We start from the raw sequence: 576,716 nt of genomic DNA on the forward strand, positions 1-576,716 counted from the left end.
CCCATTCCCTGGGGCCGGCCCTCAACGTTGGGGGCTGTAGGGTGAGCCCCACTGCCTCAGCGGTACCTGCCAGCACCCGACTCCTGCGGAAGCCGGCATTGCTTTTGGACAAGGGGAGCTGCTAAGATCCAGCTCCCCTTGTCCAAAAGCAATACTGCTTTGCTTCATGGAAGCGAGAGCAGGTTTACTGCTCTCGCATCCATGAAGCAAACCAGAAGTTTGCTATGACAGCACAGCTCCCGCCCTGTCATTGCAAACTGCATGTCCCCGGAGTAGGCACCCTAGGACATTGCTGGAGCCGTCCTAGGGGATGGAGGTCCCCAGGGCCAAGTAGGGCTCCAGGAGGGGAAGCAGCGCGGCCCCCCTCCCAACTTGAACATAGCCCCGGGTAGGTGGTTGTTCCCGGGGCTTCAGGGGGGGCCTGCGAGGCCCCCCGCCTATAATTAGTTAAATCCCTGGGGAAGTTGCGGTCTCGGGGACTTCCCCCATAATTATTATAGCCCCGGGGAGGTGGTGGTCCCCGGGGCTTAGGGGGTCCCAGCACTATATTTCTTGATTGCCCACGGGACCTGGCCTGTTTTTCTTAAATTTTTGGGCAGAATTCACGCACCCTGACCCCCTAGGCCTCAGCAGGCCTAGGGGGTCAGGGTGTTTCTACCCTGCCCCCTTTACTTGTTTTTAATCTTTTTTTACTGTTTTCTTGTGACTTGGTTTTACCGAGTCACAAGATGGCTGCCAAAACTCCCTGGTTCGGAGTGTTGACAGCCAATCAAAACGAAGCTCATGCTCGGGAAGGTTTGCGAATCCTCCTTGGCCCTCAGATATCGATATTTTTATTTTTTTAATTTCTCAGGAACTACTGAACAGGTTTACACCATTGAAAAAGAGCACACTTTCTGGACCAAGACCTACCTTTTTGCCAAATTTGGTGTAATTCCGTTTTGGGACCCCCTTTTTTCTCAGCCCTAACTTGATGAATCACCCCGAAACTGACTGCAGCGTTCCATTAGTTTTGAATAATTTTGCAAAAATTCGTCAAACGGCGCCAAAGATATTGGCAAATCAAAAAACGCATTTCGTATGGAATCTAGGTCCTAACTATAACTACCTACTATATCTCAACAATTTAATAATCAACCATTATAAGAAACTGACAGACTTGTTTAAGTTGGCAGTATCAAATGGTCATCTCCTGCCAATCACTTCAGGTGCAAGTAAAAAGCAAAGAAATATACTACAAACATTCAAATTCAATTAAATGAAATAGAGAGAAGCTTCCCCTCAGATACGAACAGATAAAGGAGAGTTATAATGCAGTAAACTAAAGTTAATATTACATTTGAGATAGAGGTTCTAATTGTTAATGTGCTTCATCTTAGGTGCCAGAGAGAAGAAAGGTGTTTCCCAATCAACCAACATTCGAGAACGAGCACCAGGCTTCTGAGGCAATATCTCTCTCTCTATCCACTTACTCTTCCCCTGCCCCTGTGGTGCATGTAATAGACCCTTTTGTCAATTTTGTTTTTATTGAAATATTTCCAAGCATATCAAAACATAGTGCATTACAATCGACTTCCTGTGGCTCAGAGGATTAGGTCTAGAGAATAACACAGTTGCCTCTCTCTGAGGAAGTGATCTGGATCGCAATCAGAATAAACAAAGAGGAAAGCACTATACCCCCACATCTCCCCCCACCCCTACAATTAACGGTGCACAGTACCCCGTTTCGGTAAGTCCCTGAGAATAGTAGCCGCCCAGTTAGCTGCCAGGTGGATACAAGAGTTTTCCTGTCAGGCTACCTTTGTCTTCTAGCTCCAACCCACATGGAGTTTCTAAAACTGGAAGAGGTGAAGCGCCCGAGTACGCGTTGGGCAAGCAAACAAGGAATCCTTGTGAAAGATATTCCACTAGTGGGCCCCAAATATATTCGAAATTCTTGAAGGAGTCTGACATCACCCCCGCCATACATTCCATGGTGATAGGTTGCCACAAGCGTGAATGCCACTGCGTCATTGATGGTGCATCTTTCTGTGTTCAAGCCGCTGCCACTGCCATTTTTGCTTCCCCCAGGCACAACCATAGGATGAATCTCTCACCAAGTGTTTGACGTTTGAGGGTGTCTGACCTTTGGCCCAACAGTGTCAAGGCTGGATCTACAGGTATGGAGTAGCCTAAACTATCTTTAATATGTGCCAGTATTTCTGACCTGAATAGCCTAATCATCTGCCAATCCCACCAGATGTGTTTAAAATCCCCCTGGAGCCGACATCCCCTCCTGCATAGGTCCAAAGTCATAGGGAAGATTAGATTTAGTTTCAAGGGGTAGAAATACCAATCATATATCACTTTATAGTTGGCCTTTCACATTCCCATCGATTGTTTACATTTATGTATATCCATATATAGTCTGTCCCACTGTTCGTCCAAACTTTCCACCCCCAAGGTGCGCTCCCATAAAGATTTGTGTTGGGGTTGGGTAGTGTAGATGGTATTATCTTATAGAGGCATAAAATTATACCCATGGTGCCGTTCCCTGTCTTCGCTAGCTACTCTATTGGTGTGAGATCCCTGGTTGCTGCTTCTCTGACTCCCGTACCTAGAACCTAGTGCCTGGCTTGTGTGCAGTGGTAGTATTCAGTAACTGCCAGATTGAACTCCCTCTGATAGTGTTCGAAAGTGAGGATATCCCAGTTATGGAACAGATCATAAGGCAACCCCCTTCCCTCTATGCATCAAAGGGGGCCTATATCTTTTCGTCTGGAACACAGGATTGTAGTGTATGGGTGTGAATGGAGATGGGATGGTGGTCAGGGTGAAGGTCCTATGGATATCATCCCATACCTTTAGAGTAGTTTTGGTAGACTTGCACAACTAAACATTTGGTGGGTGCTCGGCTTTAGGTTTCAACAGTAAATCCTAAATACACCTACCCGCCACTGCCCTGTCCATGTGTGGCCAGTACTTGTCGGACTACCGGACCGACCACTCCATATTCACCCATAGCTGGGCAGCTTTGCAGTAGAGGTATACATGTGGTAAATCCACGCACCCCTTGTCTTTAGGGAGATGGAGTTTCCTATATGATAGCCTCGCCTTGAGACCCTGCCATGTGAAGCGGATGATCATGAAGTTAAATGTAGCTAGAAACCCCGCTCTATCTCGATCGGGAGGCCCTGAAAAAGATATATGAGTCTGGTTTGCGCCATCATCCATGAAGCGACCTATCCATGAGAGGTACCGGGGAGTCCATATGCGGAAGTCCACCTTCAACTGTGGGAGAAAGGGGGGGTAGTTTGCTTTAGAGGGATCCTGGAGTTTAGGAGTGATCTTTATTCCTAAGTATGTGATTTCTTTTTCAGCCCATTGAAAGGGAGTGGAGGCAACCAGAGATTCCATATCCCTCTGTGGCAGTGTGAGATTCATCAGATACAATTTTGTCAGGTTTTTTTTGGTGTAAATTTCTTTATTGACCATTTTAACAAACAGTATACATGCTACATCAATAATGAATTGCATCATCATAAAAAATCCACTGGTTCACGATGAGATAACTACTATGAGCTATTTCCGTTCTGTTTGTCAATTTCTGTTTACTATCCTGAGTGGCACAAGTCTTGAGTCATATATACCGTGTTTAATAAACTGGAGAAATCTTTAAAACCCCCCCTAACTTAACTGGTGTCGCCAGGTAATATATATATATATATATATATATATATATATATACAACACATTAAAATCCATATCAGGAAAGAAAATACATAATCATAAAGAACACTGGATTATAGGCATGTAGGTATGGAAACCACTGTATAAAAAATGGGAAGCAAAATCGTGATTTATGGGAAATTCAAGTAATTAAAACATACATTAAGGATATCATTTAAGCTAAAATATATAAAAAGAATAATTCACATCCACTGCTTTTATAAAGCCCAGGATCGATGTGCCAGCCAGTTAGCAGTTAATTCTATCTCTCACATAGATTTTGCGCCAAATGCATGCCCTGACAGGCTTAGTTATTACAGAGTATATAATTGCAGCAAGTACCAAATAGAAGCTGGTGTAACTTACTATCAGGTCAACTTTTTCTGTAAATACCTTCGTTTACACCACAAAGCAAAAATAAACTTTTAAATTGCAACAACATAAACTGGGTTAGTATCAGTTTTTAGGATCCTAAAAAGGTCAAGATGTTCCTAATACCCAAGTTTCTACAAAGTTGTATAACCCACTTAGATCTGGCTTGCTTATATGCCGAGCAGAAGAACATTACATGGATTACTGTTTCTTCCTTTACTAGGCATCCAGGGCATAGACAGTGGGTGACACCCGCCCACTTATTAGTTATTACATGCAGCGGGAGCGTCCCATATCTAAATTGCACATACAACTTCTTAGCTAACGGTGGTTGAATCAAGTCCAACACCAGCTCATATTTGTATTGAGACTTAAAATCCAAAAACCCATAAGTTAAACTCAAAGGGTTAACTGTCTGTAAAATGCTTATCAGTTTATACTCTTTTCTACTCTTTTACTACACTAGCTAGAGATTTTTTAGATATTGCTGAGCAAGAATCATCGGGTGTAGTCCATAGGTCCTCCCTTCCAATTGTACGGAAAGAATCCCTTACAATGGACAGCCAGGGTATACTATCGGCCCCCAAAGTTGACATTACCACCCTTAATTCCTCCCTATAATGGGCCACCTCTGGAGTACTCCACAGCCTTTGCCAATATAGCAGTGGACATAGCGAGATTAGATCCACACTTGGGAGGACATCCAAATCCATCCTTAGGGGTACTAGGGGGGTATTTTTCAGCAGGGTCAGAATTTGTCTAATAAAATTATTTTCGGTTAAGGTAAGGGCATTAGATGGACTATGCCCCCACAGTTCTGCCCCATATAGGGAGGCTGCCCTAGCTTGGACTTTATAGATTTCTAGCGGCGGACTTACAACTTTTGAAACACAACTCTTATGGACTTTTAAAATTCCCCCAACAGCCTGGGTTAACTTGGCCTGATTGACTTGGGGTCCCCACCCCATTTTATCGTTTAAGGTGAGACCCAGGTAGTCGAAGACAGGCACCCTCTCCAAGGGTGTACCATCCATCATAGGGTGTGGACAATTTGTGGAATTGGCATTAAAGACCATATATTTTGTCCTATCGATGTTTACCACCAAGTTCCTCATTTTGCAAAATGAACTAAATTCCTTTAACACACGCTGCATCCCCATTGGTGACTTCAAGAGGAGCAGGGTGTCATCTGCAAACATTAATGCAGGGAATTTACAGTGTGCTAGTTTTGGGGAGTCTATATCCTTAACGGCTAGTAGATCTTCAATTAACCCTTTCAGGAAGAGGGAAAAGAGGGTCGGCGCAAGCACACAGCCCTGTCTTAACCCCTTACCAACAGGAAATGGAGCCGTTAATTGCCCATTCTTACCGAACCTTACCCTGGTGAATGTTCCCTCATGGAGGCATTTAAGCTGATAACAAAGATGTGGTGGAGCCCCCATGCCCAGCAGGATACCCCACAACTGGTCACGGTCCACCATATCAAACGCTGATTTCAAATCCACGAAGGTAAGGTACAGACTCCCCCCCTCCAGGACTACATGCTTCCAATAGATCCGCTGTAACCTAAACAGCTGATCTATGGTTGATGTTTTGGCTCTAAAGCCTGCTTGCAACTGGGTCAAAGCATCAGAGTCTTCAATCCATTCCTGCAATCTACCCAATAATACTCTTGCAAATTTTTTTTGTGTTACGTCAATAAGGCTAATTGGCCTGTAATTAGCTGGTTCTAAGGGGGACCCTTTTTTTATGGATAGGGATAATCTCTGCCCCAGCCCACGTGGGGGGGGGGGGGGCGGTAGGCCATGAAGAATTGCATTAAATAGTGATTGTAGGTATGGAACCCACACTACCTGCTCGTTTCTGTACAGGTTCCCGGGGATTCTATCCAGCCTCGGTGCTTTATTAGGTATTAACTTGGCTAAGGCAGATAATACATCAGCCGTAGTGCAAGATGGTATGTCCCATAAAGATTCAGGGGTTGGACAGCACACCGTGATCTCACTCCTGGTGGATCCAATAGACGGGCTTGAATATAAATCCTTAAAATAAAGACGCCAGGCTTCCTCATCAATAGAGCCCCATTGAGTCTTTGCGACTGGCCCTCTCCCAACTGTTGTTGAAACTCTCTTTCTCCCCGATTGCAGTCCATATTTCGCACAGCCTCTGGACCAGCAATTGTATTCATGCCAGGTGCTTCATTACTACTCGATGTTGGATCCATTGAATTTGGGGGATAGCTGTGGGACGATGGAGGATTAACAACAGAAGAACCCCACGATCCATTCTTCAGAGGCACATGGGCTTGTTCAAAGTTCACCATCTTGTTTGTGATACATTCCAGATTTGACGTGATCGCCTCTTCGAATTTTGCCAACCTATTCTCGATTGACAATAGTCTTTCTAATAGAGGCTGTAAGGACGATGAAATAAGGCCACCTACTTTGACCCAAAAACCCTCTTCCAACTGGGGCAGTGTGACAGCAGTGTCGGCCATATTCGTGATGTTTGTATTGGGTGACATTACTTGTGGTGTTTCGTCGATTGTGAGCACTGGAATTGCCGAATCGCTAATCTTATTCAATTTCAGTATCTTTGGCTTTTTCCCCCCTCTGAGGAGCTCCTCCTCGTTTCCTCTTTGAAGCCGCTCCCTGTGAATGCTCCAGATGTTCGAACAAGTCTTTATGAACTTCCACAGTGCATGTAACTGTGCCACTATCAGAGTTTGGTTTTAAATTGCATGACAATAGCACAGGATGACAAGATTCTTCAACCAAGGAAGTATTACCTATTTCCTGGGGTAATTGAATATTGCTCTGTCTCAAGGACCCAGAGAAAAGAGCAATTTGTGGGTGCTGCTCCGGTGTGCGAGCTTTCAGTGAGCCCCCCAATGAAGACCATTTGGCAAAAACTGGTTCCTGTGAGAGACGACGCTCTGTGATAGCTATCTCGTGCGCCAGCACTGACGCAGCCCTTGTAATAAACTGGTCGAGAGTCCCAGTTATCGCTTTCTTCCCGCGCCCAGTCATTGCTATGGAAAATAAGACTTAATACGTACTTACAAAGTACAATGCCAGCCTTTCACGGACAAAAAGTTAGAGAGAGGGCCCGGCCCGACCTCCTCCGAACTCCAACGGGCTCAAACGGGCCCACCCTTGGCCCGGGCTCCGCCCGGCGTGGCCCGTGCGCGTTCCGCACAGCGGGTGCCGCGAGGCGTTAAATAGAGGCTGGCAGGAGGGGCTGATGCGCCTCAGGTGGCGTGAAGTAGAGGCTCCTGGACTCTGAAGTCCGTCTGCAATGCGGCAAGAGTATCCCCGTGACAAATACCTCCAGCGATGGGATGTCATACCTTATCTATAATTGTTACCTTAATGTTCTGGTTATGGTCACCCACTTCATTGTGGGGTTCACCCTCCCCCAGTGTAGTAGGAGCCTGTGACGGTCCCTCTCCCAGCTCTTCTATCTCTTGTATCATTGCGCCCCACTCCAACAGCACCTCTGGGAGCTTATCATCTTGTCTAGTCGTCCTCATATGGTTTTCTTCAACCATTGCCCATTCTTTGCGGTCCTTTTTCCATTTGTCCACCTGTGGGCCCTGTGGGGACAATTTTGTCAGGTTAACCCTATAGCCCGCCACCTGTTCAAAGCACCTAAATTCTTCCATCACTGCTGCCAGGGAGGACTCAAGAGCCGTCATTGACAATAGCATGCCATCCACAAACAGGGATATTTTGTGCTCGTCTGCCCCAAACGGGATTCCCTGAATGTTGGGTGCTGTATGTATTTTCCTAGCTCGGGGTTCGATGCTTAAAGCAAATAGTAATGTTGAGAGAGGGCATCCGTGTTGTGTCACTCTCTCCATTGTAAATATTTTGGAGCTCACCCCATTGACCAGGACCCGAGCGCTAGGACGAGTGTAGTTGGCTCTAATTATGGCTATAAATCGGTTGCAGAATCTGTATCTCTCCAGGATGCGAAATAGGAAGGGCCAATCCACATGGTTGAAGGCCTTCCCTGCATCTAACACCAACAAGACAACTGGAATTGATTTTTGTTTGCCTTCTCGACCAGGAGGAACACCCTCCGTAAATGGTCATGAAGCTGGTAGCTGTCGTGTTGGCCCACTGGAATCACGACATGAATCAATTGCTGTAATCAAGTATGTTTATTTACAGTCGGGCAGCATGCTTCCCCATGCCCTGCCTCGTCCCCAGTTCCTGTCTGTCTGTCTGTGTGTGTGTACTGACCGGAACTGGTGTCCGGTTTCCTGCCCCCTCCCACCAGTCATTGTCCAGGGTCCTAGTGCCCTGTTTACAGGTAGTTCGGGCTGGACTGTTCCCATGAGGCACAGGGTCAGACTGATTTGCATATGGCCATGTCTGAACTGGGGTGGCTGAGTGAGCTAAAGAATGGTGATGGATTAAACCCAGATCAGTTGACTGGAGGTGAGTGTTTGATTTGCTCAACCGCTCCGTCCATCATCCCCTTTTGTATCACTTTGTTCGCCCTAATTGGCAGGGTATGCTCAGACGTGAGTCCCTTGCTCACTTGGCCACTGGATTCAAGAGAGCCTGGCTGATGAGGATTATGAATCCGAAACCGGTCCCAGGATGCTTGTTTCCAGTCCAGGGAAGACATGGCTTGGCAGTTCGGGCTGGACTGTTCCCATGAGGCACAGGGTCAGACTGATTTGCATATGGCCATGTCTGAACAGGGGTGGCTGAGTGAGCTAAAGAATGGTGATGGATTGAACCCAGATCAGTTGACTGGGGGTGAGTGTTTGATTTGCTCAAACGCTCCGTCCATCATCCCCTTTTGTATCGCTTTGTTCGCCCTAAGTTGACAGGGTATGCTCAGACGTGAGTCCCTTGCTCACTTGGCCACTGGATTCAAGATAGCCTGGCTGATGAGGATTATGAATCCGAAACCGGTCCCAGGATGCTTGTTTCCGGTCAAGGGAAGACATGGCTTGGCATTTCTGGCTGGACTGTTCCCATGAGGCACAGGGTCAGACTGATTTGCATATGGCCATGTCTGAACTGGGGTGGCTGAGTGAGCTAAAGAATGGTGATGGATTAAACCCAGATCAGTTGACTGGGGATGAGTGTTTGATATGCTCAAACGCTCCATCCATCATCCCCTTTTGTATCGCTTTGTTCGCCCTAAGTTGGCAGGGTATGCTCAGACGTGAGTCCCTTGCTCACTTGGCACTGGATTCAAGATAGCCTGGCTGATGAGGATTATGAGTCCGAAACCGGTCCCAGGATCCTTGTTTCCGGTCCAGGGAAGACATGGCTTGGCAGTTCGGGCTGGACTGTTCCCATGAGGCACAGGGTCAGACTGATTTGCATATGGCCATGTCTGAACTGGGGTGGCTGAGTGAGTTAAAGAATGGTGATGGATTAAACCCAGATCAGTTGACTGGGGGTGAGTGTTTGATTTACTCAAACGCTCCGTCCATCATCCCCTTTTGTATCGCTCTGTTTCCAGGTCTCGACATCTCCCCCCTTGTTGCAAAACAGACTGTTATTGTCGACGCCAACTGTTGTCATGGAGAGAAAAGAGAGAGAGAGAGAGAGAGAGAGAGAGAGAGCGAGAGATAGAGAGAGAGAGAGAGAGATCATCACATCACATCTCTTCAATCAGTCTCTTTGGTCTTTAACATTCTCTCCTCTGCCGTGCCTTTCCTTTGTCGATCTGCGCGCCTTCATCCTCTCTGGTGTCCCCCGGTGTGATTGCTCCTCCGTCTTCTTCCTTGACCTTCAGTTCCTTGAAGTGGGAGCTGTTTCTTGTGATGTGATATCGTCCTGCTGATGCTGTTATCATGGGCCCCTTTACCTCAGTCACAGTCAACGGCTCATTCGAGAACGGGCTGTCCGATTTCCTCAGCTGCCACTGCCACACCACCACTCTGTCTCCTTGTTTTAGTTGCGCTGGAGTGGCGTGTCTCCTTGCGTCTGCATATGTCTTCATCTTCGCTTTTGCTTCTTGATCTTTGGTGGCAATGCTGCCTTGCTCTTGCTTTGCTGCTGCCTCCAGCTGCGGTTTCCTAGTCCTGCTTGCTCGGCCTAGCACTAGCTCAGTGGGACACCATCCTGTGGAGCTGTGAGGGGTGTTTCTGTAGTCTCTTAACACTTGGCACATGGCCTGCCCTATCGATATCTGCGTCAGTTTGGCTCTTTGTACAGCCCTCTTTATGTTTCCCATAAATCTTTCTGCCATGCCGTTTGCTTGTGGCCACAGAGGCGTTATTTTCCAGTGACGGATCCCTAGGTAGTCCATGAATTTTCTGAACTCCTCCCCTTGAGAAGCGTGGACCATTGTCAGTCCTTAGAGTTTGAGGGGAGCCCCATGCCGCAAAGATGTAGTCCATAACCGGCAGCGTTGCGCTTGCTGATGTTGACGCCACTTGCCGTACGATGGGAAACCTGGAAAACTCATCAGTTATCACAAGCAGGTAGTTTCCTGTCTCCAGGGGCCCGTAGAAGTCTGCTGCCAGCTCGGTTCACACTGCCTTCGGGAGCTCTGACATATGTAGTGGTTCCGGTTTTGCCGGCTGCACTGTCACTTGGCAGATGTGGCAGTGTGTGACTGTGGCTTCTACCATGTTGTCCAAGCCCGGGAACCACACTTTCTCCCGGAGCAGTTTCATTGTTGCTACCATACCTCTATGTGATTCGTGCGCTAGGTTCACCGTCCGTCTCCGCAGCGCTCTTGGCATCACTATTCTCGTACCTCTCATTATTATTCCATTCTTGGTCTCTGAGAGCTCTTCCTGAATCTTTTTGAATGTCAGCATTTCCTCTTTGATCACCCCGATTTCCATGATGCTGTTGTTGTTGACATGCCTCCACCTCTGTTGTCTTGTCACTGTTTTGATCGCTTGCATTTTGGCATCCCTCTCTGTTTCTTGTTCCAATTCTTCTATCCTTATGGATGCTGGGGTATTGTGTTTTAGTACAAAGTTCAGGTACTCCTCCGCCATTGATGTTGCCTCAGGTGCATGCAGTAGAGGGTGCTGTGACATGTAGTCTGCCGGTTTGTGCTCTTTCTTTGGTTTGTGTATGATCTTGAAATTGTAGTCCATGAGTCGTATGCCTCACCTCTCCATTTGGGGCGGTATTTTCCCATTGGGGTTTCCATAGATCGTTACCAAAGTTTGATGATCCGTTATGATGATGAATAGTTTCCAATATATGAACATGTGAAAGTGCTCACATGCCCATACTACCGCTAGGCTTTCTTTCTCCAGCTGTGAGTACGCCCTCTCAATGTCGGACAGGCTCTTGCTTCCGTAGGCCACTATGCAACTTGGCGATTCTTTGCCTGGCCTGTGTTGTGCCAGTATCACGCCCAACCCCACCGGGCTGGCATCCACCGTCAGTTCGATGCATAGCAGCGGACCAAAGTATGCAAGGTGGTCTACCGCTATCACTGCTTGTCGGATGGCTTTGAATGCTTTGTTGCAGTCTTCTGTCCACATGAATGTCTCTCCTTGTTTCGTTAGTTCTCTCATCGGTGTGCTTACCGTGGCAAAGTCTTTTATGTATCTTGCGCAGTAGCTGGCAAGCCCGAGGAATGACCTCACTTCTGCAACGTCACTTTGGTGTTTTGCTTTTTCTAGCGTGTCCACTTTGCTGCGATATGGTCGCATCCCTTTTTTGGAGAAAATGTGTTCGAAAAACACCAATTCATCTCGCCCAATTTCGCACTTGTCTTCGTTTAGTGTCAGCCCAGCTTGTTCTAACTGGGAGCATACGTCTGGCAGTGCTTTGTCAAGTTCGTCATCTGATTTGCCGAACACTAGAAAGTCGTCACTGTAGTTCAGACTGTTTTTTACCGGTCTTATTACTTGCCTTATCGTCTCTTTAAATATTTCAACTGCTGATGAGATTCCAAAGCTCAATCGCTTGTATCGAAAGAGACACATGTGCGTGGAGAATGTTGTGATGTATCTAGACTGAGGGTCAAGTTCTAGCTGATGATATCCTTTGCACAGGTCTAGTTTTGAGAATCGGCGTGTTCCTGTCAGGCAGCTGATCATGACGTCAAGGTGTGGTCCAGGGTGTCTTTCACGTTCAATTGCTGTGTTCGGTATTCTCATGTCAACACAGATGCGAATTTTGGATGTGTTCTTCTTTGGCACTGCCACTATTGGCGACACCCATGGCGTTTGTCCCTCTGCCGGCTCTATGATATCCTGACTTAGCAATGCTTCGATTTCTTCCTCCACTTAGGGTTGTAACTGTATCGGCACTCGCCTGTGGTGTTGAGCCACTGGTTTTACTGCTTCATTGATGTGCAGTGTTACCTGTCATCCTTTTAGTTTCCCTAGTCCATGTAGGATTCTGGGATAATCTCGCAGAATGTTTTTCTTCTCTGACATGTGGTACGTCATTGCGAGGAGGCCCATTACCTGCGCTGTGACATTGCTCAGTAGGCACGGTGCAGGAATGTCGCCCTTGAGTACATGTATGTCTTCCTTGCTTGTTTGGCCTTTATACGTCAGTGTCTCTGTAAACTTTCCCATGTTCATCACTGGTTTTCTTGATCCCCACGTGAATACATCCACTCTGGATGGCACCAGCGCTGGCTTTACTTCCATCTTCTCATATTCGGATACACACATGATGTTGCATGTGGCTCCGCTGTCTAGCACGAAACGCGTTCTGTGTTGTCCCACATCTATGGTCATGGTCTCTGTTTTTTTAACTTCATTTTTCCCCATCAGGTGGATGCTTTCTCGCCTTGTGTCTTCTTCTGCGGACACGGCAACAGCATCGGACATTAGGTATAGGCGTTCTACCTTTTCTTCCTCCCCCTCTTCCCCTGATTCAGCCGATGAGCTTTGGTTTGTCGTCTCTATGTGCCTGGCATGCCTGCTCGTCGTCATTCTCGGTTTTCCCGGTCTTCCTCTCTCACTTCTGAATTGCAGTCCCAGACATGCACTGGCGAAGTGATTGCTCCTGTTGCATTTCCTGCATGTATGGCCCATTGCGTGGGAATTCAAGTCCGCATCTGTAGCATGTCTTTTCTTGTTGTTTCCTTGCCGCCTGTTCATTGTACCCTTTCATCCAGGTGTTCGTGCAGTTGTTCTCCGCCATGCGGTTTGCTTGTTCTATTCTCTGTTCCTTGCCCCGCTCCATCTGTTTTGCTTACACCATTGCCCTTGCTTCGGCCCCTGCCAACAATAGAATGTTCTCCAGCGAGGTTGGTTCTTTCAGAATCCTCGTGCGGAATTCCGTGTCATGACATCCCTCGATGATGCGCAGGCGAATCGCTTGTTCATTGTCAAACGTATCAAATTCACAGTGTGTCACCAGCTTGCGTAGCCGTGCCGCAAAGTCATCAAGGGATTCATCTGTGTACTGAAAGGCTATTGTGAAGGTGTATCTCTCAAAGTCAATGTTTCTTTGTGGATCAAATCTGTTTGAGAGACACTTTATTGGCCCTTTGTATGTCGTTGTTTCTTCTTCTGGGAGTGCCACTAGTAGGTCGTCTACTTCATCACCTACAAGATTTAGAAACAGATCCATTTGTTTGGCATCTGTTACAACCGTGGCGCACATGTAACGCTCGAATTTTCGAATCCATCACTCCCATCTGATCCCTACTTGCGGCTCTGATAAGTTGAATGGGAGGGGTCCGCGGTATTGAGCGCTCTGCTTCTCACTCCTTTGTTCTGTCATCTTGGGGCCTGTGGCGCCTCTTTCTCACTTTATTTCTTCTTTAGTCTTTGTTCGGTGCACTTTCACTACCTCCTCAGGTATCACTGGCTTATTTCTTTTACTTCTCTTATGTCTCTTTGTGTTCTTGTTATATGTACTTTGTTCTCTTTATGCTTTTTGTTTCTGGGTCTCTTTATTGCGTTCTACAGCTTTGTTATATCTTCTCTTTCCTTCTTAGTTTAGTTTAGTTTGTTTAGTTTGTATAGCGCAAACAGCTACCCAACAAAGGGTTTCCCGGCGCTTGTGATTCAGAGGAAGAAGTTTGGACAACTGACTAGATGTTAAACAGCCAAGTTTTAATGGCTTTTCTGAAACTGATATGATTAACCTCTGAGCGCAAAGCCTGTGGCATAGAGTTCCACAGGGAGGGGCCAAGGTAGGCAAAGGATCTACCTCCCATGCGTGATAGTCTTATTTTAGGCACAGCAAATTTATTTGCTGTTGCAGATCTCAGCGTCCTGGATGGACGGTAGTGTTGTACCAGATTTAACAGGTATTTAGGGGCTTTATTAGCTGAGATTTTATGCATAAAGCATAGTGATTTAAATTTGATTCTGCTCTCAATTTTCAACCAGTGTAATTCTCGTATGAGTTTGGTAGTAGGTGCATGGATGGGAATTTTGCCCAGCAATCTAGCCGCAGCATTTTGTACGGTTTGTAGTTTGCGGACAGTGGCTTTTTTGGCTCCCAAATATAGTATATTGGCATAATCCAATCTGGATGTTATGAGGGCGTTAATGACAGTTCTTTTGGTGTGATCTGGTAGCATCCAGCAGATTTTCTTTAGCCACTTCAGAATGACAAAGCAGGTGGCTGATGTTTTGATGGCCTGCTGGTGCATACTAAGAGTGTCATCTACCACAAAGCCAAGATTGCGGGCCTGGTTAGTTGGTATAGGAGGAGAGCCCATTTCTGGGGGCCAGTGTTTGGGTCCCCAGAGTTCTTTATTTTTTCCTAGGATTATGAGTTCGGTTTTTTCACCGTTTAATTTAAAAAAATTATTTTTCATCCATCCAGCAATTTTTGTAAGCCCAGTTCTCAAGATAGAGGGATCATTATTGTCTGTAGGCGGAAGGGAAAAGAGAAGCTGAGAGTCATCAGCATAGGAGAACATTATCAGTCCAGTATCCTTAGCTATTTTAGCAAGAGGGCTCATGTATAGATTAAAAAGTAATGGGCTTAAAATTGAAACCTGGGGGACGCCATGTTTCAAGATATAAGTATCTGAGTACGTAGAGTTTGAAAAAATGTGGAATGTTCTGTTTTCAAGTAGGTATTATCTCTTTGTTAAATTTGCCTTTGCTTGTGCTTCTTTTCTCCTCAATTTGCTCTTATTTGTGCTTCTTTTCTCCTCAATTTGCTCTTTTTTCTCTTTGTTTCCTGCCCTTAAAATGGCCGCCGGGCCTCTCCCCCTCCCGATTGGCTGAAATCGCCTGACTTCAAGATGGCCGCCCAGATCTCGCGTGATTTCGGGACCAATCCAATCCTCGCCTGTCACTAAGATGGCCGCCGGGTCTTCCGCGATGCTGATTGGCCAAATTGTCTGACCTCAAAATGGCCGCTCTTGCTCTTGCGAGATCTCACGTGAGATTTCTTTAAATTTTTCGTGCTCGAGGCTTCTATTTCGGGATGTCAGGGGCTTCTTACCGGCTTCAGAGTGCGGCCGGATGATCGTTCCTCCGCTTCACTCGCTGGTCCGATTGTGGCAGGGGTGGGATCCCGCGCCGTGACTCCTTTCGGTCACTCGGACGAGGGTGGGCTCCTGGCTCCATGATTCTTCATTTACCGGGCACCGGACACACGTGCGATTCTCCCTGCACCTTTGTCGCCAGTTGTCGTGTCGGCCCACTGGAATCACAACATGAATCAATGGCTGTAATCAAGTATGTTTATTTACAGTCGTGCAGCATGCTTCCCCACATCCTGCCTCGTCCCCAGTTCCTGTCTGTCTGTCTGTGTGTGTGCGCTGAACGGAACTGGTGTCCGGTTTCCTGCCCCCTCCCACCAGTCATTGTCCAGGGCCTAGGCCAGGATCCCATGTAAGACTGAGGTCTCCCATGAAGAAAAAAAAATCGATCCCTCGGCTGACTCCGGAGCGTTGACAAGGCTGAGTTCATAAATGAGGCTTGATTAGAGTTAGGTGCAAAGACGGAGGCAAAGGTACACAGGCTGCCATGCAACCGGCCCTTGACCATAAATAACCTGCCCTCTTTATCTGTTTTGCTGCCCTCTGGTTGGAATTTCAAAGAGTTGTAAAAAAAATAGAGCCACCCCATTATGTTTAGTCACAGCTGATCTATATGCAATGGGGCATGCCCTGTGTCTCAGCCTGTGTTCTTCTGACCCTTTCATATGCGTTTCATGTAGGGCTACCATGTTGTATCTCTGATCTAAGAGGTTTTCCCATAGTTTTAGTCATTTGGCAGGTGAGTTAAGCCCCTTGGTATTCCATGTGAGGTAATAGCCATTGTTACTTAAGATGTGTTGTATGCTATTATAACTGGTGAGCATTCATCTCTCGCCTGAGCCCCCACTCCTTCTCCATGCCCAAGTAGTGTTGCCTCACAGGTCCCCCCCGCCAGCCTATGTGTGCCTCATATGGGCTTGGTAGCAACCATGCACCCAAAACCAAAACAACAGGAAACCCTTGAATTAAAACACTTAGGGTCAATGTAACCCAACAACCCATTTTTTCACCACAAAATACTTTGTTGTAAACTTATTACAGACTGTTGTAAACGTATCTAGGACCCTATTTAAATATTCCCGATTCATGCCCTTATGTGGTTATAACAAATCATATCCTTATAAAGGCATAAGAATCATATCCATATTTAGTCATAGCCAATGCAGTCCAAATACGGCAAGGCTACTCCCATAGACTCCTAGAAAGTACAACGCGTTCTTTAAACAAACCAAGCCTCCAGCAGCCCGGGAATTCCCCCTGCTTCTGTTTTGATTTGTCCTAGAACTCCTGGAGTCCTGAAAGAACTGTAAGTTCTTAGTGACGTCTGATGTCCAACCTTACGTCAAACTCGGCACCTTCCAGGTATAAATATACCAGCATCTGCCTTAAGCAAACACACAGTGGTTTGGAGCAGATCGGCTATCTACTTACCCGAAGCCCAGCTGATACGAGTGCCGAAGGAAGCCGACCTTCCCATTAACGCACTGAGAGAGACGCTGTCTTTTCTCCTGCCGAGAAATCCAGCTCCAATGTTTCCAGTCACCTTTGCGGGTTGCTGGGAGATCGAGTCCTGAGAAAGAGATACAAGACCTCCTTCATTCTATAACCAATGTACGGAGATGATTAGATCCTTAGAGAATTCTTGACTCAGATTCTTGGCAAAAATAACTTAACTTAAACTGCAGCTCACTTACTCCTTCCCACGTACTAGGCTTAGCTTAGGTACACCGGGGTAGGCGTATCTTAGAAGCACCAGTTGAGCACATTTAGTCAATGATTTTAAGTATGTATATATTTTATCCATTTTAAGTATCTTATGGCTCAGAAACCATATAAATGCTTTTACAGTATTATTTCATAATACTACTTTTACTGTACGCACTTTACTTCATGATAAGTATTGCAATTATGGCAATTCATTTCTCTTGCATGAGAAAGAAGACTGCTCAATAAATAACCACTTTTATTGAAAACGTCCGTCTATCTATTTCTCTGCACTCCTGGTGAAACTAAGTATGCACGATTGACTGAGTGAAATAGACGTCTATTGTTTTCACACGACTCTGGAGATATACTCCTTATTCTAGGGGGAGCACAGGTGTCATGTTTATGCGGTTGTCAGAAACTAATCCCTTCTTGTATATTCAGGAAAGTTAACCCCTTCCTGTTCACTCGAGAAAGTTTCTAGTGACCTCTGAGCTAGCTGACATTCCTAATTAAGTCTAACATATTCAGTAGAGACCTAGTCGACCTCAGTCCTACGTCTAAACTACCGTTTATGTTATTCCAATACGCAGAGCCTATTGGGAATATAGGAACTACACTACATGGCGCCCAACGTTTGGTAAGGCGATAATCTAAGGCTAGATACTAGAGTAACTCAGTCGTGCTTTTCACACAGACCCCTTTTCCCGTAAAAACTCCAATAGACGTCTGGAGTGGGTAAAAGGTTAATATCCGCCAGAACTTAGTAGGATGAGAATCCTATGTATCAGTTTTTGGTTTAGTCAACGTTGAAGGATACAGTGTTCCAAAATATTGTGCACCTAATCTTTGTTTCCTCGAAACATACTCTGCAAACTTTCTGTCAGTAAAAATGTCGGATAGTGAGAAAGAAAGGGAGAGAGCTAAATTAGCAGCTCAACTCTTAGCGGAAGACATAAGTCTCCAAAATGATGACCAGAATGCTATAATCATCCCGGTCAATATAAGAAAAACAATAACTATGAAACTTATAAAAAATGGAGTATCATTAAGAGGTGGTACAGTCATATTTGTGGTAGAGGCCCATGAATATCGGCAGACAGAGGTATTCTATTCCTGGATACATTTTCCAGCAGCACATGCTGTGACACACGAGTTCCACTACTACAAAATAGAGGAATGTCCAGAGGAATACGCCCCTTTTGAGGACGTTGAAATTCCACTAACATACCAAGAGCACCAGCTCTGGTTTAATGGCACCCTAAAACATCAAAATCACATTACCCGGCTCGGTCCACTAGGTAGACCAGGAGCCACATTCTAGCCAGCTATACACCACATCCCGACATTAAAAAAATGTCAGACCGAGAACTTTTTATTTTTTTATTTTTTTTAACACCTTTATTCATGTACCGATGGTTAAACACAGCTTGTTGCCTACAACCTCCAGGGCCGGCAGCGTGGACATCAAAATGGACTTGCAACTGAGCAATATTAAAGTACACAGCCAAATTGCCGACAACCCTGGGGTCCGGCAGCGCACCATTAACCAAACAGAGTCATGTGTCATTGAGCAGTAGTCACATATCAGTAACGGGCCGTCAGGCATTCTGTGAACATGTGGGTCGTTACCATATAGGGCACCACATAGCATGTATTTGGTAGCGGTGTGTTTGATTTTTGAAATTCCTCCTCCCATATTCACCCCCTTATGAACTCCCCCCCCCTCCCCTATAGTGTAGAACCCCTGAACTCCCCCCAACTAGTTAACTGGTTCCCTAGCTATGTGTCAGCCATTTATCTCACTGTGTAAATCACCTGTCTTGTGTCAGCTCGCCGTGTGACCGCCCGCCTGCTGGTGTCTAGTGTGTGACTACCAGGACTGACCTATCCCATCTGGACACATCCCGCACCTTCCAGAAAAAGCTGCTTCTTGCGTCCCGTCCGTCTGTCGAATCTATGAGTTCCCTGGCCAGCATAACTCCATGAACGCCCAGGCTCCCCCCTTAAGTGTGGTGTGGAAGTGCGCTGCCGGCTAGGAGGCCGCAGGTGTTCCCTGTGTGTCAGCAGTGTCCTCCTGCGTGCCTCTGAAGGCACTGAATAAACTCCAGAAGTCCTTCGGGCGACCAGTGGGAGGAAGGAGCTCGCTATAGTGTTCTGATTGTGTGCAGCAGTATAACATGTCACGGGCCCACCTTCTCTTCGTCAGAAGCGGCCCTCTCATCCAGCATTGTGCCACAGTGCGTCGGGCCATAAGCAAGCCCATATCAGTCAATCGTCTTACCGCTACAGGCAAGCCCCTGGAGTGGCCAAGCAGCGCTAAGGCTGGATCAACAGGTAGTTCAATGTCTAGAATCTCTCCCAACTCCGCAATCACTTCTTCCCAAAATGAGCGTATTCTGCGGCAACTCCATGCTAAATGCAAGAAATCGGCGATGGGTGCGTGGCATCTTTCACACTCGGGGGACTGCCTGAGCCCATACGGTGCAGGCATTCCGGAGTGTAATATACCTTTTGCAAAAATTTAAAGTGGATCAGCCGGTGCCGTCCATTTAAGGACAACCTCTTGGTGCTAGAGCAGCAGTACCTCCACATCGGGTCGTTGATAGTAATCTGTAAGTCCCTTTGCCAGGCAAGTCTGGCCTTCGAGGGTTCCTGCGCTCTGTGTGCTGTATTGGCTCTGTACAGGAGAGATATCATTTTCCGCGATTGCGCTGTTTTAATGACCAGGGAGAGTTCCGGAAGCTCCGGGGGCTCCTCCAATTCTGGGCCTAGAATATCCTTCAGCGCACTACGGACCCAGTGAAATTGAAATCGTTGCAATAACATTAACCCCTCAACCGACTGGGAGACATTTTCCCAGGTTCTCATCCTGCCGTCCTCGAAAAGGTCGCCGGCTTTCACTATACCCAGCGCATGCATCGCTTGCACTACACCCTTCTCCTCAATGGGCGACAGCCAAAGAACCCATTCCACCGCCATTAAGGGGGAATATAGCAATGTACCTTCACTAGCCCTTAGCAGCGCATACCATGCGTGCTTCGTGGACGTGATCGAGTCCAGCACACCCGTCCTGCGGTCCAAGGGGGATCAGATCGTGGCCGGCAGTGGAACCGGTACAGCAAATAACCGCTCCATTCGCACGTGGGGAATGTTTTCTGCTCCATGTATACATGTGTGTAAGTGGGCAGCTTGTGCCACTCTGTAATATCGTTCCATGTCTGGGGCTCCTAGTCCTCCCAGCTCGTACAGGAGCGTGAGCGTGGTCCATTTCACTCTAGGCTGCTCTCCTCCCCAGGCCAAGCGAACCATGAGTGTCGTTAGATTCTTGAAGAAGGTCTTTGACAGAACAATAGGCAGGTTGTTGAATAGAAACAGAAACCGGGGCAACACAACCATCTTCATAATGGCAATATGGCCCATCAGTGGCAACGGGAGCTTGCGCCACCTCTCCACATCCTCCTCGCATTTGCTAAACGCCACACCGTAATTCTCTCGGAACAGCACCTCGGGGTCCGTATGTATCATGATGCCGAAATAGCGCACTGGCTCCGCTGACCAGCGTAAGGGTATTCCATCTCGAAGTTGTTCGTGACCGGGGTCAGTGGAAACGCCACAGATTTGTTCCAGTTTATCTGGAGTCCGGAGAGCACGCCAAATCGGACCACCTCCCACAATACTGTGGGAAGGTTCACCTCAGGGTTGCGCACATAAAGCAACGTATCATCTGCGTAGGTAGAAATTATGATCTTGTACGTCGGGAAGCTAACTCCCCGGTGCCAGTGGTATTCCCGCAACGCGCTGGCCAACGGTTCAGCCACCAGTGCGTATAATAATGGTGAAAGCGGACAGCCTTGTCTAGTTTCCCTGCTGATTCCAAAAGGATCAGACACGCGGTCACCGATGCGCAGCCTGGCCGTTGGTCTCCAGTATAGGGCACCAATCATTTGTAAAAAAGGTTCACCCAGTCCTAATCTCCGCAGAACCCGCAGCATGAATGGCCACTCCACTGAGTCGAAAGCCTTCTCCATGTCCAGGAAGATGGCAACCGCTTTCGCGTCCTGTCTAACATGCTGTATAGTCCCCAGCACTGTGCGGATGTTATAGGTTTAGTTCCTACCCGGCACAAAGCCTGCCTGTTCCGGGGCCACTAAATCAGGGGCTATTAAAGCCAGAGGTGTGGCGAGCACCTTGGCATACAATTTCGCGTCTACATTTAGTAGAGATAGAGGTCTATACGAACCACACTCGCTGGGGGGCCTGCCGGGCTTTGGGATGGTAACTATTAGCGCCTCTCTCATTGACTGTGGCATGCTACCTTCCAATCATATGTCTCCGAATAGTGCAGCCAAGTGGGGGATGAGTTGATCTTTAAATGCCTTATAGAACCCCACCGTTAAGCCGTCTGCCCCAGGGGCGCTATTCCCTCTCATGCTTGCCAATGCTTCCGAGATCTCATCCTCCTGTATAGGGAACATTAGGAATTCATGATCCGACTGTGCTAAGAAGGGCAATTGTACGTGTTCTAAATAATCGTCCATGTCTGTTTCCAGATTTTCAGTTTTAGACGTGTACAGATCGGCGTAAAAGTCCCTGAATTCCTTCAGAATCTCCTCCTCCGACGTGACGACCACCCCCGAGGCGGTAGACAAAGCCGTCAGTCTCGGGGCCCTCCTGCTATTTCTCAGTAGTTTAGCTAATAGCGAACTTGGATGTTCACTTTCCCCGTATGTTCTAGCTGTCGCATATTTCCCCATGTGGCGCACCTCCCTGTCTGCCTCATCATTGAATTCCGCTATGAGGATTTTAATTCTATCTGTTATGTCGGGATCTGGGCGTGAACTTGCTGTCTATCTAGTTCAGCCAACCGAGACTCTAGGTGCTTCAAGCGCTGACGTATGGCCTTTAGGACACTCGAGTGTTTAGCCATAGCTCCACCACATATGAATACCTTAAACGTCTCCCAGACTGTCTGGAAGCTCTCGACCGAGCCGATATTTGTGTAAATAAATGTGTCAATCTCCGCAGCCAGCTCTCCTCTAAAAGCATCGTCAAGCAACGAGTACGGTGGAAAACGCCAAGTAAAAGGAGGAACCCGGAGCATCGGTGTCTCCAGCACAAGGAGGAGCGGCGAGTGATCTGAGAGTGTGCGTGTCAGAACTGTACAGGACAGTATGTGTCTAGAGATTGAGAAGGAGGCTAGCCAGTAGTCAATCCTAGTGTGGATGTCGTGGTAAGCCGAGTAATGCGTGTAGCCCCCTCTGTCTCCATTCCTCCCTCTCCATACATCAACCAAATCTAGTGTTAGTAACTCAGCCTGGAGTGAGACCGCGGCCGCCGAGGGCCTACGCTGAGGGCCTGAAGATCTGTCTAATGCCGGGTCCATCACTAGGTTGAAGTCCCCCCCAGAGCATTTGTGTCGTGGAGTATTCTCGGCAGATCCTCGCCAGCTTCTCGTAGAAGTCCGGAGAGTCATAGTTTGGGCCGTACACGTTGACCACGATAAGATCGTGGCCTTTCCCCGTGCATCTAGAAATTAGGTACCTACCCTCTGGGTCCGCCAATACTAATGTCAAATCTAACTTGGCTCTAAGGTTTATCCACGTAAGGACCCCTCTTGAGTGCGTAGTGAACCCCGCCACTGTGGTGTTCCCGGATAGACCCCTGTGTTGAAGCATTTTACTAGTCAGTGGGAGGTGCGTTTCCTGTAAGAGTGCCAGGTCTATGTGATATCTCTGCAAGTAATTCAACACCTTCCTCAGTTTACGGTAGTCTTTTAACCCTCTTACATTCCAGGTTAGGGCCCTAAGGGTGACCGAGGCATCACCAGCAGGTGTTGTCGGCGTACTGGTCATCTGTGCCATTCGGTCGGACTACAACAGCAAGTCTTCACAGTGCAACATAGCTTCACAACACTAGCAAACGGAACCATCATCAGTACATTGAACGTCCCCAAACCCCTTCCATTGGCCTCCCACCCCGCCCACAGCAGACCCTCCCCAACCTGGTCCGTCAGAAGTCTATCCCCCACCCTCCCACCCAAGTTTAGAACCCCAACTCTAAATGCTAACAGAACAACCATGCTTAGCACACAGGGGCCGAGGTAGCCTAGAGTCAAAGTCTCCATCTAAGTCTCAGAACTCTTGTTTAGCCGCTCACCTGTCCCCGCCATTCACAGTCTGTGTAATCAGAGCAACCCCTTCTCATGTTCTATACCCGAACAAATGCACCCCCCAATTTCCCCTCCCCCCGCCGCAATGCCTGCACCCAAAGTGTCTTTAGCAGTGATATAGGCAATGCCTTGTAGTCAAAACCGGGACCTGCGAGGAAATAAATGTGGAAAAATGGGTATCATGCAGACCGGTTAACAAACAACACAACCTTCAACCATGCAGCAGACCACTTATCTGTAGGTGTCTTTATTCACCGATGCATATGTCGCCTTATCATGCGTCCAACTCGGTGCATCTGACAGAGACACACTCACCCGCACCAACCTGTTGAGTGGCAAGCGCACGTGTTCAAGAGAAACTAGTCCTGTTCATCCAAGCGGCTTCCGTTCTCACCCTCCTGCTGATTCTCGGCATTGTCTGTAGCGTGTTCCTTTGACCAACGCTTCATGGCCTGCTGCAATTCCCTGGGGTCCGTAAATATATGGGAATACCCACGCCTATTAACACGTAGCTTTGCCGGGTATAACAGCGCATAGTCCAATCCCATCTCTCTGAGATGTTTCTTGTGGGGAATGAATTGTTTGCGTTCTTCCTGGACCTTTGCAGTAAAGTCTGGGTACAGTAAAGTCTGGGTACAGAGATATGGCAGAGCCTTCGTATTGTAACGGTTGTTTGGTCCTCGCCAGTCTAAGAACCGCGTCTCTGTCCCGGTAGTTGAGTAACTTCGCTATTATAGGGCGAGGGGGCGCTCCTGGCTTGGGGCGCGGGGCTAAGGACCTGTGTGCCCGCTCCACCGTGAACATGCTCGAGAACACGCTTTCTCCCAGGACAGTTATACGTAGCTTTTCAACAAAAAGTTCCATGGGGCCTGTATGGGTACTCTCCGGAAGGCCCGTGATGCGAAGGTTACAGCGCCTCGAACGCGCCTCCAAATCCTCTGTCTTGTCCTGAAGGACCTGCATCATCTTCTCCATCTTTTTTTGCGTGGTATCCAGGTCCGTCTGCGCCTCCTCCACCTCCGTCATCCTCCTTTCGGCCATGTCGTGTCTCTCCGCGTGTTTGTCCAACTGCTCTGCCATTCAATCCATACGGTACGACATGGCGTCCATTTTGGTGCCCAGCGCAGATATACTCGTCTGAATGCTCTGCTCCATGGATAAAATCATGGTTTTGATGTCGGAGCTAGCCCCTAGATCTTCTTCCGCTCGCGTGACCGTCCCGGTCTCTGGCGATGGGCTTTGCTGTTGTAGCCTTCTCTGCGAGAAGGGCAATTTACTTTGAGTTTTGTCGCCTTTGCCCATCTTGTGGCAGTCAGCCCTCCTGCTCGTAGGGGAAGCACAGAGATTAATCGTTGCCCGCTTGGTCACCAACTATATCGCTGCCGGCCACCTCACTCCAGCGCCACACACAGCACCCACTGCCCCCGGAAGGACGTCTCAGTAGCGTGGTAGGGAAGTGCATCCAAACCTCCACAGTCCCTCGTGATGCCAATGGTATATCAAAGGAGTTAGGCTCACCCCCTGCGCCAAACAAGCGAGGACAAGGCCAGCAACAAAACTGCTGCAGTCAAACCAATGCTCGGTAAGTCAATCCCAATGTCGATCCTCCACAGAGAGGGGGAAGGGAGACAGATTCGCTCCAGGCGTCCCAGCACGCTAGTGCACAGTAAATCCACCGTGGACTGGACAGGTCCCTGAGTTCGGCCAAGGCAGCACTAGCGCCGGAGCTGGTGTCGTCAGCGTGTAGACCTCACACGCAGCACTCCCAGAAAGTGATGTCGCGCTGCTCACCTTGTGTCTTCCCCAGCCGAGCTGAGGCGTTCACCCTACCGGCGACGGTCCGACCGACCATCCACCACTCCAGCAGAGCGCCAATAGCGAGGGGCCCGAACATGCAGTCTTCCGGGCCTCCGCAGCAGAATCGTCCCGTCAGGCACCCATGGGCGACCAGCCTGTAAAGAAGTGCATCGCTTAGCGCCGGCAGCAGTAGGCACACCCAGCAGAGTCCCAAGAAAGGTCGACACCTCCTCTCGTCATCTGCCTCCTCTAGGCCCACCAAGCGTCGGAGCCCCGGGTCACTCCCCCTCCGGTGGCCGCACACCGCGCTACGTCGTCCGGCCTCTGGGCTCACGCAAGGTCGCGGCCGCAGGGCCTACCGCGGCGCTGTGCAGGATGCTTTCTTGTCCGGTTCTCCGAGTGTCGCTAGTGGACCCCACCTTCATGCGGCTGTGGGAGCTGTTGAGGGGTCCAGTGTGTCGCTCTTTGGAGGATTTTGCAGGATAATTAGACTGTGTACGGCGGAGCTCCGGCACTAAGCGTCCATTACGCTTGCTGGCTAGCTCCGCCCCCCAGACCGAGAACTTTTAGTTCAGCTAAAACAACGAATTAAAATACATAGACAATTGGTCCAATATGTCATGCGGACTTCAAGGTCCAACCAGCAATTCCAAAGCAGACCCCTCATCAGGGGAACACAAATAAAATTACACCACAGACTATACAATCACTCATTGGTAAATTACCCGCAAAACGGGAACAAATTCCATTCTGGTTAGCTCAAAAAATAACTCAAATAGAGGCAGTATTTCCTGATACTGCACCTAATGACAAACACAGAATTCTGACTATCTGTTTTCCAATGGGGATCGCACCACATGTGGAAGATTGTGACACTTGGGGCACAGTCTTTGTTTCGATATACACAAAAACACATGGTGTTCCGTCTATGGCGGTTATACCAGACGTACTAAGACAGATTCAAAATGAATACGGTCCAGAACCTGCTTTAACTCTAGGTATGAAATTACTGAAAGACTTTAAGCAGGTCTCGGCTATATTACTAGCCAACATAAAAGGAGAAGCAGCATTTTGGCGATCCGCCAAATATTGAAAGCAACAGACATATTAGAACAACCTTTTGAACTTGCCATAATAATTGAAAAATCCTATGAAGAACTAGGTAGAGATAGTTTGGGTGGGAAACCACTAAAACCCCAACTAACTGAAAATCCTGAAAAAACCTTTATCAAAAATAATCTCAATACTCCAAAAAAGAGGTGGGAGAGTAATAAACAGACCACTCCCAGAGAAAAACAGTTGCAGTCCAGAGGAAGGTCTCCTCAACGAAGAGATAGATCTCCAGAAAGAGGAGGCAAGTCTCCCCAAAGGGAGCCCTCTGAAAAAAGATATAACCTTAGAAATAGGGACAATTTGAGAAAACCTGACAGATATCAAGATATTGATACACGTCCGTATCGATCTTTTCAGAATTCCTCACAGAAATCGGAAAGAAGAGGACAGTCAGAACACAAAGAAGAGCACGTCAAGTCCAAAGACAAGGAACCTGCTCATCAAAATAAAAAATTACAACTTCCAAAAAAGAAGGTAGCTAGTATTAAAATAAAACATGCAGAGGATTCTGAGGACACAACTGAAAAACGGAGAGTGGGCCCAAGACAATGCTAGACAGCGCAGCAGAAGTGACCATAGCTCGCAAGATCCTGATGAATCTTCTGGAGAATGTGGACACGAATGAATACATTGAAGTGGAAACTGCTGACACCAGAGTTAGCATACCCCATAAATGATATGAAATAACTTTGCGTATAGAGGGGGACAAAACTAGGAAAATAAGAGGTCTCTTTTGGGATAACTTATCTAAAGGCTATGATATCCTCCTAGCTGAGAAAGACTGGCCACCAGAGTTTGTCAGGGAGTGCCCACATGGCGAAGAAATGATTATGCCTGCCTTCTCATTTGCTAGAAAATGGGCAGTGGCCCAAGCCCCTGCATTATATAAAAATCATGTAGGATGGTATGAGGATTCTCCTCACCATAAAATTCAGTTAAAAAATCAACCTACTGCACAAAGGCAGTATCCTGTTAAGCAAGAAGCTAAAAAACAAGTCAGGGAGATCTTAGATCAACTTGAATATCAGGGGGTGATTGAAACATGCACCTCACAAATGAACAATCCTTTGTTTCCTGTCTCCAAGCCAGACGATTCATATTGTCTAGTTTTGGACTACAGACACCTAAACTCCTGCTGTAAAACCTTTGCAGTACAATACTCACACAGTGCAGCACTAATGAATAACATCGTGCACAAAAAATATAAAACTACATTAGATATTTCAAATGGTTTCTTCTGTCAAAACATAGCACTAGAAAGCAGGTATTTGACCGCTTTCTCCAGTATGGGGGCCCAAAAGCAATTTTGTCGTCTCCCACAGGGATTCAAGAATAGCCCAGGATTATTTTCAGCCAGGGTAACAGAGTTACTACAAATGTATGATGATGAGGCATTATCTTATGTCGATGATATCTATCTTACAGACGATGACCTGGAGACACACTTGAAAAAAGTGAACACCATCACACTTGGGTTCGCATCTGAAGGGTACAAATTCAACTTTAAAAAGTCACGAATTGCCCACCTAACAGTCCTGTTTTTAGGATATGAGTTATCAAGTGAAGGCAAAAGCCTAGCAGACAACTTCTTAGAGAAGTGTGCAGTACTGCAAGCTCCAAAAACGCTGAAGAACTTACAATCAATTCTAGGTTTCCTGAATTTCGGAAGAACATACATTCTAAATTATGCAGAGAGGGTTAAACCTCTCTATGAATTAATAAAACCTGATTTCAAACCAATTAATTGGACTCAGAAACACACAGAAATGTTACGATCATTACAAACAGACATGTTAACTAAAACAAAACTGCAAACACGAGCAAACGAACGTAACCTTGTAATCCGAGTCATCCCAGGAAGATGCGGATTCACATACCTGACCTCTAATGAGGGAGAAACGGTACCAATAGCTTATAAATCACACTTGTACACACAAGCTGAAATGAAATTCAGTTCTACTAAAAAAATGAGAACTGCGGTTCAAACTGCTGTAGCAAAAGAAAGAGCCCTAGCCCAAGGGAAGAGCATATCTGTTTTAACAGCAGTATCAGCCCTTGAGGCAGTAACAAGACCGAGCATTCCAAATGCTATGGCATTAGATCCAAAATGGATACAATGGGATAATTCTCTTGCTTCAACAGACGTGAAACACACATTTGATCCGAAAATGAAAAAACTAGAAGATCTGGAATACGAACATGAATGTCCTCTGTCGGGGGGGGCGTGGTTTGGCGCCGACCGGGATGGCCGTGTGAGCGTGCAGCTCCGCGCCGAGTCCCGATATTTATCCTGTTGTTGCCGCCTGTAGGACCACTGGAGGCACGGATTCACCACCTGAGGTGATTATTAATCGGAGCAGAGAGTCTGGATGCTGGCGGGGCCTCGGGAGACGAGCGGAGACTGAATCCCGGAACCCGGAGGAGCCGGGCCGTGAACAAAGACAAGATGGCGGCATAAAGCTCCGGAGTGAATCGGAGACGGAGGGTGCATGAAGCTGGTGTTCTGGTGGCTGCGGGGCAGAGCGAGGGGAGCGGAGACGAGCCTGAGGGCACCTTCGGTACCGAGCGAGGGGGCTGAAGACGTCGTCCCCCGGATAGCGGTGAGTACAGCTCCCTCTCACCCTCCCCCCCGCTCCCCGACCTGGAGGCTGGTGCGGGACGGGCGGACCTAGGGCTGCGGCGCCTGCAACGGGCGGCGGGCGCGCACACGGAGCGCTGGCCTGGGACATCTGGAGGGGGCCGCACGAGCGGGCAGACCCGGCCGCCTAAGGACCAGATAGTACAGGCAGGCGGTGGACTCTGAAGCCGCAGTGGCAGCGGGACCGGAGCACGCACAGTTGGGGACCCTGACCTTCAGGAGGCGATGCAACGCTCGTGAGCTGCTGGGAATGTGAGGCGCCCTGCACACTGGTTGGGACCACGGGGCTTGCTGTATTGGCGGACGCCACCCACCTGGATCACTGCGAATGTGGAGGTGGGGCACAAGTGGAGCGAGGACTGAGGCTGCACTACTGGCCAGCAGCAATATCCTGGGTCGGGCGGCCAGCGCGATCGGCTCCGGGGGGCGCCCGCCTCCTTGCTTGGAGGAACGCTGCTGCCCGGGCGGCTGGAATTGGAAGGTGGCCCGAGTCCCTGATGGTGGCATTCAACTGTGAACTACCGGTAGTGACCGGAGCCTGAAAGTGTGTTCTGGGGTCACGGACGACACGAGGAAGGGGCAGGAATAATCTTTGCTGAGGTGTGTGGAGCCCTGTTACTCATAGACGCTGTCTTCCCCAGAAAGGGGCAATAGGTGGTGTGACTGTGAACGGAGAGCTGTGGATAGCGTGGCAATAGGTAGTGGCCTAGGGGGAGCGTCTACCGCGATCAAGATGGCCGCTACTGGCGGGGTTTTGAACACACCACCAGGACAAGATGACGCATCCACCTTGGTCCAAAATGGCAGTACCCAGGCCCCACAGGAGGACTCTACGCCGGAACAGAGGCTGAACTTGCGTCTCGATGCTATCCTGGAGGCGATTACCGGGACGAAGGAAACGCTGCACCACGATATAGCGCAGGTTGCGACGGGGCTGGGCCTACTGAGAGCAGACCATGCCAAGCTCTCGGATAGAGTGAAGGAACATGAACAATTACTCCTGGACCTGAAACCTGCTGTGGTGACGGCGGAACACAAACTGACAGATATTCTTGGTCGTTTGGCGATTTTGGAGCGACGGGCGGAGGATGCGCAAAGTCGTAACAGGAGGAATAACGTGAGGGTGGTGGGCCTTCCGGAAAAAATCGAGAAAGATGACGCAGTGGCATACATGGAGGACTGGTTTAAAACGGTCGTGGCGCCGGAGGGGCTTTCTCCTTTCTTCTCCCTGGAAAGAGCGCATAGGGTTCCGGCTAGGCCACCCTTGGAGGGCCGACCACCTCAACTGATGGTGGTGAAACTGCTGCACTACAAGGATCGCGACCTTTTGATACAGAGAGCACGGTCCCAGGGTCCCTTTCAAGTGGACAATAGCAAGGTCACGATCTTTCCGGATTACACGCAGGAAGTGCAGAAAAACAGAGCGTCCTTTCTAGCAGTTAAAAAAGAACTGAGGGAAGAGGGGATTCAGTATTCCTTACTCTTCTCTGCCAAACTAAGGGTTATCCTCGATAGCAGGACACACTTCTTCCAGACGCCGGACGAGGCTTGGTCGTGGCTGGAACTGTACCGTGCTGGAACGGACCGCACGAATAAAAGCGGAAGGGAAAGACCAAAACCGATCCGGATTAGGAAGTCGCAGCGCATTCGCTCACGGAACAAACTCCAGCGGGCCATGCGAGACGCCCAGATGGCGGATGTCAGGAAAGGGGCTGTGGCTGCAACGGCAAGCATTACAGGATCACAACAGGAAAGAACGTCGGAGGGATCGGCCTCGGAGGAGGAGGGAGAGAAATCTGGAGGCTATGAATCGGAAACGGGGAGTACGAAGGGACCAGAGGTTACCCCACAGACTTCGGATGGACTGTTTAATGAGTAACGTTTCGGTGATCCCAGTAACTCTGGGGTACCTGTTGGGACAGACTCTCCAGACTTTTGGTTTGCTATCAGGTATGGGGCTGTGAAAGCAGCATGGGACAGGGGGCGCGGGGTGGGAGCTCTGCCTACCCTGGTTCGGTGCTCTATCACCCTCTTGTGGCCCTTAAGGCATTCTGTGGTGACGACCACAGATTAGTGCCAGTGTGTGGTTTTGATGGTTTGGAACGGGGCTGAAGCTGGGTTATTAGGTCCTGTCCTGGGGAGTGGGGTTTGGGGTGTTTTGTGGGGGGGTTGGGAAGGGAGATGCAACTGCTGCAATGCGGGGAACAACTGTTTGATGGTGATACTGTACAGAAACGTCTATAATGGGGTCGTTACCTAATGTGAAATGTATTACATGGAATGGCTGCGGACTTCAGACAATGGTGAAACGCCATAAGGTGCATGCATACTTGGTGAGGCGGGGAGTGCAGATAGCAATGCTTCAAGAGACTCATTTGACTAAGAAAGAATGCGGAGCCTTACAAAGGAGGTGTCGGGGTCAGGTGTTTGGTACAACCTATTCAGCATTTGCCAGATGGGCCCTAATATGGGTGAGAGCGGGGACACCATTCCAAGTCACGACACAGCGGGTTGATCCCGAGTGTAGATATGTAGCGGTTGAGGGACGACTTTACGGTAGGGAGGTGGTCCTGTGTAGTGTGTATGCCCCCAATTCAGATCAGGCCCGCTTTTTTGACGGCTTAACGAGTTCGCTGGCCTATTTTTTGCCTGGCCCTGTCTTGTTAGGGGGCGACTTTAACTCGATCACTGATGTGGTACTGGATAGGTCACATCCTCCATTAGTCGACTCCCCAGTGCGCAGGCTGGCGGCTCATAGGAAAGATTGGCAGGAGAAGTGGGGACTGCTTGATGTGTGGAGGGAACAGCATCCTGAGATAAGGGACTACTACTTTTCTACAATACACGAACTGCATGTTAGACTAGACACAGTGCTGTGTAGTGGCACTTTGGCGACGGTGGTGACTAATACTGAGTACCTGACCAGGACCATATCGGATCATAACCCCTTATTGGTGTCAGTGCAATGGCAACAGGCTAGGTCGGCGGTCCCATCATGGCGGCCGAGGCCTGACACACTAGAAGATCTGGTGTTCAGTGACACGGTTCAACAGGGCATTGACCGCTACTTTGCGGAGAATGAGGGCTCTGCCACGTCACGAGCAGTAGAGTGGGATGCGATGAAAGTGGTGGTGAGAGGCGTGTGCATGGGTAGATTCTCGAATGCGCGGACGGCTGTCCTGAATGATCTGGCGAAAGCGGAAGTGAAGTTGCGGGGCCTGGAACGGCAGAGGCCTGAACGGCCAGATCTTCAGGAGAGATTGGTGGAGGCTAAGGAGGTAGTGGCGACTGAGACTGAACGGCTGCGGTGCTATGACTATAAGTTGTACAACATCAAGGTGCATGAGGAACGTGATAAAGTGGGTGCACTCCTTGCCAAGCTTGCAGATCCAGAGCCTAGGGGGTGCCTGATCATGAGTATAAGAACAGGGGGGGGGAGGTAGTCTACTCGCAATCAGCAGTGCTGGCGTGCTTTCAGTCCTATTATACGGGACTATATGAATGCCACCTGGAGGCGGAGGGGGATGAGATAGGCGACCACTTGGCCTTGCTCCCACTACCGGTGCTGGACAGCGAGGATGCTAAGGAACTGGGAGGTCCCATAACGCTAGCAGAAGTGAGAGTAGCTATTAAACAGATGGCTCGAAATAAAACCCCAGGGGTGGACGGCTTACCAATAGAGTTCTATGCCAAATTTGTCGACACCCTAGCACCAAAACTATTGGTGGTGTATTCGGAGGCCAAGCAATTGGGTTACCTGCCTGAGTCAATGAGGGAGGCGCTAGTGGTGCCACTGCTGAAGCCAGGCAAAGATGCGTTGAATGTAACATCTTACCGACCCTTATCGATGCTGACGGTGGACTATAAGATCTTGAGTCGCATCCTGGCCACCAGGTTACTGCCGCACATGACCTCACTAGTGCATAGGGACCAAGCGGGGTTTATCCCGACTATACGACGGCTGGTCCGAATTTTGGATGGTGCCGGGACTTCGGCTCTTGACTCCGTGGTGTTGGCAGTCGATGTCGAAAAAGCTTTCGATAGCCTCGAGTGGGAGTATCTGGATGAGGTGCTGCTGAAATTCTGAGTCAGGGAAGGATTCCGGAGATGGACGAGGGTACTCTATACGTCGGCTAGGGCAAGGGTGCGCCTGGGCTCGCTGATATCTTCTGCCTACCCTGTTTGTAGAGGGACGAGACAGGGCTGCTCATTGTCCCCCCTGCTGTTCGCATTGGCGATGGAGCCGCTAGCGGCACAGGCGAGGTTAGGTACCATGTATAAAGGGATCGCGCAAGGGCCGGAGTCGCATTATATATCGTTATATGCTGATGATTTGCTGCTGTACTTAGCAGACGCTGAACGGTCCCTGGAGGGAGCAGTGGATATGTTGGTTGGATTCGGTCGGTTGTCAGGCCTTAAGGTGAATTGGACTAAGACCTGTATATTCCCATTGCGGGCAGGCACGCCCTGTCCCCCACTAGCGAGGGAGGTAGTGTGGGAGCCTTCTGGCTTCACCTACCTAGGGGTGCGCATTTATCACGAGGCGGCAGACCTCCTGGAGGGGAACATAGAGCGTTAAATTCGTGCACTGAAGGGCAGCATGGCATTTTGGGCCTCTCTCCCTCTGTCGGTATTGGGCCGAGTGGCACTGTTGAAGATGGTGGCGCTTCCACGGCTGCTTTATTATTTTCGAACACTGCCGGTGTGGATCCCGCAGCGGGTCTTTAAGGAACTGAAGATGCTGGTGACTGGCTTCCTTTGGGGCCAAGGCCGGCGGAGGGTGGCGTTGGAAACCCTAATTAGGCCTAAGATTGAAGGGGGGATGGCAGTCCCCGATTTTGAACTATACTACCTGGCGGCGCAACTGCAGATCCTAACACAGAATGTTGCTAGAGAATTCAGGGGTCCTGAGAGTGATCGTGGTACTGGTATTCAAAAGTGTATCCTATCGGGGCGTGGCCAAGATGGCGACTTGAGAGGACGTGGATCGAGAGGCTCCCGGCCCTATGCCCCAATCACACGTTTTTCTGACTGCCACCCCCTAGTGCACCTGCCCGAATCTAGCGCTTGACCCCCCTGCTTACTTGGGAAACCTCCGGCCGGGTCTCTCTGGCTGAAGATCGCCTGTGCCCCGCTTCTTTGGCCGCCGGAGAGGACCGTGTAAGGGCGAAGAAGGTTTGAGCCCTTCCGCCGCACGTCCACGCTACAGCGGCTGCAGGCGCTGGACTGGAACGCCGTAGGGGCGCATGGCGGAGCACGGAGAGGCGGCTTTGATGACCGGCGGCGGATAGTCGGGAAGAACAGTGCGCCCTGCCCCCTCCGGACATAGCACGCCCCGCCGGAGAACCACCGGCAACTCCAGGCCCCGGCGTGGGCCTGCCAAACGGCCGTGCGGGTCTCATCCTAGCGGTCCTGCAGCGGCTTGCATCGCGTGGGGCACCGGCTGCTGGCCCCGCGCGCCCCACTGGACCTTCTCCACCTCTTCAGCTGCCGCCGGGGGTGACGCGCCGGTGTCGGAGCCGGCGGTTCCGCCCCTTCGAGACCTTGGGCGCCTCGTCGGGGGACCTCCGAACACTTTAGGCCCCGGCGTGGGCCTACCGAGCGGTGGAACAGGACCTACCCAGCTGTTTCAGCGGTGACCTGCACCGGGCGGAGCATTGCCCGCCCGCTCCCTACGACCCGCCGGAACCTCCCCCGCACCTCTGGCCACCAGCGGGGGAGATGCACCTGCATCGAGGCCTGCCCGCCCCGGCCCTCCCGATTGCTGTGTGCCCCGCCGGAGGCCGCCAGCCACTCTGGGCCTGCTGGGCGGTCGGAGTGATCCCCGCCTATTGAACCCACTGCGGCGGACATCGAGCGGGGCAGCATCGGCCCGCCACCCGGCACCCCCCCCCCCGGAGCCTCCCTGCCCCCTCAACTGCCAGCAGAGGAGACGCACCGACGACGCGGGCTTCCCCCCTGCCGCAGCTCCACGCTTTGACGGCGACCTCTTGGACGGACGGCGTTCTGGGGGAGCACATTGTGACACGAGGTGAGCTGAGCCCTGCGGATTGCGGCGGGTGGTTGGGGACAACTAAGCAACCCTCCCCCCCGGTCCCTGCATTCCCTGTTGGGTGACCCTCTGCTGCTGTGGACACAGACGCAGGCCGGCCAGGACCTTGACCGGGCCTTCGCCCATCGGGGCCATTGATACCAGCTACCTGCCAGCTGCCAGCTACCTACAACCCACCAGGGCCACCCCACTCCACCGCATGGGACATTTGTGGACCTCCCCACGCCTGGGGTTCCTGCGCCGCCATCCAGATTGCAAGGCCTTCCTCCTGCTGACACCTGAGCACTATCCCTCCGCCTGTCGCCTGAGTGCTCTTTCTGGGCCCCCGTTGCCCTTCCTGCCTCACGCACCCCCTGCCACGCGGTGAGAACTTCTCTCGTCATAGCACGCTGGCCCTGGCCCGGTATAACCTAGCCACTCCTGCCAACGCAGCCTCCCTCGCCGCCACGCACACCGGGTACGACCTTTGAGACTCCCCACGGGGGGCTTCTGCCTCAGCTCACCGCCCCTGGAACGGCCTGCGGATCCTCTTCACGGGACAACGAGCCTGACCCTCCGCACTCACCCCGTGACGGCTCTACGTCGCCCGCTGCCCCTTACGGTCAGCCTCACCCCGCAGCTGGACAGTCACTCGAAAACCCCAGACGACACCCAACGGCCGGGCCTCATACCCTGTCTTGGACATCATGACACACTCTAATCGCAAGGGGACCCGGAACGTTATAGACCTCATGCATAAGGCAGCGCCGAAAGGGGACAAGACTCAACCACTGTCGTCCCCGAAACCCCCCCGCGAGCCCTCAGACGCCGGACGAGGACTCCGCCCCCATTACTAAAGCCTTCCTGGCCTCCCTCTTTAACACATTACGAGAGGACTTTCAGACTCTGAAACAGGACCTGGCGGGGGAGCAGCGTGAACTCCGTCGTGACATTGATGGCCTGGGAGAGCGGGTTGCCTCCCTGGAGGGTGCTGATCAATCTCGCAGCATGGAGGTGGAGAGACTACAGCAGGAAATCCTGCGACTTCGGGATCAACAGGTGGACTTACAATCGCATTCCGAAGACTTGGAGAACCGCTCCAGGCGAAATAATATACGGGTCAGGGGCGTCCCGTTGAAAGCTGAGACGGACAATGTGACCCAATACCTCCAGGACCTCTTCAGAGACATCCTGGGTGAGCCGAGTGACTTTGAAATCCGAATCGACAGAGCTCACAGAGTTGGCATGGCGCGCCGAGCACCTGCACCACCTCCGGACATCCTGGCATTCCTCCCAGACTTTCCTCTGAAGGAACGCATCCTTAGAGAAGCCAGGAAAGCGCAGCCCGTCAGATTTCGAGATGCCCCTATAACCCTTTTTCAGGATCTCTCTAACATCACCCTACAAAAGCGTAAGTCTTTCAGGCCTGCAACGGCCTTCCTGCGGGATGCCGGGATACCCTACTCCTGGGGTCACCCGTTCCGCCTGATCTTTAAATGGAAGGGCTCCCTTCATCAGCTCAGGTCGCCCCGTGATACCTGCTCCCTGCTAGGGATCGACATGCCAGAAAGCTCAGCCTCCAGAGACGCTTCTCCTACCCGATCGCAGGATGACCCATCTCGTCCTACAAGAGACGGCTGGCAGACAGTGCGCGGGAGGAGAACTCCGAGATCTATCCCGAAACCGGACCCGGTCACGGTCGCCCAGGAATGTGAAGCAGCTGTACAGGAAGTGACAGATAACACAGCACCCGATCTGTAGAACATTGACCTTTTGGGGGTGTTCTTTTACTTGCACTTAGCTTAACTGGGGATAGGGCCGGGAAGCCGCCAATTGGGCTGCAGCCATGGTACCCCTTTCATTGACTTTCTACGGACCTGTGCCTTGCACAATTAGGCCCGAGACTTTCACCGGTTTCAGTTGGGGGGGTTGTTCTTGGGGGGGTTGTTCCGGGAGGGGGAGGGGGAATCAGGGGAGGGGGGTCCAGGACTCGAGGGGAGTTGGACGGGTTCATATGGCCGGGATGCCTGTTACCCCCTCCCAACACAATCCCCAAGGATGGGAAGACGGACGCAGTTCTGAACTTTTGGAAGGCGGGAGGGAGTTACCCTCCCGGCCGTATTTATTAAAATATGAAACAAAATTAAAACATTAAAATAAAAGTTTCATATCATGTACAATTTTCATTTATTACATTTCGATGAAGACATGTTCATTGGCTAACCTTAACAAATCTCTAGTACAAAGGTTTTCCTAGCCGAGTCTAACATCCTGCAAATGCATACTTTCTAAATTAAAATTGTACATCCTAGCATTACGGGCCAACGGCAAGGTCGCAACCGGTGTCAGATCCCTACTACCAAAACTCTCGCCCTCACGGTGTGAGTGGCGGCCGCGCAGAGGACTGTACCCTCTGTGCCAACTCCAATTTCCCTTGTCTTGTTGGGGGCCCCCCATTTTAACTCAACGCCATCTTAAAGGTCGTCCGAGGACCCATGTGAGGTGTCTGTAAGAAGGCAGCGTGGACTCCCCCTCCCACCCCACACTGTCTATCACATCCGCTGTCGCGGATATCCGGGCCCCGGGAAATTCGTAGGAGGGGCATATAGCCGCCTCCTCCCCTGGAAGGGGCCTATGGCCGTCTTCCCCTAGGCGACCCATACTTAGTAGGTGCCGCCTCCCCGTGGGAGGGGCCAATGGCCGCCTCCCCCCGGGCGCTCCCATCCATAGTGGGTGGCGCCCCCCTCTAGGGACCTTGAAATTACTGCTCACCGATCATGACCTTACCGCCCGACCAAAAAATAAATACGACATTTGATTACCTACTAAGGGAGAAAAAATCATCCTGTTTATTTGCAGTATTTGTCTGTACTACAAGAAAACAGTACCTTCAGACATTAATCATATCATTAAACTAGACCGTCATATACCGCTAAACAAAGGGAAGAAGATGTTATCAGAGAAAATTACTTTATTGCAGAACTAACATTGCCATAAGGGGCTGGTGGGTGGGTCAAAATTGCTCCTTGTTCCGTCGAGGGCTCACGTGCAACGAGTGGGTGCAGCTTCCAAGCACAGGAACAAGAGGATGCTTCTTCGGATTCCCGCTCTCTTTATTCCTCTTCGGGAGGGCGTGAACCCTCCGCTGGTACGCCTACTGGGCGTGGCCATCGGTGTAGGTGTCTAGGACAACCCCTCTTGGGCGGGAAAAAGGCGCGCCCCGGCTACGCCGCTTCGGGCATACCAGCCGTGACACGCCCCCCGCCCAAAATGGTTTCCCGGGAGGATCCGGGCCCCCAACCATACGTTCGGGGGGACCGAGTGGTCGCCCCTTTCCATTCTGTTGGGGTTTGGGTGGCCTCGGGGGGGAGGGAACGGAGGGTGGGGACCAGTACGCCATGGGACCTTTACAAGCATCAGGGATTGCCTACATTCTCCGCTACCATGCAGCACCCTGCACTACTAAGCTCGACTGCTTCCACGTGCCTTAGTGATGGCTGATACACTTAAAATCCTGTCTCTTAATGTCAAGGGCCTCAACAACCCGATTAAGCGCAGGGCTATCATCTCCTACTTGGAGAACTCTGAAGCCGACGTCTGCCTGCTGCAAGAAACCCACCTCTTAGCTAAAGATTGGCACCGGCTGCGCTCCCGCGCCTTCCCACAGCAATACTTCTCCTCTTTACCGTCAAAGAAAGCTGGGGTGGCTATACTTGTATCGCGGCGCTTCAAGGGCAAGGTAGGTGCCAAAATAGGGGAAATTAGGGGACGCCTTCTGGCCCATACTTTCCAAATAGGCGCTACCACATACGCGATAGGCTCCATCTACTCCCCCAACACGGGTCAGGAACCCTTCTTGCAGGCCGCAATCTCAGAAGCGCTTCAGGCACCTCATGCCCACATGCTCATAGGGGGGGGCCTCAACCTCGTCATGGACACCAACAAAGATAGATCGGGGCACCGTTATGGAGACACCGGGGCACTTTCGCAAAAGGGCATAACCTGGTTGCACGACAGAGACATCTCAGATCTTTGGAGGAAGACACATCCCACCGCAACACAGTACACGTTTTACTCTCACGTACACCACACTTATGCACGCATAGACCACTTCCTGGGCTCATCGGGCCTTATTCCTCAGATCGCCACGGTGTCAATTGTCCCGGCGGCCCTCTCCGACCATGATGCGTTGGAACTGACGCTTACTGTACCCAAATCGCCACGCACTCCGGGCTCGTGGAGACTTAACGAAACCCTCTTACAGAAGCCGGCAGTTACCCACCAGCTTCACAAATGCATCTCGGATTACTTGGCCACCAACAACACCCCATCTGTATCAGTGTCGTCCTTGTGGGGGGCCTTAAAGGCTGTTGTGAGGGGGGAGCTGATAGCAATATCGGCCGCAGACGCCAAACTTCGTAAAGAAAAAAGGGAGGACCTCTCCAACAAAGTTGCGGAGTTGGAGAAAGTACACAGCCGCACATGTGCCCCGAGAATATGGCGCCAACTTAAAACCGCCCGGGCTCAATTGGCCAGCCTCGACACTGACAGGGCAGAATTTGCTGCTCTTCGCCTCCGTTACATGTACTACGTGGGGGGCAATCGCACCTGCCGGCTCCTGGCCAGCGCCTTGAAAGCCAAACTCCAGCGCTCCAAAATCACGATGCTACTGGACGACTCCGGCAAAGCTATTGCTGAGGATGCACAGATAGCCTCCGCCTTCCGCTCTTTCTATGCCTCTCTGTACAGCGCGGATATGGCATCACCGACGGCCATTGACGCCTATTTACAATCTGCTAACATCACGCCATTGTGCCCGGCGAGCACGGAAGCCCTGGATGCCCCCATCCGCGCTGACGAGATTCTCGCTGCCATCGCGCGCCTCCGCCCGCTTAAATCTCCGGGCCCTGACGGCTTCTCGTCGGGCTTTTATAAGTCCTTTGGCTACATCTTGGCACCTATTCTCGCCAGACTGTTTAACTCCTTTGAAGGCCCAAGTTCCATACCGCCCGATATGCTTGCAGCCGACATAGTGGTCCTGCCTAAGCCAGGCAAACCCCCGACGAATTGCTCCGCGTTCCGCCCCCTCTCCTTACTCAATCTGGACCTGAAGCTGTTTACGGGGGTGCTTGCGGCTCGTCTGGGTCCCTGCCTCCCGGGCATCCTCGAGCCGGACCAATCGGGCTTTGTCCCGAACCGCCAATGCAGCGACAACACCAAGAGGCTCCTACACCTCGTGGACAAGGCTCATTTTCAGGTCTCAGACTCTGCTCTACTGGCCATCGATGCGGAGAAAGCTTTTGACAGTGTCGACTGGACCTATCTTCGGGCTGTACTGCGGCGCTACCACCTGGGCGACCGGTTTCAGGCCTGGATTGCGAGCTGCTATCACCGTCCCCTGGCTCGTGTCCGACTGGGTGGCCTCAAGTCAGACCCCTTCGAGATACAGAGGGGCACCCGCCAAGGATGCCCTCTCTCACCCCTTTTATTTGCTCTCTACGTGGAACCTCTGGCACAGAAAATCCGCGACAACCCTCACATCACGGGAATGTCTTTCGGCCATGAACCCCACACAGTGGGATTATACGCAGATGACATAATCGCTGCTCTGGACCGCCCATCCAGCTCAATACCGGCGTTCCTGGTGGAGCTGGAGAATTTTGGCGCAGTGTCAGGTTTCAAGGTTAACCAGGGAAAATCCCTGATACTGCCTCTGGGCAGTCATGCTCTTCCTAACAGCCCGTCGCTTAACTTCGGATGCAACCTGCAGTCCACCGCCAGGCTTCCATACCTGGGGATCACCTTGACATCTTCCACGACCTCGACGGTCAATCACAATTACTCTACTTTATCTTCCCAGATCCGGACCGACCTCGCGCGTTGGTCGAAGCAACCCCTCTCCCTGCTTGGCAGGATAGCGGCGGTAAAGATGTCGGTCTTACCCAAAATATTATACATCTTCCAGACTCTCCCGGTATCACCACCACCGGGAGTGTTAGCTGACCTCCAACACGACATTCACCAATTTGTGTGGGAGAGGAAACTTGCCAGATTACATAAGTAAGTGGCGTACAGAACTGTTGACGAGGGTGGCCTCGGAATCCCGAATCTGTTGCAATATTTCCAGGCCTCGCAAATCCGATAGCTGGTGGAGTGGTACCGACCCAAATCCGAGAAGAGATGGCTCTTCCAGGATAGAGCAATGGCTCAGACCTCCTTGTGGAAGATACCGTTTCTTGCTCGCCAGCACAGACCGCGTTATCTCCTCCGCTCTCCTATCACCCGAACCACTATGGCAGCCTGGGACATGGTGGCGGTCAAAAGGGGCCTCACGACCTTCCCATCCCCACTTACCCCTCTCTTTGACAATCCTGCGTTCCCGCCCGGCACGAACGCTCGAGCTTTCCTGCAATGGCGCGATACACCTTGCCGATCGGCTGGACACCTCTTTGATTTGGAGGGGTTTCTCTCACTCGCCGACATCTCGCGAGACTACGGAGTGGATAAGCCTCACATTTTTCAATATTTCCAAATTCGCCACTGGCTCTTGCAGCCGGACATCGCCCCTCTGGTCAGCCGGCAAATGACGCCGTTCGAACGCTGGCTTGTGTCCAAGGACTCAGATAAGCACCTTATCTCGGACCTTTATCGGATGCTTTCCCCTGCTGCCGACCCAGCTAAAACTGCTGGTCAGCGACGATGGGAAGCCGAGCTTGGAAGAACTCTCTCCTCAATAGAACGGAACCACATACACTACAGAGCCTCCCACACTACGCGCAACACCAAGGCTAGGGAATTGGCGATAAAACTAGCTATCTATTGGCACCTTACCCCAGCGAGACTCAATCAAGGTAACCCGACTCGGAGCGCGCTGTGTTGGAGGGGATGTGGCGACCGGGGCACCCTGACTCACCTTCTGTGGGAATGTCCCGCCTTGCAGGAGTACTGGAGGGCTGTCTTGGACGACATCGATTCCACGTTTGACACTGAGGTCCCGCGCTTCCCAGCTTACACGCTCCTAGGGCTCCCCAATGCGCTTACATTCCCCTTGAGATCAGCTCGCGGCAAACAGATGGGCATCGCTATGCAGGCAGCGTCACAACACATCCTATCACTATGGGGCTCTACTATCTCACCCACCCACACAGGCTGGCTACACAAACTATGGTTCACGCTAGGCATGGAACGAATCCAGGCCACGCTCACGCATACCTCCGACTCATTCCGAACTACCTGGCAACCGCTCTTGACGCTGCTATCCAGGGAATTCCATGAACTCACCTGCCCGAAGTACCTTCGCATCCTACGCCTCACAAACAGTATGGTGGACCAAGCACGGCCCGAGGCGCCTTGACACACTCTGGCTAGCTACGGCACACATGACCACTATGGAAAAATGGCGTACTGGTAAGGGTGGGGGGAGGGCGTTAGAGTTGGGAGTTGGGGGGTGGGGCGGGTTTTCAGAGTTGTCTTCTTCACTTGCTGCTCCGACTAGGGGCTTGTCTCGATCTCCAGGCACCGCCTTTCCATCTGGGCATGACCAACCTGCTTTCCTGACGCTTATTAGAGAAGACATGCTTGTCTGTCTCGCTTGCCAATTTTGCCTGCTGATTGTCTATTGCTATACCCTGCCTCTTTCTTCTGATTTGACACTCAATAAAAATACTTTGAAATTAAAAGTGTATCCTATCTTATATAGTCATGCAACAGAAACTGGACTCGAGGGATCTTACGGTGGAGGAAAGGACGCTTAAAATGTGCTGGCAAAGGAGTCTGAAAAGAGTGAGGAAAGTCCGGCTGTATGCGCCGGAGATACCGCTGGGGATGTTGACCGTGCTGCCGCATGGGGGCGACTGGTCCAGGCTTCTGGAATGGGAGGAGTTGGGTTTACAGATGGTGGGAGATCTGTACGTTGATGGAGCGTTGGTTCCCTATCAAACGCTGCAGGAGCAGTTTGGCTTGCCAGACGGTACCTTTCTATTGCACGCGGCAGTGGTGGCGGCGATGCAAAAACATTGGGGGGTAGGGCTTGCCGAGCCGGAAGTGTCCATGGCGTGTCAATACGTGGTGATGGCCGCGGGCACTGTTAAAGCGGTGACATGTCTCCACTCGAGAATGTTGAACGAGGGGCTAGTACCAATGCTGGCCTTGAAGTCGCGATGGGAGGATAGCATAGGCAAGCCCATTCAGGACGCGGTCTGGAGCCAGGTCCTGAGGCGGACGTGGAAGGGCACGAGAAACGCACGATTTCAGCAGGTGCATTTCTTTATAATACACAGGGCGTACCTGACTCCGGAGAGGATAAGGCGGCACTTCCAGGTGCTTGACGCAGTGTGCCCACGATGCTTGGCGCCCGAGGTTGATTTGGATCACCTGTTATGGGGATGTCCGAAACTAGGGACATACTGGCCGGATGTAGGGGAACTCTTGAATGCGGTAACGGATAGGGAGGTGGACTTTGATATGGCGGCATGTCTCCTGCTCTGGTTCCCTCATACTAAAAAAAACGAGAATTACAAGTAAATTTATTGATTTGGGACTTATGTTAGCACAAAGAGAGATAACCTGGCACTGGAAGTCTAGAGAAGGCCCATCAATGAGGAGGTGGATGAACGAGCTGTTGAAATGGGCGGGCTGTGAAAGCATTATCGGAATGCGGCAGGCTACTAGACTTGGCAAGGAGAGCTGTTTGGAAATGGCAAGAGCTTGGGAGATGGTGGTGCAAGCATTGCGTGATTACATGGAATGGGGTGAAGAGGAGGAGCAATAGTCCATAAGGATTCCATGTACTTTTAGCGATTGCGAACGACTCCTGATATGTGGCGAGCCCCAGAGATGGTACGGATTTGGAGTGCCCGCATTAGCAGCAGCAGCAGCAGTTGGGGGGGGGGGGAAGGGGGGGGGGGTAAGGGCGTTTTAAGGGAGGTAGCTCGACATAGCGGCACGGATTAGAATTGGAGGATAGTACTTAGGTCTGACCCAAGGAACGGGGGGCTCCCGGGAAGGTAGGCAGGCACTCTGGCAGCAATACTGGGGGGTTCCGGGAGGAGGACTCTGGAGTGATATGGATGGAGCTGTGTTGGACGGGGTACGAGCTGTTGACGGTGCTCCCAGGAGAATTCTGAGTTCGCTGGTTGGTGCATGGGGGGGGTTTAGGGGGGTAAAAGCAGATACTGAAAGGTGACGCTGATCGAATACCTGGGAAAGGAATACACGGAAGCATCTTCCTGAGAAGGGTAGTCCTGGTGCGCCGCCCAGCCTCCGGGATGTGGGCTAAAAGGCTGTGTACGATATATCTGTCACTTTTAAGGTTGCGATGCTGTGAGTGTACTGATTGGCATACTCTGTGATCTTGTTCCTAATTCTGCAATAAAAATACATTTATATATGAATGTCCTCTGTCAATCGAAATTCTGCCTCTCGAACAATACACCTGTGTAATTTACACAGACAGATTTGCACAACACTACGTTGTGGAAAAACAAATTTACAATGCAGCATGCGCGATTGTTAGAGGTCGCTGGCGCTTGGGTACATTTAGACCGATGGTCACTAAAACTGAATCACTCAGAAATTGTACAGCTCAGCGAGCTGAAATAAGATCTTTAAAAATGGCGCTTGAAAATGCTGATCGCAAATTCCCCACACTAATAGTGTGCGATTCGCATTACTGCGTCCAGTCTTACAATAATTCCATGTAGACCTGGATTAAAAAAGGTTACAAAGATAAGACAGGTGCCACAATGAAGCATAAAAAGCTTCGGGAACAAGTAGTTCTTTTACAGAAAGAACTACAAAAGACTCACGTGATACATACACTGAGTCATCGACGTGATGGCGTTCACGTTGCAGGGAATTCATTGGCTAACAGAGCCACGGCGGCAGCTGTTCAATCGGCTTCCGTAGCTACAAAAAAGCGTACGAAAAAACAAATAGACGGTGAAATGCTGCTAGCAGTAAAAACCTCATTGAAAGGCAACTATGCGGCGTTACCTCTAAATTATTCACTCGGAAATAAATACATAATTGATGCAAACTCCGTTCCTTTTGCTCAAATCCCTGGAGTGGGGGATAGAGTAATTCCAAACACGAACCGGAGGGCTTACTTGATTCAAGAAGCACACATGGGAATGGGTCTGAGGCACCAAGAGATCTTGAAATCTCTAAGAGAATTGCAATCAAAATACTGGTGGCCGGGGATGAGCGTGCAAATTTATAACTTTGCAATGAATTGTCAGAACTGCTACAGAGATCGCAGTTGTGAACCGGACCAGACACCTGCCCGGACACCTCTATTAGACAGCATCAGGCTATCTATACGCAGACATCCAGACGGAAGAATGCGATCCCATAATTATTAAGACGAGATTCATTTGGATGTGGCCCCAGCGCTCGGCTGACGCCAAAACTGTTTTAAAAGATTTGCGAGTCTTTATCGGCACATACGCAGTTGGCATGCTACATTCTGACCAGGGTCCTGCGTTTAGCTCTCGGGCTTACAAGGAGGCCATGGCCAGCATGAGCATTGCATTGCGGTACTCTAGTCCATTCCATCCCGAGGGAAATGCGGTAGTGGAGAGAAAAAACCGTGACATAAAGCAATCTATAACGGCGAGGGTATTAGGTTCGGGTGACGAGTGGGTCAAACATTTAATAAGTGTCCAACGTAGTCTTAACAATCTGCCAAGATATTCTCTAGGAGGTATCACTCCGTACAAACTTTTGTTTGGTACTAGAATGCTCATCCAGGATCTGGATTGTCATACTTTGGGGGTAAAACAAAAAACCTTTGATATCAAAGATCGTTTGGCTGTTTTACAGGACTTAAATGAAACAAGAAAAAATCTAAGTAACGAAAAACTAAAGCCAACGACCACTGAAGAAAAACCACCTGTCCCAGCAAGACCTGTCTGGATTCAAAAGATTGGGGATCTGGTCAGAGAAAAGATCGCGGTGAAGAAGGAATTTGGGACTTCTTACAGAAAAGCAGTACCTGTCTTAGCTGTCAGCGGAACAAGATCAGTAGTACTACCGCCCCTTGCTGGAAAAAAAGGAGAACAGAGTTGTATCAATCGACCAGGTAAAACCACAATCATGTGGCCAATAATAAGTAGTAGGCCCAGTGGACTCCCAAGAAGTAGCAGAGGACCAAATCTTGCTACAATCCAAGAGGTTCAAACTGAAAGACTAATCACTTTTGATAAACCTGCAGTGAATAAAAATGGACTATGCAACAAAGCCATGGAACTTGTGCCTCTTGAAACCCAAATTGCAACAGTTCGTCAAGAAACACCTGTCTACAACGAAGTAGCCTCTGACTATTCTAATAAGACTAAGGAAGAAGCAAATCCAAAGATTAATAACAATCCTGATGCCATCCAAACAATTGACAGAACTGCATCTGGCTACTTTATCAACTTCAATGACTTTTCTGTTGATCCAAGTGAACATGAAGAAACGCCAGCAACAAAAACTTTCAAAGAAAAAATTACAGAACTCTTTCATCAACTTGGAGAAACATCTCTGATTTCACCATGGATTGAATTATGGATTGTGTTAGATGTACTTTTCCTCCTTCTGTGGCTCATCTTGGTTTTAAGTTTGGGTAGATTTATTGATGGAAAATACAGTACAATGGACACAGCAAGTCAGAACATCAACTTGGTCCTAAAACCACACAGATCTTCTCACATCGAAAAAAGAGAACTATCATCAGTGAACATCACAGCCATTCCTATACCTGGTGGTGTAGCATGGGACAATACTGACTATGAAATCTATGGCCCGGTTGAGCTCTTGAATTATCCACATCAATTCAAGATTTCTTTAAGTGACTTTGTATCACTTAGTACGTTCTCTGATGATTGGGACTTTGAAAATATTAATAATATGATGTAAGATTTAGAAATGTCAGCAAAATTTACAGAACATGATTATTTACAGGGTTCTTCGAATTATGAAGAAATGTATTGCTTCAATCACTTTGGGTATCATTATTTGCATAAATCTGCTAATCCTAAAAATGTTTTCAGTTATAATCAGTGGGAACATTATCCAACTCCGCCAAAAGGCAGTTCAAAAACATTTTATGAGAAATTCCCATACTTCTCAGGGTTTAATGTCACTGATCCAGAAACGTTTTATTTTAAAATTATGAATAAGACAGGAGTGAAAAATATGTTGACAAATACTAAATTGATTTATTCTGAAAAATTTTATGAGAAAATGTCTACATTTGGTTTTGAATTTTGGAAAAACAACATTGAGACAAAAACTGTCTGGGGTACAAAAGAATGGCAGGTACAAGGTTTAGAATCATTATTTAGAGCCTACATGATCCCAGAACAAATAATGTTCCTGAATGACACCATTCAGCAAACAACCTGTCTTGGCCTAGCCAAGATAAAAGATTTAAACAACCCGTCTATACCAAAGCCTGTGCCTGTTAGAAACACCACTACAGATGAGGGGTTAGACGTGTCCTATATTTTAAAACAAAACAGAACTATTCCCGATTGGAACAAATGGTTGATCTGGCCCACAGACACTAATAACTGTCAAGATAGATTCCTGAACAAAAACAGGGGTTCAAACAGAATAGGCCAGACCCAAGATATTCCCAGAGACAACATCCAGGGATTATAACAACATATAGTGTAGGAAAACTTTGCCTAGAATGGCTACAGAAATCCACACTACCCGAAATTAAGCAACACTTGACTTTACTTAAAGAAGGTGCTGAATTGCGAGATTTCTTACTGGGACCTCGCAAACAGCATCAAAAACGTTTCATATACGCCGGTATATATGCAGTTTACAATGAAGATTGGAAAATAACACAAATTGAAACTGCTGAAAAAATACGAGAAATTGATCGTATTAATTTGGAAAAATCACTGTCTGTAGTGGACAATGGGTTAACGACTCTGTCCTCCAGAATTTATTCACTGGACAGTATTGTATCATCTGCTATTGATATAATAGAACAGGATATGCTAATGTTACAACATGGCCAATCCCAATTACCTTCTATTGTACAGTTAGGCTGGACGTTACAAAACCTGCGTTCAGGCAATGTGCCATGGTGTCTAATAAACACAACGTCATTATTTTCTATCTTTAACCTTACTGATAGACAAATCTCTTTGGCACAAAGAGGGGCAGACTATACGGTGCTGAGCATTGAAAAACTAGAAAAATTACCATTGACAATGTCAGAACGACCGGTCATTGAATGGATAATACATGGCACCATTACAATCCAGATAATAACTTTTCAGTTTCAATACTGCCAAAAGTATATACCAGCAGGCCTGTATGAAAGGTTAGGTACATCAAGTCAACTTGGAATTTGCCTTGCACACATAGATGTTGGAGTGGGGGCAAGAAAGAAGTATTTCTTAGTGGTAACAACTGTAAAAAATCACTAAGCGGTACACTTCTGTGTCAAGGAATTAACTTACATGGAGCCTGCGAAGGTTCATCAAATAACCTTTCATGTCACCAGCACGGCACCCCTGCTACACAGATAGAACCTTTTTTCAGACAGCTTTCCAACGGCAGCTACGTTATAATAAGTGACCGCAGCTGTTGTGGCATGGTGCCAGGAAAAGTCTATCTCGTGAGCGTTACTTCCATGGTCCTTGTTGTATGCAAATATTGTATCCAAACAGCAATCCAGACATGGAGGCAGCAATATGGCCTTCTTTGAATATCTCTTCTATTCGAATTGATACTTTAAGCAGAATGAAGTCTATTCTTTTACAAACAACTGTGCCTTTAACCTCGTCTAGAGAAACGTATGATCTGCAAGTTGCAAGGACAGCGGCAGAGATACATGCATTATTATCAACAAATTGCCCCGTTCATTTCGTAGAAATGTTAAGTCAAATCTTAAACATGTCAGATACCAGTGGCATCGCACATGTATTTAAGACAATTTTTCGGGACTGTTAGCACCCTTTGCAGCAGTTCTTGGCATCTTCCCGAATTTTGTGCATTCTGTGTTTGATGGCCTGCCTCTGATCTTGGGACTCGTAGCAGGAATCTTATTTTTGTTCCTTCTGCTGCGATATAGCAAGTCAAGTCACAGACCAAACCTAGGCAACAATGGAAGAAACGATCCTAGCAAAACGATACCGAGAACGGATTACTAAGGTCCTCGGATTGGCTCTGCGTAGAGATCTGAATACTACCTGGTTTCTTTCATTCAGACCAATCTGGCAAGATTGCATCCTACCTGTTCTACGATGCTTGCTTTGCGGAGAAGAATGCGTGTTAGACGTCTGTCTCACACTCCCATCAGCAGTACCTATGGATGTCGATACTTTGCTTGGTTCGGTAACGGCTCTTGCAACGTGTTGTCCCCAGCGGCTACCCATTCTGATGATGGTATTCGTTGAGACTTCACCATTACGATTAGGTGGCGGTGAAGTACGAGATGAAAGCAGCACACAGGTACAACCTTCCGTGAACATTGCTGATCCAGACACCGATGATGGCAATGCTTCGCACATTTGCACTATTTCTACTTTTTCGGACCTGGTCCAACTTTCACCTACTGTTGTAGATGAATTCTTTGCCAGCCTATCTGAACTAATGTTCTCTCCTAACAACAAGAATAACATTTGAAATAGTGAGCACACAGCGTTCCCTGAACTTTTAATTCGGCCTTCAGTTTTGATAAACAGAACTTCTAAAAAAACATTGGGGCTATTTTTCTTCCCGAAAGCGAAATTATTTTTTCTCCAGTTCCCAAAATATTTACCCTTTTTTTGCACATGATACTCTGCTTAAAGTAGAACTATTCTTAGAGAACAGCACTTCTATTTTTAGGAACTCTAGAGACAATATTTTGACTTAGCCTCTAGCACATGTACAGTATTGTATAAATATGTGATGGAATGGTCTCGACCTTCTCTTCTGTATGAAGAGCCATTTCATAAATGTAATTTTCGCAAATCATTCAGCCAACGTACCATATATGCATTATCTGAATGTTACCTCTGCTTGAATACGTACAGTATGATACTCATTTTTCGTGTATATACCATTTCAAAGCATTTTATGTATTTTGGGGTGGGTTGGAAAACACATGCATCGTTATATGTTTAGTATTGCTTAGTATTTAGTAATGATGGACATTATACGTGGAGTGGGTGTTGTAAACGTATCTAGGACCCTATTTAAATATTCCCGATTCATGCCCTTATGTGGTTATAACAAATCATATCCTTATAAAGGCATAAGAATCATATCCATATTTAGTCATAGCCAATGCAGTCCAAATATGGCAAGGCTACTCCCATAGACTCCTAGAAAGTACAATGCGTTCTTTAAACAAACCAAGCCTCCAGCAGCCTGGGAATTCCCCATGCTTCTGTTTTGATTTGTCCTAGAACTCCTGGAGTCCTGAAAGAACTGTAAGTTCTTAATGATGTCTTATGTCCAACCTTACGTCAGACTCGGCACCTTCCAGGTATAAATATACCAGCATCTGCCTTAAGCAAACACACAGTGGTTTGGAGCAGATCGGCTATCTACTTACCCGAAGCCCAGCTGATACGAGTGCCGAAGGAAGCCGACCCTCCCATTGACGCACTGAGAGAGACGCTGTCTTTTCTCCTGCCGAGAAATCCAGCTCCATTGTTTCCAGTCACCCTTGCAGGTTGCTGGGAGATCGAGTCCTGAGAAAGAGATACAAGACCTCCTTCATTCTATAACCAAGGCACAGAGCTGATTAGATCCTTAGAGAATTCTTGACTCAGATTCTTGGCAAAATAACTTAACTTAAACTGCAGCTCACTTACTCCTTCCCACGTACTAAGCTTAGGTTAGGTACACCGGGGTAGGCGTATCTTAGAAGCACCAGTTGAGCACGTTTAGTCAATGATTTTAAGTATGTATATATTTTATCCATTTTAAGTATCTTATGGCTCAGAAACCATATAAATGCTTTTACAGTATTATTTCATAATACTACTTTTACTGTACGCACTTTACTTCATGATAAGTATTGCAATTGTGGCAATTCATTTCTCTTGCATGAGAAAGAAGACTGCTCAATAAATAACCACTTTTATTGAAAACGCCCGTCTCTCTATTTCTCTGCACTCCTGGTGAAACTAAGCATGCACGATTGACTGAGTGAAATAGCCGTCTATTGTTTTCACACGACTCTGGAGATATACTCCTTATTCTAGGGGGAGCAAAGTTGTCATGTTTATGCGGTTGTCAGAAACTAATCCCTTCTTGTATATTCAGGAAAGTTAACCCCTTCCTGTTCACTCGAGAAAGTTTCTAATGACCTCTGAGCTAGCTGGCATACCTAATTAAGTCTAACATATTCAGTAGAGACCTAGTCGACCTCAGTCCTACGTCTAAACTACAGTTTATGTTATTCCAATGCGCAGAGCTTATTGGGAATATAGGAACTACACTACAAGACCTATTGGTCCAAAACCGCATATGGCGAGTCAAAAATTACACTAAATAAGTCACTGGCTGGTAGCAACTATTGGGAGTCCTTAAAAGGCTGTCTTCTTCCCTTTCCAGTATTAATCTCCAGCCTTACAGTAAATTGATATGCCGCAGTCTGGGTATTGGTCAACTCAGTGTCCCCATGCACGACCATACATTCTGTCAGTTCCTACAAGTCAAAAGATACACACCATGGGTGATAAATTCCCAAGTCTATAGTATCCAGTCTCAATTGTCGGTATATCAGTTTCCACTCATATCTATACTAGAGGTACTCAAAGGAAGGAGGAATCACCCCACCTCCTAAAATTGAAATCCAAGAGATCTCTCTAAGTACCACAAAGCGATTCCCAAGCACACACTTCCAATTCAATAATATACAAAATATGCAATATCTTGGACAGTCTTTGGCTTTTGTTCTTTATTTTCTTTTGTTTCTTAATGCCCAGCCAACACGTATTTCGTTGTATCGGGTATTTCTCACAACTTCCTCAGGGCTACAATACAATACGTTATAGAGATTTTAACTTGACCAAAACTTGATCACTATATAGGTCGTTTACGGGTATACCAAGAAGAAGACAGGTATGCTTAGCATCACAGCTGGATTTAAATGTGGGCCTTTTGGGTATTTTATAACCCTGGGCAAAGCACTAGGCTACGCTTGCGTAGTTTGCGAAGTTTGCGCAACTTTGCACTGCGCGAACGGCAGGCAGCACAGTGCAAAAATGCGTAGCGAAGCGTAGTGCAGCGGTCATTTTTTGCTTGCTCGCGGTCCTCAACGTCAAGTTGGCGAATGCGAGCAAGCAAAATAACATCCTCGCAAGACTTTTTCCTTGTTCGGGATCAGCAATATCAAGTTGCCGATCGCGAGCATGGAAAATAAACCTCCCGGCGAGATTCTCAATGTGGGGAGGTCAGGTTTCTCACTGCGAGTGTTCGCGCATGCTCACGACCGCTCGCATTGAAAAACTACCAGTCTGCGTTGAGAAAGCTGCAGCTCCAGTAAAAATCTACTCAAGCAGCAGGAAAGTACAGCTCGCACTGTGCAAGATGCCGTTTTTAATGATTGCACAGTGCCGGATGCTTTTCCGCACTGTGCAATCATTGAAAACGACATCGTGCACAGTGCGAACATGCTACTACGCAGTTCGCGTAGTGCTACACGTAGCTTGTGTAGTGCGAAGTGCACTTTGTGTAACTACGCTTAGCGCTACTTCGCAAACTACGCCCACCCCTAGTATTTTACCACGTTAGTGGGTTCAGTCACACAGAACCATGTATGGTTCTCTATGTCTTGGCAATATTGGATATCTAATGCAGGTGATGTGTTGCAATGCTTCTCACGGATTTAATTGACCCTGCACCAGGCAGGTCGCTCCTACGCCGCACAGCACCACCAGTGCGTTGTTGACCCTGAGCCCGCTGCTGCCGCTCACTGTAGGTTCTTGTTGTTTGTCAGCTCTGCCGTGACTGTGCTGTTTTAGTATTCACTTTATTTCTTGTGCTGATTGAGTTTCTCACTTCTTCCGTGTGACCGTTTGCATTTTACTTGTATTTGACTTCTTAATTGTGACTGTTTCCCTACTATTGGTGCCGTTTTTGCTTTCTGCAACCCCCGCTCGCTTTGCCCGCCGCCTTTTCCCGCCGCTGCATCCCCTATAGCCCTGCCCCCCTCAACGTCCATCCGCCTCCCGCTTCCCAGCTGTTCCTCCCTCCCACCTCCCCTTATATGGCAGAAGCTGGCGCACCAAAGGCAAGCCCGTCTGCACCCGTCCTGCCTGGACTGCGCCCAGCCCCAGAACCCCTGGCCCCCGTGAATGCCACAACACCCATCTCCGCTACGATGCCAACACCCTCCTCGCACTCAACAACGGACGACCGCACACCTGCTTCCGAGCTGCCCCAAAGCACACCCAAGGACCCTTCACCTGCCGGAACTGCAGCTTCACCAGCATCCAATCCTCAAATCTACCCACCGTGAAAGAACTCAACCACCTCAGCTGAATCCTTCTCATCACCCGCTGCGCCCGCAAACACGCCGTTGAGCTCTGGGACCTACTGGACTCCACCTCGCCAGAGGCCGCCTTCCTGACAGAGACCTGTATGAACCCCTCCTCGGCACCCGACATCGCCATAGCCATCCCCGATCACCCGCAGGGACCGCACCAACGGAACAGGAGGAGGAATCACCATCGTCCACAAGAACACTCTCAGAATCACAACCAGCACTGACGACATCCTCAGCACCACTGAACACCTACACTTCCAGATCCACACTAATCCCACCACCACCCTCAGAGGATCCCTTGTCTACACACCTCCGGGACCCCGACCACAATTCAGCAACTCCATCGCTAACCTCGTCAGCACACACGCCACCGCCTCCACAGACTACATCCTCCTCGGGGACCTGAACTTCCACCTCGAGAACAGCAACAACACCAACTCCACCACCTTGATCGACAACCTCGACAACCTCAGCCTCAGACAGCTTGTCACAACACCCACCCACTCTGCGGGCCACACACTTGACCCCATCTTCTCCGCAAGCTCCCACGTCACCGTCATCCACACAACCGAACTCCATTGGACCAACCATCGTTGCATCCACTTCACCTTCCGTAAACCCACCACGCACCACCGCACCCAACAGATCCCCCGCCACTGCTGGAGCAAAGTCACCGAAGACCAGAGAACCACCTCCGGAGCCCTCCCGCCGATGCCACCGCCCCCAAAACCTCCGCCCACAACCTCAGACAATGGATTGAAGATTGAGCCAACACTCTCGCCCCGATCAAGAAACCCTCCAACAGACACACCAGCAAGAAAGCCAGCTGATTCACCAAGGATCTCCAGGCCTCCAAGCGAACCTGCCAAAAACTAGTGAAGCAATGGCACAGTGAACAGACACCAGACAGTTACGCGGCCCACAAGAACACCACCCGCAGACACCATCAGCTCATCAGATCCGCCAAAAGGACCTCCTTCAAAGACCGCCTAGACAACAACGCACACAACAGCAAAGAGCTCTTCAACATCGTAAAGGAACTTTCCAACCCCAGATCCAACACCAACAACATCCCACCTTCGCAAGACCTGTGCGACTCCCTTGCCACCTTCTTCCATCGCAATATCTCAGACATCCACGACAGCTTCATCATCTCGACCACCCCAACAACCACTGAGACCTCCGTCCCCACGACCACCATCAGCACCCACCCCCTGCTCTCCTGGACCAACATAACGACGACAACATCCTCAAAATCATGAACACCCTTCACTCCGGATCTCCATCAGACCCATGCCCACACCACATCTTCAACAAATCCAGCACCACCATCGCACCCCATCTCTGGAAAGCTATCAACACCTCCTTCAAGACAGCTACCTTCCCAGAGAGCTGGAAGCACGCCAAGATCAACGCCTTACTCAAGAAACCCAAGGCAGACCCTAAGAACTTCAAGAACTTCCGACCCATCTCCCTGCTTCAGTTCCCGGCGAAGGTCATCGAGAAGACCGCCAACAAACAACTGACCCGCTACCTCGAGGAGAACAGCATCTTGTACCCATCCCAGTCTGAGTTCCGCAGCAACCACAGCACCGAAACTGCCCTCATCCAAGACAAGGCTCTGGACTGGACCACCTCCTTCCTCTCCGGCAGAACCCAGAGCGTCCGTCTCCCCCCTTTCTGCTTCAAAGCCACTGAGATCATCTGCGGCGTACCCCAAGGCTGATCCCTCAGCCGACATTGTTCAACATCTGCATGGCACTGCTCGTCCACGTCACCCGGCTACACGACCTCAACATTATCTCCTACACAGACGACACCCAACTGATCCTCTCCTTCACCAAGGACCCCTCACCGCCAAAAGCAACCTCCATGAAGGAATGAAAGGTGTTGTTGAGTGGATGAAGAACAGCCATCTAAAGCTAAACTCAGACAAGACAGAAGTCCTCATCCTCGGCTCCACCCCCTCGGCCTGGGACGACTCCTGGTGGCCGACCACACTGGGAACAGCACCGACACCCACCAACCACACACCTGGGGTTCATCTTTGACTCCATTCTCGACAAAGCAGGTCAACACCGTCTCATCCTCCTGCTTCAACACCCTCTGCATGCTCCGCAAGATCTACAGGTGGTGTCATGTGGATAGGCTTTGCCTTCACACTGTGTTAAGTTAGCATGAGCTTATCAGAAGTTTAAACGCCATTTTTCCTTTCTGCTGCTTCTGCACACGGCACATATTGTTATTAATGCTTTGAGCCTAGTAGAATATTTTGCTTCACACGAGAATAATATGTTTTCCTATTGTATCAGCTTTGCTTGGTATGCTATGTCTGAACAGTGAGTGCCGAGGCCTTCAAGGTTATTTCAACATAGTGGTTGTTGTTAGGTCTGATCAGCGCACGTCCTAGAAATAACAAATATGCAGCGGTGGCCAACTCTGGCTTTTGGCGCGTTTAATAATGCACTGCGCAGAGCATGCACACGCACTTGATGAATATTCGCATGCAGAGTGCTGGGGTAGAAGATAATGTGATCCCTTTCTACAAAGACCAGAGGTATGGGGCTGCCCTTCTAAAAACCCAAAGAGACCTTCTTTAGATATAATATAATATACTAGCAAGGGAGGGTAAGAATGAGGTGACATTTAGTCTTCTTCCTTTTAGTATTTTAACATGCTTTCTCCCTTTGTATTTTATGGACTAGTAACTATGCTGATAACCTTGTTGCTTATAATATGTTTGCTTGTATTAGCTAAGATACTGCGCCTGAGAACACGGCATTAGAAATAAATATTTCAAACTTGCACGTGTCTTCATTTACTCCTCGTTCTGGATTGGTATGTTAGTATAACGAAAGAGTGTTCATGTGTTCCACTTTACCTGAGGTGTTCTAAGTCCATGTTCTGGGTTGTCTAATCATTGAGGGTATGGAAGAACCAATGAGACACTGATTGCTAGTCTGGTAGGGGATTTTGGATACTGAGGTGAGTTTTGGTACACCCTAATTCACTGAGGTTCTAAGCCTCTATGCACAGTTCTGTGTAGGAGCAGAATCCCTGCGACAGTGGATCCCCACCAACACATGAAGAACGGTCACCCAGGCCTTCGTCAGCAACAGGTTGGACTACCAAAACGCGCTCTACACAGGAGCCCCGGCCAAACTCCTGAAACAACTACAACGCATCCAGAATGCCTCTGCATGCCTGATCCTCGACATCCCTCCCCGCAGCCACATCTCACTCCCCCTGAGAGACCTGCACTGGCTTCCAGTCAACAAGAGGATCACCTTCAATCTCCTAACCCATGCACACAAAGCACTCCACAACTCAGGACCAGCATACCTCAACAAGCGACTCACCTTCTACTTCCCAAACTGCCAGCTCCGCTCTGCCGACCTCGTCCTTCGCCACCATCCCCTGCTATCGAAGAGCAACCTCTGGCGGCAGATTGTTCTCCCACCACGCCGCCAAGACCTGGAACACTCTCCCCATCCTCCTACGGCAGACCCTGGACCTACTAACATTTAGAAGATTACTCAAGACCTGGCTATTCGAGCAGTGCCATCACCCCCCAGCCCCCAGCTCATTGAGACCCTCATGGGTAAGTAGTGCGCTTTACAAATCCTCTGATTGATTGAATTGCATGGAACTTGGAAAGTTTCAATTCTTACCAATGAAAGTATATAGACTTAATGTGTGTAAGGGGTGATGATCTAGACCAGATTTGAAATCAAGATGCTTGACCGTATGAATCACTATAATAATTCCTTTCACCATATTGTATTTCTGAGATTTGAATATGTATAACAAGGATGGCACTTTTGAGGAGTACATCTCCAGTAGTTGGTTAACTATTTTTGGTTTTGAATTTGATCACATATGTTAGTGTGGCGTGTATGTGCTCACACACTACAGATCCAATATACCCTTTTTATTGTAATGTAGCCCTGAGGGAGTCGTGGGAAATACCTGATACAACGAAACATGTATTGGCTGGGCATTAAGAAGCAAAAGAAAATAAAGAACAAAAGACAAAGACTGTTCAAGATATTGCATATTGCGTATTTTATTGAATTGGAAGTGTGTGCTTGGGAATCGTTTTGTGGTTATCAGTTCCTACATGACCAGCAGGGACTGCCAGGATAATTGTTTTAATGACTGTTTCCCTGGCTACCCCGCCAAAATACCATTCCTGTGTGACTCCTCAAGTTATTTCCTCGTTTGCTGCTTTTGACGATTCTGTGTCTGCAATTGTCCTCCTCCACCGTCTTTTTTCCTGTGTCATTTAAGGCGCTCTCGTTGTATGAATCATTGGGACAGTCGGCCCAGGACCTTCACCGCTTCTGTGTAGGTGGTGACATGATGCTGCTTATTTTGGAAGAAGGGGACTCCAAATGGGTATCACCAGCGATATTTTAGATTGTCACATCTCAGCTTCTCTGTAACTGGTCGGGACTGTCGTCTGCATGCCAACGTCGCAGGGGTCACATCTTGGAATAGGGAGCACATGAATCCCTGGAAGGAAAGCTCCTCTTTCGATCTCGTCCCTTGGATAACCGCCTCCCTCATCCTGAAGGAATGAAGCTTGGCTAGGACATCTCTCAGTCATCTATTTCCTCCTTGTATTAGCGGTCCCATCTTGAGGGCCCTATCTATTTTCATCTTCATGCCCCCAGGGCCAAGCACCTCTCCGAACAGGCCCATGACAACCGCCTACAGGTCTGGACCTTCCGCTCCCTCCTCGAGGTATTGTACCATATACATCAAATGGAACTTTATCCCATACAATTCCATCAGCAACTGAGACCCCGGAAATGTTAACAAGGAAGTGGTCTCTTTTCATTTTATGCGAGGTAGAATGTGGAGCCAACACACCGTCGACCGAATCCACGATGGAGCGCTCAGGAAGGTAGTGGCCATTATTTAGAAGGAAGAACACAGTCACAAATCCAATCCACATGAACAGGAACACCATAGAAAATATGATCCAGACATATGTCCAAGGGAGAACCAGATAAGTGCATTTCAACCAGGTGAGAAGAACACTAATCCTTGCAAGTGTGAAGAAAAATTATTCTGATCGCTATAGTAACCAGAAGAATTCAGCTGAAACAGCAGACGCTGAGAGTCTGGACCCAGAACAGAGGCGGGCTGGTCCAGAGGACTGACAACAGGTGGATAAGAATAAACGATTTCCATTGTAGAATGTGAGGAAGGCAAAACTGATTCTTGGTCAACTGTAGACTCGTCATCCCCCTACGGCTGCCTGGGAGAATCAGAACGAACAAATGCTCACAGGCTGTAAAGAAATATCCCATTGTGGGACACTCCTAGGCATACTAATGAGAATTGGCCATATGGCATAACTTGACATATTCAATAGAGATGAAGAGATAATCTTTGCATCCAGGTAGTGGAGGTAAAATTGGGTACCCTTAAAACCAAGGACAGGGACAAGAGTATGGTACGATGGACCAAATTCTTTCTTGATCGTCACTTTCCCAGGAACCAGATCACCAACTTTGGGGAGCCAGCCAGAAATAGGAATCAGAACTGCTGCATCTGCTGGTGAGGTTGAGGGCAAATGCGTTTTTGCCAGCGCGCCACAACTCTTTTGTAGATCCTTGTGAGAAGTTGGCCTGGTATATGCTGTCCACTAATTAAAGTGGGCTCTGTGCACCAGTCCAAATGACCCTTATGATGTGTGAGGCCAAAGATAACCTTTAGAAAGCTATCCTAGTGGTAGCTGTGGAGAGCAGCATTCAGGCTTAATCTTGAAGTAATGTAAAGCAGCTTGTTTTACCAGAATTTCACCTCCTGAATGAATTAAATGAAAGGACAACCACACAGTAGTTATATAAAAAAATATGTATTCAGTAATATAACACTCTCTAATATCCTCTACCCGAGGATAGAACACAAAGCACACAATATAACAGTTGTAAGTAACACAATACACAGTGGGCTCCAGGGGGAGACCAAACCATATACTACAAAAGTGGTATAACAACCAACACTCGGGTCAAGACAAGGCCTGGAGTATGTAGAATCATTGGGACCCCAAGGAACCACCCAGGGTGAGTAGATAGGGACCCCATGGAGGACGGGTGCAGTGTGCTAACACGACCATGGGCTCCGTACAATTCTATGGGGAAGTCGCGGTAGCATGTTTACAGTTTAAGGTCCCTTCTAGGAGGACTTCGAGGAAACCCTTCAGAAAATATTAGGTTGGAGAGCCACCCCACCCGTGGATACCAAAGTACCAGAGTTACCTATCGCAGAGGAGCCGGGTGCAGAAGGCTGAAGTGGTGTCAGAAACCGCTGTCGTTGACTATGGAAGGCTTCAAAGAAGTGCTACTGCTGCCGTGAAGGTGAACAGGGTCTGGTGGAATCCAAGCCTGGATTCTAGAAGGAAGGAACCTGAAAGCAGAGGGGACAGAGTCTGGGTCACTTCAGAGTGACCAGTGGCTCGGGAGACGAATGCCCACCGATGTTGGGTGCTTCAGGTGCGAAGAAGGGATGCTTGACTCTGCAGCCACAAAGACCAGGAGACATTGATGATGACCAGGAGCCAGATGCAAGCTGTCCTATGAGGGATGTCGGGTGCTGAGAGGTTGGTGTCAGGCTGGAACACCAACAAGCCCTGGCAAAAGCAACCCACGCAGGAATGTCAAGCAGGTTACGGTGTGGACCAGCAAGGTCCAAGGGACTCACTAAGCAATGGGGAGTCAGGGAATGTCTAGAGCAACCAGGAAACCCCAACAGAAATCCAGATGACCCTCAGGGGGACCCACAGGCCGAATGGCCAGGAGTCGCCAGGGGACCTTGAGCAACATTGCAAAGTACCAGCCCATGGAGCACTTGTGTGAGGAGGCCAGAGTTCTTTGGTGCAAATACTGCTCAGGGTCAGGACTACACAGAGTCTAATGCACAAGCTTGGGAATTGCCAACAAGCATCTGCAACTGCAAATAGACGCGGTGCACAGGGGTTCGGGTCATGCAGTCCCCACAAGGGATACTGGCCTCAAACTTGCTGAGAGGGCAGATCGACCTCAGGGACCTTTGTAACCTACCTCCCATTTTGCTGGAATCTTCAGAGTCCACAGGAGCAGCAAACCGGTCAGTCACGTTGAGGTGGCTGCAAATGCAGGGGAGTGACTTCTTCACCCTAAGGGAGATTCTTCAGTTGTCCTTAGTGCACCACAGGTCCTGCACAGAGCCTGTATGGAGTAAGGGCACAGACAAAGCTTTGGACAGAGACGGGGATGAAGTCGGGCCCAATCGAAGTCCAGCGAAGTCCAGAGTGTCCAGACAGTCGAAGGTCAGTGGTTTCGTCTTGTAGACTCTTGTCCATGTAAAATCTAGAGCAACAGTCTAGTAAGCCCTTTTGTACCCACAGGAGAGGGTTGCACAGATTCAGGGACCCTCCTAGGGGAGGGGAAGGACAGAGGGGAGTTTACTCCCATGTCCTTTATCCAGTTTCGCACCATAGCAGGATCCAATGGCTCCCAGAACTGGTTTGAGCTGGACTATGCACAGGGACACCAAAATTGCCCCAGGTGCAGACTTTTAGGCACTCTCAGAGTGCACCCACCCAGCCCCAATACACTAAATCTTGTCTTGGAGTCGGTCCCACCTCACCGTGACAGGATGCCTATTGTGCTGCCTTCCTCTGCTTGAAAATTGGCTCAGCAGCAAGAGGGCAGAAATGTGTCCCTGGTCGGCAGCATCCATTTTGTGCTGTTGGGGTTGAGAAGGCTGGCACCGGATTGACCAGTGACCCCACAAAGCTTGCTTCAGAAGGGTGGAATCATACCTCCCACACCGGTTACTGGTGTGGAGGTATGATTCCAATGTGTTTGATTCCAAACACAATATGTTTCTATGCAGCCGTTTTCGAGATAGCATTTACTGCGAGGTCATAATGCACCTCTACTTATATGTCTGGCTGAGTCACAGACAACCCGGGAGAATGGTTTCTGAAGGCTGCAGAGGGGCTCTCCTCATGCAGGTGTCACGTAAAACGTAGCACCCTGCCTTCAGGATTGATAAGGCCTGCTATAGGGGTGACTAATAAGTTTTAAGTGTAGTGGCCTATAGATATAGTGGACCGATATGATAAAGTAAGTGGTGCAAGCACCAGCTTACACCGGTTGCAGTAGCAGACCTGTAGTTCCATTTTGCATTGCCTCTCCTGGGTGGTATAATACATGCTTCAGCCCATGGGAGGCCTCTGGGGTACCTATGCCCTGGGTACATGGGTACCGTATACTAGGGACTTATAATGGTACCCAAGTATCCAATCTGAAGTGTACCAAAGTACATGCATAACAATTTAAAGGACAAAGCAGATAGACTGGGGTACTGATTAGCAGGATCCCAGTCAGACTAGTCAAAACAGTGCAACATGAAGCAAAAAGTGGGGGTAACCATGAGAAGCAGATCCTACTTTCCTACACAGCCCCCCTCACCAAACAAAAGGAGATAAGACTAACCTTGACCAGTTGAGTCTTCATTTTCTAAGTGGAAATATCTAGAGAGTCCATCTGCATTGGCATGGTTACTCCCAGGTCTATGTTCCACTGTATAGTCCATCCCCTGTAGGTAAATGGACCACTTCAAAAGTTTGGAGTTTTCACCCTTCATCTGGGCTTATAGTCTGTCTGACCAATGAAGTGAGTGCCAAACAAGTATGGCCTCAGCTTCTTCAGAGCCCAAACCACAGCAAAGGCTTCCCTATCAATAGCTGGCCAACGTTTCTCTCTGGGGGTCAGCCTTCTGCTTATAAAAGCTACTGGCTGATCCTGACCCTTTTCATTCAGTTGTGATAACACAGCCCCTACCCCCAACTCAGATGCATCAGTTTAAACAATGAAATGTTTGGAATAGTCAGGGCTTTGCACAATGGGAGCAGTGCACATTGTCTTCTTCAGTTCATCAAATGCTTTCCGACAGCTAACTGTCCACTGAACTTTCTTAGGCATTCCTTTAGAGGTCAGATCATTTAAGGGGGTCACTATGGATCCATATCCCTTAAAAAACCTCCTGTAATACCCAGTAGGGCCCAAGAAAGCTCTGGCCTGAGTCTGGGCAGTTGGACCAACCCAGCCCATGATGGTCGGGATTTTGCTCTGCAATGGTTGAACCTGGCCTCCACCCACAAGGTGGCCCAGGTACACAACCTTACTCCGCCCTATCTGGCACTTAGTGGCCTTGTTAGTGAGTCCTGCATTTTGCAGGGCCTCCAGAACATTTCTTAGGTGGAACAGGTGATCCTCCCAGCTGGAACTAAAGACATCAATATCATCAAGATAAGCTGTGCTGTAGTTTTCCAGGCCTGTGAGAATTGTATTCACTAACCTTTGAAATGTGGCAGGTGCATTTTTCAAACCAAAGGGCATCACACAATAAATTGAAAATGCCCACTAGGGGTAGAAAATGCTGTTTTGGCATTCTCAGCTAGTCTGATCTGCCAATATCCAGCAGTGAGGTCAAATGTGCTCAAGAATGTAGCTGAGCCCAAAGTATCAATGAGCTCATCTGCCCTAGGTATAGGGTGAGCATCAGTCCTAGTGACTGCATTAAGCCCCTTGTAGTCCACAAAAAACCTCAATTCTCTTTTACCACCCTGGGTATGAGTTTTGGGTACCAGGACCACTGGACTAGCCCAAAGGCTATCTGAGGGTTCAGTCACTCCCAATTCTAGCATCTATTGGACCTCAGTCCTGATGCAGTCCCTGACATGGGCAGGTTGCCTTTAAATCTTATTTTTAACAGGCAGACTTTCACCTGTGTCCACTTCATGTGTATACCAAGTGGTCTGACTAGAAGTCAGGGAAAACATATGTCTGTACTGATTGAGGACCTTCCTGTAACCAGTCTGTTGCTCAGTGAGGCTGCCTGCCAAAGCTACACCATCAACTGAGCCATCATCAGGGTTCTGTGAGAGGAGGTCAGGGAGTGGGTCACTCTCTTCCTCCTGTCCCTCATCAGTAGCCATGAGCAATCATTTCAGTGAGGCAGCTGCCTCTTTATCATGACCGGTCAAGATCCAATGACATCATTCGATCACCAAGTAAGGCTTTGGGCGAATCCCTAACAAGCTGATTTCATGGCCAAGTATGTTACAATCTTTCTTGCAAACTTGCATTTAGACTCCTCCGCAGTCACACCAGTCCGCTCTAGGGTCTGAAGTGCTTCAACTAGAATCCTGTCATGTTCAGCCCTGTGTGACCCCATGACAAGAATGGCATCCTGGAAGAAGACCACATTCTTCATGTCCTTAAAAATTTGGTGCATGAACTGTTGGAACATGGCGGCGACGGATGCCAACCGAAACTGAACTTGTTTGAACTGAAAAATGCCAATGGGGGTGACGAAAGAAGTCAGGTGTCTGCTGCTCTTATGCAAGGGTACCTGATAGTAGGCAGAGTTCAGGTCTATGGTAGTGAAACATTGAATGTTCCTTGTAACGGACAATAATTCTGAGATCCTGGGAGGAGGAAATACATCCATAAAGATGTTTTTATTGAGCTTCCTCAAGTCCACAAATAAACGGATCCGGCCGTTAGCCTTGCAGCTGACCAAAAGGGGAGTGACCCAATCCGAGGACTCAACATGCTCAATAAGCTCATTACCACTAATTTCTAGATTTCACTAATCACATCTTCCTTGACACCCATGGGAATAATTCTCACCAAGGACATGCATCTTTTTACAGAATTATTTTGTGTGAGAACCCTTTCAGCTTACCCACATGCCCGGAGAAAACCCTGGGAAAGTTGGATACCACCTTTCCACACGCATCTTTCTTCCTTTCACCCACACTTAGAACAGAATCAGAACTGTTGGTATCAAGTAGAATTCCCAGTTCCCCTTGATCCCACCAACCAAGGGCACATGGCCCTGAAGCCTTCAACGCACTTCTCTTTAAATTCAAAAGGAAGTTTGCGAAACCCCTATAAATCAATTGGCTCTCCCGTGTAACTCACAGGATGTACATCGGGAATTTCTAACTTCTCACCAATTTTCTCCTTGAAGGAATCAACCCAAGTATTGTTATTGATGATGGTGTAGGGTGAGCCAGAGTCAGCACTAAGAATTACAGATACACCACAAAATCTCGAGCAAAATTCTCGAGAAACATGTCAACATCCACTTAATGGATTTTCTCGAGAATAATCAGCTGCTAGATGCCACTCAAACAGGCTTCCGACCTAAGCACGGAACAGAAACCACCCTGATAGCAGTTACTGAGGAAACTCGAAAGATCTTGGATCAAGGGGGATCAGTGGCAGTGGTCCTCCTTGACCTCAGTGCTGCTTTCGATACGGTCAGCCACGCCACCTTGCTGAACCGTTTATCCGACGTAGGAATAGCAGGCGGGGCACTGCAGTGGCTCGAATCATTCTTGAGCTCTCTGTCTTTTCAGATCTTTGATGGAGATGCTGTCTCAACAAGCAGACCATTGAACTGCGGAGTCCTGCAGGGCTCCTCCTTAAGCCCTGCGCTTTTTAACATCTATGTGAGACCACTAGCTGAGGTTGTTCGTCCGTTTGGCATTAAAATCATCTCATATGCGGATGACACTCAGCTAGTGGTTTCTCTGGCGCAGGAGGATGGCCAATCAGCCCCATCGGGACTATTGAATTGCTTGGAGTCAGTTAAGTGATGGATGACATCATCCTCCCTTAAACTTAACGGGGATAAAACGGAGCTGATGCTCCTGGGATCCACATCTCCGGAATATTTTAACTCTCTCTGGCCGCCCTACCTAGGCAACCCTCCACCCCCCAAGGACAACATAAAGAGCTTAGGAGTCTGGTTGGATAAGGCTCTTTCCTTCAACACTCAGGCCACTAAACTGTCTGCAACTTGTTTTGGCCTTCTCCGGATGTTGAGGAAAGTTCTTCCTCTCCTGCCTATGGAGGCCAAACAGGTAGCCGTCCAGGGCCTTATTCAATCCCGGCTGGACTGCAATAATGCTTTTTATCTCGGCGCTGAGGAATACACATTACGAAAGCTGTAGATTGTGCAGAACTGCAGCGCCCGAACTTTGCTCCAGCTGCCTCGTAGACAATCAGCCAAACCGGGGCTGAACAAGCTACATTGGTTACCTGTACGACAGAGAATTACCTTCAAGGCGATGTGCATCTCTCACCAGTCCTTTTGGGGCACAGGTCCAGCAATTGGCCGCCAACTTATAACCCAGTACCATCCCACCAGAAATCTCAGAACTAGCCAGTCTTTTCTGGCCTCAGTTCCCAGAATAAAAAGAGCAAGAGCTGGTGGTAGGATGTTCTCCCTTAATGCTGCCAAATATTGGAATTCCCTTCCCCTCAAACTCAGATCCAACCCTAATCTCCTTTCGTTCCGGAAACAGTTAAAAACTCTTCTGTTTCATGCCCACCATTAATCCTCCTAGTCAACCCTCTTTTGTTCAGTAAACATACCTTCTATCAGCGCTTGGACGCCCTTGGGCAGCAATCGCGCTTTACAAATACCCATTTCATTTCATTTCATTCACCACTTGCCACAATCCTGCATTCAGGTTATTTCTTTGTCTGCCTTCAGCCCCGTAAGACTCCTCACATAAACACAGAACGCGAGAGTCCACAACATCAGATTCCAAACTCTCCTCCCCCTGCTCAAGTTCATCCACAACACATTTCACAGATTTAGCCTTGCGACTAACGCATGCATAATGCCCAGTTAGCTTTCACTTGGCACATTTCTGCCCTAACACAGGACACCTTTTGTCATGTGCCAAATGAGACAAACGACACACCTGAAATATTTGCCTTTCAAGTCAGCAAACTTGTCCTTCTGGTTAGGTTTGAACCCCCCTGTTCTCCTTTTCCTGGTCCCTTTCATTTTTCTTCTTCTTCTGTTCGTTGACGCGTGAATAGCTCCCCTTCACAAATTTGACCATCTCTCCGCCATTATCAACCTTGCTTGAAGCAACAACTGCCTTGGCGCACCTAGAAGTAAGTTCAGCCTTAGAGATGATAGCAGTAATTTCACTTAGACTAGCATCCCCATTGATCCTAAGTTTGTCCTGTAGAGGAGGATTGTTACAATGCATAACTACCTGATCATGGATTAACTCTTCTTCTATAACACCAAACTAAGAAGATAAGGCTTATTTCCTCAAGGCAGCTACATAATCCTCAGTTGGTCGTTAGGACCTTGTTTACAGTGGTAAAAATTAAAGCGATGCACACAGTGGGGACAAAATAAGCTTCTAAGGGCCAGATGTACAACCCTTTTTTGCGATTGCAAACAGGAGATCAGCCTGTAAAAATGGATCCTGTCTTGTACAAACACTATTTTGCAGGTCCCTGTTTCGCAAATATAGCATTTGCACTCTCGCTAATAGGAAGGGTTGTCCCTTCCTAATAGCTAGTCTCAATGCATGTACCATTGTTTTGCAACCACATTTGCGGCCGCAGAGCACTCGCAGTTTACCACCTGCCTCAAGTAGGTGGTAAACCACTCACAAACGGGAAGGGGTACCCAGGGGACCCCTTCCCCTTTGTGAGTGCGTGCAAACATATTTTTTAAGAGCAGACAGTGGTCCCAGGGACCACTGCCTGCCCTTAAAAAATGAAACTGAAACGTTTAATTTTTCTTTTTTAAATACATCCCGTTTTTCTTTAGGGAAAACGGGCTGCATTCAAGCATTTGCAAGGCAGTAGGTCTTGCATTTACGTGCGTTTGAGCTATTAACAATGTAAATCACAATGCCTTTTATTTTTGTTTTTGTTTTTAAAGCATAAATAAAAGGCATTTTTATTTACAATGCCAATAGCTTAAACTCTCGTAAATTGCATTGTAAATGATTGTTTTTATACCTGTATTTTAAAAGCACACACTCCACAGCTGGCAGTGAGGCTGTAGTCAGAGTGTCCTTGTACTACTGAGCTCCCCAAATCAGTTACACAACCATTCAACTCCAACACAAACATGGCACCATTCTTCAGACTTGGGCCCGCACAAACCCATTAATAATGTAATGGCACCACTAGTAGTCTGACACACAACATCAGTATGGTCAGCTTTATCCTAAATGACCCCCAAAACTAGACTATCATCAATGTGCCCAACACTGTCAGCCTGATTCATCAAAGACCCGTTTTGCGAGTCTTTAATAGCGATTCATAAGGAATCGCTATTACAGATTCGCAAAACGGGATTCATGTAGGAATCACAAAATAAAATGCGATTCCTACATATTCCTTATTTGCGATTAGCAAATTGCTAATCGCAAATAAGGAATAACTCCCCATTCATTCCTATGGGCCAAAAGGCCTATAGGAATGAATGGGGAGTATTCCTTATTTGCGATTAGCAATTAGCTAATCGCAAATAAGATAGCGATTTAAAGGGTGCCAGGGGTGTCCAAAGGACACCCTGTAGCACCCCTTAAATGCAAATTTAAACAGGTGTTGCGCACACACATGTCCAAAGGACATGTGTGTGTGCAACATGCAACTTAGAAAAATGCTTTTAAAAGCATTTTTATAAGTTTTCGCTATTTACCACGAGGTTTGACCTTGCGGTAAATAGCGGGCCGAAATTGCGAATTCACAATTTAAAAATGGATGATGAATTGCATTTAAGGAATCTCAAATAGAGATTCCTTAAATGTAATTCCTCGCAAAATAGCGAAATCGCTATTACCGATTTTTGCATTTGGGATGATGAATCCCAAATGCAAAAATCGCACACGCAAAGGGCCAGATTCTCAGAATCTGGCCCTTTGCGAGCGGAATTCAGCTTGATGAATCAGGCTGTAAGACACTAGCAGGGTGGCAGTATTAGAATCCTGGCTTTTAATTGCAGCTTTGGCACTTGGACAAAAATCGACTGTCTCTGAGGGAAAGGACAGACTGGCTTGGAAAAAACATTACAAGTGGCAACCTGAGAACCAGAGAAAGACTGGATTTGTGTGCAGTACGTGGGAGCTGGAGTGAGCATCCTTCTGCAGGCATCAATACTTAGGCCACTGCACTGCGGAGTCGCAACCCACTGACACCCTTTTCCCCCTTCAGTGCATTCTATTTCCTTCCCACAAGAGCCACTGATGGGAACCAGAGTGGGAGATGTGCCTGACAAGCCACCGAGGACACATCCCACATGAGTAGCCTTGCATACTTTGTCTCTGCAAGATTGTTTGCATAGAGGTGCGGGTGACACATTAAACAAATCGACTTTTAAAGCTAATCACTGTTGGATTATGGGAATTAAAGTTTTGTTTTTCACTTTGTGAGTGTAGATTATAAAAAGCTAGAAATGGGCTAAGATCACGCATATGGCGTTGGGGAAATGTCGTATTTCCGTTCCAACTAAACTGCCTTATGCTTAAAAAAAATTATTTTCTAAATAGAGATTGTTTTAGATAGCGTGGACGCAGTCAAGTCGCCATCAAATCACTGTTCAAAGGAGAGAGAAATCATAAAAACATAGTAAAAAGACATACATACATGTATCAATATTGGGGTAATATAAAAGAGCAAACAATAATGGTTACCACGTTATGACAGTCCTGAAGCAGTCCGCCTTGAAAGTTTGAGGTCTTGCAGCTGGAGTTGATTTCTGTTTTGAAATGCATGTGTCGGTACTGTTTATTTAGGTAATGTGTGTATGCAACCAGAAAACCAGCTGTCTCAGCAAATACAAAGAAAAATGTGCATGCCAATGCAAAACTATGTGGCACAGTGCATACATCACAATCAAATAAAAGTTCATGCTCCTTGCATACTTGCAGCAGTACTGCAAGCACCAACAGATAGCCGGCTGGAGAGACATAAGCCCTCGATGGAGGGAAAGTGGCGTCAAACACAGAGGGACCCATTAGCATGTTGGGCGGATCGCCACCGCCCGCATGGTGGTGGCGATGCGCCCGACATTTGTTCCCGCTCGCATGCCAAATCCTTCCCACCCATATTACTATGGCGGGGGGACCCAAGCAGATGGAAAGACCGTCCGCCGGTAGGCAATCCGCTCAATTGCTTACCGCGCGGAAAAGCTGTGAATATGGTGGTGGTGTCTGGCAGACACTGCCATCCATATTAGTATGCATGCGGGGACATGCCTTTCCGTGGCGGTGGAAGGACATGTGGTCTTTGACATTGGGGGCTCGTAGCGGGAGCCCAGGGATTCTGGGGCATGGGGGGTGCATATGGGGGTACCTATGGTACCCCCCTGCATTACAATGTACAATGTGGCAGCCACCGCGCGGTGCCTGTAACGTTGTGCACTGAAATGCACAACTTGCTTTTGTGGCATTGCTTTGGCTGGTACTTTCAGCACCGCCCGCCCCAATGTTACAAATGCGGGATGCACCCGCCAGTGTGGCAGGCGCATCCTAATTGTAGGTGCGGGACCACCGCATGCATTGCGGGCGGTCCTGTTTCCCAGGGCTATGGCAGGCGGACAAAGTCCGCCCGCCATACTAATGAGCCCCCAAGTCTCAGCAGAACAGCCCCTTCCTCGAGCTCTGGTAAGGGACTGGTCCTTCCCCTTCCTGCTGCTGCTACCGCTGCGAAGGATCCTGCACAGGCAGAGCTACCAATCACTGTTGATGTCACAGCCTGGTGCCACCCTCCGAGGGGGAGGGTGGACAGAGCAGTGGGTGTATTTGTACAGTGCAAGTTCATTCCAAATGGTATGGCTGTAGTGAAAAGCGTGTTTCTTTTAACCGATTTTGTTGATCCCAGAAGGATGAAAAGCTCAGTAGGTCCCCTGGGATATACACACCTCTGACAATTGTGTCAAGAAAAGATATCCGCATCAGTCACTCCGCCTAATTTCGGACGGCTACATTTTTACAGGCAGCTCAAAGAAAGCAGCTAACCCATAGATAACAAATTACAATGGGCACCTGACCGCTATACTTTGGATTGGGACCAAGTGGGGCGTTCATCATGGATGCTGAGGTGGGGAGGAGTCTGAGCCCGCAGGCTGCCAGCCCCGGAACACATCCGCCTTCCACTGCTTATCCTCGGTGCCCCCACCACCAACTCTCACGGTTTGGGTTCCGCTCCATTTTTAAAAAAAATATATAAGTTTAGGGAAAAAAGAGTTTGGCGCAAAAGTAAACAAAGGGTCACGGTCATCATTGTTGAAACAGTTTGGTTCCAGCACTGGTAAAGACCCGCTGCCGTTTCAAACAAAGAAGTTAGAAAACAACAGAGTTGAGCGGAAGCGCAACAGTGTGTGAAACCACCATTGTGAATCCAAAAGCTTGCATGGCACGCACGCGTTGAAAAAAGGAATATTTGCAATGCCATTGGTCTCGCATTTAAATGTGAGACCTCTGGCATTGAAAACAAGCAAAATCTTACCTTTGAAGCCGAGTCCTCATGCATAAAAACTTACGTTTTTTGCTGGGTCCGCCATCAGGAGCCGCGCAGCAGAGCCAAAATAAAAAGTCCCCAGAAAGTCACGCCGCCAGTAAAGCATCCAGTCCCCGTGTGCACATCTTCTGTCCCACCGCGTGCACGATTGGAATCCGTATTGATTCCAAAAGACCAACGCATGGCGAGAGCAGCGTATGCGCGCTGCTAATGCCAGACGAGACCTAAAAAACTGCTTTATTTAAAAAGCAGTCACAGACATGGTGGTCTGCTGACCCCAGCAGGCCACAATCCCTGGGAGTGCTAGCCATTCCCAATGGAATCGCAAATTGCACTTGCCTCATGAATATTAATGAGGCATGCAATTTGCGGCCCCATTGGGAATCGCAAACAGTGTCTGAGACACACTGTTGTACATTCACTTTTTCAAGTTGCAATTTAAAGCAATTTGTGACTTTCAAAAGTGAATGGTCTTACATCTGACCCTCAATCCGCTATAAATTTGTAACAAAGAGGAGGTACCCCTAATAACATTTTCTATATCAGGGTAAACGAAATACATGGGAATAAATCTATAGGAAACAGTTCAACAAGTGGACCAATAATATATTGAACAAAAAAGTACTAACCCAAATGGACAATGAAGTATAAATTCATAATTTATTAATACAACAATGTATTTTCTTTCCTTTTTGTGTTTCAAATATGGATATAGAAATGTGAGACAGTGGCACCAAATAAATATAGATCTGTCTGTACATTCAATAAACTGCAATTAGTATCATAAATATTTAATCAGTTTCTATTTGGCATCTTAATTCATTAGATTCATAGATCTCCAAATGTACAATGGTACACTTACACATTTCAAAAAATCATTCTATTATGAAAAAAGACACTAAAACATTACTAATACAATCAATGAAATCCAAACATGTAAATCATCACAAAATTTCATGGCTAAAATGAAATATACTATCTACGCGCATTTCAGCAGAGCCTTCATCAGGTAGCCATGTATTTTTGGTATCTGAAAAAGACACAAAACAAAAGAACACCACTTGTTGTCAAAACATTGGTCCAACTTAAACTAAGGTAAGTACATACAATGAAATTCCTACTATCTACATCCTATATACATATTGTTCTGAAGCAGAACTATTTATCTATTTATTAAAAAACAATGACTATACAATACTATTTACACTTTCATTACTCGACACCTAGTTACTAACAGGAGCAACACAGTAGAGAGATTTAATAACCAGATAAAAAACAGTAAGTGAAAGAAAAGATAGAAAACAGAAGGTAGAAAAAACCACCATTATTATATACATATTGGTCCTTAGGTCTCTTTCATTATACGTGTAACCAATAATCGTGGGAGAGTAAAAACGGAAAGGAGAAGGAGGGGGGGGGGGGGGGAGAGGGAAAGGTGGGGGGGAAGGGAGGGGGGAAGGGAGGGAGGGAAAATTCCATACACTCTATTGCCTCATATCCCATATGCAAAGTAATTTGATGTTTCACAAGGCAATCTACATATTGGCTCGACATAACAACCACAGAATAACCTAATAGGTACCTTTAACTTCGAAAGATACTGAACCGTGGTGGAGGGCTCCCTTCTATATACTGTATGTGAGTTGATGTCTGATAAATCTAAACGGAGGCAGTACTAATTATTAAGTTCTACGGTCTACGTGGCGTGCCAGGCAGTAGGCTAGAGGCGGTGGTACTTACCCCCCTATGCAGAATCCGGTGGGTGTTAAGAAGGCCAATAGATAATGTCCCCGATGGCACGCATCCTAAAAGGACTAAACGGTAAACATTGAGAACACCGCTCGATATCAAAGAACAGAGATTCAGTTCAGTTCATACGTCTTTATTTCAAAATGTTCCATCATAACAGACATTCATAAAACACTCTACTCTAATTACAGCATGTACCCTACATCATAAAAAGCATTAAGACTTAGTTAAAAAAGTTGATTTCTGAACACAATTCTCACCAAATGATGGATTAGACCTATCATACAGTCTAATTAAATAAGATACATAAAACATGATTAAATTTACAATTAAAGACGTACCAGGAGTATATTACAATTTAAAACAATCAATAGATCAACTAACAAGTGTCAAGCGGGTGCCTTGCTCTAATAATCCATGTCCAACCCAAAAATTTTGCTAGAGCTATGGCCACAGGATCAGATGTATTTGTCCTCAGAAGCCATAGAGCCTCCTGACCCACCCGTGTTCTCAGGTTGTTACAGATTGGTTTTAACCATTTTCTCCGGGGGGCTAGGTAAGCAGGGCAGACAAAGAAAACATGGCCAAATGACTCTTTCTGTTTCCTACACCAGGGACAAAACTCTTTGGACTGACCCCGCCATTTGTTAGTAAAAGATCTCAATGGTAACGACCCGACCCTAAACTGGTGATATAGCTTCCTATCGCTCCTCTTGGTAATAACATCCCAGTAATCCTCTAGCAAGGGGTCGAGCTGATGATCCAAAAACCTGCCAGTCAGAGAGGAATAGTCAGACTGGACGATAAGCTGGTTTCTTTGGGCCGCCCAATAAAGTGCCTTAAATTCCTTTTTAGAAGGAAAGGCATTATTTCCAGGGGCCAACCACAACTGACTAATACCCATGTTATCCAATATAGATTTTACATTTCTGAACCAGGGAAGATTACCTGATCCCACTATGGATCTAAGGCCTAGATGTAGGTAATTTTATTTTACCACTTCTTAAATACCGAATTTTACCGATTCGGTATTTAAGAAGTGGTAAAATAGAGGGGGGGGGGGGATGTAGGTATTACAGAATCGGTAAATACCGAATCGTAAAGATTCGGTATTTACCGATTCTGTAAATACCGATTCGGTAATGCCCATTGATTCCTATGGGCATTGAAGCCCATAGGAATCAATGGGCATTACCGAATCGGTATTTACCGATTCGGTAAATACCGATTCCAGCAAGGGTGCAGGGGGTGTCACTTTGACACCCTCTAGCACCCCAAATACAGGCATGTGTGCCATGTGGCACACAGACATGCCCTAAGGGCATGTCTGTCTGTCACATGGCATAAGTGTGCATGCACACATGTGCATGCACACCTGGATTCGGTATTTAATACCGTAACCTGAAAGGCCTTTGGGACTCAGAAGAGTCCCACCTACATCTAGAAGTTACCGAATCGGTAAAATACCGATTCAGTATTTTACCGATTCGGTAAATTTACCGATTCAGTAAAATTGGCCCCCTACATCCCAAAAACCCATTTACCGGTCCATAACGGCCGAAATCGGCCGTTACCGGCCGGTAAATGGCCACCTACATCTGGCCCTAAGTTCTAAAATTTCATTGGCAAAGGGTGCATGTTCTGGAGTTGACCATATCCTCCTCCACAAAGCAACAGTCCTGAACCAGGCAGCTTCATCAATAGAATGACAGCCCAGGTCCAGTAACAAGGGCTTCATGGGGGTAGATTGGGAAGGCCAACCAAGTTACGAAGGAATTTGTTTTGTACTCTAACCAGCGAGGATAGGTCCGAATAGCCCCGCGCACCATACAAAATTGCAGAACTTATTTTAGCGTTATATATTTTAAGTGCGGGACCAATCCTTTTTGTTAGTGGAGTTCTCTGTTCCTTGATAAGACACCCAGTCAGATGGGCAAATGTCAAGGAAAGTACATAAAGCTGCGATTTCCATCTAAGCCTATTTTCTAAAACAACCCCAAAGTAAGTCATCACTTGCACCTGCTCTAGCCCAATGCCGTTCATACTAACATGACCCACCAACGGTCTGTTTTTGGTTAGCACCATAAATTTGGTTTTACTCACATTAACCTGGAGGTCGTTGTGCTTGCAAAATTCCTCAAACTTATTTAGTGCAGTTTGGAGCCCCTTTTGAATTTTAGATAGAAAAAGGGTGTCATCTGCGAAGATAATGAGTGGGAACTTTGTACCACCTAGGGCAGGGGCATCTGTCGGTGTATCCGCAAAATACTGCACGACCCTGTTGATAAATAATGAAAACAGAGTCGATGCAAGTACACACCCCTGGCGGACACCACGAGTAACAGGAAATCTCTCTGTGACCTGCCCCTGTTTGCCCCATCTAACCTGCGAAAAGTTTGCCTCGTGCAATCTTATTACTAAATCCAAAAGATCGCGCAGCATACCCATAGTTCCTAAAGCAATCCATAACTTAGCTCTTGGGACAAGATCGAAAGCAGACTTTAAGTCTACAAACGCTGCATAAATAGTTCCTCCACCCAAGGTCACCACCTTCCAATAGATGAGGATAAATCTAAATACCTGGTCGATCGTTCTGACACAGTATCTAAAACCAGCCTGCATGGGGGATAAAATATTCTCGAGATCCATCCAAACCTGGATTTTAGCCAACACCATCCTAGATATGATTTTCTGAATTGCGTCAATTAAGCTAATGGGGCGATAGTTCCCCGGGGCCGAATGGTCCCCCTTTTTAAATATAGGTAATATTTCGCCCCCCCGCCAAGAGTCCGGGATCGGAGCCCCATTCGCGATGGCATTAGCTAGTAGGGTGATGTACGGCACCCAATTCGACGAATCGTATTTAAATACGTCTGCCGGAATACAATCCATACCTGAAGCCTTTCCAGCTTGTACCAGACCCAGTGCAATCTCTGCATATTTATTCTTAAACACTAGGGGAGGGCACGGCGTCCATGTCAATGGGGCACACACAGCGGAAACACAAACTGTTTCTATTTCGGGACCCCTAAACTGGGACTCAAAATAATCAACCCAGTCATCCGCAGATACATGATTCGCTGGGACTTGCGATTCCAGGGTGATTCCCCATTTAACGATCTGCCAAAACTTGGTCAGATTTCTAGACCTGCTTGCCTCATATAGGTCCTGCCAGTGTTGGTCATCCCATTCTCTCTTGGCCACCCTTTGGGTCTTTTTATACTCTAACCTTGCCATCCTAATACCTGCAATATCGCGGGTTTTTAAGGCTTTAACCAGGGAGCTATGTGCCTGTCTGCACGATTTATTATACCATTTATTCCCTGATTTTATAGCCGAAATTTTCCCGGCTTAAAGCTTTTAGAAAAAAGAGCTTTCAGAGTACTGAAAAGCTGCTCATGAAGTGCACTTATATGCGCCAGATGGTCCAGGGGATCAATCAATGCCTCAATGGCATGCAGGGTAGATGAAACTTCATGGGAGATCCTGTCTAAAACTACGGGGTCTTCCACTACCCTACTCCACCGAACCCTACGCCTATCATTTGTTAGGATGGCCTCTGCCGTGACACACTCGGTGGCTCTAATACACACTGGGCTACTTTCAAGTTTTAAACTGAGCACCAACGGATTATGATCACTCTCGGGACGACAGAAACTAACATATCCTCCAGTAGCGACCAATACTCGGCTCTAATTAAAATATAATCAATTCGACTCGTTCTAATACCATTGTCGAATGTAACCCTGCCTATTTTGTCGGAGTGTGATCGGCCATTGACTGCTCTCAGCCCCCACTCGAGGCACAATCCCAGCCAATGTAGTGCTGCCTCGGTCCCTTTCTTAATTGGTTTTAATTCGAGGGGTGGGACATTCCATAGCATGTCTTCTTCTGCATAGAAGTCCTCTCCTTCCCCTAGTAGGGGCTCAAAAGTACAGTTGAGGTCCCCAGCCACAACTACAAACTTGTCCCTCCCCAGGGAGTTGAGAAGGAAATCTAGCTCATTAATAATCACCAGACTTCGCCCTCCAGGAAGGCCACGGGCATAGACATTGACAATAAAAATCTCCAGATGGTTAGGCCTGGTAAGCTTTATCCCAAGAATGTCTGGGTTATATACTGTCACTTCTGTGGGCCTGTAACTAAGAGACTGCCTCACCCAAACAGTGAAACCACCTGACACTCTGCCCATTCTGGCCCTGGTGGCAGGTTTATAGAAATTGAGATACCCTAGGCGGTGTATAGGGTCAGGGGCTCAACTTTCTTGAAATATTAGGATGTCATGGTTATCCACAAAGTCGGCCCACTCTCCTATAACTAATTTGCTTTTCAGCCCTGCAATATTCCACAAAACTATTTTGAGAAGAGCGTCCTGTGTGGTTGACTGTGTTTGTTCTGACACCCTCAGGTTGGACCCTGGTGGCCACCCACCCTCTATTTGGGGTTCTCTAACTGGGGACTCTCTGGCTAGGGAGGCCGGCGAAGACCTTCCCACGCCAATGCTAACCTCCTGACCCACCCTCTCCTCCCCTATAGTTCTGCAGGGTACAGTGTCGCTACCAACGGCGACTCCATCCACCAGTGAACCCTTCTCCAAGGGAAACCTTTCAGATTGCTTTGGCAAAATATTACCACCAGGTGAATTCAAGAGTCAATCTACCCCCTCTAAATCAGTAAAAGGCTCAAACCTATTTGACAAGGGAGGATATTGCACCACCCGATCAAAAGGGTTTTCACCATAGGGTCTTCCCTGACGGAATTTCGGTTGGGGGTGGGATGGACCACAGTTTGTACGGGGATAAAAATAATCAAGGCCCAATGATTGAACAGCACCCACTCTCCCAAGCCTTGGTACTCTACGAATAAAATCGACCACCCAGGGATCCCTAAAGTTCACGATAACACAATCTCCCTCTAAATCCTTTGGACTGTGTCCCACCCAGCTCACCCTTCCCACACCCAAAATCTCGGTGTTGGAGGAGGGAGGAAGAGTTCTGTTCTTATTGAGCCAATAAATGACTTTATTTTTCAGCTGCCTGTGTGATTCTGGTTTCTCCTCCCCAAATGCTGGTTCTCCCACCAATATAATCGTGTAAGGTACGGACTCTGGGGGAAGATTTACACAAGGGAGTCGCTGTTTAATGACCTCCTTCTCCAGCGAGGAATACCCATTAGACTTACTACCTGTGTCTAGTACACACGATGCAGTCTGCGTTCTAGGCACCGCGCCTACCACTGAGCCCCTGTCCTTGTTAATACCTAAGGGGTTTTTACCTACAGGGCGCTTCTCCGTACATGGTCGTCCAGACTGGATGTTAGGCTTGTCGATAGTAGCTTGTTGAACCACCCTTGAACCATTACCGGTCCCCAAGCCTTGGGGAGCAATGACTAGGTCCTTTGTGTTATCCATACCTCTTACAAGATTATCCAGCGTACTGGAGTTAGCTATAACTAGCTTCTCTATCTGATCTAGTTTAGAATTGATCATCCTAGTTCTCTCCAGTAAGGGTAACATCAAGGATTTGACTAAAATTTCCATTTTACCCAGGAACCCAGCGTCATCTATACCACAATTGGGGGATTGTAGGATAAAATCTGCTGGGGCCCTAGGCGGGCTGGGGGGCCGGGCAGGAACATGTGGAGCCGGAATTCTGCTATTTTACTTTTGAATTTTGGCCAATCCACCCTTCTGAGGACCACCCCCTCTTTTCCTTTTGCTACGTTTACTATTAGCTGATGGGCCCTGGTTCTGAACTAATAGGGGAGAACTATGTGGCGAGGGAGAAGTTACAACTCTGCAATTAGAACTACTAGAGACCGTACTAGTTGTAGTTGTGTTTAAGATAGGGCAACCCGCTACATTATCAGGGGCTGCCAGAATGGGACTAGAGCTGGAGCCCTGAGCAGCTGAGGGATCTAATGGTCTTGGTGGTTCGGGGGAGGCCACTGACCCAATTAGGCCTAGAGACGAGCGCTTCCCCGTTATGAGATCTAGGGACAAGCGTTTCTCAGTAAGGGCTATTTCTTTTTCTAAAATTACTGTTGCCCGTTTAAAAAATTGGTCCAAAGTTCCAGTAACCACCCCTCCCGTGGATGAAAGGGTTACATTTCTATCCTTCCCAGACCATAGTGACATAGTATCTGGTTCCTAGAGGCTTTGACACAGGAAAGAAATAACTACAATATTAAAGGGCTTGTAGGCTGATGTGGAATCATAAAACTCAGCACCAAACCACAATTTAAGGGGGGGGGGGCCCAGCCCAGCCTCGAAAGACCTTGGACGGCCTTAGACGGCCCGCCCTTTGCCCGGGCTTCACACGGCACACACCCGCGCGCGGCCCGCGTGCACGGTAGAGGACGTGCCTAAGTAGGGGGAAAAAGGAGGGGCGGGAAGAGAACACAGGTGCGGCAGGTCAGTTGGCCGCAAAGAGCACTGGTCCTCGCAGTCCCGCACTGCAATCTTCGCCCCTATTCGGCTTCAGTCCTGGCAGCAAGCAAAGCAAAGGTTTCTCCAAGAGTTAATAACAGCAGGGGATATCCAGGCAAAAGTTCTGACTACGAGCGGCCCCCGCAAAGCGGGGGCCGCGAGTCGTCTTAAAGCACAGGAAGGAGGGCGGGAAGAGAACCCAGGTGCGGCAGGTCAGTTGGCCACAAAGAGCACTGGTCCTCGCAGTCCTGCACTGCAAACTTCGCCCCTATTCGGCTTCAGTCCTGGCAGCAAGCACAGCAAAGGTTTCTTCAAGAGTTAATAACAGCAGGGGATATCCAGGCAAAAGTTCCGACTACGAGCGGCACCAGGAATTCACTACATATCCTCGACACCCGAACTACTTAAAATAATGCTGATATTATGGGGGCGGAGTCTTGATGCACGTCCCTAATACCAAAACTACGGCTATGTAACCCTGGATTTTGTGTATAAACCCCTTGGTGGCGGAACGCGTATAAGGGGAAATAAAGATGACTAAGTGCAACCACATACCTTGAGCGGCATATGATGGCAAATACGGCAAATACGGTACTAACTGCAAGCTGCAACCTGCACCGCTAGGTAGGGCGGCATCAGCAGCCTTATTCGGGACGGCGTTGCCGTCCAAATTGCCCCGCGGCCCGTGCTAAGGAACCTGGTAGGGACGGCGTTGACGTCGAAATCCGCCCGCGGCCCGTGCTGAGGGACCTAGTCCGTAGAAAGGAGACTCCCGTGTTCGGAGTAGGCCTTACAGAGGGTGTGGAGCACCCAAAACCTCCATCAGTGCCGAGTCTCTCTACGGAGGCATAATATACAAACCGGTGCCCAGGACCACCGTGTATATAGGCATGTGGATCACAGGACCGCCCCTTCATTCATTTATTAATTTTATGTGATTTTATATAGCGCAGACTTTACCCGAAGGTGTCAGGGCACTTCACAATAGGAACAGTAATGATACATGAGGAGAAGATTACAAGTGAACAAAGTAAAACAGAGCAATCAAAATACAAGAGGTAGCAAACGATACAATTATAGGAGGAAAAAGTGACATCTGTGCAGGTTATAAAGGTATACAAAGTACAAGTAGCGGTATAATGCTGCAATAAATGGTAGACACTCAAACACAAGAACAATCGGTATAATACTGCAATAAATGGTAGACACTCAAACACAAGAACAATCAGTATAATACTGCAATAACTGGTAGACACTCAAACACAAGAACAATCCTTACGTAGGCAACGGAGGCACTTGAGCAAGTATCTAAAGCAAACAAAATGTAAGAGGTAGCAAACAGTGTGTTACAAGAGAAAAGTGACGTGTGCATGTTACAAAACAGTACCAAACACAGGTAGAAGGGTAATACTGCAATAAATGGCAGACACTCAAACACAAGAACAAACGTTACGTAGGCAATGGTGGCACTTGTGCAGGTATCTAAAGCAAACAGAATATAGAGGTAGTAAACAGTGTGTTACAAGAGAAAAGTGACGTGTGCATGTTACAAAAGAGTACCAAACACAGGTAGAAGGATAATGCTGCAATACTTGGCAGACACTCAACCCACAAGAACACACTGGGAAGGCACTTCCATAGTCATGGAGAATAGAATATTCTATAATGGAAGGTCTTCCTTCAGGTAATAGAGAGGGTGTGAATTAAATTTGGAAGTGTCTTTGAAGGAGGAGAACCTTGAGGTCAGTTTTGAAGGCCTGGGAGGAGATGGTGGTCCGGAGCTGAGGCGGAAGTGAGTTCCAGATTCTCACTGCGTTGCCTGGAAAGGATTGGGCCATCGAACTTTCCTTCTTGAAAGTGGGAGGTTCGAGCAGTAAATTTTCCGCATTAAGTGATGGTGTAGAGCATGGGTACTCACAAACTTTCTCTCAGGGGCCAAAATTACAGTGTGGTTTGTGGCCGAGGGCCGCACTGGTGGGGGCGGGGTCAGTGAGAGGGGGGCGGGGCTAGAGCCAAAAAAAAACTCTGACCATGAGGTTGAACACAGGCCCCTGCAGTGGACGTCTTCGTCCACTGACCCACCAGATCCAGCATACACACATATCTCTCTCTCTTCCTCTCCCTCCCTCCCTATCTTTCTCTCCCTCCCCCCTCTCTCCCTCTCTCTGTCTCCCTCCCTCCCTCTCTCTGTCTCCCTCCCTCCCTCTGTCTCCCTCCCTCCCTCTGTCTTCCTCCCTCCCTCCCTCTGTCTCCCTCCCTCCCTCCCTCTGTCTCCCTCCCTCCCTCCCTCTGTCTCCCTCCCTCCCTCTGTCTTCCTCCCTCCCTCTGTCTTCCTCCCTCCCTCTGTCTGTCTCCCTCCCTCCCTCTGTCTCCCTCCCTCCCTCTGTCTCCCTCCCTCCCTCTGTCTCCCTCCCTCCCTCTGTCTCCCTCTCTGTCTCCCTCCCTCCCTCTCTCTGTCTCCCTCCCTCTCTGTCTCCCTCCCTCACTCTGTTTCCCTCCCTCTCTTCCTCTCCCTCCCTTTCTCTCCCTCTCTTCGTCTCCCCCCTCTTTCCGTCACCCTCCCTCCCACTTTCTCTCCCTCTCTCCATCCCTCCCTCTCTCCATCCCTCCCTCCCTCTGTCTCCCTCCCTCCCTGTCTCCCTCCCTCTCTGTCTCCCTCCCTCTCTGTCTCCCTCCCTCTGTCTCTCTCCCTCTGTCTCCCTCCTTCCCTCTCTGTCTCCTTCCCTCTGTCTCCCTCCCTCCATGTCTCCCTCCCTCCCTGTCTCCCTCCCTCCATGTCTCCCTCCCTCCATGTCTCCCTGTCTCCCTCCCTCCATGTCTCCCTGTCTCCCTTCCTCACTGTCTCCCTCCCTCCCTCCCTGTCTCCCTCCCTCCCTCCCTGTCTCCCTCCCTCTCTGTCTCCCTCTCTGTCTCCCTCCCTCTCTGTCTCCCTCCCTCTCTGTCTCCCTCCCTCTCTGTCTCCCTCCCTCTCTGTCTCCCTCCCTCTCTCCCTCTCCCTCCCTCTCTCTGTCTCCCTCCCTCTCTTTGTCTCCCTCCCTCCCCCTGCATCCCTCCCTCTCTCTGCATCCCTCCCTCTCTCTGCATCCCTCCCTCTCTCTCCCTCCCTCTGTCTCCCTCCCTCCTGCTCTGTCTTCCTCCCTCTGACTCCCTCCCTCTGTCTCCTTCCCTCCCTCCCTCCCTCCCTCCCTCCCCCTCCCTCCCTCCCTCCCCCTCCCTCCTGCTCTGTCTCCCTCCTGCTCTCTGTGTCCCTCCCTCCTGCTCTCTGTCTCCCTCCCTCCTGCTCTCTGTCTCCCTCCCCTCTCTCTGTCTCCCTCCCTCTCTGTCTCCCTCCCTCTCTCTGTCTCCCTCCCTCTCTCTCTGTCTCCCTGACTCTCGCCGTCTCCCTCCCTCTCTCTTTCTGTCTCCCTCCCTCTCTCCCTCGCTCCCTCCCTCTATCTCCCTACCTCTGTCTCCATCCCTACTTCTGCCTCCCTCCCCTTCTCTCCCTCTCTTTCCCTTCCCTGACTCTCCCTCTCTCCCTCCCCTGACTCGCCCTCTCTCTCCCTCCCCTGACTCTCTCCCTCCCTTGACTCTCTCCCTCCCTCTCTTTCCCTCCCTCCTTTTCCCTCCCCTGACTCTCTCCCTCTCTTGCCCTCCCCTCACTCTCCATCCCTCTCTCACCCTGCCCTGGCTCTCCCTCTCTCTCCCTCCCTCGCCCTGGCTCTCCCTCCCTCGCCTTGGCTCTCCCTCACTCTCCCTCATGCCTCGCTCTCCCTCTCCCTCCCTCTGCCTCTCCCTCCCCTGACACTCCCTCTCTCCCCCTCCCTGACCCACCCCGACTCTCCCACTCTCTCCCTCCCTGACCCACCCCGACTCTCCCACTCTCTCCCTCCATCGCCCTTCCCTGACTCTCCCTCTCTCTCCCTCCCCTGACACTCCCTCTCTCTCCCTCGCCCTCCCCTGACACTCCCTCTCTCTCCCTCCCCTGACACTCCCTCTCTCTCCCTCTCCTGACTCTCCCACTCTCTCCCTCCATCGCCCTTCCCTGACTCTCCCTCTCTCTCCCTCCCCTGACACTCCCTCTCTCTACCTCCCCTGACTCTCCCTCTCTCTCCCTCCATCACCTTCCCCTGCCTCTCCCTCTCTCTCCCTCCCCTGACTCTCCCTCTCTCTCCCTCCCCTGACACTCCCTCTCTCCCTCCCCTGACTCTCCCTCTCTCTCCCTCAATCGCCTTCCCCTGACTCTCCCTCTCTCTCCCTCCCCTGACTCTCCCTCTCTCTCCCTCCCCTGACACTCCCTCTCTCTCCCTCCCCTGACTCTCCCTCTCTCTCCCTCCATCGCCCTCCCCTGACACTCCCTCTCTCTCCCTCCCCTGACACTCCCTCTCTCTCCCTCTCTCTCTCTCCCTCCCGTCTCTCCCTCTCTCTCCCTCCCCTGACTCTCCCTCTCTCTCCCTCCCCTGACTCTCCCTCTCTCTCCCTCCCCTGACACTCCCTCTCTCTCCCTCCCCTGACTCTCTCTCTCTCTCTCTCTCCCTCCATCGCCCTCCCCTGACACTCCCTCTCTCTCCCTCCCCTGACCCTCCCTCTCTCTCCCTCTCTCTCCCTCCCGTCTCTCCCTCTCTCTCCCTCCCCTGACACTCCCTCTCTCTCCCTCTCTCTCTCTCCCTCCCGTCTCTCCCTCCCCTGACTCTCCCTCTCTCTCCCTCCCCTGACTCTCCCTCTCTCTCCCTCCCCTGACACTCCCTCTCTCTCCCTCCCCTGACTCTCCCTCTCTCTCCCTCCATCGCCCTCCCCTGACACTCCCTCTCTCTCCCTCCCCTGACACTCCCTCTCTCTCCCTCTCTCTCCCTCCCGTCTCTCCCTCTCTCTCCCTCCCCTGACACTCCCTCTCTCTCCCTCTCTCTCCCTCCCGTCTCTCCCTCTCTCTCCCTCCCCTGACACTCCCTCTCTCTCCCTCCCCAGTCTCCCCCTCCCTCGTCCTCCCCTTTGCACACTGTTAAAAGTAGGTTGTGAAGGATGCAGCTTCGCCCGTCATGGGCCCTCACTGTAGGACTCTTCTTGGATCTCTGCTTGGGTTGGTGGTCGGCTCCAGTGTATGCTACTGGCTGTACAAACGCCTTTTACGCAGTGTGCCGTCTAAACCGGGGTCTTACACAGGGGACGGTGCGGGGGCAACACAGGACAGAGATGAGGCGGATTCCAAGAGCCTGATTTGGGCCCCTGAGGCAACAGGCGGTCTCCTGCGCAGGGTGTCCGGAATGACTTTGGTGGCCAAAGTGAGGGAGAACCCTACAGATGTTCTAATAAATCCATCAAGCAATTTGGATGCTCAACGTCTACAAAGAGTTATTGAACTGCTTGAAGCCACAGAAGAATCGTCAGTTCGAAAACAAGCCTTGATTACTCTTAGTAACAGTGCTGCATTTTCAGTTAATCAAGATCTTATTCGTAATTTAGGGGCTCTTCCAGTAATTGGAAACATGCTTTCAGATCCTGTTCCTGAAGTCCAGGCACAGGCTTTAAATGCGCTTAACAACTTGAGTATGAACTTGAGCAATCAGGAACAGGTAAAAATTTATATTGAACCTATTTGTGCAACTGTTGAAGTTGCTCCACTGAACTCTGACCTGCAGTTAGCTGCACTTAGGCTGTTAACTAACATGTCTGTTACAAACGAGTACCAAGACATGATCGTAAAATCCTTACCTTGCTTTCTTCGTCTGTGGTCTCATGGAAATGAAAAGACGCAGATTCATGTTTTGAAGGTGCTTGTGAATTTGTCTGCAAACCCATCGCTCACAACAGATCTACTGAGTACTCAAGTACCTTCCTCGTTGGCATCTTTCTTCCACACATGCACAAATGATGACATCCTCCTACGGGGGCTCACCTTTGTGGTAAATCTGAATGAAAATATGGACAGTGGAGCAGCTCACCGTCAATACCACGAAGGCTCGCACTTCTCTTTGTTGTTCGGAGATTCAAGGCAAAGCTTCTTGGTATCCTTGTTACAGCACCGGGATGAGGAAGTGAAAAAGCAAATAGCAAGAATCATGACTAAACAGCAAACATAAAGTCCTTCCTTCCGAAGAGGGAAGCACAATTAATTGACGTCCCTGCGGTCTGAATTGAAGTCATTTCATTGCTTCGATGTGGCACAGTACTACTGCTTTACCTGCCGAGGTTGCTCCTTCCGTGTTTGTTGCTTGGATCATACCTGTGCAAGTCTCCCTTGCCACTTTTGAACCTGCACCGCTATACAGAGCGTCATAACATGCCGCCTGATCCAGAGTTTCTGCCAAGCACTCGAATGGTATTGACTGCAGACACAGCATCTGAAAGATCACACGGGCTAAAGGCAGAAGTAATAAATCGGTTTTGTTTCGAAACTTGACTTGAGTGAGAATCCGCTAGCATATTGAACAAGACTTCTTTGCATTCTAGACCGTTTGTTCCTCATCTACAGAGCAGTCACTGCATCTTTAGAAAAGCTCCCAATGGAACGCGGTCCTCCTTTAAAAGTCTGAAATCTTGCATGCTCCTGCTTGCGCACTGCTTTTAGTAGGCGGTATGTTTGCGTAAGCCTGCCATTCCGGACGTATGAATGGACACTACAAAGAAGACACTGGAAGAGGCATGTGACATAACAGAACATATTCTCCCCGCCGAAAATATTGAAAGTTTTTAGGAAATTATTTTTGGATAAAATTAAAGAGGATAGCCCTGCCATCATCCAGGGGCAAGCAAGCTTTTGTATGTGGCCACCAGAAACCTGCGTGCCAGGTCAAAGCCCTGAAGGAAATATATGTGTCACATACAGGCGTGCAACATTCATTGAGTTTAAAATCGCCCCCACCCCCTTGTCAGCCCGGGATGAGACAGCTTGCCTAGCGCGCGCACAGCCGCGCCGGAGCATTTCACAGGTCTTTAAGGGCCATTAACTTTTTAATGAGGCTTTGTTCAGTTTCGCCTCTTCCGAGGCCCCTGCAGCTCCACTCTATGGCTGGAATCTCTCGGCCCCCAGAGAGCAGAGCCTCTCCGAGTCCCGGCTGCTGCAGCCGGTGGTATTTACTGACACGAGAATTTTTTTTCTTAAACTGGTACATGTCTGTAAGGTCCGCGGGCCGCCAAGGAAGGCTTGCCGGGCCGCGGGCGGCCCGCGGGCCGTACTATGAGTACCCCTGGTGTAGAGCCTCCAGAGAGTTTCCGTTTATTCGCCAGATAGCGAGGAGAGGAGGAATGCATGGCTTTGTGGGTGATACAGGCAGTCTTGTAGATAGATCTTGCCTCTATGGGAAGCCAACGGAGGGTGAATAACATGGGTGTGATGTGGTCACTTCTTTTGGCCCCAAAAATGAAACGCGCTGCTGAATGGAGAACAGATTTAAGGGGGGACAGATGGGATTTGGGGAGGCCAGTAAGAAGAGAATTGCAGTAGTCAAGTCTGGAGAGGACCAGCGATTGGACCAGTGTTTTAAGGTCTTGCTCCGGGAAGAAGCGACGAATTCCCCAAAGAAGGCGCAGTTGGTATCGAGCAGACTTTGCAATGGAATTGATGTGGGAGATTAAATTTAGTTTTTTGTCGAGTACGACACCAAGGGATTTTGCGCTGTCGACAATGATGGGTTTATTGTTAAGTAGATTCACCTGATCCATCCATGATTGAACCAGGGGAGGAGAAAGCGAGGAGGAGAGGAGGAATTCAGTTTTGGAGGGATTCAGAATCAGTTGATGAGTTGACATCCAGTTTTGAATGGAGTCGAGAGTAGAACTTAGGATGGAGAGATCGTGAGTGGAGGCAACCTTGAGGTAGATTTGAGTGTCATCCGCATAGAGATGATAGTGGATCCCGGATTTACCAAGGAGATTTCCCAGAGGTTCTAGATAGAGATTGAACAAAGTGGGTGCAAGTATAGAGCCTTGAGGAATACCTTCACCGACCGTCAAAGGAGATGAAAGACTGTTCGCTATTTTGTTAATTTGGGATCTATCGGAGAGGAAAGAAGCAAACCATTTAGCACAGTGCCCTCCATGCCCATTCTCTGTTGGAGAGTGTTGAGGAGGGTGTTGTGATTTACAGTGTCAAAGGCTGCAGAAAGGTCAAGGAGAATTAGAAGACAAGGCCCCCCCAAGTCAAGTATCCGCAGCGCGTCATCAATCACTTGCAGCAGGGCTGTTTCAGTGCTGCAGTTTTGGATGAAGCCAGACTGAAAATTATCAAGAAGATCATTGTCCTTGATATGACGACAGAGTTGTTTCAATAATTTGATCTCGAATTTGATCTTCGCAAGAAAGGGTAGGTTGGTGATGGGGCAGAAGTTGTTTAGGTTATCCGCATCCGCAGTGGGTTTCTTAAGCAGAGGGGTGACCTGCCCAGTTTTGAAGGAGACAGGAAGGGAGCCTTTACTGAGGGAGAGGTTGACCAGAGTGGTCCAATGGGAAGGAGAATGGGTATAGAAGTCAAAGGCAATGGCACTAGGGATGGGGTCCAGGGAATGGTTGAAGGGCTTTGTTTCGCAAATGCAATTGAGGAGGGCATCTTCAGAGATGGGGTCAAAATTCTGCCAAATGGCTAAGGATTTGCGCTCCTCTGGAGGAGTAGGATGAGCGACTTGATCCACCAGTGATTTCACTTTTTCGTCAAAGAATATAGCGAAATCTGCTGCTTTCTTTATAGAATCCTCCAGCTTGGAGGTTGGGGGAGAGCAATTAGGATTCTTGATGAGATCAAATAGTTTTTTGGGCCTATTTTTGGCTGAGTCAAGGAGGGTTCTGAAGTGCGACGCTTTCCCAAGGAAGATGTGTTTGTGGTACTTGGATCTTGCTGAACGAAGCTTGGCCAAGTTATCAATGGAGGGTGCATGCCTCCATTGTTTCTTCAGGAATCTAAGGTGCTTCCTTTCTTCATAGAGGGATTTGTTGAACTAAGGTGCTGAGGGAGTGGGCCTTTTCTTTTTGCTTTGGAGAGGAGCAACGTTATTGATTTCGACTGCAAGGACTGTGAGGCATTGGGAGGTGAGTTTGTCAACATCCACATTCACGTCTGACGTAAACCGTGTCTATGACGGACTGCGTTACGTCGCGTTGGAGATGCTACAATAATTACAAAATTTAAAAGGGACGCACATTATGAAAGGCCTCAACCTCTCAAGTACAACACTTAACCGTGCTTCTTTCTGGGCTAAAATAAAACGATATTAAAAGTAACCCAGACACAAAAATTACAAGTATTAAAGATGAATACACCATCACTAATACTGCTGCCCGGTTTAGACATAGATCTGTTCACAGTGCTGGTCACGAGCCTCTCCATTACAATGGCAAAATGAGGACCTATTAAATGAAGTTAAGCCCAAGATCTGAGCTATAAGTGTAACATCGAACCACCAAAAAATACAGAATAAACAGTGACTCTATTCATGTGTAGTTGGATAATTTACAGTATTGTGAACAAATCTTGCAAATCAGACCAAAAAATTTAAAAAAAAGAAAAATAAAGAGGAAAGAGTACAGTCAGTGATTATTGTACAGTATGGCTTGCGCCCCACAGTATTTCATTGTTCAATCCCTTTTTGTAAGTATCCAAAGTGAAGATCCAAAAGACCTCTCAGCGTTTACGGATCTCAGTACCTGCAGCCCCATTTTTATGTATCTTCTCCAGGATGAGCCACTGAATATCCTTTTCTGTGTGATTGGCATCCAAATAATGTTCGGAGGACCAATATGTATATAATAATGGTGTTTTTTTCTATCTTCTTTTTTTCTATCTTTTCTTTCACTTACTGTTTTTTAATCTGGTTATTAAATCTCTCTAATGTGTTGCTCCTGTTAGTAACTAGGTGTCGAGTAATGAAAGTGTAAATATTATTGTATAGTTAAGGTTTTTTAATAAATAGTTCTGCTTCAGAACAATATGTATATAAGATGTAGATTGTAGGACTTCAATGTATGTACTTACTTTAGTTTAAGTTGGACCAATGTCTTGACAACAAGTGGTGTTCTTTTGTTTTGTGTCTTTTTCAGATACCAAAAATACATGGCTACCCGATGAAGGCTCTGCCGAAACGCGCGTAGATAGTATATTTCATTTTAGCCATGAAATTTTGTGATGATTTACATGTTTGGTGTTAATTGATTGTATTAGTAATGTTTTAGTGTCTTTTTTCATGATAGAATGATTTTTTGAAATATGTAATTGTACCATTGTACATTTGGCGATCTATGAATCTAAGGAATTAAGATGCCAAATAGAAACAAACTAAATATTTATGATACTAATTGCAGTTAATTGAATGTACCGACATATCTATATTTATTTGGTGCCACTGTCTCACATTTCTATATCCATATATGAAAAACAAAAAGGAAAGAAAATAAATGGTTGTATTAATAAATTATGAATTTATACTTCATTGTCCATTTGGGTTAGTACTTTTTTGTTCGATATATTATTGGTCCACTTGTTGAACTCTTTCCTATAGATTTATGCTCAATCCGCTATAGCCTGTGTAAAAAAGTTGTCTTCATCACGTGCCCTAGGCCTCTTTTCGATACGATTATAAACACATACCACCTGACCCAAACAATTCAAAAAATGTGTTTACCTTTCAGGAGACACTTCCTTATTTTCGAAAGTATCAATGTCATTAATTTGATAATCTTTCCACTCTTCCCATTTAGGACTACTAACTTCGCCGTCCTTTACCATAAAGGGTTGCACAGCAGCAAGATTCATTTTGGCCATTGCTACAAAGAACAGGTATGCTGTGGCCTGTCCTGAGAGGACAAACAAGTGCTCTACTGAGGGTATGACATTTCAAAAGAAGGGAGAAAGTACCTTGTAAGTCTGCATACCTCAGCACATCCAGAGAGTTCCGTAGCTGTGTGAATGCTAGGATACAAGTATGACAGACAGGGTGTGCCTGTTACTATGTAAGAACGGACTTGACGCTCCTCAGACCCCTCATGTGACACCCTGGGTGTACATGTCACCGTTGACAAAACTTGCTGAAACCACACTTTTCTCTCTGTATACCTCTGCCGGAGGTGTAAATGAGTGTCAGTTTGATCCGAAATGAGGAAGGCCTCCCTTCGGTTCCTCGGGCTTCCGTAAAGGGTATGCGGCAACAGCTGGAGCGCAGGGACTAAAGGACGACGGTCACCTAATGAAGAAGCCCACCTCGACGTCCACGTTGCGTGCGTAATAGGCTTGAGGGCGTTGCATGCTTACTTCATCGTTCCGTCACTGCCAGGGTTGCTGAAGATGTCACAAGGAGTTTGAAGAGCCAGCCTTGCGCACCACACCAGGAGTTCCTCGTTGTCTTAACCGACAACGGCCGTTGGAAGGTTTATAATTGCACAAAGTATGACAAATTTATATCACACAACTTTTCTGAGGTTGTGAAACGAAGATGAGAAATGTTCTCAAAGTAAATTTGCCGGGCTGCTCCTCACGCTGTCACAAATCAAGTTCACTTAGTTAATGGGTGCAAGTGGACGATGTCCATAATCGACAAGTGGGTCCAACAGGATTCAATTTTGGATTCAACATCATCAAATATTAGGGGTGATTGTAGGGAAATATCACCGACTAAATACTGTGTTTTATTCATGTGATGTTCTTATCACTGGACTTTTTACAGTTTAAAATGTATGCACCTGGTTTTACTTAACATGTTGTTATTAGTTTCTGTAGAATATTCCTAACCTTGAGAAATGTCATAACAGAGTTCTTCTGGGTGATGTCTCCTTAAGGTGCATCAGCTGAACTATGTGGACACAAGTAGGTAACCTTCTAAGGGTGCTTGGGCAGGTGCTTCATTTAGCAGTGAAAGACACATAGCTGGATGAGGTGCCTCGGATATGGTGAAGATGCACAGGGAATGATAGATGTGCACAGGGCAGTGCAGGTGCTCTGGGGCAGGATAAAGAAGCCTAGGGCAGAATGGGCATGCCATGTGCTGTTGCAAAGTGTGCAGAGTAGGAAGACAGCAGAAGTTAAGTGCATATGGCATTGTGGAGGAGCAAATGACAACTGTGAGGAGCTATGGACAGAGTCTCTTTTCCTATGCCTAAAAAAAGAAATGTGGCCTTGTCAAATGAAACGCATGCTCATGGAAAACACTTGAAGTTTGCACTGTATAAAACTGCAGAATGATACAGTAGGATTGTGATGGAACCAACCTCTCCCACTAATGTTCTACTGGATGAGAAAGTCAGAGGTTGCAACCTTAGATAATTATTAGTCAGGGAAACGTTGGGCATGGCGGTAATTGCTCAATATGGCTCTTCGCTTATCTACCAAAGGAACCCTCTTAAAAGTAGCTTTTAGTCCCCATTACTTACCAATGTTTGCTTCAATGTCACTCTTATTTTCTTCCTTTTTATTGGTGAGCGCATGTCTACGCATACTGGCTTCACTTCGTCTCCATATTTTTGTTTTTTTCCATGGATCATGGACCAAGTACTGATTCACACTTGATTAGTGTTCTTCCGTGCAGCTTGTGCTCGGATTGTGGTACTTTTTTGTGGGTGTCTATTGTTTATTTCTATGTTCTTTTTACACACTCCTATGCCATTCTGTCTCATTTTTTTTTATTGTGTTGCCTTGGGAGTGCCGATTATTCTAGACGTCACTTTCCAGTTAGACACTTTACTCTGACCAGTCTTGCCCAAGCCGCATAAAACAACTACACAGTTTATTAAATTGGCAGCCTTCACTTAGGGTGCATTTGTGTAAAGCTGTCCGCAGCATGGAACAACAGTTTCTAACTAGTCCACTTGCATTTTGAGGTGTAGGAATGTTGTTAAGAGCACTTAGTTTATTCTTTCTTTTTTTTCGTCCTACCTTTGTTTGCTTGGTGCATGAAGATGCAAGATTCATAAACATGTTTTTTCACATTTGATGTAATTACTTTGTGAATGTAACTAACAATAAAGAATACTTGCAAACTGTGACTACATGCCTGCCTTTCACAATATTTCACATCGAAACTATGCAATTGTATTTATTTAACGAAGCGTATGGTTGTCACGCAGGGGGCGATTTATATAGGGTCACTGTAAAGTCCATAAGTTTGTCCCTTTCCTCCCCAGAAACTTTGTGTCTCTTTTGTCCCTATGTTATGGTACTGTGTGCTACAAAGCGCCCTCACACTTGATGGCTTCATCCGTTGCCTATCATTTACACTGTAAATAACATATTCTAACTGTAAATGTTCATATGTTGTTATTCAATTTGAAAGATTTTATTGTGCACTTTGTGGGCCCATAGCATATTTTGCAAGATGATGCCAGAACTGGTAGATTGTCTACATCGGTTATACATGACAGGAATGAGTACATGTGTTTGTCCTCTTCCAGTCCACCATGGCAGGTATACATACACCATACAGAAACTTCTGCATAACTGCTGTGTCTTGGCTGTTCCATGTCGGTAAGTGTCGATTGATTAGCATCACAACTGACAACTTCGTTGGCAATCTCAGCAGAGTAAGGTGCATTTAGTCTGAACTTTCCTTTCACCGACAAAACTGGTTTCTGTCTCTCTCTTTGACCTAATTGCCGTAGGGCTGTTTGGTCAGTAGTTTTTTCGCAAATACAAATTCCAGTTTACTCGTGGCATTGCTAAATTTCAGGTGTGAGCTGAACAGCAAAGCTGTTGTGTCACGCACTAGTATAGGAGAGGGGAAAAGCAAAATCTCTTGTGCTCTAAAAATTATTTTTATTTTTTCAAGGCCCAATGGAGAGTTCGAGAGCTCCACAGGGAGACGAAAATGCTCCGAGGCAACAAGATAAAGTTGTCGACGAGGGAGAATGGAAAAAGAAATGGGAGCAAAAAAAGACCGGTTTTTTTCATAAGGATCAAGTACATAGGTAAGTTCTTCTTAAATTTCGTTAGGAATTTAGACATGGTGCCTAGGCTTGTTTATCGGCAGTTTTACTCTGTAGATTTGTGGACTGTCTGTTTTGTTCTCCTGAATATCTAGGTCTTTTTTGTAGCTGTTTAATGGCGTAGTAGTGGCTCATCAATTTAGCCTGTAGGTAGTTACGTTGTACAATCACACCTGTCAGAGATTTAATTCAGTATGTGCCCGACTCCAAAGGGAATTATGTGGAAGTGAGAAAGCTGTGTTTACTTTATTTACGCAGTCCAACCTTCATTGCGTAATTGCTTCAAAGTTATTTGTAACTTTTCTCTCCAGGAGAAAATCTTTTTTGCTAAGTGAAGAACACACTTCCTTGCAGTCGTTTGAAATATAGGAACGGTACCCTGTTTTACATGCCTCTGTTGAGCTCCGTGCTCACACCTATATACTTTCCCAACATTCTGTGATCAGAAGAAGGTAGAATTTTTCAGGTTCGAAAAGCATTGACTTGCATGATGACTAGATCCCAGTAGCTTGACATCATAAGATCGTCTGTATGATGCTATGAAAGAAAATCTCATCATCTGTGTGTTTTTAATGTGATAAATTTTTTGAAAAGTACAAAACGCATTCTGTATTGTACTGTCTTTGAGACTGTCCTAGCTAACATTCTCTACCTGACTTGTATTGTAACCACACTCTTTATTGAACAGTATTTTCTTGTTTTGTGATTGCACTCTTTATTGTGCAGCCTCTTAGTCTTTCTTAGAGAAAAGTATGTTCATAGCAGGTGTAGTCATTGATATAAATTCTCAGAATACTTCAACCATTTAGTGTTTGGCGTGGACATTTGGAAGTTGTTTTTAGATCACACCAGGCGCGCAACTCCCATTGGGCTCAAAGGGCTTTAGCACCCCCTCCCATTGTGTGTGTCAGCCCAGGCTGAGCGGGCTCAGACAGTGTCCCGGGCTGGCGACCCTCCTATTACAGCTGCACCCGAGTACTTCACTGGTCTTTAAAAGACCATCTACTTGTTAACGAGGCTTTGTTGTTGTTCACCCGTTTTCTTAGAGCCCCTGCATCTACACTCTGCATATTACTGGAAGAGTCAACCCCCCCCCTTGCAATTTTCAGTAGCCCCCCCCTCCCCCCCCCCCCCCGAAATTTGGCTCTAGTTGCGCCTCTGGATCACACCTACTAGACAGTGCAAGCTCTCGGTTTGCAAAAAAACCATTGTGAACGTATACTGAGTGGGCATACATCATGGTTCATTGCTTACAATTGGTTGGCTTTGTTGTTACTCTCATTTGCTTATGTAACTCTCATTTGCTTACTTCTTATTCAATGGCTTGCCTTCAACTTCTCGTGTTTGTCCCATCTTCCTTGCTAAACTTTTGATTGGCTGACTTGTACCTTTTCACTGCCCCCTATTTGGTAACTTCTTTTTTCTTTTTGATTAAGCACTCTATGAGTGTGTGTGTGTTCCCACTGTATCACTTGCATGCTTCTACCCCTCCAAATAACAGCTCCAACTACTCCTCCCCCACCCAGCGCTCTGAGCTTCTCTCTCTTGTATGTGCCCCCCCCCCCCCAACTCCCCTGCGCTCTGATTAGTTCTAGCCATGGTGTACCTCTCCCCTCGTCAGCGTATTGCTCTCTCACTCATTTGCTATTTTTCTTACCGCGCCCACCACACCTCCATTGCTGCACCCTGTTGAAACTTGAAACTTATAAAATCACAGGAAACAATCAAATGTAGATGAAGTTTATTTCTTATAACAACCTGGAGTCGATCCACCTCAAGGAGTCAGGAGCAACTGACTCACTTGCAGTGTTCTTCACCCTACATTCTTAACATGGAATACAGAACTGAGAAACATCATCATAACACATCCCCTTCCCTTATATTAACTTTAAACAAAACAAAAGAAACAGCCAAAAGGACAGGTACGCAAAAAAGACAAAATATTCAAAAGAAACAAAATATTAAAAAAAACTCAGTGAGGGAAATCACCCCATCCAAACTAACTTCAAAAGAAAATGAGGTGGAGCACCAGTCATTTTCTGACATAATATTGTAAGTAAGCAGGAGGTCTGCGAACTCTGACCTCAACTGGAGGCATGGAACTGACCTCAACTGGAGGCATGGAACTACTAACACGTAGTCCTTCTTCAGAATCCCGACGACCACACCTGACTTCATCATCACACATAAACATGGCACCAGAACAACCCTCATCATCTTCTCTCCTTGAACAAACCCTTCCGATACAAAGCAATATTCCTGAAATTCCATCTTTCACCTCCCTCAATCACCACAAAGTATTTCCCAACACTCATCACTCGAAAAGACCCCTTGAACTTACTTAAACCACCTTGCACCCTTCTGGAACTTACTTTGACACAGTCTCCCTTGCAGATGTTGGTATGAACTGGGTGAATTTGTTCATGAGTAATTTTGCCATGAGACACTACCCAAGTTTTTACCAAGCTGAAACCAATCTGGTACCTTGGGAACACCCTCTCATGAGATTAAAAGGAACTTTGGATGTGACACTGTGTAAAGTAGATCGATATGCCCATAACATGTCAGAGACATGTTTTCTGACTGGCTGACGATTTGACGAAGCTAGTTGAATGGTTCCTGTGACCAGAGTCAGAGTCAGAGTCAAAACCACTTTATTCGATTATTAAAAATCATAAAAGTATACTATACAAATTTTTGTTTCTTTTAAAATAGTATCAAAACATAAAATTCCATTAAAAACAGTTAAAAAACAATTTCATGGTAAAAGTCAGTTAATCACTATCGGTAGACTTATAATGACTGGTTTTTCATCTCCTGTTGGGCTGCCTGTCTTATCCTCCTACTCCTAATAGACGCGACAAAAAAGCTTGCAACACCAAACATGGTTACAGGGGATTCCATTAATTGTAAAAACAATAATGCAGGTTTAGACTGTATGAATGCCTTCTCTTTCAGTACTGGAAAAATAAACCTTTTTCTAGCTTCATAATACAGAGGACAAAAAAACATAAAATGCATGGTATCTTGGGGGGAGAAATCATCGCATTTACAAGGAGCCGCATCCTCAGGCCTACTCTATCCCTGTGGGTTACTTAATACCAAATGGATCTGGCTGAAACGGAATTTTGTCAATAGCCATCTGTGAAAAGGAATCGTAACGATGGAAAGATACGATTGCATGGCTAGAGACGAAATGAGCAAGTAGTGGGCCCTAACTTTGGGTTTACTTAGCTCTTCTGATTCCCGCTCTAGCTCGCTGAGCTTAATGTAATTTGTTTTAACCCATTTAAGATCAGCTTTACATAGACCTTCACGATTTGACGAAGCTAGTTGAATGGTTTCTGTGACCAATCTGTTGGCCCTCTCAACAATGCCGTACCCCATGAGATTGTATAAGGAAGTGCGAGAATGCTTGATCCCACTCTGCTCCAAAAAATGACACATATCAGTGGAAGTCAATTGAGTACCATTATCATTCATCAAAACGTTCCTAATGAAAAAAAATTCCAATATCGAGATTATAGATTTGGTGGTAATATCTTTCAAAAACTTTACAAACAACCACATAGAATGTACATCCTCTATTACAGCTGTAAACTTGAAATCTCCAGGTATCTCCGACATGGGACCTATGAAGTCAAGACAAATGGTATGCCACGCTGCACCAGGGTCCTCGAGATGACCATTCACACTCACTCTGATTGCCAACCTTTAAATGTTTCTCACTTTCTTTGCATAAATTGTAATTCTCAACCCATCTCAAGACCAGCTCATCTAACGCAGGCCACCAAAATTCTTCTTTAATCCTTCTGTAGTGTACTTCCTATATTCCCAATAGGCTCTGCGCATTGGAATAATAAACACAATAGATTTGACATAGGACAGAGGTCAGTATGTCTCTATCGAGTATACTAAACTTAATTGTGAGTGCCAGCTAGCTCAGAGGTCACTAGAAACTTTCTCGAGTAAACAAGAAGGGATTAATTTCTGACAACCGCATAAACATGACAACTTTGTTTCCCCAAGAATCGAAACGTATCTCCAGAGTCGTGGAAACAATAGATAACTATTTTACTTAGTCAATCGTGCATGCTTCTTTTCAACAGAGTTGCATAAAAATAGAGAGACGGGCGTTTCAATAAAAGGGTTTATTGAACAGTCTTCTTTCTCATGCAAGAGAGGTGAACTGCTACAATCGTTAGACAGAATGTAAAGTATAATGCGTACAGCGTAAACAGTAGTATAAAATAATACTTTAATAGCATTGTCTGTTGCTATGACATGTAAAAATACATACATAAATAACAGGCTAAAATACTCAACTGGTGCTTCTAAAATACGCCTACCCCAATGTACCTAACCTAGGTCTAGTATGAGGTAAGAAGTAAGTGTTTGTCTTTAGCATAGGTTTAATTTTGCCAAGAATTGCCAAAGGTTTCTCTAGTTTCTAATCCGCTCCATACCTTAAAATGAGAGAGGTTGGTATCTCTTTCATGGAGTTGATTTCCCAACACCCCGCAAGGGGAGTCAGAAACACTGGAGCTGGATTCTCGGCAGGAGGATGTCAGCTTCTGTTCAGTGCATCAGCTGGAGAGTTGGCTTTCTTCTGCACTTGCTGTAGCAAGCTGCGTCGGGCAAGTAGGTAGTCGAACTGCACCGAGCCACACCGTGCTTTGCCATAGCAAGTGAAGGTATATTTATACCTTGAAGGTGTTTAGGAATGCCAGCTTTGACGTAAAGTCGGGCATATGAACGTCATGAATAAACCCCTAAGGAATAGATGTTCATGCATAATAATGAGTTCTTGGAGAAATCAATATTCAAGCAAGGGGAAGTCCCTAACAGCTTAGGAGTCTGTTTTTCCAAGAAATCGTTGTGACGTAGATGAACGGATGGAAGTAGCCATGCCTGTATTTGGGCAGCATGGGCTATGCCTAATGCTATCCACTGTCTCCAGATGATCCTTCAGGTTCTGGCGAGCTATTGCGATCTCTGCTGCGCTGTCCAACATTGTCTGAGCCCATTCTCCGTTCTTGAGTTGTGTCCTCAAGATCCCCTTTCGTCTGGTGTTATCTTGTAAATATTGAAAAACTTTTTGTACATTTTGTATCGCTCTAAGCTATTGTACCCCTTCCCTTTCTTGAATGGTTGCATTGTGTATGCTTGTGATATGTGTGATATGTTGAATGATTCCTAAAGTTGACCCCCTGCTGAATATGTTTTCTATGTATGTCTCTTGGAATATGCATTCGTTAAAAATATGAGTTTCTGTGTTGATAAAATCTCAAAGAATAATAAAAGTTATTAATTAGCTATTGGTCTTGAATGTTGTTTCAAGTACTGTACTTAAAACTATATGAATCGTTTGGTGATCAGTATTGGCAACTCTCTTTTGTTATCTACTTTCACGGCTCAGCCTTGCTGATTAGAGCCAACCCTTAGTTGTTTCTTGGTTATTATAGCGGGCGCTGGCTCGCGAGGCTTTTTGTGTTTGTCCATTAAATTTTGGATTAAAGGTTGACCAGGTGCCTCCTTTCTCCACCTTTCCCTTTGAAACTTCCCTGGGGATTGTGTTTTATTGTAGTGTTGTGATTATATGTTGTAAAAATTCTTTTCCCTCTCTTTCTTCTTTTTATTTTTCTACAGAGTAATGGCAGAGAAAGATACCTTCGCCTACTCAGAAGATCACATTAGAAACTTCCTTAGTGACCCACCTGTTTTCTCCTCAGTCACCCTAAGTGAGACAGCTACCACATCCAACGAATCTGACAAACTTATTCGTTTGAAAAAGAAGCAGATTAGGACAGACCTTCATGGTCATTTTTTGTTGCAGCACCTCCGAGAAGGCACCATCCCGGTTGGACTACAAATTAAGAACATACCTGTAATTTTTACAGAAGATCCGATATTCAAAAAAGGTTTCTCTATGATAGAAACCAAATGTAGCAGAGATCTTATGATGCTGACAGTTGAGACAGCGGTTAGAATATCAAAAGAGGAATTAGTCGAAATCGCTAAGTTAGAGTCCGAAATTAGTGGTAATCCAACTATAGCAGACGCTAAGGCACTCTTGGAAAAGGTAGCCAAAGAAATACAAGAGTTTAAAGACCACACTATAACTCAAAAATCTAACCAATTTGAAAAAGATAAAAAAGGTTTTTCATTAGAGAATATATATCCCTACCTAAAAGCTGATTTCTATTCCAAAGCAGAATCTAGACGTTTCCTCCAAGGAAACCAGGGCAGGTCTCGTAGACAATTTATTTCTTTTTCTGATACCTCCTCGTCGGGTACAGACAGCGAACCCACTGGTAATTATAATCGCCCAAATAGAAACCGCAATTGGAACACTAACCAGCATCAACAACAAAATCAATCGCCGAATTTTTTAGGGAGAGGCCAGACACTCCCCAGGGGCCGTGTGAGAAACAACATCCCATGGGAGATGAAAACAAGACGACAGCACTACAAAAACTAAACGCGTCGCCTATTTTCAATCTTTCCAAAAAAGTCCTTACACCGGACGAGGAAAGCATCTTAGCTAAAGGATTGTCATTCGTACCCTCAAAAAGGACTGACTTCGTGAAAATGAAGTCAGAATTCATCGAATTTTGTAGAAAATTACGTTTGACTTTGTTCTTCAGTGAAAATCCCACTACCCAGCCCTCTGAGGCTACAGGCCTAAGGAATAAGTCCATCTTTTGCCCGCCAGCCAGTAAAGTTCCTAAAAACCTTTTGATTTTTGAGAAAAGTGTTTTGTCTGCCATATCAGCCATGGAAAAAGAAAAGAAATATATTAAATTTAATACCACCAAAAACCAAATGACGGCTCTAAATAATCTGAAAAATGACAATACTGTTATCATTAAGCAGGCCGATAAGGGCGGTGCTATTGTGGTGTGGGATAGCCAGGACTACACCACTGAAATAATGAAACAACTAGGAGACACTACCTGCTACAGAAAGATAAACAAAGATCCTACCACGGACCTTCAGAACGAACTTTGTGCACTTGTGCAGGAAGGTTTCGATCTGGGTTTTGTTGGTCCGAAAGAATTTGAATATCTGAAAACTAAACATCCTAAAGTCCCCATGTTTTACATACTGCCCAAAATACATAAAGATCCTGACCATCCGCCAGGCAGACCCATCGTGGCAGGATGTGGTTCTGTGCTAGAGCCGGCATCTAAATATGTAGACTGTTTTCTCAAAGACTTTATGATCCAGGTTAAATCTTACCTTCAGGATACCACTGATTTTATCAAGAAATTAGAAAACATTGATTTCAGTGAAGGCAGAGACAGATTAGTTACCTTAGATGTAACTGCTTTATACACCCAGATTCCTCAAGATGAGGCCATAGCAGTTCTTTCCTACTTCCTTGATTCCAGACCCAGGCCCATGCGTGTGCCTACTAAATTTATTGTGGATTTGGCAACATTCGCATTAAAAAAGAATTATTTCTGTTTTAATGGTGAATTCTACTACCAAGTCAAGGGGGTAGCCATGGGCTGCCCCTTTGCTCCAGAATTGGCAGTATTGTTTATGGATATGTACGAGAATGCATACATCTATAATAACAATCCTTTCAGTCAATACATCGGAGCGTGGCTCCGTTTTATTGACGGTGTTTTTATGACATGGACAGGTGACAGTGACACCCTTACCAACTTCCATCAATGGCTTAATGCCAGGACTGCTGATATAAAATTCAGCATCTCAGAATCTACAAGTAGGATCGCGTTCCTTGACGTGGAGGTCTTCCCTTCTGAAGGGAGATTGGCCACCTCCCTATTTATTAAACCAACAGACCGTAACAAGTCGTTGATGTTTAATAGTAACCACCCACGTAATCTAAAAGAAAACCTCCCCTATGGGCAGTTCCTGCGTGTCCGCAGAAACTGCACCTTCACAGAGGATTTCAAATTACACTCACAAAATTTAACATCTAAGCTGTGTGAGAGGGGTTACCCCAAAAAACTTGTAAAAAACTGCATGAGGAGAGCCCAGTGGACCCCACGAGAGACACTTCTGGAACGCAAACCCAAATCGGATTTAAAGAGGCAGGTATGTGTCACTACCTTTTGCCCAAACGCTAATCGCCTGAAAAAAGTCATAAAACAAAGTTGCATCTGATAAAGGATCTTGACGGCAGCCTCGTAAATGAGCCCTTATTTGCTTTCAAAAAAGAAAACAATATTGCGAACCACATAGTCCGAGCAGCCATGCCTGTTTCTAAACCTTTAACTTACTCCAAATGATGGGGATGCCACCCATCCTCGGACACCACAAGTGTGGAACCTGTTTATGCTGTGAATCGACTGTGGAAGGTTCTTTGTTCCAGCATAATGGAATTTCTTGGAAACATGATACTGTAAGCAACTGTAAGAGTAAGTTTGTTGTTTATGGCATTACATGCCCCTGCCAGTTACTATACATAGGCAAGACTAACCAAGAGGTCCGTCAACGGATCTCACAGCACAAATCAAGGATCAAAAACAAAGTCGAGAATGCCCCTTTGGTGCTACATTGGACACGACTGCAACACGGAGTCAGTGACCTAAAGTGGACTGTGATCTCTAAAATAGAAAAAAATCCCCGTGGAGGAGATCTCAATCTAGTACTATCTAAACGGGAAGCACTCCTTATAGTTAAGTTTGATACTGCAGTATCGGGGCTCAATGAATTGAGCGAAATCTTTAAACTATAATTCGTGGCTAATGGGCTTCTGTTCTTTCAACTAGGCTGTCACTTCGGAGTTTTTTACTCCGGTCCTTATTTTACTTTCTACCCTGGTTAAAGTTGTGGGTGGACCGCCCCACCAGGAAAATATATAAAGGGAGATCAGTGTAGCCATGGCTTGCTACCACGCATGAGCCAGTGACCAGTGCAGACCTTAGACGCCGCCGAGTTTTATGAACTGATCGAGAAATCCACTGTAAGTACTTCTCCGTGTAATCCCCGCCGGTATTTGACCCGTCTTTCTTTGAATGGTTCAGCTCATATTCATTTATCTATTTGTCCCCTCTTTCAGTTAACCATTTCAAATTAATTTCGTCGGATTATGGGCAATTGACACGCCGGTAAGCGCCCTTTGAATCCTTGCAGTAATCTGTCCCCACAGACCGCTTTTTTTAAAAACTCATGCGCATCTCGCTATTTTTTGGTTTCAGGCACCCGAAAGGGCTACATTCTAGCGACCTACCCGGCGCAGATTCACGAGTGTTGTCTATCTACGCGGTAAGACGCCGCCGTTTATTAACAGCTTTTCTTTGCTACTTAGTCGCTTGTCAGTTGCTAAATTGCTTCCACTATTGGGTCGTTTTCAGATTATCTAAAATGCTAAACGGACCGAAAGGAACAAGTCGCCCCTGCATTTCTCTGCATAAGAGTCTCATTTGAAGCTCGGTATGTTTTTCTAATTTAAAGCCGGCTTTATTGACATTTTCAGTGTCTGTATATTAAAGTGATATACATTTTTTCACTTAGACTTTCTCTGCGAGTCTTCTCTTCTCGGCGTAGGCGAACCTTTAGCAAGATTATTTGTAGGTGAGCACGATCATAGATTTGTAACAACTACCCTGTTGTGAACTCATTTCGATTAGATTGTTCTGATGTACTACCCTATTACCTTCACACAGGTCTCCACCGAGCCTCGTTGCGACCTGGTTCTTCCCCTTGTGAAAATCTTTCTCAAGAAAGAAAAGTAAGTAAATGTGCAGCCCCCACTTCCACTGAGAGCTTTCCAACCATGGTTTCAATCCTCTGACTCCCTTTATGTTTTAACCTCTCCAGATTCTGCCATATTCCATCTTATTATAAAGTTGAGGCTCCCGAGCCCCTCGCATTTCGTTGCGTTTTTGGTAAGTCTGTGTAGAAAAGGGTGGCCACTATGTGTTGCGTCTGATGTTGATTACTTGGTAAAATTAACTGGGTTATGTTGAAATTTATACTTTTTCTTTTTTTCTTTTTATTTATTTTTTTCTACCCAGAGAAAACCCAAGGCCCTGAAGAGAATCCCTACAAGCCAACGGGATTCGAAACGCGTAGGCCATAGCCACACAGTTGTCTGCAAGAGTGACAAGCATTGATGTTAAGAATTATTTTGTTGCTTGTCCCCATTTCGTGTACATTACCTTTTCTAAATAACATTTAATTTTGCTATAGGAATGTACCTTGTGCGAGACTAATTATTAAGTGACCATAGTGTTAAATGCCCCGCAGACCTTGGCTTCTTTTCTCAATTCTCTTCCCCTTTCGTCTGGTGTTATCTTGTAAATATTGAAAAACTTTTTGTACATTTTGTATCGCTCTAAGCTATTGTACCCCTTCCCTTTCTTGAATGGTTGCATTGTGTATGCTTGTGATATGTGTGATATGTTGAATGATTCCTAAAGTTGACCCCCTGCTGAATATGTTTTCTATGTATGTCTCTTGGAATATGCATTCGTTAAAAATATGAGTTTCTGTGTTGATAAAATCTCAAAGAATAATAAAAGTTATTAATTAGCTATTGGTCTTGAATGTTGTTTCAAGTACTGTACTTAAAAGTATATGAATCGTTTGGTGATCAGTATTGGCAACTCTCTTTTGTTATCTACTCAAGATCCTCGGCATGTCTGATTTTTAGACCTGCTACCTTCTTTTTGGTAAATTGAGGTTTCTTGTTTTTCTGAACGTGTTGATCGTCTTTGGACTTCACGCGTTCTTCCTTGTTTTCTGACCGTCCTCTTCTTTCGATTTCTGTGACGAAGTCTGAAAGGCATGAGAGGAACGTGTATCATTATCTTGGTATCTATCAGGTTTTCTCAAATTATCCCTATTCCTGAGGTTATACCTTCTTTCAGAGTGCTCCTTTTGAGGAGACCTACCTCAGGAATGAGAACGCTTCTCTTTAGAAGTTTGTTTGCTATTTTCCCACTTCATTTTAGAAGGAGTTAGAGTGTTTTTAGTAAAGACCTTTTCAGGACTTTCAGACAGTTGTGGTTTCACTGTATAATTCTATTAGAATTTGTATATGACTAAGTAATTTATCGTCCGACATTGCTTCAATGTCAGGATCAGGTATGCAGCTAGCTAGAGCCGACCATGTAGCTCCTGGTCTACCTAGTGGACCGAGACTGGTAATGTGATTTAAATGTTTTAGGGCGCCTTTAAACCGGAGCTCATGCTCCTGGTATGCGAGTGGAATTTCAATATCCTCGAACGGCATATATTCCTCTGGTAGATCATCTTCTTTGTAGAAGTGAAACACATGTGTTATTGGATTTGCTTCAATCAATCAATCAATCATATCCTTTGTAAAGCGCACTACTCACCTGTGAGGGTCTCAAGGCGCTGGGGTGGGGAATGCTGCCACAGCTCAAAAAGCCAGGTCTTGAGGAGTTTTCTGAAGGTCAGCAGGTCTTGGGCCTGCCGCAGGTGGATGGGGAGGATGTTCCAGGTCTTGGCGGTGAGGTGGGAGAACGATCTTCCACCGGAGGTCGCTCTTCGTAAGCGGGGGACTGTGGCGAGGGCAAGGTCGGTGGAGTGGAGCCGGCGGGTGAGGGTGTAGAAGCTGAGCTGTCTGTTGAGGTATGTTAGTCCGGTGCTGTGGAGTGCCTTATGTGTGTGGGTGAGGAGCTTGAAGGTTATCCTCTTGTTGACCGGGAGCCAGTGCAGGTCTCTCAGGTGGGGTGTGATGTGGCTGCGGCAAGGGATGTTGAGGATCAGGCGTGCAGAGGCGTTCTGGATGCATTGGAGCCGTCTCAGGAGTTTGGCCAAGGCTCCTGCGTAGAGGGCATTTCCTTAGTCCAACCTGCTGCTGACGAGGGCCTGGGTGACCATTCTTTTAGTTTCAGTGGGGATCCCCTTGTATGTCCTGCGGAGCATGCGGAGGGTGTTGAAGCAGGATGAGGAGACGGCGTTGACCTGTTTAGTCATGGAGAGGGTGGAGTTGACGATGACCCCTAGGTTGCGTGCGTGGTTGGTGGGTGTTGGGGCGGTACCCAGTGCGGTCGACCAGCAGGAGTCGTCCCAGGCCAAAGGGGTGGATCCGAGGATGAGGACCTCCATCTTATCCGAGTTCAGCTTCAGTCGGCTGTTCCTCATCCATTCAGTGATGGCCTTCATTCCTTCATGAAGGTTGGTTTTGGCGGTGTGGGGGTCCTTGGTGAGGGAGAGGATCAGCTGGGTGTCATCAGCGGAGGAGATGATGCTGAGGTCGTGCCGACAGGCGAAGTGGGCGAGCGGTGCCATGTAGATGTTAAACAGAGTTGGGCTGAGGGATGAGTCCTGGGGTATGCCTCAGATGATCTTGGTGGCTTCGGAGCGGAAGGGGGGAAATCGGACGCTCTGTGTTCTGCCAGAGAGGAAGGAGGTGGTCCAGTCCAGGGCCTTCTCTTGGATCCTGGTGTTGTGGAGACGTGTTCATAGTGTGTGGTGGCAGACCGTGTTGAAGGCGGCTGACAGGTCCAGGAGGATGAGGGCCGCCATTTCTCCGTTGTCCAGCAGGGAAGACTATCCATGAATAGAATACCTCTGTTTAATGATATTCCTGTGCCTCCATCACAAAAACTGCCCTACCACCTCTTGATGTTAGGCAATGTTTTATAAGTTTTTTAGTGATGGCTTCCCTTAAATTTAGAGGAATGCATATAGCATCCTCGTCGGTTTCTTGAAAACCTGTGAAGTTAAAAGCTTGTTCGGCTTAGTCAGCCGCAGCTCCACCGGCCATGGTGTTGTTGCCGTTATTCAACATTGTTTAATGAAAATTTGAAGAGCAAGTTTTAAGGAAGCAAAGATAAGGTGCACAATATTTTGGAACACTGTATCCTTCAACGTTGAACAAACCAAAAGGCTAATACTTTTTCGTCCTACTCTGCTATGGCGGATATTATCCTTTTACCCACCTCAGACGTCTATTAGAGTATTACGGAAAAAGGGGTCTCTGAGAAAAGCACAACTGAGTTACTCCAGTATCTAGCATTAAATTAGTGCCTTACCAAACCGTTGGGCGCCATGTAGTGTAGTTCCTATATTCCCAATAGGCTCTGCGCATTGGAATAATAAACACTATAGATTTGACATACGACTGAGGTCAGTATGTCTCTATCGAGTATACTAAACTTAATTGTGAGTTCCAGCTAGCTCAGAGGTCACTAGAAACTTTCTCGAGTAAACAAGAAGGGATTAGTTTCTGACAACCGCATAAACATGACAACTTTGTTTCCCCAAGAATCGAAACGTATCTCCAGAGTTGTGGAAACAATAGATAACTATGTTACTCAGTCAATCGTGCATGCTTAGTTTCTACTGAGTTGCATAAAAATAGAGAGACGGGCGTTTCAATAAAAGGGTTTATTGAACAGTCTTCTTTCTCATGCAAGAGAGGTGAACTGCTACAATCGTTAGACAGAATGCAAAGTATAATGCGTACAGCGTAAACAGTAATATAAAATAATACTGTAATAGCATTGTCTGTTGCTATGATATGTAAAAATACATAAATAAATAACATAGGCTATTTACTCAACTGGTGCTTCTAAAATACGCCTACCCCAATGTACCTAACATAGGTCTAGTATGAGGTAAGAAGTAAGTGTTTGTCTTTAGCATAGGTTTAATTTTGCCAAGAATTGCCAAAGGTTTCTCTAGGTTCTAATCAGCTCCATACCTTAGAATGAGAGAGGTTGGTATCTCTTTCATGGACTCGATTTCCCAACACCCCGCAAGGGGAGTCAGAAACACTGGAGCTGGATTCTCGGCAGGAGGATTTCAGCTTCTGTTCAGTGCGTCAGCTAGAGAGTAGGCTTCCTTCGGCACTTGCTGTAGCGAGCTGCGTCGGGCAAGTAGGTAGTCGAACTGCACCGAACCACACCGTGCTTTGCCACCGCAAGTGAAGGTATATTTATACCTTGAAGGTGTTTAGGAATGCCAGTTTTGACGTAAAGTAGGGCATTTGAACGTCATGAATAAACCCCTAAGGAATAGATGTTCATGCATAATAATGAGATCTTGGAGAAATCAATATTCAAGCAAGGGGAAGTCCCTACAGCTTAAGAGTCTGGTTTTCCAAGAAATCGTTGTGACGTAGATGAACGGATGGAAGTAGCGATGCCTGTATTTGGGCAGCATGGGCTATGCCTAAATAAGAACTGGATTTCAATGCCTATATAATAGCATTGCGAATTGTACCCATATAAGGGGATGAATCGGGAAATTCATTCGGAATCTAAAATCGAACACAACACTTCGTCTCGTCATACCTTGGCCCAAGTGCCCTTCATGCTCTAACTTGATATTGTGAAATCTTAGCTCATTTGGCGGTACAAAGCAATCACCCTTCATGACAACATCCAAACCAGAAAGGTCTAGCAGGCATGGAAAGTGTGTTCTCTCTCTTCACATCCTTTTTGATCATCACCATAACTTCTTTTAACACCTCGTCCATACGCATTTCTTCTTCCCACTCCACTCTTGTTATGGCACCCAAACTGTTGTGCACCACATCATGAACAAATGCAACAGACTCTTCAGAAGCAGTATCTTTAATCCCTCTCTCATCCACAGTTTCTCAGTTGAAAGACATGTGAGAAAGGCAATCAGCCTGAACGTTTTTCCAACTCTGAACAAATTCAACCTCATAGGAAATTCACAACATTCTATTTGGAATAACTTTGGCACCGGTTGACGAATCTTCGCAAAATTTTTAAAACTTACGGTCAGCTCCGGTCCGCTCCTATCCTTAAAGTTTCACAGTGATTCGTCAAGAGGGGCCGAGAAAAAAGGGGGGGTCCAAAACGCATTTTCCCCATGCAATTTACCATAGGACCTTTAGCCGCAGCTACAGCCCGAACTGCTGAACGGAATTACACCAAATTTGGCAAAGAGGTAGTCCTTAGTTCAGACTCATGCTTTTTGCATAAATGGTGTAAATCCCTTCAGTAGTTCCTGAGAAAATTAAAAGTAAAATCATAGATATATCTATGGCCGCGCAGGATCCGCGCACTCTGCCATGCACGAGCTGTATTCTAATTGGCTGTCTTTAAACAGAAAGAAAGAACACCCTGCCTCAGGATATAAAGGCCCTAGCTAAAGGGTCCAACAGATATATGTAAAGGGGTGATTCGCCTAGGGGTTGACACTACACATAACAATCACATGGTCAAATCAAAAATAGACTGTACAGTTCATGTTTAGAAATATATATATTTTTTATTTTTTAAGGATAACAAGGATATAAATATAGAGTTTTTTTTGTATCACAAGTATATATAGGTCATAAATAAGACAGACAAAGATATGGGGGCAACAAAAATAGGGAAATTCGTCCTACCCAGTAACGGCCACACTTCACACACACTATCTCTTTCACTTCAATCTCTACCCACTCTTTCTCATTTGGTATCGTTCACCATTCATTCTACATTCGTTCTTCTAGTCCTGGCGAATACAACACATGGGTGGTTAACGTGTTGTATAAATCGGGGTGTTTAGTCCAGGTAGATGGTTTTAACTACGGGTCCTGATGTAGTAGGGACAATAACCATATTCCTGGAGACACAAGCCGACGCGCGTTTCGGTGACAGGCCAGTGAGGCCGCACCTTCGTCAGGGCAAAGGGCAGTATACTGGGAGGGGGCACAGGTGTAAAAATCTGAAAGATAGAGAGCGAAAACAAAATTCATTTTACTTTTATGTATATACATGTGCTTTTCAGAGGATAGTTCTATGCTAACAACATATATTCATTGTGATTTAATGTGCAATTAAACATTTCAGACATCTATAAAGCTACTGAGATTCAAGAACACCATTTTATCCACCTGGTAAACATTGGAGCAAGGCTCCTACACTTGACCGTTGATCGCTATGCAATGTCAAACCTTCTAGATACACTCCCTAAGATAGATTCCCTATTACGTGGAATCTAGAAAGGCATCAGGATAGCCTTTACTGAATGGACCATAGAGCACAATTCACAACAACACTGAGTCTTCACTTGCAAGCAGGTATTAAACTTTTTTTTGTGTCAACCACGTTCACATATAAATGACTGAATAAAATACGCCTACAGGTAAAATATTGGGATAAAAGATGTAGTAATAATTAACCAGCTGTGCTTCTTATATGATAATAAATGATGGTTTAGCCTCCAACTAAGACCTACATTTGACTAAATCATGATTAGCATAACTATCTGCCTTTCCAGGACCGTGTTCCTGTTCTTTTTTATAGGATCATGTGTGTGCAAGAGAGAATAGTTCTGGTATATACCATGAACTATGTGAACGTGGTTGACACAAAAAAAAGTTTAATACCTGCTTGCAAGTGAAGACTCAGTGTTGTTGTGAATTGTGCTCTATGGTCCATTCAGTAAAGGCTATCATGATGCCTTTCTAGATTCCACATAATAGGGAATCTATCTTAGGGAGTGTATCTAGAGGGTTTGACATTGCATAGCGATCAACGGTCAAGTGTAGGAGCCTTGCTCCAATGTTTACCAGATGGATAAAATTGTGTTCTTGAATCTCAGTAGCTTTATAGATGTCTGAAATGTTTAATTGCACATTAAATCACAATGAATATATGTTGTTAGCATAGAACTATCCTCTGAAAAGCACATGTATATACATAAAAGTAAAATGAATTTTGTTTTCGCTCTCTATCTTTCAGATTTTTACACCTGTGCCCCCTCCCAGTATACTGCCCTTTGCCCTGACGAAGGTGCGGCCTCACTGGCCTGTCACCGAAACGCGCGTCAGCTTGTGTCTCCAGGAATACGGTTATTGTCCCTACTACATCAGGACCCGTAGTTAAAACCATTTACCTGGACTAAACACCCCGATTTATACAACACGTTAACCACCCATGTGTTGTATTCGCCAGGACTAGAAGAACGAATGTAGAATGAATGGTGAACGATACCAAATGAGAAAGAGTGGGTAGAGATTGAAGTGAAAGAGATAGTGTGTGTGAAGTGTGGCCGTTACTGGGTAGGACGAATTTCCCTATTTTTGTTGCCCCCATATCTTTGTCTGTCTTATTTATGACCTATATATACTTGTGATACAAAAAAAACTCTATATTTATATCCTTGTTATGCTTAAAAAATAAAAAATATATATATTTCTAAACATGAACTGTACAGTCTATTTTTGATTTGACCATGTGATTGTTATGTGTAGTGTCAACCCCTAGGCGAATCACCCCTTTACATATATCTTTTGGACCCTTTAGCTAGGGCCTTTATATCCTGAGGCAGGGTGTTCTTTCTTTCTATTTAAATTGGTTTCTCCCCCCTACTACCTGCCCATATCCTAAAGCTACCCTCGGGGAACCCCCTTCTTTGTCTACTTGTCTTCTAATTGGCTGTCAACACTCCAAATCAGTAGGGAGGAGCTTAGCGCGCATCCAAGATGGTCGCGTGAGCTGTGAGCTCCCGGTACCCTCGCCGCCTCCAACATCTATCCTGTCACGGATCCTGTTTTTACCTACGGGTTATTGTAGCTGAGACTATCCTGACCTATATGGCCTTTTTCAGAATTTGAATCGGATGCCGGACGCCTGTAATACTCCTTCCTGAAGCCTGAAGGCCTACACCGTGAGTCATCCCGGGACTTGGGCATCCGAACCACCCCGAAAATAGTTGAACAACAACGGCGTATGGAAGGGGACGGCTACCCGTGGTCTACTTTCGGTTTAGTTTTTCCTGTCTGAGACGGCTGGGAGACGACTGTCCCTTGATCTAGCTGGCCCATATGCACGCTCGCTTGATCGCTCTTCACCGGCGCCCAACACTTTGATTTCCCGCTGTTTCTCCTCCGTGGGGAGCCATTTTCACCAGGTCCCAAAAGCCCCCAAGGGGCGCGCAGCCCACCGTGGCGGGCAAGCCCGACAGCGACAAACGGTCAATCAAGAATACGACTCGTGGTGGCATCACTCAAACCACCATTATGGACTGATTTGCGCGCAACAAGGGTTCACCCAGCGGCACTGGCAAAACCTCTGAAGACCTTGGTGGTGGCCCCCCCGAATCGGAGGAGCTAACCCTTCGAGATGTGATGGGGGCCATTGCGAGTATGAAGTCATCTATGGGCCAACAATATGAAACATTGGCCGCCAAGATTGACACTGTGGCTGTGGATGTTAGCTTGATTAGGGCGGACTTGGCCAAGACGAACGAGAGAGTCAAGTCGCTTGACATCAAAGCTGCCAGTCTCACCACCGACGTTTGCGATCTCCAGACCGAGGTCCGGACCCTTCGAACCTCGAATGAACAATTTGCCTGCCGGCTTGAGGATTTCGAAAGCCGCGCTAGGCGCAATAATGTTCGCATCGTCGGAGTTCCGGAGTCCACAGCCGATCAATCAACGGACCTCCTCGTGGCAGACCTGATCCTAAACCACCTCGCCCCTAAGGGCCTCAGTAACTTTTTTGCGGTGGAGCGGGCCCATAGAGTTCCGGGCGGAAGACGCAAACAGGGGGCTACGCCACGACCCATCATTGCGAGGATCTTCAATTTCAGGGACAGGGACGCCATTTTACAGGCCTCGAGGACCAACGGCCCCATCAAAGTTGAGAATGCGTCTATCAGCTTCTACCCCGACTTCACTCAATCGGTGCAGAAACAGAGACTGGGATTTACTGGGGTGAAGCGTAGACTGAGAGACCTGGGCATGAAGTATGCTATGCTATTCCCCGCCCGACTGCGTATCGAACATAATGAGCGCGTGCTATTTTTTGATATGCCAGAGGTGGTCAGTGACTGGTTGGATACACTATCGACGCAACGGGACACAGTGGAACACTCCGAAGGCGCAGAGGGAGGCCATTGGGGCTAGGAGGAGTAAGGACACCGGCGTGTGTAACCACCGTACTGTGTTGCGGTGGATCGTTATCTTTTTGGGTCAATGACACTCTCACAAGACAAACCCTGGGGCGGCGGGGAGTTTGGGACTTTTCCTCCTCCTGGAGTGTTTCCTTTTCTTCCTGTAGATTAGTTTTCTTGGGTAGGGCGACAGGCACACTGCAACTTGTTTTTTTTTGTATTATCGCAGGGGTGCAGGGTGGGGGGTTGTGTGTATGGGGCATTTTGGGGGAGGGGGGGTTCTTTCTTTCTGTTTGAATTGTGTTAGAGGCTACGTATTGCTGCATAATGTGATCTGTGTTTCCTTCATGGGGTTTGGGGGACACTGCCACTGCTTATGGGATGGGGGGTAGGGGTTTGAGAGTCTTAAGTTGGAATGTCAATGGCTTGGGGGACAAGATAAAACGGGGGATTGTACTTCAATACTTAAAACGCCATTACCCCGACATTGTATTGTTGCAAGAAACGCACTTGGTGGGGAACATGTTCCATGCTATGAACCGGAGGGGCTACAGGTTGGTTGCACACTCGGGGTTCACCTCGGGATCCAGAGGGACCGGTGTTATGGTCCGAAATTCCCTTCCCTTGGAGATTGATGACACGGTACTGGGCGATAGGGGACGATATGCGGCCATTATTGGTAGGTGGGAGGGGAAGGCGATCGTCATCCTTTCAATATACGTTCCCCCGGGTTTACAGACCTCCACGTTTGTCGACCTGGGGAAACTGGTGTTGGGGCTTCCTATGGGGATCTTGGTGGTTGGAGGAGACTTCAACTCTGTTGTTAGCGGCTTGGAGGATCGTCATCCTCCCAGGGCTCTCACACAGTCGCAGTCCTGCCTGGGTGGCTTCTTGGAAACATTTGGCATGGTTGATTGTTGGCGGATGCTTCACCCCGGGCAGGCTCAATATACCTTTCATTCTGGGGCCCATGGCAGCTTGGCTAGACTTGATTACATCCTCGTGCCTGCAGCCCAAGCAACATCTGTATGAGAGGTCCGCCATTTGCCCAGAGGCTTTTCAGATCACTCCCCGCTATGGATACTCATAGATCTCCATCTGGGCACAGGGGGCCGGGTCGCCCCGATCAATCCCTGGTATCTCCGTATTCTGGAGACCAGGGCTGGGGTGGTTGAGGCTATTGATCATTACTTTGCCGAAAATGTGGGATCAGTGTCTTTGTCTGTGTCCCTGTGGGAAGCTTTTAAAACTGTTATACGGGGTCAGACGCTATCGCTGATCGCCGGTTCTAAGAAACGCCACAATGGAGAGGTTGAGCAGTTGGAGTCTGATATTGTAGCTTTGGAGGCAGATCTTGAGTCTGGGGTCACGCGAGATAAGGTATATGTTTTGCAACTGAAACAGTCTGACTATAGAGCCTTGGTCACGAATGCCGCGAAAGCTATGAGTCGAGAGCAACAGGCCCGTTTGTATGATGTGGGCGACAAGGCGGGGAAGTTGATAGCTTGGCTGGACGAGAAAGAGAGACTGAATCGAGTAGTGCCGGTTGTTGAACGAGTGGATGGTGTACATGAGACGGATCCACTGGAGATCGTGGAAGAGTTTGCTTGCCACTTCCGAGCGGTGTATGTGCCGGTCTCAGACCGGCCAGAGGAGGACTCGCGTCTTTTGCTCAGGGATATCGACTTGCCTTGCTTGTCCGAATCTGATAGAGAGCTTATGGAGGCGGACTTTTCCACCGATGAAGTGGCGCTCGCTATTCGCTCCATTCGCTCTTGAAAAGCCAAGGGCCCGAACAGCATACCCATCGAGCTGTACAAGTTGTGTCCGAACAAAATGGTGCCGTACCTTTGCTTGATGTTCTTAGAGTCCAGGGAGAAGGGTTTACTCCCCCGAGATCAGAGATTGGCATCCATCGTAGTAATACATAAAGAAGGTAAACCCCGTGAGTTGTGTACATCCTATCGACCCATTTCACTCCTTAATGCTGAAACCAAGATCCTGGCGAAATTGTTAGTGAATCGATTGATTAAAGTGATTGGGGACTTGGTACATCCATATCAGTCTGGCTTTATTCCGACCCGCAACACTGCGTTGAATTTACGCCGTTTCCACGGCGTTCTGGCGAGGGCGGAGACGCTACGTGATCCGGCCATTTTGGTTTCTTTGGATGCCACAATGGCATTTGATACAGTCGAATGGCCATACCTATGGGCAGCTTTGACGAAGTTCGGCTTCGGACCGACATTCATTGGCTGGGTCCGGCTACTATATGAAGAGCCCCTGGCCCAGGTGGTCGTTAATGGTAGAGTCTCTGCTTCTTTTGTTCTGGGGAGGGGTACGCGACTTGGGTGCCCTCTGTCTCCGCTGCTCTTTGCCTTGGCTTTGGAGCCCCTGCCTGCTTGGTTGCGGTGGGAGCTGTCACTCAGGGGTATCAGGTGGGCCCCCGACTTTGAAGACCGCATCTCATTGTATGCGGACGACATTCTTCTTTACATCACTTCCCCTCGGAAATCTCTGGGGGTGCTGTTCGACGTTCTTAGTTCCTTCGGTAGAAACTCTGGCCTAGTGATCAACTGGAGTAAATCCTGTGTTTACTCGCTCACTGACGATACGCCACTCGTGCCGCGTAAATGCCCGATACAAATTTCGCCTTCTGGGTTCAAGTATCTAGGTATATATGTCTCGCGTGATCCTGCAATCAGGTATCGGTGTAACTTGCTCCCCCCGCTTCTCCGTTTAAAGGCTGATGTGAAAGCCTGGTGTAGGATGCCGCTGTCCCTGGTGGGCAAGGCAGCTCTCTTCAAAATGATGTCCCTCCCGAGATTTTTATATGCATTTCAAAACACTCTAGACCTTGTACCTACCAGCTACTTCCACGAGATCGAGAGCCTCCAAAGAAAATTGCTGTGGACTGGACGTCCCCGGATTGCCTTGGCTAAGCTCACGCTGCCTTGGTACGATGGCGGTATAGCGTTGCCTGACATCAGGCGCTATTACTGGGCCTCTCAATTGAGTTTGGTCAATCATGCAATGTATGGCCCAGTTTCCAACCCGGCTTTTGCTATGGATAAATGGCAGCTTCCGGGCGGAGATTACTACAGGGCACTTTACTCTAACGGTCAGATGCGACGTTAACGGGGCCCACCAAGGTAGCGGTGCGGATCTGGTATAACGCTAACGCGGCTATGGGCTGGTCAGACACTGTCCCTCGAGCGACTCCACTTTATGTCTCCGAGAGGTTAGGCAATTTGTGGACTACCAAGGGCTTTGAGAAATGGGACCTCATTGGTATCAGCAAGGTGGGGGACCTTTGGCGGAAAGATAGGATAAAGACTTTCGATGAGTTGCAACTTGAATATAAACTCGGCAATTGAGAATACTTTCGGTATCTGCAGGTCCGACATGCCATCTGCTCGGTCTTACCGACCGGCACTCTTGTTCCGGAATCCTCACCCCTGGAGGACAGAGTGCTCAACGGCCATGTCCCGGACAGTACGATCTCTCTTATATACAAGAAATTGATAAATGACCGAGCGGACCTTCTTTTACAGCTCCGTGAGGCCTGGACCAGCGATGGACTGGAACTGGATGATGAGGATTGGCAGGCAGCGATATCCTCCCCGAAGGAGGTGGCGATCCCGGCCCGTCTGCGACTGGTGCAATTGAAAATCCTACACCGAGTGTATGTGACGGGCCCTCGCTTGTTACGTATGGGGTATGCTTCGGATGGATTGTGTAAGCGTGGATGTGGAATGGTGGGTACTTTCCTACATATTTTGTGGGAATGTCCAGTGGTGGTGTCCTTTTGGAACCGTGTGCATGGCGTTATGGAAGAAGTGACGGGTGTTTCGATCTTGCCTGAGACTCGCAGGTGGCTCCTGAATGTGTGGGAGCCCAACGATTACAACGTGGCTCAGACACAGTGGGCCACCTGGGGTAATATGGTCGCCAAGCGTGATATTGCACAACTGTGGGGATCACCGAGGGCACCCAGTCTGTCAGCCTGGTCAAGAAACATGGACTGGTGTATGTTTTGCGAAAAAAACGTCTACATCGCCCGGGGCAGGCCCAAGAACTGGGGGAGGGTATGGAATCAGTGGAACCAGTATCGTGGATAGATCTGTACTCCCCTTTTTGTGACTCCACCGGAGGTGTTGCACTCCCCTTAGCTTGATGTTCCTTCTGGTCTTGCTCTTCATTCATACACTACTTGCTTGCTCTCTTCTCCCTTTCCCCCTCCCTCTTTGCTTTCCTTATAGATTTTTGGCTTCATTTATTGCCGGATAACGGCCTTGGATGCGGTACTCCCTCTCCAGAAGGATCACTTGTGTATAAGCTTTTTGTCTTACCTCTACAGTTAGTTATTTTTCTTGTTTATTGGTTTGTTTGGTTCTCTAAAAAACATAAAAGAAAAAGACCTTATTTCTCCTGCGATTGAGTATATGGCTACGACATGTTTGTTTAATTGCCGCCGGGCCCTCAGGTTGTCGGCTGAAGTGCTGTGTAACTGATTCAACCGATATACTTACTGAAAATGGTGACAGCCGACTTGGAGTGGCTGCGTGCTTGCTACTGTATAACCATGTTTGTCGATAAAGGTTTTAAAAAAAATAAAAAATAAAAAAACACTCCAAATCAGGAAGTGTTGGCAGCCATCTTGTGCCTCGATAGAACTGAGGCACAAGAAACCCCCCAAAAAACCTCGCAAAACGTGAAAATGTGGCAGGGTAGAAACACCCTGACCCCCTAGGCCAAATCCCGGGGGCAATGGTTTTTTATGTAAAGGGGGGCCCTGAGGGGCCCCCCAGCCCCGGGGACCTCCACTCCCTGGCGCTTTTTTAAATTGAGTGGGTGGGCTCTCAGGCCCCCCCAGCCTTGGGGACCGCCACCCCCGGGGCACTTAAAATAGGGTATGGGGGGCTCTGAGGTCACCCCAGCCCTGGGGACCACCACCCCCTGGGGCTTGTAACAAATGTGGTAGAGGGGGTCGCACAGCCCCCCTCCTGGAGCCTTGTACAGGCCCTGGGGACCGCCACCCCCCTGGAGTGTCCCGGGGTGCCAACCCCCGGGACACTGTAGTTTGCAATGACAGAGCGGGAGCCTCGCGGCTCCCACCCTGCCATTGCAAACTGCTTTGCTTCATTGAAGCAAGAGCAGGGAAACCTGCTCTCGCTTCAATGAAGCAAAGCAGATTGCTTTTCCATATGAGAAGCAGCATGTTAGCTGCTCCCCATGTGGGAAAGCAATGCTGGCTCCCGCAGGAGGCAGGGAGCCGGCGGGACCGTGGGGGGATTAGGGACCCTCACGATCAACAATGAAGAGGGCCAACCCCGGCGGATGGGGTCCCCAGGGCTACAAGGAAGCATCCCCCTCCCCCATAATTTTTTTTTTTTTTTAAAGAATGTCCGGCCCCCATCCACGGGGCCTTAAATGGCCTGAGGAGGGGGGCTATGCAGCCCTCCTCCATAAAAATATTAAAAATATTTGGGCATGCCCCGGGGATGGGGTCCCCGGGGCCCGGAATTGGCCACGGGAGGGGGCTAACCCCCTAACAATCTCCCAAAGCTCAAAAAGAGGGCAGGGTAGAAACCCCCTGACCCCCTAGGCCTGGTCAGGGGGTCCCACAAGGACCCCCAAGGCCAAAAATGTTTTTTTGTTTTTTTTAAACTGGAGGATGCGCGCAGGATCAGTGCATCCTGCTGATAAAAAAAAATTCATTTCGGGCCCCACGCTTCATTGGTATTTAGCCCCTGGGGGGCCAAATCCTGAGGGCAATGGCCCCAGCCACGGGGCCCGCCACTCCCAGGGCTTTTTAAAATTATGTACGGGGGCTCTCAGGCCCCCCCAGGCCCGGGGACCACCACCCCCTGGGGCTTATTAAAATTGAGTGGGGGGGCTCTCAGGCCCCCCAGCCCCGGGGACCACCACCCCCCAGGGCTACTTAAAATACGGTGTGGGAGGGCTCTGAGGCCCCCCCAGCCCCGGGAACTACCACCCCGGGGCTTGTAACAAATGAGGGAGGGGGGCCGTGGGCCCCCCTCCTGGAGCCTTGTACGGGCCCTGGGGACCACCACCCCCCAGGGCCGGCTCCTGCAGTGTCCCGGGGTGCTTACCCCCGGGATACTGTAGTTTGCAATGACAGGGCGGGAGCCTCGCAGCTCCCACTCTACGATTGCAAACTGCTTTGCTTCATTGAAGCGAGAGCAGGGAAACCTGAATTTGCTTCAATGAAGCAAAGCAGATTGCTTTTCCATATGGGGAGCAGCATGTTAGCTGCTCCCCATGTGGAAAAACAATGCCGGCTCCCGCAGGAGGTGGGGAGCCGGCGGGACCGTGGGGGGATTGGGCTACAAGTGGCCCGGGAGGGGGGCCATGTGGCCCCCTCCCCCATAAAATAATAATAATAAAAAAAAGAATAGCCGGCCCCGGAGGATGGGGACCCCGGGGCCTTAAGTGGCCTGAGGAGGGGGGCTATGCAGCCCCCTCCATAAAAATATTAAAAACATTTGGCCATGCCCCGGGGGATGCGGTCCCCGGGGCCCGGAATTGGCCAAAATATATATTTTTTATCTTAATTTGGGGGTGAGACGCTGGGAGATGGGGTCCCCAGGGCCCCAAAAGAGTAATAGGAAGGGGGGCCACACAGCCACCCTTTAAAAAAAAAAGACGCAATCGTCCCTAGCCCCCGAGCCCTCACAAACACACTCTGCAAACATGCCCGGTGGCGCGTTTTAAATTGGGGAATTAATTGCCCTTCAATATTGGGGGTCCCTGGGGGCCAACTAGCCCACCAAGTACCTCCAGGAAGCGCCACAAGGCTGCGTTGCAGAGAGGTGCTCCAGGCCACGCCCCTTTTTACACCTCTATGTAACGCAGCCTTGTGGCGCTTAATGGAGGTACCTGGCAGGCTAGTTGGACCCCAGGGACCCTCAGGATTCAGAGGGACTTAATCTCCCAACTTAAAACGCGCCACGGGGCGCGTTTGCACAGTGGTGAAGGTAGGGGGCGGGGCCTGAGGTGATATGTGTGCAAACACACCCTGTGGCGTGTTTTAAGTTGGGGAATGAATTCCTCTTCAATCCTGAGGTCCCCTGGGGGCCAACTAGCCCACCAGGTACCTCCAGTAAGCGCCACAAAGCTGAGTTGCAGAGTGTTGTGAAAAGGGGAGTGGCCTCTGAACATCTCTCTGCAACGCAGCTCGCTGGCGCATACTGGAGGTACCTGGTGGGCTAGTTGGCCCCCAGGGGACCTCAGGATGGAAGAGGAATTAATTCCCCAACTTAAAACGCACCACAGGGCGTGTTTGCACACATCTCACCTCAGACCCTGCCCCCTTCCTTCACCATTGTGCAAATATTCCTCTAAAATCATCCGAACTATGAATTCCGATTTACTCACTCTTATCAGGAGTGACCTCAGTGTAATGTTGTGAGGCAGTCCACTCAGTGCTGCAACTTTGAGCCCAGTACAGATCCTGAAAAGTAATTTTAACGGTACTTACCAGTTACTTGAATTTCCTTCCATAGGCTAACATTGACTGCTTTCACTTGGAAATTCTTCGAAGTGTGGAGTTTTGGAACTTACAAATATTCCTCTAAAATCAGCCGAACTACGAATTCCGATTTACTCATCTGTTATCAGGAGAGACCTCAGTGCTGCTTCTTTGAGCCCAGTACTGATCTTGAAAAGTAATTTTAACCATACTTACCAGTTACTTGAGTTTCCTTCCATAGGCTAACATTGACTGCTTTCACTTGGAAATTCTTCTAAGTGTGGAGTTTTGGAATTTACAAATATTCCTCTAAAATCAGTCGTACTACGAATTTCGATTTACTCGCGTGTTATCATGAGAGAACCCAGTGCTGCACCTTTTAGCCCAGCACTGACCCTGAAAAGTAATTCTAAGCGTACTTACCAGAATTTGTATTTCCTTTCATAGGAATCCATTGTGTGGTTTTCAGCAGAAAAATTGTCTATTTTCACAAACTAAAAATATTCCTAAAAAATTGTCTGTATGACTTAAACACATTCTTTCAACTGTTTACATGAGATGCACCAGTGCTAGATCCAGGATCCACCACTGAGTAAGAAAAAGTAACAATAACACTACTTACCTGCTAAGTGAATTTTCTGCCCTAGGATAACATTGGTGATTCTATGTGAAAAAAAATTCTGTCAACTTCTAAAATACAATAATATTCCTTAAAAATCACTACTGTAACCAAAACACTTTTACTCAACTGTTTACAGGAGATGTCCAAGGACTGAATCTAGGATCCAGTGCTGTGATTAGAAAAGTAATCCATAAAGTAACTAATTGCATTTGACTAGAAACTCACATTGAGCTCAATGTTGTATTGTGTTTGAAATTGTGTTGCCCATTGCAACAACTGTACCTACTGTACTTAAAAGTCTATTGCCTATTTGCAAAGTATTTAAACTAAAGTAATTCATTCTGAGAAAGTATATTTTGTATTGTAATGTATAATGTAATTATAATGTAATTAAAAAATAAAATATCTAAAAATAAATAGTTTAAAAAATGTAGTAAATCAGTATCAAAAGAATCAGTATAACAAATAATACATTTAAAAATTGTCATTGAAAAAACCTTTGAAATTCACTTAAAACCCCATAGGTTTCAGGCCTAATTTAGTTAGGAATTAGCATTTAAAACACCTTTGAAATTCACTGAAAAAACATATGTTTCAAACATGTTATAGTTAGGGATTAGCATTTAAAAAAACTTAGATATTAACTGAAAAAAACATAGGTTTTAGGGGTGTTATAGTTAGCTGGACATTTCACTTGTACAAAACCATTGAAATTCCTCCGTTATAGTTAGTTGTACTAACTATAACTCGCGCGCCCTCAATCCACTGCTGATGATGTCACATATTACATCATTCATGACATGGTCAGTAACATCACTGAAGACATCTCAAATGACATCAATGAAGACATCACTGATGACATCATCCATGTGACAATCAGATACACCTCATCATACACTAGTATAACCTTTCATCACTCACTATAAAATGTAAACTACCATTTTTGAAACCATTGACACACCAACAAAAGTTTTTAAAAACCCACTCAGTGATTTGTAGATCTACACACACATCTAAACACTTACCTATACATTCACTCATACATGCTGACAAAGATCAATAGAACAATATTGAATATACTTATACATCTATATCAACATTACAGAACAGCACATATCCTACTCACTTATGCAGTCATCCTACTCACTTATGTAAATAATTCATCATACTTACATTTACTCAGCTACACACTAATACAAACATAACTTTATTTATTGATATAGAAAGTAACTCATACTTAGTGTATTATAAAATCACTATTATAAGTATAGTTTTCCATACATTTAGTCAGACAACCACTGATTCTTATATATACTTATTTATATACACTGTCACATACAGTGCCTTTTATATTTCAACATTTGTTAGAGATGTATCATTGAGAAATATACTTACTCATCAACACACCCATAAAGAGATTCACTCCCCAACAACTGTCTCCACATGCAGAATTAACATCATATACCTACTAAATCAACTATTTACACATCTTTGGACAGCCACACACCTCCCACCCAACCACATACGCATTCACGGAACCCGTTTTCCTAGTCAGGATTGTTTTGCTGTGCCCACTCTGCTTGTTACTTGCCACAAGACGCTGCCCCGAGCTGAGCGCTGCCACCACCATCCGGACGCTGCAACATTGTGTACCGCAGAGCGCCACCATCACCTTTGGACGCCAGGGGACTACACCCCCCAGCATCCCACACGGCAGCCTCGCCGCGCACCGCGAGAGTGAGCACCAGGAGGTGCTCAAAAGGGATCCAGGGCTCCCGCGGGGCGGGAGCCCGTTTTCCTAGTCAGGATTGTTTTGCTGTGCCCACTCTGCTTGTTACTTGCCACAGGACGCTGCCCCGAGCTAAGCGCTGCCACCACCATCCGGACGCTGCAACATCGTGTCCCGCAGAACGCCGCCATCACCTTTGGACGCCAGTGGACTACACCCCCCAGCATCCCACGCGGCAGCCTTGCCGCGCACCAAGAGAGTGAGCACCAGGAGGTGCTCAAAAGGGGGCCAGGGCTCCCACAGCGTGGGACGCGCGCGGGTGTGCCCGTCTGCGTCCGTCAGAGCCAGGAGGAGGCTAGGCTGGGCCATCCCTCCTTCAACTAACTAACTCTCTGTGATCCAGGCTTTATGGTTAGCTCTTTGCATTCGCATATTTACACTATTATTTTGTGTTTACAGAACTGTAATATTGCTGTGTTCTTTCTTATTTCCATAAGCCAGCATGTCTAAGGCTAATCGCAAGGGAGTGGGTGGCCCAGGGGTTGTGGGCACCCTGGACGCTTTCCTTACACAGGCAGAGCCGGTTCTCATACACGAGATGGGCTACTGAGGCAGTATTTTGTCAAGGTTATTTAAATTTTGCGAAAGCTGCGGAAAAAGGGCAGCGTGGCAGACCGAAGGGAGGATTGACCACCTGGGTCAGACAGAGTGAGCAGTACTCTGTAGAGGAGCTCCATATTGATTGCAGGGACATTCTTATAATAAGGTTATCTAGAGCCAATGTCCCTGATATGTTACTTATTAATGTTTATTCACGAGGCCTGCAAGGTGGGAAAGCTTCCCCTACTGTAGCCTCTTTAGATATGTTTTTATTAGACCACAGAGCTGATAACAATGTCATAATAGCTGGTGATTTTAATTGTACATTTGAACCTCTGGACAGTCAGCAAACCTTGGCATTGAGGATGCCCAGTGGTCCATCCCCCCGTTAGACAATCCTGCAATAATAAAAATGGTTGTGTGCAGCACTCCAATTAAAAATATTTTGCTTGGAACATGGGGTAAGGACGGAAAATGGAAGATCTAATTCTGACAAATCAGGTTCCCATACCTTCAGTAATGGAATTCGTACCAGCAGAATAGACTTTTTCTTATTAAATAAGGAGTTTTGGTCCAATCTTATAGATATAGAGGTCTGTGTGAAAGACCCGAGAGTGACCACAATCCTCTTTTGCTCACCATATTACCCATGACTCTACTATGTGGAGTTAGCCCGGCTCCACGTATCGATTATGTGGAGGCCAAAATGATAAACGACACTAGACGTGTCAAGAGGGTAAACATGTTTAAAAGGGAAGAGCATTTGAATGAGATGAGTAGTTTGTTAGTCAATGCTCTAGGTATTTTACAGACCAATGCTACACAGGGGGAGCTCAATGCCAAAGTTCAACAGGTCCACGAGGAACTGTTTTCACAGCTTAAAAGTTTTTTATTACGAAAAGTAAGAAACCCAAGACCCAACCGGATCTTAAAGCCGCAGCCTGGTATGGCACTTCCTGTCATCAGGCATATAGATCCTTAGCGGCAGCAAATAGGTCAAAGAATAGGGTCGAAATAGGCAAGGCCAGGGTAGACTACAAGAGAGTGCAGTATCGTGCCAAAAGGGATTGGGACGAACAGCACTGGGTGGACTTGCTTGAAGCTTCCTTAGGGAGAAATATGACTGCTTTTTGGCACTTGGTGAGATGGGGTAGTGGAGCCCTTAACCCGGTCCCACAGAACTATGTGGAGCCCGATAGCTCAGTTTTCAAGTGCAGACAGTAATCTAGAGTTTCAAGTTACGCCATCTCCAGCCTCCAGCCTATATTTTACCAAGAAAGAGGTGGAAAATGCACTTCAGCTAGTACCAAGAGGTAGTGCACTGGGGCCTGACTGCATCCCTGCTGATCTGTTCCTTCAGGATCTACCAAACTGGGCATCATACATCCAGCTCCTACTGAATGCTGTAGCTAGTGGAGCACCCATGTCTGGTACTTGGGCAGGAGCTGAAATTCTTCCCATTTTCAAAAAAAGGAATCATACTATACCAGGGAACTATAGTACCATAAGCCTTATCGATCGTATTCAAAAGGTCTTAACAAGAATGGTACTAAGCAGGATTCAGATCTGGCTGGAGGAATGCAACATCCTGTCTCATCTCCAGGCAGGGTTTCGGTCATGTACAAGTACCATAGACCAGGTGTTCAGATTTGTCCTTTTTTACTGGTGTACGGTGTTTATAGGGGGAGGCACCTTATATGCAGCCTTCGTCGACTTAAAGTCGGCTTTCGATCTTGTTCCCCGAGCCAAGATGTGGTGTACTTTTTCACAGCTAGGCATGCCGTCAGACATACTGGCACTTTTGGTCAAGCTTCATACCGCTAACTACACGCAGGTGAGATGGGATGTACAGGAAAGTATCACCCACAAGTTTCCAGTAGAGAAGGGGGTTAGGCAGGGGTGTGTTTTAGCACCCACCCTCTTCTCTTTATATATAAAATGGGTGGTAAACTATTTTAAGAACTTCCCTACTGACGCGCCTTCATTAGCAGGGAACAGGATCCCGTTACTCATGTTTGCCGACGACACCCTCATCCTTTCTAAAACAAGAAAGGGCCTTCAAAGTGCCCTTTCTAGATTTGAGGAGTTTTGTGTGGACCATGAACTAATCGTCAATATGGACAAAACTAAGTACATGGTCCTGCACAAACACAAGACGATTGTCGGTAGAGTTGAAATGAAGGGAGGCACATTGGAACAAACTGACATTTTCTCTTATCTGGGGGTAACCATTGACAGTAAAGTGACCTGGAATCCCCAAATAGAATTGCTTACAGTTAAGCACGCCCAATTGTCGGGTATATTGCTTAAGGAACAGAGATCTTCATGTAATAAACCCAATGCTCCTGTACTCCAAATTTATCATACTAAAATTGACACCTCTATCCTATACGGGGTTGAGCTGTGGGGTTACGCCAATTTGGATTCTTTGGTGCTTGCACAAAACAAATTCCTGCTGTCCCTAATTGGCCTCCCACAGTCCACCCCGCTATTACCTCTATATTTGGATCTGGGTTGTCATTTTATTAGGGATGTGGCACATTACAGGTCAGTTGCCTACTGGAGGAGGTTTTGGGTGACCCCTGAGCTTAAGCACTATGCAGTGGCACTAAAAGATGTTAAAGAGGTTGATGTCACTAACAAAATTCTATGGCTAAGGTGTGTTAAAATCACACTCAGTGAGATGGGGATGAGCCGTTTATGGACTACCCCGGCTGACACTGTTTTTCCATCTAAAACAGAGTTTAAGGTAGCATATTGGAACATGATCAGAACGAGGCGCTTCACGGCCCTCACTGCTCCTTCTCTGTCTAGAGCCTTCCTTGATTTAAAACATGAAGTAAAGTACGAAGGTTACTGGGATTTAATCACCACCCCTAAAGACAGGAAATTGTACCATCAGTTTAGGGTGGGTTCACTCCCTACTAACGCATTTACTCATAAATGGTGTAGCTCGAACACTAGTAAATGCCCCCATTGTCCGAATTTGATTGAGACAGCAATACATATATTCATTGCCTGTCCAGCCTACAGAAAACCTAGGCTAAGATGGTTGAAACGCTTATGTTAAAACCTGGGTACCCGGTCTTGCAAGGAGGCATTTAGGATTCTAAATACATCTACAGAAGAGTCCATTGTAGTTGCTGTCGCTAAGTGCTTGGGATGGGTGTGGGTAATTAGTTGGAAAACTAATAGTTCAAAGGAGATGACTAGGTTTTTGTACCTGCACTTTGCACTTTACATCACAGGTATTGTGCATTACGAATGCAGTAATTCCCTAACACTGACCCATGATAGTTAGTATTTTAGTGTTTACCCTGGCAGGGCTTATTCTAAATTAAATTAGTAGCTGTACAATTTTATCTTTTTAGATTGGTTGTTCTTATATTACATGAATTGTTAGAATAATTGAATTGTACTTATGTTCTTAAAAATAGAATTGTTTTAACCTCACCGCTATGTGTGTTTTGTATCAACTTTTGTGATTTTTAAAATCGAAATAAAGTTTTTGAACTGAACTGCATTAACTCTCCCATACAAATACTCACTTAACTAATTAAAAACTAATATAGAGTTTCACATAGGTAGTAACCAACTTATGCAGTTGTTTACACAACAAGAGACAGAGTGATACAGATATTCACACAGTTTAATCACTATCCCATATATTTAGTGAGACACTTTAAATTAGGCACTTAGACAGTCAATCACAGTACTAGTAAATGCTCCATCCAGACACTTATGCATCCACTCAGTCTTCAATACAGATTCCTATATATATAATACTTTTTTAAATATAGAAGCAAACCGCATTCACTGGATGATGTTATCAGTGATGTCATCAGTGATGTTATTTGAGATGTCATCAGTGATGTCACTGACCATGTCATGAATGATGTAATATGTGACATCATCAGCAGTGGATTGCGGGCGCGCGGGTTCTAGTTAGTACAACTAACTATAACGGAGGAATTTCAATGGTTCATATTTAAATATGTTGAAGAATGAGTGCATATATAAATATCTGGATGGAGGATTTAGTAGCAGTGTGATTGACTGTTTACTTGACTAATTTATAGTGTCTCACTAAATATATTAGATAGTGACTAAACTGTGAGAATATCTGTATTACTTTTTCAGTTGTTGTGTGCTGTACCAGTTGGTTACTAGCTATGTGAAAGACTAAATTAGTTATTGATTAGTTAACTGATTATTTGTAATGGAGAGTGAATGTGTGTGTGCTTCGGTGGGGGATCTGTGACTGCCCAAAGATATATGAATAGTTAATTCAGTACGTATATTAGGTTAAGACTACATGTTATAATACTTGTTTAGGTGACTGAATATCAGTGGTCATGAGCAAAAACATTTCTCAATGGTACATGTCCAATAAAGTGTGTAGCTGAGTAAATGTAAATAGGATACATTGTTTGCAAAAGTGAGTAGGATGACTGTAAAACTTAATAGGATGTGTGCTGGTGTGTAATGTTAATATAAGTGTATAAGTATATTTGATAGTGTACTATTGATCATTGACAATATGTATGAGTGAATCTTTAGGTAATTGATTAGATGTGTGTGTAGATCTAGGAATCACTGAGTGGGTGTTTAGATAGTTGTATAGCTGTGTCAATGGATTCAAATATGATACTCTGTATTTTACAGTGAGTGATGAAAGGTTATACTAGTATATGACGAGGTGTATCTGATTGTCACGTGGATGATGTCAGCAGTGATGGCATTTGAGATGTCATCTGTGATGTCATCAGTGATGTCACTGACCATGTCATGAGTGATGTAATATGTGACATTATCACCAGTGGATTGCAGGCGCGAGAGTTACAGTTAGTACAACTAACTATAACGGAGGAATTTCAATGGTTTTGTATGAGTGAAATCTCCAGCTTAACACCCCTGAAACCTATGGATTTTTCAATGAATTTCTAAGTTTTTTTAAAGGATAATTCCTAACTATAACCTGCTTAAACCCTATGGTTTTTTTCCAGTGTATCTATGAGGACCCTCAGGCAACTTGAAATGAAATATATCATTGAACTCGACACTAAAAACCTGAGGGGGCTCAATATCTGCGAGGATCTGCATTATTATTTATAGTGTCAGAGGCTTTATTCGCTTGGGAGATCAGTAGGTGTCTTTACATAACATTGTGCTTTTTATGGTTTTTTAAGGTCTTATATTCTGACTTTTAAATCCATTTAAATTATGTTCTTAGTCATTTCTATATCAATTGTTTTTAGGTTAGGCTTGTGGTCAATTTCTATGTGTTTTACCATGAATTTATGAAAAAAATTATTATAAATGATTGGTTTTATGCTATTTATTGGCGCACTTGCACAGATCTATTGACTGTTTTTGTCATGACTAATATTACTACACCCTTTGGAATGTAAGTTTGGTCTCAATTTTGTAATGTATCCGAAAGTTTTTTGGTTTCTGCACTCGTTCCATGAATTTCCAATCCTTTGTTGTAAATATACATTCTGTCAAATATCCTTTATTTGTAGAATTCAATCTATCAATAGAGATCGATTGTCGATCATACTTATTGTTAATCAAGGATAAACATTTCATTTGTTAGGAAGACTGTAGTTTGAATTAATAAATCGATCTTCCCACTTTCTCTTTGCCCAACACCTCAACCCATTCAAATAGATCCCGGCTGGCATCTTGGGACATTTCAGGATAAGTCCCATGCTAAAATATATATAAATTGGGGTTGATCTAGGTTTGATTTTTTCAAAAAAATCTAAAAAAACAAAAATATTTTTAACATGCACAACACACTGCATTAGCACTTTTTGGAAGTCATCATTTAGTTAAGGTGTTTACTTTTTGTGAAAAAATTGTTAGCTTTCGAATCATGGAGACAATTTGTGTCTTGTTTGTAAAATGAAATTGAATTAATCATGTTATATTTACTAATTCAAGTTCACTCAAAAAATAGGACTTTGTATTATGCAGTAAGGATATTTTTGTTCATGAATATTATATTCAATTGGAAATTTTTTTTTTGCACTTTGCAGTTCATTTGAAAATCTTGAAATAAAATTACCTGCCATTTCATGAGAGAAGAAAAGTGTCAGTTTCTCTGTTTTGGCGAAAGCATCTGGGAGGTGTTGACTTGATATATATATATATATATATATATATATATATATATATATATATATATATATATATATATATATATATATATATATATATATATATATATATATATATATATATATGTCCAAAAACGAGTTGCCTCAAATTGAAAAGGCCACACACGGCAAGCTTTCACCATTTATTTTGAGGAATGCAGGATTAAACAGCCCAGCCGCTCCAACACACAGAGTATCAAGCCATACGCGTTTCGGGCGTGAAGCCGCCCTTGCTCACTGGCAGTGTGGAGAGAACAGCAGCAAGCGAACCACCTGCGCATAATTTCAATGTTCCGCCCCGGTGGGCGTATGCGCTATTGAATGCTGGTAGTTGTAGTTCACTTAATATCAAACCACAGTGGGTGCCGCCGTACCTCCAAATGTCACAAGTTCTTACCCAAATGGGCTGTTTGAAACTGTCAGGGCTGTCATCCTGCCCATACATCATCCTCAAAACGGACCTGCCGTCCCTGCAGCATTCCTCGATTCTTGGTGCCACGGACCCGCTTTAGCAGTGGGGCCCTTTCGCGACCAGGCAGGCCGCACAATATGTCCAAAAACGAGTTGCCTCAAATTGAAAAGGCCACACACGGCAAGCTTTCACCATTTATTTTGAGGAATGCAGGATTAAACAGCCCAGCCGCTCCAAAACACAGAGTATCAAGCCATACGCGTTTCGGCCGTGAAGCCGCCCTTGTTCACTGGCAGTGTGGAGAGAACAGCAGCAAGCGAACCACCTGCGCATAATTTCAATGTTCCGCCCTAGTGGGCGTATGCGCTATTGAATGCTGGTAGCTGTAGTTCACTTAATATCAAACCACAGTGGGTGCCGCCGTACCTCCAAATGTCACAAGTTCTTACCCAAATGGGCTGTTTGAAACTGTCAGGGCTGTCATCCTGCCCATACATTATCCTTAAAACGGACCTGCCGTCCCTCCAGCATCCCTCGATTCTTGGTGCCACGGACCCGCTTTAGCAGTGGGGCCCTTTCGCGACCAGGCAGGCCGCACAATATGTCCAAAAACGAGTTGCCTCAAATTGAAAAGGCCACACACGGCAGGCTTTCACCATTTTTTTTGAGGAATGCAGGATTAAACAGCCCAGCCGCTCCAAAACACAGAGTATCAAGCCATACGCGTTTCGGGCGTGAAGCCGCCCTTGTTTATGCGCAGGTGGTTCGCTTGCTGCTGTTCTCTCCACACTGCCAGTGAACAAGGGCGGCTTCACGCCCGAAACGCGTATGGCTTGATACTCTGTGTTTTGGAGCGGCTGGGCTGTTTAATCCTGCATTCCTCAAAATAAATGGTGAAAGCTTGCCGTGTGTGGCCTTTTCAATTTGAGGCAACTCGTTTTTGGACATATTGTGCGGCCTGCCTGGTCGCGAAAGGGCCCCACTGCTAAAGCGGGTCCGTGGCACCAAGAATCGAGGGATGCTGCAGGGACGGCAGGTCCGTTTTGAGGATGATGTATGGGCAGGATGACAGCCCTGACAGTTTCAAACAGCCCATTTGGGTAAGAACTTGTGACATTTGGAGGTACGGCGGCACCCACTGTGGTTTGATATTAAGTGAACTACAACTACCAGCATTCAATAGCGCATACGCCCACTGGGGCGGAACATTGAAATTATGCGCAGGTGGTTCGCTTGCTGCTGTTCTCTCCACACTGCCAGTGAACAAGGGCGGCTTCACGCCCGAAACGCGTATGGCTTGACACTCTGTGTGTTGGAGCGGCTGGGCTGTTTAATCCTGCATTCCTCAAAATAAATGGTGAAAGCTTGCCGTGTGTGGCCTTTTCAATTTGATTCAGAAAAGGGGGTGGTGATGAACAGAGTGTCTGAATTAAGCAGACCACTCTTACCCAGTCCAAAGATCAGGGCTTGATCCATCACCGTTTTTCAGCTCACTGCACCATCCCAGCTCAGGACTTGGCTATATGCAAATTAGTCTGACCCTGGCCCAGTGCATCATGGGAACAGGGCAGACCAAACTACCAAGCCAATTCTTATACTGGGAAGGAAACAAGCTACCGGGGACCGGTTTCTGGCATTTCAGCCGTCTTCGGCCCGGCTTGCTTGAATCCTGATGGTGCAATGAGCTAGGGACTCACATCTGAGTATACCCTTCCACGCTTATGATGGACAGAAATGATTCAGAAAAGGGGGTGGTGATGAACAGAGTGTCTGAATTAAGCAGACCACTCTTACCCAGTCCAAAGATCAGGGCTTGATCCATCACCGTTTTTCAGCTCACTGCACCATCCCAGCTCAGAACTTGGATATATGCAAATTAGTCTGACCCTGGCCCAGTGCATCATGGGAACAGGGCAGACCAAACTACCAAGCCAATTCTTATACTGGGAAGGAAACAAGCTACCGGGGACCGGTTTCTGGCATTTCAGCCATCTTCAGCCCGGCTTGCTTGAATCCTGATGGTGCAATGAGCTAGGGACTCACATCTGAGTATACCCTTCCACGCTTATGATGGACAAAAATGATTCAGAAAAGGGGGTGGTGATGAACAGAGTGTCTGAATTAAGCAGACCACTCTTACCCAGTCCAAAGATCAGGGCTTGATCCATCACCGTTTTTCAGCTCACTGCACCATCCCAGCTCAGAACTTGGCTATATGCAAATTAGTCTGACCCTGGCCCAGTGCATCATGGGAACAGGGCAGACCAAACTACCAAGCCAATTCTTATACTGGGAAGGAAACAAGCTACTGGGGACTGGTTTCTGGCATTTCAGCCGTCTTCGGCCCGGCTTGCTTGAATCCTGATGGTGCAATGAGCTAGGGACTCACATCTGAGTATACCCTTCCACGCTTATGATGGACAAAAATGATTCAGAAAAGGGGGTGGTGATGAACAGAGTGTCTGAATTAAGCAGAACACTCTTACCCAGTCCAAAGATCAGGGCTTGATCCATCACCGTTTTTCAGCTCACTGCACCATCCCAGCTCAGAACTTGGCTATATGCAAATTAGTCTGACCCTGGCCCAGTGCATCATGGGAACAGGGCAGACCAAACTACCAAGCCAATTCTTATACTGGGAAGGAAACAAGCTACCGGGGACCGGTTTCTGGCATTTCAGCCGTCTTCGGCCCGGCTTGCTTGAATCCTGATGGTGCAATGAGCTAGGGACTCACATCTGAGTATACCCTTCCACGCTTATGATGGACAAAAATGATTCAGAAAAGGGGGTGGTGATGAACAAAGTGTCTGAATTAAGCAGACCACTCTTACCCAGTCCAAAGATCAGGGCTTGATCCATCACCGTTAAATAACGGTGATGGATCAAGCCCTGATCTTTGGACTGGGTAAGAGTGGTCTGCTTAATTCAGACACTCTGTTCATCACCACCCCCTTTTCTGAATCCTTTTCAATTTGAGGCAACTCGTTTTTGGACATATTGTGCGGCCTGCCTGGTCGCGAAAGGGCCCCACTGCTAAAGCGGGTCCGTGGCACCAAGAATCGAGGGATGCTGCAGGGACGGCAGGTCCGTTTTGAGGATGATGTATGGGCAGGATGACAGCCCTGACAGTTTCAAACAGCCCATTTGGGTAAGAACTTGTGACATTTGGAGGTACGGCGGCACCCACTGTGGTATGATATTAAGTGAACTACAGCTACCAGCATTCAATAGCGCATACGCCCACTGGGGCGGAACATTGAAATTATGCGCAGGTGGTTCGCTTGCTGCTGTTCTCTCCACACTGCCAGTGAACAAGGGCGGCTTCACGCCCGAAACGCGTATGGCTTGATACTCTGTGTTTTGGAGCGGCTGGGCTGTTTAATCCTGCATTCCTCAAAATAAATGGTGAAAGCTTGCCGTGTGTGGCCTTTTCAATTTGAGGCAACTCGTTTTTGGACATATTGTGCGGCCTGCCTGGTCGCGAAAGGGTCCCACTGCTAAAGCGGGTCCGTGGCACCAAGAATCGAGGGATGCTGCAGGGACGGCAGGTCAGTTTTGAGGATGATGTATGGGCAGGATGACAGCCCTGACAGTTTCAAACAGCCCATTTGGGTAAGAACTTGTGACATTTGGAGGTACGGCGGCACCCACTGTGGTTTGATATTAAGTGAACTACAGCTACCAGCATTCAATAGCGCATACGCCCACTGGAGCGGAACATTGAAATTATGCGCAGGTGGTTCGCTTGCTGCTGTTCTCTCCACACTGCCAGTGAACAAGGGCGGCTTCACGCCCGAAACGCGTATGGCTTGATACTCTGTGTTTTGGAGCGGCTGGGCTGTTTAATCCTGCATTCCTCAAAATAAATGGTGAAAGCTTGCCGTGTGTGGCCTTTTCAATTTGAGGCAACTCGTTTTTGGACATATATATATATATATATATATATATATATATATATATATATATATATATATATATATTCACTTAAAAAAACGTAGGTTTCACACCAGTTATAGTTAGCTGGAAATTTTACGCGCATAAAACCATTGAAATTCCCACGTTATAGTTAGTTGGACTCACTATAACTTGCACGTGCAATGCATTGCTGATGACATCACATATTACATCACTCATGACATGGTCAGTGACATCACTCATAACATCACTGATGACACCATCCAGTGAATGTGTGTCTTTTAAAAAAATAAATATGTGTTATATATGTATATGTAAAAGTTGATGGAAGAATAAATGTTTAAATAAGTGTTTACATGGATGCTTTTTTTAAAAAAAAAATTGATTGGTTAACTGGTTTATTGAGTGTTTCTTACTGAATACATATATTAGAAAGTAATGTTTAAATTTTCAAATATATGTGTTAGAGTTAGAGTAAGGTGGTAGTGTGTGTATAGCTGTATATGCAAATAAATGGATGTTCAATAGTTTATTTGCATGTGTGAGTATGTGTGAGAGTATCTTTTGGATGACCGTCGGTGTGTAACAGGATATATATGTGTATCATTATATTTGATGAGTGAGTATACGTATGAGTGATTATATAGAACTGTTGGTGAATGAGTGGATGTGTATATAGATGGTGGAATTATTGAATTGGTTGTTGTAACTGGTATGGGTATCTCCATTTTTTTGAAAATTTTAGTTTCTATTTTTGAATATGTGTTTTAAGGGTTACATTACAGTGAAAGGAGGTCTGTCACTGTATCACAAGGATGGCGCAAGTTATAGTGAGTCCAACTAACTATAACGTGGGAATTTCAATGGTTTTATCCGAGTAAAATTTCCAGCTAACTATAACTGGTGTGAAACCTACGTTTTTTTAAGTGAATTTAATAGGTTTTTTAAATGCTAATTCCTAACTATAACTGGTGTGAAACGTATGGTTTTTTCAGTGAATTTCATAGGTTTTTTAATAGCAAATCTCTATAGGTATGAAATGTAATATTTTTTATTAAGAATTTTATATTGTATAATTATGTAATATTTTTTTTTTGTTTTTTTTTATATTTTGCCCCGGTGCACTCCCGGGGCGCGTACCGATGCGCTCACCGGTAAGCACAGTGCTATGGTGCGCCCCGGGGCGCATACCGGTGAGCGTCCCGTTAGCGCTATTGCCGTGAACGAAAACAACATCGTGACGTATCGCGTAGCCGCGTGATGCGTCATATGACGCACAGCGTAAGCGCACCCGGAAGCACGCGAGCACATACGATCGCGAAACGTCCTGATGCGCTTACGCTATGCGCCCCGGGGCACGTAGCGTAAGCGCGTCGGGTCATGTGACCTGAAAATAACGCTTTTCATTGGTTCACAACACTTTTGGTTTCCAAATGATGAAAGTCCTACTCATGTGACTTGAAAATAACACTTTTCATTGGTTCACAACCCTTTTGGTTTCCAAATGATGAAAGCCCTGGTCATGTGACTTGAAAATAACACTTTTCATTGGTCCAGAACAGTTTTGTTTTCCAAATGATGAAAGCCCCCACCTTTTTTCCTTATTCTGACGTTGTCCTTTGACTGAGGAAGACATGTTTGGAGATCTGTCTCTAATCTTTTCAACTTTAAAATGGCTACAGTAGCAGCAGCAGCTGGAGCATCTGCCCCACCACCACCACCATCAAAAAGACCACCAGAAGATCACATTGGTGGTCAAGAAGAAGAGGAGGAGGATGATGAAGAGGAGGGACAGAGAAGGCATTTCCTGCGTGAAGTTCATCAGCCCTACAAACCAAAAGAGCACTTCGTATGGCAGTTCTACAAAATCCCAAGGGGTTTCAAAAAAGTCAACGCTGCGAAGGTAACCTGTCTTATTTGTGATGCTGAGCTGTCCAGGGGAAACCCTAACAAAAAATATTCCTTCCGGAATCATACCATGATTCGGCACATGATCCGGTGGCACCCAATCAACTATTCTGCTGCAGAGGTAAGGGACCTCTGCAGTAAGCTACCGCCATCCACATCTAGACCCTCAACATCGAAAGAACCAACTCCATCGGGTCCAGATGCAACAGAGACAATGCCTATCATACAACCAAAATTTAACGATTTTAAAATCATGTGCAAATATTGTGGAAAGTTAATTTGCTATGGTGAGCAAAGTATAAAACTCATCATCTGTGCTGGGGATAACCATAAGTGCCAGAAAAATCCCTAATTCTTTCTGGTTTTTTTTGCTCCAGTTGAGCCATTTACAATTCCCTGTTTTTTGTTTCTCCCCATAAAAAAATACAAAAAAATATAAAACTGTTCAGAAAACCCCAAAAAAGTAAAAAAATGTTCAAAAAACCAATAAAAAAAATATAAAAAAACAAAAAGAAGAAAAAACCCAGTTCTTTTTAGAACTACCTCCAATTTATAAAAAAAGGCTACATTTTTTAAAAACTCTGTCATTCTTTTTCCCCATGGTACGCTCCCCGGTACGCTCCCTGGTGCGCGTACCGGGCGCTCCCCCCGCGCAAATCGAAAAAAAAAAACAAATTTGCTCCGCAGGGCCCTTTTATGGCCCCCACATCCATCCTAGGGGGTCAGGGGGGTCTACCCTGCCCCCTTTTGGTCATTTCCCCCTTTGTTTTTGCCACCTCTTGTGTCTCGATCCTACCGAGACACAAGATGGCAGCCGCTCCGGACTGTTTCGAATGTTTACAGACACCCGAGAGCCAATCAGCTTTCCGTGCGCGTACCGGGGCGCGCATACAGATATATATATTTTTTTTAACTTAAATTACTCAAAATCCACTGGAGCACATATCTTGAGACATAGCAAAGGCACATTGGGCTACCAGTCCCTACAATTTTGCCAAGTTTGGTGGAAATCCATTCAGCCGTTCGGGCTAAAAGTGAGGTTGACCGCCCTATGGAAATTAACATGGGGAAAACACGTTTTGGGACCCCCCTTTTATCTCGGCTCCCGCTTGACGAATTCCCCCCAAACTTTCAGGGAAGGACCGGAGCTCCGCAAGGCAAATTTGAGGAAATTTTCAGGCAGATTCGTCAACGGGCGCCAAAGTTATTCACAATAGAATTTTGAGATTTTGCATTGAAAAAAATCCTAACCATAACTACCTACTGGCGACCGCCAGTAGGTTATATATATATATATATATATATATATATATATATATATATATATATATATATATATATATATATATATATATATATATTACCACCCTGACAGTCTTTCCACAAACAGGCACCGACTTCGTGAAGTACTTTGGCACAGAAGGCGATTTATTAAAACAAGGTCAGACGCGTTTCGGCGGCAGGACCACCTTGTTCACAGCATAAAACGTTCTATGAGTGAAATGCTATAAGTAAAACAGCCACCATTATCCCTTGGTTACCCTGGCAACTGCAACATATCATAGACATAGAAGCTCATCTTCAATTGTGAGCCATGACAGTGCATAAATAAAACACAGTGAAAAAGAAATAAACCAAATGTAAAATTATCAGACATTTGTGTTCCCTAAGTTATAAAATATGAGTTTTGGATAACCACTCAATAATAATTTATACAGAATGTATCTAATCTGCCTATGTCCTAACATCTAATGATGAAGTAATGGACATAGAAGTGACACGGGTGGCTCATGTATAGCCTCCCTTCAGTATCGTAAATTATATTATGTCATTAATTAATATAATTATATTTTATATAATTGTGCTGCGCACCTATTTAGTAGAAAGAATAATTAACTAATGGAATTCCGCTACTTCAGGGATTGTAGAGCCATCTGCTCTCTAAATACCGTACTGATAAACGTTCCTGATGTAGGGATGGCGACTCCCCCCTTGCACTGGGAAATAACTTAGGAGCATTGTGTGCCTAGTTCTGCCTGTCAAACAGAGGGGAGAGCGGGTTGTGCCATGGGGTGCATCGATACCAATTTGGATTAATGGGTATAGATTGGAGAAGCATTGTCACTCCACAAGTACTGTCCTGCCCAAGTGGGCTTACGGTACACAATATTTACATACAATAGGACACAAAAGCTTTGTATAAACTGTACCTATTCATGGAAATTAAATATGTTGTGGTACTAGAATAGAAAACACAATTTTTGAAAAAATTATTTAAATTAAAATGTACATAAAATAAAATTGAATAAAGAAGGGTAGGGATAATGATGCAGTAGAGTGAGTGAATACGTTATCAGAACATTTACACTCTGAGGAATGGATAACAGAGGGGAGGCATGTGTCCCTGAGTAAGCGATCACAAATGGACATTCAGCGCTTCATCGGCATTCATCCCTTGCTGGATTTTGGAGTTAAGAAGAATTATATATCTTGATTCCAGTCTCCGTAATGCCAGTTGTCGGTTTCCTCCCCTAGGATTTTTGGGGACATTGTCTATGACAAAGTAGGAGAGGTCCTGAGACTTAGATATATATATATATAATAAAACAAATGACTTCATAAATGATCTAACTAGTGACATTACATAACACCTTGCCTTTAACATTGTGAACGGTGCGATTATGGATAGTGTATGAACTATTTGTGTATGTGTTGTAATTTAAATGTGTGGTGTGAAGTCCCTATACTTAGTGTTATGTAGTCATAAGCATTGCATTTGGTGTACAAGTTTTGGTATGTATGGCAGGTTCGTGGAGGTAACTAAAACTGTAACATTGGAGGTATTTTTCTCTTTTTTTGATTTCACAGCCATCACTTCACTTAAATTTTTTTAAAGTGAATTTCAGTTTTTCTTAATGGCTGCATCCAACTTCTATAAAAGCACCCCCTCCATTGATGGTGAACTAGTGTTGTACAGGACCTTTAGGTATTTGCTGCATTGGTGGGCACACCCTGACCCGTGTCTCCCTTTCTGCCGCTGGCCAACCCCTGCTGTGTACGTTCTTTGCTTGTATGCTGTGGGGGTTTGTGAGAGGCTTCTTCTGTGCCCAACCATCAGTGGGCATTGAATCCCATCTGTGAGTGGCTGGCGGCCTTGCTGTACCACAGGGCCTGATCCGAACCCTCTATGGGCAGCCAACCACCTCTGTGCAGGGCAGAAGGTAGAGTACAGACGTCTTTGACTGCAAAGCCTTGTGACCAACACCGCCACACGTCCATACCTCACTGCACACAATGGTTGGCTGGGCACTCTAAAACAGTTTTTGTTAAGAAAAAGATCAGGGTTTGCAGATACTGAGACTCTACTCGGGGAGGCTCCAAGATATCCTAATTTGGACAAGGATCCTCTAGTCCTGCAGGCAAAGATACATTTTATAATTTAATTTTAATAGAGGGACTGTTATGTTCTTATCTTGTTGTTATTTGATTGTATGGAATTAGAATTGTGATCCTTGTGTTCTGTGTTTTGCCCTGCTTCAGCCGGTACTGTTACTGCGGCTGCTGCTTCCCTTAGCACACAGGAAATGATGCCCTGCACTAAAACAAAAATGCATGAATTGTGGACTAATTGGGCATTTTAGCAAAAAGATGTCGCAGACAAAAAGTTAGAGTGAAATGCGTACATGAAGCCAGAAGTACTAGCAGCAGTGAGAATGATGATGATGATGACAATAATAAGATGTCAAGTGTCTTAAATCTTCAAGAAAGGAGATTGGTACTAAATATTGATGAGGAAAATACTGGTGAATATTTATATCCACCTGATATAAACCCAGAAAGCTTCACTGGTGAAAGTATTGATATTATTGGATACAGGTGGTTATCATTTGAATTTAAAATTAAATTAAAAGTTGTATGTGGCGAAGAATGGTCCATTGGTACATGGATGGAGGGACCAAGGAAACTTGCATATTATCCTAGATCCAAATAGTGTGGAAAAAGTTCTGATTATTGATGAGATTGCATCAATTGGAAAGGAAATGCAATGTAAATTCCCTGGCGTATTTAGAGAAGCGTTGGGCACCCTTAAGGGAGTTAGATGTAATAGAACTTGTAGAGTCATCAGACTGGATTTCTCCAGTTGTAGCGGCACGTTGGATCAATGGGAAAATCCGTTTATGTGTGGATTTACGCCATGTGAATAATAACATACTTGTTGACAGATTTCCATTGCCAAAAATCACAGAGATGGTATCATGTCTTAAAGGAGCATCATGGTTTTCAACCATTGATCTTTCTAAAGCATATAATCAGATTCTATTATCAGAGACGTCTAGAAAAATAACGGCCTTCATAACACCTTTTGGGTGTTTTCAGTACAAACGTATGCCATTCGGCTTAGCATCAGCAGCCGCCGTGTTTCAAAGACTTATGTACAATTTGTTTGGCAAGGGAAGTGGGGTATTATTTTTTCAAGATGATATTTTGGTTCACGGAGAGCACAGGAACCAACATGACGAAAGACTACAAAAGGTTTTAAGTATCTTAGAGTGTAAAGGTTTAACCATTGAATTGAGTAAGAGTAAGTTTTGGGAATTAAAAGTTTCATATTTTGGTCATATCATCTCTGCAGAAGGTGTTAAACCTAAACCTGAGTTGATTAACGCTATAAAGAATGTTCCATCCCCCAGCAACTAAGATGAGGTAAGGTCTTTTCCGGGGATGGCGGAGTATTGTGCGAAGTTTGTTCCAAACTTTGCAGGGGAAGTATTTAATATTAGACAGCTTCTAAAAAAACATGTGAAATTTAATTGGGATCCTTTATGTGAAGAGGAATTCCAATACATTAAAGAATACTTAGATACAGTGCCACATCTTTCTAGTTTTGACCCATGTTCAGAAACCTATATTACAGTTGATGTGAGTAATAAGGGTTTGGGAGTAGTGCTCACCCAAATGAACAATAGTGGAAAAGAAAATACTATATTATTTGCATCAAGGTCAATTACACCTTTGGAGAAAAAATACCCTATAATTGAGCGAGAGGCACTTGCCTGTGCTTGGGCTCTCGACCATTTCAGAGCTTTCATTTGGGGTAAACCAGTAGTTAAACGGACTGACCACAAACCACTAGTCAAATTTCTTTCCACAGAAGGGATTTCATCTGCCTCTGCAAGACTAGGAGCTGCTCCAAAGAGCTCCTGGGTTTGGGATTACCTGTGTGGTATTTATCCCTGTTTTACCCACTCACCCTGTGACCCCTCGACCCAACCTAAAACTACTCTGCAACTCCGGTGTAACTTACCATATTGAATACGTCTGAATTCCTCTCCTGGATCGACTGGCTGCCGTCTTCCCTCCTGTTGCTGCTGGGTCCTACGACCAAGGAAGGAGTCTCTGCGTTCCGGACACGGTATCCAGGGACAGGCTGCAAACCCCCGCGAGGAACGAAGGGCTGTAGCTGCTGCAACTTGCGAAGGTCTCGAACTGCGGCGGTTTCCAACGGCGAATAAAGAGCTGCTGCGGACTGCAACCGACTAAAGGACTGGAACTATGGCGGATTCTTACGGCGGACGAACGACTGAAGCGGAAATCGTCTCGATGCGGAGCTCGGCCCATCTGGCCCCTCCAAGCGGTACTTGAGAGCTCGGATTTCCAACTGGCCTGGTGCTCCCTGTGGTGCATGAAAACCAGCCCAGGTGCTGTGGTACAGGGGAGCACGGTGAGCTGCAGTGAGAGGCGGGCAGGACTCCCTCGCTCCGCCGACACCCGCCCCGCACCGCCCCGCAAGTTGAAGAGGCTGCTCTTCCTGCAGGTCACGGCAGCAGCGGTTCCCCCGGTGGACACAAATTCGAGACAGAGACTCCGCCGAGGCTTTCCGGGCTGCTTCCCTGCAGGTCCGGCCCGCCCCCCTCCTGGTTTCCAGCCCGCTGTGGAGAGGCATGGGGAAGCTCCGGCCTCTTCCGGACCGGGGTCGATTCCCTTCTGCTCCGGGCGCTTCTCATAGTTCCCAGACGCAAGGTAGGCGTTGTCGTGTTGTTATATGCGCACTCATCAGAGAATCACAGGACACAGGAGAAGGTTAGTTGCTTTCTTTATTTCTGTCGTGGTGTCACGTGGCGCAGCACTTCTGTCCTCGTCCTCGGTCTGCCGTCCTCTGCCCACTTCCTGTCCCCTGCAGGATGTCCTGTCCAGTGACCTGGTCACTGCCCTGTGACCCACAGGATCCTAGTGCCCTACGTCAGTGGTCACTACATCTCCCCCCTTGTCACAAACAAACGTCTTTGTCACATGCGCAAACTCTTGGTATATTATCTACAGAGAGAGATAGGGAGAGAGAGAGGGAGAGAGAGAGAGAGAGAGAGAGAGAGAGAGAGCGAGAGAGAGAGCGAGAGAGAGAGAGAGATATTGATTCTCTACATTTCTTCGACTAATCTTCTTGGCTTCTTGCACACTCTTCTTGGTCTTTGCTCTCCGTTACGTTCTTGTCCTCCGTTTTCCACTTTCATTGATATTGTCTCTCTGTTCGTTCCTTGCTCTCTTTTTTCTACCTTTGGTGGTGTTGTCACTGATTCTTCCTCTTCCACTTTGAGTTCCTTGAAGTGGGAACTGTTTCTTGTTATTCTTTGATGTTCTGATGCTGCAGTCACTATTGATCCTTTTACATTGGTCACAACTAGCGGATCTTTTGCAAATGGACTATCTGACTTCCGTTGTTATTTCTGTCTCACTAGCACCAGATCTCCTTCATTTAGCTGGTGTTCAGATGCATTTCTCCTTTTGTCAGCATACTCTTTCATTTTTTTCTTCGCTTGATGATCTTTTTCTGCAATGTCTCCTCTATTCGTGCTTGCTTTTACATCTATTTGAGACAGTCTTGTTCTGCTTGGTCTTCCTAGTACTAGTTCCGCTGGGCATCTGCCAGTGGAGCTGTGAGGGGTGTTTCTATAGTCTCTCAGCACTTGACACAGTGCTTGTCCAATTGATATCTGTGTCAACTTTGCTCGCTGGATGGCTTTCTTGATGGTCCCCATGAACCGTTCTGCCATTCCATTGGCTTGTGGCCACAAGGGAGTTATTTTCCGATGCTTGATCCCCAAGTATTCCATGAATCTACGGAATTCTTCTCCAGAAAATGGAGGGCCATTGTCTGTTTTTAATGTTTGTGGTGAGCCCCAGGCGGCAAATATGTCGTCTAGCGCTGGTAAGGTGGCACTCGCTGATGTCGACGGTACTTCTCTCACGATTGGAAACCTTGAAAATTTGTCGATGACCACTAGCAGGTATTTTCCGGTCTCTAATGGTCCATAGAAATCTGCTGCCAACTCAGTCCATACTGCTGGTGGCAATTCTGACATCTTCAATGGTGCTGGCTTAGCAGAGGGTCCTGTCACTTGACAGATATGACAGTGTGATACTTCTTCTTCCACCATGTTGTCCAGTCCTGGGAACCATACTCTTTCTCTCAACATCTTCTTTGTCGCTACAATGCCTCGATGTGATTCGTGAGCTAGTTCAACTGTTCTCTTTCTCAGGCGATGCGGTATTACAATTCTTGAGCCCCTCATCAGAATTCCGTTTTCTGTTTCAGATAGCTCTTCACTTATTTTTTTGAAGGCAAGCAGTTCTTCTTTTATGACCCCTTCTCCTGCAGGGCTGTTACTGTTAATGTGCCTCCATCTCTGTTGCTGCACTACCGTCCCAATTACTTTCATTGTCGGATCTCTTTTTGTTTCTTGCTCTAGTTCTGTACTTGTTATTGATGCCGGAGTGTTCTGTTTTAGAATGAAATTTAGATATTCTTCTGCCATGGTGGTGCCACCTTTTTGATGGGGAAGCGGGTGTCGTGACATATAATCTGCTGGGTTTTGGTCTTTCCCGGGCTTGTGGACAATCTTGAAATTGTAGTCCATCAGTCTGATCCCCCATCTTTCAATTCTTGGTGGTATTTTGGCGTTCGGGTTCCCGTAAATGGTCACTAGTGCTTGGTGGTCTGTTAATATCATGAAAGGCTTTCCATATATGAACATGTGATAGTGCTCACATGCCCATACTACTGCCAAACTCTCCTTTTCTGGTTGAGAGTATGCTCTCTCAATGTCCGACAGACTCTTGCTTCCGTATGCTACTATCTGTCGAGGTGAGTCCTTTCCAGGTTTGTGTTGTGCTAGTATTGCGCCAAGACCTACTGGGCTGGCGTCTACTGTCAATTCGGTGCATAGGCTCGAGTCAAAATATGCCAGGTGGTCTACTGCCGTTACTGACGCCCTTATTTCTTCGAATGCCTTGCTGCATTCTGTGGTCCATTCGAATGTTTGGCCTTGTTTTGTTAGTTCTCGCAGTGGGGTGCTCACCGTCGCGAAGTCCTTTATGTATCGCGCACAATAGCTGGCGAGGCCGAGGAATGAGCGTACTTCAGCGACATCTTTTGGTTCTCTCGCCTTTTCAAGGGTGTCCACTTTACTGCGATCTGGTCTCATCTCTTTCTTCGAAAAGATGTGTCCGAAGAATACTAGTTCATCTCTTCCCAGTTCACATTTCTTCTCATTTACTGTTAGGCCCACCTCTACCAGCTGTGAGCATACTTCTCTCAATGCTTTATCGTGTTCTTCATCCGATTTGCCAAATACCAGGATATCATCACTGTAGTTCAAGCTATTTTTGATGGGTCTAATGATCTGCCTGATCGTTTCCTGGAAGATCTCCGCTACTGACGATATTCCAAAACTTAATCGTTTGTAGCGAAATAGGCCTAGATGTGTTGAGAAGGTCGTTATGTATCTGGATTGCTGGTCGAGCTCCAGTTGGTGATATCCCTTCCATAAGTCTAGCTTGGAGAATTTTCTCATTCCCGTCAGGCAGCTTATCATGTCATCTAGATGTGGCCCCGGGTGTCGTTCTCAATCAGTGGCGGTGTTGGGGATCCTCATGTCCACACATATTCTGATCTGAGTGGTGTCCTTTTTTGGTACAGCCACTATTGGAGACACCCATGGCGTTGGCCCTTCGGCTGGCTCAATGATGTCTTGTTCTAGTAGTGCCTTTATTTCTTCTTCCACCTGAGGTTGTAGATGGATCGGTACCCTTCGGTGATGCTGGGCGACTGGTCTGACTGATTCATTTATGTGCAGAGTGATTTGTCGTCCTTTCAGCTTCCCAAGTCCTTTTGTTAACTTTGGGTACTCTTGTAATATGTTCTCTCTGTCCGACACATGATACATCATCTTTAGTAGGCCCATGATTTTCGCTGTTACATTGCTTAGTAAACATGGTGCGGGAATGTCTCCTCGTAGCACATGGATTTCCTCAGTGACGGTCTTGCCCTTGTGCGTCATGGTGTCCGTGAATTTTCCCATGTTTGTTACTGGATTTTGTGCACCCCAGGTAAACACTCTTATGTTTGATGGCTGTAGGGGTGGTTTCCTCTTCATTTTTTCATATTCTGTGGCGCACATGATGTTACACGTGGCTCCACTGTCCAGCACAAATTCCGTTTGGTGTGGTCCTACTTCGATGGTCACCCAGTCCGTCTTCTTTATTGATTTCCTATCTACTAATCGGATGTGCTCTTCCTCATACCCTTCGTCCGTGGACATGAGGTATAGGCGTTCCACCTTCCCTGCTGTTTCTTCTTCTTCTTCTTCTTCTCCCGACTCCAACGACGAGCTCCTGGTAGTCGCTTCCATGTGCCGTACGTGTCTGTTTGTTGTTGTTCTTGGTCTCCCTGGCCTTCCCCGTTCATTTTTGAATTGCGTTCCTTGGCACATGGTGGCAAAATGGTTGCTTCTGTTACATTTTCTACATGTTTGACCGAATGCTGGGCAAACTCCTCGGTGTGGAAACTCTAGACCGCATCTGTAGCATTGGGACCCTTGTTTCTTTGACGCTTGTTCCTTTGATCCTCTCTTCCAATTCCCATTTCTGCTTGTGTCCGTCATTCTGTGGACTTGTTCTTCTCTTCGGTCCATCTGTCTTGCGTGCACCATTGCCCTTGCTTCCGCTCTCGCTAGATCTAGAATCTTTTCTAGAGTGATAGGTTCTTTTAGTAGTCTTGTGCGAAATTCTGTGTCACGACAGCCTTCTATCATTCTTAGGCGAATGGCTTGTTCATTGTCATATTTTTCGAATTCGCAGTGGGCTACTAGTTTCCTCAGCCTTTTTGCAAAATCGTCCATTGACTCTTCTGGCTGTTGAAATGCTATGTTGAAACTGTATCTTTCAAAGTCGAACTTGTTTGTTAGACATTTTATTAGTTTTTCATATGTTCCTGTTTCGCTCTTTGGCAGTGTTATCAGGAGGTCATCCACTTCATCCCCCATTAGATTTAGAAATAGTCCTAGTTTCTTTCCAACTACTACGTCTGTCGCATCCATGTATCGCTCAAATTTCACAATCCACTTTTCCCATCTTATTCCCACTTGTGGCTCTGATACACTGAAAGGCATTGGTCTGCGATATTGTGCACTTTGCTTTGTTTCAGGCATTTTGCTTCCTTCTCTTTTGTAGCCTTTGTATTTCTTTTTTGTTTCTGATCTTTTGTTACTTTCCTGTTGTTTCTCTTCTTATTTTGTGTTTTATTACCTTTTTTTTTGTAGGGGATCTCTCCTCCGTTTTCTACCCCTTTATTCTTCTAATTTTCTTGTTTCCTGCTCCTTTTCATTTTTTGCCTGCCCTTCTAATGGCTGCCTCTATGTTTTCTCTTGTTATTTTCTCTTTTGTCCTTGTTAAAATGGCCGCCCGTGTTCCCGCGAGATTTCGCGATCGAAATCTCGTTTTTTCCTGACTTAAAAATGGCCGCCGCTTTAATACTGTATTCCCATTGGCTTTCCTGACTGATTTTAAGATGGCCGCCGAGGATTTGCCAACTCTCGCGAGACTTCGCTCTTAAATCTTCGAGCGCGATAACCTCGCGCTTCTGCTCGGCACTCACGCTGCTCCTGGGCGCTCCTTACCGCGATTTGTTGCTTCTCGTTGGACGCTTATCGGGGTGGGCTCCCGTGTAGCTCCTTGCGTCTCCTTGTTGACTGCACGTTATTTCCTCTACACGACGGATATTTCACACGCGTGTCGTGGTATCCGTTCACCATTCGTCGCCAGATGTCGTGTTGTTATATGCGCACTCATCAGAGAATCACAGGACACAGGAGAAGGTTAGTTGCTTTCTTTATTTCTGTCGTGGTGTCAGCGTGGCGCAGCACGTCTGTCCTCGTCCTCGGTCTGCCGTCCTCTGCCCACTTCCTGTCCCCTGCAGGATGTCCTGTCCAGTGACCTGGTCACTGCCCTGTGACCCACAGGGTCCTAGTGCCCTACATCAGTGGTCACTACAGGCGTTTTGCTGGCTAGTCTCGGGGCATTTGTTTATTTACATGATTGATTGACCTGCACCCTACATGCCGGTACCGCGAGGCCCCACTTAACTTCCCCGCCTGGTTTTCGCCTCATACCACCTTGGGTACTTGAACCTGCATACAGTACCATAAAATTGCCCAAATTGGGAAGTGGCCATTTTGCGTCCGAGTCCTCACCTCCGTGAATATGTCAGACTACAGGACGGCAGCGAACTGAAGAGATGGCTGTCTAATCCCAATATCGCCATTACACAATTTAATGAATGGGTGGGCACCGCAGCCACCCATCTGGCCCCTCTTAAACAACGATCTCGTAATCGATCTGCTCCGTCTGCCCCCTGGTATTCAGAGGCACTAAGAAACCAGAAACAACAGTGCAGGAATAAAGAGAGACACTGGCGGAAAGATTACTCTGCCGAGGCCAAAATCAAGTATAAAGAAACGCTGGTTATATACAAATCCATGATTAGCGAGGCTAAGAAAAAGTTCTTCAGCGACAGAATCGAACTAGCTAAAAACTCCAATAAGGCACTGTACGAAACTACTAAGCAGTTAGCCGGTTACTCTTCTAATGTAACCCCTCCACCTTCTCAGTCGCTATGCGACGACTTGGCTAACTTCTTTTATGGCAAAGTTAATGACATCTACTCTGCCTTCGCTGATAATATTAACTCCCCCCCTAATTCGCCGATAACCTCTCAAACAGGACCCACCCTCTCTCAGTTCAAAGATATCTCCATTAAATCAGGTTCCGCTCTTGATCCATGTCCTCTTAAAGTGTTGCTTCCTGTCATTGAAGTGGTGCTTCCCGTCATCACCTCTATCTGCAACTCCATGTTCACTTCAGGTAACTACCCAGCCACATTAAAACAGACCCTCATCAAACCACTGTTAAAAAAACCTCATCTTGATATGGAAGAATTAAAGAGCTATCGACCTATAGCCAACCTTCCAATTCTGGCAAAAATAGCCGAAAAGGCCATGAATTTACAACTTTCGGCCTTTATAGAGGAACATCATCTTCTCGACGACTCCCACTTTGGCTTTCGCCAATATCATGGGACGGAGACGGCTTTGATTAAAGCCGCGGATGATATTTGATCCATCCGGGATGCCGGGGGCACTGCAGTTTTAATACTGCTTGACCTGTCGGCAGCTTTCGACACAGTCGATCATGTTACTTTGATCGACCGTGTCGAAAACATTGGTGTCCAACACAACGCCAGGAAACTGCTGGCCTCCTTTCTGGCCAATAGGACTCAGGTGGTTACAATGGGCTCTTTCCATTCTTCCACACTGTCTCTGCCATGTGGAGTTCCTCAAGGCTCATCCCTCAGTCCGACACTTTTTAACATCTACGTGTCGGACCTTGCCAATACCATTCGTGCACATGGGATGAGCCTTACCTCCTATGCGGACGATACTCAGTTGGTCCTGGCCATTAAGAATGATGGCCAAAAAAAAGCCAATGACCTCAATCAGGACATGTTGGCAATTGGGAATTGGATGGCTTCCAATTGCCTAAAATTAAATTCCGACAAGACGGAAGTAGTCATCTTTGGTCATCTGACCCCGGAATGGTCCTCTTGTTGGTGGCCCGCGTCATTGGGTCCTCTCCCTGAGCCGGTTAGCAAAGTGAGGAATCTCTGAGTCATTTTCAAAGACCGTCTCACCTTTCTCCCTCATGCTAACCAGATTACGTCCGCAGCTTTTCATAAACTGAGACTAATCAAAAAAATCCTCCCCTTCCTTCCCGAATCAGCTGGCAAAACACTGGTCACCTCGCTGGTACTGTCGACCCTGGATTACTGCAATGCTCTGTTCTTGAATGCACAAGAAAGAGTTCTGAATAAAATGCAAATAATCCAAAACTCAGCAGCAAGACTCCTGGGCAGAATCCCCAAACACCACTCCGCTTCTGCAACTATCAGAGAGCTACACTGGTTACCTATAAGGAATAGAATAAAATTCAAAGCTCTCTGTATAGTGTTCAAGGCTATGCACAATATGGGACCTGCCTTCTTTACGCAAAACTTGACTCCTTACTGTCCTTCCAGAACCTTATGTTCCTCCAGTCTAAATGACCTCGTGGTTCCACGCAGCACATCTGTTTCATGGGGAGACAGAAGATTTTTTGTTTCAGCCCCCAAACTCTGGAATACACTGCCTTCCTCGATCAAATCAAGCCATTCACTCTGGTCTTTCCGCAAACAACTCAAGACCTGGCTTTTTAACCTGTAGACCCACTCTTCCCCTCACCGGTTAAATTCTGCAGATATTCTAGCGCCGAGACGCCCTTGGGCCTTTGTTCGCGCTCTAAATTTTTTATTAATAAATAAACAAGATTGCGGGCAACGGTGCTTCACTCTGATGGTCTCTGGTTCGCAGAACACTCTCCATCCTCTGACATTTAATTTATGCCTCCAACTTTCTTTATGCCTAAATACGCTGTTGAACCCTCTCATTGCTAATCCTCTTTGAGCTCACTCGGGGACTTTTGTTGGAGCCCGACTGAACTTTAGGTCGCTCACCCTCACTGTGCTTGTTTTTCCCCTCCTTACTATCTTCCCATTGCTGTCAATTTCTCCCGTTTTACTCCTCAATTCCCTATTTATTCTAGGAAACTATTCTACTCCTGACTTCATCTATCCTCCACGGCTAACCAATAGAACTCTCTTATCCTACCTTAGCCTGGAGCTCCATCTGGTGGCCTCACCATGTACATCGTCCCACAGATTTCCCTTATATAACTTATTTCCTCTAACCCTCTGTCTAAACCTTCCTATACGCGCTTTTTACTTCAATTACCTGTTGATCTGTAGAAATTCCAGAATAGCTTGTTGTTACTGTCTCCACAGTATGTGAATCAGTGTCAGTCAGTATTTAATCGGTGATGTATTGTCTTCCGCTAGCCTGGTCACCTACCTCGACCTCTCTCCGCTCGCTCCACTTGCCTGGTTCGACCAATTTATTTTGTGTATTTCAGTATCAATTAGTATATATTGTGTGATCTATTGTTACCTACTAGCCTGATTTCCTTCCTCTTCCTTTCTCCGCTCTATATTGACAACCTTTTTAATATCTTAAACTTTCTCCTGTTCTACCCTACCACTGACCACAAATTTCCCTCCCCTAATCCCATCCTCCTCTCTTCTACCGACACCCCCCCTGAACTGATGCCGTAACGCTCTAAATTAAACCCCTCTCTCCACCACCACTCCCCCTCCTTCTGCGCTCTTACCTTAGCCCCCCTCTCCAGCCACACTCATATTCTTAGCCCCCTTATCTTTTATATCTCCCCCCACCGCTTTGCTCAGTCTCCTTCTCTCTACAAGCCTAACCTCACCACCATGCCCGCCCCAATATCACACACACACCACCCCCACCTCAGACCCCCACTGATACACAGACCACCCTCACCAAACACGGACCAAACTCCTGGACCATCCCATATCCTCCCAGACTTTCAAAAAATGGCAAAAAGAATCTTAAACATACATATTTAAAACGACACCCTGAAACCCTTATCGAAGAAAACTATCACAGCCCCACATCCCCCATTAAAACTAACTATATTTTCTACACCAAACGCCCCTCCAAATGGAAGAGCACCTTTTTACACCACCTCCCAGTATCTAGCGCAATCAAAATCCCCCATGGTCTTAAACTTACCACTTCTCCTTCCTCACTCTTCCCTGGTGATATAACCATCTCCATCTACAAAACTGGAAATATCTTAATCCAAGCCTCTGAACAGCACCTCACAATTTTTGAACTTCTCTTAGCACTCTTTCTAACCAGCTTACACTAACCTCCCCCAACACCCCCTCAATCCCCCAACCCCTCAGTTCACCCCTCTAACGCCACAACTCCTAACAATCTTCCTACCAATAGTACCCCTGCAGCTACCACCTCTCTGGCACCCATACTAGAACACTCTCCTACCGTAATACTATCCCCTCTACCGAGACCAGCTCCATCCCTCATCCACAACCAAATCCCCCCACCTCCCAGATAATCATCCTACCACATTATGACACTACTTCCAGCTTTGACTCACCCTCCACTTTAACTCCTAGCCCACCCCCACTCCGACATTATCACCCCACCACTCCTCTAATAGACTCCTCCATATTCCCACACCCCATAACGTCCGTCCACCCCCTACACTGAACTTCTTCCCCAGTACACCTCCCCCTCTCCAATCCGGCCCACAATTACTAAAATCCCCCACGTCCATGCCCTGCCCCAACCTCCTCTACTGACACTTCTATGTCACCCTCTCCCGTACCCTCCCCTGCCGCACTCCGGTCCACTCCAACCCCTGCTACATCCCTCCTTCTTACCCACAGCCAGACACTTCGTAACTTGGACGACAATCTTGTTACCCCAGCTACCGAACTTACCCTACTCAGGAAAGATTTCAATTGATTCAACTCCTACAAACCCACCGTCTGCCCCTCCTGCCCCCCCTTATGCTAACCCACGAAAACACTTAGATCCCAAACATGGGTTAACAACGCCACTCCTCTCCTGCTCTCACAGACCCATACGAACCTCTAACACCTACTCCGACACTGACCTCTCTACCCTCTGCCTCTCCTACCTAAATGACCCCCCACCTAAAGGATCTAACCCCTTTCACTCCAGTATCCCTGTTATTTTGGGAACCAGCAGAATCCCGGAGCCTTCTAGCTCCCCGAGACCCCCCAACTCACTAGTATTCAATTAGTCACCCCCCTGCTGCCAAACCAAACCCTTGACCTGCATGCTCGTCAACTGCCGTTCAGCTGTCCGACATGCGACTGATATCTCAGAAACCATTCTTTTTTTTTAACATAAGATTTTATTAGGAAAAAACAGATTCAGGAAATCAGTCACAATCAAAACGACACATTTGAATCAAGGTACAAATCAAGTACAAAAATAAATTTAGCATACAGTTCGTCCCGTGGGTCCAGCTCGGCCCATGGCCAACTCAATTGTTGGAGATTCGCAGAGTTCACCTCGATATTTGTTCCAATGTCCCCATTTCTTGTCCCACTTCTTGGGGCATCCTCCTATTTTGTACACCGTTTTCTCGGCATGCAGCGGTCCATCTCAGCCATCCAGCCCACCACCAGCAGTTTCTCAGGTGAGCCCCATCTCATTGCAATGGAGCGCTTAGCTAGAAGAAACCCAACGCCGCCCACTGTAATTCCAGTTCATTCAGGTCTGTGGCCCCCCATATATTAAGGACACATTCTTTTGGCGACTGTAGGAGTGGCTTACCCAAGGAGCTACTCATTTTGCGGATCGTTCCACCCCAGAAGTGTTGCACCACCGGGCAGTCCCATAGGATGTGATAGAAAGTGCCGGGTAAGCCGCAGCCCCGCAGATATAGTGCGTCAGGGCGTCTTCCAATTTTGGCCAAGGTAAGAGCGGACATGTAAGCTCTATGTAAAACCTTCAGTTGAATTAGTCTGAACCGATGGCAAATAGCCGATTCTCTAGGGGACATTAGGGCCGCCTGCCATTCCCCATCATCTAAGGGACCCAGGTCTCCCTCCCATTTGTCTCACAAGGGCTGGAAGGAGTCGGGGAGATTGTTACAAAGCTTGGGGTAAGTGGAGGAGATGGCTTTTGCAGGGAGAGGTTCCGACAGTAGTCTATCCTCCAGGGGGGAGTACTCAGGTATGGATGTGAGGTCTGGGATGGCGGCGAGGATGGCATGTTTGATTTGCAGGTAACGGAAAGATTCTGTCAATGCAAGGGAATATTTGGCCTGAAGATCAGCGAATGTCAGTAATTTACCCCTATGGACAAGGTCTCCCACTGTCGAAATCCCTAGAAGTCCCATGTGTCGAATCCCTGAAGGAAGCAAAGGGAACCCAGGCGTTGCGATGGCCATAAGGGTGTTGCCGACACAACTTTTACCATGCAGTGCCTTTACAACGCAGGTTTTTCAACGCAAGTCATTACAACGAATTGCGCTGGGGGGCGCTCTAGGATAGGTAATAGTTTAATTTACTATCCAACACCTTCCCTACTATCCACGGGGACTGGAGTTGGAATAGTAAATTTAACTATTCACTATCCAGCACCCCCCAACGCAAGTCGTTGTAACGACTTGCGTTGAAAAACCTGCGTTGTAAAAGCATGCGTGGGAAAAGCATGCGTTGTAACAACGTACATCCCCTAGGATGCTGAGGTTGTTGTGCCTTGCGTGTCCTTCATAGTCATCCAGGAGCTCCCCCATTTGCACCTGTTGTTTTTGTAGTTGGGTCACCTGTTGCTGGAGGGTGGAGGTGTCATTTATTAGCGCCGTGGTTTTGACCTCTATATCTCGCACTTTGGAGTCCATTTTACGGAGGACCTCGCAGTAGGGTGACCTCTATATTCACCGAGTCTATTCGGGTTTCCAGCGACGTGCGGACTCCAGCGATCGCCTCCATCACGTCTTCCAGTGTGGGGGTACGTGCTGCCGGAGGGGGGGTCGCAGTTTTAGGCGCAGGCTCATGGTTCATCTCTTATTAATTTGTCTCTGGTTAGACGGCTTGTTGCCTTTGTTGGAGGTCATTTTGGGCGCCGATATGTCTGGTTTGGTCCAATGGCGCGGGTCCGGTTACAGTCAAACGGGAGTAGACTTAAACCCCCCTGGTTCAGGCAGTCCGTCACCACCCCGCTAGGTTGACAGCACCAGAGTGCGTATGGCTTAGGCGGGGGCAGAGGAGAAGGAGCAGAGCGACAGTAAAGCACAGGGGAGCGCAAAAGCGCCACTTATCAAACAGTAGACCACAGGTCACACAGAGGAGCACCCCACGCACATGAGAGTCTGGGTAGGCAGTTCATATGGGGAGGGGGGGGGACGCCCCTCGAATCTGGCTACGTGATGGAGCTATGCAGTTGTGAGTAGGCCCTCAACTGACCAAGCGCCCCATAGCAGAGTGGGTAAGTGTCCCGCCCTCATGACTCAGGGCCAGGTGTGAGGGAGCAAGTGTTCTTTCCAAACCTGTGGTTTCAAGCAGGTATCCTCGAAGCAAGGAAGGCTAGGCCCCCCATGGAGTGTTCCACCCCAGCCTCCACGTCTTCAAGAGATCCAGGCTCCCGAGGGCAGTTCAAGTGGGCCCGGTGAGCTCGGTCGTAGGAGCCCTTTCCAGCGTAGTAGAGTTAGGCCGCAATACACGCAAACTCCTCACTGTCAGGGCGGCCCCTCGGAGCACTGTGCTGCGGTGCAGTGCCCCCCCCCCCAGCCCCACAAGGGTTAGCGGTGAGCCAGAGCCCGCAATATGGGAGGCGATAGTCTGCAGGAGCAACTGGCGAAGGTGCAGGTGATGTGGAGCAGTCCCCGGCAGTAGACCTGAAGCCGGGGACTCTCGTATATGCCACCCCGGGCACCAGGGGGACCCGTTATCTGCCGCAATGGTCCGCAATCAGTTGCACCAGCGGAGTGGAGGCTTCATGTGGCAGTAGGCAGTTGGTTCTTCTGGTTCCGACACCGGTGGGCCCTCGTAGTAAAGGCTCCCAGTCCCCAGAATCAGTCCCGGAGTTAGTGCCAGCGGCAGTCGGCGGTCCCGGCCGCCATTTTAGGCCAAGGGAGCAGCCAAGCCCAGGAGATCAGTTAGCGGCTACAGTAGCTTAGAGGCTGCTAGGGAGCAGGTGGTAGCGTCGAAGTGAGCCTTCGATGCGTGCCCCTCAATGCAGGGGGTATCAGAGTCACTGGCTGATAGGTGAGGCCGAAGATATGGGCGAGGGCAGAGGAGCCGCTTTAGAACGCGGCCATTCCTCTCGGCTGCAGACCACTCCCCCCCCAGAAAGAAACCATTCTTAACGAAGATATCAATATCGCCTTCCTTACCGAAACCTGGCTCAAAGACCATTCGACACCCATCATTGACCTTCTTTCCCCCCCTGGCTACTCTATTCTCAGAAGAGATAGACCCAAAAAAATTGGGCGTGGCCTAGCGATCATTTTTAAAGAAGAATTTCAACTCTCCCCTATTAATAACACTGACTACACAACCTTCAAATACTTAGGCGCCAAACTCAAAATGAAATGCTCCCCCCCTATACGAATGCATACCATCTACCATCCCCCGGGTGAACCCCTTCCCTTTGCTGAAGAATTATCCGACCTCCTCACTAAATCGTTACTCTCTAGCTCCAAAAACCTTTTCCTAGGAGATCTCAACCTCCACTGGAACGAACCTAATGACCCGGCAATCAGCCTCGTCAATAATCTCCTCAAGATTAGCGACCTCAAGCAACTTTGCCTCTCCCCTACCCACGCCAAAGGAGCCATCCTAGATGCAATCATCTCCAACCCAGATCTGACATCCCTATCTAACATCATCCCCATTGACTGGTCTGACCATCATCTCATTCTGTTCACAATATCCCCCCCTGCCCCTCCTGCCCCTAAAAAAATAAATAAAGCTACAGTCGTAGTTAGAAACTTTAAACAAATCCCTCCTGGCGCACTGGAACATCAACTCCAATCCCAAATGAGTCTCAACCCCCCCCCCCACTTCTAATATTAATGACCTCACGGAGCATTTCAACAAAACTGTAACAGAGGCGTTAGACCAACTTGCCCCTTTGAAAACTAAAACATTAAAAAATGCCGCCTCTAAATCTTGGTTCACACTAGACCTTAACAAAGAAAGACGCTCACCGAGACTGGCGGAAAGAACATGGAGACAACACCCCTCCCCAGGCCACCTTACCCTCCTTAGAACAGCGAGAGCTTCTTACAAAAAACAAATTTTTAGGTCTCGACCTCTGCCAATGCGCTTGCGCATTGCAGATGTCGAGACTATTGAGTTGAAACCAGGAAAGCTAAACCAGGCGGATTGCGCAGAGTGCATGTGGTGCTCGTGCACGCGCTTGCCCGAGCCTCCTGCCTCCGAGAGCTTAGCTCACTTCAAAGGGATGCGCTCCCCCGCCCACTGCTTCACACTTCACGGCCGCCAGGCCGTGTCTCGCATTTCTCCCCCCCCCTTCACACTTCCTTCAGTGCCCTTGTTTCTTTCTGGTTTCTATTCACTTTGTTCCCTTCATACATTTCAATATATGGGAACACCTACAAAACTCCTGTGACCCTAGGATGCATTCATTAGTTTGGGCGTTAAAAAGCGCTGAATGCCTCGCAAAAGGTCCTTCGTAGCGCTTCGAACCCAGCTTACAGGAGGATAATAATTAGTAACAGATCTTTTTTTTTTTTGTCCTCATAAATGCCACCAGAAAATATCAACTCTAGATGGGCTTTCTCCAGGCCACTTTCACAGACCAGCCGATCCCTCCCTGGAGTCTGTGAATAGCCAGTGGAAATTGCCCAGAGGTAGGTTGTTTCCTAATCCAACTCCCATTCACGATGTATCTTGCCACTTAGGGAGGACAGGACCACTAACCTCTGGCTTAATTATTGGACTCATTGGAAGTTATCTCTCAGACCATGCATTTAAGGCAGACCAGATCTTATTGGTACTTTCCCCACCACATAACATGTCTAAACGACAAACCGCCATGATGTTTCTTAAGCAGTCTACGAATCTGGGGGGATTTACGGACTTCCACTCCCTACAGATCTCCCTCCTGGCAATAACAATGACATAAAAAATGAACTGTACAGTACAATGTCTAATACCATAATCAGGGGGAAGCCCAAAAAATATCAATCTAGGGCTACAAGAAATTGGGGATAGTATAACCTCTTCTAGGAACTCACACACCTCACTCCAGTAACTCGTAATTTCAGGGCAGTCAACAAAGATGTGTCTATCATCTGCAGCTGGAAACTTACATCTTGGACAACAATATACTTCTACTGAGAGCTTAGAGAGCTTCGCTGGAGTCCAATAAACCCTATGAAGCGTAAACAGGTGATTCCTTCTAAGGTTGGACGGTTTTATGATAGAACTCAATACTTGGCTTGCAATGCGTAACATTTTTGATATACCCTATTACCATTCACAAGCCCCAATTTGGGATTCCCCTGGTACACCGGACTGCCTGTTAGATAGACTGGCTCTCCCTTTGAGAGCGGCAGGCCTTACGAAATGGGGGGACTTGTATAACAACTCGGCTTTGTTAAGTTGGGAATCCTTATCGAACATAACAGGGGGATCCATCACAAGATTCAAATACTATCAGTTGTCTTACTGGTGGGGGAGGCAGAGTTGTCAGCCTCCCCTTCCTCCAAACAAGGCTTCCTCTTCTACTGTAACCCCCTCCCGTCTGTCTCCTCTCCTCCCGCCCCCTAGACTACTAAACTTGCCCCCTCGTCACGGTTGTTCCACACCTTACCCTGGCTCCACCCCCGCAGGGCCCTAGCCACGGGCAGCATCATTTTGCCACGTTACAGGGCAACTCCTATAAATATGCAGAATAATAGCTGGTCACACATCCTGCACTTCATTGTCCCACTGCCCCATTCCTGAGATCGGTTTTGAATATGTGGCACTCTCGTATCTTCTTTTTCATTTTTGACATCTTTCCCTGCGAACCTACAGCTCATTCCTCTCCTCGGCTCTATCTCAATGCCACCTTTGCGACCCTTCTTCCTTCTGCTCCACTTCGCACTGCACCGGTCTCCGCCCTCAGTTTTTCTTTCTGGTTTCTATTCACTTTGTTCCTTTCATAAATTTCAATATATGGGAACACCTACAAAACTCCTGTGACCCTAGGATGCATTCATTAGTTTGGGCATTAAAAAGCGCTACATGCCTCACAAAAGGTCCTTCGTAGCGCTTCGAACCCAGCTTACAGGAGGATAATAATTAGTAACAAATCTGATAGGGAAAAGGGTAGTTTCCTAACTAAAGAGCGCTGTGTACGAGCTACATGGCACACGTTATCTGCCTCTGACGTCTTTTCTGTTCCCTGATCTTAGCTCATGTCCCGATTCAGCTGTCAGCCTCCCCTTCCTCCGAAGAAGGCTTCCTCTTCTACTGTAACCCCCTCCCGTTTGTCTCCTCTCCTCCCGCCCCCTAGACTACTAAACTTGCCCCCTCGTCACAGTTGTTCCACACATAACCCTGGCTCCACCCCCGCAGGGCCCTAGCCACGGGCAGCAGGCATTTTGCCACGTTACAGAGCAACTCCCATAAATATGCAGAATAATAGCTGGTCACACATCCTGCACTTCATTGTCCCACTGCCCCATTCCTGAGATCGGTCTTGAATATGTGGCACTCTCGTATCTTCTTTTTCATTTTTGACATCTTTCCCTGCGAACCTCCAGCTCATTCCTCTCCTCGGCTCTATCTCAACGCCACCTTTGCAACCCTTCTTCCTTCTGCTCCACTTCGCACCGCACCGGTCTCCGCTCTCAGTTTTTCTTTCTGGTTTCTATTCACTTTGTTCCTTTCATACATTTCAATATATGGGAACACCTACAAAACTCCTGTGACCCTAGGATGCATTCATTAGTTTGGGCGTTAAAAAGCACTACATGCCTCGCAAAAGGTCCTTCGAAGCGCTTCGAACCCAACTTACAGGAGGATAATAATTAGTAACAAATCTGATAGGGAAAAGGGTAGTTTCCTAATTAAAGAGCTCTGTGTACGAGCTACATGGCACACCTTATCTGGCTCTCACGTCTTTTCTGTTCCCTGATCTTAGCTCATGTCCGGATTCAGCTGTCAGCCTCCCCTTCCACCAAAGAAGGCTTCCTCTTCTACTGTAACCCCCTCCTGTCTGTCTCCTCTCCTCCCGCCTCCTAGACTACTAAACTTGCCCCCTCGTCACGGTTGTTCCACACCTTACCCTGGCTCCACCCCCGCAGGGCCCTAGCCACGGGCAGCAGGATCTAGAACAGGATACTCCCGATCATCCTCCTAGCTCGCGCTGCAACCTTTCCACCACGTGCTTCCGATCCAACAACAACAACCTCCCCTTCCTTGTTCAATGGCAGTCGGAACCGGAAAAAGGCCTCTCCGTGGCAACCAGCAGCGCTACTCCTAGCTTTCATGGGTACAAAAGAAGGACTGCTGCCGAGTCGCAGGTATGGACACAGAAGAAGGGCCAAAGAGAGTTTTCTTTCAGCGGAAATGAAACAGTATCTCAGCAAATTGCTCAATTTTTAGGACTGGCTTCTCAGGTACTGCGTGACCTTATGTGATTTACCTATAAAGAGCTTTCACTGAGAGGTGCTTAAGTGGCAGTACATGTTTTATTCACATCAAAAAGTGCAATCGTACCATGCATGTAAATATTTTGTTTGTTTACAATCTCTGACAAGTTTCCCAGGTTTATGTGTGATGTGCTGCCCCACTACAGGTTTTTTAGGTCTCGCCTGCCAATGCGCTTGCGTATTGCTGGCGAGAGATATAGAGGGCAAACCAAGGTCTGAAACCATCGCGGATTTCGGACAGTTCGTGTGGTGCACTGGTGCGGAACGCGCGTCCACATCAAAGCCATCAGCCTCCCTCCCACAGGCATCTGAAGCTTCCCCAGCGTGCGCTCGGCCTCAGGATGTTTCACTATCACGGTCGCGAGGCCGTGCTTCAAAGGGATCCGCTCCCCCGCCCCCTGCTTCACACTTCAAAGAAATGCTTAAGGGATGCTGTCTACCTATACTTTTCCCATCGTATCCTGTAAAGCCCTCTGTCAACTTTACCTTTCATAGGTATATAGTCGACTGTTATGTTCGTACTCGCAGTTTAAAGGCATGTCGCGTTTTGTGTGCTCCCTCTTCTGTTTAGCACGACTTTCCCTCATACAGTGGCTGCTTGTTTTGTTTTACTGCCTGTTCTACGCTGCTCCCTGCCCCGCTCCTTGTTTTTCCCTTGTTTTTCTGCCCTTCTGCCCTTTGTTAGACTTGTTTTTTGTGCCTTTCTGCCCTCTGCATCACCACATCATCACTCAGCGCTACCCCAGTATCACTCAGCACCACCACATTATCACTCAGCACCACCACATTATCACTCAGCACCACCACATTAGCACTCAGCACCACCACAGCACCACTCTGCACCACCACAGCACCACTCTGCACCACCACAGCACCACTCTGCACCACCACAGCACCACTCAGCACCACCACAGCACCACTCAGCACCACCACATTATCACTCAGCACCACCACAGCACCACTCAGCACCACCACAGCATCACTTAGCACCACCACAGCACCAGTCAGTATCACCACAGCATCACTCAGCACCACCACAGCACCTCTCAGCACCACCACAGCACCATTCAGCACCACCACAACATCACTCAGCACCACCACAGCACCACTCAGCACCACCACAGCACCACTCAGCACCACCACAGCATCACTCAGCACCACCACAGCATCACTCAGCACCACCACAGCATCACTCAGCACCACCACAGCACCACTCAGCACCACCACAACATCACTCAGCAGCACCACCACAGCACCACCACATTAACACTCAGCACCACCACATTATCACTCAGCACCACCACAGCACCACTCTGCACCACCACAGCACCACTCTGCACCACCACAGCACCACTCTGCACCACCACAGCACCACTCAGCACCACCACAGCACCACTCAGCACCACCACATTATCACTCTGCACCACCACAGCACCACTCAGCACCACCACAGCATCACTTAGCACCACCACAGCACCAGTCAGTACCACCACAGCATCACTCAGCACCACCACAGCACCACTCAGCACCACCACAGCACCACTCAGCATCACCACAACATCACTCAGCACCACCACAGCACCATTCAGCACCACCACAGCACCACTCAGCACCACCACAGCATCACTCAGCACCACCACAGCATCACTCAGCACAACCACAGCATCACTCAGCACCACCACAGCACCACTCAGCGCAACCACAGCTTCACTCAGCACAACCACAGCAGCACTCAGCACAACCACAGCATCACTCAGCGCAACCACGGCATCACTTAGCGCAACCACAGCATCACTCAGCGTAACCACAGCATCACTCAGCGCAACCACAGCATCACTCAGTGCAACCACAGCATCACTCAGCGTAACCACAGCACCACTCAGCACCACCACATTATCACTCAGCACCACCACATGACACGGATAACAGACGGTTAGCAGCCCAAACAAGTAACGCACATGCCACTAACCTGTTTTCTTCTAGCCAGCGGGGACCACAGCTTGAAGAGAGGCCTCCCAGTTCCCACAAGTGCCAACACTCCTAATGTGAATAAACACACTTAGGACAGATCGCACTCCGGGGAAAAGGGAAGGGGACAAAATAAGAAAAGACACTGTCGATAGGGCCCCCGTCTAAGTCTGGTCCAGAATATGGGATTCTTCTTGGCTCAGCGGAGCTATGAAAACAAAAGAAAGACTGATTACCCAGGACTGTAGATTGAACTAGACTGTTACATACACGAGTAACTCTGGGAATACTCACTAGATGCCCCACAGTGTTAACGTCAAGAAATACTTCGGCAGTAAGAATATCCGAAGAGAAGAATACACCTAACAATCCTATGGCTGTTACATCACAGTGCCCTTAGGAAAGCAAGGTCTAACAGTGTTTGCAAGGCGTCCTGGGATTGCAATGTAATCCCCACGGGACAGGCACTGTTTGGTTGCAAAGCGGGAGTGGTTATCTGGTAATGTACGCCTTTGAATACGGAAAGCGGAAAAGTACAGAATATAAACAAAAGAAGCAGTTTGGACAGCATGGCCGTGATATCGTCTATTTCCTACCTCCAGACAGCGGGAAAGAAAGCGTCCGCGGGACCCAGCAGCGGCGTCCTCCAGAAAGCAGGAAGGAAAGCGTCCGCGGAACTCAGCAGCGGCATCCTCCAGATAGCGGGAAGGAAAGCGTCCGCGGAACTCAGCAGCGGCGTCCTCCAGATAGCAGGAAGGAAAGCGTCCGCGGAACTCAACAGCGGCGTCCTCTAGATAGCGGGAAGGAAAGCGTCCGCGGAACTCAGCAGCGTCGATGATGATACTCAGGCTCAGGCAAGGAATCGGGTAAGATTGACAAGCACCTAGCACTTCCTGGGAGGTGCTTATGTACCCGTTCCTAATTGGCTGTTCCGGACTGCTTGAGCCCAGGGTGTTCTGGGAGATGTAGTGCTACCGCTACTACTACAATGCCCTACCCGGGACTTATTGCCCAGAATCGCTACACCACATTATCACTCAGCAACACCACAGCACCACTCTGCAACACCACAGCACCACTCAGCACCACCACAGCACCACTCAGCACCACCACAGCACCACTCAGCACCACCACATTATCACTCAGCACCACCACAGCACCACTCAGCACCACCACAGCATCACTCAGCACCACTTAGCACCACCACAGCATTACTCAGCACCACCACAGCATCACTCAGCACCACCACAGCACCACTCAGCGCCACCACAGCATCACTCAGCACCACCACAGCATCACTCAGCACCACTCAGCGCAAACCACAGCATCACTCAGCGCAACCACAGCATCACTCAGCGTAACCACAGCATCACTCAGCGCAACCACAGCATCATTCAGCGCAACCACAGCATCACTCAGCGCAACCACAGCATCACTCAGCGCAACCACAGCATCACTCAGCACAACCACAGCATCACTCAGCACCACCACAGTATCACTGGTTCAAATATGTTCTCTCAATGTTTCAAGCTTTATTACAAATGTCACAAAAAGATGTTAATATTTCACTTCTGTTCTTGGATTTTCGTCACAATAAAATACACTGAACATAATCTTCACAAAAGTTATTTGCAAAAGTTTAAGCTATTGCCATTGTAAATTACAATCACTTTTATTTAAGTATTAATTATTTAAAAAAATTAAAAGTCATTGTTTTTTGTAATATCAATACATCTAAGTCACGTAAATACAAAACATGTTGCATTACAAATGCTATAGGTGTCACATTTGCGAAAGTTATAACTATTGGCATTGTAAATTACAAAGCTATTAATTTAGCTATTTTCAAAAACAACACATAAATAAAAAAATTGTCATTTACAAGACCAATAGCTCAAACTTTCCTAATGCAAGACCATTGCATTGCAAATGCTTGTTTCTGAGAAAGCGTCATTCTTTCGTCTCCAACTCTCACGTGCCAAAACAGACCTAGAGAACTGTTCAAAATTATTAGAAACCAAACCACCCCGGCACCCCTTAACCCGATTGCCTCCACTAACAAATGCGAAGAAATTCCCAACATTTTCTGTGAAAAATTTGAAAAAATAGACTGCTCCTTCCTCAATATTCTACCCTCGCCCACCCCCAACCACCCTTGATCTCCACACTTCTTTTACCTCCCCCTTTGAACACTTCCCTGACCCCTCTCCCCCACTCCCTTATCTCACCCCTCCAGAACCCATCTCCCTTCCGCTTAAAAATAACACCTCATGGCATAATTTCCACTCTGTATCAGAACAGGAGGTCTTCAACATTTTAGCCAAAATTAAACCTTCCTCCCACACAAAAGATCCTCTCCCTTCCGCACTCATCCAAGATCTCAAACATGTCTTCGTCCCCTACTGGACCAACATCATCAATGCCTCCCTCTCAACAGGGAATGTACCCATCTCCCTTCAACTCGGGCAAATCACTCCCATCCCCAAAAATCCCAAAGCTGACCCCAACGACCCTAATAATCTCCGCCCCATCTCCAACCTTTCCCTCCTCTCCAAAGCCCTGGAAAAATGTGCCCTCCTCCAACTGGACAAACACATTGATACGTTTAACCTGCTCGACCCCCTTCAATCTGGCTTCCGCAAAGGGTGCAGCACGGAAACCGCACTTCTCAACATGGTCAATGATATTCACCTAGCCCTGGATAAGGGTGATACCTACTTACTCATCCTTCTTGAACTTTCTCCGGCATTTGACACTGTTTACCACCCAACCCTACTAAACACACTCAAAAACCGCTTTGGCCTCAGTGGCACTGTCCTTAACTGGTTCACTTCCTACTTTCAACATAGAACACAACAAATTGAAATTCAAAACTGCCTCTCTAAACCAACCTCTGTCTCCCTTGGCGCCCCTCAAGGATCCATCCTCTCTCCCGCTCTCTTTAACCTCTTTATGGAACCCCTTACCCGGATACTCAAACAAGAAAAAATCAACTACCACCTATATGCTGATGACACCCAATTGTACTATAAAATTAAATCCCATACGGATATCCTGCACCTTAACTCAGCCTTAACCAAGATCCAAACCTGGTTCCACATCAATCATCTGAAACTCAACCCTAAAAAAACTGAGATCATCCTCTTCTCTCCCAAAAACAACCCACTCCCCATCCAAACATGGATCGCCAACCTTAATGTGCTAAACTGCTCTCTCTCCCTCGCCGATTCAGTTAAATCACTAGGCATCACTATCAACAAAACTCACACTTAATTTCCACATCAAGAACTCTGCAAAAAGTGCTCTCTTCACTCTCCGCCAGACTTCAAATTAATTATCCAGTCTCTTGTTCTATCTAAAATAGACTATGGTAATGCCCTTCTCTCTGGCACCCCCAAAATCCACCTGGCCCCCTTCAAATCCGTTCTCAAACTAGCCACCAGATTAACAAACTGTAAACACATGGACCACATTTCCCCTGCCCTCAAGTCCCTAAAGCGGCTCCCCATTGAAGGCAGATCCTCCTACAAAATTGCCTGCATTACTCACAAAGCCCTTTACCAGAAGACCCCATCCTACCTCTCCAACAAACTTAAAAAAGCTGGCTGTGCCCGAACACTGAGAAGCTCCAACACTCTCCTTCTCATTCCCCCCTACTCAAGAAAGCTGCTTCAAAATCCCGCTCCTTCTCAGGTAAGGCCCCAACCATTTGGAATGCCCTACCCAAAGACCTTCGATGCAACCCCTCCTACCCCAGATTAAAAAAAGACTTGAAAATTCATCTACTCACCACATTCTGGGGAAACTAAATCCCAGATCTCCTTCCTGACAACCTCTCCTCCTCCCTCCTTAGACTTCTCCCCCTTCCCTCATTCACCCCTCCCATTTTCCTTTTGATGCCTCCCTTTCCCCTCCCTTTACCTCCCACTACTTACTATGTCCTTTGAATCCTCCCTGACCTTCTATAAATGTTCCTATCTACAATTACATTCAGGTTCCTCAATTTGCTATTCTTTCCCTACCTATATGTGCCTTTAATCATTATTGTTTTGCCTATATTATTACCTGTATTTTGTATTGGTTTTAACGCCTGTATAACTCGTATGTGGTAAACTACTATGGTTGTTTGTTATTGTGTAAAGCCATTGCTGAGTTAAAGCGCTCAGATACCCTCAGGTTCAGCTAGCGCTATAAAAAACCTTCAAAATAAAAAATAATATAAAAATGAAAGATTACACTTATAAAATAATTTACGTGCCAGGGAAGGACAACCTAATTGCTGATTTCTTGTCATGTTTACCTAACCCCTTGGAGACATGTGAGGATGATCCTTGGTGTGACTTTAAAGTTGCTTTGGTGCACAATTCAGGGTTGTCTGCTATTAAACATAAGGATTGGGCAGATGAACATTTTAAAGACAAGGATCTATTGGAGGTTGTGAGCTACATGTCTAAGGGGTGGCCAATGAAAGATTCATTAACTAAAGAGTGCAAAGCCTTTTGGGATGTGAGATTTGAATTATCTTTTGAAAATGACATCATTTTTAGAGGCTGCAAAGTGATTCCTCCTTTTGGCATGAGAAATGTAATTTTACAATTATGTCATGAAGGTCACTTTGGCGTAGTAAGAACAAAAAATGTGGTAAAAGAATCATTCTGGTGGCCATTTATTGACAGAGATGTGGAAACGTTTGTAAATGATTGTATATTTTGTTCAGGTTCAGACAAAACCCTACATACTCTTAATCCTCCAATGTCAAATGTTAGTATTCCTAATCAGCCTTGGGATAAAGTTGCAATTGATATAATGGAGCCAATTGGTGAGTTTCAAGAGTATATCATTGTTTTGATGGGTTTATTTTCCAAGTGGCCTATTATTGACATTGTGAGCAAGGCTGATACAAATTCAGTTTTGGTATTTTTGGTCAGGTGTTTATCTCTGAAGATATACCTATCACACTTTTGAGTGATAATGGTGTACAATTCACCTCTTTCGCTGAAAAAGAATACTTTGACAGGATTGATTTGAAACATAAAACTATAGCACTATGCAATCCTAGCGGGAACGGAACTGTAGAAAGGTTTAATTGAGTGTTAAAAGGTGTAATTCAAGGTGCAATTTCAAACAATACAGATTAGAGGTTAGCTGTAAAAAAAAGCTGTGTAGGCATATAGAATTACTAAGAATGAAGTAGCAAAATTATCACCTTTTTCAATGATGCGTGGCAGGTCTCCAATGTGTAAGTTTAATCGTGCTTGGTTAAAGGAGTGCTCAGTTTTAACATGGTCAGCGCAAGAAGGTAAAGCAAGACTTTCTGAGGACAAAAACAAAACTAGAGAACATTATAATTCTCACAAAAATGTTTCTAATACTCACATTAAGTTAGGTGATATGGTGAGGATTAAAAAACCTAAGAAAGTCACTAAAGGTGTAAGTAAATTTTATTAATCTATTAAAGTCATTGAAATTTTAAACAATGCTGTTCGTGTAGAGAATGGCAAAGTGTGGAACTTGAAAAGGGTAGTGTTTTGCAAAGGAAACATAAGTGAGAGAACTAAATCGGATATGGCTATTGACCCCCTTTGGTCTACTGATATAAATGTACCTCTTCAAGAACGTATACCTGAAATTAAATGTGATGTGAGTAGTGAACATGATGTGAGGGATGATGTCAGTAGAAGTAGTAGCAGTACTTCAGGTGGAAAATGCGAAAGAAAGAAGAATTTACCTTTGTGGTTAAAGGATTATGTAATTGGTTGATACATTCTTGCTGGTTTATAAATTCTTGTTTTTGTATTGGGATTATTTTTTTATTTTTTTTTAGTTGTTGTTTAGATTAAGGGGGGTAGGTGCTATTATTAAGCTATGATATGAATAGATGTGATAACTATATTTTTATTCAATTGTCAATTATATAAAGAGGGGGATGTGTTAAGTTCTTATCTTGTTGTTATTTGATTGTATGGAATTAGAATTGTAATCCTTGCGTTCTGTGTTCTGCCCTGCTTCAGCCAATACTGCTGCTGAAGAGGACGGATATGTTTCCTGTGATCGGAATAAAGAAGTTTTCCTGCACTGCTTCTTGGATTATTTATACAACAGGAACCCGTGTTGACTGAGTGTGGGAGTCAGGATTTGCTCAGCCTTTCCCCTTATTCCTTATTTTTCCAATCATGGTATTTTGTTATTTTTCCCAACTGCTCTGTGTAAAAGTGCCCACTACAGAAATTTTTATGTGACGGCCCAGTCAGAATGCACAGATTCACAGATACAGTTTGGACAATGGTAGCAAAAGTTCCCGCCTCCAAAGTTGTGCCTCTATGCCTTTTAATTTAATCTGTTGGCCCTTAGGGAATTCGTAAATTTAGGAAGTATCAGTAAATTAGCAGTCACGATATCTTAAACGTAGTGCTTTGAACCGTGCCTGACTCCTTTTTATAACGTTAACTAGCAGCCCGTCCCGACCTTGTCCGGGAGCAACAGGCTTCCCCGACCCCCGCCCGCCCCGACATTGTCCAGCAGCCCGGGCCCCCGCCCGGCCCCCGCCTGCCCCGACCCCCGCCTGCGCCGACATGGGTCCCCTTACCTCAGCCGCCGCTCCTGTCCGCTGCTCCTCACGTCACCGCTCCTCCCGCGCGCCATGTCCGCCGCTCCCTTACCTCAGCCGCCGCTCCTCCAGCCTGTCCGCTGCTCGCACCACCACTGGCCTGTCCGCTGCTCCTCACGTCACCACTCCTCCCCGCGCCATGTCCGCCGCTCCTCGTCGCGCTCCTGGACGCCGCTCCTCCCCGCGCTCCTGACGTGAGCACGCACGTCGCGGCCGGCGCTACTTCGGAGGGACTACTTTTATTTTTACTGTAAATTTTTTAAATAACTTTTTTAAAAATAATTTATATAGCCTATAACCATCTACACACCCTGACGATTCCAACGGTGTATCGGGTGTGTGGATTGGCGCTGTGGTTCCCGAGTTTACCCGCCTCAAAGGCTGAAAGTTCTTCCTTTACTATAGTAGTATAGATTTCTCGCAAACTGATTTATGCCAAATCAGCAAATGCACACCTCTGTGTAAAGTTTCAGTTTAAAGGCAAATTTGGAGCAGTTCTGTTTATCGGTTTTCGCTGCAGTTCAATGCAGTTTCCTGTGGAAGTTAAAATGGAAAACCAGAGGGGGCTAGGACTTACCGCCCCAGGGTGCATCGCGCTCCAGCTCCAGCGCACACCCAGTGTCATCGCCTGCGCTAGGAGGCACGTGCTCAAATTACGAAGCGGGCTCCCGCAGTGCGGCACGCCCGTCAACGTTGCAGCACTATCTTTGGGACCAGAGGGGGCTAGGACTTACTGCCCCAGGGTTCATCGCGCTGTAGATCCAGCGCGCACCCAGCATCATTGCCTGTGCCAGGAGGCGCCTGCTTAAATTCCAAAGTTGGCTCCCGCAGCCCGTAGTGACAGGAAGAGGCAGGGCAGGGCCACCCCCTTTGAATTTGCCATCAGCATTGCTTTGGACACTGAACATCGCTGAACAAGGTACTGTGCATTCCGTCCCATTTATCGCTGTGTTTGCTGCCAACAATCAGCTATCTAGTGGACTCGCTTGATTGACTTTAAAGGCTCTGTTTCCTTTGGGATACCGGGGACTATTTTTGTAATTCTATACTATCTGCTGGGTCCACTTGCAATCCTTTGGGGGGGGGGGCATAGGCTTATCTATTGCCAGCACTTTGGTTATTTTTGGCATTAGCTGCCCCTGGGGGGTACATGATGGGAAGAGGAAAACTATGGACGGTGTTGTGAGAAGCAGGGTAGTCGAGCAACAAAAGGAAAGATTCTAATACACCTGGGCAGCAATTGTGTCCTAGACAGGATAGATACTTTAATCAACGAGTGCAAGGACATTCTAGAGGGCAATCAATCTGTACCCCTAACCCCGGGCGACCCGGCTGACAGATGCCCTCTAAACTCGGGAGCAAACTGTCCCCCTGTTATCCCAATAATGTTTCAAAAACCACCCGCCAAGAGGGCATCCATAAAACCAAAACAATTACCATTAATCGCTCAAGACACATTCCAGTCCTCTGCCACCTCCCTTGCCAGTACTGATATCAGCACTTTCCAGCAGGAACAAGGGCAAGAACCTGTAATCCCTTGCACAAATAGATTTCTACCTCTTCAAGGTGTTAGTGTGCCCTCACTATCATCTTCCGGGTCGGTCTGCGATATTGCAAAGATTTGCATAGAAAACAAACCAGAACCCAGGGACACCCTTTTTATCATAAAAACATTAAGAACAGAGATCGGTGCATTAAAAATTATGATAGCAGGCTTTACCACCTTAGTCAAAACTCTAGTGAAAATGGATTTGCCTCATAAAGAGCATGATATTTCCACACAAAGTCAATCTCCACATTCCATCAATGATGACCCGATGCTCCAAGACCCAGTACTTTCTAGCAAAGAATGCACTTCCCATAACCTCAACCCTCATCAATCGGCTACCTCTGCTCCTCCGCTCCTTTCATCCGCAAGCATGTCCCAAACGATCCCACAGCTTGGAGAACAAATAGACCTAATATTACCATCCAAGATACGCTTAAGAGCCTAGCAACCCCACAGAATCCTGTAATTGGACACACCGCCAGGCCACGACAAGCTCAACCCCTTATTCAATGGAAATTGAGACCTGCCACTGCCTTTAGCTGTTATAGCTAATACCAACTGGTCGCAAACTAAAAAAATCTATATGACCAACGTCCCGAGAATTAACATTAAGAACGCCCACGAGAGTGAGGAATCCCTAATTAGTAAGGTGACCCACTGGATTCGTCACGTTAGGGGTTGTCGATCAGTGATCAGATATGATATCCTAAGAGCACGGAGGTGCCCCTCCCCAACTAACCAAATGGACAATATCGAGATTACCCTAAAGGGAACCGAGATGGTGGAAAACCTCCTTGCTCTGGAATTTCGCTCCGGTCCTCCTGATGGATCGTCCATCCAATTCAGGCATCTTCCTACACACGAGCTGGGCACATCTAGCAGGCACTTTATCTCTAGGCCAATGATTGACTACAGGACGTTGTCACCCTGACCACTTCTAATCCCCTAAACCATACTATGCAAAGTTCCCAGTGCCCAGTCAACACAAGTGCATCCTCCACCACTGTAGACAAATAATTAGCTCCCGTCTCTCCCATGCACTTAGCCTTGCAAACTCCAGCTCTTTTGTCAACCAATACCCACACTCCTACACAAAGTACTTCCGCAAGTCCTATACTAAGCCAACAGTTGAAGATCGTGTCATGGAACATGGCGGGCCTCAACAGCAAACTTCCACTTCCCCATTGGAATACATTTGTGGGAGATTTCGATATTTGCCTTTTTCAGGAGACATGAAGCTTGGTCCCACTTCACAAAGCTGGTTACGCCTGCTTTCATACACCCGCAACTTCTGTCGGGAGAGGACGCCGGTCAGGATGCTTGATTGTTTGGATAAGTATTGTAATAGATTATCGAATTACTCTCCAAACAAGTTCAAGCCTAGACATCCTTTGGCTAAGCATCAGGAGACCTGGGGTGGACCCCTAATCGAACTCTTTAATGTTTACGCAAGAGGGACAAAAAGAGGTAGACCCTCGACTACCTTTTCTGCAATAGACGAATGCCTAGACAAGTGCTCACCTCATGCAAGAGTAATAGTTGCAGGAGATTTTAATTGTAGCTATGAACCCCTGGCCATAGAGGAATTAATCGGAATAGAAGATCAAGACATCAGATGGGCAGTTCCTCAGCTTGATCTTCCTTTAGTTAAAAGATGGACACAACAGGTACTCCAACTGAATTCCATCACTATGGAGCATGGACTAAGGGCAACCAATGGTAGGTCACCATCTGATAAGCAAGGTGCCAACACCTATAACAGAGCCAGCTGCCCATCCAGTGTTAGGAATCGGGCGGTATGCGTAAATGAGGGACTACATATACCATAAGGCTTAGAGGCAGTAAGGGATTGTGCACTCTCCCATGCTGCTCTAGGAATGGTCAGCTGTTGGTGAAGATATAGTCAGCTGCTACCAATCTCCGGCGTTTGGCTTTCTTCGTTCTACTGTAGCCCAGCTCACTTACTTATTTGGATTCCTATTCTTGCTTTCAATTGAGCCTCGACGTTGGATGCCTGTTATCTGTCATACTTCTATACTACATGTTCGGGCTATTTCATGCCTCCCTTTTACCAATCTGCTAATTAGAGAGGACACGCTAACTCCCCAGCAGTCACCTTCCCTCCAGCTTCTGGCAGCATTTCCTCCCTGCCAGTTTAGAAGCCTCCGTGGAAGTTCTCCTGGCCCCCTTGGAATCTCCGTTGTTGTGAATGCGCTTTGGATTCCTCCTTCCTTGCCGAGTGAGTTTCTCATCTCCGCCCCCACTTTTATTTTTCTTTTGGATTCCTTTTCGACTTTGGTGTTACAAGAGTTCGCGGTGTGTTCAAATTAGCAGCTGACGCCTTCGGGGGACGCCCCACCTTCCTCTGCTCATAGTCACATCAGGGCCACATGGACACCCGCCCCACATGCCCAAACCCGCAAATAACACAAAGACACAAATATTAGGTTTGGGAAAAATTGCTGCAGGTTTATTACATACAACGGGCCCGATTCACAGAATGAACTTACTACTTTTGGCATTCACAGAATGCACTTACTACTTTTGGTATTCACAGAATGAACTTACTCATTTCGGTATTCACAGAAGTTAGGACTACTAACTTTAGGACTCCTAAATGCCTTCTGTGAATACCGAAAGCCTTAAAATTAGGATTTTTCTCAATTTAGTAGTAGTAAAGTTAGGACTCCTAACTTTACTACTACTAAATTGAGAAAAATCGCAATTTTAAGACTTTCGGTATTCACAGAAGGCATTTAGGCATCCTAAAGTTAGTAGTCCTAACTTTACTACTACTAAATTGAGAAAAATAATAATTATAAGACTTTCGGTATTCACAGAAGGCATTTAGGCGTCCTAAAGTTAGTAGTCCTAACTTTACTACTACTAAATTGAGAAAAAACGTAATTTTAAGACTTTCGGTATTCACAGAAGGCATTTAGGCATCCTAAAGTTAGTAGTCCTAACTTTACTACTACTAAATTGAGAAAAATAATAATTATAAGACTTTCGGTATTCACAGAAGGCATTTAGGCGTCCTAAAGTTAGTAGTCCTAACTTTACTACTACTAAATTGAGAAAAATCGTAATTTTAAGACTTTCGGTATTCACAGAAGGCATTTAGGAGTCCTAAAGTTAGTAGTCTTAACTTCTGTGAATACCGAAATGAGTAAGTTAATTCTGTGAATACCAAAAGTAGTAAGTGCATTCTGTGAATGCCAAAAGTAGTAAGTTCATTCTGTGAATCGGGCCCATCATATGTAACGACGGTGGGTTAACTTACGGGCGATCCAAGGGCAGGCCGCATTCTCGCCACCTGCCCGCCTGTTGAGCCAAACAACACAGTGGCGAACCACCCAACTGTTGTACAAATACCATAATTATACTGACACGCCCATTGCTGGGCGTGACTAGGCAAACCCCCGGTTGCACAGGCCCACAACCGCCCGAAGGACTACTGGGGCGCCGACACGAATTCCTGCACCTCCCATGAGGTTACAGGTTAGGCTCTGAGGTTATGCTCTGGCACCCCTATGTGCCCGCTGACGTCCAGCGTTTGCACCTCTCTTTCTTCCGGATCGCCCAGTAACTCCGCCTGCAACGAAAAAGGAACACATTAAATGCTCCCCCCTGAGCCCCCTCAAGCAGACACTCTGGGTAAGAGGAAGGGCGGGAAAAGAGTGTCCCAACATGGAACTACGACGTCCGGAGCGGCAAAGAGGCCTCCCCAGCGGGGCAGAGGTCAGAAGTACTCCCGACGGCTCCTCCCAGCCGCCCCGGACGTGCATCACCTACCAGTCTCCACCAACCGGGGGAGACTGCCATGGGTGAGGAAACTACTACGTCATGCGGGGCGGGACAGCCCTCCGTGACTAGGAGCCCGCCCTCCTTATGGCCACTGCGTGGCCTCGGGCAGGCGCATAGTCACATCAGGGCCACATGAACACCCGCCCCACATGCCCAAACCCGCAAATAACACAAAGACACAAATATTGGGTTTGGGAAAAATTGCTGCAGGTTTATTACATACAACATATGTAACGACGGTGGGTTAACTTACGGGCGATCCAAGGGCAGGCCGCATTCTCGCCACCTGCCCGCCTGTTGAGCCAAACAACACAGTGGCGAACCACCCAACTGTTGTACAAATACCATAATTATACTGACACGCCCATTGCTGGGCGTGACTAGGCAAACCCCCGGTTGCACAGGCCCACAACCGCCCGAAGGACTACTGGGGCGCCGACACGAATTTCTGCACCTCCCATGAGGTTACAGGTTAGGCTCTGAGGTTATGCTCTGGCACCCCTATGTGCCCGCTGACGTCCAGCGTTTGCACCTCTCTTCTTCCGGATCGCCCAGTAACTCCGCCACAGCCCGTGCGGTGGTTCCCGCTGCCGCACGGGCCCCCCCACCATTGTTACTGCTCTTTACCTGCAACCTACACCTAGAATTGCTACCTCCAGACAGAGGAGGAACAGGGCAACGCCCATAGGCGTGGGGTGACACCATCAGGCACCATTAACCCTGTCCTACAACCCCTCAGGGAAACTAAAGGGATAGGAAGGGGCCCCTACTACAGAGGCCCTAAGTAACATGAAATAGGCTGTCCAGCGCATGCCGCTGGGACACCAACATATCCCTTCCCACTGAGCGTCAGAAAACTGCGCCAAGAAGTCACTGACACAGCTGAATCACCGTCTTCGCAATCCAGCAGGGAGAGTAAGTGTGTTTACTGACACGAGGGAATAGGAGGGCACCAGACATACTATAGAACTTGGACGAGTCCCAGTTAAGCGATATACCGGGTCCACAGGCCAATACAGCCGGCATCCCCTGCCCTCTTGGGTTTTAGGCTGGAAGCGGCTTCAGACATAATACCGTTAAGTTAGCTAGACTGTAGGCCGACTACGACCACCTCCCGGGGACCGCAGCGCCTGCAACGGAGAGCCTCCTAGGCTGACCTGCGCAGGGACATGCATGGATAAAAGCAAGCCACTCCGACACCAATAGGCATAACCACCCGGGAACAATCCCTCTACCCCAATAGTGAAGACTATCCCAGGCAAGAGACCAGGTGATGGGAAGGGCCCCCCCTGCAGAGAATCTCTCCCGAATAAACAAGCGCTGTCACAAAATACCAATCAACTGCAAGATTACGCTTGAGCAACTAATCCCCCACAGGATACAGAAGTCTATTGCAGTACGCAAATGCATATATTGGAGTGACTAGCGAAGTGGTCTTGCAAGAGACAAACTGAAAACCACGGGGACAGCCGAGAACACTTGCCCCCCCTAGTTAATGCATTAATTCCTAAAAGACTTCTCGGGGCCCACCTCAAACGATTATTGGCAGTCCGTGCTCGGGCTGTGGAAGCCACAGTTGTTCTCTGTATACCTGAATTGAGTGTTACACTGAAGGCTGCAGACCGCGAGTGAGCTGCCAGCGGGAACCCGAGCCTAGGATGAAAGAAGGCAGGAGAACCAAAGGAAGGGGGGGGGGAATGACTATAACGTATGACCCTCCCATTCATGGAAGAGCAACACATGTGCCGTTATCAAGGGTGCACAGGTAGAATTTCTCAGTTTAAAGTGGTTGCCATTATTGCAGTGCTCTCTATGTACCTGTGTTTGGTACTCTTTGTTGCATACCACGCCACTTCTCTTAACGCACTGTTTGCTATTTTTCACGTGTTTATCTTAACACTTGCACCGGTGCAATCATAGCCCACGTAACGTTTGTTCTTGTACTTGGGTGTCTGGTGTGCACTGCGTGCTAAACCTATTGAACCCCTCACAGGGTGGCAAGTTTGCCGACGAGCCTGGCACAATCACTTGTGCTGCACCCCCTTTGCCTGCCCAAAATAATAGGGGGGTACTATCAACTCCCAGAGTTCTAAGCATATATGATTACCCTAGTTAGTAATTCAACACTCAGAAATCCGCTTCCAGGTTCTGCTCAGAAGTAGCCTAAGAATAGCCACACCACTAAAATCGTCTGGCATAAGAGAACATGTCTAACAGGGACGATTTTGTTGGTAAGAGGTTTATATAGAATGAGATGCCATGGGGGGAGGAGTCTTCATGTAGATCCATTCAGAATTCTCAGGTGTAACTCAATACTTAGCCTGGGCTGTCAAACAATTAAACCCCCAGTATTTCAAATAATAGCAAGCCTCCTGTTTAACTTACTCGAGTAATTACGAGGACCTATACATAGCTGACAACGTCTGAGAATATGTAAGTGGCATATCCAGTCTTTTTTGTTTTTGATGTGACATATGAATATCTATGTCCAGCACTTCGCCGCATGTTAGAAAAGGACTAAAAGAGATCGGCCGTTGTGCCTAACTATTAGGATGAAGACCTCTTTGTGGTAAATGGGGTCAAGGTAACGTAAGTGCTTTGAAAATAATAATACATAAAAAGATACTGGATTTTCTTTGGAGAATACCTGCGTGTCAGATACATGGCAGAACTATCAAATTAAAGTAGTCGTGCATTGCCCAGACGTCAGGTTACTTACGTAACATGGGCCGAAGTGCAGCACTATCTATAGCTGCGTTTTGCCTTGTTTACTTTGAGCAGGAATCGCAAGGTTTGGGTGCGGGGTGCCTGTCTAATAGAGCAATGAGTGTGTCATAGGCACTGTCAAGAGGAAGAATATGGGCCCCAGGAAGGTGATAGGATGATAAAATTGCAGCCATGATCACTACAGCAATGAGGAGGAATCAAGTGTCCTAGGAACCACTGCACCTGCTGCAGCTACGCTCTTGTTTATGCCTGTCTCAGAGAGGGAGCGTCTTTAACTAAGAAACAGGTGTAGGGTCTAATTCTAAATTCCTGTACAGCATCCAGCTATAATATTATTGGACCAGTTCTATCACATGCTATGCCGATGACATACTGCCACCCACAACATTGAGATCACTACCTGCAATGCTGATCTATAGCTTGATAAGGGAGTACCAGGGCTATATTAGAGACCAGTGTCACTACCACTTCCAGAATTTACAAGGGGCAAAATCAGTCATTAAATCTCTATTGCTAGTACGAATGAGCAGGTCATACTTGGGTCTCTTCTGAAACTCATGCTAAAAACCCAAAATGAAAGATCCAATACAAAGATGGACAGAAAGCGGGCGGGACATCATGCCCTTATCGTGCCTGCATCATGCCTCGAAGAGACAGCGCAAGTGCTGCCTAGGAGGGACTGAGGCCTATACACTGCATGTATAAAACAAAGTATAACCAACTGTAGATCTGCAGGAAACATAGCTTCAAATTTGCTAATCACAAGGAAGAAAGGTCAGTAATATGCGAAATAAAAGACTATATTGGACAGCGCTCCAACACACCGGATAACAAATTTTTTGGTAGACACACACCAAATGCAAGCAAACAATATAGCTTTGCGTAACTCACTGATTGGATTCGAGTACTGAACAGGGTAGGTGTAACCACAGTAAGATTCTAATGTTGAACAGGCCACCCATCCACTATAGTTCCCTTTCTATCAAATAATTGGGTTGCGTGATACATGAGATTAGACCTCTGCAAGAACTTATCGTTGCCTGTTAGGGAATCAGTTGGACTCTACTGATACTGCGAACACTGGCACCGGGGGTCTTATGCCGTGAGCAGCAATACCCCAGTAGGTACCCACTCTACTGGGTATCTACTGGGTAAATGACTACCTACAATGCTGGTCTATAGCATGGCAGAGAGTACATGGCTACATTAGAGTATGGTTTAGCTATAACATCAAGCTATACAAATCAGATACCTATACGATATGACGACCAGTGTCACTTACCACCAGCAAAATTTACCAATGTGCGAAATCAGTCATTAAACCTCTATAACTAGTACGAATGCGCAGGTCCAGCTTGGACCTTTACGGCAACTCATGCTAAAACCCATAAATGCACGATCCAACTAAAAGAAAAGATGGGCAGAAATCGGGCGCAAGTGCTGCCTAGGAAAGACCTGAAACATTCACAGCGATGTATGCGAAAAAGAGACTATTTTGGACAAAGATATAAGATATAACACAACTAAAATACTTTTTAGTAGTCACCACCAAACAATACAGCTTTGAGCAACTTCAATGAATGGATACAAACAATGAACATGTAGGTTTTAGCTACAGCGAGTTGTAATGACAAACTGGCCACATATCCACTATAAGCTGCCTTCTTACATTAATAGGGTCGTGTGATATATCTAATTTGGCCCTCTGTGAGAGCTTGTCATAGCCTGTTAGGGTAACATTTGGACGCTACTGGAGGTGCAAACTCGTGAACCAGGGAGACTTATGCCGGGAGCAGAATACAGGGTGGGCAGATCGCTCCCATCACCGAGCATTCCCTGGGCAGCTTTTTCTAGCAAAACCTGGCTTCCGTGTGTTCCTGTCCTAGCAAAACCTGGCATCCGTGTGTTCCTGTCCCTAAAAGGGTATGTGTAATTTAAAAGAAGCACACTACTTGCCTCGCGCACACACTACTTGGAGTGTAATGGTACCTGAGCTTGAAGGACAGCCAATCTATGAGGAGGCCTCGGGCATCAGGGTCAATGCACTAGGAGTCCAATCCTTCCTAAGAACGAGGTGGGGGGGGGCGCTATCCAGGCTTTACGCAGATAACATGCCCCCTTTTATACATCTGTGAGCTCTGCATTTCTCAGAAGCATAGAGGTGAACACATTCTAAGATACCCTCCGTTTTCGACTACCCCTAGTGCTGGCAGACTCTTGCACACTGCTGCGGTGTCGCTAAGCTTCCCCCCAAACTCGTCAATCGCCAGTGTAATTCCTGTACAAATGAAATAATGTAGTATTTTCAAGTATCAGGGAAGTCGCAAAATTTTCCTCGAGATGCTTGCCGCGGCAGATTGCAACATCAAGAGGAGGAACGGCTGTTTTGGGGCGAGTGCCAGCCTACAACTAGATCGCTGGGCAGTGAACACAATGTGGAATCGTGGACTGAGAGCTGTCCCCACACGAAAATATGCAAAGTATGCCTATGCACACGAAACAACCTAGCGATAAGGGCAAGGCGCAACGTATCCCGGGGGGGGGGGGGTTACCGAAGAGACCGGGGCCCGGTCGTGCCCGACAAACATGGCTTAGCCATCGTACCTGCTACGCTAATGCAGCAACCACGTGAAGAAAACGGGTTTAGAAACAAGGCGCTGCATTTCCTTTCTCCGTATCAACTGAAAGTAAACAATCAAAACGGGTTTAGAAACGAGGCGCTGCATTTCCTTTCTCCGTATCAACTGAACGTAAACAATCACAGGGTTGGATCGGTATTAATAAACGACATGGTAGAAACCCGAACTAAATAAATCTAGAATCTGCGAGCCCCCCACGCAATGGGATGACCCATGGGGTAACCGACGCCGCCCTACATGATTTAACCGAAATGCTCGATGACGCTCTGGGCCGCGGTGGACCGCAAATGCGACGTGGGTTCCTAGCGATCGAAGGGAAAAACCTCTCCCGTAATCCATGTTACAAAGCCAGGCGCGAACAAATAATGCGCCGGCAAAAACGCACCGCTGCGGGCGGACAAGGTACAACCTAAACGTCTTGATGACCACAATGGCCGACCTTAAGAGGCAACTCCACCACACTGCGGGCACACACTTGGACAAAATTTTCAAAGGTAAAGCCAACTTGCAAGCTCCCCGCGAGGAACCTCTTTAAACCATGCATTCCACAAAAATATCCGTCAAAAATGTCCGAACTTACTCATATGCGCAGGTATCGAAGAACCGTGCCCCAAATTCACCGCCCACAGGCGCCGTACACGTCTTGTGCCGGGCACAAGAAAACAAGCCGCCACAGTAAATGGCCGCACTGGACGCCATTACCCTTAGGCGCCGGACATCACACCATGGTGTCCCTAAAATGGCCGCACCAGATAAGCATCAACCTAACTGACAAGGCTGAAACAAAATGAAATCCCCCGCATAATAGACCCTTGTCCCAACCACATTGTATACTAAATAATGCTCAGAGCGCTACCCGGACACAAGGCAAACAAAGGGACGAAGGTCGCGGGGGGGGGTTGCGCTCAATCTTAGTAAATTAGTCGTCGAACAAAGTTAGCGTCAATATTGTAGCATGGGGGCCCCCGCTGCCTGGACACATTAATCGACGAAGGACAGGCTCCTTAACAATCAAGTAGGCAGGGGCCCTCCAACAAGTTCTGCTTACGGGGAGGCACATAACGTGAAAAGCAAGGCAAACGCCTGCAAATTAAGGACAAGCGATTAATGTCCGGCATCTACACCCTGAGATACCAAGAAAACGCGATAGCAGGCCAGCGTACATACGGTGAAAACACCCATAGCATACCGGGGCCTGTGATGAGCTCGAATTCTTTCCACAACAAAATCGGGAGTGGCGAAATGCAAATGAGTGAAAAACCAAGATCACCCATAGGAAGCGTGACCCCAAGGCTCGAACCCAGGACTCCAGCACCAACTCGACAGTCAAGCCGTCGGGCCGAAAAAGCCCATGTATTTACCAAGGCAAGACTCGGCAGAAAGCATAAACGCACCACTAATGTGTCTAGCATGTCCTGGCCTGTCCCACTTGCTCGTCGGTCCGTAAGACCACGTGGCCAGGTCACCGAACACAGAGCGAATATCTTTTTAACTAGTAACAAAACCCCCCCCCGTACAATAACAACATTTGCATCAGGCGCCAATAAGCATGAACCTAACTGAAAACGCCGAAATGAAAAGAAATCCCCTGCATAGTCGACCCCTTGACCAAGCCCCATAGTAACCTAAATAATGCTCAGTGCGCTACACGGACCCAAAGCGAGAAAAGGGGCGAGGGTCGCGGGGGTGGGGAGGGGGGGCTGAACGAACAGAAACTTACAAAACCCAGCCCGGGGAAGCGGCCGACGGACACTTGTCTCGGTGCTCATGTCGGGAGTAAGATTGGTAGCTAATTGAGCAGCCTGTGCCATGGCGATCGGGACGGCCATGCGGGATTCACAAAGTCTGCCAGAAGCGAGATTCTACATTCACCTTCCCAGACGCGCCAATACACAACCACGCCAAAACCCCCGCCACAGGCGCCTCGCATGTACCCATGACATGAGGCGCAGGGGGCAGGCGACAGGACCGTGGAGGGATGCAACCCACAGACACCGAGGAGACAAAGAAACCAGCAGCCGTCTCATATCCCCACTCACCGGATGCAACGCAAAGCGGCACGTCGGAGCTATCACGGCGGCGAAACACCGGACCTCAAGACGGCGACCCTAGGAAAGAGTGTCCGGGGGAGACTGCCATGGATGAGGAAACTACTACGTCATGCGGGGCGGGACAGCCCTCCGTGACTAGGAGCCCGCCCTCCTTATGGCCACTGCGTGGCCTCGGGCAGGCGCATAGTTCTGAGAGTAGAGCTTTTTGCCTGCTTTTGTTTTCTGCCCACTTTTAGGGCTTGTATTGTGAATTCCTTTATCGTGCCTCCGCGTGTGGATGATTTTTGAACTTCATGTGGAGCTTGCCTGTTATATATAATTTTTGTGTGTGAATAAAGCGCAGTTGCGCAGAACTTGAGTCATTCGGACTTTACTATTTTTTTGGGGGAACTCTGCAAGCTCTTACTAACGCCAGCCCTCATAACTTCGTGATTTATATTTTTTGGGCTGTGAATCCTAATTAGTTACAGAAGACCATCACTTGCTACCAGTTCTACATTTACAGTAAGTGGAAGTGTGCACAATATCTATAATGGGAGTTTAATGTTTGCTTAAACCTCTTCAGCACTGACAGTTATTATGTTATTCTCTTTCCCAATAGTTCTTCCTCATTTTCCTGTTGGACCTAGCCTCCTCCCGGTCGGCTGCCTTCGGGACTTCTTGGATGTTTCTTCTTGGTCCCTCCTTTTTTGGATATATTGGCTCCCTGCTGTGGTTGTAATCCCTAACACGGGGTAGCGATATTTCTGGGAAAGGAAAGGACTCTTTCTTCGCTCCTGGGGAAAAAAGGGGTCTTCAGTTTAGAACGTTTAAATCCCGACAACCAGGATCGATTATATCCTCTTCGATGTTAAATTGTGGGGGCTTTTGGTCGATATGCTAGTGGGTTCGACCACAGAGAGTGACCATAATGCCCTGTGCTTAACTCTGAAACCCCTTTGGGAGGCAACCTATTATCACCTGAACAACCAATCCCCGACAGTCACCAGTGATATAGTCCCATCAAACTTCAAAAAGTTTTTGGAAAAGAAGGAAGAGGGTAGATTTGAGTGAGGCAAAGATTGCTGGCATTAAACAAATTAATTGCAGGCACGGCCAGGCTCCAACATGTGGCACATAGTGTAACAAGACAAATAGACATGCCCATACGCACACCGTTACCCAAATTAATGCATACTTCCAGGTTCTAAATCGGAACAAAAAACCTAGCAACTCTACCAAGGACCCATACTCTTGGTATAACGAAGACTGCAGGGAAAAAAGATCGACTCTGGCGAAAGCTATTAAAGAGAAGAATTAATTGCACATAAAATCTGCCAGAAATTCCTATAAAGCAGCCCAGCGAGAGGCAAAGGCAAATTGGGACGAATCACGTTGGGAGCAACTGAAAGATGCATGTTCATCCAAGGATAATAATTTGGAAATTGGTCCCCTGGGGAAGTAGGATAGGTGCATGCTCACCCCCAAATCATATCACTAGTCAGACTTGGCATGGCCATTTTAAAGGGCTCTATTCAGCAGCAGAGGCTAGGATGGAAGGCGGACCAGCCGGGCTAAACGGGCACTTGACAGAAGAGGAGCACTTTACCATTCTGGAGGTAGAAGCTGCAATAAACAAAATTGTCCCCTCAAAAGCCCTGATGGCCTGCCTGGTGACCTATTTTTGACTGATCCTAGTCACTGGGCATGCTATATCTTATTATTATCAAACGCTATAGCCGATGGAACACAAGTCCCGATGTCATGGAAGACTGCTGAAGTAGTTCCCATACACAAAAAGGGAGCAAGGGACGACCCCAGCAATTACAGACTAATTAGTTTGATTGATGCTATGCAGAAGGTCTTCGGCCGGATGCTTCTGCATAGGATACAGTCATGGTCTGAAGACGAAGATTTCCTTTTCCAGTTCCAGGCCGGATTTAGATCAAAGACTGGGACAATGGATCAAGTGTTCAGATTCCTTCTCATTTATTGGAAGGTTGTGGTGCTAGGCAAGGGCAGTCTCTACCTTGCATTCATTGATTCGAAGACTGCCTTTGACCTAGTTCCCAGATCCGGGTTGTGGATATGACGCTCGGCGAAATGGGCATCCCCCCATTTGTTCTTAAATTACTGATCCGGCTCCACAAGGGGAATTTTGCCCAGGTCAGGTGGGGGAACAGGGACAATTAACAGAGCGCATCCCCATTAACAGAGGAGTCTGACAGAGCTGTGTTCTGGCCCCAACCCTGTTCTCTATATGTGAATGGGGGTAGTTTATTTCCTCCAGGAGGAGCCAGCAGATTTGCCCACCCTGGGGGGCATTAAGGCACCAACTTTGTTGTTTGTGGATGACACCCTGCTGATAACTAAGACCTCAGCAGGGTTACAGCGCCTCATCAATAGATTTCAACTCTCCGGCGACAAACAGGGATTGGTCATAAATGGTGCTAAAACCAAATTCATGGCCTTTAACTGCCATAGGTCATGTAGGAATGGCCCTTTGCTAGGTGGGGTTCCCCTTGAAAAGGTTGACACCTCTGACTATCTAGGTGTAAGAATCTCCAATAAAATGTCTTGGAGACCCCACCTAGCAAAGATGCTGATGGGACATAAATGAGCGGCTGGAGTAATAGGGAAAGAATACCGCCTTTCACACACTAGGCCTGTAGCTCCAGCCATCCAAATATATGACACAAAAGCAGTTAGCGCTGCCCTTTATGGAGCAGAAGTCTGGGGATTTGATAAATTAGAGGAGCTCTGCAGGTCAGAACACAAATTCCTAAGCGACCTGGTTATGGCACCCAAATACGTCCCCCTCACCTCCTTGCTGCTGGACATGGGTAGGCGGTCAATAGGTGATGTAGCTAGGCTATGCCCCTCACTTTTTTGAGCTCGTATTAGGTGGACCCCTGAGCTCTCTTCTTACGCAGAAGTCCTTACCGAGATCCTCCACCTAGATACCGGCGGGAAAATAGGCTGGATTTGTGACATTAAAAGAATGCTGTCAGCCATAGGACTTTGTGGTTGCTGGGCCAGTCAGGAACTTCCGAGGATAGAGGAACTTAAATGCCTATACTGGGAATGGGTGGACCAACAAGAGAACTGCAAACCCAACGTGGGCAAACTGACAACAGAATTCGACTCTCATAAACAAATTAGGCATTATGAGCCCTTCCTTGATTTAATCAAGGTACCAAGAGATAGAATGCTGTACATGCACTTAGGTATGGATCCCTCCCTGCAAAATGGCGCACAAGCAATGTGAGCAATTGCCCAAGCTGCAAGGCCCCGACAGAAAGCATTGCCCACTTAATGTTTGCTTGCCCGGCATATAAAACATCACAGGCCAGATGGTGTCATATAGATGTGCTTTGCCTATATGCTGTGTTAAGTTAGCATGAGCTTATTAGGAATTTAAACGTCATTTTACCTTTCTGCTGCTTCTGCACACAATACATAACTGTTATTTTACCTTTGAGCCTAGTAGAGTGTTTTGATTCACACGCGAATAATATGTTGTTACTCTTATATCAGCTTTGCTTAGTGAGCTGTGTCTGTACAGTGAAGCCTTCAAGGATATCTCGACACAGTGGTTGTTGTGAGCAGCTGCGGCCAAATTCTGGCTTTAGGCGCGTTTTATATTGCTTTGAACAGAGCATACACACACACTTGATGGTGCTTCGCATGCAGAGAGCTGGTGGAAGATGATGTGATCCCTTACCACTAGGATCTGAGGTATGATCCCGCCCTGCTAAAACCCAAAGAGACCTTCTTAGATATAATATAATATACTAGCTAGGGAGGGTGAGAATTAGGTGTTGTTTAACCCTATTCGTTTTAGCATTTTAACATGCTTTCGCCTTTTGTATTCTATGGACTAGTAACTATGCTGATTACTTTGTTTCTTATAATATGTTTGCTTGTATTAGCTAAGATACTGCGTATGAGAACACTGCATTAGAAAATAAACATTTCAAATGTGCACGCGTCCTCATTTACTCCTTGTTCTGGATTGAAATGATTGTATAACGAAAGAGTGTTCATATGTTCCACGTTACCTGAGGTGTACTAACTCCATGTTCTGGTTTGTCTAAACATTGGGAGTTTGTAATAACCAATGAGACACTGTAGCTAGTCTGGTAGGGGATTTTGGGTACTAAGGTGAGTTTTGGCACACCCTAATTCACTGAGGTTCCAAGTCTCTATGCACAGTTCTGTATGAGAACGGAATCCCTGCGACATGGCGCCCAAAGTGGGAAAACAACAGCAACAGAGACCGGAGTCTCATCCTGCGTCTCCTTTGCCAGCGCCCCCAGAACGTATTTATGACTTGCGCCATCGCGCGACAATAAAATCACCTGATCGTTTTCAGGTTTCTGATCAACGCTCTCCTCGTTCTTTTCAGGAGTCATCAGCCTCATCGACCGGTGGTGGAGGAGGCAGCAGGGGTCGGGGTGGCCAGCAAGGACATGACCAGCCCCGCCCGAAAGACGGTAAAGGCAAGCAGGAAGATTCTACACCGAAGAGACCCCAGTTTCAGAAAAAGAAAGTCGCTGCTTTATCTGCGAGATATGCCACACATAGTGAGAACGCAGCTTCGGAATCAGACATGGGCTCTGACCTTGCTGGACAGCGCGGCGGAGATCTCCATAGTGCGTCCACTACTGAAGGTGACAGCGACTGACTGTTATGTTGTTGTGGAGACAGCTGACACTAGAGTAGCTCCCCCTGATAGACTTTATGAAATAGTCTTATTCATTGAAGGTGACATACAGCGTACCATAAAAGGGGTATTTTGGGAGAATCTTACGACTACCTATGACATTTTGTTAGCGGAGGCTGACTGTCCCCCACCTTTTTGTTCTCGCAGCTCCAAGAGGGGAGGAGGTAATCCTCCCTAGTTTTGCGCACACGGTCTCGAAGGGGCATGCGCTGAATTTTGCAAAAGAGTGGGCTAGAGCCCTTGCGCCGGCTCTGTACCGTACACACTGTGGTTGGGATACATTTTCCCCACACCACGAAATACCATTGCGGTCTCAGCCACAGCCTCAACCTCAATATCCCATTAGACGTGAAGCTAAGGCTTCCGTTGCGGAAATCCTTGAACAATTGGAATATCAAGGAGTGATTGAAACATGTGTGTCACCAATGAATAACCCTCTTTTTACTGTGACCAAGCCTGACGGATCATATCGTTTAGTATTGGATTACCGGCATTTAAACTCGCATTGCCATACCTCTGCAGTACAGAATACTCACGGCTCTGCCTTAGTGGATAGTCTTGTGCGTAAGCGGTTTAAGACCATGCTTGACATTTCCAACGGTTTTTATGCCCACCATTTGGATGGTCTAAGTTCCCAATGGACCAGTTTTACATGCGGCGGTGAACAAAAACAGTTCAGGCGTTTACCGATGGGCTATAAGAATAGTCCTGGGGTATTTGCTGCCCGCATAGTCTCTCTCTTGGAGAGAATCGACCCTGATCCATGCTCGTATGTGGATGACATTTATCTCACAGACGACCAACTTTGGGAGCATCTGTGTCGAGTTGACCGCATAATTTGTAGCTTTGCGGATTTCGGTTACAAATTCAGCTTTGCAAAGTCGCACATTGCAGAGTACACAGTGTTGTTTCTGGGCTATGAGCTCAACAATGAAGGTAGAGGTTTGGCTCCTCACGTATGGAGAAATGCGCACAACTACGCGCTCCGACAACTCTGAAGAAATTACAGTCTTTGCTGGGATTTTTAAATTTCGGAAGGACATACATTCCGGAATATGCCCAGCGTATCAAGCCTTTGTATGCTTTGATACAACCTACTTTTACCAAATCATGCTGGCTGCCAGAACACTCAGCTATTTTGCAATCTTTGCAGGCTGATCTGCTCGCTTCTAAATACTTACTGACTCGTGACAACCACACCAACCTGGTGATAACAATCGTCCCTGGGGCGGGGGGTTTCACATACCTTACTATTAACGAAGGAGACACAGTACCTATTGCCTACAAGTCACACTTGTACACTTTGGCTGAAATGCAATTTTCCACTGTGGAGAAAGTGTTAACGGCTGTACAGATGGCGATTCTTAAGGAACGTGCTCTGTCACAGGGAAAACGCATGTTAATTGTTACCCTGTGTCCTGCTTTGGAGGCAGTTACGAAAGCCAGTGTACCTAATTCTAAAGCTTTGCACCCACGGTGGATACAATGGGCTGCTTCTTTGACATCTCCGGATGTCACGTTTATTTTTGATGCCTCCTTACGGTCGCAGGAGTTTTTGCAATATGAATTTGTTTATCCTGCACCTTTGTCTATGCGGCCTTTGGAGGATTTCCGTTGCATCATATACACTGATGGTTCGGCGCAGGTTGCGCATGTTTCTAAACACGCATACGTTTCCGCCTGCGCCATTGTGGTAGGTGCCATGGTGAACGATGAGTTCAAGTCCAGAGTCGTGCACACGCAGACTCTAGGGAACTGCACCGCACAATTGGCAAAGCTTCGTGCTCTGATGCTTGCATTGGAGTACGCTGATCCTAGTGTGACGACTCTTATTGTAAGTGATTCTTACTACTGTGTCCAGTCTTACAATGAAAACTTGTTGTTTTGGATTCAGAATGATTTTCGTGATTCCAAGGGTAGCACAATAAAAAATAAAATGATCTGGGTCCGAGAGGCTGGGCTTAAGGAACAGTTGCCACTCGTCTTTGCAATTCATACTCTTGGTCATCAGCACGTAGGTGTCCACGCTGTTGGCAACTCGCTTGCTGATGAGGCAGCGAAATCAGCAGTATGGACATATTTAGTTGCAGCAGTTACACGGTCCAAAAGTAAGATTGATGATGATATCTTGGCAGCTGTTGCTGCCACTGAGAAGGGAGGTAAACATCCTAAGGGGTTCCCTTCGAAGTACTCATACCACTTAAGTCCCGATAAGGTTCCTTATGTGAAAATACCTGACGTTGGGGAGAGATTGATTCCCAACTCGGATCGCAGAAATACATTGATCACAGCGGCCCATGAAGAGGTTGCGTCTGCGCATGCGGGCGTTTCTGCCACTGTGTCCCAATTGCAACAGCGTTTTTGGTTGCGGGGACTGTACAAACAGACGCACGATTATGTCCTTCAATGTGACATTTGCCAGCAGATTAAGCCTTCAACTGCTGCGCGTCCGCCCCAAACACAGTTGTTCATTTCTAATAAACCACTAGGTTGTGTTTATTTAGACCACTGCGGTCCTTTTTCTTCTGATACTGCATAGAAATACGTCTTGTCGCAGTTGATTCATGCACACGCTTTGTATGGGTGTGGCCTCACCGCAGCGCTGATTCACGGACTGTCATTAGGGATTTGCGTGTCTTTGTAGGGATTTTTGCCTGTGGTACCTTCCATTCGGATCAGGGTCGTGCTTTCGCCTCTAAGGCGTATAAGGATGCCATGGCTTTGATGGGGGTCCAAGTCAAGTTTTTGTCTCCATACAGACCTGGGGGTAATAGTGTAGTGGAACAAATTAACCGTGACTTAAAGCAATCATTGACAGCTTGAGTTATAGGCACTGGCAGGAACTGGCTGGCCCATCTCAATGGCGTGCAGCGTGCTCTAAAGAATCTCCCTAGAAGGTCTCTCGGTGGGCGGACCCCATACGAAATGCTCTTTGGTATCAAGATGTATGTACCGGACCTTGACGGTCTAAACTCTGTGGCTGTTGCTGTCTCCTTTGACGTAGATGAACATTACAATGTTTTACAGACTCTGCAAAAGACAAGAGACGGTCTTGCAAAGGAACATTTGCCCTCCACTTGGATGATGCGTTGCAGATACCGGTAGTTGGCTGGCTACCCCAAGTTGGAGAATTGGTTCGGGAAAAGATCGAAAACAAGAAATAATTTGGTCCCTCTTACAGAGCTCCAGTTCCTGTGCTTGGTGTGAAGGGCACAAGAACAGTCATTTTACCACCACTTCCAGGTCGTAAAGAAAACAGGTATATCTCCATTGACAATGTCAAGATACATATAGTGGCCGATTCTTCTTAGTATGACACCGGCAGTCTCCTGTCCTTCGATTGTGAGAAATTCTGTATTGGCCACTGCTTCGAATCCAGAGCTGGAGGTGGCCCTCGAGATGCCTACAATTTCTAGTCCTTTATTGAGTACATTGCCTGGTACTCAACTTGATGAGATTAACTACACTTACCGAACTGACTTATCGATGCCTGATTTCCAAACTCGTTTAGCCACGAATCCAGGTTTTCATTTGACACTGTTTCACACACATCAGGAAAGCCCTCACGGTTTACAGTCTATGCAAGATTATTTAAAAAACTTTTTTTATTCCCCCTTGGACATATATTTGGCTGGTGCTTTTTTCGATTTACCTTTTTATGTAAATTGGTTTTGTGTTTTATTTTTTCCGAATCGTCAATGGACACTATGTCGAAGAGAGAACATGCATTCGACATCTTAATGGAACATTGGCACCCCATTCCTCATCGCATACTGCACACAGATTAAAGAGAGCCTTGGCTTTTGTTAACATCACTGCTTGGCCTGTCCTGGATGGGATTGTTATGTTATGTTATGTTATGTTATGTTAAGTGTTGCTTATAAAGCGCACTGACACCGGAGCTTCCTGGCGCTGGTAGACAGAACAGAGTGAGGAGAAGGTAGAGGTAACAGAATCTACGTGGGGGTAGGGAAAAGGTAAGTTTTTAGCATTTTCCTAAAGTTGAGAAAAGAGGAGCAGGATTTGATAGAGAGAGGGAGGAGGTTCCAGAGCCCAGGGGCCAACTGGGAGAACCGGTGTCCGCCGAATCTCTTAGTTTTGCTCCTGGGGATGATCAACAAGTCAAGGTGGGCGGATCGAAGATTACGTGTAGGACAGTAAGGGTGGATGGTAGATTTCAGGAAAGCAGGGGAAGGGCAATGAAGTGCCTTGAAGGTAAGACAAGCTACCTTGAAGGCAGCCCTTCGCTCGACCGGGAGCCAATGCAAATTCATAAGCAAAGGTTTAGCTGATTGCCATCTGGGTGTTCCATGGATCAGGCGGGCAGCCTGGTTCTGGACGATTTGGAGGCGTTGAGTCAGGTATTGTGGTAGACCGTGATAGATGGCGTTGGAAAAATCCAGACGGGAAAGTACCAGCGAAATAACAGTTTGGGTGAGTGCTGCCGGGGGAAGAAAGTGGCGGATTTTGCGGATCCTCCGAAGTTGAAACATACAGGAGGAAACCACCGCTCCCACCTGAGCCCTGAGAGAAAGCTCGGTGTCAATGATGACACCTAGACTTTTTACTGTTTTTGCAGGGACGGGGGGGGGGCCAAACTCTGGAGGCCAGAACTGTGGACCCCAGTAGGTGGAGCTGAGTCCAGGAAGTAGGAGCTCAGTTTTACCGGGGTTCAACTTCAATTGGTTCTGGTTCATCCAGAGTTGGATATGAGTCATGGCTCCATGAAAAGTTTTGATGGATTGTATGGGATGCTGTTACATTTCAAATCCATGGCCCCACTGAGGTTATAAATGTCTCTAATGTGCTTAGAGTTAACATGGGGGATGTGGTTAAACAAACGATACGTTCTGATGATTGGGATGTTCAGGCCGTAGAGGCTTTGTTTGCTGATTTGAAATATTATGCTGCCTTTGATGCTGAAGATTTGTATTTAGAATCTGCTAATTATGGTGATTTATTTTGTTTCCAACATTTTGGTAACCACTACTTACATAAAACTAATTTCAGGAGGAGTACTGTAAATTATACACAGTGGGAGCATTGCCTAGCTCCTTTGCGAGGCAGTTCGAGTACCTTTTTGAAAAAGTACACTTATTATACTGACTTTAACCAGTCCAATCCCGCTTCATTTTATTTTAAAATGACAGAAAAGTCCATGTCCAAGTCAAGTCAAGTCATACTTTATTCGATTAGTTAAAATCATAAAAGCAGTTCCATCACATTTTTGTAAAAAGCAATTCATATATTAAAAACATTTTTTACATTAAAAACAAAGCATTATCATATATTTACATAGGAATAGTTCATTCCAGCATGTAACAGACTACGATTAAAATCACATTATGGAAACATTTGGCGTCGGTTTTTTGGACTTAATACGCATAGCAGCAACCAAGACAATTGCGACCCCAAACATTACCCTGGTACTGCTCAGGAGCTGTAGGTAGCGGAGTGCAGGTCGGACTTGTGTAAAGCCTGCTTCTCTCAAAATGGGGACCAGGAACTGTTTCCTACAATCCTCATAATGGCCACAAAACATAATAAAGTGCATGAGTGACTGCTCCAAGAAATTATCACAGCTACAGGGGATAGATGGATCTGATTTCTCCCATACCGGGTAGTTCCCCAGGGAATACTGAATGATATTAAGTCTGAATCTTACAAGGAGATTGCGATGGAACGGTCGGGTAACGATTTTCAGATAGGGTTCTATTAAGGGAGTAGTCAGAAGTATGTAGTTAGCTCTGACGCCCGGTTTTTGGACCTCCACTGCCTCCCGTTGCTGCTCTGCTTGACCCAGAAAGTTTTCCTTGATCCATAAAACATCACCCTTCTGAATCAAATTGGGGACAGAGTATAGGTCAGGCCTCCCCAGTTTGCAAAGAGTGTCCTTGATATATTCCAACCAGGGGACTTTATTAACTTTGTCCAGTACCATGCAGTCTTTAAGAATAGAATGATTTAAAGTAATTTCAGTGTTAAGCCAGGTCTTGGCCCAGCAAATCAGTGGCGCCAGTTGTAACTGATCGCTGATAAAACCAAGGCCCAGCTCAGTATGCACTGAGAGTACTGGGGTCAATTGAGGGACCGCTAACAAGGATCTAAGGAATTTATTTTCTACTACCTGGAGTTTACCTTGTGGTAAAATTCCCCACAGGGAAGCGCCGTACATTGCTATTGAAAGGCATTTTGACTTGTAAACTGTCAGCAGAGCTTCTATTGGGCGTGATCCCAGACATTTTGCAAAGCTCAGTAAAGCTGAAGTAGATCTGGCGACAGCAATGCCTTTCGCATTTAATTGGAGACTCCAAGTGCCCCTTTCATCAAAAATGACGCCCAGGTAGGTGAAGACCGGGACCCTAGAGATCTCCTCTCCATTGCACAAAAACTTTTTTATCTTAACAGTTTTTGGGCATTTCCCTGCCACCATCACATGCAATTTTTTTATTGTTTATCTGTAAGTCCAAAGAGGACATAAATTCCCCAAATGCGTCCAGGAGTCTCTGCAGCCCTACCCCTGTGTGGGCCAATAGCACCACGTCATCCGCGTAGAGGAGAATTGGCCCTGCGTAATCCCATACGTGTGGGACGTCTGGTGTGGACCCCGTCAAGAATGTTTCAAGTGAATTTATATATAAGGTGAATAGGAGGGGCGCCAAGATGCACCCCTGCCTAACGCCTCGTTTAGATCTAAAAAACCTGGTACTTCCACCCTCTTTGTTAGTTCTAATTGAGGCTTGTAAGTCTTGATGCAAGGCCGCTAGAAAATTCACCAGGGAAGAGTCTATCCCTATACTAGTCAGAATAGCCCATATCTATCCCTATACTAGTCAGAATAGTCCATGTCCAAGGTTAGACTTACCGATACTAAGTTATTGTACTCGAAGTCCTTTCTAGACCAGTTAGCTGTTGGTGGCTACGAGTTATGGAAGGAAACAGTTGACCTTAAATCGGTTCGGGGTTCTAAAAGTTCACAGGTGCAAGGCGCTGAGGCTTTGCACTGTGCATGTCTCATCCCGAATCATATGTTGTTTTTGAATTCTACCATTTCACAGACAACATGCTTTGGATTGGCTACTTCTAAAAAATTAAATACTCCTTCCTTCCCTGATTTGGAAGAATATTCAGGTTGTGGTAATACTACAACATTTTCAATCAGGGAGTTGCAAACTCTATTGCTAATTTCGTCCTTTAACATATCCAGTTTGGATCCCAAAGGTTTGCTGCTGTGGCACAGAAGTGCTGACTCGTGCCAACATCATTTTCTGGGTTTAGCTGATGGCTTTACACAGGTCAGGGTCGATCCCCGTTTTGAGAGTGACCATTCTGTAACCACTTATTCAGTAGGCAAATTATGTCAGAATTGGCTCAAACATTCTACCTTGGCGTCAGTTAAACTGCATTTATCTAAACTGACTGACGATGTTGATTTGATTGATTTCATAAAAGGCCCGGCTAGAGGTAGATCTAGAAGATGGATATATGCAGTTTATAATGAAATCTGGAAAACATCACAGATTGAGGCGGCTACCCGCCTTAGGGCTATTGAGCAAGCTAATTTAGAGAAAGTGCTTGCAGTTGTGGATAATAGCATTAACACGCTTTCTTCCCACATTTACACATTGGATAATATTGTGTCATCTGTTGTTGATATTGTGCAAGATGATGTGTCTGTATTATACCATGATCAAAATCAATTGCGTTCTATTATTCAGTTTGCGTGGACCCTGCAGAAGCTTAAGTCCGGGAAAGTGCCTTGGAATTACAGGAATACCTCTTCTCTTTTTGCCCTGTTTAATTTGACTGATAAGCGACGTTTGCTTTCAATGAGAGATGCATCTTTTTCCATGTTACACATTGAACGATTAGAGTCTTTACCATTCTCTGTGGCAGAGGCCAATTCTGCAACGTGGCTTATCCACGGATTAATAACATTACTGTTTCCTCTTTTCGAATTTAAAAATTGTATGAAATATTTTGCCATTGGTAGATACGAGCCTCTTGGTAGTTACTATCTCCATGAAGCCTGGTCGCTTCCTTTTACATACAGATGCCTTAGGGAGGGCAAGGAAGTTTATCTGAAAGGTGAACAGTGCACCGAAACACCAGATCACTCATTAATGTGTAGACATATTCAATTACACAGCTCTTGTAATCAAGAACAGCCTAATTTAGCCTGTGTTTTAAAAGGTACACCCGTGCCCGCTATCATCCCCACATTCACATTACTGGCAAACAGCAGTTATTTACTTTTAAATAATGAAGATTGTTGTGGGTTAATCAAAGGCATTGCTTATGCTGTAAAAATGTGTTGTATCCACCCACGCATGGGAACTTGGATGTTTCCTTTTGGCGTGGATTCTGACCTTGAAAGCAGAGTTCAATAAGATGAGTCACATAAGAACTCTATTGTTCCAAAAAGAAGTTGCCCTGACATCTGCTTGTGAAACATTTGTCCTTCACGTAGCTAGCACCCGCACAGAGGTGCATGCTTTATTAAATACTGACCTACCATTGCATTTCGGTGAGCTGATTCATACAATCTTTAACGCATCCTCCACAACGGGGCTGGCGCACTTTTTAAAAGTATTTAGCAGTGGTCTTGTGACTTCTTTTCAAAAGATATCTGGAGTCATTCCTGCTTTCTTCCATTCAATCTTTTCCAGCCTATTTGGTGGATTTCCCGTTTTACTAGCGCTGGCTGCAGGCGTTCTGGTGCTATTTTGTTTTATTAAAAATGGATGCACATCCTGTGTTCCAAGACGAGCTGTCGCGGCTGGCACTGTTTCGCAACAGGATGCTTGAATACTATGGCATGCTGCCGCTCGCCACCTTAAGTGCAGCTTATAGATTATCATTTTGATTTTCCTATTTTACATGTGTCCAGCCTGTCTTTCATTGCTTGAGCTGCGATTTCGACTGGGCCCTGGATTTGTGTCTCTGCAATGTGGTGTCTCCCGAAGTGGATTTTAATCAACTCATGAGCCCCTTAGATGCTCATTAATTGCTTTGTTCTGATGGAGGGATTATGGCCTTTGCAGCGATGCATGGAATACTGGGTCGTTGGAATATATTCACAGTGGCGCAAGATTTCTTGGCACACAGCTTCATCGAGAACCCGCCAAGTTGTCCTCTGATGGTGCTAGAGTCTCCGGTAATTGAAGAGCATGTATGTTCTTTCCCAATATTGAACTGGATGGCTGAATTATTTTCGGATGATAACAGTGACTTCCTTTTGGAAGCTGTTGCTGCTTATTTTGCATATTCATTACTAGACTGAGAACTATCGATGCCTTTAATGACATTGAACTTTTTAGTTAATTTTTTTTTTAAAACATGAAAAACTTTTTGAGTCCAGGACCTATTGACTTTGATTAAAGTGAACACTAAATTGTCATGATGGTGTGATTTTGGTTTTTTGGGTGACAGGATTTTTTTTCCCTCACTTACTCAAATTTGAACTGACTGTCGTTCTTGAACTCTGCATTTCAAAAATGAGCCCCTTATCTTATCTTATCTTATCTTATCCGTGCTCGGATCATGGGAGGGTGTCATATAGATGTGCTTTGCCTATATACTGTGTTAAGTTAGCATGAGCTTATTAGGAGTTTAAACACCATTTTACCTTTCTGCTGCTTCTACACAAGATACATAACTGTTATTTTAGCTTTGAGCCTAGTAGAGTGTTTTGATTCACACACAAATAATATGTTGTTACTTTGATATCAGCTTTGCTTAGTGAGCTGTGTCTGTACAGTAAGTGCTGAAGCCTTCAAGGATATCTCGACACAGTGGTTGTTGTGAGGTCTGATCTTCGCACGTTCCTAGACATAACATACATGCAGCTGCGGCCAAATTCTGGCTTTAGGCGCGTTTTATATTGCTTTGCACAGAGCATGCACACACACTTGATGGTGCTTCGCATGCAGAGAGCTGGTGGAAGATGATGTGATCCCTTACCACTAGGATCTGAGGTATGGGCCCGCCCTGCTAAAACCCAAAGATACCTTCTTAGATATAATATAATATACTAGTTAGGGAGGGTGAGAATTAGGTGTTGTTTAACCCTATTCGTTTTAGCATTTTAACATGCTTTCGCCTTTTGTATTCTATGGACTAGTAACTATGCTGATTACTTTGTTTCTTATAATACGTTTGCTTGTATTAGCTAAGATACTGCGTATGAGAACACTGCATTAGAAAATAAACATTTCAAATGTGCATGCGTCCTCATTTACTCCTTGTTCTGGATTGAAATGATTGTATAACGAAAGAGTGTTCATGTATTCCACGTTACCTGAGGTGTACTAAGTCCATGTTCTGGTTTGTCTAAACATTGGGAGTTTGTAATAACCAATGAGACACTCTAGCTAGTCTGGTAGGGGATTTTGGGTACTAAGGTGAGTTTTGGCACACCCTAATTCACTGAGGTTCCATGTCTCCATGCACAGTTCAGTATGAGAACGGAATCCTTGCGACAGTGGCTGAAACCGCTTTGCCTGCAACTGGGCACACGGGACCATTACACAGCACTGCGTATCCTCAGGTCCGACCCCAGGCCTTTTTTTTTTGTATGCTGCGTAGCAAAATTTTTGGGACAAGCCTGGCTCATAAGGTGGAAATCCCTCTCAAGACAGACATAGTGTTTATTGTATATAGGTCAGTTGGGATTTTGAGGCTACAATATATTGTTGCTAGAATTACCACGCATAAGCACTTTTTTTTTAAATCCTCACTGTCATGTCTAGGCAAACTTAATGCCTTTTTAGTATTGTATCAACGCTTGTCTATAAAGATGAAGTATTGACTGTTTTTATACTGGTTTTTAAGGCAATTACGTATTTACCTACGATCGTTACTTCGCTTATTTTCTATTAATTTTAACACAATATATGCATTATAGTACAAAGGGCTCAATTGATCACTTGGTGGTACCGACATCCATGTTAACCAAATATGCTGTAAATCTGTATTCTATTTTTTAAACAATTGCAATGTATTTTTTTTTTGTAGCTTTTATGACATCTGTCGAAATAAATCTTAAATTGAAGTATACCTGTAAATTGAATATGGAAAACACTCCTTTTCAAAGACCCTGCCTCCCTGTCACTTTTATTTTTTACATCACTGAAGGTATCTGCACAAACCTTAACATGCCAAAACATGACCGTTTCCGCTATTTGATTGGAACGTGTCATGCAGATTAGTTGAATGTGGCCAAAGTTACAAGCATATCAGAGCTCGTCATTTCAATGAAAACTCTTTAACGAAACCTCTGTCACCGACTTTGTAGCATATATTTGTGGAAGTAACTAATATGTAGGGAATTCTAATAATTATCCTTCAAATAAAGTATCACATTTTGGCACATTATATCAGCATACTTTATTTCATAGTCCTCTTTTTTTTCTTCACAGATTATTACAGTCACATCTGAATTCTCTACTGAACAAGAGAACTGGACTCAGGATATTCTTCCCATTGTGTGGCAAAGCTGTTGACATGAAGTGGTAATAAAATATCATCTATTTTTGCATACTCTTAATAATCTTCTGCTTGAATTATCATTAATACTTGATTTAGGTTTGTTCTAACAGCATGAACCAGAATATGACGTAAAATGTCTACTGTAATTTTAAAATCTGGTTAAATATGAGTGTTAGAAATGGGGGTCTCTAGTTGGCAGAGGTGGGTACCTTTGTCCAAGTAGGGACCCTTCTTCCTAGTCAGGATAAGGGAGTTACAATCCTGAAATAACCCCTTCTCACCCCCTTGCTAGCTTTGCACAAGCAGTCAGGCTCATCTCCGAGGCAGTGTGTAAAGCATTTGCACATAACCAACAATAATACAGTGAAAACACTACAAACGGACACCACACCAGTTTTAGAGAAATATCCAATATTTTATATACTTAAAACAAGACCAAAATGATAAAAATCCACAATACAGTACTTAAAAAGGTATACTTTTGGGAGGAGGAGCTACGACAGCAAGCAAGATGGTCGCCTAGTCTCCCGGCTCCGCTGACCTCCGTCTTACGCTCCAAGATCCTGTCACTTATCCTGATTTCCTGCCCCGGATCTGTGTGTGTGAACTAATCCGCACTCTGATGGTGTGATCCTGGGGTTTTCCTGACATTGTGGAGCTGAGTAACGTCGAGGACCGATTTGTGGCCTAACCCAGTCTGGAAGCCGGGGTCTCGAGTGCTGGCTTAGCCGGGTCTGAGTTGAACAACAGCGGACTGTTGAGGGCGGCAGGGTCCGGTCTCTGGAACTTTCGAAATTTTTGGATTGCTTTGTTATCATCGGCAGCCTGGTGTTGTGTTGGAGGTGAGGAGACGAGTGATGCACGGTGCTGTGTTGCGGGGGTCCCTGACCCGGAGGCCTGGCATTTGCATCGCCGGCGCACCTTGGGTTGGAGTCTCGTCGTGCACTAATGCATGCTGACCGTTGGTCCCTCACGGCTCAGTCCTGCTCCCGCTGATCTTACCCCGGAGAAGGCGCCTCTCCGTGGGGATCATTATGCCTGAGGAAATATGGAACCGGGCGGAGCAGGCCCAAAGGGGCCCGTCATTGCGGGAGGTGCTGGCGGCCCTGGAGGCACTTCAGGCGACTGTGGCAGCTCAGACCTGCGGCCTGTTGTCAGCGGAAGATGGACTTAAAGGACTGAGACCGGATCCTGACTTGATGCCTGAGACCCGGCAGCCAGCTTGCCTTTTGATCGACGCCCCAGTGGCGCAATCAGACCCGGTGCTGGAAGCTGTGCCTGCCCCTACAGAAGTGGATCTACTTGAATGGGCTGTGATCGGTGACTTAACTAATTTTTGGGAATCCACGGTTTTGCAGCTGTCGGAACATTCAACTGCTGTCCCTATCCTGGAACCTTTTAATTGGTACTGTGAAATGTTTTGGATTGTGTCGAACCCCCTCCCCAGTCGGTATATCAAGATGGCGGATGTGATAAGGCCTGGCTTCGGAGACGGGGAGGGACATCGTCGGTACCAGCTGCTTACTTTGGGATCTACTGTTCTTTTTCCATCTACTGAACCATGTTCTGGCCACTTCTGTGTATCTTTTGACATTTTGATGATGGGGCTTTATTCGTCTGAGGGACTCAGCGAATTCGATCGACGGGGCCAAGGCTGAGACTGTTGTTTGGGTTGTTCATTGTGGTCTTATCGGTAACGGGACTGCTTCATTAGCTTAACGGAGTCCGGGGCAGGGTTGGTGGTTCCCCCCGGGATGTTTTCTCAGTTTGGACTGTTCAGATGTGACAGTTTCGGGGGGACCCCTTTGTTAGGGCGGGGGAGAGAGACCGGGAGCACGTAGAAGATAGCCCTCCTCCGTTTCCCCTCTTTGGGTGGGGTTTAATTTCTTTCTGTCTTTCTCTGGGTCTTTCTATATTTCGGGTCTCAGTTCTTGGGCGACAGGCACGCTGCTGGGGGGTAGGCCGTAGTCATCTGCAGGGGTGCAGGGTGGGGGGTTCTGGGATGGGTGTTTTGTTTTTCGTTTTATTTCTATGGCCTTTTTTCTTCTTATCTTTCTTTGCCCTTTTCTTTTCTTCCTTTCCGGGTCAGTGTAATGGGTTCATTTTTATGGCCATCTCTGCTGTTTCATATGTGCCTCAATCTCGCGATGTTTCAGTGCTACTGGGCGGACATTCTGCTGGCGCGAACTGTATTTGTACGCTCGCTTATCATTAATAGTATGTTTTAACGCCGCTGACTTACACGAAGATGATTTAACTGTGGACATTTGCTATTCCGCCCCCCCCCCCTTTTTCGCAACTTGAGATATTGTATGAAACCTGATCCTTCTATCTTATATTATAAAATGGAACCTTTTTATCCTGTTACCAACTTGATATGATTTCCAACCAGTTTGTATATTGGACATAGCGAATCTGCTCCCCGGGATGCTGAGTCTGGGTTTTGATTGTTTAATTGTGTTGCAACTGCTTAGCGGCCGGCCCTGGGGGTTGTAGGCCCGTGTTTGTACTTGGTTGAAATGTTAAATAAAGGTTTTCAAAAAAAAAAAAAGGTATACTTTGCAAGAATATTTGAAAAATACAGTTCCTTGAATTCAGTAGCTCCGTCCGGGGCTACCACAGCGTCGTGAACAACAAATCCAAATAGTTCTGGCTGACCGCAGCTTCGTGGGCAGCTACGGTGTTGGGAAGTTCAGCAAACAGTACTTTTAGAAATGTAGGGCGTCTGTGACCTCTCGTTGACCTCCAGTGAGCCGGCGTCAGTTCCGGAAGTCGGTGAAGGAGTCATCGGGCAATTGCAGTCCCACATGTTGCAGATCGAACTCCTCGTGTTTGAAGTTGGGAGAGCCGGGGTCGACAGGCATCAGGTGCTGTGGTGCAAAAGGCAGCGGTGCGGCGTGTGTGCCCTCAGGTAGCGTTGCAGGCAGCAGCTCAGTGATGGTCATCCAGCGGCACCGGTGAGAACAGGGCTGCAGTGCCAAGTGATGCGGTGCTGGCAGCGGCGGCGTCGTTGCTGAAGCGCTGTCGGCAGCTGACGAACTGGAGTCAATGGCACCGGTGTTGTTAGGAAACGGCTGTTGTGCGGGATGAGGACGGTGCGTCGTGTAACTTACGAGTGGTGCCCTCGAACCACGGTGCAAGCAGTGGTGTGGATGTCAGCATGGAGCTTCGACATCGGGGATACCAAGGCAGTGTCCTGAAGCAAGGTGGTGCGAAGTGCGGTGCCCACAGGTCACGGTTCACACAGCGGCTCAGTGGTGGTGTCGTTGGTGAGACCAGGGTTGTGGTGTGGCAGTGCCCTCTGCGTTGCCTTTAGGACACAGATTCGGAATCAGCATCGTGGACGGTGTCAGGTTGCTTTTTCTTCTGTTACAGCACAAAACACACAGTCCCCAGTACTGATGGCAGAAGAACTTGAAGTCTTTTTTTTTTATATGTTTATTGCATTTTTATTTTGTAGCATGATATATCCACACACATATGAGAAAATTAAACAGTTATGCGTTGGTACAATTGACGAGGCCGAGGCCAATACAGTCACCTGTATACATGTAGGAATACATTGGTGAAGAGCAACTGCAAAGCAAGTGAGTCGGTATGGTATGACAACTTCATTAGCCAACGGCATAACAAGAAATGAGTATAACAAAAAAGAAAGATTGATTTGCATGAATGGTGATTAAACAAATGTCATTCTGCAAAACCCCATCAAGGATTGTTCAGTGCAGATCATAACCTGTGCCTTGGCAGTGTATCAACGCATGTTGTGTACATTAGTAATGCAATATATATCCAAAGCTTTATTACAAAAAAAAGAGATTAACAATTATTGAGAACAATCTGAAAAGGTGTGAAAACTAGAGACTGGGCAGTGTGTAATAGCGGAAGTGTGTGTATGTGTTCGTCGTTCTCGGGTCAGGCGGGCAGGGGCAGGCACGAGTCATGTTCAGTCAACAGTAGGGATCTAGTCACAAGATCTGTCAGGTGCGCAGGAGGGGGGGAAGAGGTGGGAGCTCTGGGGGGGCAACAGGGGGGGGAAAGAAGGAGAGGAGAGAAGGCCTCAGTCCGAGCTCCGCAAGGGGGGGGCTTTAATACTTAAACAATCCGCCCTGTAGGCACACTCGGTGGTAAGCCATCAGGGAGGCATCCAAGTCAAGAGCTATGAGATATTTGCGGAGCCCCGCCGTTTCCTCCCCATGGAGCGCCGCACTTTCCGCCCTTGCCCAATTGTCGAACGAGTTGTGCCATTGTATCGGCTGGGGGGGGTGTTATTCTTCCAGCGCTTAGTAATGAGGCGCTTTGCAGTGATTAGCCCCAGGTCCCAGAATCTCTCACGAACTTTTGTCTGTTTCGTTCTTCTGAACAACCCCAGCAGGCATGCTTCCCATGTAAGCTGCAGGCTGCCTCCCGTCGCTTTTGCCAGGGTGTCCGACACTGTGGCCCAGTAGAGGTGGAGGGAGGGGCATGCCCAGAGTGCTTGTAAGAGTGGCGCGTCTACAAGTTCACATCTGGGGCACGCCGCTGTTGTTAACCCGAAGTATCTATTGATCTTGTCGGTGGAGAGATAGGCACGGTGTACAATGTAGTATTGTATAATCTTAAAGCGGGCGTTGCGTGGTATGTGTAGCATTCCGGATAGTATCTGTTCCCATTCTTTGTCTGTCCAGTCGCGGCCTCTGTCAGCTGTCCACTTGTCTCGCAGCCGCTGTGACGAGAATTGCGTGTGTGTGTGCAGTGCCTGGGCGAGCCAGTGTATCACGTGAGAGCCGTTCCCCCATCACGTGGAGGTACTGAACTAGGAGGTGTGTTGGAGGCTCCTCCGTTACCGCGCCCCAGTCACGCGTCAGTGTGTGTAGGAGCGTCGCATGTGTCAGAAATTGCCCAGCCAGTAGACCCGTGCTGTCCGCTAGTGCTGCAAAAGGCAGCAGGGCGCCATCTTCAAACAAGTCACCCAGGCTCTCTAAGTCCACAGCCATCCAGTTGCTCAGCGCGTGTTCCGTTAGTGCCCCCCCTTCCCAAGGTGTTCCCAGTAGTGGTAGATTAGGGGCGTATGGCTTGGTAGCACTCGTGAGTTTCAGACTCCTCACGTAGCATTTTCTCGCCACCGCGAGGAGTATTCGATCAGGGCAGCGGGACTTAGTTAAGGGGTGAAATAGCGCATGTATGTGCGAGGCCGTCATAATCTCGTCAACCGTGGCTGTATCTCCCAAGTTTTTACCACTAAGCCAATAGGCGACCCATTGTAGTTGTGCTGCTATATAATAAAGTTCATGGTTGGGGACCGACAACCCACCGCTCTCTGTCGCCGCGTACATGGTCTTCAACGCAACTCTGGGGCACCCCTTATTCCAGATCAGGCGTCTGGTTAGGGTTTCCAGTTCACGGAAAATGCGAGTAGGGACATATATCGGGAGGTTCTTGTAAAAGTATAACAACCGAGGGAGGGCGACCATTTTTGCCAGTGTGATGCGACTGGGGACATTCAACGGAAGGGAGTTCCAGAAGGTCACTTAGGTTGTGAGCGACGAGATTGTTCTCGTAAGATTACCGTCCAAGAGATCCGTGGAGTCGCGAAAGATTTGAATTCCTAGATATCTGAATGTGGTTGGATACCAAAGGAGCCGTTCCCCCGTTACTGTGATGTCACATTCCGGAGTATCTTCGGCAAAGGAATACACCCCTGATTTCGCCTAATTGACACGAAGTCCTGACACTTCGCCAAAGGTATTAAATATGTCAGTGAGGACGTGTGGAAATCGGGCTAGATCCCTGACGTAAATCAGTAAATCATCGGCATAAAATGACACCGAGTGTACCCTGTCAGCTAGGGGGGTACCCCACTCTGCACCAGATGCACACAGCTTCGCGGCCAGTGGCTCCATCATCAGTGCGAAAATCAGGGGAGAGAGGGCAAAGCCCTGTCTGGTACCTCTTCGAATATGGATCGGGTCAGAGAAGAGTTTGCGTGTGCGTGCGCGTGCGATAGGATCAGAGTAGAGGAGCTCCACCATACGCAGGTAAGTGTCACCCAACTCGAACTTTCCCAGTACCTGCATGAGATAGGGCCACTCCACGGAATCGAATGCCTTTTCCAGATCCAGTATCGCACAACCTGATTGCGGCCACTTGGACACCGCCAGGTTCTGCACACGGAACAGTCGCCTGATATTATATGACGTGTTGCGAGTGGGTACGAAACCGTTCTGGTCGGCGTGTACCAGTGTGGGGACCAGAGGCGCCAGTCTCTGAGCCAAGAAGAACTTGAAGTCCTTGCTGTTCCTTGGACTTCTTGAACAGGGAGCAAGCTCTACCTCAAGCCCTTGGAGAAACTCAATAAAGAAGTAGCAGAAAGTTTAGTCCAGTCCTTTTTACTGACCAACACAACAAAAGACCTGTTTTATCAACTGAATGAACTGCCATAGGCGTCCACCATGCATTTTTTCAGTCACACAATTTTGTATGGCAGGACAGCGGATCACTATATTCCGTCTGTCATGAGGTGACTTCAATCACTTGGCATTCTTAAAAACTTGGTGTGTGTGCTGTCTCTCACTGTGTATCCCAAAAGGCCTACTATGTTCCCTCCAGGACTCTTCCCTCAGGAACCAAATCTCTTCTTTTGGTCCCCCAGGTCAGAAAATCAAGGTTGGGTGGGAAAGCTTTTTCCTACCTCGCTCCTCTTTATTGGAACCAGCTCCCCATCCATCCGAGACAATGTTCTGACTATCTTGAATTCAGAAAGCTTCTCAAGACTGCCCTATTTTAAAAACTGCCCGTCAAACTTCCCGCAGTACTGTTTGCAGCTCAGAGATACCCCTTCGGGGCTGATTCACGTGCTATACAAAAAAACCTATAAATAAATCCTTGTTCCCCCAGGTGCAGACTGATTGGAAACGTATTACAATAACACTGTAATTAACCTAACTCCAACAGTGCCCTGTGCCTTCACATATTATAAATTAGGTCTCACACATCACCAAGTATGTCCATGAGTAGTGCTGTACACTCTCTGTTCTTAGACAAACGTTTTAATCTCTGCATCCAACTGGCTATCTGCTGCATTATATGGTTTCAGGGGGATGTTTCTATGAGTGGCCCACCCTATTCAAATGTTGGTGTGCTTCAGTGGGCATCCTCGGGTGATAAAGACTGGGAGTTCCAACTCCATAATAAAATCCATACCTGTCTTCCAGAGCGATATTCGGTGTGGAGCATCTGCCTTCAATTCCCTTGCTATATCCCTTTTAGCCAATGTGAGGCCTAAAAATAAAAGATGTCTTTTGTATCTGTCGCCCCCTATGCCATCCGTACTATGTAGCAGGGTTAGTTTTGGGGATCTCGGTATGTTCCATGCCAATACCTCCGCCAGACAAGTGAGTACCCCTCGCCAAAACCGGTCTGTGGTTGGGCAGGAACAAGCAGTGTGTATGAAGGTGCCTTCTTCTGATTGACACCTGAGGCAGAGCGGAGACACGATCAGTCCCACCTTCCATAATCTGTGTCAGGTATAGTACACCCTGTGTACGTATTTTAATTGAATGAGGCGGGTGGATATTGCTGCCTCACGTGGTGATTGCAGTGCCTCTACCCAATCATCATTGTCTAGTGGTCCAAAGTCTGTGTCCCATGCGGCTTGTAAAGAATCTAGGGTTGTGGGGTTGTTAATGACTAAAGTTTGGTAGATCTTAGTTATTTTGTGCTCCCCAAGATTCCCCATTAGAAGTTGCCCTCCAATGGACTGAATTCTGATAAATTGGTCAAATTTTTAATGTATGGGAGAAGGGCGTGTCAGTTGTAGGAGTGGGTAAAATTGAGTATGGGGCATGCAGAAGTCTTTTTGGAGGTCCTCAAAGGATTTGAAGACTGGCCCTCGCATGACATCTCCAAGGGTTGAAATTCCTATTCGATCTCAGTTACTGAATCCCTGGAGGTCCGCCATTTGCGGAAGCAGACAGTTCCACCACAGCTGAGTTGCCTGTGTTTGGTGCCTCCACCAGCCAATTCTATGGAGGGTCTGGTGCCAAGTCAAGATTAGTACCATTGTTGCAGGGGGAAGATCTTTAGAGTCGGTCCTGCTATATAGAAACGAGTGAACGGAGGGCTTCCCCATAATCCGTTGTTCAAGTCTATAGGCAGGATCATCTCTGGGCCCATACCACCACTCATTCAGTATCTGCAGTTGCACAGCAGCATGGTATGATTGTACTTCTGTATCGGCGATTCTCCCCGCTATAGGTGGACTGTATGCATGTACGTAGGGCCACCCTGGCTGTAACCCCCCCTTAGGAAGTGTCCAAACATGGCGTTAATTTAGCGAAACCAAGACTGGGGGTTTAGATATGGGTGAGATTGTAGTTGATTTTATAATCTGGGCAAAGGCACCCTCTTGAAAATGGCCGATCATCCATATAGGGACAGGGGAAGTGTGGACAAGTTTTTCACCTCCGTTTTGCCCCTCTCTGTTGTTTCCTCCAGATTACTTTTCCAGGAGATGAATTGGGAGTCAGTTATGTAGACTCCCAAATATGTGAACCCATGTGACACCGTTGTGAGTCCCTCCGCCCATCGACCAATCCCCAGTGACCCCCTTATCAGCCAAACCAGCAATTTCGAGGCATTTGTGTGTAAACTGGATGTCACGCCAAAAATTAGCAAATTCTGTAGCTTTCTGGGGCCTGAACGGTGAGGGTCAGTTACAAAGAATAGGATGTCATCTGCATAAAAGCCTGATACGATCAGAGATTTCCGGGGTCCATTTGAAAGCACCATAGAGTGCTTTTATTCTAACCCAAGTTGCGAGAGGCTTGATGACAAGGGTAAAGAGTAGAGGAGAAAGGGGACAACCTTGTTGAGTTCCCTGCTGAATTGTAAATTGTGCCGATGTAGCCCCTGCCACCCTGATTGAGGCAGTGAGGCCCATTTTCAAAGTCGCTGTAATATAAAGATGTAGGTCCAGCTGACCCAGTCGAATGCTTTGTTCGTGTTCACCAGTATTAGGGCAGCTGACCTATCTAATTTATAAATGCCAGCTATCGCATTGTGCACTCTACGTATGTTTTGTCGGGTTGCATGTTGGGGCATGAAGCCGGCCTGATCCGGATGAATCAGGGTTTGAAGATGTGGGATCAGTGTGGTGAGTATCTTGGCTTCAATATTGAGGAGAGATATTGGCCGATAGGATGCACAAAGTTTGGGTGGGCGTCCCGGTTTGGGAAATACTAATATTTCTGCATGATTCCAGTAGGGAGGCAAGCATGCATTCTCAAGGACTTCATTAAGAGTTGTGAGGCATCATGGTCCCAGTGTTGTTGCATTCATTTTGAAGAATTCCCTTGGGAATCCATTGGGACACTGTGTTTTACCTGATGCCAATTCTAAGACAGCCGAAGTCACCTCCTCCAATGAGATAGGAGTGTCTAAGGATTCTCGCACAGTAGCCGTTAGTGCCATTGGTGGTAGATCTCAGAAAAAGTCCTCAATCTGCGATTCTGATAGGACTTCGTGCTTAGAATGAAACGCTTGGTAGAATTCATCAAAGGATCTGGCCACATGCGTTCGGTAGGCAATCATCTCAACTGCGTGTGATTTGATAATAGGTAGTTGTACTGATTTAAGAGAGTATAGGCGTAGTCCATGTAGAAGTTTCCCTGATTTGTCCCCCCCATTGGTAGATCCTACTTTGTGTAGCATGCCATAAGTGTTAAGCCTCATCCAGTTGGATGCTTTGATATTGCTTCTGCAGTATTCCTAATTGTCGGCGGGCACTACCACCATCTCGCTCATGCGCTAACAATTCATTTTGTATGATCTGGGCTTCAAGTTGTGTTAAAGTCTGCCTTTTCTGGTGTCTGACCGCGGTGCAATGACTAATGTCAAAATCTTGGATGGTTGGTTTCATGGCTTCCCATAATGTAGCGGCAGATTCTACCGTCCCCTCATTTAATGAGAAGTATTCTTTCAGGGCTTTATGTAAGTTAATTTGGTAGCTCGGGTTGTGTAGATGCCATGGCGATAGCCTCCAATGAAGCGGTGGACATCTAGGCCCTATCTCTACCTGCAGCTGGACGGGGTAATGGTTTGTAAAGCCTCTAGTTAGGATATCCGCCATGACCAGTGAATGTGCGTGTTCCTTAGTGATAAAAATGTGATCAAGTCTAGAGAATGACCCTTGTACTGTTGAGAAGTACGTAAAGCCCACCTCTGCCAGATGAAGCTCCCTCCAGGTTTCAGTCTATCTTAACACCTCTACCATTGGCCCTAAGTGTGACGCTCTTTGTATGTGGTGTGTGGCTGTGGGGCAGCATCTATTGTGGCCAGGATAAATTACATTGTTCCAGTCCCCTCTGATCAATGCCAGGGCGCCAGGTAAGGATCCCCACACATCAATGATGTGTTTGGTAAATGTATGGCTGAGCGGTGGGGGAGCATATACACCACACACTATGTCCTCTCTACTGATTATGCCTTGAATAAATAGGTATCTGCCCGCCGTATCCGCCCATATGCATGCCTGAGTATATGATATTCTACGGTGGATTAAAATGGCTACTCCCCGGGAGCCCCTCATAAAGCCGGAATGAAAGAAGTGTATGAAGTCAAAATGGGCCAGACATGGAGTTTTGGTCTCCATCAAGTGTGTTTCTTGCAAGAACAGGATGAACACCCCCAATCGTTTCGCATGTCTGAGGACCGCCCCGTTTAATCTTATCTAGCAGGCCTCTAACATTCCAGGTGACCACCTAAATTTCCCCTACCGAGTTTTTTTTGTTTTTGGGGAGACATGTAGTCATGGTGTGCTGTAAGACAAATTAGGGAATGTGTCATACAAATATCAGGAAAAGCAAACCATTGTGGGCATTTCCAGAGCTCTGGGTCCAATAATATTGATAACTGTTACTCTCTCCCTCTCCCGCCCCCTCCCTCCCCAATACCTCAAAGAACGATGAAATATCTGTTGCGGAGTGCAAATAGATCTCACCCCAACATGGTATAAAGGCTGCAACAGTCTCTCATCCCTAATGTGTGTCTCTGGGAACTGAGAAGATCAGTTCTGGCCCCTAATGCTGCCAGTGAGCGGGAACGTGGTGAAAATTTCCCCCCTCACCCTTTGTGACCATATAGTCCGGGGTGCCAACATGGTGAGGTTAATGGATCAATTGTCTTGTTTCTTGGCTTGCTTGTGGCCCCGAGATCGGGGGCGCCAGGATGATCTCGATTGGTGCCTTCGTTTGTCTTTTGAGTTATTATCCTTATGGTGGCGTGGGTGTCCCTAGGAGGAATCCGAGTCCTGAGGCGGCAGTGTATGGGGCTTGACTGGGCGGCTTTCCTCTACCCATTGGAAGACTTCCTCAGGGGCATCAAAGAACAGGGTGTTATTCTTGTAGAAGACTCAAAGACGGACTGGGAAGAGCAGCATATATGATATTTGCAAGTCCCGAAGATGTCATTTCGTGGAATGGAAGGATTGTCTCTGCTGCTGTATCAGTTTAGTGTAATTGGGAAAGATCATCTTTGTTTGAGATGCATAGGTGAGAGATTTTTGTGCCCGGGCTTGCCTCAGGATGGTGTCCTGGTCATGATAGTTTACGATCCGTGTGATTACAGGTCAGGCAGGGCACCCGGTGGGGGCCTGGCCATGAGGGCTCTGTGGGCTCGCTCCAGTACGAAGCTGGGAGACAGATTTTCATCTGAAATCCAGGATTTGAGCCATTGGTCCAGGAATGCACACATGTCAGAGCCCTCGCAACCCTCTGGAAATCCCACGAAGAGCAAGTTATTACGGCGGGCCCTCCCTTCTGCTTCCTCCACATGTGTGGCCAGGCCATTTTTAGGCATTTCGAGAGTAGCTACCTTCCCTTTCAGGATGATGATGTCGTCTTCTGCCCCCGAGATCCTAGTTTCAGCCTGCTTTACGCATTCCACATCATTGCGCAGATCCTGGTGCAACAACATAACATCTGTTCCAACAGCGTTGATTTTGTCATCTAACATATCTTGCGACTGGGTTATCGCAGCCAGGATTGTGGCAGTGTCTGGTGTAGTTGTGGTGGCATCGTTGGAGGTGGCAGTGCTAGTGCCCCCGCTCGTGAATTTATCCATTGTACTCTGTTTTGTGGAGGGGCCGCCTTACTGACCATTAAACATGATGGCTGTGTATTGTATGCGATCTTGGGAAGCAAGGATGGCTGTTTATTCTCTGATGCAGGATCTTTCTATTTCGATGGCGCGTACAGGGATCTCAAGGCTGGCGAGTTGGGGGTCCTCGCAACGGGGGTCATACCCATCCAGAAGCCGCATGGGGACCTACCTCGGCCGCTTCCGCAGAAGAGGTAACAACCCCCCCTCTAACGGGCGCACTCCATTGCTTCTTCCTGTTCTGGTGCAAGGCCCAGGGAGGTTGTAGTTTTGAGCAAGGGTTTGATCGGTAAGATAGATATTGCTTGATGATGAGAGACCGGCAGCACTCTTTGCGCCCAAGGGCTAATTGGATTATAGGCTGGTTTCGCGGCGTTCGCTGTTTTGTTCCCCATGGCGCTACCCCAACGTTTCTGCACTGGACAGCCCTATATATGGTAAGACTTCTTGGTACAACTGGCAGTCCTATACATGCCGCTCACTTGCAACTGCACCCCACTGTCTGGTCTCGTCAATGGTCTAGTAGGAGCTGACTCCGGTGCGCAGAGATTCCCTGCTCCTTACCTGGTTGGCGGGCCACCGACCCCTCGATGCCCTGGGAACTTTGCATAGGAGGGCCGTGTGCCCTCTCCGATTGTCTTCCCGCTGCCAGTTGCTTGGTAGTGGTACCAGTCCCTGGCACGGATCACGCTCCTCGGGGTCACCAGCCGAATGCTCCAGCCCACCCGCAGGCCCGGGTGGGGGAGCTTGTGTGGATACCTGCCTCACAGCTGCTACGGCGGGCCGCAGGATCCAGAGTCCTTTCCGAGCCAGAATCCACTGGACTCTGCCATGCTGGCACACCAATGTGTCGAATCCTCAGCTACGACCAGCCCCGGCTATGTTCTCCGGGGTCGTGAGCATGGCAGTGTGCGGCATCACCACGCAACCTGGGCCTCGCCTCCTCCGGACCCTCAATCCAGCGTTTGTGCTGTCCCACACACGCCAACGCCACGAAAAGGCCCCACTATATGTCTCAAGGTCTTGGGCGGCTTCAATGTTGGTCGGTCAGGGTGTATGATTTCCGCTTACCGGCAGGATGTTGAAGGATATTGCGGGGCTACGAGAGCCAGTCTAAGGCGCATCCGCCATGTTGGATGCTTGGCCACACCCCTCTATATTTCATTCTTTTTTTTTTTTGTCTTTATGTCACCACCGATTGGCACCAAATCGACTCGCCCTTCGTATATTGCCTGATATCGGCTCTGATTCAATCAGATTTACTGGGTTATATAAAAAATGCTCAGCCCTCCCAGTTTTACTTTATTAAGAGGGTGTAATCATTGGACAGAGAAGTCTGCAGATCTTTAACAATTCCCAGAATCTTCCCCTACTTCTGTCCAGTTCCCTAAAAAAAAAACACAGATCTCTCCCATCCCTGCCACGAAGGGGCCACTGCTTGAGTCCAAAGTTTACACATTTCTTTCCTTGCTAGTAATATTAAAAAAAGGTCAGATGGTGGCAATTCACCAGCAGATCGCGTATATATTTATCCAGCTGAGTTATCCCAAACATAATTAAATCAGTGCTTACCTCTATGTTAGCTCCCACTGCTTACAAAAATTCTTTTAACTTTGGGCAAGTGGCAAACCTATGCACATCATCTGCCTCTCCGTTGCCGCACCGTTTACATTTTAGGTCGATATTCCCCCTTATCTTTTCCAGCTTTTTAGGAGTCCAGTAGATTCTCTGCAAATTAAAAAATTATTTTTCTTAATGCAGCAGTTTTAACCACCAAATAAAGTGTAGTAGAAGATACTTGCCATAACTCCGCCATCTCCGCTTCCAGCAAGTATCCATCCCATGCAGTGTGTGGTGTTTTCATATCTGCCTCCTCTGCTGCCAATAGATATTGATACCAATGATGTACCACTTTTCTTTTCCTTGCCACTATATCCTGAAGATCTAGCTCTATTTGTCCAGAATCTGCTTCCGACCAATTTTGACTTTGAGCCCCATGTTAACTTGATAGATTTTAAATCTAGAAAAAGCCCAATTCTTCTTATTGTTCCAGAAGCTCCAAGTTAACTTTTGTCCATCGTCCACCAGCTGCTCCCACCGAATAACTTCTCCCTGCTTTGGAGGTTTTGCCAGACTATCAATTAAACATTCTGGAGTGCCTGGAGAGTCCCATATAGGGGACAACCTGCTATAGTAAGCTATACCCAGAATTGATCTTATCTCGTACCAAGTTCTTGCCGCTGTCTGCAAGAATTTCAATCTGACCTTATTAAAACATTTTGGAGCCCGTATTTGTAAGACAATCCTTCCTCAGGTAGGCCCACCAACATAGTTTTGAACATGACTCCTATTAGGGACTCATCGGGATGTAAAATAAGTATTCTATTGTTTTTAAGTTGCAATGCACAGCAAGAAAACTGTAATTCTGGAAGACCCAATCCTCCTAGTCCCGCTTTCAGTCAACTTTTTCCATGAAAGACGTGTTCCTCTGCTAGCCCAGATAAAATACATTATTTTCCCTTGCAGTTTTTTCGTAGTGTAAAGGAGCGTTATAAAAAAGAAAGGTAAATTTGGGAATGATAGACATTTTCACCAGATTAATCCGGCCATAAATCGAAAGCTGAAGGTTTTGCTTTCCCACTCTCTCAAGATTAACAGCTACGATTTTCCCAATGTCTTTAGTTATTTTGATCCCCAAGTATCTCATTTCCTGAACTCTATTTATCTCTCTGCCACCTTGGTTCCAAATCATTGTCTCAGTTTTTTCTTCATCCGCTGCATATCCTGCCAATGTACCAAATTTCCTCCCCTCAGCCATTAGGTGTGGCAAAGCAGATGCTACATCTGATTTGTAAACCATTAAGTCATCTGCATAAAGTGAGATCTTCCTTGTATATGCGCCAATTTAGAAAGGTTTAATCCCTTCATTTAATCTAAAACTTTGGGCAAACGGTTCTATATAGAGATCAAATAATAAGGGAGAAAGAGGGCAGCCTTGTCTTGTCCCCCTCTCTATTCTTACTGGAAATGACAAACTATCATTCACCATGATCCTGGCTGTTGGAGCACTGTAAATGTTAATCATTGTATCTATCACATTTTTACTTATACCAAAATGATCTAGTGTAGCACTAAGATATCGCCAGTTAACACGGTTGAAAGCTTTTGCCGCATCCAAAGTCACAATCGCGAGCGAAGCATTGTAGCTAGGTCTATAGAACCTATCAAAGTATGATTAAGCTCTCTCATATTCCTCCCTTGTAAAAAATCCTTTTGATCCTGATGTATCAGTTGCCCCACCACCTTGTTCAGACAGGCCGCAAGGATACTAGTGAAGATTTTATAATCCCAATTGAGTAAGGAGATTGGGCGGTATGATTGACAATGTACCGGGTTGTTGCCTGGCTTTAGGATTAAGGAAATTACTGCCTCATTTCATGATGAGGGGATTGACATACCTTCTATCAGTATAGAGTTAAATTACTTAACCCTAATGGGGAATGATCTCTTCCCGTGATACAGAGTACAACCCACTGGGAATCCCGTCTGAGCCTATGGCTTTCCCTTTTTTTGCTTTTTCACTATATCCGAAATTTCACTGCTGCTAATTTCTTTACCTAAATATTGAGATAGAATTTCTGTAAGTTTGGGGAGCAGTTTTTCTTGGACCCAACTTTTTATTTCTTCCTCTATGACCTCTAAATCTTCTGTGTATAGCCCCTGAAAGAGGTTGGTAAAGGTGGCTCTAATATTTTTGGTCTCTTCAACCATCAGGCCCGTCTTCCCGTCTCTTATCATCCCTATATAGTTTGGTTCCTTTCTAACCTTGACTTCCTAGCCAAAGGTTTCTCACAACATTCCCCTTGTAAAATGTCCCTTGCTCTGCTAACCTCCCATTGCTGTATCACTTTTTCTTCCATTTTGCTTCTAAACTTCAATTGCATATCATACAGCTTATCTGACAACTCCTTTCTTTCTCCTTCCTGTAATACGTTGGCCTTTAATAAACCCTCTGTTTTAACTATCTCCTCCTCTAAACTAGTAAAGTGTTTTTTCTCTTCTCTTACCCAGTTCACTGCCAATTTTTTAATAATTCCCCTTAACCAGGCCTTGTATGCATCCCATACCGAATGCAGGGGAGCTGACAACAGTTTCCAGGAAAACAATTCCTCTGTATTATGCTGCATTTGTGCCAATATCTCGGTCTGCAGCATTATCTTTCTATTAATCCCCCATGTCAAAATGCTACAAGTGTCCCTCCTCTCAATTTTTAAAAGTAATGCTGCATGATCTGACACATGTATTGGCAGATGGCCTATCCCCACTACTTTCTCAATTTCTTTCCTATCCATGAAGAGATAATCTAATCTGGAAAAGTTCCCATTCTTTTACTATGGAAGGTATAGTCTCTATAATTCCCCTTCACTCTGCGAAAAACATCACAGACATTGAAATTCGCCAGCATGTCCAATAGGTATGCCCTCCTCATTTGGGGAGGTAATCTGGATCTTCACTGAGGACCTGTCAAGGTTATTATCCAGTAAAACATTGAAATCCCCACCTAAATAATAGGGGTTTGAGAGTCTACCAGGTTAGAAAAAAGCTGTGTCAATGGGGTGACATTATCTCTGTTTGGGCCATAATAACTTACTAATGTATATACTGTGGGGTGTATTTTAATTTCAGCGATTATCCAGCGTCTGCTCAGTACCTAAGTACCTCTATCTCTGCTTTTGCTTTTAATAGTATAGTTATCCTTTTGGTACAGTACATTTGATATGTGGAGACCCAACGTCCTATCCATCTTTGTTTTGAGAAGAGATCCTTACATTCTTATCTCAGGAGATGCATTTGTTGGAGCATAATTATTTGGGCATTCATATTAAATATTGTGCTATTACTCTCTCCCTCTTTTTTTAACCTGAACCCATTCACATTCCAACATAAAACCGCCAGCTTTTTCTTATTCATAGTCCTTAATCTTCCTCTTTTCACACCCCGTTTATTTTACATTCTTAATTGATGATTTGTCTCTGAATTTCCTTCTTTGACCTGAGGACAAGACATTTATTTTTTATTTTTCCCCATGCTCCCCACCACTAGTGCACACTCCTGTGGAAACCCTCCTTTTGATTTGTTAGGCATCACTACTGCCTACTGAGCTCATGTTAGGGAGTGCCTACATTGGGCCGGCTGAGGGGAAACATGGCGGCCGGCTGAAGACGCCGATCAAGAGCTCAGTAGGGGAGTGCCCTTAGACGCACAACTGAAATATGCACTTCCGGCTGCTTGATGCGGTTCCCTTTTTGCCCATAGCAGGTGTGTGCTAGTCCCCACCGGATGAATGGTGGTGCCAGGAACACCACCCGGGGCTCAGCGAGTACTGCCCCTGCGAGGAGGGGACGTGACTGGAGGGCCCAGAGTCAGCACAAGCAGCTTTGCTTCCAGGGAAGGATTTGGCAGGACTGGTAGAGCTGGAGGTCCCACGAATAACGCCCATAGGTGAGCTGTATGCAGACTGTTGTTTCAGCTAGAGATCCACCTCAAAAATTACCATAGCAAATTTGGCAAACGCAGTATCATTAAAGGGGGAACAAAGTAGTTTGGTTTTAAAAGCCCAGATAATTACCCCTTCACTCAGATCATATTTCAAGGTCAGGACCGACGCAAGATGTTGTGAGGAAAGTATGGAAAGTAAAAAGCTCACCCCTGAACAGAGATGTATGGAGAGCAGAGTAAATGTACTGAGCCAAGTAAACATCATAGACCCGGGAGACCCTGGTACTTCCCTAGTACACCCAGCGGTTACAACACAAAACAGATTTTTGGCCCTGAATAAACCCCAGGGTAGGAGGAGCCACTGGGGAGTAGCACAATGGGGTTGATGGAACCCCAAGTTCTGAGGGTGCGGTTATGGGTGCCAGTAACTCAAAGTGCTGGCACGTGGTGCAGGAGATGCTTGGCCGCCTAACCCAAGAAATCAAAGAACGCTTTAATACCTCTGAGGAAAATCAAAAAGAAATACAGGAAACATGTTCTAATCTGGAAAGGGAGATAGAAGGTCTTACCCTACAAATGCAGGAGCTGGAGTGTGGAGTACAGGATTTACAGATTAAAGTTCAAATGAATACTCAAGAGGTGGTACGTCTGAAGCAGAGAGAAATGGTACTAACAGACAAACTTGAAAGGCTGGAAAATAATGGCATGAGGAATAATCTCAGAATTTTGGGTGTGGCTGAAAGGTTGGAAGGATCTGACGTCAAAACGTTTGTGATAAGTCTACTGAAAAACTCCTTTTGCAGGAGGTTTTGCTGTTAAACATGGATACAGACATCGAACGAATACACAGAGATCCCTTTAAATTACACCCTGGCCGGAAAAAATCATGAAATATCTTGGTAAACTTTCTATTGTACTCTGTGAAATAATTGTTTTGGGGGGTTAGCTTTAAGAGAAAAATCTCTGCAAGCATTGGAGGCCACCTACAGGATCAGATCGGATATTTCCAAAGAAACAGCAAACAGACAGTGGGAGATGAGAAACAGAATAGATACCTTGAAAACACTGGGAGCGTCTGTGCAAATGAGGATCCCCGCTTTTCTAAAGGTGATGTGGCAGAACAAGATGGATAATTTCTCAGATCCTGAAGAAGTGGATACATTTATTTCGGAGTCAAAACAGGGGACTCTGGGCAGTCAATATCTATATTTCATTCTTGAGAGACATCACTTCCCTTAAATGCCTAGCTGTTAAAATGCAAGACTCCGGCAACAGGGTGTGTCATCGTTCTATTGAATATTTATTTAAACGCCAAAAATTCTTCAACCAAAGAAAATAAATAGCAGAAATAAAGTAAAATTATATTCTGTCCCATAAATAGATCTCAGCCCATTTTCCTATGAAAACAAAAGGGAACTTTACCACAAATTGCTAGTGGAACAGTTGAAAGCTTAAAAACAATGACATCAATTAAAAACAGTGCTACCTTTATGTTGAGCGGCTCTGCATGTTTTGTTTATATGAAAACTGCACTATTTTCTGCTTCCTACACCAAACTGTAGACTTGAGAATATTGTGCCAAGTCCCTATTGTAATATCAGAATTGCACCACAAACAGATTGGCCATTAATTTGATTAAACATGAATCCTCAAAAAGTATTAATGTTTTAGTTTATTAAATTCTCATAAAGCGGCAAGAGAATTTTTGTAATGGGAGAACTCATTCAGCAGTTTCACTGAACGATTTTAGTAATTAAAGCTGAACACTTTAACTGACCATTGTAGGCATTTTGATTTAGGTGCGATTGCCACTCAGTTGTCCAAATCTTGTTTGACATCTCTGCACTTCTGTCCAATTGTTGCCTTTTCTATTTTTGTATGGTTGCTTTCCAGTAAAGACTATTGTCTGCCGTCTGCAGTGCTATTGGCTTTTTAAATGTATCCAGCTAGACTGATGATTTGGCCATCATTCAGAAATCTTTTTTAAATAATTCTTGCTGTCTTTACTTTATACAACAAACGTAATATCTTATAGGACCAAAGCCTGTTCATTTGTTAATGGGGTGCAATACATCTGTTAGTAAGAAACACATCTGTGGGTAGTTCACATCACTCCCACACCTTGAGCATCGGCTGCGGTAATAGCACAGTTTGACACCTCTGAAAGTTATCTGAGGAAGCAGACACTCCATATACATTACAATGACATTTTGAGGCTAGCTTACCTTTCTCAAGTGACACATTTTAAACATTCAAATAACGTATTTTTAGAAATGTCCCATGTGGTACTAAGGACTAGAATAATTATCCTTTAATAAAAAATATTTTTTTTAATTAACATTTGTATCACACAGCTTATACACATAATTAGCTACAATCAGCATACCACAGATGAAATTTGTAAGAATGTCCAGTACATTTAAACTTAATGTCTTTAACGTTTCAGTGATTTTGCGGCCCACTCACCATTTTATTAATCTGTCCCCACACTGACTGGGGGGGGGAAGGGTTGGTCATGGGGAGGCACGAGAGGTAATTCCAGATGTGTCTATGGGGGCATATGTAGGTAATTTCCATTTTGCGATTCCCAAATAGCGATTTTTAAGGAATCGCTATTTGAGAATAGCAAAATGGAATGTAGGTAAAAATTCGCAATTTTTTTGTGAATTTTTACCATTCCTTATTTGCGATTAGCAAATTGCGAATCGCAATTAAGGAATGAGTGTCCCATTCTTTCCTATGGGCCAAAAGGCCCATAGGAATGAATGGGGATACATTCTCAAAATGCGATTTTCTGTGTGAAAATCGCAATTAGAGAATCGCAATTTCAAGGGTGCCAGGGTGTCCAAAGGACACCTGTTGCACCCCTGGAATGTGCCTGTAAGTACAAGTGGCGCACATACATGCCCTAAGGGCATGTTTGTGCGCCACATGGCATTTTGAATTTTTTTTAAAAATGCATTTTTGAAGGAAATCGCAAAATACCATCTACTTGAAGTAGGTGGTATTTTGCGATTCTTTATGCAAAAAACACAATTTTTAAAGCACCACTACATGGCATTTAAGGAATCGCAAAATTACGATTCCTTAAATACTATAAGCAAAATAAGGAATCACAATTTTTGCGATTCCTTATTTTGCTAAGTGGCACCTACATATCAAAACGCTGTTTGCGGTTCGCAAACGGCTACCTACATCTGCCCCTATATCCTCCTAAACCCTCTCGCAACCCTTATCTTAAAAACCTTGAAACGCTTGCCAGCCCCACACCTTCTCCCATTTCTTGGGGCATCCCCTGCTTTGATACACCACCCGTTCTGCTCTTTGACGCCAATCCATGTCCGATAACCTTTAGCTCCTGATCGGGGGGCTTCTCTGCCCCACGCCCCTGCTATATTTCGCTTAGCCACTCCAGTGTGAGCTAAATGTTCTGAAATTTAGGCCATGATTCCTCACCATTGATATTTGCATCCAGTGGGACCGATTGTGACGTCACCTGGGCCATTACCTCTGTTATTTGTGCCAAATACTCTTGGATCTTCGGGCATTCTCAGAGAATATGGAAAAATTAACCCTCTTGTTTGTATCCCCGTAGACACAGCGTGTCGCCACCCTTCCCATTTCACATAAGAACATCCTTGAATAATAGGATCTATGAAAAATCTGCGACTGCACCAAGCGGAATTGTGTCCTAATAACAACCTCCCTCGGGCTTTGTATTGCATCTATCCATTCATCATCCTCTATTCCCCCCAGGTCCTCCACCTATGCTTCTCTTAACTTCACCAGCGGGTCAGGGGAGTAATTAAGCAGTTTTTTATAGTTGTTAGAGAAATACACTATCTGGCATAGGGTCTGCCACAAGTCTATCCTCTATAGGGGACGCCTCGGCAGCTGTTCCCCCTGCACGATATGCTTTTAGTTCAAATATATGGAATGTCCCAATCTCTGAATGGGATCGAAACTTTGTCGACCTTAAAGACACTGTGCACACAAACAATTCTATTTATATGTGTTACGGTTGTCGCTATTTATCAAGCTTGTTCTATTATGTACAATTAAGAACAAGCAAGTCTCTCTGTTCTGCCTGACTGTTTTTTGTATGTGGTTTGTTTTTTAGGTAAATTGTCACCTTGTGACACCATGTATATTGTTTTTCTTTGGATACAGGATTGTAACTCACTGAATTTTACAATTGTCCCTTGACAAAAATCTATTTATATTAATTAAATTGCACTATCCGACTGGATAGAACATATAGAACCAATTCTGTTCTATATTTATTACTTGCTTTGATTTTTTTCCTCTAGCAAGGACCGTTGTTTCCTGTAAATACCTTATATCCTGAGCACAGGGTTTTGCAGAGTGTGCCTCAGCTCTGCTAGCCCTGCTCATCTGATTTTGTTGACTTCGGCCATATGCTACTCCCGGTCTCCGCAGTGAAGGCCCTCCCTGCTCCGCCGCTTCTCTATGGCCTCCACCACTTCGGGGTCGCCTATTGCTGTGTTATCGGCCCTTATTCACTAGTGCATTTCTCAGGCCTTTCCTGTGGGGCAGAGCTCCACTTCCCAGGGTGCTCGGTGCTATAGCGCACACCCCCAGAGACCATGCACCTCCCTCTGGACTGGCTCTCGGGTGTGCACCGCGACCTGCCTCTTACGATCGGTGGTGCCTTCTTCAATGCCATATCGCAGTGCCGGCGCAGGCCTCAGCTCTGTCTCCCAGCGCACTGCCTCTTTTGCGCTTCACTTGCCTCTAAGGAGTCTGAAGTCTGATGCAGGAGACACCCATTTACTACGTGCCCAGAATCGACTTCTCCAGTGGGGGGTCCGAACTTGGCGCCCATCCGCCCGCCACTGTAACGGAAAATGGGACTCACTGCCAGAGGTACAGCGGTCCCACGAGGCCAATTAGGATGCGCCCGTCACACTGGCGGGCAAATTCTGGCCTTTAACATTGTGTACGGTGCTGCTGGTTACAGCGCCGTGCGAATTGTCAATAGTGCATGCATTGCATTGCCATGCACAACTTGACAGGCACCGCGCGGTGCCTGCCACCTTGTGTATGGCAATGAAGGGGGGTACAATAGGTACCCCCCCAAGTGCAGCCACCCCACCCATCACCCCCCCAAAGTACTTTCCGCTGGCCTTTCGATGGCGGCATTGCCGTCGTGGAAAGGCCTTCAATCTTGCATATCCTAATATGGATGGCGGTGCATTATGCCCCAGAACCGCACGACAGGCAATGGTAACGATTGCCTGCCGGCGGAAAAGCAGCGGACGGTCTTTCCGTCCACCGCACTGTTAAAAGTTAGGCTGCAAACGTCAACATTATCGGCGCCATCTTGCTCTCTTTCGAGCCCATTCGTGCGCGTAAGCGGCAGCCATTTTAAGCACCATGGTCTCCCTGCCCTCGCTGATAGCCAGCGCGTCTCTCTCTCTCCTAACCTCGCAGGCATCCCCCGCACGCTGACAACCCCCTCCCGCTCTCACATGCTTTGGGTCATAAACCCCTCTTCAGCGCAGCTCTGCCTCGGAATCCCATCCTGTTCCCAGCGCGACACCTCCCTTCATCCCTTTCATGGTCCCAAGTCCTTTGATACAAACCCCCCTTTTCCTGTATGCCCGTTTGTCTCCCTTGTTCCCAGGCCGCCACCTGGCCCTGCGGATACTGTTTATCCCACCCCCGTACAGTAGGAAACTTCCCCCTATCAAAGGACCCTCGAGTCGATCGAACACCCTTCACCCCATGAGATCCGATCAACTCCACACATTCCGTGAATCGGCGGAATGTCCAGTTGCGCGATAATCATCACCTGTTGTGACCGGGGTGGGGATTTCAACTGTAAACGTGTGGGAACGGGCTTGAAGCGGGGATTCCTAGGATACCTTTCCGTACATCAAAGTACTGACAAGTATATGTTTCATGTAATAAAGCAATAAACCTGCGTATAAGAGGCCAGGCCTCAGAGATGCGGTTAGAGCACCTCGTGACGATACTTGCTGACCGAATTGATGTGTTCTCCTCCGGAGAGAATAAACCCTTCTTTCCTGCCTTTCAGTCTCCAGCGCCTGCTTCTTCATTGATTAATATTCTGTGGGTAATAGAGGCGACCCCGCCGGGCAACACAAAAGGGTCTTTGGTCACTGGTTGTCTAGCCACCCTTTTACAATTGGCGTCCCAAGCGTGGGGCCCATCAGCGACTCGTGGATCCAGTGGGAGAGGTCCTGACGACAGAGTGAACGACTGCAACGATCGGAAGGTACCCTGTCCGATAGACCCTCGTCTGACAGCCGATCATCCGAACTTCACTGGTTCCGAACAGACCTCTCTCGAGTGATCTACGGTCCTGACTGGGAACCATCAGGAGTGCCGCGAGGATTACGAAGAAAAGAGGACGATCGGGCGCTGGATTCGGAAGACAAGAAACTGTCCATGCGGTCCGGGTAAGGTCGTGTAGACACGACGAATTAAGAAATTGTTTGATCGATTGAAAAAATACTAGTATTACTCTTTGTTAATTTATTTGGAGATTCGCTGTCTGCAAACGGAGAAACAACAGGCTCTCCCTTTACAAACAGTGAAGGATAGGTAACGCACCCGTCGTGCCTATCTTTCTCCCCCACTGATCAATTGCCCCTCCCCATTGATTAACTGTTACAGATTGTTTTCTGGAGATTCTCTGTCTGCAAACAGGAAATAATAGGTTCCCTCTTTGCAGATAGTGAAAGGGTAGGTAACGCAGACCTTTGCGGGCCTACTTATTCTCCCCATTGACCATTTTATTGACCATTTTATTGACCATTTTATTGCCCGATATTGATTCATGAGGTATTCACTGCCTGCAAACAACGTAGAATAGAAATATTCTGTCTAGTCTTTGCACGCAGTGATAAGATAGGTAGTGCTGACTATTATCCCCATTGTGATCCGTCATGCCTGTCTTCTCCCCACTGATTGGTAGCCTGTTTAGCCCGGACCGCTTATTAGAGATGAACCATCCGGCTCCACTGGAGGGCACCCCTAATAAGGACATGTTCATGAAGCATGGATAGATCGCTATAGCCTATAGCAAGCTGTGGCATAAATATACGAAAAAGGATCGAGAAAGTCAGTGGCCACTGATAGGATCCTTCGATGATGATAAAATAAACGCACTAGAAACAGCCCTTGGTAAAAACAAGACGACGCCCACTATGCTTGATAGTTTCGGCATGTGGCGCAAAGAAACTGAACAACGTAAAAAGAGAACTGAGAGTAGGTTGGGAAAGGAGCTGCGCAAAGCAGCCCACCTAGCGGCTCAGAAACTAGAAGAAGAGATAAAAGAAAGAGAGGAAGCCAAACTGAAACTAGAAATAGAAACGTCAAGCCAGTGTCCGGTTAGAACATCCTCCACGCTCTACCCTGAATTACCCTCGAAACAGCGAGCCAACGATGATCTGCTGCTAGGTCCTCCGATCATCTACATGCCCCCTCCATATGCCCCTTCCCAACCCTTAGCACAGCACCCACCACCCCCAGGTACAAGCGAGAGTAGCGCCACAGCTTCGGCCCCCATGGCCTCTGTGCCGGCCGGACCCCTTGCATTAGATACTACGCAAACGACAACGTTAGGCGACCCCGAGGCCCGAAGGGTTGGTTCTGCAAGAACAAGCAGACTAAGCAAAGATGAGCGAGCAGGGGTTGATAAGATAGCAAGGACACTGGTAGAAAGGAGGGAAGATGAAGAATACATCACGGATGTGTTTAACTCGTATACAGGGAGTCACAGACGACACTTTACTGTACAACTGTGTTACCATGTCTTGAACGCATACGAGGACCGATATCGAGACAAAGGTCCCCAGAGCCTAACGACTCTGTACCGGAAGGTCGATATCGGGGATGAGGGTGAGTGTGATGTGACGGACCTCCTTACGCGTACGCTTGAGGTTTTCCGCCACCTCACTGAACGAAAACCGGCGACTGAACCTACGGCATCCGAAGTGACCGAACCACAAACTGAACAATCTAACGCCATGATGCCGATACGAGAGGCTGCCCTTTACTGGGTCCCTCCACGAGGTGAAGGGACTAACGATGACGCAAACCACAAAGATGCAAAAGGAAGGGTAGTGTACAATTGGGTCTACCAACCATGGGACCGGCAAGAGATTCTGACATTCCGGAAATCTCTGCCTGACCTACGTAAAAACCCCACTGCCTTCTATACTGAGTTGGGTACAGCCCTAGGATCAACGATTATGACCCTGGCTGACATCGACTTGTTTTTCGGGTTATGCCTACCAGCTGATGTGTGGAAGCAAATCCGGAAAGTCGACCACGTTGAGCTGTTTGGACATAACTGGTCACAACTCGATGGCATAGATAAACAACGAGAACCCGGACAAAAGCCTTTGAAAGCCATTTTAGACCTCCCGGATAAAATCGTACAGAAATTAAAAACTCTGATCCCAGAAAAGAAAGTGGACTGGTCGATAGTAACGGCCTGTCGCCAGAAACCTCAGGAGGATGTATCGGACTACTTCTCCCGGTTTGAAACGGTGTTCTCCGATTACAGCGGCCAGGACTTGACCACTGCAACCGGACACCATCTTTTTGTCCAGAATTACGTTAAGGGTCTGTCACCAGAGGTCTCCCAGAAACTGCAGGCCAGCGAGAGTAGCTGGGCAGCCTCCAAACCTACGGCTATCCTCCAGATGGCCCAATATTATGAACATCAGAAAAATGAAAACGATAGAGCAACAGAGAGAAAGAAGAAGGACTTAAAAGAGAGGGTGATGATTGCTCAACTGCAAGGGGTGACTATAGGACGAGACCAATACCGGGGAAACTATCAGACGAACGTCCCTAAAACTGCACCTCCCAGGGACCGCACTTCGACTCCCCACATTGGACGTACAGACATTAGAGAGGACCAGTGTGCTTTCTGTAAAGGAACGGGCCATTGGAAATCTCAGTGCCCAGTTCTTTTGGAAATCATCAGAAATAAAGACCCTAGGGACATAGCAAGTGGGCCGAGAAATAGGGGACAGCAGCGAGGGCCCCCAAATGACACGACTAACGATAGATCAGGCAGGCCAAATACATTTGACCGACCCAGACAGAACCAATGCCAACAATCTGACTACGATGACGTTCACGACTTTGCATAGGACTGCCAAGGGCAAGGGAGGGATCCAGTCGAGCTCTATGTTGACCAGCAAGGCCCTTACGTTACTGCTAAGGTCCTGGGTACAAAGTCTCCATTCCTGGTAGACACTGGCGCAACACGTAGCGCGTTATCTAAACGACTGATCCCAAGGGCACCCTTGTCTGGCTCACTAATAACATCGACAGGTTTCGATGGAACGCCCTCCACTAACCCTTTGTCCGCCCCGATCCTCTTCGACTTAGAAAACAACACCACTGACACCACGTTTTTGCTTTCCTCCAATAGCCCTGACGCAATTATGGGACTTGACTTATTGAAACACTTCCGAGCGACAATTAGATGTTCTCAAGACGGAGTTCGAGTTTTTCTTTACGACAACCCCGTTCTGCTTAGACATTGCCCTCCCAAACGCATGTTTTCCATCACCGACGCTGACACATCCCTGCTTGACACTCTGCCTCCGTATCTGTGGGCCAAAACGGATTCGGACGTAGGGCGCATGATGATTGACCCAGTGCACATTACTGTCCGACCAGATGCAACACTCCCAAAACTTCCACAATATCGGATATCGCCCGAGGGCGAGAAGGCATTGGTAAAGATTATTCAGTCACTGATAGACGCAGGAGTGGTAGAGGAAGTGGTTAGCAACGTTTGCAACAGCCCAATCTTGCCCATCATCAAAAAGCAGGGAGAGGGAGATGAGAAAGCATACCGCTTTATCATTGACCTTCAAGAGATCAACAAAGTGGTGGTACCCCAGTACCCCGTGGTCTCAGACATCACCACCATCCTGACTTTGATTCCCTCTACTGCCACCACCTTCACTGTCATTGACCTTAAAAACGCATTCTTTTCCATCCCCATCCACCCAGACAGCCGATATCTCTTCGGCTTCACCCTCAAAGCCCGCTCATATAGGTTCTGCCGAGCACCCCAGGGCTACACAGAAAGCCCTAGCATCTACAGCCAGGCCCTCAAGAGACAACTGGATCAAGTCCAGTTACCCGATGGAGTGGTGTTAGTGCAATATGTCAATGACATCCTTTTGGCAGCCGACACCACTCCATTAGCTGTCACAGCCACCATTCAACTCCTACACTTCCTTGCAGAAAATGGCCACAAGGTCTCCAAGAAGAAGTTGCAATTCTGCCAACCCCAGGTCACTTACCTAGGCCACCTTTTGTCCAAAGACGGAAGGAAACTCACTCCCGACCGGATCCAAACCATTCTCGAAACTCCTATCCCTAAGACTCAGAAACAGGTTCGCTCCATACTTGGCCTCACCTCCTTCTGCCGACAGTGGTTACCCAACTTTAGCCTCATAGTAAAACCACTGCTTTCACTGCTAGCTAAAGACGTCCCTTTCCCACTCCCTTGGACCCCTGAGTGTCAGACCTCCTTCACGCAACTACGAGACGCCCTTTGTTCGGCCCCTGAGTTAGGTACCCCCGATTACACGAAGCCCTTCTCCCTTTACACTCACGAAAGGGAGGGGTGCGCTTTATCTGTCCTGACCCAGTCCATTGGCCCAAAGCAACGACCGTGCGCTTACTTCTCTGCCACTCTTGACCCTGTAGCCAGAGCCTTGCCTGCCTGCCTCCGAGCTGTAGCTGCTGCTGCAATCTCTATCCGACAGAGTGAGGGGATCGTGCTCTCGAATTCCCTCACGGTACTGGTACCCCATGCAGTTGACACCCTCCTGAACCAAACCAAGACGCAACACCTGACGAGTGCACGACTGACTGGATACGAACTGACTTTGCTCGCACCCCATATCACCCTGAAAAGATGCACCACACTGAACCCGGCAACTCTGTTACCCTTACCAGAGGACGATCCCAATGTGCACCCTGTGCATGACTGCGTGACCCTTACGGACGAACAGACTAGAAGTAGGGTTGACCTCAGAGACACGGCTTTTCCTGACCCTGACGGAGAGCTGTGGGTGGACGGTTCTTGCATCAAACTCCCTGATGGCACCACTTCAGCTGCCTATGCAGTCACCACGGCTCGAACTGTAGTCGAAACAGCCCGCATCACGCAACGATCTGCCCAGGCAGCGGAACTGATTGCCCTAACACGAGCCTGCATTCTAGCAGCAGGAACCACAACGAACATTTACACCGACAGCCAGTATGCCTTCGGGGTGGTTCACCATTTTGGGCTCCTTTGGAGGGAGAGGGGATTCTTGACCTCACACGGCACCCCCATTCTGCACGGGGACCTAGTCTCCGCCTTGATCGAAGCCGTCCTTCTCCCCAAAAAGCTTGCAGTCATCAAATGCCAGGCACACAAGAAGGTGACGGACATTATAGGACAGGGAAATGCACTAGCTGACATCACTGCCCGAACGACAGCCGAAAGTAGGACGACAACACATATGTACGTGACCAGGTCACAAGCAGAAAAATGGACTGATGCTAGGGACACTATTAGAGACATTCAAATGGCTAGCACACAACACGAACTCACAGAATGGACACGGGTGGGATTAAAAGATGACGAAGGCTGCTGGCGGACAAAAGAGACAAACAAATGGTTGCTACCTGACTCGTACCTGATTCCCATACTGACTATGGCACACTCCCCTGCCCACATAGGATCAGCCCCCATGATTGAACTTGTCTCCAGGGTTTGGCACAACGATAAAATCACAGACTCCGCCAAACGTCTGGTTCAGCAATGCTTGATATGCCTGCAACACAACCCCGGAAAAGGAACTGTAGTACCCCGGGGAGGGTTTGGGGTCCCAAATCACCCGTTTGAAGTCCTGCAGATGGACTACATCCAACTAGACAGATATCAAGGCCTGAAATATGTACTTGTTGTGGTATGCGCATTTAGCAAATGGGTGGAAGCATACCCAACCCGTGACAACACTGCTATGGCCACAGCAAAAGTTCTGTTGAAGGAGTTTTTCCCCCGTTACGGCCTTTGTCGAATTTTGTGGAGCGACAATGGCCCCCACTTCGTAGCCGAAGTTATCCAACTCATTTTGAAAGGGTTGGGTGTAAAACAAAAGTTCCACGCAGTCTTCCACCCCCAATCTGCTGGTCTAGTTGAACGACATAATGCCACACTGAAACTAAAATTGGCCAAAATAGTGGCTACCACAGGACTGAAATGGCCAGACGCACTCCCACTGGCATTGCTCTCAATGCGTTCCACCCCTACCAAACACCACTTGACACCATACGAGGTTGTATTCGGCCGACCTATGAATGTCTGGTCTGCACCGAAACCAACTTCCATTCATGACGTCCCGGACGTCCTAATGTCTGATTACTTATGCCAGTTGACTAAAACACTGTCTGTTATCCATCAACAGGTGCTGCATGCCATCCCTGACACTTCCAGGGGTCCCGGACACACCATCCAACCTGGGGAGTTCGTTCTGATCCGGAATTTCCAGCGTGCCAAGAGTCTGGAACCCAGGTGGACGGGCCCCTGGCAAGTCCTCATCACCACCCGAACAGCACTTCGAGTGGAGGGAAAACGCAACTGGGTGCATGCGCACCACTGTAAGAAGATCTCCTCGACCCTGGCCACGACAGAAAACATCGACAACCAAGAAGAGCTCCTGAACAAGGACCGACCGTCACTGACCTGCTATCCTGATACCGAAGCACTTGAACTTTCAAAATTCTCTGATCCCACTGTACCATCCAGAGAAGGGTATTTCCTGCGCCGAAGGGAGGGAGCTCCGGCTAAGTAGACCACGGACTAAGTTGAATCTCAGAACGGTGACCTAAACACAACCACGGGTTACCGGGAGAGAAGCTAAACGAAGTCTGTGGTTCTGCCCACCACCGAGCACCTTGAAGATGATGGAAGCGCCAGATAAGAAGATGATGGAAGCGCCAAATAAGAAGATGATGGAAGCAACAGGAAATACCCACTACAGAAACCCAAGAGCAGACAGACTCCACAGCTCAAAGACAATTGCACTCTTCATCACAATCCTTTTCTGCTTTCTCCTCATGACCACACTCTGGATTGTGGAAGAAAATGCACCTGCTCACGAAACATTCCTGACCACTGCTCAGCCTACCACCATGACGGAACATTATCTGATTTCGCTCTCTCCTCAACTCAGAGAGAGGCGAAAGGAGTTCTGGAATAACTTTTTCGTACAGCTACTTCACCAGCACAACCTCGCCACCAATGCCACTAACTGTTGGATCTGTGGGTTGCTACCCCACGCCACTGGACACTCGATACCATTCATCCCTTCACCTTTCTCAGTTCACGCTCCTGCCTTGCTTGGCTGATCCTTCTGCAAGAAAGCTTTAAGGACAATGCCACCTCCAGCAAAACTGTAACGCATTACTACCACGGGGTCTGGCGAAACAAAACGAAGACGCACTTCTGCCCGCAGACCTCCAACGACTCAATCCACATGGACATTCCTGCTAAAGAGCGAATTGAAATGCAGGTGTTCAACAATCCAACCAGACCCACCTTCTCCTACCTGCGGAAACGAACGGCTGCCACCCTGACTGTGGCCCTATCAGTCATCAACGTCACAGGCCACATGTGCATAGAAGGACTTGGGACACAGCTGGTAGGCCGCAGCGCCTGCCGTTTCACCAGAACTTTGGACTCCACCGATCCGCCTTCCTTTGTATCCTCTCCGAATATGTATTTCGTTTGTGGCACGAAGGCTTACACCTGGCTCCCCAAGGGCTGGGGGGGCACTTGTTTCATCTCCTTCATCCTTCCTCCAACTTATGTGGCCCCAGCTAATCATCATAGACAAAAATGAGCCAAGGACATTGAACAAGCCGACTCGACAGGAGCACAGTTCCTCGATGCAATGAAGGGACTCGTTCCACTCTGGGGCCCCATGGCAAACAGCCGTGCCATCCGACATCTGACCCAGGCAGTTGAGACAACAATGAACATCACAGCTGGGATCCTTGCTAATAACACCGCCGAGCTTCAAGCGGTCCGCTTGGTGGCCCTCCAGAACCGCCTTGTCCTAGATGTGGTTCTTGCGGACCGTGGTGGAGCATGCCGCATCATTGGGTCTAGCTGCTGTACATACATACCGGACAATTCACCCTCAGTGTACAAAGCCATCGAACATCTTCACAGACTCTCTTCAGAAGTCCACCAGGAACAAGAAGAATGGTCGCTTGGTGGTTGGTTCTGGAACACCGTTAAGAACTGGGGCTGGAGACTGTTCACCATTATCCTGATTCCTGTAGTTGTAATATGCGGTCTATGCTTAGGAATTCAATGTCTGCCACCTCTGTGTTCATTATGTGCAAATTGTATTTGCCCTAAGACTGTGGACTTTGGAAACGAACGCATGAGAGCATTATATGATGCCGAGGTTAGGAATTTGATGAAAATTGACATTGAGTAGGCAAGTTGGCTAGATATGTTGAAAAGGGAGGACTGTTAAAAGTTAGGCTGCAAACGTCAACATTATCGGCGCCATCTTGCTCTCTTTCGAGCCCATTCGTGCGCGTAAGCGGCAGCCATTTTAAGCACCATGGCCTCCCTGCCCTCGCTGATAGCCAGCGCGTCTCGCTCTCTCCTAACCTCGCAGGCATCCCCCGCACGCTGACAACCCCCTCCTGCTCTCACATGCTTTGGGTCATAAACCCCTCTTCAGCGCAGCTCTGCCTCGGAATCCCATCCTGTTCCCAGTGCGACACCTCCCTTCATCCCTTTCATGGTCCCAAGTCCTTTGATACAAACCCCCCTTTTCCTGTATGCCCGTTTGTCTCCCTTGTTCCCAGGCCGCCACCTGGCCCTGCGGATACTGTTTATCCCACCCCCGTACAGTAGGAAACTTCCCCCTATCAAAGGACCCTCGAGTCGATCGAACACCCTTCACCCCATGAGATCCGATCAACTCCACACATTCCGTGAATCGGCGGAATGTCCAGCTGCGCGATAATCATCACCTGTTGTGACCGGGGTGGGGATTTCAACTGTAAACGTGTGGGAACGGGCTTGAAGCGGGGATTCCTAGGATACCTTTCCGTACATCAAAGTACTGACAAGTATATGTTTCATGTAATAAAGCAATAAACCTGCGTATAAGAGGCCAGGCCTCAGAGATGCGGTTAGAGCACCTCGTGACGATACTTGCTGTCCGAATTGATGTGTTCTCCTCCGGAGAGAATAAACCCTTGTTTCCTGCCTTTCAGTCTCCAGCGCCTGCTTCTTCATTGATTAATATTCTGTGGGTAATAGAGGCGACACCGCCGGGCAACACAAAAGGGTCTTTGGTCACTGGTTGTCTAGCCACCCTTTTACAGCACTACCGCCCGCCATACTAATATGGCGGGGGGTAAATCGGGTACAGATGGCCAGTGGATCGCCACCACCCGCAAAGCGATGACGATCCACCCGCCATCATATTAGGCCCCTTGGTGTCTGTTCAGCTCCAGTCCTCGAATCCTGTGTGGTTTTTGATGAGTACACCTCTGCAGCCAGTGCGGAGCTGGGAAGATGTTGGCCGGCACTTAAAAACACCACCTCTCTTTCTGTATCGTGCACTTCATCTAACCATCAAGCCATGCCAAACATCCAGTGCCAGGGTGACGCCAATCATTCGCCGGATCTCAGAAGGAAAATTGCCATCAAGGCTTTCCATGATGATGCCGGATTAATACTAGGTCGATAGGAGTGCTGGTAGAGACATATACTCTCCCATCTTGTCAGTCCACGCCCCTCTGGTCACAGTGCACTTATCGAGCTTGTTCGTTTGCGTGGATTTGATCCCACGATTCCTGATTATGTCCGCTGCGTTGGGACCCTGATGCGAGACTGCCTCTTTAGGTTCTGTCTCTCCCATGTGTTACTGGAAGCTTGATGTGTGTGCGCTCCCAGGTACAGGCCACCCCTTCTAGGTGTCTTCACACGTCAGACGGACCTCTGCTCATCCAAATCATTTTGCCAGGTGTTCACATCCCGGGCCGTTGCCCTCTCATGCGCCTCACTGTTCCAGGCCCAGTGCCTAATAGTTTCCAGCCCAATAAAGTGATGAATTATTTTTGGGTGAAGAATAGTTAGATAAGTGAAAGAGAAAAGCGAAAGGGACCGCTGTGATAATGCAGCAATGCTACATCTTAAAACCCGACCAGACTTCATCAAAGGGTCACCAGGAATTCTTATTGTTGGTGATGATTGTTGGTAATGCAGGACTGGTTAAAGACAAATTTGATTTTTTCTTTCCACAGGAAAACCCCTTTAAAAAACAAATTGGTCACCATAAACAGATGATCAAACAAATATACTCATAGGTTTGATATTGTTTTCTGGCCTACCATATTACAGTTTGTTAATTTAAACAGCAAGACAGTATTGCAATTATAATTGCATTTATATAGCGCTTACCTGTGCTTAATTTGTAAAAATATAAGTGCCAGGCCCTCATCAGGAGGCCATTGCAGCTTGCACCACATGCTACCCCTGCCAGCACTGCCAGTGACAGTGCCAACACAACAACTAACCATCACACTCCTAGAAGTTGACAATTGAGACTGTTATATGCCCCCAAAGCTATAAGAATGGCATGGGTGACATGTCTTTATCATTTTTAATGTATATTGAGATAAAACTGTTGTTGTGCTCATCTCTAAATTAGACAAACAGCACCACCATGTGGCAGACTGCCTTAAGTGCCAGTGCAGAGCACTGGAAATCACCAGCTCAAATTATGCCCTTACCACCCCTGACAAGGTGTTGATGCACTTTACGCTGGCACAGCACACTGCTCCTGAAGCCAAGGTTAGTTGTTAGTCCAGTCTTATTTGTCACTGCTGGGGGCAAATCTTGACAGGGGATGCTGCAAATGCTGGAGTGGAAGTCTTCTCAAGTTTGTGTCACAGTATTAATTGTAAAGCAAGGTGGAATCTATTTTGGCCACCTCTGGTTTGACATGGCACAGGCTGGAGGGTCCACAGGCAATGCAAGTGTCTTGCCTTGATTCCTGTGGCTGGAAGGTGTAGACCCTGACACCAAAATTTAATGGCAACTTTGTTAGCATGTGTGAGAAGTTGGCCTAGTATAGGATGTCCACTAATTAAAGTGGGACCCTTGCACCAGTCCAAACGACCCTTATGATGTATGAGGTCAAAGATAACCTTTAGAAAGGTATTCTACTGGTAGCTGTGGAGAGCAGCCTTCAGGCTTAATCTTGAAGGAATGTAAAGCCGATTGTTTGTCCAGAATAACACCTCCTGAATTAATCAAATGAAAGGAGAACTACACAGTAGTTACATAAAAATATGTATTTATTAATATAACACTCTCTACTATCCTCTACACGAGGATAGAACACAAAGCACACAATAAGAGATCAGTTGAACAGTTGTAAGTAGCACAATACACAGTGGGCTCCAAGGGGAGACCAAACCATATACTAGAATAGTGGTATAACAACCAGAACTCGAGTCAAGACAAAGTCTGGAGCAGGTAGAATCGTTGAATCCCCAAGTGAAGTACCGAAAATTATTATTACAACCCAATTAGAGCCATACTTACAACTAGCCCAATACCCATTACCAATAATCAGTCGGTTGGCAGTGTAGAAGGTCCAATCATTTATTATAACAAACAAACTCTGCCAGAGGAGCTCCTTGCGACCTAACCCCACGAGGTATGCCAAGAAGACTGCTGGCACATTGTCAGAACATCACATATATACTGTTACATTTCGAAACCGTTACCTAAGATGGAAAAATACAAGTTGGTACAGGTTGGTGCAGAGGGAAAGACCATATATGGGAGACAAAGCGCTCTTGGTTTAGCTCATCTCATTATAGCAAGGTCGTGAGGGTGACTCCCTTCTGCTAACTCCGAGAGAGTCCGTGCAGCACCCCTCAGAATGTGCTTATCCAGCCTCCTCCTTCTACCTATAACCTTGACAGGCCTAACGAGCAGAAACAGCAGTTGCACTATTTCTCAGGGGAACGGCTTTGGTAAAATGCAAGGATAGGGCTTGCTAACGCAGGGATCGAGCGAGGCCACAAAATGGCGTCGGTCGAGTCAAGCAAGTACAAAAACGTGCAATATGGTGTATGTTAATTCCTAAATTACTGCTTTTCGTGTGTATATTAGTATTTGCGTTTTCTTTGTTATTATTCTAGATGCATCACGCTAATTACAAACAGCGACTATATGGTTCGCGGAACCGAAAGTCAATTCTGGTTCCTCAAACCCTCCTTTTAGCGTGATGTAGCTAACTAAGAGGGAATCCTAGTCTTGGAAGACCTCCTCGTCAATGGCCATTAGTTCATGAATCTCCTGCTGGAGCATCTGAATTTTGGTGGGGACTGGAGCAGGGATGCACATGGCCGTCACTCTGGTGGCACAATAGGAGCAACAGGCCGGACCGCATTGTACAAGGATGCAACAAGTAAAAATGACACCGGCCGCCCCGGCCAGTATCAATATTAGCTTCCAACCCCATGTTGTCAGGAGCCCCCAGAACCAAACAGACCGTGACCAAGACCCATTATCGGTGTGCATTTCAGCTGCTATGCGATGTAGCTTTTGGATAGCCAAATGGACAGTGGGGGCGGAGTCTGGAATATACACGCAGCAGGAGCTGCCAACCACCCGGCATGCTCCACCTCGATCAGCCAAGATAACGTCCAGAACCATCCGGTTTTGAAGCGAAACGAGTCTTGTCGCCTGAAGCTCTACTTTGATATTGGTCATGATATCTGTGGTGATATTAATGACGTTCTCTACTATCCTGGACAACCGCCTGATTTCTCTGCTATTGAATATGGGTCCCCAGAAAGGGACCAATCCTTTACTAAAGTCCGTAAACTGTTGTAGGGAGGTGTCAGTTTGATCGACTTCTGTCGCTACGAGATGTCTACGCTGCCTAATGGGTGCTGTTCTAGCGGGATGGAGTTGGTGTGTTCTATGAGAGTCTGATGGTGCAATGTAGACAGGTGGGTACAAGAAAGACAGATAACACTGGCCGGCCCAACCTCGGGGCAACCAAGTGTAAGCATTTTCCCCACACACAAAATACACATTTGGTGGTGTCAACAGTGGCGGGCTACTAAATATTTTCATGCGATAAGTATATTTACAGACACTGTCACCAACCTGTACATGCCCCATCCCCTGTACACAGAAATCAGAAGAAGTATTCAAAATGGGAATGGGTACAGTGCGTTCACTGGTAACATTTCTGACAACAAAGTGTTGGAAATACTGCGAATCATTGAAGTTAGCAAAATCATAGAGTTCATCTTGTAACCAGGTACTATTCTCGTTCTCGGTATATAGATTCATACAGGCTTCTGGATCCAACGATCCCTGTCCCCCATTTCCCTCAGGGTCAAATCCCTGATGTTTTTTGATGTATGCTAAGATCATACTATAATCCTTCTCGGTGTACTGTTTGGGATTTTCTACATAATGATTGTACATAGCGGAAAACATTTTAAACCATGCTTCACAACTTCCTAAATAGGACAAGGGCAATGAGAGAAACAGGTCATGTTTATGCATAACAGATGGCAAGAGCCCACAAACCCAACAGTCGGTGGTGTTGGTAGCGCTGTGTGTTTGATGGAGCATTTCTACAAATACATTTTTCGCATACGTCTGGCGATGTCGTTCTTTGTGGGGTGCTAAGGTGAGCATGAAATGTTCAGGTGGGGTCACAGTAGAAGGTAGAAGAGTTTGCAAAGGGTATTTATGTTCTAAATATATGAATAAGCTCATAAAAATAGCTACTATACTGTGATTACCAACACAAAAGCAATTTTGACCCTCGTGGTCCATGTAGAAAACATTGGTTCATAAAATGGGAAGTATCGTGGTGCAATGGGAAGTTCTTCTTCAAATACAATATGACCAAAAGGGTACATTCCTAGCTAAAAGCCCAAAATTAAACTTGGGCCTAGCAGTCCGTCCTGCCAGAGGGTTCTTCTCCCTGTGTCCGTCAGAGTCTCACAGGCAGACTCCTATCGTTCATCTTAAGAAAACAAAACGTCGGGGTGAAAGGGATCCTGGTGTACAACCTGGCCGTTCACAAGGGTTAGCCTTTCTTTCTGAACAGAGCACAGTAACAAAAGTTCCAGCTCTCAACGAGTTCAGTCCAGTGTCTCTCTCAGCACCTCAGACCTGCAATCTAGCAAACCCTGTCTATTCAATCAAGTCTTTCTTTATCTCCTAGCAGTAGAGTCTGAGGTGCCGTGATGCTTTCTTAATTAAACAACAAGGGGTGGTGATGGACAGAGTTTCTGAATTAAGCAGAATACTCTCACCCAGTCAAGAGATCAGGGCTAGATCCAACACCGTTTTTTAGCTCACTGCACCATCCCAGCTCAGAACCTGGCTATATGCAAATTAGTCTGTTCCTGTCCCAGTGCATGATGGGAACAGGGCAAACCAAACTACAAAGCCAATTCTTTCACTGGGAAGGAAACAAGCTTCCGGGGACCGGTTTCTGGCATTACAGCCGTCTTCGGCCCGGCTTGCTTGAATCCTGATGGTGCAATGAGCAAGGGACTCACATCTGAGTATACCCTTCCACGCTTATGGTGGACAAAATAATTAAACAACAAGGGGTGGTGATGGACAGAGTTTCTGAATTAAGCAGAATACTCTCACCCAGTCAAGAGATCAGGGCTAGATCCAACACCGTTTTTTAGCTCACTGCACCATCCCAGCTCAGAACCTGGCTATATGCAAATTAGTCTGTTCCTGTCCCAGTGCATGATGGGAACAGGGCAAACCAAACTACAAAGCCAATTCTTTCACTGGGAAGGAAACAAGCTTCCGGGGACCGGTTTCTGGCATTACAGCCGTCTTCGGCCCGGCTTGCTTGAATCCTGATGGTGCAATGAGCAAGGGACTCACATCTGAGTATACCCTTCCACGCTTATGGTGGACAAAATAATTAAACAACAAGGGGTGGTGATGGACAGAGTTTCTGAATTAAGCAGAATACTCTCACCCAGTCAAGAGATCAGGGCTAGATCCAACACCATTTTTTAGCTCACTGCACCATCCCAGCTCAGAACCTGGCTATATGCAAATTAGTCTGTTCCTGTCCCAGTGCATGATGGGAACAGGGCAAACCAAACTACAAAGCCAATTCTTTCACTGGGAAGGATACAAGCTTCCGGGGACCGGTTTCTGGCATTACAGCCGTCTTCGGCCCGGCTTGCTTGAATCCTGATGGTGCAATGAGCAAGGGACTCACATCTGAGTATACCCTTCCACGCTTATGGTGGACAAAATAATTAAACAACAAGGGGTGGTGATGGACAGAGTTTCTGAATTAAGCAGAATACTCTCACCCAGTCAAGAGATCAGGGCTAGATCTAACACCATTTTTTAGCTCACTGCACCATCCCAGCTCAGAACCTGGCTATATGCAAATTAGTCTGTTCCTGTCCCAGTGCATGATGGGAACAGGGCAAACCAAACTACAAAGCCAATTCTTTCACTGGGAAGGAAACAAGCTTCCGGGGACCGGTTTCTGGCATTACAGCCGTCTTCAGCCCGGCTTGCTTGAATCCTGATGGTGCAATGAGCAAGGGACTCACATCTGAGTATACCCTTCCACGCTTATGGTGGACAAAATAATTAAACAACAAGGGGTGGTGATGGACAGAGTTTCTGAATTAAGCAGAATACTCTCACCCAGTCAAGAGATCAGGGCTAGATCCAACACCGTTTTTTAGCTCACTGCACCATCCCAGCTCAGAACCTGGCTATATGCAAATTAGTCTGTTCCTGTCCCAGTGCATGATGGGAACAGGGCAAACCAAACTACAAAGCCAATTCTTTCACTGGGAAGGAAACAAGCTTCCGGGGACCGGTTTCTGGCATTACAGCCGTCTTCGGCCCGGCTTGCTTGAATCCTGATGGTGCAATGAGCAAGGGACTCACATCTGAGTATACCCTTCCACGCTTATGGTGGACAAAATAATTAAACAACAAGGGGTGGTGATGGACAAAGTTTCTGAATTAAGCAGAATACTCTCACCCAGTCCAGAGATCAGGGCTGGATCCAACACCGTTTTTTAGCTCACTGCACCATCCCAGCTCAGAACCTGGCTATATGCAAATTAGTCTGTTCCTGTCCCAGTGCATGATGGGAACAGGGCAAACCAAACTACAAAGCCAATTCTTTCACTGGGAAGGAAACAAGCTTCCGGGGACCGGTTTCTGGCATTACAGCCGTCTTCGGCCCGGCTTGCTTGAATCCTGATGGTGCAATGAGCAAGGGACTCACATCTGAGTATACCCTTCCACGCTTATGGTGGACAAAATAATTAAACAACAAGGGGTGGTGATGGACAGAGTTTCTGAATTAAGCAGAATACTCTCACCCACTCAAGAGATCAGGGCTAGATCCAACACCATTTTTTAGCTCACTGCACCATCCCAGCTCAGAACCTGGCTATATGCAAATTAGTCTGTTCCTGTCCCAGTGCATGATGGGAACAGGGCAAACCAAACTACAAAGCCAATTCTTTCACTGGGAAGGAAACAAGCTTCCGGGGACCGGTTTCTGGCATTACAGCCGTCTTCGGCCCGGCTTGCTTGAATCCTGATGGTGCAATGAGCAAGGGACTCACATCGGAGTATACCCTTCCACGCTTATGGTGGACAAAATAATTAAACAACAAGGGGTGGTGATGGACAGAGTTTCTGAATTAAGCAGAATACTCTCACCCAGTCAAGAGATCAGGGCTAGATCCAACACCGTTTTTTAGCTCACTGCACCATCCCAGCTCAGAACCTGGCTATATGCAAATTAGTCTGTTCCTGTCCCAGTGCATGATGGGAACAGGGCAAACCAAACTACAAAGCCAATTCTTTCACTGGGAAGGAAACAAGCTTCCGGGGACCGGTTTCTGGCATTACAGCCGTCTTCGGCCCGGCTTGCTTGAATCCTGATGGTGCAATGAGCAAGGGACTCACATCTGAGTATACCCTTCCACGCTTATGGTGGACAAAATAATTAAACAACAAGGGGTGGTGATGGACAGAGTTTCTGAATTAAGCAGAATACTCTCACCCACTCAAGAGATCAGGGCTAGATCCAACACCATTTTTTAGCTCACTGCACCATCCCAGCTCAGAACCTGGCTATATGCAAATTAGTCTGTTCCTGTCCCAGTGCATGATGGGAACAGGGCAAACCAAACTACAAAGCCAATTCTTTCACTGGGAAGGAAACAAGCTTCCGGGGACCGGTTTCTGGCATTACAGCCGTCTTCGGCCCGGCTTGCTTGAATCCTGATGGTGCAATGAGCAAGGGACTCACATCTGAGTATACCCTTCCACGCTTATGGTGGACAAAATAATTAAACAACAAGGGGTGGTGATGGACAGAGTTTCTGAATTAAGCAGAATACTCTCACCCACTCAAGAGATCAGGGCTAGATCCAACACCATTTTTTAGCTCACTGCACCATCCCAGCTCAGAACCTGGCTATATGCAAATTAGTCTGTTCCTGTCCCAGTGCATGATGGGAACAGGGCAAACCAAACTACAAAGCCAATTCTTTCACTGGGAAGGAAACAAGCTTCCGGGGACCGGTTTCTGGCATTACAGCCGTCTTCGGCCCGGCTTGCTTGAATCCTGATGGTGCAATGAGCAAGGGACTCACATCGGAGTATACCCTTCCACGCTTATGGTGGACAAAATAATTAAACAACAAGGGGTGGTGATGGACAGAGTTTCTGAATTAAGCAGAATACTCTCACCCAGTCAAGAGATCAGGGCTAGATCCAACACCGTTTTTTAGCTCACTGCACCATCCCAGCTCAGAACCTGGCTATATGCAAATTAGTCTGTTCCTGTCCCAGTGCATGATGGGAACAGGGCAAACCAAACTACAAAGCCAATTCTTTCACTGGGAAGGAAACAAGCTTCCGGGGACCGGTTTCTGGCATTACAGCCGTCTTCGGCCCGGCTTGCTTGAATCCTGATGGTGCAATGAGCAAGGGACTCACATCTGAGTATACCCTTCCACGCTTATGGTGGACAAAATAATTAAACAACAAGGGGTGGTGATGGACAGAGTTTCTGAATTAAGCAGAATACTCTCACCCAGTCAAGAGATCAGGGCTAGATCCAACACCGTTTTTTAGCTCACTGCACCATCCCAGCTCAGAACCTGGCTATATGCAAATTAGTCTGTTCCTGTCCCAGTGCATGATGGGAACAGGGCAAACCAAACTACAAAGCCAATTCTTTCACTGGGAAGGAAACAAGCTTCCGGGGACCGGTTTCTGGCATTACAGCCGTCTTCGGCCCGGCTTGCTTGAATCCTGATGGTGCAATGAGCAAGGGACTCACATCTGAGTATACCCTTCCACGCTTATGGTGGACAAAATAATTAAACAACAAGGGGTGGTGATGGACAGAGTTTCTGAATTAAGCAGAATACTCTCACCCAGTCAAGAGATCAGGGCTAGATCCAACACTGTTTTTTAGCTCACTGCACCATCCCAGCTCAGAACCTGGCTATATGCAAATTAGTCTGTTCCTGTCCCAGTGCATGATGGGAACAGGGCAAACCAAACTACAAAGCCAATTCTTTCACTGGGAAGGAAACAAGCTTCCGGGGACCGGTTTCTGGCATTACAGCCGTCTTCGGCCCGGCTTGCTTGAATCCTGATGGTGCAATGAGCAAGGGACTCACATCTGAGTATACCCTTCCACGCTTATGGTGGACAAAATAATTAAACAACAAGGGGTGGTGATGGACAGAGTTTCTGAATTAAGCAGAATACTCTCACCCAGTCAAGAGATCAGGGCTAGATTGTCTCCTTTCTGGTGAAGAATTGGCTTGGTAGTTTAGTCTGCCCTGTTCCCATGATGCACTGGGCCAGGGACAGACTGATTTGCATATAGCCAGGTTCTGAGCTGGGATGGGGCAGTGAGATAAATAACGGTGATGGATCAAGCCCTGATCTTTGGACTGGGTAAGAGTGGTCTGCTTAGTTCAGACACTCTGTTCATCACCACCCCCTTTTCTGAATCGTTTTTGGCCACTATAGGTGTGGCAGGGTATACTCAGACATGAGTCCCTTTCTCACTGCTCCATCAGGATTCAAGCAAGCCGGGCCGAAGACGGCTGAAATGCCAGAAACCGGTCCCCGGTAGCTTGTCTCCTTTCTGGTGAAGAATTGGCTTGGTAGTTTAGTCTGCCCTGTTCCCATGATGCACTGGGCCAGGGACAGACTGATTTGCATATAGCCAGGTTCTGAGCTGGGATGGGGCAGTGAGATAAATAACGGTGATGGATCAAGCCCTGATCTTTGGACTGGGTAAGAGTGGTCTGCTTAGTTCAGACACTCTGTTCATCACCACCCCCTTTTCTGAATCGTTTTTGGCCACTATAGGTGTGGCAGGGTATACTCAGACATGAGTCCCTTTCTCACTGCTCCATCAGGATTCAAGCAAGCCGGGCCGAAGACGGCTGAAATGCCAGAAACCGGTCCCCGGTAGCTTGTCTCCTTTCTGGTGAAGAATTGGCTTGGTAGTTTAGTCTGCTCTGTTCCCATGATGCACTGGGCCAGGGACAGACTGATTTGCATATAGCCAGGTTCTGAGCTGGGATGGGGCAGTGAGATAAATAACGGTGATGGATCAAGCCCTGATCTTTGGACTGGGTAAGAGTGGTCTGCTTAGTTCAGACACTCTGTTCATCACCACCCCCTTTTCTGAATCGTGATGCTTTCTTGGCAGTAGGTTGTATCGCACAAGACCCGGAATTTCCTGATCAGAAAACAGCACAGAAGGTATCTCTCCTTCATTAGAGCTTTCGCTTGTTGGGGTATCAATGACAGGATTCAGAGCAATTGCAGATTCAGCAGAGACCGGTTCACCCGATCTCGTCACTCCCTTTTCTTGCCTTTGTTCTACCTCGCAGGCATCGGAAAAGGGTACAAATGCAGTGGCTCTCTCGGTTTCCTGGGTCAAAATTCCCCCAGAGCGTCGCTGATCATAAGGAAGCGGCAGCCTTTTCAGATGGGAGACATGTATCCAGTGCTTTCTCCCATCCACCTTTACAGCCGTCCGGGTTGCGAGCAGAATTTGATGCGGCTCGGAGCACCTTGGAGCGAGGCTGGAGTCTTGTTCAAACTTCTTGACCAGCACCCACTGGCCTGGTTCCAGTCGATGTACGGGGCCCTCTGGCAGAGGCTGCAGTACAGATGCTACCTGCTGATGAATAGAACGGAGATCTTTAGTCAGGGCATATAGGTAATCGATCAACATAGGATATTCGATCTCAGAGAAGGACCGTGGTCTGGGTACCCCCCATATATTAGCTGGTCGCCCGAAGGTTATCTCATAAGGAGAAAGACCAGAGCAAGAATGAGGGGTAACTCGCAATGACATGAGGGCCAAGGGCAGGGTGTCAGGCCATTTTAAACCAGTGCTTTCCTGAATCTTAGCCATCTTTAGTTTCAGAATCCCATTGTACTTCTCCACGAGCCCTGCTGACTGGGGGTGTCGGGCTGCGTGGAATTTTTGTTTTATCTGTAATCCATCACAAATATGCTTAACAAGGGCCCCATGGAAATGCCCCCCATTGTCCGACCAGATCAAACGGGGCAAACCATAGCGTGGTATTAACTCCTTAAGAAGGGCCTTTGCTGTAGCCAGGGTAGTGTTCTCTTTCGTGGGATAGGCCTCAACCCATTTGCTAAAGGCACAAACCACTACTAACACATACTTCAAATTGTTGACATGCTCCATGTGGATATAATCCATCTGGAGCACTTCAAAGGGTAACGTTGGAGGCGCAAAGTTCCCACTCAGAACATTTTCTCCCTTCCCCTGATTGTGTTGTAAGCAGACCATACAGTATTGGACCAAACGGACAGCAGTCCTTTGTATGTTAGGGTTTTCCATACTGGGTCTAACAAGCCGCAAATACCTTTAGCTCCTACATGGGCAGGACCGTGGGCCATAGTTACAAAGGCCTGCACCAATGCATTGGGTAGCAACCATCTCTGTTTTTCTGTCAAATCAACCCAACAGTTATTCTCGTCCAGTCTTCCTACTTCCTTTTCCCATCTCTCTAATTCAGCCGGGGTGGCCTCCTTCTGTAATTCTCTCACACTTTCCATGGTACTATCGAACAATTCAGATTCCTCCACCCACCTTGCCGAGGACATTATAAACATAGCCGACATTGGAGATTGGGCTGTCTTTTTGGCCACCTGGTCTGCGAAAGCATTCCCTTCCCCTACTTCATCCACCACTGCCTTATGTGCACTGCATTTTATTATGGCTAATTTCTTGGGTAGAGTGAGGGCATCCAACAACCGTAATACCAGGGAGCCATTCTGTATTTTCTGACCATGAGAAGTAAGGAAGCCCCGTTCCCTCCACAGCCGCCCAAAACTATGGGCCACGCCGAAGGCGTACTGGCTGTCTGTGTAGATATTAACTTAGAGTCCTTCATTCAATTCACAGGCTCGTAACAACGCCACTAGTTCAGCAGCTTGAGCTGACCGGTGTGGCACTCGAAATGTTTCAACTACTGTCTTCAAGGTTGTGATTGCATATGCAGCTGTTGTTGTTCCATCTGCTAATTTAAAACCGGACCCATCCACATATAATTCCCCCTGAGGGTCAGATAGAGGAATGTCGGTAAGGTCAACCCTTCCCTTTGTTTCTTCTTCGGTTCGAAATATGCAATCATGTATATCATTGGTAGTTTCACTCGTAGGGAGTGGTAGCAATGTAGCTGGATTTAGCGTGGCACATCGTGTAATCGTGATATGCGGAGCAAATAGCGTCAATTCATACCCAGTGAGGCGTGCGCTCGTAAGGTGCTGTGTCTTAGTTTTGTTTAGTAATGTGTCCACAGCATGCGGCACCATCACTGTTAGGTTGGAATTTAGAACAAGTCCTTCCGACTGCCGGATGGCCACCGCGACAGCTGCAGTGGCCCTCAGACAGCTAGGAAGTGCCCTTGCGACATTATCCAATGTGGCTGACAAATAAGCGCAAGGTCTTTGCTTACCACCAAATTCTTGCGTTAACACTGAAAGCGAGCAGCCGTCGACCTCATGCACATATAGTACAAAGGGTTTACGGTAGTCAGGAGTACCCAAGACAGGAGCAGAACAGAGAGCAGTTTTTAAAGAGTCAAAGGAATGCTGACATTCATCCGTCCAGGGGAGGGGTTCATGCACGTCTTTAGAGGTTAGATGCAACAAAGGATTAGCGAGGAGAGAAAAATTAGGTATCCATTGGCGACAGTAAGATGTGATGCCAAGAAAGGCACGAACTTCGCACTGAGTGCAAGGGACAGACATGTTAGAGATGGTAGTAATGCGTTCAGGAGTCAATCTCCTACCCTCCTTCGACAGTAGATGACCTAGGTAGGTTACCTCCTGTCGACAGTATTGGACCTTAGACAAGGACACCTTATTCCCCTTCGCTGCCAAATGGTGTAATAATGCAACAGTGGCAGCCTTGCAGCCTTCTTCTGTGTCAGAGGCGATCAACAGGTCATCCACGTATTGCAAAAGCACGTTCCCCTCGGGCAAGACTAGATCGTCCAACAGAGCCTTAAGGGCCTGACTATAGATGCTCGGACTTTCAGTATAGCCTTGAGGTGCACGACAGAATCTGAAGCTTCGGCCAGATAACGAGAATCCGAAGATCTGTCTGCTATCGGGGTGGATAGGGATACTGAAGAAAGCATTCTTCAGATCTATGACCGAAAAATACTGAGCAGTGGGCGGAATCATCGTAAGGATAGTGGTGATGTCTTTTACCACAGGATACTGCGGTACGACAATCTTATTAACGGCTCTCAGGTCAATCACAAAACGATAAGCATCACCGTGTCCCTGTGTGTCAGAATCAGAACTCTTCTTCAAAATTGGGAGAATCGGGCTATTACAAATATTAGCAGCTGTCTCCTCCACTACCCCTTTATCAATGAGATCTTGAATAATTGAAAGTAAAGCACGTTCACCGGCTGGTGAGATCTTATACTGTGGTATGCGCGGTCATTTTGCACCAGGTTTCAACATGATATGGACCGGTGGGATGTCTAACTTACCCACGTCTGCATCTCCTGTTGCCCATAAAGCAGCGGGAATGCCGTTAAACTCAGGGGGAAGAGGTTCATTTTTAGCAAAACATTGTTTCATGCAGTCAGTGTGGGGATGTATCGTCAAATAAACCCCATCAGGGAAGCAGTATATTTTTGCATTCAACCTTTTCAACATATCTAAGCCCAACAAATTCTCACCACAATGTGAAGTTAGCAGAAAAGGTGATTCAACAGTAGCGGGGCCGATCGTGAAGGGGAGTGGTTTAGAGATGGGTCTGACTACTGAGACTCCTGAAAATCCCACGGATACATTATTTTGCCCGGACAGAGCCGCCCCTGTAAATAATGATCGAGCAACTGAACTATTCATTGCCCGTGTCAATTAGGAAATTCTCAGAAGTCCCCATCAATTCCCCCCTCACATAGGATCCTTGTTGATTGACTGGTATCGACACTTGGCCCCTACTCTGTCCCTGGCTGTCCTATGGGTGGACATACCCATCCTGATCCTCGAATGCGTAATCATCATGATAATATTGTCTACCTTGGTGACCATCAAAATGATTCCGTTCGGACTTGCCTGATGCTTCCTCTCTGTGCATATCACTCCGGTCTGAGCTACCTCGTCCTCGTCCTCGCCCTCGGATTGGGCCGTTCTGGGCAAGTAATAACGGACACTGCGCTTTCCAGTGCCCCTCCTGTTTACAATATGAGCACTGGTTTATCCCTACAGTTGGAGCCCCGCCTGCGCCTCTGCCTGTTCCCGCCTCTCTGGACGCGGGCCCTCTGGCTCCTCTCCCCACTCCTTGTCCTTGGACACCTTGCTGAAGCAGCACCCGTGTTTTAAGATCCTTGGCCTTTTTCTCTACTTTATCCTTGCTTTCGTTCTCCCTATGCTCATAATATTGGGCCATGCTCAAAATCACGGAGGGAGTGGAGGTAGTCCAGGTGCTTTCTGAGGCCTGCAATCGTGCAGAAATTTCCGGTGCCAAATTGGTAACAAATCTATTCACGAACAACCTAATTCCACCTTCGGTGGCCAGATCCTGCCCACTAAAGTCAATAAAAACCCATTCAAATCTGGTAAAGAAATCGGACACACTTTCATCCTTTTTCTGCCTACAAGCTGTCAGTTTGTCCCAGTCAACCTTCCGTGGAGGAATCAGGGTCAGCATTTATGCTATTATTTTTGCTGGTAAGGAGGTGATTTCGTTTCTAGGCTTATCCCCAGGTTTTCGATCTCGGTCCCAATCCTTCAACTCGTCCCAAGTTCCCCCTAGTTCTGCAGCATGATCAGCATCATGCACCTGCCGCCATATATCAACAGGAACTAGTAACCCAAAGAATAGTTCGACATCTGCCAGGGTCATCACAGCCGAGGTCGCAGCTTCGGTCAGTTCCTTGTAATAGGCGGTGGGATTCTTGCGGGGATCGGGCAATTGGGATTTAAGGGCAAGAACCTCGCTTCGTTTCCACGGAGTGTACACCCATTGCTCCTGGAACCGGGCGTCTACTCGAGCCCTTATCACTTGGTCAGCATTATCACGTGTTTCAGGAATTTCGGGATGAAAAATAGGGTGTACTTCTCACATGGGATGCTGGGAAGTCCAATTGGGGCTTTTTATGAACATTCTGCCTCAATATTTCACTAATGTGTCGACATTCTTGTATACCTCCTGTGGATCCATATTAAACTTATGGGTCCAGTCTCGGATGGTGTATAGTACCTGAGGGGCCCTCCCATCCCGGAAACATTGTTCCCAGGCCTCGATGAGGTAACAAGACATCTGATATAGGGCATACTGCTGCATCACCGGCTCCAAATCTTTAATAGTGCTCCATACATCAGCTACTGTGTATATATCGTTCTGCATCCATTTGGCGGCCTGATCTACTACTGCTTCTTTTTCGCCGTACCCTACATACACTCTAGTGAATAATCGTTTACTGCCCAGACCTCCCGGCTCCCCCTTCGGTGTTTGCCCCAGATCTCCGGGTGTTGTACCGGCTGATTGGGAGGTCCATATGGGGCTTGGAGTTGCTAACACCATATGGGACGTTCCCGGGGGTTGTCCGGGATCAGGGATGAGGGTAGCCAGGTCTCTCACTGAGGTAGGTGGGGCACGAGTAGTCCCCAGAGAGGTGAGAGGCCTGTGTTCCTCCGGTGCGGAGGCTTGGGGTGCAGCCACCATCTGAAGGGGTACCGCGGGGTATATGCGTTGCGGTGCATACGGTGGGGGAGGTCTTTTATCTGACAAATCCTCTATTTCATCTTCTGCCTCATTTCGTGTCACATAATTCTTATCTACCTGCAACCTGAACTGTCTGTCTGCATACTCAATATTCTGCTCGGTCTTATTCTTGTCATGAGCAATGGCTTTCTGAGTCACAGTCTGTCCTTGCTGTATTTTCAGGAGTTTTTCAGACCGGATGCGTCTCCGCTTTGCCTCTTTCTGCCATTTATTAAGGGTATCAAACATGGCCTGTCTACTACGTTTAGCAAATAGACGTTCTTGCAGATACTGGATCTTTTTCTCATCAAAAGACCCGGTTTTTGGCTATTGCAGTTCTACATTATCCTTGGTGTATTTGTTCCACAAGGTATTAAAGAGGAGGGGTCCTATCCCATGCTTGCAATACATATCATTGTTGGGAGTTTCCACCGGAGGTGCTGGCTGGCTTTCATCCAACCTCGTGCTCCCTCGGTGAACACAGCCAAAGCATAGTTTACTAAAGCACGGCATTGCCCCTTTTTACCTAAATTGAGCTGAAAAGGAATCAAGAATTGTTAATCACAACACTCTCATACACATGGCCATGTCTTCATTCAAATTCACTCTTACACAAATTAGGTAACCACAGCACGAAAACAAATCTTCAATTTACATCAACATAAACGACGAAACGAAAACACAGATATTTGCAAATAAGAGGTGGAGCCCATCGACTCCCACCTATGGAGAACCTTTTTCAGAACTTCAAAGCTCAAAATGACAACGTCCAACAGTCTTGTCCTTTGACTGCCTAGAGATAGCCACACAGGTTTCTAAACCACAGACCGACCTACAGGCCATCCGACAGCATTCATGGTTCACCTCCCGAACTATTCTGGCTAAGCCCGCTTTTTCAAGCGCCGCTCCAGATCTGTCCGAGCGCTACCCAATCTCAACCGCCGGCGTTCCCGAGAGCAGTCCGGCCTGGTGAAAACCGCAATTCACACCCAGGCGTCTGGTCTCAATCTCTAGTTACTTTCACAATCCAAAACAGGGGCGTCCGCACGTGCAGTTTCAGTGCTGCCCCGTCAGACCCCCTTTTCCAAAGTTCCCCGTGACCAAAGGTCACCAAATGCCAAGTCTCAAATCCAAAATCCGAAAGATATCCACAAGACAAGACAAGACACTCACCTGGTGCACGCAGGTCTGATTGTACGTTCTTCATTGCCAATTCCCGTTAATGCCAAGGTGGCTGGTTCTCGGGTTACACCCGAAGGACTCCGGCGTGGGGTCACTAGCAGCTGAGGTTCTCGCGATCGGGAGAGCGGAGCAGACCCCAAATTCTTCGGTCTATTCTTCAACCCCCCGATCAAAATCGCCCCTTTCAATGTCCCGTTTCTTTTCTGATTACAGAGGAACGACCCCAACGCGGAGTCCCGGCGGAGTCGCCAACTGAAGTACCGAAAATTATTATTACAACCCAATTAGAGCCATACTTACAACTAGCCCAATAACCATTACCAATAATCCGTCGGTTGGCAGTGTAGAAGGTCCAATCGTTTATTATAACAAATAAACTCTGCCAGAGGAGCTCCTTGCGACCTAACCCCACAAGGTCCGCCAAGAAGACTGCTGGCACATTGTCAGAACATCACATATATACTGTTACATTTTGAAACCGTTACCTAAAATGGAAAAATACAAGTTGGTACAGGTTGGTGCAGAGGGAAAAACCATATATGGGAGACAAAGCGCTCTTGGTTTAGCTCATCTCATTATAGCAAGGTCGTGAGGGTGACTCCCTTCTGCTAACTCCGAGAGAGTCCGTGCAGCACCCCTCGGAATGTGCTTATCCAGCCTCCTCCTTCTACATATAACCTTGACAGGCCTAACGAGCAGAAACAGCAGTTTGCAACAGTTGGACTATTTCTCAGGGGAACGGCTTTGGTAAAATGCAAGGATAGGGCTTGCTAACGCAGGGATCGAGCGAGGCCACAAAGTGGCGTCGGTCGAGTGAAGCAAGTACAAAAACGTGCAATATGGTGTATGTTAATTACTAAATTACTGCTTTTCATGTGTATATTAGTATTTGCGTTTTCTTTGTTATTTTTCTAGATGCATCACGCTAATTACAAACAGCGACTATATGGTTCGCGGAAGCGAAAGTCAATTCCGGTTCCTCACAAGGAACCACCCAAGATAAGTAGATAGGAACCCTACGAAAGATGGGTGCAGTGTGCTAACACGACTGCGGGCTCTGTACAATTCTATGGGGAAGTTGCGGTTGCAATTTTACAGTGTAAGGACCCTTCTAGGATGACTTCGAGCAAACCATTTGGAACTTAAGAGGTTGGAGAGCCACCCCGCCCATGGATATCTTATTAGAGGGAGACGAAGTTGAGCCCAGTTGAAATCCAGCAAAGTCCAGAGTGTCCAGACGGTCTAGGGTCAGGACAGATGGGAGGTTACTCCCATGTGCTTTGTCCAGTTTCGCGACAGAGCAGGAGCCAAGGGCTCCCAGAACTGGTTTGAGCTGGACTATGCACAGGGACTCCAAATGTGCCCCAGGTTCAGGCTTTCAGGCACTCTGAGTGCACAGCAAACACAAGGAGATGATGGACGGAGCGCTGAAACTTTTCAGACACTCACCCTCAGTCACAGATCTGGGTTGAATTCATCATCGTTCTTTAGCTCACTTTGCCACACCAGTTCAGACACAGCTATATGCAAATCTGTCTTGACGCTGTGCCTCATGGGAACAGTCCAGACCAAACTGCCGAGCCATGTCTTCCCTGGACAGAAAACAAGCATCCTGAGACTGGTTTTGGGCTAACAGCCCTCATCTGCCAGGCTAGCTTGAATCCAGTGGCAAAGTGAGCAAGGGACCCATGTCTGGGCATACCCTGCCAACTTGGTGCGAACAAAGCAAACACAAGGACATGATGGACGGAGCGCTGAAACTTTCAGGCACTCTCAAAGGGCACCCACCCAGCCCCAATACACTACATCCTGGTCACACCTCCCTGTGACAGGATGCCTATTGTTCTACCTTCCTCTGCTTGAGCAGCAGGAGGGCAGAAGTGGGTCTCTGGTCGGCAGCATCCATTTTGTGCTGTCTGGGTCGAGAAGGCTGGCACTTGATAGGCCAGTGACCCCATGAAGCTTGCTTAAGAAGGGTGGAATCATACTTCCCACACCGGTTAGCAGTGTGGAGGTATGATTGCAAGGTGTTTGATACCAAACACGATATGTTTCTATGTAGCCGTTTTCGAGATAGCATTTACCGCGAGGTCATTATGCACCTCTACCTATATGTACGGCTGAGTCACAGACAACCAGGGGAATGGTCTCTGAAGGCTGCAGAGAGGCTCTGCTCATGCAGGGGCACCCTCTCACCTAAAACCCAGCACCCTGCCTTCCAGATTGATAAGCCCTGCTATAGGGGTGACTAATACGTTTTAAGTATAGTGAACCTATATCTAAAGTAAGTGGTGCAAGCATACGCTTACACAGGTTGCAGTAGCAAACCTGTAGTTCCATTTTGCAGGCCTCTCAAGGGTGGCATAATAAATTCTTCAGCCCTTGGGAGGCCTCAGGCGTACCTATGCCCTGGGTACATGGGTACCATATACTAGGGGCTTATTAGGGTACCCCAGTATCCAATCTGGAGAGTACCAAAGCACATACATGCCAATTTAAAGGAGAAAGCAGATAGACTGGGGTCCTGATTAGTAGGATCCCAGTCAGACTAGTCAAAAACAGTGCAACATCAAGCAACAAGTGGGGGTAACCATAAGAAGCAGATCCTACTTTCCTACAGCATGGGACTGACAATTACATTTCCTGAATTACTTACTTTTTTAGGTGGTTGGGGCAAGGGGAGGCCCACCTATTTTTCTTCCTTGATCCCACTTTTTTGTGTGGCAGATGACAGCCAATGCAAACCCTCATACCTGTTTGTGCATTTGTTGTGGGTGCTCCAGGTTTTAAACCTGAGGGGCATCAATACACAAAATCTGTGCCTGGAGAGGCACCTGGAAATGACTTTTCAATGGAGAAGAACCACGCCTAACTTATTCTTCTATATGTAGACTTTAGAAACATTTATCACCTTTGTTAGAAAGCACTCCCGGTCTGTAGTAAAAAAGCAGAAGTCAAACTCGGCACTTAAAAAAGTTACTTGAAAAGCTGCAATGGAGCCTGTTGTACAGAACAACTAAGGATACAAACCCCACTGTTGTAGTAACAAATGTACTCATTCATAGCAAGGCATAGTCAGCAAAACTGTGATGTATACACCGGAACGACTGTCGTAGATTAACTTGTCCACCACTATGGGAACAGGAGGCAGAACAGAGATCACCACTTCATTTAAGACGGATATACACAGGGCTTTGAGTGGGGGGAGGGGGTCTGTGGGGGTCTCAGCACCTTCAGTTTTTTTAGTGAGCCTCGAGAGGGGTCTTTATTTTCGGGCCTCAAAGGTCAAAGGTAGGGTGACCAGACGTCCCGGTTTTTGTTGGTGTTTGGGGTGAGCATGCTCGCACTGCTTAAGGCGTGACGTCATTGTAGCAGTAAGGGAAATCCTTTGAAGAGAGACCCTTTCTCTCGGGATTTCCCTTCTCTTTGAACTCGCAGCACCACCTACGTCATCGTGCCAGCCATCGGCACAACAACAGCTGGTTAGAACCGGCACGACCCTGCTTTTACGGCCTGCAGCAAGATTTCTCCAGCAACCAGTGTGACATTGCTCTGCCTTAAAGCAAGCGAGGGACGAGGGTCTACAACAGAATCCAGCAGCAGCGATGAGGAAACTTACCTTCGTGACTCCTCCCCAGCCCTACCAGCCCCATCGGGACCCTGTCTCCGCATCAGGGCTTCCTAAGCCAGGATCGTTCTGAAGCCACACAAGACTTGCCCTCTCAGCCTGCAAGCCCGCAACGTGAGTATTTTAATGGCCATTTTTTTAATCCCCTTCCCGAAGCTTTCTCATTATTATTATTATTATGTTTCTTATATAGCGCCTGAATCGACCCCCGAAGGGGTATCTCCGCGCTTGCCTTGGGAACCCGTCCTGGCTTTTCCCTGTGAGATAGCCCCTACAGGGTATCCCCAAAGTGAAAGCCAGGCATCCCGCCGCGGGGGGGACGTTGTGGAGATTAAGCAAGCTTAATGCCCAGAGTTACAGAGTGTGAACCCATGATTAGGTCAGGCACCGAAGCGAGAATTATCGAGTCCATGGACATTTGAGCTCAAGACCCTGCCGCGTCAGGAATTGAACCCTGGTCCCGGGTCTGACCTCTGCTTCAGGGTCTGCCTGCTCTAACCAGTGAGCCACACTTCTCCACATTTCGCCGCAAAGCGCCATTCATCTTTTTCAAAACACTCTCGCTGCCAATGCTGACTTGCTCTGTTTATTGATTTATATATGCGGTGGTAAAGCACCCTCATAGAAAGCACAAAGCACTGCGTATGCGTAGAAAAGATTGAACAGCCCTCCAAAGGAAAATCAAGGCAAATATTGAGAGCCACTGGTTCCCTAGAATTCGAAAAAATTGTTACAATATTTCGATTTAGAGCACGCCCCTACTGGTATAGGCCACACCCCTTTAATACATTGCCACGCCCCTTTTAGAGCACCCCCAGGTTTTTTCCCCACTTAAAGCCCTGGATATACACACTTTTAAAAGCCAACAACAGCATTGTAATTTGGGCCAGATTTGTTTCTTTGTATCTAAGTGCTAATCAAATAAAAAAGAAAAGCTAAATTGCTGGCGCGACAGTCAGGCCTCGGACCAATTATCTCCGATTCTGCTCACAATTATAACTGCTTCCATTTAGACTAGTTATTTTCTGTGTTTCTCTGAATGCCTCAAAGTGTAAAGATGGTGTTTCTTACTTAATATTTCCACATTGTGTTGAATGTGCTATTAAGCATAATACCTCTGAGTGAAGATCTTCCTGATTAACAGATTTAAAAAGTTTTTTCTTTGTACCCCACGTGCACAATCTCATGTGTGTCTGCTCCCTGCATCTCACGTAGGCATCATGTGCCTGCTCTCTTCAGTGCACATGCATAGACGTGTGCATGTCCGCTCCATGGACCTCACATACAGTGTTATCAGTTTGTTCTCTGTGACTTACATGCACAGTGTCATATCGGTTTGATCCCTGCACCTAATATGCACAGTGCCTAGATGCACGGTCAGCTTGTCCTTGTACTTCACACTCAAGCCTCAAGAATGTCTCGTACCTGCACCTCACATGCAGCATCATGTGTAACCGATCCTAGCACTACCCATGCACAGTTGTGTGCCTGCACATTCCCATTGTCATGATTTTTAGATCTCGCTGAGCCAACGCGCATGCGTTGCTCTGCGAGAGTTAAGTAAGGGCTCTCAAAAATGCTCCCAAAGTCTGCAGACGGATCGGGTACAGTGCAGGTGCGCCGGGCGCACGCACCATTTGTCCGCCTGCAGCCTTTGGGAGGACTTTTGCGGCCGCTTTGATGTTCTCAGTGAGCCGCGCGGCCACTGAGAACATCAAAGCGGCCACGAATGTGCTTACCATTTGCCACCCCCTCCCTTATCCCAGTTCCTGCTTGTTGCTGTCTTCTGTCTCTTTCTATCTTGTGCTGTCTTTTCTGCCCTCTCTCTGTGTCTTATCTCTAGCCCTCTCTCTTCTGCATTCCCTCCTGCTCTCTTGCTTCTTCATTCTCTCACTGACCCTCTCTATCCTTTCCTGCCCCTCTCACCTCTCTTCTGCGCTGTCCTTTTTTTCTGCTCTCACTCCTCTGTTTCTCTCCTTCTCTTCTTTCTCCTGTTGTTTCTTTCTCTTTATATTCTGATTTCCGTTTGTCCCTCCTGTTCGTTCGCTCTGTCTAGCGTTGTCAGTGTGCTCTGCGGTCTGTTTTTGTATACCCCCAGCTTCTTCTGGCTATTGCCCTCTCCCTCCTTCCATCTACCTATAGCTCTACGCCGGTCTTTTCCTCCTTTTTGTTTTTTATCTCTTCTTCCATCGTCTGTCTCGGTGCCTCTATCCCTTCCTTCTTCCTTTCGTCCCCTCTCCACCCCGCTCTCTCGTTCATGCCTTACTTACGGTCGCTCTCACGCACTCCCTCGTGCCCTATAATTTGGGTGTTTTAATTTCGCCTCTCTCGTGCTTTCTTAACGCATCCTCAAAGATCTCTCTCTTTGTTCCACGTTCATAGTTTTGGAGGCCAGTACTCCCACTTCGGGCATTTCCTGAAACGAGAATATCATTTGCGTGTCCCCCACGGCGCGCCTCACAGGCGCGGGCGCCTGGACAGCCACAGAGACAAGAATGAGACGGAAAAGGAATATCTCATTAACAACTGGGGAGTGCAGGAAAGCGGACTCCTGTCTGAGGCCAGCAGCTGATGAATAGCACGTCCAGTGGTCTCCGCCATCAGTCACAAAAGAGCAATCTGCTGTTTTTTCTCATCATAACTAAAATACAAAACTTTGTGGGTCAGATGTACGATGTGAACCGTTTTGCGCATGCAAAATCACTGTTAGCCATGTACAATTCCTAAATACCAAGTCGCAATTTGTTTGCGACTCGCTATTTAGGAATTGCGAGCCGCAATTAGGAAGGGGCGTTCCCTTCCTAATTGTGTCCGCAATCCTATGTGTACTCCTATCTATCCTATCTATCTATCTATCTATCTATCTATCTATCTATCTATCTATCTATCTATCTATCTATCTATCGCCCTCAGTCTGTCTATCTATCTATCGCCCTAAGTCTGTCTATCTATCTATCTCCCTCAGTCTGTCTATCTATCTATCTATCGCCCTCAGTCTGTCTATCTATCTATCTATCGCCCTCAGTCTGTCTGTCTATTTATCGCCCTCAGTCTGTCTATCTATCTATCTATCTATCGCCCTCAGTCTGTCTATCTAACTATTTACCGCCCTCAGTCTGTCTATCTATCTATCGCCCTCAGTCTGTCTATCTATCTATTGATCGCCCTCATTCTGTCTATCTATCTATCTATCGCCCTCACTCTATATATCTATCGCCCTCACTCTATCTATCTATCTATCGCCCTCACTCTATCTATCTATCGCATCACCACAACATCACTATGCGCTACCACAGCATCATTGAACGCCACAGCATTATTCGTCGCCACCACAACATCACTCAGCGCCACCACAGTATCAATCTGTGCATTCATTCAATGTTTCAAGCTTTATTACAAATATCACAAAAAGATGTTAATGTTTCACTTCTGTTCTTGGATTTCCATCACAATAAAATACACTGAACATAATGTTCACAATCGTTATTTACAAAAGTTTAAGCTATTGCCATTATTACTTATTAAAAGAAATTAAAAGCCATTGTTATTTGTATTATCAATACATCTAAGTCACGTAAATACAACACATATTACATTACAAATGCTATACGTGTCAAATTTGCGAAAGTTATAACTGTTGGCATTGCAAATGACAAAGCTATTAAAATTGCTATTTTCAAAACCAACACATAAATAAAAAATGTCATTTACAATACCAAATAGCTCAAACTTTCCTAATGCAAGACCTATTGCATTGCAAATGCTTGTTTTCTGTGCACCTCACATGATAGCTTCATGTCTTCTTGTACCTCAAATGTCCAGCCTCATGTGTGCTTGCCCTCACATGCAGCATCATATGTGCCCCCGACATACGCAAAGTCAGTTTGTTCCCTGCACCTCATATAGTTTCATGTCTGCCTGTCCCTGTACCTCACATTCAGAGCTCCCTCTCTCTGCTCTTTAACTGAACCTCAAGTGCTGAGCTCTCGTGCCTGCCCATTTTCAGTACCACACATGTGGAGAGGCATGTCTGCCTACTCCTTGCACCCCACCTTACAGCTGTCTGCCCCCTGTGCCTCATCTTCACACAGTGTGTGCCCTTGCACCTCACACGCCCGTTTCCAAGTCTGCGTTTCCTTTGCCCCTTCCCCACATATGCCCGAGGCTGTTCCCACACGTCAAATGTACAACTCGTTGTGCCTTCCAGGCTCCTGTTTATAGGGAGCATAGCTGCTTGTCTGCCCAACCTCTCCCCAGCCCCCACCCCCAGGCCAGCAGACCATTGGCTATTCAGCTACCAGGCATGTCTGAGCCCTCCTCTCACACCTGCCCAGGCCCCTTAAGGCCTTACTGGGTGCACCACAAATCATTCTCCTCCATCTTGTGAATTGCAGCCTACCTGTGCCCCAGATTGCTGTGAGCAGAATCCAGAAAGTGGTAAGGAGACAGACTAGTGCTGTCTCTTCCCAACACAAAAGTTGTTTAAAAAACCATTTCCCCTTTCTGTGATTACTGTCTTTGCATGTGGTTGTAACAGTTTAAAATTGCAGTTTTGACCTGCCTGTGATTGCATATTGTATCACCAGTTTTGTGTTTTACACTTGTGGTTTTCCCTACCTATGATTGCTTGCATTTAACGTGCTGAATTGTGGGATTTGCAGTCCAACCTCTGTAGTTTGTCCCTCTCATTCCTTGGTGACAAATCTGTTTTCCCTCCAAATTTCTCCTTTGCTCTGTGCTAAGACCTGTGTGTTAAAACAGGGCACCCCCAGCCACCATTTTGTGTTCACAAGCCAGTGAGGCCAGCCCCCCTGCCTTCCCCCCCCCCACCCCCCCAGCAACAGGTATATTCTACATCAGAGGGTGCTTCTTTGAGCTGTTTCAACTGTATTTACTGGGGCCTGTGCACTTCATTTTTTGGCCAGCAGGGGGAGTAACGTTTTATTCAAACTGTCACGATTCGATCGTGCGCAACGGCTAAAGGACGAAGAATCAGCAAGGCAGGCGAACTACATCTCCTATAAGGCCTTGCCTTGAGTGTGTTTTCCTACGACGAGCTGAGTCTGCATGTTGGTCTAAAGTATCCTGTATTCAAGACTCAATCTGGTCCTCCGTCTCCTGTCTCAGAGGCCGAGTTACTAAGAAGCGCAGCTGCGCTCAGATTGAGAATTTGGCCCGTTATCATCAAAGGTCCTCCGTTGGTGAGCCGGGACTGTGCTCGTGCGGAGGACAATTTTGTTATTCAGCTCCGTTTTATTGTTTAGGAGCGTTCTGGTCCTCCGTTGGCGAGCTTTAGTACGTGAGCTCATGCGGAGGACGTTTTCAGTTATTTCCTTGTTGTGGCATTGTCCTCCGTTGGTGAGTCGATTTGGTGTTTGTGCGGAGGACGAATTCTTTTGTGATATTCGGACGGTATTGTCGGCCGCCTTTGGTGTCCTCGGTTGGCGAACTCATTAGTAAGGGTTCATGCAGGGGACGAAAGAAAGGAGATAAGTTTGCAGCAACATACGGGATGGTATTTCCAGTATTATATCTTTTCTTTCTTCACATGGAACTTCTACACCGAACAACATTTCAGGTGCAACTTGTGTGATTGCATTTAACTCAAGTTGATGAAAGACTTCTTGCTTTGTGCCTCATTTACTTTGGATAGTACTTTGGTTTTCTTTCAACATTTATTGAGGTATACAGTGCCTAAATTTAGAGCTCTTTCCTTGTGGATTATACTGACGAGGAGTATCGTTTATGGCGAGATAGATCCTGAAGATAGGTATGAGAAGGGGGTGGATTCTTATTGCGTAATTGGGCCATTGCTTAGCATTAGGGTCTCACTATTGGCTCTTGTCTTCCCTCTGCAGTTTCGCCCTAATACTCTCCTATTTAGAACAGGGAGCTCGACATTCCAACTGTGATGTTATACAAAGCAATTCTACTTCCCAGTTTCAGGTATATTGCAATAAGTGTTCCTATGATATATGGATGAATACTAGTGTTATATGAGGTGAAGTGATCCTTGTTTATTTGTTGTTTCAGATCTCCCTCCCAGCTGTCCTCTTCCCGTTTTTCCCTCACTTGATCCTTCTATCGACCTGTGCCATTACGGCAAGCAGGCGTGGTTAGGTCAAGAGGTGGACCACATTAAGCAACAAACGATCCTGAGGACTTTTGACATAACAGAATTTCCGACCCACGGTTTCACTGTCCTCCCGGTCGGTTGTTGCTTATGGCTACCTTGGAGGACGTCATGGAGGCCTTGGCCTCCTTACAGACGGAGTTAACTACTTCTCGGCAGGAAACTGCAGATTTAAGGGCTAGGTTGGATGGGTTACAAAGGAACCCTTTCAACATAGCTTCAGCTACACCCGGTACCATGGTGGTAGAATTACCGGTTTCCATTCCTTTAGCCTCACCTGAAAGATATCATGTCGACTCCAATAAGGTACAGGTATTCTTGACACAAGTGTTACTACACTTCTCCTGTAAGCCTAAATCTTTTTCCACCAATCAGGCCAGAGTAGCGTTCCTCATCTCCTATCTGGCAGGCGATGCGGCACAGTGGGCTGTCCCTTTGGTAAATAGAAATGACCCTCTGTTACACGATTGAGACTCATTTTGTGATGAATTTGTAAAGGTTTTCGATTGGAGAGCAGATTCCCACACTGCTGACAGAGAATTATTAGAGCTCCGTTAAGGTAGCAAGGATCTATTGACATATCTGAATTCCTTCAGACGTTTGATAGCAGAGACCAAGTGACCTGACACAAAACAGGCAGCATTATTTCACCAAGGGTTGAGGGATGAACTTAAAGATGTTATCGCTCAGATCGATCCGCAGCCAGTGTCTTGTGAGGATCTGATTAATTTAGTCCTGTGACTGGACCATAGAATGAGTGAACGCAGAGGTGACACTAAGAGGAAAGACAAAATCTCTCCCTCATATGCTCATCAGGGTACTTCGGATTCACATCAAGCCATACGATCAGAGCCTATGGATTTAGGGGCTGTGAGGGTGGCATTGTCTCCGGCCGAGAAAGAATCACGACGCAAACAAGGGCTATGTTTGTATTGTGGCCGGAAAGGCCACTATGTTAAGGAATGCCCTGCCAAACCAAGGAACAATAGATTCCGGGCTAATAAATCTGTATCTGCTGCCAGTGACAAGGCTTCGGAAAACTAGATGACTCTATGAACAACTAAGGGAATTCGTGGAGTCCGGTGTGTATCCCTTCTTTGTCAAATCAATTTGTGTCTGAACAGCATCATTTGTACATTGAGGTCAAGATGTTGGTACAAAATGAATGGATCATCATGGAAGCAATGGTAGATTCAGGGGCCACCGGCCTGTTCATGGATATGAATGAGGCCAAACGTATGGGTATTGGTATGATACCAAAGAAAACACCAGAAGACGTATATGCTGTGGATGGGAGGAAGCTGGTGACAGGACCTATCGGATATCACACAGAAAGAGTCAATATGGTTTATGGATCCATGCACCAGGAAGCCATTGTTTTCAACATCATAAAGGCACCCCAATACAGTGTTATATTGGGGATGCCTTGGTTGCAGAAACATAACCCAGAAATCGACTGGGTAAACAAGACAGTGTTAATGAACTCTCCTTACTGCAAGGAACATTGTGGTACGACCATGGTAAGCCCAGCCATGGCTCTAACTTGTGGTTTGGCAATAGCCACGGCCACAGAGAAAGCGGTACAGTTGCCCTCCATTTACATGCAGTTTGAAAGGGTGTTTGACGATGTTCGGGCTGAAGTGCTCCCACCTCAAAGGCAGTATGACTGCCAAATAGACCTTATCCCTGGGGCCGTGGTTCCGGTTGGGAGACTGTATGCCCTAACTGAACCCGAAAATGCACACTTGCGGGAATATTTGGACAAACATCTAGAGTTCGGGTTTATCAGGCCTTCAAAATCCCCTACAGCCTCTCCACTTTTTTTTATACCTAAGGCCAATGGAGAACTCGGGGTTTGTGTGGACTTTAGGGCCTTGAATGCGGTAACGGTGAAGAACCGTTATCCCTTACCGCTCATAAACGTCCTTTTGGAACAGGTAAAGAGTGCAGGCATATACACAAAACTTGACTTACGAGGGGCCTACCATTTGGTGAGAATGAGAAGTGAGGATGAATGGAAGACGGCATTCCACACCAGGTATGGGCTGTATGAATATCTAGTTATGCCCTTTGGGCTGTGCAATGCCCCTGCAGCCTTCCAGTTCTTCCTGAACGATGTGTTTCGTGAAATTGTGGATCACTATGTCGTGGTATACATAGACGACATTCTCGTCTATTCAAAGACCGAAGACGAACACATCAAGCATGTTCCATCTGTCCTGCAAATTCTTCTAGAAAACCATTTGTTCTGTAAATTGAGCAAATGCCTCTTTCATGTGACCACTGTTGAATTTTTAGGAGTCATGCTGAGCCCATCTGGTCAGGAAATGGCAGAGAGGAAGATCAAGGCTGTCAGAGATTGGCCCCCTCCAAAAACTCTTCGGGATGTGCAGAGCTTTCTCGGCTTTGCTAATTTTTATAGGCGATTTATTGCACAATTCTCGAGGAAGGTGGTTCCCATCACACAGTTGCTAAAGAAGGCAAAGAAATTCGAATGGTCTCCAGAAGCCCAAGTGGCTTTCGTTGCTTTGAAGGAAGCATTCGTGACAGCTCCGATTCTATCACATCCGGACCCGGACAGACCGCACATAGTGGAAGCAGATGCATCGGATGCAGCTGTGGGAGCCATTCTTTCGCAAAGACATCCCTCCACTGAGCAATTACATCCCGTGGTGTTTATGTCCCGAAAGCTGAAGGATGCGGAGCAAAATTACCACATAGCCGAGAAAGAATTGCTGGCTATAAAGGAAGCATTCACTGAATGGAGGCACTTCTTGATGGGAGCTAATCACGTGGTCACTGTGTACACAGATCACAATAACCTCCAGTTCATGACCGCCGCAAAACATCTCACCCCTCGACAGCTTTGATGGATGCTGTTTTTCTCTGGGTTCCGTTTCATCATCACATACCGTCCAGGGGTAAATAACAGGAAAGCTGACGCTCTCACCCGTCAGATCCAGTGCTGTCCCCTGTCAACGCCATTAGAGACCCGGCTAAGGTGTTGGGGGTGATACAGCCTGAGGCTTTCCTTCAGGGAGTTCTGAAGGGGGTGCAAACGTTCTCTTGGAAAACTTGGTTGCAGAGCCATAAAGAATGGCAGATAAAGGATGGTTTCCCTGTAAACAACCATCGCTTATTAGTGCCAATGAATCCTCTTGGGAAGCAAGTATTCCGCTGGTGTCAGCAGTCGCCCTGTGCAGGTCACTTTGGATTTGAGAAGACCCTCGAGCTGATCAACAGACAATTTTGGTGGCCTTCCTTGCGGAAAGATGTGAAGGAATGGGTTGTCTCTTGTGATGTGTGTGCCACCATGAAATCAGACCATGGAAAACACAGGGGATTGTTGCAACCGCTTCCTACCCCTTCTAAACCATGGGAGCATTTCTTTGGATTTTGTTGTATGCCTGCCATTAGATCAATGATGTACTACTATTCTGGTGGTGGTGGATTATCTGACCAAGATGGGGCATTTTATAGCTTGTAAGCAGGTTCTCACGGCGGGCCAACTCGCACAGCTGTTGTTGTTACATGTAGTGCGGTTACATGGGCTGCCCAGTGTCATAGTATCTGACAGAGGTTCCCAACTCACTGCCCAGTTTTGGAAGACATGGTGCTCTGCGTTGCATGTCACATCGGCTCTCTCTACCAGCTTTCACCCACAATTAGATGGCCAGACTGAACGCCTTAACCAGACCCTGAAGCAATACCTAAGGTGTTATGTGGACTATAGTAAGGAAAATTGGGTGGAGTATTTGTGGTTGGCGGAGATTGCCTATAATAACACTATGCATGGTTCCACGAGGGCGTCTCCATTCTATAGCAATTACAGTCACCATCCTAGATTCCTTCCCTTTCTTCATCCCCTTGGGGCGGCGAACATTCCTGAAGTGGCTAACAGGGAGACTCATATAAGAGACACTCTAAAGGACATACAGGTACAGCTGTTGAAGGCCAAGTCGGCGTATAAAGCTGTTGCGGACAAACATAGGTGTCATGGTCCCCTGTATCAGGTTGGTGACTCTGTGTGGTTGTCCACGAGGAACATGTGATTCAAGACACATAGTGTGTTTCAACCAAAATTTCTTGGCCCTTACAAGATCAGTAAATGCATCAGTCCTGTCAACATGTGCCTCAGGCGACCGTCCCATTTGCGCATTCATCCTGTGTTCCATGTTTCCTTGCTGAAGCCTTCCAGGTCCCTGGGTAGGCAGGTGCCCCCACCTGTTGTGGTCGATGAAGACCTGGAGTACAAGGTGGTGGGCATACGGCATTCCAAGTGGAAGTGTCGGCGGTTATGGTACCTGGTGTCCTGGAAGGGTTATGGTGCGGACGAATGTACTTGGGAGCCCGCTGCGGGGGTGCATGCGCCTAGACTGGTGGCTTCTTTTCACAAGAAGTTTCCTATGAAACCCGGCCCTTTGTTGCACCCATCTTGAAGAGGGATGTACTGTCACGATTCGATTGTGCGCAATGGCTAAAGGGCGAAGAATCAGCAAGGCAGGCGGACTACATCTCCCATAAGGCCTTGCGCTCTGCTGGAAATGGAAACACCTATTTGATCACATGACTGTTCAGGAAGTGTGTAGGAAATTCTGCAAGCCGGCTGGCTGTTCTTGAGTGTGTTTTCCTACGACGAGCTGAGTCTGCATGTTGGTCTAAAGTATCCTGTATTCAAGACTCAATCTGGTCCTCCGTCTCCTGTCTCAGAGGCAGAGTTACTAAGAAGCGCGGCTGCGCTCAGAATGAGAATTCGGCCCGTTATCATCAAAGGTCCTCCGTTGGTGAACCGGGACTGTGCTCGTGCGGAGGACGATTTCGTTGTTGGGCTCAGTTTTATTGTTTAGGAGCGTTCTGGTCCTCCGTTGGCAAGCTTCAGTACGTGAGCTCATGCGGAGGACGTTTACAGTTATTTCCTTGTTGTGGCATTGTCCTCCGTTGGTGAGCCGATTTGGTGTTCGTGCGGAGGACGGATTCTTTCGTGATATTCGGACGGTATTGTCGGCCGCCTTTGGTGTCCTCCGTTGGCGAACTCATTAGTAAGGGTTCATGCTGAGGACGAAAGAAAGGAGATAAGTTTGCAGCAACATACGGGATGGTATTTCCAGTATTATATCTTTTCTTTCTTCACGTGGAACTTTTACACCAAACAACATTTCTGGTACAACTTGTGTGATTGCATTTAACTCAAGTTGATGAAAGACTTCTTGCTTTGTGCCTCATTTACTTTGGATAGTACTTTGGTTTTCTTTCAACATTTATTGAGGTATACAGTGCCTGAATTTAGAGCTCTTCCCTTGTGGATTATACTGACGAGGAGTATAGTTTATGGCGAGATAGATCCTGAAGATAGGTATGAGAAGGGGGTGGATTCTTATTGCGTAATTGGGCCATTGCTTAGCATTAGGGTCTCACTATTGGCTCTTGTCTTCCCTCTGCAGTTTCGCCCTAATACTCTCCTATCTAGAACAGGGAGCTCGACATTCCAACTGTGATGTTCTACAAAGCAATTCTACTTCTCAGTTTCAGGTATATTGCGATAAGTGTTCCTATGATATATGGATGAACACTAGTGTTATATGAGGTGAAGTGATAATTGTTTATTTGTTGTTTCAGATCTCCCTCCCAGCTGTCCCCTTCCCTTTTTTCCCTTTTTTTCCTCACTTGATCCTTCTATTGACCTGTGCCATTACGGCAAGCAGGCGTGGTTAGGTCAAGAGGTAGACCACATTAAGCAACAAACGATCCTGAGGACTTTTGACGTAACACAAACGGTATTGTTAGATTTCGAGTTAGTGAAGCCTTTACCTGCAGAAGTCCAAAGTGTGGATTGAGCCCGTCTGTCTCCTAGGAGATTCTGAACAGGAGAAGCAGCTCCCCAGCCCCCACCCCCAGGCCAGCAGACCATTGGCTATTCAGCTACCAGGCAAGTCTGAGCCCTCCTCTCACACCAGCCCAGGCCCCTCAAGGCCTTGCTGGGTGCACCCCAAATCCTTCTCCTCCATCTTGTGAATTGCAGCCTCCATGTGCCCCAGATTGCAGTGAGCAGAGTCCAGGAAGTGGTAAGGAGACAGACTAGTGCTGTCTCTTCCCAAAACAAAAGTTGTTTAAAAACGATATTCCCTTTCTGTGAATACTGTCTTTGCATGTGGTTGTTACAGTTTAAAATTGCTGTTTTGACCTGCATGTGATTGCAAATGTAATCACCGGTTTTGTGTTTTAAACTTGTGGTTTTCCCTGCCCATGATTGCTTGCATTTAACGTGCTGAATTGTGGGATTTGCAATCCAACCTCTGTAGTTTATCCCTCTCATTCCTTGGTGACAAATTTGTGTTCCCTCCAAATTTCACCTTTGCCCTTTGCTAAGATCTGTGTATTAAAACAGTGCACCCCCAGCCACCATTTTGTGTTCACAAGCCAATGAGGCCAGCCCCCCTGCCCCCCCCCCCCCCCCCCCCCCAGCAACAGGGATATTCTACATCAGAGGGTGCTTCTGTGAGCTGTTTAAACTGTATTTACTGGGGCCTGTGCACTTAGTTTTTTGGCCAGCAGGGGGAGTAAAGTTTTATTCAAACAGTATTGTTAGATTTCGAGTTAGTGACACCTTTACCTGCAGAAGTCCAAAGTGTGGATTAAACCTGTCTGTCTCCTAGGAGATTCTGAGCAGGAGAAGCAGCTTCCAACTCCCTGGCCAGCAAACCTTGTCTGAGGTCGCCGGGACTTTATATGGTCTGCTAGTGGTTGGCACATGTGTACAATGATTGGTGGTTGTATCTGGTGTTTCTATTGTGTTAGGGTTAATGTCCTCATTGGTTGGGTATTTGAGGGTTCTGGGTCTGTGATTCAATCATTGTAGGGTTGGGACTAGGGCTAGGGTTAGGATTTCTATTGGAAGTAGGGACTAGGGCTTTCTATGTTATTGGTTGTTGGGAGTAGGGTGGGACTAGGGCTAGGGTTAGACCTTTAATTGGAAGTAGCTATTTAGGGTTTCTGTTGTGATTGGTTGTTGGACTAGTTGTGGGACTAAGAGTAGGGTTAGGCTTTCTATTGGAAATAGGGACTAGGGCTACCTGTACCATTGGCTGCTTGGACTTGGGTTGGGACTACTGGTAGGGCTAAGGCCTTTATTGGATGTAGAGATCAGGGTTTTGTTAACTGATTGGGTGCTTGGACTAGGGCTAAGATTGGCAGTAGGTCCTGGTCTCCTATTGGTTCTAGATTTTAGGGCTAGTGTTGTGATTGGATAGTGTTAGTTCTAGGGTTCTCATTGGCTGAAGGGGTCACCTGATTACTAGGGCTATAAAAAAGGCCAGGCTTAGGGCTGTCAGCCCGGGTGTCGAGGCTAAGGGCAGAGAGGACAAGGGTAGTTGCCTGTTTGAGCCTGTTATGGGCAGAGGACAAGGGCAGTTGCCTGTGTGAGCCTGTTAAGGGCAGAGAGGACAAGGGTAGTTGCCTGTTTGAGCCTGCTCGAGACTGGTCGGAACTAGGGCCAGAAATGCTGCCCTTTTTCTCATTTAGCAATACCCAGCCCACACCATCCACATCCACAAACAGAGCAACACACTCACACCAAATGTACACCACGCACAACACTATGCACAGATTAATGTACCAGCATGCACCACCAACCCAACCAAACCACATCTACACACCCTACTATCCCAACTACCACACATATCCACCATCACCCACAAACAGTACACAACTCTATCCTATACCACTAACCAATACACTCATCACTAACACAACGCCAATCAACACCATACATAACTACATTCCATTCAGACACACTCTCCCTGCTGTAATTACACTAAACAGACAACCTTTTATCACTAACAAACATATAATGATCCTTCCATCAGTTGTCCAACAAACACCCTCCTCTCCCTTCTACCATAATAACACTAACACACAACACACACACTGCACACCACCACACTTTGTAACTCTAAAACAAACCAGTCTAAGATAAACACTCTCACCTCTACTTCATTCCCTCCCACACACAACATACACTCTACTCATAAACACATCACCACCCCCTCTACATCACAACCTCCTCTCACAAACAATACTACACAACCAAATCCGGTGCATGAAACATATACATCAGCACCTCTTTTCACTACACCTCAAAAGCAAAACATATCACACACACCAACACAACAAGATCTTCAGAGCACAACACCTCATAATACTTACCATCACAAAATACATACACATACCCACCTTTCAAACCACACAAAAGAACAAACTCCAATGCCAAGCTTTCACTCTTCCACCACACCGAACACAGATACAGCAATACAGCACCTCTCTTCTAACCGCCTCTCATCCATTGGACAATTTAGAACATTACGACATTATCCACATGCTGCGTTTTACGTTTTAAAGCTTTATTCGACATTTGTCATAAAAGCATTCACCTAACCCTAATACAATAAATACTACATATAAAAAATATTTTCTAAAAATACATATTAAACATGAAATGTCGAATAAATACATGATAAAAAACGTCAATTACATCAAGTTATCACACTTCTTAAAAGGTAGATTTTCTATAAAATGAAATACAATAACCCATATGGCAAGGTGCAAAATTAGGAATATGCATAATTTCATTACGATGCAATTGCCATTAACGATCGGGTACGAATTAGCCATGACCAAGCCAGAAATTTTGCTACCCCAACCACAAGCAATATGGAGCAATCTGTTTCAAGTATCCTAAGGGCTTCAGATTGGCTGCGGGTTCCCAAATTTGAGCACACAGGTTTCAACCATTTACGTCTTGGGGACGAGTACAGTGGGCAACAGAATAAGAGATGGGAAATGTGCTCAGTTAGTTCATTACAATGGTGGCAGTGTTCATCCCATGCTGGGGACCAATGCTTCTTGAACGCGTTCACCGGGAGTGTACCTATGCGAAATTGGAAATAAAGTTTCCTATCATGGGGCTTTTCAATAATGTCCCAGAAGGATTCGCAAGAAGGGTACATTTTTATATTTAAGAAGCGAGATGTTAAATTTGGACTTGTACTGTCACTAAACATTGTAAAATATGTCATTTCCCAATATAAGTCTTTCAGCCTTTCCTTCGTTGGAAAGCAGGATACGTCTTTGGTGTCCCATAGATGGTCCAATTTCAATTTTTTAAGTAGTCCCCGGAGCTCCCTTAGCCATGGGATGCTGTGGAAGCGGTCGAATTTAATGACATCCGTCAATGCCGCCGCATAGTGGCTTAGTTCTGGGGTCACCATGATCCGTCTCCAATATAGTAGAGGGCGTAGCCTCGCTATGTCCTCTATGCCTTTTCTTCCCAGATCCATTTTTAGTGGGATTGTGGGTGTGCTTTGTGGGACCATCACAATCTCTCGTAAAAACCTGTTTTCTGCTCGGCCCAGTTCTCCCAAATTAGAAAACCCCCAAAGTTCCGAGCCATATAAGCAAGCCCCCAGGACTTTCATAGAATAGATTTCCAACGCACAGTTTACTGGCTTTGTCAGTGAGGTGCGGTGTTTTAGAGTGATTGCGCCTGCTAGCTGCCTAAACTTTAATAAAGTTGTTGTTATATGTGGTTTCCAACTCATGTTTTCTTGTAAAGTGATGCCTAGGTAAGAAAAAGAGTCCACTCTTTCTAGGGGTGTACCTTTGTATTTTATTACGCCTTTGAATGTGGACTGCTGGTTGAGGCACATGAATTTTGTTTTGGTGGTATTCAATTCAAGTCCCCTCCCGTCACAGAATACACCAAAGGCATCAACCACTTTTTGGAGCCCACTGGGGGTATGGGAAAGTAAAAGTGTATCGTCCGCAAACATGAGGACAGGTACACGAGAGCCAGCAATTACTGGGGCGTCACTAGCAACCTTCTCTAGGTGTTCAACGATACCATTTATGTAAATAGAGAAGAGGGTTGGCGCTAGGACACACCCTTGTCTCACCCCACGTTCTACCGGAAAGGGATCAGTTACTTCTCCTTGCTTGCCCCATCTTATTCTAGCAAAATTATTTTCATGTAGGCGAACAAGGAGTGTAAGGAGTTCCTGGCTTAAGCCTACATCCGCCAAGGTCTGCCAGAGTTTTTCTCTGGGGACCAAGTCGAAAGCGGCCTTTAAGTCCACAAAGACTGCATACAATGTCCCCTTCTTTAGAGTCACATTTCTCCAATAAATGGTTAAAAAATGGAGGACTTGATCAACGCTGCTAGTTAGGGGGCGAAACCCCGCTTGATAAGGTGACAAAATATTTTTTTCGTTGATCCATTGCTGCAGTTTATTTTGGATTAATCGGCCCATTAGTTTTTGAGCTGTATCAATCAAACTAATGGGTCTGTAGTTTTTGGCCAGGGTTCTATCACCTTTCTTATATATGGGGATGATTTCAGCTCCCTTCCATGAAGCAGGCACTTTCCCTCCCATTGCCACTGCATTAGCCAGCATTGCGAAGTAGCTACACCAGGACTTCCGATCCGATAGAAATATATCAGCCGGAATTCCATCCATGCCTGGAGCTTTACCCCCTGCTACACAATCCAATACAATACTCACATCCTTTTCAATGAATATTGGAGATTTATAGTAAACTTGCGGAGGAGGACAATCATTGTTAACCATGGAATTACGGGCATACTGTGGCTGGAAGTATTCTACCCAATTGCTTATCGGGACATGGTTCGTAGGCTGGAGTGCTACGCCACCCTTTGCCCATTTTACTGTGGCCCAGAAGCGCTTTGAGTCCTTGGAGGCACACGCCTCCTTGAGTTCGCGCCAGCAATCCTCATCCCAACGCTTCTTTGCCAATTTTTGAGCCTGTCTATACTGATTTCTCGCCAGCCTTACTGCTTCTGCACTTCCTGATCTTAGTGCCAGGCTAAGATTATCTCGTGCTACCCTGCAACTCTTGACATACCACCCTTTAATCTCTTGGGCCTTTTTCTTTTTGTTTGAGACTACTGCTTTAACAAAGAAACTTTGAATTTTGGAAAACAGTTTCTCGTGGGCAGCCATCATGTAATCTATGAAGTCAATCATTCCATAATGAGACTTAATCTTAGATACTTCGTCCACCACTAATTCCTTTAAAGTCTCTATTTTGGCAATATCTTCAAGGAGCATACTCCACTTCAAGTGGCGGAGGTTATTTGAACTTACAAGATCTTGCGTCACCATTTGATCCCCTCTTTGACGATCGGGCACTTCATGGTAGGGATGGAGTGTCAGGCACAAAGGATTGTGATCACTTTCTATTTTGTCCTTCACTTCCATATCCACCAATTTATCCCAGGCCCTTACATCCAGGAGTATATAATCTATTCTGCTGGCAGCTCGGCCATTATCAAATGTATTTTTCCCCATTACATCTGACAGTGCCCGTCCATTGACTGCTCTAAGCCCTCTAGAAAGACAAACACTTTTCAACTGAATTGCTACTGTGCTCCATTTTCTAATTACTGGGATGTCTAATTGAGGAATTCCCCACTTGGTGTCCTCATCTTCGGCCAGGATCCTATCCTCTTCGCCCAAGGGTTCAAAGGTGGTGTTAAAGTCCCCGTCTATTATTATGTGAGGTGGCACTGGTAGCATTTCAATATGGTGCTCGAGGGTCGTTAAGGTCTCTGAGCGTTTGCCCCTACCAACTCCCCTGGAATAGAGATTAAACAGGGCAAGTTGTTGGCCATTTTGCCAGTTGATGTCAAGTGCTAGAATATCATTGGAGGGTATAGACCTTTGCTTAACCGAGCAATTCAAAGCTTGTCGTACCCAAATTAACAGGCCCCCAGAGGGACGACCCACTCGGTTTCTTATGGCTGGGACGTAAAAGTTCAAATAGCCTTGCCGGAAAATTGGTGTGGACGACCAAGTTTCTTGCAGCATAACAATATCGTAATGGTCGATAAAGTCAACCCACTCTGGGATATTTATCTTATTTGCGATGCCAGCTATATTCCATGAGATAATAGATAGTGGCGGTATGACCATTTGGTGGTATATCTGGTCGATATCAGGAATATTTATTGCTTCTACAAGTTCTATGCCTCGGGCTAAGGCTCCACTCAATGCTGGTGACTTCTCAATTACCTCTAGTGCTCTTGTCTGTTCCATCAGAACTCTATTTGGTTCCTCTAGGCCGGAAGTGAAGGATACATTATGGACCAGGGTCAATTTATCTAGTGAGGACTCATATAGAGTAGGAGTCATAACATGTCCTTTGTGCCGCTGGATTTCGGGAGGGACAGAAGAAGCACATACGAGTCAATCACAATCGTTTAAATCGGATAACACGGAATAATGGTTATCCAAGTTTAACCCCCACTCGCATAATGGATTAGTCCTAGCCCTTCTGTTTCCCACAACTGTCCACTTTGTTCTTAATATGCTAGGTTTAGCTACTAAACCTCTTCTACTATAGAAGAAATCAAGTGTCAGTGGTATTATTTCTGCGGTTCTATGTTGTGGAGGGAAGATGTTCCGTAGGACATCTGGCAATACTTCAGGGCCCGTGAAATTCAAAACCACACAGTCCCCTTGGAATTTCTTTGCCTTAGTGCCTATCCACTTAACCCTTCTTGCTGTGAGTAGATCATTAGATAGTTTTTCCTTGCCCCAGGGAGATATGTGCATGTTATTGCTAAGCCACTGTAGAGCCTTATTTCTTAGAGAATCCGAAGACTCAATCTGACCTGTTTTCAACGGCGGTGTGTTCGCAAGTACTAGGATCAGGGGGGAAGCTTCGACAATTAGTTCAACTGGGCCGGTTTCTAGATTGAGAATTTCAGGGGTAGTGTTGCCTACTGCTTGTACTGGATCTAAAGTTAAAGCCGTGTCAAGGGTGTCACCATGCCTAGAGTTAACTTGTTGGATTTGCTCAGATGTTGCTTGCGGGTCTGCATTCATATTTCCCCCGAGTGTTTTCCCTGCAACCTCTATGTGTTCAAATTTAGTTGTTATTAAATTTGATATTTCCCCCACCCCCTCATTAGTTTTCCTTAGGAGGGTCTCTAGCTTATTGACTTTGTTAGCTAGTTGGTCTACTTTTGATATGAGTGGTTTCATTAACCCTGATAATTTGGACTCTAATATGCCCATGAGCTTGTTTAGGAGGGTATCCTCCCCGTCTACACTTTCGTACTCTTCCTCCCTTATCCCTTCTTCCACCCTTTTCTTTGTTTTTCTAGGTGGAGTTACAGATTTATTCTTGCAAGAGCGTAGGCCACCTCTTCTAGGTGGTGCCTTGATAGTCCCTTTTTTAGCTCTTGGTGCAGGGACAGGAGTGGGAGGGGTATTGGTGTCTGGGTCTAAATCCTCAGTTGCATCAGATTTATTTTGCTCTTCTAAGATGATTAGGTCTACAAGAGGATCGGGTTGTTGAACAATGGAAGCCATGGATACATTTATTGTGGAGTAATCATTAGGATCCTCAATCGGGTCGGCGGTAATAATTTCATCACTGGCAGACTGGAATACCCCTGATTGATTAATTTGGGCACAAGGTGGCGAATCAATAATTCCCAGGGAGGACCTCCGATCATTGTTGATTTTCGCCACTACCTGGACCAGATAATTGTCCATTGTGTTTGCCGGGGTGGCTGGTGTTTTTTGCCTCGACATGATGATCAGTCGAGTATGAGCAACAGTGCCCTGATGGCGAATATAGCAATAGTAGCCCAGAAACACTATTAATATATAGGTATGTCGCCTTACCGCAGAATGGATTTGCAGGATAGGGAAAAAGGGGGGTGGCCCAGTCCAGTCTCTCACAGTCTAGAACGGGCTAAAACGGGCCCGCCCTTGGCCCGGGCTTCGCCCGGCGTCCCGCGAGACGGGGGTGACACCAAATTTATGCGCCTCCTGGCGCTCGATTGACGCGACCAGCGTCGCCGGGAATGCTGGGAAATGTAGTTTTTGCGCGTCCCCAGCACCGCGCTCCGCTCGGCGGTCAGACCCACAGATGAAGCAAGGGTCCGGCGGCGGGAGGCGGGTGGGCGCGATCTCTGCTCCTCAGGTGCTCCAGCAATACGGACTTTGGCAGCAATTCACTTCCCTGGCAGGAACCCCACATGCTGCACCACCTCCCCTGACTCGTACACCTTCTGCCTTAAACACACGCAAAAAATATAAGCAACATGCCACACCTCACAACTTTCCCCAAGTCTACCTCACAACAATGCTACACCACAAAAGCAACACAGTACTCCAACTCACTCTCAAACACCATCTCCAACACATACACATGCAGACCCATCAAAATGTCTTCTTAGCATGCTGGATGAGGAACACAATACAGAACAGCTACACGATTGCTATTCTAATACAGCTAATACCAGCACTAAAACACACCTGCTACACACCCACACAATACTGATCAACAAAACAAAGTCCCACTATCTACACTTTCTACTAATAAATGCTCAATCCCTCTCTAAAAACAAGCATCACATCTACGACCTTCTCACCAATGCAAAACCAGACATACTATTCATAACCGAATCATGGTTGGGAGAGGATATGGCTCCAGTCCTGCATGAAGACATTCCTCTAGGCTATCAAATAATCACCCAAAATCGTATAGCCAAAAAAGGAGGTGGTCTAGCTATTGTATTCAGGCAAACAATACATATCACTAAAGTTGACAACATCTCCATAAAGAATTGTGAGGCTCTTCTAACAAGATGCAATCCTACACCGTCTTCCACCTGTAACTTCCTGCTCCTTTACAGACCTCCACCTAGCAAGGCAACATTCCCAGACCCACTTCTAGACACAGTCTCAAACCTGATAACAATACATTCCAACCTATGCGTTCTGGGTGACAGTAACATTTGGTTTGATAAAACCAATATGACCCATCCAAAAACAATAATCAACGGCCTAGACGCATTGAACCTGCATCAGATTGTCCACAGTCCGACACACACCGCTGAACATATCCTAGATGTCATTTTTGCTAATACTGAACTAGTTACCTTTCAAACTATAACTCCAGTCACATGGTCAGACCACCACTTACTTGCTTTCCAACATAAAACAACACTAAACGACTAACCTAAAACGACCTTACATCCATCCACCTATCGGCCGTGGAATAAACTCAATTTCGAACACTTGGAAACACAACTAACATCCAGTATAAATCTGAAAATCATAAATTCTGTTCAGAATCTATATGAGTGGCTACAGGAAGCTTTTGACATCCTGATACCACTCAAAACCAGACAACAGAACAAAAGAAAAAAAGCGCCTTGGAGAAACATAGAAATAAAAGACATAAAACAACAAATTAGAAAGCCGCAACATACCTGGCTCAAAACAAACGCCAAACAAGACAAACTTCACCTACAGAAAATTAACAGATTATATAAGTCGGCTATCAAAAAAGCTAAGAATAGGTACTATTCAGACAGAATTCAAAACGCTAAATGTGCAAATAAAGAATTCTATAAAATACTCTATGAATTTCGAAAACCAAATTGCCTAGAAGGAACTCATCCTGTTACTCAAGATTTCACAGACAAACTGGCAAATCATTACACGGACAAAGCAGACATGTTGGACTTGTACTTAAAACAGAAACAAAGCACCAGCACTAACCCTTGTACAAAACAACTATCCAAGAATGCTCTAATCAAGCCTCTCCATTCCTTCCAACACATCTCACACGATGGATTTATGGACCTGGTGAAAGCAAGCAGGCCAGCCGGCAGCCCTTCTGACCCTGACCGCCACAAAATATCAAGATAATTCTTTTAACAACCTCTACTGCCATTCCAGTAAGAAGAATCATCAACGATTCCTTAACTACTGGAATATTTCCAGAAGAACTCAAAAAGTCATACACACGCCCTTGACTGAAGAAAACAAACTTGGACCCGCTGAAACCTGACAACTAGAGACCCATTACAAATGGACCTTTCCTGGGCAAACCGATAGAAAGAGCAGTGTTTGCCCAAATGTCACAATTCATTGAAGAGAATGACATACTTTGAAGAGGCACTGAATCTGCTTTCCTTGCCATCTGAGATGACCTAAAGAATACAGTTGACCGCAACGGGGTTGCTGCGCTACTCCTCTTGGACCTCTCAGCTGCCTTTGACACGGTTGACCATGACACTCTGAAACAAAGACTTTATGAAGCCGGCATAGAGGGAACTGCTCTAGACTGGATCGCGTCCTACCTTTGAAACAGTACTAATGTCATCCATACCCCACCTTTCTCGTCCAAACCGTACTCCACAAAAGCAGGGGTCCCTCAAGGTTTTATCATCTCGCCCATGCTTTTCAACATCTACATGAAGTCTTTACCAGTACTGATCAATAAATTTCACCTCACGTGCTACAACTATGCAGTTGACACGCAAATAATCCTTCAACTGGAATGCCCCAAAGACATTGGAAAATCACCAATTTTCAGCTGTCTCAGAGCCGTGGATCAGTGGATGATTTGGAGCCATCACAAATTGAATGCTTCAAAAACTGAAATACTCACGTGTGGTGAGTGGGAAAATTACAACCTGCTTGCCGCATGGCCTGATGAACTGGGATCACTGCCTAAAGTATCGAAGGATGTAAGAAACCTCAGAATGACCATGGACTCCAAGCTGTCGATGAATGCCCAAGTGGATAAACTAGCAAGATCAAACTTTGCTACTATAAAAACGCTGTGACAAATTTTCCCCCATTTGGGATTTCCACACAAGGTCAAAGCTACCATCTCCCTTGTTCTATCCAAACTCGATTACGCCAATAGCCTCTACCATGGATCACCTTTAACGACCATGAAAAGGCTGCAACAGATTCAGAACTCGGCTGCCAGACTACTCTTGCATATGAAACCGTGAGACCACATCTCCCCTGCCTTGAAAGCCCTGCATTGGTAACCGGTTGCCAGAAGATCCACGTTCAAGCTGCTTTGTATAACCCACAAAGCAATACATGGAATAGGACCACTCTTCATCAGGAATAAAATCACCAAACACATTCAACAAAGGAACCTCCGCTCTAAAGGAGCATCTTGCCTCAAAATTCCACCATACAAGAAAAAAACCATGGGTGGCACATCCTTCTCTGTTCAAGCAGCAAACTATGGAACTCTTTACCCCCCAACATAAGATCCACCGACAACCACCTTATCCTCGGAAAACTACTCAAGATTTGGCTCTTCCCCACATAAGCACCATACGGAAACAGAAGTTTACAGCATATCCCTCTGTATATGAACATTTGTTTTCACTATAGATATGTACCTATCTTTGTGTATTACTTTATAAAACATGTAAAATAATTATGTTGTTAAGAGAAAAGAAAAAAAGAAAATAATAATAATAATCAATAAATAAAAATCATCTTTTGTCTACATGTACATACTTCCATTGTGCATCTATGTAGCTTCCATGTACTTGGATCTGTGTGTCTGTTACTTTTCTCCTGAAAAAGCATATCCAATGCACTACCCTATTTCTCACCCAGTGCCTCTATCAATATATTCAATCTAAATATACTTACTTCCTTTATGTATCTATATACTTTCAATGTACTTATGGATCTATATATTTATCACGTTCTTCTAATTTAGTATTTCCAATGCACTAGCCTATTTCTCAGCCTATACTTCGCTCAATATATCTTTTAGCCCAATCTTCTGACTCATCTCAAACTTCTTTCTACTACTCCTTCCAATGCACTACCCTATCTCTCATCCTATACATCTATCAATATATCCTCTACATCCACTCTCTCATTTATCCCAAACCCCATACCACTACTATGATCGCCAAAATAAGCCTTTCTAGACTCTCTCCTGCTCTACCCCTCCTTGCATCACTGACACCTCTTTTAACTACACCGATCCCCTGAAACAAACCTTTCTAAACTCTCCCCTCTGACTCCTCCCCTCCAAAACTCCTTTATACTCATCCAAAAGCCTCTTCCTACTGCTAAGACCTAAAAAAAAAAAAAGAATCCTTCACTCTTTTATCCCTCCACTATCCTTTTCAATCAAAATTAACAGACTAACATGTTCACTTCTCAAATTCCATATTCAACTATACTAATATACTGCCCAAATAACTGAATAGCATATCTACCACTCAAGTTACTTCATATTTATACTATACTAATTTTCAACACTAATCCTTTATGGATTCCAGAGTGACGTGCTACTCGCCAGAAAAGCACTTCAACACCCATCAGGGGTAACAAGTGCTATATGAATGCTAATCTTTCTTCCCCTTTTATCCCTCCGGTAGCCTTCTCACTCCAAGTAACAGACTAATATCCACCACTGAAATTACCTCATATTTCACCATATTAATTCACCACTAATCCTTGATAGGTTTCCTGAATAGCGCGCGTCAACAATCGATATATAAATACAAAACGTTGTCCTCCTCTATCCTTCTGCTATCATTTCATATCCAAATAACTGACTAACCTATCCACCACTTAAAATGTACATGCATGTTTCACTATACTAGTTCAACACTAATCCTCTATGGGTCCCAGAGTAGCGTGCTACCCGCCAAAAATGCGCTTTGACGCCTCGTCAGGGGTAGTAAGCGCTATATAAATGCAATTACAATACAATACTAGTCCCACAGTGCAGCTGGAGCAGAACATTTCTTAGCCACCCCTGCCCCCAGAACTGCCTTGTACAGGACTTCCCTTATGACCTGACCAGCAGGTGGGTATTGCTGCAGTTATGGATCGAGAAGGTCGTTTAGAAGATCCTGGCATTTCAAGCGCTGTAACAACACTCCCACTGTACGTTACTAGGTGATGGAGAGAGGCACTGCTTTCTGGTAAGGCAGGCAGAGGTGGTCTATGAAGCTTAGGCACATTCCGTGCCCCTCAAGGAGTGTGCCTCAGTAGAGCAGGCTGTTCATCCGTTCACAAGGTCCTTCACTGACAGTTCACAAGGCCCTACGTTCCTTGACATCTCAGGGAAACCTTCATTTGCACCCTGAAGGCTCTCTCCCCTTCAATTCAAATGTTTCTGCACGGCCCTCATAGGCTCCATAGCCTTCATGTCACGGCCTTCTGCCCCGTGAGCCACGGCCTCCATCTGCAGCAACTTATATCTGGCAGGCTCCATCACTGGCAAGACACACATTCCTTCTTCGGCACCTCCAAGGATCTTTCCTCTTCCCCTCATAGGCTCCTTCCTCGCAGTCCACAGGCCTGTTCAACATCACCGTAAGGGCTCCTTTCCTTGCATTTCAGAAGTTTCCTTTCCAGACCACAGGCACCTCAAAGGTTTCTCCTCCATCAACTGGTCAAAGGCTCCTCAAGTGTACATTATTGAAAGTTCAACCTGTATGCTAAGTAAGATTTTAGAAATTGCAATAATCCTGCAGGAGAATGAAATAGGTGTATCTGCTTTGGCCCTAGTGCTGACGGATGTGGAGGCCAAGGAGACTAACAAAGTTAGGGTCGAATCAAGGGCTAGTGTCATAGGAATAAAATATTCATATGCACCCCAGAAAAAAAGTTTAAAAGCAAAGATAAAAAGTTGGAAAAAAGTTACAAAATAATGAGGCAATAAAGTATCTGAGTAAACATTAAAAAGTAAGACTAACAAGGGTTGTGGAGGTAACAAGCATCAATGTTGTATGGCTGTGGTGTGATCTGTTGCTTTTACATTTGGTGAAGAGGTGTGCTTTTTTTAGAGTTGAGGGAGGGTAGACATGGAGAGAGAGCCACTGTCTAAGTAAAAATCAGCTTTGCTAATATGTCTGTAAGGTTCATCATGGTTATGTAGTAGTGTGGCTCACTGGTTAGGTGAAGTAGTGTGGCTCACTGGTTAGAGGCGGCAGACCCGAGAGTGGAGGACGGCCCGGGACCAGGGTTCGATTCCCGGCGCGGCAGGTTTCTGGACCAGGGTCAGCGGACTCGATAATTCTCTCGCCTCGGTGCCCACTCTGATCAGCGATCACACTCGGCAACTCTGGGCATTAGCTTGCCTCATCTTCACTAACGGCCCCACCAGACCGCTGGGGATGCCTGGTCTCACCCTGGAGATACCCATTAAGGGACCATCTCTCAGGGAAGCCAGGAAGGGTTTCGCAGCGGTCGAAGCGCCTTGGGACCCTACGGGTAAGTAGTGCGCTATATAAATGCCTATACATTTACACATGTTTTGATTATGAAAAATACGATAAAACGATCAATATTTTATTAAACAGAGGATAACAAGGAAATAACGGTGACAAAATTAATTTGAAAATAGTATCACAATAGACTCTACGAGAAAATGTCTGTAAATTGCTAAAAATGAATCCTTGTGCTCCAGAACATAAACCAATAAGTATATCATGGCTGCATATCATGTCACTGTGTGACGTCTAATAACACAAGAATTGAAATGCTAACCTTCTTTAATGTTTCTTTAGGTTAGCAGATATGGGACACATGATTACTGGAGTGGATGTTAGTGAAATTGGACTAAAAGGCTTCTTCACTGAACAAAATGTTCCATATTTTGAAGAAGATGTTCCTGAAATACCGGGGGCCAAATTGTTTAAGGTTTGATTTGCACATTAAAATTATAGCTCCCTTTACCTGCCTTGTAACCCTCTGATTGTTTCCCCTCTTAGTGTTTTAAGATTGCAACAGTGAATTTGGTTTGAAAGTGTTCATTGAACACTAAACACATTTTGCACCAGAAGGGCTCCTTCAAAGGCTGATTCTCCTTACAGTTTGCTTTTTCTTATTCTACTATTCCCAAATAGTGATATACTGATGATACCATCTGTGACGGCAATGGGAACTGATTCTCAAAGCACTTGAAAATGAGAGAAGGATGCAGCAATTAGCTTCTGGCTCACCCTTCCACAACATCATATCTGCCCCATGAATGTAAATGCAGTACAATGCTTGCATTCAAATACTTGTGTGACTTAATTTTCCAAGGTAAAATAACAACATTAGTAGAGAAAATCTATGATTGTACTTGTTTGGTGGTAGATACACATGCTTTGAATCCTTCTGCCATTTACTGTTGGGCTCAGGCATTTGCAACTTGTTTTTCTTGTAAGAAGGGTCCACGTCATTTGGTGGACACTGCGCATGGGCACTGACATCATGTTAGATTGTTCTGCTCCCCGGGTTCGGATGTGTTCCGAGAGGGCCAGAGTTTCTCGTGCGCTGAACACGCTTCTTCAGCCTCAACAATTCCCTTTTGATCCTGGTGCATTGGATAGGACTAGTCAATCAATCAATCAATAATTTGTAGAGCGCGCTACATACCCGCAAGGGCTCCAAGGTGCTGAGGGGGGAGAGAGGGGGTTGCTGTTGCTACTGGTCGAACAGCAACTTGAGTTGTCTCCTGAAGTTTAGAAGGTGTTTGGTTTGTCGTAGGATGAGGGGGAGGGTGTTCCAGGTTGTGGCGGCGTGGTGGGAGAAGGATCTGCTTTCGGCTGTGGTTCTACGGATGCATGGGATGGTGGCCAGGGAGAGGTCTGCGGAGCGGAGTTTCCTGTTGGGTGCGTAGAAGGAGAGTCGACTGTTGAGGTAGGCTGGGCCGGTCTTGTGGAGTGCCTTGTGTGCGTGGATCAATCACCATTACTTCTGACACATCAATGCCTTCAGAGACCCTGAAACCCATCGTTCAACTCTTGTGGCAACCGGATCCCTTGTCAACCAACTGCACCATTTGGGGACCAGTGTCATTTCCAGACCTACAACATTAGAGAATGCTGATCCCATATTGGTGATGGTATGGACACCTTTTTAAAATTGAACCTCGCTGTAATTCGATATAAACATGTAGGCAGACCATCACAATGTGTGCATATGTGCTTGTCTTCCGGCCCCCACTAAGCCTCATATGTGTTGTGCCACGCCTTCCGATACCAAAAGATGTTGAGGCACCAAAGGGACTGGCGTTAGGCACACCACAAGATGTACCAACAAGCGAAGCCCCCAAACATCTTTCTTTTGGTGTCACCAAGGTTGATTATGAAGTGCCTCCCAGTGGTGGCTGCGCATCTGAAAAGATAGAGAATGCATGACTACCCCCAACCTCAACGATTGGCTGATCAAGAGGAGCAGCAGGCTGGAATGTCTAGACTGTATACAAAGTAAGGGACATGGGGGCTTTTTACTCTCTCACAAGAGTGGGAGGTCCAGAGTAAAAGGCCCAAATGTCAAGGTTAAAAAACAAGATTATGCTGTTCCTCAAATGTCAGGGTTTGAGAGTCAGGGAGACCGAGACCAACTACGCCCCAGCAGGGGTTTAGAGTTGGGAATCCATATATTGGATTTTAATGCCCTCACACACCCTTTCAGGTGTCATGCTTCATCATCTGGGCTGTTCCTCGTTGGGTCAGCGGTGCCATACCCAACGGGCTCCCTGTAGTAGGGGCACTTTATCGGAGATCTTTTATCTAATAGCCGTATGGTGAAGTGCGGGTGGGGCCAGAACTGTGTAGATGTCGGAAAGTGCTTAAAATAAGATTCGGAGTACCAAGAAAGCCAAACTTTATTCTGGGGTCTCCTATCCTAAGTAAAAACAAACAACAAGGCTCTCGCCCAAGCGTAATGTCTCCGGTTAGAGTGTCCCTATTGAAAAGTGCAGGTCAGCATGTTTCTCACTCTAAGTGTATTCTACTTGCGATTCTTCAGGACCGGAAAGGTGAGACTATCTACACTTAAAAAATTGTGACATGGATTTTTCATCACAACAAATGTCTACTTATTAGTGTACCTGTTTGAACCTGTAGGTCACACATAAGGCTTTGCTCCTATGTGTAACTAAGGTTCTGCGATTTGCGCATTGTCCACAACCTACCCACTCCTACCGGGTCCGGTAGGAGTCATTACGCTTGGGCGAGAGCCTTTTTGTTTTTTTTTACTTAGGATAGTAGACCCCCAGAATAAAGTTTGGTTTTCTTGGTACTCCGAATCCTATTTTAAGCACTCAATGCTCAAACTTTGCTTCCAGATACCGACAGTCCATGGGCAATGCACTATAGATGAATTGGTCATGGACATTTGCCTACACTTTTCCAAATTTCCCACTACTTCCCTAGATGGTGAGGAAGTTGTGGCAAATATCACTGATGCTCATACTGGTAGCTCCTACTAGGGCCAGACAACTCTGGTATTCCACGCTCCAGGAGATTTCATCAACACTCTTGAGGGGTTCCCGCTCAGGCAGGACCTTCTCTTACAGAGTCAATGTCAACCCAGGTATTCAGACCCCAGACAATTCAACCTGGTGATCTAGCACTTAGAGTCCTAGAATTCAGGTTTCTCAGACTAATAATGTATGTCAATCTTAAGAGAAGCTTGATGGTACACAACACAGGTTAGCTCACTACTGTATTTCCAAAAATCTGGATCTGTTAAAACCTACTGTCCAGAACATCATCTGCTACCTCATACACTTGAAACGGGCAGGTCTTGCCTACACCTCCATATGTTTACAATTAGCTGCTGTTGCAGAACAGAGTACTTTCATCTCTTTTAGAATTCCGGATGTTAAAGCATTCAGGGAAGGTTACAAGAGGATTATCCCCGAGAGTGCCTCCTACCCTCGTTTAGAATCTTAATACAACCCTCATAAGCCTTATGGGGCCTTTGTCTTTCAACCTTTGCACTCATGCACCCCAAGTTGCTCTCCTGGAGGGGTGGGCTTCCTAGTCACCATTACCTCTCTCAGATGCATTAGTGAACTGCAAGCACTTATCCTACAAGTGCCGTTTCTTCAGGTCCATAAAGACAGGGTTGTTTTTAAAACCAATCTATAGGTCTTCTCTGGGGTGGTTTCTCCATTCCATCTCAAACAGACCATAGAGCTCTCAGTCTTTTTTCCTACAAACAGATTCGGTAGTGGAAAGAGTGCTGCACACCAGTGATGCACACCTTACATGTCAAAAGATCTCTTATATATTACACCGACAAGATCAAGGCTTTTGGCAAATGTGACCAGCTCTTCATAGGCTTTGCAAAACCTCACAAAAGTCATCCCATCTCTAAGATAGGCAGGCATAGCTAGATGGATTGTTAAATGTATCACAATCTGCTGTATTAAAGCAAAGAGAGTCCTACCCGGCACTTCACAAGTAAGAAAGCTTTGACTATGGCCTTCTTAGGAAACTTTCTGCTAGCAGATACTTGCAAAGCAGTCGTATGGTGAATATCACACACTTGTGCTACTGTGTGGACGTCTTAGCCTGCCTACAGGCCATGGTGGATTACGCAACTACCGCACACCAGCCACCCCTTCTGTAGGGCATTGATTTGCAGAAATGCAACACATATGCATCTAGAGGCACACATTCGACAAACGGAAAATGTTACTTTCTCTATAAGCATTTGGTTGTAGAGTGTTGTGCTGTAGATTCACTTGTCCGCCCTCTTCCCCGTGTGTGTGTGTTTTGCAGATTTAGTACATCCCATTGCACATGGTGCACCATCACTATGTTCACTGGAAACTCCATACCATTGTACGAAAACAATCTAACATGGAGTCGGTGCCCATGCGCAATTCCACCAAAGGGAGGAGTCATATCACATCTCGAGACTCAAGAGACCTCTTCGAAGAAAAACAACTTCCAAACGTCCAAGCCCAACACTAAATAGTAGGTGTATGCAAAGCATGTGAATCTACAGCACTGCATGCTACAAACAGATGTTTACAAGGTAAGTAAAATTTTTCTTCTATCACTTCAAAAATGTCTCAATTTTGCTAGTATGTGGACTGATTTAATTTTTCTGATTACTGCAGAGCTCATCTGGAAATATTTCACTCTACTGTTGCAGTTTCTATGATTTTACCAGGTAAGAATCTATAATATTTCTTTTAGCATGCAGTGTTAATGTCTAGGTCATGCTTTCTGTCCCTTGTGATTTTCCTCTGTTTGAACTGTGGTGTTTATTCTAAATTGCTTGTCTCTTAACTTGAACTGCCTATTGTTACTAAATGATGCGTGTTGAGATTTTTGAAACTGGAAATACGTTGCAGGACCTGATGTAAAATAATTTTGTGGTTGCAAACCCTGTGATTTGCAAAATCACATGGTTTGAAACCGCAAAATGGCATTTTACTAAACGCATTTTGTGACTCAAAAACGCTGTTACAAAATGCAAAATGGGTTTACTGACTCGTTCTGATTCGCTATTTGGAAGAGGAGGGTATAACGGTACATTCCCTCCTATTTGCAGATCGAAATGAGGTGTATCAATGGTTTGTTCCCTCACTTGCCGTTGCAAACCATTGAAAAGTTAACTACTTCTCAAAGGAGGTAATAACCCACTTGAAAATCGTACGCAGTAATATTTGGACGACTCCCGTTTGGGAATTGTGTCTAGTAACCTTGGGGAGCTGGTGGTGGTGGCTCAGAAGCCCACTGCCTGCCCCCCTCCCCAATATGTCCCCAAATGGGAAACATTTTTTTATAGGTAGCAATGTGGTCTGTTTGTCCTTGTAGGCCACTATTATTGTGTTTATGACCTATCATTGGGATTGCAAATAGCGACCCGCCTAATTAATATTCATTAGGCAGTCTTAATGCGACCTCTGCAACTGGAGATTTTGCGACACAACATATTACTGCATAGGTTGAATCACAAAGTTAGAAATAGGTCCCAAATGGTCGGTACATAATTTTCAACCACTATTTGTAATCAGTTTGTTCCTAAAACATGCACGAAGTGCATCAAACAAATAGGAAATAAGCGTGAAGGTTAGTTATCTGTAAGTTAATAGTATCAACTAACAATATGAGACCATTCTTCGTTTTGAGAGTAGAACATTCTAAAAATAAAAACCCTTTTCACTGCAGTCTCGGAGCATGGTAAACACCGCAACAACTTCTAGTAGCTTGCTCTTCCTTTCCCCACCGACTGCTGCCAAGTTTTCTCAGTTACAGCAGGTTTCAAGTAGGTATGTGGATCTTATTGAAGATTGAGCCTTATTTTACTCACTCTTGAGGTTCCCAAATAATAAGCTTATCAACTAGGATCTTGGGTGACGTCAGGATCCTCACTCACCTGGTTTCCTGACTTGTTGGCCAGGCACAGGTTGCTCCGTGTACACAAGGGCTTTCTTTTGCTTGTGGCCTTCATGTTTGTTTGGCTGTGGACACTGCCTCTCCATATATTACTTTAGTTATATAACCTTTATATGTTTCTGGCGCTGGTCTTCCCATACTATTTTCTTTTGCGATGAGGACTAGGTATCTGAATAGGCCTCCCCTTTGTTGACCCTGTTCATCTAGACCCTTTTTTCGAGTCCTCCATTGTGGTCTTTATTTCTTTAATTTAGAGGGGTTGTTTCTCCCCTGTGGTTTTCTTTTCAAGTGTCTCTTGACTGCCTAATTGTACCCGTTCAATCAGTAGTGCTGTTTCTGTCTGCTTCCTTGGTTTTCTGGGGTATGACTTCCACCCCACCCTCTCCTTTTAGATGAGGCCATGTGGCTGGTTTATAGCTTGCCATTGTCTCACCTGCCACCCATAGCCGCTGCTGTGGTCGTTTATATTTTACCCTCTAGTGGCAGAATGTTCAAATAGCCTTATAGCCCTTTGTAGCTGGGCTATAGTGGCTATTAAAGTCCCTCTCACATGTTAAAGGCCCTTGCCTTCGGCTTGGGCCTTTAATGCTGTAGAGGGCCTTTAATAGCCGGTATAGCCTGCTACGGCGGGCTATAAGGCTAAAGTATACTTGCTTGAAGAAGTTTTTTTAGATGAGTTATAGGTTTATTAAAATGACCAAATTTATCTTGCAAGTCGAAAGGAACAGTGAGTAGTGTAGACTGTGGACAGATGACATCTCAATTCGAATTGTTTTGATTTATTTATTGTAGAGTTTTATGTCATTTATTTTGTTGTATTTTGAAAAGATGGAGTGAGAAAAAGTATTGATGGTTGTGTGTGTGAGTACTGCCTTCAATTAACAATGCAGACAGCAGTGTTCACAATTCAGGTTGAGTCACTATTGTAGATGATGCAGTCCTGTAAGAGAAGAGATTGCTGTAGTGTGCTCTGTCTACACCACTTATAAGCATAATTGCAGGCTCTGCACATGTTTTTTTGGTTTGCGTATTGCAAACTGTCAAGATCAAGTCAATGCCATGTGGCTGTGGGGCCTTGCTAACTGCTCTCTCTGGCCTACACTGCAGATAGCAGTGTTCCTAATTGAGATCGAGTTGCTTTTGTAGATGAGGTAGTCTTGTAGCAAAAGACATTGCTCCAGTCCGCTCTGTCTGCACCACTCATGTGCATCATTGCAGGCTCTGCACACGTTTCTTTTGCTTCGCGTATTGCAAACTGTAGAGCTCAAGTCAAAGCCATGTGGTTGTGGGCCCTTGCTGACTGCTCTCTCTGGCCTACACTGCAGATAGCAGTGTTCACAATTGAGATTGAGTTGATATTATAGATGAGGTAGTCTTGTAGGAAAAGACATTTCTCCAGTGCGTACTGTCTGCACCACTCATATGCATCATTGCAGGCTCTGCACACGTTTTTGTTGTTGCTTCTTATACTGCAAACTGTAGAGCTCAAGTCAATGCTACGTGGCTATGTGCCCTTGCTGAACGCTCTCTCTGGCCTATACTGCAGACTTCAGTGTTCACATTTGACATTGAGTCGGTATTGTAGATGATGCTGTCCTGTAGGAAAAGACATTGCTCCAGTGCACTCTGTCTGCACCACTCATACGCATCATAGCAGGCTCTGCACATGTTTTTTTGTTTTGCGTATTGCAAACTGTAGAACTCAAGTCAATGCCACGTGGCAGTGGGCCCTTGCTGACTGTTCACTCTGGCCTACACTGCAGACAGCAGTGTTCACAATTGATATCGAGTCGCTATTGTAGATGAGGTAGTCCTGTAGGAAAAGACATTGCTCTATTGCGTACTGTCTGCACCATGCATATGTATCATTGCAGGCTCCACACATGCTTTTTTGTTGCTTCGCTTAAGAAACACTGGACAGCTCACATCACCTTATGTAGGTGTGAGTCGTTGCTGACCGCTCTCTGTGGCCAACACTGCAGACAGCAGTGTTCACAATTCAGATTATGTCGCTATTGCAGATGATGCAGTGTTGATGTCAACAGATATTGCTCCTAGTACGTCTTGTCTACAGCATGCATTATTGCTTGCTGTGCACATGCTGAATGCACTAGAACTGATGGAGCGTTTATGATATAATCTTTTTGTGGATTATTTCAGATCTATTGATTGTGTGTCAGTATACCTCAAGTTGTGGTTCTTTTACGATAGAATTATGTTCGAGGCATATGAGCTGCAGATTACACACTGTTGGACTGTTGCATAGATAGCCATCGAGTGTTGGGCCCGGATGTTTGCACTTGTTTTTGTCCTGAAAAGTGCTTTGGAAATCCCAAGATAGGTGATTCCTCCTTTGGATCACATTGCGCATGGGCATCGACTCCATCCTCAGATTGTTTTTTTCTGCCATCGGGCTCGGATGTGTTTCCTGCGCTCCGGTTTTGAATCGAGTTTTTCTTTGGCGCGCAATCCCTCACCCGTTTCCGACGGTATTGTCTCGAACGCGTTTCCCTCTCGACGCGAGTCCCAACAAATTCGAAGTCTTCGATTCTGGTCGTCGACGAACGCCTTCGGGCCTCCTTCCACTCCAAAAAGACAATTCGGGACCAACGAGCTTGAAGGACCATGGCTCACTCGTCAGCTTCGATCCCCGACGACATCTTTAAAAAGGGCGTCAACGTGCCAGAACAGCAGCGGGCCGAAGAAGGTCAGCTACTCCGACACCGAGGACTCAGTCGTCAAGGACATCACTCCGGCACAGCGGGTCGTAAGTACACATGTCAGCCCTGACCCTTCCTCGATACCCTCCAAAAAGGCTTTGGTCACACCCTCGCCTCCTGACCCGGGTGCATACCGAGAGACTGCTTCCCATGCCCCGCCTTCGGGTTGGGTAAAGAAGCCTACTAAGCCTTCAGGCGACTCGGGCTCGAGTCAGCTTACCCCCGGTGCCGACACACACCTACCGGCACCGAAAAAGAAGCCATCTTCTTCCTCATCCACGCAGACCACTGCTTCGACATCCAAGCACTCGGCGCCGAAGACTGGCACCGGCTCATTGACGCCGCAAACACACTCGGAGCCGACCAAAAAACTGCCACCTAAGGGCCCGACTCCCATGTTTCAGAGTCGAAAAAGGCCTCGGAACCAAATAAACAACACGTTCCCCCGGCCAAGGACACTGCAAAAGGTCATGGTTCCAAGCCAAAAGAAACTAGAACAGCTACTGAGTCGCTGCCAAAAAAGCCTCCGGAACCAAAAACTTCGACACCGAAGGATCTGCCTTATACAGAGGAACTTTTTCAACCAGATCCTACCCAAACTCTTGTGATAGTTGTCAATTGGATCTTAGCTCCAAGAAGCGACCACTAGATGCGCCTGCACTGGCTCCTCCTCCTAAAAAGACAGACATTGCAACCTCTCCATTAAGGATCCCTTCTCCTCCTCCTCCTCCTCCTCCACCACCTCACTCTCCTACATCATCACCTACTCCAGTAGGACGTGATGATGATGATGATGATGATGTGGATAGTGATTCTGATGATACAGGGGGAGGTGTGGATGATCCATTAGGGAACCCTAGTCCTCCTCACTCCCCTAACTCATGGGATGATTATAACACCCCGGATGTCCCTTATGTTCCCCAGGATGACATATTTCCCCCCAGGCCTTCCCCCCCAGAGGACACTATAGGCGTAAACCAACTTGTCCTTGGGGCTGCCCAATACCATGGCCTACACACAGACACAGTGGAAGAAGATTTTTTAATGGAAACTTTCGACACCACACAGAGGTCCACTTCAATTCTACCCATGCTTAAGGGGGTCATTAAGCATGCACCAGAGGTTTTTAAAGATCCAGTCAGGGCTCGACTCCTCAACCCCCAAATAGAGAAAAAATATAAGGCTGCCCCTACAGATCCAGTCTATATTAGAGGTCCCGCACCACTAATTCCCAAACATCAGATAAGGAGTCTAAACTCCTTGACGCCTCTGGCAAACGAACTGCGTTACAGGCAGCAAACATATGGCGCTTCGCCAATACTCAAGCGCTGTTAGCAAGGTACGACAGGGCACATTATGATGAGCTGGAATCCATAATGCAGCATCTCCCAGATAAATACAAAGATAGGGCCAATTAACTCATACAAGAAGGTAAAACTATCACTAATACCTCTATCCGTTGTGCCTTAGATGCAGCAGATACTGCTTCAAGGGCAATTAACACCAGCGTTCTTTTTGCTTAGGCATGCCTGGCTACGTATTTCAGGTTTCAAACCCGAAGTCCAGAGTTCCATCCTCAATCAACCATTCGATGAGCAACACCTATTTGGCCCTAATGTTGATGTATCCCTCGAAAAGATGAAAAAGGATACTGACACAGCTAAATCTATGGGAGCCTTGCAGTCACAAGCTCCCAGACGCTCCTTTCGTCTCTCATCCTACAGAGGCACCACGAGAGGCTACTCCTCGGATAGCCCCTCCACTTCTTACAAAACCCCTAGCCAATCCACCTTCACTAGAGGCTACCAAAGAGGGGGTTACAGGGGTAACAATGACAAAAGCAGAGGCAAAACTAACAACTCCACTCTGCCTCCACCCCTACCCAATGTCTTTCCTCCACTTCCCCTCACCATTGCACTCCAGTGGGGGGAAGATATCCCAATTACTTCCTGTCTGGAACAACATCACATTCGACAGGTGGGTGCGGCAAATAATTCAGTCAGGTTACTGTCTCGAACTAACATCTACCCCCCCAAACATACCACCCAGACAGCGTCCGATGTCACAAGAGCATCTATTACTGCTAAAGCAAGAGGTAATATCCCTCTTACAAAAAGTGCAATAGAACCAGTTCCTCTGCACCAACAAAACAAGGGAGTTTACTCCCTGTACATTCTTATCCCAAAGAAGGACGGCTCTCTAAGGCCTATTCTAGACCTCAGACCCCTAAACATATACATACAGTCAGACCATTTCCACATGGTCACACTCCAGCAGGTCCTTCCTCTTCTTTCACAAAACGACTTCCTTGCTATTCTAGATCTCAAGGATGCCTACTTCCACATTCCCATTCACACTGCTCACAGGAAGTATTTAAGATGTGTAATAGACGGTCAGCACTATCAATTCAAAGTACTCCCATTCGGAGTCACAACAGCACCAAGGGTATTCACCAAGTGCCTAGCAGTAGTGGCAGCGCACTTAAGAAGACAGCACATTCACGTCTTCCCATAGCTAGACGACTGGCTCATAAAAGCCAGCTCTTACAACCAGTGTGTACAACACACTCACGCTACTGTCCAACTACTTCACGACTTGGCGTTCAAAATAAACCACACCAAGTCTCATCTGCAACCGTCTCACATACAACAATACCTCGGTGCCACAATAAACACCTCAAAAGCGCTAGCTTATCCCTCTCCTGTCAGAATAGCAAACATGCAAGCTCTTCTCACAAAATTTTAACCGGAACACTCCCTTCCAGCTCGTGTGTTCATGCAGCTCATAGGGATGATGGCCTCTTGCATATTTATAGTGCCTCATGCAAGACTACAAATGCGTCCCCTTCAAGAGTGCTTAGCACACAACTGGAACCAGGCTCAAGGTCAGTTGACAGATCTAGTGTTGGTGGACAGTCGTACTCATCGCTCTCTGCAGTGGTGGAACACCAAAAACCTTTCCAAAAGGCGACTGTTCCTAGAGCTAGTTCCTCAAATCGTCTTGACAGCGGACGCATCGCTCTACGACTGGGGAGCTTAACTACTGCAACACACCATGCAGGGCAGGTGGACACCACAACAAAGTTACTCCACATCAACCACCTGGAGTTACTAGCCATATTCCTAGCCTTGAAAGCATTCCAAAAGCAAATATCAGGCAAGACTGTATTAGTCCGCACGGACAACACAACAGCCATGTATTACATACAAAAACAGGGCGGAACACACTCCCTGCAACTCTCTCAGCTAGCGCAGAACATATGGCGCTGGGCTATACCTCAGAACATATTCCTCTTAGCCCAATATGTTCCAGGAGTACAGAACACCATGGCAGATCTGTTGAGCCGTCAAACACAACAGATCCACGAGTGGGAACTTTATCCACAAGTTCTTCAACCGTTCTTTCAGATGTGGGGACAACCTCAGATAGACCTCTTTGCCACCCACGAAAACATCAAATGCCCAAGCTTCGCCGGCAAATATCCACACCCACTGTCCAAAGGCAATGCGATATGGATGAACTGGACAGGCAGATTTGCGTATGCTTTTCCGCCGCTCCCACTCATGCCACTAGTAATGCGCAAACTACAGCAACATTCTCTAACCCTCATCCTAGTTGCTCCAACGTGGGCCAGACAACCATGGTACACCACACTGCTGGAACTTTCTGTATTACAGTACCAAAAACTATACCCATCTCCACGCCTTTTAACCCAGACCCATGGAGAGATCAGACACCCGGACCCAGCTCAGCTCAACCTTGCGATCTGGCTCCTGAGGTCCTAGAATTCGGTTACCTTAACCTTCCTCCTGACTGCATGAACATCATAAAAGAAGCTAGACGTCCAACCACTAGAGCATGCTATGCAGCCAAGTGGAAACGTTTTGTAATATATTGTCACAACAACAATATCAATCCCCTAGATGTGTCTATTCAACACATCATAGGCTACTTATTACACCTCCAAAGATGTAACTTAGCCTACACGCCTATTAGACTGCATCTTGCTGCAATAGCAGCATATCTGCATCTATCTCTTTTCAGAGTACCTGCTATAAAAGCCTTTAGAGAAGGCCTTAGAAGAATAATTCCTCTCAGAGCACCACCTTCACAGGTGTGGAATTTGAACATTGTTCTCACACGGACCTCCCTTCGAACCTTTACATAAATGTGAACTACAATTCTTAGCATGGAAGGTTGCGTTCCTAGTAGCTATTACTTCTATACGGAGAGTTAGTGAACTACAAGCACTAACTATTCAAGAACCTTTCCTGCAAATGCATCATAATAAGGTCCTTCTCCGTACTAATCCTAAATTCCTTCCTAAAGTCATTTCTCCCTTCTACCTCATTCAATCTGTGGAACTGCCTGTTTTTTCTCACAGTCACAAACAGTCGCAGAAAGAGGTCTTCATACCTTAGATGTGAGAAGAGCATTGCTATACTACATTGAGAGAACACAACCCTTTCGTAAGACCAAACAACTTTTCGTGTCTATCTCACCACCACACAAAGGCAACCCTATATTAAAATCTGGGATTGCCAGATGGATTGCCAAATGTATACAAATTGGCTACCACAAAGCTAAACGTACATTATCTGTTCCTCCTAAAGTCCACTCTACATGAAAGATAGGGGCTTCAATGGCATTTTTAGGGAACGTTCCCTTAGATGACATCTGCAAAGCAGCTACATGGTCTACACCGCACACCTTCACAAAACACGATTGTGTAGATTTGCAAACTAAACAACAAGCTACTGTCGGCCAGGCTGTACTCAAAACACAATTTCAAACTACTGCAGCAGATACTGGTGGTCACCGCTAAGAGGGGGTACTGCTGTATAATCTATGCATCAGTGTGTAATCTCCGCTCATATGCCTCGAACGGAAAATGCTACTTACCAGTAGGCATCTGTTCTTGCCATGTGGAGCTGCAGAGTTACACACGCCACCCGCCTCCCCGGATACCTTTATCTGTTCCAGTATTATCCAAATTAGATACAGCTTACATGGACATCCTTCCTTTTCTTGCAAAGCTCCATCATTTCCCTAATGGTGAAAAACAATCTGAGGATGGAGCCGATGCCCATGCGCAATGTGATCCAAAGGAGGAGTCACCTATCTTGTGACTTCCAAAGAACTTTTCAGGACAAAAACACGTGCAACAGTGTGAAACTCTGCAGCTCTACATGCCAAGAACAGATGCATACTGGTAAGTAGCATTTTCCTTCTGTATTATTTCACATCTACTGTCCCTACATTACTGCAGTACAAATTATCGATTCTTTTAATATTGAATCTCTGTGTGTGATCCAATGATTACTGTTGTAGTTGATGTTAGCAGCAACCATTCCCTGAAGGCTGGTTTACACTCAGCCTACATGCATCCAGCAGAGACGTCACTGGATATGTCACCCTGGTAATAAAAAGGAGTCGAGCGTGTGTGCCCGCACCCACTTCCACTATCTATCTGTGTCTGTGTGTTCAATATCTATGCATGATACTGTCTCTGGGCCGTACTATATTACGTTGTGAGGTGGACAGCGTATGCAACCATGTTACCTCTGGTATTGGATAACATTTTGGTAATGTAACTTTTAGGTGTACGGCTGTCACAGGTGGAAGGGTACTTTACAGAGCATGAATATTGATGAAAATGATGGTTGCATGTTGTGTGTTGTGTAAGATATGTGTATATTGCACAAGGTTTAGAACAAAGCTCTCTAAGCAGAAGAGGTGTGTCTCATGAAATGCAGTACAGATATTGACTACAAAGGGTGGCGTTTTTGAACTATTACAATGGGAAATGGTATGAACTAATGAAATGGTTTTTTTATGGTCACATGGCAATCGCGCAGCCAGTGCGCGATGAGATAGCACCTGATGTGATTTTGCGAAAATATATTTACAATGATATAAGTTTATTACAGTTAGAAATATATAACTGTTTAAAATGTTTAATTATGGCTTGCTCTCATATACACTTTAAAGTTATTTAGATATAGTTTTGAGACAAAAAAAATGATGGAATGGCGTATGCGGCGCGGTATCGTACGTCACAGGGCGTGGCAGCGTGCATTCCCCGCATTCGGAATGCGCACCGTATGCCACCCCATACGTACATGACGTAACGTGCTGCTTGGTAGTGCATACCGGCCACATACCACAGTAGCAGCTGGCGCGACCTCATACGTACATGTTGTTACACGGGACGCGGTGTCACAAACCCGTCGGGTACGAAATGCTCATCATTTAAATGTGGTGGATAGGATTCGCCTGCTGATCGAGGTTGGTAGACTACCGGTACGGGACTGCAGTTTTCTCCCCTCAAATTTTTTTAAATAAATTATAAAAAAACAATTAGAAAAAAATAGATTTTATAAATATTAAAATATGAAATTAACATTTAAAAAACCTTTGAAATTCACTGAAAAAACCATAGGTATAACAGACGTTATAGTTAGGAATTAGTATTTAAAAAACCTTAAAAATTCACTCGCGCGCCCGCAATGCCCGCAATGCACTCCTGATTACATCACATATTACATCACTCATGACATGGTCAGTGACATCACTCATGACATCAGTGATGACATCTCAAATGACATCACTGATGACATCATTCACGTGATAATCTGATGCACATACTGATGCCCTAATATAAACTAAGATACACACACTTTAAAATACAGACTACTATTTTTGAATCCATACACACAAGAATGCCAGATACTACTTACCAACTACTATTTCCAAGGTCTATACACACATCCAGTGTCTTATACATACCGTTACTCATCAATGCAGTACTATAATATGTACTGATACACCTATACATACAGTCACACTCTACCACTCATCCATAGAGTTAGTCACACACCTAGTCAGTCATGCAAAGAATGAATTACATACTCATTTACTCATGTATACAGTTATTGACACCAACTGCGTTATTTATACACACACCACATCACTTATTTATGCAGATACTAAGACATACTTAGTGTCTTATACAATCACTGATTCAAGCAGACAGTGATTTATACACCCACTCTTCAAATAGCTTACTTTCATGTATACTCATTTATATACTCCAACACTGACATATACTGCCTTAAAACATTTGTAGTTATTTACACATATTCCACTGAGACATTCATTCATTCACCAACACACCCATACACACACTAAGTCACCCATACAGCCCTTTACAGATGCACTTTTGAATCCATATAACTAGTGAATTACCCACTCAGACATCTATGCAGAGTCACACACACCCCCCCCACCCACACAGACACTCAGTCACCCATAATCACTCAGACAACAAATCAATAACCTATATAGACACTCATGTAGCTACTCACCAACTCATGCTGCCGCTTACACACCAACTGAGAGACTAATACAGACTTTCACACAGTTTAGTCACTAACCCATGCATTTAGTAAGACAAGTTTAATCACTCACTTATACAGTCAGTCACGCACCTACTAAATAATCCATTCAGGCATTTGTAAATCTGCTCATTCTTCAATACACCTTGGCATAGATATATATGAAACATATTTAAACTTTACAGAAGCGCACATTCACTGGATGATGTCATCAGTGATGTCACTGACCATGTCATGAGTGATGTAATATGTGACGTCATCCGCAGTGCATTGCGGGCGCGCGAGTTATAGTTAGCTCAACTAACAATAACTGGCGAATTTCTCTGGTTTTATATAAGTCAAATGTCCAACTAACTATAACGTCCCTGAAACCTATGTTTTTTTCAGTGAATTTCTAAGGTTTTAAATGGTAATTCTGAACTATAACCTCTGTACAACCTATGTTTTTTTCAGTGAATCTATACATATATGTGTATATATATATATATATATATATATATATATATATATATATATATATATATATATATATATATACTTAATGTTCCGCTCGCAGTTCTTCCTTGCAAAGGACGGACGCAGACCCAGATTAAGGTGCAGGATATTGTTTATTTCATTTCGCCCTGCACCACCGCCATGACGCGTTTCGGGCAACTCAGTGCCCTTGCTCACATATCTATATATATATTTATATATATATTCACTGAAAAAACCATAGGTTTCACACATCTTATAGTTAGCTGGACATTTCACTCATCACTCATACAAAACCTTTGAAATTTCCCCGTTATAGTTAATTCAGCTAACTATAACTCGCGCGCCCGCAATGCACTGCTGATGACGTCACATATTACATCACTCATGACATCACTGATGACTTCTCAAATGACATCACTGATGACATCACTGATGACATCATCCTATGAATGTGTGTCTTTCTGAAAAATAAATATGTTTTATATATGTATATCTAAAGGTCGATGGAAAAATAAATGGATAAATAAGTGTCTAAATGGATGGTTCTTTTTGTAACATTGATTGTATAACTAACTTATTAAGTGTATCTTAGTGAATACATGTATTAGTGTCTAATGTTTAAATATTTAAATATCTGTATCAGTGTCTCACTTTCTGTATAAGTGGCTACATGGGTTGCTGACTAGCTACGTGAGTGTGTATATGAGTTATTAGTTGTTTTTTTGAGTATCAGAGATGAGTGTCTGTATGGTTCGTTGGGGGATATTACTTAGTGTATAGATGCATGAATGAGTGACTCACTGTTGGTATGTGTTTTGACGACAGCATGTGTGCAGGACTATATGGGTGGATGAGTGTGTGTATGGGTGTGTTAGTGAGTGATTGACTGTCTCAATAGTATCTTTATGAGTTACTACATTTGTTTTAATCTAGTATATGTGAGTATTGATGTATATAAGTGATTATATGTGAGAGTGAGAGATTGCAAGAGTTCCTGTAAAAATAAGTATGTGTTTCTATAAGTGATTGTGTAAGAGAGTAAGTATGTATATGTTTCTGTGGAACTAAGTGTAGTGGTGTGTGTATAGATGTATATGCAAGTAAATGGATGTTTGATAGTTTATTTGCATGTGTGAGTATGTGTGTGAGTAATTCTCTGGGTGAGTGTTGGTGTGTAACACGATGTATAGGTCTATGAGTACATATGATGAGTGAGTACATGTATGAGTGACTATATAGAACTATTAGTGAATGAGTGGATTTGGATGTAGATTTTGGAATTACTGAATATGTTGTTGTAACTGGTATTGGTATCTCCATTGTTTTGAAATTTTTAGCTTCTATTTTTTGAATGTGTGTATCAAAGGTTATATTACGCTGAGAAGAGGTCTGCCACTCTTTCACAAGGATGATGTCATCAGTGATGTCATCAGTGATGTCATTTGAGATGTCATCAGTGATGTCATGAGTGATGTCACTGACCATGTCATGAGTGATGTAATATGTGACGTCATCAGCAGTGCATTGCGGGCGCACAAGTTATAGTTAGCTGAATTAACTATAACGGGGGAATTTCAAAAGTTTTGTATGAGTGAAATGTCCAGCTAACTATAACATGTGTGAAACCTATGGTTTTTTCAGTGAATTTCTAAGGTTTTATAAATGCTCATTTTTAACTATAACACCCCTGAAACCTATGGTTTTTTCAGTGAATTTCTAAGGTTTTTTAAATGCTAATTTTTAACTATAAAACCCCTGAAATCTATGTTTTTTTCAGGGAATTTCTTAAGTTTTTTAAATGCTAATTTTTAACTATAACGTGTGTGAAACCTATGGTTTTTTCAGTGAATTTGAAAGGTTTTGTAAATGATAATTCTTAAATGTATTAATTATTTTAAAAAATTCCGTTTTTTTTGAATTTCCTCATTTTTATAATAAATATTTACATAATATTTTGTTTTATTTATATTTCATATTATAATGTAAAATAATAAAACTAAACTCTAAAATATTTTTTTATTAATTACTTTTTGTTTACAAATATAAAAATAAAATTTTATATTCTCTTTTTTTTTTAGATGGTCGCACCGTACGCGTACGGTGAACGCACCGACATTTGTACTGTAAATTGTACTCAGCGCGCACGCACACGCCACAAGTACGTTTTGACGTTACGCGGCGCATCCGCGCTTCCGTGTGACGTCATCTACGTTTGTCCGACCCCCCTTACGCGCACCACCGATAGTTTTATAATGTTAAAAACGATATATTTATGTATTTTTTGTAATTTTTTAAGGTAGACATTATCTGGGATAATCTAGAAAATGTTTTTCTTTAACTTTTAAGAACCGTATATTACTTTTTAATTTACGAATATCGTGATCGTACGTCCAGGGTACACGCACCGTAAGAGCATCGTAAGCGGAACGTAAGAGCTCAGTAAGCATACCGTAAGAGTACGTACAGTCCTGTGACATTAAAAGAAGAGATTTCATTGGTTCATAATACTTCCAGCTCCAATTGTTGAAAGACCCCTCCCATTTTGTTCGTTCTACTTGGACTTTCAGACAAGCAGGATCTTTTCCATCAAGAAGAAGTTTTGTGCAACTGTACTTTATTAATATGGCTGCTCAGTCTCCATCACCATCGGACCACTCTTCTGATGAAAATACTTATCTTCCTGAGCCTCCTCAGAAGAAGAAGAAGGATGCTTTCATTTGGAAATGTTTTACTTTTCCAGAAGGGGAGAAGAAAGTGAATGCTCCAAAGGTCACTTGCAACATTTGCCAAGTGACACTGTCTCGCGGTGACCCAACCAAAAGAATATTCATTTGGGTCTGCAAGCATGGACCGGCATGTAAAAAACTTGCATCCCAACAACTACGCAAGGGAGGCCACACGCAGCCGACAGGATGCTGTACCACCTGCAGTAGCGAGCACCTCCACTGCATCACCTTCTGGAAGCACTCCTATGCATGTGATTGTTCCCCAGTTTGCAGAAATAAAGTTCCTATGCAAACACTGCAATGAACTGCTATGCTATGGGGAACAGTCAGAGGACCTGATTGTAAGGAGGCAGGAGCACCACCAATGCCCCAAAAAGTGATTTTTTTTTCTTCATTTTTTATACAGGTCCACAGTTTTTTAGAACTACCCCTACTGGTCAAAAAAAAAACTATATTTCTATGTTTGTCTGTAAAAGTTTGTCAGAAAGAATGTGTAGTTCATAAATGAATATGAAAGTGCAAAACTATAAGGATGTGCTACAGCATAAATCTAAAGGGTGTTTACCTATAGTATACTGTAGTACATCCGAAGCACTTGAATGTAACATATGTAAATAAATATGTTACAAGTCTATGCTTCAATTTGCACTATTGGTGAAACTGCATGGATGAATTTGTATGTATTAAGGGTTGTTTTACAACCCCCTTGTGCCTCTTTTACACAACCGTTGCATCATATTTGTGATGCAGCGGTGGTGCAAAAGATGTACCATGATGTATGCTATTTACAATCTGACGTAATTGGAAGGTGCGTCACATTGTAAAGCCCTGCGCCAAAAGGAGGCTTTCCAGCATAGATGCGGGATGTTCTGGTGCAGGAACACCTCCTAAAAGTGACTAAGTGAAATTTATAAGATTTCATTCAGTCACTTTTGCGTTTATACTGTGTCAAAACCCTGCACCTGTTTGAAGCAGGTGTAGGTATTGATACAGCATTACGAGCATAGGGCCCAAACAGCATTGCTGCAGCTGCATTTTGCTTGCAATGCAAATGAAGCAATGCGCCATCTTCACAGCACAGATACATCACATATCTGCACCACTTTTCCCTCATAGTGCACCACATTGTAAATATGGTGCATCCATGGTGATGATGTCACAGTGTACAATAACGGTCATATCTCTGGGGATCTACCAGTTATTCTACATCTACTAATTACCGTTTTAATGTAGTGAATGCCTTATTACACACTCTTCAATGAGTCACTAGAAGAGTATACCAAGAGTAACAGAGTGTTTACTGGAAGTGAAAAGATTGCAAAATTCAACATAAAAAAGGCAAATTTGCAAGTGCATACAACAATGTATGCACAGTCTGTAGGGGTTTGAAGCACTCTATGCCCTTAGACCTACTTTGCACCATGAGTAATTGACTACTCACATAGGCCTCATTTATGAGATTTTGCCGTAGAAAAGTGCAGCAGGCCTTCCTGCTACACTTCCCTATGGCAAAAGAAAAAGACAGGAATGTGCCATATCTATAAGATGTAGCATATTTCTATTCTTTTCCTTTGCGCTAGTTCACAAAGATCTGCATGCACCAATGAACAAACCTTTGCACAATGGAGCAAAGGTGTCTGTGTTGCAAGGATGAATATTTTTGTAGAGATAGGCAAACCATTCTGTACAAAAATAATCTCAAGATACTTTTCCTTTTTTCTACGTATGTTGCAGAAAACAGCACACATAGAGAAAAGAAAAAAAACGGGGAGAATTAAAACTATTTTTCGCCATTGCACCTTCTTTATGCCTCTCCTGGGAAGGCATAAGTTTTTCGCAGTGCCTCAGATGTACAATTTCTTGTAAATGTAGAGCAGTGTCAAAAGGCCATGGGTGTTGCTGGAAACACCCCCAGCAACACCCATTTCACATCCCTTTAACACAGAATACTACACTAAAAGGTCTGATATCTATCAAGCAACAGTATACCAAAAAAAGTGCATTAGTGCTGCCTGATAAATATTACGCTGACAGTTATGCCACAGAACATCACAAAAAGTGACTAGAAACCTTCCTCAGAAAATCATAAGTAAAATCATAACTATATCTATAGAAGCTTACCGTACTCTATACAGTATGCGTACACTATACATACCTTCCCGAAGACAAGCTGCATGCTGATTGAGTGTCAACTGTCTGGTTGAATATATAGCATCTTCACTTTTACAATATAGCCTTATAGCTCACCATAAAGGGCTATACCGGCTATTAAAGACTCTCTCCAGCATTAAAGGCCCGAGTCGAAGGTGAGGGCCTTTAACAAGGGAGAAGAACTTTAATAGCCAGTATAGCCCAGCTACAAAGGGCTATAAGAGTATTAGAACATTCTTCTACCATTAGAAGACAGAATGTTCTAACAAAAAAGAACAAAGCCTTCAGGGAGTGGGAGAGGATTGGCATCCCCTCAGGCTCCCTGAAGCCTTTATTCACAGCCAGAGCAGTGAACAAAGTAACATTGGAATGTTGGAGCTCCAAGCTTATACCAGTCATTATAAGCCAAGAGCACTCCATTGTTATCAGTGGAGCTCCCAACATTTCAATGTTCTAATAGTTTATAGATAAGCACATAGTGCTGTATGGCTCAATACAATACAGAAACAGTAGAGTGAGAGTGATTGATGAAAGCGTAATAATACAGACTGGAGAATTCAATATAGAAAACACTAGTTTGTAGGTACATAGAAGACTGTAAGGATAGTCTATTGAGGTTTAAAGCAGTCCACAGCCTAAGACGTACTGTCCTCCATGAATATTTGGACACTGACTAGATGATTACAGTTCTGCAAGCAGACTGCCTACTGAATTTTAAATAACGTCATTTTTAGCACAGTGCATACTGTACGATACGGAATCACCAATCACAGAGACTTTGCTGTAAGTCAAAGGATATACACCTGGAAATAAAAATTATAAAACACAAGTTTGCTGGCGCATAGAACAGTACATACATAATCTATAAAGGTTTGAAGCAGTCCATGCCCTAACACCCAGTTTGTACCATGAGAACTTAAGTACTAGCTGAATGATTACAATTCTGCAAGTCTCTCAAACCATTTTTATTTTTTAATCATAAATTTATTTTTGTAACATTTCATAATTTAATAGAACTTCCAGCATGATTTCGTCAGAAATTTCGTTTTCTTCATCATGAATTTCAAAAGTCTTATCCTGAAACTCAATGTCATTTAACGCTTCAAGAAAGTTCTCATCTAAAGTTTCATCTAAAAAATCGCAGGTAATATCTCCTGCACCAATACTTTCTTCTTCATTCTCAGTCTCCATGAAAGGTATATTTAACTCTTCACTCAGAAAGTTAGTAATTTCAAAACTCTGTTCCATATTCTTCTGCTCCTCTTCCATAGTGAATTTTATTATGTTGTTGTTCCTTGCAGAAAAACATAAACACTTCATTTTATCATTTTCCCTAATACGTAATACAAAATTAGCTTTATCAGCTATTTTGCTCTTTAAAAAATATTATGCGAAAACCATTCTCCACTACTTTATATGATTATATCTATAAAATGTGCTTATATGAATATTTAGTTATAAAATTCCCTTACATTTTCAAACCAGGCACTCTTTATCAGTATAAAAAAAACTAAGGCTATTATAATAAAATGCAGTACTAAAAAAAGTAAAAAATATCTATTCAGCTTACCAGTTCCAAAGCAGTTGACGTGTTGTAGTAAAATACAAAGTACACAGGTACACTCAGTATATATTTTTTTTAATTTCTTCAAATGTGTTTCAAAGATACAAACCGTATTTACAAACTTTTGTGCACCATGGACGTTCTTTTACTTCACCTCTGTAGAAGTACATTCCATCGAATATTTTTGACAGTTTTTACAAATTTAGCATCTGTAGAAGACAAAAAAATAGTTACAATTTATCTTTTACAACACAAAATCATTTCTAAAGCATTTTAATTTGCCTTTTTTGCTGTTCTCAGAATATACTGAATTTCACTACAAACAGTGAGTTCAATAGTACTCATCACAGAACAGCGAGCAAAAAAAAGACAAACACGTAGATTATCTTAAAAAAAAACAACAATCTCAATAACAATCTTAAATGTTTTTTTCTAAGACCAATTACTTACGTAACTATGAGGTATGTTAAACAATCCTGAAATAACAAAACACCATCATTAATTCTTACTAACAAATATATGCTAACAAAATTTGGAACAAAACGTTATTAAAGGTTACACATACTTTTCCGCATGGCCAAATAGTATGTGTGAACTTCTTAGTTTGAAAGTTGTTCAATACTAATTCTGAACATCTGCCTTCCAGCCTTCTGATCCAAATCCACTGATGTTATTTGCACCGTCCCCCAGTGCTAATCTCTCAGCCCAACGCTATTCAACATCTTCATGACCACCTTCACACAAATAGCCCGCCATCTCAACAACAACATCATCTCTTATGTCGACGACACCCAGCGCATCCTCTTGCTCACCAAGGAGCCACATACCATAAACAACAACCTCCACAACGTAATTAAGGACATCACCAAGTGGATAAAGAGCCGCTCTCTAAATCTGAACTCGCACAGCATGAAGATACTCATCCTCAGACCCACCCCCTCAGTTTCAGATGACTTCTGCTGGCCAACTACATTGTAAACAGTACCAACACCTACTGTCCATATACACAACCTACAATTCATCCTCAACGCCTCCCTGTACATGTGTAAACAAGTCTACAGCATTTCGTCATACTGCTATAACACCCTCCACATTCTGCACATCATTTACAAGTACATCCTAAAGAAAACAAGAAGAAATAGACTACTCTGTGGCAACACACTCTACACAAGAATTCCAGCCAAACAACTATAACGACTACAACCAATCCAAACTACCTCCACCTGACTGATCTTCAAAGTCCCCTGCTACAGCCACATCACCCACAACATGATACAGCTACACTGCCTCAACATCAACAAGAGAATTTCCTTCAAGCTCTTCACCCTCAGTTACAAAATACTCTACAACACCAGACTAATCTACCTTTACAGCAGTAATCTTGAAAGGCCAAATTTTGATCTTAAAATTTTGGCTTTAAAAATATTAGGTAAGAATTTGGTAACTCTTTAGGCAGACGTTGCTTAAAAACTAATTGACTATCATTACAATGTATCCAACCTTTCAGACATTTTAAATAAACAGTGTAATGTCCAGATGTTGTAGAAGGTCCATCATGAAAAATAATTGCAACAGCTACAAAAGTTCTTCCTGATATTGAAATTTGACCAGCTACAAAGTTTTTAATTAAAGTTTCCAGTTTTCTTCCATCAGCTCTACAACGTTGCAGCATTAAAATAACATACTGTCCATATCTTTATATAAATAATGTTGATGATATTTCTGATTTACATTGGCTACACTCCATGTTTTGACTAGCTCCTCTAACTAGATTGTTGAAAGACACTGATTCACAGTCTGGTAAAGTCAAATATATGAATCTTTCAGTGTCTATATTAGTGCTACATGCAAACAAACAATTTTGAGAGTCATGTTGCCATTTATAAGAAAGGCCAAAAATATGTTCAATATCTATACCTTCATCTTCCAGTACATTAAGCATAAACATTAAAAATTCCTGTGTAAATTGAGTAGAACCAGAACATATGTCCAAAACATTTCGAATATCAGAAACACTTTGTATTTTACTTTTATCACTACTACATTTATCATAAACAGAATACAACAACAAACAGAATCTTTCGTCCCGATATTCAACAATTTGCTGTTGTAAACTTTCAAGAAATAAAACAACATTAACAACTACATTAGCATAGCAGTTGGCACCACAACTATTTTCAAACCGATAACCAACATTCTCTTTAACACTGTCCTTTTTCTTTTTGCTTGCAGACACAGCTTCATCTTGTTTTTTTTCTTTCTCTACACTTTCACTACATATATTCTCAAATCTTCTTTTTCTACCTACCACACGCTTTTCAAATACTGGATATTGACCTAAATTGGGAGCATATTCTCTTCTTAATCCATTATACTCTTTGACACAATTTGCATCTGCACTAACCTTTGTCTCATCAAAATCAATCAAGTACAATCCAGATAAAGTTCTGACTCGGAACAAAGCAACATATGCCATACCCTCTTTAAACACAGTACTTCCAATATTTACTAAAGCACTATCTACACTTGTGGAGAAGTGTGGCTCAAATGGTTAGAGCGGCAGACCCTGATGCAGAGGTCTGGCCCGGGACCAGGGTTCAATACCCGCCTAGGCAGGGCTTGGGCTCAAAATTCCTCGGAACTGATCATTCTCGCCTCGGTGCCTATTCTAATCATGGGTCCCACTCTGTGACTCTGGGCAATAGCTTGCTTAATCTCCACAACGGCCCCAAAAGCGCTGGGATGCCTGGTTTCACCCTGGGGGTGCCCAGGAGTGGACACTCACAGGGAAAACCAGGAAGGGTTCCTAAGCGGTATACAGACAGCGCCGGGACACTTCCCATAGGAGGTAGCTGTGCGCTTTACAAGTATCTGTATTACTATTACTATTATTACACTTAAACCTTGAGATTTATGAATAGTCACTGCATATGCCAAACAAATAGGAAACTGTTTTCTGCGTACATGCAAATCTTTTACAAGCAAGAACCGAGATGAACAACGACTAAATTGTTGTATTTCTGCAATTTCATCAAATTTGATCTTCAAGAATTCAATCCCATCCCTATTTACATAATTAACAAAATCAACAATTTTACCCATTGCTCCATTTACTAAACCTTTTTCCACATTCAAATTACGGCGTAAAATTACCCTACAGTTTACACATGCATACAAAATATTTTCTAAACCAGCAGTTTTACTTATCGACTTCTCTAAAGAATCCAATTTCTTCTTCAACTTTTCAGTCAAATAATAGTGATTCCTTCATGTTCAATTTTGTCAATAGCTTCCAATTTTATAATTTCTTCATTTTCTAACTTTAACATTTCTTCATTAAATACAGAACATTCACGCAGTGTTGGCATTAAACAAATTACAGACTTGTTTTCTGCAATTTTCATATATTCTCTGGAACAATATTTTCATTTGGAAACAAATTGGGAAGTAATCGTCTCTGTAAAGCTTGTTTGCCATGTTCTACCCCTTTTCCTATTCTCATATCTTGAAGAATAGTTCCATAATCAGCATCATTTGCCTGTCTCATATTTCTAATAAGTTTCTTATATTGAAAAAATGACCAAATGTTAACATTTCCAATACTTCTCAAAGACTTTCTGGTACCTTCATGTGCCAGTGTTCTAAACACTGGTTGTCCTTTTACAGTAGTAAGCTGTAGTAGATCTCCAAAAACTATGACATGTTTTCCTCCAAATAATACGTCATACTCTGTTTTAAGAATTTGCTGCATTCTCAAATGCACAAAGGCAAGCATTTAGTTTGATACCATGCTTACCTCATCAATAATGAGAAGTTTCATTTTCTTCAAGACTCTTGCAACTTCAAAACAAGCTTCTCCAGATAGCTGGTGGTATTCCAATTTATTCTCATGCTCCACTGGTAGCATTAATAAATGATGTAAAGTAATTCCTTTAATATTGTGTGCTGCCAACCCAGTTGGAGCAGTGACAACACAAGACAAATACGACTCAGTTGTTTTCTGTAGATAAGTTGAAATTACTTTAATTAAAAAACTTTTTCCTGTCCCAGCTTCTCCACTCACGTACAATCGGACAGGTTAAAACGATGAGCAAGAGCACTCTCTCTTTTCATGAAGTAATCCATGGTTAACCTTCTCTTTCATTTGCTCATATATTTGTTTCTGCTCAACATTTAATTGTTCTTCTAAGTTTCCTAAGTTTCTTACATCTTCTTGAGCTTGATAACTTGCTGATTCCACCTCTTCCATAGCAGTTGCTGCTTCATTTTGAACAATTGGTTCTCCTGGTGGGTCCTGACTCAGCGAAGCAGAAGTTTGACTGTCTTGAGAACTATCTCTAGCAATCTCAGCTGCAATTGTAGCTTCTTGCTCAATTTCGTCGTTCAACATTTTCACATAATTAGCTAAAACAGGACATTCGATAGTATCTCTAGTTGCATTGAAGGAATCTTCATAGCTCTCGAAATCTCCCAGTAATTCTAATTCTGAACGTCATGGCTTGAAAAGTTGCTAAAGAGCTAAGTAGTAGAATTCCCTTTTGTCAGGTGTTTCGCAACTCAGTTTACGGTGATTAATCAAATGTCCTCTTCTTTGTTTCACCAGACATCCTTCAGAACCAAACACGGCATATATACCATTATTGTTGTTTTCTGTAATATTTCGTTTAAAGATATAGTTTTGCAGCACTTCATGGAGACAAATGTTCTCAAGATGATGACTTCTGTTTGGATAATATGTATCCAACATATTTGTTTTCACAATATCTGTACTTTCTGGCTCCTTTTCAGCTAAATATTCAATTTCTTGTACAGGTTTAAGTACTCGGTTTCGTGTTGCAGCAAGACCTAGACTCATCCAAATGATTCTTCTAGATTTGGAGTATAGACTTGCAGATGATAATCGATCCGAGCATTCATACGCTCCAATTTCTCGATGAGATAACATCTTTAAACTGTAAGTATATAATTTCTTACTTGGACTCTTCTCGTGGGAAATCTCTTCCCACATTTCCTTCAATTCTGTCTTTTCTGATTTCGTTATGTACGATGTTACATATCGAGCAACAGCAATGGAATTGTCTGCAACATATTGAATATCCATGTTAGCATTCCACATGGACAAAATGACTGGGTTATATTCATTTATGTATTTTGAATCTTCATTTCTTCTTAAATTGTAGGTATTTTTAGGAGACTTTCTTATGATAGTATGTCGCAAAGATGACATAAAACTGTTCACTCTTCCTTTCGATATTACTGGACGTGGAAATTCAAAACGACATTTGGTGTAGAATTTGTCCTTAGATTTGTACTTTCGACTTTGGAATCGTAAGACTTGTTGTCTTAAGTCCTTATCCTGTGTACTTTTCGGTATATCACATGTAGCGTATTCTTCAATAAAAGACAACACAGTATCATCTGAATATGTTCCAAATTTCGGAGCGTCTTTGATCCATATTAGCATGTGTATGTGAGGAGCACCTCTTGCTTGATACTCCTTACTCCAAAAGAAGTCCACAATCTCTCCAAGAGGAGGATATTTTTTATTGGTGATAAAAGACATCATATTTCAAATCTGTGATTGAAATATCTGCATACATTAACTGGATCCAAAGAGCACAATTCTCCAGGTGTCTTGTATTCAATATTTAGTATATTTGGATTTGCCTCTCAAAGGAATTGAAGTAAATCATCCCAAGCATATTCAGCACTGCTTAGAGTAAGGAACCATGTAGGAGTTCCTAAATTCCTTAGCATACATTTAAGTTCTCCATAACGACGGTACCAGTACTCATTAGTACCACGCTGACATGCCATGAGATGAATTAGCTGAGATTCCAAAACATTATCTTTCTGGTGTACTTTATCCATAAATTCCTTTGCCAAAACATTTTCCAGATGTACACCTGTTTTCAATATATGGTTTACTGCATAAGAAAGTCCAGACAAATCACTCTCAAACAAAAGATTAAACAAATACGGAATACATTGTCGAAATCTTGGATCTTCTGCATACAATCTTAATGTCCAGTATTTAGATGCAGGAATCTGTACAGGTCGGTCATCATATCATCCTCCTTTTCCTGTGGGAAACAAATGAGGGAAACAACAAGCTTCCAAGCTTTTTTCCCATACACTAATGGGACTTCCCTTTTGCTTCTTTCATTTGGAATAACTCTATAGTATTCCCCACCACTCCTTTGGAATGCAGTGGATGAACACTGTAATGTTCATAGATTTCTTCAGTTCTGGACACATCCACTTTTTCAATTTGTCCAGATGGTAAGTAATTATCTTCTTCAACAGTTATTTCTTCTTCACTCATAAACACATCTTTATAATATTGATTATTTTTTATCAGATACAACGTTGCCTTTTTCACTTTCCTACCATCCACTAATTCCTGCCAGATTTTCTTACTCTTAGTAGGAACACCATTAACAAGAATAACTAAAGGTTCATCTTCTACATTTTCTACACCAACTGTTTCAATATTTTTCTTTAAATCTAATGGCAAATACACAACTCTTCCCTTTAATCCTCTCTGTAAATCTGAAGGAGGCAATTTCCCTGTCTTAGGCTCCATACGAACTATAGCCTGTAAAGGATGCACACATTAAATAAGAATAGACTCATAAGTATTTAAATCCACCAGTTCAGAAGGAATATTTACCAACTCAAAATTGTTATGCACAGCTCTAGCAGGCATTTTATTCTCGTCTAAGTTGTTATAACAATATTTACAAATACGCTGATCACAACCCAAATCAAAAGTATTCTCGACCAACAAATAAGTTACAAATTCCATCCACTCCTTATTATTTTCCTTTTCACATTCTAAATACAGATCAACAGTCCTAGTCTGATTTTTATAATGAGTATGTCGACAACAAATACAAGAATAATTTGGTGTTTCACCTGAAACCACCTTGAACTTTGTAATTTCTTGCTCAAATTTTTCTGTACTGCAATGTTGTACATTTTCTTCTACATTTCCTTCTACTAACGTATGAATTTCTGCACTATCTTCTTCTGCACCAAAGTAACTAACCTGAATTTCATCACAAACGTTCTTTACATCTGACACAGATCCATGCAAAAGAGCACTGTTCAACTTCTTTAACATTAGAGCTGGACTTTTGGCATAATACAACGTCCTGACTAATTTCCTCATTTCAGTATGATGTACTGCCAACATCCTGAAATGGTGAAAAACACTTCTACAAACTTTTTTAGAAAGACAAGCCAAAGAATGTCCTTGCAAACCAGTATTTTCTCTCACTCTGCAAGGGTCTAATCCTTGCAACATCTTAATCTTTTGTTTAACACTTTTCTTAGTATAGTTACGTAAGAAATTACGTAAAAAATGAAAAGATTCCTGCCGTACACTACAAATACTATTGCAATTCCAAGTGTACACTGGAGCTTTGGCCTTCTCCCTAATACCTCATCAGCTAACACCTCTTCTGCATTTCTTTGACAAATTTTCTCTTTCTCAATAGGAAAACCATTTTTAACCTCATAACCATGACCTGTAGTATCAACTGCATGCAACAAGTCATTACTCTGAAGATAACTTTCCTCATTAAAAAAGGCTCAGAACTTGAACTATGTTTCCATTCACCTAAAAAAACTTCATAAAAATTAGTTCTGTTAATTATTCTTCTCCACTTACTTTTGCACTTCATTAAATGGATTGGCTTATCTAGTGATCGAATTCTATTGATTACTAAAACAAAAAGTTTTTCTTTAATTCAAAAGCTTTCTCTACTACATTTTCAATACATTTCCTTTTCTTATAAAATGTGGTTTTCTTCTTACATTCTTTATTAACTTAGTTAAATTGAGCAGAATTCTATTATAAAACATCTTCCTTCTTATTTGTTAAATTGATTGATCCTCCTTTTACTATATAAATTTTTTTCTGAAGTTGTTCCATGACTCTTGTTTTTTCTCTTAGTTGCAGAAACAGTCACAATATTGTTTACTTTGCGCACGCTACTGTTAGCGGTTGTCAATCTTCGCAGAAAAGTTTTAGGTTTCTTACCAGGACTTTTTTTCTTTTTGTTACTACATTGATCTTCAGGTAAATGTTGTAGATGAGTCCTCTTTAAATAAACTGCTTTCTTTCGTCCTTTCTTCTTCTCAGTTTTAGAAGGCATGATGATTTTTTTTCAGTAGTGACCAAAAGAATCTATTATAAAAAATATATATCACTTTAGAAAAATAATTTATATCAAATGCACTATTAAATTAGTTATAAGAAAACAGGAGAGATTATGACAACAAACACAAGAATATGAAAATAGAAAGACTTACAACCAGAGAAAGAAGACTACAAGACAATATGAAATATAAATAGAAAAGAGAATATTAGCAGACAATGCAGTATAAGGGGATAAATAGAGTATGAAAAGACTGGAAAACATGAAGAGATAATAAGGATTATGAGGAGAAAGGTAGCAGTATGAGGAGAAAAGGGAGACTATAGGAAGAAAGATACAGAGTATGAGAAGACAGGGGGACAGTATAAAAAAAGGTTAGACAAGGGAGTATAAAAAAAATGTGAGTATTAGGAGACAGACGAGACAATGATGACAGAGAGACACTAACGGGCCCATTACGATGGCGGGCAGATTGCCTCCGCCAGGCTGCAATACCACCGTCAGCCTGGTGAGGACAATCCACCTGCAATCCCAACCAGAATGACCCCCCGCCATGGCTGACAGCTCCACAGCAGTGGCAAAGAACGTCCACCGCTTTCCTGCCCCGGTCACCTACGACCAGGGTGGAAAGGGTTTAACATGGTAGTGGTATCTAATACACAATGCCAGCCATATCATAATGGGCCTCTGCAGATGCCTTTCCGTAGCAGCAATACCGTCACAGAAATGCATGCAGTCTTTACTGTGTGGGCCCCTTGAATGCCCCCAGACTAAAAGTGTAATTGACAGTGCACATGAGAGGAACCTGTGGTATCTCCCAGCATTCACATACACAAAACTGAGATGATGCAGACAGAGGTAGTGATGTTACAGGAGGAGAGGAGATGGTGCAGACAGAGGGGGAGATGATGCAGGCAGAGAGAGAGATGGTGCAGGCAGAGGGGGAAATGGTGCAGGCAGAGGGGGAAATGGTGCAGGCAGAGAGAGAGATGGTGCAGGCAGAGGGTGAGATGGTGCAGGTTGAGGGGGAGATGGTGCAGGCAGAGGGGAGATGGTGCAGGCACAAGGAGAGATGGTGCAGGCAGAGAGAGAGATGATGCAGGCGGAAGGGAGATGGTGTTGACAAAGAGAGAGATAGTGCAGACGGAGGAGAGAACGTGCAGGCAGAGGGAGGTATAATGAGAGAGAGAGAGGATTAAAAGATCAGACAACGGATTATAAAAAAAAGGGGTAGTATTAAGAGACAAAGGAGACAATGAGCACAGGAACACACTAAGAGTACAGAAGAGACTGTGAGAACAAGCAGCACTATAACGGAAGACAAGTGAAAATAAAGAAAGAGGGAAAATATCACAAGAGAGGAGACGGTATAAGCAGAGAGAAGTAGACTGTCAGCAGAAACTGTGAAGATTATGGAAAAAGCTGCAACTATAATTCCTTAATTTACACAGATGCTCAGTGTGATTCTAGACAAATTATTTAAAACCATACATTTTAGCAAAACACATTTCCCACACTAAAACGTTTAACTGACTAAACACATTACATGTATATGACCACTACATTTCAGTGGACAATCCAGACTCAATTTTAAAATACATTTCAAATTTACTGCATTATTTTTTTGCCTGCATTACACCCAAAAGTGAGACACAATAGTACAAGAAACAGGCCCAAAAGGTTTGTCAGTGGCATCACTAGAGGGGTGCAGAGGGTACAGACCGCACCGGGTGATACCCTCACATGGGGTGACACCATCTGCGTATGCTATGTATGTAACACAGCTCCGCAGCCTCGCCTCTGCTCTGTGTCTATTTAAACTTATTTCAACAGCATATGCACGAATTGAAAGCACATTTCATATGTTTATTTCAGTGACTTAAAAAAAGGCAAGAACTGTGAGGAACAAACCATGGGGTAGGAGGGGGGACAATGTGATGAGAAAACAGTTAAAATAGCAGCAGGCGGAAGAGGGGGTGCAGGCGGAGGGGGACAGATGGTTCAGACAGAGAGGGAGATGGTGCAGGCAGGGAGCAAGATGGTACAGGCAGAGGGTAGATGGTGCAGGGCTGCAGGCAGAAGGAGAGATGGTGCAGGCAGAGAGGAAATGGAGCAGAGACAGCATGAGATGGTTCAGGCAGAGAGACAGATGGTGCAGGCAGAGAGAGAGATGATGCACACAGGGGGTGAGAAGGTGCAGCAAAGAGGAAATGGTGCAAACAGAGGGAGAAATGTTACATGCAGAGGAGAGATGGAGCACACAGAGGGGGAGATAGTACAGACAGAGAGGGAGATGGTACAGGCAGAGGGTGAGATGCTACAGGCAGAGAGGGAAAGGATTTAACATGGTAGCGGTGTCTAATACACACCACCAGCCATATCATAATAGGCCTTTACAGATGCCTTTCAGCAGCAGCAATACCGCCACAGAAAGGTATGCAGTCTTTAGTATGTGGGCCCTTTGCACGCCCCCAGAGTAAAAGTGTAATTGGGAGTGCACATGAGAGGTACCTGTGGTATCTCCCAGAATTCACATACACAAAGCAGAGATGATGCAGACAGAGGTAGTGATGTTACAGGAGAAGAGGAGATAGTGCAGACAGAGGGGAAGATGATGCAGGCAGAGAGAGAGATGGTGCAGGCAGAGGGTGAAATGGTGCAGGCAGAGAGAGAGATGGTGCAGGCAGAGGGTGAGATGGTGCAGGTTGAGGGGGAGATGGTGCAGGCAGAGGGGAGATGGCGCAGGCACAAGGAGAGATGGTGCAGGCAGAGAGAGAGATGATGCAGGCGGAAGGGAGATGGTGTGGACAAAGAGAGAGATAGTGCAGACGGAGGAGAGAATGTGCAGGCAGAGGGAGGTATAATTAGAGAGAGAGGATTAAAAGATCAGACAACGGATTATAAAAAAAAGGGGGTAGTATTAAGAGACAAAGGAGACAATGAGCACAGGAACACATTAAGAGTTCAGAAGAGACTGTGAGAACAAGCAGCACTATAACGAAAGACAAGTGAAAATAAAGAAAGAGGGAAAATATCACAAGAGAGGAGACCGTATAAGCAGAGAGAAGTAGACTGTCAGCAGAAACTGTGAAGATTATGGAAAAAGGTGCAACTATAAATCCTTAATTTACACAGATGCTCAGTGTGATTCTAGACAAATTATTTAAAACCATACATTTCAACAAAACACATTTCCCACACAAAAACGTTTAAGTGACTCAACACATTTCATGTATATGAACACTACATTTCAGTAGACAATCCGGACTCATTTTTCAAATACATTTCAAATTTGCTGCATTATATTTTTGCCAACATTACAAGCAAAAGTGAGACACAATAAAACAAGAAACAGGCCCAAGGGGGTTATAAATCTACGTAACACTGTATGCAGCAATCTATGTATTCTGGCTGAGGAATTCTGAACAGGGAGGTATGATGAGAGACGGTGCATTAAAAGGTCAGAGAAGCCAATATAAAAAGAATGGAGACTATTAAGAAACAAATGAGAAAATAAGGACAAAGAGACACTAAGAGAAGAACTGGCAAAACGACACAGATTATTGAAACAACCAATTCTAAAACTACAGATACAGATGTAGAAAAGGATCCGACAGACTTCTATTCCTTCTCAGATGAGCTTGAATGGTCTGATGAGACATGTTCCATTTCAACCGAAGGAAGTGATAACGAGGCTAGTCGTGGAGCCAAAAAAACAGTAATGAGAAAGAGAAGGGGACATCATGGTGCTAATGATTCGGTATGGCACTATACCCCTACAACTCAACTTACCTCACAACATAGTCTGGCAAACGCCGCACAACTGTCTCATCATTCAGGGGGTACCAGGCCTGCAGATCCGCCTATAGATCCACCAACCGCTACATTGGATACAGTTATGGCAACAGTCCTTCAAGCCATCGCGGCCCACCGAGAAGAGACTTCTCACGATGGACGCAAGGCCCAAGCCACACTACGGAAGGTACAAGGGGTGGTACGCAAACTGACCAGAACTGTCAGCACATTTGGAGATAGAATGGTAGAACTTGAATCCCGTATTGTCTCCAATGAAACCAAGATTGCGGCAAACCACGAACTAGTCAAATCACATGAAGCAGAATTGACAGACGTGAGGTGGAAACTAGAAGAATTTGAAAACCGCCTCCGCAGAAATAATCTTCGCATGTTGGGAATACCCGAGACTTTGGAGGGGGATGATATCCGCTCATTTGTGGTTAAACTATTTCACGAATCCCTGCCTGAACTATCTACCTGGAACTGGGACCTAGAAATTCAGCGTGCGCATCGTGTACCACTGAATGTAAAGCAACCTGTGAGACCTGGGGGTTATTCACGCGCCATTCTCGTTTATTTTGGCAATTTCTTTCTCAGGCAGGCGATCTCCGAGAAGGCTAGGCCAGAAGCGAAGCCCGTTAGTGGTGCCATCTCCTATTTTGTTCGCCCAGATTTTTGCCACTCGACTGTGGAGAGGAGATGGCGCCTTCGCCAATTGATTAAACATTTTCAGGAAAAGAAAGTGTTGGCATATTTGAATAATCTTACCTGTTTGAAAGTAATCAATGGGGGAATAACTAAATTTTTTACATCCGAGATCAAAGCCAAGGAATATCTTGATGGTCTCTAAGTATTAAGAGAAGAGTAGGATGTAAGAGGTTCTCTGTCTTAGTAGGGCAGGGGGAGGTGTTTTTTCTTTCTTTTTCTTTTCTCTTTTTTCTATCAAGAAATGGTGATAGTAGTTATGTATAGGCAGAAGAGCACTAGTCTTAATTCAGTTTTGGTGCTTTTTGGGGGTTGATTATGTTTAAAATTGTTTGAAAACATTGAAAACTGCTGATTCTAAAAAAGGGATATAATAATTATATTTTATAGTTCTGGCACTGGTCCAGGGAAGCACATTCATCAAATAGACTCTTATGGAGTCTAAATGCCTTGTTTTGGGTGTAGGGGTGGGTGGTGGGGAAGAGGGGAGGGGAGTAGTAAGGGTTTGGGAGGGTAGGGTTAAGGGGAAAAGGGGAAAAAATAGCAACTCAGTATGTACATTGAACTTAAAAAAATAATAAAAGGAATATTTCCTAAAATTGTCAAAGAGATAACCCTGATAATCAACCAGAAAGGATTATGGGGAGGATGAGAATATGCTCTTGGAATGTTGCTGGGCTCAATGATAGAGCAAAGAGAGCTAGCTTATATGAATTAATAAGGCAGGGGGCTTATGATATACTATGCTTTCAAGAGAAACGGAGAAACTGCAGCTCCATCAAAAACTTTAAGCAAGAAGCAAAGACTCTACAACACAAGCTCCAGGATAGGGGTTACCCCACACGACTGCTAAAGACATCATTCAAAAGAGCCTTAAACAACAACAGAGAGTCCTTACTTGAAGTTCATCCCAAAGAGCAAGATGACACCATTACATGCGTGACCTCTTTCACCAAGCATTCAACGTTCATAAAAAAGACTGTGAACTCACACTGGGGCATTCTCAACTCCGCAGGGATGGAACTACCGCGGCCACGCTTTGCATTTAAAAGGACAGCGAACCTAAAAGACACTCTGGTCCATACCCGCCCAAAGAAATTGAGCACTCAACCAGTCAAAACCCTCTGGGACCTTCCACCGGTCACTGGGCACTATCGCTGTGGCTCCTGCGTAGTATGCCCCCAGACCATCCAGGGAAAAACCATCGAACTCCAAAGAGACTTCACATGGACAATTAATAGACACACCAATTGTAATAGTTCAAGGTGTATCTATGTCCTCATGTGCCCTTGTAAGATGCTCTACATTGGGATGACGATGCGCTCTGTGAAACAGCGCATTATGGAGCATAATGGCAATATCCGCTGCCTCAAGACACATACCAAACTCTATGAACACTGTAAAGAGCACAACCACCCCACTGAGAGCATGCGGTGGACTGTCCTTGAATGTCAACCAGCAATAAGCCAACAAGCCCTCTTTAGACTTGAACAAAGATGGGTACATCGTTTACATACCGATGAACTGGGCCTTAATGATGCGGTGCCTTGGACGTCGTTAGCCAGATAGCACCTAATTCGGACTTTATTGTCCTGTTCCCAGCAATCACCATTGCATTTCTGGTGATCAATTTTCCGTTCCAAGATGGCGCCTATGTTTACCTCGCTAGCCGAGCAGGAGCATCTTCTCTCTCTACTCGCGTGACGTTGCCTAGCAACCCAACGGACACGCCCCCATGGCGCCCGCGCAACTCGCTCTCATATGAAGCGGTTGGAGCTTCACGAGTGCACCGGCTGTCCTGCTATCGACGTGACGTGGGTGGGGTAGGTGCCTAGAGGCCTGCTGCCAGCAACTGATGAGGTAAGGTGTCATGACCCCCGTTGAGGACCTCCGCGTGCGTTCTACTGCATTCGCCGCGGCTGGACTCTAAACAGCACTTCAGAAAACGGTAAGCCGCGCCGCCTGAATAATCACCTGACCTCGCGGTGCATCTTACTCGTTTTTAGGTGCTCCACACTTTTTGCTGGCCCCACCAGGTCAGCCTGTGGAATCTACACACGGGAATAGCGGGTAAGATTTCTATTGTCTACTCCTTCCATGCGAGCATGGTGATTTATGCTGACTATGTCACCCACACCGGTGCGAGTCACCTCCGATTACTTTACAGAGTGTCAAATGGTTCATCTCTTTTGCGGTTTTGCTGTTTTATAAAGACGTTTTTTTAAATTCCTCACGTCACTTTACTATGTAGGGTCAAATACACTCACTGATGCTTGTGTGATTGAGACACAACACACGGCATGTCTGGGTGACGTGATATAGGCAAGTACCTTGACGCATGCCACCTTTAGAGCATGCCACATACAGGACGCAGAATTTCCTCGTTCTGACTCTATCCTTTAACCTACTCTCTCACATGAATGCCACATACTGACGGGGTCTGTGCAATTTCTTCAACATCCCGTTATACATCACTAGCACGTCCCTTTGGCACATTATGATGTACTCGGGCCACAGACATAGCAGTGATATTAACCGCCTGTTTGTTTCCTTCCTAGTTCCCGGGAGGTCCATAAAGAAAAGGGTCATTCTACGACACTATTCAGGTCGTATATTCGATTCCTATCATTATTGAGGGGTCGTAAGCAATTATATGAGCACTACTGGTCCTGATGAATTGCCTTAGAGGCAAGAAACATGTCGACCACACTCACACTAAGGGTTGAATGAGGATTGATCACCTTACCCATCACTCCTCAAGACCCCTTAATTCCTTTTTAATAAAGCAGTGAGCCATGCTATTAAAATTTTGTTTAATGGACTTTACTGACTTTTTTTAAGACTACACTCACGCTCACTATTGCACTTTTTTAGGCCCCTCACACTCACACACCCACTGGCAAGGAATAAAAGAACTCCGCCAAAGTGCAGCCCTCCGTGCTGCCCGACGGGCATTGCACCGCCAGCCTGTCGCAGGAGCAGGAAACCAATGATGACGCTGGACGGTCATCGGATGGGATGACAGTAGTTGTCCAACCGGTAACCTGTGTGAGGTATCCTTAAATTCCGCAAAGGGTTCACATCATGCACTTCCCCTGGCATACATAATGAGAGAAAGGTTAGTTTGAGCCAATCAGTCGGCTCCCTCTGGGGAACTCTGTACAAATTACTTTGCTTAATGCTTTCAAGAGACCCGTATTCCATGGGAAGAGAGAGATCTGTTGAAAATGCCCGGCTATAACTTCCTAGCAGCTACCACACAGACATCTAAAACTTGCGGGGTAGCTATTTTAGCCAAGGCTTTTTGGGACAGGCCAAACGCAAGCTAGTTGACACCCTTGGTAGATGGGCTATCGTTGAGTTGGAACTCAGTATTATGTCTCTTTAGGCCCTGCGGGTATGTGTCAAAATCAGGATACGCTGGCATATACTGGAAGAAAAACAAAAGTTTTTAGAGCTATCTCTCAGTTAAGTGAGAGCTTAGATTTAGTAGACGTATGGGCTTCCAGGTATCAATTGGATCCAGGTTATACTTATTTTTCATATCCCCATAATAAATATGTTCGGATTGACTATTTCTGGGTAACTAGCACTTGTGCAGCAGATACAGAAATAGATAAATATCCTAAAACAATCTCGGACCACAATATGCTTGTTCTTGTTATCAACCTAACTAATCTAAATAGGCCCCGCTATAATTGGACGTTTGACAGGAAACTCCTGGCAAACAGAGATTATATCGAGTATATAAAGATTTGGACACAAAAGATATTTTGACTGTAATCGCTATAGCTCGTCAAGGGGTATAGTATGGGACAGTTTTAAGGCGGCCCTTAGGGGAGAGACCATCAGCTTTGTGGCCAAACGAAAGAACTGAACCAAACTAACCAACAACAGTTGCAAGATTTGGCCAAAGCAGAGCAAGAACATATAGCGGCTATAACAAGAGGTGAAGATGGGAGAACTTCTCTATGTAAAATGTTAATCCTTAAAACTGCGCTTAATAACAGGATCAATCACAAAGCAGCAGAAATCTTTCAAACAAGTCGTAATAAACTCTATGAAGATGGCGAAAAAGTAGGAAAACAATTAGCCTTACGCACTCGGCAAAAACAATCACTTAATAAAATTGTTTATATTAAGGGAGAAGGTAGGGTCTATACGGAATCAGGGGATATTCTTGATGTTTTTAGAAGGTATTATCAAAATTTATACCGAAATGAGGAGATTCTCGACCTGGCAGAAATAAAAGAATCGCTGCGGCTATGGCTGATAGAGTGTGGCTCGAATAACATCCTGGATGAGATTGCTAGAGATGACTTTGATAAAGATATTACGTTAACAGAAGTACAGTTGTGGAGAAGTGTGGCTCACTGGTTAGAGGAGGCAGACCCTGATGCAGAGATCAGACCCGGGACCAGGGTTCAATTCCCGACGCGGCAGGGTCTCGAGCTCAAAATGTCCACGGACTTGATAATTCTCGCCTCGGTGCCTACTCGAATCATGGGTTCACACTCTGCAACTCTGGGCAATAGCTTGCTTAATCTCCACTACGGCCCTACCGCGATGGGATGCCTGGTTTTACACCTTGGGGATGCCCAGTAGGGGTTATCTCGCAGGGAAAGCCAGGACGGGTTCCCAAAGCAAGCGCTAAGAGACCTGTCGGTGATTTGGCGCTATATAAATCGAAATTAACATAACATAACATAACAAATGGCCCTGGCTGATCTCGCCTCCGGTAAAGCAGCGGGCCCAGATAAGATTCCTGTAGAGCTATATAAAATTTTGGGAGAAGATATACCCTATATATTAGATCTATGTATAGGGATCCAGGGGAACGGTATTACACCGGAATCCTGGAAAGAAACCAATATCATAATATTTCCCAAAAAGGGCAAGCCCACATACCTATCCATCTCTTATCGCCCGATTTCTTTAATTAACTCAGATTCAAAACTCTATGCAAAGATCTTGGCCAATCGGCCCAGGAGGGTCGTGGAACATCTGGTCTCCCCTTGGCAGCATGGCTTTATTCCTCATAAAGGTACCACGGATCATACCTGTAGGGTCATATCGCTGTTTGACATCATGGCTGCGACGGGAGGCCAGATGTCCATGATCCTCCTTGATGCCGAAAAGGCCTTTCACCGAGTTTCATGGAAATACCTTTGGGCGATATTAGAATATAATAACTTCGGTCCTGGCTTTATTAGATCTATTCAAGCAATGTACCAGAATCCAATTGTCAAAGTACAAACGATGGGCCTTGAATCCAGAAAATTTTACATCTTTAGAGGTACAAGGCAGGGCTGCCCCTGTTCCCCGATTTTATTTGCTTTATATATAAATCCCCTAATTCTTAAGCTACTTTCAAACACTCTAATAAGACCTATTATCATTGGCAGTCACGAAACGAAGATACTCGCTTATGCAGATGATGTGGCGGTAGTAACATCTAACCCCTCAGAGGCAACCAAAATCATGGCAAATATTACTCTGTCTTTCGGGGCCATGTCCGGGACAAAACTGTTGTCATCTGTACTAATAATATTGAATTTAATGATTCCAGAAAGGCAACTAGTGCCATGTATCTTGGTGTATTAATATCCCCTGATATAGAAAATATCAACAAACTTAACTATGAGCCCCTTCTGGAAGCCATTAAGAAAGACCTTATGAGGATAAATAGTTTAAGTCTTTCAATTATCGGCAGAGGAAACTTTGTCAAAATGAATATCCTCCCTAGGATACTATATCTATTTCGGGCAATTCCTATAATGTTGGAGGACAAGATGATAAATGCCTTAGAATCACAAATTTCGAAATTTGTTTGGGGATATGGTAAAGTAAGGAGATCTTTGAAGCTTCTTTCTCTACCCCAGGAGAGAGGCGGTCTTGGGCTCCCTAATATAATGTATTATCTATGGGCTACTCTTCTCCAGGGAATGACCCCCCTATTTAATATAAATCCAAAGATCATAAATGCAGGAGAAAACAGGATTCTCACAATTTATGAGTTGGCTGTGGGGAACAAAGCAAAGGGACTGCTATTGAGACAGATAGAACCTTCTTATTACAAAAAGGTCAAGTTTAAAATTGTAAATAATGCCTGGAAGATATGGAAGAAAGTCTCTAAACATCTCGCTATCCCAAAGATAAATAAATATACACCGCAATGGCACTCCTTTTTATTATCTAGGCAAGTGAATGATGTTATTGCAAAGAGGTGGGAAACTCTTGGGGTAACTTCAGTGGGTGACTTTCTGGATGTTGACCCTGATATTAGGTTCTCTAACCTCCAAAACAATTTTAATATTCCACCCTCCAATGTTTTTAAGTTCATCCAAGTAAACACCATTCTTAGCTCAAAATGTTTAAATATTTCATTGTCTAACATCCCTATACATGAAGCATTAGGTAAACGAAATACTAAGATAGGTACACTCTATGGGCTAATAATGGACCAACAACAGGATGATCTGGAGAGAACGGAGACAGTTTGGGCAAACAAATTAAACAACCCGAATGTTGATATTGATAAGGTGCTACTTCTCGCTTCTAAGCTGCTATTAACATCTACCCTTAAGGCCCAATTATATAAGACCATATATAATTTATATTATACAACGGTGAAACTTCATTCATGGGGTAAAAGAACAGACGATAAGTGTCCTAGGTGTTGTCTAGGCCCCGCCCATCTCCTACATATGTTTGCGGAATGTACTAAATTAACTCCTTTTAAACCAAAACTATCTGAATTTTGGGAGGAAATATTTGGTCATAAAGTTGCTATGTCTCCTACCCTTTATGTATTTGGGTATGATAATACCGTAGGGCACAGTAAAGAAGAAGAAACCTGTATGTTTTTAGGTATAGCTGTATACAGAATAATTCTAGCTGTTTGCTGGAAAGAGGCCGATCCTCCTAATGGTCAAATTTGTCTGACACGCTTTTTGGGGATTTTTAATCAGGAAATGGCAATCTATTCAGCAAAGGGCATAAAGGCTAGACAACGTGGTATTCAAATATGGTTGCCTATTATTGCCTGGAAAGAAAGGTTTTAGACATATGCAAAGACTACTTCTTTGTACGATGTCAATTGATACAAAATTATAATTTATGTATACTTCGTTTGTCTCTGTAGGTTGAATGGGCATTAATTTTCGAAGCTAAAATATTTTAAAGTTTGTATTTATGTATTTGTATATTTATATCTATATGTATCTCTTAATGGACTTAAGTATAATACCGAAACATTCCTTTTATCTTTTGTACTTATACTGGAGTTGCTAAATAAAAATAAAAAATAAATAAAAAAAGAGACACTAAGAGTACAGAAAGTGCTATGACAACAAGCAGCACTATAAGGAAAGACAAGTAAAAATAAAGAAAGAGAGAAAATATCACAAGAGAACAGACAATATAAACAGTGAGAGGTATACTGTCGGGAAAAACGGCGGAGATTATGGAAAAAGGTGCAACTATAAATCCTTAATTTACACATATGCTCAGTGTGATTCTAGTCAAATTATTTAAAACCATACATTATTTAAAAACACATTTACCAAACTAAAACATTTAACTGACTGCACACATTCTAAATTTTTTAGTAGTGCACTTTATTTCAAAAACCTGACTCACTAACCACATTAATTTACCAAATGATTTTATCACAATACTTATTCAAATACAGTTAAACTCAAAATACAATTCTACAAACTTTTCAAGTTTAAACACATTACTTTTACTAAAAATAAAATGCACCACATACATTCCCTTACAACTTTTAAACTCACCTCTCAAAGTGATTGGTAGGTTAAGAAGAATGCCACTCACACAGCAGATAGCCTTATACAGAACCTCTCTGCTCCAGTGCTTGCAGCAGAACCAAAGAAATGGCACATTTTCCCTCTCAATTTACACATATATACACATAATTAACAAATCAAATTCCTTCACACAATAATTGAAAACCAAAGACATATTAGTATAGGTTCAATAATTCAAACCTTGCCAACTGACATAACTTTCCACCCTATCCCCAACTGTAAACTGTCACCAGAGGTCAAAAATTCACCACTCTATAAAACACTGCTTCTTAACATATTTAGACTATACATAAGTACTTACTTATAAGTACCAATAAAAAGAAAAGCTCTAGTTAGAACCAACCAACACATAAATACATAAACTACAAACATATCTCTAAAATATATTTTTTCAAATAATTTTTTTCATGCTAGGGTAAGCTTACGGGACGACTTACGGACTTTGCACCGTATGTCGTCCGTAATTTGCACCGTACGCGCACGGTAAATCTATCGTAAAAAAAAAATAGCGTCTATTACAAATTTTTTATAATCCCCGAGGACCCCATCCCCCGGGGAACCGTGGGGGAGCCCAAATGCCCCCACGTCCTTTGGGAGCCGGTATTGCTTTTCGTCAGAGAGACCAGCTAACATGCTGGTCTCTCTGATGAAAAGCAGTTTGCTGTGGTAGGGTGGGAGCCGCAAGACTCTGCTCTACCACAGAAAAACAGCAGTGTCCCTGGGATTGGGCACCCTGGGACACTACAGGAGCCGGCCCTGGGGGTTGACGGTCCCCAGGGCCATCGAGGGTCCGAAAACTGGTATAGTCCTATTTGAAGAAACCAGAGTCGAGGCCCAAATATATTCTCAGTGCTCAAGGTTTATTTGGCAGAAAGATTAAACAGCCCCAACGCGTTTCGAGGTAAGCCTACCTCTTGGTCACGAGTGGAGTAACATCAGTTCGCCATTCTTTTAAAGTAAACAACGAGATGCATTCCGTCATGCATCACGTGCACATAGACATTGAAGAGACACTACGATCAGGCTACAATGTATCAGTGAGTTTGCTTTCACAGTAGTTTCGTTTGATTGTTACTATCTCAACAAAATAAACGACATGCATATTGGCTTTACAGCTACATATGCAGGCAACTATTTACATCGTGTGTCACATTTATCAAATTAACAAATAAATGTCAGAAAATACATAAATGCCTGTTATGTATAAGCTGTCTCGAAGAAAATCTCAGCCCAAGTGGGCTTTTGACCTTCACAATACTGTTCATAATGTCGAGTCATAATTCTAGTCCTGCCCCAGTGGGCGTGAAGTCCTTCCCTGAAAAAAAACGAAACAATCCAATTTTAGCCTGTGTGCTCCCATCAATTACTGTGCAAATAACTTCACAAGTGCTATTTAAAATTCACCTTTCTTTAAAAGTTTACACATTACTACAGAGACGCGACAACAATTAATTAATTCCTTCAAATTACTCATACAGGTGTACTGCTAGTTCTTCTCCAAGGTTGTGCCCAATCGGTTGAATGGTGTTATATTTAATTATATATTTGGACTCTAGTTTTCGTAACTCTAGCCATCTGTTCCCACCTCTCTCTTTATTTTCAACACAGTCTAGCACCGTAAATGTCAGCAGATTGGGGTTCTGATTATGTACTGCCGCAAAGTGCCTTGCTACTGGGTATTGGTGGTTCAGGTTTTTTATTGCTCTTAAGTGTTCTAATACTCTGAGTTTAGCCTGTTTCGTGGTGCACCCAATGTAAAATTTGTCGCATGGACAGTGTAATGCATAAATAGCATGGTCAGTCGTGCAGCTAAGGTGTTTGGTGATCTTGTGTGCCTCTTGATCTTTAGAAATCTTTATTGATTTACAATTTTTGCTGGTCTTGCATGCTTTGCAACGTTTACAAGGAAAAAATCCTTGTATTGCATCTGCTTTGGGACATTCTCTGATTAATGTCGTGCTCAGGGTGTCCTTTAATGATTTTGCCTTCATGTAAGTCAATGATGGTGTCTCATGTATGGCCTCACATAAATCTTTATCCAATTTAAGGATATCCCAAAATTTCTGTAAACTCCGTCTCACTTCCCAGGACTGACTGTCATACCGGGTTATGAATCGGATTTTATCGTCTACAGGACGTTCTTTAGGGATCAGAAGTTCTTTTCTATCCTTTTGATCTACCTTTCTTTCTGCCTGTTTAATGATTTCATTGGAATATCCCCTTTCACGAGCATTCCCCAAAATTTGGGGTTAGAGGCATGCAGACACTTTCTCAAGGAACGGTCTATTTCCCACTGGGGCCACACTAACATGATATTGCATATGATGCAGATATGTCTTGAAAAGGGCACAACCTTGGAGAAGAACTAGCAGTACACCTGTATGAGTAATTTGAAGGAATTAATTAATTGTTGTCGCGTCTCTGTAGTAATGTGTAAACTTTTAAAGAAAGGTGAATTTTAAATAGCACTTGTGAAGTTATTTGCACAGTAATTGATGGGAGCACACAGGCTAAAATTGGATTGTTTCGTTTTTTTTCAGGGAAGGACTTCACGCCCACTGGGGCAGGACTAGAATTATGACTCGACATTATGAACAGTATTGTGAAGGTCAAAAGCCCACTTGGGCTGAGATTTTCTTCGAGACAGCTTATACATAACAGGCATTTATGTATTTTCTGACATTTATTTGTTAATTTGATAAATGTGACACACGATGTAAATAGTTGCCTGCATATGTAGCTGTAAAGCCAATATGCATGTCGTTTATTTTGTTGAGATAGTAACAATCAAACGAAACTACTGTGAAAGCAAACTCACTGATACATTGTAGCCTGATCGTAGTGTCTCTTCAATGTCTATGTGCACGTGATGCATGACGGAATGCATCTCGTTGTTTACTTTAAAAGAATGGCGAACTGATGTTACTCCACCCGTGACCAAGAGGTAGGCTTACCTCGAAACGCGTTGGGGCTGTTTAATCTTTCTGCCAAATAAACCTTGAGCACTGGTTTCTTCAAATAGGACTATACCAGTTTTCGGACTTATTTAAAGGATCGGCGATCCTGTTGAGCGCCCGCCGTGTAAGAGGCAGAAGCACGCCGCTTTTTCGTGTTTTGATATATATATATATATATATATATATATATATATATATATATATATATATATATATATATATATATATATATATATATATATCCAAACGCGGCGGAAACAGAGAGAGAAAGCTCAGACAGCTGGAGACCAAGTTTATATTGGAATTAGACAGCAAGTGGCCCAGGGGCCTCAATAATTCGGAGGATATGTACACATATCTATAGAGGAATAAAGTGCCCACCAGTTTTGGCTCTAGATGCAGCTATCGTTACACTGTAATTTCTGCCCAATCACAAATCATGTTCATTCCCTCTGCCATGTCAGCTCCCATGAATCCCTCCTGTCCTCAGAATAGCCTATACTTACTTTTGACAAAACATAGCATATGGTACCTAACTTAATTTCAGATGTAACACATACACTGATTAATACTGATTGCAATAATGAATTTTATAATACTATATGTCTATATATGCATAGTAATGTATGACTATAGAATTTTTAATTGACCAGTTTAAGTGAGCATTTATTACACGCCACACACATTTTTTTCATTTTTTCTTTTTGCACTATTATCACAGGAAGCACTTCATGTTGAAATTTGTTGGAAATCTGTCATGGGTTAATAGTATTCGCAATTTTTTTTTTGACTCTAAACACATGATCACAGGCTGTAATGTACATATGGCATATATCAGTGGTTTAAGCAAATATATAGAAAGAAATCTTTTATGAGACTGTGTAAATGACCCATTTTGGGTAAAAACTTTATAAATGGATTTAACCTATTATTTAAAGCCTGATGATATATATCAGTGGTCTTCACAATAGCACATCACAAAACCACTATGCCACAATAATTGCTCAAACTCGCATTTAAGCAGTTAGTAAAACATTACTTTTAATCAAAAATTATATATTTTTGTAAAATAACCTGGGAAAGACGTAGATCCGTGTGATAGTCTTTTTATCATGTTTAGTAATCATGTGACCTACTGACCATGCAGTGCAGGGGGGTGTGTACATTTGGTGTTAAAAAACGTATAAAACTTCAAACGGTCGCGATAATTGCTGAATGTGATCAAGGGCTCTTGAAGCCCGAAACGCGTCGTTGCAGGCTGGAAAAGAAACGCAAATAAAATCTGCATCTTGCCTGACTCGCTGTGGTGGTCTGTGTTCCTTCCTCGCCGCACGTCGGAAGTGGTGGAAATTGTTTGGTGCATATATATATATATATATATATATATATATATATATATATATATATATATATATATATATATATATATATATATATATCCTTGTACTCGTCTCACACCACTCGAATTCTTTTCCAAAGGAGACAAAGCGAACCCAATTGCGTGCTGAATATTTTTATTGTTTTTTCTTGCCCAGCACCACCGCCATGACGCGTTTCGGTCCCACTCGGACCTTGATCACATGACATGTTACATGGGGCAGGCCACAAATTTAAAGTGACAGTGCATCATAGTGTGAGTAAACATGGACGAAAGACTTTCAACCTGCCATGTATCAAAGTAGCTGTAAAATACATTTTCTTTTTGTGCAAAGCAATGCCAATCCTCTGTGCAAATCATCAATACATTTTTTAAATATCCATGATAAAAGCAATTTGATCAGTTTAGCCAAAAGAAATCATATTCATCAAACATGATTAATTAAAATCTATGTAAAATTTCTTTCAATAGGCAATATTCCGATCATATCTCAAGATAGTAGCAATGAGAAAAACTATACTATGTACAGTGGATGATAGCAGCTTCAATTATGATCATGGCAATATATACGTTGTTGTGATGCCCAAGTGGGCATTCCTAATTATTTGTCCACAATAAAGTGCAACGGGTATCTTAAAATATGTGCAAACCCTAAAACCAAGTATGTGCAAAACAGTGATTAAAATACTGTACTTCTTATTTGGCGGTCAGCAAGGATAGTTCATTGATAGACACATAACGAAGATAAATAGATTAAAAAACTTTCAATCATATTCATAAGTAAGTGTCCATTTCAAGTATATATTTCGTTTCCAACATTCTCAATTTCATGTTACGATCACCACCACGTCTCAACGGGGGGATGCAGTCCACCACATAATATCTGAGCTCGTCAGGGTTCTTGGCATGCACTACATCAAAATGACAGGCTACTGGGTAAGATTCATCCCCATTTTTAAACGCGCGCATGTGCTGGAGTATCCTCTTGTGGCACTGAAGTTTGGTACTACACACGTACCGTAGGCCACAAGGGCACTCCAGCACATACACTGCAAACTCCGCCTTGCAAGTACATTTTTTGTCTATTTTGATGGGTCTATTCTTGAAGGGGCTGTGATATTCTGTCTTATTCACACCTTGTTTGCACGCCTTACAGTGTGGCACATTTGATGAAACCCTTGCTCCCCGTGATCCATAAGGAATTCACTCTTACCTCGGGGCTGTTGTAGACCAATGTATTACTCATGGCACTGGCCTTCCTAAAGGTTAGGTTGGGAGAGCGTGTGAGCTTTTCACCCAATGTGGGGTCATTTTTGATAAGAGGCCAATTCTTATTCATTATTTTCATAATAGCAAGATGTTGGTTACTATACATTAGAATTAGCCGCAACGGTTGTTCCTCACGAGGGATATCATTAGCTATGCTTTTGGTTACCAGTGCCTGAGTCCTACCCTGTGCATTAGCTCTATTCATGGCTTTATCAATCGCTTTTGGACTGTATCCCCTCTCAATGAATCTAGAGCGACACTCTGACTGAGCTTTAAAACCGTCAGTATCCAGGCTGCATATTCTTCTGATCCGCAACATCCCCCCATAGGGGATGCTGCGGATCAGATGTGCCGGATGCCTACTTTCTGCATGTAGCACTGAATTTCCGGCCGTGCTTTTTCTATGCAGCCTGGTGTTCAAAAGGTTCTCTGAGATAAAAATCTCTACATCCAGAAAAAATACAGAAGATTTGCTGATGTGGCTGGTAAACTTGAAATTCATATTGTTGACATTCGGAGAATCAACAAAAATCGGTGCCTCACTCTCTGTACCCTTCCATATAAATAGCAAATCATCAATATATCTATACATATGGACTACCTGGTTGTTCACAAATTCATTGTCCTCTGACAATAGGACCTGCTCCTCCCACAGCCCCATATGTAAACAGGCGTAGCTGGGGGAGAAGCAGGCCCCCATCGCCACGCCCCTGATTTGCTGGTACACTTGTTTCGCAAACATGAAATAATTGTTTTCTAGGCACAAGGTTATTATTGCCATCAACATTTTGTTATGCTCTAGATAACACATAATATATCTATATCTATATCTATATCTATATCTATATATATATATATATCTCCTACTGGCGGTCGCCAGTAGGTAGTTCTAGTTAAAAAGTTAAATCCTAGTTTCCATAGGAAATCCGCAACATTCTATTTGGAATTACTTTAGCGCCGGTGGATGAATCTTCGGGAATATGAATATATATATATATATATATATATACATATATATATATATATATATATATATATATATATATATATATATATATATATATATATATATATATTCACTGAAAAAACCATAGGTTTCACACCAGTTATAGTTAGGAATTAGCATTTAAAAAACCTATTAAATTCACTGAAAAAACCATAGGTTTTACACCAGTTATAGTTACCTGGAAATTTTACTGACATAAAACCATTGAAATTCCCACGTTATAGTTAGTTGGACTCACTATAACTTGCGCGCCTGCAATGCACTGCTGATGACGTCACATATTACATCACTCATGACATGGCCAGTGACATCACTCATGACATCACTGATGACACCATCCAGTGAATGTGTGTCTTTCTGAAAAATAAATGTTTTATATATGTATATGTAAAGGTCGATGGAAGAATAAATGTTTTAATAAGTGTGTAAATGGATGTTTTAAAAAAAAAGTTGATTGGTTAACTGGCTTATTAAATGTATCTTAGTGAATACGTATATTAGCGAATACATTTTAAATATTTAAATATATGTATCAGTGTTTCACTTTGTGTATAAGTGTCTGCATGGGTTGGTGAGTAGCTATATGTGTGTATATAGGGGTTATTAGATGTTTTTTTTAGTATCAGTATGAGTGTCTGAATGGTTTGGTGGGGGTATTACTTAGCACATAGCTGCATCAATGACTTACTCACTGTTTGTATGTGTTTTGAAGACAGCATATGTGCAGGACTGTATGGGTGGATGAGTGTGTATATGTGTGTGTTAGTGAGTGAATGACTGTGTCACTAGTGTCTTTATCAGTAACGACATATGTTTTAATCTAGTATATGTGAGTATTGATGTATATAAGTGAGTATATGTGAGAGTGAGAGATTGTAAGAGTTCCTGTTTAATTAAGTATGGGTTTCTATAAGTGATTGTTTAAGAGAGTATGTGTAAGTTCCCTTAGATGTAAGGTGGTAGTGTGTGTATACTTGTATATGCAAATAAATGGATGTTCAATAGTTTATTTGCATGTGTGAGTATGTGTGTGAGTAACTTTTGGATGACTGTCTGTGTATAACAGGATGTATAGATGTATCACTACATATGATGAGTGAGTATATATATGAGTGACTATATAGAACTGTTTGTGAATGAGTGGATGTGTATATAGATGGTGGAATTACTGAATTGTTTGTTGTAACTGGTATGGGTATCTCCACTTTTTTGAAAATGTTAAATACTATTTTTGAATATGTGTTTCAAGGCTTATATTACACTGAAAGGAGGTCTGTCACTCTGTCACAAGGATGGTGTCATCAGTGATGTCATGAGTGATGTCACTGACCATGTCATGAGTGATGTAATATGTGACGTCATCAGCAGTGCATTGCAGGCGCACAAGTTATAGTGAGTCCAACTAACTATAACGTGGGAATTTCAATGGTTTTATGTCAGTAAAATTTCCAGGTAACTATAACTGGTGTAAAACCTATCGTTTTTTCAGTGAATTTAATAGGTTTTTTAAATGCTAATTCCTAACTATAACTGGTGTGAAACCTATGGTTTTTTCAGTGAATTTCAAAGGTTTTTTAAATGCTAATTCCTTTCTATATCGAGTTTCTAACCTTTTTCTTTTTTTTTACAATTTGCTGTTTTGTGTAAGTATTCATTTTGGATTTTTTTTTATATAATTTTTTTCTTTTGCGCTCTGGGTGCGCGCTCCGGTAAGCTCTCCGGTAAGCTCACTGGAAAGCGCACCGAGAGCGCTACTTTCGTTCGTGAAAACAAATATGAATGAAAAGTTAATAATAATGCAAAACATTTCGTACCATACAAATAAAATCAGTTTTTTTTTAATAAGGAAAATGATTATGCATTTCCGTAAAAGTTTGATGACGTCACTTCGGCGCGCAACGTAAGCGCCCTCGGAAGCGCCTACGTTCCCGCCGCGTAAATATACCCGGAAGCGCCTACGTTCGCGCCACGTATGCGCCCCGGAAGCGCCTACGTTCGCGCTGCATTTGCGCACCCGGAAGCGCTCCGGAGCGCACCGCGTAAGCGTGTCGGGTCATGTGACCTTAAAATAACACTTTTCATTGGTTGCTAACAGTTTTTTTTACAAAGAATGAAATCCCCACCCATTTCCTTCACTTCTTCTTTCACTTTTGTGACTGCAAGACCTGCCTTTTTGCTCCTGGATATTTGTTGGTTTTACAATGGCTACCAGACAATCCAGCAGTGAGGATGAACCAGAATTCATCAATGAAGAGCCTCCTCAACGAAAAGTTAAGGAACAATTCAATCGGAAATTTTTTATAATCCCACCTGGACTAAAAAAGGTAAATGCTCCAAAAGTGCAGTGCAGGATCTGCAAAGAAGAGCTGTCACGAGGAAACCCTTTGAAAAAGTACTCTTTTGGGAACTTCACAATGATCCAGCATGTGGAGAGGAAGCACCCCCAGAATTTTGCCCGGGAAAGTGTCAGGGCTCTGGCACAAGAGGTTCCCAGTGATGGGGCCTCTACATCAACCGGAGGAGCAACTTCTTCTGGGAGGGGTTCCGAACATTCAACCTGCTTTTAACCATGGTGCCCTCAGATGCAGATACTGCAATCAACTGCTTACCTTTGGAGAACAAAGTGTACAGCTCATGGTTGGAGCATTAGAAAACCATGGCTGCCCTTCCCACCCCTAATTTTTTTTGGTTTTTTTGCTCCTGTTGAGCAGTTTCCATTCCCTGTTTTTGTTCCTGTTTAGAAAAAAGAAGAAAACCAAAAGTTCTTTTCAGAACTACCTCCAATTCTCATCAAAGAGCTATATTCTTAAAAAAATGAAAAAGAGTAAGTGAAATAGAGTGCATTGATAATGGAAAGGAGAATGAGTAAGAAAGAACAGAAAGGTATGAGAGGAAAAAGGAAGTGAAGGAGGAGGACTGAAAGAAGGTGAGTGTTAGTAAAGAAAGTTATGAGAAGAAGAGTGAATATGGGGAATGTTGATATTCAATGAAATGTTGAAAAGGAACAGGGGTGTGGAAGGATAAGAAAAGATGCATTGCTGGACTTGAAGGCAGAAGGCCTCATTTATGAAGCCATGCGTCGCTTTAACGCCACCAAAGCATCACTTTTTGTGACACAACAGTCCAATAAAAAATGCACCTTATTTATTCATATTTACAAAGTGGCGTTTCTAGGTAAATACGTCACTTTGTAAACCCCTGTGCCACATTATTCCTATGTCAGGTGTAATGTATGCAAAAGGGACGTATTGACGCAAGAAAGGGTCGTAGAGGTGACACAGTGAATAAACTGGAGGCCTCATTTCTGAAAAGTGACGCATCGCTACGTGAAAACAGCGATGCGTCACTTTTCTGGGCGCACTCCTTATGACATTCCAGATGTGTCATATTTAATTTATGACTAATCAATTTGCAAGGAGCTACAGATACGTCAGTATTTCTGACGTATCTGTAAACACAAAATTGACGCATTACTGGAGTGCATCACAAAAGTGACGCAACTCCAGTAATGCGTCCTTTCACATGGGGAAAGCACCATGTGAAAGGTCTTGCGTCAGTCTTACACCTGCTGTGAGGCAGGCGCAAGATTTTGACGCAACAGCATCCTAAAAGTGACGCAGTGAAATCTCATAGATTTCACTGCGTCACTATTACAAAGCTTTTTGCGGGGGAACGCCCCCTCTGCATACATTATACCTGACGCAGGTATAATGGGGCGCAGGGTTTTAAAAAGTGACCCATCTACCTAGATGCGTCACTTTTTAAATATAGCGCAACGAGGCGCATTTTTTTACACCGCTGGTGCGATGCGTCACTTTTCTGTGCGCACTCCTTACGACATTCCAGATGTGTCATATTTAATGTATGACGAATCATGTCGCAAGGAGTTACAGATACGTCAGTATTTCTGACGTATCTGTAAACACAAAAGTGACGCATTGCTGGAGTGCGTCACAAAAGTGACTCAACTCCAGTAAGGCGTCCTTTCACATGGGGAAAGCACCATGTGAAAGGTCTTGCGTCAGTCTTACACCTGCTGTGAGGCAGGCGCAAGATTTTGACACAACAGCATCCTAAAAGTGACGCAGTGAAATCTCATAGATTTCACTGCGTCGCTATTAACAAGCTTTTTGCGGGGGAACGCCCCCTCTGCATACATTATACCTGACGCAGGTATAATGTGGCGCAGGGTTTTAAAAAGTGACCCATCTACCTAGATGCGTCACTTTTTAAATATAGCGTAACAATGCGCATTTTTTTACACCGCTGGTGCGTCACAAAAAGTGACGCACAGGCGGCGCAAAACTGGCAGCGCAAGGCCTTCATAAATATGGTCCTGGATTTTCCCCTTACTTCGCTCACAAGTGCGCTTCCCGGTGCGCTTACCGGGCGCTCCCCCCGCGCAAATCGAAAAAAATATTTTTTTTCAAATGCCCCGCGGGACCCTATTTTAGCCCCCACATTAAACCTAGGGGGTCAGGAGGGGGTCTACCCTGCCCCCTTATGGTCAATTCCCCCCTTTGTTTTTGCCACCTCTTGTGTCTTGATTTTACCGAGACACAAGATGGCGGCCGCTCCAGACTGTTTAGAATGTTTACAGACACCCCACAGCCAATCAGCTTTCTGCGCGCAAGTTGCGTGGCGCGCCCGGTGCGCTCCCCGGTGCGCGTACTGGGGCGCCTCAGGAAGGTAATTGCTCTCTTCTTTATTTATTTACCTGCACTACCAGGACCAGAAGGTCACAGGAGTGGCCCCACCCACTGAGGCAGCATGGGAAATAAAGGTGCAAGTAACACTGTTTGGTGGTTCACAGAGCTGGTGCCATTGAAGAAGGGAACTAGCGTTCCCGATATGCGTCTGCTGTTGCCAAGAATTGCCTGATGCACAGACTTTTGTCTCTTGATCTGCTCAAGCTGTTACCATTAAATAATCGAAGATTCACGCTGCTGTTGGCTTCTCTCTTTGGGGCTAAACCTGTTGATGGATGGATATATATATATATACTCACTGAAAAAACCATAGGTTTCAGGGCATATATAGTTAGGTATTAGCATTTAAAAACCATTGAAATTGCTCCTATATAGTTAGTTGGACTAACTATATTTCGCGCACCCGCAATCCACTGCTGATGATGTAACATATTACATCATTCATGACATGGTCAGTGACATCACTGATGACATCTCAAATGACATTACTGATGACATCACTGATGACATCTCAATTGACATCACTGATTACATCATCCAGTGACTGTGTGTTTCTGTAAAGTTTAAATATGTTTTACATATTGAAGAATGAGTAGATGTATAAGTGTCTGGATGAAGGATTTAGTAGGCGTGTGACTGACTGTATGAGTGAGTGATTAAATGTGTCTTACTGAATGCATGGGTTAGTGACTAAACTGTCTGAATATGTGCATCAGTATGTCTGTTGTTGTGTAAGATGCTGTATGTGTTGATCAGTAGCTATATGAGTGGCTATATGGGTCATTGATTGGTTGCCCAAGTATTTGTATGGGAGACTGAGTGTGTGTGGGTGACTGGGAGGTGTGTGACTCTGTGCATAGATGTGTGAGCAGTTGATTCACTAGGTGTATGAGTTCAAGAGTGCATATGGAAACAGCTGTATGGGCGGTTTACTATGTGCATTGGTGTGTTGGTGAGTGAATGTATATCTCAGTGCTACATGTCCAAGTAAGTACATATGTAAAACAGTGCATGTGAGAGTTGGTATATATAAATGACTATACATGAGAGCCAGTGAATATGCAAGTGGCTGTGTGGATCAATGTGTACTTGTATCACTGATTGTTTAAGAGAGTAAGTGTGTGTTAGTATATGTTTGAATAAGTAAGGTGTTGTGTGTATAACTGTATAGATGAGGAAATGGGAGTGTGATTGATTCTTTGCATGACTGACTAGGTGTGTGAGAAACTCCATGGATGAGTGAAAGTGTGTGAGTGTCTATATAGGTGTATATGTGCATATGATAATATTGTATTGATGAGTGACTGTATGCATGAGTGATTGTAGGGGTGAATGAGTGGATGTGTGTGTAGACCTAGGAATCAGTGAGTGCGTATGTAGTAACTGGTATTGGTGTGTCAATGGTTTCAAGAATGGTAGTTTGTATTTAAGACTGGGTGTATCAAAGGTTAGATTAGAGTGTGAGGAGGTGCATCGTATTATCACATGAATGATGTCATCAGTGATGTCAATTGAGGTGTCATCAGTGATGTCACTGACCATGTCATGAATGATGTAATATGCGACATCATCAGCAGTGGATGGGGGTGCGCGAAATATAGTTAGTCCAACTAACTATATAGGAGCAATTTCAATGGTTTTTTAAATGCTAATACCTAACTATATTTGACCTGAAACCTATGGTTTTTTCAGTGAATTTGCACGGTTTTTTAAATGCTAATTCCTAACTATATATCACCTGAAACCTATGGTTTTTTCAGTGAATTTCCAAGGTTTTTTAAATGCTAATACCTAACTATATATGACCTGAAACCTATGTTTTTTTCAGTGAATTTGCAAGGTTTTTTAATTGCTAATACCTAACTATGTAAGGCTTCAAACCAATAGTTTTTTCAGTGAATATATATATTTTTATTTTCAAGTTTCTTTTTATATGATTACAGGGTCCGCGCACCGTGAGCGCTCCGAAAGCACACCGTAAAAGCTCTCAGCTCTTACCCCGACAAATTTTTAAAAATTGCTAATTCATAATATCTACGTTTTTAACGTTGATTTTAAAGGTAGACAATATTTGCTGTAATGTAGAAAATGTTTTTTTCAAACTTTTAACAACAGTATATTACTTTTTAAAGTAGTAACAAATCTCGCGAGGGTGCGTCGCACGTGCACGCAACGTAAGAGCTCCGTGCGCGCAACGTAAAAGCTCCGAACTCTTACCCCCGAAAGTTTTATAAACTTTAAATCGTTATATCTACGTATTCATTGCACAATGTAAAGGTACACATTATCTGGGATAATAAAGAACATGTTAATTTAAACTTTTAAAGACCATATATAACTTTATTAAAGGAATTATAAATCTCGCGAGGATGCGTATTACGTAAGCGCATCGTAAAATGACGTAACCGCTCCGTAAATAATACGTAAACGCACCGTAAGCTTACGTAAGCTTACGTAAGCGCTCCGTAAACGCTCCGTAAGATTACGTTTAACCATGTGACCTGAAAACAAGGCATTCTATTGGTTTATAATACTTCCTACTCCAATTGTAGACAGACCCCTCCCATGTTCATCATTGTTCTTTGGCTTTCAGAGAAGCAACATCTACTTTCAACAGCTCCTGGCTTGTTTGGAAATGGCTGAACGTGAGGAATCAGAACATTCTTCTTTAGAAGACTTTGTGGAAGAGGACCCCCATCCATCTAAAAAAGAGTCCATAGTCTGGAAGTTTTTTTCATTCCCAGAAGGTTTGAAGAAAGTCAATGCACCGCATGTCACATGCAAAATATGTGACACAGTATTGTCAAGAGGCAATCCAAATAAAAAATACTCTTTTGGAACCTATAGCATGGAACGCCATGTTAAGAATATGCACCCTAACAATTGGGCTAGAGCTGTGGTGCGTAGATCTGAAGTGCAGGGCTCTGCTCCTAGTACTTCAACAGCACCACCAATGCCAGCTTACACGATTGCCAATATCAGCCGGAATTGAAAAATCTAATGATGCAGTGCATACAGTGCAATAAATTAGTTGCTTTTGGACAACAGTCTGTAGAAGTTATTTTGCGGAAAAACAGGAGCCACAAGTGCACCAAATAATTTTTTTCTTTATTTTTCATGGTTTGTTCATGTTGAACAATTGTTTTGGTTATAAAGTCCATTTTTTTACACCGTTTGTCTAGCATCCAAAAAAAATACAAAAAAAACAGTTATTTTTAGAACTACCTCTACTGGTCAAAAAAAGAACTATATTTCTATGTTTGTATGTAAAGGTTTGTTATAGTAAATGTAAAAGTGCAAAACTATAAGGATGTGGTACAGCATAAATCTATAGGGTGTTTACCTATAGTATACTGTAGTACTTCCAAAGCACTGAAATGTAACATATGTATATAAATATGTTACAACTCAATGGGCCACATGTATGTAATCTCCATTTACCTACTCTTAAATACCAAATCATACCTGTTCAACATTTAAAAGTAGGTAAATGGGATGTAGTTAATTTCTCTTTTGAAATTACCAAATCTATATAATTCAGTCATTTTACCGAATCGGTATTTACCGATTCGGTAATTGCCATTGATTCCTATGGGCCTTGAAGCCAATGGGAATCAATGGCAATTACCGAACCAGTAAATACCGATTTGGTAAAATAACTGAATTGTCAAGGGGGACAGGTTATCACTTTGAGACCCTGTTGCACCCCTGATTCTAACTTGTGTGCCATGTCACACACATATATGCTCTTACGGCTTGTATGTGTGCCACATGGCACAAATGTACATGCACAGATGTGAACAGTCTGTGATTAGGTTTTTTAGTGTTCAGAAAATAGGCGCTCAACTTGTTACGGTAAAATATTAGTTGACCGGATATTGTAGTAGGTGCTTCTTGGCCAGAGGAAAACCTTAACCTCTGTAATGAAAGAAGTGCAGAGACCTCCCTTTCGTTCTATTTAGGCAAAAGGTCCAGAGCACACAATATGTATCTGTAGACTGGTTTGTTGTTAGAGTACTGTTAGTAGGGATAGATCAAACCAAGCGTAAGTTTTCAAAAGTTTTATTCATCAACAACGTTCACCACTTGGGAATCACTGCAAATATCACTCAAGCCGACACGTGTTTCGTCACAACATGTGGCCGTGACTCTTCAGGGCTGGAAGAAAATAATAAAATGAATGCGATGTCAAAATTATACGGAATCGCGTGTTAAAGAGGAACACCTGTGGCGTGGAAACCAACACAGAAGGGATGGGAAAAGGAAAAACTTTTTTATGGTGACTTCTCATATCTTATCAAAATGTACTTTCCAAAGGGAAGTAATCTCCTGGTGTTAGGGATAGACCAATGTGTCGTGACAATCGGCGCAATCTGGGTTAAAAGTAAGTCCATAACACGAAATGCGTTATATAAATATACAAGTGCAAGTGTACGGTGAGATAAATAGTACTGTTTTTGATTCCAGATCAAGTTCGTTACTATAACACAATAAAAACGTAGATTGGCCTCTAGTATAGTTAGTTCAAATAATGACAGATGTAGCATTCTCTATACTGACGGTACAGCGATACATGATAGAACAGCGAATGAAACTCCCAGTTATTAGATTGGTGTCTAGTTGAATAAAAGCTTACTTGGTAACATGGGGGTTGTTTGCCAATGGCTTGTTGCTTGGTGATATAGGGTTTATACAGATTTGTCACTAATCGTAAGTAACTGATACATTTGTACAGTCTTTTTTTAAAACTTATAGTAAGTTGTAGGATATTCTACCCCTTAGTAAACATCAATAATCTTCTTTAAATGCCATTCTGGATATACGTACGTTTAGTCTACCCATTTAGTTTGAAGCTCGACTGCCTTTGTTCTACGGGAAGTATCACTCGATTTACAGAATTATTAACACCCTAGTACATATACTCATTGTTAATTAACCGCAGAAGCAAACAAGGAGAAATACAGTATCATCACCGTTTACGGAGCCAAATAACTACAAGTCCTAGAAATGGAATAATATAACTGTGTCAATACACGAGGCATCGCTTTGTTTTTAACCCAAACAGATAGAAATGTCAGTGCATAAAGATCGCACACTAAAACAACATGCCGTGTCACTTGATAAAACCTGCATTTATGACGTAACCCAATATCGCGGTAACTTTGTGGTTTCAGACCCGATATTGACATAAGTAATTAGCAGCTGTGAGAAGGGGAGAAACACGATTATTTAAAAATGGGAAATGGGAAAGTAATTACCTGATCTTAATGATCAAGGCGCGTGGTCTGTAAGCAGGTGGAAAAAAAGGGGTGAGGGGAAAAAAATATTATTAATGGCGTTAAACTCTCTTGGCAAGAGGCATATTTAAAGGTCACGTACTACGAGCGGTCACTACACATTAAGTATGCAAACTCACCGGGGAACCGGTTATAATTCCAACCCGGTCCTTATCGGGTGGTTTTTAATTTTCAAAAGGGCGGCACCAGTTGGGTTGCCGAAGCCGATTCGTTGGTGGAGAATTTGTTACATATACAAATTCCGTGGAGCGGAGGCTGAAAATTAAAGAAGATGCTTAGTGAGGGAGCCCGTTTGGATTTGTTAAATGGTAATGGGTTATGCCCGAGGTGGATGTAACCCTGATTCTTACCCGTGTTAAGCCTGTATACTGGCGTTGATGTGCGTCGGTTGCCGAGTGCGGGAACACCGAGTGCGGTGGTACCCGCCCCTTTTAAAGGAGACTAATATAAAGGGCTAGACCGCTCAAAAGGCTAAGGAGTGTCAAAAAGAGAAGAGTTACTTAACCGGAAAAATCGTTTGGACTCTAAATTTAGAGACCCGGGTCATGTGAAGTTAAAATAATTTGCAGCTGCTCATTAATTATAATTATAATGTACAATGTAAGCGCAAGTCTTGTCATGACAAAAATGAAAGTGTGTAGACAATGAATGACCCATTTAGTATTTTTTAAAGTAAAAGAAACCACAAAAAGTAAAACGGAAAGAACTAATCGGCAGAAATTGAGCACACAACTCCCTGTGAACGGGAGGAAAAGGATACAGAATTCTCAATACACTCAATAAACAATGTAGTTTTGTTGGTCGGAGCATAAGTAGAAGAGTCTAGTCATAACCTTAACATTGATCTTAATGTTGATCTTAGCATATCCACGACAAGTATTTCTTACAACCTAGTTGTGATGCCACCTCTAGATATGCAATTATCTCAAACAAAGGGTAAGAAAAATGCTCATTTTAAAAGAAACTGTCTCAGTATCAGACTCATTATTTTTTCAAGGTATGGTTCAGTAAACTTGGGTTAGATTGTCTGATGGGCGTTGTCCCTCAGGTATCCGGACCCAAGAAGAAGTGCAGTTCATCGTCAGTGTTCTGGCCTGTCCTGGTCGTATCTAGACGCATGATCCAAAGCGCCTCTTCCCTTCTAAGGCGTAGTTCTCTGTTTCCTCCTCTCACTGTTGCTTGTACAACATCAATGCCATAGAAGGTAAAGGATTTGATATTTCCTTGTGATGGACATGAAGCCATATGTATTGCCATAGGGTATCTTGGATCTTTAGTGGCATATGCTCTTGCGTGTTCCCTTATGCGTTCTCTTAGAGGTCTGATAGAACTCCCCACATATCTGCTTTTACAGGCACATTCAATAATGTACACTGTAAATTTTGTGTCACAGTTGATATTCGTATTGATATTATGTAGTTTTGATCTGTGATCGAAAAATGACTTAATTTCATGATTAGCCTATCTGCACATTGAGCACATTCCACATTTGAAAAAACCTTTAGATTTCTGGGTCAACCAATCACATGTTCTTGTGTCTTTGGGCACAGTCGGACTTAGTCTGTTCTTTAAATTCCGACTTCTGCGAAAGGTTATTTGTGGATGGGTTCCTATTATGGGGGTTAGGGTTCTATCAGCACTTAGGATCCCCCAGTGTTTGTGGAAACTTTTGCGTACCACAGGACTTAGTTCGTTAAAGTCTGTGATCAGTCTTACAGGTTGTTGTTTTTCCAACCTAGGAGCTTTAGGAATTAAGGTTGACTCTCTGCATATGATTTCTTTACTGAACAAAGGACTCCGTTTCAATCCTACTGAACAAGGAGACCCTTGTAGGATGAAGGTTGACCTTTTCAAATACATTAGGGGACTCAAATTGAAAAAACACTTCTGGGGTACATCCACAGAAAGTACTACCAGCACTGACAATCAAGTAGATGTATCAACCAACCCTATCAGCATTCAAGAGGTCCTGGCCTCACACCTGCTGCTATCCATCACGGACTTTGATGATCCTCCAAATTCCTTCAATGATTTACTAACTGACTTAGAAATAAAAACAAACATCATCATAGACAGTGGCCTAAAAAACAAATCAAAATGGACACCTACACTACCCAGTGGCAACACTATCGATACATTCTATAAATTGGTGCTAGAAGACATAAGTAAATATGAGACCAAAGCTACAAATTACAGACATACAAAAAGAGACAATCTAACCAGGGAAGAAAGAATAGCGTTATAAACTCTAAGTGAAAACCAGGACTTAGTTATCCGCGAAGCCGACAAAGGAGGGAATGTAGTGGTCATGAATAGAACGGACTACAATGCAGAAATTCTCTCTCAGCTCTCCGATAACTCCTGTTATGAAGCAATAGCAAGCAATCCCATGGGTCCTCTGACAATGTTGATCAATAACCACCTGAGGGACTGGAAGGATGCGGGCCTTATAAATGATGGCGAATATTTGTACTTAAAGGTGACACGCCCATCGTACCCTTGGTTATATACTCTCCCTAAAATCCACAAACCTGCTGTGTTCCCACCAGGAAGACCAATTGTGTCCGGGATTGGGGGTCCCACTGAGAGACTCTCACAATATGTGGACAAATTCCTGAATCCGATGGTAAAGAACATGCCATCATATATACAGGATTCAAAACATATTTTAAGTATCCTAGCAGACATCACCTGGCAACCTGGATTGATAATGGCGACCCTGGATGTGGTATCATTATATACCTCTATTGAGCCGGATCTAGGATTGGCAGCAGTAACCAGACCAGACCCATCACACTGTTAGAACACACTAAAATGCTGGTGAAAATGATGGACATCATACTAAACCAAAAAAAAATTCTGTTTGATAAAAGATGGTACAAACAGACAAGGGGAGTAGCCATGGGCTCAAAGTTCTCCCCTTCTTTTGCAAACATCTACATGGGTGCTCTAGAGGCAGATATGATCTGGAGCATCAAAGGAACCAAATGGATTGACAATATAGTGTACTGGGGTCGCTATATAGACTATTGTCTCTTAAAATGGTCAGGATCAGAAGCAACACTTATGGATTTCTGTGCATATCTGAATGATAATGAGATGAACATGCGATTTACCACACATATTAGCACATCCAATGTGACTTTCCTGGACATAGAATTATATGTAAAAAATGAGACGCTCCACAGCAAACTGTTCCGCAAAACAACAGCCTGCAATGCAATTCTTCATAGCAACAGTTCCCATCCTATCCACCAGATTAACGGTATCCCATATGGGGAATTCATGAGAGCCAGAAGAAACTGCAGTGAAGAATAAGAATTTGAAACCTGCAGATATGCAGTCCAGGTTTATCAAAAGGGGTTACAAACCTCAGATCATTTCAAAAGCAGACAAAAAAATTAAAAACATAAGCAGAGAGTCAACCTTAATTCCTAAAGCTCCTAGGTTGGAAAAACAACAACCTGTAAGACTGCTCACAGACTTTAACGAACTAAGTCCTGTGGTACGCAAAAGTTTCCACAAACACTGGGGGATCCTAAGTGCTGATAGAACCCTAACCACCATAATAGGAACCCATCCACAAATAACCTTTCGCAGAGGTCGGAATTTAAAGAACAGACTAAGTCCGACTGTGCCCAAAGACACAAGAACATGTGATTGGTTAACCCAGAAATCTAAAGGTTTTTTCAAATGTGGAATGTGCTCAATGTGCAGATGGGCTAATCATGGAATTAAGTCATTTTTCGATCACAGATCAAAACTACATAATATCAATACGAATATCAACTGTGACACAAAATTTACAGTGTACATTATTGAATGTGCCTGTAAAAGCAGATATGTGGGGAGTTCTATCAGACCTCTAAGAGAACGCATAAGGGAACACGCAAGAGCATATGCCACTAAAGATCCAAGATACCCTATGGCAATACATATGGCTTCATGTCCATCACAAGGAAATATCAAATCCTTTACCTTCTATGGCATTGATGTTGTACAAGCAACAGTGAGAGGAGGAAACAGAGAACTACGCCTTAGAAGGGAAGAGGCGCTTTGGATCATGCGTCTAGATACGACCAGGACAGGCCAGAACACTGATGACGAACTGCACTTCTTCTTAGGTCCGGATACCTGAGGGACAATGCCCATCAGACAATCTAACCCAAGTTTACTGAACCATACCTTGAAAAAATAATGAGTCTGATACTGAGACAGTTTCTTTTAAAATGAGCATTTTTCTTACCCTTTGTTTGAGATAATTGCATATCTAGAGGTGGCATCACAACTAGGTTGTAAGAAATACTTGTCGTGGATATGCTAAGATCAACGTTAAGATCAATGTTAAGGTTCTGACTAGACTCTTCTACTTATGCTCCGACCAACAAAACTATATTGTTTATTGAGTGTATTGAGAATTCTGTATCCTTTTCCTCCCGTTCACAGGGAGTTGTGTGCTCAATTTCTGCCGATTAGTTCTTTCCGTTTTATTTTTTGTGGTTTCTTTTACTTTAAAAAACACTAAATGGGTCATTCATTGACCACACACTTTCATTTTTGTCATGACAAGACTTGCGCTTACACTGTACATTATAATTATAATTAATGAGCAGCTGCGAATTATTTTAACTTCACATGACCCGGGTCTCTAAATTTAGAGTCCAAACGATTTTTCCGGTTAAGTAACTCTTCTCTTTTTGACACTCCTTAGCCTTTTGAGCGGTCTAGCCCTTTATATTAGTCTCCTTTAAAAGGGGCGGGTACCACCGCACTCGGTGTTCCCGCACTCGGCAACCGACGCACATCGACGCCAGTATACAGGCTTAACACGGGTAAGAATCAGGGTTACATCCACCTCTGGCATAACCCATTACCATTTAACAAATCCAAACGGGCTCCCTCACTAAGCATCTTCTTTAATTTTCAGCCTCCGCTCCACTGAATTTGTATATATAACAAATTCTCCACCAACGAATCGGCTTCGGCAACCCGACTGGTGCCGCCCTTTCGAAAATTAAAAACCACCCGATAAGGACTGGGTTGGAATTATCACCGGTTCCCCGGTGAGTTTGCATACTTAATGTGTAGTGACCGCTCGTAGTACGTGACCTTTAAATATGCCTCTTGCCAAGAGAGTTTAACGCCATTAATAATATTTTTTTCCCCTCACCCCTTTTTTTCCACCTGCTTACAGACCACGCGCCTTGATCATTAAGATCAGGTAATTACTTTCCCATTTCCCATTTTTAAATAATCGTGTTTCTCCCCTTCTCACAGCTGCTAATTACTTATGTCAATATCGGGTCTGAAACCACAAAGTTACCGCAATATTGGGTTACGTCATAAATGCAGGTTTTATCATGTGACACGGCATGTTGTTTTAGTGTGTGATCTTTATGCACTGAAATTTCTATCTGTTTGTGGTTACAAACAAAGCGATGCCTCGTGTATTGACACGGATATATTATTTCATTTCTAGGACTCGTAGTTATTTGGCTCCGTATACGGTGATGATACTGTATTTCTCCTTGTTTGCTTCTGCGGTTAATTAACAATGAGTATATGTACTAGGGTGTTAATAATTCTGTAAATCGAGTGATGCTTCCCGTAGAACAAAGGCAGTCGAGCTTCAAACTAAATGGGTAGACTAAACGTACGTATATCCAGAATGGCATTTAAAGAAGATTATTGATGTTTACTAAGGGGTAGAATATCCTACAACTTACTATAAGTTTTAAAAAAAGACTGTACAAATGTATCAGTTACTTACGATTAGTGACAAATCTGTATAAACCCTATATCACCAAGCAACAAGCCATTGGCAAACAACCCCCATGTTACCAAGTAAGCTTTTATTCAACTAGACACCAATCTAATAACTGGGAGTTTCATTCGCTGTTCTATCATGTATCACTGTACCGTCAGTATAGAAAATGCTACATCTGTCATTATTTGAAATAACTATACTAGAGGCCAATTTACGTTTTTATTGTGTTATAGTAACGAACTTGATCTGGAATCAAAAACAGTACTATTTATCTCACCGTACACTTGCACTTGTATATTTATATAACGCATTTCGTGTTATGGACTTACTTTTAACCCAGATTGCGCCGATTGTCACGACACATTGGTCTATCCCTAACACCAGGAGATTACTTCCCTTTGGAAAGTACATTTTGATAAGATATGAGAAGTCACCATAAAACAAGTTTTTCCTTTTCCCATCCCTTCTGTGTTGGTTTCCACGCCACGGGTGTTCCTCTTTAACACGCGATTCCGTATAATTTTGACATCCCATTCATTTTATTATTTTCTTCCAGCCCTGAAGAGTCACGGCCGCATGTTGTGACGAAACACGTGTCGGCTTGAGTGATATTTGCAATGATTCCCAAGTGGTGAACTCTGTTGATGAATAAAACTTTTGAAAACTTACGCTTGGTTTGATCTATCCCTACTAACAGTTCTCTAACAACAAACCAGTCTACAGATACATATTGTGTGCTCTGGACCTTTTGCCTACATGCACAGATGTGTATGTACACAGGAATTCGTTATTAACCACCGAATAGTATTTGGTAGTAACTAACGAATACATAAGGGCCTGTGGCACTGTTTTCAGTTCCACCTACATCTAGATTTACCAAGGAAGTGCACTGGGGAAAGTGGAGTGCCAATAAATGAAGACTTACTAACATGTAAGAAATGGATAACAGAGTGAAGGAAGGAAAATAAGATCAAACACAAAAAAATAAAGAAAGAGGGAAACTGACTGAGGTAAAGAGGAGGAGTGGTAGAAAGAGAAAACATACAAACAACATCTAAACACTGAAACTTGTTATTTTAATGTATTTCTTTTTTTTCTTTTTGAGCCGCGGTCCGCACACGGTGCGCGGACCCCGCGATTTAACATTTTTTCAAAAAGAAAATTCCAACCTTCGGGGTCCTTTACAGACACCATGACAAAACCTAGGGGGCTCAGGAATCTCTACCCTGCCTCCTTGTCAACTATTACACTTCTGTTTACAACCACTATCATCTGCCACAAAAACAAGATGGCGGACAACACTTCCTCATTTCGACTGAATGGAATGTTGACAGACGTCCAACAGCCAATTAGAATTCCGCGCGCGCACGCCAAGATCCGCGCACGTGCAAGAACAGTGCAAGGACGGTGCAAGCCCGTGCGCACACCGTGGCCCGCCTATAGATATATAATTTGAAAAAAGTCGATTTTCTCAACAATTACTGGAGAGATTTTTACCAAATATACAAAAAAAAATATTTCATATCAGTCTTTACAATTTTGCCAATTTTTCAGTAATTCCATTCAGCCGTTCGGGCTGTAGCTGTGTCTAAAGGTCCAATGCAAAATTGCCTTGGACTCATTTTCACATTCAATTTTCTCAAAAACTACTGGAGGGATTTACACCAAACATACAGAAGGCACTGCTCCATACCAGGCTCTACCATTTTGCCAAGTTTGGTGTAATTCCATTCAGCTGTTCGACCTGTAGCCTTGTCAGAATGTCCCTATGGAAATTAACATGGGGAAAACACATTTTGGGACCCCCCTTTTTTCTCTGCCCCCGCTTGACGAATCCCCCCAAAACTTTCAGGGAAGGAGCGGAACACAGCGAGGCAAATTTAAGGAAAATTACAGGCAGATCCCTCAATCGGCACCAAAGTTATACCCAATAGAATATTCGCCATTTCCTATGGTAACTAGGTCCTAACTATATATACCTACTGGCGACCGCCAGTAGGTAATAAATATATATATATATATATATTCACTGAAAAAACCATAGGTTTCACACCAGTTATAGTTAGCTGGAAATTTTACTGACATAAAACCATTGAAATTCCCACGTTATAGTTAGTTGGACTCACTATAACTTGCACGTGTAATGCACTGATGACACCATCCAGTGAATGTGTGTCTTTCAGATAAATAAATATGTTTTATATATGTATGTTAAGGTCGATGGAAGAATATTTGTTTAAATTATTGTCTTAATGGATGTTTTTTTTAAAAAAAAAGATTGGATATCTACCTTATTAAGTGTATCTTAGTGAATACATATATTAGCGAGTGAAAGTAGGTCAGTCTCTCTGTCATCAGTGATGTCATGAGTGATGTCACTGACCATGTCATGAGTGATGTAATATGTGATGTCATCAGCAGTGCATTACACGTGCAAGTTATAGTGAGTCCAACTAACTATAACGTGGGAATTTCAATGGTTTTATGTCAGTAAAATTTCCAGCTAACTATAACTGGTGTGAAACCTATGGTTTTTTCAGTGAATTTGATAGGTTTTTTAAATGCTAATTCCTAACTATAACTGGTGTGAAACCTATGGTTTTTTCAGTGAATTTCATAGGTTTTTTAATTGCTAATTCCTTTCTATATCGAGTTTCTAACCTTTTTTTTTTTTTACAATTTGCTGTTTTTTTGTAAGTATTCATTTTTTTTTTTTATATAATTTTTTTCTTTTGCGCTCTGGGTGCGCGCTCCGGGAAGCTTTCAGCTAAGCTCTCCGGAAAGCTTTCCGGTGAGCTCACCTGAAAGCGCACCCAAAGCGCTACTGTCGTTCGTGAAAAAAAATATGAATGAAAAGTTAATAATAATGCAAAACATTTCGTACCATACAAATAAAATCAGTTTTTTTTTATAAGGAAAATGATTATGCATTTCTTTAAAAGTTTGATGACGTCACTTCGGCGCGCAACGTAAGAGCCCTCGGAAGCGCCTACGTTTGCGCCGCGTAAAAGCACCCAGAAGCGCCTACGATCGTGCCACGTTTGTGCCCCGGAAGCGCCTACGATCGCGCTGCGTAAACGCACCCGGAAGTGCTCCGGAGCGCGCAGCGTAAACGCGCCGGGTCATGTGACCCTAAAATAACACTTTTCATTGGTTGCTAACAGTTTTTTTTACAAAGAATGAAATCCCCACCCATTTCCTTCACTTCTTCTTTCACTTTTGTGACTGAAAGACCTGTTTTTTGCTCCTGGATCTTTCTTGATTTACCATGGCTGCCAGAGAATCCAGCAGTGAGGATGAACCTGATTTCATCAATGAAGAGCCTCCTACCCCAAAGGTGAAGGAACATTTTATATGGAAATTTTTTAAGATTCCAGCTGACCAGAAGAAAGTGAATGCTCCAAAAGTGGAGTGCAGGATCTGCAAACAGGTCCTGTCACGGGGTGACCCCCCCAAAAAAATACTCATTTGGGAACTTCACGATGATCCGGCATGTGGAGAGGAGGCACCCCCAGAATTTTGCCCGGGAAAGTGTCAGGGCTCTGGCACAAGAGGTTCCCAGTGATAGGGCCTCTACATCAACCGGAGGAGCAACTTCTTCTGGGAGAGGGCAATCGCAGGAGCAGGTGCCAAACATTCAACCTGCTTTTAACCATGGTGTCCTCAGATGCAGATACTGCAATCAACTGCTTACCTTTGGAGAACAAAGTGCCCAGCTCATGGTTCGAGCATTAGAAAACCATCGCTGCCCTTTCCACCCCTAATTTTTTTTGTTCTTTTTGCTCCTGTTGAGCAGTTTCCATTCCCTGTTTTTGTTCCTGTTTTGAAAAAAGAAGAAAACCAAAAGTTCTTTTCAGAACTACCTCCAATTCTCCTCAAAGAGCTATATTCTTAAAAAAATGAAGAGTAAGTGAAATATAGTGCATTGATAATTGAAAAGAGAATGAGTAAGAAAGAACAGAAAGGTATGAGAGGAAAAAAGAAGTGAAGTAGGAGGACTGAAAGAAGGTGAGTGTTAGAAAAGAAAGTTATGAGAAGAAGAGTGAATATGGGGAATGTTGATATTCAAAGAAAATGTTGAAAAGGAGGGGTGTGGAAGGGTAAGAAAAGATGCATTGCTGGAGTTGAAGGTAGAAGGCCTCATTTATGAAGCCATGCGTCACTTTAACGCCACCAAAGCATCACCTTTTGTGACACAACATTCCAATAAAAAATGCACCTTATTTATTCATATTTACAAAGTGGTGTTTCTTGGTAAATACATCACTTTGTAAACCCCTGTGCCACATTATTCCTACGTCAGGTGTAATGTATGCAAAAGGGACGTATTGACGCAAGAAAGGGTCGTAGAGGTGACACAGTGAATAAACTGGAGGCCTCATTCCTGAAAAGTGACGCATCGCTACGTGAAAACAGCGATGCGTCACTTTTCTGGACGCACTCCTTATGACATTCCAGATATGTCATATTTAATTTATGACTAATCAATTCGCAAGGAGTTACAGATATGTCAGTATTTCTGACGTATCTGTAAACACAAAAGTAACGCATTGCTGGAGTGCGTCACAAAAGTGACACAACTCCAGTAATGTGTCCTTTCACATGGAAAAAGCACCATGTGAAAGGTCTGCTGTGAAGCAGGCGCAAGATTTTGACGCAACAGCATCCTAAAAGTGACGCAGTGAAATCTCATAGACGTAGATAATCTACCTAGATGCGTCACTTTTTAAATATAGCGCAATGAGGCGCATTGTTTTCACCGCTGGTGCGATGGTGCTTTCCCTTTGTGAAAGGACGCATTACTGGAGTTGCGTCACTTTTGTGACGCACTCCAGCAATGCGTCACTTTTATGTTTACTTTTAGTTCAAAAATACTGACGTATCTGTAACTCCTTGCGACATGATTCGTCTTACATTAAATATGTCACATCTAGAATGTCGTAAGGAGTGCGCACAGAAAAGTGACGCATCGCACCAGCGGTGTAAAAAAATGCGCCTCGTTGCGCTATATTTAAAAAGTGACGCATCTAGGTAGATGGGTCACTTTTTAAAACTCTGCGCCACATTATATCTGCGTCAGGTATAATGTATGCAGAGGTGGCATTCCCCCGCAAAAAGCTTGGTAATAACGACGTACTGAAATCTATGAGATTTCACTGCGTCACTTTTAGGATGCTGTTGCGTCAAAATCTTGCGCCTGCCTCGCGTCACTTTTATGTTTACAGATATGTCAGAAATACTGACGTATCTGTAACTCCTTGCAACATGATTCGTCATACATTAAATATGACACATCTGGAATGTCATAAGGAGTGCGCACAGAAAAGTGACGCATCGCACCAGCAGTGTAAAAAAATGTGCCTCGTTGCGCTATATTTAAAAAGTGACGCATCTAGATAGATGCGTCACTTTTTAAATATACCGTAACAAGGCGCATTTTTTTACACCGCTGGTGCGTCACAAAAAGTGACGCACAGGCGGCGCAAAACTGGCAGCGCAAGGCCTTCATAAATATGGTCCTGGATTTTCCCCGTGCTTCGCTCCCCGGTGCGCGTACCAGGCGCTTCCCCCGCGCAAATCAAAAAAAAAAAATTTAATGCCCCCCAAGTTTGGTGTATATCCATTCAGCCGTTCGAGCTAAAAGTGAAATCGACCCCCCTATGGAAATTAACATGGGGAAAACGCGTTTTGGGACCCCCCTTTTATCTCGGCCCCCGCTTGACGTATCCCCCCCAAACTTTCAGGGATGAACCGGAGCTCGACGAGGCCATTTTCAGGAAATGTTCAGGCAGATTCGTCAACCGGTGCCAAAGTTATTCCAAATAGAATTTTGAGATTTAACATTAAAAAAATCCTAACTATAACTACCTACTGGCGACCGCCAGTAGGTAATATATATATATATATATATATATATATATATATATATATATATATATATATATATATATACATATATATATATATATTACCTACTGGCTGTCGCCAGTAGGTATATATAGTTAGGATTATTTGTCTATGGAACTTTTGAAAATTCTATGTCTAATAACTTTGGCGTTTGTGGACGGAATCGGCTGAAATTTTCAGGAAAATGGCACATTTTGTTTCTGAGCAGCCCCCGAAAATTTGGGGGGGGTTTCGTCAAGGGGGGGCTGAGAAAAAAGGGGGGTCCCAAAACGCGTTTTTCCCATGTTAATTTCCATAGGGCCTTTGGCCTCACTTTTAGCTCGAACGGCTGAATGGATTTGCACGAAACTTGGCAAAATTGTAGGGACTGTTAGCCCGATGTGCCTTTGCTAGGTCTCAATATATGTGCTCCAGTGGATTTTGAGAAATTAACGTTCAAAACAAGATATATATCTGTAACAGCGCTCCGGGCTGCGCTCCGGTCCGCTTACTTTTCGCGAAACGGAACTTTGCGCGCAGAAAGCTGATTGGCTCTCCGGTGTCTGTCAACATTCTAAACAGTCCGAGCGGCCGCCATCTTATCTCTCGGTAGGATCGAGAGAGAAGAAGAGGTGAAAAACGAAGGGGGAATTTAATGAAAGGGGGCAAGGTATACCTCTCTTGACCCCCTAGGAATGATGTTGGGGTTATTAAAGGGTCCCGTGGGGAAAATAAAAAAATATATATTTTTCACGGTAGAAGCGCTTCCCGGGCCGCGAACTGGGCCGCAAACTGGTAGCGAAACGGGAATTCGCCATTTTGTGTTTCGTTTTAATTAAATTACTAGGTATAAGGGGGTGCGGGAGACGTATCCTGACCCCTTATGTTTTCTGAGGGTGGCTGAGGAGGCTCATATATGTTGATACATGTCTTCCAGCGGCTGTGCGTGAGCTTTTTTTTTTTTTTTGCTGCGTGACGTCTGTCAACGTTCGATTCGATGGAAATCAGGAAGTGTTGACCACCATTTTGTCACTGCGAGTAAATATTTTGTTATAAATGAATCCTTATTGATAAACATTGTCTGCGCCATCTTGCCTTTTTGTCCAATGCCACAATTTTGTCGTGCACGGCAGCCATTTTAGATGCCTTGACCAGACCCTCTCTCTGCACGCCGTCGATTCTCAGCACGGCTCCCCACCCTCGCAAGCATCTCCCCCACGCACTGGTCACCCCCGCTCTCTCTCTCATGCATGGGCCATATACTTCCCCCCATCTGCGCTGCTCTTCCCTGAGAATCACACCCTGTGCCCGCCCGACACCTCCCTTTCACCCTATTCACTACCGCACCCTCTGACACTCCTCTTCCTCTGTGTCCGATTGTCCAGGCCGGACCCAGGCTATCACCTAGCCCTGCGGATGTAGTTTATGGCCCCAGCTGTAGAGAATCCAGACATACCAATCCTCCCGATTCAGGCGTGAGACTACTGATTTCAGTGCTAGTCTTCCGCCTCCCGATTCCTGCAAGGAAAAACCTGGGGGCATATTACCAACAACTAGCGATAATTTTTGTCTCTAACTTGTTTAGAGACAAAAATTATCGCCGCACATCGGCGAATTTTATCGCAGATAAACCTTGCTATTAGCAAGGTTTATCGCAAATGCGATAAAAAACGGCCGCAATGCATGAATATCGCTGAAAAGTCAGCGATATTCATGCATTATCCAGCAAATGCTCTTAGCCATGTTATCCACCTTCCATTGGATAACATGGCTAAAAACTGCTCAGGGCAGGTGTTAGCTTTTGGAGATATTCGCGCTTAGCGCGAATATCTCCAAAAGTTGGTAATAGGAGATAGCGATGGTTAGGGACTGTTTCCAGTCGCTAACATCTTGGCACGCCCACTTTGCATGTCATTAGTGATAAATATCACTGACATGCAAAGCGGGGCCCAAGATGGTCGCTATCTCCTTTTAGCTGTCACTAACTGGTGTTAGCGACAGCTTGGTAATAGGGAGATAATTTTATCTCCTTTTTTTTGGCTTTTAAAGCCAAAAAAGTGGAAATAAACCCCCTTGATAATATGCCCCACGATTCCTCGGGGGTTTCAGCTGACAGGGCTTGGTATTGTGTTACGTGCTAATTCTTCCAGGAAACGTCAGAGGGTCGATGCAGGGGTTCTAGAAGGGGTGATAAACCATTTAAGCCTCATGAACAAGCGCATGGTCTTTTAAAGATTTGTGAAGTACTCGGGGCGGCGGTGTGTGTGTGCCCTCTTTCAGGAGCGGGCGGGGGGGCACTGCCAGCAACTTGCCAGGCCAGGTAGTGTTCAACACGTGCATCACCCTTTCTCTGCCTGCTATTGCGCTCCATGCTTCGGAAAGGTAAGAAAAAGAACGTGCATTTGAGTTTGAAATGTCCGATCCTGTAGCAGTACACTTGCAAAGCCCACACATGACAATAACCCGATTCAAGGCCCCATTCACCCGATTTTTTAAAAATATATAGCACTCCAACAAAGTAGGATTATAAAACTTTATTAACTTTTAAATATAACGAACGCAACAAAAACTGTAAATATATTTAAACATTTTTTGAAATTAACCAGAACTATAACGATAACAACAACAACAACAATAATATAACTTTTATGCCTAAATTATGCAAACATTTAGCTAATCTGCTAAAGGGGGGAGTCGCCATTTCTTTACAATAATCAATAATGAAAAATCAACATCAATAGGGTTGTTCGTATTCCCGATGCAGCACTATAGTGCATTATACACAGCACCTGGGGTGTCAAGAGTGAACAGGTCCTAGCTGCTTAACCAATGACTGACAAATGCGTTAGGGATTTCCTTGTGTTTCTTAATAGCATTGGTGTCTGCACACTTCTTTGTCAATTCTGTGAACATGATAACTGCTTCATAGACAGACGATATCTTTGTTAAGTCATTAGTGTTAAGTGTGTCTGAAACTACAGTGCCCTTCTGTTTTTCTTTCTTCAGGCTCTACAGAGTTTTGTGTGTTGTTCTTTTGAGCGACAATTATTCCAGAGGTTTCAGGTTCACTTGTTTTGTCTTGCAGTGAGTTAACAGCTTTAGAGACTTCATGTTTATTTGCTATGTCCTGCTGTTCGTCAACTGCTTCAGAGACGTCAGCCTCATTTGTTATGTTTGACTAGATCCTGGACCTGCCCGGCCGCGCCCAAAATGGCGCCGGTGTAAATGGGACTCGTAACTGCTTGTTGTGTACTGGTTGCCCAACCTTGATATCACGAGATACGTATGCAGTTTTGAAGCACATGGCGGAGGCTCGTCTGCTGTAGTGGGGCGCCCCTTATCGTTTCAGTCGCCATTCCGTCCGCTTTTGCTACACTGTGCCTTTTCCGCCATTCAGCTGTTTACCGCCCGCTCTTACGGCTACAGCGTCTCGCTCACCATGTAGTTGAGTTGCTCCCACTCTTGCGGTGCAGCGATAGGCGGCTGCCACAGGACTCTTAAAATGGCGGCCGGCTCTTCGGATTTGGGCCTGGTCCAGTAAAATGGCCCTGGGACACCTTGGAACTCGGACGCTTGTCTGCCAGGGCTTGGGTTCCATTCTCGAAGGCGTCCCCTCAGCCTTGAAGATTGTACAAAAGTCTTGGGGGCCCTCGACTCCCGCAGGCTTCCGGTGGGGAGCGGCTGCCATGATTGCTTGCGGAATGGCCACGACGGAGCTACGAGATGGTGGTGCTCTCATGGTGACGCCAGCTTCAGTCTGAAACATCCAGAAACAAGGTGGGGCTTTCATCGTTTGGGAAAACAAATGTTTTAATCCAATGAAAAGTGTTATTTTTAGGTCACATGACCTAGTCTTACATCATTAGGAAAACAAAAGTAAAATGAACCAATGAAAAGTTTTATTAACAAGTCACATGACCTGTTATGCTTACGTTACGCGCTGCGCGGCGCGCTCTGGATCGTTTCCGGGAAGCTGCGCCTTGCGCACCGGAGCACTTCCGGGTGCGCTAACACGGCGCGTCATATGACGCATTACGCGACAACGCAGGTCCAGAATATAGTCAAAATGTCTCCACCAACCAGCGGTCGGAATACAACCGCTTTCAGCAGTCCAAAAAGTTCGGTTAAATCTTAAGAGCGGGAGCAACTCAACTACATGGTGAGCGAGACGCTGTAGTCGCAAGAGCGGGCGGTAAACAGCTGAATGGCGGAAGAGGCACAGAGTACCAAAAGCGGGCGGAATGGCAACTAAAACGGTAAAGGGGTGCCCCACTACAGCGTGTCTTCAGGTCAAACGGATTGTGGGACAAGGTCCAGAATGAAAGAGTCATCAAAAGGGAAAAAATTCCGCCGGACCCCGGGAGCCGGCCGCCTATGTCGGGGGCAATCTCAGGCCACATCAGGGCAACACGACTTGGGGAGGGGGCAGGAGCCAAGCGCCCCCTCTCAGTCCGCGCCATCTCACCTCCCCTCGGGGGCCTCCGTCAAGCGGTTTAGGGAGGCACCGTATCACATTGTTTTCCAATGCAGTCAGGTCCACAAACGGACCCTACTTACTTTGAATAGTGAAGCTGCAGCAGGTGCAAATAAGGTTTAAACAGTGTTACAAGCGCTGCTTAGAACTCTGAAGTATGGCACTCAACATCCAGGACTTATGCCATTTGTGTAAGGCAGTGACATCGAAGCAACTCAGGGACAAAAAGCATGAACGAACATTCACGTGTGAAAATCTTATTTGGGGAAGGGGCAGGATCCAAACGCCCCCTCCCAGTTCGCGCCACTACACCGTATGTGGAAAATCTGAAGCCATCGTTCTACAAACTCTCAACGCTTGCTATCAGTGCATGAGTTTCATGCTCGATCGATTGAGCTAGCCGGATCGGGCAATAAAAAGTATAAAATAGTTATGTAAATAGTTATTTAATAAAATGTTTTACCCTGTTTCTTTGCTGGTGTGTTGTCTATATTTATAATATTTGCATAGGGTTTGTCGTTATTTTGGGCGGGGTGGGTGGCGGAGTCGAGCTGTCTTGCAGCCCTCATGGTGTGGAGCTCAGTTCATTTCACTATTTTCGTATTTCTCATGAAGGGTTGTTCCTAATGTTTGTATTTTATCGAGGTCAAAAAGAGATCGAATTAGTGGTCTACTGATTTTGCTCGATTACTTTTATTTTTTTACACGATTTTTCACTGTCTGCAAAGACTAAACAGAGTATTGCGACTTTGTGCTTGTTTGTAAATAGAGAATGATCCAAAGAGAACCAATTTTAAAACAGTAAATGCTTGGATAACAATCAATCAAATGGAGAGACAAGCAGGTACGACGGATTACAACGGGGGTAAAGGTCTGCGTTAACTACCGTTCACTATCTGCAAAGAGAGAGTACTACTAAGAGAAAAGAGGGGAGGGGGGGGCAGCGTTCAAAGCACATCAGCGTGCATAAACACGAAAACATTTTTACCTATCACGTACTTGACATTTGACAGCTTTTGATATTTGCTATTAAAAAACCATTGAAATTCACAGAAAAAACCATAGGTTATAGTCCATATATAGTTAGGAATTTGCATTTACAAAACCTTGAAAATTCAATGAAAAAACCATTGGTTATAGAACATATATAGTTAGGAATTTGCATTTACAAAACCTTATTTTACTCGCATAAAACCATTGAAATTCCATATATAGTTAGATGCGCTAACTATATATCGCGCACCCGCAATCCACTGCTGATGATGTCACATATTACATCATTCATGACATGGTCAGTGACATCACTGATGACATCACTGATAACAACTCAAATGACATCACTGATGACATCTCAAATGACATCACTGATGACATCACTGATGACAACTCAAATGACATCACTGACAACATCACAGATGACATCATTCATCTGTTAATACGATGAACCTCTACAGACTCTGATATATCCTTAGATACACTCAGTGAAAACAGACACTCACAGATTGTCACTCATCCATGGAGTTACTCATACACCTAGACAGTCATGCAAAGAATCAATCACACCTCCAATTCCTCAACTATACAGTTATACACACCTTACTTATTGAAACATATTCTAACACATATTTACTCTCTTATATAATCCCTAATAAAAGTTCACAATGATCCATACAGCCACTCACACATTCACTGGCTCTAATGCACAGTTATTTATATATGTTAACTCTCACATGTACTGTGTTTTACATATGTACTTACTTTGACATGTAGCACTGAGATATCCATTCACTCACCAATACACTCATGCACACAGTCAACCGCCCATACAGCTGTTTCCACATGCACTTTTGAAACCATACATCTAGTGAATCAACTGCTCACACATCTATGCACAGAGTCACACACCTCCCAGCCACTCACACATATACTCAGTCTCCCATACAAATACTTGAGCAACCAATCAATAACCCATATAGTTATTCATATAGCTACTGATCAACACATGCAGCAGTTTACAGAACAACAGATATAATGATGCACAAACTAATATAGTTTATTCACTAACCCATGCACTCAGTGAGACACATTTAATCACTCCCTCATACAATCAGTCATGCACCTACTAAATCCTTCATCCAGACATTTATACATCCACTCATTCTTCAATATGTAAGACATATTTTAACTTTACAGAAACATACAGTCACTGGATGTTGTGATCAGTGATGTCATCAGTGATGTCACTGACCATGTCATGAATGATGTAATATGTGACATCATCAGCAGTGGATTGCGGGTGCGCGATATATAGTTAGCGCATCTAACTATATATGGAATTTCAATGGTTTTATGCGAGTAAAATAAGGTTTTGTAAATGCAAATTCCTAACTATATATGTTCTATAACCAATGGTTTTTTCATTGAATTTTCAAGGTTTTGTATATATATATATATATCCATACTAATATAATAAAGAGAGAGTCCAAACCTTTGAGGCGGGTAATCTCAGGAACCACAGCACCTATCACAACACCCAATACAGCGTTGGAAAGGGCAGTTGCAGCAGAAGGACATAGGCTATGCAGACGCCCACCATATACATTTAAAAGGTAAAAGAACTGTGCCATCAAAGTAGTCCCTTGTGGGCGTGTCTGCGTTGTGCTGTGGGTGTGTGCTCGGGGCGTGACAAATGCTGGGGGCGTGTGGTATGTTCCGCCCTTCAAGCCATGTCTCATATTGTGTGCTAATCCCACCCTACTCCCTTTAAATACCCCTGCACCCCATAATCATAGCCCACCCTTACTCTTTAAAATACCCCAACACCCTTAAACACTAACCATTTTAACCCTATAAATATACCCTGTACCCCAAAACCCAAACCTATCCCTAAACCCTAAAAAGACCCCTGTACCCCAAAACCCAAACCTAGCCCTGAACACTATAAATACCCCTGTACCTCAAAACCCAAACCTACCCCTGAACCCTAAAAATACCCCTGTACCTCAAAACCCAAACCTACCCCTGAACCCTAAAAATACCCCTGTACCCCAAAACCCAAACCTAGCCCTGAACCCTAAAAATACCACTGTACCCCTGAGGTTCCGTGACAATTGTAAGTGGTGTTTTCGACTCGCTCGAATATGGTCGAGTCTGGTATCTATGAACTGCAAATGACGAGTTTAGTGGGTGTACGCGTTTTCGCTGTGCTAACCTAAACCGTTCGTCTGTTTCGTGGGTTTCTTCATCTGAACCCACGGGTTCCATTTTAGATACGGCATCCATTTTGTCTCTTACCCTCAAGTAGCCAGCGAACGGACACTGTCCGCTTCGTGACCCTGGGATTCCCAAACTCTTGCGGAAGACACGTGTTCCTTTGAGGGTGTCTTTATGACGAGGGGGATGACACTGCAAGGCAGATGGCCCCGCTCGAGGCTCATCTTGCCGTGCCGGTCTATTGTCTCAGTTGTGCATTCATTAGGCACGTCTCCTTTGATCCCTGCAATCGTGTTTCTGATAGCACCCCCTTACACTCTTTTCAATCTGTTGACTGTCCTCGTGTTCCTCTGCACCTGTTTCTGACTCTTCCTTGATTCGTTTACTGCCGGAATGGAATGCACTAATGGTGAGAAGATGTACTTTTACAGTTGGGAACCGGCAATGCTACTGTAATTATGTTCCGGGACCCTGAATACATGAAAGCGACCCCCTATGAAATTTACTGTGGGAACCGGGTTGTAACCTTTTGTTTGCCATGTTGTCGTATGACGAAAAACTGTATAAAAGGAGCGATCCACAGATACAATTCGAAGCAGTCTCCTTGAACCTACATGCTATGTACTTCTTGTGACTTCTGTGTTCCCTGCAGTAAATAAACCTCGAATCTTTGACGCCGAAGGAAGTGTCCCGTGTCTCCGTCATTTGTACGCCGGAACAGGTAACCCACGAAGGTTTCAGGTGTTGTCCCTGGCACCGCTGGGTCTTAGAAAAACCCAGTCCTTCAGTTGGCGCCCAATGTGGGGCGGCATCAGCGGTACCGGTCCAAAGCCCGACGATCGTGAGGAACTTCGTGTGAAATCTCCGAGGGAAGGTGCACCCCGCTTCATCGATCTAGTTGTCGAAACAAGTGGCCCGAAGACTTTTCCCGCGAAGATCCCCACCTCCTGACGGCTGCGACGGACTGCTGCCCTGACTGTCGACCTGTTTTGGCGCCTGGCGTAGACCTTGGTACAGCGAGACGATTGACGGGCCTTCCTGGTGACGCCATTGTTCTTTGAGTTAAGTATTTGTGGGTCGCTCCCAGAGTCCTTAGTTGTTGTGGGTGCTTAGTTGTTGCATGGTTCCATTGCATTTGTGGTTCTTCGTATTTTGTTCTTAGTTGTTCTATTTGACGACTGCAGTCGCCAAAAACCGAGGGTTTTTGCACTTTTGCAGGGACATTGTAATCCAATAACCCTTGACGTTTGTGAAACTCGGTTAGTGTGCACGATGCCTGGCCGTAGTACTTTGTTTAGTTGCTTTAGAGGTTGTGGTGCGGATTCCCGATTGGAGGACTCATGTCCGATACCTCCGGTTGGAACTCCAATTTATGAATTATATAGTCGCCATGGTGTGGGTCCTATCACATTCAATGATTGCTGGGTTCGTTACACTAAAGATGACGGTGTCCTTAGTTGGCCACCTCATGGTAGTTTTGAGACCCCAATTTTAGATAATCTTGAAGCTAAATTGTTCCAAAGGAAAGCAAGGCCGGCCATGTTTCATTCCTTTCGGTTATGGCGTAAAGAAGCCAAGCAAAAAGAAATCAAACAGCTTAAACGTAATAAGAGAGAAGGTATCGTTACAACGATGAGAAATACAGAGCAGTTCCAGCGAGACAAAGAAGAGAAGGAAAAGGAAATTTTTGATAGATTACAACGTATGACAGTGGATAAATGTTATCCTGTTTTACCGACGGGTACGGATAAGAAGGGAGAGGAAGCAGTAGAGGACCCTTTGTTGTCCTATCTACTGAAGTCGCCACCTCCATATGCACAGGATACCACAGCTCCCGTGGTTCCTCCTGTTCCTCAACCTGTTGTTCCGGCGGCTGTTAATCAGCCTGCCGCTGGTCCTGTTCTTGCGAATCCTTCTGTCCCTATTCCTCTACCTGCTACCGTCCCTACTGCTCCACCGTCTATACCTTCTCAAGCTACTGTTCCCGCTACTTCCACTCTTGTGGCTACTCCTACTGCTCTTGCTCCTCCTGTATTTGGTCCTCCTATTGTTACCCCTTTACTTCTCTCTTCTTCCCCGTCTGTTCGGCGACTTATTACTAATATTGTTGCTAACTTTTATTCTCCTCTTGGTCCGATTCTTGGGTCTGCTGATTCTGATGCTCCCCAAAGACGAAGTCAGCTTCCTGGTGGTAGAGAACGTGATACGCTATTTAAAATGGCGAAAAATTGGATTAGATATCCTCTTAAGAATCCTCCACGTATAGTTGTTGACACTTTCTCTCAATTCAATGAGCCAACACAAAGATTCGTATTTGAAGAAATGTGCAAACTCTTACGCGATGAGATATCAGTTGACGCGGCAGATGATGTACTGGCTGCTTTAACTGAACTTCAGCTTCAGTTTTCGAGTGGTATGATTGTGGGTAGCAATGTTCGATGCGCTGTCGAGCATCTACTATCTTTTCGTCCCGCTTTGATGCCTCGTGCACTGTTTAAAGACGAGCATGAGGAATGGATGTCGACGCCTGGTCAGTATCCCATGCGTGAAGTTCCACCAGTGTGGATGCCAGGTGATGCTACTGCTGTTCCTATTATCTTGCCACACTTCCAGAGAGTATGGATACACCTTCCATGGAAACGATCGGACGTTTTGCAGGTTAAGCAAACTTTGCCTGACCCTCACAAAAATCCTGCAGGGTACTATAAAGAATTGTCCCAGCTAGTGGATGCTACGATAATGAATTTTGCCGACATTGATATGTTGTTCGGCAATGTCGTACCGCAACCGGTATGGGCGAAAATACGTCACGAAGATCATGCAGCTGAATTGGGTGGTGATTGGGCTGCGCTTGCAGCGGCTGATGTACGACAAGTTGGTGGGGCTAAGCCTGAACAGCTCATTACTGATCTTCCCCAAAGAATAATTACCCTTATGAAGACACTTATGCCAGCAATGAAAGTTAACTGGGAAAAACTGTCTGCTTGTAAGCAAAAGAAGGACGAGAGTGTCTCCGATTTCTTTACGAGATTTGAGGAGGCATTCATCGATCATAGTGGTCAGGATATGAGCACTGAGGGAGGTCAGAGGTTGTTTGTGGATAAATTTGTATCAAATTTGTTGCCTGAACTTAGCAACAAATTGAAAAATTCAGAAAGTGCGTGGGCTGTTTCTACTTCTGCTCAGATATTGGCCACGGCTCAATATTATGAAAATAGAGAGAAGGAGGAAAATGACCGTGCAGATAAAAAGACGAAAGAACTCAAAACGAAAGTTTTGTTGCAACAAGCGTATCCTCCGCGCTCAAATCAAAACGATTCTCAACAGCGGAATAGATCGCAATCGCAGCCCGCTAGGTCGCAATCGCGAAATGACACTTCTTCGCAGAGATCTATGCTTGGGTACAATCAGTGTGCCTATTGTAGAGGTGAGGGCCATTTGAAATTTGATTGTCCGGTTTTGCGCGATCGGAATAATGGCAATTCTTCTAGAGGAGGTCGTAGTGGTCCTCAACAGGCTTCACGAGGTAGAGGTCGTGGTGTTACTCAGAATCAAAATGAGCGTTCTAATAACTCCTCTGATTCCAATAATTGTTTTGATCAGCGTGGATCATCGTCAGGTAGATCCGCACAGTACAATGTGGACGAATATTACGTCGACCAGGGTACTGATGACGGTAATTACTAGGACAGCCATAGACAAGGAGAGGGAGTAGTATCAGTTCCGGTTGATCAGAGAGGGCCTTACGTCGCAGTTGCCACATAGGGCGTAGTTGAGCCCTTTCTGTTGGACACTGGTGCAGCGAAAAGTTCCATCATGCATTCGAAACTCCCTGGCGCACCTTTGTCTGGCTTAACAAATGTTTCCGTTGGATTCTCTGGCGCCCCTGTTAGCAATCCGGTTTCTCGCCCTTTGCCCCTTACAATTGGGCCTCGTGAGCTGAAAGCTCCTTTGATTTTGACCACTGGTTGTGGTGAAAATCTTCTGGGCCTGGATTTGCTGAAACGTTTGTATGCGACTTTGTATTGTTCTCCTGCGGGAGTAAAACTTACATTGGGTGAGAGAGTAATCTCTCCTATGTACTTGTCCATTGATAAGCTCCCACCGGAATTGAGTTCTCTTCCTGCATCTTTGTGGGCAACAGGTCCCAATGACGTGGGCCTGCTTGACATCTCCCCTTATGTTGTCCAATTGAAATCGAATGTGCGATTACCACGTATTGCCCAGTATCGTATCTCCCTTGATGGTGAGCGAGCGTTGCTAGCGATCATCTATGATTTGATCGAGAAAGATGTTATCGAGGAGACTCTGGGAAACGTGTGTAATAGTCCTGTGTTACCTACTTTGAAACGCACTGATCCATCTAAACCTCCTGTTTATCGTTTTGTCATTTATTTACGGGAGGTGAACAAAATTGTGGTTCCTCAGTTCCCTGTGGTGCCTGACATTACGGCTTTACTGACTCTGATTCCAGCATCTGCTTCTTGGTTCTCAGTGATCGATCTAAAGAATGCTTTCTTTAGCATTCCGATTGCTGAGGAAAGCAGGGACCTATTCGGTTTCTCGTTAGGTGGTCGCAGCTTTAGGTTTAAACGCGCTCCTCAGGGCTATTGTGAGAGTCCATCGATATACAGCCAAGCCCTGAAGAGTCAACTTGACGCGTTTGTGTTACCGGCTGGTGCGGCCTTGATCCAATATGTCGATGACTTATTGGTGGCTGCGGACACACGAGAGATTTGCAAAACTGCTACGGTGTCTTTGTTGCAACATCTCTGTGACTTACATCATAAGGTGTCTCCTTCTAAACTGCAATATTGTTGTCAAGAAGTAACCTATCTAGGTCACTTATTGTCAAAGGAGGGAAGAAGGTTGACCCCAGAGAGAATTGCAGCGATCGCTCGAATGACTGTGCCAACAACTCAGAGAGATGTGCGTGCCTTTCTAGGTATCACGTCATACTGCAGGCAATGGATTCCAAATTTTTCATTGCTAGCGAAACCATTGGTAGCCCTCACGTGCAAGGATGTCCCAACTCCTTTGCCATGGACGGAAGAGTGTCAGAAAAGTTTTTCTGAACTGCATGATGCGTTGTGTTCGGCCCCTGTGTTAGGTACTCCTGACTACAGTAAGCCGTTCACACTATACGTTCACGAGAGGGAAGGTTGTGCGTTGAGTGTCTTGACGCAGCAATTTGGCGGTAAGCAGCGTCCATGTGCATATTTTTCCTCGACCTTGGACCCAGTAGCTAGAGCATTGCCGAGTTGTCTAAGAGCGACAGCGGCAGCTGCGGTGTCCATCCGGCAATCTGCAGGATTGGTCATGGATAATATGCTTACGGTGATGGTTCCGCATGCAGTTGACACTCTCTTGAATCGTACGAAAACCCAACACTTGACAAGCGCAAGGTTGTCCGGTTATGAGTTGACGCTTTTGGCAAGTCACATTCAAATAAAGCGCTGCAATGTTCTAAACCCGGCGACGTTGTTGCCAATCAATATGGAATCAGACGAGGTATTACCACATGATTGTTATTTGCGAACTGAGGAAGAAACGAAGGGTCGTGTTGACCTAAAAAAACACTCCATTGGAAGACCCCGATGGTACTTTGTATGTGGATGGTTCGTGTTTTAAGTTGCCGAATGGTGATGTGACGACTGCGTATGCTGTGGTAACGTTGAGTACGGTTGTGGAAACTGCAAGATTGTATCAGAATTCTGCACAGGCGGCAGAACTAATTGCCTTGACGAGAGCGTGTGTTTTGTCGAAAGGGAAACGGGTGAATGTGTTTACCGACAGCCAGTATGCTTTTGGTGTTGCTCATAGCTTTGGACGATTGTGGCGAGAGAGAGGTTTTATGACATCGCATGGTACGAAGATCCAGCACGGACAGCTTGTGAACGATCTTTTAGATGCACTCACATTGCCCAAGCAGGTGGCGATTATTAAATGCAGTGCGCATCGTAAGGTGACGGATGATGTTGGTCGTGGCAATGCGTTTGCTGATGAGATCGCTAAGGAGACTGCGAGAAATCTTGCAACTAGAATGTATGTGACGAGTTCGGTAAGGTGGCCTGCAGAAACTGGTATGTGTGAGGATACTGTCGAAAGTGTGAAAGCGATTCAGAATGAGGCCACCGAAACTGAAAAGACCAAGTGGAAGGAGAGCACAGGAAAGTTGGATGCGAATGGATGTTGGATTGATTTGTCGGAGATTCAAAGATGGATGTTGCCGGATGCATATGTGCTAGCTGTCGTGACCATGGCACACGGTTTGTCACATATTAGCGCGAAAGGTATCTGCAATTTGTTGTCCCCTGTATAGAAGAATGATGGTATTGCTAAGTGTGCTGAGAGATTGGTTAAGAATTGTATGGTATGTATGATGTACAATCCTGGCAAGGGCACTCCTACACCTCCTGGCCATTTTGCTCCTCCTACATGTCCCTTTGAGGTGATCCAACTGGACTTCATCCATATGGAGCGATGTAATAACCTAAAATACGTTTTAGTTGTGGTTTGTGCATTCTCCCGATGGATTGAAGCTTACCCTCTCAAAGACAATACTGCCCTGTCCACAGCGAAAGTCCTACTGAAGGAATACTTCCCTCGGTATGGAATGCCACGGATTGTATGGTCCGATAACGGAAGTGAGTTTGTGGGGAGTGTGATGAAGAGTGTGTGTAAGGGCCTTGGAATTACACAAAAATTCCACAGCGCCAATCATCCCCAGTCAGCAGGTTTGGTTGAGGGGTACAATGGTACTCTAAAACTAAAACTCGCAAAGATTCAGGCTACGACTGGTCTCTCGTGGCCCGACGCTTTGCCTCTGGCTCTTTTGTCCACTAGGGCGACTGTACTCTCTCGAGTAGGGCTCAGCCCATATGAGATTGTGTTCGGCCGTCCTGCAAATATTTGGGGGGTTCCTAGACCCAGTGCATTCACAAATCTTGAATATCCAATGCTAATTGATTACCTTCATGATCTGACTGCTAAACTGAGGTTAATTCATCAACAGGTCTTTGAAGCACTGCCGGCGCAGACGGAGGGTCCAGGCCACCAGCTCCAACCCGGAGACTGGGTGGTTACCAGAAACTTTGGCCGGAAGCGAAACCTCGAGCCAAGGTTTGTTGGACCCTTCCAAGTGCTACTCGCCACGAGGACCGCTGTTCGTTTGGAGGGCCGCAAGCATTGGGTGCACGCCACCCACACCAAAAAGGTACCAATACCTTTACCAGCGGACTCGTGGGTGAGGACTGGCATCGCTGCAACAGAAACAGAAGCTTTGCCGAACTTTGTGCCGTTCAGTGACGCTCAGCCTGTGGGAGATACTTCAGAGCAGCCAGATAACTTTGTTGAACCTTTGACATTGGAGAATTCAAGATCTGAACTATCGTCTGACCGACAGGACTCTGTTCCACAATCCGACCAATTGTTTGAAGAGCAGACTCGTCCTGGAAGAAGCAGATATTTTCTTCGTTCCAATACCAGAGGCAAATAAAATTATTTTCGCTTTTTCCTTTTGAAATCCACGTTACCCCCATTATCACTCTGAACATTTTTGAACAATTGTGTTTTTTTTTATCAAATTCTGAGTTCTTTTCCACATATGTGTGTTTTTCCACAGCTAGGAGATTTTGTATATATTGTTTGATTAAAAGAACCTTACATCCGGGTTGACCGTAGGGCCGTGCGGGTACTTCCTTCTGTTTAGTAGGTCCTGACACTAGGTCGGAGGCCGTTCATTCCTGGGAACTCCTGGGGATTGACCATTGCTACACAGAACGAAGTGCGTCAAGAACGTTGCGGACGGTTTTAGAGGATGGCATTCTCAAAGTTGTCGGAAGTGGAGAAGACTCAAGCGCAAAGATTCGAACTGCATAGGGTGGTACGCACCAAATGCTTTATGTTTCAGGTGTTCTTACTGTTCCTAACTGTCTCCTCGTTACTGGTGGGTGGAGTATACTATGCGATACAATCATTATTGCCTTCTGCTTCACCTACCCCTTCCTCTGAACCCAAACCTACTTCCACTGTTTCTCCTCATTCCTTTCACATCTTACCCCAACACGAGCAGGTTAGACGTGCGGAATTCATGAACAATTCCTTCGTTCAGCTCCTTCATCAACATCAGTTGGTGATGAACACTACCAATTGTTGGGTGTGTGGGTTAATGCCACATACCACTGATAGGGGAATTCCGTACTTGGTCCTTCCTTATAGTTCCCAGGGTTCGGCTCGAGCATTCCAAACAATGTTTCGTAGCGCACTAGATTCCTACCCCCATCGAGAGCCACGCACTGCAGATCATGGTCCTGGCCCGTACCACAAGCCTTTGGCAAGAGCGATTGCCGATTTAGATAGGGATATCTTTGACGCATCGCTTATCCCAGAGGAAGAGGTGCGAGCATACAGAGATCTGAGTATAGCATGTCAGTGGGTGATCGGCAGCTTAAAAGCTCGTCTCCGATCTGGATCGTACCCCATCTCGGTAATTTCTGTCTGAAAGGCCTTGGCCGAAGCCCGCGAGCTCAGCTTGGGAGGAGTGCCTGTACTGAAACTTATGTTTTACCGTCGGCCTCTTCCCCTGTTCTTTTGACTACCAAGGGTACTTACTTTGGTTGTTACGACCGCGCATATACATGGTTGCCTCGTGACTTCTCAGGCACATGTTATATTGCGAATTTGTTGCCGCCGACCTTTACTGTTGGGTCGGATTATCACAAGACCAGAGTTGTGAGAGGCGTGATTAGCGAAGAGGACACTGCCGGTCAAGAAGCAGGAGACTTCTTTAAGGGTTTCTTGCCGTTTTGGGGACCTATGATCAATAGTAGGAACCTGAGACAGTTGACTCGAGTGGTGGAATCGACCGCTAATATCACTGCGAGCCCCCTTGGTAATATTACAGCAGAGCTTCAGGCTGACAGGCTTATGACGTTACAAAATCGTATGGTTTTAGACGTTGTCCTTGCAGATAGAGGTGGAGTATGTAAGGTGATCCATTCGAGTTGCTGCATTTTCATTCCTGACAACGCTCCAACTGTTTATCAAGACATCTCGAAGTTGCATAAGATCTCCGAGTCCATACACGTGGACGTAGGGGATTGGACGCTACTAGGGTGGTTTTGGGGCCTGATGTCGACGTGGGGTTGGAAAATTCTGATGATCATTGGGGTTGTTGTAGCATTTCTGTTCACGTGTTGTCTTTGTGTGCAGTGTGGTCCCGCCTTATGTGGCCTCTGTGCTACGACGTGTATAAGACGGCCACCTGTTACCAAGGAAGCATTGATGGATAGAATAATGTTGCAGCAACATCTGGATGGTCTGATGAATATCGAGATCGATTCTGATTCCGACTAGTGCTTGCCTACATGAGGGCAAAAGGAGCGTCTGAGGTTCCGTGACAATTGTAAGTGGTGTTTTCGACTCGCTCGAATATGGTCGAGTCTGGTATCTATGAACCGCAAATGACGAGTTTAGTGGGTGTACGCGTTTTCGCTGTGCTAACCTAAACCGTTCGTCTGTTTCATGGGTTTCTTCATCTGAACCCACGGGTTCCATTTTAGATACGGCATCCATTTTGTCTCTTGCCCTCAAGTAGCCAGCGAACGGACACTGTCCGCTTCGTGACCTTGGGATTCCCAAACTCTTGCGGAAGACACGTGTTCCTTTGAGGGTGTCTTTATGACAAGGGGGATGACACTGCAAGGCAGATGGCCCCGCTCGAGGCTCATCTTGCCGTGCCGGTCTATTGTCTCAGTTGTGCATTCATTAGGCACGTCTCCTTTGATCCCTGCAATCGTGTTTCTGATAGCACCCCCTTACACTCTTTTCAATCTGTTGACTGTCCTCGTCTTCCTCTGCACCTGTTTCTGACTCTTCCTTGATTCGTTTACTGCCGGAATGGAATGCACTAATGGTGAGAAGATGTACTTTTACAGTTGGGAACCGGCGATGCTACTGTAATTATGTTCCGGGACCCTGAATACATGAAAGCGACCCCCTATGAAATTTACTGTGGGAACCGGGTTGTAACCTTTTGTTTGCCATGTTGTCGTATGATGAAAAACTGTATAAAAGGAGCGATCCACAGATACAATTCGAAGCAGTCTCCTTGAACCTACATGCTATGTACTTCTTGTGACTTCTGTGTTCCCTGCAGTAAATAAACCTCGAATCTTTGACGCCGAAGGAAGTGTCCCGTGTCTCCGTCATTTGTACGCCGGAACAGGTAACCCACGAAGGTTTCAGGTGTTGTCCCTGGCACCGCTGGGTCTTAGAAAAACCCAGTCCTTCACCCCAAAACCCAAACCTACCCCTGAACCCTAAAATACCCCTGTACCCCAAAACCCAAACCTAGCCCTGATCCCTTAAAATACCCATGTACCCAAAACTCAAACCTACCCCTGAACCCTAAAAATACCCCTGTACCCCATAACCCCAAGCCTAGCCCTGAACCCTAAAAATACCACTGTACCCAAAAACCCAAACCTACCCTTGAACCCTAAAATACCCCTGTACCCCAAAACCCAAACCTAGCCCTGAACCCTAAAATACCACTGTACCCCAAAACCCAAACCTACCCCCTAACCCTAAAAATACCCCTATACCCTAAAATCCAAACCTAGCTCTTAACCCTAAAAATACTCTTGTACCCCAAAACCGATACCTATCCCTAAACCCTAAAACTACCCCTGTACCCCATAGCCCAAAACTATATCTGAACCCTTAAAATACCCAAACACCCCAAAACATATACCTTAGTACCCCAAAACATATACCCCTATACCCATACTTACCTTATCCAAACATTAAAAAAAACATGCTTTTACGTTTCATGCATTTACAACGAATTTCGTTGTAAATGTATGCGTGGTAAAAGCATATAAAATATAATGCCATGCGTTATAATGGCATTGCGGAGTCATGGTACTTTCGTAATGAAAGTATGCGAAGTGATGGTATGCGGAAAGAAAGTACCGGAATAATGGGTGTTTACCCTCCCCCGGTAAGTACATTGGTGGCACGGCGGCCCACATCTCCAGCAACATACTCATATTTTTTCACCACCCATTTGAAAAATGCACAGGTCTCTCTCATTGATGGCCAGCACCGACATACACTTTTAGACACACCTCCCGCCACAAGTTCTAGAATTGCGAACTTTAGTACTGGGGAGCTACGTTCGAATCTCGGCATCAGCTCAACATCCTGTGATTCCAGGCAAATCGATTTGTCTCCCTGTGCCTACCACAAATGAATGTGTTCTTCTGTAATGTAAATTGTGCTCATGCCATGTTGTCGAGTTTCCGCAATATAATATTGCAAGGAAAAATAAAGTAGGGAAACTCGAGTTCACACACACTACTGAACGCACACTCTTAAGTGCATCAGCAGTGCACTGTGAATCGGAGCGTTTCACAGGCCTGTCACAGATAAGAAATGCTATCAAAACGAAATCCTACAAAACAATGTACTACTGGCCGGCAGCAATTCATACCTGGACAACGTCGGGACGGGCTGCTAGTATATATATATATATATATATATATATATATATATATATATATATATACTAATATAATAAAGAGAGAGCCCAAACCTTTGAGGCGGGTAATCTCAGGAACCACAGCACCAATCACAACACCCAATACAGCGTTGGAAAGGGCAGTTGCAGCAGAAGGACATAGGCTATGCAGACGCCCACCAAATACATTTAAAAGGTAAAGGAACCGTGCCAGCAAAGTAGTCCCTTGTGGGCGTGTCTGCGTTGTGCTGTGGGCGTGTGGTGGGGACGTTCCGCCCTTCATGCCATGTCTCATATCGTGTGCTAATCCCACCCTGCTCCCTTTAAATACCCCTGCACCCCATAATCATAACCGACCCTTACTCCTTAAAATACCCCAACACCCTTAAACACTAACCCATCTTAACCCTATAAAAATACCCTGTACCCCCAAACCTATCCCTAAACCCTAAAAATACCCCTGTACCCCAAAACCCAAACCTAGCCCTGAACCCTATAAATACCCCTGTACCTCAAAACCCAAACCTACAACTGAACCCTAAAAATACCCCTGTACCCCAAAACCCAAACCTAGCCCTGAACCCTAAAAATACCACTGTACCCCAAAACCCAAACCTACCCCGGAACCCTAAAATACCCCTGTACCCCAAAACCCAAACCTAGCCCTGAACCCTAAAAATACCCCTGTACCCCAAAACCTAGCCCTGAACCCTTAAGATACCCCTGTACCCCAAAACCAAACCTACCCCTGAACCCTAAAAATACCCCTATACCCCAAAACCCAAACCTAGCCCTGAACCCTAAAAATAACCCTGTACCCCAAAACCCATACCTATCCCTAAACCCTAAAACTACCCCTGTACCCCACATCCCAAAACTATATCTGAACCCTTAAAATACCCAAACACCCCAAAACATGTACCTCAGTACCCCAAAACATATACCCCTATACCCATACTTACCTTATCCAAACATTAAAAAAAAAACATGCTTTTATAATTCATGCATTTACAAGGAATTTCGTTGTAAATGTATGCGTGGGAAAAGCATATAAAATGTAATGCCATGCGTTATAATGGCATTGCGGAGTCATGGTACTTTCGTAATGAAAGTATGCGGAGTGATGGTATGCGGAAAGAAAGTTGCGGAATAATGGGTGTTTACCCTCCCCCGGTAAGTACATTGGTGGCACGGCGGCCCACATCTCCAACAACATACTCATATTTTTTCACCACCCATTTGAAAAATGCACAGGTCTCTCTCATTGATGGCCAGCACCGACATACACTTTTAAACACGCCTCCCGCCACAAGTTCTAGAATTGCGAACTTTAGAGCTGGGGAGCTACGTTCGAATCTCGGCATCAGCTCAACATCCGGTGATTCCAGGCCCATCGCTTTGTCTCCCCGTGCCTACCACAAATTTATGTGTTCTTCTGTAATGTAAATTGTGCTCATGCCATGTTGTCGAGTTTGCGCTATATAACATTGCAAGGAAAAATAAAGTAGGGAAACTCGAGTTCACACACTACTGAACGCGCACTCTTAAGTGCATCAGCAGTGCACCGTGAATCGGAGCGTTTCACAGGCCTGTCACAGATAAGAAATGCTATCAAAACGAAATCCTACAAAACAATATACTACTGCGGAATTTTTGGATGTCCAGCTATATGTGGAGAATGCGAACTTAAAAACTAAACTTTTTCGCAAATCCACTGCTGGCAATTCTATATTGCATGCTCAAAGTGCTCATCCTTCTCACACCATTAATAGCATCCCCTATGGTGAATTTATTCGAATATGTCGAATTTGTAGTGATGAGACAGTTGCTAACATTTGCTTAAATTCCTCTGTACAGAGATTTCTTAGTAGAGGGTATCCCAGAAAAATATTGGAACAGGCCCTAGTCAAAGCTAAATCAATTGACAGAAATGTTTTGTTAGCACCTACACTCAAAAATCCAGAACAACAGTCTGAATGTTCTGTTAGACTAATCACAACTTTTAGTTCACAAGAAAGAACAATCCGACGTATCATCTGTTCTGAATGGCCAATTGTCCTTGCAGATAATATTTTGGGTCCAATTCTTCCCAGTTTGCCATCTATCACATTTAGAAGAGCACCATCCATGCGTGATGCTTTGGATAGACCAATGCCGGTAGTTTTACCAAAAAAATCTTGGCTCAACAAGACTGGCTTTTTTAAATGCACTTCGTGTCGCGCTTGTAATTTTGCCCGCAACTCTACATATTACACAACAGCTTTTAGCGACACTAAAATTCCAATTAAAGAGCATTTAACCTGCAGGTCAGAATTTGCGGTTTACAAACTAAAATGTACCTGCAATTTGGAATATGTTGGGAGCACTAAACTCCCCGTGCATAAACATATCTTAGAGCATATACGTGCAATTGTGAATAGCAATAGCGACTACCCCGTCGCTAGACATTTTAAAGCCATTCACAAAAAACAGTTAAAAGATCTGGAATACACTGTCTTGTGCTCAGTACCAGTACCCCCCGGCCGGGGGGGTGACCGTGAGCGACTATTAAGGCAAAAAGAATCTCATTTCATTCTATTGCTAGATACCAGAGCCCCTAACGGTTTAAACCATACGGAAGATCTACATGTCTTTTTATAAACCATCCTATATCTTGGTCTTCCCTATTAGCATCCTTATGGTACTTCTGTAAAGTCATATTTTTGAAGCTGTAATAAGTCACTATTCATGAAATTAGAACATATGTTATATATTTGTGACTTTTTGCTTGTGGTCTTTCATTGGGATTCAAATGTATTCCTATTTGGAATATTTGAATTATTTGAAACATTTGAGATGTTTTCTGTATTTAATCGTATCTCTTATGTTAGGTGTCTCCATATTTATCATTAATTTGTAAAAGAAATATAATTTTTGGTTTTTCATTGAAAGTCTCTGTTGTTGCTTTAGTAATGTTTTTAATACACGTTTTTGTATGATTAAGCACGTCAAATTATGTTTTTTATACACAGGATTTTTTTTGTTTTAATTTTAGACCATATTTCTACATGTTGTCTCTTCCCTGCCAATCAACAAAATGTTTTTTGTATGGACTCTCTTCGACCTTGTCACATTTGGATCTATTTGAAATTTAGAATGAAGAACATTTCCACTTATGGATTAGATTTTGGTTCTTCATTTCTTCAAACTATATTCATTAAGACACTTGTTGATTATTCTTTTGCATGTATGCATGTTCACATGTAAAAAAAATTCAAAATTGTATATATTCATATACACATTTTTTTGATGTAACGGTTTCCTACTTAGCAAATCGTTACTATATAAGATCTAGTCCATTAATGTCCATATGTTTAGGCACTGATTTGCTGTGACTCATTCAATATGGCGCTCACTTTAGTCTGTTTTTTATTTCTACTCTTTTTTGACATGTGTCAAATCAAATCACCTGTGTACGATCTATAAATTGCTGTTGAAGTTTGGAGCGCGTTATGTGAACAAGCTCCTTTTGGGAGTGAAACGCGTCATGGACGACACTATGTCTTTCATCTTCTTTTGTGTGGAATAAATATCCTGCCTTCATTGAAAAAGATTTGCTGCCTCTCCTTGTGTATTTTCATCTAAACAAGTCTCGTGCAAGAGGTCCTCACCTGGTTTTTCTCACCGTGGAGTGGTGAGCAGGAACATTATTGCATATATATATATATATATGTATATATATATGTATATATATATATATATATATATATTCACTGAAAAAACCATAGGTTATAGACCATATATAGTTAGGAATTCGCATTTACAAAACCTTATTTTACTCACACAAAACCATTGAAATTCCATATATAGTTAGTTGCACTAACTATATATCGCGCACCCGCAATCCACTGCTGATGATGTCACATATTACATCATTCATGACATGGTCAGTGACATCACTGATGACATCACTGATGACATCTCAAATGACATCACTGATGACATCTCAAATGACATCACTGATGACATCACTGATGACATCTCATTTGACATTACTGATCACATCACTGATGATATCATTAATGTGATAATACGATGAACCTCTTCAGACTCTAATATAACCTTAGATACAATCAGTGTAAACAGACACTCACAGACTGTCACTCATCCATGGAGTTACTCACACACCTAGTCAGTCATGCAAAGAATCAATCACACCTCCATTTCCTCAACTATACAGTTATACAAACTTTACTTATTCAAACATATACTAACACATATTTACTCTCTTATACAATCCCTGATACAAGTTCACAATGATCCATACAGCCACTCACACATTCACTGGCTCTTATGCACAGTTATTTATATATGTCAACTCTCACATGTACTGTGTTTTACATATGTACTTACTTTGACATGTAGCACTGAGATATCCATTCACTCACCAATACACTCATGCACACAGTCAACCGCCCATACAGCTGTTTCCACATGCACTTTTGAAACCATACATCTAGTGAATCAACTGCTCACACATCTATGCACAGAGTCATACACCTCCCAGCCACCCACACACACACTCAGTCTCCCATACAAATACTTGGGCAACCAATCAATAACCCATATAGTTACTCATATAGCTACTTATCAACACATGCAACAGTTTACAGAACAACAGACATAATGATGCACAAATTAAGACAGTTTAGTCACTAACCCATGCACTCAGTGAGACACATTTAATCACTCACTCATACAGTCAGTCATGCACCTACTAAATCCTTCATCCAGACACTTATACATCCACTCATTCTTCAATATGTAAGACATATTTTAACTTTACAGAAACATACAGTCACTGGATGTTGTCATCAGTGATGTCATCAGTGATGTCATTTGAGATGTCATCAGTGATGTCACTGACCATGTCATGAATGATGTAATATGTGACATCATCAGCAGTGGATTGCGGGTGCGCGATATATAGTTAGTGCAACTAACTATATATGGAATTTCAATGGTTTTGTGTGAGTAAAATAAGGTTTTGTAAATGCGAATTCCTAACTATATATGGTCTATAACCTATGGTTTTTTCAGTGAATTTTCAAGGTTTTGTAAATGCTAATTCCTAACTATATATGGTCTATAACCTATGGTTTTTTCAGTGAATTTTCAAGGTTTTGTAAATGCTAATTCCTAACTATATATGGTCTATAACCTATGGTTTTTTCAGTGAATATACATACATATATAAACATATATCATCTGTATATCTATATAAATACAAACATAAATGCATGCATACATATACTTATATGCATTTTAGGGTTGTTAGGGCGTTTTCGTGTGTATTATGTTGCTTTTTTAGGGCTTTTGGGTCAATTAAGTAGGGTTCCCGGAGCCTAGGGCTGAGGGGCCGGTTCAGTTTCGTGCGTATTGGTGTTGGCAAGGTTTTGAGGGATTTTGGCGGTTTTTGGTCGAGATTTGGCCGTTTTATGGCTTTTTTTTGTGTTTGCGGGGGGCGCGTATTCGGGTTGAAATTCGTCCCCGTTCCAGTGGATGGATTGGGCTGATTTTTGGTGAGATGTTAGGGAATTGCTGGAACTAGTGTCCAGCCAAGTTTGAAGCGGATCGGAGCAGTGGAAGTGCTTTAAAGAGCAATTTTTGTGCGGAGTAGCGAATTGCCATGTTATTCAATGGGAGTTTTTGGTGCGCATGGAGAAGGTGAATTTGGGGTGTTCCAGTTGCGCTAGAGGGACGGGGCTTGGGTGAGCTGTAGGGAGAGTGGATCGGCAGGTGTGCCGAATTTTTGGGATTTGTTGGCCGAAGGGAAGGGTGTGCTTGGGCAAAGTCGATTTGGTGAAAACGGTGCGTTATTTACATGAAAGTTGAAAAAACACTAATAAAAGCAAAGCTAAAAAGCCACCTCATTACAAACAGAATGGCTTTAACTTAAACGAGTGCGAGATCTATTGCATTTTCAATGCTTGTTTACTTTGGTTCCATCAAGAAGGCATTCAGATGTGTCACACATTTGCCATAAATTCTGAATGTTAGCACTCTAGTTGCACATTAGATCACTGTAGTAAAGCTACTGCTCACCAGGGACGTCTGCTGCTGGTATTCAAAGTGCATGTTTCAGTCTGCATGTCAGAATTATTTTAATGAAATAGAAGAGGATTTGAGAAGTCACTCAAAATGATCCCTAATTTTTCTTTCTGAAGCACTAATCATACTTTCTATGGCAAAATTAACCCCCTCATGTTGTTCCTTTTTAAATTGAGTGTTTTCAGACTTACCACTTCATTCCAATCAAGATGGCTTCTGGTGTGCCATACTTTTGTCATAAGTAAGACTGTTAGCGCTCTAGTTGTTCTTTAGAACACTCTGGGACATTCTGTCATTGGGCTATACTTGGGGTACATCTGGGTGATATTTGGGCTACATTTAGGCTCTTTTGTCTCTGGTGGCCATCTTGGGAGACTATGTCAGAATTTTTTAATGAAATTGAAGAGGGTTTGAGAAGTCACTCAAAATGTGCCCTAATTTTTCTTTCTGCAGCACTAATCATAATTCATATGGCAAAATATACCCCCTCATTTTGTTCCTTTTTAAATTAAATGTTTTAAGAGTTACCACTTTATTCCAATCAAGATGGCTTCAGGTGTGCCATACCTTTGTAATAAGTAGGACTGTTAGCGCTCTAGTTGTTCTTTAGAACACTCTGGGACATTCTGTCATTGGGCTATACTTGGGCTACATCTGGGTGATATTTGGGCTACATTTGGGCTCTTTTGTCTCTGGTGGCCATTTTGGGAGACTGCATGTCAGAATTTTTTAATGAAATAGAAGAGGATTTGAAAAGTCACTCAAAATGTGCCCTAATTTTTCTTTCTGCAGCACTAATAATACCTTCTATTGCATAATATACCCCCTCATTTTGTTCCTTTTTAAATTAAATGTCTTAAGAGTTACCACTTTATTCCCATCACGATGGCTCCAGGTGTGCTATACCTTTGTAATAAGTAGGACTGTTAGCGCTCTAGTTGTTCTTTAGAACACTCTGGGACATTCTGTCATTGGGCTATACTTGGGCTACATCTGGGTGATATTTGGGCTACATTTGGGCTCTTTTGTCTCTGGTGGCCATTTTGGGAGACTGCATGTCAGAATGTTTTAATGAAATAGAAAAGGATTTGAGAATTCACTCAAAATGTGCCCTAATTTTTCATTCTGCAGCACTAATCATACTTTCTATGGCAAAATATACCCCCTCATGTTGTTTCTTTTTAAATTAAATGTTTTAAGAGTTACCACTTTATTCCAATCAAGATGGCTTCAGGTGTGCCATACCTTTGTAATAAGTAGGACTGTTAGCGCTCTAGTTGTTCTTTAGAACACTCTGGGACATTCTGTCATTGGGCTATACTTGGGCTACATCTGGGTGATATTTGGGCTACATTTGGGCTCTTTTGTCTCTGGTGGCCATTTTGGGAGACTGCATGTCGGAATGTTTTAATGAAATAGAAAAGGATTTGAGAAGTCACTCAAAATGTGCCCTAATTTTTCATTCTGCAGCACTAATCATACTTTCTATGGCAAAATATACCCCCTCATGTTGTTTCTTTTTAAATTAAATGTTTTAAGAGTTACCACTTTATTCCAATCAAGATGGCTTCAGGTGTGCCATACCTTTGTAATAAGTAGGACTGTTAGCGCTCTAGTTGTTCTTTAGAACACTCTAGGAGGCTGCAGTAGAACACAAAGGAATCAACTGACAGTCTCTGTCCTTGTTGGATGTACATGTTTTACTGAGAATGTCAGACTTCATTTTCACATGACTGAGAAAGATAATGTGAATTTACAGAAAATATGCTTTCAGTTTAGCTTATAGATCCCCTTCCAAACCACTGTGGGAAAATCATGAGATATTAGTTTTCTTTCAAACAATATTCATGATATCACAGCAGAAGGTTTTTTCACATGGTAAAATCACCTTAGAACCCACCACAATTCCTAAAACGAGTATGGTACCATCAACAAATGATTTATAATGTAACTAAAGTCCTAAAACCCTCTATTAACTACAATGCTTTTTAATGAGGTGCTATCATGTATATTGGTCCCAAGATGGCTGCCAACACTTCTTGGATGAAGTGCTGACAGCCAATCAGATCAGATGTGTGGTTAGGCTCCGCCCAGATATATATCTTTTTTTGAACCTAAATTACTCAAAATCCACTGGAGCACATATATTGAGACCTAGCAAAGGCACATCGGGCTAACAGTCCCTACAATTTTGCCAAGTTTCGTGCAAATCCATTCAGCCGTTCGAGCTAAAAGTGAGGCCAACCGCCCTATGGAAATTAACATGGGAAAAACGCGTTTTGGGACCCCCCTTTTTTCTCGGCCCCCCCTTTATGAAACCCCCCCAAATTGTCAGGGGCTGCTCAGAAACAAAATGTTCCATTTTCCTGAACATTTCAGCCAATTCGGTCCACAAACGCCAAAGTTATTAGACATAGAATTTTCAAAAATCCCATAGAGAAAAAATCCTAACTATATATACCTACTGGCGACCGCCAGTAGGTAATATATATATATATATATATATATATATATATATATATATATATATATATATATATATATATATATATATATATATATATATATATATATATATATATATATGTATATATGTATATATATATATATATATATATATATATATATATATATATATATATATATATATATATATATATATATATATATATGTGTGTGTGTTTTATGCCTTCTTTCTTTTCTTGGGATTCTGCATTAACCAGTCCCAGAGGGCTTCCTTCTCTCAAAGTGTTTCCTCTACCTCACGTGGTTTATGGCCATGATTGTTGTTATTGCTTGCCATGCTTTTCTTAAGCTATTGTTTGGTGCTCTCTGTATTGCCAACTTCTATGGCTAGGAGCTTTGGTCCAGTTGTTTTACTTATTTTCCTTAGCCTTCCTCCTCGGTCTCTTGGGCCATTTGACCATCTGGAGGCGTTGTAGTGCAATGTTTATATGGAGTGTTCTTCCCACTGGTCTTATTCTTCTGCCATGGTGTTTTCTCATGTTTTTGCACAGCTGCGGATTTGGTTCTATACGGGTCTCTTCCTGAGTTTTCTGGGTGGATGTTTTCATCCTCACCCTCCCTTCCTGGTGAGCTGCCTCTCTCTCTTTTTTCCTTATGCAGACCGGATAGCCTAGGCAGGGAATCAGTTTGCGAACCATCCTCCGGGATGGTGTTGCTTGGGTATCTTATTCACAGGTAAGGAATCTGCAGCTAGACATCTCTATCTTTGGTAACGCCTTATCTGGCAGAGACTAGATCTAGCAGTAGATTCCTTACCAACTCACCCATCCTCCCTGCTTTGCGAACTGATTCTCCTTTTCTTTCAGATCCCTTGTATGCCCATTATGCCTTTCGTGTGTAAAAGACACAAAAGAGAGAAGGCAAACCAACAACTAATAATTATTATAAGCTTCTTTCAAAAAGAGGATTCTTGTTGGGCACACTGTGTCCATAGCAGTTACTATATATGGCTCAGTGATTTTGCGCAGAAAGTAGTTGCGGAAGAAACTGACGTCAGCACATTAGGGGAGGGCTTACATGGACTCTCCCTACGTCACATCCGGTGAACCATGTCGTTACAGAGTCGCTAGACGCCCTCTACCGACTCGCAGAGGTACTGGTGTAAAAACAATTCCAGATCCAGTCTGTAACCTGGGGATAATTCAAAGGTAAGGAATCTGTGGCTAGATCTAGTCTCTACCAGATAAGGCGTTACCGAGGTAAGTAACTTATGCGTCTCCATGTTAACCCCTTGAATGCTCATGACGAGCTGAGCTCGTCATGAGCCACGGCGCTCCGGTGCTCATGACGAGCTCAGCTCGTCATGAGCCGTGGAACGCTCGCATGCGGGGATAATTCCCCTGCTGTGCTGAGCGTTCCACGGGAACGGGTGTGGCCGTGACGAGCTGAGCTCGTCATGAGCATGTGAGCGCTGTGCGCACCCCCCTCCCCCCAGCACAGCGGGGGAATATCCCCCGCAGCGAAGGGGTTAAAGCTTGAAACGTTTTTGGCTTCTTCTCCGGTAGTTAATGCTTATGTCTTGTAATGCCATTAAACATTATACATAAACATTTGAGTATGAGCCCTAGTTTTATGAATTCTGTTCATGTATTTTAAATGTATCTTTTATTCTTGTGACAGAATTCCTGCAAAGTATGATGGGATTTGGGATAGAGGATCTCTGGTTGCCATTAACCCACGTGATAGAGTGCGGTGAGTACAATTATTTGGGAGAGTCATTGTGCCCCCTTCCACTCATTTGTACGTTTTGGCAGATGAACTACCAGTGAAAATAGCAGACTCTTTCGCCTGAGTGTTTCTACTTTCATAACAGTTTGCAATTTGATGAGCCACTTGACATGAAGATTATGGTGAGTTACCATCCCAGTACACGTCCCCACCCTAACTAATTTACATGGAAGGATCTCCCCAAAACAGGTATTTACCAATTATGGCATGCATCCATATGCTGTTCAGGTAATGTGTAATACCATGATCAACACTAAGTGCTTCACTTCATTTATTGTGCTCAACAGACAGTGGCTCCAATTTGGCCAAATTATTGATATTCTAGATAATCCCACTGACGCTGCATGAGCCAAAATCTCGATATTCTCATAAATTATGTTGTGGAAGGGTGTTATTTAATTTAGAATTTTCAGAAAAAAGGGGTATTTTACAGTTATTCAACTTCCTGGTGTTTTATTTGGAGTGGAAGAAGGGTCACCTTTTTCTTGTGGATAGACGTTAACTTTGGATTATGAGTCGTGGCATTATTCCCTCATTTATAAAAAGCTGTTGGCAAGTCTGGCATCACCCCGTGAGCCCTGAAAGCCAAAGAAAAATTTGTGCAGAGCAGTCATAACTTATGATGTTAATACAAACCTTTATTTAAACCTAATATCTGGAGGACGGTCTGCCATCCCATACTTCTAGTAAAGTGCTGTGAAAATATTAGGTCTTTTATCACATATCGTCAAAGCAATAGTTCTAAAAGTATCAAATTATTGTTTTGTGGACCTATGGTATGTTAGCAGAAATTTGTATACACTGTTTTGACTTGTATATGGCCTAGCAGAGCTGAAAATGTATTCTAATTTTTAGGTCGAGCAGACCTACCCTCAATGCGTGAGCATTGAAGGTGTCTGCTTCAGACCTATTGTGGCCCGTATTTAGGAATGTGGACAGCTACCAGACGCGCGCTTTGACGAGGTCAGATTTCACCTCGGGAGCGAGCGTCTGATAGCTGCGCATGCGCGGTGCAAAGCTCTTGCTCACACACAGACACAGGCAGCCCCCACCCCTCTGCATGCACGCACGCACACACACACACACACACACACAGGCGCGCGCATGCACACGCAGGCATACGCCACACATACAGGCACACATACAGGCACACTATCCCCTACCTCGCATTCTCTCTCAATCACACACAGTCACGCATGCCCACACACATTCCCTCGCACACACGCACACACGCGCGCACACACTCCCCCCCCACCCCCCCAGGCATACACACAGGCATGCACGCACTTCACATCAGCCCTGGGCCCCACTCACCGGCGGGGCTCCTCTCGCGCTCCGCTCCTCACAGCGCGGCGCGTCTCCTCTTCAAAATCGGGGCTCCCTCAGGTCAGAGGAGCCCCGCAACAGGCGCCACACTTCTCCTTCTCCCCGGCACGGCGCTCCATGCGCCGGCAGCTCGCGGACCTCGGGAGGCGGGACTTCCGGTCGGCCGCGAGCGGATTGGCCGGCCGGCCAAGAGCTTCCGGGTCGCCGCGGGCAGCGCGGCTGCACCCTGTAATATGAACTTGTTTTATGTATTCGTGACTGCTCTCTCAAATTGCATTACATACTTAGGATAGCACTAGTGCAGATAAGGTCCTAGGGAGTGCTACATTTGTAAAAATAAATAATAATAAATAACAAATAAAAATAAAAAAATTGCTAGTGTCCAATGTATTTTTCAAAAGGTTATGTGCGATCCTACTGCTTAGGTTGCTGCTTCCATCACTGAAACATTGCACTGACTTCATGGTCACGTACATCGCATTCGGTGCAAGCACTCACTCCCTTGTTTACATGTGCGTTTTCTCTGAAATCAGGGCTCAAATCTTTCTTCGTATATGGGCAATCAGGGGCATCGCTCTCTGGCTAGTAGACCTTTAGTACCCGCAACACAGGACTAGTTACCCGGCCTCTTGGGGATCATTCAGGAGTATTTCTTGCTCTCATTTGTTTTCACCCAGTTCATGGCTAACAATTGAGGGGATTGTGGACGGACTAATGGGGGGGCCAGGGTTCAACCGGCCCTGTGATGTCATGAAAGCATGCAGGACGTCGCAGGCCCAGGGTTCAACTGACTCTGTGATGTCATTGAAGCATGCATGACGTCACATTTCCGTCTCCCACCATTTCGTTGAATAAATGCCCACGTGATGCAGTCCGGGGATAGCACCTTTTTTTCTTGGACCCTTATAACAAGCTCTGTCTTGTGCCCCTGGGTCGACTCCACAGAGTCCTTCCCAGGCTCTGATGGGGGTCGGGAATTCCTCAGCTTTTGAATGCGCTGAACCAACTTTTTTAGGGTAAATAGCAACATTTTGGATCCAAAAATGTAAAACTCATTAAAAATGCATGTTAGGAATCAGCTCTGCCTATTGTTCACACTCACAACAATAAATTATTCTTATGCACTGTGACGTTCACTACACCATGTGTGAAGCACGTCTTAGAACCTCTTGCACCTCCAACAGAGACCAAACTACATCCCACGCACTACCAACTATGCAAGGGCCAGGAATCCGATGCTGTATACACCTGTTTACTCGCAATTCTGTTTCATCAAATACTTGTGAAAACAAAATCATTTTCCCTGACGAAGAATGTCAACTCGAAACGTGTAGGCAATGTAATGCAAGTGTAATTATTCAAACAACCTTTTCCAAACAACGATTGTGAAACAAACCAAATGAAATGGATGAAATCTCTTTTTTCCTCATAAGTGTGCACTACCGCCAAGAAAAGGCTTTTACAGTATTCACATTTCTATATAGAAGGTGCCCACCTCAAGCCAGATCGCCCCTTTGCATGTGAACAACAGGTGCTATTATTACACGACTCACTGGTACTCATGTTATCGCTCTCTGAAGGATGAGAGGCATAATAGGCCGTGCCAGGTGGTCGCACAAGTGGTGTACAGGTGACACGGAGACCGTTGTTGAGAAGGTCCAACCGTGCAGGCCTCTCTCTATCTATCTATCTATCTATCTATCTATCTATCTATCTATCTATCTATCTATCTATCTATCTATCTATCTATCTATCTATCTATCTATCACCCTCACCCTATCTCATCTATCTATCTATCACCCCTCACTCTATCTATCTATCTATCTATCTATCGCCCTCACTCTGTCCATCTATCTATCGCCCTCACTCTATCCATCTATCTATCTATCGCCCTCACTCTATCGCCCTCACGCTATCTATCTATCGCCCTCACTCTATCTATCGCCCTCACTGTATCTATCTTTCTATCTATCGCCCTCACTCTATCTGTCTATCTATCGCACTCCCTCTATCTATGTTTCGCACTTACTCTATCACCATCACTCTATCACTCTATCTATCTGTCTATCTATCAATCGCCCTAACTCTATCTATCTATCGCCCTCACTCTATCACACTCACTCTATCTATCTAACGCATCACCACGACATCACTGAGCACCACCACAGCATCACTCAGGGACACCACAACATCACTATGCGCTACAACAGCATCACTGAACGCCACAGCATCACTCGTCGCCACCCAACATCACTCAGCGCCACCACAGCATCAATCTGTGCAACCATTCAACAACGACTAGTTCAAATATGTTTCCTCAATGTTTCAAGCTTTATTACAAATGTCACAAAAAGATGTTAATATTTCACTTCTGTTCTTGGATTTTTGTCACAATAAAATACACTGAACATAATCTTCACAAAAGTTATTTACAAAAGTTTAAGCTATTGCCACTATAAATTACAATAACTTTTATTTAAGTAATAATTATTAAAAAAAACATTATTTGTAATGTCAATACATCTAAGTTACGTAAATATAACACATATTGTATTACAAATGCAATAGGGTGTCACATTTGTGAAAGTTAAAACTGTTGGCATTGTAAATGACTAAGCTATTAATTTCGCTATTTTCAAAACAAACACATAAATAAAAAATTTGTCATTTACAATACCAATAGCTCAAACTTTCCTAATGCGAGACCTATTGCATTGCAAATGCTTGTTTTTAATTGTGCCTCTTTTCTTTCTTTTTGTTAGCTACGCCAAGGCACTGCTTTCCTTGATGGAGCAGGACTGTTGTTATCTACTAATTACCGTGTTATACAATCCAGATTTGATTGAAGGTATAGTTCCCTTTAGTTATTTATATTTTTGGGAAACCTACACGAAATTATTTTGCGCTATTTTAAGTGGCACCAAGCCATAAAGGTTTACTTAACAAGTAATAAAGCTGGAATACCTACGAGCTGCAATAACATTTTACAAACATAAAACCAATATCATTAGACAGCGCAGACAGAAAATGTGCAAGTGCTTAATTGTAAGGGGTTACTGCATATTTCAGAAATACTAGCTTTAATTAAAATAAAAGAGCACTGCTAAACTTGAGACATACACTAAGCAAATTAACTAAAACCTCCCCAAACCTCCCTCGAAAACAGCATATTTAAAAATCATGAAGGATTTTCTGCCATGACCCTTCAACAACAAAAGTGGATAAATCAGTAGAGTCAGTCAAATATCTTTGAAGTACACCAAGGTGCACAGATCATCCTCGAAATGTTTGGAAGATATTTGCTTTGTTAAAATCTATTTTTTGTTCTTTTTCAAATATATACCAGGTAGACAACTCTGTTAAAGACTCATCAGGCAAAGGGAAAGAGCAACCACACAGTATTCACCTTCCCAAGTTTATTCTACTATGTATGCCTAATTTACAGCATAAAATACATAGGAGCCTGGAATCCCTGTATAAAGCCTGTCTCTGACGTCCTTATCACAGCCGTTTCTAGTCACCTGTAAGAAAGAAAGGCTATAGCTGCTAAACTGTTATAAGTTATTTCAGTTATGTTATGACTTCACTATGCCGACTGCCAAAACCAGAAACCAAAGTGAAAGGCATGTAACTAGACATAATTATAGCTACAGTTTAAAACAAGGAAAATAGGAAATGGCTTTTACTTTTGATATGTTTATCTAAAAAGGAAAAGTGATAAAGATATGTATGGCCGCATACATATAAGTCATTGAAAGAAACATAGAATCTCTGCATGTTTCTACACTATCCGAGCCACTGCATTTTTAACCTGATTTGTATAAAACTGTTTCTAATAAAACTTTCTAGCTTTTTTTTAGTGTGTTTAATTGTGCATTACAGGCTCTAATTAAAATGTTCTGTTCTGTAGTGAACTTCAAAGAGCAAGACAACAAGTATTTGATTGGGTTTAGGAATTATGATGGTTTGCACATGAAAACAATACTACAAGTCACTTCAGAGATCCATTACCTTATAGAGGGACATGGCCTTCAGCCTTGTTCCTCTTTATGGACTTGGAAGTTGTTAGTAACTTGCAATGTTATCCTTACAATGTACTGCAGTGGGTAAACTAACCCAAATATAATAATGAAACCTCCCCAGATGAAATGATCAATCTCCCTAGCGAGACCAATGGATCAGCATTCGTATGTGTCAGACTGGCCATCTCTAGGGCCCAGTGAGGTTGCAAAATACGTTTGGTGGGCAAACAGCATCCCACTTCTATGTTGTGCTTGGTTGGACGGGTGTCAGTTTTTAGTGTGTGCTAAGTGTGATGCTGGTGATGCTCCTATAAAATTAGCCTAAACTTGAGTGTGTAGTGGAGCAAAGAAGAGCGTAAGCTAGAACTCTGCATTCATGGCATAGTTGTGTTCAGTTGAAAGGGGAGGGGGTTAGCAGTATGGCTTATATGGGAAGAGTTTTCATGGTTTGTGTGATGATAAGTGAGATAGTCATATTGTGTCAGTTCCGTTATGTTACTGCAGGCAAGTAGCTGAGCTTGTGCATGTGATTGAGCTTATGATCCTTGTCTGGGTGTTAGATTCTTGTTAGAAATTAGGTCTCTGGTTGGCAGAGGAATGCACCCTGTCCAAGTAGGTACCACAATTCTATTCAGTGTAAGCTAGATACACACTAAAAGGTAACCTGTGCTCACCCTCTGGTAATTTGGTATGGAGCAGTCAAGCTTATCTAGAGACTGAATGTGTAAAGTATTGGTGCAATACACACACCCAGTAACACAATGAAAACACCACAAAAATACTCCACTTGGGTTTAGAAAAATAGAGAATATTTTTAGGAAAAAATCAAGTTCAAAACGACAATAACTTAATAGAAAAATCCAAAGTTATGAACTTTTAAAGAATATATAAAAAATTGTACTTAAAAGTCAAGTAGCACTAAGGAGTTACTTCACTTAATACCTGACGGGGGAAAATCCAGAGTTTAAGCTGGCCATAATTGAGGGCTGCTGGTTAAAGGACTCACCGAGGTCCCGCTGACAAGGTACTTTGGATGGAGCAAGCATTGACATCAGAAACTTGATGCGAGGAGCTGAAGAGGTGATGCATCATAGTTGATCTTGAGGATGTAGGCAATGCGTCGGTTCCAATACACGCAGCCGGAGAAGGCTTCAATGTCGACCACTTCTACGATGCAGGCTCTGAGTCATCATCAAGTCTGGCAGTCGGATCCCGTGCCATGCTCAAACCACGCAGGGCTGTCCCCAGATCTGAACTGCCTTGGCGTTGAAGGGCACTGCTTCGATTCTGATTGGTGCAAAGGCATCACTGCACCGATTTGGAAGCTGCAGACCCCACTTTTGAGGCCATAAACTTGAATGGCCCCTCAGGCAGGTGTGGTATCCTCGTGTGTGTGCTCGTGTCTGCTGCGTGCATCTGGAACTTGGAACCCTCGGCCTAGGGGATTCCGAGTACACCAGTGCGGCGGTTGGCGTGGGCTCCTATACATGTCTTCTCACCTTACAGAATAAACCAACATAAATAATATCTTTTCCGTGTACCTCGTTCCTTCCTAACCTGGATTCTTCACTGGCGACGAGGGAGAACTGTACCCACGCGATTCAGGAGCCTACAGCCCCGGGACCTCCGGACCAAGATTACCGTTGCGAAAACGTATGTTTGGAATCCTGTCACTAGCCTTTCGGAAGCTTCATTAGCGGCTGCTTTGTCTGTCCACGAAAATCCCGCTCCTCCAAGTCAAGCGGTGAGACGTTTATTCTTTTTCATGATTTTTTTTAAAGACGCAGTCATTTCCTTTTGCGCGAGTTAACGCATGCGCACAAACGCGCGCTCAGATTCTATATAGAACGCGCGAGCAATGTCAACGCGTGCGCATACTTGAGCTTCAAGATTCTCTACGAAGCGTCACTCGCCTTTATGACGTCACAAGGGGCAATGTCACAGAGATTTCTTGTCTATTTAACAAAAGGCTCTGTCTACATCATAATGTTCTACATTCTCTAATGCAATTTTAAAGGAATTGACTTTTTCAGAACTTTATAATTACTTTGCTGCCACTATTGTTTATGACATCATAATAATCGCTGCAAAGATAGTTATTTTATCTAAGCCAAGGACATTATCACATTTAATCTACTAATTTTTACTATCTTTTATTTATTTTTTTATTATGGAGAGTTTCAACGCTCCTCCTCCATTTTTGGCAAGCCCTGGCGAACCACCTTTAGAGTGGAAACAATGGCGTGAAGGCTTTGAAGCATATCTAGAGGCTATAGGTGGTGAGAATTATACAGATAAACGTAAACTCGCCATCCTTAAACATTCGCTTGGCGCTGAAGGCAGACAAGTTCTTTCTCATCTTCCTCCTCTAGCTTTAGACAATTCCTCCGAAGAAGAAACTGATGTCTATGAAAACGCCATTATGCAGCTTGACAAACAATTTATCAAAAAAGTCAATGAAGTTGTGGCACGTCATAAATTTCTTAGTAGACAACAACTGCCCGTTGAACCTATTGATTCTTTTGTGAAAGACTTAAGAATTCTTGCAGCCAAATGCAATTACCAACAATTCCATGATCAGATGGTGAGAGACCAACTAGTACACAATGTTTCTGATGTGAAACTCCAAGAAAAATTACTTGATGCAAAAGATTTGTCTCTCTCCAAAGCTCTTGACATTGCACATCGTTTTGAAGATATGAAATTAGGCATCAAGGAGTTGTCCGATAAGAAGCCAAAAGAATCTTCTATAGAAAGATCTAACGTTTCAGAAGTTCAAGTTGTCAGAAAGAAACAAACGGAAGCTGTTTCCAATAAAACAACGTTTTCTTCTTCTATGACTCGTGGTTTTAAGAAAGATGTGGTGTGTTTCAAGTGTGGTTTTCCTGGTCATGTTGCAACTGACAAAAGATGTCCTGCATTCGGACAGTTCTGCAATTACTGCAAATCTAGAGGCCATTTTGCGAGGATGTGCAAAAATCGCAACAAACATAAAAAATGTTCATCTGATTCCAGACGCACCAGATACTCGGATGTCCAAGCTGTGGACAGTGATAATGATGACTATGATGACATTTGTGCTGTATATGAAATTGGGGAAGAAAAGAAAGATTCACCTTTCTGTATGTTACAGATTGGTTCGAAATTTATACAAGTCATGGCAGATTCTGGTGCAAAACACACTTTAATTGGTGATGATGTCATGATGAAAGAGTTTCCTAATGTGTATTCCTTATTTCCTTCTGACATTAGGTTGTTAGGTTATGGTAAAAAACCGATTGAAATACTTGGGTATTTTTGCTCTACTTTATCAGTTAAGGGCAAATCTATTTCATCTAAAGTCCATGTGGCCAAAGATGGTTCATGTTTGTTGGGTTGGCCACAACAAAGAGAATTGATGATTAAGCTTGACCCCAACCATCCTGATCAAGTTCTTGGGTATTCTGATTTTGTCAATTCTATTGATGTACCTTCTAGTAACAAATGGGAAACACTCTTTCCTCAGGTTTTCTCTTCCAACTTAGGTTTGCTAAAAAAATTTAAGCATAAGATCATTCTGAAACATAATGCAACTCCTAAGGTACATAAAGTACGCAACATTCCCTTAGCTTTAAGAGAATCTGTTAAAAAAGAGCTTCAGAGATTGTGTGACCTTGATGTAATTGAAGAAATTGAATCTTCTGAGTGGCTTTCACCTGTGGTCGCTGCCCACAAACCGAATGGGAAGATTAGACTTTGTGTTGATATGCGGGACCTAAATTCCAACGTGTGGGTTGATAGACATCCTCCCCCAAATATTGGAGAGATGTTCTCTAAACTTAAGGATGCATCTGTTTTCACTACGTTGGATTTATCTAACGCATATCATCAGATAGCCCTCCACGATGATAGTAAACATCTTATGTCTTTTATAACCACTGAGGGAGCATACAGGTACAAAAGGATGCCTTTTGGCTTAGTGTCTGCTTCCTCGGTGATCCAGCGTGTCATGCATAACATGTTCAAAAATGTATCTAATGTTCTGTACTTTCAAGACGACATCTTGGTTTTTGGCAAAGATGATTGTGAACATTCTGAAATCCTATTTAAAGTTTTGTCAATTTTGCAAGACAATGGTGTTAGACCTGTCTGACTTTTTGGCGAAGTCCCTCCTAATTTTTATTTATTTTGTCCCCTTTTTGCCCCTCATACCCTTGTTAATTTTTGTGTCTACTGACTTTTTGTAGGTGTTGGTCAGGGGGATAGGTGTTTTCTTCTCCCCTCATAATATTTTACCTCAGGCCCAGAGGCCTGTTCTGACAGGAAAGTTGGCACCACCTAAAATGGTGGCCACCAACTGCCCCAACTGTCACCAACAGAACTTGGCCATAGCCTAACATAGGGCATTCCAGAACCTTCTGGTCCATTCTGGACCACTGAAGGGCAGCCTATATAAGGCGGAATGCAGGGTAGCCATTTTGTCTACCTGTGGAAGTCAGCTGGAGGACAGGCTGTAGCTGAGGGTGGGAAGAGGTTGGATTTAGGATTGACCTCCTGGACTGGGAAGCTATCTTATAGGTCCAACCCACTAATCCCCTGTTGGTTACTTGTCTTGGCCCCGCTGTGGGAAGTTACTGGAGACCCTGGGCGCCTAGCTTGCCCTTGTCTGAATTATACAGGGGAAGCCTTTAGGAGAAGGAGACTGTAGTGCTGCGGTGCACAGTCCTCTGCCCAGCAGAGAGAGAGGCTCTTCGTGAGCAGTGGTCAATAGAGGTAGGGGTAGATCCTGTGACCCCCCCCCCCCCCAGTAGCAGTGGCCAATTGTTCTGCCGCAGGCTGCAGTGACTTTTCTCGCTGGCAGAGCCTTGATTCCCCCCCCCCCTCCTAAGTACTTTACTTACTGGCTGAGGCAGAGACTTGCTGCAAGAAGGAGCCCTCCCTTGCTGAGCGTGGTGACCCCCAGACCAGCGCTGGTGAAGTGACGCCGGATCTTTGCCTGGGTCGCTAGAACTCGAGGAAGGATTAGTGAGGCTGACGCTGGGCGCCGGAGCCGACTTGGAGCAATTTCCCTGGTCCCAGTGTGAGGAGAGCGAGGGGAGGCGCTGTCACGAGTGCGCGATTGCTGGGCTGGAGACTCCGCTCCCTCGCGCATGCCCTGTGGGATCGCCGGCTTCCTGGGAGGCGGCGCCGGCCGGAGCTGAAGGAAGGAGCAGGAGCGCGGTCTCTGTCAGGGAGACGCTCGCTTCCCGCGCATGCGCGATAGGAGCCCAGGCTTCGTGAGGCGGAGCTGTGTTCTTGCCGCCCGGCGCTGAGGAAAGGCGCCGGCGACTTCGGAGTGCCGCAGCGAGATCTGCACGTTCCTCCTGCCTGAGCGCCACACGGAGAAGCTGGCCCAGGCAGGGAGGGAAAGATTCGAGGCCCGGTAGGAGACTGGGGCCTCGAGGTGTCTGCCCTATTGGTTTTACCTTGGCGCAAGGGAGCAGCAAGAAGTCCTCCCGAGCTGGGGGAAGCCCCGAGGCGTCTATTGAGGCGCGATAGCCTCTTCAGCCTTGGGTCCTCGAGCCCCCCCCTCCGCTGACATTAATCCCTCTGCCACGGACCCAGAAGAGAACTAATCAACAGTGTGGTGACAAGTAAGGAGATAACCAATGGGGGAAGAGTCTACTACATAAGGAACTGGGGTTCTGGTTAGGTACCTCACCAGTGTGTTCACTGAGACACTGTCCCCAGGAGGACAGGGTCCACAAGGAAGCCCAGGCAGGGCTCATTTAACTGTTGGTTTAATTGGTGCCTAATTAATTGCTTCTACATAGGTTCAGTGGGAAAACTGTACTGATATCCATGTAATGAAAAGTGTTGCTCTGATCGGATTTAAGTGCTGTTCTTGTTAAATTTTAAAAGTGATGACATAGAGTAACTAATTGATAACCTGTGCAGTAGTTTAGCAGTGTTATTGGAAGATATAGAACCAAGTGTAGAGTACAGGCTTCCTTGCAACTGGCCTTTGGAAGAGTAAGTGGTACCTACCAGTAAGGGTTATGGTGTGACTAAACATAAAGTACAATTTATACTGTATGCAAAAGTGTAATAGAAGCTCAAGTATATAGTAACTGCTTTGAAGACTAAGTGATAATCTGCTAGTAATTTAAAAAGTGAAATTGCTGATCCTAGAAAGTGACTTGAAATGTTTTGAGCTATTTAAATGTGAGCTACTGTTATTTGACTACAAAGAGAATATTATTTTTACATAAAGCAGTACGTATTTTCATATAATTTTGGTGTAGTGTTTTCTTTTTGAGTGCTATTGCGTGGAATTACTTTTGGGTGGCCTGCAACCTTTACACCGTGCCTCTGATGTGCTAGTCTTGCCCTAGGTCAGGCTACCTAATTCCAACATATTGGTGCCTAGCGGTGGGATTGCGGACTTGGTTGCAGCTACTTACTAGTAATTTGGCGTAATACACCCAACCTACACCAGGAGTTTTCTCCTTGCGGCCCTCCCGATTAGTCTTTTTGTTTTTCTAAATTTATTCCTGGTGGTGGGTGGAGTTGGTTTTAGGTTACCCTCACCCCTCTGAAATTTCTGGTGTGTATTCAGGTTTGCCAGATTCACCATGGAGTTTGCGGTGGAAAACCTGGAAGTCTATTCTGTGCCCCAATTGAGAATGTTCTGCCAGCAGATGGGGGTCTTTTTCAAGCATGGTGCTAGGAAGGGGGAGCTCCAGACTAGCCTTAGGGCCTGGGTGGAGGCACACCAAGAGACAAAGGAGGAGGATGAAGAGGTTGACCAGGGCACAGAAGGGGGGGTGGAGGAGTTATTCCACCATGAGGGGGAAAACTTGCTCACCGGACCAGTGTCCTATTCCAGAAAGGGCAGTAGCATTTCTGGGAGAAGCCTAACAGAAGCTGAGCTCACCGACAGGAGGGAGAGGAGACAACTAAAGTGGGAGCTGGCTAAGTTGGAACAGGAGAAAGAGGAGAGGAGGATGGTCCATGAGTTTAGGCTAAAGGAACTGGAGCTCCAAAGTCTACAACGGGGGTCCTCTCCTGTTAGGAATGGTGGCAGCGAACTGAAAGAGTCAGCCAGGGAGACCAAACCCTATATCCCAAAGGACCTGATAGCGAGCTTCAGTCAGGGGGATGATGTTGCTAAGTGGCTGGCCGCTTATGAGGTTTCTTTGAAGGTTCATGGGGTGCAGGAGAAGCACTGGGGGGGTAGTTTGTACAAGTACATGCCTCCTGCTGGTCGGGACACTTTGTTGGCCCTGGAGCCAGAGGAACAGACAAACTACCCCACCATGAAGTTGGCGTTATTGAGGAAGTTCGGGCTCACCCCAGAAAGGTACCGACAGAAGTTTAGGGGGAGCCACAAGATGGGAACTCAGAACTGGGTGGACTTCCTTGATTACGCCAGAAAGGCTTTAGAGGGTTGGGTCAAGGGCAGTGAGGTAAAAGATTATGAGGGGCTGTATGATCTGTTTTTGAGAGAACACCTCCTCGAGAAATGTTTTCCCGAGCTGCGCCAACACCTGGTAGACAGCAAGCTGACCAATCCCCGGAAGCTTGCAGAGGAGGCGGACATCTGGACAAGTACCCGGGTGTCCACCAAGGGGACTGGAGGGGAATCTCAAAAAGCCGGACAGGGCGCCCCCCAGAAGAAAGAGGGGGGGGAGAAAAAGAAAGAGTTCTCTAAAGGTCCCCAAAATAACTTCCAAGGGAAGGGAGCAGGTTTCACCCCTAGGGCAAACCCGCCCCGGAACCCTCATCCTGGCCAGAGCCAGCAGCCCAGGGTTCTCCACTGTTTTGAATGCGGTGGCGTTGGACATTATAAGGGAGATGTCAGATGCCCAAAGAGACCACCCCCTCCCACCGGAGGAAAGTCACCGGGAGTAGCTAGTGTAGCGCTCGGGGAGGAGTTGCCCTTAGATAAGGGGGGTGAGTGGGCGGGTGTCACCTTAGTGTCCCTGGGAGAGCGGGAGATGGTGCCAAAGATCCAGGTGCCCCCAAATACTACAAAGTATGGGCAATGGGTTACCATCAATGGCCAGAGAGGGGAGGCTCTGAGGGATACAGGAGCCAGCATGACTATGGTGAGAAGTCAGCTGGTGTCCCCAGAGCAGGTTGTTCCTAATGTACTCCACCCCGCCGCGATGGCTGACGGCAGAATGGGCCACTATCCAGTGGCTGAGGTTCCCTTTGAGTGGGAGGGGGTTGCAGGTTCACTTCGAGTTGCCGTAAGCCCTGCCGTGCCAGTCGATTGTCTGTTGGGGAATGACATGGAACACAATACTTGGAGAGAGGTGGAATACCGGACGCATTCTGCGATGCTGGGTACACCTGACTGGGCCTGTGTCAGCACACGGTCTGCGACTGCCCGGAGAGGGAGTTCGCCTGGGTTGGAGCCTGGAACAATGGCCCAACCCGCTGCTAAGAAGGGACAGACCCGGAGACAGAGAAAGCCTGCTCCGGCTTCCACACCCCATGAGACAGATCGGCCACCTGCGGTGGTGGACCAGGAGTCCGTGGAGGGGGAAGTAGACTCTCTGGAGGATTTGCCCATCCCTACGGAGTGGCATGTGGAGGGAGGTCCTACCAGAGAGGAATTCTGTAAGGGGCAGAGGGAGTGCCCCACCCTTGAGGGACTGAGGCGACAGGCTGAAGCCCAAGCAGCAGGTGATGTTACGGGACATTACCATATTTACTGGGAGGATGGACTCCTCTACAATGAACCCAAGGTACCCTCGCCTGGTTCATCGAGGGCCTTGGTAGTCCCGCAACAGTACAGAGCCTTTCTTTTGGAACTGGCTCATGCCATACCCCTGGCAGGACACTTAGGCCAGGACAAGACCTTTGCACGGCTTGTTCTCCACTTTTACTGGCCTCAGATGAAAGCGGCGTCCAACACATACTGTAGGACTTGTGTAACCTGCCAGGCCAGTGGGAAAACAGGGGTGAAGCTAAAGGCTCCCCTGGAACCACTTCCAGTCGTTAGCACCCCCTTTGAGAGGGTGGGCATCGACATTGTAGGGCCTTTGGATCCACCGACAGCAGCTGGTCACAGGTTTATCCTGGTCCTGGTGGATCATGCCACACGGTACCCAGAGGCAATACCTCTGAGGACAGTCACTGCACCTGTAGTGGCAAGAGCCCTAATGGGAATCTTTACCCGAGTGGGATTTCCCAAGGAAGTTGTGTCCGACAGGGGGACCAACTTCCTGTCAGCTTACATGCGGGCAATGTGGAAGGAGTGTGGAGTGACCTACCGGTTCACCACTCCTTATCACCCCCAGTCAAATGGACTGGTTGAGAGGTTCAATAAGACCTTGAAGGGCATGATCAGAAGTCTGCCCGAGAGCCTGCGGAGGAAATGGGATGTCCTCCTGCCCTGTTTACTTTTCTCCTACAGGGAAGTGCCCCAGAAGGGAGTGGGCTTCAGCCCCTTTGAGCTTCTGTATGGGCACCCTGTACGCGGTCCTCTCAGCCTGGTGAAGGATGGTTGGGAGAAATCTCCCAGAAAACCCCCCCAGGATGTGGTGAGCTACATGCTGGCTTTCAGGAGCCAAATGGCGAAGTTGTGGAAGCAAGCTTCTGACAACTTGGAGGCCAGCCAGGCAGTCATGAAGGAGTGGTACGACCACAACGCTCACCCGGTGGAACTGGAGCCTGGACAGAAAGTGTGGGTGATGGAACCTGGAGAGCTTAGCGCCCTCCAGGATCGCTGGACAGGCCCCTTTGAGGTGTTGGAAAAGAAGGGTAAGGCCACATACCTGGTGGACCTTAAGACCCCTCGACAGCCCCTACGGGTGCTACACGCCAACAGACTCAAGCCCCACCATGAGAGGCCCGAAGTCATGCTGATGATGGTGACTGACGGGGGAGAGGAAGCGGAAAGCGAACCTCTCCCAGATCTCTTTTCATCCCAAGAGAAGGATGGGTCAGTGGAGGGAGTGAATCTCTCTCCTACTCTCACTCCTGAGCAACGGGAGGACTGCCGCCAGATACTGGAGCAGTACTCTTCGTTGTTCTCCCTTGTCCCGGGAAGGACCCACCTGTGTACCCATGATGTGGACACAGGAGACAGCCCACCAGTGAAGTCCAAGACCTACCGGCTGTCTGACAAGGTGAAGGCTAGCATACATGGAGAAGTTGCCAAGATGCTAGAGCTGGGAGTAATTGAACCTTCCAACAGCCCTTGGTCCAGTCCGGTGGTGCTCGTGCCAAAAGCCGCACCACCAGGCACCACACCTGAACTGAGGTTCTGTGTGGATTACCGAGGACTGAATTCAGTGACAAGGACTGATGCTCATCCGATCCCTAGGGCGGATGAATTGATTGACCGGCTAGGAGCTGCCCAATATCTGAGTACCTTTGACCTCACTTCTGGGTACTGGCAGATCTCCTTGACAGATGGAGCAAGGGAAAGGTCAGCCTTCTCCACGCCTGAGGGACACTACCAGTTCTGTGTGATGCCCTTTGGGCTCAAGAACGCCCCTGCCACATTTCAGCGGCTGGTGAACCAGGTCCTCTCTGGATTAGAGAGTTTCTCTGCTGCCTACCTGGATGACATTGCTGTCTTCAGTAGCAGCTGGGAGGACCATCTGCAGCATTTGCAGGCCGTTCTCCAGGCCCTGAGACAAGCTGGATTGACCATCAAAGCCAGCAAATGCCAGATTGGGCAGGGGTCGGTTGTGTACCTTGGACACTTGGTGGGTAGGGGGACTGTGCAGCCCCTGCAGGCGAAGATTGAGGCAATCATGGCCTGGGAACCCCCCAAGACACAGACTGAGGTCCGAGCTTTCCTGGGCCTCACAGGTTACTACCGTCGCTTTGTGAAGGGGTATGGCACTATTGTAGCGCCCCTCACAGAGCTCACCTCCAAGAAACAACCTCGACGGGTAGTTTGGACAAAGGCTTGTCAGCAAGCCTTTGAAAAGTTGAAACAGGCAATGTGTGCGGCACCGGTCCTGAGGGCCCCAGACTTCTCCAAGGAGTTCATTGTCCAAACGGATGCATCAGAGCATGGCATTGGGGCAGTGCTATCGCAACTCAATGAAGAGGGCCTGGATCAACCTGTAGTCTTCTTATCCAGGAGGCTGCTTCCCCGGGAACAGAAGTGGAGTGCCATTGAGAGGGAAGCTTTTGCGGTGGTGTGGGCTCTGAAGAAGCTGCGGCCATACCTCTTTGGCTCGCACTTCCTGGTTCAGACTGACCACCGACCCCTTCGTTGGCTGATGCAGATGAAGGGGGAAAATCCCAAGTTGTTGAGGTGGTCCATCTCCCTACAGGGAATGGACTTCCGGGTGGAACATCGGCCTGGAGTGGACCACGCCAATGCAGACGGTCTCTCCAGGTATTTCCGCCTTAGTGATGAGGACTCCCAAGGGGTTGGGTAGTTCTCCCCACTTTCAGCTGGGGGGGACGCGTGTTAGACCTGTCTGACTTTTTGGCGAAGTCCCTCCTAATTTTTATTTATTTTGTCCCCTTTTTGCCCCTCATACCCTTGTTAATTTTTGTGTCTACTGACTTTTTGTAGGTGTTGGTCAGGGGGATAGGTGTTTTCTTCTCCCCTCATAATATTTTACCTCAGGCCCAGAGGCCTGTTCTGACAGGAAAGTTGGCACCACCTAAAATGGTGGCCACCAACTGCCCCAACTGTCACCAACAGAACTTGGCCATAGCCTAACATAGGGCATTCCAGAACCTTCTGGTCCATTCTGGACCACTGAAGGGCAGCCTATATAAGGCGGAATGCAGGGTAGCCATTTTGTCTACCTGTGGAAGTCAGCTGGAGGACAGGCTGTAGCTGAGGGTGGGAAGAGATTGGATTTAGGATTGACCTCCTGGACTGGGAAGCTATCTTATAGGTCCAACCCACTAATCCCCTGTTGGTTACTTGTCTTGGCCCCGCTGTGGGAAGTTACTGGAGACCCTGGGCGCCTAGCTTGCCCTTGTCTGAATTATACAGGGGAAGCCTTTAGGAGAAGGAGACTGTAGTGCTGCGGTGCACAGTCCTCTGCCCAGCAGAGAGAGAGGCTCTTCGTGAGCAGTGGTCAATAGAGGTAGGGGTAGATCCTGTGACCCCCCCCCCCCCCCAGTAGCAGTGGCCAATTGTTCTGCCGCAGGCTGCAGTGACTTTTCTCGCTGGCAGAGCCTTGATTCCCCCCCCCCCCTCCTAAGTACTTTACTTACTGGCTGAGGCAGAGACTTGCTGCAAGAAGGAGCCCTCCCTTGCTGAGCGTGGTGACCCCCAGACCAGCGCTGGTGAAGTGACGCCGGATCTTTGCCTGGGTCGCTAGAACTCGAGGAAGGATTAGTGAGGCTGACGCTGGGCGCCGGAGCCGACTTGGAGCAATTTCCCTGGTCCCAGTGTGAGGAGAGCGAGGGGAGGCGCTGTCACGAGTGCGCGATTGCTGGGCTGGAGACTCCGCTCCCTCGCGCATGCCCTGTGGGATCGCCGGCTTCCTGGGAGGCGGCGCCGGCCAGAGCTGAAGGAAGGAGCAGGAGCGCGGTCTCTGTCAGGGAGACGCTCGCTTCCCGCGCATGCGCGATAGGAGCCCAGGCTTCGTGAGGCGGAGCTGTGTTCTTGCCGCCCGGCGCTGAGGAAAGGCGCCGGCGACTTCGGAGTGCCGCAGCGAGATCTGCACGTTCCTCCTGCCTGAGCGCCACACGGAGAAGCTGGCCCAGGCAGGGAGGGAAAGATTCGAGGCCCGGTAGGAGACTGGGGCCTCGAGGTGTCTGCCCTATTGGTTTTACCTTGGCGCAAGGGAGCAGCAAGAAGTCCTCCCGAGCTGGGGGAAGCCCCGAGGCGTCTATTGAGGCGCGATAGCCTCTTCAGCCTTGGGTCCTCGAGCCCCCCCCTCCGCTGACATTAATCCCTCTGCCACGGACCCAGAAGAGAACTAATCAACAGTGTGGTGACAAGTAAGGAGATAACCAATGGGGGAAGAGTCTACTACATAAGGAACTGGGGTTCTGGTTAGGTACCTCACCAGTGTGTTCACTGAGACACTGTCCCCAGGAGGACAGGGTCCACAAGGAAGCCCAGGCAGGGCTCATTTAACTGTTGGTTTAATTGGTGCCTAATTAATTGCTTCTACATAGGTTCAGTGGGAAAACTGTACTGATATCCATGTAATGAAAAGTGTTGCTCTGATCGGATTTAAGTGCTGTTCTTGTTAAATTTTAAAAGTGATGACATAGAGTAACTAATTGATAACCTGTGCAGTAGTTTAGCAGTGTTATTGGAAGATATAGAACCAAGTGTAGAGTACAGGCTTCCTTGCAACTGGCCTTTGGAAGAGTAAGTGGTACCTACCAGTAAGGGTTATGGTGTGACTAAACATAAAGTACAATTTATACTGTATGCAAAAGTGTAATAGAAGCTCAAGTATATAGTAACTGCTTTGAAGACTAAGTGATAATCTGCTAGTAATTTAAAAAGTGAAATTGCTGATCCTAGAAAGTGACTTGAAATGTTTTGAGCTATTTAAATGTGAGCTACTGTTATTTGACTACAAAGAGAATATTATTTTTACATAAAGCAGTACGTATTTTCATATAATTTTGGTGTAGTGTTTTCTTTTTGAGTGCTATTGCGTGGAATTACTTTTGGGTGGTCTGCAACCTTTACACCGTGCCTCTGATGTGCTAGTCTTGCCCTAGGTCAGGCTACCTAATTCCAACAAATGGTCTTACTCTTACCAAAGAAAAATGTAAATTTGGCAAGGATTCTGTAGATTACTTAGGCCATTCCATCAGTAAAAAGGGCATTTCTCCCAAGATGAGTTTAATCAAAGCTATTGAGAATGCACCTGAACCTGCCAACAAAGATCAGCTCAGGTCCTTTCTAGGATTAGCCGAATATTATGCCAAATTCATTCCTTCTTTTGCTGACAAAACCTCTCATTTAAGGAACTTGATGAAAAATCAACAACAATTTGTTTGGGATGTCAATTGTAAAAATCAATTTGATTTTGTTAAAAAATGCATTATTTCTGCTCCAGCTCTATCTCCTTTTGACACCTATTGTAAATCGTTCATTGTCACTGATGCAAGCAATGTTGGCATTGGTGCGGTGTTGATGCAGAGGCAAAAAAGTGGTTTTGTTACTATTGCTTTTGCATCAAGACCGTTACGTGGTGCTAAGATAAAGTATTCCACTTTAGAGAAAGAAACTTGAGGAAATAGAAATTTTATGTGTCCCCTGCTTGTACCCCACGTTTAGTGTATGTGCATGTCACCCATGCATTTTCCCTCTATGGCCTGTAATAATGATGCCTCTGCATTTCCGTCCCACATTAGAATGTCAGTTACCAAGCCTTCCATGAAAGAAACGTTAATTCTGCACTAAGGCCTATGTTGCCAATGTATTTGCATTGTGCATGTTTAAAAGTCGAGATGAACCCGTTTTGTGGCTCAGCCTGAGCCAGTCTCCGAATTCAGGTTTCCTGCCCCCAGACACTCTGAAAGCTGCAGCTCAGCTACGTATCCCTGACCTCTCGCATACTTCTGGCTCAGCCGAAAGAGGCCCAGCCCGGCCTGCCAAGACAGTATTTTGCACACAGTTATCTGCTTGCTCCACAGAAACACATTCCTGCCTAGTGAAGAAGGTAAACAGAACCCGTCTGCAAAGATAGGACCTAGCCTTTCTGTCTCCGTCTAAGTGAATTACAGAGCTCGCATCCATAGAAAGCCCATGGCCCCCACGCAATGCATGAAGAAATATATGCCCACACCGGCTCTTGGTGATGAGCAACCTTTGCTTGAGCGACCTTTACTTCAGACAACACATCCTCCAAACTTAAGATATCAGATAATACCAGACGTGCAGGTCGCCCTGACACTGAAGGCTTCTCTACTAGACCGAAAGTCAGCTCCCCCCAGCTTCCCCCAGTTACACGTTAATTGCACGTCATGACCAAGTTGCGCACACAAGTAGGGTAAAGGTTCCAGCTGACCATGCAGACCCCCTCCATGTAACCACCCACCTATGACTCACCTATGACTCCTAAAGTGAACGCCTTCTTACACGCCTCTTGCACGCCCACATGCTCTTATCTCTCTCTTTCTCTTGCTCTGCCTGGAGCGCTCCTCCTTCTCTAAGCAATGCAATGTATATTCCATGTATAAATATTGTACTCTGTGAATAAAGTTCAGAAGACCCTTCCTGAACCTTAGTGGTGATGGAACCCGATTCTCCCTTAACTCGAGTTACTGCAATAAAGCCCTTTTGAATCGGACACCACGGACTCTGCCTCTCATTATACGCATGACCCTTTGTTTAAGTATAGAAATTCTGACAGGGTAATATTTAATTTACCACATAATTCTGGCGCCCGAATAGGGACAAGTCCCCCTCCCCACGCGCCGGTGATGTAGGTCCAGCCCTTGCCCCCTTCTACAGCCGTGACGGACTTCACAGTGTACACGCCAGCGGGTTTTCCTGCTTACTCCCTCAGGCCCACGGAGGAGACGGACTGCGACCAGGCATCCACACGAGGCGGTGAGGATCACGGATCATCCCAACCAGAGCCCAAGCCGTGAGAGAGCAAGGTCCGAGGTTTCCAGAAGCCCACCTGTTCCGAGGCGCATGCGCAGTATCAAGTTCACGCAGTATCAAGTTTCCGAGGCCTTCAAGTTCTGCTTCCCGGTGAGTACCGCTATTGGGAATGCATAAAGATTAAAGACGGGTTCATTTATTTGAGCTCGGTAAAGACGTGTCTCGTTCATACGGGCACGGTAAAGACGGGTCCATTTCGGTTGGCACGGTAAAGACGTGTCACTTTATGAGACCGGTATGGTTGTACTGTATTCCAGTGCATAGAGTTAACTGTTTTCAGGTTCATGTTTTTCCCCATGTATCAGTTAGAATGTATCTGTTTTAGTGTTTTAGTGTTGTAGTGTGAATGATTGTTTCAGTCAGAGTATTTTTGTGTTTATTGTGTTCTTCATTGTGTTGGTTTCAACATGCCACTGTTTTCGAAATTACGTCAGATAGGGACCAGGAAAGGAATACTCGAAGAGTCAGTTCCCGTCCCGCCTAGAGACACACCTGGTCATTACATGTACAATAAACACGGGCTAGATGCCATATTGTTTTTAGACTTATGGGTAGATTACACAAAGGATTTAGAGGAGAAGTACAGATGGCCTGCCTCAGGAACATGGGATTCTGAATGCATTATGAAGGTAGACGACGCGCTATGGAAAAGGAAAGTAAGACCGTCTCAGAAAGATGCCATTGAGTTATGGCGTAAAGAAGCACATAGGAGAGCAGAGAAAGAATTCCACCAAGCAGAGAGAAGTAAACAAGCAGCGGAAAAAGCCAGAGAAAAAGAACTGCGGGAGGAGGGGGAACGGGTCAAGGCAGAACAGGCAGAAAGAGAAAGAAATGCCCTCGTTGCTGGTATTTATCCTGTCCTCTCAGAAGAACTAGCTAAAGGGACCCCCTCAGAAATACCCCGTAGGTCGCGTACGCCACCACCAGTACCCTTTAGAGTACGTAGAACAAAGCCGACAGCATCTGAGGTTTTTATTTCCTCCTATCTAGAAGAGCCCGCACCGGACTATGTAAACGCAGAATTCCCTCCGCCCCCATCAGCGGCTCAGCTCCTACAGCTCCAGCATATCGTGAAAGAGGACGTAGGGCCAGGGGCCGTAGGGGGAGGGCCACCGCCAACGCCACAAACACCGCTAGGGCCACCACGAACGCCACAAACGTCATCAACACCATTCAAGTATTCTGTAGGTGTAACAGTTCCACGTTATATATACGATCCAGTACCAGGAGAGGGTTCAATGCTCGTGTTTTCACTAAGATTAAGACATGCCGTCGACTATTTGGTCACATTACCAGACATGAAGGAACACCTAGATAAAATATACCATTTCATTAGAACGGGGGAGGGACCCGAGTGTATAGAAAAGGCAATGGAACACAGAAAGGTGGAGGTTAAGAACTTCATTCTACGTTTTATGATTAACTGTCTGATCAGGGAACAAGACCAACCAGACAAAGATGTAAAGAAAGGTCTGATGGATTGGAGTGACAACATAGCTGCCGGTCGGCATGATAGACTGGGACAGACAGAAAGTATGTACAAGAAAATACGAAAGGAGATCTTAGAAATACACAGTGAAGTGTCTGACGGGCAGTTTGAGTCATCATCGGAAGATTTTGAGCCAGAAAACGAGGCAAAGGACAAAATGAATTACGTAGGCAAAGCACGACAGTTTGACAGGCCCAAGTGCCTTGACTACCGCAAACAGGGACAGGCTATAAAAGAAAGATATTCCCTTGAAAATCTATTCCAAGCTACTGAAAAAGCCTTGAAACGACGGATAGAGTGCGAGCGATCCCACACCCCATACGAAAAGGAATTGGTCCGGTCAGCCGTCCAGTGGGTGTCCAATTCTAACATTTATAGCAATGACATAGTGGCCCAGACTTTTTTGAGCCTTCCGCCGAACGAACAGCGTTTGGCTGGTATTTACATGGTTCAACATTTAATAACGTTGTACGAGAGTCAATATTCTGATCCTGGTCACTTGTATAAATTACTGGACGATATACTTCTAGAAAGATGGACAGGCCCAGGTACTGACTTGATTAATGTCATTCTGGACCAACGACATAAGTACTTAACTTCTCTGACCACATGCATGCTTCCCGCCCCACACCACGACAGAAAGAGCTTATACGTAGACAGACAGAACCCCCTACGAGAGGTACATCCCGTCAAAAATGCAGCGGGTGAACTTCAGCGAGTGTATGTTTACACACCCTTGACGAAATTAGAAATACTGGAAATGAAAAAGATGCTGCCCTGCCATGATAAAGACCCGGGGGGATTTCACAGAGAATTAAAAGACATTCTCCGCATTGGAGATTACACGTACGCTGACATTCTGAAACTATTGAAAGTACTATTACCTGCTGGTATTTACGAAAAGCTTAAGGAAAAAGACTGGGAGGTGGGAGAGAAAAAGATAAGTTGGGCAGAATTGGAAACAGAGGATAAAGGCCGGCACCCTGGTGTTGGTCTTGGGGAGAAAGCTAAAGCACTACCTGAACTCCTAATACAGGTTTTGCCGAGATTATTGATTACTAAAAAGGAAGACTGGGATGCTATTTCAGCCTGTAAACAGAAACAAGACGAGGACACACGTGATTTCTATTCTAGATTCGAGAAATGCTTTTCTATTAATAGTGGTCTTAAGCCCAGTAGCGAGTCATATCCACATCTTTTCGTGAGCAAATTAGTAGAGAATTCCTGACCACAGATCAAGAATAGAGTACTGAAGGTTGAGAGTACTTGGCAAGCAAATAGCCCTTCACAAATGTTGCAAATGCTACAATATCACCAGAACAGAATTAGAGAAGAGCAGGATCATGAAAAGAGACGCATGAAAGAGACGAAAATGAAAGTGCTGGTTGCCCAAACGGTGCCGGCAAATACGAACAAAAATGCCACAACACTTGTTAAAGGGAACTGTAATTATTGCAAACAGCCAGGTCACTTTGTAAAGGATTGTGCTGTCCTGAAACACAATATAGCTACAGGCAAGACAAAAGAACGACCGCATCCTCCTAGGCAGAATAGCACCCCACAGAACACGCAACAGACAGTAGAGAATTTTCCACCTCCACCACCACCTGTTAATGCCACACAACAAATGTATCAGTACACGCAGTCAGACTATCCAGAATACCAACAGTTCTCATAAAACAGCCTAGAGAGGGAAGTTGGCTTGCCCCTTATTGAGGTTCCTGTAGATCAAGAGGGTCCCTATGTACATAGTCGTGTATTGGGAAAGGACAGAAAATTTCTGATTGACACAGGGGCGAGCAGAACTACCATCAGCCATGACGAGGTTCCAGGGGCACCCCTTTCAGGCTCACAGAATGTTTCCCTGGGATTTTCAGGAAAGCCTATTGTTAATGAAGTATCGAAACCAGTTTCCCTAGGGGTTGGTCCATTGTCACGTACCACAGACTTGTTACTTACTAAGTCATGTCCAGAAAACTTGCTTGGTATAAAGACATTAAAGGAACTAGGAGCAGTTATATGTTGTTCTCCGGAAGGAGTACGACTGTTCTTACGTGATTTTAAGGGACATTATGTGTTGAAAGATTTCGACCACAGACTCCAGAAAGTACCACAGCACCTATGGGCACAAGGTCCGACTGACGTAGGTTACATGCACATTACACCACACCGTGTCACTCTCAAAACAGGAGTAGTACTACCACGTATCCGACAATACAAGTTACCACCTGACGCCGTAGTAGCCTTACTGAAAATTGTTGACGAACTCATTGCACAAGGGGTGGTAGTGGAGACTGACTCGAATGTATGTAATTCACCTGTCATCCCTATTCTTAAACGAACAGACCCTAATGCACCACCAGTTTACAGACTAGTTGTTGACCTTCGAGAATTGAATAAATGTGTAGTCCCTCAATACCCAGTGGTCCCAGACATTTCTTCATTACTGACTGCTATTGATTCTGAGGCAACGTTCTTTACTGTAATTGACTTGAGGAATGCTTTCTTTAGCGTTCCAATTCATCCAGATAGTCAGTATCTCTTCGGATTCAGTTTAAATGGACGCAGCTTTAAATTTACGAGAGCTCCCCAAGGTTTTACAGAGAGTCCTAGCATTTACAGCCAAGCATTAAAAAGACAGCTGGACAGTATTCATATGCCTACCAACACTGCACTGCTCCAGTACGTAGACGACATCCTAATTACAGCACGATCAGAACCAGACTGTGAAAATGCATCACTGACAGTTTTACACTTTCTGGCAGACAAGGGGCACAGAGTGTCCCCTTCGAAGTTGCAATTCTGTGCACAGCAAGTGGTGTACCTTGGACACTTGCTGTCCAAGAGGGGTAGACAGCTGACACAAGAACGTATTCAGTTAATTGCTAGCCTTTCACAGCCCAAGACACAAAAGGAAGTACGGGCCTTCATTGGCCTCACTTCATACTGCAGACAATGGATTCCCCAGTATGCCTATCTAGCCAAGCCACTCATACAGTTGACAACACAGGAGGCAGCGTCTTTGACTGTCCTCCCTTGGACACAAGAACATACATTGGCATTTGAAGAATTAAAAAGAGCCTTATGTCAAGCACCAGTTTTAGCGACTCCTTGTTACAGTAAACCTTTTATGCTTTTCGTCACTGAACGAGATGGAACAGCATTATCTGTTCTTACACAAGATCAAGCAGGAAAACACAAGCCTTGCGCTTATTTTTCCAGTACACTGGATCCAGTGGCCCAGGCTCTGCCTGCGTGCCTGAAATCAGTTGCAGCAACAGCCCTAGCCATAAGACAAAGTGACTCCATTGTGCTGGGGCATCCCCTGACAGTACAGGTACCACATGCAGTGGAAGTTCTCTTGAACAGGACACAGACACAGCACTTGACTGTAGCGAGACTGACAGGATATGAACTGACGTTATTTCAGCCACACATAGAGATCAGACGATGCAATATTCTCAACCCTGCTACACTTTTGCCCTCAAGTACAGTAGACACTGCACCACATGACTGTGTGGAAATAATGAATACAGTAACGAAACCAAGACAAGACCTGACAGATATTGCACTGCCAGACCCTGACCTGACACTTTATGTAGATGGTTCATGCATGAGAACAAGCACGGGAGAGTTAGTGGCCGCATATGCTGTGACCACTGACACTGAAGTCATAGAGACACAAAGAATAGACACACTGTCAGCACAAGCAGCAGAGCTCATCGCTCTGACACAAGCCTGCATAAGAGCCAAGAACTTGAAAGTGAACATTTATACAGATTCACAGTATGCATTCGGTGTTGTTCATGATTTTGGAGTGTTATGGAGAGAGAGAGGTTTCTTGACCTCTCATGGGGCTAAAATTCAGCACGGTCCGCTTATTCAGGCTCTGTTAGAAGCAATACATTTGCCTACAGCCATAGCCATCCTGAAATGCAAAGCACACACCAAAGTTACAGACACCATTTCCCAGGGTAATGACCTGGCAGACCGTACTGCTAAACTTACAGCCCAGACGCCAACAGACACGACAAAGACAGAGGTACCATTACTGACAAAAAGCATGACAGTCAGGGATCCTTCACAAGATGTACTCGACATACAGACACATGCCACTCCAGATGAAATAAAGAAATGGACTGAACAAGGAGGGGTCCAGACTGACCAGGGTTGGATGACTAAAGGCAAAGCTACATGGTTTCTCCCAGACTCTATGGTACAAGTCATCATAAACACAGCACATAGTCCAGCACACTTAGGAGAAAAGGCAATGCTAGACAGCTTACAGAATATCTGGTTTAACAAGCACCTACGTGCAGCAGCAAAACAGAAAGTACGTACCTGTATGATCTGTGCCAGTTCAATCCAGGCAAACGCATTCCGGTGGAACAAGGCGGATTTCATCCTCCTGACCATCCTTTTGAAGTCCTCCAGATGGATTATATCCAAATGGACAGATGTAGAGGTTACAAGTATGTCCTGGTAGTTGTGTGTGCACTATCTAGATGGACAGAAGCGTACCCAGTCCCAGACTATACTGCTGTGACCACCGCCAGGCAATTGGTGCGTGACTTCTTCCCCAGATATGGGTTGCCCCGTGTCGTGTACTCAGATAATGGTCAGCCCTTTTCTTCTGAATTAATGAAACAAGTGTCCCTTCTGTTAGGATATCAGTGGAAGTTTCATTGTGTACGACACCCTGAAGCAGCTGGACTTGTCGAGCGCCATAATCAGACACTTAAGACGAAATTAGCCAAGATTTGTGCAGAAAAAGGCGTGGATTGGATGGTAGCCTTGCCGGTTGCCCTCTTTTACATGCGTATGGTAGATCATTCCAGAACAGGCCTATCTCCTTATGAAGTGGTTTTCGGTAGACCACCAAATATGTGGGGTACGCCTATGCCTAAGAAAATAACTGATGTTGACAGTAACATGCTGACAGATTACCTGGCTTCCTTGATGTCTGCACTACTCTCTTGTCGTTCACAGGTTGCCGCCGCCTTCCCTGACAACACCCAGGTCAAGGAACATGCCATCGTCCCTGGTGACTACGTATATGTGCGTAATTTTGATCGATCAAGCCCCCTTGAGCCGCGCTGGAAGACACCGAAATTAGTATTGCTTACCACGAGGACAGCCGTCAAGGTCGAAGGACGTAAAGGATGGCTTCATGCCCAACATTGTAAAAAATACTTTGGAAATTCCGGAACTTTGATAAAGACTAAAGACAGTACCGATAGTACAGACTTTAAGCCCCCTTTACTAGAAAAGACTCTGCAACAAGAATACAGGTCCAAGTTACGGTCTAGTAAGTCAGACAGTGTTTAATTGTTTAAGTCCACTAGGTGGTGAATCGGTTAGACAGGTTCCTGACATGTATAAGATCGTAGACCAGAATAGTAAAAAGAGCAAGATGAGAGAGAAATACTGCAAGATATTACGCAGTAGATGTATAGTAACTCTGATTTTTATGTCTCTTCTGTGCATCACTATAATATGTATCAGTTTGACACTACATGTTTTCTTTCCTCCTATTTCTTCACGTATACACTTTTACATTAATGACACTATAGAGCACACGTTTAGTGATCTGCCACCCCATGAACTGTCATATCGACTAGCCCTGCGCAACAATACTTTTATTCGAATGTTGCACCATTCTCATCAGACCAGCAATGTAACAAATTGCTGGGTATGTGGCCGACTCCCACCTTATCAGAAAACGAAGGGAGTTCTGTCCCTCTTTTCTTTTCCATTCTCGCACAATGGTTCGTGCGGAGCATGGTTTGCTTTAATGTCATCACTAGACAGAAAGCCTGCAGTTTCCCAAGGTGTCTGGATAGGGGGAAATTTGAATACAGTAATGCATGAGGCATGTTTTCCAGACAAAGACGGTCTTCCCCAAAGGAAGGGGACTGATCTAGAAAATGAAGTGTACGAACAAGGAAATGCTTCCCTTAACTTTATGATTCTGAATGTCCAGCCCGAGCAAAATACAAGTCCACCGTTTATATCAGTCCCACCAGTAAAAGGTGAATTGTGCGTTAGAAAGAAAGGATCAGTGCATTTGGGACACAGTGAATGTAATACTGTAGTCGAGTTTAATGATAAAGGAAAGTCTTCTTTCAAAGCTTCCCGCCATTCCTATTTCATTTGCGGTCAGACAGCCTATGTACATCTGCCCTTAGACTGGGGTGGGACATGTTATATAGCGTTCCTGCTGCCACCCGTCTTTCTAGCCCCATCCCATTATCATCGAGATTCACGACTAGTGCATGTTAGACACAGGAGGGAGACCGATTCCCCAGTGGTTGATCAGACTGAGACAGCTTGGGAGCAATATACAGATTTCAATAAAGGATTCTTTTTCTTCATAGGTCCCGTCCAAAACAGTAAACTCATACGCAGGTTAACAAGAACACTAGAAGCAGTAGTGAATGAGACTACTTCTGCCCTGGCGAACTTGACCGAGGAGCAGTCTGCCATGCGACTTGTTGTTCTTCAGAATCGCTTTGTTCTTGACGTCATCCTGGCAGATAGGGGCGGGGCTTGTAGAGTGATCGGCTCCAGTTGTTGCGTGTTTATTCCAAATAACGCGCCATCTGTGTACTCAGCAATAACAAGGCTCCACAAGATAGCTCACGAGATACATCAAGACCCAGGCACATGGACTTGGTCCGGTTGGCTCTGGAGTGTAATATCGGGATGGGGATGGACAGTGTTATCGTTCCTAGGAATGATACTGCTTATGATATTCGGCTGCTGTCTCTGTCTGCAATGTGGCCCGGCGATTTGCGGCCTGTGTGCCACTGCCTGTATTCCCCATCCACGTATACAAAAGAGAAAAGACGAACAAATGATGCTGTATGATCAGATATACGGTCTCATGAATATAGATGTGTCCTGAAGGGTACAGTAGGGGACAAGGAGGGAATGAGGAAATAGAAATTTTACGTGTCCCCTGCTTGTACCCCACGTTTAGTGTATGTGCATGTCACCCATGCATTTTCCCTCTATGGCCTGTAATAATGATGCCTCTGCATTTCCGTCCCACATTAGAATGTCAGTTACCAAGCCTTCCATGAAAGAAACGTTAATTCTGCACTAAGGCCTATGTTGCCAATGTATTTGCATTGTGCACGTTTAAAAGTCGAGATGAACCCGTTTTGTGGCTCAGCCTGAGCCAGTCTCCGAATTCAGGTTTCCTGCCCCCAGACACTCTGAAAGCTGCAGCTCAGCTACGTATCCCTGACCTCTCGCATACTTCTGGCTCAGCCGAAAGGGGCCCAGCCCGGCCTGCCAAGACAGTATTTTGCACACAGTTATCTGCTTGCTCCACAGAAACACATTCCTGCCTAGTGAAGAAGGTAAACAGAACCCGTCTGCAAAGATAGGACCTAGCCTTTCTGTCTCCGTCTAAGTGAATTACAGAGCTCGCATCCATAGAAAGCCCATGGCCCCCACGCAATGCACGAAGAAATATATGCCCACACCGGCTCTTGGTGATGAGCAACCTTTGCTTGAGCGACCTTTACTTCAGACAACACATCCTCCAAACTTAAGATATCAGATAATACCAGACGTGCAGGTCGCCCTGACACTGAAGGCTTCTCTACTAGACCGAAAGTCAGCTCCCCCCAGCTTCCCCAAGTTACACGTTAATTGCACGTCATGACCAAGTTGCGCACACAAGTAGGGTAAAGGTTCCAGCTGACCATGCAGACCCCCTCCATGTAACCACCCACCTATGACTCACCTATGACTCCTAAAGTGAACGCCTTCTTACACGCCTCTTGCACGCCCACATGCTCTTATCTCTCTCTTTCTCTTGCTCTGCCTGGAGCGCTCCTCCTTCTCTATGCAATGCAATGTATATTCCATGTATAAATATTGTACTCTGTGAATAAAGTTCAGAAGACCCTTCCTGAACCTTAGTGGTGATGGAACCCGATTCTCCCTTAACTCGAGTTACTGAAATAAAGCCCTTTTGAATCGGACACCACGGACTCTGCCTCTCATTATACGCATGACCCTTTGTTTAAGTATAGAAATTCTGACAGGGTAATATTTATTTTACCACAAACTTTGGCTTGTTGGTGGGGGATTTAATATTATCGCAAATACGTGTACGGCACAGATTTTGTTGTACGGTCTGATCATTGTACCCTTGTAGACCTTTTCACAACTAAAGGTTGTGGTAAGGCTACTTCCAGAATTGCGAGATGGCAATATAAATTGCAAGATTTTCACTTTCTAGTTGAATACATTCCTGGTGCGAAAAATGTTCTAGCTGACTTTCTCTCAAGATTGCCTGTGGAAGATGACAATCATGTTGCTCCAGATGATGATCCTGATAAGGTTGTATCAATTTGTGAGGTGTCCAATGGATGTATCAAAGAGAACGAATGGAGAGTTGCTTGTGGTGATGATCGTGATTACTTAGATGTTTTGTCTTTTGTTAAGAATGGTTGGCCTTCCAAAACAAATTTGTCTCAAGGTGTTTTGCCTTATTTCCATGTTGCTCAAGAGTTATCTATCCAAGGTGAATCTTTGTTAAGAGGCCTACTTTTAGTTGTTCCTCAAGGTTTAAGAGAAACGATTTTGGACATGGCTCATGAGGGTCATCCTGGCATGTCCAGCATGAAGAGGAGAATAAGAAGTGAATTTTGGTGGCCTGGCGTTGACAGATTTGTTGAGAGAAAGGTAAGATCTTGTGTTGAGTGTTGTGTGAGTGACAAGTCTCAAAAAGTTGTGAAATATCAACGTGACTCTGTTACTAGGCCTTCCAGGCCCTGGGAGTGTGTCTCTTTAGACATTGCTGGTCCAATGAGTTTTGGTCGTAGTCCTGTTTATGCAATTGTTTTAATAGATCAATTCTCAAATTGGCCTGAGGTGAAATTTGTTCCTCATGTGTCAACTAGAGTCATCATCGATTTTCTAAATTCTATTTTTGAAAAAGAAGGTTTCCCTACTTCCATCCTATCCGATAATGGTAGGCAATTCACCTCTATTGAGATGAAATCTTTTTGTTGTAACCATGGGATATTGCACAAACGTTCTTCTGTATATTATCCTCAAGGTAACGGCATGGTAGAAAGGTGGATCAGGGTCCTTAAGGAAGGTTTACAACTGGCTGTGTGTAACGGGGAGAATTGCTACGATGCTGTTAAGAAACTTTTATGGAGTTATAGAAACACTCCTAGGTTTGATGGTGATTTGTCTCCTTTTGAAAAAATGCGGGGGAGAAAGGGTGTTTGTAACATGAGCCAACTGTGGATGAGGGATCTTATTAATGGTAAGTACAAGAAACGTGATTCTCCTTTGGTCTGTGCTAGTGTCAGTAACCCTGCAAGGTTGGAGATTGGGTACGTGTGAGAAAGTCTGGTTTTGTTAGATCTGGGGAGTCACATTTCTCTGATCCCATGCTAGTTGTCAGAGTAGGCAGACAGGTCGTGGAGTTGTCGGACGGAAATGTATGGAGTCTTTCCAAGGTTGTTAAGGTTCCTTCTCTGAGTGTAAGGTCTTCTCCATCTACTGGTGGTTTTTCCCATAACAGGTCTGGGATCTCTCCCTTTCCCTATTCTGGGCATTCCTCTACAACTGTACCTGTGCCCCTGACTGTCCCCATTCCTTCTGTTAACAAGAATAATCCTCGGCTAAGAAAGCCTCCTTCTTGGTTCAAAGACTACAATGTTGGTAAATAACTCAGTGTTATCAAAATGTAATGTGTAACTTTTATTTGCTGTGTTTTGATTATTTGTTCTTGCAGTTATATTATTCTTTTTCTAGGAAGGAGGATGTGTGGTATCCTCGTGTGTGTGCTCGTGTCTGCTGCGTGCATCTAGAACTTGGAACCCTCGGTCTAGGGGATTCCGAGTACACCAGTGTGGCGGTTGGCGTGGGCTCCTATACATGTCTTCTCACCTTACAGAATAAACCAACATAAATAATATCTTTTCCGTGTACCTCATTCCTTCCTAACCTGGATTCTTCAGCAGGGTAGGACTCACATATTGCAGAGTCCGGTAGGGTTGTAGGAAGTCTTTGATGGGCCTGAAACTTTAGAAGTAGGAGGCAAGCCCTAGGTGTCACTCTGGGTTCAAGAGAGATGGGTCCAGACCTTGTCCTCAGCAAGGCAGAAATCAGCAGGCATTAGGGCATCTCAGCCAAGCAGAAAGTAGTTCCTTCAGTGTAGCAGTCAGGTAAAGTGGCAATCCTGGTAGCATAGCAGTCTTTACGCCCGGCAAAGTTCTTCACATGTCCTGTAGTGTACTGTCTTGGTAGGGTCAGAGCCCCAGTATTTGTGCCCAGTTGTGCCTTTGAAGTAGAGGTAACTTCAACGCAGGCCCTTCATGTTCATAGGTCCTCTTTCATCCCTTCCTTGTCTGCCAGGCTGTGGGGTTAATCAGCCCTTTGTGTGGGACACAAAACACTCCCTAGTCAGGTGTGTCAGCGCCCCCCCTCCTGCCCAGGAAGAGCTATCAGAATGTAGATATATGCAGATGAATTTGCTGTCACATCCATCCTTCCTGTGTGTGTTTGTGGCTGTCTAGAGGGAATGCACAAAGTGTAGCTGTCGCCCACCCCAGGCTTGTATTGGAGACAGGCTGCAAGGTACACAGGAGTAAGTGCATAGAAACTTCCACTTTCTAAAAGTGGTGTTTCTAAAATAGTAATATTAAATCCAACTTTTCCATTAAAGAGGGTTTATCATTACCATTCTAAAGATATGAACAGCTACTGCTTTCTAATCAGGAATTACAGCATAAATGTGTTTTAATAAATTCCCAGTGTTCGCCTATGGGAGGAATAGGCATCAGAGTAGTGAAAAACAAATTTAGCAGTTGTCATTACTGGGACATGCAACACATCCTCTATCAAAACATGTCCTACCACTACTTACACAGCACCCTGTTGTATGGGCTACCTAGGGTCGACCTTAGTGGTGATTTGTGTGTAATAAAAAGGGAGTTTAAGGCTTAGCATGTAGTTTTAAATACCAAGTCGAAGTGGCAGTAAGCTGTACACACAGGCCCTGCAATGGCAGGCCTGAGACAGGCTTTAAAGGCTACTTGTGTGAATGATACAGTCAGTCCTGCAGGCTCACTATCAGCATTTAATCTACAGGCCCTGGGTATATTGTATACCACTTTACAAGGGACTTACAAGTTATTTAAATATGCCAAACAGGTGGAAACCAACTGTACCATGTTTAGAGAAGAAAGCACATGCACTTTATTACTGGCTAGCAGTAGCATACAAAACATACCGTGTATTTGTAAAGTGCATCTTCACCCAAAGGTATCTTGGCGCTGAATAACAAATGTTTATTGTTATCCAACTCAATGGTACTCATTTTATCAACCTCAGAAAGATGAAAGGCCGAGTAGACATGCTGGAATTTGAACAGGTGACCGTGAGGTCGAACACAGGCCCCTACAGTGGACCCATTAGTCCACTAAGCCACCAGACTCGGCTAAGTGGTAAAGTACTCAGAGTCCCAAAGCCAATAACAACAAGGTGAGAAAAATGGTAGGAGAAAAGCAAAAAGTTTAGGGTGACCGTTCAGAGAGGGTCATTTTCTAACAGTTCTGTTTGTTGGGTGGATGTGATCTAACCAGTGACGGCTGCTCACGGGTAGCAGTCGAGGGGGTAGGGGAAAAAAATATCACTTACCAGCCACCGCCTCTCCTCCGTCTTCCTTCTTTGTTAGCAAGAAGCACACAGGCTCCCCTAAGCCAATCAAAATGCTGCTATGCAGCGTTATGATTGGTCTGAGCTTCGTGGTTCAGCTCTCAGACAGGGACTGGGGACCTGGGCATGTTTTTCACCCAGGCTGTAATATGTAAATGGAGAACATGCAAAGTGCACATGACTGGCCGGCCCAAGACGGCCGGCCAAACAGTTATGCGCAATTAGATAGTGCCACCAATCCTCCCACTTGCTCTTTCCAGACAAGCTCCACCCCGCAAACCTGCCTCAGCACGGAAAAATAAAATGATAATAACAAGGGGTTATCATTTTATTTTTCCTTTTATGCAGTGCTGAAAGGCAGCAGGGTGACGCTCCTCCTCTTTAGCGGAGTAGCTGCCCCTGGATCCAACTTCATGTGTTGGAGAAGTGTACAGTCTTTACTGCTTCCAGGTACTTTTAAAAAAAAGATTGTTTGTCCTTGTTGGGAGGAACTTCCATAGTTTTGGGCCTGTACGCAGAAGGAGGTTCCACTGATGCATGACTTCTTGTAGAGCAGGTGGCTAGCGGAAGGAGGTACTCTAACACAAAGTGTTGTATTCTGTACCCTGTGGGTAATGTAGAGTGGCTGAAAGGAGTATCAAACAGCACCCAGTAGCTAGTTAAGTACATGGAGGACTGCGGTGATGGCGTCATGTACATGTAGGTGTAGTGGTTGTATGGCTGCAACATTTTTCAGATGCTGAACCCTTAAGGCTTCAGTGTGGAAAGGAGCTTATATGGAAGGCGTGAGCGACATACTGCTTGATCTGTCAGAAAGTTAGGAGGAAATCCACTCTAGAAGCCATGTTCCTCTAGGTTTATTAAGAGCGAGAGGTTGTGAACTTAGTCAAAAGTGGCAAACCGGTCCTATCAGTAGTAGAATATTAACTCCATTTCTTTTTGCAGTTGTCTGCAGGTCATCCAAGATGAAGGTCAGGGTGGATTCACTTTGAGATTGTCTTAAGGTCATGCGAGATTTACTACCTCTGCCAGGATGGAAATGAGTTTGATGGTCACAGAGAAGATTGGTTTCTTCCATAAAGTTGGAGATCTGAATGAAATGTGCTCTTTTACTTTGCCTAAAAACAGACGCTGGTGTTTGGAAAGTAGTACTGGGTATGCTGGATCAAGGCTCTACTTGGGGGCTGGCCTGATGTACGATGTCTTGAAGTTGGTTTGCCAATTGCCTGAGCTTCGGGGGGTTTAATAAGGATTCATTCTAGTGTGGCAGAGTTTGCAGTAAGTATGCTCTCTTTAAATGTGTGTGGAAGGCTGAGGTCTTATGGGGAATCAGTGGACCGCTTGCCTTAATCAGTTCCTTGAACCGGAAAAGCGTAGATTTGGTTGACGGAGAACTGGGTCTGTGGTTTGCATGTGGAGGTCATTTTGTTTATCTTTTTTTTGGAAGAAGGTTGCTGTATGTCTTACTTATGATGTGTGTTCCAGGATCTTTCCTTTTGAGACAAGATAGTTTATGATGATTAAATTAAAGACTTGGAGTGAGGTTTTTTTTTGGTGGAGCGAGGCCTGACATCCGGTCAGTAGTTTACAGGCATGGCTTCTAGTTTTGTATCCATGCCAGTAAAATATTGGACAAAGCAGGGAAATCTGGTACTTTCACCTTTTGTAATAAATACCCTAAAGAGCAAACACTTGAGGAAAGCTGTTAAAAGTATATGAGAGTTGTCCGGTTATTTCTAAATGTTTATTAAAGCAAATAGATAGATAATTGCCATGTTACAAAAGAATACTGAGAATTGCACATACATTTTCCCCTACTACTTTTATCCCTTCCAGAATAGAAACAAATGGCCGGTATTGTTTTCAGAGAAAGGTAGCAACCATAGGCAGTGTAGTCTGGATTGTGGAATTCTCTGAGGATCTTGCTTATTTCCTTGAATGGGCATTTAGTTTGGAAGTTCCACTCCGAGATGAGTCATTTTCCCTTCATGGATTTTGAGATCATGGTATGTGACTGGAGGCGTATTTTGTCATGATAGTGGTTAGATTTCTTCCACTGTGGTTGTGGATCATTTGTTTTTTTTTCCGACTTCTACATTTCTTTGCTAAACCATGGGCTCCCTGGTCGGTAGAAAGGATGCTCTCGAGTCAAACATTATTTGTGTATATTTTGTTCACAAATCCTCCCTTACTTGATTGATTGTGTTGTTAATATGTAGATTTAAAATTTGCCCAGGTCAGTGTTCTTCTAAGATGAATTGTGTGTTTTGTAATGTAATGTAATCAAGGTCCTCCTTGTTCAGTGGCATGCAACTTATAGAGTGTTGAAAGTTTATGACAAGTGATTATGCTGGAGAGCACAGCCTAGTCTTTTGAGAAAGAGAAACCAGTGTCCAACCCCTACATCTAATGTGCTTTTCCTATCACACCATTTCATTTCTTCACTGTGGCTCAAGTCACATTGTTAGACTTGTACCTAAGTTCAACTTAGGTACACTAACAAATACATTTGAAATATTATGCCCAAGGTAGCAGTGTGGTGGAACACCCCCAAAATTAATTTGGTATAGGAAAATTAGTGCCAGCAAAACCAGCAACCGACGATCTGCTGCTGTCCTGTGCTCGAGTTACAGTGGATCCATCATACTACTGGACGAGATTACAGCACAACAGTATCTTAGCACCGGGTAAAGTGGTGATGGCCATTTTCCGCTATTTTCCGTTTTGTGAAAAATCTTGACAGGAATGACAGGAATGACTGGTCCGTCTGCATAACTTTCCCTTACTCCTGCCGGCCTCCCACCATCATCATTTGTAACGTCCGTATCCCGGACTTGTAGCTTGTAGCTCCAGCCATTGCTTAAAGATACATTCCTCACCAAAGTGCCAGAGTGCCTAGACTTTTGATTTACGCAAACCTCTGTCTTTCTGAGAAGGCCTGCGATTTCTGTTACGCGCATACTCTTCCTCCGTCCTCCCGACCCCTACTGATCTCTTCAACTCTACAACTCACCTCGCCTCGCCTTGCCTGTACTGTATGTATCTCTCTCTCCAGCGCCTGAGCCGCGCTGAATCGATTTTTCACACGGACCGGACCGGCATCTCTCTACACCTTCTTCTCCTGCTCCCGGACGTCATCTGCGGACCCGAGAGCAGGTGTGTCCCGCGCTTCTTGTTGCTGGGGAGACGAAAGAGTTTCCGGCAACAGGCAACAGGGAGGAAAAAGGGGAGAGAGAGGGAGGGAGGGACGGAGAGTATATCTCAATAAGCTGAATAAGCTGAATGCTGTCCGGAGGCAGATTTAAATTGAAGAAATGGAGATACAACTTAAGAAAATTTTAAAATCGATCTGATATGTGTACTTTGGCCCCCTTCTCTGCTCGGTTTAACTCAGTATTTAATATCACATTATTTGCCTTGTGTGGTGATATATCAACAAATAATCAAATCCTCAAGTTTTGTCCGTCTGATCTCACGCATACTGTCTTAGATACCTGTTTGAGGAATATTGATGGTAAAAACGGACAGAAAGGTGGTGAAAGAGCGCTGAGAAAACACACCTTCTGCTTCAAGAGAGTTCAAGAAGGGCAACTCCGGATGACATCTCCGGCAACAGACATGTATAGAACCTCTGAAGCAGATAGAGTAGACGGAGGGGGGGACAGTCCGCACAGTCCGTCAAAAAAATTCAGAAAACACAAATATCAACAAATCAATCAAACAATATGGTCCTCAACAAGGGGAAAGTCGATGGAGTTGGAGTAGGAGTTGTCTCCTCACAAGAAGAGAGACCTAGTCTAACGGTCAAAACCTGTCGAATGAAGAGGTTGAAGAGGCTGTAGAGATATCTCACATGAACAGAACTAACAGGCATAAAGGCCCTGAGACTAGAGGAGCCAAAGCAAAGGAAACAGATATCTCAAAGAATTAATTCCAAGAGAAAGAAAAAGAGAAAGAGAAAGAGAAAACAAAGACTAAAGATAAAAACTCAGAAAAAAAACTGGAAAAGGAAAAGAAAGAGTGAGACGCAAGGAGAAGGAGAGAGAGAGAGAAAAATAAAAGGAGCGGATGCCAGGCTATAAGAAGGAGACAGGGGAAGAAAAAGAGGAAAACGCCAAATTAGAGCTAATGGCCAAAAAAGCACAGAGGTTACAGACTATAAAAAACTTAAAAGCTACAGCTAAGAGCACTGGTCTCCCAGGGACATCCCAACCTCGAATATCGAATATTTTCAGCCCCCGACCCAAAGAGCTTTCAAGTGATGCATCAACAAATGAAAAATCGCAGAACCAACAACAGAGCCAACAGCAAACCAAGGACTCTATGAAGCCAGATGATAGCTGCAACAAAGTTCAAAATATACTCTCAAATGAAACTAGCTCCAATGAGAATCATATTCTCACTATAGGAGAAGGAACCCGACATGAAGATCCAAATACTGGGAGTGAAGAGACAAGGCCATCCATGGAAGTGGACACAAAGATAACTAACCAGGGAGACCTATCTGATCAAAAAAAGTCAAATCAGAAAACAGAGCATTTACAACCTGTTCACCACACGCAAATCTCTTCAGTAGGGAAAGACTCGCACTTAGCTAATTTATCAATCTCCGACGAAGACTCTGAATCAGAAATATATGAAACAGGGATGTCTAAAGTGACTCTAGCGAACTAAGCGAATCAAGCGAATTAAGTCCTGATGAGCAAAGAGAATCTGCACCTCTAGAAATCACTGGCTCCAGCGACTCAAGACTGCACACTGAAAAAAGCGTCAGGGAGAAAAAAAGGAGCGGGAGCGAAAAAAAACGGATGAAACTTAAAAGGGGTGAAAAAAATCTGTTGAACGAAGAGACCACAGACCCTGGTAACAATACTGACTATGGCAAAAACAGATTTAATCCTGCCCGAAAAAGCCCAATGACTAAATTACCGGGAAAAAATTCAAGTCAAAAAACAACTGAACCCTCATTGAGTGAGGTGCTAAGCTCAATAAAGAATTTCCACGAGGATGTTAAGAAAGACAGCCTAAAGAATCGCATGGCCATTGAAAAATTACAAGGCGCTGTGAAAAAAGTAGCCAATATCTGCTCTGAAATGTCGGAGAGAATGGTCATGGTTGAAAGTCGCACTGAGAACCTTGAAACTGATGTCATGAAACTTCAAAAAAACGAAAAAGAGCAAGATGGAATAATAAAGGACCTCATGGCTAAAGTAGAAGATCATGAAAATAGATCTAGAAGGAACAATTTAAGGTTCCTTGGAATTCCAGAAAAAATTGAGGGAGACGACGCTAGAGGGGCAATGATTAACATTCTTAAAGCATCATTCCTGGAACTGGAAGCCTGGGATATGGAAAGGGAGATACAATGGGCCCATCGCTTTCCCTTAACCCTCTCAAAACACTCCAACGAGCAAAATCAATATCCCAGGGCAATGTTGGTCTACTTCGGTAACTTTCTCCTCCGCGAAGCAATTTATGATCTTGCAAGACCTACCACACAAAGAGAACATAAGGGATTCAAGTTCTTTGCGAGACCGGATTTTGCTCACTCGACTGTGGAGCGTAGATGGAAAATGCGCCAACTATTTGGACCCTTTGAATCGAAGCACATGTTAGATGTGAAGACATCTAACATGGGCTTCGATTGGAATTCCACAGAGCATATTATCAAGCCCATTATCGCCGCTTTATCGGCCGTTTTCGTCCGATAAAGCGGCGATAATTTTAGCGCACAGGCTTGATAATATGCCCCTATATTATTTTGAATTTTTGAAAGACAAGTATCATTTGGAATGGAGAGATTTCTTTAAATGTCTCCAAATAAGAGATTTTCTATCACGACGTGTAAGGGGAGAGGACACTATGATTAAAAACACCTTAGCCGAAATTCTCAGCCACTCTCAGGAAAAAATACGGATTGGGGGTTATATCAGCTATTACTGATGCATTTATCAGATGATAGGCAGAAGATCATTCAGAAATGGCAAAAGAAAATTACAATCTCTACAGAAGAATTTGAGTATGTATATGGGTGATCACAAACTATACTTATGTCAACGAAACTACAAACACAATTTTATAAATATGTTTTTTTATGTACTATACTCCAGACAGAATCGCAAAATGGGGTAGTGGGAGAGGCACTTCCGATGTAACTTACAAAATGCGGACTGTATACATATTTTTTCATCCTGTCCCTCTTTAATTCCTCTCAAATCAAAAATCGAACATTTCCTTTCACTGATCCTCAAAATAGTGGTCACTCTATCTGATCAAACAGTTGTCCTGGGCGTAACAAAGTGCACTAATCAGAATATCGGTCATGAATTGATTTTTATCTCGATGGCCGTATTAAGAATTTGTATAGTATCAGCTTGGCTAGATCCTATAGCCCCCTCATATCAACAGTGGTTTTCAAGACTGTTAGCAATTTTTAATCTAGAAATGGCAATATATAAAACTAAAGGTAGGAAGCGTAGGATAAAAGGGCTAAAAATATGGTCACCTTTAATAGAATGGTCTGAATCCAAATGACTTATATAACAACAATCTGGCTACAAGCATTTAGCTGTAATGTGTACCTATCTAACCTAATGTCTATTTGTCTTTGAATAATCATGTGTTAATTCATTTATTTACTTTTTTCTTTTATTATATATATATGCTTTAGGATTTCTTTCTGTTCCACATTTAATCTGCCCGATCGGAGGGGGGGGGGGGTGTTGTCTTATGTGTTGTGTTGTCTTTTTTTGTACAAAATCCAATTAAAAAAAAATAATAATTAAAAAGGAAAATTAGTTCCTTCACAGAGATAATATTTTTTCATAAATGCACTTGTGGAAGTTCTGCATGCATTAATTTGACGGAATTGAATATTCCTGAAATACCGTTGCATAGTTTTCCAGGTGTATTCATGTGCTTCTCTAAGAATTTCTCAAAAGTCAATCAATCAATCAATCAATCAAGGACATTTATAGAGCGCACTACTTACCCGGAGGGTCTCAAGGCGCTTGGGGGAGGGGGGGGTGCTGCTACTACTCGAACAGCCAGGTCTTGAGCTTCTTCCTGAAGGAGAAGTGGTCTTGGGTCAGGCGCAGGTCGGGAGGGAGGGAGTTCCAGGTCTTGGCGGCCAGGTAGGAGAAGGACCTTCCTCCTGTTGTCGTTCTTCGGATGCGGGGGACGGCGGCGAGGGAGTGACTGGCTGATCGGAGATGGCGTTTGGGAGCGTAGAAGTTGATGCGGTTGTTGAGGTAGCTCGGGCCTTGATCGTGTAGGGCTTTGTGTGCGTGGGTGAGGAGCCGGAAGGTGATTCTTTTGTTGACGGGGAGCCAATGCAGGTCTCTCAGATGTCCGGAGATGTGGCTGTGTCGTGGGATGCCGAGGATGAGTCTGGCTGCGGTGTTCTGGATCCGCTGGAGTCTCTTCTGGAGTTTGGCGGTCGTTCCGGCGTAGAGGGCGTTGCCGTAGTCCAGTCGGCTGGTGACGAGGGCCTGGGTGACCGTCTTCCTGGTCTCGGTGGGGATCCACCGGAAGATCTTCCGTAGCATGCGCAGGATGTTGAAGCACGACGAGGAGACGGCGTGGACTTGTCTGGTCATGGAGAGGGAGGAGTCCAGGATGAAGCCCAGGTTGCGTGCGTGGTCTGTCGGTTTGGGTGCGGTGCCCAGGGCGGGGGGCCACCAGGAGTCGTCCCAGGCGGAGGGCGAGGAGCCCAGGATGAGGACTTCCGTCTTGTCTGAGTTCAGTTTCAGGCGGCTGGTCGTCATCCACTCGGCTACGTCTTTCATCCCTTCGTGAAGGTTGGCTCTGGCGGCGGCAGGGTCGTTGGTCAGGGAGAGGATCAGCTGGGTGTCGTCAGCGTAGGAGATGATGTTGAGGTTGTGTTGGCATGTGATGGCCGCGAGGGGGCTCATGTAGACGTTGAAGAGGGTGGGGCTCAGCGAGGATCCTTGAGGGACGCCGCAGATGACTTCGGTGGCCTCTGACTTGTACGGTGGTAGACGGACTCTCTGTGTTCTTCCGTCGAGGAAGGAGATGATCCATTCCAGTGCCTTCTCCTGGATTCCGACGTTGCTGAGGCGCTGCACTAGGGTGCGGTGGCAGACAGTGTCGAATGCCGCGGAGAGGTCTAGGAGGATGAGGGCCGCTGTTTCTCCGTTGTCCATCAGGGCTCGGGTGTCATCGGTGGCAGCAATGAGGGCGGTCTCGGTGCTGTGGTTGGCCCGGAAGCCAGACTGTGAGGGGTCGAGGGATCCATTCGTCTCGAGGAAGGCGGCCAGCTGTTTGTTGACGGTCTTCTCGATGACTTTTGCAGGAAACAGGAGCAGCGAGATGGGGCGGTAGTTCTTGAGGTCAGTGGGGTCGACTGATGGCTTCTTTAGTAGAGCGCTGAAATCGGCGTGCTTCCAGCTCTCCGGGAAGGGAGCGGTGTCGAAGGAGGTGTTGATGATGTCCCGCAGGTGGGGTGCGATGACAGCGTCGGCCTTGTTGAAGACGTGGTGAGGGCAGGGGTCGGTCGGAGATCCGGAGTGGATGGAGTTCATCATGCGGACGGTGTCTTCGGTGCTGATCGGAGTCCAGGCGCGGAGGGTGGTGGTGGGGGGCGGTGGTTCGGTCGTGGCGTGCGTCGGTTGAGTGCTGAAGCTGTTGTGTATGTCCGCGATCTTGTTGTGGAAGTAGGAGGCGAGGGAGTTGCAGAGGTCTTGCGATGGGGTGATGTCGTTGTTTCCGGCGTTGGGGTTGGGGAGCTCTTTCACGATGTTGAAGAGTTCCTTGCAGTTGTGTGCGTTGTTGTCCAGCCGGTCCTTGAATGCAGTTTTCTTGGTGGCGCGGATCAGTTGGTGGTGCTTCCGGGTGGCAAGCTTGAGGGTGGTCATGTTGTCCGGTGTTGGTTCTTTTCTCCTGGCTTTCTTGAGGGCTCGGCAGTTCTTCCTGGAGCTCTTGAGTTCGTCGGTGAACCATGGGGCCTTCTTGCTGCCGGGTCTGCTTAGCGGGGTCCTCAGTGGGGCGAGTTCGTCCGCGCAGTTGCTGATCCACTTCGTGAGGTTGTCGGCGGCCTGGCTGGGGTTCGCTGAGCTGGCGGGAGGGTGCTGGCTCAGGGAAGCGGCGAGCTGGTCGGCTGTGATCTTGTTCCAGCTTCTTCGAGCAACCTGTTGCTGGTGGTGGTGGATCGTCGTTCTTCTGAAGGTGAAGTGGACGCAGCTGTAGTCCGTCCAGTGGAGTGTAGTGGCGTGGCTGAAGGCGATGTCTTTGCTGGATGAGAAGACGGCGTCGAGTGTGTGTCCGGCGAGGTGGGTGGGGGTGGACACCAGCTGCTTGAGTCCGAGGTTGGCGAGGTTGTCGAGCAGGGTGATGGTGTTGCGGTCGTTGTTGTTCTCCAGGTGGAAGTTGATGTCCCCCAGGAGGATGTAGTCAGCGGAGGGGAGGGCATGCGGGCTGACAAAGTCGGCGATGTCCTCGCTGAATTGTGTGCGTGGTCCAGGGGGTCGGTAGATCAGGGTGCCTCTGAGGGTGGTCTTCAGGTCGGTGCGGTCTGGAAGTGTAGGTGTTCGGCGGTAGTCAGGGTGTCGTCGGTGTTGGTCGTGATGTGGATGGTGTCCCTGTGGATGATGGCGATGCCTCCTCCAGTCTGGATGTCGCGATCTCTCCGGGTGATCTTGTATCCCTCTGGGATGGCGATGGCGATGTCGGGCGCTGAGGAGTCGTTCATCCAGGTTTCCGTGAGGAAGTCAACGTCAGGAGCTGTGGTGTCGAGGAGGTTCCAGAGTTCGATGGCGTGTCTGTGGACGGAGCGGGTGTTGAGCAGGATGCACTTGAGGTGGTTGCTGCTGGTGTTCGGCTTGGCGGGTGCTGGTGGGGGCAGGTCCGGATGCAGGTGAACTTGCAGGCGTGGCAGCTGAAGGGTCCGTGGGTGCGTCTCGGGGTGGCTCGGTAGCATCCCGGGACTCAGCCTGTGTTGAGCGCGTTGAGGGTGGCGGCGGTGTACATCCGGCGGGTGGGCTGGGGTCCTCGGGGGCCAGGGGTTCCGGCGCTGGGCGCGGTCCAGGCGCGGACGCACAATCGGCGCGCCCGCTGCGCGTGCACGCTGCGCGTTGGCCACTCTGCCATATGAGGAGAGTGGGGGGGGCGGAGCGAGGGAGGGGCCGCTGGGAGGGGGAGCGGGGTGGCGAATGGGGATGGCGAGCGAGGGAAGGGGGCGGGGCCGCTGGGGGGCAGCGGCGAGGAGGTGGCAGGAAACGCGGCCGGGGCTGGGCGAGGAGGGGGGAGCACTGGGGGCTAGGGAAAAAACGGCGGGGAAAGAAGAAGCACAACGGCGGCGAGGTAATCAGGAGGCAGGGGGAACAGGAGATCCATGGAAGCGGATCTGGCAGAGGGCACAGCTCAGGGCAGAGGCGGCACCAGAGGACGGGCTCACTCACGGGGAGTGTGCTCGGGGGGTGACCTGCCCGGAGGGACAGAGGTCACTGCACCTCGCTGGCCACAGAGGCTATTAGTAGTTTCGTGCGAGGGAGGGGCCGCTGGGAGGGGGAGCAGGGTGGCGAATGGGGATGGCGAGCGAGGGAAGGGGGTGGGGCCGCTGGGGGGCAGCGGCGAGGAGGTGGCGGGAAACGCGGCCGGTGCTGGGCGAGGAGGGGGGAGCACTGGGGGCTAGGGAAAAAACGGCGGGGAAAGAAGAAGCACAACGGCGGCGAGGTAATCAGGAGGCAGGGGGCACAGGAGATCCGTGGATGCGGATCTGGCAGAGGGCACAACTCAGGGCAGAGGCGGCACCAGAGGCCGGGCTCACTCACGGGGAGTGTGCTCGGGGGGTGACCTGCCCAGAGGGACAGAGGTCGGAAGTCGGAAATTAGCTCCACATGGGATTCAATAAAAACATTTTGATAATGTATACATTGGGATGTAGTGTATAGTTTGACTGAACAAAGAGTAAAACATCTAGTGAATGCTTGTTTAACATTTGACTTGATGGCAAGATTCATAAAAAAAAGACTCCCTTAATTGATCTGCAGTGAGTGTGCAGTATTTTGATTTTTGTTTTCTACTTGTAAAATATACTAATCGGCTGATGAAATCATGTAATATTGGTATAATAACCATTGTCAAGCAAGCAATGATCATTTCATTCGAATTCTAACTGCACCATGCATACACCTTGTGTTCTGTATGTCTGTTTTTCAGGCCCACCATTTTACTTCCCTAATTCTGTAATTGAAAAGTTATATGGTGAGTTGTTTTCTTAATTTTTATTGTGCATTGTTTGGATGAGGGATTATTTGCCATTTCACACCAGAAAAGCCTGCAATATCATTATATTCAAATAAGTGGTCTGCAGCTTTGTTTGAATGATTGTTTTGGTTATGCTTGTAGCCAATAATAAGGTTTTCAGAGTGTATATTACAAACCCTCATCATATATAAATGCATTTATCTATTGTGGTCCAGATGTAAAGTCAAATATTTAAGTTATGCGGTTTTCTGTCATGTAGCCTGTGGGAGACAGAGCCCTTTACGTCTTGAAAATCAGACAGCAGTGACATGGGAATAGGTACTGGTTCAGAGGCCTGATACAGCTAGAAGACCTGTTGGCCCGCACCATACAAAACAGTTTACTATTAACATCATGAAAGCAGGGAACCTATAAAGGCAGAGTAACAAAAGATTAAGCACTGCTTTTTGGGGTTTAGCCTCTTCGTGTTGAAAAGGTTTCCTCTTCAGACAGTGTAAACATTTTGAATCACTTCATAAAAAGGTAACAGATTCACACACATATTATTTTTCTCCCTTCTTTTACAAGGAGCATATACGACATGAGGGTGTACACAGTAGACCGTTTGTTATGAGCAATATTGTTATTAACATAGCTATATTGAAAATATAGTTTACAGATTGTCCTTGGTAAGTGACAAGTAGTCATGAGCCTTCTTGTCCATTGCTCTAAAATGAGTGCATAGATGTAGCTGTTGTTATTCCTATAAATGCAGAAGATAAATGGCCAACATAACGTGATAAAAAGATTATTCCTATCTTGTTCAATATACTTTCTCACAAACATGATTGGTCTGCACCTTCATTAGTCAATTGTGCATATTAAGCACTTGTGCTGACTTGCAGAATGATGCCACTATCTGCCTTGCAGCAGCCAGCAGTTGTAAACTTAGCCCCCTCTCCCTTAAAGATAGTGGAAATACCAGATTTACATGGGCTTCAATGATAACACTGGTGGCCAGCTTGACAATATCACATCCTAGAGCATAGTTTTCTAGGGTAACGCTGTCTTCAGAGATTTGATCAATGTCTTCAAATATGTAAGAATGTGTCGGACCTCTCCAATTCAGACACGTTTTTTCTCTTTTTGAGTCGTTTAGATCTTTACCTGATCTTTTACAACTTTATGAGAAAATTGTAATCCTGTTCTCTGCTTTTCGTGTACCTTGATGAAGACCCAGTTTTCAGCCATACATTTTCCTAGTTTATATCATCTTACATCTTCTAATTCCTTTTCTGTGTTTATATGACAAGCCCTAATGTAAATAGGGGATATTGATGAATTCCAGGACAGCACCAGCATTCAGATTACTACAATTAGACGTCTTAGGCCCAAGCGAAACTACAAGTTTCTCAAGTGGAGTACTGGCTTGGTAAGGCAGCCCTCCAAATGAACCCCAGTACATTTTTTGATTTACACCTACTTTCTGGGTGACATTGGGGCTTTGCATGTCTTTCTTGGTATGGCGGTCATCCAAATGAACCACAGTACATGTTTGAGCCCCTGGTGGCTTAACTGGAGACAGTGGTTGGTACAACCTAAAATTGGTACAATAACCTTGGTGTGCATTTGTTTTCCAATTGATGAGTCTACCCAGAAACTCATATCGTCTTCCATGGTTTCTTTTGTATTCGTATTTTGAGGTGACAATCCTTGGACATTAAAACAGCATGACTATTGATATTCTCCTTCAGATACCACTGAAAGTTAGGCTTCCTTGCAAATGGTAAGAGCTCCATAAAAACATGTGATTGTTTTTTGATCACGAATTAAATTGACTTTAAAGCTGAATTCAGCTCTAATTCATTGGATGATTAGAAAAATGGTGGACCGGCATCAGCGCTTCAAATTCAAGCATCATACTCAAAATTTAAGCATCAAACAGCGTGATATTGTGCTCCCTGCTTCCAGGGCAGATGTCTCTTATGCCATCACTCTTTCTAATGATCATGGTGCGAGGATCCACATCCAAACTAAAAGGAAGGAAGAGGACATTAATCCACAGTACCACATTTTCATTTTTATTTTTTTATTATCTGTTTATTGAATACAAACATTTAGAAAATTAAACATGCCGCAAAGAATGAAGGGCAAGGGTGGGGGGGGGGGGGGGGGGTAACGAAAAGCGTCAGCATAATAAGCAAAATAAGCCATCAGTCTTAAGACCCAGCAAAAAGGATGTAGATTCAGCTTTCGAAATTTTTCACTTATGTGATGAGGGCATAGCGACTGCCTAAGAAAGACTTAGAAGGCAACATCAGAGAGGAAGTTCACACCACCCCTCAGGGGGTCTAGAGGCAAAGGCCCAGCTAAGGGGTCATTGTCTAATAATGGAAGAACACAGCGACAAACTGGGAATCAAACAGTGGATGAAAGCTAACGAAGTCTACTCAGAGCAAGACCCCCGCCCAAGTGGAAGTTACAGGTCATACCGCGACGGCATCAATACACTTTGCGGCAAATAACATAAAAATCATCATTATTTGCAAATATAGTCCTGATAAACCTTGGAACCAGCTCGAATCTAGGCAGTTTATGAGTTATAAAGACTATTTGGCCCAGGCAAAAGCCTTTTTGGCATCGAAGGGAAGAAATCAGGATGTTGGTATGCCGCCTCAGTTAGCATTGTATATGAGATTACTGATTTACTGCACACTATTGCATCCCCCCACCCACGCCTACCTCTTACAATCCTAGAGAAGCGCCTCAAGCCATGTTGCTGGCATTTTTGTCTACAGCTTCGCATTCAGATTCAGGAGAGTAATCAAACTTGTACAAAGTGTGCAGCAAGCACACTTTATTAATTCTAAGAATTAACCAATAGTCAGGCTTCTCTTCCCTCTGTTCCAAAGATAGTTGAATAGTTAATGTAGTAGACACAGTAGAGTAAAAAATATGACAGTTAGAAGGGAAGCTGTTAAGCTCTACTGCTTTGTTGCATGTTTTCACATTATTCGCCATAAGGATTTCTTTGTTTTAGCTTATGCCTTCTAAATTACTGTCACCTCCCAAGAGTAACTGGGACAGCACTATTTTATCCAGATATTTCTCATTTCAGCCTGCCACCACTACCATGGGTGTACAGCTCCTGAAGGAAACACTTAAAGACCACAAATGTGTCCGCTCCTATGTATTTGCATTTCACATCCAAAGTGATGATTTTATGGATATAGGACTTATAACTCACCTTTAACTGTCCAAACCAGGAGCCTGTCAGGCATTTCCCTTTTTGTAATATTGCAGTTTCATACAGCATATGGCAAACTCTTAACTTTTGGAGAGCAGTGTATAGATGTCTCCATATACTGGTACCAATTTGCTTTAGACCTTCCTTCTGTATGATTGAATGTCATGGTCGCACAGTTATGTCCTGCTCCTGATGTCATAATTTCCAACGTACCTGCTATGCTTGCTCCACAGGGCTCATGTCCAAATTCCCAGGGCAAGTGCTCTAAATAATTTTTAAGTGAGTTGCCCACAGACGTGAGCACTTCTCATTCCTCCTTATGCACTGTCCATTATAGCCATTTAGTTGAGTGTTGGGGTCCGAAATAGTTCACCTTCGGCTTACAGTGAAGCATTGCCTTGAAAACAATTATCGCTAAGAGCATTGCCACTGCTACCACCTAAACAAATAAGATATGCTGAGTATCTCCGTTCCCTCTTCTTGTGGTCAACTGTTGCAGAAAAGTAAATGAAGACCAACAAAAAGTACCTGTTTGGCTGTAAAATCCAGAATAACTTATTCTACTAAAGGTTACCTGCCATTGCCATAGCACTAGAACTCTTGAGACCATTATGGAAAATGTATTACCAAGAGACCAAATTGAACTTTGAGCAAGATGCAGCTGAACCTGATTGGATCCCACCAAAACTGTAAAGGCTTACAAGTTCATAGTGGCTGATTGGATACTCCTACTCAGAGAGGCCTTAAGCTGGCTGTGTGCGTACTCATGAGCATGCTTTCCAACTTGGCAAGTTGCTATAATGGTAAAAATATCCATCTTCCTTGCCATATAAAATCTACAATATGTGTCAACTGCCCCGCTACAAATACTCATATGCCTGTACCTGTAGCTGCTCCAGCTCTAATGACCAAAGTGACAAGTGCCTCTCCACACTCAGCTGCCCTATCCCACGCTACTCCGACAGGGCTTTCTCCACTGAGAAGAGAATTTCACCTCCTAGAAGATCTTACACTGTGAAGAGCTTTCATTCTTGTGGCAGGACAAACATTGAAATTAGAAATCATCAATTCCTCATTGAGACTATTCACCTCAAACAGCTTGCATCAGCTAAAAGCTGCCATGTCTAGGATAAGGCTCCCTCCTTATTGTCATCATCTTCTGTCACAATATATTCTCCAGATCCCTCAGATTCTCCATCTGCACACTGCTTACTCATGGATGACTTTTAACTTCTTGCTCAAGGTATAATGAGAGATGCAGCAAAATTGATTATCCCAATGGCAAGCAAACTGGCAACAAATTCAATAATTTTCAAGGCTTTGCCAACGCAGTTTATTGAGACCTGTTCTCCCTCTGGTATCAGGTGTGCTAGAAGTGGGCAAGGCACAAACGAGTAGAATGTAAGCATATGGTTTCATTTTTGTGAGAATTGAAATATGGTACAACCACTACTAAATTTAGTGATCTATCATTTGGAAAAATGTGGTCTAGACCTAGGTGTTGTGACTCTGAATAGAAGGTTAAATCATTAGTTGATAGTTGACATATGTGGCAGGCATCCATGAGGCAGACCATGCCAAATTGTGTTTTTTGTTGTTGTTTTTTGAAAACCTTTATTGCAGCATTCATGAAATACAAGGATGGGCCTACAACCGCAGGGGCCGGCCGCTAAACCGTAGCAAATCTTGACGTTTCATAGCACTACACAGCTCTTCAGCCGACAACCCTGTTGGATAGTGTATCAGGACTCATTGATAAAGCACAGGATATAGTAAAGGTCTTCTTTTTTAATATTGAAATGATCGGATCAGGTGCCATATATTCTAACAACAGGATACGGGGGGCAGACCAGGGAAACAGGATATATGTATGGAAGCAGCCAGTTTTGGGTCTCTGGCGGGAATGCCTATATATCATTATAAACAATAAAACAGTACACATGTTTGTGACCGCCAGTCCTCAGGGCCCGCCCGCCCAGTGATACGAGTAATGAAAGAACATGGACACTAATTACAGAACACAATGAAATCAGAAGAAAAACTCAGACCATACCGATCCTAAGGAAATATGGGAAGGGAGAAAAAGGCCATAGAAAACAAAAAAGGAAAAATAAACCCCCCCCCCCCCTCCAACCCCCTACCCTGAACCCCTGCCGATGGCTATAGCCTGACCCCACTAGCAGCGTGCCTGTCGCCCTACTAACCTAAACCCTAAAAGAAGGGGAAAGAAGAAGAATGGAGGAGGGCCTAATCATACGGTGTTCCCTGCCCCTTTGCTCCCCGCCAAGACACAGACACCCCCTACAGCCAAGGACGGATGTAAAGCAACTCGTACGGAAATCAAGAGAGGTCATCATGATACACCGCCCAGCTTCCATTATTAAACAGTTCCAATTCAAACCTCCATTACCAGTGTTCCAAGCCAGCCCAGTTCAGTTGATTCAACCTTGACCCTTTCGAAGCATCACACGAACCCTCCCCGGCAAAACCCCAGAGGACAAAAACAAGTCATAGATGAGAGGGAAATCATCAAAATTCAATCCATTACCCCCGGTGGCTAGTGACTCCAAGAGGTCTTCACGCGTGGAAAATTTCCCTCTCCAAGTTGGACTGTCCCGATAGTTCTTGCCCCGGAATCGTAGAACATCCAGAGAAGGGGGATACAACCACAAGATGGGGGAAGAGTTTACAACACAGTTGTCCGGGGGGGGGGGAGCGCCTTCTGAGACCTCCGAAGTCGATGATGATGAGGGGCACTGTGACACACTTGTGGTCCAGAGGACAGCGTTTTCCTGGGTGCCATCCGTTGAATCCGATATTAACATCCACACTCAATCTCGCACGGGGTCCTCGCCCGAAGCCAAAATGGCCGTGGCTTGAGGGGTTGTTGTTTGCTGGTTCGACCGTAAGGCAGGGTCCGGCACTTCGAACAGGATCCCAGTCAGACTGACATCCATTTTAGCCATTAACACAGTCGCTTGCGCTGAAACGCCCAAAGTTCTGCCAATGTCGTTTCCAGCGTCGGCCCAGTCGCCGGTCGATCCACTATACCACATGCAGTGGCAGTCGCAATCGACTCCCCGGGTGAATCAGGCATTTTTCGGGGGGGACAAGCAGGATACTGGGGGGGCAAGCGTGGACAGCGACCCGTAGTTATTCACAGCCGGGAGAACCCGGCGCAGCACCGCAGTCTGGGGTCCCGACTCACCGAACCCCGGCTGGAATCTATACCGGGTCCGCGGTACAGGGATCCCCACACCCGATCAGCAGCAGCAGGGCACTTCTTTCACAACGCTGGGCACGGAAAACAATTGTCACCAAATTCGGGCGAAAACAAAGTCTCCATTTCGGTAGACCGGACCCTGCCAGGGTCTATCAGTCGATGTTGTTGAATTGCAACCCGGCCTTACAGTTACTCGAGGCCCCGGCTTCACCGCTGGAACAGGCCACGATCTTCAATTCGACGTACGTCCGTGAAATCAAATTATAAAAGCTTGGAGATTTCACCACCGGAGCGAGGAACACTTCATCCAGGTAGAGGCTGGGTGCAAAATCAGGATATCGTACAGGATCTCGTGGCGGGATACGGAGGTCTGCGGAGCCGGGAACCTAAGTGGCCATCTTGGTTGCCGTCGTAGCTCCTCCCGCCCAAATTGTGTTTTTAAACAGGTGATGCCGCAAATAAGATGAACATTACTTTGACCAAACATTCTTGTGTAATAGAAAATGAAAATGTATTGAAAATAACTGTTATACATTTTTGTATACAAGCATGTCATTTCTTTTTTTAGTAGACGAAGTCCTTCAACTTCTGTTGGAGGATGATGATGGCTACAGCTGAAACTTGCTGAGTGATTGATACATTCAAATCTGAGTGGAATATATAAAGATCACACATAATGCTTAAGAGAAATAAAAATAATTCAATTTAGGTTGAACAAAAACTGAATCTTCAATTTGATTGTTCCTCATTGCTAAATAAGATGTAAGGAGCACAACAGAAGTGTAGCAGCAACTTTAAATACATGTAATAGAAGCGAGTTATATAATTGTTATTTGTGGAATATTAAGTAGATCGACAAGGACCAGCCATAGAGCAGCTCTTCCTGGTTCCTCCCACTGCAAATGCAGGTCTGACATTTTCTGGAGAAATACAGGCCTCTTGAGTAACCCCCTCTTTTTCTGAGAATAGATCTGAGGCCCAAGTTTCAGTGGCAAGAAAGAGCAACACTATGGGGCATATTAACAAGAACCTCGTTAAAATTATTGCAATTTTAGCGACAGGAAACTGCAGCTAAAACAGCGATAATGGGCTTGCTTTACCCTTTTCAGAACTGCAGGATTGTTATGAACTCCTCTGTACACAATTCCATTAGTATCTGCAGCCCTGTCACGCACTCATGGCTAACGTACCTCCAGACACTGTGATACCGGAATTCTGTGCCTTGGAAGCCAAGTTGCTGATGGGTGGCATTAGCAGAGGCGCGTTCTCCCAGGTTTATCGTCCCTTATTGCGAACGCCCCACCTGCCTTTGAGAACCTCTGCCTGCGCTGGGAGGGTTGGGTTGGCGAACTTGATGAGGCAGATTGGAGGGAGTGTCGGATGGCCCCATGCATGCTTGCTATCTCTACACATCTCCGCCTCATTCAATTGAACTACTTGCAAACAACTTACTTTACCCCGATCCACTTGTATAAACTTGGTAAAATTCCCCATCCGGTTTGCTATAAGTGTTCCAAAGCTCCCGACGATTTCTACCATGTTGTTTGGGCCTGCCCTGTTATCTCTGTCTATTGGCAGTGGCTGCTTGGCGAGCTTACCGGGGTCCTGGAACGCATTTTGACCTGACCCCTATAGGCACCCTGCTGGGGTTGGTTGATGAGATGGGGGCTTTCGGGCAGAACAGACTTTTCTGGGTGTCGCCACATTGGTGGCTAAGACAGGCATTGCTCTGGGCTTGAATTCTCCTTGCACGCGACCTGGCGGAATGGAGGGCAGAAGTGGACTGGTGCTCTCAACTTGAAAAGCCTGTTTACCTTACCTGTGGTTGCCCGCGTAAACACAAGCTATGGGAGAGGTGTGGTGCATACTATGGATTTGAATTGTGACTTGTTCGTGGCTGGTTGTGCAATGACAGTGAAATACAATTATTCTTTTTGTCTTGTGTGGTGGTTCAAAACAAATAAAAAATTGAAATAAAAAAATGCTGTGCAGCACACATGCATATAAAGTAATGCTTAGGATCAAGATGAAAATGAAGTAACTGAAGGTCCAAGGCATCTCTCCTCCTGTCAATATCTCCTGTAAACACAGTTTTCTGTTGATGGATATGCTTTCCATTTGTATGTCATGTGTGAACTGGAGAGAGAGTAGTGCGTTGAGACCTTCCAAGGTCCTATGCTTCATATTATTCTATGTTGCCAAAATCTACTTATGTTATCCAGCCAAAGTCTGTATTCAGGTCTTCAATCCCAGACCCTCAAGATAAATTGTATTACAGAAATGTGGATGTGCCCAGTCACCCTAAGGTGTCATGACACTGAGTGCTGGGGACAGTTATAATGTCTTCCTTCCAATGGAAACCAGGTAAAAAAGCTCTGCTGTTGAAGCCTGAGGAATGGAAAAATCTCTATCTCCACATTCACTTCCTCCTTTGTCTGAGAGAGACCTCTGACCTCCTGGTTGGAGTCACAGCCCTCCCCCAGTGTAGCTCCACCGTTAAGGCACTGCCCTTAGCGTCAACTTGTGCTTCAGGTAGGTGTTCCAGGCCCTCCTCCACCCACAGGCTCCTGCCTGCACCTCATCCCTGGTGGTCTAGTGGAAGAGCCTGCTCTTCTGCTTGTCTACTCTGTGTGTCTTCCTCTTCTGTTCTGCCTTTTTCTGATTGCCTTTTCTGTTTCCCCCTCTGCTGCTGTCCCCACACGCCCCCCTCCCCTCGCATGTTCCCGGCTTGCTTGAATCCAGTGAAACCGGTCCTCAGAAGCTTGTTTCCGGTCCAGGGAAGACATGGCTTGGCAGTTCAGGCTGGACTGTTCCCATGAGGCACAGGGTCAGACTGATTTACATATAGCCATGTCTGAACTGGGGTGGCAGAGTGGGCTAAAGACCGGGGATGGATTAAACCCAGATCTTTTGACTGGGTGTGAGTGTTTGATTGAATCAGATGCTCCGTCCATCACCACCCCCTTTTGTACCGCTTTTGGCCGCCATAAGTGTGGCAGGGTATGCTCAGACGTGAGTCCCTTGCTCACTTTGCCACTGGATTCAAGCAAACCGGGCTGAAGACGGCTGGAATGCCAGAAACCGGTCCTCGGAAACTTGTTTCCGGTCCAGGGAAGACATGGCTTGGCAGTTCGGGCTGGACTGTTCCCATGAGGCACATGGTCAGACTGATTTGCATATAGCCATGTTTGAACTGGGGTGGCAGAGTGGGCTAAAGAACGGTGATGGAGTAAACCCAGATCTTTTGACTGGGTGTGAGTGTTGGATTGATTCAGATGCTCCGTCCATCACCACCCCCTTTTGTACCGCTTTTGGCCGCCATAAGTGTGGCAGGGTATGCTCAGACGTAAGTCCCTTGCTCACTTTGCCACTGGATTCAAGCAAGCCAGGCTGAAGACGGCTGGAATGCCAGAAACCGGTCCTCGGAAGCTTGTTTCCGGTCCAGGGAAGACATGGCTTGGCAGTTCGGGCTGGACTGTTCCCATGAGGCACAGGGTCAGACTGATTTGCATATAGCAATGTCTGAACTGGGGTGGCAGAGTGGGCTAAATAACGGTGATGGATTAAACCCAGATCTTTTGACTGGGTGTGAGTGTTTGATTGATTCAGATGCTCCGTCCATCACCACCCCCTTTTGTACAGCTCTCAACGCCGAGCAACACCCAGTGCCCAATCTCCTGCCAACACTGCCGCCTTTCCTTCACCCACCTCCGGACCCAGGCAGCCACCCCCAACCCACTGGATGCCACTGCACACAAACCACTGAACTGCATCCTCTTCAATGTACGCTCTGTACTCAGACACGCAATAGAAATCTGAGACCTCCTCAACACTCACTCGCCTGATTTCGCCTTCCTCACAGAGACCTGGACCAACACCAACTCCGTACCCTACATCGCAACTGCCATCCCCAACAAATACAAGATTCTGAGGAAAGACCACCCCAACCGTCCAGGAGGAGGTCTCACCATCGTCCACAAAGCTCACTGCGACTAACCACCACCAACTCGGAATACAACTCGCCCTTCATGGAACACATCCACTTCCAGATCCAGCCCAACCCTAGAATGACCCTCCGAGAAACACTTGCCTACAGACCCCGCACCCCCTTCACCAACGTCATCACAGACCACATTGCTCCCCATGCCCTCACCTCCACGGACTACATACTACTCTGAGACCTGAACATCTACCTAGACAACCACAGTGATCCCAACACCACCGCCCCCCTAGAGAACCTCACCAATATAGGACTGAAGCAACTTGTCTCCACCTCCACTCACACAGCAGAACACACACTCAACCCCATCTGCACCGGAGAGAGAACAACATTTGCTTCTGCCACACCATGGAACCGCTCTGGACAGACTACTGCATCAATTTCTCCTTCTCGAAACCCACCGCACACAAGCGCATGCCCCGCCCCCCACACAGAAGCTTGAACAAAGTCTCAGAAGAACACCTCACTTCCGCCATTAACTACACTCCTCCCCTAACTACGACAGACCCCAACACAGCGGCAAGCAACCTCCAGCAATGAATCACCAACACTCTCGCCCCCTCCAGAACACCACGAGACTACACAACAAGAAAAGCCAACTTGTTCATCACGGACCTCCAAGAATCAAAGCGCTCTTGCCTATGACTGGAGAAGATGTGGAGAAACAGCAAAACCCTGGAAGCACGCTCTGCCTACAAGGCAGCCACCCCAGCCCACCACCAACTCATCAAATTAAGAAAGAGAAACTTCATCCAAGATAGAATCTTCTCCAACTCCCACAATTCTTAAAAAATTCTTCGCCATCATACCAAAATTCGCCAGACCCAACAGCGAAACAATCGACGTCCCTCCCTTCCAAGATCTCTGCAACAAACTCAGCTCCTTTCACTTCAAGATCAAGACGCTCTATGACAATTTCAACGACCAAGACTGCACCACCATAATTCCCACCCCAGCGACGCCATCCAACAGACCCTCCTCACCTGGACCCCTCCCACCACAGAAGACAACGTAAAGACAATGAAAAGCATCCACTCTGGAGCACCTACTGACTCTTGCCCGCTGCACATCCTACACAGGACTGCCACTGCCATCGCACCTAAACTGTTCCCTCGAGGCCGCCACATTCCCCGACGACTGAAAACGCGTCAAAGTCAACACCTTCCTAAAGAAGTTCTCTGCAGACCCAACGGATCTCAAGAACTTCAGGCCCATCTCACTGCTCCTTTTTGCCACCAAAGTCATCTGAAAAGCTGTCAACACCCAGCTAGCACACTTGATAGAAACCAACAACATCCTAGACACCTCTCAATCTGGATTCCGCAGCAACTACAGCACCTAGACCGCCCTCATAGATGCCACCGACGACATCCGCACCCTCCTCGACCAAGGGCAGGCCACACAGCAGCCCTCATCCTTCTGGACCGTTCAGCAGCCTTCGACACTGTCTCCCACCGCACATTAGCCTCTAGGCTCCACGACGCCGGCATCCAAGGAATGGATTCGATCTTTTCTCGCAGGCAGAACACAAAGAATCAGAACCAATAGAGATCAGATTCAGAGTACCTCAAGGCTGCTCCCTCAGCTCCTCAATCTTAAACATCTACATGGCCCCCCTCGCAACCATCATCAGAAACCACGGGCTCAATATAGTCTCAACCGCCGACGACACCCAGCTCATCCTCTCCCTCACCCATGAACCCGACATCACCAGGCGCAATTTCCAAGAAGGGATAAAAGACGTTGAGCAGGGGAGGAGCTTCGCGCGGATCCAAGATGGACGCGTGAGTACAGGGCTCCTGAGACCCTCTTCGCCTCCCGCATCTATCCTGCCACTAATCCTGTTTTAAACTACGGGTACTCGTAGATCATGCCCTGCTGATTCCAGGGGTCTTTCCAGATTGTCAATCGGACGCCAGACATCGGACTTACTGCGCCCTGAGGTTGGGGGCCTACATCGCGGACCGTCCCCGTACTTGCGTCTCCGGGGTACCCAGGCGGCAGTTCAACAACAACGGCCAGTTGGGCACGCCCACAGCCCCTGTGGTACTTTCGGTTTCGCTTTTGGCTTTTGTTGACGGCGATTCACGGCTGTTCCTGTCATACTTCTCGTCCTAGCTACAGATCCTCGGTCTGCCCTGGTCCTTCACACTCTTGCTTTTGAAGGCCGTGGATATCAGGACCATTTTGACTAGATCGCAAAGGCTCCGTGGGAATTCGAAACCCACTATGGCTGGCAAAACGGAGAGCGAGAAGCGATCTTCTAAGACCGCGCTTCGGGGGAATCCTGTTCAATCTCATTCTATCGAGCGCTTTACACGCCCAAAAGGATCCCCGGGTGGAGCGACCAAGGCTCTTGAGGGGACTGGAGATGGTAATCCTTCATTGGAGGAGCCGACACTAAAGGACATCCTGGGCACCATTACTAGTGTTAGGCAAGATATGGGCCAACAATACGAGACTCTCGCCGCGAAGATTGACATAGTGGCGATCGAGGTTAACCTCATCAGGGCGGATTTGGGCAAGACAAACGAACGGGTCAGGACTCTAGACATTAAAACTGCGAGCTTGATTACTGATGTCTCCGACCTGCAGGCTGAGGTTCGTGCCCTCCATACCTCCAATGACCAGTTCGCCCGCCGGCTGGAAGATTTCAAGAGCCGGGCCAGGCGCAACAACGTTCGTATCGTTGGGGTCCCGGAGAATTCCGCGGATGTCCCTATGGACTTGCTTGTGGAGGACCTGGTCCTTAAACATCTTGCACCCAAGGGTCTTAGCAAGTTCTTCACTGTGGAGCGGGCTCACAGAGTTCCTGGTGGGAAGCCTAAACTGGGGGCCGCTCCAAGGCCTATCATCACTAGGATCTTTAACTACCGTGATCGGGACGCTATCCTGCAGGCCTCACGAGCCGCCGGTCCTACCAAATTTGACAATGCCTCGGTCAGTTTTTACCCGGATTTCACCCAGGCGGTACAGAAACAGCGTTTGGGATTCACTGGGGTCAAACGACGGCTTAGAGACATGGACCTAAAATATGCCATGCTTTTTCCTGCCCGATTGAGGATTGAATATGAGGAGCGGGCGTTTTTCTTCGATCGCCCTGAGGTGGTCGGTGACTGGGTGGACACATTGCCTTCGACTCGTACGAGCGGCGAGAGTTCGGGCGGTGCCGAGGGGGGCCCTCTTGGACAGGAGCAGTGAGTCTGCGGTGGCGAACTGTTCACTTTGGACACTTGGCAGTGGGGTATTTTTCATAGACCTGCTAGATGCTATGGATGCCCAGGGGCGGGGGTATCGGACGTCCTCTTCCTCCTCTGGGGGCTTTCTCTCTCTTCTTTTAGATAGTTTAATGGGGCGACAGGCACACTGCAAGTTGGGGTGGCTTTTTGGTCTAATGCAGGGGTGCAGGGTGGGGGGGTGTTTTTTTCAGGGTTCTATGGGGGTGGCGGTGGGGTCTTTTTCTTTCTGTTTTGCTCGAGGCTGCTTTTTATCCAGTTTTTTTATTTCTGTGCTTTTTCCTGGGAGATGGAGGCTGGGTTATCAATGTCGGGATGGGGGGGGGGAGCTTAGGGTGCTAAGTTGGAACGTTAACGGTCTTGGGGATAGAATAAAGCCGGGTGTTGTGTTGCAATACTTGAAACGTTGTACCCCGGATGTGATTCTGCTTCAGGAGACACACTTGGTGGGAAATGCATGCCGCGCACTGAATAGACGCGGCTATCGTATGGTGGCGCACTCTGGGTTCACAACGGGCCGAGAGGAGTGGGAGTTCTGGTTCGATCTTCCCTTCCCCTGGAGGTTGATGATGTGGTATTGGACGATAGGGGTCGCTATGCGGCTGTTACAGGTCGGTGGGAGGGGAGGACGATCTCCATTTTGTCTGTCTATGTTCCCCCGGCCTCCAATCTACCACATTTGCTGATTTGGGTGATGTGATCCTGGGACTTCCTGATGGGGTGCTTGTGGTGGGTGGTGATTTTAATTCTGTTGTTAGCGGCGATGAGGATCGTAGCCCCCCCAGGGTTCTGCCGGCGGCACAGCAATGGCTCGGTAGGCTCCTAGACACATTTGGACTCCTTGACTGTTGGAGAACAATTGCACCCTGGCCAGCTTCAATATACTTTTCACTCAGGTGCACATGGGAGCCTCTCGAGGTTAGATTATGTTCTTGTGCCGGCGGCCCAGATGGTGTATGTGAGGGAGGTCCGACACATGGCTAGGGGGATCTCTGATCACTCTCCTCTTTGGCTAGTGGTTGACATTCAGTTGGGGGCTGAGGGCCGTGTCGCGCCTATTAACCCCTGGCACCTACGCAATCCCAAGATTCGATCTGAGGTGGTGAAATGTATGGAACTTTATTTCGCTGAGAATGACGGATCGGTATCCTCCCCGGTCACACTGTGGAAAGCTTATAAACCAGTCATCCGGGGACAGGTTTTGTCCCTCATTGCCAGCGAACGAAGACGTAGGAATACCGCGGTGGTGGATCTGGAAAATGAGATCACTGATTTGGAGGGGCAGTTGGAGTCAGGGGCTTCTCCGGAAGTGTTGCATGCTCTTGCCCTGAAACAGTCCGACTATAAGGCACTGGTCACGGATGCGGCCAAGGCGATGCATCGTGAGCAGCAAGGACGTCTTTATGACGTGGGTGATAAGGCGGGGAAGCTGATTGCATGGCTGGATCGCAAGGAGCGCCTGAATCGTGTGGTGCCTGTTGTTGAGCGTCTGGATGGTGTGTGTGTCGTGGACCCTATTGATATAGTCCAAGTGTTTGCTCTTCATTTTCAAACTGTTTATGCGCCGGTCTCCGATAGACCTGAAGAGGATTCCCATCTTCTGCATTGGGATATCACCCTTCCTGGCCTGTCAGATTCGGATCGGGAGCTTATGGAGGTGGACTTTTCTACCGATAAAGTAGCGCTCGCTATCCGCTCACTTCGTACCGGCAAGGCCTCGGGCCCTAATGGTATACCGGTGGAACTGTATAAATTGTGCCCCGACAAAATGGCGCCGTATCTTCGTCAGATGTTTTTGGCATCGCGAGATCTCGGCTCTCTCCCTCGTGATCAGAGATTGGCATCCATTGTGGCTATTCATAAAGATGGCAAGCCTCAAGACCGTTGTTCATCATATCGGCCGATTTCGCTTCTAAACGTCGAGCCTAAAATACTTGCAAAACTTCTAGCGAATCGACTGGTTACGGTGATAGCGGACTTGATCCACCCGGACCAGTCTGGATTTATACCCCACCGCAATACCGCACTTAACTTGCATCGCCTTCATAGCGCTCTGGCAATGGCGGGGTCTCTTCGAGAGCCGGCCATTTTGGTTTCTCTTGATGCTTCAATGGCCTTCGATACGTTTGAATGGCCATATTTGTGGGCTGCTCTTGCCAAGTTTGGTTTCGGTCCTAAATTCATTGGGTGGATCAGGCTTCTGTACGAGCACCCGTTGGCACAGGTGGTGGTTAACGGTAGGGCCTCGGAGCCCTTTGCACTCGGACGGGGAACGAGGCAGGGATGCCCCCTGTCACCGCTCCTCTTTGCGCTTGCCCTTGAGCCCCTGGCTGCGTGGTTGCGATGGGAACCTTCGCTTAAGGGCATTCGATGGTCGCCCGACTTCGAGGACTGGATTTCACTGTATGCTGACGATATATTATTGTATCTCACCTCTCCTCGTAAGTCGTTGGGCGTCCTGTTTGATGTGCTGCGCTCTTTTGGCAGGAATTCTGGTCTGGTTATCAATTGGACCAAGTCCTGTATTTATCCGATCGCGGGTGATGAACTTCTTCTTCCCCGCCACTGCCCAATACCGGTTTCCAGGGATGGTTTTAGGTACCTGGGGATTTATGTTTCCCTTGATCCCAAGGCCCGATACGAGCAGAATTTGTTACCTCCGCTCTCCCGGCTTCGGATGTTGCGGCGTGGTGTGGGTTGCCACTGTCCCCTTTGGGAAGGGCGGCCCTGTTCAAAATTATGTCTCTCTCCCCCGCTTTTTGTACGCCATTCAAAATACACTTGACTTGGTACCTGCTAGCTACTTTCGAGAGATTGAGGGCTTGCAGAGGCGGTTGGTGTGGGGCGGGCAACCGCGTATCGCATTGGCGAAATTGTCCTTGCCGTGGTACGACGGAGGTATCGCGCTGCCTGACATTAAGCGCTACTACTGGGCATCCCAGTTGAGTGCGGTGAACCACGCTATGTGTGGGCCCGTCCCGAACCCCGCGTTTGAGATGGACAGGTGGCTACTTCCTGGGGGGGATTTCAATCGAGCGCTTTATTCTAGAACAGACCGTAAACATCTTACGGGCCCCACTGCAGTGGCGGTGCGGGTCTGGATAAGTGCCACCTCCGCTACAGGTTGGACTGATAAATTGACAAAGTCGACCCCGTTGTATGCTGCGGAGGCACTGGGCAGCCTGTGGTCGTCCCAGGGCTTCGATAGGTGGGACCTTATTGGTATTAGTAAGGTGGGCGACCTGTGGGCCAAGGGCAAAGTCAAGACTTTTGAGACACTCCAGAGGGAATATCAACTGAGCGACAAGGAATATTACCGGTACCTCCAAGTCAGTCATGCACTTAACTCGGTCTTCCCTGCTGGTGTTACTATTCCGGAGTCCTCTCCTCTCGAGGATAGGGTGCTTGATGGATACGTTCCCGACAGCACCATATCTCTCATTTAGAAGAAGCTGATTAATGACCGCTCCGATCTCCTTCTCCAGCTACGGGTTGCTTGCACCAGTGATGGGCTGGAACTAGACGACGAGGACTGGCAGGCGGCGATATCCTCCCCTGAGGAGGTTGCTATCCCGGCACGTCTTCGGTTGGTGCAACTAAAAATATTGCATCGAGTGTATGTTACGGGTCCACGATTGATACATATGGGATTTTCTCTGGATGGTCTGTGTAGGCGCGGGTGTGGCATGCTAGCTACCTTTCTGCATATCCTCTGGGAGTGTACGGAGGTGGCGACATTTTGGCGCCGTGTGTATGCGGTCGTGCGTGAAGTGACTGGGGTGGAGTTGTTGCCTGAAGCCAGACGTTGTTTGTTGAATGTGTGGGAACCGAATGACTGCTCTGTAGCTCAAACTCAGTGGGTTACACTGGGTAATATGGTTGCTAAGCGGGACATCGCCCAACTGTGGGGTTCCCCAAGGGCTCCGACACTCTCAAAATGGACAGAAAATATGGACTGGTCCATGTTTAGAGAGAAGGTAGTGTATGTTTCTCGCGGTAGACCTAAGAAATGGGGCAGGATCAGGGGCCAATGGAATGCCTACCGAGGGGAGATCTGCACCCCTCCTTTCACTGATCTTCCGGATCCGCTTCTTCTTCCTTGATCGTGCGTTCCTTGTACTAGGTTTTTGTTGGCTGTATTGTATGAATGCTCCCGGGGCCTCCCCCACGCCCTCCCTATTACCACCCCATCCTTGTGTATTACGATGCGTCATTTACCCGCCTCCTATAGCCCTACGGGATTGCCAGTTTTTCCGTACTGTAATGCCTCGATTTATTTGGGTTTTGTTTATGTTTTCTTATATATTATAAAATGTGAAACCTTTCATTGGTTCTTCCTTCCACCTGCCTCACATGATCACGGAATGTCGCCGCCATACCTTCGGGTTGTCGGCTAAATGGCTGTGTAATTTGATGTCGATCTTATTGTGTTCAATTGGCCAGCCTCGGTTGTTGTATCTATATAATTGTCCTCCTTTTTTACATAATAAAGGTTTTCAAAAAAAAAAAAAGACATCGAGCAACAGCTGCCTGAAGCTCAAATCAGAGAAAACAGAAGTCCTCATCTTCAGCTCCACCCCCTCCGCATGGGAAAACATGGTGGCCCCCCTTCGTCAGAAACCCACCCACCCCAACAAATCATGCACGCAACCTCAACATCATGCTCGACTCTTCACACACCATGAACCGCCAGATCAACGCTGTGTCCTCTACATGGTTCAACACCCTCCACATACTTCACAAGACCTTCAAATGGATCCCCGCTGACTCCAGGAATTCACGCACGCACCACCAGCAGACTCATCACCACGCACGCACTTATCACCAGCAGACTGGACTACAAAAACGCTTTCTATGCCGGAATCAACAAAAAACTCCTCAGTAAACTCCAGATCGCCCAGATCGCCGCAGTCAGACTTATCCTCAACATCCGACAACATGACCACATCACCGAGCACCTCCCTGACCTCCACTGGCTCCCAGTCGAAAGAAAATACCCTTCAAACTGCTTACACATTCCTACAAAGCCTTCCATAACACCGGACCCTAATACCTCAAAAAACAAATCTCCTTCCACGCCCCCAAGAGAAACCTCAGCTCTGCTGACCTTGCCCTAGCCACAGTCCCTTAAATCCACACGTCTGAGCAGGTGGCAGATCCTTCTCCTACCTTGCAGCCAAAACCTGGAACAATCTACCCCCCCCCAACCCCCGCATCCGACAAAGCCTGACACTGCACCAGTTCAGACCTGGCTCTTTAAATGACCAACGGAGCTGCTCGCAACCCCCGTCCCCCCAGCACCTTGAGACCCTCACGAGTGAGTAGTGCGCTCTAAAACCCCTGATTGATTGATTGATTGAATATGTTGACTCTTCTCTTAAAGAAGAATCTGTGGCTCAGTTGAAAACAATGAGGGTCTGCCAAGAAGGCTTGACAGATGGAGTCCTTTCAAAATCCCCATTAGAAAAAACTTGTCTGGATAAAGGGTTGTGCCTCCAGCACAGTGATAGTGTGAACATACTTGTCAACCTCGCCCTCAAAGTGTTCATCAGAAAATATTGCCATGGTCACTGACCCAGCCGTGTTATTCGCCAGCTCTCTGAACTTTGGGTCTACCTTTAGTGTGATTTATCTTCTCCACATAGCAGAATCAGCTCAGTCAGTATTCATTATTATGGAGGAATATAGCATGTTGTCCTCTCCTGGTCAAGAGGACTCAGTTTTAGTGGATGCATTTTTACCCGGGTAGTGTGATGGTGTAAGAAGCCTCTGCACTGCCTTCTACCTCATAATCTATACATTACATATTTTTCGGCCTACTTAAATGATTTCATAATTTAGAGGTACCTTCACTGTTCTGCTGGAAGGCTCCACAGGCAATAGTTCCTCAGACGAAATTAGAGAACTTGCAGCGGAGAAGCTGTATCCCATAGTGATAAATGGCTGAAGGACAATAGTAGAGCAGGTACACACTGCCAGTAAAGTTTCACTGGAAACCAATGGGAGCCATGCAGAGGAAGTGGGAAAACAGGCATGTTGCTCTCTCAGGCCACCAACCTGAAATGGTGGCTTGAATATACTATGGAAAGGTTTTCATTCATGAACAGGTTCACAACAATTCAATGTCCTCAAAGGCTACTGTAAAGTAACATAGAATCTGTGGCCGTAGCTGACGAGGATTTCAGTCTTCTGAAGAGAGGTGGTCTTGTGAGCTAGTCATTAAGATGGAGGTCTATGGGGTCTCCCTAAATGTTGAAGGTAACTGGGAAGACTGTGAATTGTCAGTAGTGCCTACACCCACAGCTAACAAACCGTATAAACTACCTAACTTAAATTCTGGTGTACCAATTGTTTAGCATTGGTGTTGAGTCAAACATTTTGAGGTTTGTATTCAGTATTTATGATTCTGATCATTTGTTTCCAAACTTTTACTTAGTCTCTTTTGCTTTTTAGGTGAATCCTGTAACATCAAGTTACTAGAGAAAGTCGATGCACTCGATGACCGAACTAGAGGGTGGGGCCTGGATTATTTCTGGGAGACAATACACTTGCTCACACTAAAGGCTAATACTGCATGAAAATGAGATCGCTAAACAACAAGGCACTCCTATGCAGTTCAACATCCTGGTTTTATTTTTGAGAACACTGTGTATTAAAAAATATTGAAAAATTATACTTGTGTATGAAATATAATGTTGCTAAATCTCATGTACTCAAGGGTTTTTTTAAGGGCAAATGCTGTGTGCATCTGTGTATGAATGTTGTCTGTGTTACTCACAAAATACAAATGGTGCTTGCTGGAGACTGAGATACTGTTAAGCTCTTGGCCTTTAAGTATATTTGAGTGTATGTATGGATTTAAAAATCGATTCTTAAAATATATATATATATTGTGGAATAGCAGAGTTTAAAAAAAAGAGAACATAGAAGCGATATAAAATCATAATTGAGAATATCAAGCTGTGAAGTTCTTCAGACCAAGCAGGGCGCAACTTAACGAGGCAACCATCTCCAACAGAAAATATTCAATAAAGGAAACACAAGCTTTCAATTAGAGTATTCCTCTGCATTTGGAACTTGTAAAGTCATGGGCAGTTTCCTCCTCTCTTACAGTTATTTCACCAGTTTATCATCAGTTCGGACTGCAGCCACACATAGATTATCTGCACCCACCTTTTCCCCATGGCCTTTACTTCTTACATCAAACCTAGGGCTTCTGTCCTGCATGCTGTATGAAGTAATGCTATTTTCACTATTAGGGGGCCCAAAAACCCATTACGATATTGCATGCATTTTTTCATAGAGTTTGGGAAGGCCAGCAGTTTAAAATGTAGGATATCTATTTTTAGAATACCTTCAACACTCTCTTCAGATTTTTAGTATAATGTGGATTTGTAATGTGCATGGTAACCTAGAAGGGTTTCCCTGTGCTGGTGCAACAGGAGGGACTATGGAAGAAAGATTAGAAAAGCCGCATCTTCAGGAGTGTTTTAAACTTGTCCAAAGACTTAAAGGACCTAAGCAAAGCAGGCAGAGAGTTCTAAAGTGTGGGCCCAAGTAAGAAAAGGAGCGACCACCTTGCCTCGCCTTGGGAATCCTAGGTAGAACTGCATAATTAAGATAGCAAGCACAAAGTGACTGATAGCGGCGATAAGGCGACACCAGTGACCTAAGGTAGAACGGTCCCGAATTAGACAGGGCTTTGAACATATAGCACAATGCCTTAAATTGGACTTGCTTGCCAATTAGGAGTCAGTATAAGTACAGAAGAAAATGAGAAACTAAAGAATGCTTAGGAAGATGACAAAGCAGCCGATTCACTGCATTCCTGATGAGGCACCACCTGTCTCCAGTATGCTCCAACCTCAGGATTGGAGCATGTGCAACACATCAACTTCATTGAATTCCCTGAATGTGCATTTTTGTGAATGTGTATCCTAGTAAAATAGCAGGGGTAATTGAGTGTACATATTCCAGTGTTACTTACCACCTTCTTTTATGTATGCCAGGGTTGTATCTCAGCTTGCATCCAAAAGCTGACACTGCAAGCCCTTTCCCATTTTATTTTTATTGGTAGGTCTTCACCTGGCCTCTCCTTGAGGAGCGCTCTGTAAATAGAGAGGGTAATGGACACCCTCCCTAGGTCAGTGATATACATTGTAGCGGCGCTGCTGGTTCATATGATCTACCAGGGAATGTTTCCAATGCAATATGTGTCACCCTGGTTAGTCTAGCGAATATCTGAAAATGACAAGCCTTCATACCCATCTGTGCTCTAGTTTCTACAAGAGTGCGGAGTGACTCCCCACTGTACATCTCTCAGCTTGTGACATTTGTCTTACCATGGGTATAGGTTCTGGAGTTTCCCTCAGTCCACACAGTGGCATCTATACACAATGAGTATCATCTTTACCCATTCCCAGATCTAGAGCCTCGGGGGACACCAAATGCCAGACCCACTTCTCCACCTTTGGTGATGTTAGAAACTGATACCTCAGTTCTATATTCCTATGGCAGCCACTCACAAGATATATTTTCTTCTTGGTATATATGTCTGCCGCTCCAAGAGATGATGCAGCTAAGATGCCAAGTAATTGGACTATAACGGCTCTATACACAAAGGTAAGTTTACACATGTAGTTTTACTCACGTGTAAATATACACTTTTTTGCCATTCACCATTTGCTAATGTAGATTTATACCTAAGTGAAGACTTGCATATCTCCACCCTGTCAGTTGAGTGGCTGGAGAAGTCGAAGACTGAACTTTCGAGTGTAAAGTTACCACCAGTAACTTTCCACACATTGAATAAAGCTGTCTGCCCTCATATATATGACTAACAAATAGCCATGTGGGACTCATTCGCATAAGGAGACCTCACCTGAACTTAAGAGGAATCCAAAAACAAATGGAAAATGCAGTTCTATTCCAACTGAATTGTAGAAAAGAAAACAAATTTGGATTTATATCACAATTGTATTAAAACAATCCATGTGCAGTACAATTTAATATACAGAGATAAAAGTGAATAAAGTGCACACTTCGCAGTGTAATGATATTTACAACATATAATACACAAGACACTGTACAAAGCCCAATGTTTGTAAAATTGTGAGAGCACAGTCAGGGCAGGAAGGGAGTCCAAATGAAGGAACAGTCCCGTAACTCATTAATCTGATTGGGGCAATTGTTGACGTTTTGACACCAAGCCATCCATAGGGTCTCATCAGGACTATCAGCCAGATTCATCAAGCGAAATGCGATCGCAAAAGGGCCAGATTCTGAGAATCTGGCCCGTTGCGAGCGCTATTTTTGCATTTGGGATTCATCATCCCAAATGCAAAAATCGGTAATAGCGATTTCGCTATTTTGCAAGGAATTACATTTAAGGAATCTCTATTTGAGATTCCTTAAATGCAATTCATCATCCATTTAAAAATTGCGAATTCGCAATTTCGGCCCGCTATTTACCGCGAGGTCAAACCTCTTGGTAAATAGCGGAAACTTAGAAAAATGCTTTTAAAAGCATTTTTCTAAGTTGCATGTTGCACACACACATGCCCTTTGGACATGTGTGTGCGCAACACCTGTTTCAATTTGCATTTAAGGGGTGCTACAGGGTGTCCTTTGGACACCCCTGGCACCCTTTAAATCGCTATCTTATTTGCGATTAGCTAATTGCTAATCGCAAATAAGGAATACTCCCCATTCATTCCTATGGGCCTTTTGGCCCATAGGAATGAATGGGGAGTTATTCCTTATTTGCGATTAGCAATTTGCTAATCGCAAATAAGGCATGTGTAGGAATCGCAATTCTTTTTGCGATTCCTACATGAATTGCGAGTCTGTGATAGCGATTCCTTAAGAATCGCTATTATAGACTCGCAAAACGGGTCTTTGATGAATCAGGCTGATAGTCATCCTACTGGTACACCTGCACATATTAAAACAAAAAGCAGAAATAACTTGAGTCAGACTAACAGACCACATGCAGTCATAAGGAATTCAATCCGCATTGGACTATAACCCACTAAATGCTGGAGAAACAAGGTATGTCTGGTAAATTAATTTCACGATCCACACGTTCCGAATGTCCTATGACCAAATCAAACCGATGCCATAAACACTTCTGCATAAATACCAACAATACATAGAAAGAGAGATATTAACTAGTCCCCTAATTATTGTGCATATCTACATTGGTAATCGCAACCATGCTAGTACAGTATCAAGATTAAGGTAGCCTAGCAACCTGCAGCCCCAGTGAAAAGGTAAATAAGGTACACCCACAGACTTGTTACAATATATAATGTACCACACACCAATGCAATTGTGATAAATGCCTGTGCCAATTCTACTATCATCTGTAGTGAATACTTAAGATAAAGCTGTCTTGTTTTTTTGGAAAAATTCAGCAGCACTCCAACATGTAACAACAAGCTGCGTTTATCACAATGTGTCAGGAACGCTTCAGTGTTCAACTGTGTCTTTTTCAAGAAGACTTGTCGGAGTCAAAAACCTACCCAATTCAGGAAATACCCATTTTGGCGCAATGTGAACCCGCTGTGGAAACGAGACTTAAGGTTAATATTGCACAATCTGAACCTTCTGGTTGCAATCTTTTTAATATGGCTGTCACCGTTCTGCACCTGGGAGCGTGGTCTAGTAGTTGTGGCCGTGAGATCAATGCGTCACGTTAATGTGCATGCACGAAGTCCGCGCTGCGCACTTCAACTAAATCTATCCTGAAAATGAAGCGTGTCCTTTCCGCCCCTCCTCAGAAAGGTTCTTGAGGAAAATAAAAGTGAATTGTCAGCAGCGTTGCAATCGGGAGTCTGTGCCGTTACTCTCGAAAGTCACTTCATGTATGAAGAACTGTTCCGGAATCCAAGTAAGAATTCTCCATAAAGACTAGTGTCTTGGAAACCACTTCTATGTTGGTAAGAGTTGAGAATTCTAGTTCAAAGAAGGTGTATGAGTAATAGATACTAAATTGCATATGAGAAGAAGAACGAAGAATCCTTTAACCAAAAGGGTAAAGTTAAAAACCTATGCCAAGAACACAATATCATCTTCTCTCTCTCTCTCTCTCTCTCTCTCTCTCTCTCTCTCTCTCTCTCTCTCTCTCTCTCTCTCTCTCTCTCTCTCTCTCTCTCTCTCTATATATATATATATATATATATATATATATATATATATATATATAGCATTCAGTAAAGCTCCTGCTGCAACCCTTCGCCTTCGTGGGTGTGGCTCGAACCGGCGGAGCAGCCGGGTTTCAATATCCAAACAATAGCGGCGTTCCTCACGAGCACTCGGCGAAGGAACACACAGCACACCACAGGATTACCAAGCCGATAGATTTATTGCTTCATAAATCTCGTCCGTGACGCGTTTCGCACTCCAAAGAGTGCTTGATCACACAATTTGCATTAGGTCAATAACATCATTTATGTCAATTACACCGTGTAAACATCAAGAAAGGACTCATGATTCACAACAGTCCTGTAAGTTTACCTAACTAAGGAGGCCATGTTGGTCTAGTGTATATCTTTATGAGATATCCATTCAAAATAAGAGGGTTAGAGTTAATATCACTCCCTGCTTTATCACTGTGTTTATAAATATTCACACTGGTACTATGCAATATATTTACATATTCCCGTCAATTCCGTTCATGAGTACGAACAGTTTAAATTTTGTACAAATAATAACTTTGTAGATCCATAAACAATAACAATCTTGTAATTGACATGCCTCGTTAAGTATAGGTTCATGTTAGTTAATGTAATAGGGATCTCCTGTATGTGAGAGATACTAAGGATTTCCTTGACAAGATCAATCAGGTTAAGATCAATGAGGGATGTCTACTTATAACTATGGATGTAAATGCCCTTTACACTATCATTGAACACAGTCAGGGGTTGGAAGCCTGTGCGAGATATCTCAAACAAAGGGATATCAAATTTCTTGGGCACACTACCATGTTACTTGACATGATCAAACACTGCCTAGAGAACAATTTCTTCTGCTTTAATGATGAGGTCTTTTTGCAAACCCACGGTACCGCGATGGGTACTTCTTTTGCGCCGAGCCTGGCGAACCTCTTCATGGGAGCATGGGAGGCAGACATCAGAAACGACACTGAACTGAAAAATGACTTTCAGAAAGTCAAACTATGGCTTCGGTTTATTGATGACATTTTTGTCATTTGGTCAGGGAGTAAATCCGAGGCCAATGACTTCATCAATAAACTGCATAATAACAACCGAAATATCAAACTCACGAGCAACATCAGTGACAAAGAGGTGGAATATCTTGACACCAAGGTTCAGATCACAGGTAATACCATCAAAACGCTGTTATTCAGAAAAAGCACGGCAGGCAACTCTCTGCTTCACGCAGATAGCAACCATCCAGACAATCTGAAATGGAGTATCCCCTATGGGGAACTCCTGAGAGCAAAAAGAAATTGCAGTAATCATAAGGACTATCTGGGAGAAGAAAAAACAATGACACTGAGATTCCTCCAACGAGGTTATCCATTGTGGGTGATTAAAAAAGCTAGCAAAAAAGTATCTGAGATTGAGAGAAAAGACTTATTCATAACGAAGAAAGATGAAAGGGAAGAAAGCGAGAATATCACTAGAGTAATTCTCACATACAATGGTAACTCCAAACAAATACAAAAAAGTTTGGTAAAAAATTGGAATCTTCTAACTTCTGATCTAATAATAGGAGACAGTTTACCCAAACGCCCCAGCATAACATACAAGAGAGGACCTACTCTCAGAGATTTACTGGTTCACAATGATGTCAGTAACACCAGTATTCCCAGGGGCATAGACTTGCAGGGCTTCTATTCATGTGGCCATTGCAAAGCCTGTGCTAATAGCCACATGAAGAAAGAATTCTGGAATCCCAGCAGAAATAAGATGCAACAGATACAACAATTCCTTACATGCACTACTCCCTTTGTCATCTACGCATTAACCTGCCCTTGCAATCTAATGTATATAGGGAGCACGACACACATGGCGAAAAAAAGAGTGTTGGAACACACCAGAGCTATCAGCAATTTAGATCAGCAATATCCGATAGCACGCCACTTCGAGAGTCATCATTTTTCTGATCCCAAAAAACTAACTTATTTTGTGGTGGAACAGGTGAACATTGGCCCCAGAGGAGGTAATCGTTTACTGAAATTAAGGCAAAAAGAATCTAAATACATAATTAGCCTTTGTACACGTTACCCGAAGGGACACAACATGGATGAGGAGTACAATATCCATTTACAAGAATGAATTGTGGAATGTTGTGATTTTGTAAGGTTATATCTTGTAATGTTTTGGTGTAAATGGTATCATCTGTTTTACTCCAGCTTTATCCGCTTCCCCCTTAGATCCATTCTTTACATTCTTGTTCTCTCTCTATCTTTCTACAGATAACCTCACGAGGGAGACGTCAGACTTAGAAAGTCAACCTAAACTTGTGCAGCTGTGGTCCCCTCTTCTCCTCATCTCTATTCAAAAAGTAGAATTTTAACTAAATTCCATCATATTGCATTGGAGTCAATAATCATAGTTGCATGCTAGAACACTAGTATAGTCAACGCAACACCTGTCTTCACCTACTTTCCAAATGGGTCTCTACAGGGCTCCACATCCTCACACCCTGAGGATTACCTCCATCCCACTAAACAGGAGGAATAGTATCCATGACTAAACCACCATAGTCATAGTAGATCTGTGTCTTGATACATTGTGAACATTGGCTAAAAACTAAACTACAAGTCCCATACTGCATGACGCTACTAAGCGCTTCATGACCAATCAGAGACACATGAAAAGGACTGTAAGGCAAGCCGGAAATGATTGCAATTAGCCACCACACCCTGAAGAAAGAGCGGACGGCTCTGAAACGCGTTGGTGAAAGGCTGTGATTTACGGATGCAATGTGACCTTCAAGAAACCATTAAAGGGATGCGTGCATACCTACTGCTGTGGAGTGCTTCTTTGCAGCAAGAGCAATTTGGAATACAAAATTTACGCGACGGCTTCGGTCGCGAAAGGAGCACCGCCCAATCAAGTAGGAAGGAGTTTGGAGGAGTGGGACTGTGTCAGCAGGAACCTTGCCTGTTGAGAAAACGGCGCAGCAGTTTCTTTACACTGGGAAGGGAACAGAGCATACCGGGGCACACTGGAGTGCCTTCAAATCCTGATGAATTCACGAATCATTAGGACCCTTTTAAAATTTGATGGCAAATCTGCGACCTCCACTGTGAGTGAACATTGGCTAAAAACTAAACTACAAGTCCCATACTGCATGACGCTACTAAGCGCTTCATGACCAATCAGAGACACATGAAAAGGACTGTAAGGCAAGCCGGAAATGATTGCAATTAGCCACCACACCCTGAAGAAAGAGCGGACGGCTCTGAAACGCGTTGGTGAAAGGCTGTGATTTACGGATGCAATGTGACCTTCAAGAAACCATTAAAGGGATGCGTGCATACCTACTGCTGTGGAGTGCTTCTTTGCAGCAAGAGCAATTTGGAATACAAAATTTACGCGACGGCTTCGGTCGCGAAAGGAGCACCGCCCAATCAAGTAGGAAGGAGTTTGGAGGAGTGGGACTGTGTCAGCAGGAACCTTGCCTGTTGAGAAAACGGCGCAGCAGTTTCTTTACACTGGGAAGGGAACAGAGCATACCGGGGCACACTGGAGTGCCTTCAAATCCTGATGAATTCACGAATCATTAGGACCCTTTTAAAATTTGATGGCAAATCTGCGACCTCCACTGTGAGTGAACATTGGCTAAAAACTAAACTACAAGTCCCATACTGCATGACGCTACTAAGCGCTTCATGACCAATCAGAGACACATGAAAAGGACTGTAAGGCAAGCCGGAAATGATTGCAATTAGCCACCACACCCTGAAGAAAGAGCGGACGGCTCTGAAACGCGTTGGTGAAAGGCTGTGATTTACGGATGCAATGTGACCTTCAAGAAACCATTAAAGGGATGCGTGCATACCTACTGCTGTGGAGTGCTTCTTTGCAGCAAGAGCAATTTGGAATACAATATATATATATATATATATATATATATATATATATATATATATATATATATATATATAAAATCAACAATGTAATAGTCAACCATTATAACAAACTGACAGATTTGTTTAAGTTGCGAGTAGCAAATGGTCATCTCCTGCCAATCACTTCAAGTGCAAGGAAAAACCAAAGAGAAATATTACAAACAAACAAATTCGATTAAATGAAATAGAGAGAAGCTGCCCCTTAGATAAGAACAGGGTAAAGGAGAGTTATACTGCAGTAAACTAAAGTTAATTTTACATTTGAGATAGAGGTGTTATTTGTTAATGTTCTTTTTCTTAGGTGCCAGAGAGAAGAAAGGTGTTTCCCAATCAGCCAACATTCGAGAACGAGCACCAGCCTTCTGAGGCAGTCTCTCTTTCTCTATCAGCTTCCTCTTTCCCCCCTGCTGGTTCATGTAATACACCCGTTTGGGTTATTGCAGGTAGTAGTGGAGAGGACTGAGGACTAGTCATTTGCTCCTGAGGAAATCGACCCACTGGTATCCTGACAGATTGAAGTGCCACACTCCCTTTAGTAGGGAAAATTAGATTTCCTCCTGGGCAGGATTGCTGAGGGTATTGAATTAAAGTCTCTAGCAACCTTTTGAGGATATGCAGAAACAACTGAATAATACTGTAGAAGAGAACAAAATCCTGAGGAGGTCAGAATGGCGAATCAGGAATCATTACTAAATAAATAAAAGTTCGATGAATTAGTGTTAGGGTTGGCTTCAGGTTCAGGGATTAGAGAGTCGCAGAATCTACCGACTAGTGCCTCCCCTTAAGAAGTTTCCACACAAGTTAGTCATGCTGTTTCCCCGATAATTCAGTTAGCCCCTCCAGAACGGTTTAGTGGGGAGCCCCAAATGGCACAGATCTTTTTAACTCAAGGTTCAATGCATTTCTTGTGTTGACCAGTTATTTTTTCTGGGGAGCAATCAAAAGTGGCATCCATACAGTCTTATCTTAATAAGGATGCTGCCAATTGGTTGATGTCATTGGTTACCTGAAATGCTCCAGTTTTATATAATTTTGAAATATTAAAACTGAATTTCTGCGAATTTTTGACAGACGATATGCAACTCAGGCGACTGACAACGAATTGTTAGAGCTAAAACAAGGCAATAGAGACTTGGTCGAATACTTAGCTCACTTTAACAAACTGATTATGGAGACAAACTGTCCAGAATCTAAGAGAGCAGCAAATTATTTTACAGAGGACTAAAAGATGAGTTAACGGACGCCTATGCCCAAATTCCTAAGAGACCTACAAACATTTCTGATTTGAATGATCTGGTCTTACAAATCGATTTATTGATTAAGTGAACAAAAGAATGATAACAGAAGGGAAGTTTGCCCAATCTCTCCACGCTATGATCGAGTCAGAATTGAGAGTCAGAAGTACCGCATAGAACAATTCAGAAGAACTCATGCAAATTGGATCAGTTCCAGGGGCGGTGGGTGACATTTCAAAGTGGTGGGGTGCCAAGTGATTTGCATACAGCACCGTAGCGAGCGAGCGCAGCGAGCGAGCCCGAACCCCAAAAGGGGGGTTTGGTGGTATTACCCACCCCAATAAAATTTTGGAAAAAAAGAAGAAAAATCGTGCATTTTTAAGCAAATTTGAGAAAGCAGGAAGGTTAATAAAGCAATTGTGAAAGTGCAGTTATTACATTAATAGATGGCATAACATAGGTAGCTGCTTATTCAGTATAACCACAGAGCTTCATTCATTCCGTCCTATTACGCTCAGGTGCTGAATTCAGACTATAAGACTTTCATGAAAATCTCAGCTCTAAGAGTGGAAGAAGTTGCACAGCAGTTGGGAAACAGCCTTCACAAAGCATTAGGAAAATGAGAGGCAATTACTTGAAAGCAAACTGAAAGCAATGCATCAAGTAGTAACTTAAAGCAATGCATCCAGGAAAACAGTGCATGCAGTCAACCATACAAAAGTAAACTAAAGCAAGTGTGAACCTGTGAACCTTCACTTTGAAAGCAGGGTGGTAGTCAACAGGCCAGTCACATACATTTAAACTGAAGAAGAGTACACCTCAGCTTGCAGGCACCAACATAAAAGCACCAAGCAAGTCAAACAGTTTAACGAAAGAAAATTGAAAGCAATACATCCAGCAAACTAGACAGTGACTCAAAAAGTAAACTGAAGCAAATGCACACTGAAAGGAATGCGCAGTCATAAGTCAGACATTCATATAAAAGCAACTTACCAAGACACCCAATCAATTACATGGGAAAATCTTGAGCCAATGCACCCAGAAAACCAGACCAGCACACCAAAGCATCCCACCCCTGATTGGATGGCAGCTGTGCTCTTAGGGTCACCCCTCAGTTTTTTGGCAGGGTTGATCACCCCCCAGTTTTATGCCCTCTGCATCTGGGAGACAGGCAAAAGGGGTCATAATGGGACATATGGCACAGCCGCTTTGTAATCGAGGTCACCCACCCAGCTCAAGACTGAGTTACAGGCTGATCTTAATTCTTTACACAACCACAAGGGTCTCCAGCTAGTTGGTTCTTGAGCCAAAAGAGTCCTCAGCTCACTGGGAGTCTTTACATCACACCTGAGATGACATGACAATGTCCCTTAATCTGGAGCAACTGTGGGGACTGGTCTGGATCTGACTTGGTACGAGCAGGATACAAAAAGTAATGGGTAGGTGGTAACCCACTTCAAGTGAAGGAGCTGTAAGGAACCTAAGCGCACTGGTGTTGATACCACTAACAGGGCAGCTCTGGCTTTCTCACGGTAGGTGACAGCTGTGTGATGAAACCAGCATGTGAAGCAGTTACCTCAAACAAACTAAAACCAATGCACTCATCAAGACAAGGAGTTACATGAAATCAAATAGAAAACCACTATCAAGCCAGGTAGTCACCTAAAGGCAAATTGAAGTGAATGCACACTATGGAAAGTGCACTTCACCAGCCAGCCTATTACACTAAAGGAAAATAAAAGCAATGCTCCTAGTAAACAAGACAACATAAATTGAAAATGTTTCCCCGCAGGACCAACAGTCACAAAAAGTAAAGAAACAGAACAAAGTCAGAGGCACTCCAGGAATCCAGGAGAGTGGTCTGGTGGACTGTTCATGAAGGCTGAACCTGGTTCCCCAGAACGAAATTCGGCAGCTCAGCCGTAGTGCCACATCCCCCAATGAACACCATACTATCCTACTGAGACACCCACACTGCTTTCAGCTACAACCCAGTTGTGCCCTGCTACATATACCTGTATTGCTTATATCCTGTGAACCGTGAGCAGTATGGTTTTAAAAGACTACATTACTCAACACAGAGCCACTTCTTGTTTTTCTTTTTTTTGTTCCTGTTTCATTATTTTTCACCCTTCCACTCCCTTATTGTTTCGAGGTCTCAGTTACTTTTCTTTTGTCCTCCACATGATAAATGCGCCTTCCTTCCCATGATTTCCAATCTTTCCCATCCCTTCCTGTGATTTAACCTCTCAGTTCCCAGGTCACCCAATACCTGAAAAGTGGAACTGGGCCCCAGGACATGTATTAAATAGCCCCACATCCTCCACTGTCTCTCATACTCAGGTACTTATGAAGTATTTGGTGACCTAAACATGGCCACCGAGATGGACATTAGCCATGTTGAAGTACATGGCTTTGAAATCAGGCACAAGTCAAGGGTGCACAGGGGTCAAAAACATCCACCCACTCTTTTCACAAGGTGTGCTCCGTGTACCTGCCAAGAGGTTAGGCCCCACTGAAATATGGCAACTTGTCCCCTTGCAATTGTCAGAAACCGTGGCATATTCAGCAAGGCCTGCACATTGCCTGCTTCTATTCTGAGCAGCAACTTGTAGGAGGGGATTGGCGCTTAAAATATTTTCAAGAGTATATCCATGCACCTGCAGTACTTCCAATTACACTGCACACTAATATTCCACTTTCTCACCTGTATGGTCTTGCAGCTTTGATTTATTACCTCAACTGGGTGTCACGTTTGCTGCGGTTTTATGTAGTATTTTAGCAAAAGGGTTAGTAGGTAATAAATCATACACTAAGGTAAAATACAGCAAGACAATAAGGGTATGCAGCCAACGCAGTGCTGAAAAACAAGGTGTGAAATATTCCGATCAACATCTTTTAAAAAGTATGCTTTAATTTAAGCGGTTGGGATTTATTTTTCTTAAATATTACTTTGGGCAGAGCACCCCTGCACACTTAAAGACGGATGTGTCCACTAAAGTATTAGCGTAGCTTTAGTTTAAACTATTCTGTCAGGGCTAGGTTTGCTACCCAGTCTGGCCAGTCATCTCGATTCCGATATAAACGGGAGTTTGCTGCCCAATGAAGAGTCCATGCTTTGCGCCATTACCATACTGACCTTGATGGGGTTTTTTCACGTAATATCACCTGGTTAACAGTCGTGGCTCGCGGGAGAGGGGGGTGTCTCGCAGGGTTGGGGGGAGCTTTAAAATGAAAAAAATAACAGATCCTACCTGACCAGGTCCGCGCCCCCTCGGGTCCGTTGGCGCCTACACACAGGAACAGAAGCAGGCTACACGATCGGGCACCGCCACCGACCAGTCCTACTTGGCTTGCTGCTCCTGAGACGAATGCGGGGCCACCCCGGACCAAGCTCTGCTTCTGCAGTTCAGATACAGACCGGCCCCAGACAGGCAATGGGTTATTTTAAGTGTTCTATAGCACCTTGCACTGAAGGCTCCTGACGAGCACAGACTTGTAAAAATTATGGACTCCCGAAACACCGCTGGATAATAGGTACAAAGAGTAACATACATTTCAGGCTCTGCTGGGGAGAAGGCGGTGACATAAGAGATAACAGATGCTGTCTTCCTACTGGTCTGACATGTAAGACCTCCTGTATATCCTGAAGGACTTTGCTGAGTTAAATGAAAATGTAGGCCGCCGGGGGTGGCTCCCCATGAGGTGGCTCACAATGGGTGCCCCCCCTCCCCTCCCACCCACCATCCCCCCACCCCATTTAGGCGCAGAGGTATGGTCATAGTGGAAGTTAAGGGCCAGCTCGAGACAAGAGCTCTAGTTTTAAGAGCTGTGAACCTGCAGGTAGGGAAGGGTTTTCCTTTCCCTTTTATCCAGCTCACTCTTATTTTCTGGGATAGTTGGTGTGGTTTCCGCCAATTGTTTCGCTTTATTGGTTATGCAGGATAGCTGTGAGGCTTTAGTTGTATCTTAGGACAGGTGACAGTGACAGTGGCGACCGCTGAGCCTTCTCCAAGGCGAGGTCGCCCCCACTCCGCTGCTCCTGCCTGCCACCTGCCCGAGCCTCGCTTCGAGGCCCCACTGCTGCCTACTGCCTTCTGAGCGCTGCTCCGCCGCCGTCTGAGCACTGCTCCGCCGCCCGCAGCTGCTTGGACATATTCCCCCCTCCTGCCTACCTCGTTTTTCCGTTTTTTCCCGCTCCTTTACCCGTCCTGCTGCCCTGTGCTACCCTTACCCCCTCCGCTGCCCTCCCCCCTGGTCTCCTACGCCGACCGGCCTGAGTGTCCCCTCCCGCCTCTGACCCCCGCCGACTCCACCCCCCCGCCCATAGGTCGCCCCGCTCCCGCCACCCAGCTGACCCGCCCTCCCGGCTCCTCTCTTAAGGGGTCTGCGTGCAGGGTCAGGGAGCGACCGCTGAGCCTTCTCCAAGGCGAGGTTGCCCCCACTCCGCTGCTCCTGCCTGCCACCTGCCCGAGCCTCGCTCCGAGGCCCCACTGCTGCCTACTGCCTTCTGAGCGCTGCTCCGCCGCCGTCTGAGCACTGCTCCGCCGCCCGCAGCTGCTTGGACATATTCCCCCCTCCTGCTGCCCCCGCTGCTGCCTACCTCGTTTTTCCATTTTTTCCCGCTCCTTTACCCGTCCTGCCGCCCTGTGCTACCCTTACCCCCTCCGCTGCCCTCCCCCCTGGTCTCCTACGCCGACCGCCCTGAGTGCCCCCTCCCGCCTCTGACCCCCGCCGACTCCACCCCCCCCTGCCCATAGGTCGCCCCGCTCCCGCCACCCAGCTGACCCGCCCTCCCGGCTCCTCTCTTAAAGGGTCTGCGTGCAGGGTCAGGGAGCGACCGCTGAGCCTTCTCCAAGGCGAGGTCGCCCCCACTCCGCTGCTCCTGCCTGCCACCTGCCCGAGCCTCGCTCCGAGGCCCCACTGCTGCCTACTGCCTTCTGAGCGCTGCTCCACCTCCGTTTGAGCACTGCTCCGCCGCCCGCAGCTGCTTGGACATATTCCCCCCTCCTGCTGCCCCCGCTGCTGCCTACCTCGTTTTTCCGTTTTTTCCCGCTCCTTTACCCGTCCTGCTGCCCTGTGCTACCCTTACCCCCTCCGCTGCCCTCCCCCCTGGTCTCCTACGCCGACCGCCCTGAGTGCCCCCTCCCGCCTCTGACCCCCGCCGACTCCGCCCCCCCTGCCCATAGGTCGCCCCGCTCCCGCCACCCAGCTGACCCGCCCTCCCGGCTCCTCTCTTATGACGTCCCCTGAGCGACCGCGGAGCGGACGCGCGCAGCGGGAGCACCGATTGAGCGCGAAGGTGCGCCAAAGGTAAGCCCGTCTGCGCCCGTCCGCATCTGGACCGCGCCCAGTGCCAGGACCCCTGGCCCCCGCAGACCCCAGCCCACCCGCCAGACGTACGACGCCGCCACCCTCAACGCACTTAACACCGGCCGAATCCCGGGATGCTACCGGGCCACCCCGAGACGAACCCACGGACCCTTCAGCTGTCACGCCTGCAAGTTCTCCTGTATCCGGACCTGCCCCGCACCAGCACCCGCCAAGCCGAACACCAGCAGCAACCACCTCAAGTGCATCCTACTCAACACCCGCTCCGTCCACAGACACACCATCGAACTCTGGAACCTCCTCGACACCACAGCCCCCGACGTCGCCTTCCTCACGGAAACCTGGATGAACGACTCCTCAGCGCCCGACATCGCCATCGCCATCCCAGAGGGCTACAAGATCACCCAAAGAGACCGAGGCAACCAGACTGGAGGAGGCATCGCCATCATCTACAGGGACACCATCCGCATCACGACCAACACCGACGACACCCTGACAACCGCCGAACACCTGCACTTCCAGATCCACACGGACCCCAAAACCACCCTCAGAGGCACCCTCATCTACCGACCCCCGGGACCACGCACACAATTCAGCGAAGACATCGCCGACTTCATCAGCCCGCACGCCCTCCCCTCCCCTGACTACATCCTCCTGGAGGACATCAACTTCCACCTGGAGAACAACAACGACCGCAACACCACCACCCTGCTTGACAACCTCGCCAACCTCGGACTCAAGCAGCTGGTGACCACCCCCACCCACCTCGCCGGACACACACTCGACGCTGTCTTCTCATCCAGCAAGGACATCGTCTTCAGCCACGCCACCGAACTCCACTGGACGGAACACAGCTGCGTCCACTTCAGCTTCAGAAGATCCACGATCCACCACCACCAGCAACAGGTTGCTCAAAGAAACTGGAACAAGATCACAGCAGACCAGCTCGCCGCCTCCCTGAGCCAGCACCCTCCCGCCAGCTCAGCGAACCCCATCCAGGCCGCCGACAACCTCACGAAGTGGATCAGCAACTGCGCAGACGACCTCGCCCCACTGAGGACCCCGCCTAGCAGACCCGGCAGCAAGAAGGCCCCATGGTTCACCGACGAACTCAAGAGCTCCAAGAAGAACTGCCGAGCCCTCGAGAAAGCCTGGAGAAGGGAGCCAATGCCGGACAACATGACCACCCTCAAGCTCGCCACCCGGAAGCACCATCAACTGATCCGCGCCACCAAGAAAACAGCATTCAAGGACCGGCTGGACAACAACGCACACAACTGCAAGGAACTCTTCAACATCGTGAAAGAGCTCTCCAACCCCAACGCCGGAAACAACGACATCACCCCGTCGCAAGACCTCTGCAACTCCCTCGCCTCCTACTTCCACAACAAGATCGCTGACATACACAACAGCTTCAGCCCACAAACAACGCTCCCAACGACCGCACCAACGCCCCACACCACCACCCTCAGCGCCTGGACCCAGATCAGCACGGAAGACACCATCTGCACGATGAACTCTATCCACTCCGGATCTCCGACCGACCCCTGCCCCACCACGTCTTCAACAAGGCCGACGCTGTCATCGCACCCCACCTGCGGGACATCATCAACACCTCCTTCTACACCGCCACCTTCCCTGAGAGCTGGAAGCACGCCGAACTCAGCGCTCTTCTAAAGAAACCAACTGCGGACCCCACCGAACTCAAGAATTACCGCCCCATCTCGCTCCTCCCGTTCCCAGCCAAAGTCATCGAGAAGACCGTCAACAAGCAGCTGGCCGCCTTCCTCGAGACGAATGGATCCCTCGACCCCTCACAGTCTGGCTTCCGAGCCAACCACAGCACCGAGACCGCCCTCATCGCTGCCACCGATGACATCCGAGCCCTGCTGGACAACGGTGAAACAGCGGCCCTCATCCTCCTAGACCTCTCCGCGGCGTTCAACACTGTTTGCCACCGCACCCTAGTGCAGCGCCTCAGCAACATCGGAATCCAGGAGAAGGCCCTGGAGTGGATCATCTCCTTCCTCGCTGGAAGGACACAGAGAGTCTGCCTACCACCGTTCAGATCTGCAGCCACGGAAGTCATCTGCGGCGTTCCTCAGGGCTCCTCGCTCAGCCCCACCCTCTTCAACGTCTACATGAGCCCCCTTGCGGCCATCGCATGCCAACACAACCTCAACATCATCTCCTACGCCGATGACACCCAGCTGATCCTCTCCTTGACCAACGACCCCACCGTCGCCAGAACCAACCTCCACGAAGGGATGAAAGACGTAGCCGAGTGGATGACGACCAGCCGCCTGAAACTGAACTCAGACAAGACGGAAGTCCTCATCCTGGGCTCCTCGCCCTCCGCCTGGGACGACTCCTGGTGGCCCCCCTGCCCTGGGCACTGCAGGGAGTGTGTCCAGTTGTCCACGCTCTGATTCCCGACTTGCCTACTGCGAGACGCCACACCGGTTAGGCGACCACCTTGGGTGATACCAGGAGCGCACACAGCATTTGAATTCACGAAATATCACCCCCCTCCTGGTGACATCAATTGACACCCGAGGGCCCATCTGGGGGCATTATGGGCAAACAAGATCCAAGACAGCCAAAGATCACATTTAACTCCAGACGCTCGACTAGGCAGAACGAAACAGGTGCAGGGGTGCAGGGCGGCACAGACATGGACATGCAGTCTGGAGCGGGAGATGAAGTTGTAAAGGCCCTGCTGCTAGAAATGCGGTCCAGTCTCAAGAGTATTAATTCAAAACTAGACGCGCTGACTCAACAATTGGACACAGTGAAAACCCAAGTGTCAGTGCATGAAACGAGGCTAGATAGTCTGGAGAACCAACAGGTGGAATTTAATGAATTTCAGGCGGAAACCAAGGAGCAGCTCCTGCATATGGATAAACTGCTGGAGTCATACGTGAGAAAAATTATGACTTAGATGCCCGTTTTCGTAGGAGGAACCTGTGCGTAACGGGAATACCGGAGACGAAAGCCATGTCAAAAATGGAAACTTACATGACGGACATGCTGCATGCGCTGTTTGACCCACACCTTTCTGCGGTGTTTACTGTGGAAAGAGCGCACAGAACATTAGGCCCAAAACCGCCGGTGGGAAGTACACTCGGGCAATATTAATAAAGTTGCTAAACTACCAGGATAGAGACACCATTCTGCGGTTGTCGCGAGAACAAGGCCAGATTACGCGCCGAGGCAATTCCATCTCGTTTTACCCAGACTTTACCCCGATGGTGCAGGCGGCAAGACGGGAGTTCCTACCAGCCAAACGACTTCTATTGCATGCGCAAATTCCATATTCATTGTTGTACCCGGCGAAACTGAAAGTGTCCCATGATGGTCCTACTCACTTTTTCACGGACGCAACATCTGCACTTTAATTTGCCAAGCATGTTGCTGGAAAGGGGTCTAAGAAGAAGAATGCTGAAAGCGATTCCCAATCTGGCAGGCTAAGTGACAATGACTGAACTGCTATTGAAACTATGATTGTTCTGGATTTCTGTATGGTTGATAGGGCTGATATTGGAGGGTTGTTTGATTGCATGCATTGCATTATCTTGAGATTGGATAAGTTGTGCTGTGATTCGCTGATGAGAATCCGGGTTTTATTCTCCCCCAATACCGGATGAGATATTTATAAAATGCTTTTATAGTTTTTGCGTGGCAAGCACTGACTTTCACCCTGGTCACCCTGCGAAAGTGGGGGAGTATGCCGGTCTACCCTTGCCCCCCTGGGAAGGTTCCCTAAGACCTGTTTGATGTTATTTAAAGTTGTGCATAGGTGGGTTACACTACAACCTAATTGGGGGGTTGGTGTGGGTGGTGGGCGGGATTGGGACGGGGTTGTTTTTTTGTTTGAGCCGAGAAGTCAAATCATTATGCACGGCAAAGTAGTGCTACCAGTACCATGTTGCATAACGTTGGGTAAGAACTATACAGCTAATCTATTGTAATGCTGCCTCAAGGGCAACCTTTGAACATTATCACCTGGAACGTCAGAGGTTTAAATGATGGCCGGAAGGCGCGACTAGTCAATGCGTATTTAGTGAGACATGCCATAGATGTTTGTTTCTTACAGGAAACGCATCTAAATGTGACGCCATCGCAGAGGCTTAAGAATAGCCGTTGGGGTGAGGTATAGTCCGGGCGGGTCACAGTACGGAAACGGCCCTCTTAAGTGTGACGGAAAATCTCAGGACTATCCTGGACTCCGGCGATACGGCAGCACTGATTCTTTTAGATCTCAGTGCTGCCTTCGATACAGTTTCACACGAGGTGCTGTTGTTCAGACTGCAGGAGATTGGAGTTGCAGGTCAGGCACTGAACTGGTTCAAGTCTTTTCTATCAGGAAGGACATTCAGAGTATCTACTCCTCCATTTATTTCCAAAGAGTGTCCCATCAGACAGGGTGTCCCCCAGGGGTCAGCGCTCAGCCCCACATTATTTAACATTTATGTCCGACCATTAGCTGAGGTCGCCAGGAGAGGGGGGCTGTCGCTCTTATCTTACGCCGACGACACCCAGCTGGTGGTGGCCTTGAGGGATGGAAACGGGCTGAGCGCGAAGAACTTCAAACAATGCCTCATTGACATCACCACTTGGATGACCTCTAACTATCTACAGCTTAACGCTGGTAAAACAGAGGTTCTGTTGGTAGGCAAAGAAGCAAGTACCTGGGACGCCAAATGGTGGCCTGAGGCTCTTGGCAAACTACCAGATCCCAAAAACCACGTAAAAAACCTCGGAGTTTGGATTGACTCTGCCTTGAATTATATCCAACAGACAAAAAAGGTTGCGGCCACCTGCTTTGGGATTCTGCGGAATCTCAGGCCAATCATAAAGTTCTTTGACCCTAAAACTCGGCAGATAGTGGTTCAATCTGCCATTCTTTCTCGGCCGGATTACGCAAGCTCCCTGCTCCTAGGAGCAAATCTGGCGGAGAAAACAAGGCTGCAACGCGTCCAAAATGCGGCAGCCAGAGCGTTGACTGGTATTCCCCAGCACCAGTCAGTGGCAAGCACCTTAATTAAACTGCACTGGCTCCCGGTGGAGAAGAGGATCCACTTCAAGACCTTATGCATGGCGTTTAAAATCTTGAAAACTGCATCACCGCCCATGCTAACTCCCCTTCAATCACTTTACTTACCCAGACGCACCCTCCGCTCAGAAGGCCAGAACTTGGCAATTGTCCCACGCATTAAGCGAGCCCGGATGGGTGGTCGCTCCTTCCGATATCTTGCGGCCAAGCTCTGGAATACCTTACCTCCCCCGATCTGTGGCCTGAACGACCTTCTATCTTTCAGAAAGGCATTGAAAACCCACCTCTTCTGTTAAGCTGGTATTGTTATGTTCACTGCTAGTTCCATCTGCAGCTACACTTTCTGTCTTTACGAGCGCCGGGACGCCCCTTTACTGGGGCAGCTGAGCGCTATATAAGCTCTTTTAACATAAAATAACATAACATAACATAACATAACATAACAATATAGCAAATTTAATGGGACCCCTCAAAACTAAATTCGGCCAGGGAAAGGAGGGGAATGAAAGAACACAGCAGGAAGAACAATTTTCCCTCAATGGCCACAATATTTCAATGCAGATATATATCCAATATTTAATGCAATATGGGTGACAAATACACAACAATCTTATTCGCTTTCTTAGAAAAATATGAAGTTTTATTCATTGTTTTCAAGTTATCATTTCTTTTAATAGAGATTTTTTCTCATACTTGCTCAAAATGGTAAATTTTTAAGTTTTTTCATGAACAATTTCATCATTCATACAAAGAAGAAAAAAACACATAAATGTAAGCATAATACATAGCTATATACAAAAGAATCAATTCACCCAAATAGTTATACCCCTGGTAACTAACAGTCCGTCACAACATTCTCACACATTCATACCCTCACCACACTCATAACCAAAACATCTGATAAAAGGAAATTGGAACCAAATTGGCAGAGGCACCCTGCCAATCTGAAATTCTCAAAACACAGTATGAGACCAAGCCATGTATTTCCTGGACCTGAATCAAGCATCCTAGGACTGGTTTCTGGCTATCAGCCGTCTTCAGCAAGAATAGCTTGACTCCAGTGGCTTAGTGAGCAAGGGACCCACGTCTGCATTCTGTCCATCAATTGTTGTTGGCAGGGTATGCTCAGACGTGAGTCCCTTGCTCACTTGGCCACTGGATTCAAGATAGCCTGGCTGATGAGGAGCATGAATCCGAAACCGGTCCCAGGATGCTTGTTTCCGGGCCAGGGAAGACATGGCTTGGCAGTTCAGGCTGGACTGTTCCCTTGAGGCACAGGGTCAGACTGATTTGCATATGGCCATGTCTGAACTGGGGTGGCTGAGTGAGCTAAAGAATGGTGATGGATTAAACCCAGATCAGTTGACTGGGGTGAGTGTTTGATTTGCTCAAACGCTCCGTCCATCATCCCCTTTTGTTTCGCTTTGTTAGCCCTATGTTGGCAGGGTATGCTCAGACGTGAGTCCCTTGCTCACTTGGCCACTGGATTCAAGATAGCCTGGCTGATGAGGATTATGAATCCGAAACCGGTCCCAGGATGCTTGTTTCTGGTCCAGGGAAGACATGGCTTGGCAGTTCGGGCTGGACTGTTCCCATGAAGCACAGGGTCAGACTGATTTGCATATGGCCATGTCTGAACTGGGGTGCCTGAGTGAGCTAAAGAATGGTGATGGATTAAACCCAGATCAGTTGACTGGGGGTGAGTGTTTGATTTGCTCAAACGCTCCGTCCATCATCCCCTTTTGTTTACCTTTGTTCGCCCTAAGTTGGCAGGGTATGCTCAGACGTGAGTCCCTTGCTCACTTGGCCACTGGATTCAAGCTAGCCTGGCTGATGAGGATTATGAATCCTTAACCGGTCCCAGGATGCTTGTTTCCGGTCCAGGGAAGACATGGCTTGGCAGATCGGGCTGGACTGTTCCCATGAGGCACAGGGTCAGACTGATTTGCATATGGCCATGTCTGAACTGGGGTGGCTGAGTGAGCTAAAGAATGGTGATGGATTAAACCCAGATCAGTTGACTGGGGGTGAGTGTTTGATTTGCTCAAACACTCCGTCCATCATCCCCTTTTGTTTCGCTTTGTTCGCCCTAAGTTGGCAGGGTATGCTCAGACGTGAGTCCCTTGCCTACTTGGCCACTGGATTTAAGATAGCCTGGCTGATGAGGATTATGAATCCGAAAACGGTCCCAGGATGCTTGTTTCCGGCCCAGGGAAGACATGGCTTGGCAGTTCGGGCTGGACTGTTCCCATGAGGCACAGGGTCAGACTGATTTGCATATGGCCATGTCTGAACTGGGGTGGCTGAGTGAGCTAACGAATGGTGATGGATTAAACCCAGATCAGTTGACTGGGGGTGAGTGTTTGATTTGCACAAATGCTCCGTCCATCATCCCCTTTTGTTTCGCTTTGTTCGCCCTAAGTTGGCAGGGTATGCTCAGACGTGAGTCCCTTGCTCACTTGGCCACTGGATTCAAGATAGCCTGGCTGATGAGGATCATGAATCCGAAACCGGTCCCAGGATGCTTGTTTCCGGTCCAGGGAAAACATGGCTTGGCAGTTTTGGCTGGACTGTTCCCATGAGGCACAGGGTCAGACTGATTTGCATATGGCCATGTCTGAACTGGGGTGGCTGAGTGAGCCAAAGAATGGTGATGGATTAAACCCAGATCAGTTGACTTGGAGTGAGTGTTTGATTTGCTCAAACCTCCGTCCATCATCCCCTTTTGTTTTGCTTTGTTCGCCCTAAGTTGGCAGGGTATGCTCAGACATGAGTCCCTTGCTCACTTGGCCACTGGATTCAAGATAGCCTGGCTGATTAGGATTATGAATCCAAAACCGGTCCCAGGATGCTTGTTTCCGGTCCAGGGAAGACATGGCTTGGCAGTTCGGGCTGGACTGTTCCCATGAGGCACAGGGTCAGACTGATTTGCATATGGCCATGTCTGAACTGGGGTGGCTGAGTGAGCTAAAGAATGGTGATGGATTAAACCCAGATCAGTTGACTGGGGGTGAGTGTTTGATTTGCTCAAACGCTCCGTCCATCATCCCCTTTTGTTTCGCTTTGTTCGCCCTAAGTTGGCAGGGTATGCTCAGACGTGAGTCCCTTGGTCACTTGGCCACTGGATTCAAGATAGCCTGGCTGATGAGGATTATGAATCCGAAACCGATCCCAGGATGCTTGTTTCCGGTCCAGGGAAGACATGGCTTGGCAGTTCGGGCTGGACTGTTCCCATGAGGCACAGGGTCAGACTGATTTGCATATGGCCATGTCTGAACTGGGGTGGCTGAGTGAGCTAAAGAATGGTGATGGATTAAACCCAGATCAGTTGACTGGGGGTGAGTGTTTGATTTGCTCAAACGCTCCGTCCATCATCCCCTTTTGTTTCGCTTTGTTCGCCCTAAGTTGGCAGGGTATGCTCAGACGTGAGTCCCTTGGTCACTTGGCCACTGGATTCAAGATAGCCTGGCCGATGAGGATTATGAATCCGAAACCGATCCCAGGATGCTTGTTTCCGGTCCAAAGAAGACATGGCTTGGCAGTTCGGGCTGGACTGTTCCCATGAGGCACAGGGTCAGACTGATTTGCATATGGCCATGTCTGAACTGGGGTGGCTGAGTGAGCTAAAGAATGGTGATGGATTAAACCCAGATCAGTTGACTGGGGGTGAGTGTTTGATTTGCTCAAACGCTCCGTCTATGATCCGCTTTTGTTTCGCTTTGTTCGCCCTAAGTTGGCAGGGTATGCTCGGACGTGAGTCCCTTTCTCACTTGGCAACTGGATTCAAGATAGCCTGGCTGATGAGGAATATGAATCCGAAACCGGTCCCAGGATGCTTGTTTCCGTTCCAGGGAAGACATGGCTTGGCAGTTCGGGCTGGACTGTTCCCCTGAGGTACAGAGTCAGACTGATTTGCATATGGCCATGTCTGAACTGGGGTGGCTGAGTGAGCTAAAGAATGGTGATGGATTAAACCCAGATCAGTTGACTGGGGGTGAGTGTTTGATTTGCTCAAACGCTCCATCCATCATCCCCTTTTGTTTCGCTTAATTAGAATTGAGGCGTCGGCATGACGCATTTCGTCTTAATGACTTTCTCAAATGCCGCCATGAAATTAGGATTCCCAGGTGTCCGCATTAAGAACACAGATGCCTTGCTAAGATTGGATGAGGCACCATGGCAGATAAAGGGAGGTGTTGTCCAGAGACCCGCGACTCTGAGTCCCTTGTCAAGCAGTCAACCAACGCATGTGCTTCCCCAGTGGGCAGTGACTGCTTCTTCTCCACTCCACCTCAATCTTGCTGCGGAAAAAAGCGACTGTCCTACACCCTCACCCCGCCGCAGAGGTCCCAAATCCAACTTGATAACATCATGTAGGTAAGTGACATTTCCTAGTGTAGTCACAGTCCCAATGAATGGAAAAATTGTAGTTGGGGAAAGCGGCAGTTCCGTGGTTCCCAAGTCCATTAGGAATAAAAACAAAGCTGCCACTTTTATCGCCAAACTGCTTTTGGGGTGGGTGCTCCAGTGTGCTGTGCAAAAACAACAGTTGATGGACGGAATGCAGAACAATGTCCTACATTCACCCCAGTACAGAGATCTGGGGCTAAATCCATCGTTTTTTTGCTCACCACACCACGCCAGTTCAGACATGGCCAAACTGCCAAGCCATGTCTTCCCTGGACCGGAATCAAGCATCCTAGGACTGGTTTCTGGCTATCAGCCGTCTTCAGCCAGGATAGCTTGACTCCAGTGGCGTGGAGAGCACAGGACTCACGTCTGAGCATACCCGTCCCACTCGGGGTGACAAATGCAAAAACAACAGTTGATGGACAGAATGCAGAACAATGTCATACATTCACCCCAGTACAGAGATCTGTGCCTAAATCCATTGTTTTTTTGCTCACCACACCACCCCAGTTCAGACATGGCCATATGCAAATCAGTCTTGACCCTGTGCCTCATGGGAACAGTCCAGCCCGAACTGCCAAGCCATGTCTTCCCTGGACCGAAATCAAACATCCTAGGACTAGTTTCTTGCTATCAGCCGTCATCAGCCAGGATAGCGTGACTCCAGTGGCGTGGAGAGCACGGTACTCACGTCTGAGCATACCCGTACGCACACAATATATAGAACCATGCTCTCTTTCCTTGAAAAGAACAAGCCCACGCGGGTGCATCAGGAGACTCACTTTATTGAGAATCAAGGCGTCGGCATGATGCGTTTCGTCGTAATGACTTTCTCAAATGCCGCCATGAAATTAGGATTCTCAGGTGTCCGCATTAAGAACACAGATGCCTTGCTACGATTGGACGAGGCATCATTGGCAGGTAGAGGGAGGTGTGTCCAGAAACCCGCTACTCCGAGTCCCTTGTCAAGCAGTCAATCAACGCATGTGCTCCCCCAGTGGGCGGTGACTGCTTCCTCTCCACTCCACCTCAATCTTGCTGTGGAAAAAAGGGCTGTCCTGCACCCTCACCACGCCACAGAGGTCCCAAATCCAACTTGATAACATCACCTAGGTAAGTGACATTTCCTTGTGTAGTCACAGTCCCAATGAATGGAAAAATTGTAGTTGGGGAAAGCAAATCTAAACAAAATACAACTTGAAATTCCACATAGTAAATCTATTTAACAACACACTGATGTGAAATCTCTACACATCTATACAAACATAAATTAAATGTGCCTCCATATTTTATATACCTTTTCTTTTAGGGGTAATAGAAACCATACAACACCTGGTATTTCCAGGCGGTCTCCCATCCAGGTACTAACCAGGCTCAACCCTGCTTAGTTTCAGAAATCAATTGAGCACATATCTTCCTTCTCCACAAGCAGTTAGCCTAACACTTTTTTCTTTTACCATACCTATACATCTATTTATCTATTTGTTTAAGCAAATAAAAAAAGCTAATTTACCTTTTATAGTCTCTTGATTTTGCTATTCTTTTTTCATCTTCCAAAGTCAGCACTTGTACTTCCACAAAAACAATTCTAAATTGGTGAAAAAATATTTCCAATATTTAAACTCTAGTAAGGAATCCAACTAGTTTTCTTTAAATATTTATTTATTTTATTATGTAATTCCATAGTTCTCACCGTATAACGATTTTAATCTCCAAGTTCTAAGTTCGTCATTGTCTGTATTTCTTAATTTATTAAATTCCCTTGATAAGGTCTGTGAAGAGTAAATAGAACGCTCATAAATTCCCTTTCTTTAGCCTTAACCTTACATTTCTGTTAGTACTCTTTTGACAGTTAATTCACTAGCCACTCTACCATCTCCTTAATACACTCTATATTAGAGGCAGAGATTATGTCCTCACACTTATACATCCCTTAAAACCAGCAGTTCCCTCCCCAGGAAAGTTATAGTCAATCAAGTTAGAGAATATATTAGGTTCCTCTATCCTTAACAGTATCAGTCTACCCATAGTGGGTACATTATATCCCCACCCCGCACTCTTACCTCCATTCAGGCTGGAAGCTTTCCTGTCCTTTTACTTCTGAATCCTTGCGCGTGCTGAGCTCTTTGCTTTCCTACCCTTAAATACCCTATAGATTGTTTAATCATCTGCACCTATTCGGGTGCAAAAAAGAAAAAAAAAGGATATTACTTCCCGAACCCTGGCATGGCTGGGTTTTGAACTCTCGGCACTTGGGTAAGTATACACGTTCCTTAAGCTATTGAGCTACCTCCTTCCCATGTGTTTGCCAGTATCCAGAATATCTATATTCTTTAATTTCGAAATTCCTATTAGTTAATTATTCCTTTCGTGCCTAATCTTCAAACAGAAGAAAAAATGCTTTTTAAATATATATATTATACACGCTGGCATTGCCGGGGTTCGAACTCCAAGCACTTGGAAAGATAAACACTTTCCTTAAGCTATTAAGCTACTTTCTTCTCTCACAATTACTAGAATCTTTTATGAGAACTTAGTGATTACTAAAATATTGCCCAATTATAAGACGTAATGTTTATCTTTAGATGTTTTAAAGCAAACTTTTGGTTTTTTGTTATATAAACATTTAGGTTATTTTTTCAATTGTTTAGTTCTGTAACTTTATTCAAAGTGTTACGAACGAAAATAATAATGTGATTACTAATTTGTTACATTATCCAGAATCAAACCCCCATAGTATGCAGACATTTCACTTCTTTAGTGGCTAGTGCTAATTCCCTCAACATGATTATTTCTTTCCTTAAACAGTATAGGTACTCTTTTACTTTCAGTCTTCTTAGAGGGGAGAGCATTCTATCTCCTATTTCTGGTTTCTCAATTGTGAATGTGAGCTTGTTAAGCCTGCGCTTATCTATACACTTCAATAGTGATTACTTTTCATGATCCGAATGTATACCATTACCTTGATAGATGTGTTCTTCTGAATTCAGTCTATTCTATCAGATTAAAGTATATAATTTGCGATCAATATTTAAGCCATATTGTACAGTAAGGGTAAGGTGTGCAATGTCCAGATGGATGGACCTGTGTTGGATGACATGTTCTCAGGCTTCCTTGGGTTCCCACTGACGTTCAAGTCCGTCGTGCAGACAACAGGCAGGCCATAGGGCGGGATATAGTGATTCCCGCCATCTCGTGAAGTCACAAGCTGCTCCCGGCAGAAGCCCTATCCCACGTCTGTACTACGAGGCGGGCTGGAGTAACCAAATCCTCGGTGCAAGTAGAAAACAGCGTCAACTGAACCAGCGATGCTCCCGCCACTTAACAGAACGGGGCCTCTTAAGCACGCCACTGGCAGCGTGCGAAAAATCCAAACAATACCCCTCCAATGTAGAGAAGCAAGATGCCACCCGGGGGAATCCTGTCAGAAGCCTTTAATTGGTTTAATGGTTTCTGTAGCTCCTAAAGGAAAAGGTATAGAAAACATGGAGGCAAATATAATATGTATTTGTATAGATTTCACATCAATGTGTTTTGTTAAATAGAATTTCAAGTTGTATTTTGTTTAGATTCTAATTGTAATGTTCTATGTTTGTAAACAGCCCTGAAGAAGCTCAGTGGAGCGCGAAACACATGTTGGCTTTGTACAGACTGCAGCTATGTTTTGACTGCTTAAGAAAAATAAATAACAACAAAAAGAAATGAACTAAGAAGATTAGATTTTTATTGCTGTCTTATGTGTGTACATCTCACTGATGGTTTTTGAAATACTAATGTAAAAAAGTACTGTTGGGAACCAGTATCTAAGAGACGTTAAGCGCCGGGCAATTTTCCTGTTACCCACAGTGTGTGTTTATATATATTATCAATTATTATTGAGACTCGGCTCGAGGAGTCCAAGCAACAACGCAACTCTCGGTTTGGAGGGGCAAGGAATGCTCGAGGAAAACAAGAGAATATATATATAAATATAAATATATGTTTTCACTGAAAAAAAAGCAGGTTTCAGAGACGTTATAGAAAGTTGGACATTTCACTCGTATAAAATCAAAGAAATTCGGGCATTATAGATAGTTGAGCTAACTATAACTCGCACCCCTGCAATGCACTGCTGATGACATCACATATTACATCACTAATGACATGGTCAGTGACATCACTGATGACATCTCAAATGACATCACTGATGACATCATCCAGTGACTGAGTGTTTCTAAAAAGTTTAAATATGTGTTATATATATACATATGCCAAGGTGTATTGAAGAATGAGTGGGTGTATGAGTGTCTGAATGGATGATTTTTTTATAACAAACTTTATTGAAAACCACAGTTAGTAGTACATGTATCATAGCAAGTACTCAAGGTATTTTCATTTTTGCCTCCTGTTATCCAGTTTTTACAGATATCAATTTGATACATATTTAAATCACATCACATCAGTTAATATAACAGAAACAATCAGTACAGATGGTAGATATTGGACGCATCCTTAATATATAACATGAAATAGAACCGCAGGTCGCGGTTGCATCGTGTTCTTTTAAATTATAGTGCAAACTATACCAACTCCTCCCCCCTCCCTCCACCCACTTCCTGGTCTGGCATCCTGACACCAACTGTCCATCCCAATATATCTAGGCTATTGTCTCAATGCGCCCCTTGTTGTTGTTGTTGCGCAGTAACCAAAGTGTCTGAATGTATCATTTAATAGGTGAATGAATGACTGTATAAGTGAGTGATTAAACGTGTCTTACTAATACATGGGTGACTGACTAATCTGTATGAATGTCTTTAGCAGTCTGTTAGTTGGTGTGTAAGTGGCTGCTTGGGTTGGTGAGTAGCTACATGAGTGTCTATATGGGTTTTTGATTGGTTGTCTCCGTACCTGAATAGGTGCCTGAGTGTCTGTGTGGGTGGGTGGGATGTGTGTGACTCCCTGCATGGATGTGTGAGTGGGTGATTCACTGGGTGTATGGGTTCAAGTGTGCATCTGTGAGGGACTGTATGGGTGGGTAAATGTGTGTATGGCTGTGTTGGTGAGTGAATGAATGTCTCAGTGGTACATTTGTGAGTAACTACATATGTGAAAGGCAGTATATGTGAGTGTTGGAGTATATAAATAATTATATGTGAGCGTGAGTGATTGTGAGAGTGGTTGTGTGGATGAATGTGTGCTTTTGTCAGTGATTGTATAAGAGAGTAAGTATGTGTTAGTATCTGTATAAATAAGTGAGGTGGTGTGTGTATAACTGTGTAGGTGAGTAAATGGCATGAGGTGATGTGTGTATAACTGTGTAGGTGAGTAAATGGCAGTGTGATTGATTCTTTGCATGACTGTCTAGCTGCGTGAGTAACTCTATGCGTGAGTGGTGGTGGTGGGTATCTGTATGGGTGGATTGGTGTCGTTACAATGCAGGCTATTACAACGCCTGCTGTTACAACGCGGTTTTTACATCGCATACCACTACAACGCATAGTGCTTTTAAGCGCTGGATAGTGATTTATTTAATTTACTATTCCAACTCCAGTCCCCGTGGATAGTAGGGAAGGTGTTGGATAGTAAATTAAATATATTCCCTATCCTAGAGCGCCCCCCAGCGCAATGCGTTGTAATGGTTTGCGTTGTAATGGTTGCGTTGTAATGGTAGTGCGTTGTAATAAATGCGTTGTAAGTGATGTTTCCCGCATGGGTGTATGAATGCATATGATAGTGGCTGTATTGATGAGTGACTGCATGTATGAGTGACTGTATGGATGAGGGAGTGGATGTGTGTGTAGACCTAGGAATCAGTGAGTGGGTATTTAGTAACTGGTATTGGTGTGTCCATGGTTTCGAGAATGGCAGTCTGTATTTTAGAGTGGGTGTATCAAAGGTTATATTAGGCTGTGAGGAGGTGCATCAGACTATCACATGGATGATGTAATCAGTGATGTCATTCGAGATGCCATTAGTGATGCCATCAGTGTTGTCATCAGTGATGTCACTGACCATGTCATGAGTGATGTAATATGTGATGTCATCAGCAGTGCATTGCGGGAGTGTGAGTTTTAGCTCAACTAACTATAACAGCCGAATTTCCCTGGCTTTGTATGAGTGAAATGTCCAACTAACTATAACGTTCCTGAAACCTGTGGTTTTTTCAGTGAATTTCTATGGTTTTTTAAATGATAATTTCTAACTATGCCTACATAGGTAGGACATGTGCAGAAAGAGGAAGAACGGTGAAGAAGGAAGCAAGAGATGTGCAGAAAGAACCAACATGGGTGCAGAAAGAGGCCTACTTTGACTGTACCTTACAACAGACTCATACAAAGTACCCTAATCACTAATCCTTCTCCGAATATGTCTTAAACCTCACTTTTCTCTTGAGAGTTTACTACTAATCGACTGCTCAGAATGTTAGGCCTACCAAATATAAAACAGCAATCCTAAGCATATCACTGTTTTAAGTCTGACCAAGTTTGTGAAGGTATGCATACGTGTCTATGCTTTTACCTAGTGACCTGCTAAATGAAAATAAACATACAAACACTTGAATACCTGTGTTTCAAACAGCATACCCTATAAAGTTGTGTAAAAAAGAGTATGCATTTCTTTCTGCTCACAATAGAGGGCATATGTTTATTCAATAGACAATATAACACATATATACTTAAAATATGTTTGCCTGTGCAACCAAATGACGGAGCAGAACTAAGAAGATTTGACCACCTATAAGAGAAGATACCCGCTTTTTAAGCTAACATGTTCAGATGCATAACACATGTGAGAATACAAGTGCAAGTAGACATATACCTCAGTCACAAGAGCACACAGACCTTTAAACTTGACAGCTTGCACTTCCCATTTGAATATAGAAACAGACAAGAGAAGTACAGAAAGGAGAAAGAGAGGTGCAGAAAGTAAGAAATGAGCAGAAAGGGGCAAGAGAAGTTCAGAAAGGGGCAAGAGAAGTGCAGAAAGAGGCAAGAGAAGTGTAGAAAAAGGCAAGAGAGGAGCAGAAAGAGGCAAGAGAGAAGCAGAAAGAGGTAAGTGAGGTGCAGAACGAGGCAAGAGAAGTGCAGAAAAAGGCAATAGAAGTACAGCAAGAGGCAAGAGAGGTACAGAAAAAAGCAACAGAGTTGCAGAAGGAGACAAGAAAATTTTGGAAAAAGGCAAGAGAGTTGAAGAAAGAGGCAAGAAAAGTGCAGAAAAAGGGAACAGGGGTACGGAAAAATGCAAGAGAGGTGCAGAAAGAGGGAAGAAGGGTACAGAAAGAGGCAAGAGGGTGCAGAAAAAAGCATTAGAAGTGCAGAAAGAAGCATGAGAAGAGCAGAAAGAAGCAACACGGGTGAAGAAAGAGGCAAGAGAGGCACAGAAAGAGGGAAGATGTGAGGCAAGAGGGGTGTACAAAGAAGCAAGAGCAGTGCACAAAGAACCAACAGAGGTGCAGAAACAGACAGGAGAAGTGCAGTAAGAAGTAACAGAGGTGAAAAAAGAGACAAGAGTGGTGCAGAAAAAGGGAAGAGGGGTGCAGAGGCAAACAGGTGCAAAAAGAGGTAAGAGGGGTGCAGAAAGAAGCACATGTGGTACAGAAAGAAGCAAGAGCGGTCCAGAATGAAGCAAGAGGAGTGCAGAAAGAAACTACAGAGGTGCAGAAAGAGGTAAGAGGGGTGTAAAAAGAGGGAAGATGGCTGCATAAAGAGGCATAAGGGATGCAGAAAGAAGCAAGAGATGTGCAGAAAGAAACAAATGGAGTGCAGAAAGAAGGTACAGAGGTGCAGAAAGAGGCAACAGGGGTGCATAAAGACGAAAGAGTAGCAGAAAAAGAGGCAAGGGGTGTAGAAAGAAGCAAGAGAGCTATAGAAAGAAACAAAAGAAGAACAGAAAGAAGGAACAGAAGTGCAGGCAGAGGCAACAGGGGTGCAGAAAGAGAGACGAGTGGGTGGAGAAAGAGGCAAGGGGGTACAGAAAGAAGCAAGAGAGCTGCAGAAAGAAACAAAAGAAGTGCAGGAAGAAGGAACAGAGGTGAAGAAAGAGGCAAGAGGGGTACAGAAAAAGGCAAAAGGGGTGCAGAAAGAATAAAGAGATGCAGAAAAAAACAAAAGAAGTGCAGAATGAAGGAACAGACTTGCAGAAAGAGGCCAATGGCGAGCAGAAAGAGGGAGGAGGGGTGCTGAAGCAGACAAGGGGGTGCAGAGAAAAGCAAGAGAGGTGCAGAAAGAAATAAAAGAAGTGCAGAAAGAAGGAACAGAGGTGCAGAAAGAGGCAAGAGGGGTGCTGAAAGAGGGAAGAGGGATATAGACAAAGGGAAGAGGGGTGCAGACAGAAGCAAGAGAGGTGCAGAACGAAACAAAAGAAGTACAGAAAGAAGGAACAGAGGTGCAGAAAGAGGCAAGAGGGGTGAAGAAAGAGGGAACAGAGAAGTGCAGAATGAAGCAGCAGAGCTACAAAAAGGGGGAAGAGGAGTGGAGAAAGAGGCAAGAGGAGTGCAGAAAGAAGCAAGAGAAGTCTGGAAAGAAGCAGCAGAGGTGTAGAAAGAGGCAAGAGGGGTATAGAAAGAGACAAGAGAAGTACTGAAAGAAGTAACAGTATAGTGTAGTTCCTATATTCCCAATAAGATAAAACTGATCTTCAGAGTCGTGAAAACAATAGATAGATATTTTGCTCAGTCAATCGTGCATGCTTCGTTTAATCAGAGGTGCAGAGAAACAGAGAGACGGGCGTTTTCATTAAAAGGGTTTATTGAACAGTCTTCTTTCTCAGACAGGTAAAATTAACTGCTACAATCGTAATACCGATTGCAAAGTATAATGCCTACAGTAAGAAGAGTATTATAAAATAATACTGTAAAAGCATTGTATGGTTCCTAGACCATAGATTTATTTATTTATTTATTTGCTTGTAAAGCGCCTGAGTCAATTCCCGAAGGGATATCTCTGCGCTGTTGCTAGCAGTTTTAGGGCAGCTTACTGCAGTGGTGAAACGCTGGGGGGGGATAGGTATTATGGTCTGGTAAAAAGGTAAGTTTTCAATTTTTTTCTGAACAACACTAAATTGCTAATCTGTTTTAATTCAGTGGGCAGGGAGTTCCAAAGTAAGGGTCCTTTGTAAGACAGGGCTCGACCTCCCTGTCTAGCTCTTCTTATTTTTGGAACTTGTAGCAGCAGATGGTTACTAGAGCGGAGTGCGCGTCTAGGGCAGTATGGTATAAATTTCTCTCGTAAGTATTTAGGGCTGGTACCGTACAGGCATCTGTGTATGATGTTACAGATTTTAAAATTGATGCGCTGCTTCACAGGAAGCCAATGGAGTTGGTGCAGCAGGGGGCGGGAGGGCGTTCTGGGGGGGGCGTTGAGGGCCAGTCTTGCTGCCGTGTTTTGGACAACCTGAAGTTTGTCTATTTGTTCTTCATTCGCTGATAGGTAAAGCCCGTTGCAATAATCCATTCTGCCTAGGATTAAAGTTTGGATGAGGGTCTTTCTGTGGTTGTCTGGCAGGAAAGGAAAGACACGTCTTAGGAGCCCCACCACGTGAATGCAGGCACCTGCAACCTGAGTGGTGTGTTCCTTGAGCAGGAGTGCTTGGTCCAACTTAACACCAAGGTTTTTTGCTATGGGCTTGGGGTTGGGGACCGGGCCTAGTTCCAGAGGCCACCAATCTGGTGACCAGAGGAGAGTCGCCCCTCCAAACAGCATGACCTCTGTTTTGGTCACGTTGCATTGAAGAAAATTTATTGCCATCCAGTGCGCTATCGTTCTCATCCCACTGGCAAATGATGAAAGAATTGCCGGTGTGAGAGTTGTGAAGGGAAACAGAAGTTGGGTGTCGTCAGCGTACGACACCGGAGTGAATCCAAAGGATCTTATCATATTTGCTAAGGGGGCCACATAAATGTTGAAGAGCGTGGGGCTAAGGCATGAGCCCTGTGGCACACCCTTAGTAAGCACTCTCGATGGAGAGGAGTGAGAGCCTAGTCTGACTCCTTGGGTGCGATCGGAAAGAAAGCTCTTTAGCCATGAGAGAGCCGTGCCTCCTATTCCCACATCACTCAGTCTTTCTAGGAGGAGTTCATGTGATACCGTGTCGAAAGCAGCGGATAAATCTAACAGCACTAAAATCACGGATTCCCCCCTGTCCAGTGACATCCTGATGTTGTCGGTCACGGAGAGGAGGGCTGATTCAGTGCTGTGATTAGGCCTGAAACCAGATTGGGATGGGTCCAGGGCTTCCGCTGCTTCGATGTATTTCGACAGGTGTGTGTTAACATGTTTCTCTGTGAGTTTACTGAGGTAGGGTAGGAGGGAAATAGGTCTGAGGTTTGAGAGGTCCGACCAGGGTAGCGCGGCATTTTTCCGAATTGGATTGACTACAGCCTGTTTCCACACTGTAGGTACCTGTCCTTTGCTCAGGGATTGATTTATGATGGCTTGTATGGGTGGACCTAGAATTGAGTTTAAAGGGGCCATCATTTTCGCTGGTAAGAGATCATTAGGAGAACCAGATTTTATGTGGTTAATTAGGGGGGAAAGGTCTGTATTAGACACTGGGGGAAAGGAAAGTAAGGATGGAGATTTTGGTTGCGGGGTCATGGGGACATAATTTCCACAGTTGGTGCTGGTTGTTTTCAGGATTTTATCGTAAATCGTGTTGATTTTGCTCTCGAAGAACAGGGAGATCTCGTTACGCAGTGGTAGTGAGAAATCATCTGCGCTAATGCAAGCTGTGGGTTTCACGAAGGATTCCAATATTTTGTACAGTTCCTTCGGGGAATTGCCCGCCTCTGACAGTTGCTGTGCCAGACAGTTTTTCCGAGCTTTTCTAATATTTTTGTAGTATTTCGATTGGGCTTCTGAGTGGGCTTTTTTATCCTCTACTAGGTGAGATTTTCTCCATTTCTTTTCCAGTCTTCTGCATCCTTGCTTCTCAGCTCTTAGTACCTCTGTGTACCATTTCTCCTTTTTATGGGTGGGGAATTGTTTGTGGAGTTTTAGCGGGGCTAGTTTGTCTATTGCTTCCAATAGAGAGACATTAAATTTTGTGAGCATGTCATCTACGTTATCTGTGTCTGGGATTGAGGGTATTTTCCAGGTTTCCAGTAGTCCTTCAATAGTTATTTTATGCCATTGGCGTCGCCAAATTGGAGGAAGATTTTTGTTTGTTGTCTTTTTATGTGAAATGGGGAGATTAAATTCTAACAAATAGTGATCAGTCCAGCTCAGGTGAGAAGTGGTTGTGCATGGCAAGGTGGGACTGTTTGAAAAAAGTAGGTCTAAAAGGTGTCCCCCTTCGTGGGTGGGGTCGGAGTTATGAAGTTGGAGCCCTATTGTGGACATATCTGCAAGCAAAGCTTTGGTTTCTGTAAGTTCCAGGTTGTCTGCGTGGATATTAAAATCGCCTAGGAGAACAAAGTTTTCTTTGGCTCTGAGGTAAGGGGCTATTAATTCCATCAGAGAGAGGGAGAATCCTGTGCTTGATCCGGGTGGGCGGTATATGAGTGCAAAATTGTCGTGTATGCGGAGCCCCGCAAGAACATCCCCTGGTGGAGCACACCAGTATAGATCACACAAAGGTGCTTCTGTTTTAAGCAGTGAGGCTTTATTACTTCATTTGTATGGTGATTTTTAGATTTGCACGGCTTCGATATTTAACAGCATATCGAGAATGTAATTGTCGAAGAAATGTCTCAGTCTGAGTTTTCGTGTGAACTTGAAGGTGCTGACCTCCAGTTCAAGGAGATTAGTTGTTGTCGTAGGAATGAAGGACGTTCCTTTTTCTAGCAGTTCCATTTGGTGGTCAGATATCTTGGTTTTGGAAATGTTAATCACGAGGCTGCTTTCTTTGGTTTTTGGTCTTTCTTGGCTACTGTACTCCTGGTGGCCGGTGGACTTGGGTCTCGCTCTTTTGATCTTGCTCCGCCTGGGTCGTCTTGGGGATCTGGGCTGATCTCTAAAAAAGGACGGCTAGATGTAGTTTGTTCTCCACTGGTGCTAGGAATGGTGGCATTCGTGTTGATGTTCGCCTGTTGTCGATCTGTCGTGTTTCTGTTGTTGGGGGGTTTTCTAGTAGACCGGGTAGTCGAGTCGGTGTCCGATGAGGAAGTGTCCGTTTGTGAGTTGTACGGTCGGTTGCGCCGTCTTTGGGCGTACATATCAGCCCACGAGTAGACCTCGTCGAGCTTATAGTCAAGCGTGTCTATCACACCCCCACCCTGCACTTCTTTTGCGCACTCTTAAACCTAGCGATTCAACACCTAAGAGCACGCTAGTAGACCCGTTTTAGTCTTCCCTTATGTTCGCCTTCCCCTCACTACCTTGTTTGTCTGCTTCCTCCTTTAGCTCTCCGTGACCAAGGGCGCCTACGCCCGAAATGCATTGGAGCATAATGTTCACATGTAAATGGATTATTACATTCTCGATATGCTGTTAAATATCGAAGCCGTGCAAATCTAAAAATCACCATACAAATGAAGTAATAAAGCCTCACTGCTTAAAACAGAAGCACCTTTGTGTGATCTATACTGGTGTGCTCCACCAGGGGATGTTCTTGCGGGGCTCCGCATACACGACAATTTTGATATTTGACGGTGTTTTTTCGACGGATAACACCACCCTACGTGAGCACCCAAAACCCATCATACCTTTTTGAACATCTTGTCCAACTTGACGCTGTGCACCCCGTTACCTCCACTATTCGGTATATGAGTGCACCTTTCATAGCTGTTATGGTAGAGAGATTTATGCGAAAAGTTACAATTTCCAGGGTAGGGCTACATTTTTCCTCAAGAATGGTTATTTTCAGATATTCTTTATAAATAATAGCTAGTCCACCTCCTATTTTAATAGGTCTATCCATGTGTAGAAACTTATAACCTGGGGGAATAGCTATTGCAATTGCGGGCGTGGTGTGGGGCTTCAGCCAGGTTTCTGTGAGAAAACACAGATCTGGTTGATTGGTATGTAGTAGGTCCCAAATCTGGAGCTGGTGTTTGGGCATTGATCGTACATTAAGCAGAATGCATTGTAGACTGCTTACATGTTTCCTTGCTTCAGATGTCTTGAGGTCTTCGCGGGGGAGGGTAATGGATTGAAAACGACATTTTCTACAAGAAAAAGGGCCTTCAGGGAGGGGCCAGTTCTCGGTAATGCAGGCTGAGGAGTGGATGGGTTTCAAAGATGACAAATCTCGGGCGGAATACCTGATGGTTTTATGACGGTTATTATTGTTGGGCATAGCTTCTGGCACCTGGCACCGTTCTGGCGCGGACGGGCGCAGACGGGCAGGTCTTTGGCTTGTCTTCGGCGCTGTCAATGGCGCCCCGCTGCGCGCAGTCGCTGCGCGCCAGTTCCGACGAGGGGCTAAATAGCCCTCGGAAGTGAGCAGCTAGAACGCTGCCTGCTCGACTTCCTGTGTGTGTCTGGCTCTTGCCTGCCCCGCCCTCCGCACAACGGTATTGGCTACCGAGTCGGACCGGGGCGGGCAGGCTGGAGTATCGAGCACAGACTGCTGCCTGAAGCGCTGAAGCCCTTAGCAGAGTGCAGATGACAACAGTGCAGATGCAAAGTGCAGAGTGCAGAGTGCTTCGGATTTTAAAAAGAGGTTTCTAAAATTATTATTAAAAAACTTGTGTCTTTTAAAAACGGCAAATATCGTTTTGCATATGTTCAGCCTTCACTTCAGCAGAGCATCCGCTCTAAAACGCTAGCAGGCGCCAAGCGGGGTCAGGAGATGCTGCCACCGTCGTCCCTTACCGCAATGGTTGATGCCTCCTCGCCGCCTAAATAGCCCTCGGAAGTGAGCAGCTAGAACGCTGCCTGCTCGACTTCCTGTGTGTGTCTGGCTCTTGCCTGCCCCGCCCTCCGCACAACGGTATTGGCTACCGAGTCGGACCGGGGCGGGCAGGCTGGAGTATCGAGCACAGACTGCTGCCTGAAGCGCTGAAGCCCTTAGCAGAGTGCAGATGACAACAGTGCAGATGCAAAGTGCAGAGTGCTTCGGATTTTAAAAAGAGGTTTCTAAAATTATTATTAAAAAACTTGTGTCTTTTAAAAACGGCAAATATCGTTTTGCATATGTTCAGCCTTCACTTCAGCAGAGCATCCGCTCTAAAACGCTAGCAGGCGCCAAGCGGGGTCAGGAGATGCTGCCACCGTCGTCCCTTACCGCAATGGTTGATGCCTCCTCGCCGCCTAAATAGCCCTCGGAAGTGAGCAGCTAGAACGCTGCCTGCTCGACTTCCTGTGTGTGTCTGGCTCTTGCCTGCCCCGCCCTCCGCACAACGGTATTGGCTACCGAGTCGGACCGGGGCGGGCAGGCTGGAGTATCGAGCACAGACTGCTGCCTGAAGCGCTGAAGCCCTTAGCAGAGTGCAGATGACAACAGTGCAGATGCAAAGTGCAGAGTGCTTCGGATTTTAAAAAGAGGTTTCTAAAATTATTATTAAAAAACTTGTGTCTTTTAAAAACGGCAAATATCGTTTTGCATATGTTCAGCCTTCACTTCAGCAGAGCATCCGCTCTAAAACGCTAGCAGGCGCCAAGCGGGGTCAGGAGATGCTGCCACCGTCGTCCCTTACCGCAATGGTTGATGCCTCCTCGCCGCCTAAATAGCCCTCGGAAGTGAGCAGCTAGAACGCTGCCTGCTCGACTTCCTGTGTGTGTCTGGCTCTTGCCTGCCCCGCCCTCCGCACAACGGTATTGGCTACCGAGTCGGACCGGGGCGGGCAGGCTGGAGTATCGAGCACAGACTGCTGCCTGAAGCGCTGAAGCCCTTAGCAGAGTGCAGATGACAACAGTGCAGATGCAAAGTGCAGAGTGCTTCGGATTTTAAAAAGAGGTTTCTAAAATTATTATTAAAAAACTTGTGTCTTTTAAAAACGGCAAATATCGTTTTGCATATGTTCAGCCTTCACTTCAGCAGAGCATCCGCTCTAAAACGCTAGCAGGCGCCAAGCGGGGTCAGGAGATGCTGCCACCGTCGTCCCTTACATACATAAATAACAAAGGCTAAAAGTACTCAACTGATGCTTCTAAAATACGCCTACCCCAATGTTCCTAACCTGAGTCTAGTATGAGGGAAGAAGTAAGTGAGGTGTAGCATAGGTTTAGTCTGTTTTTGCCAAGAATCTAACCAAGATTTCTCTTAGGGTCTAATCAGCTCCGTACCTTGGTTTTAGAATGAAGGAGGTCTGGTGTCTCTGTCTCTGACACGATTTCTCAACACCCCGCGAGGGGAGCTAGGAAACACTGGAGCTGGATTCTCAGCGAGAGAAAGGACAGCTTCTCTGTCAGTGCATCAGCTGGAGAGTTGGCTTCCGTTGCCACTTGCTGTAACGAGCTGGGTCTGGCAATTAGATAGTCGAGCTGCTCTGAAACACCGTGTGTTTGCTAGGGCAAGGGTAGGCATATTTATGCCTTGAAGGTGCATTGTTTGACGTAAAGTAGGACATAATAACGTCACCAAAGAACCCCAAGGGAATGGTAGTTCTTTGAAAACGTCATGATTTCTAGGAAAAATCAATATTCAAGTAAGGGGATGTCCCTGACTGCTGAAGCCGAGTTTTCCAAGAAATCGTTGTGGCTTTTTGGAACTAGTGAAAGTAGCCATGCCTGTATTTGGATTGGATGGGTTATGTCTAAATATGGGTATGATTTCTATGTCTATATAAGGCAATGTGAATTATACCTATATAAGGGCATGAATCAGTAAATTTTGCTCGAATCCTAAAACGCCATACAACAACAGAGGTGCAGAAAGAGGCAACAGGGGTGAAGAAAGAGGAAAGAGGGGTGGAGAAAGAGGCAAGGGGGTACAGGAAGAAGCACGATAGCTGCAGAAAGAAACAAAAGAAGTGCAGAAAGAAGAAACAGACGAGTAGAAAGAGGCAAGAAGGGTGTAGAAAGAGGCAAAAAGGGTCCAGAAAGAAGTGAGAGGTGCTGAATGAAACAAAGGGGTGCAGGAAAAGCAAGAGAGCTGCAGAAAGAAACAAAAGAAGTGCAGAAAGAAGGAACAGGGGTGCAGAAGGAGGCAAGAGGGGTGCAGAAAGAAACAAAAGAAATACAGAAAGAAGCAAGAGAGGTGCAGAAAGAAGCAAGAGGTGTGCACAAAGAGGCAAGAGGGGCGCAGACAGAAGCAATAAAGGTACAGAAAGAACCTGGAGAAGTGCATAAAGAGGCAACTGAGATGCAGAAAGGGGGAAGTGGGGTGGTGAAAGAGGCAATCGGGATACAGAAAGAAGCAAGAGAGGTGCAGAAAGAAACAAAAAAGTGCAGAAAGAGGGAAGAGGGGTGAGGGGTGTGAAAGAGGCACAAGGGGTGCAGAAAGATACAACAGGGGTGTCGAATGAAGCATGAGAGGTGCATAAAGAAACAAAAAGAAGTGCAGAAAGAAGCAACAGAGGTGCAGAAAGAGGGAAGAGGGGTTAGAAAAAGAAAGAACGGTACTGAAAGAAGCAACAGAAATGCAGAAAGAGGCAAGAAAGGTGCAGAAAGAAGCAAGAGTGGCTTGACCACCATTACCTTTGGTACCAAATTAACACCCGCATTTAGCAATAAGTAACAGGTGACCATACTAGGTTTACAAAGGACCTTCCACCACGCTGCAACACTTGTCGCTGCATTTTTGGTAATGTTTGAGCTAGAAACAAGACTTTTTTTGCTCAAATCTGCAGATTAGGCAGCTGGTGATGGATTATGTGGCTAAGGCGGAAAAAGGATAATTGTGCGAAAGTCGGTGCAGCCAAACAGTCGCATAATTCCAGTGACCCTGCTCATACCTCGACTAGGTCAAGAAATGCTCCTCAAAGATTCCTTCTTTTTTTGTCTCATTGAGTTCATAGTTTAGCTTCTATGGAAACGAGGAAGACTAAATCTGAGGTTACCACTCCACAACATAGACTACCATACCACATAATTACTCTCCATAACACTTCATCCCACTCTACATAATTCCTATATACTAAATACCAAATACTTTCTATCCACATAATTTTTACTGCACAACATACCACATAATTCCACTACACACAACGTACATCCACTTCACTCCCAAAAGCATTAGTAAAAAACTTCTACATTTACAATGCCACTAGCTCTAACTCTTGTAAATGCAAAACCTATTACATTGCAAATGCTTCTTTAACTAGTAGTCACGTTTGCAGAGTGGTGGAGAAAGGGTGCTGGGCCTCTGACCAGTGGTCAGGAATTCCGCTGTGTAGGACTTACAGAAGGTACCAGGAGGGCTTCATGGCCCCCAAAGTCCCTCAGTAGTAAAGTGGACTTCATCCCCCAAACCTGTAGTGTTCCAGGAGGCGTGTTTGCAGAGTGGTGAAGAAAGGGGGGCGTGGCCTCTAAAGACCTTTTAGCCATCCCACTGTGTGGGACTTACAAGGACATCTTTGGGGGCCAACTACCCCTTCTATTATCTCCAGTAAGTCCCACACAACAGGATTGCTAAAATCTCATTGCAGGCCATGCCCCCTTTGCCCACCACTCTGCAAACGCGCCTCCTGGCACGCTCTTGGTTAGGGGATGAAGTCCCCTTCACTTGTGGCGGTTCTTAGGGGCCAACTAGCCTGTCTGTTACCTCCAGTAAGCCCCACACAGTGGGATTGCCGAGAGGTGGACACAGGCCACGTGCCCTTTCTCCACCACTCTGCAAACGCGCCTCTTGACGCGCTCTTGATTGGGAGATGACATCCCCTTGCCTCCTGAGGGTCCCTGGGGGCCAACTAGCCCTCCTTTTATCTCTAGTAAGCCCCACACAGCTGTATGCTGAGAGTGGTCTGAGGCCCTGCCCCCTTTTTGCACCACTCTGCAAATGTGCCTCCTGAGGCACTACTGCTCGGGGATGAAGTCCACTTTAGTCCTGAGGTCCTCAGGACAAAGAGAACCTCATCGCCCCACCAGCAGTGCGCCAAGAGATGCGTTTGCAGAGGTGGTGTAAAAAGGAGCTTGGCCTCGCACCACCTCTCACCAATCACACTGTGTGCAGATTACTGGAGGTACCTGGTGGTCTAGTTGGCCCCTAAGGACCCTTGGGATTGAAGGGGACTTAATCCCCCAATTCAGAACCCGCCAGAAGGCCCATTTGCACCGTGGTGCAGGAAGGGGGCGAGTTGCCAGCTTTTTTAGGGAGGGGGGTGGAAGGCGGGCTGTGTGGCCCCCCTTCCCTTAATTATTTTTGGATCCTGTGGACCCCATCTCCCAGGGCCTGAGCATTTTTTTTTTTTTTTACAAAACAAAAACAGGAAGGGGACGCAAGGCTCCCATTCCCAGGGCCACTATTGGCCCCGGCGACCCCATCTCCCAGGGCCTGGCCTCATTTTAAATTATTTTATTTTTAAAGTTTCCCAGGAGGGGGCGGCGTGGCCCCCACCCCTGGGCCAATTCTGTCCCTGGGGACCCCATCCCCTGGGGCCGGCCCTCAACGTTGGGGGCTGTAGGGTGAGCCCCACTGCCTCAGTGGTACCTGCCAGCACCCGACTCCTGCGGAAGCCGGCATTGCTTTGGACAAGGGGAGCTGCTAAGATGCAGCTCCCCTTGTCCAAAAGCAATACTGCTTTGCTTCATGGAAGCGAGAGCAGGTTTACTGCTCTCGCATCCATGAAGCAAACCAGAAGTTTGCTATGACAGCACAGCTCCCGCCCTGTCATTGCAAACTGCATGTCCCCGGAGTAGGCACCCTAGGACATTGCTGGAGCTGTCCTAGGGGATGTAGGTCCCCAGGGCCAAGGAGGGCTCCAGGAGGGGAAGCCGCGCGGCCCCCTCCCAACTTGAACATAGCCCTGGGTAGGTGGTTGTTCCCGGGGCTTCAGGGGGGGCCTGCGAGGCCCCCCGCCTATAATTAGTTAAAACCCTGGGTTAGTTGCGGTCTCGGGGACTTCCCCCATAAATAATATAGCCCCGGGGAGGTGGTGGTCCCCGGGGCTGAAGGGGTCCCAGCACTATATTTCTTGATTGCCCACGGGACCTGGCCTGTTTTTCTTAAATTTTTGGGCAGAATTCACGCACCCTGACCCCCTGGGCCTCAGCAGGCCTAGGGGGTCAGGGTGTTTCTACCCTACCCCCTTTACTTGTTTTTAATCTTTTTTTACTGTTTTCTTGTGACTTGGTTTTACTGAGTCACAAGATGGCTGCCAAAACTCCCTGGTTTGGAGTGTTGACAGCCAATCAAAACGAAGCTCATGCTCGGGAAGGTTTGCGAATCCTCCTCGGCCCTCAGATATCGATATTTTTATTTTTTTAATTTCTCAGGAACTACTGAACAGATTTACACCATTGAAAAAAAGCACACTTTCTGGACCAAGACCTACCTTTTTGCCAAATTTGGTGTAATTCCGTTTTGGGACCCCCTTTTTTCTCAGCCCCAATTTGATGAATCACCCCGAAACTGACTGCAGCGTTCCATTAGTTTTGAATAATTTTGCAAAAATTCGTCAAACGGCGCCAAAGATATTGGCAAATCACAAAACGCATTTCGTATGGAATCTAGGTCCTAACTATAACTACCTACTATATCTCAACAATTTAATAATCAACCATTATAAGAAACTGACAGACTTGTTTAAGTTGGCAGTATCAAATGGTCATCTCCTGCCAATCACTTCAGGTGCAAGTAAAAAGCAAAGAAATATACTACAAACATTCAAATTCAGTTAAATGTAATAGAGAGAAGCATCCCCTCAGATACGAACAGGTAAAGGAGAGTTATAATGCAGTAAACTAAAGTTAATATTAAATTTGAGATAGAGGTTCTAATTGTTAATGTGCTTCATCTTAGGTGCCAGAGAGAAGAAAGGTGTTTCCCAATCAACCAACATTCGAGAACGAGCACCAGGCTTCTGAGGCAATCTCTCTCTCTCTATCCACTTACTCTTCCCCTGCCCCTGTGGTGCATGTAATAGACCCTTTTGTCAACTCTGTTTTTATTGAAATATTTCCAAGCATATCAAAACATAGTGCATTACAATCGACTTCCTGTGGCTCAGAGGATTAGGTCTAGAGAATAACACAGTTGCCTCTCTCTGAGGAAGTGATCTGGATCGCAATCAGAATAAACAAAGAGGAAAGCACTATACCCCCACATCTCCCCCCAGCCCAAACATTAACGGTGCACAGTACCCCCTTTCGGCAAGTCCCTTAGAATAGGAGCCGCCCAGTTAGCTGCCAGGTGGATACAAGAGTTTTCCTGTCAGGCCACCTTTGTCTTCTAGCTCCAACCCACATGGAGTTTCTAAAATTGGAAGAGGTGAAGCGCCCGAGTACGCGTTGGGCAAGCAAACAAGGAATCCTTGTGAAAGATATTCCACTAGTGGGCCCCAAATATATTCGAAATTCTTGAAGGAGTCTGACATCACCCCCGCCATCCATTCCATGGTGATAGGTTGCCACAAACGTGAATGCCACTGCGGCATTGATGGTGCATCTTTCTGTGTTCAAGCCGCTGCCACTGCCATTTTTGCTTCCCCCAGGCACAGCCATAGGATGAATCTCTCACCAAGTGTTTGACGTTTGAGGGTGTCTGACCTTTGGCCCAACAGTGTCAAGGCTGGATCTACAGGTATGGAGTAGCCTAAACTATCTTTAATTTGTGCCAGTATTTCTGACCTGAATAGCCTAATCATCTGGCAATCCCATCAGATGTGTTTAAAATCCCCCTGGAGCCGACATCCCCTCCAGCATAGGTCCAAAGTCATAGGTAAGATTAGTGTTAGTTTCAAGGGGGAGAAATACCAATCATATAGCACTTTATAGGGGGCCTCTCGCATTCCCATCGATTGTTTACATTTATGTATATCCATCTATAGGCTGCCCCAATGTTCGTCCAAAATTTCCACCCCCAAGGTGTGCTCCCATAAAGATTTGTGTCGTGGTTGGGTAGTGTAGATAGTATTATCTTATAGAGGCATAAAATCATACCCATGGTGCTGTTCCCTGTCTTCGCTAGCTACTCTATTGGTGTGAGATCCCTGGTTGCCGCTTCTCTGACTCCCGTACCTAGAACCTAGTGCCTGGCTTGTGTGCAGTGGTAGTATTCAGCAACTGCCAGATTGAACTCTCTCTGACAGTGTTTGAAAGTGAGGATATCCCAGTTATGGAACAGATCAGAGGTCCTAAGGCAATACCCTTCCCTCTGTGCATCGAAGGGGGCCTATATCTTTTCGGGCTGGAACGCAGGATTGTAGTGTATGGGTGTGAATGGAGTTGGGTTGGTAGTCAGGGTGAAGGTCCTATGGATATCATTCCATACCTTTAGAGTAGTTTTGGTAGACTTGCACAATTAGACATTTGGTGGGTGCTCGGCTTTAGGTTTCAACAGTAAACCCTAAATACACCTCCCCGCCACTGCCCTGTCCATGTGTAGCCAGTACTTGTCGGACTACAGGGCCGACCACTCTGTAATCACCCATAGCTGGGCAGCTTTGTAGTAGAGGTACACATGTGGTTAATCCAGGCCCCCCTTATCTTTAGGGAGACGGAGTTTCCTATATGATAGCCTCGCCTTGAGACCTTGCCATGTGAAGCGGATGATCATGGTTTTTAATGTAGCTGGAAACCCCCACTCTATCTCGATTGGGAGGCCCTGAAAAAGATATGGTCTGGTTCGCGCCATCATCCATGATGCGGCCTATCCATGAGAGGTTCCGGGGGGGTCATCTGCGGAAGTTCGCCTTCAACTGTGGGAGAAAGGGGGGGTAGTTTGCTTTAAAGGGATCCTGGAGTTTATGAGTGATCTTTATTCCTAAGTATGTGATTTCTTTTTCAACCCATTGAAAGGGAGTGGAGGCAACCAGAGATTTCATATCCCTCTGTGGCAGTGTGAGATTCAGCAGATATAATTTTGTCAGGTTTCTTTTGTTGTAAATTTCTTTATTGACCATTTTAACAAACAGTATACATGCTACATCAATTATACATTGCATCATCAGATAAATCCACTGGTTCACGATGAGATAACTACTATGAGCTATTTCCGTTCTGTTTGTCAATTTATGCTTACTATCCTGAGTGGCACCAGTCTTGAGTCATATATACTGTTTAACAAACTGGAGAACTCTTTAAACCCCTCCCACTAACTTAACTGGTGTCGCTAGGTAATATCCTAACCCCAACTCAATCATACATTATCTATATTATTACCTTAATATTCTGTTTATGGTCAACCATTTCATTGTGGGTTTCGGGCCGCACACAGCACAGAGTCTGCTCTCACGGTTTTGATTAATAACATCCGCTCTGAGGTTGATAAGGGACATTCCACTCTGCTGGTGCTGCTAGACCTCACAGCAGCTTTTGACACCCTGTCCCTGTCAATCCTGATTTCCAGGCTTGAGGAGATTGGGATAGAGGGCACAGCTCGCAGCTTACTCTCCTCCTTTTTACATCATAGAGAGCAGAGAGTCAAGATGGGCAACTTTCTTTCCTCCCCTCAGGCAGGGCAATGTGGGGTACCACAGGGCTCTTCATTGAGCTCTCTATTATTCAACATCTATGTTACCCCGCTTGCCAAGGTGGTTAGGTCGTTCGGCTTTGATGTGCTATCATACGCCGACGATACTCAGATCCTGGTTTCCATCACTCAGTCGGCAAGCGAATCAGCCCTCAATTTCAGAGCATGCATGGAGGCAGTCTCCAAATGGATGGTGCAAAACTTCCTTAAATTGAACGGGGAAAAGCCTGAGGTCATGATTTTTGGAGGAAACCAGGACCTGTGGTCGAAGGAGTGGTGGCCACCCTCTTTGGGGCAATGCCCTCATCCTACCCTCTGCGCCAGGAACCTTGGAGTGTTAATTAACTCAGCTCTTTCATTTGACTCCCAGGTTAACAGAACGGTGTCCACCTGTTGCGCCATCATAAGAACTCTGAGGAAGATTGCCCCGTATTTGTCCCATGCAGCACGGAGACAAGCAACAGTTGCCTTGGTCTTATCGAGGCTTGACTACTGTAACGCCCTCTATAGTGGCATCAATAAGAGTTCCATCCATCGCCTCCTAAGTCTGCGCGTCATAAAATTATTTTCATTCATTCACGCTCCCCCGGTGTATTAGGAGCCTGTGACGGTCCCTCTCCCAGGTCTTCTATCTCTTGTAGCATTGCCCCCCATTCCAACAGCACCTCTGGGAGCTTATCATCTTGTCTAGTTGTCCTCATATGGTTTTCTTCAACCATTGCCCATTCTTTGAGGTCCTTTTTCCATTTGTCCACCTGAGGGCCCTCTGGGGACAATTTTTTCAGGTTAACCCTATGGCCCTTCACCTTTTCAAAGCACCTAAATTCTTCCATCACTCCCACCAGGGAGGACTCAGGAGCCGTCACTGACAATAGCATGCCATCCACAAACAGGGATATTTTGTGCTTGTCTGCCCCAAACGGGATTCCCTGAATGTTGGATGCTGTATGTATTTTCGCAGCTAGGGGTTCGATGCTTAGAGCAAATATTAATGGTGAGAGAGGGCATCCCTGTTGTGTCCCTCTCTCCAATGTAAATATTTTGGAGCTCACCCTATTGACCAGGACCAGAGCGCTAGGACGAGTGTAGTTGGCTCTAATTATGGCTATCAATCGGTTGCAGAATCTGTATCTCTCCGGGATGCGAAATAGGAAGGGCCAATCCACACGGTCGAAGGCCTTCTCGGGGTCTAACACCAACAAGACAGCCGGAACTGATTTTTTGTTTGCCTTCTCGACCAGGAGGAACACCATCCGTAAATGGTCATGAAGCTGGTAGCCCTGTATAAACCGGGATTGATCAGAGTGTATCACTTCTGACATTATGTTTTCCAATCTGCTGGCTAAAATTTTGGTGTATATCTTAGCGTCTAGGTCAAGAATTGCTATCGCGCAACATGAACTACAGAGGTGAAGATTCTTCCCTGGCTTGGGCAGTAGCGAGACAAATGCCTCCCCCACAGATGTAGTCACTGTCCCCAACTCTGCAATTGAATTGTAGTGGCTCACCAGTTGCGGGATTAATTCTGCCCCAAAGGTTTTGTAGAAATGGGATACCAGCCCATCGGGACTCGGTGATTTATGTGGTTTAAAACTTGCAGTGGCCCTTCTGACCTCCTCTGAATCTATCACCTCACCCCAGTGATGCATTTTGTATCGCTGACACCCTTGGAAGTTCCACCTCCCCAGATATTGAGTTTGCTCTGCCTCCTTGTAGCTATCCACCTTATAAAGAGTTTTGTGGAAATGGCCATAGGCCTGGGCTTTTTCTGGTTTCGTGGTCGCTCTACCTCTTCCGATAGGGTAATGTCCCCTATATATTTTCATTCCCTTTTGAGCCGCACCTGACTGGCCAAGTGTGTGCCCACCATTCTTCCCTTTTCGTAGGCTGTACTTTTTATTCGCAGAAGGCTAAGCTCAGTCCTGTTATTGAAAATAGCGTTTAACTTTCCCCTGAGAGCTGTTACCTTCCTTTGTAAGTTAAGGATAGGATGCCTCTTTTGAGTCTGCTCTGCCTCTAATAGCTCTGCTTCCAATGCTAGTCTTTCTCGAGTCCTTTTTTTTATTTAATCCCGCATGGAGAGATATGCACCTGCCTGGGAGCCCTGGCTTAAAGGTGTCCCAGTTGGTAGCCTAGTGGTATCTTTGGGGTTGTTCAAAAGGAATAAGTCATTGATAGATTTTTGCTATTCATCGCTCAGGAGATGATCTTGTGTCAGTGCCACGGGGAAGAACCACCGTCTATGTTTTGGTGGTGCGACATCCCGTGCTAGAGTCAGTGTAACTGATGAATTATCAGATAAAGTGATTGGGTGTATGAAAGTGGCCTGCAATACTGGAGCTAGGTTCTTACCCGCAAAGACGTAGGCAATTCTGGAATATGACATATGTGTGTGAAAAAAAAGTTATAATCCCTAGTAGTGGGGCAAAGCCTGACCCAGGCATCTAGCAGGCCTATGGAGGTAAATTCCATTTTCATAGTTTTGGTAAAATTACCCGAGATCGCCCTTTGGGTTTGCATGCGGCCTAGGCCAGGCCCCATGTAAGACTGAGGTCTCCCAATAAAAAACATCTAACCCTCAGGTAACCCCGGAGCTTTGACAAGGCAGAGGTCATAAATCAGGCTTGATTAGAGTTAGGTGCAAAGACGGAGGCAAAGGTACACAGGCTGCCATGCAACAGGCCCGTGACCATAAATAACCTGTCCTCTTCATCTGTTTTGCTGCCCTCTGGTTGGAATTTCAAAGAGTTGTAAAAAAATAGAGCCGCCCCATTATGTTTAGTCACATCTGATCTATATACAATGGGGTAAGCCCTGTGTCTCAGTCTGTGTTCTTCTGACCTTTTCATATGCGTTTCATATAGGGCTACCATGTCATATCTGTGATCTAAGAGGTTTTTCCATAGTTTTTGTCATTTGGCGGGCAAGTTAAGCCCCTTAGTATTCCATTTGTATCAAAGTCCTTCAGCTTGCCCTGGGGGGTCCCCTAGGGTTCTTCATTAAGCCCCTCCCTCTTTAATATTTATGTTGCTCCTTTAGCCAACATCATCAGAAACTGCGGCTTCGTCCCAGTCTCCTACGCTGACAACACCCAAATAGTGGTGGCAATTTCAAACAACACTACAGAGACAGCGGATAGATTCAGGCACCCCATTGACCAGGTCAGTCAATGGATTCGCTCAAACTGCTTAAAGCTGAATGGCGATAAGTCAGAGGTCCTGATACTTGGGGCTGAACCTAATATCTGGTCAAGCAACTGGTGGCCCGACAGTCTCGGCAGATGCCAGTCACCTGTGGACAACGTAAGGAACCTGGGGGTTATATTCCACTCCAAACTTACTTTTAAGGCGCAAATAAAAAAACTTGCCTCCTCTGTATGGTATACGCTAAAACTAATTAGGAAACTGCTGCCATATATTCCTCCTGACACCTGCAAAACCCTGGTAACCTTGCTGGCTCTATCAAAAATAGATTATGGGAATGCACTGTATGTAGGGCTGCAAAAACAGCTAGTATTAAAATTACAAAGGCTTCAGAATGCAGCTGCCAGGCTGGAACTGGATATTCCGAGGTTCGAATCAGTGGCCCATAAAGTGAGAAGTCTCCACTGGCTTCCCGCAGGAAAAAGAGTTCAATTCAAGTCAGCTTGCCTGGCTTACAAAACCTTGCATGGATCAGGCCCTCAGGTCAAGTAGTGCTAAGCTTATCAAAACTCCCAGATATAAACAACTAAGATGGGGGGGAGAAGTTTCCTATTGAAAACAGCAAAAACCTGGAACAAGTTACCTGTAGAATTAAAAAACAGCCCCTCACTGTTGTCTTTTCGTAAGAATCTGAAGCCTTTGCTTTTTTCAGCATAGTCATGTCTGGCTGTCGCACGGCTCTTTCCACTTCTGCAGCATAGTCATTTAGCGCCAAGACGCCCTCGGGCATTCAAGCGCTATACAAATCCAATAATCAAATCAAATATGAGGTAAGAGCCATTGTTACTTAAGATGTGGTGTTGTATGCTATTATAACCGCATCGCTCGAGGAGACCTTGTTGGGGGTGAATTGCTCTTTTGAAAGGGACTCCAGGTTCCAGGAGCCCTATGCCAAACACCACCTGAGCCGCATCAGCCCCTCCCACCAGCCGCTACTTCACTCCTCGCAGCACCCGCTGCGCGGAACGCACATGGGCCCTTGCCGGGCGAAGCCCGGGCCAAGGGCGGGCCCGTTCGAGCAGGTAAGAGGACGGGTTTATAACCCTACTGGTTTACCAAGGTCAGTTTATATTAAATTATTTTTAAAGGATAGCGGTGGTATTAGACCTAACCTGGTATTTGATCGTTTGGGCTAGTTGTCGTGATAGTCTAATCTTTAAGATGGCTACTAGAGGTGGAAAGAGGAGGAATCCTACTCCTATGAGCGAGTCCGTGGCAGGGATGCTGGACCAGTTTATATTTAGAGCAACATTAGTACTGGCCCACGAAATAGCCATGACTGAGCGACGTTTATCGCTGGACCCTATTTAATCTAAACGTTCATCTCTGGGTGGAGTTATACATGCTAGGTCACCTGAGCAACTGGCAGATGTTGTTATTTGCACCCAGGCCTCGGGAGTAGGCAATAATCAGTCGCTGCGGGACTAAGGGCCATATGTATCAACACATTTCTCCATAGACACAGAATGGGCCAACCCCTTTGATACATTTGGCCCTTAGTGATTCCAGCTGGCACTGCTCAAACTTTGGAACTTCCATCTGCTACCTTCTCTGGTGCCCCAGCACTAAGAGAGTCCGCTCGTAGCACGTCCCCACGTGTTCTAACGAGGTATTTGCGTAGTTCCTCATTGCAAACTTTTGCCCAAGAGCCTGAACCCGCAACAAAGAGAAAACGGGGTGGGGGTCCCCAGAAGAAAAAAAACGCATAAACCCGTAAAACCAAAAGTTCTGGCGCATCGGAGTTACCAGTAACACCAGCCCATCTAATCCTTTATTGGGTTCACTCTACTCGGACATGGCTGATGCTCATTTACCTCAAGTTGACGAGGACTTTTGGGACAAACTGGGAGTCATACTCACTACATATTTTTTAACAATCATTCAAAGACTCTCACTGATAGAGGATAAACCTTTGCATCTAGATTCACTTCTTGCGCCTAATCATGCCAACAGCCATAAGTTACTGGGGGACCATATCGGGCTCCCTGTAACAACTATGAATGTAATGTGTAATCCTCTTGTCTCTAATAATTTACCATCTACTTCTTTGCCTCCCAACTTGTCATTAGCACCTGCTAGTGGGAACGATGTGGTTGGTACTACCTTGAACCAAGGCAATGTGACACATGGTGGGGGAGAAATCAATGTGAACGTGGCTTAGGGATAAGTTCCCCGGGAGGGGGTCCGGCACCTAGAATTAGGAGACAAGACATAGCCCATGACTACTGTACGCTCTCTCCCGACCAAGGTGAAAGGAATTCCAGCCTGCCCAGTATTGATTTACCACCTGCATCAATTCCATATATTGTTGTATTGGCTGGTGTTCCTATGTTGGAAAAGGGTAAAGAGGAGTCGTACACCGAGTTAAAAAAAAAGTGTACCCATAGGCTAAACGTGAATAGACCACTTCCTCCACAGGTGTATAGTGAAATCCTATTTGCTCGTAGAGTTGGCTGGGTGGGACAAAGAAAGAAACGTATTGAGGGTGATTGCATTTTGATTATTTTTAGAGACAGGCGGACGGTAGAACATATATGCGATTGGCATCAGATGTGGGCGGCAACTGGGATACAGTCCCTTTCCCTAACCTACTTTTATCCTCCCTACTCTTTTAACCATCCATCAGAGAGAAGGGGTAAATCATGGGAAAGTTAGGAGCCAAGGTCTCAGGCTGGTAGTGTAAATAACAGGTGCCGTAACTATGATATTTTGCAATCAGTCTCCCTCCCTTTAAGTAATAGATTTAGTGTTCTAGACCAGGTGGACTGACTGATCTCTAGTAGCCAACATTTAATTCCAAGGTCCAACAGCTAGGTTCCTTCCCTAGTGATGAAGGGGTCCAGGCCTTTGATCATATACTGACTACATGCAGGGAATTAGCTAGAGTAGAACCCTCTACGAGAACTCTAGACGATATAAAAGAGGTTAAGGATAGTATTATGCCCTGTTGGGTGGGGTTAGTGCCTACTGTATGCGAATGGGGGGACCCTACAGCTTTAACTAAGGATAGGGAAGTCCAAAGACCAGAGTGTGTCATGGTCTCTGATCATTCACTGCTGATGAGCAATGTTACCGTAGCATCAGAAAACCCCAAAGGGATTGCAGATAGCTTCATTGAGGCTAATGTTTAAATACTTGATGATCATGAGAAGGCGAATCCGCTCTGGAGCCCTGAGAGAGGGGAGGCTAATATAGTTATACAGAGTACCAAGACAGTAACATTGCAAAGCTTAAAGATGTTGTCCTGGATTATAGCTGGATTAAATGCTAAAATGGACCTTCCGGACTGGGGCCAATTCATTGACACCCACAAGATCTGCTTATTCCAGGAAATCTGGTCCTTCAAATCCTTCCACAGAGAAGGGTTTGCCACATACTGCAAAGCGGCAGTTCAAGGGCCTTGGGGAAGAACATCAGGAGGCTTGAGTATATGGGTTTGTGTATACCTATGTTGTGCAGTTAAGATGATAGAAAGCCATTCCCCAGATATTGTATGTATATTTCTCTCCTCTAGCAACTTTCCAAAGGTGGCTATCATCAATGTTTATTCCCACCCTGTGAGGTATGGACAGACATTCCAGACGCTAGATTGCTTGACTGCTTTTATTCCTACGCTGCCTGAGCAAGTCTATCTCATTAGAGCATGAGTGATGAATCACTAGTCACACAGTGAGCAATTCATCTCTGCACACTCATTTACAAACCCTCCAGTGCTCTTTGCAGCAAAAGTCATAAGCGCATTACCAATTTGAACTACAGAGAGGGGAATTGTAATGTTTTTTTCTTCTCCAGTCTCTGGTAATGGTCTAGTTGTGCAATGAAAACTCACAAATGAGTGTTTTAGTGAGACAGAGAAGGGAGAAGGATATGTAGAGTGCTCCATTGGAAGTCTGAAAGCTTAGGGAAAAAGAGCTGAACATACTCAGTGAGTATCAAGTAGAAGTAAATGGGAGTCTATGCGGAGAGAGACAAAAAAGACATGGCAAAGTTGTGACGTGAGCAGAAAAACACATGACGATGAATGAACTGGAGAACATTGTAGGAAAGACAAGTTACAGAGAACATAGAGAGGGACCAATTTAAGCAATTAAGAAGTGGAGGACTTGTGTGGCGGGTGCAGGATTGTGTGAGATAGTGGGAGAAATAAAGAGAAGGGGTAACCATTTGGGAAGAGAATTAAGAAATACTGTTGTAAAAAGATGCAGAGAAAGAAGTGAAAGAACACAAAGTGAAAGTAATCTAAAAAATGTCGTGCTTTAAGAAATATATTACCTCATCTGCTGCCAGAGGCTGTGAGTAAAGAAACCTATGGAAATGGTTATTGAACCCCCTAAAGGAACTCTGAATGTGTGACTCGTTGCTCAGCTCTACTCTGGCCATCTGTATTTGTTGTTCAACCTTCTGGAGGTACTCTGGCACCCAATTATGCAGGGAATATAGCTGCCCATGGAGCATTGAGTAAATCCCCAAGAAGGAAACTGTCTGTCCTCACTGACAGTTGTAGCTATTCAACATGCAGCAACATATCAGCAAGGCAACTAAGGGAGCGAACTACCAAATCAATACCCTGAGGAAACTTAAACCCTTCCTCCCTGCCAAAGACTTCCAAACTGCAGTACAAGCACTAGTCATTCCTCGAATAGAATACGGCAGCATCGCCCTCTGCGGTCTCCCCCTAACTACTACTGCACCGCTCAGAGCTTCTCTAAACGCTGCAGCGAGACTCATCACTGGGTCAAAAAAACACTCACACATTTCCCCTGACTTGAAAGCCCTGAACTGGCTGCCTTTTGAAGCCAGAATACATATGAAAATCGCCTGCATGACGCACAAGGCTGTACACCTGAGCTCCCCCGGATACCTCGCTCAGAAGCTGACAATTTCTGGTGGCTCAAGAAACACTAGAGGCACAAAACAATCTTCTGCTAAACCCTCGAAGATTCCGGAAGGAAAAAACTTATAAACGCTCCTTCTCAGGAATGGCACCCAGGATCTGGAACTCACTCCCTCCTGAAACCAGGCTCATCTCCTCCACAACACTTTTTAAAAAAGAAGTAAAAGCTATCCTCATGGCTAGATATACTTGAACTATCACTGTGGATTCTTAAAGACTCTGCACCGATCTGTACTACTTGTTCGATCCCTTTGCTAATTTGTATTACTTGTATTAGCGCCTCACCTGATTGTCTATGCTCCCACTTATTTGAACTATTAGCATTATTGATGTTTCTGTTTGACTATGCTCCCTCATGTACCTACCCCACCCCAATTATTACTTATAACTACGCTATGCCTATTGGACTGTTATTCACTCTCCTGTTCATACCCATTCTTTGTAAAGCGCTCTGATATCTGCAAAGATCTTGTTCGCGCTATATAAAACTTTCAAAATAAATAAAAATAAAATCATTGGTGGGGATTTTAATTGCCACTTTAAACCTTTAATTGGTTTACCCCACCCTATCACGAGTGACGAGGATTCAACCTGGGGAATTCCGTTGTCCAATCATTACCCAATTAGGGGCTGGACCCCTTTGGTCCTCCAGCTGACTTCACTTACCCTTGGTTATTCACTGAGGGCTTGTAACGGTCTCTTACTTGCTGACCATGCAGGGAAATATACATTTGAAAGGAATGGTCAGGCCTCAACAATCGAATATATTCTAGTAAGGGTGGATTTTTGGCACAGGATTGTGAACTTTTCGGTTCAGTTCCGTGTTGAAAGCGACCATAATTCGCTGGTTGTAACCTTGGATTGGTGTCAACTGACAGTAGGTCAGGCTGCAACTAACCCGCCCACACCTGATCTAGTAGCAATTGATTTTTTTTTTTTTAAGACCAATGGTCCCAGATTTTATTTAGTTTCACAAGTAACAAGCCAATTGATCATACAATGTCCTAAAAACTACAAACATTACCCAGCCAGTAACATGTTTCGACATGTCGGTCATACATAAGCGAAAATAAACAGTAGCCAGGGGAGATGCATTAGTCCGCAATTATCAGTGCCAGGAAAAGTCTCGGGTTGCAGTGCCTGCAGCATGTATCACTGCAAAAGGACCAAGGTGGTCATAAAAGCCAACAACGATTGTTCTAGGCCGTGTTCCCTGGTTGGCACGGATGAAGTCAAAGGCAGGAGTCACATCCCATAGTGCCATATGGGTCGCTGGGTTACAGTCTCCTGATCGTGGCAGTGTTCAATAAGCATTGTGTAAAGGGTAAGCAGGGAGGGGAAACTGAACTTCATCGTGAGTACAGCAGAAATGAACTCACTGTCAACCAAGAGATACAACAGGGAAATAATGAAAAAAGAAAAAAGAAAGGAGGGAGAAACACTTCAACAACAGTTGGACTAGTATTAGCGTGTACAGTAGTGTATCAGTGACCCTAGCGGCGTATGTCACGCCCTATCTGGACTGTGTGGGGGTGGGGACAGCTGTGGATGTAGGGTTGCTGTGGCCGCAGGGCGGGGGGGGGAGGGGATGATAGCAAGTAGACCTTGTCGGGCATTACCTCAGTGGCTGGGGGAGGGGGAGGGGGGTGGAGGGGGGGGAGTGTCATGCCGGGACGGCGGATGACTGGTCCCTCACTGCTCCGTGTCGAGGCGGTCACGTTATACCGGCCTGGGTGCATGCCCGATGGTATGCGGTCAGGGTAGCGTCCCAGTCTTGGGCAATCGGGTACATACGGAGGCCCGCCGTCTCCTCCCTGTGTAGAGACACGCTCTCCGCGCAAGCCCAGTTGTCAAATGAGCGACGCCAGTCTGCAGGGCGCGGGGGGGCGTCATTCTTCCATCGTTTCGTGATGAGTCGCTTAGCCGTAATGAGCCCTAGGTCCCAGAAACGTGCCTGTAGTTTGGTCTGCTTGGTTCTTTTGTAGAGTCCCAGCAGGCATGCTTCCCACGTCTTGGGGAGGTTTATCGCCCGTGGCCGCTGTCAATGTGTCAGTGACCGCCGACCAGTACAAGGTGAGGTGAGGGCAACTCCAGAGTGCGTGTAGGATGTCCGAGTTCAGGAGGCCGCACCTGGGGCACGCTGACGAGTTGAGTCCAAAGTAGCGGTTCAGTTTGTCTGGGGACAAATATGCACGGTGTATTATGTAATATTGGATGATCTTAAATCTCGCGTTGCGAGGAATGTTTCTGGCGCCTGCCAATACCGCAGCCCACTGTTTGTCCGTCCATTCACTACCCCGGTCGGCCGTCCACTTCTCCCTCAGTCGTTGGGAGGAGAATTGAGTATGACAGTTTAGTGCCTGTGCCAGCCAGTGCACTATATGGGAACCATCGCCCATCACATGTAGGTACTGAATGAGCATATGCGTGGTCGGCTCGTGGGTCAGGTCTCCCCATGCCTCCGTCAGCGCACGAAGAAGCCTGGCATGTGTCAGAAATTGGCCTGCCGGTAGACCGGTGTCGGTAGCCAGAGTCTCGAAGGACAGTAGCTCCCCATCGCTATACAGGTCTCCCAGGCCGTCCAAGTCTGCCGCAGTCCAACAGCGTAGCTCGGATGAAGACAGCGCACCAGTTCCCAAGGGGGTCCCCTGCAGAGGCAGGTTCGGGGCATAGGGCACCGTGCTCTTGGTGAGTCTGAGGCTCCGCATAAAGCACTGCCGTGCGACAGCCACATGGACCTGGTGGGGGGGCCGGCCCCGCATCAGGGGGTGGAAGAGCGTCAGCACCTGTGTGGGGGACAGGGTAGTGTCTTCCGTGGCCGTATCCATCAGGTTCTTACCACTCAGCCAATAGGTAACCCATTGTAGCTGGGCCGCCAGGTAATACAGTTCCTGATTGGGAACCGCCAAGCCTCCAGATTCCGAGGCCGCGTAGAGGGTCCTCAATGCTACCCGGGGGCGTCCTTTATTCCAGATAAGGCCCCTGGTGAGGGCTTCCAACCCCTTGAATATGCGCGTTGGTACATACACTGGTAGGTTAGCATAAAAATAGAGGAGCCGGGGGAGCATTATCATCTTCGTCAGCGCCACTCGGGCCGGCACATTCAGTGGGAGGGAGTTCCAGAACGTGACCTGGGCTGACAGCGAGGATATGGCTCTCACTAGGTTGCCCTCCAGGAGATCAATGGGGTCTCGATATATGAGGATCCCCAGGTACCTGAATACCGTTGGGTGCCATCGGAGCGTCTCTCCCATCATGCGCACATCACATTGTGGCATTGCGTCACTGAACGCATAAACTCCTGATTTAGCCCAGTTGACGCGGAGCCCTGACATGTCCCCGAACATCTGAAAGATGTCCGTGATTGCCGCGGGTATATGGGAGAGGTCCCTGATATATAACAGTAAGTCGTCGGCATACAGAGACACCGAGTGGGTGCCATCCGCTAGTGGGATACCCCAGGTGACGCCAGAGACCCGGAGCAGTTCTGCCAATGGCTCCATCACGAGGGCGAATAACAGGGGAGAGAGGGGACATCCCTGCCTGGTGCCCCTCCCAATCCTTATTCTGTCAGAGAACAATCGCCCAGTCCCGACTCGTACCTCGGGCGCCTGGTAGAGGAGCCCCACAATTTGGACATAGGCATTGCCCAGTTCATACTTCTCGAGGACTCGGAGAAGATAGGGCCACTCCACCGAGTCAAACGCCTTTTCGAGATCAAGTACTATGCACCCTGAACGCGGCCAGGTGGAAGTCGCATAGCGTTGGACTCTGAAGAAGCGGCGTATGTTGTAAGACGTGCTGCGGGTGGGCACAAAGCCGTTTTGGTCAGAGTGCACCAGTGTGGGAACTAGGGGTGCAAGCCTCCGAGTCAACGTCGCCGCCAAGATTTTGTCATCGGTGTTGAGGAGCGCCAATGGTCTGTACGATCCGAGCTTGCACGCCTCTCTGCCCGGTTTTAGCAGGGAGATCACATTGGCCTCGTTCAAGGACGCCGGAAGTTCAGCATCCTCAGATGCCGCCTTGTACACTCTTAACAGTTCTGGTATTAGTAACAAGGAATAGGCCTTGTAGAATTCGGCCGGGAGCCCGTCTGGGCCCGGCGCCTTGCCATTAGAGAGGGAAAAAATCACCTCTCGCAGTTCCTCACTGGTAAGCTCAGCTCCCAGCTCCGCCTGTTGGGCGTGAGTGGCCGTCGGAAGTTGCAGTGTCGCCGGATAGTCCGCGATCTCCACCTCAGTGGCTCTCAGTCGTGAGCTGTATAAGGACCTGTAATGTGTCGTGAACGCCTCATGTATCTGCTTCTTGGTGAAGACTTCAGCGCTCTGAGTCGTACGGATCGACAGTACCGACGCGGATTGAGTGTCTTGTCGTATCAGCCACGACAGGAGCCTGCCAGGTTTGTCACCTGTGTTGTGGATGCGTGCGGAGTGTGCTGCGAAATTAATGTTCTTCAGCCTCTCCATCAAAAGAGCGTGATCTGCCCTGGCCGAGACCAGTTGGGAGTCATCGCCTTCCGCCGCTTCCCGCTCCTTGTCTAGTAGTGCCACTTCCGCTTGTAGCAGATCTCTCTCCACCTGCCCCCGTAGGCCCGCCTGCACGCTGAGGCAGCTCCCTCGGGTCACTGTCTTAAAGGCGTCCCACTCAATTTTCGGGGACGAGGCCGAGTCGCTATTGTCCTCGAAATATTGTATTATCTTCCTAGATATCTCCTCTCGGAATGGGGTATCGAGTAAGAGATCCGGCTGCAGGCGCCATGTGGGTACAGGTGGGCGCGGGCGTCTCCATCCATAAACTAGAGTGTGTGGGTTGTGGTCTGAGTGCGTCCGCCCCAGGTAGTCAGTGTCTGTTACGGAAGGAATCAGGTCGCGGGACATCATATATCTATCTAGCCTGACGTGCAACGAGTGGGCCCCAGACTGGTAGGAATACACCCGGGCGGTGGGGTTTCTGACTCGCCAGGCATCCTGTAGGTTCCACTGTGTCGCCCAATCAAGTAGGGCCCTGGAGGTTACCTGGGCTGGGGCGATAGTCGCCGGGGGAGATGAGCGATCAAGGGAGACATCTAGCACACTGTTATAATCACCACCTAATAATAGGGGCACGTCAGGCCAAGGTGCAATCACCGCTGATAATCGTGTTAGGAACTTCCCCTGCTCGACATTTGGCGCGTAGATGGAGGCTATAACTATCTGCTGCCCGTCCAGTCTGCCCTGTATGAAGACATAGCGCCCCTCAGTGTCAATGTTGCTGTGTGTCAGTGCAAATGGAACCCCCGGCCGTACCCAGATCAGAGTCCCTCGTGCAAATGCTGAGAAGGTCGTGGCGAATATTTGCCCCCTCCACCTACGGCGAAGTGTGGCTACCTCTGTGGCTACCAGGTGGGTCTCCTGCAATAGTGCTATCTGTATCTGATGTCTTTTGAGATAGGAGTACACCTGATATCTACGTGAGGGTGTGTGCATGCCCCTGACATTCCAGGTACAAAATTTAACCGTAGTCATCACAGTTTCCATCTCGCCCAAGTACCCGCACCCCCCTCCCCAACCCCCAGCCCGCCCCGGCCACACATTCACAGCAGCAGACATTAATTACCATTTTTCCAACCCGCCATCCCGCACAGACCCAGGAATGCAAGCTGTAACACTTTAGTGCCAACACTAGTCTCAAAAAGAACATTAACAGAACCATAATACCATAAGGGCAACAACAAAACATGTCGCCGCCCAAACGCTCTAACGAGCTCAATCAATCCGTGAGTTCAATGGGGGGATGACAAAGTACATTACTTAAGCAATATAGGATAGTTCACTAGGCCAAGAGAGCCGTGGTGACTCCCCTCCACGGGCTGTGGGCCAAAGGGCACCTGAAGTCAATGGCGGCGCCCACAGTCAGGGCCAGAGTGTCTAACGTCACAGGACCAGGATGCTCTGTTCCGGGGGGATCTCCTCTTCCGCCCCCCGGGGAGCACTCACCTCTGGGGGTCTGTCCACCCCTTCAACACAATGTTTCCGGTGTTTCTCAAGTAGAACAGCTCCGACCCCCCTTCCGGCGGCAGGGGCAGCTCAGAGTTCATTAGGGAGGAGGGGGGGGCGGAAGCAGGGCACAGGCCCCGGGGACGGAGCCGGTTGTGGCAACCAAAGTCTTCACAAGTACCGGTGGGGGCCTCCAAGTGTGCCATCCAATGTAGTGCATAGCCTGCTACACGTCGCCGGCTGTTGCAGTCCGTCCAGGACTAGGGTGAGGAGGGTTGCTATGCTATTAGGTCCGCCGTTTGGGGTGTGACATCCGGTAGGCCCTCTGTAATCTGTTCATCCGGCAGTCCGTACAAGTATTCGTCGTCCTCGCTCCTGCGTGATCTTGGGCTGGCGTTGGAGATCAGGATGGGTGACTGTGATCCAATGAGCTCGGCCGCTATCCGGAGGGCTTCTTGTTGTTCACTTTGTATTTGCTCTGGTGTGGGGCCTATATCCGTGTCCGCGGCGGGTGACCTGGTCGACGAGGGGCGCCGGTGCCCTCGTCTGCGGGTGCCGCGGTTTCTACGTTGCTCCGTCGGTGCGGACCCGTGGCCCGTATCAATCCCAGAATCCAGCCAGGACGCAGCCGCCTCAGGAGTATCAAAGAAGTGAGTCTTGTCCTGTGCCACCACCCGGAGGCGTGCCGGGAACAGTAACGAGTACTTGAGAGCTAGGCGCCTGAGTCGCTGTTTCACCGCCAAGAACGATTGGCGTTGTCGTTGGACTTGCACTGTGTAGTCGGGGAAGAACATCACCTTTGCATTGTCCACCTTTATGTCCGATAGTTTCCGGGTTTCGCGTAGGATGGCGTCCCGATCACGGTAATTCAGCACCCGCATAAGCATTGGTCTGGGGTTGGAGCCCTCTGGGGGTGGACGGGACGGCACTCGGTGAGCCCTTTCCACCACAAAGTGCGGTGACAGTGTGCCCTCCGGTAACAGTTCTCGGAGCCAGGCCTCCATGTGTTCCGCTGTCTCCCTCCGCTCCCATCGTTCCGGCAGGCCTACTATGCGCACATTGTTCCTCCTGGCCCGCCCTTCCGCATCCTCCGCTCTGTCCTCAAGGAACTCCACCCGGTTGAGGAGGTCACGTATGTGCTTATCCGTCTGTACCAGTTTGGGCGAGGCCTCCGCCATTGTTTGTTCCAGGACCGTGGTGCGTTCAGAGAGTTTCTTGTGGTCCGCCCGGAGATGTGTCAGGCCCACCGCTACCTTATCGATCTTGGTCTCCAGCGATGTACGGGTCAACTGCATGGATTCTTCCAGGCGCTCCATGGCCGCCAGCATGGTGTCTAGTTTGGAGGCAGTCTGGTCAGCCTCGGAGTTCTTCACCATCTTTCCCTTGTTCAGTGTCCCACCGGTGCCAGTCTTCGCTCTGGTCCCCCCTGACATGGGGCTGGTCGACGCTGCAAAGCAGCCGGGTGGGCAGGCTCCCGCTATCAACACCGGTGAGCCCCGTGTGTGATGGCTACAAGGTCAGGCACTCTGCGCCGCTCGTTCCGGGTGGTGCGTGGCTGGCGAGGGGACCGCTATACCGCCAGGGCCCCCGGGATCTCGCTCAGTGGCACCGCCTAGGGAGGGTGAGAAGACGGTGTCGTGGTTGGTGTGGGAGCTCCTGTGCGTCATTGGATGCCACTACGAATGCCTCAACGGCGATCTGTCTCTTGGTAGTGCCACGTGTAGGCCGGCCAGGCCGGACCGCGTGGCCTCTCTGGCCGTTCTCGTCCCCCTGGGTCCGGGGGGCTCTGCCTGCCCGGGCGACCCTGGACACCACTCAGTGCAGCGCTGGGCGTCATGCTCCTCAGCATGGGGTGGGTCAGGGGGTGTTGTGTGCGGGATTGCTCGGGTTCCACACCCGCGCGGATTGAGTCTAGCCCCCCTGATGTAGGGTTGTCCGCCAGTGGGGCTGCACAGGTGTGGTTGTGGTCGTCACAGGGTGCAGGCCGGGTCCTCGAAGGTGGGCCAGGCCCGACGTCGGCCAGCGACTGCTGCAGGGTAGAAAGGGGGAACAGGGGCCCAGTGCATGCGACTTCACCGTCTCTACTGGCAGTTGCAGGGGCCCTAGGGGCCACAGGAGCAGTGGGGGCCCCCAATCGGTGGAGCGCGGTCCCTCCCCGGGGACCACGTGGCTCAGCGGGCTCAGCGGGGTGTTCCTGGTGCCGTCAGGCAGGAGGGCCGGTGCCACAGTCTTCAGTGGCCGAGGGTGTCGCCTCCGCTCCCAGATGTTGGGGCCCCTGAGCAGTGGGGCCGCCGGAGGCACCAGGCGCAGTGGCGCGATCCCGTTCCCCACTCCTTGCAGCTCGGGGGTGGGTGCGCGCGGCGCGGCCTACCTCGTAGGGCCGGATCCCCGGCCTCTGGTGATCGGGATGGCCGGCCGGAAGTGGGCCCAGGTCGGGTAGTTGCCGAGGCCGCCGCCGGTCGGAAGGTCTGTGGCTCCGATCCGCCCCAAAGTCGCACCGGCGATTGATTAGGCTCCGGGGTGCACTCGGTCCAAATCTGGGACTGCCACTGCTGGAAATGGCGGAGAATTGGCCCGTGGTAGGGGAGCTTCACTCGGAGCTCAGCCCGGGCACGTCCGTCTACATCGCGTGCTAAGCCACGCCCCCCCTGATCTAGTAGCAATTGATGGAGGTAAAAGAATTAGTTGGGGAACATTCTCACAATCATCAGAGGCAATGGCTTCCCTGTACAAATCCATCATCCCCTTTTTGGAAAAGGCAAGATCTACTATAGATAATAGCGATGCTACCGACCACATAGAGGTGTTGGGGAAAAACCACTTGGATTTGGTTGAAACCCTGGCAGAGTTCTTTTGCAATACCTTAACCCCCAAAAGAAATGAACAAAGATGTAATAACCCTTGGTATAATAAGGCATGCAGAGATGCAAAGAGTGCTCTGCTGATTAAACTCCGAGAGGGTGACAATGTGAGTATCCAGGAAGCAAGGGCACATTTTAAGAGAATTATTTTATTTGCCAAATCTGAATGGGAAATTGACAGATGGCAGGCCATTAAAAAAGCCTTAGATGATAAAGACCCAAGAGAGTTTTGGAACCTGGTGAAGACAGGAAAACCAGAGAGCAGGTCCGCAATTGAGCCAAACCTTGGGGAGGAGGTTTGCCGAAGTCATTTTAAATCTTTATATTCAAAGTCCCAACTAGGGGCTACTGTGACGGGCCCGCCTGTTATTGACTATATTCATGTCCCTCTTACCGAGATACCTCCATGTTTGTTGGCTGAGGTATCAGTGGCCCTGGCCAAAGTCTTACTAAACAAGGCTCCCAGACTGGATCGGATTCCAGGAGACTTGTTTAGATCTGAACAGGTCGTTTGGGCTCCATACCTGCAGAGTTTTTTTTATGCAATTCTTCATGGCTTGAAACCCCTCCCAACTTGGGCGGGTGCTGAGATCATCCCTATTTTTAAAAAGGGTTCCCCTCTAGAACCGGCAAATTACAGGCTTATCAGCCTAATTGATGTAATACAAAAGATCTTTGCTCGTCTTCCATTGGGAAGGTTGCAGACCTGGATGAATGAATATAATATACTAAGGGCCATATGTAGGTAGCCAAATACTGGTCGGTAATGGAGAAATTTGGTAAATTTCACTGTTACCGGCCTGTAAATAGGCATGCGTGATGTAGGGAACGATTCGGGAAAAAAGAATTGGTAAATACCGATTCCTCATCATCTAATCGGAATCTACCGATTCATAAATACCGAATCGGATAATACCGATTCGGAAAATACCGATTCGGAAAATAAGAAACGCTAAAAATGATAAAAGAGATGTAGGAAAAAACGTTAATTAAGAAATCCATGAAATTTGGAATTTAAGAGTTGGTAATTACCATGGATTGAAAGCAGGTGGTAACCAGGTGCAGGCCATAAAACAGACCCCAAAATGCAAAAGTGTGATCAGAATGGAGGCTTTCTATGTGATAGCAAGGCGGCTACGGCTACAGGCAGCAGGAGTGAGGATCTGGAGACGTGAGGAGCAAGTCTACAGACAGCGGATCACACTCTTCTAACTTACTGAGGCAGAGATCAATGAAAGGTACAGGCTGCACCCCCACACCATCCTGGACTTGATAAGGGACCTGCACCCACTCCTGGAGCACCCAACACCAAGGGCGCATGCCATACCACCACATGTGCAGCAGGTGCTCTGTAGCCTACACCTACTTGCATCTGGCAGTTACCAGGGGGTGATAGCTGCGGTAGGTGGGGTGTCCCAGAGCTGCCTGTCCCGTTTCTTCAGGAAGTTTCTGGAGGCCATGATGCAGAGAATGCATCATTACATCACCTTTCCCGACACACATGCGGAACTGCTGAAGACCAAGACTGACTTTTACCAAATGGCACAGTTCCCACATGTCATTGGCTGTATTGATGGCACACACATCCCAATCTGCCCACCTGCAGCCACTGAGTACATCTACAGGAACAGAAAGTCCACCACTCCATAAATGTGCAGGTAATCTGTGATGCTGCCAACATAATCACAGACATCGTGGCCAAATTCCCTGGAAGCACCCACGACTCCTACATCTTCCAGAACAGTGGTATCTACACACGCCTGGCAGCGGGGGAATTCGGAGAAGGATACCTGCTACGTAAAACACTGTGACACACCCTGATAGATACTGCAGATATAGGTGTTGTTGTGCATGTGATTAATGGCTCTCTCTTTTCCACATAGGCGATAGTGCATATGCTGTCCGCTCATTCATCTTCACTCCCTACCTGAACTCATCAACCCCCGAGTGAGATACGAGACAACGTGGCACACAAATCTACACGCATCGTTGTGGAGCGCACCCTTGGCTGTTAAAAAGCAGGTTCCGCTGCCTCCAACAAAGCGGAGGCGCACTTCAGTACTTACCCCTCATCTGCTGTAAAATCATTGCAACTTGCGCAATGCTGCACAACCTTGCCCCTAGGAAAGGAACAGCAGTAGAATTAACAGATATTGAGGATGATGATGATGAATTTGCACACCCTGAGCCCAACACAGCAGGAGTGGCGCCAGCAACAGATGGGAGACAAAGACGGGCAGAGATCACACACAACTATTTCTTAGTAAGTAAGGAGACACAGCCAGTTGTTGTATGTACACAACAAAGTTTTAATATTTGGCACTACGCCAGTACACAAAAGCTCAAATGTGCCAGTCCAATTGTTGCCATCCATTATGGAAGTCCTGGGTACTTCACCCATTCCAGTTCAGGGAGTGTGGGCAACATCAGTGTCTGCGGGCACGCCCACTGGTGCTGGATGCTATTGGCTGGTTGTCCTCACTGGCTGTGTGGGCAGTGGCAGCCCCATGCTGCCTGCTGCTCCTCCGGGTGTCAGTAACAGGGGGGTCATGCTGCTCCTACTGGTGGTCTCCTCGCTCTCCCCCACATCCAGAGCACCAGTATTTGCCGACTGAGCAGTCAGCAGCACCTCAACTGCACTTGTCACCCTCACAAGGCCCCTGGAGACTTCACTGCTGCAGTGTGCCAGTCCCTCTTGCATGTTGACGCAGCACCTGCAGAGCAGGGAAATGGCAGTGGCTAGCCGGTTCACTGCCCTTGTGTGTTGTTCAGACCTCTGCCTCTCCCTGCGCCTTGTTGCCCAGTCCTCATCCAGCTTGCTGCACAGCAGCAGCACTGACTGGGACATGTCCCGCATGCCGGCAGCCATCTCTATCATTCCCTCCGCCATTGAGCTGATGCACTTATCAATGTTTTTTACATTTTCATTTAGGTTTCATCTGCCGTTGGACCGACTGGATGGCCTTCCCCTGCATGTGCTGCGCCTTTACCATACTTACCTCCAGGCCGCAGAAGACACCAGGACCCTCGCCATGTTTGTTTGGACTGCTGTCCCTGGCCCTGTGGCATCTGGCACCTGTGTGGGCTCCCTTGGCAGTGGACTGCTGATGAGCATTGCTGTCCTCAACTGCCACGGTTGATGTGTCACCCCCCACTGTGTCTTCTGCGGAAGACTTAATTTCCCGCAAGGTGCCCACAACATTCCTCCTGGTTGTTTGCACTGCAGGTGTTGTTGCAGCCGGTGACGCTACCAGTTGAGGTGAGGACAGGAGCAGTGGTGAGGCCAGCAGCTATGGGGAGGCCAGCAGCTGTGGTGACGCTGGCAGGTGTGGGGAGGCCAGCAGTTGTGGTGACGCTGGCAGGTGAGGCGAGGCTGGCAGTGTTGGTGATGCCGCTGTTGATTGTGTGGTGTGCCCTGCACTGGTACCCGCCTCCTGTGTGCCTTCCCTCCGGGGTGTACTACCTTCCTTGTCCTTGGGACGCCTGCGAGATCTCTCGCCTGTGGACAGAAAATCGTACATTAGCTCTGTGGTCCTACAGCCCTGCTTATACAATTAAATTCTCATCTCTGAAACACTGTCGCTATTGCCTCAGCTTGCTCATCACTGATGTGTGTCGCATGCCTTGTTGTTTGGTGTGTTGTCTGACATGGTAGGTGTTTCACTGACTACATGTCCCATAATGCATTGCTGGTGTATACTAAAACCTGTACTGGAGTGGGGTTCACACTACCACATTGGGGAAGGGGAAAGGGAAGGGGAAGGGGTGGGGGTGATTGCTGTACATGTTTCTTACCTTTTTTGGTGGCAGCTCGGGCTGAGTTGTCTGCATCCCAATCCCTCAGATGCTGTCTGGCTCTATGGTGGACTCCACCAGCTCCTCAAGCTCAGTCAGGGCAGGTGCCCTGTTCCTCCCTCCTCCTGTCTGCCTTGCTTGTTTCTGGAGCTCAGCTATCTTTCTCTTTGTCACGCTCCGGAGGTCATACCACCTCTTCTTGAGGTCGTCGATGTCCCTTGGGGTCACTCCAATGGCGTTCACCTTGGTTTGTATAGCCAGCCAAATCTTCCTTTTGGCAGATTCTGCCACCTGCAGGGACTGCTTGTCAAACAACTTGTGGTGTTCCTTCACTACCTCCTCCACAAGGACCTGCAGCTCCATGGTGCTGAATTTCGCCTTCCTCTTTCTCTCTGCTCCTTCCCTTTCAGTGTCCTTGCTTGACATTGTGCTGTTTTCCTGGAGTAAGTATCCCGGTGTCTCAAGGGCTCTGTTCTGCTCTCCCAGCCTCTCCAGCAGCTTTAGATTGAATGCACCTGCATGGGTGTGGCCACTTCCTGGTTGGGAGGTGGGGTGGTTGCACCGGATTGGCTGATTCCTTAATAGTTTCTTTTTTTGAATTGCCGATTCGGTATTTACCGAATCGGATTTTACAGATTCGGATTTTACCGTTTCGGTTTTTACCGATCGGTGTTGGGGATTCGGTAATTCTTTACCGAATTTTACTGATTCAGTAAATATTACCGAATTTTTTCCTACATACCAAATACCGAATTCTTATTACTGATTCGGTAAAATTCAGTAATAATCGGTATTTAAGATTCGGTATTTGGGATTTACCTACTGTGAAGAAGGTCCCGCCCCCATACCTAAGGCAGGACGGAACGCTAACATACCGCAATGGATACCTTACCAAAATAGAACAGAGGACGACGACGGTATCATTTCCTCAGCGTTAACCCGCGAATCTTCCCTCCTCCCACAGCTTGCCACCAGTGACCCGGATGTAGCAGGCTCTTGGGAAGGTGGGACCGACTACAGCAGTAGCCAATCAGGACCCTTCTACCAGGAACAGCGGCCACTTGAAAAGCGCAAAGCAACCCAACTGGCCTGTCCTGTGTTGGAGACACCGGAAGGAGATCGCTACACGAACCTGGAGTTGCCGGGAGGAAACGCTGATGCTGGGACCGGAGAACACGGAGTAGACGAAGAAAGCTGGAGTGAAGAGTGGTGGAGCCCGGAGGACGAGCAAGCCGCCATGACTCAGGAGAGTTGTGGCTAGTGCGGTACGTGGCAGGCAGGGGTCTAGGGAAGGGGGGGCGGACTTATCTCGGGTTGAGAGGGGAGGACTCTGCATGCTCCTGTTACATCTACCGTTTATATTGTGAGCTTCCTTTTCTGCTGTTGACAGCCGACTTCAGTACCAAGCCAAATATCCCTCTAAGCATATTCTCATACGCCTTACTATACCTTGCTGCCTCACGCCTTATTATTCAGCCCCTACCTTGATGCCTCCTTCTACCTTACTGCCTTCCTCTAGGTAAAGACTCTAAAGAAGACGCCATAGAACTCGTGCCTTATTTTTCCTTAACACACCACCCTATTGCCTCCTACCTCACGTGGGTCTGGTGACGGTAACCCTCCTTAGTACAGGTTAGACACTGATGACACTTTTCTCTATTCCGAGGTACATCCAGGTCCGGGTCCACCCACTTCCCTTTTGAAACCCGTAATAGGTTTCAAGAAGCCGACCACCTGAAACCCGTCATAGGTTGCACAACGTGGGATGAAGACCTGTTAGAAGATGCCCTCCATACCGGAACATTTACGACCCTCCTGAATCTCATTTCTGTTGACCGTTGGTGTTAACCGTATGTCTCCTTACAATAAATAACTTCAATATTAACCCCATACAGCCTCCTCGCTTCTGCTTCCGACCATCCATCCGACACCTACATATGGCCCTAACTCCCTTACAAGCTGGATTTAGGTCCAAAACATCAACCATAGATCAGCTGTTTAGATTACAGCTAATCTATTGGAAAACTATAACATTGGAAGGAACGTTCGTGGATCTCAAATCCGCCTTTGATATGGTGGATCGAGACCAGCTGTGGGGCCTATTGCTTGAGATGGGAGCTCCAGCTTACCTCTGTCAACAGCTCAAACGCCTTCACGATGGCACTTTGGCCAGAATAAGATTTGGGAATGGCGCCAAACTATCGGCTCCTTTTCCCTTTGAGAAGGGAGTGAGACAGGGCTGCGTGCTTGCACCAACTCTTTTCTCCCTCTTTCTCAATGGCTTAATAAAGGACCTCTTGGCTGATATAGATTCCCCCAAACTTGCTAACCGCTAAATACCTGCATTAATGTTTGCGGATGACACGCTACTGCTATTGAAAACACCTATGGGGATGCAGCGTGTCCTAGTGGAATTTAGCTTGTTTTGTAAACAAAGGAATCTGGAGGTAAACATAAAGAAAACAAAGTATATGGTTTTCCATGCTGACTCTACCAACTGCCCGCATCCTAAATTGGATCTGAAGTCCTTAGAGAGGGTCCAGGTTTTCGATTACTTGGGCCTTACCCTAAACGAGAAAATGGAATGGGGTCCACAGATTAATAAGCCAAACCTAAAACTTATCCAGGCAAGTGGTGGAATTCTAAAAGTTCATAGGAGTTGCGCTGTAAAAGTTATCGCCCCCCTGCAGAAATATACAAGGTCCAAGCAAGGGGAGCCACGATGTATGGAGCTGAACTTTGGGGCCACCGTCCTAGTAACATTCTGACAGCAACCGAAAACAATTTCTTAAGGCAACTCTTGGGCCTCCCACAAAGTACACCCTAATTCCTCTAAGGATGGACCTGGGTATTTCCCCTATTGCTGATTGTCGCCCGCTCCTCTATTGGTGACGGATATGGAGCACCCCAGAGTTGGAAAATTATAGAGAGGAACTAAAATCAGTATTGTCCATTCGGGGGGCGGGGAAGATTCCCTGGTTGTCTTTTATTCGGGACTCATTTTTCAAAATAGGGAGAAATGACCTCTGGGCTGCACCTTAAGAGTCCTGCCGTACTATATCTAAACAATCCTTAACCTCTGCTTTGAAAGAACATAGATTGTCAAGTATCTTCCAGACAATAGACTCATCTAGTCTTACCTTCAGGTTTCTGGACATTAAGCAGCACTATAGCTGTGAGCCTGCTTTAGACATTATTCAACCTCTTCCAGCCAAGAAACTGTTTCTCCAATTTAGGCACGGGACGCTCCCCCTCTATGCATTTACCAACAATTGGGTGGGTGCCAAAAAATTGCTATGTCCCGGGTGCAAGGATTCGTAAGAAACAGAGATCCATGTGATATTTTTTTGCCCCGCATATACTGCTGCTAGATCTAAATGGATTCTTTAACTTTGCAGGAGTCTGGGTATAAGAAACTATAAAGAGTTCTATAGGATACTAAAACATGATACCCATCCGGTTTTTGTCGTTGCAATTGCTAAATTTTTATTTGCAATGTGGTGCAAACGAAGATGTCTTGTGATTAGTTAGAGTAGTGATTTTAGTTGTCGTTGATGTACTTAAAGCTCAATTTCCCTGATTTTATATGGTATTAATTAAAGCCTATTTATTTTTAACCTTTACTTCTGTTTATTTATATTTTTAAATAGTATGTGCCATAGGTTGATGTTGTGTAATATGTCACTAATGTTGCCCTCAACTGAGATATTTGTCTATACACAATGCACTTTATGGATTATTTACCTGTGGGGGCGGGACCCTCTTCTTACTGCTACCTCTCTGACTTTTGGGGTCATTAAGTTTGTTAGTGTTGTTCTTTTTTATAATTTTTTCTTTCCATTTTTATTCTGTGATTTTATCATAATGAGTTTATAAATGTCATATTACTGTACTTTTATGGCAGAAATTGCCAAAATAAAGTTTTTTTTACTGGCTATTATAACTGATGAGCTTTCACCTCTCACCTGAGCCCCCCCCCCTCCTTCTCTATGTCCTCAGTAGTGTTGCCTCACAGGTCCCCCCTCCAACCTAACAGTGCCTCATATGGGGATGGTAGCAACCGTGCACCCAAAACCAAAGCAATAAGAAACCCTTGAATTAAAATATTTAGGGTCAATGTAACTCAACACCCATTTTTTCACCACAAAAATACTTTGTGTAAACTTATTATAGGCGTATTGGTCCAAACCCGCATTTGGCAAGTCACATTTACACTAAATAAGTCACTGGCTGATAGCAACTATTGGGAGTCATTAAAAGGCTGCCTTCTTCCTTTTCCAGTATTAAACTCCAGCCTTACAGTAAATTGACATGCCGCAATCTGGGTATTGGTCAATTCAGTGTCCCCATGCACGACCCTACATTCTATTAGTTCCTACATGTCAAAAGATACACACCATGGGTGATAAATTCCTGAGACTATAGTAGGCACTCTCAATTGTCGGTATATCAGTTTCCACTCATATCTATACTAGTGGTGCTCAAAGGAAGGAGGAATCACCCCACCTCCTAAAATTGAAATACAAGAGATTGTTCTAAGTACCACAAAGCGATTCCCAAGCACACACTTCCAATTCAATAATATACACAATATGCAATATTTTGGACAGTCTTTGTCTTTTGTTCTTTATTTTCTCTTGTTTCTTAATGCCCAGGCAACAAGTATTTCGTTATATCAGGTATTTCCCACAACATCCTCAGGGCTACAATACAATACATTATGACAATTTTAACTTGGCCAAACATTGATCACTATATAGGCAGTTTACACGTATACCAAGAAGACAGGTATGCTTAGCATCACAGCTGGATTTAAATGTGGGCCTTTTGGGTATTTAACCAAGTTATTTGGGATCAGTCACACAGAACCGCGTATGGTTCTCTATGTCTTGTCAATATTGGATATCTAATGCAGGTGATGCGTGCACTGCGTCTCACGGATTTAATTGCATGGAACTTGAAATGTTTCAATTTTAACCAATGAAAATATATAGACTTAATATGTGTTAGGGGTGATGATCTATACCAGATTTGAAATCAAGGTGCTTGACCGTTTGAATAACTATAATAATCCCTGTCACCATATTGTATTTCTGAGATTTGAATATGTATAACAAAAATGGCACTTTTGAAGAGTACATCTCCGGTAGTGGGTTAACTATTTTTGGTTTCCAATTCGATCACAGATATTAGTGTGTGTGCACAGATCTAATATCCCCTTTTGATTGTATTGTAGCCCTGAGGAAGTTGTGGGAAATACCTGATGTGGCGAAACATGTGTTGGCTGGGCATTGAGAAACAAAAGAAGATAAAGAACAAAAGACGAACAGGTACATGCATCAAAGGATTTTGCGATCGCAAACGGTGCGAATCGCAAAAATCAGCCGTTTGCGATCGCAAAATCTGCTTTTGGAATGCATGAAGGGTGAAGTCCCTCGCAATTTGAGAATTCGCAAATATTTGCGAATTCTCAAATTGCGATAGCATTTAAGGAATCGCATTTTACGATTTCTTAAATGCAATGCATGAAACTTTAAAAAAATGCGATTTCGCAATTAGGGGGAGCACATTGCCATGAGGTTGAACCTCATGGTATTTTGCGAAAACTTTGAAAAATGCACTTTTGTGCATTTTTCAAAGTTTCATGTTGTGCACACACATGCCCTAAGGACATGTGTGTGCACAACATATGTGCACAGATTGATTTCAGGGGTGCAACAGGGTGTCCTTTGGACACCCCTGCACCCTTGAAATCGCATTCTCAATTTGCGATTCGCTAATTGCTAATCGCAAATTGAGAACGTCTTCCCATTCGTTCCTATGGGCCTCTAGCCCCATAGGAATGAATTGGGAGGTATTCCTTAATTGCGACTCGCAATTTGCGAGTCGCAAATAAGGAATATTAAGAAATTGCAATTTATTTAGCAATTTCTTGATGCATTGCATTTTGCAATTCCTTAATTGCGATTCCTTATTTTTCGCAATTAAGGAATCGCAAAAAGCAATATTGATGCATGTACCTGGAAGACTGTCCAAGATATTGCATATTGTGAAAATTATTGAATTGGAAGTGTGTGTTTGGGAATCGCTTTGTGGTTATCAGTTCCTACATGTCCCAGCAGGGACTGCCAGGATCGTTTTTTTAATGAATGTTTCCCTGGCTACCCTGCCAAAACACATTCCACTGTGACTCTGGTTTATTTCCTCTTTTGCTGCTTTTGATGATTCTGTGTCTGCAATCGCCCCCCTCCACCATCTTTTCTCCTGTGTCATTCAAGGCGCTCTCAGTGAATGAATCTTTGGGAGGCAGTCGGCCCAGGACTTTCGCCGCTTCTGTGTAGGTGGTGACATGATGGTGCTTATTTTGGAAGAAGGTGACACCAAATGGGTATGTCCAGTGATATTTTAGATTGTCACATCTCAGCTTCTCTGTAACTGGTCGGGACTGTTGTCTGCATGCCGAAGTCGCAGGGGTCACATCTTGAAATAGGGAGGACATCAATCCCTGAAAGGAAAGCTCTTCTTTCGATCTCGCCGCTTGGATAACCTCCACCCTCATCCTGAAGAAATGAAGCTTGGCTAGGACATCTTTCAGCCATCTATTTCTTCCATGTTTTGGCGGTCCCATCTTGAGGAACCTATCTAGTTTCATCTTCATTTCCCCAGGGCCAAGCACCTCTCCGAACAAGCCCATGACAAACGCCTACAAGTCTGGACCTTCCGCTCCCTCCTCGAGGTAGTGTACCATACACATTGAATGGTACTTTATCCAATACAATTCCATCAGAAACTGAGACCCCTGAAATGTTAACAAGGGATTGGTCTCTTTTCATTTTATGTGAGGAAGAATGTGGGGCCAACACACCGTTGACCGATTCCACAATGGAGCGCTTAGGAAGGTAGTGGCCAGTATTTAAAAGGAAGAACACAGTCACAAATCCAATCCACATGAACAGGAACACCATAGAAAACATGATCCAGACATGTGTCCAAGGGGAAACCAGAGAAGTGCATTTCAACCAGGCGAGAAGAACACTAATCCTTGCCCGTGTCAGGGAGAAGATTGTAGACAAAGAACTGTTTGAAGAAAAATGATCCTGATTGATATAGTAACCAGAAGAATTCAGCAGAAACAGCAGAGGCTGAGAGTCTGGACCCAGAACAGAGGCTTGCTGGTCCAGAGGGCTGACAACAAGTGGATGAGAATAAACGATTTCCATTGTAGAATGTGCGGAAGGCTAAACAGATACTTGGTCAACTGTAGACTTGTCATTCCCCTCCGGCTGCCGGGGAGAATCAAAACAAACACGGCTAACAGGCTGTAAAGAAATACCCCATTGCAGGACACTCCTAGGCATACTAATAAGAATTGGCCAAATGGTGTAACTTGACATGTTCAACAGAGATTATCTTTTCATCCAGGTAGGGGAGGTAAAATCGGGAACCCTTAAGACCAAGGACAGGGACAAGAGCACGGTACAAGGGACCAAATTCTTCCTTGATTGTCACTTTCTCATGAACCAGATCACCAACCTTGGGGAGCCAGCCAGAAACAGGAATGCTGCATCTGCTGGTGAGGTTGAGGGCAAAGGAGTTTTTGCCAGAGCGCCACAACACTTTTGTAGATCCTTGTGAGAAGTTGGCCTGGTATATGCTGTTCACTAATTAAAGTGGTCACCGTGCACCAGCCCAACGACCCTTATGATGTATGAGGTCAAAGATAACCTTTAGAAAGCTATCCTAGTGGTAGCTGTGGAGAGAAGCATTCAGGCTTAATATTGAAGGAATGAAAAGCAGCTTGTTTTACCAGAATATCACCTCTTGAATTAATTAAATGAAAGGACAACCACACAGTTGTTATATAAAAATATTTATTTATTAATATAACACTGTCTAATATCCTCTACCCGAGGATAGAACACAAAGCACACAATAGAACAGTTGTAAGTAACACAATACACAGTGGGCTCCAGGGGGAGACAAAACCATATACTAAAATAGCGGTGTAACAACCACGACTCGGGTCAAGACAAGGTCTGGAGCACGTAGAATCATTGGGACCCCAAGGAACCACCCAAGGTGAATAGATAGGGACCCCATGGAGGACGGGTGCAGTGAACTAACACGACTGTGGGCTCTGTACAATTCTGTGAGGAAGTCGCGCTTGCATGTTTACAGTTTAAGGACCCTTCTAGGAGGACTTCGAGGAAACCCTTCAGAACATAATAGATTGGAGAGCCACTCCACCAGTGGATACCGAAGTACCAAAGTTACCTATCCCAGAGGAGGGGGGTGCATAGGGCTGAAGTGGTGTCGGAAAACGCAGTCGTTCTCTATGGAAGGCTTCAAAGAAGTGCTGCTGCCGTGAAGGTCCGTGAAGGGTCCGGTGGAATCCAAGCCTGGATTCTGGAAGGAAAGAACCTGAAAGCAGAAGGTCACTTCAGAGTGACCAGCGGCTTGGGAGATGAATGGCCACTGATGTCGGGTGCATCAGGTGCGAAGAAGGGATGCTTGACTCTGCAACCACGAGGACTAGGAGACATCGACAATGACCAGGAGCCAGATGCGAGCTGTCCAACAAAGGATGTCAAGTGCTGAGGGGTCAGTGTCCGGCTGGAGCACCAACATGCTTTGGCAAAAGCAACCCATGCAGGAAGGTCAAGCAGGTTACAGTGTGAACCAGCAAGGTGACAGGACTTACCAAGCAATGGGGAGTCAGGGCAAGTCTGGAGCAACCAGAAAAGCCCAACAGAAATCAAAATGACCCTCAGGGGGACCCACAGGCCGAATTACCTCGAGCAAGATTGCAAAGTACCGGCCCACGGAGCACTCGGTGCGAGGAGGCCAGAGTTCTTTGGTGCAAATACTGCTCAGGGTCAGGACTACACGGAATTCAATGCACAAGCTCGGGAATTGACAACAAGCATATGCAACTGCAAATAGTGGCGGTGCGCAGGTGTTTGGGTTATGTAGTCCCCACGAGGGATACTTGCCTCAAACTTGCTAAGAGGGCAGATCGTCTTCAGGGACCTTTGTAACATACCTCCCATTTTGCTGGAATCTTGAGAGTCCACAGGATCAGAAAACCGGTCAGTTGCATTGAGGGGCCTGCGGATGGATGCAGGTGAGTGACTCCTTCACCCCAAGGGAAATTCTTCAGTTGTCCTTAGTGCACCACAGGTCTTGAACGGAGCCTGTATGGAGTAAGGGCACAGACAAAGCTTTGGACAGAGAGGGGGACGAAGTCAGGTCCAGTCGAAGTCCAGCGAAGTCCAGAGTGTCCAGATGGTCGAAGGTCAGTGGTTTCTTCTTGTACAATCTTGTCCACGTAAAATCTAAAGAGCTATAGTCAGGTAAGCCCTTTTGTACCCACAGGAGTGGGTTAGACAGATTCAGGGGACCCTCCTTGGGGAGGGGCAGTACGGAGGGGAGGTAACTCCCATGTCCTTTGTCCAGTTTTGCGCCATAGCAGGATCCATTGGCTCCCAGAACTGGTTTGAGCTGGACTATGCACAGGGATGCCAAATGTGCCCCAGGTGCAGACTTTCAGGCACTCTCAGAGTGCACCTACCCAGCCCCAATACACTAAATACTGTCTTGGAGGTGGTCACACTTCCCTGTGACAGGAAGCCTATTGTGCTGACTTCCTTTGCTCGAGATTGGCTCAGCAGCAGGAGGGCAGAATTATGTCTCTGGTCGGCAGCATCTATTTTGGGCTGTCTGGGTCGAGAAGGTTGGCACCGGATTGACCAGTGAACCCACAAAGCTTGCTCCAGAAGGGTGGAATCATACCTCCCACACCGGTTGCCGGTGTGGAGGTATGATTCCACAGTGTTTGATTCCAAACACGATATGTTTCTATGCAGCCGTTTTCCAGATAGCATTTACCGTGAGGTTATAATGCACCTCTACCTATATGTCCGGCTGAGTCACAGACAACCCGGGAGAATGGTTTCCAAAGGCTGCAGAGGGGCTCTGCTCATGCAGGGGCACTCTCTCACGTAAAACCCAGCACCATGCCTTCAGAATTAATAAGGCCTGCTATAGGGGTGACTTGTATGTTTTAAGTGTAGTGACCTATAGATATAGTGAACCTATACGTAAAGTAAGTGGTGCAAGCACCAGCTTACACAGGTTGCAGTAGCAGGCCTGTAGTTCCATTTTGCATGGCCTCTCATGGGTGGCATGATACATGCTTCAGCCCATGGGAGGCTTCTGGGATACCCAAGCTCTGGGTACATGGGTAACATATACTAGGGACTTATAAGGGTGCCCAAGTATCCAATCTGGAGTGTACCAAAGTACATGCATAACAATTTAAAGGAGAAAGCAGATAGAATGGGGTCCTGATTAGCAGGATCCCAGTCAGACTAGTCAAAACAGTGCAACATCAAGCAAAAAGTGGGGGTAATCATAAGAAGCAGATCCTACTTTCCTACACAATCCCCCAAACAAAAGGAGATAAGACTAACCTTGACCAGTTGAGTCTTCATTTTCTAAGTGGAAATATCTGGAGAGTCCATCTGCATTAGCATGGTTACTCCCAGGTCTATGTTCCACTGTATAGTCCATCCCCTGTAGGGAAATAGCCCACCTCATAAATTTGGAGTTTTCACCCTTCATCTGTTTAAGCCATAAGAGGGGCTTATGGTCTGTCTGAACAATGAGGTGAGTATCAAACAAGTATGGTCTCAGCTTCATCAGAGCCCAAACCACAGCAAAGGCTTCCCTATCAATAGCTGACCAACGTTTCTCTCTGGGGGTTAGCTTTCTGCTTAGAAAAGGTACTGGCTGATCCTGACCCACTTCATTCAGTTGTGATAGAACAGCCCCTATCCCCAACTCAGATGCATCAGTTTGAACAATGAAATGTTTGGAATGGTCAGGACTTTGCAGAATGGGAGCAGTGCACATGGCCTGCTTCAGTTCATCAAATGCCTTCTGACAGCTAACTGTCCACTGAACTTTTAGAGGTCATATCATTCAGAGGTCATAACATTTAAGGGGATCAATATAGATCCATATCCCTTAACAAACCTCCTGTAATACTCAGCAAGGCCCAAGAAAGCTCTGGCCTGAATCTGGATAGTTGGAGCAAACCAGTCCATGATGGTCTGGATTTTGCTCTGCAATGGTTGAACCTGGCCTCCACCCACAAGGTGGCCCAGGTACACAACCTTACTCTGCCCTATCTGGCACTAAGTGGCCTTGATAGTGAGGCCTGCCTTTTGCAGGGCCTCCAGAACATTTCTTAGGTGGAACAGGTGATACTCCCAGCTGGAACTAAAGACAGCAATATCATAAAGATAACCTGCGCTGTAGTTTTCCAGGCCTGTGAGAACTTTATTCACCAACCTTTGAAATGTGGCAGGTGCCTTTTTCAAACCAAAGGGCATCACAATAAATTAATAATGCCCACTAGGGGTTGAAAATGCTGTTTTGGGTTTTGTATCCTCAGCTAGTCTGATTTGCCAATATCCAGCAGTGAGGTCAAATGTGCTCAAGAATATGGCTGAGGCCAAAGCATCACTGAGCTCATTTGCCCTAGGAATAGGGTGAACATCAGTCCTAGTGACTGCTTTAATCCCCCTTGTAGTCCACACAAACCTAATTTCTCTTTTATCACCCTGGGTATGAGGTTTGGGTACCAGGACCACTGGACTACCCCAAGGGATATCTGAGGGTTCAATCACTCCCAATTCCAAACTCTATTGGACCTCAGTACTGATGCAGTCCCTGACATGGTCAGGTTGCCTGTAAATCTTATTTTTAACAGGCAGACTTTCACCTGTGTCCACTTCATGGGTACACCAAGTGTCTAACTAGGAGTCTGGGAAAACGTATGTCTATACTGATTGAGGACCTACCTGCAATCAGTCTGTTGCTCAGTGAGGCTGCCTGCCAAAGCTACACCATGAACTGAGCCATCAGCAGGGTTCTGTGAGAGGAGGTCAGGGAGTGGGTCACTCTCTTCCTCCTGTTCCTTATCAGTAGCCATGAGCAAGTCCATGTCTGCCCTGTCCACATATGGTTTGAGCCTGTTCACATGGAGCACCATGTGGGGGCTTCTAGAAGTTCCAAGGCCCACCAGATAGGTGACCTCTCCCTTCTGCTCAAGGATTATATGGGGTCTACTCCACTTGTCCTGGAGGGCTGCTGGGGTCACAGGCTCCAACACCCATACTTTCTGTCCTGGCTGATACACAGTCAGTACAGCCTTTTGGTCATGCCAAGCTTTCTGTAATTCTTGGCTAGTCTCAAGGTTTTTACTTGCCTTCTTCATATACTCAGCCAACCTGGAGCGGAGACCAAGTACATAGTCCACTATGTCTTGCTTAGGTGGTTTGAGAGGTAACTCTCATCCGTCTTTCACTAAACACAAGGGACCCCTAACTGGATGCCCAAACAGAAGTTGAAAAGGGCTGTAGCCAACCCCCGTCTGTGGGACTTCTCTGTAAGCAAAGAGAAGGCAGGGCAACAGGACATCCCATTTTCGCCTAAGCTTTTTTGGGAGGCCCATGATCATGCCCTTCAAGGTTTTGTTGAACCTTTCAACTAACCTATTGTATTGTGGGTGATAGGGGTGTGGTAATTTTGTAATTTACTCCACACTCCTTCTACATTGCAGTAATGTAACTAGACATGAAGTTTGTATCTCTGTCAGTGAAGACCTCTTTAGGGAAACTCACTCTGGAAAAAAATCCCAGGGGAGAACTGTACAACCATTCATTGACCATTTGCGATTGGGAGGCCACATAGTAGGCATAAATATCCGCTGCTGCGATACAACATAATAAGTTGACTGCATGCACATGTTCAGTGCTACTTGTATTGCCCGGTTGTGCCAGAGGAATTTATTATGTACAGCATTCACCTGTGTAAACCTAGCCCGCGGTATGACATACAGGAAATTCTGCAGCCTATAGAGTATTCTGCAGTACAAAAGGGGGTGGTGATGGACGGAGCATCTGAATCAATCAAACACTCACACCCAGTCAAAAGATCTGGGTTTAATCTATCACCGTTCTTTAGCCCACTCTGCCACCCCAGTTCAGACATGGCTATATGCAAATCAGTCTGACCCTGTGCCTCATGGGAACAACCCAGCCCGAACTGTCAAGCCATGTCTTCCCTGGATCGGAAACAAGCTTCCGAGGACCGGTTTCTGGCATTCCAGCCGTCTTCAGCCCAGCTTGCTTGAATCCAGTGGCAAAGTGAGTAAGAGACTCACGTCTGAGCATACCCTGCCACACTTATGGCGGCCAAAAGCGGTACAAAAGGGGGTGGTGATGGACGGAGCATCTGAATCAATCAAACACTCACACCCAGTAAAAAGATCTGGGTTTAATCCATCACCGTTCTTTAGCCCACCCTGCCACCCCAGTTCAGACATGGCTATATGCAAATCAGTCTGACCCTGTGCCTCATGGGAACAGTCCAGCCTGAACTGCCAAGCCATGTCTTCCCTGGACCGGAAACAAGCTTCTGAGGACCGGTTTCTGGCATTCCAGCCGTCTTCAGCCCAGCTTGCGTGAATCCAGTGGCAAAGTGAGCAACGGACTCACGTCTGAGCATACCCTGCCACACTTATGGCGGCCAAAAGCGGTACAAAAGGGGGTGGTGATGGCCGGAGCATCTAAATCAATCAAACACTCACACCCAGTCAAAAGATCTGGGTTTAATCCATCACCGTTCTTTAGCCCACTCTGTCACCCAAGTATGCTCAGACGTGAGTCCCTGCTCACTTTGCCACTGGATTCAAGCAAGCCGGGCTGAAGACGGCTGGAATGCCAGAAACCGGTCCTCAGAAGCTTATTTCCGGTCCAGGGAAGACATGGCTTGGCAGTTCGGGCTGGACTGTTCCCATGAGGCACAGGGTCAGACTGATTTGCATATAGCCATGTCTGAACTGGGGTGGCAGAGTGGGCTAAAGAATGGTGATGGATTAAACCCAGATCTTTTGACTGGTTGAGAGTGTTTGATTGATTCAGATGCTCCGTCCATCACCACCCCCTTTTGTACTGCTTTTGGCCACCATAGTGTAGCAGGGTATGCTCAGACGTGAGTCTCTTGCTCACTTTGCCACTGGATTCAAGCAAGCCAGGCTGAAGACGGCTGGAATGCCAGAAACCGGTCCTCGGAAGCTTGTTACCGGTCCAGGGAAGACATGGCTTGGCAGTTCGGGCTGGACTGTTCCCATGAGGCACAGGGTCAGACTGATTTGCATATAGCCAAGTCTGAACTGGGGTGGCAGAGTGGGCTAAAGAACGGTGATGGATTAAACCCAGATCTTTTGACTGGGTGTGAGTGTTTGATTGATTCAGATGCTCCGTCCATCACTACCCCCTTTTGTACCGCTGTTGGCCGGCATAAGTGTGGCAGGGTATGCTCAGACGTGAGTCCCTTACTCACTTTGCCACTGGATTCAAGCAAGCCGGGCTGAAGACAGCTGGAATGCCAGAAACCGGTCCTCGGAAGCTTGTTTCCAGTCCAGGGAAGACATGGCTTGGCAGTTCGGGCTGGACTGTTCCCATGAGGCACAGGGTCAGACTGATTTGCATATAGCCATGTCTGAACTGGGGTGGCAGAGTGGGCTAAAGAATGGTGATGGATTAAACCCAGATCTTTTGACTGGTTGAGAGTGTTTGATTGATTCAGATGCTCCGTCCATCACCACCCCCTTTTGTACTGCTTTTGGCCACCATAGTGTAGCAGGGTATGCTCAGACGTGAGTCTCTTGCTCACTTTGCCACTGGATTCAAGCAAGCCGGGCTGAAGACGGCTGGAATGCCAGAAACCGGTCCTCGGAAGCTTGTTACCGGTCCAGGGAAGACATGGCTTGGCAGTTCGGGCTGGACTGTTCCCATGAGGCACAGGGTCAGACTGATTTGCATATAGCCAAGTCTGAACTGGGGTGGCAGAGTGGGCTAAAGAACGGTGATGGATTAAACCCAGATCTTTTGACTGGGTGTGAGTGTTTGATGGATTCAGATGCTCCGTCCATCACCACCCCCTTTTGTACCGCTGTTGGCCGCCATAAGTGTGGCAGGGTATGCTCAGACGTGAGTCCCTTACTCACTTTGCCACTGGATTCAAGCAAGCCGGGCTGAAGACGGCTGGAATGCCAGAAACCGGTCCTCAGAAGCTTGTTTCCGGTCCAGGGAAGACATGGCTTGGCAGTTCGGGCTGGACTGTTCCCATGAGGCACAGGGTCAGACTGATTTGCATATAGCCATGTCTGAACTGGGGTGGCAGAGTGGGCTAAAGAACTGTGATGGATTAAACCCAGATCTTTTGACTGGGTGTGAGTGTTTGATTGATTCAGATGCTCCGTCCATCACCACCCCCTTTTGTACCGCTTTTGGCCACCATAAGTGTGGCAGGGTATGCTCAGACGTGAGTCCCTTGCTCACTTTGCCACTGGATTCAAGCAAGCCGGGCTGAAGACGGCTGGAATGCCAGAAACCGGTCCTCGGAAGCTTGTTTCCAGTCCAGGGAAGACATAGCTTGGCAGTTCGGGCTGGACTGTTCCCATGAGGCACAGGGTCAGACTAATTTGCATATAGCCATGTCTGAACTGGGGTGGCAGAGTGGGCTAAAGAATGGTGATGGATTAAACCCAGATCTTTTGACTGGGTGTGAGTGTTTGATTGATTCAGATGCTCCGTCCATCACCACCCCCTTTTGTACCGCGTATAGAGTATTCTGGGTAGTGAAACCATTTTAAAAATCCCCGAGCGCCCGTATAGTGAGAGCGGAAGAGAGGACTAAACTGCTATCTCGTTCTTAAGGCTTTTGAGGAGGGGATTGCTATACCACTATTTTAGTATATGGTTTGGTCTCCCCTGGAGCTCACTGTGTATTGTGCTACTTACAACTGTTCTATTGGTCTTGTATTGTAGGGTTTGTGTGCTATCCTCGGGTAGAGGATACTAAAGAGTGTTATATTAACAAATACACATTTTATATACCTTCTGTGTGGTACTCCTTTCATTTAATAAATTCAGGAGTTGAAATTCTGGTAAAACAAGCTGCTTTACATTCCTTCAAGATTAAGCCTGAAGGCTGCTCTCCACAGCTACCACCAGGATAGCTTCCTAAAGGTTATCCTTGACCTCATACATCATAAGGGTGGTTTGAACTGGTGCACGGTGACCACTTAGTGGACAGCATTTTTCCAGGCTAACTTCTCACATTGGTGTGCAGCGATTTGGATTCAAGCCTGCATTGTTTCACCAGATACATATCTTTGTATTGATTAACTGAAAACCACTAAAGTATTAGGCACATATAATACTTACGTTTAGAATAATTAAGTTCTACTGAACTTAGGGTTGGGTGAGTTAAGGGTCTAGCACACCCTTCCTCCAACCTAAGAGAGCTTAGTTCTTACTAGGTTAGATAGGCGCACCTACCACACTTAGTTATGTCTTCTAATGGAGAAGCCAGCGGCTCTCTGCCTTCTAGGTACAATGGTTTTGGATTCCAGGAATTGAAAGCCATGTGTGTTTCTAGGAAGCTGAAGAGGGGGAGAAATGCCAACATCCGTCTCATTAAGGTGTTACTCTTGGATTACCTTAGGAAGACCCCAGGGTCAGATGAGGTAGAAAGAGTGGGTGGGGCAGGGAATGAGGACAGGCCAGGAGGTGAAACCTTTTTTGACCTTGACTCAAACCCTGGCCAGGAGGAACAAGACGATTCCCACCTGGACAGCTCAAATCTTCAGGAAGAGGGAGGAGAAGGCCCCAATGGCTCTCTCTTTACTCCTCCTGGAAGAGTCTGGAGTTTACCTAGGAGATCTAGATCTCCCTCTGCAGAATCTTACCATTCAGAACAGTCTACAGGGTCCCTCATATCTCATAAGAGTGATAACTCTTATGACAGACCGTGCCAATTTCTAGAGCTTGAGAAAGTCAATCTTAGGCTCAGACATGAGCAATTGGCCCTAGATAAGGAATCCCTAGAACTCCAGAAGGGAAGAAAAAGATTGGGACTAGAGTCCCATGGTGGAAGCAAAAGTGTCCCTAGGGTTAAGGAGTATAATTATGATCCTAGGAACATGAGCAAGATAGTCCCTCCCTACCATGGTGGGGATGACATCCACAAATGGATAACTGCTTTGGAGAGGGCCTGTAAAGTACAGAGGGTACCTCAAGAGCAGTGGGCAGCTATCTTGTGGCTCTCCTTTGCTGACAAAGGTAGAGATAAACTCCTCACTGTTAGAGAAGAGGATGCTGTCAACTTTTCAGTCCTGAAGAGTGCTCTCATTGATGGGTTTGGCCTAACCACTGAACAGTACATGATTAAGTTCAGAGACACCCAGAAGACACAGACTCAGGACTGGTTAGACTTTGTAGATTGTGGAAGGCTGGTTACTTGGCAGCAAAGTGAATGATTTCAAGGGATTGTGCAATTTGATTATGATAGAGCAGATCCTTAATAATTGCCAAAATCAGTTGTTGCATCAGTACCTGGTTGGCTCTGATCTGACTTCTCCCTAAGAATTGGGAAAGAAGGCAGATAGGTGGGTCAGAACCAGGGTGAAGCAGAAAAACCAGACCACAGGTGGTGACCAGAAGAAGAAAGATGCTGAACCTTCAGATATGGGTGGGGGAAAGGGTAAAGACCAGAAGTCTCTATCAGGGCCCCAAACACCTTAATCGGGGGGGCGGGGGGAGGGGCGGTCACAGTCTAACGAAGGTAAAGGCAAAAATAAACCTTGGTGCTTCCTGTGTAAGAAGAAAACCCATTGGACAAGAGATGCCAATTGTTCAAGGGCCAAGGATCCACCTCCTACCACCACTGCCCCTAAGGCAACTGTTTCCCCTTCAAGTGGTGGTACAGGAAACAAGGGTATGGTGTGGTTAACCTTGGGATCTGAGATGGATTCTGGCCTAGTCAGAAGTCCAGCTCAGGCTGTACTGTACATTGCCTCCTTATTTGTAAGCCCCAGTAATCTGGGCAATCAGACAGCAGCCTTTGATCAATGGTAAGGAGGCCGTGGCATACAGGGACACAAGAGCAAGTGTCACTATGGTGACAAAAGATCTTGTGGGCCTTGACCAGATCATACTTGGTGAGATGTACCAAGTGACCAATGCTAACAATGTCAGGACAGACCATTCCTTGGCAGCTGTTTCAGCTGGGGAGGGGTAACTGGTCCTAGGAAGGCTGTGGAATGCTTGTTGGGCAATGATTTGGAAACTTCAGCCTGAGCTGAAGTGGAACTCAGGACACATGCAGCAATGTTGGAAATCTCTGCAGATGAGGTTGTTGTGACTAGGTCACAGGCCAAACGGTCTTAAACTGAAGAGGCCCTGGATCTTGGACAAATTGACCAGGTGCCTTCCAAGAGAAGGAGCAGTAGGGGTAAGGCTGTGTCTTCCCCTAGACTCCGAGTGAGGATCAGTCTCCTGAGGTGGATGATCCCAGGCCATGTGAAGGAACTGTCTCAGAGGAACTTGAACCTGATCAGGTTGAGTTATTGGGGACAGGGCGCCCTTCCAAAGCTATTCTGAGTCCTGCTCCTCTCTTGAACCCCTCAGACAGCAAGCTGCTGCTGAGGCTGCTGGGAGTGCCAGTGGGTCCCACATGATCTACTTGGATGAAGGACTCCTTTACTCAGAGGGTAGAGACCCCAAGTCTGGTGTCACCAGAAGGTTGGTTATACCTCTGAAGTTTAGGGGCTTCCTACTGAAACTGGCACATGATATCCCTTTAGCAGGACACCTAGGCCAAAGCAAGACTTGGGACAGGCTTTTCCCTCACTTTCACTGGCCTCACATGTCAGAGGACACAAAGGAGTTTTGTCGCTCCTGCACCACCTGTCATGCCAATGGTAAGTCAGGTGGTGTTACAAAGGCCCCCTCATACTACTACCTGTGGTGGGGGTTCCCTTTGAGAGGGTTGGGATTGACATAATTGGTCCGATGAACCCTCCAACTGCATCTGGGCACAGCTTCATACTAGTGGTGGTGGACCATGCCACTAGGCATCCAGAGGCAATACCCCTTATAACCACCACAGCTATGAAAGGTACATTTTCAACCAGGCAAGACAGCAAGCTGGTGAAATGATGGGTACGTTTGTTGAAGGCTTCTTTGTCATTGAATTCACTGAACTTGCAGTACATAATGAGGGTATGAAGTCTTCAACAAACTTATCCATCATTTCACCAGCTTGCTGCCTTGCCTGGTTGAAAATATACCTTTGATAGTTAACATTCGGCATTGGATTGAACTTGGCTTCCAACGTGTCATTGATTTGACAGTACGATACTTCATCAACTTGTGGCATTTTTTATGACTTCTTTCACTCCATCATTTGCAAGGCTCTTTAAGTATTTGATAATCATTTTGTCATCTCCTTCTTCTAGAGCATCTATGAAATCATTGAAAATGTTGTTCCATGCAGTCCAACAGGTGCCAATATTCAGCTTTTTGGCAGTGTCAAATGATGGTTTTCCGATATGCGGCTGCATTGTATTTAGCGCTTCTTTCAGAAGCCTTTGGAGAACTTCAATTTCTTGAAGACCTTTTAAGTTGTGCTGAATGCCACCAGCTGCCTCTTCGGTCATTTCTGCAAGGACCAATGGCTTCATAAATACAACTATGTGTTTGCGCTTGTGTCGCCTCATCGGATTTTGAGGTTGTAAGGTGCTTGGTCTGTGAGTAAACTTTAATTTCTTGTACCTTATTGCCGCTGCCTTTAGCGTGTCTTCTTTACTGGCTGTTGCTGCCTTTAGCATTTCTGCTTGTATGGATGATGGCTCTGTGTTACACTGTGGCGCAGTATCTCTTCTTTTAGCCTTACCAGTAGGCTACTGGCTAGCTTTCTGACTGTGTTCCTCTGTATAGCCTTCACCTTCTTCAAGGGTCTTGCAAGAGCTAAATCGGCGCCTTGACTCCACATACACCAACCGTAGACTGCTTCTTGAGTTGCATGTGGCATGCATGAGCAGTTTTCGGGACCTAATCAAATTCTCATGGAGTGTAGTATTGTTTCTTTGAGGCATGTATCCCACCTTCGTCGCCAGTTGTTGCATCATCATCAGCTCTGGAGCCCACACACGACCATGCCACACATGGTGCTCTGTAACACGTCTTTACTCTTCAGCATGCAACTGTTAACTGAATGCACTGCATCATAAACTTTACTGACCTCTGCCAGACACACCTAGACACCTTCTAACTGATTACGTAATTTTGTAAGGAGTCCGCCAGGAACAACAAGGGTCCTACTGCGCATGATCACATGACACTACACTAGCCCTCAGAGAAAGCGCCTGAATGAGAATTGACATATTTTCCCCTCACATGACAGCTCTTTCTTAGCCCTGCTAGTCTCTCAAAGGTACTGATATATAGATATATATAGCCTGTATGCTGTGTTAAGTTAGCATGAGCTTTTTAGGAGTTTAAACGCCATTTTACCTTTCTGCTGCTTTTGCCAACGACACATAGTTGTTGCTTTAGCTTTGAGCCTAGTAGAATGTTTTTGATGCATACGAGAATAATATGTTGTTACACTGATATCAGCCTTGCTTGGCGAGCTGTGTCTGTACAGTGAGTGCTGAAACCTTCAAGGATATCTCAATACAGTGGTTGTTTTGAACACTGATCTTCGCACGTTCCTAGACATAAGATACATGCAGCGGCAGCCAAGTTCTGGCTTTAGGCGCGTTTTATATTGCTTTGCACGAGAGCATACAAACACATTTGATGGTGCTTCGCATGCAGAAGAGCTGGTTGCTGATGATGTGATCCCTTACCACTAGGATCTTGAGGTATGGGGCCGCTCTGCTAAAACCCACAAGAGACCTTCTTAGATATAATATAATATACTAGCTACGGAGGGTGAGAATTAGGTTTTGTTAAACCCTATTAATTTTAGCATAATACTATGCTTTCACCGTTTGTGTTCTATGGACTAGTGACTATGCTGATTACTTTGTTTCTTATAATATGTTTGCTTGTATTAGCTAAGATACTGCGTTTGAGAACACTGCATTTCAAATATGCACGTGTTCTCTTTTACTCCTTGTTCTGGATTGAAATGATTGTATAACGAAAGAGTGTTCATGTGTTCCACGTTACCTGAGGTGCACTAAGTCCATGTTCTGGTTTGTCTAAGCATTGGGAGTTTATGATGACCAATGAGACACTGATTGCTAGTCTGGTAGGGGATTTTTGGGTACTAAGGTGATTTTTGGCACACCCTAATTCACTGTGGTTCCAAGCCTCTATGCACAGTCCTGTCTGAGCACGGAATCCCTGCGACAGTACTGGCTCCGCCTGTGTTTGCCATACTTTTGTTTCTTACCAAGACCACCCACGCTTTGTGACCCTTCGGAGGCACATTTCAGGTCAGGTCTATGTGAGTTCTATTGCCTTTAATATCACACAAGGGAGAGCATGATGGGCGTTATGGGGCTCACGCCTACCCTTACTAAATAGCTAAAAGACATTGTCAAAACCAATAGCTCTCACATCGACGTAACTATTGGCTTTGTTAATGCATGCTTCTTCTTACCTTTTTTCAGGAATTTTACCACTTGACGATGTAAGAGGAAAAGGAAAAAGCCATAAAGGTAAGGTTAACAGAAAGTAACGTTATTATTTTCTTTAGCAGGATTGTACAATGCATATTAATTATGGAATGACAACCTCACTATGGTCATTAATGACAGCATTAAATCGCACTACAGTGCATTTTTTTAAATTGTCACCAGAGGGCAGCAAAATTCAACACATAACCTACATACTGCAGTAACTGCTGTGTCATCCATCGCACGTACGCTGATGCTTTTATGTAAACTGTCAACTGTTCGCCGTCATCAACACAGATGGAAGACATCCCTGCGCCGCACAGCCAGCCGTACTCCTGGAAACCATGGCAATGTCTGCGAGACCGTCAAAACACATCCGAACTATGAAGGATCTGCTGTACGAAACGGAGCTCAATTTATTGGAATGCAAAGTCTGCTTTGAAAAATTCAGCCAGCAGCAGGAACGCAGGCCCAGGAACTTACCATGCGGGCACATCATCTGCCAGGAATGTGTTTGCTCCCTGGCCCTGCCCAGGAACCCACGGCTGGAGTGCCCCTTCTGTCGCAGGGCCTGCAGAGCCTCTGAAACCAGCGACTGCCTGCCTGTGCTGCACCTCATGGAGATCCTGAGCTCTGTGGTTACAGACCCTTCCGGGTCAGCCGAAGGCGACGCAGCGGGAGGAGGCCACGTGCAGAGTCTCGCGCCAGCTGGGTGCACGCTCAACCTCGCCTTTGGAGGCTGGGGGAAGCTGATCAACCCTACTGGGCTGGCCGTGTGTCTGAACTCCGGCTGTGTGGTTGTGGCACACGATGGAAAGAAAAGAATCAACGTCTTTGGGCCCACGGGCACGGCCATTCAGCAGTTTGGGGTCAAGGGAGACTTCCGGAGCGACGTCAAATACGCACTCGATGTGGCGGTCACTCTGGACGGCTATATCGTGGTCACTGATGCTGGGGACCGTTCAGTTAAGGTGTTTGATTTCACCGGAAGGAGCAAGTTGGTCATCGAAGAGACCTTCTGCCTGCCGTGGGGCGTGGACATCAACCCCCAAAATGAAATGATGGTGACGGACTCTGACGCGGGCACCCTTTGCCTCGTGGTGGCTGATTTCAGAAAAGGGATGCTAAAGAAGAACCTGAAAATCATTACAAATCTGTGTCATCCGCAGGGAATTGCAGTGTGCCCGACCAGCGGCGCTGTTGTTGTCATAGAGCACCTGAAGGCCGCGGGGAGGAATGGCAGCAGTACACGGATGAAAATCTTCAGCAGTGCCTTCAAACTCATCGGCCAGGTAGACAGCTTTGGCCTCAGCCTCGTGCTTCCGTCGGAGCTACACGCGAACGCTGTGGCCTTTGACCGACAGGCCAACATCCTGGTTGCAGACGCACACAACCGGCTTGTGTTTGGTCTAGGGAAACTGGAAGAGTTTCCATCCTTTAGACCTATTGTGACTCATGGGCTTTCCTATCCAGTGGCTCTGACTTGTGCAGCGGATAATTCGTTACTTGTGTTAGACAGTGGGGACCATTCTGTGAAAATATTTTCAAGCCGCTGAATATTAATAACTTTCTTTTACTGTGATTTGGACGTATACAGCTTCTTCTGCCATCTTGTCTCTTAAGTAGGCCTGGGCTGAGTTCGCAGAGTTTTACTCCGCAGAACTCCACGGAGTGCTGGAAAAACTCTGCTGCACTCTGCGGAGTTCCTCCAGTGGCGTAGTCTGTTAAGCAGCGCTGCCCGCACTGATTTTTATCGCCAGGAGTTTGTCCTGTGCTGTAAAATCAGCACGAACTGCACTACGCATCCCCCCAGAGGGCACTGCTGCTTTCTGCCGCTCAAGTAGACATTCTAACTTGAGCGTCACCTTCCTCAACACAAGCAGCAGATTTCTCAACCGGAGCGGTTGCGACCACTCGCTGGTAGGAGGTCTAGCGCACAATTTTTTCTTGCGAGTACTCGCCAACTTAAAGTTGGCAAACTGCTTGAGAGAAAAAAATCTGCAGTGTTTTTGGGAACTCCACACTCTGGCTAAACTCCATGAACTCCGCTGGCGGAGTAGAATTCTTTGCCCACCCCTACTCTTAAGGCTGCTGCTATCCACTCAGAGGCGAATATACCATTGGTGCAGCAGCTGCCAATGGCACCAGCATGCACTGAAGCCTAATATTTGCTATATTTTACAAACCCCAGCAGCAGCCAAAAGAGGTAATTTTTCTTGCTTGCAACAGGGCCTCTGGCATCCTGGATCCACTGTATGGCATACTGGATCCACTGCAATGATAATTTTCCCAGTCGCTCAGTCCCGGCCTAGGTCAGATCCCCAAAGATGAGGCAGTGGAGGGTACAGCGTTTCTTCTCTAGTGTTGGCAAGCAAGTGGAGGCTGTGACATACATACCTACATTTTAGAAGAGCAAACTGGGAAATTTGCATTTCTCCCATTGACTTCTATTAAGGCCTGAATCTGGTCCATTGGCATGTATGGGACTTACAAATGTGCTGCTGCAGGATCGGATATGAGAAATGCAAATACATGTTTTTCCCTACCTGTCAGGAGCACGGACAAAGCTCTATGGCAGATAGAGAGACCGTGACAAACACGTTGTGCACTCGCCCGCAGGAGCAGGTTAATGGCAATGCTTACACCTGGTTGCACAAAACCAATCCCTGTCGACTGAAGCCCGCTGAGGAGTCAGGTTTTTGCATATAGGAATCGGTAGGTGGGAGATAGCCTTGAAATTGGTAGTCTCCTGAATTGGGAGGGTTTGCATGTATGTGTATCTTCATTGCCTCTTCGTGCTTACGCTGTCCGTCTCCACTCATCTCAGGTTTAATGGAAGAGGCTGTGAACTTTGTGTATTCTTTAACTGTCACAGGTGTTGGATTTGACTCTCCCGATTGAATGCTAACAACTCTTTGCGACAGACCATGCAGACCTGCATTAATAGTTTTCATTGTTTGTTAGCTTCTTTTTTAGTTTACTTTAAACAATTTTGTGGTCTGAGAAATTAAACACTAATGAGGCGCGTAACCCAGCAAGCTTGAAGCAGGGAAACCAGAACCTCACCTTATCTTCAGAGCGAGAAAAACCAATGCATGATGGGTTTAACCCCTTCGATGCTGGTGACAAAGCCAGCTCGTCATGGGCGTTACCTGCACTGCGCGCATGACGAGCTGGCTTTGTCACGTAACGCGGGTTTTTTCAAATTTCAGCGCGCAGCGGGAAAACCCGCTAGCGCGCATGCGGTTAACTCTTCAAGTAATTTCAGCTACTGAGAATTACTCTATGATGCATTCCAGTCCCACATTTGTTTTTACTAACAGTGCTATTCCAGACAGTGGCACAGCTTATGCAAACAAGTCTGGTTACTGCTCCAACAGCATCAGTCCATCCTAAACTGCCAGGCTACGTTCTCAACGGGAGTAAAAGCTAGCCCAAAATAGTATCTAACTTTCTAGGCTTCATCAGTTAGGTGCAGCTTGAGTCATGTGGCTTAGCTGGCCTACGCCCCACACCTATCCATACCTATCACACTTCGAGAATCCAGCTAAGAAAAAAATTGAATTATCCAATGCTAAATTAAAGTCAGTCAGAGATAATTATTCTAGGCCGCATTCCAGTCCATTCTATTTTGCTTATGGTGTGGTGTGGCGCCACGGCCAGGGCAATTGACAGTGGAATCGATCCCCGGTGCCGGCGGCAGATTAGCCCAGCACCATGTGACTCTGAGCAATAGCTTGCTTAATCTTCCCGTCGGCCCCCAGTGCCTAGAGACCCTTACGGGTGATTGTTCGCGCTTTACAAATGTGTATTATTATTATTAATATTATTATTATGGTGCCAATCCAACCTTTTGCAACTCAGTTTTCGTCCTTGTTCATTAAGAACAAATCAGTGCAGCTGCAAGGCCACACCCCTCTTAATGGCAATGGAGCAACCGAGGCTGGTTTTAGCCTTTTTCATGTAATCAATGAAGTGCAGTTTAATTCCTTAGGCTTGTGTTCCCATTCAGAGACGTGCCGTAACAGTTTGAACCATCCATTTTAAGACAGGGTAAAGACTCATTGCATTTGCTTGGTAACCATTTGTAAAGGCGGACACTTGGCTGATATTAATTCTAGCAATTCACATATCTCTTATTGTGTAAAGGGACAAGTATGAGAGTTGTATATAAATAGAGTGAGCCGTGTGAAGCCCACACGTAGCATAACTTTGCGTAAAGTATTGATACTGGAAATGTAGTCAGTGCCAATCCTCTTGAAGCCCGCCTACCTGGAAAAAATGTGACATCATACTTTCTTGTCACTTGTGTGTGGCTAATATGGGGATTTCTTGCACTTTAAGGAAGAGCCCAAGACTGTAATCTGTCACAAACAATTTTGCGTGACCAACTGTTGCAGGGTCGGTCTATGCAATTATTTTTTTATTGGTCAGTGCAATTGTTAAAGCAAAATTGCCCCACACAGGTTTTGCTATATGCAGTTTGACACCTGTTTTGTCCTTTTGGGTTTATAATATGTAAAGTTTGCACTGGGGCAATGACAATCAGACTACATTGCACCAAATTGCTGATTGTGTAATAAATGGAACAAACAGATTGTGGTGCATCCCATATAACCATAAGAGTTTTACATCAGAGCAAATAAGGAGCAAATGGATTTGCGGTCTATGTTTCCTGCTTATACAATATTAAATGAGGCAGAGATAATTTTCTTCAGTATTTCATGAATAAAACATAGAGCAAAATGCATGTTCACTTATTAGGTAAGCATCAGAGTCCAAAAACAATTTGCTCCAGTAGTGTAATTGAAGATGATGGGACATTTGATGTGTATTCCTATAAATTCACAAATACTGATTGCCTCACAAATGTACAAAGACTTAGCGCTCAAAGAGGGCTCTGAAAGATGGTGTCCTCTTGCACTGTAGGGGTTGCAGCAGCCTACATTTCGCCCCTGATGTTCTCTTATTTTGATATGTTGTAAACCGTATGCAATTTAGTTAAGGCTAAGTTTAAAAGGAAGCCTGCTAGCCCAATTCCCTTTAATACATGCAGCAAAAATGGTGTAAAGAGGGGTTGGCTCATGTTAGGCTCTGTTACACATTTCATGTAGTAATCCTCCTACTCTTGTAGCTGCCCTTCATTTGCATTAAGAAATGGCAGCAAGTGGTGCACGCCCATAATGTTATTGATGAGAAATGGCAGATTTTACGTTTTTGTATCCCAGTGTACTTGGAACAGGCGTTCCCATCTCGAATGGGCTACGTAGAAAGAGATTGAGTGCCCTGCCCTCCCTGAAATGCTTAGTACTGTGAAATACATCAATTGTAAAAAAATTATTAAAGTAAGACAATTGTTTCCATTGCTTAGGAGATGGCTGGTGAAGAATTGAAAGAAAAAAACGTATTTATTTGAGTAGCATAGTCATGGGCTCATGGAGCATAGGGTTGTGTTTCTGAAAATAGTTTACCCGCAGCAGGAGTATCTGAAGCATGAGGTACTTGTCATCAAACGCTATTGTGTATTGTGTCCAGCTGAAACTTGGTTACAGAGTCCATCATGGGATCAGGAGAAGAATGACAAGTAGATGTGGCCTGAGACTCCAGCTACTGCTGTAGGAACTTGGGGCAGCGGCGGTCAGCACAGGTAAGCAGGATGGGAGCGAGGGGAGGTTGACAGACGACTGAATAGGTATAATTAAATAAATAAATAGAACCTATTCTGTCGTATGTCGCCCCCCCACCCCCACCCCCAGCACCCTGCCCCTATAGCAGACTATACGGTTTGTTTTGTATACTACATTACATGGCAATTATAGGGAGTAATAATTTGAGCTGTATATGTTTATATATTAACTGCCTGCAATAATAATGGCATAAAACACACATTTTATTTTAATACAATCGAATTTTGACCTCATAACTCACTTGCAGCATGCTAATTACATAAGTACTGTACAGTATTAGGTTACAGTTTGGGGGTCTTAGTGCGTACCTTCAGACAGTGTAAAAGTCAGGTGATTGAGCAGAATCAAAACTATTGCCTAAACAAATAATGGGTTACTGCTAAGAAGAATTCGTGGTAAAATCTTTATTTATAGCACTACTGGGGTTCATGTTAGTAAGTAGGAATTCACCTGGAGGTTACGTCATATTTTAAACTAGTGATAGTTTAGCAAGTGGCATCTAAGTCTGCAACAGGTTGTAAATTACACATTACCATGTTTATTTTCATAGTATGATATGGTTTCATAGTACTGTATATATGTGTGTATATATATATATATATATATATTTCCACCACAATGCTCCGACTCCAGGATCCTGAACCAAGCAGGATGGCTTCAGCGCTGCGGGCATGGAGCTTCCCGCATAAATAAAAATATCACCACTTCCCCTTCGAAGAAGCACACCGATGCCAGATTTGAAAGGACTGCAGGCACTTTAATTTCAACCATTCGTTTCTCGTAGTGTTCAAATGCATTTAAAAGCAAACCTGCCATAGCTTTTACTCCTCTTGTAGTGCACCACAGCTTCGAAGTCAGCAGTTGGAAATACATGTTTCACTTTGTTTCCCTTGCCACACCTTCATTTCGAATTCTAATATTAGGAAGCAAAGTGAAATATGTACTTCCAAGCGCATTTGAACAAGATGAATGTAAACAGAAGACCACTGCGAGAAAATAATTAAATATAATTGTGATTGCGCAGTGGTGATAGAAAGACATTTTATTTGATTCAAAATGCGCACTCTTCAGAGAGAATGTGACTGGTGTCTGCAATAAACACGTGGTCATACTAGATAAGAGCCTCACCTGTGATCAAGGCTCATTCTGAGCTGAAACGCGCAAGGACTGTGAGCAACCTCTGCATACCTCTGGTTGAATAAAAGAATAAAAGTGCCTTCAGTTCTTTGAAATCTGGCATTGGCGTGCTTCTTTAAAGGGGAAGTGGTAATATATATATATATATATATATATATATATATATATATATATATATATATATATATATACACACTTTGTGATGTGCTTTTATCGGAAAACCTGTTCAGTATCATTGTACCTATGGGAAGCAAAAACCCCTCAGAGAAAGAAGTGTGAGTTGAAAATACTCGATAATTCCAAAGTAAGATCATTAAGTCAAGGGCTTGTTTATGTACATGTTGCGGTATGCAGTCGTAATGGATAAAATGAAAACCCTTAAGACAGAATTGCCAAAAATGTAATGTCAGAATAGCCTATTTTTGAAATATTTAATATTGACTTTGCCTCTTCTTTTGATACTGTAGAAATGTAAAATGATGGTAGGTTAAGGTTCTGTGTTTAGGGTTTGCGTCAGTCTGTTGTCAGTGCTTAGAGGTAGGATTAACTTTATGGTTAAGATCAGAACTAGGCTGAAGCAAGCTATGTATCAAACTCATGTTCAGGACTTATGTTTTTCATTTCCTTAGCATCAGGGTGCGGGGCTAAGGTAAACTTTACAGTTATTACGGTTCAGGTCAGGGCTAAGATTAAGCATCTGGCTAGCATTAGGTTTATGCTTACTATTAGTATTATGTGTAGGTTTGGTTATAAGAATGAGTATTAAGCCTAGAGTTGACTCAGTATTAATATGTATTTTCTTAGATTTTTTAGAATATAATCTTAAAGGTGTCATATTCTAGGTATTTTATTTTACACATTGGTATTTAGTTTTCAATATAATTGTTAGTAGGTATTAAAGTTTAGGTTTTAAAACCTATAGCACCAGGCTCCATTGCTTTGGGCCTAGCGAAGGTATCATTGAGGACTACATTTTGTAAAGAAAACATATTATTTTAATAGTAATAATAATAATAATAATAATGTTACTAGTATTAATTATAAGAGTTACTGAAAACATTTTACTGTTCATTTTATTCAAACCTGTCACACACTGCTAAATATATGACCACACAAAGTACTTGTATGCTTAAGGTGGATGTGTTGATGGCACCATGTGAGTGGCAAATTGATCAATCTGCCACTGGGTTTAAGACCACATGGTCCTCCTTTTACGTAACAATCTGGTGGCATAAAACACAACATATCAGTGTAATAAATTAAGATGCTGCAAAAATCAATAATCTGGGATGTCCTGTTTCAATCGATTTATTTGATGGATCATTCATTATGAATGTTGTCATCTCAGAAGGTATCATGGTGTCAATCATGGGCATATCACCCGTAACTGCTTGTTTTTGTCTAATTTTCTAATCTGATTTGGAATCAGTAGCATTTTAAACCCAGAATTAAATAGCATGGGCAAAGCCAATAGGTCTCAACTTTGAGACCCATTTGCTTTTCTGATGAGCTGAATGGACTCCTGATCTCAGATACCCACCAACTTCATGCTTATACCTGCCTCCTCCAGGTTACTCTGTGGTGCTACTCTTGAGCTCAACACTTCTCTAAGCGGGTGGCCTGATGTGCTCCAGCGGCCTCCTTTGGGACCTTCCCGGGCATGTGGCACACTCCAGCAGAGAGTTACTTTTGATGAGCTAACAGAACAATTCACTCTCCATGTGGACTAATTCCTTACACAGACTTTTATTCAATGTATCCTTCGTTGTCCCTGTACATAGTAAATTCTGAGCCAGAAACACATTCTCTCATTCAGGCTTTATACCATGGGACCGGGTTGTAGACACATCACCTGGTTGTATAAAGCCTTCCTTTCTCATACTACAACTTAGCTCTCACCACCTCGGAATAAATGGGAGATTGAAGCAGTCAGGATTTTCCATGAAAAAGAATGGCTGAAAGCCTTGTCCTTCCTACACTCTGTATCCTGTAACACCAAATTCAAGCTTATTACGATCCATAGATCTTTCCTCCCCTTTGCAGCTATAAATAAGTATATTCCACAGGCGAATGCCTCCTGCCCCCTATGCTCTATCAAAATGGCAGACTTCTTGTATATACTCTGGGCATTCCCCCAAATGAGAAAACTACTGGACCAAGATACTAACACTAATTTCCTCTATCACTGCAAATCCCATGATTGGGTATCCATGGCTTTGGGCATTTACAAATGCCCCAAAAAGGATAAAGAGGCCTCTCATTATGCTAACCTTGCTCTTCACATAGCTTAGCGTACCAGCACAATCAACTGGAAGACAAGGATCCCCTCCATCCCTAATAGCCTGGCGTAACGCCCACCTGAAATGGATGGAATATTAAAATAAAGTCCCCCATACAGAGGAATCTAAAGGCCTCTGTAAACACCCCATTGCTAGTGCCTGACATACTATCATAGGGACCCTGAAAGCATCAATAGCAGAAGAGTCGCTGGCCCAGTAACCCCCCTACTATACTACAAAGTATCAGATGGATGTTACCATCACCTACAGAAGGAAAGTCCAACCTTCCTGTAGTGAGAACTGCTTCTGGTCAGTGAAAACCACAGTGAGCTACTGAAGGCTAAGCCACTCACACATTGTTACCAGACACCTTCACACCCAGCTTAATTATTTGTTTATTTGAAAAGTGTTATAAAGGGCAAACAAGACCCTTACGGGTATCAGATGGCTGTACAGATGTAGTAAATGCACAAATAAAACACAAAGGGGGGAAACAATCAAGGTCAGGGGTTGAGGAGTTGGCCTGACCTTGACATTATCAGAATTGCCCTAGAGCAAGATACCAACTTAACAGAGAAGCATAAAATAAATCTAAACAACGGTGTAAAATAAGAATCAAATTGGTAGACAGAGCATGAGAACAAGTTGATGCTGTTAATGTTCACTCAAGAATAGCAGTTTGTCATGTTTCTTGAAAGATGCAGTGGAAGGATTGGATCTGATCTTGGGAGGCAGAGCGTTCCAAATTCTTGGAGCAAGACCGGTGAAAGCACGATTGTAAGATCTTTTCTTTTTGAATTTGGGGGGTTTCAAAAGTAGGGTCGACGTACTTCTTAAGTTCCCACATGAGCCCATTAGTTCAAGCTTATTTGCCAAGTAAGCCGGGGTGTTGTAATGTATGGCTTTATGCGTCAAGCAAGCTAATCTTGAAACGTATCCTAGCTTTGATAGATAGCCAATTTAGTTGTAAAAGGTCAGGGGAGATGTGGTCATGCTTTCTGGAGCTAGGTAAATTTAAATAGGTACATTTTTTATTGCACAGTTAATTAAAACTCACAATTTAAAATGCATAAAAATTGGTTATCAAACTTTTAAAATTATTTACATAGTACATATTGTCGATGAATCAGTTAATGTGCTTCGTTTGGATCGTGGGCTCAGAGTTGCTCAGGGCAGTGACTGGCTATTGCACATTTACATCTTTTTGTGCTTCAATAATTCTTTTTGCCACTGCGTCAAGGTATTTTGTAATTCTGCAGTTTAATTGGGTCTCTTGTGAGTTGAAGCACAGTTTGACTGCCTGTCGGCAGGATCTAATCCCCTTCTGGTTCCATATTGCACGTAATAGTGTTCTCCTTAAGTCCATTAAACTGGGACAAATACATATTGTGTGGACTAGATCTTCAGGGCCTGTTTTGCAGAGTCGGCAAGTTTGGTCGTCCTGAGTCCTCTTCCATGGAGCCAGATGAGGGAGAATTGGAAGAATGCCTAACCGCAGCTTTAGGAATTTTTCTTCAATCTTCTGTTTAAATCCTTGATCTAAATACTCTTGAGGTTTTAAAGTTTTGTAGTCGTTTAAGACTATCCATCCGTGTGCCCTTTTTGCCAGAGTTTCTTTGTCTTCCAGCAATGATGTTATTTTAGTTACTTTTGTTACCAGCTTTTTAAAGTGTTTGTGGTCTACTGGGCTGTTCCAGAGGCCAGTCAGCTCCAGAGTTTGTAGAGATTCCGTCAGGTACTCTCTAGCGTTTGATCGTTCGCGTCTTTGCAGTTCAGGCCAGAGGTGGGAATTTAGGGTGCCCGGCTCTGCGTTTCTGATCTTGTGCCAGCATTTTATGAAGCTGCCCCTTCTTTCCGCTGTTTGCTTTTGTACCCCAAACTCCAGACGGATTTGTGCTGCTGAGACATAACTAGGAAGCTGAAAGATTGACCTATAGGTTCTGGCGATTACTTTGTCTATTGTCAGCGCGTCTTTTCCAAAGGTTGGTTCACTCCCATATGTGAGAGTCGGATGGAGACGAGCTCTCAGTACCTGCAGAAAAGGGTCGAGCGTGTGGTCAGGCAGAAGCTTCTTCAAGGGTCTCATCACAAGGAAGGTCATGGTTCCTTTTCGGTGTAGCGATTCTAATTGAGGTCTAAACGACCCTCTGCTATCCAATAAGACACCCAGGTACTTGTAGCACGTCACTTGGCCCAGTTTATGTCCATCCAGGAGCCAATTGTTCTTCCTGGCCTTCTTGTAGTTCACAGCCATGATTCTTGTTTTTTTCAAATTGATGGTTAGGCCGTTTCGATTCGAGAATGAACTAGTAGTGTTCAAGAGATGTTGGAGGCCTGTTGGAGTGCGGCTTATTAGGACAAGATCATCGGCATAGAGGAGGTTGGTCAGCGTAATGTTCCCTAGCCGCGGGGCGTGCGAATTGGTGCCATCCAGTTCCCCTGGTAGATCTACCAGGTAGAGGTTGAACAGGGTCGGGGCTAGGACGCACCCTTGTTTCAGGCCTTTGGAGGTGTTAATTCGCCTTGAAAGGTGCGTCCCGTCTCCCAGCTTGATCTTAAGCCACGTGTTGGTGTGAAGTAAGATGAGTTGCCTCAAGAGTGGGTGGGATATCCCCCATTTTTTAAGCTTTTCCCATAATTTGCCCCGGTCCACGTGGTCAAAGGCTGAGCTATCTGGAGCCAGTGATAAGCCTGGCCGATGCGTTTAGAGTAGCTCTGAGCGGAGCCAAGCTAGCTTTGGTAAGCCCACCAAGGGTCACCTAATCATATTCCAGTCGAGACATAACCAGGGATTGTACAGCAGGCCTGATATCTTCGGTGGGAGGAAAGGCTTGATTGAAAGTTGGCTCCCCTTATAGTTACACTGATGCATATTTAGGTATTTGTCCAAGGTGATGCCTAACGATTTAGCAGAGTTAACCACATGAGGGGTGCAGTTAAGGGCAGTGAGTTGTTTATGCCTGTCCAGGGTAGGTGCAGAGTGGTTGGGGGGAGCAATTAGAAGAAATTCAGTTTTGAGAGTATTTAACAAAGATGGTTCTGGGCTAACCATTGTTGAGTTTGTGAGAGAGCATCATTTAGCATTTCATGTTCTCTTGAGAGGAGATCTTCAAATACAGTTGTGTGTCATCTACATACATGTGGTACCGAATTAGAATGGTTCAGAATGATGGTAAGTGATTCCATAAATGGGTTGAAAAGAGTGGGTGCGAGTGTGAATCCTTGCGGAACTCCTATCTTAACAGGGGTACTGGTTGCAAGGGAGTGGTAAACCTTGATTCTTTGTGTGCGGTTATGCAAGAAAGAGGCAAACCAATTTAGGACTGGGCCCTTGAGACCCATCCTATGTTGCAGAAGAGCAATCAAATTTTCATGTTTGATGGTATCAAATGCTGAGGACAGGTCAAGAAGGATCAGGAGACTAGGGACATTTTGATCAAGGGATCTCAAGGCGTCATTCACAATGTGCGTTAGTGCTGTTTCAGTACTGTGCCCTGCTCTGCAACCCGACTGGTAGAGGTCAAGTAGTTGAACCTTTTCTATGTGGTTGCATAACTGCGAGTCGACGCATTTCTCGAGCAATTTAGCTAGAGTCTTTTGTCTTTTGAGCTAATTGTCTTTAAGCCTAATGTCCATAGAGCCATATGCTATGGTTTGAACAAATTGCTTCGGCTAGGGCACTATGGCAGGGCTGCCATATGTGTCAGTGAGAGCGTGGCATTTGGAGATGTATGAACATGTGTACGCATGAATGGGATATATATGGACGGGTGACTGAGAGACTGTATTGTAGTTACTTGAGGCTCAGGACATACCTTTCACCATATGTCACACAGTTAAATCTATAACACAAATGGGAGAAATGTAAATTGCAGAACATTTTTCTGCAAAAATGTTCAGAATATGGAGCATTTTTCTGTACTTTAAACTTCTCCAACTTAAAATAATGGCTGTATTTTTTACTGATAAATATGCCACTGTATAAAGAAGATTAAACAGAAGAATTAACTTTGTTCATACGGATTCCATAAAACTCATCATTTAAATTTTCTCTCATTTCCAAGTAACACATTTACAAACATCAAACATTTTGCTCCCAGTGGCCTGTAGACATGCTGTCATATTTGTAACAGAAAAATACATTTGTTTAAATGGGAGGAATTTTAAGTGAATAAGCATGCTTCATAAAACATTAAGATGTATTTGGCTTAATTGAAAGTGGAGAAAGAGAATATTACTTAATGTTTCATAGAAAGCGTTTTCTTCACTTTAAATTTCTCCCATTTAAAAATAAAAAGACTAATTTTCAGTCGTAAATATGGCAGTGCCTATGGGCCACTGGGAGCAAAAGGCCTGCTACTCGTAAATGCGACACTTTGAAATTTGAGAAAAATAAAATGAATAGTTAATCATTAAGGTAACTTTTGATTTTAATTTGTTCCCATTTAAAAGCATTCAGTAACATCATTTTGTTCTCACGCTTCAATATTGAGTAGGCAAGGACTTTTCATTTAGAGTTAAATACTTCAGTTCTTCACCTTTGTCACTTAGCCAGGCCCATACATCTGACTGAGCACTGCTCATTATCAGGCTCTGCTGTCTGCAGCCTGATGATAATAATGTAAAGTAAACACAGCCTTCCATTAAGTTAAAAGAAAAATGTGACCCTGTGCTTATTTAAAAATTAACCTAAGGCTGCGAGCTACTTTGAATGTGTCTGGGAACTACTGGTAGCACACGATCAACTGGTTAGAGACACCTGCCCTACAGTTAAGCCCGCAACTTGGCAGGTTGTTGTCTTGCCATCAATAGGAATAGTGTCCAAATTACTGCATAATCTTTTGCCCTGACGCATGTACTCCGTCAGCTCCTCTTCACTACCTGGTTCAATAATGGCCAACCCGCCTTTCACTCCCTCTCCTTCCCGCTCTTCATCCCTCCCCAGTTCAGCGAAGTGAAATTGATCTCAGTTGGCAACAGATTGTGCTGCAAATAATTAAGGGAAGAGGTTATCAGACAAAGTAAGTCACACTAAGTGCCCAGAGCGCACTAACTTTGGATTAAAACTCTAAAAGAGATTACTGTTTAATAACCTAATTACCCGTCTAGCAATAATATTGCTATACTATGTTCTGTAATGCACAAATTGAAAATACCATTAAAGTTTGTGTAAAAAATACTTGAAAAAAAAGAAGCAAGTAAATGAGAGAGAATGACTGTAAAGTGAACCAATGGTAAGCAATGGGCGGACTGTAATTCCACTGTAAACTAACACTATGTCTCGCAACAGACAGTTCATGTGCTGTCTAGTAGGTGAGACCTAAAAATTGGGTTAAGCTATAAACATTGTTCTGCAACTAAAGTTACATTTTAGTCTAATTAGAATTAAAATTAGATGTGAGTCAGACAACTGTCCGGTTCTGGTTGCTGGAGACAGAAGAGGAAGCAAAAAGGCCCTTCCCATCCCACTTAAGGGATCACTGGAGCAGGGAAACAGAAGGGTTACCAAAGGAGCTGAAACAAGATAAAGGCAATATTCATTAAGATGTCATCATGATACAATATGAGTCCGTGTTCTAAATAATTCACTCCTACCCTACTGCCAAACTTCTCAAATAAACTACCTGGTGCAGAATGCACTGCAAATAACCAAAGAGATTCTATCAATATATAAAAAAGTGATTAATTAATTTATTTATTTTTTAAGTGGAAGCTCTGTGTCTAATATAGGTGCTCTCTTCGTGGGTTGTCGAAGGGGAGCACTATGTGCTTTTAAAATACCCCTCACACACTATGAATCCCATAGTGTCATGCTTCATCATAGTGGTCTTCCCGTCCCTCTTCGGGGCGAGGCGTGCTACGACCTACGAACTACGCGGGAGCACTGAAAAGTGACGATAGGCTATGTGTGGTGTGGTGGTAGGGGTGAGAGGTGAAGGTGGGGACTTACTAAGGTGTGGTGATAATACTGAAAAAGTTTAAAAATTCCCTGGCTAGTAGAAAAAACAATTTATTCACTTCTCTAGCTGGGAACAGTAAAAAGGGGATTAAAAAGCAGTAAAACAAAGTGTGTTAACTACTTGGCCGACATGACATGTTTCATAAGCAGACCCCTACTGTTTATTCATCAGGACCTATGGTGATCCCTACCAATAGTACTCAATTCTAAGTATACAGATGTATGCCTAAAGTCCTATTCATGGAGGCAAAAATAAGCCACCAGGAAATGCTTCTGGGCTTGAGTGGGCCCCTAGCGAAGCTTCGTGAAAAAAGGGTGACCTAATCCGGTCCCTATGGAAAGAAAAAGAAAGGGAAAAAAGAACAAAAATACAGTTGATGATTGTTGTAAAAGCACAAAGAAAAATATTTGGCACATTATGATCCAAATCGACTTGATCGTATTTTCCACAATGTGGCATGATATTTGCAGACAATGGTGTAATGACCTCATGCTCTGTTGCGGAAGAAAAGAGAAAGGTACTCTTGATACACTTTCTTATTATAATCCTTAATTTTGAGAGCGTAATATCCCTCCATTGGCTCACACATACGAACACTACACACACTGCAGGACATACGTACACAAAATATCTCAATGTCCCAAAGGCAGAGACTGACATATGCCTCCCTGGCGGGATTCCGACTGGCAACTTAAAAGAGGGACGGTATTTATAAGCCGGGTTCGTTTGTGAAAAAACACGGACTGTAAATTCATAGTGCCTGATAACAAGTGAATTTTACAACAACAAGGGGCCCCAAATTAGTCAGCAGGGACCTCGGGGAACATACTTTTTTCATGCAACATTGGTCCCATGCATACAAGAAAGTTGAAAGGAATAAAATATAGACAGAGTCAATCTATATTAAGAGTGACATGTCCAGCCGGACAGTGGTCTTTCAAAGTTTACTCAATTTACATGTAGTTATATCACACAGAGTACCTTCCACAAGTCAGCCAGTGTGGAACACAAGCCTGTGCCCAGCACTTACAGAACGGGTACAGAAGGTGAATATAGAGAGCAAAGAAGGGCTTTATAAGGCAAAACACGTTTTTCTGTCATAAATGCAATTGTACAGAATATTTCAACAAAGCACCTTTAAAACACATAGTAATCACGTTTTTGTTTTCGGTACTTAAAGGTCGACGGCGTTTCGGACCCCTGGTAAATCACGGGGACCATCATCAGGACATTTTCAGTGAAAGCCTTAACAATAATTTAGCCTCTAAATGCCTAGAAGGAGGAAAAAGGAAATATATACATTTAATTACATGGACTAAGATTTCCAGAACAAGTGACTTGAAGTGACCAGTGTGCGGCGCGACTGTTGAACCTAGTGGAGTTCATGGACAATGGTGAAGAAAAAGTGGCTCGAACGAGCATGCAAGTGAGGAATGCGGTAGTGCAGCTGATTCCAAGCGTTGACGGCAGGGAGTCGTGAATCACACTATGCGTGAGGTCATGCTGCTAACAACCCGCAGATGTCATGGCTAGTGGTGACTGGTGAGCCGTTCCGTTAAGGGGGCGGGAGGATTTCATGAAGATGTGGAAGGCTGGTAAAAATTGCAGAAGTACAGCTAAGACCGTGCGTAGTCGGCACTGAGGCGATTTCGTGAATTATGCAGAAGTACATACTGCTGTGAACCCACGAGTGTGTGGACTAGTAGTGCCACATGCACGAAAACGATCTCGGTGTAGTCATAAAATTCGCAGTTGACGAGTTGGTGACAGTGCGCATAAGCCAGAAAATAAAATGCTGTGAGAGATACCATTATTGTGCGCTTAATGAAAGATCACGGGGGAATCAGGGACCATGTGAGCGACGCGGAAACAGGCGATAATTGCCGGAAGGATCGTGCTTACCAGTGATCCTCAATAGGAAACGGCGGTGGAGGGATGGAATTAGCGGGTGCCCTAAATAAAGGAAGAATAATTAAGTGATCGGGCTTACGCGAGGGGAATTGGAAAGGAATAGAGACCGGAATTCCGGTTCTTACCACAGTCAGGCGGGGGGTGCCGCGGTACACGATGGTATCCGTCGGTGGCCAGGGAAACCTAAAAGGGAATCCTAGGCATTAAAACTGGCCAGAAGCCTTAAACAGAGAGGTTCGCCTGTTACTCAGTAATCAAACTTACCGGGTAAGTCGGTTGGTAATCTCGCTTCCTGGCGTGCTCATGAGAGAGTAGAGAACCACTGAATATGAGTTGTGCCGATTGGTCAAAGACCATGTGGTAGACTAGGGCATAATAATAGAAGACGGACTACACTCACCGGCCATGTTGGAGGAGTGAAGTGCCAAGTGAAGGCATAAAAATAGGAGATGGACTATGCTCAACGGCCATATTGGGGGAGTGAAGTGCCCAGGAAGAGTGCAAGTGACATGTATCAAGGGGATTACAGGAGTGCAAGTAAAACATTTAAACATTACAATAAACAAGAAATCTGACTCAGAGCCTAAGGCTAGATCAAGGCAGTCCATTCATTCTGCAGGTTGAGACCTGAGTTAAGACTGTCAGTCTTCAAAATCCATTTGAGTTCCTCTCTGTTCAATAGGCGGGTGAGGTCACCACCCCTGGGCGGAACGGTGATCTGAGAAATTACAGTCCAGCGAATGTCATTCTCCGTGTGTCCCTTGTCCAGAAAATGTTCAACCAAAGGGGCATTTGGTGTTTTACAGCGAAAACGACTCCGGTGTTGGGATATCCTCAGCTTGATTTTCTGTTTGATTTGAGCTTGTGCGGTCGGTCGTGATACATATAGGTCTTTTCTCTTCTTCCTCTTGTGATATTTTCTCTTCGAGTTCTTGCAGTGCTTTTCGTTCCTCTTTGGAAATGTTTTGAAACACCCTTTGATTCCGTGGGTCTAGTTCATTCAGATCCTTCATGACCGCTTTTTTGAAGGTAAGGAGTTCTACCGGTAAAGAGTTATCCAAAGGGGTAAAGTTTGATTTTGGTCTTAGTCCAGTGTCCCCTTCTTGTGGGGACGTAGCCGTAAACAGCAAACATGGATAAATTTCTTCTTTGTAAAGAAATACAGGATTTCATTAGAAGATTGAAAATCCAAGTTGTCTTCAGGGACAAAGAAAAGGCCACACAAGAAGGGGACACTAACATAATAAAACCTGCAGACAAGGGTGGTGCCACTGTAATCCAGACCAGACAACAATATGGGAACGAATGTGTAAGACTTCTCCAAGACCAGCGCAATTACGAGATACTTCGCTCTGATCCCACTGAGAGAATACGGGTAAAAATAAACACTATGGTAGAGGAAGCATTGGCTCACAATTGGATTACAAAAAAAGAAGGTGAATTCCTATGCCAAAAGAACCCCAAAATCCAGTATCTATATATCTTACCAAAGATACATAAGAGACTAGACAACCCTCCTGGACGGCCTATCGTTTCAGGCATTGGATCTATCTTGGAACCAGTGTCCAGATTCGCAGACGCCTTCTTACGACCCATGGTACAACAAACATCAACATACCTGAGGTATACTAAGGACGTGTTAAATCTACTTGAAGAACTCACTTTCGACCCAGACTCCCAACTACTGATAAGCTGTGACGTGGAGAGCCTGTACACCAGCCTCCCCCACAATGAGACCTTGAACATCAATGAAAATGTCCTATTTGAGGTTGACTGGGAATATCAAACCCCTAGGAATGTGGTCATGGAGTGTTGTTCATTGGCTTTGAGAGAGAATTTCTTCGAGTATGAAGGCACCCTCTACCTACAGAAGCATGGGACCAGCATGGGGAGCACTTTTGCTCCTAGCATAGCTGGTCTCTATGTACATAACTTGGAAACCACGAGAATACTCCATCCCACCAATCCATTCAGACATCATATAAGGACCTGGAGAAGGTACATTGACGACATCCTCATCATTTGGGATGGGGATGAACGAACGTCAAAACAATTCCTGACATGGCTGAATATGCAGGATGATTTCCTGAAATTCACAAGTACCACCTCGACAGCAGCCTTGTATTTCTTGACATCAACATCTTCCCAAGTGATGGAAGGCTAATGACTACCACCCATTTTAAAAACACTTCCAAAAACTGTCTTTTGATGTATAGTAGCTTCCACCCTAAACACCTATGGGATAATTTGCTGTACGGGCAATTCCTCCGCTTGAGGAGGAATTGCACCAAAATTGAGAATTTCAAGCTCCAATCGAAAGATCTAAAGAGGAAACTGGAGGCTTGTCAATACCCAGAGACAATAATCAATCAAGCCTTTAAGAGAGCACGGAATAACTGTAGGGAGAGTCTCCTCGAAGAGAAAATATCACAAGAGGAAGAAGAGAAAAGACCTATATGTATCACGACCTACAACACAAGCTCAAATCAGGTCAGTAAGATTGTAAATAAACATTGGAAGATTTTGAACAGTGGGGGCCTTGGTTGTTATATTATTCTCCCGAAATAGACTTAAAAACTGGTACTTTGGGAATTTGGAAACAAATTAATCTTTCACTCTCTATTTTTATACAAAATAAGCCATTTTCCTCACTTCCTACTAACTAACGTAAAAAGAGAAGAAAGACCTAATCTCTGGGCTCTGTTTCCACCCTACTGATGCCACAAAGGTCAACCATCTTTGTATACGCTCTAGCGTTTCAGCCCACACGTGGACTGAGTCTGCTGATGCACCGGCTGTTGCGAGTCTTGACTTCCGGCTTTAAAGAGGAGGGCTCACTTTCCCCTTGTAACCCACGGAGCTGCGCTAGGGTAGGATTAAGACGATTACTCGATAGCGGTCACGTAAGTCAGACCACAATCACGGGTCTTTAAATATACCTGATTACTCGCTTTTATTGGGTCGCGTTTGACGAACAGGCAGCCCAGTTAACCCTAACGTTTATTTCATCACAGTAAACCGGCGATTTGAGAACCCTAAGACGCAGACTCATGCGGAATAATTGTTTACAACAAGTGTATGTATATGTCATTTGTGTTCACTTGTTATCAGGCACTATGAATTTACAGTCCGTGTTTTTTCACAAACAAACCCGGGTTATAAATACCGTCCCTCTTTTAAGTTGCCAGTCGGAATCCCGCCAGGGAGGCATATGTCAGCCCCTGCCTTTGGGACATTGAGATATTTTGTGTACGTATGTCCTGCAGTGTGTGTAGTGTTCGTATGTGTGAGCCAATGGAGGGATATTACGCTCTCAAAATTAAGGATTATAATAAGAAAGTGTATCAAGAGTACCTTTCTCTTTTCTTCCTCAACAGAGCATGAGGTCATTACACCATTGTCTGCAAATATAATGCCACATTGTGGAAAATACGATCAAGTCGATTTGGATCATAATGTGCCAAATATTTTTCTTTTTGATTTTACAACAATCATCAACTGTATTTTTGTTCTTTTTTCCCTTTCTTTTTCTCCATAGGGACCGGATTAGGTCACCCTTTTTTCACGAAGCTTCGCTAGGGGCCCACTCAAGCCCAGAAGCATTTCCTGGTGGCTTATTTTTGCCTCCATGAATAGGACTTTAGGCATACATATGTATACTTAGAATTGAGTACTATTGGTAGGGATCACCATAGGTCCTGATGAATAAGCAGTAGGGGTCTGCTTATGAAACATGTCATGTCGACCAAGTAGTTAACACACTTTGTTTTACTGCTTTTTAATCCCCTTTTTACTGTTCCCAGCTAGAGAAGTGAATAAATAGTTTTTTCTACTAGCCAGGGAATTTTTAAACTTTTTCAGTATTATCACCACACCTTAGTAAGTCCCCACCTTCACCTCTCACCCCTACCACCACCCCACACATAGCCTATCGTCACCTTTCAGTGCTCCCGCGTAGTTCGTAGGTCGTAGCACGCCCCGCCCCGTAGAGGGACGGGAAGCCCCTATGATGAAGCATGACACTATGGGATTCATAGTGTGTGAGGGGTATTTTAAAAGCACATAGTGCTCCCCTTCGACAACCCACGAAGAGAGCACCTCTATTAGACACAGAGCTTCCACTTAAAAAATAAATAAATTAATTAATCACTTTTTTTATATATTGATAGAATCTCTTTGGTTATTTACAACGTACAGGAGGGTGATTCTATCACTACTGCCTCTACCCTTCCTCAATTGTTTTTTGGGCAGAATGCACTGCTGCTGATTATTCAAATCACCTAACTTCAGAGAACTTTTGCTAAAACCCTATGGAGATTGATAGGAAGTTGACACAAGTACAACCTAGGAGAGTTGTTTAGAGGTAACCGCCTAAGGATGGCTTCACTCATTTAGTGCTCCCCCACCTCGCCTTCCCTCCGGGGGCCCGCAGGGGGCCCCCGAAGGGAAGACCGCCTGCCCCACCATGGACAGGCATCTGTTGCAGCCCAAACTAATATGGCTGGCGGTGTCTGATAAACACTGCCACCATATTAAACCTTTTCCGCCCTGGTCGCAAGGCGACTGAGGCGGAAAAGTGGCAGACGGTCTTTCCGTCCGCCGCGGACACCCAGCCATGCTAATATGGCGGGGGTCATTCTGGTTAGGATGGCGAGCGGATTGCCCCCGCCAGGCCGGTGGTGGCTACCACCAGCCTGGCGGGGGCAATCCGCCCGCCATCCTAATGGGCCCCTATGTGTCTGTTGTGCTGGCTGCGTGTGGGGAAGAGAGAGAGTGATGCCCCACCTGAGTGACCTGGTCTATAAAAGCAGAGCTTACTTGTCAGGTGTTTCTACCTCGCTCCAGTGTGTCAGTGTTTCCTGGAGTCCCTTGTTGTGTGGACTGTCACCCCCCAAATACCTGCAAGGGTCACAGTCTCCATGGTGATCTTCACCTCTGCTGTAGTCTCCTGTGACAAAGCTGTGTTGGTGAGTGGGTACGCACTGCATACAGTGGGGTAGTGTTTTTTGCATTTTTTTGGTGGCATGATAAGTGCAACAGTGATGTCTCTATGAGAGATTTTTTAGGAGTGACACACATAGGGCCACAGATGAAACTAGTGGAACCACATACAAAGAGTGATTGCCGAGTGTGCATGCATGTGTGTATATGCTCATTTCTATAAACATGTGCATTCATATATATATAAAACGTGATTTGTGTTTGACTAAAATGTTTAAATGCGAATTTGTATACATATGTGTATGTGTATATATATGTAGATATAATTACACACACACGGGTAGGCTCATGTATTGTGCTGTGCTTCAAAGAATTGCTGCATTGCGTTGAAATTTAGTTGGACATATCAATGACTTTTGCAAGGTGTGGTGACTGTTTTTCTCCCTGTATCACGCCTGGCCCGGAGCAACAGTCAATAGCTGTGGAGGTGGGACACAAGAGGGGCCATAACAAATGGAGCTGGGGCACAGGTCCCATCTGGCCCCCATCTAGAGATGCCAGTGGAGTGTTCAGTCCTAACAGCCTTGCAGATGGCCAGAATTAAACATTAGATCCCGTCCACTTTTTATTCTTTAGGGAAGGCTACAGGAAAAATGGAACTATGTTGCAGAGATACAGCATTTACAAGAAATGTAAAATGGCTCTTTCGCTGAGTGAGGTATGTAATATCTATCTATCTATCTATCTATCTATCTATCTATCTATCTATCTATCTATCTATCTATCTATCTATCTATCTATCTATCTATCTATCTATCTATCTATCTATCTATCTACCAGTAGGTAGTTACAGTTAGGACCATGTTTCCATAGGAAAAGCGTTTTTTTACTTGCCTTGGCGCCATTTGACGAATCTTCATGAAATGTTCCCAAAAAAGTGCACTGGTGATTCTTGTTGCGTATGTAAAGTTTTGAGGTGATCCATTAAGTGAGGGCCAAAAAAAAGGATAAAAAAAAGTTAATTTTCCATGTTGAACATGACTACAGCGCGAACCGCTGAATGGAATTACACCAAATTTGCAGAAAAGGAATTTTTTGGTTACGCAGATCACAATTTCAGGTATTTGGTGTAAATCTGTTCAGTAGTTGTTGAGAAATTTAAGGAAATCCAAATTAGGATATCTGATAATTCATGAATAATGACAAGCACGTGCAAGGAACTGCAGAGCTCTGATTGGCTGCCAACACTTCAACCAGGAGGTGTTAGCAGCCATCTTGAGACTTGGCTTCAGCCAGTCACACAAAAAAAGGGGCAGGATATGAATGCTCTAACCCCCTAGCCTTGCTAATAGGGTCCATGAAGGACCCTGGTAGGGCAAATTCGTGAAATATGCAAATTCTTGAAAACTTTTTATAAAGCGCACGGTTCCCCTCTAGATTTATTTGCAGCCGCTGAGTGGGCCAGGTGCCAAGCATGTGTGAGGTGAGGGACTACCACCTCCCCGGGGCTAACTTAAATATGGAAAAGGGGGTCTCTTGCACCCTGGAGACCACCACCTTCCCGGGGCTTTCATTTTTTTTTTTAGAAGGAGGGGAGTCGCGCAGCCCCCCCTCCTGGGCCTTCCTCAGCCCCAGGGGCCACCACCTCCCAATGGGCGGACCGTGTAAACAGAAGAAGGGCTTTGTATGGCCCCCCTCCTGGATCCATATAGGGCCCTGGCAACGACCATACCACAGGGCCAGCTCCTGCTATGTCACAGGGTGTCTACCCCAGGGACAGAGCTGTTTGCTTTTGCTTGGCGGGAGCGTGACAGTTCCCACCAAGCTAAGCAAACATTCCGGTCCCCGCAGGCGGGAGCTGTCAAAATGCTCCCGCTTACTGGAAGCTGAGATTTCACCTCTGATGAAACTATTGCTCTTGCAGGGTCAGAAAGTAGCAGAAAGAGACAGAATGAAGGTCAGAAGGGAGCAGCAAAATAAAGGTGAGAAAGGAGCAGAAAGAGGCAGAATATAGATCAGAACGAGCAGAAGGAGGCAGAATAAAGGTCAGCAACAAGCAGAAAGGCAAAATAAAAGTGAGAAACAAGCAGTAAGAGGCAAAATAAAAGTTAGCAATGAACTGAAAGAGGCAAAATAAAGGTGAGAAACGAGCAGACAGTCAGAATAAAGGTCAGAAGTAAGCAGAATAATGGTCAGTAACAGGCAAAAAGATGTCAAATAAAGGCCAGCAACGAGAAGAAACATGGAAAATAATGGTGAGAAAGAAGCAGAAAGAGGCAGAATAAAGGTCAGAAATGAGAAGAAAGAGGCAAAATAAAGGTCAGCAACGAGCAGCAAATGCAACATAGAGGCCAGAAAGGAACAGCAAGAAGCAGAATACAGGTGAGAAACAAGCAGAATAGGGAAAATAAAGATAAGAAACGAGCATAAAGAGTCAGAGTACAGGTCAGAAAGGAGCAGAAAGAGGCAAAATAAAGATCAGAAGGTAGCAGAAAGAGGCAAGATGAAGGAGAGAAACGAGCAGAAAGAGGCAGAATAAAGGTCAGAAACGAGCAGAGAGAGGAGGAATAAAGGTTAGAAAGAAACAGAAAGAAGCAAAATAAAGGTGAGAAATGAGCAGAAAGAGGCAAAATAAAGGTCAGAAACAAGCATAAAGAGTCAGAGTAAAGGTCAGAAAGGAGCAAAAGGAGGTAAAATAAAGGTCATAAGGTAGCAGAAAGAGGCAAGATGAAGGTGAGAAAAGAGCAGAAAGAGGGAGACTAAAGGTCAGAAACAAGCAGAAAGAAGCAAAATAAAAGTCAGAAACAAGCATAAAGAGGCAGAGTACAGGTCAGAAAGGAGCAGAAAGAGGCAAAATAAAGGTAAAAAATAAGCAGAAAAAGGTGAAATAGAGGTCAGAAATGAGCAGTAAGCGGCAGAATAAAGGTGGGAAACAAATAGAAAAAGGCAGAATAAAGGCCAGAAACAAGAAAAAAAAGGCAAACGTAAAGTCTGAAACGAGCAGACAGAGGAAATATAAAGATGAGCAACGAGAAGAAAGAGGCAAAATAAAGGTGAGAAACGAGTAGAAAGAGGCAGAGTAAAGGTCAGAGGCTAGCAGAAATAAGCAGAATAAAGGCCAGAAATTAGCAGAAAGAGGCAAAATAAAGGTGAGAAACTAGCACAAAGCAACAAAATAATGGCCAGCAATGAGCAGAAAGAGATAAAATAAAGGTCTGCAATGAACAGAAAGAGGCTAAATAAATGTCAGAAATGAGCAGAAAGAGGCAAAATAAAGGTGAGAAACGAGCAGAAAGTGGCAGAATAAAGGTCAGTAGGGAGCAGAATGAGGCAGAATAAAGGTTAGAAACAAGCAGAAAGAGGCAGAATAAAGGTCAGAAGGTTGCAGAAAGAGGCCATATAAAGATCAGCAATGAGCAGGAAGAGGCAAGATAAGGGTCAGAAATTAGCAGAAAGAGGCAAAATAAAGGTGAGAAACGAGCAGAAAGAGGCAGAATGAATGTCAGAAGGGAGCAGAAAGAGGCAGAAAAATGGCAGAAACAAGCAGAAAGAGGCAAAATAAAGGTGAGAAAGAGGCAGAATAGGGGTCAGAAAAAAGCAGAAAATGCAAAATAGAGGCCAGAAATGAACAGCAAGAGGCAGAATAAGATCAGCAACAAGCAGAAAGAGGCAATATAAAGGTGGGAACCAAGCAGAAATAGGCAAAATAAAGATCAGTAACACCATTCTAGACACCACTCTAGACTTTGCCACTCTACTCTACACCACGCCACTCAGCTTCCCTCTATTCTACACCACTCTAATCTATACCACTTCGCTCTACTCCACACCACTGTATGCTGCTCAACTTTACTATATATCACTCTATGTCCCTCCACGCCAATCCACTCTATGCCAGTCTACTCTAAACCACTCTACTCTTTGCCACTCTATGCCATTCCATGCCTCTGCATTCTATGCCACTCCCCTCTATGCCAATCTACTCTACGCCACTCTACTCTTCCCCACTCTATGCCACTCCACACTACGCTACTCCACTCCACACAATGCCACTGTCGTACAGGTCCTACTAATTAAGTAAGTGCATCTGGACAAGATAGACATCAAAATATGGGGACTGAGTCCATTCATATAATCAGAGTATGTTGGTCCAATTCCGGGCTAGCTCAAAGAGCACCATCTGGTCCATAACCTGACAGGGTACCAGATAGTGTTTGTAACCTCAGAACATGACACTCTAGTTCCTCCAAGGGAAACATGGAAACAGATCTACCTTTTAGTTGTTACTCAGGCATGCTCAAAGGAAATACACAAAGTGGCATTTATAACATTTATTGAACCAATTGTATTCTTGCGTAAAAGACATGAACTGCTATTATTAGCAGAAAAAAACAGCATTATTACCAGCATTACAAGAATGGTAAAAAAAGATGAATATTTCAGCCACTAAAAGTTTGAGTTATTATATGAATATATGCAATACTGATACTCCAACCTAGCACTACTTATGCTATTGAGAGTTTAGTGAGAATGCATTCTGCAAGGTCGCTTGGAGCAATCTAACTCCCCATACCTTTGTGAGATGTGTCAGGTAGGCATTCTGGTGTAGAACAGGCCACTGTCTTTTGCAGGATAGGGATTGGGGTACGCAGGGCTGGATCTCAGTCACAGACAAATGTTCCAGGATAATCCATTCTCCTCCAAGGTACTTAGGGCCAGATGTAGGTAGCCCAATACCAGTCGGTAACGGACGAAATTACAGAATTTCGGCCAACCAGTATTGGGCATTTGAGATGTAGGAGCCCAAAAAAGACTGATTCGGTAAATATGAATCTGTAATTTCCAAATCGGAATTTACCGATTCGGAAATTACCGATTTGGAACTTACCGATTCGGAAAATACCGTATTCCTATTTACCGAATCGGTAAATTAGAAAAGGTAAAAAATGAGAATAGAGATGTAGGTAACTTCTTAAATACCAAATTTCATGAAATTCGGTAATTAGAAGTCGGTAAATACCATGGATTGAAAGCAGGTGGTAAATGTAGTGTATTTTGTAAAGGGCACAGCTGCCCCAACGGGGCGTCCCGGCGCTGTATAACGCTGTGGAACCCTTCCTGGCTCTCCCTGTGAGATGCCCCTCCTGGGCACCCCCAAGGTGAAGCCAGGCATCCCAGTGTTGTAGGGGCCGTTGTGGAGATTAAGCATGCTATTGCCCAGAGTTGCAGCGTGGGACCCATGATTAGAGTAGGCGCCGAGGCGAGAATTATCGAGTCCGTGAACATTGAGCCCAAGACCCTGCCGCGTCGGGACTTGAACCCTGGTCCCGGGCCTGATCTCTGCTTCAGAGTCTGCCGCTCTAACCAGTGAGCCACACTTCTCCACCAGGTGCAGGCTATAAAAAAGGCCCCAAAATGCAACAGTGTGACCAGAATGGCGGCAGTCTACATGATAGCAAGGCGGCTACGGCTACAGGCAGCAGGAGAGAGGATCTGGAGACGAGAGGAGCAAGTCTACAGACACCGGATCACGCTCTTCCAACTCACTGAGGCAGAGATTTTGCAAGGGTACAGGCTACACCCCCACACCATCCTGGACTTGATTAGGGACTGGCACCCACTCCTGGAGCACCCAACACCAAGGGCGCACGCCATCCCACCCCATTTGCAGGTGCTCTGTAGCCTACACCTGCTTGCATCTGGGAGTTACCAGGGGGTGATAGCTGCGGTAGATGGGGTGTCCCAGAGCTGCCTGTCCCATTTCTTCCGGAAGTTCCTGGAGGCCATGATGCAGAGAATGCATCATTACATCAGCTTCCCTGACACACATGCAGAATTTCTAAAGAACAAGACTAACTTCTATCAACTGGCACAGTTCCCACACGTCATCGGCTGTATTGATGGCACACACATCCCAATCTGCCCACCTGCAGCCACAGAGTACATTTACAGAAACAGAAAGTCAACCCACTCTATCAATGTGCAGGTAATCTGTGATGCTCCCAACATTATCACAGACATTGTGGCCAAATTCCCTGGAAGCACCCACGACTCCTACATCTTTGGGCTGTTAAAAAGCAGATTCCGCTGCCTCCACAAAAGCGGAGGTGCACGTCAATACTCACAACTCATCTGCTTTAAGATCATTGCAACTTGTGCAATGTTACACAACCTTGCGCAATGTTGCACAACCTTGCGCAATGTTGCACAACCTTGCTACCAAGAAAGGTACAGAAATGGAATTAAGTGATTATGAGGACCACAATGACGAATATGCACAGCCTGAGCCCAACACAGTAGGAGTGCCGCCAGCAACAGATGGGAGACAGAGACAGGCTGAGATCACACGCAACTACTTCTAAGTAAATAAAGAGACACAGCCAGGTGTAGTATGTACCCAACGTAGTTTAATATTTTGGCACTACACCAGTAGACAAAGGCACATATGTGCAAGTCTAATTGTATCCCTCCATACTGGAGTCCTGGGTGACTTCCCCAGTACAGGTCAGGGAGTGTGGGCAGCATCAGTCAATTGCAGCCACGTCTACCGGTGCCAGATGTAATTGGCTGGCTGTCCTCACTGGGTGTTTGGGCAGTGGCAGCCCCACGGAGCCTGCTGCTCCTCCGTGTGTCAGGAATAGGGGGGGGGGGGGGGGTTGTCATGCTGCTCCAACTGGTGCTCTCCTTGCTCTCACCCACATCCAGAGCAACAGCATGTGCCGATGCGCAGTAAGCAGCACCTCAACAGCGCTTGTCACCCTTGCAAGGCCCCTGGAGACCTCACTGCTGCTGTGTGCCAGTCCCTCCTGCATGTTTACACATCGCCTGCCAGGGAAGTGGCAGTGGCCAGGTGGTTGACTGCCTTTGTGTGTTGTTGTGCTTGCTGCCTGTCCTTCCACCTTGTTGCCCTGTCCTGGTCAAGCTTTGTGCACAAGAGCAACACGGACTGGGACATGTCTCGTATGTCCGTTGCCATCTCTCTCATGCCTGCTGTCATCTCTCTGTTTCCCTCCGCAATTCAGCCGATGCCCTTTTCCATGTTTCAGAAAAGGGGGTGGTGATGAACAGAGTGTCTGAATTAAGCAGACCACTCTTACCCAGTCCAAAGATCAGGGCTTGATCCATCACCGTTATTTATCTCACTGCCCCATCCCAGCTCAGAACCTGGCTATATGCAAATCAGTCTGTCCCTGGCCCAGTGCATCATGGGAACAGGGCAGACTAAACTACCAAGCCAATTCTTCACCAGAAAGGAGACAAGCTACCGGGGACCGGTTTCTGGCATTTCAGCCGTCTTCGGCCCGGCTTGCTTGAATCCTGATGGAGCAGTGAGAAAGGGACTCATGTCTGAGTATACCCGGCCACACCTATAGTGGCCAAAAACAATTCAGAAAAGGGGGTGGTGATGAACAGTGTGTGTGAATTAAGCAGACCACTCTTACCCAGTCCAAAGATCAGGGCTTGATCCATCACCGTTATTTATCTCACTGCCCCATCCCAGCTCAGAACCTGGCTATATGCAAATCAGTCTGTCCCTGGCCCAGTGCATCATGGGAACAGGGCAGACTAAACTACCAAGCCAATTCTTCACCAGAAAGGAGACAAGCTACCGGGGACCGGTTTCTGGCATTTCAGCCGTCTTCGGCCCGGCTTGCTTGAATCCTGATGGAGCAGTGAGAAAGGGACTCATGTCTGAGTATACCCGGCCACACCTATAGTGGCCAAAAACAATTCAGAAAAGGGGGTGGTGATGAACAGTGTGTGTGAATTAAGCAGACCACTCTTACCCAGTCCAAAGATCAGGGCTTGATCCATCACCGTTATTTATCTCACTGCCCCATCCCAGCTCAGAACCTGGCTATATGCAAATCAGTCTGTCCCTGGCCCAGTGCATCATGGGAACAGGGCAGACTAAACTACCAAGCCAATTCTTCACCAGAAAGGAGACAAGCTACCGGGGACCGGTTTCTGGCATTTCAGCTGTCTTCGGCCCGGCTTGCTTGAATCCTGATGGAGCAGTGAGAAAGGGACTCATGTCTGAGTATACCCTGCCACACCTATAGTGGCCAAAAACAATTCAGAAAAGGGGGTGGTGATGAACAGAGTGTCTGAATTAAGCAGACCACTCTTACCCAGTCCAAAGATCAGGGCTTGATCCATCACCGTTATTTATCTCACTGCCCCATCCCAGCTCAGAACCTGGCTATATGCAAATCAGTCTGTCCCTGGCCCAGTGCATCATGGGAACAGGGCAGACTAAACTACCAAGCCAATTCTTCACCAGAAAGGAGACAAGCTACCGGGGACCGGTTTCTGGCATTTCAGCCGTCTTCGGCCCGGCTTGCTTGAATCCTGATGGAGCAGTGAGAAAGGGACTCATGTCTGAGTATACCCTGCCACACCTATAGTGGCCAAAAACAATTCAGAAAAGGGGGTGGTGATGAACAGAGTGTCTGAATTAAGCAGACCACTCTTACCCAGTCCAAAGATCAGGGCTTGATCCATCACCGTTATTTATCTCACTGCCCCATCCCAGCTCAGAACCTGGCTATATGCAAATCAGTCTGTCCCTGGCCCAGTGCATCATGGGAACAGGGCAGACTAAACTACCAAGCCAATTCTTCACCAGAAAGGAGACAAGCTACCGGGGACCGGTTTCTGGCATTTCAGCCGTCTTCGGCCCGGCTTGCTTGAATCCTGATGGAGCAGTGAGAAAGGGACTCATGTCTGAGTATACCCTGCCACACCTATAGTGGCCAAAAACAATTCAGAAAAGGGGGTGGTGATGAACAGAGTGTCTGAATTAAGCAGACCACTCTTACCCAGTCCAAAGATCAGGGCTTGATCCATCACCGTTATTTATCTCACTGCCCCATCCCAGCTCAGAACCTGGCTATATGCAAATCAGTCTGTCCCTGGCCCAGTGCATCATGGGAACAGGGCAGACTAAACTACCAAGCCAATTCTTCACCAGAAAGGAGACAAGCTACCGGGGACCGGTTTCTGGCATTTCAGCCGTCTTCGGCCCGGCTTGCTTGAATCCTGATGGAGCAGTGAGAAAGGGACTCATGTCTGAGTATACCCTGCCACACCTATAGTGGCCAAAAACAATTCAGAAAAGGGGGTGGTGATGGATCTAGCCCTGATCTCTTGACTGGGTGAGAGTATTCTGCTTAATTCAGAAACTCTGTCCATCACCACCCCTTGTTGTTAAATATCTTTTCCATGTTTGACATGTTTTGATTCAGGGTCCTCATCTGGCGTTGCACAGACTGGATGGCCTTCCCCTGCATGTGCTGAATTTTAACCATGCTACCCTCCAGTCCACGGAAGACACTGGGACCCTTGGCATGTTGCACATCACTACTGTCTCTGGCCCTGCGGCACCTGGTACCTGTGCAGACCACCTCTGCGCTGGACTGCTGATTGGCAGGGCTTTCCTCACCAGCCACGGTTGGTGACTCACCACCCACCATTTCTTCTGCTGATGGTTCCATTTCCACTAGTGTGGCAACTTCATGCCTCTTGCTTTTCCAGACTGCAGGTGTTGTGGCAGCCGGTGACGCACACAGTTCAGGAGAGGACAGTAGTAGAGGGGAGCCAAAACGCTCTGGGGATGCCTGCAGCAGTGGTGATGTTGGACGGTCTTGGGAGGCTGGCTGTGCTGTTGGTGCACCAGTTTCCTGTGTGGGATTCCCTGCACTTGTGCTGGCCTCCTGTGTGTCTTCCCTCTCTGGTGCCAAGCCCTCCTTCTCCTTGGTACGCCTGCAAGATGTCTCGCCTGTGGACAGAAATCTGAAAATTAGCTCTGTGGTCCTGCCGCCCTGCTTATATAACTTAATTCTAATTTCTGATACACTGTCACTATTGCCTCTTCTTGCTTTTCAATGATGTGTGTCGCATGCCTTGTTGTTTGGTGTGCTGTCTGACATGGTAGGTGTTTGTATGACTACATCTCCCATAATGCATGGCTGGTGTATATTGCTACCTCTACTGGAGTGGGGTTAACACTACCACATAGGGGAAGGGGATGGGGTGGGGGTGATTGCTGTGCATGCTTCTTACCTTTTCTGGTGGCAGCTCGGCTGAGCTGTCTGCATTTCCCAGTCCACAGATGCTGTCAGGTTCAATGGTGGACTCCACCAGCTCCTCCAGCTCAGTCAGGGCAGGTGCCCTGTTCCTCCCTCCTCCAGTCAGATTCGCCTGTTTGTGGAGCTCAGCCATCTTTCGCTTTTTTTTAAGCTCCTGGGGTCGTACCACCTCTTCTTCAGGTTGTCAATCTCCTGTGGGGTGACACCAATGGCATTTACCTTTGACTGTATTGCCAGCCAAATCTTCCTTTTGGCAGATTCTGCCACCTGCAGGGACTGCTTCTCAAACAATTTCTGGTGTTCCTTTATGACCTCCTCCACGAGAACCTGCAGCTCCATGGTGCTGAATTTGATCTCCCTCTTACTCTCTGCACCTCCCCCCTCAGTGTCTTTGTTTGACATTTTTCTGTTTCCCAGGAGTAAAGTTTTCCTGTGGCTCAAGGGCTCTGCTCTGCTCTCACAGCCTCTTCAGCAGCTTCTAATTGCTTGCACCTGCATGGGTGTAGCCACTTCCTGGTTGGGAGGGGGGTGGTTGTACCTGATTGGCTGAATCCTGTTTTTTTGGGGGGGGGGAATAGCCGATTCGGTATTTACCGATTCAGTAAATACCGATTCGGTAAATCCCATTCATTCCTATGGGCATATCAATTCGGTAAATACCGAATGGATGATACCGAATTTTACCGATTTGGTAAAGTGTACCGAATTTTTATCTACATCACATTTACCGATTCTAAAATACTGAGTCGGTAAAATTCGGTATTTTAGAATCGGTAAATTAAAATTACCTACATCTGGCCCTTAGCTCAGAGGCAGTTTACATAATAAACACCTGGTTCCATATGCAGAGGCACAACGCTGAGGTGATTGTTTTTCTTTCCAATTCAGAGCTGTCTCCCACCGGTCAACAATAAGCTAGGGCAACATGCTTAGTGTTCTTTAGCACTAGACATAATGTACAAGTGTCATGATAAAATGCTTATGAAGAAATGTGCTTGCAAGCAGAACACTTTCTGAATATGTTTTTTTTGTACGAGCAAAGCATGTGAAAAGTCACCATCTAAAAAGGTGTCAGGTTTAAAGGTGTATTTGTCAAATGGAAACTTTTGTGCAGTGGCCCGTGGAACCCACAATACCACTTTACAGTACTCTAAGTAATTCAACTGCATTCCACTCTACTCTCTTGCACTCCACGTCAATTTGCTCTTCACCACTCTACTCTACACCACTCCACTCTACGCCACACTATTATGCGCCACTCTAGGTCACTCTAATCTATACCGCTTCAGCCTACTCTACACGTCTCAAGTTTACACCACTACAGTTTATGCCACTCTACTCTCTGCTTTTCTACTCTACTCCACTATATGCCACTCTACATCACTCCATGCCACACTACTCTATGCCACTTTACTGTACACCAATCGTCTCTACTCCACTCCACTTTACTCTAGGCCACTCTACTCTATGCCACTCCACTCTGCCACTCTACCCTATGCCACTCCACTCTACAGCGCTCTACTGTACAGCGATTTCCATGACAAAAACAGTACACAGAGAGTACTACTGTGAGGTACTACTGACTGTAAAGAGCAATACACTCTATTGCTTAAGGGAAACCAGAATTTGGTGCAAAAAACACCAAGAAAAAAGTATTTTGTGGTTACGATATTTCTCTGAAACCTTTTAGCGCGTGATTTTCCCATGCTTCAGGATGAGACTGTTGGCCTAAAATTGCATTGAGTACATATTGGCCAATCAGAGCACGTCTAGAAATCTACAACTGTCATCAATTCCAATGAGTATTTAATTTTAATCTTTGAGAATGCGGAAAAAGTTAGAAAACTGTCACAAATATAGGAGGAAACCTACACGAATGGACTTCTGACTTTTCGAAACGTCTGCTTTGCGAACAGGGCCCCAGATGAATAAGCATAAATCTATGCATTGTGTTTATTACAACTAACTACGTGATTCACACCCATTAGGTTTAACAGCATGGCTTGCATACTTTTCCTGACCTAGAGGGCGGGAGTGGCCATTCTGCCTCTGGCATTTTCGCAGTATGCCGCAGGCAAAGTCGCTGCTTTCAGAGCACAATGGGCTGCCATGGCCCAACCATGCCCCTTTGTCCCCATTCTATTTGCAGCCTCTGCATGGAGGGACTAATTTGAATATTTTTTGCCAGAGCTGATTTTGGTCTGCTGACCTACACCTGTGCTTCATAGCTGGTGGTGTTGTGAACTCCCTACTACCTCTGGTTGGGTGCCATGTGCTGGTTTACCGGGTCTCTGTAGAGGAATAACTTGTTGATTACAGGCCTCATTTGTCTGCAGACAAAATGTTTATAAATGTCACTGTTAGGGGAAACAATGACAGAAAGGCACGGCCCGTGGGTTGATGCACAGTGAAGAAAAGAAAGAAAGAGGAATGACGAAAATAGGAGAAAACAGAGAGAAGGACAAATAAGTTAATATTAGAAAGAGAGGTGCAAATGTATGGGTGAAGGAAAAAAATGGGCATGAAGGGTGAAAGAAAGCATGAAGTGAAAGAAGGAAGAAAAGGTGTAAGCTCTAATTGTAGGGTGAAATGAAGGAAGTGAGAATGAATGGATAGGTGAAAGAACAAATAAGTAGTAGGGTAAACGGGTGCAAGGGGGAAAACCAGAATGAAAGGATGGATGGAAGAGTGAAAGGATCGATGGGTGAGAGCGTGAAGGGTTGGAAGGATGGAAGAACTGGCAGGTGGGCGATGGGATGGAGGAAGGAAGACTGAAAAAGTGGATTGAGGAAAGGAAGGATTGATGAATTTGTGGATGGGTGGATGTGTGACCAGGTGAATGGCTGGATAGAAGAAAGTATGGTTCAATGGGTGGGAGGACGGAAAGGTAAAGATAAGGAGAGAGGAATGGATGAAAAGATGAAAGGGTGGATGGGCAGATGGATGGAAGGAGAATAGAAGGATGAAGATAGATGGATAGAAGGAGAGTGGAAGGGTGAAGAAAGCTCTTCTAAGGCTGATTAGGTTTGCTCGCTTTACGTGCTCTGTGTAATGTGAGGGTTGACACAAGTGGTTTAAAAAAAAATCTGGTCTCCCTTGTTCTTAACTGCTATGTTGCAAGTTCACTGACTCGCTGTGACGTATCTGAACTGGTAAGCTTAGGAAAGCTTTGGGATTTTACAAATATATATCTTGCTTCTTAGTCATTGACATATAAAAACATTTTTCCACACAAAGTCTAAACACTCGGGCAAAATAAAAATCCATTATCTGCCAATAATATAAAGACACCGGTAGGGGGATAAAAGCCCATTTTACAAGCATGCTTGTTATGTCATGATATGATTGTTCGTCATATCAATCAATCAATCAGAGTAGTTGTAGAGCACGCTACTTACCCGTGAGGGTCTCAAGGCACTGAGGGGAGGGGGGGGGGGGGGGTACCACTTCGTTGGATGCGAGGGACAGCAGCGAGGGCGAGGCTGGCAGAGCCGAGCTGGCGGGTGGGGGTGTAGAAGCTGAGTCTGCTGTTTAGGTAGGCTGGTCCAACGTTGTGGAGTGCTTTGTGTGCGTGGGTGAGGAGCTTGAAGGTGATCCTCTTGTCGATTGGGAGCCAGTGTAGTGCAGTCAAGTGGGGGGTGATGTGGCTGCGGCGGGGCACGTTGACGATCAGTCGGACGGAGGCGTTTTGGATGCGTTGCAGTCGTCTTAGTTGGTTGGCTGGGATTCCTGCGTAGAGTGCGTTGCCGTAGTCCAGTCTGCTGCTGACGAGGGCCTGTGTCAACGTTCTTCTTGTTTCGGTCGGGATCCACTTGTAGATCCTGCAGAGCATGCGGAGGGTGTTGTAGCAGGAGGAGGAGATGCCGTTGACCTGTTTAGACATGGAGAGGGAGGAGTCAAGGATGAATCCCAGGTTGCGTGCATGGTCGGTGGGTGTCGGTGCTGTTCCCAGTGTGGTCTGCCACCAGGAGTCGTCCCAGGCTGAGGGGGTTGGTCCCAGGATGAGGACCTCCGTCTTGTCCGAGTTCAGCTTCAGACGGCTGCTTCTCATCCAGTCGGCAACGGCCTTCACTCCCTTGTGGAGGTTGGTTTTGGCAGTGTGTGGGTCCTTGGTGAGGGAGAGGATGAGCTGGGTGTCGTCGGTGTAGGAGATGATGTTGAGGTTGTGGTGGCGGGCCATTGTGCAAGGGGGGCCATGTAGATGTTGAACAGCGTCGGACTGAGGGAAGAGCCCTGGGGGATGCCGCAGATGATGTCGGTGGCTTTGGATCGGGAGGGTGGGAGGCGGACGCTCTGGGTTCTGCCGGAGAGGAAGGACTTGGTCCAGTCGAGGGCCTTCTCTTGGATTCCGGCTTCTTGGAGGCGTGTCTTTAGAGTGCGATGACAGACCGTGTTGAAGGCGGCTGACAGGTCCAGGAGGATGAGGGCTGATGTTTCTCTGTTGTCTAGTTGGTGCCTGATGTCGTCTGCGGTGGCGATGAGGGCTGCGGTTTCGTCTGAATCCGGACTGGGACGGGTCCAAGATGTTGTTGTCTTCGAGGTGGCGGGCCAGTTGCATGTTGACGATTTTCTCGATGACCTTCTCTGGGAACTGGAGCAGGGAGATGGGCCGGAAGTTCTTGAGGTTCTTGGGCTTCTTGAGGAGGGCGTTGATTTCGGCGTGCTTCCAGTCTTCCGGGAATGTCGCTGTATCGAAGGAGATGTTGATTACCTTCCGTAGTTGGGGTGCGATGGCTGCATCTGCTTTGTTGAATACGTGGTGTGGGCACGGGTCTGATGGAGATCCTGAGTGGATGGAGTTCATGACCTTGCGTGTCTCGTTGTCATTGACGTTGGACCATGAGGTCAGGCGGTTGGTGCTGGTGGTGTTCGCAGGGTAGGTGGAGTCTGGCGTAGTGGGGGCGGTCGTGGTGTTGAAGCTGTCGTGGATGTCCGCAATCTTGCGGTGGAAGAAGATGGCTAGTGAGCTGCACAGTTCTTGTGAGGGCGGGATGTCGTTGGCACTGGTGCTGGGGAGTTCCTTTGCTATGCTGAAGAGCTCTTTGCTGTTGTGTGCGTTGTTATCCAGACGGTCTTTGAAGGAGGATCTCTTGGCTAATCTGATGAGGTGGTGATGTCTGCGGGTGGTGTCCTTGTGGGCTGCGTGGTTGTCGGGTGTGTGTTCGTGGAGCCATATCTTCTCCAGTTTCTGACATGCGCGCTTGGAGGTCTGGAGTTCGTCGGTGAACCAGGTGGCTCTCTTGCTGGTGTGGCTGTTTGAGGGTTTCTTGATCAGGGCGAGGGTGTTGGCGCAATCGATCATCCACTGTCTGAGGTTGCGGGCTGCAGCGTCTGGGCTCGTGGGGGCGGTGGGTTGGTTCTGGGCGAGGGTGGTGATCAGCTGGTCTTCGGTGACTGTGCTCCAGCCGCGACCTGGAAGCTGTTGTGTGCGGTGGTGCGTGATTGGTTTCTTGAAGGTGAAATGGATGCAGCGGTGGTCGGTCCAGTGGAGTTCGGTAGTGTGGTCGAAGGCGATGTGGGTGCCTTTGGAGAAGATGGGGTCCAGCATGTGGCCGGCGGCGTGGGTGGTGCGGTGACGAGTTGTCTGAGGCCGAGGTTGGCGAGGTTGTCAATCAGGATGGCGGAGTTGGCGTTGTTGTTGTTCTCGAGGTGGAAGTTCAGGTCCCGAGGAGGCTGTAGTCCGTGGAGGCGAGGGCGTGTGTGCTGGCGAGGTCCGCGATGGAGTAGCTGAACTGAGCCCGGTGTCCGGGGGGTCTGTAGATAAGTGTTCTTCTGAGGGTGGTGTTGGGGTCGGTGTGGATCCGTAAGTGCAGGTGTTTGGCGGTGTTCAGGGTGTCGTCTGCGTGGGTGGCGACCTTGAGGATGGACTTGTGGATGATGGCTATTCCTCCTACGATTCCGTTGCGCGATCCCTGCGGGTGATCTTGTAACCGTCCGGGATGGCTATGGCGATGTCGAGCACCGAGGAATCGTTCCACCAGGTCTCGGTTAGGAAGGCTATGTCTGGGGCTGAGGTGTCCCAGAGCTCGATGGCGTACTTGCGTGCGGAGCGGGTGTTGAGGAGTATGCAGCAAAGGTGGTTGGGTCCCGTCCTTGGAGGTTTGGTGGCTCTGTCGCAGGTGAAGCTGCAGGTGCAGCAAGAAAATGGTCCGTGGGTTCGTTTCGGGCGGCCTGGAAGCAGGTATGGTTTCGGCCGACGTTGAGTGCATGGAGTGTGCTGGCGTCGTAGCGGAGTCTGGTGTTGAGGCGTTCGCGGGGGCCAAGGATTCTGGCGCTGGGCGCGTTCCAGGCGGGCTTGCCAGCGGCGCGGTCACGCAGCGGCCGCCATATGAGACAGGGAGGGAGGGAGGAACAGCTGGGAGATGGGATTGGGCGGCAAATGGGCTTCGAGGGGGCGGGCCGCAGGGGAGCAGCGGCGGGGAACGGGCTGGGGGAACCCGAAGAGAAGAGGGGGGGGGGAACGGGCTGAAGCAAGGGCAACAATACAGTACAGAGGCACAAAAAATAAATACAGGCACAAATACAGGCACAAAGGTTAGATAAAAATGCAGGGAGACAAGAACAGAATACTAGACCAGTGAGGCACGGCAGACAGCGGGGACGAATTCACGGTGGAGTGGCAGCGGCAGCGAGGTAGGCGCTGACACACAGGTGGAGCTGTGCGGCAGCAGGGGAGCGACCTGGCCTGCAAGCAGGGTCAGGGGTCACTCCTGCTGTCGCGCAGCAGCCGCCGTTTGAGGCGGGTAGGGAGGGAGGAGCAGCTGGGAGGTGGGAGCAGGGCGGCGAATGGGCTTCGAGGGGGCGGGGCCGCAGGGGAGCAGCGGTGGGGAACGGGGTGGGGGAACACGAAGAGAAGAGGGGGATGGGGGAACGGCCTGAAGCGAGGGCAACGGTACAGTACAGAGGCACAAAAAATAAATACAGGCACAAATACAGGCACAAAGGTTAGATACAAATGCAGGGAGACAAGAACAGAATACTAGACCAGCGAGGCACGGCAGACAGCGGGGACGAACTCATGGTGGAGTGGCAGCGGCAGCGAGGGAGGCGCTGACACACAGGTGGAGCTGTGCGGCAGCAGGGGAGCGACCCGGCCTGCAGGCAGGGGTCACAGATACAACACAGAAAACGGCCAGGTGTTAGGGTCTCTAAATGCCTCGAATACCGCTTTCTAGAATGTCTACACTGCAATTCTCCACCCCTCATTGGTTGTCAAAATGATACCTTGGGTGCCATCTTGTCCAGGCCTAATCTGAATTAAGGAAACCCTTTGGAGGAGCAGGGTACCTTAACTGACGTAGCGGCAGTCCTTCTCCTTACATAAAGTGTATGGCTCCTCTTTTCACTCAGGCTCACAACGTTTTGGACTCACGGAAACAGCAAAAGATTCAATCATGTGTGCACAGCCCAGCCACGGGGTGGACAAACGAATGTTTCAGGTAACGAAAATGCCTCGTTTTACAGTATCAGTGTCGAAGGATTTCTTTTGTCTGCGGTTACTTGAAATTCTGCTATGTTGGGGACCTCCTTTGATTATTTCAAATAATGCTAAGTCTTTACCAGCTTCTTTGGCTAAGCCTTAAATCATATGGTGCCTGCAAACCCGGAACCGTTTTGCAATTGTGAATGCATTACATTGTTTGGGGGATTAGGAAGCACAGGGGGCCCGGGGCTACTAAGCTTCTGCTTATAACCCAGGGGATTCTGGCTATATAAAGCAAAGCTACGAGCAGGGCAAACTTTTCTTTCTCCACAGAACCTGTTGCCAAAAATCATACCTTTCCTTATATCTGTTTACAGTTTGGAGCTTAATATAAAGTTGCCACCCAGCCACGTTCAGGGTCTGTGATTTTTCTTTCCAGCAGCCTCTTTGAGTCTTCTCCAGCCTCCGTGATTGCACAGTAACACCTTAATTACCTAACGTTTTGACTTCTGTGGAGCCCCAAAGACTGATTACAGGAATCTGGGGACCCCCACTGAGTCAATATTGGAAGTGGAGCAGCTCACTTTTAGCTCCACCCTTTCACGTCACAGAAGCGCAATATATATTTGCATTTAGCAGCAAATACTCTGTGTGCAAACTTTATTAATGAAAGGTGAAGTATTCAAATGCATTACTGAAGTGCATTCGCTGTAGAAACTAGAGATTCACAAATCCAACACCATTGGTCCAAGGAAGGGTGGTGTGAGGATCGGATGATGAGAATGTAATTGCAATCTTTAATTAATGTAAACGCAGTTAGAGTTTGTGGCAGACCCTTTTGGACTTTGAGAGGTACAGACCTCTCTGCTTGCCCTATTGTTTAGACTGTAAAGCTATATGCTAGGCACTTGTTCCCCTTTTAGAAGATTTCTACTTACATTTTCATGATGCTGATACCTTCCTGCTACTTCTTTTTCACCTTCTTGCTTCTTAAATTTCTCTGTGATTTTCAATTTTGAACCATCCCCAATCTAAACTCAGAGCCTTGGTTAGATGACTTTAAGATTTATATAAGCGGAGAAGGAAAGTTTGAATTTCTTTAAGGCCCGTCAACTTCTGTTTTTTGCCATTTGTAGTTATGTGGCTACATTGTCACATGAGAAGAACACTTTAAAGAAACCTCTGGACTGACCTATCTAGTTTCAACAAATTGGTATACCACTCACAGACAACTGATAATTCAACTGATAAGTATCCCCAAAAGAAGGACAGCAAATGAAAATGCTTTTGGGATTAGCATCTATATATAACATCTGAATAATAATCCCTCCCATGGGGCTTTTGTAAACTTGGTTGGTTGTCTGTTTTCCTAGATCCCTTGTGCGTAGTATGTAAGAGATAGAATGTATGAGTAGTTTGATTGGTGAGATTGACATGGATGAATGAATAAAGCTTCCCTTTTTTAAGCTTTTCTTTCATGGAGTGTTTAGGTGAGGGTGTAATATGAAACTTTGCACTGTGCATTAATTGCATATATTAATCTTTTTGATAATATAGGAATGATGAAATGTGTATTATTGTTTTTGTATATGTTTTTAAAAAAACCTTCTTGAAAAATAACAAAAAAATGGCTTTTTGAAATGCAAACTAAGAGAAATAAATGATAAATCAAGCCTACAATATATTTTCCTGTATGTACTGATACTAGATTTGCTGTTTCTTTGTAGAAAAACGTTTATTTTAGGTATACTAATTTGTTGAAACTAGATAGGTCAGTCCAGAGGTTTCTTTACAGTGTTCTTCCCACCCTTTCCCCCTCCTCTAGACCTAAAAGAAATAAATATTGGGGGTACCCTTAGCTGTGATCATTTTAGCTACATTGTCACATATCTGATGCTATCAAACTGAATTTACATCTTTGACTAACACCTCCAATTTAAATTCTGTATCTAAAAGAGGCTTAATTTGCCTTGATTTGAAATGATTATCAATGTGTACTAAATCCACTTAAATGTAGTTACCAATTCCTGGTCCTTATTGTGTGGACTTTAAATTGTTTTATTGACTGCCAACCCCTTTGCCTCTCATTCAACCACAAAAGTCGGTCGACTGTTAATTGTAACCGCGTAGCAACGAATGGATGACGTTACAACGCATACATTCACAACGCATACCATCACAACGCAACTTCTACAACGCAACATCCATTACAACGCATACCATCACAACACAGATGCTATTACAACGCATGCAATTACAACGTAAGTATAGGTAAGTATATAATTGTATTAATATTAATTTAATTTAAAAAAAAAATATTTAAACTCATTTTTAATTTTATTTAATAAAATGTAATTTACTATTCTAAATCCAGGGGGGTGTAAAAGTAGGGTAAGTGCTGGATAGTGCAGGGGTTAAAATTACTATTCTAACTCCAGGTGCGTGTAATAGTAGGGTAGGTGCTGGATAGTGTGGGGGTTAAAATTACTATTCTAACTCCAGGGGGGTGTAATAGTAGGGTAAGTGTTTGGATAGAGTAGGGGTTAAAATTACTATTCTAACTCCACGGGGTGTAATAGTAGGGTAAGTGCTGGATAGTGAAGGGGTTGAAATTACTATTCTAAATCCAGGGGGGTGTAATAGTAGGGTAAGTGCTGGATAGTGGAGGGGTTAAAACTACTATTCTAACTCCAGGGGGGTGTAATAGTAGGGTAAGTGCTGGATAGTGTAGGGTTTAAAATTACTATTCTAACTCCAGGGGGGTGTAATAGTAGGGTAAGTGCTGGATAGTGTAGGGGTTAAAATTACTATTCTAACTCCAGGGGGGTGTATTAGTAGGGTAAGTGCTGGATAGTGTAGGGGTTAACATTACTATTCTAACTCCAGGGGGTGTAATAGTAGGGTAAGTGCTGGATAGTGTAGGGGTTAAAATTACGTTTCTAACTCCAGGGGGGTGTAATAATATGGTAAGTGTTGGATAGAGTAGGGGTTAAAATTACTATTCTAACTCCAGGGGGTTTAATTAAAATAAATTTAATTTAAATAAAATGTAATTAAAATATTAAAATGTATTATAATAAATTAAATTATAATTATTTTAGGAAAATTAATTTAAAAATAAAATAATATTATTTTAATTAAATACTTACCCATACTTACGTTGTAATGGCATGCGTTGTAATAGCATCTGCGTTGTAATGGCATGCTTTGTAATGGCATGCGTTGTAATGGATCTTGCATTGTAAAAGTTTCGTTGTAATGGTAGTGCGTTGTAAAAGTTGCGTTGTTATGGTTGTTTCCCGTACCAACGCTCCTTCAGATGGTAGCAGAGAACGGTTGGTTACTGAAGCTGAGGGAGTTAGGGTATCCCATTCTGAATTTGCCCAAACCCTGTCTAAGTCCCTGTAGCCCATGTCTTGCGTCGAAGGATTTGTGAAGTTCCAGCAGTTCGGGATAGAGTTGAAACAGAAGTGGAGTGAGTATTAATAGGGTTGTGTGTTGCAATTGCTTATGTTTAGCACACAGTGTTATGCAGAGATTCCATGGTGTGATGGGGTAATGTTTTGTGTTGTTGTATGAGTGTAGTGCTTGGTGTAAAGAAGTTGAAGTTGTTATTGGTCGCTTTGTGCTTTGCTTTGCGTGCTGAGACAGCACATTTGTAGAGGTGGGTGAACTGCTACAAGGAGTGAGGTTGACGTTACAGAGTGTCGCGCTGAGATTTGTCGGTTGATGTTGAGATGGGCTGTTATTGGGTGATTACATCATAGAGTGCCAAGCTCTTGTTGGTCGTTGACGCCAAACGAGAATTGTGGGTAAAGAATTGTTTCCTGGTTTGAAACGAAATTTGTGATTCCCAATATTGTTGTTTGGAAATGAAATTTTTTAGGCTCTACGAGATTTGTTTAGGGGAAATATGAGAATTCCTATTCAAGAGGGAGAAGAGGCACCACCTGAAGATACATCTGGTTATTATATGACTAAAACTGTGGGCCTACACACATGTATTTGGCTTACCCAGTGGCATAAGATCACAGAGAAAGAAGGTGGATTGATCCACGCTATGGCATATTTCATTTGAGAATCATACAAATCTGAGAAGGATTCTATATGAAATGAAGCTGCCTCCTAGATCTGCACAGTAGGAAGCAATTAATGCTTGGGAGCGAGCAGCTAACGTTAGGTAGAAGGAAAGGTATTAGGGAAGAGCTATAAAGGCATGCCTACTTATGCTGATGCTAGGTAGGATGCAGAAAAAAGCAGTGGAGAACTGACATGATAGAGCAAGCTAAACGGTACCCTGCATTGACAAGTGAAGAAACGGGGAAAGGGAATGAAGAGAAGATATGAAAGAAAAAAGGTGGGAAGGACAGAAAATGCGGAGAGTGAGGACGAAGATAGAAATAGCAATTCTAGTGATTATCTTTTGGACTCATAGCTGTCGGCTCATCCACCTCCATATAATGAGACCCAATTGGAGGGAATTAGTGGTGCAGGTGCCAGTGGAATCCCAGGAATAGCTACCGCACCAGTGAACACAAGTCCTGATCAGATGGGAGAGAGTGGAGGGATCAATACCCCAATTAACTCTACCATTTTGAGTGCCCAAGATGCACTTGCTGTTCCGATCACCATTAGCCCTGTAGTTCCTCTGTATAAGCCTGGATTGATAGAGAACAACACACAATTTGACAGTTCTTGCTGGGATGGGTGCCACAGTTAACACTCCTATGTGTCAGAGATTGGGAGGATTTCCTGATTTTCCTTTAGTCCTGACTCAAATACCCCTTGTGCCTTAAACACAGTTCCAACTATGAACCAGAAAGGATTCGCCCCTACTCAAAGATCACCAAATTCTGACATATCCATTTGGACTTCACCTCTGAGTGTTAATCATAATACTCCCAGAGAAGGGATAACATCGTATCAGCCTGTAGCACAGATTTTATCTGTGGCTATATAATTTGATGATTGGCTTAAAGGTTTACTTGAAACCTCAAGAGAAAGTGCAAGCTCAGGATTGAGTAAAGAAGTAATTCAGTCCTCAGTGAGAGACAATGAAGTGAATGTGGCTAAATTGAAGTTAGCATTGGATGAGATGATAATTGGAGACCTTAATTTGTCCCGAATAGATAGCTACCAAGAGATTGAGCTTGTGTTCATGTGCAAGGTTGTTACCAGACATACAGGACATGCTCATGAGAGGTTATCAGAATTAGCTCAAAAATACGTGGTCGACTTGACTAGGACTAAGTCTTTGCAGAAAAGTTACTGTGTGTGCTTTGTCAAGACTGATATCACTAGTATGAGAACATCAGGAATGGGACTGCATATTAAGGAACTGATTGATAGCATTTGAAGATGGAGTGAGCTAGATAAATGGGAAGGCAGATGGGCAAAAAAGAAGGAACAAAAAAAACCTAGAGGAGAGCCATCTCTCTCCATAGCGGAGGGAGAGGGTGCCACAGTATTTCCTTTAAGAGAAGTGTCTGGTGAAGGTTATGTCCATGTACCTTGGAGTAGAAGCGATCTTGCATCATTTACAAATGACTTTCCCAAGTTTAGAGAGAAACCAGTGGAAT

At 45.8% G+C, this 576,716-nt stretch overlaps 3 protein-coding genes and 1 pseudogene across 3 annotated transcripts; 3 read left to right on the forward strand and 1 right to left on the reverse strand.

Moving 5' to 3' along the window:
* The first annotated feature begins 83,979 nt into the window (after positions 1-83,979).
* Positions 83,980-85,032, forward strand: LOC147722576 (armadillo repeat-containing protein 10-like). The gene has a single exon (XM_086966863.1). It carries the CDS (start codon positions 83,992-83,994, stop codon positions 85,030-85,032), a length of 1,041 nt encoding a protein of 346 aa, XP_086822989.1. The 5' UTR covers positions 83,980-83,991.
* A 7,667-nt stretch (positions 85,033-92,699) lies between these two features.
* LOC147722577 (putative thiopurine S-methyltransferase) lies at positions 92,700-442,572 on the forward strand. The gene is made up of 8 exons (XM_086966864.1): positions 92,700-92,833; positions 195,444-195,536; positions 275,907-276,039; positions 280,247-280,299; positions 376,777-376,848; positions 380,973-381,058; positions 422,132-422,176; positions 442,318-442,572. Exons 1-8 carry the CDS (start codon positions 92,700-92,702, stop codon positions 442,440-442,442), a joined length of 741 nt encoding a protein of 246 aa, XP_086822990.1. The 3' UTR covers positions 442,443-442,572.
* Positions 231,524-233,160, reverse strand: LOC147722578 (uncharacterized; annotated as a pseudogene).
* An 89,431-nt stretch (positions 442,573-532,003) lies between the features above and the next one.
* NHLRC1 (NHL repeat containing E3 ubiquitin protein ligase 1) lies at positions 532,004-534,477 on the forward strand. Its single transcript, XM_086966865.1, has one exon. The coding sequence runs from the start codon at positions 532,053-532,055 to the stop codon at positions 533,262-533,264; it is 1,212 nt and encodes a 403-aa protein (XP_086822991.1). The 5' UTR covers positions 532,004-532,052; the 3' UTR covers positions 533,265-534,477.
* The last annotated feature ends 42,239 nt before the right edge of the window (positions 534,478-576,716 follow it).

The sequence above is a fragment of the Lissotriton vulgaris genome, chromosome 4_1, assembly GCF_964263255.1.
Source record: "Lissotriton vulgaris chromosome 4_1, aLisVul1.2, whole genome shotgun sequence".
NCBI lineage: Eukaryota > Metazoa > Chordata > Amphibia > Caudata > Salamandridae > Lissotriton > Lissotriton vulgaris.

Coding starts and splice junctions, on each gene's coding strand:
- NHLRC1 (XM_086966865.1), top strand. CDS start 532,053: ATGGCAATGTCTGCGAGACCGTCAAAACACATCCGAACTATGAAGGAT.
- LOC147722577 (XM_086966864.1), top strand. CDS start 92,700: ATGGAGAGTTCGAGAGCTCCACAGGGAGACGAAAATGCTCCGAGGCAA. Junction 92,834..195,443: donor CATAAGGATCAAGTACATAG/GTAAGTTCTTCT, acceptor TTTTCTTCACAG/ATTATTACAGTCACATCTGA. Junction 381,059..422,131: donor CAATCCAGATTTGATTGAAG/GTATAGTTCCCT, acceptor TCTGTTTTTCAG/GCCCACCATTTTACTTCCCT.
- LOC147722576 (XM_086966863.1), top strand. CDS start 83,992: ATGGGCCCTCACTGTAGGACTCTTCTTGGATCTCTGCTTGGGTTGGTG.